The sequence below is a fragment of the Odocoileus virginianus genome, chromosome 25 (genome assembly GCF_023699985.2).
Source record: "Odocoileus virginianus isolate 20LAN1187 ecotype Illinois chromosome 25, Ovbor_1.2, whole genome shotgun sequence".
Classification (NCBI taxonomy): domain Eukaryota; kingdom Metazoa; phylum Chordata; class Mammalia; order Artiodactyla; family Cervidae; genus Odocoileus; species Odocoileus virginianus.
Window position 1 is genome coordinate 24,931,477 of NC_069698.1, and position 576,716 is coordinate 25,508,192.

Consider the following 576,716-nt stretch of genomic DNA (forward strand, 5'->3'; position numbering starts at 1 on the left):
CCTTAGTACTTAAGATATCGCGTCTGCCAGTCACAAATAAAAGAAAAAATGGAAAGCAACAAGGAGGAAAGGAGAGAGAGAGAAAAGAAAAGAAAGACCTGAAAACAACATTCAAGAATTACACTGGAATTTTGGCTTCATATAACATAAAACATAATGTGCTGCTCAAAAGGCAAGAGTTTTTCTTTCAGTAGAAGCTATTAATAGCAATTTGAACCCACCCACAGCTAGTTAGTGATAATGGTGACTTAAAAAACTACATATCTCTAATTATCCTATGTTTGACTCTAAAAATGCCCAAATAAGGATACTTTTTGCTTCTATACATATTTGTATGCTAACCTCAGGGCTAGCTTCAACACATTCCTACACCTGCCTGTCTCTCGGAGGCCTTACCACAGTGTAATCATAAAGAAAAATGTTGGTTGGGCAATAGCTGTTTGGCTCTGATGCTGCCTTCCTTTAAATTTAGTAAGAAGGTCTTGAGCCATTTTAGTCTGCTTCATTATCAGAACTGGTATCCGTTTACCTATGATTTGTTCTTGACAGCAATCAAATTCAGATACTGCACTGGATGTATGGTAAGCTGACAATTGTCAGGCTACTCTGTGGCCATAAGCGACTCCTTTTTTACTACCTGACTGTGGATTGTAAAAACCAATTCAAATTATCCGGAAACCCTAAGGTTATAACGATGTTCATTTATGAACAGTCTTTATTCAACAATTCAAACTGCTGCATGGGAAATCATCATGACAAAAGCTTCCTTTTCAAATTATGAAGAGTTGTATATGTGTGTAGTTAAATTCATGCAGAAAACCTATAAGTAATTAACCCATGAGCAGAAATACAGAATTATGTTAATTATACCTTGTTTCTTAACCCATTGCAGACTATTGTTTTTCTTAAGTCAGGTTTATTTCCTGAAACTGATTAACATATGTGTGTTTATCCACACAGTTTGCCATGCACAGCTAAGAACAATTCATGGATTAACATACTCTTATAAAGTGCAATTAACCTGAAACGCATGTACAAGAGTTAATAGATTCCTATAAATCTTCAGATAATTTATTCATCCTGTCATGTGAATAAATATTGTGAGTCACTTCTGGAAAAAGACAATGCTTTCTCCTTTCTTTCTCTATTTTGCCTGGGGTTGTGCTACAGCGTCTGTGTGCCCCTGTCGCTGGAAAGAAAAGAGATATTTGGTCCTTTATAAATAAGAACACAGACTCTTTCTCTTTATATTAGATTTATTTTCCAGCTAAATGGATTATTTTGGCCAGGCTAAGTTTAGTAAGAACCAGAATAGCACTGAGTTCATTGATCTTTAGTTACTTTAAAGAAGGAAGGAATGGAAATTCAGAAATGAAGGAGGCAATTCTCCATTCCATGCATAGAGATTGCAAGAATTGGAGGTGAAGAGGACACAGCTGCATTTCTTAACTTCTGAATGAAAAGCAATTATGCCAAGAGCCTTCATTTCAGATTGTCAGCATGGGCCTATGTCATACCCATCCTGACACTCCCAAACTGAAGATTTTAAAGGCTTCCTGCCTTTGTCATTGAGACACCTGTCACCAACTACACTGAATCAGCATCTCTAGATGCTGGGAAATACATATTCAACATGAATCTATGTAAGAAGCAACAGTAGGGAGGCTGGAATTCTTCAGAATCCTTAAAGAAAAAAAATGAAAGCAAAATTTAAGCCTAAAAAAGAAACGGAAGTTGTGAGGAAATGTTTCACCCCAGAAAATATACTTCTGATTCCATTTTCACTTGTTTGCAATTGAAATAACCCCAATGTCAAGTTAGCAAAGCAAATTCCTACAAAAATTTTTTTAATGTATTAACCACAAATATTACTGGAAGAAAGTCTTAGAGAAAAATATGTTTTCCTACGTGGAATCTGTAAAATGAACAGCCATTTGGGCATGTTATTACAATAAGAAATATTTCTAAAGACTTTATTGCAGGATAGAATTAATAACGATGACATAATCTATCAGTCACATAGTCTATTCTTTAAGAAGCATGGTAAAGTAAGAAAAGAAACTGATTCTTTAGAGTACTGGAAAAATGTTGGTACTCTCTACATGTTAAATCTCATTTTCAAATACATTTATTATTCATTCTTACCCTCTTCATCCTTGCCCTCCTGCTTAGGATCACATCTATGAGTCAGTTGCAAAAGCAGTGCTCATTTCCCGCTTACTCAAGTATATCAAGATATTCAATGTGTGATTTCTGAATTCAAAAAAGCGACATCCCCCAGAACTCCAAGTGACATTCAGAAGAACTCAAAATGTTATAGTTCATCAGCTTAGATATCTTTTTGAAGAAAGGCTAATGATTTTTTTATACCTTATTAGCTATTTGATGACACATTTTACATGAATGTCTTCAACGTTAAAAAAATTTGTAATTTTATATAACCAATGGGGTAACAAAATCAAACTTTCATTTAATACTAACCTTTTCAAGGAGCACTAAATCAAGTCTCCAAAAACATACAATTTTATGCATTATTAAAATTAGAAATAAGATATATATAGTTTCTCTGATTGTAATATATTTTACCTCCATCAGCTACAATATGAAAATAATAGACTTCTAGATTAAAGAAAATTTAAGGCAGCCACCTAAGGGTACATATTTCCAAATAAATTCTGATAACTTGATATCAAATGATAATAAAATTACAGTATTAGGTCAGAATTTTCAGATAAACTTCAACAGAATGCGGAGGACATGGAATCCATTTATTTCCATAGCAAAATCAAGAGGAGAAAAATTAGGTGTAAAAGAATTTTTAACAGCAAGTACTTGCAAATCTGTCATAAGGTTAAGACTAATAATATTTTATCATGTTGAAGACAATTTTCATCCATTTTCTTTTGGATATAACAATAGTCTATTTATTAACTGACTAAAACATCTATTGGCTCTCACTGGTTCTATTTTTCAACAAGTCTATTTAATTGAAGACATTAATTTTATTAATGTCCAGTCAGCAGCCAGTGAGACCTAGTACTCTCTGATATTAAGCATTTACCTTTGCACTTCTTTCTGATGAAAACTGAAGACTGAACCTTCCAACAAGTAGTGGAATTAGTCAAGTGGAATATTATTTTTCCCTTGTCTGTCTTATTCTAGTAGATATAGTTGCCATACAGTAGAACATCTGTGCATTCTTTTTCCTAGGGCCACATCAAGGACATTCTAAATGCTATCTTGAGCTGCATTTAATGGTCAACCCAAGTACTTATCAAACAGATACTGACTAAGAATTAACAATTAAAGCTTCAACTATCCCTGAGTAGGTAGTTAATGAACTTGAACTCAAGAAATGATCATGCTAGATGTCGATACAAAAAAAAGACAACACACTGGCTTTCCAAGGAATCTCATGGGATAGCATTATAAGTTCATTATCTAAGTAATGAAATTGAAGATAAGAAAATCTTCAGTAATACCTAGCACTAACATGATTAAAAGCCAAGTCAGTCAAACACCCAGTTTTTCCACCACACAAATTACAGTATTTGCTCAATTTTTAATTTTATTGTTTTGGATGTCAAAATAATATTCTGCTCTTATACCTTGAAAATATCATCACAAAATAAAATTGTAGCTTAAATAATTTAAAATTTTATTTTTAGCATGTGGTAAGCAAAATATTCAGAGAAGGCAATGGTAACCCACTCCAGTACTCTTGCCTGGAAAATCCCATGGATGGAAGAGCCTGGTAGGCTGTAGTCCATGGGGTCGGGAAGAGTCAGACACGACTGAGCAACTTCATTTTCACTTTTCACTTTCATGCACTGGAGAAGGAAATGGCAGCCCACTCCAGTGTTCTTGCCTGGAGAATCCCAGGGATGAGGGAACCTGGTGGGCTGCCATCTATGGGGTCAGACAGAATCGGACACGACTGAAGCAAGTTGGCAGCAGGAAGCAAAATATTGGTTCCCTCAAATATATCTACATCCTAATCCTCAAAGCCTGTGAATTATTACCTTGTGTGCCAAAAGGAACTTCATATTTGTAGATGTAAATTGAGGCCCTCAAGAGGGGAAGGTTATCCTGGAATATCCAGGTGGGCCCAGTGTAATTGTAAGAGTCCTTGCTAGAGGGACACAGAAATGTCAAAACAGGAGAAAGATTCAGGGATGCTCTGCTGCTGACTTTGAAGACAGAGGAATGGGATCATGAGCCAAAGAAAGTAGCCAGCCTCTAGAAACTGGAAAAAGCAAGGAAATGGTCTCTTCCTTACAGCCTCCAGAAGAGACTCTGCTGATACTTTGATTTTAGTCCATTAAGACCCATTTTTGGCTTCTGATCTCCAGAATTATCAAATAACTTCATTTTTGATCTCTTTTTCCAGGAGCAATTGGAAATGTGAGTGGTATACAGCTACTCAGAAGGCCATTTTCCTGTGGTCGTGGCAGTGGTGAAACCACCAGAAGCTTGGATGAGAGCTAAGTCTCCAGACATATCTGACCCTTTGTGATCCCAAGGACTGTAGCCCACTAGGCTCCTCTGTCCATGGGATTCTCCAGGCAAAAATACTGGAGTGATTTGCCATGCCCTCCTCCAGAAGCTTATAAACATTATAACTGGCATCAACACTCTCACAGGGTATGGGGAGAACCTGAGTTACTAGACAGCATTTATTTGACTCTCCTCTCCACTTTATGCCATGGAGATCATTTTGTGCTTTATTATTATACCATGCCCAGATCATATTACAAATTGGAATTAATAGTGTGTCAATTATTTAACAAAAGCTTCAGCTCTCTATATCCACTTAGATACAATTAATGAGCCAAAAGAGACCAATCATATCAGTTTTAACTGCTTGGCCTTCAGATTGGAGCAGGTCTCTGCTTTCTTGCTTTGGAAAGGTCATCATAATTCTATTTTAAAATCCTAAAGATCACAAAACATTTAAAGTGCTTCCTTGAAAATTCTGAAAGCTCCCCAAACCCAGTCAGGTCAATAAAGAATTATCATTTAACATTTGTTAAGCACCCACAGTCTGGAAAATATCATACCAGACAAAGAAAAAGAGATAAAACACACTAAAAAATTATGAGCACTTCTTTTAAAGAAAATAACCCTCACCTGTAGGTCAGAGGAGGTGATAATTCTGATTGATCAGAAGTAATGACCCAGCAACTTGATTACACCCAACAAGTGATGATGAAAAAGCCACAGTAATCTCTATTCTTGGTTAAAATGTCGAGGTCTATGATTAGACTATAGGAGTCAAAGATCTGAACTATTCTCCGATCATTTTGAGAGAAAGGTCAGTGTATTATGCACTTCAGTAATAGCCTTGCAAATTTTGTGAAAATAGTTTTCTCATCCTCTGTAATTCTACCTAATCTCTGAATTACTCTGAACAAAGCATTGCTATGTGTTATAGAAGGCATTACTAATTAATAAGATGCTTCTTTCAAGGATATCACCCCCTAGTGGAAGAGAGAAAAATGCATGTGTATGCATGTGTTTCTACTGCCTCACAGTGCTTAGCAGAATATTGCCTTATTAAAGAAGATCCTTAATACATGACTAACTATGTGATTGCAATTCAAGGTAGAATGTGGTAAAGATTAAGTCAGAGGTACAAACAAAACGTGATATGCTAAACAACTTTCCAATAGCTGAAGAACTACTAGTTTGCATACTTTGTTGCTCTTGTTTAGTCGCCAAGTCCTGTCTGACTCTGAGACCCCAAGGACTGCAAGACAGGCTTCCCTGTCCTTCACTATCTCCCAGAGTTTGCCCAAGTTCATGTCCACTGAATCAGCAATGCCATCAAACCATCTCATCCTGTGTTGCCCCCTTCTCCTCTTGCCCTCAGTCTTCCCCAGCATCAGGGTATTTCCCAAGGAGGTGGCTATTTGCATCAGCTGGCCACAAGTATTGAAGCTTCAGCTTTAGCATCAGTCCTTCCAGTGAGTATTCAGGGTTTGATTTCCTTTAGGGTTGACTGATTTGATCTCTTTGTAGTCCAGTTCAGTTCAGTCACTCAGTCGTGTCTGACTCTTTGAGACCCCATAGACTGTAGCACGCCAGGACTCCCTGTCCATCATCAACTCCCAGAGTTTACTCAAACTCATGTGCAATGAGTCGATGATGCCATCCAACCATCTCATCCTCTCTCATCCCCTTCTCCTCCTGCCTGCAATCTTTCCCAGCATCAGGGTCTTTTCAAATAAGTCAGCTCTTCATATCAGGTTGCCAAAGTATTGGAGTTTCAGCTTCAACTTCAGTCCTTCCGATGAATATTCAGGACTGATTTCGTTTAGGATGGACTGGTTGGATCTCCTTGTAGTCCAAGGGACTCTCAAGAGCATTCTCCAACACCACAGTTCAAAAGCATCAATTCTTCAGCATTCAGCTTTCTTTATAGTCCAACTCTCACATCCATACATGACTACTGGGAAATCCATAGCCTTGACTAGATGGACCTTTGTTGGCAAAGTAATGTCTCTGCTTTTTAATATGCGTCTAGGTTGTTTATAACTTTCCTTCTAAGGAGAAACCGTCTTTTAATTTCATGGCTGCAGTCATTATCTGCAGTGATTTTGGAGCCCAAAAAAATAAAGTCTGCCACTGTTTCCACTGTTTCCCCATCTATTTGCCATGAAGTGATGGGACTGGATGCCATGATCTCTGTTTTCTGTATGTTGAGCTTTTAGCCAACTTTTTCCACTCTCCTCTTTCACCCTCATCACGAGGCTCTTTAGTTTTTCTTTGCTTTCTGACATAAGGGTGGTGTCATCTGCATATCTGAGGTTATGGATATTTCTCCCGGCTATCTTGATTCCAGCTTGTGCTTCATCCAGCCCAGCATTTCTCATGATGTACTCTGCATGTAAGTTAAATAAGCAGGGTATAAGACATACGATATACAGTCTTGACGTACTCCTTTTCCTGTTTGTAGTCCAAGGGACTTCTCCAACACCACAGTTTGAAAGTATCAAAGCTTTGGTGCTCTGCCTTCTTTATGGTCCAGCTCTCACATTTACACATGACTATTGGAAAGACCATAGAGGAATCTATTAAGAAGGGAAGGCCAACATTATAGAATTCTGCTGAGGTCATGATCAGAAACAGAAGTGAACACTGGATTTAGCCACTGATAGCTATGACAAGAGTAACTGAGTATAAAAGATGGAAGAAAGCTTGGGAGGTTTAAAAAAAAAAAAAACAACTAAGTTTGGAAACATATCTAGACATTTATTTTGAGAAATTATGAAATGAAATGGAACAGAAAAATTATATAGTCACAAACATAGAAGGTGGAGTCAAAGCAGACTGAGTTTTTGGTAAAGGGAAAGATAATGCATTATAGTATATATATAGGTTGAGAAGAATTGCCTTGTAAAGAGGGAGAAATCCATGATATGGGAGATAGATAACATATTTGTAGAGTAAAAGCCATTAAGAAGGCAATAACCTTTGGAGTATTTTTTTTTTTTTCTGGAAAACCACATGTTTAGTTGAAAATGAATTGCATGAATTACCTATCTGAAAACCATGATTCCTGAGATATCTGATTTTTTAAAATAAACTTCTTTATTTAAGTGAAATTGAACAGCTTGTCTTCCTCTTACCCTGTAACTGATAGAAGGACTGAAAGCTAATATTCTAAACTGAATCACAAATAACTGGGGGCCAGACATCTTGATTGTAGCCAAACTTACTTTGCTACCCACACCATTAACTTCCATTGTGCTATTCTTTTCCCCAAAATAAACAAAATTCTAATGGGAAAAAGAGAGGAGAATCACTTAGTTTTGTGACTTTATCCCATCAAGAGAGCACTGTGGCTTACTCTACTCACAAGGGTGAGCCCTACCAACAGAATATTCTTCATTTTCCCATTAATACAACTCTAGAATGCCTAGGAAATTACTAGTTTATATCTCTAACCTCTTGTATTCTCAAAAATGACCTGGTTTGGACAATGAAATATCTGTTTACCCCATCTAAAAGCCAAGTAAGGAGTAACTTTTGCAGGAACAGAGTTTGGCATCACATTTCCTGAATGAAAGTCAGCCTATGCCATGAGTTTACTAATCTTCAGGGGCCTACAGGAACAGGCAGAAAGGAGAATTGTCCAGAAAAGACCATGTGAAGAGACAGGAACAATGGCGCAGTCTGCATTTCCACGGTCTGAGCTGGTGAGAATGTAGCAGACTTCTGTGAGTCAAGCAGACATTAGAGACGGCGCCAAGGTTTGAGTCACATTCCTGGTCCCCAGTAAGGGCCGACTACAAAGAGCAGAGAGACTGAAAAAAAGGGCTGGAGCTTTTGATGGTGGAGAGAAGAAAGAAAAGTTGAATAAAAGAATCAGAGCCAGTGAATCTCCCACCTCTGGGATTGTGAGATGGAAAGCAGCATCTCAGGGCTCCCAAAGACTCACCCTTGTGTCTGGAAGAGCAGCATTTGATGTCTGCCAGGCAGAGTGCATCCACATCTGGCCATTGTTAAGTTCATAAATAGGTACCAGTGAATTTAAAAGATTATTGCCTGTTTCTGCAATGCCTCCTCCCACCACTAACAATAGTGTAATCAAATTCACAGTGAATGCTAGAAGGGTGAAGTCCTGGAAATGCAATGCTGCTTGGCAGTCACTGGGAGAAGAAACAATGACGAAATTCAAGTTTTAAATTGGATAAGACTAGACTGCACTTTTTAATAACACAAAATGATGGGAAAATCTTGGGGTCTCCCTAGATGTTATTTATGGGTCAGAATAAAAGGATAATCACTAAAACATGATAGAAGGCAATGATTGAAGAAAATAGGCAATGATTGGGATTGTATATAACCAAGTTTAGACCATCTAATAAGCTTATTTGATTAAAATCTTACCTGCTCTTCCACTCCACTCCCTCTGCTCAATCATTTTACTATTGCAAGTTATGTTTGGTGTTTTAGATAAGTTGTAAGGGTAATTTGTTTCTTAAGATTTTTTTTTTTTTTTTTTTTTAGTGGTGGTTTATTTACTCATGAGACTAAAGACTATTTGGTGATTAATTCTGAACTCCAATACCTAACTTCCCTTTCTAGAATAGAATATTTTCAAGCACCAAAAGCAATAATATCTAACCCAGAAGGTAGAAACATAAAAGGCTGAACATTAGGAACATTTCCATCTTGCCTGCAGTGCAGTAAGTGAATGCAAAGGCTTCAACTGTTATCCGTTTTAATTCTCAGATACAGACGGCAAGTCAAGTGGGTAACTAGCTCCTATAGATCTCTCTAAGAAAAACTGAAATGATCAACTTCAAGCAGCTAATCTAGCACTGGATCAAAACCCCTCAGGGAAATATTTATGTTTTACTAGTTTACTCAGAGAAACAGCTCTAGGGATCTGCAGATATCCTCTGTGATTTTGACTGAAGGAAACACTGATGCCAGAGCTGAAGCTTGTGATTTAATCATAGAAGCAATTCAGCCTTTAGCAATCCTATCTGCTCAGAAATCAATAACTACACTTTCAGTTCTATTAAAGGATTTTTTAAACTTCTCCACCTGACCAAGATATTAATTTGTATATGTTCCATGGTGTGCCTTTCTGGTTGATATCTTGAAATGTTGAAAGAATAATTCAAAGATTCAGTTTTAAATACTTTCCCCCTCAAATTTTCTCTGTCATCATCATCATTTTAATTATTTTCTGACTCATATACCATTTTTCAAACACTGGAGTGCTTTAAAGAATTCTCTACAACATCCAAAGATAACATTTCACATAAGTCTTCCAAACATAGTCTTCCAGTCAGTGAAAGGTAGTATAAAATAGCCTTCAGAAACAGAGACTGTGAAAAACTTTCTGGTCAGAAATAGATTATCATTAAAAATTGTTAAATGGACAAACAAAATTTCAGTTAAGGAGCCAGAGAAATTAGGGCAACTCAAGGAAAATCGTGGCCTATCACAATGCCAAGGGCTCATGAAATCTTGGATCATCTACATTGAAGTTCTCAAAATTTTCACATGATGGAGCCTTTCATAACATATGAATTAGAGGATGTGGTTTTTCTGTCAATTAAGAAAAACATGGCTTCCTGCTCTGTTTTGCATGAATGACCATTACTTACATTAAAACATCTCATTCTACCTTATACTAATTGATAAATTAATTTAACATTTGGATGGATATGGATCTCTTTAAATTATGCAGTATAATAAGCAACAGGGGTGTACTAAAACAAGCGTTAAATGGGAAACTAGGAATCATAGATTCTCATCTAAGAACTCACTGTCCCATGATATGTCCTTGTTTACTCCTAGAAGCTCTACACCTCACTCTTTCATTTAAAAATGTAAGATTCTGTAGACCAAACCCAGTTTGCTGTGGCTACCTAGAGATGGGATGGGAGGTAGGAGGGAGGTTCAAAAGGGAGGAGACAAATGTATCCCCATGACTGATTCATGTTGATGTATGGCAGAAACCAACACAGTATTGTAAAGCAATTATCATCGAATTCAAAATAAATAAATTTCAATAAGAAAAGTATAAGGTCCCAGAAATAATGACTTTCTAAACTTGGAGAAGGTAATCAAGAGGATGTGACCACTATTAACCAATGAGTTGAACTCAGGCAATGAGTTTCTTTGCCTCATCTCCTGTCCTTGGAAGGTACACTCTGCTTAACTTTCACACTCTAGGATCTATTCCAAGGACACAGCCTTGAGAGAGCAAGGTGTTGTTGAGATCATCTGGACTGTGTTTGTGACTGCACTCAGTTAAGGCTTTATATATACTCTTAAGATTCTAGAGAGTCGGTGCAGAAATCTTCTTGTCTTAGAGGTCTTGTAAGTTCCCCTGTTTATTAAAATTGCCACCTACCAGTACGGAGTAGTTTGCCTTTTTGTTCAGTCTCCACTTGCTCTCCATGTAGGAGAGACAGTTTTCAAACAAATAAAACTAAAATTTTCAACTCTAAAATGTTAGGGTAATTGGATACCCATAAATCTTATATATTGCTGTTAAAGCTAACCGTTCTTTTTGCCATGGAAGCTATACAGGCAGCTCAATAAACACTTGATTTCTCATTTGTCAACAATATTTATAATTACATCTTTTAGAAAATGTTTTTTTATGTTACAATTACTGTTCAAACTGATTTATTAGAGGAAATAGGCCAATGTTCATAACAATTTGGCCTCTGGACTTTGGGGATAGGCAACACAGTCTTACAGAGTTTTGTGGTTAGTTTTTCTTTATTAAATACTAGATTGAGAAGAAAATGAGGTATTTCTAATTTTAGCAGAAACAATGTTTAGTTTAACTAATGTGTATTAGAGTGATCTAGAACTGTGGTGTTGGAGAAGACTCTTGAGAGTCCCTTGGACTGCAAGGAGATCCAACCAGTCCATCCTAAAGGAAATCAGTCCTGGGTGTTCATTGGAAAGACTGATGCTGAAGCTGAAACTCCAATACTTTGGCCACCTGATGCAAAGAGTTGACTCACTGGAAAAGACCCTGATGCTGGGAGGGATTGAGGATAGGAGGAGAAGGGGACGACAGAGGATGAGATGGCTGGATGTCAGCACCGACTCGATGGACATGAGTTTGAGTAAACTCCGGGAGTTGGTGATGGACAGGGAGGCCTGGTGTGCTGTGGTCCATGGGGTCGCAAAGAGTCGGACACAACTGAGCAACTGAACTAAACTGAGTCTCGAGATATCATCAGCTGCTAAACAAGGGCCATGTCTTGTGTTTCTATGTATAATCTACTCTGGTAATACAGAAATGTGTAGTCATCCACAAATATTTATTGAGTTCCTACTCAAAACCAGTATGTCAGCCACTGTTCCAATTACTGGGGATATAGTAGTGAAAAAACATACCAGTGAAATTCTTGTTCAAATGAGAATATATATATAGTTAGAGAGAGAAAGAGAAAGGGAGAGACTAGAGCTAAGAAGTTGTGTGTGCTTACACTAAAAGTCTCCATAGAAGTACAATTTCCATCTCTTTGGTCAAATTTGCTCTCAGTTTACTTAAGAATAAAAGGAACACATATATTTAAAATTCAAAGTTATGAGAACAAACATGTAAATAGAATTACTTGTGTCTATATCTGCTGAATTCTTGATACAGCACACCTTTAAAGATACTCAATCACATGGGTACAAACTTATCCTTGATAGCCTCAATACCTGCTGACATCATTATGTTTGTTTTATGCTAAAGGTCAAGTGAGATAAATGTAGAAATACATTCTCATTTTCCAAGCATTTAATTTCTGATGATTGTTCCCCTCATTTATTCTAAATGATCTTTCATTTAAGTGCAAGCTTACAAAATGTTTATATCACAAATTTTCTCCTCATATTGTTTGAATTGTACAATTATATCCTTGATGGCTCAGTGGTAAAGAATCCACCTGCAATGCAGGAGACATGTGCAGAGACATGGGTTCAATCCCTGGGCTGGGAAGATCCCCTGGAGAAAGAAATGGCAACCCACTCCAGTATTCTTGCCTGGAAAATCCCATGGACAGAGGAGCCTGGTGGGCTATAGTCCATGTGGTCACAAAAGAGTCAGACACAACTTGGCAACTCAATAGCAACAATCAGTCTGCAACTTAAATCTCTGTTCTTAGATATTTTTACTCCTAATTTAGTCTTCCATTAGGAAGCAATAATTAATCATGGAGGCTCTTTGAAGCTGAAGAAAGAAGTAAGCATTTTCTAATCTCAAGATATTAGCCTTCTTGTTCCTAATGCTAACAATATAAAAAATTTTATACCTTTACAAATGTTTTCCAAACAGTGACTGCTGGGTCAGGCACTGAGCTCATTTTTGGGAACATGATGGCTGAAATATGGCCCTTTCCCTTGTTTAGACCACATTTAACATGAAGAAACAAAACACGTAAACCAAAAATGTAAGATACAAAGTGACTAAGATCTGCTCAAAATTGCAAAAGCTCATAGCAAGAAAAAGGATTGTTTCTGATAAAGGGTACAAAAACCTTCACAGAGAAGGCATATTCTTTGCCTCTTCAACGATGAATAGAAGATCACCAGAAAAAGAACAAACAGAGGTTAATATAAGCTTATTTATAAAGATTTTTAAATGGTTAGAGACTAAGCTTTAAGTGAACACTAAATATAATGATTTTCATAAGCAATTTTTTAAAAAACAGCGACGTTACTTGATGACAAATTATTCTATGTACCACCTCTTTTTTAATTTATTTTTTTATTGAAGGATAATTGCTTACAGAATTTTGTTGTTTTCTGTCAAATATCAACCTGAATCAGCCATAAGTATACATATATACCCTCCCTTTTGAACTTCCCTCCCATCTCCCTCCCCACCCCACCCCTCTAGGTTGATAATATAGAGCCCTTGTTTGAGTTTCTTAGCCATAGGGCAAATTCCCTTCCTGTTGGCTATCTATTTTACATATGGTAATACAAGTTTCCCAGTTGCTCTTCCCATTCATCTCACCCTCTCCTCCCCTCACCTTTTTAAGACCTTAGTCTTTTACAAAAATCTTGATTAATTGATGATTTTTAGAAGATACCTAGACTCTATAATGTTACCAGAACATCTAATCAAAATCTAATGTCACTAGTTGTTTTCTTTTTATTATGACTCCTTCTTCCACAACTCTGGATCCTCTGCCTAAAAAATTCTCTCTGTGATCACTACTGATATTACAAACATACATGCCTCTATGTCAAAATTGTCAATCTTTTTCCTGTGAGAATTGTTCTTATATTTAAAATTTTTAAAAAGAGCTATTTAGGCCAAGATAGTTTACTAATATATTTGGCAGTGAACACTGGTATTTAGTTTTATTGACCCAATTCAGGTATATTTTTTGTTAGCCAACAAGAAAATTCTTATGTTAATTAATTTTTTAAAGTGCTTTGGTATTTTCTACCACTCATTTTGGGGAAGGAAAAAGAAAGGAGAAGGGAACGAAAGGAAGTGAATGAAAATAGGGTTATATGATGGGAAAGAAGAGGTTTTATTTCTATGTTTAATAGATCTCTAAAGCTTCCCAAAAGTTCCCACAATCTATCTCCTCAGACAGATCAAGGAGGCATTATAAGAAATCCATAGCAGAAAGAAAATGTCAAGGAAACATCACAGATATAAAACAGATTTTTTCCAAGAACAAATCGTTTCTAGGACATATTTTCTACAAATGTCCAGCACTCGCCTTGTGCAGGTGCTCTTGACAAATAATTCAGGCACAGAAATTCTAGAATGTAAGAATCTGAGTTTTTATACATGTCTTTTGCATACAAGCGAATTCTAAATTCAAGTTAAAATGCTAATACAGTATATATCCTTAATTTTTGCTTCCGTCATTTGAAAATGGAGAATTTAAATGTCAATACAAATGATTTTATAAATATGCAATGCTTTAGAAATCACAAACTCTAAAGTTTTTAATGCAAAGAGATGTCAGCATTCAAAGATTCTAAAATACATCATTTACTCTTATTTCTGTTATATGGCTTTATAATACCCATTTTAAGTAGCTAGAGACAGTTACTTTAAATTGAGTTTCTCAGAAAGAGACTTTTTTAAGCATAATAACAACAAAGTTATTACATAAGAGAAAGGATTTATTCCCCAAGTTTCTTTGCAAAAGTCAATCATGCCTGCAGAGGAATTTGATTAATGGTGCATAATCTACAGATGTTATGGAAGCATTGTAAGTGAGAATGTTAATTATCTAACTTTTTAGCAGAAAGATAAGAGTTTAACCTTTAGAAAAAGAAAGACAGGACTAAATAACTCATGGGAATTAGTAATGGGATAGTGAGCTTTTTATATTCACAATGGCAACTGAAATCCATCCCAGGTGACAACTGACAGAAACACATGAACATCAGTTTTTACCAAGGCTGACACATGAAGTGTTGGCAGCCTCTTCAGTTTCATCCTAAATAAGAGTCTATATCTCTAAAGTGCTCAAGAATACCAGCATACACACCAGAGGAAATTTATTACTATGGGTTACTTGAAGACAATTGAAACTTTAACAAAGATGCAAGGATTATCAAGATACTAAGCTCTATTATTTTAGGTCACTCTCTAATACAACTGTCTATGATGACCCATAGCTGCCTATAATCTAATACATGCAATTTGAAGGCTGTATTTTCTGTGTGTTTGTTCCTTGCTGTGGAAGTAGGGTGGGGATGAGAGTAATAAACCCTGATTTAAATTAAAAAAAAAAAACTTCATTGAAATGTTCATGTGTACCAACATTCAAAGTTCCCTTTCTACCTGAAGTCCAACTTAATAGGAAACAGAGAACTGCAGGAGTCACTTAACTTAATTATGTAAACAATAAAAGGCAAGAAAGACATTTCATTTTAGCAACATGTAGTGTTTCTTTTGAACTGAAATGCAAGGTCATTAACATTAGACTTAGGCTACTCTTTCAAAAGGAGACTTCTCAAAAAATGCTTCCTCACTAGTCTTTAAAGGACCATCTTCTTCCACCTATTTGAGTCTTTGTGTTTTTCAGACATTTTTGCTCTTAACATTTTTATCTCTTATTCCACATTGTTGAAGTAATCTGATTCTTGCTGGACCTTCAATCACCACAGATATATTGATAACTTCCAAGTCAATACTTCCAGATAAGTTTCATCAATTGTATCCCAAAAGAGCACATCTAGTTGTTCACTGTATATAGCAGGTATGGAGTCTAGTCTACAAATTCACCACATTTAATAAACGACTTGTCTTTATTTTTTAATAACTGAACTTAATTTCTCTTATGAGAACTCATTTTACCTGATAATGGAAACTTAATTTCAATCAGTTACAGAAGAAATTTGCTTTCTCCCTGGGCTTGCTTTTAGATTCTGGGGACACTGTAGGGTTTTAAGGCAATCTGTTTATACATCTACAACGTCATTTGCTGAGATGTCTCTGTTCCCAGTTTCTATTTTACTCAACAATCCACAAAAATCAGCTCTTCAACCCCTTCTCCTTTGATCTAAGTTCAGCTCACTTTCAGCCATGTACCAGCCGTTCTAGGATTCACTGGAAATATTCTCTTGACCTCAAACTACTGAAGACCGTGGGAAAATTTGTGATGCCCTCTCTGATAAGTCTGCCTTAACATACCAGGAAAAAATTTCTTCTGCTCTTACCCTTGCTTGTTGTAAGGGAACACTGCAATTTGCCATATCTCCAGAGTCTAGAGGTGATTAAAGGACATCCCTTTCTGGAGCCCATAAAATTCATCTTTAGTCTAGAGAGAGGAAGAAATTTTCAAAAAACAAAAATTTTTATGATTTTTCATGATGAGACTTTTCCTTTTCCAAATCTTTTCTCTATCGTAAGGCCTAAGCTTATGGAAATCAAACCCAAGAATTAACTCTTTTGATCTGTTCTATATTGATCATGTCTTCTCTTGTGGCAGTACAGGTGGAATACCCTAACTTCCTAGGCTAGGGAATGACCAACTAATTCCAAGAAAAGGAATTAAAACATAACTTGCATCTCAAAATATTTCCTTACCTCATCATCCTCTTCACACATATCTTCCAAAAATAATACATACTCAATAAATCTAAAACTCATCATCTTCCACCCAAGTCTATCTTCTTCCTATCGGATATCTCAGTGAATGGCATGGTTGTCCATGTAGTAACTCTGAACAAAAGCATCTATGATACCCAAGACTGCACTTCATCCCTCACTCTTTCAGGTAGTAACACTGTTCTATTAATTCCAATGTTATATTAGGTCTCAAGTCAGTTCCTTGATTTCTGGGCAGTGTGTTAGTTTAATCCTTCATCATTTTCTACCTAGACTACTGCATTAGCTCCACACTGATCTAACTCCCTCCAGATTTATCCTCAATAGCACTTAAAAATATTTCCTCTAAAATATATACCTAGCAGTTCTATAAATATTGACTCTTCTGTCTGAAACTTCACTTTCCTTTATCTCCATCTAGTTAATTACTATCTGTCTCTTAAGGATCATCAAGTCTATGAGCCTGAGAAGTTTTTCCTGATTTACCATCACCCCTACCACTAAACTCATCTTCAAATACATTGTGATATAATTTTGATTATTTGTCCCTCTGACAACACTAGAACATGATAGGTGAAGCCTAGACAGTACTGAAAATGAATGTGCTTATGTGCTAAGGTTCTAACACAGTGCTGAGAATATAGTACACTAGATTAAATAATCCAAAGTGACATCTTGCCTCCCTAATCAATATGACTTGCCTGGTAATTCCAATTCTGAACTCTCTTGCTCTATCATCAAATTCAGTTTTTCCCCAAAGCCTTAGTCCTGAGAATGTGGGTGTTCTGATTTTACTGAATATCCTGTATGGCCCATCATTTTATTCCTCTGGCTAAAGGCATATAAAGACAATCAAGTTTTAAAAGGAAAGTCTTTATCAATGCCATGAAAAACAAAAAAGCATTCAGGAAAAATAAGTATCCTGCATGACTTAGCAATAAATACAATTTACCCAATCGAAATAATATAAACATGATACATTAATCATCCAAATGACTGACAGTAAAACTACCAGGGATAGAAAAATATGTAGGGGAGTAAAAAGATACTGCCTAAATGGGAGAAGTCAGAAAAGAGAATATAAAATACATTATTTGGAAATACAGGCGACAAGGGCTGTGGAGGAAGAGAGATAGAGCATGAAACAACCCAGAGGGAACCTAGAGATTCTAATGGTTTTTAAACAGAAATTCAATGATTCTTCTTCACCCAACTTCACCTCCACTTCTACAGGTCTCTAGTGCTAACCAACTCCTGAGCCTTTTAGTAGTTCTTTAATTAAATTGAATTGACTGCCAGCCCTCCTACTGCGGAGGATTCAGCTTTCTTGGTCCTGCTTTACCTGTTACCAGTCGTCCTGCTGGTTTTCAGCCTCCGAAACTTTTACTGCTGGGTCTGCTATAATTGCCTCCTCTCCAATTTCCTTTGTGCCACTGGGTTTATATACATGTATACACTGAACCCACTGAGTTTATACTGAACTTGTATATATGTATATATATGTGTGTATATATACATATATATACTGAACTTTTATATATATATACATGTTTCAGATAGAGAAGAGGTAACTGTTTATATTCAAACTGCTTTTTTCACAATGGTTTTTCTCATCAATCTCAGAAGTTCTCCTGTCACTCTTATTCACAAAACATTTTCATTTGGGTAATTAAGTTGTTCTGTGTATGTAATAATAAAACTCAGAAATGTAACTGTGAAGCTGTCCTCAGGCTCAGCTCTGGCATGCTTTGTGCTGAACCTAATGTTAAGACAGTGTGGTTGACTTTCTCGCTACTTCTCCATCTTGTTTTTCTTGTTCTTCTCCATCTTGTTTTTCCCACTAGCCAACACTCAGTTTCTGTTGGACCTGGGAAGAGGAAGACAGAGAGACAGGAAAAGTGCAGAGAAGTCTAATTTTACTGGTTTACTGGAACTTCAGAAATCAGGATTGGTGCTCTCTCATCTTGGTGTATGTTCGAAGATGAATCTTTCTTTTGGGGATTTTCTTTGTAGAAATTTTGATGGACACCACCCCACTACATAACCACACACCCTGCTGCTGCTGCTAAGTCGCTTGAGTCATGTCCGACTCTGTGCAACCCCATAGACGGCAGGCCACCAGGCTCCCTCATCCCTGGGATTCTCCAGGCAAGAATCCACACACCCTGGAAACATCCAAATTTTTCTCACTTGACATGGCAATGACAGTTGTCATGCTGCTTAATCCCTTCTCAACTGCTAGCAATCCACCCTGCTCAGGCTCTCTATCCAGGTTTCACAATCTTTCCAGTTAAATTTCTAGCAAAAAGCTCTCTCTCAAGCCTGCCTTCAGTCCATAGATCCTCTGATTTGTCAAACACTTGAAGAGCAGGTGACTTTCGCTTCAGGATTTGGAATGACTGGGACACTTTTTCACTGGTGGGATTATAAATTGGTGCAATCACTTTGGGAAAAAGTTTGGAATTATCATGTAAACCTGAACATTTATGTGGTCTACAGCCCTGCAGTTACATCCACAGGCATAGGTACTAGAGAAATTCTTGCTCATATGTACCAGGAATCACATATCAAAATGTTCATGGTAGCATGTTCATACAAGTAAAAACTGGAAACGGACAAAACTGCATCACAGAGAAAGGATATGTTATGCTATTTCATACAGTAGAATATTATGCTTTACAGAAAATTAATGAACTGCTGCACATATAATATTCATGAATCTCAAAAACATTGTTGAAAGAAAGCAAGTCATATAAGAAAACATACTGTGTGATTCCATTTACGTAAAGTGCAAAACTAACAAAAGTAAAAATTATTATGTTTAAGGATACATAAGTGGTAAAGCCAGTAAAGAAAATCACGAGAATGCTAAAATTAAAAATCAGGATAGTGGTTACTTCTGAGGTTGAGGGAGAGGTATGATCAAGGAGAAAACTGTGGAGTTCATTTTTTGAGGTCCATTAATGAGAATCTAAAAACTGACATCACTTTAAGTACTTGCATTACAGAAAATTTAATCAAAAAAATTACTGACATGTGTAATAGAGGAGCTGAGAAACCAAATCTCCTGCTATAGTGCAGACTGACCTAACACAGGGGAAAGGGAACTAGAGTAAAGTAGCCTATAAGGGCTATTTCTCCTAATTAAGATACTGAGCTATGAATCTGGGCCAATAGGCTCAGGACAGGCACATCAGGATGGTAGGTTCTTTTCCTTAAGGGGATAGAGAGTACAAATGTGTTCATTATTTTTAAACTAAATATATACATGTTTATTTTATGTACAACATACTTTGCAATTTCTTTTTTTAATCCTTCAAGCATGGGGAGAAATGTTTGTTTAGTGGATTCTATCAGTAATTTTAACACATTGCAGAGATACATGAAATTTCCAGATTGAATACATTTTTTACTGTAAGATCTTTAAAAATTCCCATCAATTTTCACAAAAGTAAAATGGACGTGATAATCCCTAATTTGCAGTTATTTCCAGTTCTAAGGGCGACAGTGTGCATGAGAGGCCCAACACTGTGCCTGGCATAAGGGAGAACCTCTGCAAATGTGAAAGGCCAAGCTTTTTCATACGAGAGCTGTGAGAAAGCTAGTGAGGCTTTTTCTGACTTCAAGTCTTGATCAGAAAAGAATAAATAATCCTAAATTCTCCTCCATATTCTTAAGGAAGCTAATTAACATGCTTCCTTGAATTGTTAGCATTGTATTCATGCCTTGCTACTAGCATATTCAAAAGCAGAAGCCAACACTAAGAATTAGTACAAAAAAGATGCCACTGCTAAAGTACCCATTGTTCCGAGGAATTCAAAGAGAAAATATGCTAAGAACATGAGGAAGAATGGTCACCACTTCCAAAAGAAAAGATTTTAAATAAAGCAATACTGACTTCAAATCACTTAAAATCATAAACAATAGCAGAAATGTGTGGTTTATCGAGGACTGAAATAACCCCACAGCAGTGCAGTGAATTTTCATTGATATATAAGTGGTCGCCTATTATTTGCAACAATGAAGAGGACTAATTTAACACAAGAATGTAGCAGGAGAGGCAATGCTGGTTTAATAATAGGTTCATTCTCGGCAGGAATTCATATGAGTGAGTAGGGGAAATAAGGATAGTTGCAGGGTGGGAAGGAGAAGGCAGAACGAGATGACTGCAAACCGCATGGCAGCTTTGCTTAGAAGTCTATTACATGAATGTGCCAAGCAGCTGTTTCAGTGCCCTACTGTGTGAGTCAAGAAATGTGACTCCAACTTGACAAAGTACAAAAGGTAAAGACTAGGTAAAGCTGACAGACCTCAGGGATCTCTGTTACGGGCTGTTACAGTCGGAGCGTTGCTGGCAGGGGATGAAAGCGGCCCCCCACACGAAGAACCGCAGGGGCGCAACCCGGACTTGGGCACAGAGCCGCAGGAGAAGGAAAGGTGTGCCCTTCACTAGAATCCAATTTGTTAAAGGAAACTGTACATTCTGTGAAACTATTTACCCTGATTTGGAAATTAGTGGTTGCCTTAGCAACACTCGAATCCCATGAGACTCACACACACACACAGTGCTAATTTCAATTCATGGACACCTTCACGGGTGAGGAGTGCAAACAATAACTTGAGCATCCCATTTGGCATGGCTCTCATGGGAAATGAGATTTCCCTTGGTCTATAAAAATATCCTGATAATAACCCCCATTTTTCAGTACCTTTTGTACACCAGTTTTATGCTGCCGCCTTTACATTCAATCTCATCTGGTAGCCACTGTAAGCCCTGTGAGGACAGCAATAATATTCCCATTTTAGGGATGAAAAATATGCTGTAGAGTGGCTCCATTACTTTCTCAAGGTCACTCAATGGTGGTTTGAAAATTTTAACCCAGATTTGGCTGACTGCAAAATTTCATTCCATTCTTTTAGCATTTTTAGCTTTGTCAAAAATAATACAAATTTATAAAGCTGCAAAGTACCTTAGGAATTATTCTGCACTAGTCCTCAAGTAAAACATAAGGAACTAGAGACACAAGAAGCCTAAGAGATTTGCTCATGGTTACAAGGCCAATAATCGCAAAGTTGAGAATAGAATTCAGTTTTTAGTTTGAGCCACTGAGGGTTTCCCAAGTGGCTCAGTGAGTAAAGGATCCACCTGCAATGCCGGAGATGCAGGTTCGGTCCCTGGGTTGAGAAGATTACTTGGAGGAGGGCAGGGCAACTCACTCCAGGATTCTTGCCTGGAGAATCCCATGGACACAGGTGCCTAGAAGGCTATAGTCCATGGGGTTGCAAAGAGTCAGACACGACTGAAGCAACTGAGCGTGCACGCTTTTGAGGCATCATTTATGGAGGCCACCTCTGAGCCATCCAAACTGGGATGTTCTCAGTGTTGAACTGTATCTCATTCATTTTTGCATGTCTTTTCTGATATATAAGTAAACCAAAATAGAAATAAAAACTGAGAGGATTTCTGTGTTATGTTGAGATACAGTAAGAGTTTAGTATTTTATACCCCAAACATTGAAGGTGACCGATTCACACAGGCCCTTCCAGGCTGTGCTCATCCACAGCTGCTCATGTTATAAAATACCTTTGCAGTTTTCTTTCTATCATGCAAAGATTCACATTTGTGAGGTGGCCCATCTGTGTCTGCAGCAGTTCACCCTGAAGGTGACAGGAATATGAGTCAAATGGCAGGCTCATTTTGCACCTGGGTTTTCACAGGAGGTAAGGACTAGTCCAAAACAACACTGAACAGTGAGGGTTACCTATGGTGCTACTTACTAAAGTTTTTTTCTGTGCCACTGTTTCTCTTTCATGGGCTGATACTGCCTTCCTCAATTCACCAGGCTCCCCGCACCACCACACTGTCAATTTTGCCATACTGTCATCTAGCTATCCAAAGTCCCCTGCTTTAAAATCCCATTAAGACCTGGCCTCCTCCACAGTAACCTTATGCTCCTAAATTACCTCTCATTCTTCCTCATCCTATTCTTACCACAATTGCCATCTTCTTAATGATTAAGGCAAGTTGGTGAAAAAAGATATTTCTAATTAATTTTGAAACAAAACAATGGAGGCAATCCATACATAAAACTCCTTGTGTATTATGTAGTAAATGTTTTGTTTTCCTGATCCAACGACCTCCTATGAAGGCTTTGTCCCTTGCTGTATATGTAAGTTTGCCTTGATTTTTTGCAAATGTTTTAATCTAGTGCTGGTTTGAGGCTCACAGGACCTTGTTAGATGGTTTACCAATACATGAGAACTAGAGTTCCCTCCCCCCACAAAAAGGAATGTGTGTGAAGGCCAAAAACTCAGGAAGGATGTCTTTGAACTGATAGAAACTGGTTATTGTTCACTAAGTTGTTGAAATGGTCAACTCATCTATCAAACATTTGTTAAGTGCTTCCTGCTCATGCTCATGTGCCAAACACTGGACAAGGTATAGGGAGTTTAAAAGAAAACAATGAATAAGGAATAATATTACCCTTCAAGAAATCGATAATGTAGGTGGGAAGACAAGGCAAATGTTTATCATAATTCTTTGCAATAGTTTTGATGAGAGGGCAATTTGATGAAAAGATGGGCTTAAATACAAATCAATCTGAACTTAAACATTGCCTCTGCCGCTTATTAGCTATGAGGACCCCAGCAAGTCACTTAACTTCCGTGGACTTCAGGGTTTTTTTAGCATAAAAATTCAGAAAATATATATGTGTGTGTATATACATATATATATACACACATTGCAGGATTGTTTAGAAAAAGCATATATAAAGCACCTATCCTGGGAACAGCGTGCCTGGAATAAAAGATGGTATATAGTTAGCAACTATATCATTATTTTTATTATTAAAATGATAAAGATAAGCTTGTGTCATATTACACATAGACACACAAATGAGTCAGAATTCATGAATCCAGGGAGATTTTCAGAACTCAGCAATGGCTTAAAGTGACAGATATAAATTCAGTGAAAGAATGAAGAGAGTGAGAGTTGAATGACTACATCCAAAGGCACAGAGAAACATGATAGTTTAGGAACTGCTGGTCAATCTGGGTGGCTGCAGTCAGTACAAGAACTAAGAAATCAACTGGAGAGGTTGGAAGCCAGACCACAGAAAGACTTTATAACCATGGTAACCATAAATCCCTGTTTGCGTGAGTTATGCCTGTTGTCCCAAAGTAATTATTAATAGGGCAAACTTTCTACTCTTAAGCTTAGATGATAAATCACATGGTCACCCTCTTTACATTCCATAGTGAGAAATTTTGGTTTAACCAAAGCTATGTAGCACCTGAAGAAAGTAAACTTGGGGAATGAAATAATCGATTCTAGTTTTAAATAGCACATTCTGGCAATTCTGCTAGCTATATTGGAGGATGAGTCAGAGAGGGCAGTCTGAAGGCAAGTGAAATGAGGAAGTTAAGTCAGTACAAGTTGCACTTTCACTTTGTTTGAAATATAGTCATAACTAACATATTTCTTCCATCTACTTTATCACTGGAGCAAATACTGTTCTAAATGTTTATATGTGTTATCCCAATTAAATCTCACTGCACCATCAGGGCTTCCCTGGTAGCTCAGCTGGTAAGGAATTCGCCTGCAATGTGGCAGACATAGGTTAGATTTCTGGATTGGGAAGATCCCCTGGAGACGGGAAAGGCTACCCACTCCAGTGTTCTGGCCTAGAGAATTCCGTGGACTGCATAGTCCATGGGGTAGCAAAAAGTTGGGCACAACTGAGCAACTTCCACTTTCAGGGCTTCCCTGGTGGTTCAGATGATAAAGAATCTGCCTGCAAAGTGGGAGACCTGGATTCAATCCCTGAGTTGGGAAGATACCCTGGAGAAGGGAACGGCTACCTGCTCCAGTATTCTGGCCTGGAGAATTCCATGGATTGTACAGTCCATGGTGACCCAAAGAGTCAGACAGGACTGAGCGACTTTCACTTTCACACCATCATAAGATGAATATTATCATTATTTTTTCCCTCTTCATTTTTGAGCAAACTGAGGCCTAGGGAAGTTAAATTATTTGCTATCAAGAGTATCCTAATTCATATCCACAGAATCTATCAGCAGATCTCATGTTCATAACCACAGAATTATACTGCAATTTCAGAAGACTCAGGGCTTCCCAGGTGGTGCTAGTGGTAAAGAACCTGCCTGCCAATGTAGGAGACATAGAGACCTGGGTATAGCAACCCACCCCAGGATTCTTGCCTGGAGAATTCCATGGACAGAGAAGCCTGGTAGGCTACAGTCCATAGGGTTGCACAGAGTCAGACATGACTGAAGCGACTTAGCATAGAGGACTCAACCAATGATGACTGATGTCAGGATTCACAGTCACTGCTTGCCTAGGTGAATATGAAGTACATCTTCCTTCAAGTTCTCCCTTCCTTTCTTGTGCCCTAGAATCACCAAGTGTTTATCATTCACATTGCTTTTTCCTCACCCATCAGTCTGGCACTCAGATAATTCCCCTCGACCTACAATAGATCAGAGATGTTGCCCTGGATTAAGGCTACTCTCTTCTGCTGTTGCTATTCTGTCAAGGTGACGACAGAAAAGTCAAGGTCGAGGTTTCCATTCCTAACTCAGAGGTATGATTTTAATAGGATAGGTTTACTTCAGGAAAGAACAGTTTGACAAGTTTGCCACATCTAAAAACGAGATGCAATTGTCCACCACGACCACTCTGATTCGAAAGGAAAAACTCTTTCCTTAGACAATTGTCTCAATTCCTGTTCTATGTTGTTGTTGTGAGTCATTCAGTTGTGTCTGCCTGTGCAGCCCTATGGATTCTAACCTGCCAGGCTCCTCTGTCCATGGGATTTTCCAGGCAAGAATATTGCAGTGCGTTGCCATCTCCTTCTCCAGGGCATCTCCCCGACCCAGGGATCGAACCCAAGTCTCCTGTTGGGCAGGCAGATTCTTTTCCACTGAGCCATATTAATACCCCTTTGCTATTCTTACTATTCCATAATTAATCTCCCCAAGACTGTTAAAAGTTATAATATTTATCTCCTTTGTGAAAAATGCATTCTTACAATCATAAAACAGGTTAAGTTGGCATATTTCCCAAAGTCTAGGTTATATAGTCCTATTCATGGTCACTTGAATACATAAGAAAAGAATAGTGCTGCTGGCATTTGAAATAGAATGACTAATCTGTGATATTTAGGAAACAGAATTAAGAAGAATAAGAACTTGATTGCATGTGAGAGGTCAGTGAAAGGAAAAAATCAAGAATGATTCTCAAGTATTTGTCTCAAGTGAATGAGTAAGTGAGTGGCTAGTGATTTTATGAAATTAACTAGGGAACTTAGTCAGAGGAACTGCTTAAAGGGTTAGACAGGTGATAATGAGTTCAGTAAATATTTGTTCGTATGAATGAATGGGATGAATGAGTATAGAAATTAAAGATAACATCACTGAAATGAAAAGATTATGGAGAAGTTAATTTTAAATGGAACTGGTTCAAGCAATTCTGTCAAAGTTACCTGATAAATTTAAAGCAAAATGATTTAGGTGTCTTCCATTAGCTGGGCATTGGGTAGGGCAAATAAGAAGTGTAGACTTATGAGCATATGAACGTTGAAATGTACACATAATCCTAAAAATGTTTGAAAATATTTAGAACATCTACATGGTTCTGTTTCATGTAATAATCTATTATTGTAATTTTAACCAATTAAAAATATGGGATATTGAGCTTTAAAAAAAAAAAAATACCCTGCCTGATATGGCATTCAAAAAAACATTCTAGTCCCTCCATAAGCTTGAGCTATACTCTCTTTGGCTCAAGTGCACAAAGTGTGGTTTGCTCATTAACTGTTGAAGACTATTCAAATTCTTGGCTCAAATTGTCCTGAATTTTTTTTGTATTTTAATTGGATTGTCTCTGTATTCCATAAGATAAGAAGATACTTGGTTTGGATGATGAAGATAATTTGCCCGGTGTCTTCCAAAATATCTCCTAATTTTTATTTCCCTCGATATGTTTCCACAGCCAATGGTAACATTCTTGCTGACATACTTGTATTGTCTATCTCCATCCCAAAGGTGATGAGGAGATCTGACAGATAGAGACACAGCAGCAGCCATGCCAGCTGGCTGCCAACTTGGACATATGTACAGAGCAGAGAGCGTGCTAAAGTTCCTAGTGCAGAGAGCCAAGAGCCCACTGACATTCGCCAATGACTGAAGAACGTGTCAGGATCACTACAGCATAGTCAAGTTTGGAGTGAGCCACGTTAAAGGTTCTGGAAAGGGGAGGATGACCTCCTGGGTAGGGCACCACTCCGCTATGTATATGTGCCTCATTTGGCATCCACTTTGCATGTCTGCTGCTGGGCTTCCATCTGCTGAATCTCAATGTAATGTCACAAGATAAAAACTGAAGACTCCATGGCTTCAAAATGCATTTTTCTGCTGGCTGCCTGATGGCTGTCTGGGGACATAAAATTTAGAAAGCAATCCTTGCTCACTGACCTTCTTATATGATATGTCTGTTTTAATTTTAACTCTGCAGAATGTCTATTTAATAATCAAAATAAGCAGTATATAACTTCAAAAGAGCTTTGCAAATTTTAAGATACAAAAGTGGGAGGACATAGTCCACCACCTTATCATAGAATCAGCTCACATATAACTTGGAGTTAAACTTTGAAATATTTTTCCTTTTATCTATTGAATGTGTACCTGGAAAAATACAGTATTAACTAAAATATAATTTCACTTCTAGTATATGTTTACAACTGAATCACAGTACCTAATATTTTTTAGAATAAATAAATCTAGGACTTTGAAAAAACTACTCAATTGTATTTAATCAAAATTTCCCAAATTCTTCTATAATATTAGTGTCTTTGATATTTTCTTAGCAATATTTAGTTATATCTCTCATTGAAAGAACTAGTAAATTATATGTTTATCAATAACTCTGGTTAATTAATATGCCTTTCTTTTCATTCCTATAATTTAAAAATATCTTCATGTTTCTTTCCCATGTAAACATTTTACTTTAATTCAGGTGTACTACAGAGTGTTTAAATGTATCTTTTTTGTGTATAAGATGTGGTAATAAATTCAATCATAGCTTGAAAAAAATTTAAACCAAAGGACTTTTGAAGAATGGCAGTGTTAGCACTACTTATTCTTCTCCAGGTAAATATAACATTATATCTTTGTCTTCAGAACTTGATTATTACAGAGTTGCCGCCTCTGTAGTGCTGTAATTATGTTCTAATTGAACAGCTGATCTGCTTCCCTAGTTGAGTGTGTGTGTGTGTGTGTGTGTGTGTGTGTGCGTGCGTGCTTATCAATGCTGTTCATGCTTTCCCATTACCAAAAAAAAAAAAAAAAAGATGCATTTTTCTATTGTGGTCAACTTGCCCTAGGGTAACCTCCAATTAGTTCCATCCTTGGGCAATTAACACCCCTTGAGTGTAGGTCAAAACTGTGAATGTATCTAACCAATACAATTTGGAAAGGCAAGGGAATGTTACTTCCATGAATTGTTGTTCAGTCACTAATTCAAGTCCAACTCTTTGTGACCCAGTGAACTGCAGCATGCCAGGCTTCTCTGTCCATCACTATCTCCCTGAGTTTCCTCAAACTCATGTCCACTGAGTCACTGATGCCATCTAACCATCTCATCCTCTGTCACACCCTTCACTTCTTGCCCTCAACTTGTCCCAGCATCAGGATCTTTTCCAATAAGTCAACCCTTCACATCAGGTGGCCAAAGTATTGGAGCTTTAGCTTCAGTATCCATCCTTCTAATGAATATTTAGGGTTGATTTCTTTTAGAATTTGACTGGTTTGATCTCCTTGCTGTCCAAAGGACTCTCAAGAGTCTTCTCCAGCACCACAGTTCAAAAGCGTCAATTCTTAGGTGCTCAGCCTTCTTTATGGTCCAACTCTCACTCCTGTGATTACCTTAAATTATATAAGACTCTGTCTCAGTAGACTGACCTGAAAGAGATTCTCCTGCAAGCTCTGAATAATGACAGTCTTGTTGTGAATTGATTGTGGAGGACAGCACCTAGCAAGGAGCAGAAGACAGACTTTAGGAACTGAGAATAGCCCGCATACAACAACTAACCAAAAAAAAAAAGAAAGGCTTCAGTCATTCAGGCACACAGAAAATATTTCTGCAAACAACTTCAGTGAGCTTTGCGTTAGATTCTTCCCTAGTTAAGCCTTCAGATGAGAACATAGCCTGGCTGATAACCTTGATTGCAGCCTTGTGAGAACATATGAAGAGGCTTCACCCACCTGTGCCTAGACCCTTGACTCACATATACTCTCAGATAGCAAATTTGTATAGTTTTAAGTTGCTGTGCTGTGTTTAGTAGTTCAGTCATGTCCAACTCTTTGTGAGCCCATGGATTGCAACCTGCCAGGCTCCTCTGTCCATGAGATTCTCCAGGCAAGAATACTGGAGTGGGTCGTCATGCCTTCCTCCAGGGGATCTTCCCAGACCAGGGATTGAACCCAGGTCTTCCGCATTGCAGGTGGATTCTTTACCAGCTGAGCCACCAGGAAGGCCCGAATTGTGGCAATTTATTTCTCAGCAATAGAAGCCTAATACAGATTTATACACAATTCCCCAGAACTTGTGTTTCAGTAAATAGTATGGTTTGTATAAGTTGACTGGAGCTACTTTAACAAAGTACCACAAACCAGGTGGCTTAAACAGTGGAATTAATTGTCTCACATTTCTGGAGGCTGAAAATCTGAGAGCAAGGTGGCTATGAGGGAGAATCTGTTACATATGTCTGTCCAGGCTTCTGGTGGGTTTTTTTTAAACAATCTTTGGCATCCTTGGTTTTTAGAAGCATCACCCCAGTCTCTGCCTTCATATTCATATGGTGTTTTCCCTGTATGCATGTCTGTGTTCAAATTTCTCCTTTTAATAAGAACCTTGTTCATATTGGATGGGGACTCATTCAACTCAGCATAACATCATACTAACTAATTATATCTGCAATGATCATATTTCTAAATAGGGTCACATTCTATGGTACAAGGAGTTAGGACTTCAACATATAAATTTGGAGGGCACAAAATACAACCCATAAGAGGTGTTTAGCTTTTACTATAAAAGGAATTTATAAGAAAGTAAGACAGCACTGCCATTTTAATTTAAGGTGTCATTTCTTCAAAATAATGAGCTCTTCTTTCATCCCTCACTTCGTCTGTCATGGCTAGAAGAGAGTGGGGACCAAAAGCATTCACATATCCATTTCTTTTTAAATGTATTTCTTTGAACACTTAGTATTCACAGTGACAGGAGCCATGAAAATACATTACATTAAGAAGTTCTGATATCAGTTTCACTCATTAAAATACAGAACAAGTACTTGTATTGGCTTATATAATTTGGTGTCCCAAAATACATGGACTTTGAAGATTTGAAAATTTTATGAACTAATATTTCCTTAGCAGTAACTTATTTTTTATTATATTTTTAGGGCAGAAAGTATGAAAATGTATTTGATATCACCTAAGTTTGAGGACAACATCCACTTCCAAATGATGAAGATTTTAAATAGTTAGTGAAGAGACTCTTGTGGGTTCTAGAAATAGTTGTTCGCCAATTAAGCATCTTCTACCTGTCAGGTATTCCTGTAAGCAGTCTACATATATCACTTCATTATCTTTACAGCAACCATATGAAGAAGATATTAACATCTCCTTTTCGTAAGTGAGGAAACTGAGGAAAATTCTTAGAGGTCAGTATTACCTGCCATCACTTCATCACACAGGTAAATACCTATTATCAACAAACATGTGATGTCATTAAGAAATTTCTGGCACTGTTGAACTCAAGGAGAAAACAGAGAGGAGCTGACAGGAAAACAGTGCTGGCCTTAATCATCTTCTTCATCTTTCCTCAGCCAGCATTCCAGAAACTCAAATTATCTTTCTGAAGTAGAACTGGGTAAATATTGGACCCAAAAAAGTTTTTAAGTGGTCAGCGTGAAACGAAAATGAAAGTCAGAAGCCTGCAATTGTATTTATAGGATCCTGACTCATATACTTTAAGAACTTCTACACTGATATTCTGTTTTTCAATTTCACACTATTAGCTCCTTCTGTATTATTTTCTGTGTATCAAAAACTGTTGCTTGATCTGAGACTTGCCCGGTTTTGGTTCTGTTTGGGGCCCTTGTCTTGAAGTAAACTATAAGTTATAAGAGAGATTCATTTATGCTTCCAACCTGCAGAAATATCCACACATTATCAGAACTTAGTTACTTGGGAAGTGTTCCCACAATTTTGTACCTATAAGCCCATAATCAAATGATCAGATCTGTTTCCTTCATCATCGCAGCATGACCTGATGAGTAGCAATCTTTGCCTCTCTATTTCCCAGCTTAGGCTGTGATTAATTTGATTGGTTTCAAAACCTGTTCTGTCTTTCCTCTGTGCCCTGCCTGAATATTGGCACAATATTATTTCAGTAGGTTGCATTATTTCCATTTTATCTCACATATTCGAACTTCAGACCATTTAGTCCCAACACGTAAATTTCTGTAATATTAAATGTGTGTCGAAGTCTTTGCAACCCCATGGACAATAGCCCACCAGGTGCCTCGCTCCATGGAATTCTCCAGGCAAGAATACTGGAGTTAGTAGTCTTTTCTTTCTTTAGGGAATCTTCTTGACCCAGGGATCAAACCCAGGTCTCCTGCGTTGCAGGTGGATTCTTTACCATCTGAGCCACCAGGGGAGCCCCATATTAAACGTAAATGAGCGTTTTAAGCCAGAGCCCTAGCATTCTTTTTTGTAACACTATATAAGTGTTTGTAAATTACCATGAGGCATGTTAACACAAAGATATTACAAGTAACAACATCAAATGGCATCAAAGGAAACTGAAGTAAGTCTTGGGTAATATATAATCCTCGCATTTGAATCTACCATATATCATATCATGTTCATTGTAATATCAATTCTGATCTCCAATCAGCAATGATAAAAATGGGGTGATTTTCTATGATTACATTTAAATTTAAAAGTTACGTAAATTTTAATTGCCATTTATCCTGTATGTCTTTTTGCCACTATATAAAGATTATTGATGCTTTTTCAGCATCTATAGTCCGTGAACAAAACCAATCTAGACCCGGTTTGCACTCGACATCTAACTGCTGTGTGCTCACAGCTTTAAAATTCATAGACCTTTAGGAGAAAACCCACTCCTTCCAGAATAGAATGGCTAAAATTGTAATGCCAGTAGTGAGTGAGCGGAAAGGCTCATAATTCAGAATATTTCTATCAATGAAAGAAAATAATTTTTAATTCCTATTCCACAAGCCATGTGTGATTTCAGTTCAGTAGCACTTAAGAGTATTCTTCTGAGAGCTAGGCACTAGATACACTCTTGCTTTAACATTTTTAAAGAAGTTCTGGTGATGACAGACACAGATTTGAAAGTAAAGCTATCTTGTCACATTTTCCTTCTGCTTGCTCTCGCACTGCAATATTTTCCTCTTGAAAAAAATTAAGCACTTAAGCAGGTGTGTGTGTGTGTGTGTGATAATTAAAAGTTTTCAAAATACACAAATTATATATCTTTGTTTTTCTCATATATGCCATTTTAAATACATTCTCTTTCTTGATTTGAATCTTATTTCATACTTATCTTTTTGTATTTTCTCATGTTTGTTAAGTATGTGAGCATTATTTTCTATTCTTTCTCTCTGTAATTTCTTTAAACATTTATATTTTATATAATTAGCAATATGGAAGAATCATGATGAGTGAGAATTTGTGATTTCAAAGATAAATGCTACCTAGTGATTTACTTTATAAAATGTACAGTAACTTACAAAAGATGAGTTTATATATAATGTGATAAATTCACTTCAATTTTCATAACTTTAGATATCTCACTAAGATTGTATACTTATTGCAAAGTAAGATGTTTCTATTTTGCATGTTTATTTTTGTGACCTTTTTGTAGCTGCAAAATTGTCATTTGAGTCTATCACAGACAGCTGTAGTAAACAGAAACAATACAATAACATTAAATACAGATGCTCAGATCTTACAAAATGAGTGAATGACAATTGATGATGGAACAGTGAACATGATTAACTTAGTACAGAGACTAAAATACAAAGACTAATGGTGTTCTCCTTCCATGTCACTCAAAACTGCACAATATATTGACTTCGATCATCCCACTACTAGCCATGTAAGCATTACAGTGTTTTTCCTACAGAATACACACAATATGATGCAATCAGCTCTTATATTCTCAGAGACAATAGCTACACAGTCCCCATATTATGTTTTGTGTTGACAGAGAGCTATTCTTGTCTGTATCTTGAACTTTAAAATATTTCCCTTCTTCCTCAGACATTTTTAAACTGTAAAAAAAGGGTATGAAGAATACAGTAACAAAAATTAAAATCATTTACCTTTAGCATTAAAAGCTGGCCAAAAGATATTCCTTTACTTTTTACACTGTCATTTAAATTCATAATTATGTTTCTTATATCACAAGTGGAACAAGCAATTTGGAAGCATTATAAGTGTCAACAACAAGGCAATAACTTTTACAAGGAATATTGGGGTGTTTTATGTTTTTTTCACTAGGAAAAATAAGAAACTTAAAGTTTAAGGCTGTTTTTTAAGGATTGACACTTAGTGGGCCTATGACAATTATAACTATAAGCACCCTCTTTTAAATTATTTAATTTTTTTAGCAAGAAGATAGACCTTTTTAAGAAAAAGTCTGAAGAAATGGTCCTAAAGCCCACCAAAAAGTAATGTGTGACTTCCCCCTGCTGGCTTAGCAGAATAATAAAGATAAGAAAACCCATATGAGAATTTCCTAAATTCTTACATAGTCAAGTTCTATTAATTTCAAGAATTTAGGAGACTAGTCTTTTGGAAGTAATAAAGCATCTACCAATGAGAGTAGCATTCATTTATATATGGAAGCACAGACTCAACAGCATTTATGCACATTTCCAGCTACTCACATTCACTTCCAATTAGATCCCAAAACACATTAACCCTTAATCCAAGACGATATACAACATGCACCCAGGCACATAACACACATGTGCATAGAAGCTAGTCCAAATCCCTTTTCCCCCTAGTTTGGGTCTTGCTTTCAAACATTCTTTGGAATTCTACAGTCCTCTCTCATCCTCACCAACATGGGCTGGTTTTCAGGTCCCATCCATTGCCTGCTGTCTGTTGGACCTTGTAACTGAGCATGCCCCTGGAACCTCATGTGCAGCCTACAATCATCGCCACTGAGAAACTAGTTTAGTATTAAATTATATATTTCAAATTGCTTAATTATTGTTGCATCTTATTAAAATCAAAAATAACCCAATCTGATGAACCAAAAATAATAGATGCATATTTTATATTACTTTGAATAACATTTACATGTTAATCAACTAATTGCTAAATGCCAAGAGATAACTTTTCCTATAGCCTCTTTTCCCTCTTCCTTGCAGTGGGTATAAAATAAAAATGCCCCAGATTAGAAGTAGAAGATTTTGCATTATACCTGAGAAGAAACAGCTCTGAATACACCACAGTTATTTGGACCTAATTCTTTCTTAGTACTAAGAGGCTCTTTGAGCCCACAGCCATTAGCAAGACCCTGGTCTTTTTCTCCAGGACACTTCATCAAGTGGATGACAGACAAGTGAACCATCCGTTGCAATCAGTCATAAAACTGTCTTCAACACGTGTTATGTGAATATGTAGGAGGAGCCTTAACACAGTCTTGGGGAGTGAGAGCAACATTCCCAGAAAATATGACATCTCAGCTAAGATCTTAAGAAAAAGCTAAGTAAGTTGAGAAATATTAGGAGCAAGATAGAAATGGAAGTGTGCTGCCTTCGTTTTCATTACATGTTTTGAGTTAATCAGATAGTTCCCGATAACAAGATGTGATCTCTCTTGTAGAATTCCACAGAATAACATATTCATCAAATGACTGATCCTTTTCACTTTAAAACATTTCCTGAAATTGAAACTCTAACTTCACTGTTACTTAAACAAATACTCCCTCACTACTATTTTGCCATTTCCAAGGTTTTCTTTGAAAGTACTTTCAAATTATTTTCACCTTTAAAATGTCCCAAACATCAGAATCACTTGGTCTATAATATAAACAAATTATCTAAAAATATTCAAATGTGTTTAAAGAGTAAAGAAAGCATTTTCCTTTATAGTCCAAAGTGCAAGAGAGCATCTGAAATCAGTGTAGCTCATAGAGAAATGCAGATGAAAAACATTCTGAGTCTTAGAGGTTACATAAGCAGAGTATTCAGGATATACTAGTTACTATGGTAACTTCACTTTTTAATTAGTAGAGTAAATAGTCTCACAAATCTTGAGATAATGTATTGACAAGTTAAGGTTAACCATAGTAGAAGTAAATTATAATGTAAATATCTCATTTTAACACATATAAAAGAGAAATCTAGCGACTAGAATTTTTCAGAAGATAGGTACAAGTACTTACATGAATGTTTAACTGCCTCATTTAGAGTACAGATTTTTGAATCCATGATATAAATTTCACATATAAAGTAATATATCATTGAAAATTGCTTACAGGCATAAATTGAGACTCTTCCCATTTTTGATCATCCAGATGCATACCTGTCCATGTTATCTTTCCATTTCAAAACTAAATAAGTAAAAGAATCATAATAGGATTGATCCAGAACCCTAATTCAAAAAAAATTCTATATGACAGTATAGCTTTTGATCCAATGATTGTTATTTTTCAACTTAAATGTCATGACTATATACTAGACTCTGTACTTAAAATTATTCATCCCACCAGAACACTTACTAGAGTCATATGTAAACATAAATGACTCTGAGAGATCAATCATTTGTCCTACATGCATAGGAACTAGTAAACCAAAAACTGAATATTCAGGTCAACACTCGAATTGTTGGGTTTTTTTTCCCCCTCCAGCACTATGATATGTTTTTTTTAGGATCATTGTGTGTATATGTAAGTGTGAATTTGAAATGTCTCCTGCACTCATATTTTCAAGAAAATCCTCTGAAATCAATAGTCCCCCTTGATTAATTATTTTTCTACCTATCCACCTTCAAATAAGTTTTAGTTCTCATTTTTTCTCAGAAGTTTTCAAACATCTCCAGGATTTTATTTAATCTACTTGCAGTATCTTCTGGAGCAAAGGAAACAAGGCTATGTTTAATACCCTTCTACTATAGCTCACCTTCCTCAACCTTATGACAATTTCAGTGGAAATGCTAAATCCAATAGACTATAGGACCATTTACTGGTATTACTGCTTTTTACAATTACTATATATATATAAAACACACAATTATTCTAAAGTAAGTTAGGGAAGAGTATCTTTAGCAACCTCTTAAGGATATCACACACACACACACACACACACACACACACACACACACACACATACACACACACAAAGGTTTTTGGTCACTGAACTAGAAAAGAAAGATTCCAGGAATAAACAAATAAACAAATGGATCTAACTTAAGATCTCAGGAATCCTTACATTCTTTCAGCACATGACTTCTTCCTGGTAGACACAAGCACTTGATTTTTGACTCTGGATCTCTAAGGGAGAATAAATAGAGGAGAAATGAAGTTTGGCTCAAAACAGATGTGTATTTAAGTTCCAGGTCCAAATCTAACCCATTTATTATCAGTTTTTTGCATGAACAAATCTATCAGCTGAACATTTAAAGAATATTTAAACAAATGAAAGTAAAAGCCTAAGTCAGCAATACATTTATGTAACCAAAAGAAAAAGTAGAAAATGTTAGTGATCATTATATAACCACTATATAGCCAACAACATGCATAAGAGACATTTCCAATTCTGTTCAGAAAGACAACTACTTAAGGATTCAGGAGGCCAGATATTTTTGTCCAATTTTCAATATTAGCTTTTGAGAATTGTCTAAGATATAAGACACTCATGCAACTCCTGAGTACCTACTATATATTCTTATAACTGTCTTCCCTAGATCTTTAAAGATGGATTCATTTAAAGATGGATTGATAGGCTTCCACTTACAGGGTTGGTTTCTGACTCATTACTCTCTGAAACACTTACTCCTTAGTTTAAGCTACTATATACTGAACGTTAGGTCTGTGCCAGGTGGTTTACATAAAGTTTCCCATTATTTGTCAGAGCAGCAAATAGCACTGCCATTTTTTATATCTGGGAAAATTGAGACCTAGAAATTTTCAGGTATTTGATTCACTGTGCATAGCTGTTAAATGTTGAAAGCTAGTTACAAATTAGGTCTTCTTGAGCTCAAATCCGAAGTCTACAGTCCTTAACCAGAAGTTCTCATATTTTAGCATGCTTTAGAAGTCTTGTTAAAATGCACATTGATGAGGCCCACCTGTAAAGTTTCTAATTCAAGGCTTTTGCATTTCTAACAAGTTCTCAGATGAAACTGATGCTGTTGATCCTGGACTACATATTAAAAACATTACAGTACACTAAATTCTCCTGAAATCCCTCTTACACACACACACACACACACACACACACACACAACATTGTAGAAAAGTTGTTCACAATACCAACTATACTTTGAATCACCTGGAGAAGATTACCAAAACAAGAACAAATGCCCATAACTGGACACCATACCAGACATATAAGCTATTTTTTATAGCTTATAGACATAAGCTATTTTTATTTAGGAGATTCTAATGGACATCTCCTCTTCGTGGATCATGACCTTGTGGCAATGGGGCTTGTGTACTCAGAAAAGCTATGAATGATGGTGCAGATCCAGTCAAGATGAAAAGGTCAAAGTGAAGAGTTCTGACAAAATGTGGTCCACTGGCAGAGGAAATGGCAACCCATTCCAGTATTCTTGCCTGGAAAGCCCTGGAGAACTCCCTGTTCTTGCCTGGAGACAAGGAAAGATATACCCAACTGAATGCAAAGTTCTGGAGAATAGCAAAGAGAGATAAGAAGGCTTTCTTAAATGAACAATACAAAGCATTAAAGGAAAACAAAATGAAATGGGAAAGACTGGAGATCTCTTCAAGAAAATTGGAGATATCAAGCAAACATTACAAGCAAGCATGGGCAAGATAAAGGACAGAAACTTCAAGAAGCTAACAGAACCAGAGGAGTTTAATAAGAGGTGGCAAGACTACACAGAAGAACTATACACAAAAGGTCTTAATGACCCAGACAACTGAGAGGGTAACAGGCAGGAAGGCCAGAGGTCTCCAAACAGAGGAAATAGGCTGCAAGTGCCAGACATTTTTCTCTCTCTTAAGCAGCAGGAGGAAACAAACCAGCGATATTTTTTTCTTCTCTATACAAATTTAAAAGGAGGTTTCTCTTAAAATGCTGTGTTGCCATGACACCTGGTTTCACCTAAAGCTAACTACTCTCAAACCTTGAGTTAACCAATACATTTCTTTTTCTTATGGAAATGTTGTCTTAAGCTCTGTTAAAGTACCCCAGATATCTTCAAGTTGGTTCCACCAAATGGCCCAACCTACTTACTCAGGTATTGTTCCACTAATCTATGTAAATGAAACTATTTGTTGGTAATTTGCCCTTCTACAAGATTCAAGTCAATTGTTTTATGGCCGGGGGTGAATTATCTGGTACCATTCTAAGTTTTATGACATTCCTTTCTTTTCATTATCAGATTGTGAGTGACTATATAACAATAATATATCCTGCATGAGGACAGTCTTTGGATTAAACCTACTGGCTAATTCTGTTATCTTAAAACATAAATTATGGGAGTAGGTCTGGTCTTTACAAGGATGCATCCTGCCTGAGGATAATCTTTGGATTAAACCTTCTGGCCAATTCTGTTATCTTAAAATGTAAATTATGGAAGTAGGTCTGGTGAGGTCTTTACAACCTCCAGACATTCTTTGGATTCATTAGAGAGTATATAACTCCACTGCTAATACTAGCAAAGGGGGTACTCTTTTGCCCCCTTCTGATGCTATGTCAGAAACTTTTTCTATCTCCTTTATACTTTAATAAAACTTTATTACACAAAAGCTCTGAGTGATCCAGGCTTGTCTCTGGCCCCAGATTGAATTCATCTCCTCCAGAGGCCAAGAATCCCGCATCTTCAGCAACAACCTTTCACAACCACAATGGTGTAATCACTTACCTAGAGCCAGACATCCTGGAGTCTGAAGTCAAATAGGCTTTAGGAAGCATTACTACAAACAACAAAGAGGAGGTGATGGAATTCCAGTTGAGCTATTTCAAATCCTAAAAGATGATGTTGTTGAAGTGCTGCACTCAATACACCAGCAAATTTGGAAAACTCAGCAGCACTCATAGGACTGAAAAGATCAGTTTTCATTCCAGTCCCAAAGAAGAGCAATGCCAGATAATGCTCAAATACCATTTAGCATTCTAGTAAGGTTATGCTCAAAATTCTTCAAGCTAGGGTTTAGCAGTACGTTAACCAGGAACTTTCAGATGTACCCATATCCAGTTTGGTTTTGAGGAGGCAGAGGAACCGAAGGAACCGGAGAAAAACTTGTGAACATCTTTTGGGTCACAGAGAAAGCAAAGGAATTCAGAAAAACATATATTTCTGCTTCACTGACTATGCTAAAGCTTTTGATTGTGTAGATAATAGCAAAATTGAAAAATTCTTCAAGAGATAAGAGTACCAGACCAACTTACCTGTCTTCTGAGAAACCTGGATGCTAGTCAGGAAGCAATAATTAGAAACAGACATGGAGAAGTGGACTGGTTCAAAATTGGGAAGGCTGGATATTGTCACCCTGCTTTTAACTTCTATGCAGAATAAATAAATTCAGACTTAAATTGAAGAAAGTATGGAAAATCACAAGACTATTCAGGTATGACTTAAAATCAAATCCCTTATGATTATACAGAAGAAGTGACAAATAGATTCAAGGGATTAGATTCAAGAGAAGTGAAAGGAAAAGGAGAAAATGAAAGATATATCCATTTGAATGCAGACTTCCAAAGAATAGCAAGGAGAGATAAGAAAGTGTCTATGTGACCAATGCCAAGAAATAGAGGAGAACAATAGAATGGGAAAGACTAGAGCTCTCTTCAAGAAAATTAGTGATACCAAGAGAATATTTCATGTAAAGATGGGCACAAAAAAGGACAGATACAATATGGACCTAATAGAGGCAGAATATATTAAGAAGAGGTGGCAAGAATACAAAGAACTATACAAAAAAGATCTTCATGACCCAGATAACCACGATGGTATGATCACTGACCTAGAGTCAGACATCCTGGAGTCTGAAGTCAACTGGGCCTTAGGAAGCATCACTACAAACAAAGCTAGTGGAGGTGAAGGAATGCTAGCTGAGCCATTTCAAATCATAAAGGATGATGCTATGAAAGTGCTGCAATATGCCAACAAATTTGCAAAACTCAGAAATAGCCACAGGACTGAAAAAGTCAGTTGTCATTCCAATCCCAAAGAAAGGCAATGCTAAAGAATATTCAAACTAATACACAGTTCCACTCATCTCACACACTAGAAAAATAATGCTCAAAATTCTCCAAGCTACACGTTAACAGTATGTGAACCAAGAACTTTCAGATGTCCAAGCTGGATTTAGAAAAGGCAGAGGAACCAGAGATCAAATTGCCAACATCCGTTGGATCACAGAAAAAGCAAAAGAATTCCAGAAAAACATCTACTTCTGCTTCATTGACTATGATAAAGCCTTTGATTGTGCAGATCACAACAAACTGTGGAAAATTCTGAAAGAGATGGGATTACCAGACCACCTTACCTGCCTCCTGAGAAATCTGTATGCAGGTCAAGAAGCAACAGAGAGCCGAACATGGAACAACGGACTGATTTGAAATTGGGGAAGGAGTACGTCAAGGCTGTATATTGTCAACCTGTTTATTTAACTTACATGCAAAATGTTGGGCTGAATGAAGCACAAGCTGGAATCAAGATTGCTGGGAGAAATATAAATAACCTCAGATATGCAGATGCCACCACCCTTATGGCAGAAAGCAAAGAGGAACTAAAGAACCTCTTGATGAAAGTGAAAGAGGAGAGTGAAAAAGCTAGCTTAAAGCTCAACATTCAAAAAACAAAGATTGTGGCATCCAGTCCATGGCAAATAGATGGGGAATCCATGGGAAAACTGACAGACTTTCTTTTCTTGGGCTCCAAAATCACTGCAGATGGTGACTGGAGCCATGAAATTAAGAGATGCTTGCTCCTTGAAAGAAAAGTTACGATCAAGGAGACAGGGGATGACAGAGGATGAGATGGTTGAATGGACATGAGTTTGAACAAGCTCTTGGATTGGTGATGGACAGGGAGGCCTGGCATGCTGCAGTCCATGGGGTAGCAAAGAGTCGGACATGACTGAGTGACTGAACTGAACTATTGCAGAGTACATCATGCAAAATGCTGGGCTGGATGACTCACAAGTTGGAATCAAGATTGCTTAGAGAAATATCAACAACCTCAGATATGCAGATGATACCACTTTAACGGCAGAAAGTGAAGAGGAACTAAAGAACCTCTTGATGAGGGTGAAAGAAGAGAGAGTGAAATAGTTAGCTTCAAGCTCAACATTCAAAAAAACAAAGAATCATGGCATCCTGTCCCATCAGTTCAGCTCAGTTGCTCATTCATGTCCGATTCTTTACAACCCCATGGACTGCAGCACACCAGGCTTCCCTGTCCACCACCAACTCCCAGAGCTTACTCAAACTCATGTCCATAGAGTTGGTGATGCCATCCAACCATCTCATCCTCTGTCTTTCCCTTCTCCTCCTGCCTTCAATCTTGCCCAACATCAGGGTCTTTTCCAATGAGTCCGTTCTTTGCATTAGGTGGCCAAAGTATTGCAGTTTCAGCTTCAGCATCAGTCCTTCCAATGAATATCATGACTTATTTTCTTTAGGATTGTTGGTTGGTTGGATCTCTTCGCAGTCCAAGGGACTCTCAAGAGTCGTCTCCAACACAACAGTTCAAAACCATCAATTATTCAGCGCTCAGCTTTATTTGTAGTCCAACTCTCACGTCAATACATGACAACTGGAAAAACCATAGCCTTGACTAGATGGACCTTTGTTAGCAAAGTAATGTCTCTACTTTTTAATAAGCTGTCTAGGTTTGTCATAGCCTTCTTCCAAGAAGCAAGAATCTTTTAATTTCATGGCTACAATCACCATCTGCAGTGATTTTGGAGCTCCCCAAAATAAAGTCTGTCACTGTTTCCGTTGTTTCCCCATCTATTTGCCATGAAGTGATGGGACTGGATGCAGTGATTTTAGTTTTCTGAATGTTGAGTTTTAAGCCAACTTTTCCACTCTCCTCTTTCACTTTCATCAAGTTCTTTAGTTCTTCATTTTCTGCCTTAAGGGTGGTGTCATCTGCATATCTGAGGTTACTGATATTTCACCCAGCAATCTTGATTCCAGATTGAACTGGAATCCAGTCCCATCACTTCTTGCCAAATAGAAGGGGAAAAATTGGAAGCAGTGACAGATTTTATTTTCTTGGGTTCCAAAATCACTGTGGATGATGACTGCAACCATGAATTAAAGGACACTTGCTCCTTGGAAGGAAAGCTATGACAAACCTAGAAAACATATTAAAAAGCAGAGATATCACTTTGTCAACAAAGGTCCATTTAGTCAAAACTATCTTTTTTTCAATGTCATGTACAGGTGTGAGAGTTGAACCATAGAGAAGGCTTATCATCAAAGAAGAATTGATGCTTTTGAATTGTGATGCTGGAGAAGACTCTTGAGAGTCCCTTGGACAGCAAGATCAAACCAGTCAATCTTCAAGGAAGTTAACCCTGAATATTCACTGGAATGACTGATGCAGAAGCTGAAGCTCCAATACTTTGGCCACCTGATGCGAAGAGACGACTCATTGGAAAAGACACTGATGCTGGGAAAGATTGAAGGCAAAAGGAGAAGAGGGCAGCAGAGGATGAGATGGTTAGATATCATCATAGACTGAGTGAACATGAATTTGAGCCAACTACGGGAGATAGTGGAGGACAGAGGAGACTGGTGTGCAGCAGTTTGGGGGTCACAAAGAATAAGACAAGACTCAGTGACTGAATAACAACAAAATGGACATCAAGGGTTGAGAACTTCCTGTAAATGATGAAAGGAGCATGGACTTTGTAATTTAACCTCTCTGGGTTCAAATTTCAATCCTGTGCACTGGCAAACTGTGTGACCTTGGGAGAAACATCAATAACTCAGTTTTACCTTCTGTTAACTGTGAATAGCATTGTGGAAATTAAAAGGAAATTAATACATGGTGTCTACTACACAATAAGTGTTTCACAAGTATTTTAACAGTAGGAAGTTAACTGTGAGAGAAACAGGTCAGATTTGCCTTCCCCCCACTCCCCACTTTCATCTAATTAGACTTGGAATAAAGTCTTGTTTCCTGACCCAGAGCTAATGGCCTTGATTGGATACAAGACTTCTATATTTTCTCTTTCAAATTTTCTATATTTCTCTATTTTCTCTATCTTTTCTCCTTTATCAGTATGTCCTAAAAGACAGAGTACAAATCATGACCCTCATACGCACAGTTTCAGCACATCCACCCCACCCTGGTTACTACATCCTCTGCAGGATCCCAGACTCCAGAATAGGATAGCACTAAGGCTTCTCTCCTTTATTATTACCTGTTTCCTTTCTTGGGTCTTTAGAACATCACTCGAAAGCTCAATCCATAGTACCATGCTTTGCTCTTGCCAATCTCCAACCCAAGAAATTTCTATATCCCTTGAGCTCCTATGGGTCACTGGTTCAGTTCAGTTCAGTTGCTCAGTCGTGTCCGACTCTTTGTGATCCCATGAACCACAGCATGCCAGGCATCCCTATCCAACACCAACTCCCAGAGTTCACCTAAACCCATGTCCATTGTGTCGGTGATGCCATCCAACCATCTAATCCTGTGTCGTCCCCTTCTCCTCCTGCCCTCTATCTTTCCAAGCATCAGGGTCTTTTCCAATGAGTCAGCTCTCTGCATCAGGTGGCCAAAGTATTGGAGTTTCAGCTTCAACATCAGTCCTTCCATTGAACACCCAGGACTGATCTCCTTTAGGATGGACTGTTTGATCTCTTTGCAGTCCAAGGGAATCTCAAGAGTCTTCTCCAACACCACAGTTCAAAAGCATCAGTTCTTCTGCACTCAGCTTTTTTATAGTCCAACTCTCACATCCATACATGACTACTGGAAAAACCGTAGCCTTGACTAGATGGACCTTTGTTGACAAAGCAATGTCTCTGCTTTTTAATATGCTGTCTAGGTTGGTCATAACTTTTCTTCCAAGGAGCAAGTGTCTTTTAATTTCATGACTGCAATCACCACCTGCAGTGATTTTGGAGCCCACAAAAATAAAGTCAGCCACTGTTTCCCCATCTATTTACCATGAAGTGATGGGACAGGATGCCATGATCTTAGTTTTCTGAATGTTGAGTTTTAAGCCAACAGTTTCACTCTCCTCTTTCATTTTCATCAAGAGGCTCTTTAGTTCTTCTTCTGTTTTCTGCCTTAAGGGTGGTCTCATCTGCATATCAGAGGTTATTGGTATTTCTCCCAGCAATCTTGATTCCAGCTTGTGCTTCCTCCAGCCCAGCATTTCTCATGATGTACTCTGCATATAAGTTAAATAAGCAGGGTGACAATATACAGCCTTGACATTCTCCTTTTCCTATTTGGAACCAGTCTGTTGTTCCATGTCCAGTTCTAACTGTTGCTTCCTGACCTGCATATAGGTTTCTCAAGAGGCAGGTCAGGTGGTCTGCTATTCCCATCTCTCAGAATTTTCCACAGTTCATTGTGATCCACATAGTCAAATGCTTTGGCATAGTCAATAAAGCAGAAACAGATAGTTTTCTGGAACTCTCTTGCTTTTTTGATGATCCAGCAGATCTTGGCAATTTGATCTCTGGTTCCTGTGCCTTTTTAAAATTCAGCTTGAACATGTGGAAGTTCACGGTTCATGTACTGCTGACGCCTTGCTTGGAGAATTTTGAGCATCACTTTACTAGCGTGTGAGATGAGTGCAATTGTGCAGTAGTTTGAGCATCCTTTGGCATTGCCTTTTTTGGGATTGGAATGAAAACTGACATTTTCTAGTCCTTTGGTCACTGCTGAGTTTTCCAAATTTGCTGGCATATTGAGTGCAGCAAGTTCACAGCATCATCTTTCAAGATTTGAAATAGCTCAACTAGAATTCCATCACCTCCACTAGCTTTATTTGTAATGATGCTTTCTAAGACCCACTTGACTTCACATTCCAGGATGTCTGGCTCTAGGTGAGTGATCACACCATTGTGATTATCTGGGTCATGAAGATCTTTTTTGTACGGTTCTTCTGTGTATTCTTGCTACCTTTTCTTAATATCTTCTGCTTCTGTTAGGTCCATACCATTTCTGTCCTTTATTGAGCCCATCTTTGCATAAAATGTTCTCTTGGTATCTCTAATTTTCTTCAAGAGATCTCTAGTCTTTCCCATTCTATTGTTTTCTTCTATTTCTTTGCATTGATTGCTGAGGAAGGCTTTCTTATCTCTCCTTGCTATTCTTTGGAAGTCTGCATTCAAATGGATATATCTTTCCTTTTCTCCTTTGCTTTTCACTTCTCTTCTTTTCACAGCTATTTGTAAGGCCTGCTCAGACAGCTATTTTGCTTTTTTGCATTTCTTTTTCTTGGGGATGGTCTTGATATCTGTCTCCTGTACAAAGTCACCAACCTCCATCCACAGTTCGTCAGGCACTCTATCAGACCTAGTCCCTTAAATCTATTTTTCACTTTCACTATATAGTCATAAGAGATTTGATTTAGGTCATACCTGAATAGTCTAGTGGTTCTCTCCACTTTCTTCAATTTCAGTCTGAATTTGGCAATACGGAGTTCACAATCTGAGCCACAGTCAGCTCCCAGTCTTTTTGCTGACTGTATAGAGCTTCTCCATCTTTGGCTGCAAAGATGGAGTCACTGGTAAGGAAGATTAAAACCTTACAGGACACTAAATTCTACACCTCCACCCCCCAAAAAAAACAAAAAAAACAACAACAAAAAAACATAGAGTCCTTCTCTTGACTAGTGCTCTCTACCTCCCCACATTAACCACCAGTATCAACAACTCTGGGAATTAAAACTTGGAACATTTCACTCACTGGAATCTGTGTCCAGAGAGTCAGTGCCAGCCCCCTGGGTCTTCTTGAGCTAGTTATGCTAGCCTCTGCCACACTATAAGTACAAAGAGTTGTCTAAATTCTGACATTTTTCTTCATCATTCCTGGGTTTCCAGCATCTTCGCTAATGATAGTAATTGTCCTTTTCCTCATTAAATAGTGAATTGACAATTCTATAGGCTGGAACTACATAGCATGCCTGTGTGTGTGCTAAGTCGTTTCAGTTGTGTTGGAATCTTTGTGACCCTATTAACTGTAGTCTGTCAGGCTCCTCTGTCCATGGGATTCTCCAGGCAAGAATGCTGGAGTGTGTTGCCATGCCCTCCTCAAGGGGATCTTCCAATCCAAGGGCCAAACCCAAGTCTCTTATATCTCCTGCATTGACAGATGGGTTCTTTACCATTAGCACCACCTGGAAAGTCTGTACATACCATGCTGACAGACAGAACTAAGTTTTTCAGGTATTTAAATAAGCAAAATGTTCCAAACCCTAAATAAGCTAAGTCATTTAATCATTCATCAAATGCCTGCTATATGCCAAATATTCTTCCAGTCTGTGTGTTGAAGAGAGAAAAATTAAGAAAACAGACGAAAAGAAAAGTCTTCCTTTCATGGAGCTTAAACTTTAGCAGAGGAATACAGATGATTCATATCTAAAATATGTAAAATTTACAGACTATAGTAAGTACTATACTGAAGGGAAAGAAATAAAGATAGGGAAAATAAGAAAGAAGGTGTGATTGCTAATTTTTATTTATTTATTTATTTATTTTGCTGCAGGATTTTTAAGGAAGTTCTCACTGATAAAGTAACATTTGAGTTAAGATCAGAAAGAAATGCAGAACAAGCCACGAGGCTTTTGGAGCTAGAGAACATTCCAAGTAAAGCGAAGAGCATGTTTGGCCTAAAGGAGAAGCAAGTTTGGCAGTGAGACCAGCTTTTATTGAACAAGAGGAGGTATAGTAAAAGAGAGTGTAATAAAGTGAGAGAGAAGGTTCAGTTTCAGATTGCAGAGCCTTCTAGAAGCAATTTTAACCATGTTGACTTTTAGTCCGACATGGGAGAGCTTAGTCAAAAAGACGACATGATCTGAACATCGTTAACAGAATCATGCTCACCATTGTACGGAGAATAGTTTACAGGAAGTCAAGCGGGGAAGCTGGGAAGTCAGTTAGGAAGTCTTATCAATAATCCAAACAAGAGGTTACACTGTTTAGACTGTAGTGATGAAATTGATTTTTTTTTAAGTGCCCAACTTCTGAATACATGTTGAAGCTGGAGACAACAGAATTTTCTCTTAAATTAAACATGTGGTTTATAGGGCAAGGAGTAAAGGATGACTATAGGATTTGGGGCCTGAGCACTTGGAAAGATGGAGCTGCCATTTATTAAAATGGGAAAGACTTGCAGAAAAACAGGTTTAAGGGAGAAAAATCAGGCTTTGAAGTTGAATCGATTAAACAAAGATGCCAATTAGGTTACAACGTAAAAGCTATTGGCTAAATGAGATGGTGTTCAAGGAGGAGGTCCCAAGGAATAGATATAAGTGCGGATGTCTCTTTGTAGGATGCTAGATGAGCTCATCTAGACAGCGGGGATGGGAAAAGGACTGGGCCCTGAGTCACTCCAACAGTTGAGAAAGGAAGAAGAATAAAGGTTTATGTTGTCCTAGAGGCCAAGTAAAGAGATGTTTTTGGGAGAAGGAAGTAGTGGATGGCACCAAATGCTACTGATCTGTAGAGTACTGATCACTAGACTTGGCATCACGGGGTCACTGGAGACACTGATAAGTAGTTGTCAGAGAAATTGGAGCAAAAGCCCAAGTTGTAGTGGGCTCACACATTTTATGTAAGGTGAATGGGTGTTTCTGCATCTTTGCAACTCCGTGGACTGTAGCCAGTGAGGCTCCTCCATCCATGGGATTCTCCAGGCAAGAAAACTGGAGTGGCTTGTCATCTACTTCAGACGATTTTCTGGACCCAGGGGTCGAACCTGCCCAAGTATCGAACCTGCCCAAGTATCTGTTAGGTAGTTAGTATAGGGAAAAGGAGTCCAAAATGACGGTGGTTAAAAGATAAGGAAGGGAAAGGCCCCCGGAAATAGAACAGAGGAAGGTCCGAGGACCGGAGTGAGGACTTCAGGTAGAACAGCACTCCTGCCTAAGCCCAATTTGCATAGGACAGGCCCAGGGGGAAGAAAAAAACATATAAAAAGAGGAGCCAAAGGGCTCTCTCTCTCTCTCTCTCTCTCTCTCTCTCTCTCTCCCTCTCCCCCCTCCCCCTCTCCCCCTTCCCCCCCCCCCCACGCGTGCATACGCGCTCTCTCTCTCTCTCTCTCTCTCTCTCTCCCCCCCCGCCCCCCATGCCTGCGTTCGCTCTTTCTCTCTCTACACCCCCCCCCCCCCATCACCACCCCGCGCACTGGCGTGCTCCTCCTCTCTCTTCCCTTCTTCGAGGATGGATTCTCCTGCTATCTTCTAAATAAAACAGAGCTGTAACACTGATTTGTCTGAGAGTTATGACACTATTTGTCCAAGGCCCGAGAGCTGTGACCGGCTGAGGGGACTTTAATGTCCGTCACTCCAAATCTTTGTTATGACGAGACAAAGAACCGAGGAGCATACACTCGCCTGACATATTGAACCTGTGTCTCTCGCATCTCCTGCATTGACAGGTGGATTCTTTAACACTGCACTACCTGGGAAGCATCATAAGGTGAATAAATATTCCCAATTTTCTTTTAAACTGAACATTTTCTAAGTAGGTCAGACATTGTTAGGCACTGATATTACGTAGATGAACAAAATCCCTCAAAGAGATCATAATCTAGAGAAAAGCATTTATAAGTAAACAGTTTTAAACCTCTTCATTAAATATGAAAATGGGGGGAGGATAGGTACAGTGTTTCAGGAATGATGACAAGGGAACACCCAGCTCTTTGCTTTCTGTTTTTCATCTTCATGAAAGGGATTTTTCTTTAAAAGTGCCATTTCTGTAGGTGACATAAGGATAGTGTAAGCAACTAAGAAGCAGTAAGCATGGCATAGAGTAATCAAAGTCAGACTGGCTTCCGATTCAACACAAAGTGTATATCCTCTTCTTATCAACAAATTAAGGTTATAGAGCTTAGAAAATGTTTGCATATTACATCTCACCAGTGTTGAGCTCAAAATAAAACATAATCTTCTTGGTTATATCTAGTGCCAAACCTAAACCCACTAACAGAAAATAGATCTGACTCTGGGCAGACTTTGTCAACCAACCCCCTCCTCTTGATTGTTTGTTTTCCTCTCAGCAAACAGAGCTCTCCCTTTCAGCCCTTAAGAGGTTTTGATACTTAAGTGGAATCAGTGACTGGGATTTTCTTTCAAGTAAGTATTGCCTCCAGCAAGGGCATCCCGCAAAATGGCTCAGATCCTCCCTCTGTAGGAATTCCTCACTTTTCAACTCTCTAGTTGTCTTTCCTGATAGGGGGCCAAGGGGAGGTTAATTGGTAATTTCTCTTTGAATATGAAGCCTATTTAGCTAATTACTTGGGTTTTTTTGATGTTATTTTTAGAAGACTGGTTTTGAGAAATTTTCTTAGAAGTTCTTTTCTTTCCATCTACTTTCAGATGTATTTTTAAGCTTAAAGGCAAATAAAATAAATCTGATTTGATTTCAAATATTATAATTAAGTGGATAAGCCCATAAGTGGGTAAAAATGAGACCCTCATTTTATAGAGGGAAATTAAATAACTTTATAAATTTTATTAAAAGGTTTGTAACTGAGAAATAGGAAACAGATTATAAAAATCAGATGTAAAAATTCTAAACCGTGTACCAAACAGAAGTTGAAGTGAACTGAATTAAATGTCACTTTCTCACAGTCATCTTCCCTGATCACACCTTCCATAGTATGTCACCTCCTGTTATTCTATAGTGAGCATACTGATTCTTTCTCACATAACCTATATTATAATATGAAATTATTGGGGGCTTGCTGAACTTGTTTATTATTATTTCCCCCAATAGAATGCAAGCTCCATGAAATCAGGAAATAATATCTTTCTTACGCTTGTAACTTAAACATTTTCCCCTATATACTTGAAAGTGTTAAGAATTTAATAAATATTTGTTGAGCAAATGAAAAAAATTAATGAATCAATCAGTCAACCAAACAAATGTACAACTCTCACGTTAGAATTGTACAACCTCCTAAAACAGTGGCTTTCAATTTTGCTGACATGACACACCATAAGATAAATTTTACATTGTTATGATTTATTACTTTGTTTCAATTATTCGCATAAACTATTTTTAATTGGGATTTGGGAAGACTTTTTTAGTATTTCCTCAATTTTTCTTTCTGTAGAAGAGTTGGATTTGTTTAAATTATTTGTTAAAATTTGTAACAAATGTTACCTTCATTATATAGTGATTTATATTTTTACTTTTTAATTTTAGTTCATGTTTATCATTTATTTTACATCACTGTTGTTTATTTTTGCTGATTTGATGAAGTTGCTACATATTTCTTTCCCTCTTGGGTATGTGGAATTCCTGGTATATTTTCCTTCCATAAAGCCCCAATGATTCAGCTGGTATAGAACCCACCTGCCAATGCAGGAGACATAAGAGATGTGGGCTCAATCCTGGAGAAGGAAATGGAAACCTGGTCCAGTATTCTTGCCTGGAAAATCCCATGGACAGAGGAGCCTGGTGGGCAACAGTCCATGGGGTCACAAAGAGTCAGACACAACTGAGTGCACACGCATGCATGAATGGCTCACATCACTCCTTCTGCTCTCACAGCCAGATATCATTTTTACTGATATTTAAAAATAGAAAAGATGATTTTCCTCACCAAGATGCACTGTATTCTTTTCCAAAACATCCCATTTTCATTTCCTACATTCACAGTGCTTTCCATGTGAAAGTTTTATGATACTATACTTCTCACATTTTCTCCTTCACCTCTAGATGAGAGACACTTGAAATAATGTACCAGCCTGCCACTACCTTACACCAACTCTTAGCTGAGATATTCTAAAACTTAAAGTACCAAACATCAGAATTCCCTGTGTTATATGTCTCTCCTATCTTAATTATACCAAATTAGCAGTTCATCACACACAGACTGTGTCTAAGTTCATCTATTTAAGCAAAAATTACCCTATAGCATTTTCTACCAATTCTATTCAAATTCATTTACTCTAAATTCTGGTCAAAAATCCTAAACTGATCAATGACTCAGAAAAGGATAGTTCCTTCGCTTCAGTTTGAGGTCCTACAGAACCCTGCCTCATGCTAAAGAGGAGTTTGTCCTACACACCCACTCACATCAAGAAGTCTGATAAAAACACTGTGTTCAGCATCATACTGCATTTCTTCTAGGGCTGTTGGGGACACCTACCAAGACCTCTCGTTAGCTTGGTCCCATAACTGAACCCCAGATTTACGCCAGAAGGTAAGGCGACTTAGTGGTAAAGAATCCTCTTGAAATCCAGGATATACAGGCAGGAGACAGGAGTTCAATCCTTGGGTCATGAAGATGCCCTGGAGAAGGAAATAGCAGCCCACTCCAATATTCTTGCTGGGAAATCCCCAGACAGAGGAGCCTGGTGGGCTACACAGTCCACGGGGGAGCAGAAGAGTCGGGCATGACTTAGCTACTGAACGGCAACTCAGTATGCACATTTCTAACTTAGACCTCAACACCCAGCTTCCACCCTCCACTTGGCTTTACGTTTTCCTGGCACTTTGGGCTCAGCACCACACACCAACTTTCCCATCCTCTATCCATTCAACTTTATAGCGCAGCTGCCAGCCCTCACTGCCAAGTTTACCCTAATCCGCATTCATCTATGATCTGCCGCAGACTCTCCCTAAATAAGAGGATCATAAATGATAATATTTTAAGGAAGTCTTAAAACACAAAGACTTCTAGTTTGATAAATCCAGCCATATAATTTGAATAAAATTGGAAAGGTAGTAAGTTTAGAGACCATATCAAAATTAATCTTTAAATCCTGCCTATTACAATATTGTAATTAGCCTCCAAATAATAAAAATAAATGAAAAAAATTAAAAATAAAATAAAAATAAAATAATAATAAATCCTGCCTATTTTCAGTGGTTAAGAGAATATGTACAATATCAAAACTTTAACAATCATTCAATAAGACAACATCTTCAACTATATAGAAATAACCTAGCAGCTTTTACGTTTTTCAACAAAAGGTATGCAAATTAGCACAGTCTCATGTGCATATTCACCTCTGAATCAATAGCCTTTTCTGTTCTCTTTAAAAAAAAAAAAAAATGTGGTGGCACTGAAAAATTACTGGCAGTTATGATCTTAGATAATGGTTGTCAACTTTGCCTGAGTAATAAAATCAGCCCAGGCTTTTAAACAATAATTAAATAATAATGCTTGGAAGTGTAACCCCACTTACATAGTTTTGAAAGCTCCCACATAGTATGCAGCCAAGTATCAAAATCCTTGCTCTATGTAGCAAAATCAAAGATACTCAAAAAATGAAGGATGACCAGTGTTGAGAGAGAGGGCAGGAGGAAAATAAAATAAAATAAAAATCACTCTGAGTTAAGAAGCAGGTGATTACTCAAAGTAGCCTCCAGGCCTAGCTCCTAAGTTTTATTTAAATTTCTAGACACAAGAAACTACTCACAAGAGGAACTCTTTGAGGACCTTTGCCTTATATTACTTAGCAGTTACACTGGAGGAGGAGTTGATTGAAGAAACAAGAGCATCTTCTTGTGCTTTTTTAAAGGGTGGCATCGGTTGCCCCAGTGAAGAGATCAGAACAAAAGCAGTTAAATAGACTTTCTCCATTGTCAGGGTGAGAAACATGTAGGAGGTCCCTCCCTTACACAGACCCCTGTGGTGCTGGGAGTTGCTAGGATTATAAAGGCCAGGTGATAAAGAGAACTCAAGCTGCAATCATGAAGCATTTCTATGTAAGTGCATCCAGTAAAGACCCTAAAAATATCTGAGAAGAAAGGGATCTGATTCATTTTAATTTGTGCTCTCATCATAAATAAAATTTCATTTTCATAACTAATTTTGTATTTTTATTTTGTACTCTCTCCCTCAAAGAGGGTCCTTCAAATTGCTTAAGCTTCATGCCCCACAAAACTTGGATCCAGGCTTGCCCACCATTGACATTATCTGCTAAATAAAAATTATACAAGAAAGCACAAGTTTGAATCCAGGATGCTTTCTTCTCACATATTCTTTATGAAAAGAAAATGTAGAAATATGCAATCAGTTAATGAAAGAATCAACAACACTGAAAGTTTCTTATAGGACTCGAGGGGATAAGGCAGTTTTCTTCACCCTCCAGTCAACTCTTTTTATTCAGGAAAACAGTTGGTGTTTGGGTAGTACTGAGGTTTACAAACAGTGCTTTGGATTCTGCAAGACTTTTCTCTTGTGACTGTTTATGCTGTTGGAAAGCCATTAAATATCTTGGAATATTTATTAGTAATTTCAAACTTTGCAGCATTAGTTTTCAGATACCTGCTAATACCTAAACAGTGCATCTGAAGTTACAAGGCACCATCACACATTATCTGGTACAATTCTCATATGAACCCATGAGGCGAGCATCTCAAGCATTTTTGTCAGGCCTCTCCTGGAGGCTGTTGATGAAAGTGGATCTTTAAAGAGGTGAAATGAATTGTCCACAGTTGCTCATAGGATGCAGCACAAATTGATACCTGGGAACTCTAATACAACTCCCACACAGCCTCTCATCTTCTCCCATTTTCCTGTTACCTTCCACTGCCTTCTTCATACCTACCTCTTTATACCTTAGACCTGTAACAACTATTCAAAAAGGACATGCTGAACAACCTTAATATATGGAAAGGCAGTCATTTGACTCACAGGGTGTTGGTGGGGATGGGGAGAAGCAAACAAATTAAAGTTTAATGGAAAACCTTATAGGTGCTAGCAAACTTTTTCTATTAAAATTCCAAAATTATTTCTTCTATGCAGCCCTTTGCCAAAAAATAATCCAATTCTTTATTCTTTAAAAAGCCAAGCTATGTATGTTATATGCTTTAAAAAATTTTCCTAGAAGCCACAAAATGTCCATGAAAATCAGAATATGTTTTTTCATGAACTTGGGACTTAAGTACAGCTCTTCTTATCAATTTAAATGTTTTCTGGTAAGACTTGTGTAACCAAAACACCTTCCTCACTCTGACTGCCTCGTTTTTATTTTATAATACTAACTCATATTTTGCCTCAATGAGGAAAATGATTCATCTCTTGCCCAGCCATGATAAGCAAAAGATTTAGAGATAAAGTAACCAGTTTTGAATGTGATAAAATTCTGGGTTTTTTAATTAAAAAAGAAGAAAGAAAGAAGAAAAAAATCAACATGTGACACATTTTGTAGGTTGAACCAATGTCAACATCACACTAAAACAGCAATATTTTCTGTTTTTCAATTTTCAAAATATGTAATCCTTAACTATTTCATTTTTCTTTTACTGTGATTGCTTAGAATAAAATTAACATTTCCTTTAAAGTTTATATTCATTTTACCATTCTGAAAAGCCTCTTGAATTTTAAAGATGACCTCAAATTTCTGTAATATATGTTGTTTCTAATGTAAAATGCAGCTAAAATTTTAATAATTTAATAATAAATATGATATACAGAATGTGCCATATTTTTAGCTTAAAAATATCAAATATGTCTACCTAGAGACAAATGCTAAGAAATGTGATTGCACTGAAACAGAAAATCTTTATCACAAAAGTGTTAAGTGTTTTAATAAAAGCATAAGTCTAGTAAAGATTTTCTCAGTAGTAAAGTCCAGAGTATTTTCCCTACATTTTATTTTTTGTTTTTTTAATGAGAATGATTATTAATGTTATCTTTTAGAAATGTTCTTTCTGAGAAAGGTAAAAAGAATATAGTAAGGTATACAAGAATCAGAACATGATGAATATTGTGCGTACAAATCATAGATGACCAAAAAGTTTATCGTCTTCAGAAGAGAACAATTTAAACTTAAAAATCCTTGTTTTGTGTGTGCTTTAATTCCAAAAGTGAATTGCTTATTTAAAAGGTTATGTCTTGATTATTAGCCATTATGGTGAACAATAAATGAAACTGTACCTGGGTTTCTAAATATATTAGTCTTACACCTTACAATTCACAGGAGGAGACAAAGATCAGCCATCACTTTAATACACTATGTTCATGATTAAGACATAAGGCTTTGTTTAAACAAAATTAGATGGTGGAATTCAATTACAAACAGAAGGATAAGTCATTCACTTACTAATTGGTCTTCCCTCTCTCTGGCACAGGACCACTGGCCTTTAGGCAAAGCTTATATATCTATTAAACAAGATTTGAATTATCATCATTAGGATCTAGAGAGATTATCTAGCCCCATCTCTGGCTGTCTTATATGATACAACTAAAAACAAGATTTACAAATGAAGTTTAAATACTTGAATAAACACAATGATAACATGCCTGTAATAAATACAGTAGTATCACCATGAATTAAAGTATAGAGAACAAAGAAGTGTTAACATAACTGGCCATGAAGCAAAACACATGAATCTGAAGTCTTTAGTATAATTCAAAAAAGGCAACATTGAAAGTGAATCATCCAAAACTCACAAATTTATAAAGTAACTATGCTTTTCAAAATAAGTCATAAACTTAAAAAGGACTAAATTTGTACTCAAAGTTCCTAAGTAACTTTATTCAATATAGCCAAATACTGGAAAAACCCAAAGGCCCAGTCACATATGAGCGTATAAATAAATTATTGTATATTTTTATGGTACTATTCAGCAATAAAAAGAAACAAAGTACTGATGTATAGAGCCACACAGATAAGTATTTAAAGCACCATATTAAGTGAAAGAAGTCAGAAATAAAAACTACATACTACATAATTTCATTTATATTAAATTCTAGAAAAGGAAAAATTATACAGAAAAGCATAACAGTGCTTGTCATAGGTAAGAGATTAAAAAGATGATTGAGTGCTAAGGGGCATAAGTTAAATTTTTGAGATGACAAAAATATTCCATATGTGATATATGGCTGCATGCATTTTTTGATATGTACATGTATTTTTAAAAAGTGTCATATCAGACACTTAAAATAGGTAAATTTGTTAAAGTGCTACACTCAATATGCCAGCAAATTTGGAAAACTCAGCAGTAGCTATAGGACTGGAAAAGGTCAGTTTTCACTCCAATCCCAAAGAAAGGCAATGCCCAAAATTCTTCAAACTACCACACAATTGTGCTCATTACATGCTAGCAAGGTAATGCTCAAAATCCTTCAGGCAAGGCTTAAACAGTAGGTTAATCAAGAACTTCCAGATGTACAAGCTGGATCTAGACAAGGCAGAGAAACTAGAGATCAAATTGCCAATGTCAGTTAGATCATAGAAAAACAACAGAATTCAAAAAAAAAAAAAAAAGCATCTACTTCTGTTTGGCTCATATGTTAAAGAATCTGCCTGCAATGCAGGAGACCTGGGTTCAATTCCTAGGTCAGCAAATGGTTACCTACTCCAGTACACTTGTCTGGAGAATCCCATGGACAGGGGAGCCCGGCAGGCTACCGTCCGTGGGATTGGAAAGAGTCAGACACAACTGAGCGACTAACACTGATTCAGTGACTACACTAAAGCCTTTGTGTGGATCACTAAAACTGTGCAAAATTCTTAAAGAGATGGAAATACCTTACTTGTCTCCTGAGAAACTTGTATGCAGGACAAGAAGCAACAGCGATGGAACAACAAATAGTTTCAAAATTGGGAAAGGAGTGAATCAAGGCTACATATTGTCACTCTGCTTATTTAACATATATGCAGAGTACATCATGAGAAATGCCAGGCTGGAAGACTCACAAGATGGAAACAAGATTGCTAGGGCAAATATCAACAAACTCAGATATGTAGATGATACCAGTCTAATGGCAAAAATAAAGAGGAACTAAAGAGATTCTTGATGAGCATGAAAGAGGAAAGTGAAAAAGTTGGCTTAAAACTCAACATTCAAAAAATTAAGATCATGGCATCTGGCCCCATTACTTAAAGGCAAATAGATGAGGGAAAATTAGAAGCAGTGACAGATTTTCTTTTCTTGGGCTCCAAAATCACTGGAGATGGTGACTGAAGCCATGAAATTAAAAGATAGTTACTCCTTGAAAGATAAAGCTATTACAAAACTAGACAGCATATTAAAAAGCAGAAACATCACTTTGCCAACAGAAGTCCACACAGTCAAAGCTATGGTTTTTTCAGTAGTCATGTATGAATGTAAGAGTTGGACCATAAAGAGGGCTGAGCACCAAAGAATTGATGTTTTCAAATTGTGAATTTGGAAAGGACTCTTGAGAGTCCCTTGGAGGGACTCAAACCAATCAATCCTAAAGGAAATCAAGCCTGAATATTCATTGGAATGATTGATGCTGAAGCTGAAGCTCCAATACTTTGGCCACCTGATGCAAAGAGCTGACTCTTTGGAAAGGACCCTGATGCTGGAAAAGATTGAGGGCAGGAGGAGAAGGGAGCGACAGAGGATGAGATGTTTGGATGGATTCATCAACTATATGGACATAAGTGTGAGCAAATTCTGGGAGATAGTGAAAGAGAGGGAGGTCTGGCGTGCTACAGTTCATGGGGTCGCAAGGAGCTGGACATGACCTAGTAACTGAACAACAACAGCTGTAAGGAAATTATGCCTCAATAAAGTTTACTTTTTTAAGAAAAAAAAATACTAGTAACTGTTGTGACTGATTAAAAAAAAAGGAGGGAGAATGATACTACTTCATATTCACCTTTACTATTCATTATCACTGGAGTTACAGACACATTCTACTAAGGCAAAGATCACATATTTAAATGTAGGCTAATTGTTTTCAACTATTAAAACCAAACACAAGCAAACTATTGTAACCTATTTCCAGAAATTGTGCCCAAAACTTGATCAGATTTTATGAGTGATGAACCACGCCAAAAGTATTCTCAAACTTTATGGCAATTAAAAGCACAGATTCTGAGGTGACATCGGTTGGATTGCCTGACATAACACTTCATGGTTTTGTGTCCTTGATCAGAATCAGTGATATTTCTATGTCACAGATTCCTAATTTCTAAAACAGGAATGATAATTAGAGTCTACTTCATAGGGTTGCAGTTGGATTAATAAAAATGTTCCTGACATGTAAGTTCATAATATTAATAAATATGAAGTATAGTATTACTACTACTGTCAGCAATGCCACCACTACTACTATTCCCACTGTTGCAATCATGAGAAGTCTATTAAACTGTGAATAGTTCTGAGAGTAGACCAGTGATGTCTTCCTATTTAGCTCAGTAATTTAAAAATACCTTTATAAAGTGCCAATGTCAATAATTTCCTTTTTCAGAACTTTTTTCAGACCATTTCTGTAATAGATATCCAACTGATAATTTGTAACCTGTTCTACTAAGTGAGGTGAAAATCGTGCAGTCGTGTCTGATTCTTTGCAACCCCATGGATTGTAGCCAGGCTTCTCGGTCCATGTGATTCTGCAGGCAAGAATACTGGAGCTGGTTGCTCTTCCCTTTCTCCAGGGGATCTTCCCAACCCAAGGATTGAACTCAGGTCTCCTGCATTGCAGGCAGATTCTTGACTGAGCTGCCAGGGAAGCGTTCAGGGGTTGGTTATTCAGAGAGCTGAAAACTAAAAGGCAAATCAACCTCCACGGCTGTGGGTATTACTCTTCATGTAAATGTGATTTTGATTTTTGCCTTTCTTTTTTCCTGAGATTTTTGAAGCCTAGGCGAAGAAATCCATCATGTTTTTCAAGTGCTCAATTAAAGATACAGCTCTTACCTTGAGGTCCACCTATCAGACTCCTGAGGTTAGAGGACTGGGAGGAAGGAAAAAAGATATGAGTATCTGTGTCACAAGCACCTCTCCCATTGGTCCTTGTATCCTCTTGTAGATAAATAGAACTACTGAAACATTTCCTCTTGTTCAAATACAAACCTTATCATCAAAATAAACTTCAAAATCTTAATCTTGGAAATTCAAGCCCCAACTTGTCTTTCCAGCTTCATTTCCAATTACACTGCTTTGTCAGTTACTATTCTCCATTTCCCATTCAGCTTTTGTATTGCTCCACTTTCTAACTTCCATGTTTCCCCCACCTTTTTCTCTCCACTTAAAATGGCCTCCTTTGTCTAGCTCTAACTATAACATTCCCATCCATTCTTTGAAGTCTAGACCAAATGCCTTTGTTGCAAAGTGTCTGCCCTTCTCCCCTTGCCACTGTGATGTGAAGTACTTCCCTGACAACTGAGTTTCCACCCCTTAAATTTCCAATGGGTTTATTTTCCACCCTCTTGCATGCATGTGACTTACTATGCATATAGATTATTTATTAGCAAATCCTGCTCAGCAAATCCAATAAATATGATATCATAAAAGTAGCAGGCCAGCTTGATGGTATAAGAAATAGCAGGAAAACAAAATTCCTGAAAATTAATTTATGATAGAAAACCTGGAAAGTTGGCACAGCCCTGAAATTAGAAAGTATAGGAGTACTGCTCTCTCTTCTGAAAAAGAAAGTGAAAGTGTGAGTCACTCAGTTGTGTCCGACTCTTTGGGACCCCATGGACTGCAGCACTCCAGGCTTCTCTGTCCATGGAGAATTCCATGCAAATGGAGAATTCCATGTCCATTTTCCAGGCAAAATACTGGAATGAGTTGCCATTTCCTTATCCAGAGGATCTTCCCAACCCAGGGATTGAACTCAGGTCTCCTGCATTGCAGGCAGATTCTCTACCATCTCTTCTAGGTAAAATTAAACCACTTCTGCTAGTCTTTACCACTAAGTACAGAGAATAAGGCATCCACCAAGTCCACAGCTGCATACCAGTTGCCAAATATTTTACTGATATGCTCAAGTCAAAAAAAACACATCTAAGGAGCAACTGAAATTAGAATTGCAAGTGGATGTGTTTACGATAATCCATTGTCATTCTCTAAAATTAATTTACTTCTTTGCAAGCCAGATTGGCAAATTAACAGAAATGTATCTCTGATGTCCTCTGTGGAGGCACAAATACAGGCAGTCTCACTTGGAACATGTTTATTTTTGTTTGCTACTTTGCTAGGAAGAGAAAGTTCTAGCGAATATATATATACATGTATATGTATATGTATTTGTACTCATCCTACCATAACAGCTTTTGTGCCATTTTACTGGCAAGAAATACAGTTATTTTGACAGCTTCTGGCAAATGACTAGGGTTTAATGTTGAAATTCGGCCTTTATCACGTCAGAACATGGAAGTGATACCCGTATGTTTTTCATTCACTCTTGTTTCGTGTATCTCACTCTATGATTTATTCAATATTGAGGCATGCATGCACGCTAAGTCGCTTCAGTCACGTATGACTCTTTACGACCCCGTTGACTGCAGGATACCAAGCTCCTCTGTCCATGGAATTCTCCAGGCAAGAATATGAAGTGGGTTGCCATTTCCTACTCTAGGGGATCTTCTTGACCCAGGGATTGAACCTACGTTGCATATATCTCCTGCATTGGCAGATGGGTTCTTTACAATGTGAACCACCAGGGTGGCCTTCAAGTTTTAATATCCTAGACTATTTCCTTTTCAAGATAACTTTCAAAACCTATCCCTTAAACAAATCACAACATAACATGCTTTCTCTTTCAATTAGATGTGCGGTTGTATGGATACATTAGTCCTTAGCTAGTGCATATATTTTTTTTTGTTTGGTTTGATTTTACTTTCTCCAAAATATAGAATAGGAATCAAGCCAATATGATAATCATGAAAATAAAAGAACATTTTCAACTGGATACTATGAAATTGGCACTCTGCTAAGCACTTCATATACATTATCTTATTTATTCTTCAATATAACACTATGACTAATAATAATGCAGCATTTCTATGTGCCAGGCACTATTACATATATTAATTTATTTAATTCTGACAGCAATTTGAAGTACATATGCACTATTATTATTACTAGTTATATCACTATGAAGACATATAATGAATACCTGATAGAAAGTTCAAGCAACTTGCCCAAAGCCATTCAACTCCTATCTGGTTGAGCTGAAATTTAAACTGATGCACATTGGATAAAGGGGCAATATTCAAAACCAACACAGTATACTGACTCTCAATCTAATAGCCACTTTTTTTTTTTAATATATTCCTGCTCTCCTGTGGGATACCTGTAATTTTTTTCCACAACCTTTTTTAAACAATAGTTCTGTTTTCTAACTGATAAATTCATTGGGAACACGGTATATGATGTTTATTTTTGTATTTTCATAATTAACACAATCCTCTTATTATATTTAAGGTATGCAAAATTATATTTTTAGTTGATTTGCCAAATGTGCTCACAGTAGAAACATACTGCGAGGTGGGACTTGTGTTGTTCTTGACTAAAAAAATAATGCATCGTAGGAGCAATCAACTCTGAAAGTTATCAGGTGTTTAAGATCAAGCAATAAATCCCAAATTACCAACAGGAGACTCCCAAAGAGTATTTTAGTTTAAAGTTTAGACAATGAAGTAATGTCAATCTTGAACCAAAAAATAGCAATCTCATTATTTTTACCATTGTAGCCAACTTAGACTATTTGGTGGTCTAATCAAGTGCTTGATCATTAATGATAATTTCTAAAAAAGAAAAATCTATCTTAATCCTGCTTTCCCAAAGTCCCTATATAGCAAGAAAGCAATAATTGAATGAAGATATTAATAGATATGATGGAAGAATTTGAGTAAAAGACTGAAAAATCAAGATCTTTAATTTATTTAAGTATACATATTTCAAAGAATGTTTAATCCAAACTTTCAATTATGTAAACCTTTTTCCATAATCTTAGAGTTATGATTGTTATTTCTAATTGGATCCATTACTACTTAACCTTATTATATACAATTATTGCAAGAAATACTGTCTATATATGCTTGATTGCAATCATCACCTACTCTAAAGAACTAAATGAAAGAATGGCTATAGTATGTGAAGCATCTTTCACAAACATGGCCCACCAATGCTAATATGATGATGGAAAATATAAGCACTTAAACATCAACATTGTATTAATCCAGATGAGATCTTGTGTAATAATAAGCTCTAACTTTTAAACTGTACTGCTTTTTGAAAGTTCCAACTAAATAACATTCTTAGCATTGACATTAGCAATTTATAAGAGATCCAGAGAAACTAGGCAGACTTCTATTTTTAGATAGGTCTAAAAGTATGTGTGAAGAGTGTGCTGAATGAACCTTCTACATACAGTCTTTTTTTTTTTTTTAGTACTGTCTCAAAACAGAAATAATGCTTTTAATCCTTTGAAGTTCAAATTTAACTCACAGCTTTTCTAGATATTAATAGGTTACATAGCCAATATAATCTTTTGATCAAAATGAAGGAAGGGTTGTATTTTGGGCTCAGTCATGGGCTGCAAATGAATTAGACAAAATCCTGAAGTTATGTTTTCTTTTCTCTGATAGTGGATACAATTACCAAGGCATGTGGAAAACCTTGGGTGAAAGGAACAAATAGGTGTAATTATTCCTGTTTCCTGTGTTAGTGCATTTACTACTGCAGTAAGATGGAAGGACATTGATTTAGGAATCAGTAACCCTATGTGCTAGTCCTGGCTTTACACCTGACCTTGTCCCAATAATAATCTGAGCATCAGTTTCTTAATATACAAAACAGATGTATTAGTCTCTGATCTATCTTACAAGTAGCTGTATTAGATTTTTTAAAAATTCAGTAGCACAGATTAAATTTTGCTTAATTATCAATTTTCTCCCTCACATTAAGATAGTAATAATAATTGTCTTATTATAGGGCTTTCCAGGTAGCAATAATTTCACACACATACACTCACACACAAATATATATATGCACACAAATATACATATGCACACATATATTTTTGTGTATGTATGCATATGTATGGACTTCCTGAGTGGCTCAGTGGTAAAGAATTCACCTGCCAATGCAGGAGCCTCAGGTTCGATTCCTGGGTCAGGAAGATCCCTGGAAGGAGCAAAAGACAGTTCACTCCAGTATTCTTGCCTGGGAAATCCCATGGACAGAGGAGCCTGGTGGGCTACAGTCCATAGCGTCACTCAGAGTCAGACACAACTGAAGCGACTTAGCCCACACACACGCCTGCAGCACCATGGAAGGACCTAGAGAGTGTCATACTGAATGAAGCAAGTCGGACAGAGAAGAGAAATACATGATATCTCTTATATGGGGAATCTAAAAAGAAATGATACAAATACAAATGCTTGCAAAACAGAAAGAGACTCACAGACTTAGAAAATGAACTTATGGTTGCCAGGGGAAGGATAGTAAGGGACTTTGGGAAGGTCATGTACACACTGCTATATTTAAAATAGATAACCAACAAAGATCTATTGTATAGCACATACAACTATGCTCAATATTATGTGCCAACCTGCATGGGGAATGTATGATTTGGGGGAGAATGGACACGTGTATGGTTGTGTCCCTTGCTGTTCACCTAAAACTACCACAATATTGTTAATCAGCTATACCCCAATACAAAATTAAAAAAAAAAAAGACACTGGCTTTAGAAAGTACTAGTTTAGTTAATTTAGAATGTTTAAACAAATAATAAAGATCAAAATGATTCAAAGCCTGTGACAGAATTATATACAGGCTGAAGGAAGCCACAAGAAAAGATCTGAACTCATCCTTTGATAGGTCCATGGTTGGACACCATCCAAGACTTTTGTAAACTGTGGTTATGAGAAGTACCTTGAAATAAGATGTCTTATCTCTATGGTAATTATGCATAATAGATGTTAGAAGCCTGAGACTCCAGTTTACTGTAATTTACAATGTAATCATTATACTCTCCTCCATTATCTTTTCACTAAACCTAGAAACTTTCTTCATCTTAATTACCTGTAGAATATACTTGTATATATATATTTATTTTTTCCATTTGGCTAGTAAGTCCCTAGAACACATAGACTTTCTTAGTCATCAGCAACACCTAGCAGAATGTGTGAATAAATGAGTGAATGAATGAATAAATAAATAAGTTAATAATACTTATGAATGAAGAAATGCAAAGATGAAACAGGAAAATTAAAACAAGAATTCTAATTATGGAACAATGATGTTGAGTTATTTCTCAGGAAAATCTTGTAGATTTTCCTCTCATCCTTAGTTTCAACTAAACTATATTTGCCTTTGTTTCTCCAAAGCACTCTGCTGTGTATTTGGGACACAGAGACAGAATACATAATTCTTTCTCTAAAGAAACCATAATTTAGTTATGAAGGTAGAAAATCATAAAAATATAAACTTAAGGAGACATATAATTGTCAAATGAGATCGTCAAAAGAAAATTAAATCGAGAATAGAAAATCTGTGTCAAAAAGATGTATATGAAAGTTAAGGATGTGAACTTTTTGAAATTATAACTTAGAAGTTTGTATACAGGATCTTCAAGTTTCACTGTATCCTTAACAGAGTAAACTATTTTGCTAAAATGGAAAATTCTACTCATTCAATTAGAACAAAATGATAAAAAAATAAATGATTTTAGAGACAGTAATTCACCAACTATCTGATCTGATGAATTACCCTACCTACAGATGCAATAATTAATCTTATTTTTTTTAATCTTAAGGTACATGATTTTTAATGAAAATACATAAGGTAATCAAATGTAACATTAATAGCTACAATATAGCTATTTGTGACTTTCTGCCATTTTAAAAGTTCACATAATGTTTGTAAAAATTGTAGGATTATGAAATTTTAATTATGAAGCTCTAATCTCCAGATTAACTAAGAAGTTTAGCAATTTATTATGTCCTAGATATGTAATTTAACTTCTATTATTTCTTCAGAATTGTAAACTAAAGAGCTGACTGCTAATAGTATAACAGTGCCTGTTAAGATGGTCCTAAAATTGCATGAGAAAATTCATGGATCCAGGACTAGTATCAGGTAAACTGTGAAGTTCGTAAACTCTGTTTTTCTCTAGCCTCTCCTGTCCTTATATGTTCCTCCATCCTGGAAAATTCTCCCCACCAGTGTAATTTGTATTATTTCCCTGTCTGAGGCAGCTATGGCCGAGGCAGAAGCAGAAAATATTTGCTCAAGCTATGGATACCAAATTGAGCAGTTTGGATTTATCCTACAGTTCAATAGATTTTTAATTGTAGGGTTTTGATACATTATTGTGTCAGTAGTTGGTTAATAATAGCACTGAACTGAAGTTAGAAATCATTCTATTTAATAAAAGAAGTTTATCCTTCTACAGTCCTTTTCAGTCCCTTGCATTTCAGTATGACTTCCTGAGTGAGGAGCAAAAAAAAGAAAAAAACAGAGCAAGTAGCTAGTGAGATTGAAGCTAACTATCCCCAAGCTTGTTTGTCCCTCCCATAAATGCCATATATCTTTTGTGCTGAGGCTAAAAAAATCCATTGAGAAACACTCCTTTGGGAAATGGGAGATGAACAATTTGTTTTAAACAAAGGGGAAATGTTAACAGCTTTTTATTTAAAAAAATCTATCAACATAATCCATGAGAGGAGAGCAACAATGAAGTAAGGGGTATAAGGGGAAAAGGTGGTATTGTCAAAATCCAGTTGAAAGATGAAGGTCTGAGTTAGACAGTGTGAATAGAAACTGACAGAGTCAAAACTGATTCATCTGTCAGTCATTTTTCTCAGCTCCAGATCAATCCTTAAAATAACTTCTTCAAAAAAAAATAATACAAGTTTCATAAATAACTATTTGCACAGACTTTACTAACTGAAGATTGCTCAGAATCACTTTTTTTAAAGTATTCTTTGCAGTTCAAGCCTTATCTGCTCCTCACTACTTTGTAAAAGCATCTTCTTTTGTCCTAGGCTTTGCTCTGTAAATCAGAGGATAGAAATTCAGTTTTCTACTGGTGAGGCAGATAGTTAATAGAGTCAAAGTGCTATTGCCTAAATTGATTTTAATAAATTAAATCCATTTGAGAAATGTTTTAAAAGTCAATCTGTGACAGATCAGAGCAGAGAAATTTCAGTTTACTTGGTTCACAACCAAAACAACATGACTGAGCTAATACCTATTTAGATTGCCAAGAACAGAAGTCTCATTCTTATTGAAAGCTCAGATAAACAGACTGAAAGCCTTTAAGTGGGCCATCTAGTTAACCTTCCACACAATGTTTATTTTCTACTTGAGCCATTAGAGTACAACTGCCAGGTCCCCACATTATATGTTTGTCTAATATATATTTTTATGTTTCTAACAAACTGAAGAAAACTTAATATAGTTACTATATTGACATCATGATCTGTCTTTAAATTATTAGTATGATGTTGAATAATTGGCCTAGGTATAATTACACAAAGATGAGTTTTTGGCTTAATATCTTTTAAGATAAGGCAGAAAGTCTTAGTGAATACTTTATTCAGCTAGTCTCCATTTGAGTTTAAATTTGCATTTTAACTTTAAAAAATAATAAGGTTGTGTCAAATGGTGATTAATTTGACAAAACAGCAAAATAGCAAAACAGCAGATATGTCCCATTTTTAATCAGTTTTTTCTTAGCTGTAGTTTCTTTGAAAATTTTTGATTTTAGGCTTATGGCTTCTATTTAGTAAGCACATCCTATGTGCCAAACTGAAAACAAAACTTTAATTTTGCCTTCCACTTTTTTTCTTTTCTATTAGTAGTTTTCACCTGATATTAGATGAAACATTTGAAGATCCAATGGCCCACTTGTCAGTTTTAGATAATTGAATTCTATAATCAGTTCACATCACAAACACAGTCTTATTTCAGAAATTGCAATGTTTGCTCCCCAATAATCAAAACCCTGATTTACCATACTGTCTTCTCCCCTATTACAGGGTGTGGCTGTACCTAGGTTTCAAGGGTAGAGGGTACAGGAATGAATCTCTCTATCTCACTCATCTTCTCTTTTACTCATCTGTTCCTGTACATACCACTCCTAAATTAAAGGAAGTGGAGGAAGGGAAGTCCTTACTTGGACAGGCCCTATCATAAGATAGCATTGCAGGAACTTGACCTGGCAGGTGTTTAAAGCTTTTGAGGACTCTCTGGAGGCTAGACTCCTTGTTAACATCTGTTTAACACCTTTTCTTCAGAGGCCTGCTTCTCTCTCACTGCAATCCTTCAAACAATCTACCTAGTATGTAAACTATCTTTTAGAATCCTGCTGTTTACCCTGGACATCCTGCTGGACAGAATTTAAAATGGCTTCAGGATGGCATTCTCACTATTTTCATCAACACCTCTTCTACAGGAAAAGTTCATGAATTTTTGCCCTTCTACTAACAAAAATACAGTTCTTTCACTGAGGAGCCCTCTTCTTTCTCTTGACCCGGCCACCTCAGAGGGTTATGATCTTGCCCGGAAGAATGTCAGGGCATTTGTCAGCAGGACAAAGAGTACCCAGAATTATGGGAACATATTCCATGCTCTCCAAATGCTCCCAGTGAAGACTCCGTTTCTAGGTTCCAGGTAGTGAAAGGATCCACACCCTTGGGATGCATGATGGGACTTAGAGTGCAATGTTATCAGAAATCTCAGCACAGATATTCTTCCCATACTTCACTTTCTTAGTCCTTTCATTTGGAGTACTGAAGCCTTCTGGCAGTGGTGGTAGTTCAGTGCTAAGTCATGTCTGGCTCTTTGAAATCCTATGGACTGCAGCCCACCAGGCTCCTCTGTCCATGGGATCCTCCAGGAAACATTACTGGAATGGGTTGCCATGTCCTTCTCCTGGGGATCGTCCCAACCCAGGGACTGAACGCTGCGTGTCTCCTGCAGCTCCTGCATTGGCAGGTGGATTCTGTACCGTTGAGCCACCTGTGAAGCCTGCTAAAGCCTTCTAACCAGTTACTTTTCTTGGGTTACGTGCATTTTGATCTAGCATCTCATTTTAGAATTATCTGTGGAATCATGGTGCCTCAGTTGACACTACCAATGCTCATATGTTGCTACATTCATATTGGTCATTTTGATAATAAAACATGCCAGTTAAATTTCTATTGAGTACCAAATGAAAATAAAGATCCTCCTCTTATTATAAAGACAAACTGTTTTCCTTCCGATTTCACATGTGTTATAAATCCTTTTGCAAAGAAATGAGTGCACATTTAAAGCACGCATGCTGCAGTTTCATTCAGATTTCAGGAAGATATATGTCTTGTTCTCTGACTCTTCTTTCTCCATACAAACCAACAATCAATATGCAGATGCTAGATTTACAGACTCTCTTAGAATGACAGATCAATAAAGAACCCCATTGAAAACTGCTTGCCTGATGGAGGAGAATATAAACTTTTTTCTTATTCTCTGTGAGACTTTGTTCCCAGGACCAAGCACTTCTAGCTCGGTGTTAATAGTACGGAATTTTCTTACTGCTTTTTCATGTCAAAGGCACTCTTCAAATATGTACTTAATTAAGCCTCTCTTTTAACAGAGGTGGCCCTGTTCGCATCCTCTTGCCTCCCTATCCTATCTCCTGTGTGGAGAGTTCTCTTTGAAGTCTTGCAGGAGAGATGTGCAGGGATGAAGGAGAGGAGAACAGAGCCAAGGGCACTTGTAATGAACTTTTGATGGAAAAGAAGTTTAGATTAATTCAGCTATTCTAGCCACCCTCTATTTAGAATTCTTTTAAGAGGAAATACTAAATTACAAAAAGATAATGAGTCAAATTTTATGTTAGCTTTGAAAATTTTGCCCTCTAAATGCTTTTGTGGACATCCTGTGGATTCCTGAAGATTTAGAACTCTGTAAATTTCCAGTTTTATAGGACTTATTTATTTTGTATTATGCCTGGATGCTTTATGTTTATTTCTTATGATTGCCTTGAAGTTCACAGCAGGAACTTGACTTACTAAAAGGTATCTATTTGTCTGAATACTTCTCCTTGGATTGATTCTTAAAGGAAGTCCATGATGATTTGTAACTATGTATATTATCCATAACTACATTTTTGGAAATGATGTTGATCACTTGAGAAAGTGTTTTCTAACTGCATACAATACAGAAGCAATTTCAACAGTAGAATTGAATCTAATGTTTCTACACAGTGGCTGCCAAATAATTCATTTTAATTTCTTATCTCTGGTTATCTCAGTCATTTCCCAGAAAATTATTTTCTTAGATTGCTTAAAGGTTTATAAAAAGATGCAGCAAATATATAAAACATAAATAACTTAATGGTCATAAGTTTCACAATTATAATAACTTTTTCTTCATTGTACTCTTGTTCAGGCATGCTGAGTCTTTGGGACATTAAATTTCACAGATTGGTTTATGTTGTATTATTGCAAATATCATTTTGATTTTTCATGCATTGCAGACAGGATATAGAGGTAAAGTAAGAACCATATTGTATATTTGATTTCCAATTTACCTGAACTTATTAAAAGAACTGTTCAGAGTCAAGTTTTTAAAGTCCTTAAATTGTTTTCCAGATCATAGATATTCTACTCAGCAGTGAAATTGTCCTTGCTAGTTTCTACAAGAAACTGATTACATTTCTTGTGACATTTTAATAGGTTTATGCTCTGAAGTACTAAGCTTCAGATTTTTGGAAGTTTTTATAGAAAAATGTTTTATGTATTTCTAGTATTTTTTCAACAATTCTTAATATGTATCAATAAGAAGGATGTGAGATTTTCTTCCATTTTCTGTTACTTTCTATATTATTTAATAATATTTATGTCTATTAGATTATTCAACCAAAGATTAGATATCTTCAACTTTTTATTATTCAACCATTCTAGCCCTTTGCTTAATTAAAAGCAATGACACAACAGTTAATGAGTTTTATTAAAGACAATTAGATCTTAATGGTACCTGTCAAACCACACAAAATTATACTAAACGGCACCTGAATTTTGCATAAAAATAGTATCAAAATGTGGAATCTGAAAAACAATACAAATGACTCTATATACAAAATAGATACAGACTCACAGACACAGGAAAAAAACTTATGGTTACCAGATGATACAGGGAAGGGGAGAAGGACAAATCAGGAGCATGGGGTTCACAGAAACAAACTATCAATATTATATAAAAAATAGGTGAGGAGCAAAGATTTATTGTATAGTACAGGGAACTGTGGGCTTTCTTGGTGGCTCTGATGCTAAGGGATCTGCCTGCAATGTGGGAGATCCAGGTTTGATCCCTGGGTCAGGAAGATATTCCCTGGAGGAGGAAATGCAACCCACTCCAGTATTCTTGCCTGGACAATCCCATGGACAGAGGAGCTTGGCGGGCTATAGTCCGTGGGGTCACAAAGAGTCAGATACAGCTGAGCGACTAACTCTAATACTACAGGGAATTGTACCGAATACCTTGCAATATACTATAAAAGAGTATAATTTCCAAAACAAAGACCAAACCACTCTACTACCCCCTGAAATGAACACAATATTGTAAGTCACCTATATTTCAATTTTTAAAAAGTAATATAAAACATAGAATAATCTCTGATGCCAAACAAGAGTCCTGGTTTGAATTCATTCTGGAAGATAACCCCCTTGGCCAGCAATTATGAAATCTGCATACCTGATTCATATAGCCTCTGCTACCAAACCAAGTGAAGATAAAGGTGAACATATTACCTATAATTTGATGTACCTACAAGATGGTAAAACTGGATGTATCGATTTTATTTCAAAAATGAAATGCCAGTATCTAAAATAATAAGCTACATATAGCTCACTTGCATTCTGGACTAGGGGAAATTGCAACCATTGCAAGTAATCTGTGTAACAAAACCCCTCCAAAAGTTGGAGGTTTAAAAATACAAATCTAATTTTCTCTAACACAGCAGATCCAAGTAAGTGGTCCAAATGACCAGTCAACAGTGCCCTACAAAGTCATCAGAGAAATAAGTTGCTTACATTGTGATTCCACCATCACTTAAATTGTTGTTCTCATCTTTACAGCCATAGGTTAATCTCAGAAGACCATACTCATTGGAAAGGGAAAGTATAAAGAATTCACATGTCCAGTATTTTAAGACCCATAACTAGAAGTGTCACTTTTACTTCTAGCTACATTGCATTAGTGAAAATGTAGAACAATATCTAGCTGTAAAGGAGTCTGAGAAATATGGTCTCTAGCTGGGCAGACACCTGCCCAGCAACAAACTTACTTTGGAAGAACAGGAAAAAATTATTTTGTTGGGCAGCAAGATATTTCTGTGTGCTTGCGTGTGTGCTAAGTCACTTCAGTTGTGTCTCACTCTGTGATCCTATGGGCTGTAGCCTGCCAGGCTCCTCTGACCGTGGGATTCTCCAGATAATACTGGAGTGGGTTACCATTTCCTTCTCCAGGGATTTCTACAATTAGGCAAAGAAAGCACAAAGATCATTGTCCATGAAGAAAGTAATGGATGGCTGCAAAGAGTATGATCAAATAAGGAACAACAACAACAAAAATCAAGAATAAGCTTTCAGAAATATAATGCCCTGTTGATGCCAAGTTTACATTTAGCTTATATCAATATTGAAATGGTTACTTATGCATTGCTGCTGCTAATGCAGTCGTGCCCGACTCTATGTGACCCCATCCCTGGGATCCTCCAGGCAAGAACACCAGAGTGGGTTGCCATTTATGCATTAGGAAACTACTAAAAGCCTTTTTTTATAACTACATCATAGAATCAAGTTGAGAAACCCTGCCACAATATCATGTACAAAAGCATTTTTGTTTGTTCTATATAAAGGAGGTGCAAGGCAAGTTATAATAGTGCAAAAAGTCAATTCCCGTATGTGAAGTGTGTTCCTTAATAAATACCATGTCATGAACTGTCATATTTTAAGTCTACTTCTAAATATATCTTTCTGTTACTCTACCAACTCAGTGACTCTTTTAAAAAATATAGCTGCCTAGAATCTTCTGACTTTGTGACTTGTTCTCTGCTCTCACAAAGTAAAATATATATAAAATTTTTAGTGGAATTTCATTTTTTGGTTATTTATCTTTAATTTGTTGACATTATCAGTAAGTACCAAATTACAAGTTAGGTATTTCTTCTACAAATATTTGCTGGCCTGCCCTCTGCAAAGGCTGTTCTGGGCACAGAGGATAAAGAAATAAATAAATAAATGACAGAAATCCTGCCATTAGGGAAGGCATGGTCACAGCCTTTTTAATGGGGAAAGCAAGGTTTACCTGTGCCAACATGCCAACTGAAGGAAGGAGAGATTCAGCAAGAAGTTTTAAGCTTAACTTTTTATTTTTTATTAAGTAAATAATCTCTATTTTGCAAGCCAAATATATCTTGTTTAAACATCTAAAATTAGATTTCTTGTTCTTGACCATCTTTGTTTCTGATTAGACAAGAATAAGTTTTAAAACATATCTATATTGTTTCTGTTTTTCTTATGAGTAATAAATTTAACACTGCACATGGTATGAATGCTGACTGTCATCAGCACGGCACCTAGAATATGCCTTTGTGGCAGATGGATGAGACATAAAGCAGAGAGTCAATGTTCACTAAAAGTTTATGATTTCATTGTGAAAACTTACAATTCTTCATATTGGAAAATATAGTCAGTTATAGCAGTGAAGTTCATTTTGAAGTTTAAAAAGTCAACCTCTTATCTTCTTAACTTGAGAATACCTCCTGCTAGAACATAAGCAAAACACTCTCTGACATAAATCACAGAAGGATCCTCTATGACCCACCTCCCAGAATATTGGAAATAAAAGCAAAAATAAACAAATGGGACCTACTGAAATGTAAAAGCTTCTGCACAACAAAGGAAACTATAATCAAGGTGAAAAGACAGCCCTCAGAATGGGAGAAAATAATAGCATAGGAAGCAACAGACAAAGGATTAATCTCAAAAATATACAACCAACCCCTGAAGCTCAATTCCAGAAAAATAAGTGACCCAATCAAAAAATGGGCCAAAGAACTAAATAGACATTTCTCCAAAGAAGACATACAGATGGCTAACAAACACATGAAAAGATGCTCAACATCACTCATTATCAGAGAAATGCAAATCAAAACCACAATGAGGTACCATTATACGCCAGTCAGGATGGCTCCTATCCAAAAGTCTACAAGCAATAAATGCTGGAGAGGGTGTGGAGAAAAGGGAACCCTCTTACACTGTTGGTGGGAATGCAAATTAGTACAGCCACTATGGAAAACAGTGTGGAGATTTCTTAAAAAGCTGGAAATAGAACTGCCATATGACCCAGCAATCCCACTTCTCAGCATACACACTGAGGAAACCAGATCTGAAAGAGACACGTGCGCCCCAATGTTCATCGCAGCACTGTTTATAATAGCCAGGACATGGAAGCAACCTAGATGCCCATCAGCAGACGAATGGATGAGGAAGCTGTGGTACATATACACCATGGAATATTACTCAGCCATTAAAAAGAATTCATTTGAATCAGTTCTAATGAGATGGATGAAACTGGAGCCCATTATACAGAGTGAAGTAAGCCAGAAAGATAAAGACCAATATAGTATGCTAACGCATATATATGGAATTTAAAAAGACGGTAATGATAACCCTATATGCAAAACAGAAAAAGAGACACAGATGTACAGAACAGACTTGTGGACTCTGGGAGAAGGCGAGGGTGGGATGTTCAGAGAGAACAGCATTGAAACATGTATATTATCTAGGGTGAAACAGATCACCAGCCCAGGTTGGATGCATGAGACAAGTGCTCGGGCCTGGTGCACCGGGAAGACCCAGAGGGATCGGGTGGAGAGGGAGGTGGGAGGAGGGATCAGGATGGGGAACACATATAAATCCATGGCTGATTCATGTTAATGTATGGCAAAAACCATTACAATGTTGTAAGGTAATTAGCCTCCAACTAATAAAAATAAATGAAAAAATAAAAAAATAAAATAAAATACTGTGGAGAATGTAAAAAAAGAAAATACCTGCTGCTGCTGCTGCTGCTGCTGTCACTTCAGTCGTGTCCGATTCTCTGTGACTCCATAGATGGCAGCCCACCAGGCTCCCCCGTCCCTGGGATTCTCCAGGCAAGAACACTGGAGTGGGTGGCCATTTCCTTCTCCAGTGCATGAAAGTGAAAAGTGAAAGTGAAGTCGCTCAGTCGTGTCCGACTCTTTGTGATCCCGTGGACTGTAGCCTACCCTGCTCCTCCATCCATGGGATTTTCCAGGCGAGAGTGCTGGAGTGGGTTGCCATTGCCTACTCCAGAAAATACCTCCAGTGGCAATTAAACTCTCCCCAAAAGAAATTTTGTTAAAAAGGAAGAATCAGTTTAGAGTTTAGAGGTCTCTGGAGACCATCAGCTTTCATCTCTGAAACATAAGACCATTTTAAATATCTGTAACATATTTCAGTGACTATTGTATTTTTTAATATCTGAGACATATCCCTATAGACACCCATTTAAAGTTTTTCTGGCTTAAAATCTTTCATTCCTGAGACGTGCCTTTACTTAACTTCACCCTCAATGTCTTGTTCTACATATTCCTGATACGATAATTTTGAGTTCAGTCCAAAACCCCTACATGCAATCACACTGTGACATCACAGGTTAAATCAGAAACACACAACTAGCATGTCTGTTTGTGTGAATTTTTCTGTAAAGAAAAAGACAGCATGAACTGATTCATTTTGTCACAAAATAATTGTTATGGGTGATAAGAAAAATAATAGTGATTTTCAAACATACTGAAATTGCTACAGAGGGACTAATTCAGCAGTTCCTGAGAAAATTGTGAAACTGGGGAAACACTCTAAAGAGAAATTTTTGCTATTAACAGGAAAGGAGTGAAGGCTTCATAGTTCCACTTAAGCTTCCTCTATAAGAGAGGCCTGTCTAAATACAGAAACCACATAGAAACAGATGTCGTGAAATATTTCAGCCCATTTGGTCATATAAATGTATAGGAATACCCCTCTGTCACTTAAACTATCAGTGTAAACAACTGGTAGTTTACAGACTACAAAATCCATTTCCACTTGGAAAAAAGTTCTCTTGATTATTTCTAGACACTTTATTACATACAGTACTAAAATGTACCCTATTAAATAAGTTAGCATGCCTACTGAAATGCTTTTTTATTTCTATGGAGAAAATTAAATCCCCTGAAGTTTGTGGCTAAGAATCTCATGTTTCCTAAAGTATCTTTTTTTCCCTAAAGTATCTTTATATTTTCTCACTTCTAAATATTTTTTTTTTTTCTCATTCCTACTTCCAGACAGTTAAAACTGAAAACCTAAAGCACTTTTTTCTTCTGGCCTGAATCTTAGAAGACTATTTCTTTGCACTAAGCTGATAGTTAAAAGTTTTCAAATATTTTCTGATTGGTGTACTGGGTGATTAGTCCATTGAAATGTGTTTCCATAGCCTTCTTTGTAGTTCTCTATTGCTATGCAACTTTTTTTTTTTTTTATGTTTGCTTGAATTGAACTATATTTACCATCTGCTGTTTCAGTTTCTCAAGTGATCTTAAACCTTTGAATTTTGTTAAATCATTCCTCATTATTGCTTTTTTACTGGTATCTATAAAGTCTATCTATTTCCCTCTTATTTCCTTATTTCTATCATTTACATACTCTAGTCATTGAGATTCTAAGACACCATGCAACCGATTACAAATGCAAAATCCTCAGCCAAGCTATAGCTGATCTATTTTGAAATAAACTTTCTCCATCACTTTGGGTCTATTCCATGCTTTTCATTCAGTTTATTCACAATATGTTGCTATGAAGTCCTTCAATGACATTTTCATTGAGTATTAAATCCTTTAGATTTGTTTTAGCTGTTTTCTTAGAACCATATTTCTTCCCTAACTTATGTTTCACTTTCCATGTCTTTTCCTCATTACTTTAGGATACTCCATCTCATTTAAAAAAAAAAAAAACTTCAATATTTGGTAGAAATAAGACTGAAGGCAGGGGGAGAAGGGGACAACAGAGGATGAGATGGTTGGATAGCATCACTGACTCAGTGTGAAACAGGAATCCGAGTTCTGTTTGTGGAGCTGAAGAATGAACTTCACACTCCTGCAAACACTCACAGTAGCAACTGAACAGGATTTATTAAAGAGAAGGAAAGTACAGAGCTCTCAGCATAGACACTGAGAGGGGGTAAAAGTTCCCCAAAGGTGGAACTTACAGCAGTTTATATCCTTACCGATGTTAATGTGTACATTTTCGGTTGGCTCCTGTCCTTAAAATATGCCATTTTTCACCAATCAGTTTAAAGGTCAAAATGTTTAACTTAACATCTTTATGGCTTCTCTTGATCCTTGGATTAAGTCGCCACCCTTTTTCATGCCCCCCTGGCCATTTTACAATGGACCAGATGTATAGACTAAAGATTAATGATCACCTGTAGTTTTTCCCTCAGTCATATGGAACAGAAGTTAATTACTGCCCTTCTCTGGATCTGAGAGCTGATAATTTATCATATTAGACACATTCCAGGAACTTGGGACAAAGACTATAGCTTTAGGTTAATGGAGCAAGATGTTTATTGAAAACGAGGTCTCAGAGCCTTACATTGACTGCCTAGCAATTTCTACCTCAAATGGACATGAGTTTGAGCAAACTCCAGGAGATGGTATAGGACAAGGAAGCCTGGCAAGCGGCAATCCATGGGGTCACAGAGTCAGACATAACTTAGCGACTGAACAACAATGCAAAAGGGTTTTTTCCTTTTTTTTTTTTTTTTCCAAGTAATAAGCATGATATTGCCCTGAAAAGAGAAAAGGAGAAAGTTGTTCTGATCTAAACTTTTGGGGGCTAGCCAACAACACTTTTTTTTTTCCTTTCTTGCTCACATTTATCTCAACAAACACAGAGATGTAGAACACTTTCATAAGAATTTGGTGCCCACAGACAATCTTAAGTGTAAAGCTTCACAAAAGATACTAGGTGGAAGAAAAGTGTAACACATTTTGTGATGATACACCCAGCGATATCCTAGGTAATACAATCTACTTCCATTTACAGAGGTTTTGGTTCTAATTTTTCATTTACTCCTTTTTTCTTTAATTCATTTATTTGTTAACTCTTTCAGTTACTGATTTCTGCTTAACAAAGTACCTCAACAGTTGTGGCTTAAAACAGTAACAGTTTATTATTTCTCACAGTTCTGTGGATTAACTGGGGTTGACCAGGCTGTTTTTAGGCTCCACCTGCCTATGATCACTCATGAAGCTGCATTCTGTCAGGGGCTGTGCTGGGGTGGAATCACCAACATAACTCCATGCCCATAGTTGCTGTCTAACCAGAATGGCTGGGGCATACTGAGCTTCTCTCTTCATCAGGGTAAACAAATATCTTATGTAGTGGTTTGGGGGTCCAAGAACTCCACGTAGAATATGCCAGGCCTATGTAGGGTTGGGTCCTAAACTGGAACAGCATCATTTCTTCTGCATTCTTAGGGCAGTCACAAGGTCAGCCCACATCTTAGAATGCTGTTTCTTAATGAGAGGAGCAGCATGTCTAGGCTTGGGAGAAATTGCATCCTGCCAAAATTCACATTTTTCCCATGTGCAAAATGCCCTCGTCTCCAAATAAGACCCTCAAGTTTTATTCAATCATGACATCAGACTCTGGCTCAAAGTATAAGAGTCCATCATTTAAATTAGGCCCAAGATATGGATGAGGTTCATCAGCTGCAACTTCTTTTAACCTAAAAATACTTTGAACTTAAAGATACAAGTTTGATGTTGCATAATCAACACAGTGGTGAGACAGGGACAAAACAACAAAAATAGACATTTCTGATCAAGAAGGAAAGAATGAATCACAGTCATGAGTTCATAGCAATTCCAAAATTACATGTGGACAAGTATTTAATGAAAGGAAGGGAAGCAAGGAGAATGGAGAGGAGGAGGGGAAGGAAAAGAAAAGGAATGGAAAAGAAAGAAAGGAAAGGAGAGGTGGGAAAAAGAGGGGGGAATAGAAAAAATGAAATGCAATACACTTGGGGCATGTTTTCAGGCCGCCCAATTTCACCACGAGCAGAGAATATTTCTTGATTAATCCTCAACTCTGCTCTCTGACAATGAAACAATCCATTGTTCTCAGCTTGGTTCGCTCCCTGGGAGCTTGGCAATTCCCTTTGGGATACAAAAAAATTTCCCCTGTTTTCATATCAAAAGCTTTCTCAGCTTGCTTCCTTCCTGCAGAACTTTGGAGCCCCTAGGCTCTTTTTCAGTTTGAACCGTCTGCCCTTTTTGGTCTGACTTCATGGTATGTTTTCTAATAAAATGTATTTTAAAACATTGTGAATGTTAAATAAATATTTTCAAGTCTCACTCCCTGCTCCCCCAAGTCTTGTGATTTGGGTTTTTGTTATGGTATCATCTGCTCCCAGATACTAATTTCTGTAGCATTCAGCATTCAGTAAGAGGAGAACAATTACAGACATGGGATAAGAACTTAATGCAGGAAGCAGACCTCACAGAAATGTGGAGAAAAGTGGGATCGTGAAGATCCCAAAGAGAAAGTTGGAGGAGCAAAAGAATCACCCGCTGATTGATCTGAGAGGCCAGGCACGTGGAGCTACTGAAACAAGACCATGAAAAGGTAGCTAGTAGAGAAGTCTATGGGAAGCTCATGCTTTGCTGAGAACCCAAGCAGGAAACTGACGATGATACTGAAGTTGCTGGGAGTCAGCAGGGTCAACAGTCAGGAAGAAGAGCCGGAAACCGTGAGAGAGAGAAGACAAGCTGACCTGTGCCAGCATGGCTGTGACTATCTGAGCCCCCAGCTAACCACAAAAACTTGTGGAGAACAATGCCTGCCATTTCACTTCCATCTCCCAAATTTCAAACAGGTATCATTTTTGGCCAACTGTATCCTGAATATAGGAAAGGTTTCTAAGAAATGACATTCCCAAGCTGAGGAAGTTGACAAGCAAGTGTCATCCCACACAGGAAGGAAGAGTACGCATTGCTTCCAAAAATTATGTGTTTCCAGAAGGAGCTGACTGACATTTTCATGATAAACCAATATGTGAGCAATTTTACATCTTGACATTTCTACATTTCAGAAAGATCACTGAGAAGCCATGTAGAGTAGTGGCTTAGAGCTCAGATTTTAGAGTAAGATTAGTCTGAATTTTAATTCCAGACCTGTCACTTACTACTAATATGGCCTTGGGAAAGTTATTTAACTTCTCCAAATTTCTCACCTAAAACAAGAGAATAATAATGGTATTCATGTTATAAAACGATGTGTCTAAAGTAATTAACACAGTACTGGGACATATTGGGTAATTGATCCTTTTTAGTTGGCATTATTATCCTTGATATTATTAAATATCTTAATCTTCTTAAAGCACATTACATTTTTAGGGTTTATCATCAATTACCATAGTAACTGGTGCTTTCCTGGTGGCTCAGATGGTAAAGAATCCACCTGCAATGAAGGAGACTCAGGTTAGAACCCTGGGTTGGGAAGATCCCCTGGAGAAGGAAATGGCTTCCCACTCCAGTATTCTTGCCTGGAGAGTTCCATGGGAAGGGAAGTCTGGTGGACTACAGACCATGGGGTTACAAAGAGTTGGACACTACTGAGCAACTAACACTTTCTTTCACCATAGTAACTGCAGATTTAAAAGAATGGGTATTTCCAAATGTAAATGACTTTGACATTTGTTATAGTTAATGTTATTCGACTTGACTGTCCACGGGTTGCGCGGATTAAACATTATTTCTGGGTGTGTCTGTGAGGGTTTCCAGGTGAGAATAGCATTTGATTCAGTGGACTCAGTAGACTGCCCCCCAATTGGGTGAGCATCACCAATCCACTGAGGACCTGAGTAGAATAAAAGCAGAGGAAGGAGGAATTCATGGCTTTTTTCCTGCCTTGCTGTTTGAACTTGAGCATCTCACCTCATCTTCTCCTGCCCTTAGACTAGGATTTACACCACTGACTCTCCTGGTTTTCAGGTCTTCAGACTCATGCTAAATCACACAGTTGGCTTTCCTGGGTCTCCAGCTTGCACACTATGGGAATTTCAGCCTCCATAATTGCTTTCTCTCTCTCTCTCCTCTCTCTTTCTCTGTCTTCCTTCTCCCTGTTGGTTCTGTGTCTCTGGAGATCCCTAACATATCATTTGAACCTTTACCTTGATTGTTGACTCTTGCTGCACAATCAAATCAGTTCTAGTTTTCACCTGCCTCCCAGCCAAATCCCTTCCCCAAAGTCTATGAAACAGTACAATCATTGAGCAGGTACACATAGGCTTGCATGCAAGCTTGCCATCTTGTATGAACCTTCACAGTCCACTTTATCACACAGGATCAATTCCCTCAACTATAATATAGAAAAAATATAATCCTTGGCTTTTATGATTGAGATGGTATTTATATCATATACCTGGTTCATAGACCCTCAATGAATGCTTTCTGAAATTATGAAATCCCCCACCCTCCTGATAAGGAACCAGAGGCCTGAAGTTGTAGAAGCATCAATATAAATATTTCTGCAAAAATATTTTCAGCTCTAATTCATACCCAAGTTTGACATTTGATACCAGGTCTGCCTTGATGACTATAGAATTCTAAACACTAAATTCTTGGGCATTGAACCAAGGCATTAGTTGCTTCTCCTCTGCCTCCATGAAGACAGGTCTAAACAGACATCCCAGCTTCAGAGATTCCAGGAGACTCACTGACACCTTCATTGTAACTGTTTCTCAGTTCAGGTTCTTCCTAATCTTGCTTCATTCACTCTCCAGTAACTATTTATCTGGAGAACATTCCAGTAAACTTCTTCCATCAGTTCAGTTCAGCACAGTAGCTAGTCATGTCCAAATCTTTGTGACCCTATGGACTGCAGCATGCCAGGCCTCCCTGTCCATCACAAACTCCTGGAGCTTACTCAGACTCATGTCCATCGAGTCTGTGATGCCATCCAACCAACTCATCCTCTGTCATCCCCTTCTCCTCCTGCCCCCAATCCTTCCCAGCATCAGGGTCTTTTCCAATGAGTCAACTCTTCGCATGAGGTGGCCAAAGTATTAGAGTTTCAGCTTGAACGTCAGTCCTTCCAATGAACAGCCAGGACTGATCTCCTGTAGGATAGACTGGTTGGATCTCCTTGCAGTCCGAGGGACTCTCAAGAGTCTTCTCCAACACCACAGTTCAAAAGCGTCAATTCTTCAGTGCTCAGCCTTCTTTATGGTCCATCTCTCACATCTACTGGAAAAACCATAGCTTTAACTAGACGGACCTTTGTCAGCAAGGTAATGTCTCTGCTTTTTAATATGCTGTCAAGGTTTGTCATAGCTTTTCTTCCAAGGAGCAAGTCTCTTCTAATTTCATGGCCTCAGTCACCATCTGCAGTGATTTTGCAGCCCAAGAAAATAAAGTCTGTCACTGTTTCCATTGTTTCCCCATCTATTTGCCATGAAGTGTTGGAACCATATGCCATGATCTTAATTTTTGAATGTTGAGTTTTAAGCAAACTTCTTCCATAGAGTTCTGCATTTCAAAGTCTGCTTCCTAGAAAAGCCAGTCTGTGTCCAATGTTATAAATAAGGAGTGGTGGTGATAAAGAGAGTAGGAGTTGGGGAGTCTTCCAAGGTCAAATCAGTTAAATAGCTATCTATAGAACTTCTAAGAAAATATCTCAAGAGAGAAATAAAGCAGACACCATTCACAAAATAGTTTGCTTGAAACAACATTTAGAGCAGATGGCTCTATAGAAGAAACAGGTGTTATTAATAACATAGAGTTGTTCGTTGTTTAGTCGCTAAGTTGTGTCCCATTCTTTTGCAGCCCCGTGGACTGTAGCCCACCAGCTCCTCTCTCCATGGGATTTCCCAGGCAAGAATATTGGAGTGGGTTGCCGTTTCCTTCTCCAGGGGATCTTCCTGACCCAGGGATCTAATCCTTGTCTCCTGCACTGGCAGGCAAATTCTTTACCACTGAGCCACCTGGGAAGCCGAGTAACATAGAGATTGAGGGTGCAGATAAATTTTAATACTCTGATTCCTCTCTTTCTATGCTCATATCTATGAATCTTGCTGTCCTAATTTGCTTTTACTTCATTTTGGATCAAAATTGAAACAGGTGGTGGCATTTCAGGGCAGATATAACCAACCCCAGACATAGGATAACACTGACACTGGCCCCCACGTTGTACTCATCAGTACCCTCACTAGCAACAGAAAATAAGATTGGGAATACTTTCTAATGGGCAGGAGACTGCGTAAAAGCAAGGAAAGACTGATGATGTAATGAAAAGTGTTCACTCTAACCAAGAACAAAAGCCAGTGTATTAAGTTACGTCTTTCTTTATAGAAAGCCAATACTATTATCCTCTGAAACATCTGTCCAGTTGTTTTATTGTTAGAGAATTTTAAACAGCATCTAGCTAATATCATTAAAATCATCATCAGAATAACTTGAATGTGATTCCATCTTAAATAAAGACTATCCGACACCAAAAAGATGAAGGATTAAATACTTTAATTACTTTGAGAGGTACCTATAGCAATTACTCATTATTTTTTTATTATTAATATTTGTAATGTACCAAGAAGTGGTGTGGTAAATATTATGGCATTATTGCTGTGAATCTCATAGGAATATCCTGAGAGAAGCTCAGGCAGAAATACATATTTAAGCAATTTTTTAAACTAGTATGTTTACATTTAGAAATGACTCATCATATTCATTGTGTAAATACATAGTTAGACTGGTAAAACCCTTTAGAAAGCTATGAATTAAAGCCAAATGTAAGTATTGGAGTTAATCTTTTCTGCCTGCTTTAAGCGCCATTTTGAATGAGCGGGGTGAAATTGGACATTGTGTGTGTATAATGATGAAAAATGGTGGGCTACAATAAGGAATAATTCTTTTGATTTCCAGAGCATAATGGTCTATGAATTATGTTTAAAATTAATGAAAGAAAAGATAGAGAATGATTTGAATCTCATCAGCAGCTATTTTTCTCTTTCTCTGAGGCAGCAATGAGGCATTTTCTAAGGGATTTGAACTTTTGTAAGCAAGTCCCTCTAAGCTTCAAAAAGGTCTTAATTGGAAGCTGAACCTTTTTAATGATGATTTGTTTCACTTGAAAGAACAAATAAATAAGCAATTGGACTTCCTGGGAGATTTTCATTGTATGAAGACAATTTCTTTGCAAATCTAAACAAATTTTTAACATTTGGATGGACACGTACATTCCAGCATATCCTTTTGCTATAGAAGATCCCTTTTTCCTTCAACTCTATGAAAAGCCATAGGAAGAGAGGCTATTTCCCCAAAGAAGTCAACTTGGATGTTAAAAAAGAGAAAAGATGATTTGCAAAAAAATTCTTCTACTCTAATTTCATCCTCACACACTGAATAAAGCCAATTTCTTTTAATATGGTTATGTCAAATCTAGAACTATTGCTTCACACTATAGATTTACTTGTTTAGCCTTCTATTGGAACACACTTTCATTTCTTTCTTCAGAGAAACATACTTTATAAGATAAATATCCCAATACTAATGGAAAACTATGTTATTAGATTTAATTATATGGAAAGCAAAATTCTGCAACACGTTTGAAAGGAGAAAGTTACTGCCTTGTAATTTGTTGATGTGTTGATGAAAATATTCAAATTCCAGCTGATAGTATCAGGAAGCTCACTTCTTGTCACTCAAAGTTATATCCTCCATTCTCAATCCTACAGTTCACTTCAAGAACAAGCCAGTATAGCCAGGCTGCTCCCAAACTATCAGTAGTTTCCTCAGTCTTTCTTCATCTAAACTCAACTCCTTTAAGTTTTCATCTTAGTCCTGTGTTTTCCTAGCCATGTGTTTTCCTAGTCCTGTGTTTTCCAAAATGTAGTACAGGATTATACGAAAGTCAGTTTCAGTGATATATAATCTCTTGTTTGGTATTATTAGTTTTCTATTTCATAGTTACCTTCTATTTATGGTTTCTCTACTTATAGTAGGAATACAGTTGACTCTTGAACAATACAAGTTTGAACTGCACAGGTCCACTTACATGTGGATTTCTTCAGTATTAAATACTACAGCACCACCCAATCTACAGTTGGTTGAAACCCTGGATGAGAAAATGCAGATACAGAACAAACTATATTGATGGAATCATGGACACAGAGGGTCAACTATAAATTACACTCACATTTTTTACTTCAGGGAGGATTATTGCCCCTAACCCTGGCATTCTTCAAGGGTCAACTGTACATAGTTTTTAAAGTAAAATTTAAAAAGGAATTAACTCAAACAATTAATTAAAATAATATGAGATATTAACAAAGACACACATAGACTACTACTCATAAATATATGCTACTTGGCTTCTCATTCTTGACATCTGACACTGTAGACTCTTTTCTTCTAGAAATTTTTTTTCTTTTCATCCTAAGATTCTGACCAAAGTCAGTTCAATTCAGTTGCTCAGTCCTGTCTGACTCTTTGTGACCCCATGGACTGTAGCACTCCAGGCCTCCCTGTCCATCACCAACTCCTGGAGCTTGCTCAAACTCATGTACATTGATTCACTGATGCCATTCAACCATCTCATCCTCTGTCACCCCCTTCTCCTCCTGCCTTCTATCTTGTCCAGCATCAGGGTCTTTTCAAATGAGTCAATTCTTCCCATCAGGTGGCTTCAGCATCAGTCCTTGCAATGAATACTCAGAACTAATTACCTATAGGATTGACTGGTTGAATCTCCTTGCAGCCCAAGGGACTCTCAAGAGTCTTCTCCAATACCACAGTTCAAAAGCATCAATTCTTCAGCACTCAGGTTTCTTTATAGTCCAACTCTCATATCCATACATGACTACTGGAAAAACCATAACTTTGATTAGATGGAATTTGTTGACAAAGTGCTGCTCTGTCTTTTAATATGCTGTCTAGGTTAGTCATAGCTTTTCTTCCAAGGAGCAAACATCTTTTAATTTCATGGCTGCAGTCACCATCTGCAGTAATTTTGGAGCCCCCAAAAAATAAAGTCTATCACTGTTTCCCTTGTTTCCCCATGAAGTGATGGGACTGAATGCCATCATCTTAGTTTTCTGAATGATGAGTTTCAAGTCAACTTTTCCACTCTCTTCTTTCACTTTCATCAAGAGGCTCTTTAGTTTTGCTTTGCATCCTGCCATAAGGGTGGTGTCATCTGGATATCTGAGGTTATTAATATTGCTCCTGGCAATCTTGATTCCACCTTGTACTTCATCCAGTCCAGCATTTTGCATGATGTACTCTGCATGCAAGTTAAATAAGCAGGGTGACAAAAACAGCCTTGATGTACTACTTTCCCAATTTGGAACCAGTCTGTTGTTCAGTGTCCAGTTCTAACTGTTGCTTCTTGACCTGCATACAGGTTTCTCAGGAGGCAGGTAAAGTGATCTAGTATTCCCATCTCTTTCAGAATTTTTCACAGTTTGTTGTGATCCACACAGTCAAAGGCTTTGGCATAGTCAATAAAGCAGAAGTAGATGTCTTTCTGGAATTCTCTTGCTTTTTTGATGATCCAAGGGATGTTGGCAGTTATTTTCATTGTACTTACCCTCTAGGTGATTTTATTTGTTTGTTTGTATGTTTGTTTATTTATATTTTGTGGTTTTAACTACCATCTTTATGTAGATTGTCAAATCTGAATGTTGCTGAAGTTGAAGGTCCAATACTTTGTCCACCTGCTGTGAAGAGCCCACACTTTGGAAAAGATCATGATGCTGGGAAAGATTGAAGGCCAAAGGAGAAAGAAGCAGCAAAGGATGAGATGGTTACAAAGCATCACCAACTCACTGGACATGAATTTAAGCAAACTCCTGAAGATAGTGGAGGACAGAGGACCCTAGTATGCTATAGTCCATGGGGGTCACAAAGAGTCAGACAGTACTCAGAGACTGAACAACAGTAAATCTGCATTATTCTCACTGTCTCTTCTCAAAACTGTACATTTTATCTGGCTCTTAATTGTGATATGCTTGTTACTGGCCACGTTGCCTTCAGTTTTTCTCTTCTCTAAGACAGACCCCAGCACTGCCCTTGTGAAATATAATTGCTTCAGATTACTCCGTTTTTAACGGTGATTCCTGTGGAATAAAAAGTATGTTCTTTCATCTTTTAATAACATTTTTGACATCTTCACCACTCTCAGCCTAATCTGTCTTTGTGACCTCATCCCCTAACGCCCAGCTCTTTGGCTCTGCCTTCTTCATTTCATTTCTGCCTCTGGTTCCATCTCTATTTTTGTGTGATATTTGATTCTAGACTGTTGTACATCACACAGTCCCTTCTGTATACAGCCAAATTTATATTTGATTATATTTATTAAGTATGATGGCATATTAAATAATAAGTTTTGATGCATCCATTCGGCTACAAAAGTTTTGGGCTTCCACATTTATAAAAATTGGGGTTTTCTTTTTTCCTTGAAAACATGGAGGATTATCTTAAGAATATAAAGATGAAAGCTAACTTAATTTGGGGAATGTTTTATTTATAATCTCTGAATATTTGAAATTAGTAGAAATTTGGCTTGTTGTTGAACTCCCTCTTGGTTATCAAAGCATATTGTATATAGTTATGAGATAATCTATTAAAATCATAGTGAGTCACCTGAGAATGCAAACATACACTAGTAATTGTTTAACCAAAACAAAGTTAGAAAGCTAGGCCTGTAATAGAATACCAAAATCCAAACCAGGCTGCTTATCATCCTGGGCAAAGTTCTGAGAACTTACACTCATCTGTCCATGTTGTTATTAAAATGAGGCACTAAGACTAATATTTAACATTTGTTATGATCATTGAGGTATGCATATAGTGGAAATATTACTTTCTGTGACCCTCACACTCCTGCTGTTAATAAAATCTAATAATTATCTATATTTTTGTTACACACTATGTGTTTTTGTTGTTGTTGTTGCTGTTTTTTAGGGCTCCCTTGATGGCTCAGTAGTAAAGAATCTGCCTGCAATGCAGGAGACCTGGGTTTGATCTCAGGGTTGGGAAGATCCCCTGGAGGAGGGCATGGCAACCCACTCCAGTATTCTTGCCTGGAGAATCCCATGGACAGAGGAGCCTGGCAGGCTACCATCCATGGGGTCACAAAGAGTTGGACACGACTTAGTGACTAACACTTTCACACTTTTCACTTTCATGGTGTTTTTATGAAGTTTTCTTATTTATGTTATTAGAACCTCACAAAAAATCCTGTGTTGTAGGTGGAGCAACATATAAGTGTGGCCTTTTTTCCCCATAGATAATGCCTGAACACTGCTTACAAACAATAAAAATCACATTTCTTAGGCCTTGTAAAAAATAATAATGTCTTAATAATTGATAGAAATTCCTTTAGTGGGCATTTGTGTAAGGTTCTGGAAACTAATAGAAACTAATGGGCACCTGGAGCAAGGTGACTGAGGGCAGAGTTGTTCATAAAATTATATAGGAATAATTTTTGAGAGGCTATAAGATTATAGAAACTGTATAAAATTTTCAGGCTGGATCAGAGATGAAGCAGATGATCATTTATAGGTGTAAATAACCTCAATCATAGATAATAGTAAAATAATTAAGAAGTGATAAGCTATACTTATTATCTTTTTAATATAGTTTCTTTAACCTCAAGTTTATATAATTTCATTTTTAATAATGGTTAGTTTAACAATCAGTTTGCAAACTTCCTGAAAATCTTAAAATTAGTTCTTGGGACCTGGTATAAGCCAGTATCTGCAAGCCACTAGATTAATGGAAGATATGATTCCTTCAAATATTTGAATAAACGCCATAGAGAAGAGTAAGAATTTACTATTTTATTCCAGAGGCCGTCACCAGGGCTGGTTTATGAAAAATATAAAATGGCAGATTTATGATCAATTTTAAGACTAGACTTTTTAACAGTGAAATTTGCCAATGTGATTGACTACTTTGAGCAATGAATTTTCATAGAAAGCATCCAAAGAGCTACTTTTTACTGACAATGTATAAGAACAGGCTGAATGACCTCAAAGAGTGGTTTTACAGAAACCATCCAGAAATGCTCTGGTCAGAAAATGATGCCTTCCAACTCTAAGCTTTAAATGGTTATTTATCGGATTTTTGTTTGTATAGGTTCTTGATACATGATTTCAAATAAAAGATGCCAAAATTCATTCATGACAAATTTCTTACTGAACCCTTGGATTCAGAGCTGCTTAAAAATGAACTGGAGAGAAGAGAGTAAATTTCAATGTTTTTACTGTTGGCAAAAAGTTAGAAATATCAGGACTGGCTTAGATTCGATCAGTCTGATGTTCCCGACAGGTCTAAAAGGAAAGCTAGGAGAATAAATATTTTTCCCTCATTTTCCTCATACTGTCTTCTAAAGAGCAGGGAAAGGAGAATCAGGAGAACCAAGAAGAATAATGTGCCCACTCTCCTCTCAGAGTCTGGCCCTGGCCCTGGCTTACATGTTCAGGATATTCAACGGGAGAAAAAAGATGTGACGCTAACTAGGGGAAGCTGTATATACAGATTTATCTATTTGCAGAGATCTCTAGAATAAATGCCAGAAGTGGGGGGAAAAAAATGGTGAAATACATGGCTTTATCTAGGTTTTGATAGAAAATTGAGAGGCATCCATAAATGAAAATTAACTAAAAATAAAGGTGTCATTTGAGTTATTTGAATATGTATGTACTTTATCTCAAACTTCCTTGTTATTTCCAGAATATTTTAGTATGATTTAGAGATTCAGCTTTGAAAGGCTTGAGATGATAACTTAGAGATTCACACACAAAAAAAGGAACCTGGGTACAATCAGGGTGAAGAGGAGCGATGGGTGATAGGCTGGTAACCACAAATAGCATAACATATAAAGGTTCGAAGGACAATTTTCCATTCTTGATGCATTTTGACATTTACCTTTCAATCAGATATTCATAATGTTTTAATATGTCAAATTATATAAATATATAAAAAGAGATGAGGTATAAATATCATCATGAGGCTAGCTTATCACTCTCTTTTAATAACTTAGAAAAAAATACCAAGTTCTAATCTGCTAACCTCAAAGCAAATTTCTATTGAATCTAGACAAATAAATCACTAGCATTAAAAACATACATTTTTACTCGAGCTGTGATAAGGATATGGGTAAGGAAACCAGAATTTTAGGCCATGCATTTTCATCTGCACAAGAGCTGTGCAAACATTGACACCAAAGTATCGCAAAGGAGAGTGAATGAGTGCCCGGGGAGGGGCTGGAGGGACAATCCAAAGAAGTCCAAGATCATTTTGAGGACTTATATCTTATTTTTTTAATCAGTGAAAAAAATGTGATTTGTACTCTATTATAGGAGCTACCCCATGTCCGAGGTCAGGAGCGGTGGCCAAGAGGAGCTACCCCACGTCCAAGGTCAGGGGCAGCGGCCGAGAGGAACAACCCCATGTCCAAGGAGTGGCAGCTGCGCCAGTGCAGGAGGGCCGAGAGGGCCTACCCCGCGTCCAAGGTCAGGAGCGGTGGACGAGAGGAGCTACCCCACGTCCAAGGAGCGGTGGCTGCGCGGGCGCAGGAGGGCCGAGAGGAGCTACTCCACGTTCAAGGTCAGGAGGGGCGGCTGTGAGGAGATACCCCTTGTCCAAGGTAAGCAGCAGCGGCTGCGCTGGGCTGGAGCACCTGTGAAGAGATGCCCCCACGTCCAAGGTAAGAGAAACCCAAGTGAGACGGTAGGTGTTGTGAGAGGGCATCAGAGGGCAGACACACGGAAACCATAATCACAGAAACTAGCCAATCTGATCACAGGACCACAGCCTTGTCTAACTCAGTGAACCTAAGCCATGCCGTGTGGGGCCACCCAAGACGGCCGGGTCATGGTGGAGACGTCTCACAAAGTGTGGTCCACTGGAGAAGGGAATGGCAAACCACTTCAGAATTCTTGCCTTGAGAACCCCATGGACAGTATAAGAAGGCAAAATGATAGGATGCTGAAAGAAGAACTCCCCAGGTCGGTTGGTGCCCAGTATGCTACTGGAGATCAGTGGAGAAATAACTCGAGAAAGAATGAAGGGGTGGAGCCAAAGCAAAAACAACACCCAGCTGTGGATGGGACTGGTGATAGAAGCAAGGTCCGATGCTGTAAAGAGCAATATTGCATAGGAACCTGGAATGTTAGGTCCATGAATCAAGGCAAATTGGAAGTGGTCAAACAGGAGATGGCAAGAGTGAATGCTGACATTCTAGGAATAAGGGAACTAAGATGGACTGGAATGGGTGAATTTAACTCAGATGACCATTATATCTAATACTGTGGGCAGGAATCCCTTAGAAGAAATGGAGTAGCCATCATGGTCAACAAGAGTCCGAAATGAGTACTTGGATGCAATCTCAAAAATGACAGAATGATCTCTGTTCGTTTCCAAGGCAACCATTCAATATCACGGTAATCCAAGCCTATGCCCCAAGCAGTAATGCTGAAGAAGCTGAACGGTTCTATGAAGACCTATAAGACCTTTTAGAACTAACACCCCAAAAACATGTTCTTTTCATTATAGGGGACTAGAATGCAAAAGTAGGAAGTCAGGAAACACCTGGAGTAACAGGCAAATTTGGCCTTGGAGTACAGAATGAAGCAAGGCAAAAGCTAATAGAGTTTTGCCAAGAGAACGCTCTAGTCATAGCAAACACCCTCTTCCAACAACACAAGAGAAGACTCTACATATGGACATCACCAGATGGTCAACACTGAAACCAGATTGATTATATTCTTTGCAACCAAAGATGGAGAAGCTCTATACAGTCAGTAAAAACAAGACCAGGAGTGGACTGTGGGTCATATCATGAACTCTTTATTGCCAAATTCAGACTTAAATAGGAGAAAGTAGGGAAAACCACTAGACCATTCAGGTATGACCTAAATCAAATCCCTTATGATTACACAGTGGAAGTGAGAAATAGATTTAAGGGACTAGATCTGATAGACAGAGTGCCTGACAAACTATGGACACAGGTTCGTGACATTGCACAGGAGACAGGGATCAAGACCATCCCCATGGAAAAGAAATGCAATAAACCAAACTGGCTGCCTGGGGAGGTCTTACAAATAGCTGTGAAAAGAATAGAAGCGAAAAGTAAAGAAGAAAAGGAAAGATTCCCATCTGAATGCAGAGTTCCCAAGAATAGCCAGGAGAGATAAGAAAGCCTTCCTCAGCGATCAATGCAAAGAAATAGAGGAAAACAACAGAATGGCAAAGACTAGAGATCTCTTCAAGAAAATTAGAGATATCAAGGGAACATTTCATGCAAAGATGGGCATAGTAAAGGACAGAAATGGTATGGACCTAACAGAAGCAGAAGATTTTAAGAAGAGGTGGCAAGAATACACAGAAGAACTGTACAAAAAAGATCTTCATGACCCAGATAATCATGATGGTGTGGTCACTCACCTAGAGCTAGACATCCTGGAATGTGAAGTCAAGTGGGCCTTATACATCATCACTACAAACAAAGCTAGTGGAGGTGATGGAATTCCAGTTGAGCTATTTCAAATCCTGAAAGATGATGCTGTGAAAGTGCTGCACTCAATATGCCAGCCAATGGAAAACTCAGCAGTGGCCACAGGACTGGAAAATGTCAGTTTTCATTTCAATCCCAAAGAAAAGCAATGCCAAAGAATGCTCAAACTACTGCAAAATTGCACTCATCTCACACGCTAGTAAAGTGATGCTCAAAATTCTCCAAGCCAGGCTTTAGCAATATGTGAATCGTGAACTTGCAGATGTTCAGGCTGGTTTTAGAAAGGTCAGAGGAACTGGAGATCAAATTGCCAACATCCGCTGGATCATAGAAAAAGCAAGAGAGTTCCAGAAAAACATATACTTCTGCTTTATTGACTATGCCAAAGTCTTTGACTATGTGGGTCACAATAAACTGTGGAAAATTCTGAAAGAGATAGGAATATCAGACCATCTGACCTGTCTCTTGAGAAACCTGTATGCAGGTCAGGAAGCAACAGTTAGAACTGGACATGGAACAACAAACTGGTTCCAAATAGGAAAAGGAGTACATCACGGCTGTATATTGTCACCCTGCTTATTTAACTTGTATGCAGGGTACATCATGAAAAACGCTGGGCTGGAAGAAGCACAAACTGGAATCAAGATTGCCGGGAGAAATATCAATAACCTCAGATATGCAGATGACACCACGCTTATGGCAGAAAGTGAGGAGGAACAAAAAGCCTCTTGATGAAAGTGAAAGAGGAGAGTGAAAAATTTGGCTTAAAGCTCAAGATTCAGAAAACTATGATCATGGAATCTAGTCCCATCACTTCATGGGAAATAGATAGGGAAACAGTGGAAACAGTGGCAGACTTTAGTCTTTTGGGCTCCAAAATCACTGCAGATGGTGATTGCAGACAAGAAATTAAAAGATTCTTACTCCTTGGAAGGAAAGTTATGACCAACCTAGATAGCATATTAAAAAGCAGAGACATTAGTTTGCCAACAGAAATCCATCTAGTCAAGGCTATGATTTTTACAGTAGTTATGAATGGATGTGAGAGTTGGATGGTGAAGAAAGTTGAGCACTGAAGGGTGGATGCTTTTGAACTGTGGTGTTGGAGAAGACTCTTGAGAGTCCCTCGGACTGCAAGGAGATCCAACCAGTCCATCCTAAAGGAGATCAGTCCTGGGTGTTCATTGGAAGGACTGACATTCAAGCTGAAACTCTAATACTTTGGCCACCTCATGCAAAGAGTTGACTCATTGGAAAAGACCCTAATGCTGAGAAGGATTAGGGGCAGGAGAAGGGGATGACAGAGGATGAGTTGGTTGGATGGCATCACAGACTCGATGGACATGAGTCTGAGTAAGCTCCAGGAGTTTGTGATGGACAGGGAGGCCTGGGGTACTGAGATTCATGGGGTTGCAGTCAGACACGAGTGTGTGACTGAACTGAACTGAACTGATACATCCATATTTATTACAATAAAGATAAACATTTTAAATGTTTTTCTCTAATATTTTTAAGATTATTGGACATGGCATAAAGGTGGACCATGTGCGCTCTCTGGCTTCACACAGACCCTGGCATAACACTCTGTACCCTGAGGGTTCGCCAGGCCCCAGTTTGAGAGGCAGAGACCTCCAGAATGACATGCCATCTCTTCTCTTATATCCGCATTTGCATAGGCACAGTACAGTTTATGTATTTTTCGGCATTTTCACAAACACTTTACTTACTTTAGCTGAATAAGCGGAGCTACCCACAGGTCATAAGATTGAAAGGGACATTGAAGAGGCTACTTTGTCTGGTCTCTGACCTTTAAAGACAACCACAGATGTACAGAACAGACTTTTGGACTCTGTGGGAGAAGGCGAGGGTGGGATGTTTCAAGAGAATAGCATGTATATTATCTATAGTGAAACAGATCACCAGCCCAGGCTGGATGCATGAGACAAGTGCTCATGCCTGGTGCACTGGGAAGACCCAGAGGAATCGGGTGGAGAGGGAGGTGGGAGAGGGGATCGGGATGGGGAATACATGTAACTCCATGGCTGATTCATGTCAATGTATGACAAAACCCGCTGCAATGTTGTGAAGTAATTAGCCTCCAACTAATAAAAATAAATGAAAAAAAAATTTAAAAAAAAAGAATCAAAGACAACCACATTTAAATGTCTAAAGACATATGAGAACATGGATTGTTTATAAACTGCAAAAAAGGGGTTCCATAATAAGCTCAGAAACTCATCCCATTTGAGTATCAGGAAGTTCCTTCTTCAATACAAACAAGATGCATTTTAATGCTACATGTCTTAGAAGGCCATAAAAATACATTCAGGCAATTTAATTTAAAGGTAGCCACTTGCACTGAAGGCCATCAATTACATCCTTCATAATGGCAACAATTTTACTAGAAAATCTCTAGAACATACATGGTATTGACAGTGAAATTAAAACATCAGCCTAATTTTTCGTTGTACTGAAGCTTAATATTTAACCTTAAATACTATTTTCGGTTGCCAGTTAAAATGAAGAATTTTATTTCACAAAATGTAAAATGATTATTTAAACAAAAACTAAATATTGTGCTATGCCAATAGGTTAAAATAAAGCAAGAAGGGTAAAGACAGGTTTATTCTTCTCAAGGAAAAAACTAAAGAAAATCTACTTTGTGTTTGCGTCATCATTCACAGTTGTTTTAATAAAGCTTTCTGTTTCTAATTTTTAAAAACTAGGGTTGGATTGTGATCATATTCTACTTCCCACTCCTACATAAACCTTCTTTTAAAGAGACAAATCTATGACTTTCAATTATCATTCAAAAGTAATAGTTGCCTGTCAGTAGCTTTCACCTGATGAGTTCCTTTTTTGAGTGTCCCAAATATTCTGAAAGGCTGGTATTACTATAACCATTTTATAAATGAGAAAACTGAAACTGAAGGGGTATATAAATTGTAGCCATCACAGAATAAGTTAGTGGCTGTTGTGACTTCAATTAAGATTTATCCAATACTTATGCTGTTTCTCTAACAATCTTATATTTTTCAGGTATTACGAAAATAGATGTCATAATAACATTAAAATTTTCACAGAGCTTCAGCTCAAGCTGTACTAATAAAATTCTAGTAAAAAATCCACAAAAGAGGCAAAATAATATCTATCTGGTTATGTTTTAAATATAAAGCTGAGAAGTATAGTTAGCGGCCTCTGAATTTGTGGACACAAATATATTTTCTATTTATTTTGCTTTTTGTTTATTTTTAAATATCTGATGTTCAATGTATCACATTTTCTAATTTATTTTAAAATGTTGTTTATAATGGGTTAATTTTTAGAATCAGATGGGAAAGATCTTCAGAACACAAATTAGTAAGGCACAGGTCCCAGATAAGTATCTACTATTAACATCTAAATTTTTAACAGCTTATAATTGAAAAGCATTTCCAAGAGTAGAGTAACATTTCCCAAAACATGTCCCATGGGCTACATTTCCAACAAGCGTGCAGGCTGGGAATAAAATAAATTTAGGAAGCATAATGACACATTATATCTTTTTGTAAGTCACAAAACATATTAGCATCTTAAAGACTGAGAAAACTTTCACTGAAGAAACATGTTTCCTGGTTTTCATTTGACATTCCTCAAATGGATGCAACTGTAGAAGCGTTTCTTTTTTTCCTGGTAACATCTATTAACATTCATCAGAGATAGTGTTGGACAATACTGTCTTATTTAGTCTTCAAACAAATCCTGTGAAAGGGATGACATCATCCGTACCTTTCTGGGACCCATCAAGGTCACCAAACTAGTAAGTAACAGAGGAAAGATTCACACTCCAATCTTCAGGCCAAGTCCAGAAATTTTCTCTTTCCACTTGGCTACAGTTCTTTCTCATCCCCACCGGTACCTTCACGCTCCATTTATTTTTAACCCATATGTCCCATGCTGAAGGAAATTGCCTGTGCTGCCACTTCATGCAGCACTTTAGGATTTTGTTCCAATTTTAAGAGAGAATTCTTGATAACAGAATTGCTGTGTTAAGTATTTGTTTAATGCTAAAGCAGAAAACCACTCATGAGTAACGCAGGCAGTTAAATGGTACCATCTGGAGCAAAAGGCATCTGCAAGTATCCTTATTTAAGAACCAGTTTACAAATAATAACAGACCCCTGGAATTAAGCAGTTAGCTCCTTTGTCATATATAACAGCATTCAAGGGAAATAGCTTGCTTCATTGCTTTTAAATGTTCAGAAACAGAAATACTAGGATATTTTAGCTCTTTCCTTAGAAATGACAAGGTGAAATGCTCTTAAACCAAGTAACAGATAATCCAGTTCCTATTCTCCAGTTTCATAAACACAAACAAAAAGTAAAGTTTCACATCTAGAAGAGGATGAGCAAAGAAATTAAACTTACCTAGTTTATAGCACAATAAAGAAAGAACAGATGCATTTGGAATTAAAAAAAAGATGAATCAAAAGACTCACTTCATAACAAACAGAAATATTGTACAAATCAGACAAACTTTCTGGTTATTATTTGTTACAAATTATGTTTCCAATTTTATACTTTGCTTGTCTGCATAGCATTCATCAAAATTAGATTTTGATTATTTTGTACTCTGTATGGCATATCCTGTGTGCTCAAGAAATATTTGTAGCATATATAGTTATAGATGAAAAAAAAAGATAGACATAGGCACAGAAATGACAAAGAGTATAATCAAAGACTATTCCTTTATGGAAAGAAATGCAAAGCAATTCTCAGACCTAGAAAATCATAGCTCCTTGGGGCAATGTTTTCCTATCTTAAAATGGTAATATCTGCACTGTACACTGTACTCTAAGGTAAACAGAAAGATATTGCTCGAGACCAAAAAAGACCAGCCAGGGGCCATTGATGGTGTTACGCTGGCCACTGGAGGACTTGTAAAGCCATACCCAGACCTATGGGGATCAAACTCTCTGCCAACTCGGTCCCAGAGACTAAAATCTTCTCTTTCATTTGCATTCTACCAATCAATTGTATAGACCTCATTGAAAGCAGCTTTTTTTTTTTTGGTGTGAATATATTTGTACATGTCCCTTAAGTTAGTATTGAACAAGTATATTAACATAAAGAACCCCAGGCTTACTTGTAGAACCCTAGGAACAACTAACATTACCCAGTATCTATTTTCATCCCATCATGTTTGTTATTTCCTCTGTAGACAAAAGCAACTTTTTAAAGACAATTAGATTTGAATATGTACAATACCATCATTAAAATATACTGAAATCACACACATACACATAATCCATAAAAAAAATTCTCAAGATCCTAAACACATCAGTAATTTGTTTACAAATTTATATTTTTATTATCATACTTTTCTGTGGTGTAATGTACACCTCATATTCTGAGCTTCAGTATTTTCCTCTCACACTCTTCTCAAAAGAAGACCACATCAGTATCTCTGAGAGTTAAAGGAAGTGAGATAATGAGGAAAAGTGCTATGAAAATCCCAAACAATTATATAATGTAAGTACCGTAGAGCAAATAAAGAAATCACCCAGGAGGAATATAGACAGATAGAGAGATAGATTAGAGAGAGAGAGAGATTTTGTAGTTGTTGTTGAGTTGCTAAGTCATGTCTGACTCTTTGCAACCCCATGGACTGTAGCCCGCCAGGCTCCTCTGCAAATGAGATTATCTCTGCAAGAATACTAGAGTATTGCCATTTCCTTTATATATATATATATATATATATAGATAGATAGATAGATAGATAGATATAGATATAGATATTGAACATTAGATTGTTTCTGACTTTTCATCAATAAATAATCTAAGTCTCTCTTGTTTTTTCTCTTATTAGCTAATTGTATTTTAAAATATTATGGTAAGTAGTTATTTAGTTAGAATTGCATTTTTATTTTAAGAATAGCTGTTTGATAAGGCTCCTTAAGTATCTTCTCATAGATATTTTCTGTGTCTATATACTGTATGTGTATTTGAGAGGATACTGACTCCACCTGCAAATGCACCTTCAAATGGACAATGCTTTAGAATTGTCAATCTAAATTCTGAATTTCCTTCTTAAATTCTTAGAGGAGAGAGTATTCTTTTCCACGAATAGCTCCATTTTCCTTTTCCTCCCTGATTCCTTGGCCCCTTGCAAACCTCCACATCTTATGGATGAATAGTATTAAGGCCTTGTCAAGTCCTTTTTTTTTCTTTTTCATTTAAATTTTCTATTTAGTAAAGATCGTGGTTAAAGTCTAGATAGGAGGTATAGAAAATCTTAGCTATGTAAATTCCATCTCTTCTCCTTAGGTTCTGTCCTATTGCTGGGATTTTGTGTTGTTCCACAGAAATACAATTATTTAAATACAGTTACTAGAATAAAGGGAACACAGGAGTAAGCGTCATGTCAGTTGTAGTTCAAAATATAGTGACAAAATAGTTTGGAATATCTAGCAACTCAGCTTTACCCGATTTCCTCTGTCCTGTTTCTGAAAATCTGTCCTATGAAATCTTTTGCCCACTTTACAGGACCTGGGGGATATGAAGTGTAAACAGTTCCTTTTGGAGCTAGAAAAGTGTGGGATGGGGGGAAATTCCCCAAAGCCTAGTTTCATCAAACTTCCTTCATGTTCAGTAAGTGAGTAAACGCCCCTAGGTGACTTCCATGATATTTATATATTGTGCTTTCTGCTTTTAACTTTTTCAGAGTGCTTTCACTCTTTTTTTTTTTTTCATCTCATGGCTCCACATTTCTTTGGGTACCTGGAGTGACTGACTGTACCATATATTGTGCTTATCATAGCTTACACAAAACTTCCTATTTTGGTAACATTTAAGATGTTCTTTGTATGCTGTGACACATTTTGGCAATTTGGGCAAAGAAAAAGAAAGCATTCACTAATAGAGTGTATTTGCAAATAGGTACAATAAGCTAGCTTTGCATAATGCTAGTATGAATCAAAAGGTTTAATTTACAGAATGAATGACTGCATAATGCAGTCTTTAAATATAGAGAAAAAATAAGCCCTCTAAAAATGAAAGGCAACTTGGGCACTGGGTTTTTTTTTTTTTTTTTTTCCTTTTTGCATAAATTTCTTAGAAGCTTTCATAAACTCATCTTTTTTCCTCAAGGTAATTGTGTTTAAAAGAAACCTGGAAAAGTCTAAATAATTGATCTGTACAGGCTTAAATGGAAACAACTTATCCTGTTCATCATGGGTGGGGATTGTAAATACATGAATATGATTGATGCATTTATTATACATGGTAGGATGGTGTTAATGGGGTGACTTCCTGATGTTCATGCCATTTGCTTTTGTAGAACAAATATATATGTTAAATTATTCAATGGTTAATTGTAGGGGTTGTTTGATTTTGATTTGACATTTTTACTTCCAGCACTAATTCAAATTTTAGTATTAAGTTGTAAAATAGAGTTCTAAAGTTGTAATGTGAAAATAAACTTCATCTGAATAAAAATTATGTCATAACCAGTATCTGATTTCTCTAGTGAACATATAATTTCCACAGGAGCAGTGAAATATGCAAATATTTACACACACATACACACACAAACATCTGCTTTTGAAATCCATATGCAATTGTGTGGGTAGAGAGGGGGTTATGTCAGATCATTTAGTTTCTAAACTATGCCTGGTTTAAACCAAGACATAAATGCATTTGAGAAACCTGAGCCTTTTCAATTTATATGATGAAGATACATTTACATTAATCAATCAGAACTATTTATATAACACTTATTATGTGCAAGGCTCTTCACTAAGCACTTTATGTGTAAAAGTGATTCTTGACATGTGATTATGTCAAGAAAAGAATGAGATGTATTTTATCATTGTTCTCACTGTGCAGATGAGAAAACAAAGCACAGAATGTTTAATGGATTCAAGGGTGTATGGTAGCATATGGATCATCTCCATGGTAGATTAAGGGGGACAGAGAGCTTATCTGTCTTATTTGTTCACTGTTGTTTCCTATCGCCTAGACCTAGAACACTGCAATAAACGAGTGGCCATTTAGCCTATTTTAATAAATGACTAAATCTCACCAGATTATCATTGATGCCTACTGTTGGAGTGAAAATCTCAAATTTTTAGTTATGACCATGTTGGTTCTACTAGTGATAAAAACAGAAATAACCAATCCATTTTATAAACATAAATGCCTGGAACAACCAAACAAAAAAGAACAGAGGGATAAGGGTACATTGCAAAGGGTGTGCCTTTGTCTAAGCACACTCATCTAAGCTTTCCTTTAAATCTAAAATTCTAGAATGCAGGGGAACAAAATAAGATCAGATTCTCTTTTAACTCACTCTCTTCTTTCCCTTTTATCCTCCCTTGCCACCAGCCATACCTTTTAGGACTAAATATAACAACTTGTTTCACCCTTTCTTGTTTTTGTTGTTGTTTTCCCTGAAAGTGGAAAGAAACAGAAATTCCAACTGTGTTCCATTTATTCAGACATTGAACACAAATAACTATTTCATCTTTATTCAAACTTCCTACGTCCACACTTTACACTCATAATGAAACCAAACATTTTATTGAGAAAATAGAGGCAAGCAGACAGAATCACCTCATTTTTACAGATTCCCCAGTCTAACTGCCAATGTCCCTGTGTATCTGGCCTGTTTTCTGTCTTTGCTCCCACCGAGGAATAGCCTCTCCTGCTGTCGTCCCTATTCATCCCTCTTGTCTATTTGAAGGTAATTGTTCTGCAATTATCTCTTTGATCTCCTGCACCATTCATTTCTCCCTCACTCCAAAACCATTTCCATCAGCATACAAACAGGCAAAATTGTACTCACTTTTCAAAATAAAAAACTTCCTAGACGCTCTATCTGCTCCTCTGTCACAGCAACATTTCTGGTTGAGTATAGCAGGAATCTCAACACTTTTATCTCCCATTCTTATCTCACATAACAAACATGATTAAAATTTAATAACTCCAATTGTACTTAGAAAAAAAATTGCAATTCCTTAATATGACCCACAATATTTTAAAGAACCTGACTTCTACTTAACCTCTTCCCATTTCATCCTCCTCCAATCACACATACTATGCTCTGCACAGACTCATCTTCCTCTGTCCCTTGAAAAGCCAAGTTGTTTCCAACCTTAGGGCAATTACCTGCTGTTGCTTCTGCCTGGAGCTCTTAACTTAGTAAGTATCAAATAGCTAGTTACTTTTCATTCAACTTAAATCAAATACCATCTCTTTAGAGAGGCTTTCCTGAGCTCACTATGTGAGATGCTTGTATTACTTATCTTTAGCTAGGTGACAAATCACCCCCAAAATGTTGCAGTTTAAAATATCAATAACATATCATTGCTTTACCATCATCTATGTATCTCACCATTTCTGTCAGGACTTCAGGAAAAGCTGGATTGGGTGTTTTCACTCAGAATCTTGAAGTTGTAGTCAGATATCAGATGGGGCTACGGTTATCCAAAGGCTTGACTGCGGCTGGTAATCCACCTCCATGACAGCTCACCCACGTGGCTAGCAAGTTGATGTGGGTAAGTTGGTTTCTCTCAAGATGGATTTCTTCAAAGAACTCTTTGTATATCTTACAACAGGGAGATTGAGGCTGATTTTCCGCAGAGCAAGCAGTCCAAGAGATCAAGGCAAAAACTTCAGTGCCTTTATGACATGGCTTCAGAAGTAACACGCCAAATTCTCTTGATCTTACTGGCCAGCAATGATTAAATATTGGAGGGTAATGCATAAGGAGGTGAATACTGGAGGGCACTTTGGAGCTTACTTTGTTTTGTATTGTTGTTGTCTTTTTGCTTAAATTTCACCACCCATTCCTCCATTTTGAATAAGGATTCTTTGCTATCTATTAAAGTTCAGTAGAGTAGCAGAATACAGTAGTGTCTTGATCAACACTTATTCTAATTTCTAGCATGCAGATGCTGACAGAATGAGAAAAAAGAAAACACTTCCCAGGTTCCCTTGTAAATAAGCTTCAAGATATGAATTAAGTTTACCCATTCATCCAGTCATACTGACATAAGTTCCTAGTTTAGAACTTAGTCACATGGAAAAATAGGCAGTGTAAGATCCATATTACTGACCTGCCATTATTACTGGTAACATTTCTGGCAAAGCTGACTATTCTGGGGCAAGGAGTTATAAGAACAGCTTTTTGATTCAGGATATTCCTGGTTACAGAAGAGGCAACAGCTGTCTGGGTACACCACTTCTACGGTATGGTTTTGGGAGTTGTCATAGCATTCAGCATTGAATCTCTTGCTCTCTTTTTTTTCCCCAACACTTCCAGTGATTTAAGAGCTACCATTATCTTTTAATAAATTACTTTCTGCTTTCATTACATAGAGGTCTGTCATCTGTAACTAAAAACCCTCATCATTACAAGTTACATTAGCTGTGTCAGCCAAAATAATACCTAGGCAGTCTCTGGCATGTGTGTTTCTGTGTGTGTGTGTGTGTGTGTGTGTGTGTGCACATGCATGTGCATGCCTTATACATAACTGTCTGCAGCATAACAGCTCTCTCATCCGTAAAAAGCAATGCCTACAGGAAATTTCAAGCTCTCCTTTCTTCTCTGTTGTGGGTTTCAGATTTTCTCTCGATTTCCTTCTCTGCTCCACTCAGCTTATACTTCCTATTACTGTCTCCTATGCCCAAGTTCACCCAACAATAGGAGAGTGAGTGGTTGCAAAGAAGACACAATTAACAACTGTTTTCATTCAACACCTCCCACTTTCTCATTAGAAAGTTCTAATATTTTTATCAGAAAAGGGGTAAGTTCCCAAATTCAGATACTTGTCCCACTTTCCTATCATTTTCTTTTTCTTCACCTCAAGGTCTTAGATCTTTTACACTGCTGTAATAAAATATTTAAGAAGATATCAGTCAAAATTGTTCTGAAATTTAAATTCATCTAACTTCAGTACTCAGAAATTATCATTAATGTTCATATCTTTCATAGATTCAAATAGAGAAAAATAGTTTTAAAATTTGGATCTCTATGGGTTTTCAGGGAGAGGTATAAGTAGGAAGCAAAGTATAAATAGCTCAGCAGAAAAAATTTTTTACCTAACCTCCACTTCCTACTTCCTTGTATTTATTCACTATTAAAGGCTGTAGAAAAATTTCAAAAGTCCCATGTGCTTGAGTAACACACATGATCTTCGCACTGTGTGAAAAAGTTAAACAGTGGTACATGAGATTACTATTTAACAAGCTACATAGGAGATGCCATGGCCTCCTTATTTCTGCCCAGTGGAGCAGTTGCTTTCAGTTTAGACTTTTCCCAACAAAGAGACCTTAAAATCCTTTGCCTATGGCCACAACATGCATTAGAAAAGCAGACAAAGATTTCTGGGAATGGAATGAGAGAGAATTGTAGAATCACACAGTTCCAGCCAGCATTTGGCAGAGCATAACGGATAACAGTAAAACCTCCCATAGTATTCAATTGATAAAGACTCAGTACTTAAAGACTGCTTTGAAGACGTGTGTAATAAAATACCAGTGAAATGGGGTGCCTGAAATGCCTGGTGAGGCAGGGCTTTAATTTGTTTTACGGAGCAGAGTACCAGCTGCTTCTCTGTTTAGGAAGAGGTAAAAAAGTCATCTTAAAGCCATTCTTCTCTTCTCTGTGCAGTTATGCAAATGTAAGACATAAAGTCATTCCTCACTGAACAATTCTTCTGTTAGACTTAGCAGGGCTGCACCTAACTCTTGGTAATCGGAGCCTCAGAAGTGGGTGCACCAATTTGCATAAGGAACTCTTGGTGAATGAGGGAGGCAAAATCTCAACCACTTTTTCCTGATTTCAAAATGAAGGAAAACTGTTCAATGAAGAGAAATAGCCTTGACTAAATTTGCTGACATTTCAGAGACTCTCAGAGGAATTCACTGGGAGTCAGCAGGGAGAGACTATAGGATTGACCTGGGCGCAGTGGGATTTCTTAAGGAGGGAAGGCTACAAGTATCCTGGTCAATGATTCTAGAAAGTGTAACAGAAAGCTATAAACTTGGGGCTCAAATACAGAGCACCAATATAGTTTGCATAAAGATCTGAACCCTCTAATGCACCTTCATCAGAAAAAAAAGAGCTTTCGATAGTAACTCTATGGTGATAAAAATGCAGTAAACTTATTGGACTCTCCTGATATTCCCTCTTTTCATCTGGCTTTCAGAAGCAGGCCTGTCTTGTGGGCATGGCAACATGGCAAAACCTTGCAAGACTAGTATCTTCCTGATCTGGTTTGTATTTGTGTACAGACTTCTCAGGATTATAGTATTGAAATACGGTGGTATGAGATGATGCTAGTGACGTAGTAAGAAACAGAAGCCAGAATTCAAATTTAGGAGAAATACCAAGGAGAATTTTTCCAGTCATACAAAGTAATTATTTCAGAGTTTTAGGGTGTAGTTAAGGTTTAAGTAGTTGGGCTTCCTTGGTGGCTCAGATGGTAAAGCATCTATCCACAATGCGGGAGACCCGGGTTCGATCCCTGGGTTGGGAAGATCCCCTGGAGAAGGAAATGGCCACCCACTCCAGTACCCTTGCCTAGAAAATCCCATGGATGGAGAAGCCTGATAGGCTACAATCCATGGGATCGCAAAGACTCGGACATGATTGAGCATGAACACATGCATTGCCAATCACAAGAATTAATTTACCCCTCCCCCTCCCAAATATTCCAGTATCAGTCCAGCAGAGATCTTGCCACATCTCAAGTGTCCATTGTGGTGGCAGGCCTCAGATACCTGTCATTCAACAAAAACTTCCCACATCATCATTTACTTCCTAGTTTTCTGAGAAAACTCATGAAAAGTCTCTCTCCTCCTCAGTTTGTCTATCTTGTCCCTGCACAAGTTTAGGCTTAAAGAGAAAACAAATCAGCACAGAGAAGAGTGGAAGTGGGAGTCGCCTTTTGGGGTCCTAACCACCACTTCAGCTCTTGGCCCTGTCCATTGATGTGGTCAAGAACTCCACAACACAAGAAGTTCAGAGCTGGGGACCCAAAATTTGGTAGCATTCTTGGGTTTTAGGAAGAAGTGAGCTATAAGACTTCTCACATCTTTCAACTTTACTAATGAGAACAAAGCGCAGATTAATTTAATATCAACAGAGTGTCTTGCCACTTCATCTCAAGTTAAATATACATACCTCCAACAGCTATTTTTATATATAGATACCTTACGTAGTGGCCAATATCTCTCACTGTTCAGAATAAACAAAACTAGGTAAACCATGGTATTTATTACATTACGTTGCTGGTTCTGCCTCAAGGTGGCACAAATTATGAATGCTTCAGGGAGAAGAGAGGAAAAAATTATTTATTAAAAACAGTAGGATAGTGATATAGAAATAGAAACAGGCAGGTAAACTCCTGAAACTAGGGGGTAAAGTGGAAAGAAAACATTTAACCCTTCCCCTTCCAAGCTTCTATCCTGCTCCTGTATCACTCTCTAGCCTTTGACCTCTGTGAGGCTGACTCCCAGGCAACAGGTAATATACCATGGCCTTTTGGGATATAGGTTAATAACCATCCCCACTGCCCAGTCCATAAGAGGAGGAAATTCCTTAGTTTTGCTGCTATTGGGGTGATGGTTTTCTGTTTTTGCCAAGCTGAATCTCTGAATTTCATTTTTTTGTTCCTGAATTCCTTTCTGTCCCAAAGGAAACATCGTTTTTCAAGGTGATTCAATTCCACTTGACTGTACAGATTTTGTAGCATTATTGGATTAAGTCAGCCTTATGGGTTTACCTTGGGAACCCAGCCACAATTTATAACATTTTCTATGGGGGAAATGCATTTCAAGCTCTAAACTACTAGATGTACAAAAAGCCCATTAGTAAACCAGTAATGTCCTTTCTTTTCTGTGCCTTGCCTTTGCCCATGAGAGAAACAACCACACTGGTATGAACTACCTTCTTTTAACTAACTTCTTCTATCAGTTGGAATGCATTTGTTTATAAGTGATAGAAGACACTGCTAAGTGGGGCTTAAACAATAAGGACACTTATTGTGACGTTCAGCAAGAAATTCAGAGAGAAGCAGATCTAAGAATGGGCTCAGCAGCCTAACAATGCCTTAAAGTACCTAAGCTCTTTCTAACCTTCAGCTTCGCCATGCTCCACATGTCATCAATCTCCCTCATCCCCAGCCCTCAGGCAGCAGCAACTCTATGCATTAAATCCTCATAACTATATCCAAAGACTGGAAAGGAAAGGGGACAGAGGTGTTTTTCTCCTCATATATTGTTCTTTCATCAGAAAGAAACCTTTCCCAGAAGGCTTGCAGTAGACTTTCTTTCAGGTCCTATTGGCCAAAACTGAGTTAAATCCAAATCCAAATGAAACCCTGATGAAAGAAATTGAGATTATGACCTATACGCTTCATGTTTTCTACACTTGGCTGGACTGGGGCTCATCTTCCCTGAGCACATTTTTCCCAAAACTTGAACCAAATGAGGGTTTTATTAGGAAGGAGAAGAGATGACTGGTTATTGGTAGGTAACCAATAGCACTTCACACTGTAATTTTACTCCTCTTTTTGTTCTCTTGCTTGAGAGGTTTACTCTAGATCGGTAACATATGGCACCAGGCTACGAAGATGAGACTTTAATGGGATACAAAGCACATTAACAAAATGTGTGCTAAATTGCAATGCTATGGTTGTGCTGCAAACTCGATGTGAAATTATATTCCTGATTAGACAGTATAAATAGTGCAATGCCAGTTTGAATGTTAGAGTGATTCATTGAGCTTAAAGACATAAAGCATGAAAAGCTCCCTAGTGCTAACTATGCTCACTTTTCACTGACCTATGTCCAATGAGCCAAAATATAAACCATGTGAAATTCACATCTAAACAAGAGTGTTAGTTAATATGGCACTTACTACACAATGAACTCTTGGCAGCTTTTCAATGATCAGTGACACAGAAAATCTTTGTCCAGGGACTATTAGCAGTAGTTTTCTCAAAGCAATACCCCTTGAATTAGAATCACATATATAACCAACAATACAATCACCAGATACCCTTCTCCAGTAAAACTCTCAGATGTTTTGTTTAATGTAGATCATTACTCTGTAAAGATCATATTCCTTATCATAAGACTGTGCAAAGATAATTCACATATTACAAAGCACAACTTAAGCCATCCTCTTTGTCTTAAAAAGTATTACAACTTCTACCATAGGCCCCAAAGAGAGGAAAACTGGGTTCCAATACCCACTCAACTCCAGGAAAGTAATCTGACCTACACTGAGCTACAGGAACGACTTGATGTTACCCATGTCTAAAATAAAGGTACAACACTTAAATACACAGAACTAAAAGTCAGGGGTCTTCTAGAAATTTTCCTAAGAATACAATGTGGACCACAGAAAACAGATAATTCTTCCAAAACCCTGTGACTGTTTGGAACTTTTGACCAGGTCTGCGTCTGAGAGAGAATTCACCTTCTGTATGCCTCTCTCCCCTAACTTTGAACCATGCAGTAATGAAAACCATGTGCCATCATGACTATCTTTGACTTACCTCTCTTCTTTTGGGGCTTCCAGATGAGTGAAGAATGGATTCCCATAATTATTTATTGAATTTCAAAAATTTCTTCTCCCAAACTTCAGCTGGGAAGTGAAAATAAAAGGACTGTAAAAAAGAATAGTCTTTCACTTCATCTGATCTTAGTGTGTGCCTGAAAGTGAAGAAAGCAATTCTTAAAGAACACATGGCATACTTTTCCTTTTTTCACAAAACAAAAGGAAGAGGAAAAGACAATAAAGAAGATACACTTAAATGCACACTTAAGGACACATTTAAATGGGAAAGAAATATTTTTAAACTACAGTGAAAACTGTCATAGAAATTTCAGTCACTGGCAGTTAATGCAATTTTAAAATTAGAAATAAAAAAGGTGAGGAAACCAAAAGCTGTACATCATCTAAATTTTAATCCCTAACGGCTATATTGTTTGCAATGAATATGATAACACTTCAGTGTCCTGTCAAATTTGAATTAGGATCTTTATCAATTTATTAACAGTTATTTATTGGCGCTTCAGCACTAGGCTTGGCTCTGAGTTAAGAAATATAAAGAGCATGTAAAAAACAAAGTCTGCTTCAAGTTTATACCATAGTTCGGGGGACAATTAAACCTGAAATAATACAGCATAATATAGATACTATATAAATTAAATGCTAAATTTACATGCAATCTAAAATGTGACACATATTCACACAGTTCCAATATTTTATTTCTCGTCTGCTTTTCTCTTTTGTACATTCAGTTCCTCTCCATTACCTTGGCTATTGATCTTTTTAATGTGGGTGAAGCACCAGACCTAATGTACTGTAGATTCTGTCTGAAGCTTGTGTTTGTGACATTCTCTGTCTGTCTTTAAAAATAAAACTAAGCTGAGGTATTCCTAAACTTTTTATAACATGAATAACTTCTGATTGCTTAGAAATTGTTTGGAGTTACTTCTCAGGAAAGAACAGACGTTTGTAAAGCTGAAGAACTAATTGGGCTTTGCACAGTTCTGTCAAACATGGGAAAGCTTCTGTCTATCCAGACACCTGGCAGAAAATAACAAAAGGTTTTCAGTGACATGCTAAGCAAGAGTTCACTGAATTTTTCAAAATTCTATTTTCAACACTATGTTCATTAGTTGAGCTTATCTTTCTTGTCCCTAATTATATTGTTTTAGATGCTGAGAGCTTAACTTCTTAAAAATATGTGTAACCAATTACAAAATTAATAAATACCTATGCTTAATTGGAGGATGGATAGAGGTAACATTATGATCCTGAAAAAAAACCTCAACAAAGTAACTATGATATTCAAATATTAAAAAAAAAAAAAACTATATATGCTTTAAAAAGTGAAGTATATAGTTATAATTATTTCTTTTTCCTTTTAAGAATTAACCAACTAAATACAAGTTTTATTAAATCAGTTCTAATTCTACCAAATGTGGAAATCTTACCTAATTGTTTAATTAGTAAATTAAACAAGTTACTAATTAATTGTTTAATTAGTAAATTAGTATATTAATTTGCTAATATAAATTATAATTATTTCATTACTACAAATCATTTTCAAAATATGTTCATCCTGAAACTGAGAAATTTGAATTGGAGATGCATAACAAAACATCTACTTGGTGAGTCTTTTATGTATTGATAGACAAATGTGTGAAAAATGGTTTTAGTCTCATTGAAAGGGAATTGTCTTAATAACCCTATTTCTTCCCATCGTATTGTGAAATAATATTTTAATTGTTCAACAATTGCTATAAATAAAAGGAAATTGCCTTTCTAAAAAAGTAGGCCAATAAAATAGGCCAACTTGTTTATGAAGCAAAGTATTTTCATCCACTTGCTCATAGTTCTTGGCTTTTGACAAGATGTCTCTGACATCTGAAATGGAAATATTCACTCTATAATTATACAACTTTTTATATTTTTTCATATATATATGCATGCTAAAAAATTTTAGATGAGCTTATTTGAATAATGCAGGCCATCCATTAAAATTGAGGAATTTTTTCAACTGCATTTATGATTCATAAGTATATCCTCATATGACACTGGAACTTTTTCCTACCAAACATTTTGTACATCGTTTTAAGGTTACAAAACTTTTTTGTATATTATCACCTTTTGGCCACTTATTCTAAGCCAATTCCTAAACTCATCATCATTCAGTCACTCAGCCGTGTCCACCTCTTTGTGACTCTATGGACTGCAGCACGCCAGGCTTCCCTGTCCTTCAACCATCTTCCTGAGCTTACTCAGACTCATGTCCATTGATTCAGCAGGTAATCCAGGCTCTGCATCACGGTCTGTAGCAACTAAATTATAGAGATGACAATGTGCAGCTGATCAATGATCTAAAGAGACATATATTCATGTGTGTTCAGTTGTGTTGGACTGTTTGCCACCGCATGGACTGTAGCCCACCAGGCTCCTCTCTCCATGTAATTTTCCAGGCAAGAATACTGGAGTTGAGTGCCATTTCCTTCTCCAGGGGATCTTTCCAATCCAGACGTCGAACACATATCACTTGCATCTCTGGAACTGGCAGGCAAATTCTTTACCACTGAGCTACCTGGGAAGCCTCTAAAGAGACAGGCAATTGTTTAATGCTGTGCTTTAAGATAAGAAGGGAAACTTTATAAAATGTTAGAGGAGTAGTACTTTCAAATGATTTACAGCTTTCCTAAAAACTGTAGAGCCTGATCACCTTTTTAGTTTGAACTTGCTTGTGGGACTCATGAGATTAAAAATGGTTTCCAGAGAAGACTATATTTTCAGTTACCAAAATTTTACTACCATCATTGAGACATATTTATATTGAGGCATTTAATTAACATTTAATTTATTATAATAAATCTCATGGTCTTAACAGTCCATTTATTTCTCCCCATTATTTAGGAAACATAGCTATCAAAATATTATAAAGTAACACATGTATTAGTCAATGACAGCCACAATTATGCTGAATCATAAGCAACCCTAAAGTCTCAGTGACTAATAAAAACAAACAATTCTCTTCTCACACATCAAACTATGGGTTACCCATAGATCTACATATCTCAGCAGGGCTCATCAGGGATTGATTAGGCTGGATTAGTTTCCAGAAGGTCAAGTTCAACTCTGTTTCATTTGTCTTCATCCTTGAGGGACCAGAGATTACTCAGGGCATATTCCTCTCATGGTGGGCAGTGGTGTCTCAAGAGATGATGCTTATTACACCACTACACTCAAAACCAGTTCTTATTATGGCTGCTTATACTTTGCTAAAGCAGGTCACATGAGCAAGCCCAACATCAATGTGGTGAGAAAATCTATTGCACCTGTCATGGTAGAAGATAATAAAATGTTACCTGGCAAAGGGTTTGAGTGTATAATTCAATAATAGGGAGAATAAATATCTTCCATAATATCTTTGTATTTTATGATAGATGTTTATGACTTTAAATTTGGGACATATATGTGCATAACTTGAGGGAAAAACTTCTGACCAGTAAGTGTGAAATTATCCACTTGTAAAAGAATTTAAAGTTGAAAACTTAACTGGAATTTTTCAGTTTATTTAACATGTAATTTTAACTTACATGTAAGTTTCAGTTCAGTTCAGTTCAGTCACTCAGTCATGTCTGACTCCCTACGACCTCTCAAAGCACAGCATGCCAGGCCTCCCTGTCCATCAACAACTCCCGGAGTCTACACAAACTCATGTCCATTGAGTCGGTGATGCCATCTAACCATCTCATCTTCTGTTGTCCCCTTCTCCTCCTGCCTTCAATCTTTCCCAACATCAGGGTCTTTTCAAATGAGTCAGTTCTTCACATCAGGTGGCCAAAATATTGGAGTTTCAGCTTCAACATCAGTCCTTCCAATGAACACCCGGGACTGATTTCATTTAGGATGGACTTGTTGGACCTCCTTGCAGTCCAAGGAGCTCTCAGGAGTCTTCTCCAACACCACAGTTCAAAAGCATAAATTCTTCAATGCTCAGCTTTCTTTATAGTCCAACTCTCACATCCACACATGACCACTGGAAAAACCATAGCCTCGACTAGATGGACCTTTGTTGACAAAGTAATGTCTCTACTTTTTAATATGCTATCCGGGTTGGTCAGAACTTTCCTTTCAAGCAGTAAGCATCTTTTAATTTCATGGTTGCAATCACCACCTGCAGTGATTTTGGAGCCCTCCAAAATAAAGTCAGCCACTGTTTCCCCTGTTTCCCCATCTATTTGCCATGAAGTGATGGAACTGGATGCCATGATCTTAGTTTTCTGATTGTTGAGCTTTAAGCCAACTTTTTCACTCTCTGCTTTCACTTTCATCAAGAGGCTCTTTAGTTCTTCTTCACTTTTTTCCATAAGGGTGGTGTCATCTGCATATCTGAGGTTATTGATATTTCTCCCGGCAATCTTAATCCCAGCTTGTGCTTCATCCAGCCCAGCATTTCTCATGATGTACTCTGCATATGTTAAATAAGCAGGGTGACAATATACAGCCTTGACATACTCCTTTTCCTATTTAGAACCAGTCTGTTTTTCCTTGTCCAGTTCTCACTGTTGCTTCCTGACCTGCATGCAGGTTTCTCAATAAGCAGGTCAAGTGGTCTGTTATTCCCATCTCTTTCAGAATTTTCCACAGTTTGTTGTGATCCACACAGTCAAAGGCTTGGCATAGTCAATAAAGCAGAAATGGATGTTTTTCTGGAACTCTCTTGCTTTTTTGATGATCCAGCGAATGTTGGCAATAAGATCTCTGGTTTCTCTGCCTTTTCTAAAACCTGCTTGGACATCTGAAAGCTCACAGGTCATGTATTGCTAAAGCCTGGCTTGGAGAATTTTGAGCATTACTTGACTAGTGTGTGAGATCAGTGCAATTGTGCAGTAGTTTGAGCATCCTTTGGCATTGCCTTTCTTTGGGATTGGAATGAAAACTGACCTTTTCTAGTCCTGTGGCCACTGCTGAGTTTTCCAAATTTGCTGGCATATTGAGTGCAGCACTTTCACAGTGTCATATTTCAGGATTTGAAATAGCTCAACTGGGATTCCATCACCTCCACTAGCTCTGTTTGTAGTGATACTTCCTAAGACCCACTTGACTTCACATTCCAGGATGTCTGGCTCTAGGTGAGTGATCACACCATTGTGATTATCTGGGTTGTGAAGATCTTTCTTGTACAGTTCTTCTGTGTATTCTTGCCACCTCTTCTTAATATCTTTTGCTTCTGTTAGGTTCATACAATTTCTGTCCTGTATTGAACCCATCTTTGCCTGAAATGTTCCCTTGGTGTCTCTAATTTTCTTGAAGAGATCTCTAGTCTTTCACATTCTGTTGTTTTCCTCTATTTCTTTGCAATGATCACTGAGGAAGACTCTTATCTCTCCTTGCTATTCTTTGGAACTCTGCGTGTAAGTTTAATTAACATGTAATTGCATTTTTAACATACAAGTACATTAAGATTATATCTTCCAGAACCAAATGAATATAACATCCAGTATCCCTTGAAAATTTAAATTATTTAATGAAGACATTGCCTGAAATACATACCTTTCCCTCTTAATGATTGGAAATCGAAAAATATTTTTTTTTCTGGCATTATTTTAGGGCAAGAAACACTAAATAATAAAAATCCAGAGTTTTTTGTTATGTGCTAAAGAAAACACTTTTAAACTGTGAATTTATGATACTTACATAAATCCCTCTGTTTATGGGATTTCCTAGGCAAGAATACTCGAGTGGGTTGCCATTTCCTCCTCCAGGGGTTCTTCCTGACACAGGAATCAAACCCAGTTCTCCTGCATTGTAGATGGATTCTTTACCTTATGAGCCACCAGGGAAGAAGCCCTGCTCCTCAGAGTGTGAAAAATAAGAAGGCTGATACACGATTTTTTGTTTTTGTTTTATATTTTCAGTACATGCATTTCTAAGCACTGAAAAAGTGTTAGTCACTCAGTCATGTCTGACTCTTTGCAACTCCATGAACTGTAACCCACCAGGCTCCTTTGTCCATGGAATTCTCCAGGCAATAATACTGGAGTGGAACCATTCCATTCTTCAGGGGATCTTCCCGATCCAGGTGTTAACCCAGGTCTCCTCATTGCAGGCAGATTATTTACATCTGAGCCACCAAGGAAGCCCAAGTATTGAAGGTGCTATGTAAAAACCACTATATAATGTTAGGAAGTGTTCTAATTTCATTCTTTTACATGGAGCTGTCCAGTTTTTCCAGTACCACTTATTGAAGAGGCTATCTTTGTCCCATTGTATATTCTTGCCTATTTTGTAAAAAATAAGGTACCCATAGGTGCTTGGATTTATCTCTGGGCTTTCTACCTTGTTCCTTGATCTATATTTCTATTTTTGTGCCAATACCATACTATCTTGATGACTGTAGCTTTGTAGTACACTCTGAAGTCAGGGATATTGACCCCTTCAGCTCCACTCTTCTTTTTCAAGATGCTTTGGCTAGTCAGGGTCTTTTACGTGAATTGTGGATTTTTTTTGCTCTAGTTCTGTGGAAAATGTATTTTGATACAGATCACATTGAATCTGTAGATTGCATTTGGTAGTATAGTCATTTTCACAATATATATTCTTCAAATCCAAGAACATGAACTATCTCTCCACCTATTTATGTCATCTTTGATTTCTTTCATTAGGGTCTTATAGTTTTCTGTATACTGTTCTTTCGTCTCCTTAGGTAGGTTTATTCCTAGATCTTTTATTCTTTTAGTCACAATGGTGAATGAGATTGATTCCTTAATTTCTCTTTCTGATTTTTCATTGCTAGTATATAGGAATGCAAGTGATCTTTGTGTATTGATTTTGTATCCTGTGACTCTGCTAGATCCACTGATTAGCTCTAGTAATCTTCTGATAGTATCCTTAGGGTTTTCTATGTATAGTATCATGTCATCTGCAAAGAATGAGAGTTTTACTTCTTATTTTCTGATCTGGATTCTTTTTCTTTTTTTTTTTTCTTTTCTTCTCTGATTGTTGTAGCTAGGACTTCCAAAACTATGCTGAATAATAGTGGTGGGAGTGGACACTCTTGTCTTGTTCTTGATCTTAGAGGGAATGCTTTCACTTTTTCACCATTGAGAATAATGTTTGCTGTGGGCTTATGAAATAACCTAAATGTAAGACCAGAAACTAAAAATCTCTTAGAGGAAAACATAGGCAGAAAACTCTATGACATAAATCACAGCAAGATCCTCTATGATTCACCTCCTAGAGTAATGAAAATAAAAACAAAAATAAACAAATGAAACCTAATTAAGCTTAAAAGCTTTTGCCCAGCAAAGGAAACTGTAAACAAGGTGGAAAGACGAGCCTCAGAATGGGAGAAAATAATAGCAAATTAAACAACTGACAAGAGATTAGTTTTCAAAATATCCAAGCAGCTCATACAGGTTAATACCAAAAAAAACAAACAACCCAATCAAAAAATGGAAAAAAGACCTAAACAGACATTTCTCCAAAGAAGACATACAGGTGACTAAAAAAATACATGAAAAGATGCTCAACATCACTCATTTTGAGAGAAATGCAAATCAAAACTTCAGTGAGATATCACCTCATACAAGTAGGAACAGCCATTATCAAAAAGTCTACAGACAATAAATTTTAGGAAGGGTGTGGAGAAAAGAGAACCCTCTTACACTGATGGTGGGAAAGTAAATAGATACAGCCACTACGGAAGACAGTATGGAGATTCTTTTAAAAACTAGGAATAAAACCACCACATGACGCAGCAATTCCAATCCTAGGCATACACCCTGAGGAAACCAAAACTGAAAAAGACACACGTACCCCAGTATTCATTGCAGTGTTGATCCTTTAATGGACCAGAACCTGGTGGTCCGGAGTCAACGATGAGAAAGTGAAAGAAGGAAAGAGGCTAATATTCCCTGGGTTACGCAGCCGGCTTTCACGTTCCAGAGAATCAGCCAGAAATAGAGAGATAAAGAGAAAGAGAGAAAGAAAGACACGGGGACCAAAGCTCTGATGGAGCAAAGATGTTTTAATCAACAGGGCGTGGGCATATATACTGTCTTACAAGGTGGTTATTCTCAGCAAAGATAAAGATTAAAATTTCAGACTTACAAAACACAAGGCGATCCCTATTAAAGAGAGAAGAGGGTACTTCTCATCATAATGAGAAACTAACAAAGGAAATGCCTGGATTCCTCAGCCCCGGGAAAGGCGTGTCTCTTGTCTTAATTCCTGAATATTCAGGAATTAATAAGGGCCAAAGGTTTCCTGACAGATACAAAACAGCACACAGGAAGCCTCCTGTTAAATGCATCCTGACAATTGCAGCACTGTTTACAATAGCTAAAACACGGAAGCAATCTAGATATCCATCATAGATAAATAGATAAAGTTGTGGTACATATATACAATGGAATATTACTCAGCCATGAAAAGGAATACATCTGAGTCAGTTCTAATAACGTGGATGAACCTAGAGCCTATTACACAGAGTAAAGCAAGTCAGAAAGCAAAAAGCAAATATCATATACATATATATGCATATGTACATATACATGTGTATACCTAATACATATATACAGAATCTAGAAAGATATTACTGATGAAATTATTTGTGGGGCTGCAATGGAGACATAGACATTGAGAGCAGACTTATGACATAGCACGGGAGGGGAAGGAGAGGGTGGGGTGTGTGGAGAGAGTAGCATGAAAACTTTTATCACCATATGTAAAATAGACGGTCAATGGTAATTTGCTATATGACTTAGGGAACTCAAACTGGGGCTTGAGTTTTACAACAGCCTAGAGGGGTGGGATGGGGAGGGAGTTGGGAGCGGGGTTCAAGAGGGAGAGGACATATATATACCTAAGGCTGATTCATGTTGATACCTGGCAGAAACCAACAAAATTCTGTAAGGCAATTATCCTTCAATTAAAAAATAAATAAATTTTAAAAACAACAACAAGAACACTACAGGCGTATCAAAATGTAGTGCCTAAAAGAGAAAGAAAATATCTTAGGTAGTACTTCCCTTCTTACAAATATTTGATAACTCCCAAGTTACCCACAGAAGGAAGACCTTTTTGGTCAATTACCATCCTAACTTCATTCTCCAGTATTACCTTATAATACAGCCAAATTACGCCAATTTTCAAATTTTACTCTAGGCTAACCTTCCTTTTAATCTTTTTCTGGGGTTTTTCTCTCCGATTATTCAAAACCCTGCTGACCTTCCAACATTAACTTGTATTAGGAACTTAATTTCAAGGCCCAAACACAACTTTCCTGAAAAACTTTCTCTGGTAACCCTAAGATATTGAGTTGCCATTACTTTTTGTATCTCTCTGGTGATACATACTACATTCTGACCTCTACATTGTTTGGTTTGTCAACAGTCATTTATTGAATACCTGCCATATGCGTCCCTGGGGGCTCAGATGGTAAAGAATCTGCCTGCAATGCAGGAGACCCGAGTTCGATCCTTGGGTTGGGAAGACCCTCTGAAGAAAGGAAATGGTAACCCACTGCAGTATTCTTGCCTGGAGGATCCCGTGGACAGAGGAGCTTGGTGGGCTACAGTCCATGGACTTGTAAAAAGTTGGACATGACTGAGCAACTAACACTGCCATGTGTTAGCCCTTCAAAAGTTCAGTCTGTTTCAGTTCAGTTGCTCAGTCATGTCCAACTCTTTGCAACCCCATGGTCTGCAGCATGCCAGGCCTCCCTGTCCATCACCAACCTCCGGAACTTACGCAAACTCATGTCCATTGAGTCGGTGGTGCCATCCAACCATCTCATCCTCTGTTGTCCCCTTCTCCTCCTGCCTTCAGTCTTTCCCAGCATCAGGGTTGTATCTTAGCAAAGTGCAATTTCCCCGCTATAAAAGACTGTCTTACTCATCTTTATTCTCTGTGTTGGGCATGCCGCATTCTCTTTCACACGGTGCAGACTACTGTTGTTGGGTTCAGTCATATGCAGCTCTTTGTGACCCCATTGACTGTAGCCCACCAGGTTCCTCTGTCCATGGAATTCTCCAGGCAAGAATACTGGAGTGGGTTGCCATTTCCCATTCCAGGGGATCTTCCCAACCCAGGGATTAAAGTTGCGTCTCTTGTGTCTCCTGCACTGGCAGGCAGATTCTTTACCACTGCACCACCTGGGAAGCCCTTCACATAGTAGGTACTCAATAAACATTCAGATTAAAAATTACTTTTGTGGAAAAAGGTCTCAGTAATTTTATTCATTTTGTCCAGTTTTCACAAAAGGCTGCAAAATTTTACTTTGGACTTCAGCAAAAGCACCTGGATCACAGACACTCAATAAACTGTAACAGGGTCATTAGAGGTAATTGGATGTATTTGAACTAGGAAAAGATTGTACCGTTTGCCTTGAGGTGTTTAAAATCAAAGATAAAACCTCATTTGTCTGGGATGGTTGGAGTGTGAGCCTGCATAACATTTGTTACCCCTCCAGACTATTGTGGCTCTGTAGTATGGATTTTCAACATCGAAATAGTAAATGATAAACTGAAAAATATGAGGATATACATGCTAACCTGTAACATTTTATATAACTACAGATTCCAACACAAATTATTAACCATTTTTACTTATATAAAATAATAAAGTGGGTAAAATATTATATTTATAAAGCTTTCTTAATCTTCTTTGATCTTTTTCCTATCTTCTTTAGTACAGCTTTTATATGCCACTAATTGCTCAAAAACATAGAGTAGCCCATTATTTCTTTATAGGCATAGAATTTTAAAGCTAGGAGACATTAGAAACCATTGAATCTTATCTGTTAATTTCACACAATGACAACAGAGGCCTATAAAAATCTCATAACTTTCAGAAGTAAAACTGTGACTAGTCTCCTGCTTCCTCATGTAATGTTCTTTCTATTTTCCCTCTCAGACCTTTTAAAACTCCTCTGGGTTGTTGTTTTTCTTGTTTTTTTTTTTTTTTTGTTTTTTTTTTTTTTTTGAGATCTCTGCAGTGAGACACCTTTATAGTTTCTTGAAAGTACTTCCAACTGTGGAGCTTTCCAGGTGGTACTAGTGGTAAAGAACCCGCCTGCCAGTGCAGGAGACATAAGTGACATGGGTTCAATCCCTGGGTTGGGAAGATCCCCTGGAGGAGGTCATGGCAAGCCACTCTAGTATTCTTGCCTGGAGAATCCCCATGGACAGAAGAGCCTGGTCTTCTACAGTCAATCGAGTTGCATAGTGTTGGACATGACTGAACCACTCAAGCACTCATGCATATCCATGTAGGTGGTTCCCATGTGGTCAGTGGTAAAGAATGTACCTGCCAATGCAGGAGACACAAGAGATGCAGGTTCAATCACTGGGTCAAGAAGATTCACTGGAAAGTAAAATGGCAACCACTCCAATATTCTTGTCTGGGAGATCCCATGGACACAGGAGCCTGATAGACTATGGTCCATCGGGTTGCAGAGTTGGACATAACTGAGCGCATGCACACACACACACACACACACACACACTTCCAACTGTATCCTTAACACAAATCTTTACTCAATAATTGTCTTCTATTATACAAACTTCTGTCATGAGACATCTTCACTCAAATTTTCTTCTGCCCAAATTCAAAGACTGTCCTCCTCTATGAAACAAACTCTGCTGTTCCAACTCACAGTGAACTTGAGTCCTCAAAAGAAATATTCTGTGTCTACAAGTTAAAAACCTTACTAGCTAAGGGCTTCCCTGGTGGCTCAGTGGCAAAGAATTCACCGGCCAATGCAGGAGACATGGGTTCATCCCTGATCTGGAAGGATCCCACATGCTGCTGAGCCACTAAGCCCATGAGCCACAACTACTGAACCTGTACGCTAGAGCCCAGGAGCAGCAACTATCGAGCCCATGTGCAGTATTGAAGCTAGCACACCCTAGAGCCTATGCTCCGTGACAAGAGAAGCCACTGCAGTGAGAAGCCTGTGCACCGCAATAGAGAGCTGCTGCTGCTCACAGTACTAGGGAAAAGTCTGTGCAGCAGTGAAGTCCCAGCACAGACAAAAATAATAAATAAATAAAATTTAAAAAGAAAAAAACCATCTTTACTAGCTCAGGAGGTGGATGAAAGACAGCTTTCAAGCAGCTTATAGTTGAGGAGATTAAACACATTTGTGTTAACAGGGCAAAATAGTATAAGCACTTAAAAATGGCCACAGTGAACTGTAGAAGCACAAATAAGAGAGAAATATATAGGTAGTATCTGATGTAAGCATTTAAAGATGATAACAATTCTAAAGAGGGCAAGGACAATTGGAGACTCAAGGTAAGCAATACTCAAAGACAAGATTGGAAAGTGCAAAAGGAAAGCAACAAGTATCAAATTTGCAAGGCCTTAGGGTTTGAGATGGCTGGATGGCATCACTGACTCGATGGACATGAGTTTGAGTAAACTCCGGGAGTTGGTGATGGACAGGGGGCCCTGGCGTGCTGCAGCTCATGGTGTTGCAAAGAGTCAGACACGACTGAGCAACTGAACTGAACTGAACTGACCGAGGGTTTGTTAAGCAGGGTCGTTTGGAGTAAGACAGGAGTAAGTCAGGGTGAAGTTTGGTCACAGACAATCTTAATTTCCCCCAAAAATGTGCTTGAACTTCATCTTCCAAGAAGAATGAAATTGAGTATTTAAACAAGGCAATTTCTTGATCAGAACTCCACTTGAGAAGATTAAGCCAACTGGAATCTGTTGAATGAACTGAAGAAGGAAATAACTGGACAAAATAGACCAGCTTGGAGTGAAATATGATAGTACAAGTAGGAGTTAATCAGTTTCCAGACTAGAAGAGGAAGTGGGAAAAACATATGGGATAAAGTGTGAAACACCACAAGAATAGAATCTATATGATTTGGTAATTGATTGATATGCACATAAGAAAGTAGTTAACAGAGATGGCCATAAACAGAGAAAAGGAAACAGAGGACATCTAAGTATTATGGGGGGAATTATTATAATGATTTTGAAAACTATTGAGTTCTAAATTAAACTTACAGTATGCATACTATAATATGTGCCACAAATCAACATATTCATTTAGATATAGTAGTGATTTAATGCTTAATTACAAACTGACATATTGACCATTAATTGTTTCAACCTTTTCCATCTTGTCTCTTCAATGATACCAGATCCTTCTTGAGGATGGGGGCAAAGGAGTAGGCAGAATAAATTGATAAGTAGAAAGCTCTTATATTCCACACTCAGGCACAACATATATGCCATTATTCCCATTTTACAGATAAGGAAATTAAGGTTCAAACCTATCAGGTAGGTTGAATGTATTGCCAGAGATCTTGTAATGTAACCCTAGTCTTACTGACTCCCAGAACCCAGGGACTTTCAGGAGTACCAATGGGTAGAGATTCCAGGAAGCAGATTTTGCCTGAATATAAGGAAAAAAAAAAAAAAAAAAACTTTTAAAACAATTAATGACAGCTCTGAAGTTCAAGAAGCAAACTGAGACCCATAAGGAAATATTAACTGCAAGCAAATGAAATCATACAGATTTTTGTCACAAGTTGTCTCAAGATAGTATCTGATACGACAGCAAGGTACACAGAAGCAAAAAATTAAATATTATAGCTTTTCCTCTTTTTTGTGCTAGAATACACAGTTTTAAAATAGCTCCCTTTTGCTTTTCTTCCCCCAAACTCAAATAGTAGGTGCTTTTACAAATTTCATTGTATTTAATGTATATTTGTGTGAGTGTTGTGGTAGGACTGTATATTTTTCTTAGATGTAAAGACAGTGATCAAATTCAAGAATTAGCTTCTAATAAAGGTTTCAGAAAATAAGTTGTTTCCTTGCTAATGTATGTATCTTTATATCACAGACTACTAGTGAAATGAAAAAATGGAGATGTGTTCCACATGTACATGGAATCACAAGAAAGTAAAACCGAAAGTTTTTGACATTAGGAAGCCAAGCTCCATTGCACTTGCATACATAAGTTCTCCCTGAGCAGGTTATCAAATATAATGTAAATTAATTTTTAGACTTTAAGGTTGAAGTATGAATTCAAATCTCACTGTTTTACATACAACACCCACTTGTAAAGAATACCCTCTCAGTAACAGACAAACCTGAGTTTAAACAGTCAACTGGTCCTGCTAAAATCTGAACAAAGTTGTAAAAGAAACACAGCCAAATGGAAAATAAATTTCTCCTATCTCCTTCTCATTAAAGTTGTTTGCTTGATTTTTTTCCCAGACCTCATACGTTAAGAAAAGGAGAGTATTTTAAGATTTTTAATATTTCTTTAACTTTACTATAATCTTTGGGAAAATATTTTTGTAACTTCCACATGGAGTCCCTTCACTCTAGGTTAGGTTAAAATGTGGTAGTTTGACATGCAGAAATAGCTTAGTCCAAATTAAAAATAGTTTACCCAGAGCAGAGGGCTTCCCTGATAGTTCAGTGGTAAAGCATCTGCCTGCCAATGCAGGGGACGTGGATTCAATCCCTGGGTCAGGGAGATCCCCTGGAGAGGGAACTAGCAACCCACTCCAGTAATCTTGCCTGGGACATCCTATGGACAGGGGAGCCTGTCAAGCTACAGTCCATGGGGTCATGAAAGACTCAGACACAACTTAGCGGCTAGACAACAACAATAACATACCCAGTGCAAAATGAAGGAAAGCTTCTTTGTCAATAGCCAGGCACACTTCAACAGCGAACTCACTTCCAAAACTGCCACAGCGAAGTAGGATGAAGTAGCAGAAGCTGAAGGATAAAATAATCTGAGATCCAAAGAGAAACAGGCAGAAGTTTTCAGACAGCATTTAGTCCAAGATTAGATCTAAAATCCCTAAGATCCTACCAGATACCTTGCTGGAGAACACTATGTCTAAAATAAGAGTTGCTCACCTGCCTCTTGGAGTTTATCACAATTCAACTGTGAAAGAGAACTCTGGATCCTATATCTTTATAAAACTCTGGAACCTTGCACCAGAATTCATGGGAAAATGTGATCAAAGCCAAAGAATTTAAAGGATTGGACTGAATATTGATAGCTGGCTCTGCGAGAAGAGATGGGGACTAGAGCAGATATTTACATTTAAGCTATTTAGAAGTCTTCATCAGGGAGGAAGAATATGTCTACATGTGTGTTTTGATGCTATCCAAAAGCATATTCTTATTTTTCAAAAAGAGAAACTGGGACTGAGAGGAGGCTAAGAAATTGTCTCAACATGATGTAGAGGGAGTCAGGCCAATGCTTGCATTCAGATTCCGAAGTTCATACTCTTTACACTGTATCAGGAGATTGTGATATTCCCTATTCAAAAGGTTTTGTTTTTCTAAAAAAAATATTGCTCCCAAATTAAGATTCATCTTTCCATTTCTAATTTAGCTTATTATTTCAGTGACTATATGTTCTGTTCTGTGGTTTCCCTGGTGACTCAGATGGTAAAGAGTCTGCCTGCAATGCGGGAGACCTGGGCTTGATCCCTAGACAGGGAAGATTGCCTGGAGAAAGGAATGGCAACGCACTCCAGTACTCTTGCCTGAAAAATCCCATGGACAGAGGAGCCTGGTGGGCTACAGTCCATAGGGTCACAAAGAGTTCAACACACATGTGAGCAACTAACAGAGCAGATAAGCCTCTGGATCTTAGCCTTTACTTGAACTTAGCCCTTACTTTAGTTCCTCTTAGTCTCTCTGCCTGCTGCTGCTGTTGGCAATTCATTTCAGTCGTGTCCAACTCTGTGCGACCCCATAGACGGCAGCCCACCAGGCTCCTCCATCCCTGGGATTCTCCAGGCAAGAATACTGGAGTGGGTTGCCATTTCCTTCTCCAACCTCTCTGCCTAAAAGTAGACAAAATATTCTCTAACAATAATACAACTTTTCCCTTAACTGATGCTTTCTCATTAGATCTCAACAATAGTTTACTTTGTATAAATTCTAATTATATTTTACCAAACCTTCAAATGAAAGAAGAAAAAAAATTTACAAAACTATTTACACTTGAAATTAACAATACAAAAGCACAGACCAACATAAAAAATGACAAATATAGATGAGTTCTCAGATATTAGACTGGAAAAATGAAGGATAACAAGATTAAAATAGCAAGTGAGATTTTAAAACACACACATATATATAGAATCTAGAAAGATGGTATCAACGCTCCTACATACAGGAATGCAAAGGAGACACAAACATAAAGAACAGACTTTTGAACTCAGTGGGAGAAGGAGAGGGTGAGATGATTTGAGAGAATAGCATCAAAACATACACATTACCATATGTAAATTAGATAACCAGTGTGAATTCCACTAATGAAGCAAGGCACCCAAAGCTGATTCTGTGAGACAACCTTAGGGATATGGTTGGGAGGGAAGTGGGAGGAGGGTTCAGGATGGAAGGAACACATGTATACCTATGGCAGATTCATACTGATGTATGGCAAAAACCTATTCAATATTGTAAAGTAATTATGCTCCAATTAAAATAAATAAATAAATTTTTTAAAATATTGCTAAACAGGAAAAAAAGATCTGAGGATGTATTTTAAATTTGGTCAACTTCCTTCTGGCCATTTCCAAATAAACTTACTAAAATTAGGAAGGGTGCATTTAGTCTGAAAAAATCTGGGCTATTTAGAAAAAAAAGTCTTTTTGTTCATCTAGACTATTAATCTCTACACACACACACACACACCCCCTTCGAAATACAAACACAAAAGTCAAATAATACTTTATTAATATAAAAGCAGCCCAAATCTTCTGTGCATGTGATTTTATATATTTGCATGGCCCACCTAGGGAATACTGTACCAGGTAAAAGCAAAATTAGACTCTAGGCTGAACTTCACCCCTTTCTAACAGGGTGATTGGATAAGTTAGTAATAACTGTGTCTCAGTTTTTTTCTTTTATCTATAAAGTAACGGAGTTGAGGTGGATGATTTCTAAAGACATTTCCAGCTATATGATTATATATGAATCTCAGACAAGTGGGATGAGAAAAGAAAAAAAAGCTATGTGTCTGCATTGAATTGCCTTTGTCCTTGGTGCTGAACAACTTCAGACTTTAAAGCTGATTCATTACAGCCAGGAAGGAACATTTCCATTTCAATTTCTAAGATAATCATGGCCAGGTTTAACCCTTTCAGATTAAATGTTATTTTTCTTAGCCTTCTATATTTGTTAGCCCTGACTTTCCTGTAATTTGGTGTCAATCTTTTGATTAATTCTGTATTTGCTTCCATAAAGTGCCTACTTTTAGCCCCTAAATTATTTCTAATGTGTGTGGTACCTGCACTATCTATACTTGCTTTGATATTTTTGTGCCCTTTTCTTGTACCTAAGTAGTACTTTACTTGGGCTGATAATTCTCTTTAAGAGCCCAATCCTGCCCTATAAGATTTTTAAACAATACTTCTCCAAATAATGGGCAGGATGATGCATCTCTATCTGTTTTAAACCAGAAATATTTTGTATCAAGTATCACCAATTTTAGTATTATTGCATATTCTTATCTCTAAATATTTGTATTATTTCTTAAAATAATGGAGATTAGAATTTCATCATAAAATTTGTTCCAAAGTTTTAATTATTACTTAGGCAAGAATAGTACTCTCTACTGACATAACTTATAGATCATATCATACTCCATAACTCAAAATTATATAATAATATATTAAATGTATAGTAAATCAACTGGTGTTCACATAGGAGTCATTTTAGCAAACTGTAAATTCAGTAATGATACAACTAAATTCAAAGTTTCAAATGCTTGACTCAGGTGGTAATTTATTAGTGTATTTTTACCACTCAACCACATAATGATATATTAATTGTTTCCATCAGTAAAAGGGATATACCAGTGAGAAATATGCCTTTGTTTTTTCTCTTTCTTGACATATCATCTAGAAGGTTATCTCTAGCCTGAAGAGAAAAAGCGTAGATGGAATCGTAAATCTTTAATGTATAAAAAGTTAAAAAGGCAATAATTATCCTAAGAGTCACTTAGTTTCTGAATTGTTTCATTTAAAACAATCTAAACAGTCTTAAGTTAATGTACCTCATAATGTCTATGGCAGAGTCAAAGATTCAAGAAGAGAATAATTGGTAAGAAACTGGCTCTGTCAAGTAGTTAAATAAACAACACTATATAATAAACATGTAAACACTAATTATTGCCAGGACAGAAGAGTATGACTGGGCAATTATATTTCTTCTTTTTATACATATTTCTGAGGAACTAATTTTAGTTCTTTTTTGTTGTTGTTGAGTTCTTTTAGCCTTCAAGGATATTCTTCAGGAGTACAGAGGTACAAAGAAAAATAAAGTTAATATCATTAAGAAAGATTTCTTCAGCATCTCCAAACTAAAGTTTTTGATGAAACTCCTAAATATTAGGTGCATCAATTGTCAATTGTATAAAAAATGTCCAAAATTTTGTATCTTCCTAGAATCTAATGAATAACTCTATTTCTATTTGCTTCATGAGAAAATGAATGCATATTATAAACCTCCCTAGACAATTTTTATGGTGATATAAAAAATAAAAAACATAAAAAGTCACTCTGGACAGTGACTGTACCCATGAAATTAAAAGACCATTGCTCCTTGAAAGAAAAGCTATGACAAACCTAGAGAGTGTATTAAAAAGCAGAGACATCACTTTGCTGACAAAGGTCTATACAGTCCAAGCTATGGTTTTTCCAGTAGTCATGTATGGATGTGAGAGTTGGACCACTGAAAGTGCTAAAGAATTGATGGTTTTGTATTGTGGTGCTGGAGAAGACTCTTGAGAGTCCCTTGGACTGCAAGGATATCAAACCAGTCAATCCTAATGGAACCAAACACTGAATATTCATTGGAAGGTGCTAAAGCTAAAGCTTCAATACTTTGGCCACTTGATGCAAACAGCCAACTCACTAGGAAAGACCCTGATGAAGGAAAAGATTGAGGACAGGAAGAGAAGGGGGCAACAGAGGATGAGATAGTTGGATGGCATCACTGACTCAATGGACATGAATTTGAGCAAATTCCAAGAGATAGTGAAGGACAGGGAAGCATGGCCCGCTGCAGTTCATGGGGTCACAGAGTCAGACACGACTAGGTGACTGAATAACAGCAACAAATAATCTAAATAACCTTTCATTCCCAGAATTCCCTAAGCAAATTATTGGTTGCAGAGTGTAATTTATGTTCACAGTGATTAACTAGTAGTTTATAATACACTAAGTTTATAATGCAAAGTTGTGAATTTTAGTATGTATATACAGCTTATTGCACAATTTTTTCATTATTACTGTGTATAGTAAGTATATTTATACCCATAGTATGCCTTCTTAAAATTATAATACTCTAAATTTCTAGAGTATCGTAAGTCTTTTGTGTGAATTTTTAATTTACCAAAAATATTTACTGAGTATCTGGTATATGCCAGTCATCCTCAATGTGTCAGTAATATAGTAATGAATAAATCCTGATTTGAATGCTTATTGGTAGGAAATAATGTCCATACTGCTTGAAATAGCTTTCATTTTCTTTAATATGGTATACTGGAATGCTGCAATGACTTTTGTGATTAAATTTAGCTTCCCGTTGATACAGCGGTAAAGAATTTGCCTGCAATTGCAAGAGACGCAAGAGACGCGGGTTCAGTTCTTGGGTTGGGAAGATCCCCTGGAGGAAGAAACAGCAATCTGCTCTGGTATTCTTGCCTGGAAAATCCTACTGACCGAGGAGACTGGTAGGCTACAGTATATGGAGTCACAAAGAATCAGACATGACTGTGCAACTGAGCACACACACTCACAGAGCAATTTTCAAAACAGACAATCCACTACTAATGCTAAACATTCTCATAACCAATTGCCTTTATATCATCTTATCATTTAATGGCTTGAAAACCCAATTTCTTCATTACTAATAATGCTTTGATTTTATTGTGCTCATTTTATGCATGATGACAATAGAAAACTCTAAACAAGTTGTTGAATTTTCTGGTTCCATGAGATAGTCCATCTTTCAACTCTGCTGTGGCTGGATAATACCGTCTCTGTACATGATGTGTTTGTTCTTTTAGCTCATCTTTCTATTCTATTCTCTCTCTTCTCCCCTTGAGGTTGCTATTATTCTTCTCTATCCTCTGTCCCTTAACAAACTTTCTCAGCACACTTGACTCCAGGACCCTTTTGTGCCATTCTGAAAAAAGAACAGTATGTGAAATAAGCTTTAACAGGATATCTTTGCTTCCTATATAAATACTGTAGGTAAAATAACATTGCATTTTTTTCTGCGATATATTGCCATACTGTAACATCATTGCCAACATATTTATACTGTATTTTTCAATGTGTTTAACAATAAAATTCTGAAAAGTTTATCAACTGGGAAAAATGTTTATTATTCCTGAAGAACTGACAAATTTCCTATTATTAAACACTGAGCATTGTATGATCAACTAAATTTTTCCTTAACTGACAAGAAACTAGGAACCAGGAACTGTAATGGGACCTCCTGCATGCGTCGTCGTGTCTGACTCTTTGCGACCCCATAGACTGTAGCCCACCAGGCTCCTCTGTCCCCTGGAATTTTCCAGGCAAGGATACTAGAGTTGGCTCCCATTTCCTTCTCCAGGGGATCTTTCTGACTAAGGAATCGAACCCAGAGCTCTTACATCTCTTGCATTGGCAGGCAGGTTCTCTACCATCTGAGCCACTAGGGCTTGGTAGCCCTGATTAAGAAAAGAAAATTCAAAATCATGAATATAGAATTTAGTGCAGGGTTATGGAAGGGGTTTGTATACGTTCAGAGACTTGAAGCTTAAGTTTAATCAGTTATGTTATGCCCAACTGCTACTGGTTTCCTCTATCATCATTCCTTAATGCACTGCTGCTGGGGCTGCGAAGTCGTTTCAGTCCTGTCCGATTCTGTGCGAACCCACAGACCGCAGACCTCTAGGTTCCTCTGTCCCTGGGATTTTCCAGGCAAGGATACTGGAGTTGGTTGCCATTTCCTTCTCCAACGCATGCGTGCATGCTAAGTCACTTCAGTCATGTCGGACTCTGTGCGACCCTATGGACAGCAACCATCAGGCTCCTCTGTCCGCAGGGTTCTCTAGGCAAGAAGACTGGAGTAAGTTGCCATTTCCTTCTCCATTTAATGCACTAGCTACCATTTCATCTTTACACAATTGGGATCTAGTTGGCTGGTTTTCTAAAATTTCTGAAAAAACATGGAAATTAGTAAAAATTGCATACACACAGATTCTTTAAACTGAAAGCACAGAAATGCTGGTTGGTTAATCTTTTCATTGATATCCAAGGCTTTTTAATTGGATATGGCATTAAATGGAGGTTAGTTAATAACCAGCTGTTTAAAACGTTCTGTTAAAACCTTTAGTTGAAAACCTTCTGTTTAATTTCCCCCATCTTCATCTTTACAATTTGAATTTTACATTTTAATTTTAGACTTGTGGTTTTATATTTCTGTCCTTATACTATTATTATATGATGCCTCAAATTATTTCAAAATAAGTGGGTTAAAGTTAAAATAACGACTACTCGTAGATAATGACAACTACTCTATTTTGGAGGTTACCCATGACAGTGTTGTAGTATATGACTGATGACATTGGACCCTTCCAAGCTGTTTCTTTTAGTTATATTTGGCAAATGTTATGTAAACAAAAGATACTTCACTCTACTCAAAACATATGACAAAGTTCCTGCTGTATGTAATTTTGGACTATATTACTTCAGTTTTCCAAAATCCTGTGTATAGGTACCACTTCTTATATACACTGATTATTTAAGTATACTCAACAACAATAAAGGTGGGTAGATAAATGTGTGTGTGTGTTTTAACGAACAGACAAAAGTAAACATGAGTCAATGTTTCAACATAACTGTTGTGATGAAGTTAACATATGCTTTTAAATTTGCCTAGTGACAAATTGTAGAAATATTAGCTATTGCCAATCTGTTTTGTCACACAAGAATGAACAGCAAATGGTCATTGGTATTTTCGTCTGACCTTGTGGTGTGGAGGTTTAAGAACCTGCAATAATGCACAGATGTGTGCTATCCTTTGAAATCTGCATCTAATCTTCTGGGCTCAGTTTCAGAATCCATTGCTATCATTTAAAACAAAAATAGTTTGTTCTTTCATCTGTGCAGCGTAACAAAAGAATTTTAATCAAAGTCAGACCCATATTCTGAAAGAAATCACTGTCTACCCTTCCATGAAAGAACCAAATTTCAGTACCTTACTTCAAATTTTAGTTGTTCAATAAATTAATATCGCATCTGAGCTATCCAAGATGGAGGGATTTCATTTTTTAACAAACAAAAGATGGTTTGTTTCATAGTGTGTATCTTGCTATCAGTTTCAGTAAATTTTTAAATCCATTGAAACAGGAAATTTGATTTTATACCATTTTGCAGACAAAAATAGCATGTTATTACATGGATGAAAAAGAACAATTAAGTACTTATAAAATATTTTCTGAGGGAAAGTTAGTTTAGGTTATCATGAAAATACTGTTTAAATCAATAGGACTTATAAAACTGTATGATTAACAAATATGAGTTCTTTTAGAATTAACAATCTAGGTCTTTATTCTGAACATAACATAACCATGAATCATTGTAACTTGCAATTTCTAAAACTTGGTCACTGTTTACTTTTTGAGTGTGTGATAAGTACAGTGTTGGCAACATACTGAGTGAATTCCTAGGTGGGTTGATAAGAAGTCTGGGCTCCTGAGAACTGAGAAAGGGGTCTGGGGCTCTCAAAGTGGAGTTAGGGGTCTGGGGTTCTCAAGAAGAAGGAAAGGACAAACTTTCTCTCTCTCTTTTTTTTTTTCTCTCTACATTCCTTAGTCTTAGTCACAGAAAAAGGTTTTTTCTCTTTAAGCCCAGAACTGATGATTACACAACAAACAACTCAGTTTAAACTCTGTACTGGGGATTATATAACAATGTATCCTGCTTGAGCACAGTTTCTCCTTCATGAAAACCTTCTGGCTAATCCTGTTATCTTAAAATGTAAATTATGGGAGTGGGTCTAGTAAGATCTTTACAACCTTGAGACATTCTTTTGATTTACTGTAATAACTAATTTTAAAAGTATGTAACTTCTTTGCTAACACTAGTGAAGGGGGCACTCTCCATCCCTCTTCTGATGTCTATGCCAGAAGCTTTCTCTGTCTCTTTTCATATTTTCACCAGGATTTCCCTGGTGATTTAGATGGTAAAACATCTGCCTACAATGCGGGAGACCTGGGATCGATCCCTTGGTCAGGAAGATCCTCTGGGAGAAGGAAATGGCAACCCACTCCAGTATTCTTGCCTGGAAAATCCCATGGATGGAGCAGCCTGGTAGGTTACAGTCCATGGGGTCTCAAAGAGTCAGACACGACTGAGTGATTTCACTTTTTCATACTCTAACAAAACTCTGCTATGCAAAAGCGTTTGAGTGATCAAGCCTGGTCCCTGGTCCCAAAGCTAAATCTTCTTTGGAGATCAAGAATCTGACACTGTTCACTGTAAGCTATCAGTACCTAAAATGAATACTGAAAATAATGGGGAATTAAGAGTGACAAAATGGACTGAAATTAGTGGTGTTGTTATATCTGGGAAAACTGAAAAAATAAAGAAAAAAGAAATTTGAAATATATTAAAATAGGAGTGGTTTAATAGGCTAAACTGTGATGTTTACAGTAACTTTAATGCTGTATGACATTTAGAAAAGGAAATTACCACTTTTTTAAACGTTGCTTTTCACAAAGTGTTCTAAACATATGCTATTTGTTATCTTTTGTTGCTGTTGTTATTTAGCCACTAAGTCATGCCTGAATCTTTTATGATCCCATGGACTGTGCCTGCCAGGCTCCTCTGTCCATGGGATTTCCCAGGCAAGAATACTGGAGTGGGATGCCATTCCCTTCCCCATGGGATCATCTCAACCCAGGGATCAAACCTGCATCTCCTGCATTGGCAGGCAGATTCTTTACCACCGAACCACCTTGGAAGTAGTATAAAGTAAAAATCGAAAATAATTCATGAAGATTTAGATATGTGATGAATGATGATACACAATTGGTTTATTACAGGAAATGAAGAAGTTTGAGAGAAGTGCTTCTGATCAAAGCAACAGCCTTAATGTGTTGACCCTGAGCAACAGAATACTGCATAGATGATCAATTTGTCTATAATCATTGTTTAAGTTTTTCATTTTGAGAATATAACACATTTTTACAACACAGCCTATCAGAAATGATCTAAAGTAATATTATTTTGAATGAACATAAATCAGTAATAACTGATTTATGAGACAATTACCCTAGTCCTTCATTTTAAGCATATATGTGTGTATATATATATATATATATATATATACACATACATATAAGCTACAATCACATGTATATTTAAAATAAATTTAAGATATTGCAAAAGTTCATTGTATTTGCTTCATGATGACTACCAGGTATTAAATACTGACCAGAAATCACAGCTTCAGTTTTAGGATCTAACTTCCTATGAAACAAATCTGCCTGCTGCAATAGATATAACTATGTTATTAAAGACTATAAAAGAAACTTGCTAAAAATGCCGGCTTACCTCTTCCAGTTTGTTCTTTGAATGGCCACAAATTGTTGCTTGTATCAATAATTCTCATTGTATAAATCCCTCAGGATAGGCTTGGTTATGCTGTGGTAATAAACAGTCCTAAATATGTCAGCCCTAAATTATCTTTAAAAAAAAAAAGTGTTTATAGTTTTGCTCACTCTGTACATATGGTACATATCATTTGAGGGTTTCGCTCTTCACTGTCTTTTAGAGACAAGACTGATGGATGTTGCAACCACTATCTGGAATGCTGCCAATCACTGTGACAGCAGGAAAGACAGTTCATGAAGGTCTCACTCTGTCAATTAAATACCTTGGCCCAGAAGTGACCTATGTTTTCATGACTCCTTTGGCCAGAACTAGTCACATGAACTCACCTGAGGAAGCCAAGTAAAGAAGAAATCAGGAAAGAAAATGCCACCAGGTAGCCAAAGATCAGAAACAGTTAGTGAAATGCAACTGATTTCCACACTGTACTTACAGCACCAACTTGTTTTAAATGCAACTATTATTGACTGAATAACTCATTTAAGTGTTGACCTCTCTGAAACACAACCATGACTAAAAAGTAATATTAAAAGGTCACTTTGTTTGGCTTCATAGAGTGAAAGAAAGGTTCTTAAGAGCCAACTCCTGCTGGGATTTCTTTCTATGGTTTCACTGTATTTCAAAGCCCTCTACTAATTCTAAGCTTGGGTAAAACTCCTATTTTGTTGACTGATGTCAGTTACAAAAACACATTAACAAGAGTGGTCAGTTTTTGGCAAGCAATCTGCCTCACTGGGAAACAAGAGTTCTGGAGAAGGGAATAACAAGTACATACTGTTGTCACTGTCTTAAACTGAGAATGATCTCAGCCTTAAAAGTTGTTCCATCAAGGCCTTGCTGAAAACTCAGCCATTTTAAGGACAGGTGTCCTGCCAAAATGCCTATTGACTGACTGTCACTACGTAATGGATCACTAAAAAGTTGAGAAACAGACTGAAGTCTCAGATATAGGGGGAAATGTTCCAGTCCATTAATGATAGGCAAGCAAAGGATATTAAGGATGTTTCAAAAATATAGCAATGTCTCAACCTTTGAACATTATCTGTGTGGTGGGAACAACTACAGTTCCCACAACACAGTTTCACACTGTGCTTTATATTCAATTTCTAGTTTTCCCTAGGATGATGAATATTTTGCAACTGAAGTAATGGTTATGGATCAAACATTAAAGCTTTTAGTAGATGATTTGATTTAGGTCACATGTGAATGGTCTAGTGGTTTTTCCTACTTTCTTCAATTAAAGTCTGAATTTTCCAATGAGTAACATTGTACAGGAGGCAGTGATCAAGATCATCCCTAAGAAAAAGAAATGCAAAAAGACAAAATGGTTGTTTGAGGAGGACTTACAAATGAGGATAGCTAAGGCCTTTCCTTAGCTATGAAAAGAAGAAAAGCAAAAGGCAGAGGAGAAAAGGAAATATATACCCATTTGAATGCAGAGTTCCAAAGAATAGCAAGGAGAGATAAGAAATCCTTCCTCAAAAGAAAGAAAGAAAGAAAGCCTTCCTTGGCGATCCATGCAAAGAAATAGAGGAAAACAATAGAGTGGGAAAGACTAGAGATCTCTTCAGGAAAATAGGAGATACCAAGGGAACATTTCATGCAAAGATGGGCACAATAAAGGACAGAATTGCATGGACCTAACAAAAGCAGAAGATATTAAGAAGAGGTGGCAAGAATACACAGAAGGACTGTACAAAAAAGATCTTCCTGACCCAGATAACCACAATGGTGTGATCACTCACCCAGAGCCAGATATCCTAGTATGCAAGTCAAGTGGGCCTTAGGAAACTTATGAACAGAGCCAGAGGAAGTGATGGAATTCCAGTTGAGCTATTTCAAATCCTAAAAGATGACGCTGTGAAAGTGCTGCACTCAATATGACAGCAAATTTGGAAAACTCAGAGTGACCACAGGAGTGGAAAAAGTCTGTTTTATTCCAATCCCAAAGAAAGACAATGCAAAAGAATGTTCAAACTGCACAATTGCACTCATCTCACATGCTAGTAAAGCCCAAAATTCTCGAAGTCAGGCATTAACAGAACGTTAGCCATGAACTTCCAAATGTTCAAGCTGGTTTTAGAAAAGGCAGAGGAACCAGAAATCAAATTGCTAACATCTGTTGGATCATAGAAGAAGCAAGAGAGTTCCAAAAAACACATCTACTTCTGCTTTATTGAGGATGCCAAAGCCTTTGACTGTGTGGATCACAACAAACTGTGAAAAATTCTGAAATAGATGGGAATACTAGACCACCTGACCTGCCTCCTGAGAAATCTCTATGCAGCTCAAGAAGCAACAGTTAGAACTGGACATGAAACAACAGACTAGTTCCAAATTGGGAAAGGAGTACTTCAAGGCTGTATATTTTCATGCTGCTTAGTTAACTTATATGCAGAATACATCATGAGAAATGCTAGGGTAGATGAAGCACAATTTGGAATCAAGATTACTGGGAGAAATATCAGTAACCTCAGATATGCAGATGATACCACCCTTATGGCAGAAAGAGAAGAACTAAAGAGCCTCTTGATGAAAGTGAAAGAGGAGAGTGAAAAAGTTGGTTTAAAATCAACATTCAGAAAACAAAGATCATGGTATCCAGTCCCATCACTTCATGGCAAATAGATGGGGAAACAGTGGAAACAGAGACTATATTTTCGGGCTCCAAAATCACTGCAGACGGTGACTGCAGTCATGAAATTAAAAGACACTTGCTCCTTGGAGGAAAAGTTATGACCAACCTAGACAGCGTATTGTAAAGCAGAGACATTACTTTGCCAAGAAAGGTCCATATAGTCAAGGCTATGGTTTTTCCAGGGGTCATGTATGGATGTGAGAGTTGGACTATAAAGACAGCTGAGGGCTGAAGAATTGATGCTTTTGAACTGTGGTGTTGGAAAAGACTCTTGAGAGTCCCTTGGACTGCAAGGAGATCCAACCAGTCCAACCTAAAGGAGATCAGTCCTGAATATTCATTGGAAGGACTGATGCTGAAGCTGAAACTCCAATAATTTGGCCACCTGATGTGAAGAATTGACTCATTAGAAAAGACCCTAATACTGGGAAAGATTGAGGGCAGGAAGAGAAGGGGATGATAGAAGATGGATGAGATGGTTGGATGGCATCACCAACTTGATGGACATGAGTTTGAATAAGCTCCAAGAGTTGTGATGGACAGGGAAACCTGGCCTGCTGCAGTCCATGGAGTCACAAAGAGTCGGATGCGACTGAGTGACTGAACTGAACTTAGTAAATGATGGTTTGATATATCCTTATCTTTGATGTGCTGATTTTACAAAATAGGTCTTAGATCCCAGAAATATTAAATGATGTTTTGCAAAATAATTTCAAATACTGTCATTTTAAAGTATTGGAAAGATAGAATGAAAGGAGAATCTTTATGGATAGATAGATTTTTTTTTAGTGTTTTGTATCATATTGCAATATAAAATAAGATATATAAATAATAATTACTATCTTCTGGAACATAACAAACTAATAATTGTTTTTATTACTAACCAAAAGTGTTAATGTTTTCTAAGTATCTAATCACTATGTGTCAGGAACAACTATTGTAAAATCTTTATATGTATTCACTAATTGAAGTTTCACCACAATCCTCTGGTGTGGATTTTATTATTATTAACAGCAATTCATGGATGAAAAACATTAATACAGTATGAATTCCAAACTTTTGCATTGACATTCTTTTGAGAATATTGTCTTTGGAGAAAAGAAACTGAGTTCCAAATCTTACTTTGCATTTATTGAAAGTGGCAGCCATTTTCAACAAACTATTGAACCTCTGTAAATACCAATTTTTTCACTTGCAAAATTCACAAACTTTTGAAGGGATAAAGTATAAGTAGGAATGGAAATTACTTGGCACATGTAGGTTCAAGAAACATCATCTAATATCATCATCATCATTGTTGTCATCATCATCAGATATAAAGGAAAGAAATCGTGCATTTTCTCAGGAATATTATAGATACTTAACAAATACTAGTTTCCTGTCTTGCATTTCTTCAAAAACCATAATAGGCTGAAAAGATAAAAGACTATTCCACACGTGAAATGGACTCTAACTGGGATGGGATCCCACAGGGTTATGAGAACTGTGTCTGTGAATGACCTTGAAATGAAAACCCAGAGACTATTTTTAATCCTATTTCTAAATTTAACTGTGTCATAGTCTCATATTAGTCCTCTCATTGCCAGGGAGTTTGGTGTTCATTTAACATACACTGGGTACATTTTTCAGTGTATCAGCTTTCAAATCCTGGCATAGAATCAATTTCAATGACTATTCACATTTCCCACAGAGGCATGGTGGAATTTAACAAAAGATCTGTGGATTGGAGGGGGAGTAGGATATCAGAGTATGAAAGATTTGTGACAGCTCTGATACATTTCTTTCCTCTGTTCAAAAGCAAAAGCCACAGAGCACTTTAAAATTACTGAGAAAATTACAAGTGAATGTTAGTACTCTTTAAATCCAAGCACCACCACTGACTATTAAAAGGAATGTAAAGCAAAAGTGTATTTGAGGTTCAGTGATTTAAGAAAAAGTTCCCTGGGGATGAAGGAATCTCCTATACTGCCTGATTAAGGATACACGTCTGAAAAAGTAAATGACGCACCAAAACTGCAGGCTCAAATCAATTTAATTGATTTGTGTGTATCATTAGCCTATCTGTCATGTTTATGTTTTCAATTGTTCAACAGCAGACTTTGCCAATTAAGAGCTGTGTTACAAATACAACAGACAGAGGAGGGAGAGTCCTATCATTAGTTTATATCATATCATGCTGGCCAAGAACATTACTTTCCAAAAATGGAAGAAATACAGTTTGAGAAATAGGCCCAATGACGCATTAACTCATACAGATCCAGGACACTAACTTGGAGGTGGTGCTACACTTAAAAGCTAGTTTGAGTTCCAGCACTGCCGAGTAAAAGATCCGAAAGATTACTGAAGGCAAACTTAGCCCCACTAGGTTAGCCTTGCAAGGTGAAAGTGATGTCACAGGAAATTTTCCTGAATTAGGTAAGAATCTTGACTAATAACTGCCATTAAAATTAATTTTTTAAAAAAGCTGAAAGTATATATGGTCTTATTTATTTCTAATAAAAATTAACCACATTAAATATGTTTTTTACCCTTCCTACAAATTTTTTTCCTAGAATACAAATATCAAGCAACAAAATTTAATGACACTGTTTAATATCTTTGTTGATGCTATCACATTTGAAATTTAAAATTTCAACCTGTCAAAAAGAATTCAGAACTTCTTCTTTGTTATTATTTATTGACATAGATGAGAAAAGGAGGGAAAAAAAAATATATATATATATATATATGTATATAGCAAAGGAGAAAAGAAAAGATATACACATTTGAATGCAGAGTTCCAAAGAATAGCCAGGAGAGATAAGAAAGCCTTCCTCAGTGATCAATGCAAAGAAATAGAGGAAAACAACAGAATGGGAAAGACTAGAGATCTCTTCAAGAAAATTAGAGACACCAAGGGAACATTTCTTGCAAAGATGGGCACAATAATGGACAGAAATGGTATGGACCTAACAGAAGCAGAAAATATTAAGAAGAGGTGGCAAGAATACACAGAAGAACTGTACAAAAAAGATCTTCCTGACCCAGATAATCACAATGCTGTGATCACTCACACTCACTTAGAGCCAGACATCCTGGAATATGAAGTCAAGTGGGCCTTAGGAAGCATCACTACAAACAAAGCTAGTGGAGGTGATGGAATTCCAGTTGAGCTATTTCAAATCCTAAAAGATGAGGCTGTAAAAGTGCTGCACTCAATATGCCAGCAAATTTGGAAAACTCAGCAGCGGCCACAGGACTGGAAAAGGTCCGTTTTCATTCGAGTCCCAAAAAAGGCAATGCCAAAGAATGCTCAAACTACTGCACAATTGCACTGATCTCACATGCTAGTAAAGTAATGCTCAAAATTCTCCAAGTAAGGCTTCAGCAATATATGAACCATAAACTTCCAGATGTTCAAGCTGGTTTTAGAAAAGGCAGAGGAACCAGAAATCAAATTGCCAACTTTCACTGGGTCATTGAAAAAGCAAGAGAGTTCCAGAAAACTATCTATTTCTGCTTTGTTGACTATGCCAAAGCCTTTGACTGTGTGGATCACAATAAACTGTTCAGAATTCTGAAAGAGATGGGAATACCAGACCATCTGACCTGCCTCTTGAGAAATCTGTATGCAGGTCAGGAAACAAAAGTGAGAACTGGGCATGGAACAACAGACTGGTTCCAAATAGGAAAAGGAGTATGTCAAGGCTGTATATTGTCATCCTGCTTATTTAACTTATAAGAAGAATACATCATGAGAAATGCTGGGCTGGATGAAGCACAAACTGGAATCAAGATTGCCAGGAGAAATATCAATAACCTCAGACATGCAGATGACACCACCCTTATGGCAGAAAGTGAAGAAGAACTAAAGAGCCTCTTGATGAAAGTGAAAGCGGAGAGTGAAAAAGTTGGCTTAAAGCTCAACATTCAGAAAACTAAGATCCTGGCATCTGGTGCCATCACTTCATGTCAAATAGAGGGGGAAACAGTAGAAACAGTGGCTGACTTTATTTTTTGAGGCTCCAAATCACTGCAGATGGTGACTGCAGCCATGAAATTAAAAGACGCTTACTCCTTGGAAGGAAAGTTTTGACCAACCTAGACAGCATGTTAAAAAGCAGAAACATTACTTTGTCAATAAAGGTCCATCTAGTCAAGGCTATGGTTTTTCCAGTGGTCTTGTATGGATGTGAGGGTTGGACTATAAAGAAAACTGAGCACCAAAGAATTGATGCTTTTGAACTGTGGTGTTGGAGAAGACTCTTGAGAGTCCCTTGGACTGCAAGGAGATCCAACCAGTCCATCCCAAAGGAGATCAGTCCTGTTCATTGGAAGGACTGATGTTGAAGCTGAAACTCCAATACTTTGGCCACCAGATGGGAAGAGCTGACTCATTTGAAAAGATCCTGATGCTGGGAAAGATTGAGGACAGGAAGAGAAGGGGACAACAGAGGATGAGATGGTTGTATGGCATCACTGACTCAGTGGACATGGGTTTAGCTGGACTCCAGGAGGTGGTGATGGACAGGGAGGCCTGGCGTGCTGTGGTCCATAGGGTCGCAAAGAGTCAGACACGACTGAACAACTGAGCTGATACTGATACATGGATCACAGCATTGTCATGGCGAAGAGGCTTGTGTAACTCAGTGGAGCTATGAGACATGCCATACAGAGCCACACAAGACAGATGGGTCGTTGTGAAGTTCTGATAAAACATAGTCCACTGGAGGAGAGAATGTCAAACCACTCCATTATTCTTGCTGGGAGAACCCTATGTGCAATATGAAAAGGCAAAAAGATATAATCATGGAAGATGAGAACCTCCCTAGGTCAGAAAGTGTTCAGTATGCTACTGGAGAAGAGCAGAGGGCAATCACAAATATCTCCAGGAAGGAGCAAGTGGCTGGGCCAAAGCAGAAATGGCACACAGTTGTGGATGTGTCTGGTGGTGAAAGTAAAGTCCATTGCTGTAAAGAACAATATTGCATAAAGACTGAAGACAAAAGGAGAGGGCGGCAAAGGATGAGATGGTTAGATAGCACCACCAACTCAATGGACATGAATTTGAGCACACTCCCAGGGATAGCGGAGGACATGGGAGTCTGGCATTCTGCAGTCTATTTGATCACAAAGAATCAGACATGACTTAGCTACTGAACAATAACAACAGCAGATACATATACATATATATACATATATATACTTACCAAGTTATTATGAATGACTTTTTTAATTTGAAAGATGAAAAGACAAACTAACACCCTTGTATGACTTGGCAACTACTAATTAAAAAGAATGTGTTAATTCCTAGTGTTACTAAACTTCATTTCACTGGTTAAAGTCAATCAGTTTAGTTCAGTTGCTCAGTTGTGTCTGACTCTTTGAGACCCCATGGGCTGCAGCACACTGGGCTTCCCTGTCCATCACCAACTCCCGGAACTTGCTAAAACTCATGCCCATCGAGTTGGTGATGCCATCCAGCCATCTCATCCTCTGTTGCCCCCTTCTCCTCCTGCCCCCAATCCCTCCCATCATCAGGGTCTTTTCCAATGAGTCGGTTCTTCACATCCGGTGGCCAAAGTATTGGAGTTTCAGCTTCAGCATAAGTCCTTCCAGTGAATATTCAGGACTGGTTTCCTTTAGGACTGACTGGTTTGATCAGTCGACCAAGGTAATAAATAAAAGTTAAGGTTCCACTTTCAGGAAAGGCTACTTAGGAGTAAAGAAGGCAGTGAGAATAAATTCTCTCTCCTCTTATTTCTCTTTAAAACATTCTGGGAAATGCATCTGTGAGGAGCAACTGACCCTGATAACCAGAAAATTTAAGAGTTAAAACTCTCTGCAAAAATTGGATATTGCTATCTCTTTCATGAAGTGGTATCCCTGCAGGGTGATCCAACTCTTTTCAAAAAGAATTAGAAAAAGGCAAACAAACTGCAGGCAAGTAATAGATCCAAGGTCTGAGAATCAAGGTCTGCAAAGCAATCACCAACCACAGATACCATGAGGCAAAGGATCACACCTCAAGAGTATCATGCACTGGAACCAATTATGGAATGATAGAAACAACAGACAGTGGACACCATCACTTTCTTATTGATGTCCTGCAGCCCTAACAGAGACTCTTTTGAACACTTATGCTCTGTGCTTAAGGTAATGTGGCTGGGAGGAAACTCAGTGCTTAAGCTAATGTGGCTGGGAAGAAAAACAGTTTTTCCACTTCTCTCAGTTCCTCTGACTTACTCTGGAGCTTTCTGCAATACACAAGAACAAAGATTTTTAAAATCTTGCTACATTTTTAGGAAAAAAATATACAAATAAAAGTCCACAAATAAGCCTTTGTCAGTCGCAGCATACCGTAGTGAAAGTAACTTGATTGATAAAATAAACTTGATCATAAAATAACATACTGCTTTGTAAGGAACATTTGTGGGAAGGCAATACAGAGGTTTCTTTGTGATCAGTTCTTGTGTGTGTGTGTGTGTGTGTGTGTGTGTGTGTGTATGCGTGTGTGCGTGTGTGTGTGTGTGCACTCTAAGGGATTAGTTTTTTCTCTTTAAAAAAATTTTTAACACAGAATTCTTCCTTCCTCTGGCAATTCTTGAGCAGCACTGAGAATATTTTGATTATTTTTGGTGCCACGGTTTGAGAGTCTTCTTTCTTTAGGTACAATTCCATGACATACACTGCTTGACAGAAAAAAAAAAAAAAGTCTCTAAGAATTTCCAAAGACATTCATATGCTGCATGTATTATATTTTTCATTTTCATTTTGGCATTTTCCAACTCAACTAATTATGTTATCATTCAATGTACACTTTAAAAAAGCAAGTTCTAAGCAAGAAAAAAACACAAAAGCCTTTGAAGTTTTGCTGTCTAACTTTAGAATTATTCCTGACATCTTTAAATAGAAGAAAATTATATTGATGTTTTTACATATCTGTATATTATGTGCTTCTGTGTCTGTCTCTCTACACCTTCACCCCTCACCCTCCATATTTCTATATCTATTTCTCTAATGATTTCTTTCTTGAGAATACAGAGTCTTGACTGATCCATTCAATGGTAATAGTTGCTGAAGAGTTTATTGACCTTTTCTGGGTTGTTGCTAGCTGTAGAGGTTTTGACACATTATAACTCACCATCAGATACAGATATTACTTACACTTCTCATTCTCTTTCTTAGGCTATAAGGTATGCAGGAATTCTGCCAAATGTAAAAATGGCCAACTGTGACCTGAATTTAAACTGTAGCGATGAACATATGCTACCAGTACCTATTTACACAGAGACACAGTTCTCCCCCACATCTACCAGGGTATTGGTTCCAGGACCACTCCACCTCCTCACCCCTGCATGCCAATAGCAAAATTTATGGATTCCCTTATCTAAAATGGTGTACTACACCCTAAATGGTATATTCTGCATCTGTGGATTTAACTGCAGATCAAATATCAAATATCAAAAATTAATGGGATGTTGGCTGACTGTGGATGTGGAGCCAGTGAGTACAGAAAGCCTACTGTATTTCATCATCTATTCCAATAGACTGTATTTTAACCAGTCAATGAGCCATTGATTATAAGGCACATCATTATATGCACCACCAGGAAAGAGAACATATTTCCATTTAAATCTGACACACCATCAATTGTAAGATGAAGCCCCATTTCATAGATGAGAGCTATAGAGAAGGACACCACAGAACTGATGAAAAGTAGTGAACATATTATGTTGATGTGCCTTTTCCTCTCATACTTCTAGTGTCAAACACCAAGCACATTTTACCTACCTGCATTCTTTCACTCTTCTTTTTTCAAATTAAATTTTATGTGCAAGCAATTTTGCTGATTTGGCTTTGAGTTTAGGATGCAGTTCAAAGCCCTGTGCTTCGTTTCTCTCCAATTTATGTCATAGAACTTGGCATCATTTACTCCTGCAGAGTTAATTTCATTTATTCTGCCTTCATTTGGCCAGTGAAACAGATCTCAGAGAGAGTTTGCACATGAGTCCAGGACCCAGAAGCTGCTTTGTTATCCCAGATTTAAAAAATTAGTTAAAAATACATATCAATTTTAAGAGCATTTGGGCTAAGTTCTACAAAATTGTGAGGGAGGAAAAGTTAGTCTTCAGTGTCATCCTTCTTCTTGATGGCTAATTTTCTTACTTACTTTCCCAAAACATAAAGATTAGAAGGTGCCCTATTATTCTCCTCTATTATCCTCCTACTAAAAGCTGCGTGTTCTTTCTCTTATATCCTCAGGGACAGCAGTTTAGCAACTGGCAAATCTTATAATATAGTACTTTGAGCTGGACAAAGAAAGGGAAATGAGACTGCCCAGAGCGGGAAAAAATGATATGCATTTAACACTGACCTTTTGGAAAGCAATTAAAATTCTTTTATCTGATAATTGGGGACTTTAAGTGAGTTGGGTGAGTTTTAGAACAAATAGCAAGGAAGAGAAGTTATGACAGGTTATTAGGTAAGATATTTTGGGGAAGGTGGATCTTCTATCTATTTACAGTGTATAGTTAGAACTTGAAGCCATTAGTGACAGGAACTAGCTTAGATCTCGGAGAAGGCAATGGCACCCCACTCCAGTACTCTTGCCTGGAAAATCCCATGGATGGAGGAGCGGGGGGGCTGCAGTCTGTGGGGTTGTGAAGAGTCGGACAGACTGAGCGACTTCACTTTCACTTTTCACTTTCATGAATTAAAGGAAATGGCACCCCACTCCAGTGTTCTTGCCTGGAGAATCCCAGGGACGGTGGAGCCTGGTGGGCTGCCGTCTATGGGGTCACACAGTCAGACAAGCGATGTCGCAGCAGCAGCAGCAGCAACAGCCGCCTAGATCTAGGCTTCCCTGGTGGCTCAGATAGTAAAGAATCTGCCCACAATGCTGGAGACCCGGATTCAATCCCTGGGTGGGGAAAATCCCCTGGAGAAGGGCAGGGGAGCCTGGTGAGCTACAGTCCATAGTGTAGCAAAGAGTCAGACACAACTGAAGCAACTTAACAAAACTGGCGCATGCATAGGCATTATAAGTATTTCATGTGTGAAAGTGAAAGTTGCTCAGTCATGTCCAACTCGTTGCGACCCCATGGACTACACAGTCCAAGGAATTCTCCTGACCAAAATACTGGAGCCTTTCCCTTCTCCAGAGGATCTTCCCAGCCCAGGGACTGAACTCAGGTCTCCCGCATTGCAGGTGAATTCTTTACCAGCCCTAGCCACATGTGTAGTAGGGATTATAAAAGAGATACGCAGGATGTTAGGGGATGGATGCAATCTGGCGTTTGACAACCTGTATTGTGTCAAGGAGATAACATCTTATTTGAGACCTCAAAGGTGGGAGCATAGTGACCGTGAAATTAGGAAATGGGGTAGGACTTCAAGCTCAGGGAAAAGTTAGTCTTTTTGAGGGTCCCGAGGTCAGAGAGTTAACTGTACCTCACTGCAACTAAATCAAACTATAAATGAAATATAAGATGATAATATGTCATAGATGAAATTCACATGATAGGTTGCAACTATCCACATTGTAGGAGGCCCTGTAAGCCATTTAAGTAGCTTGGATTTTATTCTAAAATACTTTGAAATACATTAAAGGGTCTTAAGCAAGAATTAACCCATCTTATGGCTTTATGTTTTACTTTTTCAACATTCTAACTGAGAGTGAAGAATATATCAAAGAAGGGATCGACTGAATGCAAGAGACCACTGAAATAGCCAGTGGAGTAGACTAGATGGGATCACAATGCTGGGAATAGAAAAGGGTGGTTGGCACCCACAGAAAAGCTAGGGGAAAGTGGATAAAACTGAGTGCAATTTTGAAGTGAACCATTTAAGATTTATATGTTCAGTGAAGAAAAAGAAGCCATCAAGCATGACTGCATAAATGCCAGTTTTCTCTCAAGCAACTGGGAAGATAATGATACCATTTCTGGGGGGCAGGGGAAGGGGAGAAAGAAAAACAAAACTGGGAAGAAATTCCAGAGGAGCTCTGATATTCAAGGATCAAGTAGTAAAGAGGGAGGTGACAGAAGAGATAAGGAAGATACAGACATCCAGTAGAAGGAAAATCTAAAACAACAACAACATTATTAAAGAAACCAAAGAGAGCAATTTCTAGAGTGAAGGTCAACAACGTCAAATGCTGCTTGAAAATCAAGCTACACAAAAACTAGAATTGTTTTAATGGAGTTATTGACATGGTACTCACTGGCAGCTGTGTTAAGACTCCAAGAATAACTGAGAAGGGAGGTAATGGGATTATAGAATATAAAGTCATTTAAGAAGCTAGACAGCTAAAGGAAAGATATGAAACATGTTTACAAGAATATGGAAAACAGCCAGATGTGAGAATGTGTGATATTCAAGAGTTTTTTGAAAGCAAGTAATAAAAACTAACCTAAACTAGTGTAAATAAAAAGAGAGGAAATTTCTTACAAGGATACAAAGGAATCCCAATGAACCCAAAGGCAGGCAGAGAATACAACTCACCAGAACCCAATACACTGATTAACTAACCAGATTTGTTTGTTTGATTGAGTTTTAGTTAACCAGATTTTATTGTGATTACATAAATATTTGTGAGAATGTTTATGATTGTGTCTCTTCTACTCTCGACTTGTGTGGATCACAGTAAACTGTGGAAAATTCTGAAGGAGATGGGAATACCAGACCACCTGACCTGCCTCTTGAGAAACCTGTATGCAGGTCAGGAAGCAACAGTTAAAACTGGACATGGGACAACAGATTGTTTCCAAATAGGAAAAGGAGTACATCAAGGCTGTATATTGTCACCCTGGTTATTTAACTTACATGCAGAGTACATCATGAGAAACGCTGGGCTGGAAGAAGCAAAAGCTGGAATTAAGATTGCCGGGAGAAATATCACTAACCTCAGATATGCAGATGACACCACCCTTATGGCAGAGAGTGAAGAGGAACTAAAGAGCCTCTCGATGAAAGTGAAAGAGGAGAATGGAAAAGTTGGCTTAAAGCTCAACATTTCAAAAACTAAGATCATGGCATCTGGTCCCATCACCTCATGGCAAATAGATAGGAAAACAGTGGAAACAGTGTCAGACTTTATTTTTCTGGGCTCCAAAATCACTGCAGATGGTGACTGAAGCCATGAAATTAAAAGATTCTTACTCCTTGGACGGAAAGTTATGACCAACCTAGATAGCATATTAAAAAGCAGAGACATTACTTTGCCAACAAAGGTCCATCTGGTCAAGGCTATGGTTTTTCCAGTGGTCATGTATGGATGTGAGAGCTGGACTGTGAAGAAAGCTGAGTGCCGAAAAATTGATGCTTTTGAACTGTGGTGTTGGAGAAGACTCTTGAGAGTCCCTTGAACTGCAAGGAGATCCAACCAGTCCATCCTAAAGCAGATCAGTCCTGGGTGTTCATTGGAAGGACTGATGTTGAAGCTGAAACTCCAATACTTTGGCCACCTGATGCGAAGAGTTGACTCGTTGGAAAAGACCCTGATGCTGGGAGGGATTAGGGGCAGGAGGAGAAGGGGATGACAGAGGATGAGATGGCTGGATGGCATCACTGACTCGATGGGCATGAGTTTGAGTAAACTCCGGGAGTTTGTGATGGACAGGGCGGCCTGGTGTGCTGCAATTCATGGGGTCGCAAAGAGTTGGACATGACTGAGCGACTGAACTGAACTGAACTTCTACTCTCTGTTGCTAGAGTGGAAGATCAAGGTGAAGGTAAAGAAAATTCAGGGGCATAATATAGTGTAATCACAAGAATGTACATAATTGTTGTGGTATATTCTTCTTAAGAATATATTTTTAACAAATATTATAATGTAATAAACATTCTCTTCTAGGATAATTCTTATTATAGTATATATTCAAAATCATATTATTACTAATAGCCATCTCAAACTCTTCATTCACATGCCCTCAATTCATCTTCAGTTCAGTTCAGTCGCTCAGTTGTGTCTGACTTTTGCAACCCCATGAATTGCAGCACACCAGGCCTCCCTGTCCATCACCAGCTCCCGGAGTTTACTCTAACTCATGTCCATTGAGTCAGTGATGCCATCCAGCCATCTCATCCTCTGTCATCCCCTTCTCCACCTGCTCCCAATCCCTCCCAGCAATTCATCTTAGTGGTCTGTAATTAGGAGAGTAGGTGGCATCCATGCGGCAGAAGAAATGGGATAGGTTGGACACATCTGGAATAGTAACTTGGAGAAGCACTTGGGAACCTTGCAAAAGGGGGCTACTGGGAAATCTTTGTGATTCAGAAATCAAGGGCAGAAAGCAAAGAAAGTGGATGGAATTCAAGTCTCAAAAAATCCATTTCTAACCTCAATAAAAAATAATTTCTCACTCTATATTATCATAGAAATGTTGGCCTTTCATTTTCTCCATAAAAAGAATGAATATAGCTCATTTTCTTTTGTATTTTATAGCCAAACTTCTCAAGTGAACATATGATTTGAAAAATAGCTACTATTTGTTGAACACTTACTATGTGACTTCCCTGACTTACTACATGGCTTCCCTGCTGGCTCAGACAGTAAAGCATCTGCCTGCAATGCAGGAGATCCAGCTTCAATCCCTGGGTTGGGAAGATCCCCTGGAGAAGGAAATGGCAACTCACTCCAGTATCCTTGCCTGGAAAATCCCACACCAGTTTCCTCTGGTAGGTTACAGTCCATGGGGTGGCAAAGAGTCAGACATGACTGAGAAACTTCACTTTCTTTACCATGTGACAAGGTTTTTACTTTATCTTTGCAACAACTTATGATGTATCTATTATTATATTCTCCTTATTTGATTGGGGCAGAAGGGGATTAAACAATTTGCCCAAAGTTGCAGTGTTTTTGAAGGATGAAATATGTATTCAAACCTGAACAATCTGATTCTGGAATTCTGGTTCTCATAAACACTGAACAGCTACCTCTGCATTGCTATTAACTTTGTCTAATTTGTCTCAATAACATCTAATTCCTATCCCATAACTCTACCAGTCTTGCATTCTTACAGTCACAATCATCTAATCATCATCAATCCCTAATGTCCCCTTCTTGATGCCTCTATAACTTTTCATGAAGTCTATTTTGAAGCTTTCTTTTCCCTCAAAATCAGTAAATATTATTTCTCTTTTGCCCTTTTCAACACCTCTATCTCCCTTTTTCCACAAGACTCTTCTGCATTTGCCCTCTAAGGAAGGGTTTGTCTCAAGTCTTCAAATTTGAGCCCAAATCTCCATATAGTACTTCAGTCCCCTTTAGGAATAATACCCTTAAAGGAAATTCTCTCAGCAAAACCCTTTTCACTCCAGTAGAGCTACATATGGGGGCTTCCCAGGAGGTGCTAGTGGTAAAGAATCTGCCTGACAGTGCAGTAGACATGAGACAAGGGTTCGATCTCTGGGTCAGGAAGATCCCCTGGAGGAGGGCATGACAACGCACTCCAGTATTCTTGCCAGGAGAATCCCATAGACAGAGGAGCCTGGTGGGCAATAGACCATAGGGTTGCAAAGAGTCAGACTTGACTGAAATGATTTAGCATGCACACATACAGAGCTACATATTGTAAGTTCCACTCCAGGCTTGGGATATATGATGAACACACAGATCCCCGCCAGCCATGACTCACATCTGATTGACTCCTATATGACTCAATATGTGGAAGAGGTCTTTGTCCACCAAATGGTACCATTCCTCACACTAAAATATCTGCTTCAACCTGTAGACTCTCTGTCTCAAACAGCCTTGCTAGACTGGGCAAAGCTATTTACATAACCTAACTAGATCTAACGTGTCCCATCTGATCCTGAATCACTTTTCTCTACCATTTTCAGGGTTACTTTCTGGTTCCAGCATGCCTTCTGCTTTAATTAGATGTTGCAGCTTAGTTTCCTAATATAAACATATTACTGCAGTTTAGTTGGTCTACTTGGTTTACACACTTTTTTTACTGTCCAGGAAAGCAGAAAGTGTGAGCTCAGAAGTCAAATTATCTTATAACTGAGTTTTGGAAGTTCTTTATGTACTCTGGATAAAATCCTTTATCGGATAAGTATTTTGCAAATATTTTCTCCCAGCCAGTGTCTTATCATTTAATTATTTTAAGACTGTCTTTCAAAGAACAGAAATTTTTATTTGTATTATGTGAAATTTATCAGTATGTTCTTTATCCGTGGGTGAGGCCCTAACCTTTATATCAAAAATTTACCTAACCCAAGGCAGAAGAGTTAGAGTTTCTCCTATGTTTTATTCTATGAGCCTTATAGTTTTAGGTTTAACAGTTTCATGATCCTATTTGATGATTTTTGTATTCAGTGAGAGGTATATATCAAAGTTCATTTCCTTTACATATGGAAATCCAAGTATTCAGGTATCATTTATTGAAAGACAATTCTTTCTTCACTGAATTGTCTTTGGACTTTATCAAACATAAGTTGATGACATAGGTATGAGTCCATTATTAGACTGTCAATTCTGTTCCAATAGTCTATATTTCTCTTTTGGCCCCAACTATTTTATCTTTATTACATTATAATAAGTCTTAAAAATCAGGTAATATTATTCCTCCATGACTTTCTTCTTTTTAAAGTTTGCTTTGATTCTCCCAAGTCCTTTGGATTTCCATATGATTTTTTTTAGGGTCAATTTTTCAATTTCCGGGAAAAAAAAAAAAATTCTGAGATTTTAGTTGGGATTGCATTGATTCTATAGATTAATTCAAAAAGAATTGACATCTTAACAATATTGATTCTTCCTATTATTGAACATGGTATGTCTCTACATTTATTTAAGTATTCTATAATTTGTTAAACCCATGTTTTGTAGTTTGCAGTGTATAGACCTTGCACAACTTTTGCCAAATTGATGCCTAAGTAATTCATACTTTTTGATGCTGTTGTAGCTGCAATTTAGAAAGATTTAATTCTCTCATGAGTTGCTAGTGTCTAGAAATAGAATTAATTATGTGTTTTGATCTGTATTCTCTAACTTCACTAAACTCATTTATTAGTTCTAGTAGCTTTTATGAAGTTTCCATTCAATTATCTATATAGACAAATCACATTATTTTTGAATAAGGACACTTCCTCTTCCTTTCCAGTTTGGAAGGACTCTATTTATTTGGGCTTCTCAGGTTTAGTGGAAAAGAACCTAGCTGGCAGTGCAGGAGACATAAGAGCTGTGGGTTCGACCCCTGGATCTGGAAGATCCCAAGGATGAGAGTGTGGCAACCTACTCCAGTATTCTTGCCTGGAGAATCCCAAGGACAGAGGAGCCTGGTGGGCTATAGACCATAGGGTCAAAAGGAGTTGGACACAATAGAAGTGACTTAGCATGCATGCATGACTTTATTTATTTATCTTCCCAGATTACACTGTCCAGAACTTTCAGTACAATACTGAACGAAAGTGGTAGGAGTGGACATGATTTTGTTATTGCTGATATTTTTTAAAATTTATTTATTTTTTAATTAGTTGGAGGCTAATTACTTCACAATATTGTAGTGGTTTTTGTCATACATTGACATGAATCAGCCATGGATATACATGTATTCCCCATCCCGATCCCCCCTCCCACCTCCCTCTCCACCCGATCCCTCTGGGTCTTCCCAGTGCACCAGGTCCGAGCACTTGTCTCATGCACCCAACCTGGGCTGGTGATCTGTTTCACCCTAGATAATATACATGTTTCGATGCTGTTCTCTTGAAACATCCCACCCTCGCCTTCTCCCACAGAGTCCAAAAGTCTGTTCTGTACATCTGTGTCTTTTTTTCTGCTTTGCATATAGGGTTATCGTTACCATCTTTCTAAATTCCATATATATGTGTTAGTATACTGTAATGGTCTTTATCTTTCTGGCTTACTTCACTCTGTATAATGGGCTCCAGTTTCATCCATCTCATTTTGAAGGGAAAATATTTAGTCTTTCAACACTAAGTATGTTAGCTGAAGGAATTTTTTTTTATAGATAGTATTTATCAGGTTGATGAAGGTCCCTCTTTTTTATGCTCTGCTGAGAATTATTATCAGTAATGGATGATGGATTTTGTCAAATACTTGTTCTATGTTTATGGAGAAGATTTTTCATCTTAGATTGTCAATATGATAAATTATATTGATTACTTTATAAATGTTAAACCAACCTCGCACTCCTTAAATGCCTTACTTGCTCATGATGTACAATCTTTTTTATATTGTTGCAATGAATTTGAGAATTTTCTAAAAACTACCAACTTTATCAATCTTTTCCATGAATTCGGTTTTTGACTTCTTTGGTTTTCTCTATTAATTTCATTTTATATTTCATTGAATTCTCTTATGATCTTTTAATTTCTTCTACCTACTTTGGTTTAGTTAGCTTTTTTTTTTCTAATTTCTTAAAAGTAGAATCTGAAGTCACTGATTTGAGAATTTTCTTCTTTTTTAATACAGATTTTAAGTGTTACCTGTTTTCTTCTAATTATTGCTTTAGTGGCACCCCAGTAAATTTCTGTCATATTATGCTTTTATTTCCACTTAGTCTAAAATATTTTCTAATTCCATTTTGATTTCTTTTTTAATCCATATATTATTTAGAAGACTCTCAAGAGTCCCTTGGACTGCAAGGAGATCCAACCAGTCCATCCTAAAGGAGATCAGTCCTGGGTGTTCATTGGAAGGACTGATGTTGAAGCTGAAACTCCAATACTTTGGCCACCTGATGCGAACAGCTGACTCATCAGAAAAGACCCTGATGCTGGGAAAGATTGGGGGCAGGAGGAGAACGGGATGACAGAGGATGGGATGGTTGGATGGCATCACCGACTCAATGGACATGAGTTTGGGTAAACTCTGGGAGTTGGCGATGGACTGGGAGGCCTGGCGTGCTGTGGTCCATGGGGTCTCAAAGAGTCGGACACGACTGAGTGACTGACTGAACTGATCTGATTGTTTAGAAGTGTGTTATTTACTATCAACCATTTGGGGATTTTCCAAATATAGTTCTCTTGTTGTTTGCTCATTCAACTCTATTGTGGTCAAAGAGCATATTCTTTATAACTTAATCCATTTAAAGCTATTGAAACTTTTATTATATATATGTCTATAAATATATGCAGTCTATCATGGTAAATTTTCCATGTGCACTGAAGGTGCATTCTACTGTTTTTAGATGGAGTACTATAGCAGTGTTCGCTAAGTTAAGTGTGTTGATAATGTTCAAATATGCTATATTGTTATAGATTTTTCTGTCTATATTCTATCATATATTGAGAGAAGACTTGAAATTTCCAATTCTAGTAGTGGATATGTCTCTTTCTTTTTGCAGTTCTATCAGTTTTTGCTTTCTGTATTTTGAAAATCTGTTTTCAAATGCAAAAAAAATTAGGATTATTATATCTTCTTGTAAATAGACCTCTTTATCATTAGGAAACGAACTTCTTTGTCACTGGTGATATTATTTGCCTTGAAATCCAGTTTGCCTGATATTAGGATGATTGCCTCAGCTTCTTTGTGTAGCATCTTTTTTTGTACATTTATATTGAAATTGAATTTATTATAGGCAGAATTGAGTTGGGTCTTTTTGTTTTATCCAATGTGACGATCTCTTTTTAACTGAAATATGTGGGCCTATTATATTTAATATGACTAGTGGTATGGTTAGTTTTAAGTTTATTGTCTCTTATTTGTTTTCTTCTTGCTCCTTCTGTTCTTTGTTCAGCTTCCTTCTTTTTCCATCCACTTTTGAACTGAGTATCTTTTTAGCAATTCCATTTCATCTCCTTGTTGCATTATTAGCTATAACTTCTTGCTTTGTTATTTTGCTAATTATATTAAGGTTTCTGTATACATCTTTAACTTATCACTTTATGACATCAAGTGATTTTATATCATGATATATGAGTTGCAGATAGTTGGCTTCTGTTTTTACTTCTTAGTTTTTATGCCATTTTTAACTCCTTTTACTTGCATATGTTGTTATAAAACACATAATACATTGTGACTATTTTGTTTAAACAATTGATGGTCTTTTAAATAAAATTTAAATTATAAGAAAATTTATTTTTACCCAGGTAGTTATTTTTTTCTGATGCTCTTCATTTCTTTAGATGCATTATTTTCATCTGGCATATTTTTATCTGCCTGACAAATTTTAAATTTATTGTATTATAGGTCTTTTCAAAATGAATTCTTTCATATTTTGTATGTCTGAACTATCTTTTATTGCTTTCATTTTTGAACAACATGTTCACTGAATATTAAACTCTAGGTTGTCAATCTTCCTTTCACATCTTTAAAGATATTTCTCTACTTTTTTAGTTTTTCCAATGAGAAATATGCTGTCTTCCTTATTTTTGTTTTTACACAGTATGTCTCTTTTCTTGTGGCAGCTTTGAAGATTTTTCCCTTTATGACTGCTTTAAAGCAATTTAATTATAAAGGATGTTGGTGTAGTTTTCTTCACATTTTTTTTTTGTGATTAAAGTGCATTTAGCTTCTTAGAATGTGGTGTTTACTTTTCAAAAAATTCTGAAAATTTTGGTCACTATTTCTTCAAATATTTTGTTTGCTCCTCCACCTTTCATTACTTCAGGGATATAGTTACATACATAAAAGGTTGCTTGAAGTTGTTCCACAGCTCACTGGTGTTCTTTACAATCTTTTTTAAATTTATTTTTTCTGTTTTAAATTTCACATAATTTCTTTCTTTTTTTTTTTTGAGCGATTAATACTTTTACTTTTATTGAATTTAAAGCTGATTTGGGATGGGGAATATATGTAAATCCATGGCTGATTCATGTCAATATTGTAAAGTAATTAGCCTCCAACTAATAAAAATAAATGGGGGTAAAAAAAAGAACTAGCAAAAAGACAGCGCCAACCTTTGACACATCATGGATTAGTTTTTTAAATATATGAACACCAGTGCTTTAAATTTTTGAATCTTACCTTTTCTTTAGACCAGGGACTCATGAGTCTTCAGAGTGAGATGTCATGCTATTGTTGTACCTGAAGGTCATGGAAGTTTACATATGTATATATATAAGAAGGAGCGAAGTATCCCCAGGTCACAGACCTGTGATGAAATTTTCTTTGGGCCCTTGGCCAGAAGAACGCTCTCTACTTCTCTGCCAGGTGAAAACCATCTGCCAGATCATGCTCTATACATACCAAACTCTAATTGGAAATTGCCATCTGGTGTTTAAGGGCTATTGGGCAGATGACACTGACCTTCCTTTACTTTCCTAAAAGAAAAAAAAGGACATCGGCTTCACATAATTTCTATTGCTATCTCTTCAATACCTTAAATTTTCATTTGAGACAATGCATTTTTTATCTCTAGAAGTTTGATGTGGGTCTTTCTCATATCTTCAATTTTTCTATGTAACTTTTTAGACGTATCTATTCTAGGCATAATAACTGTGTTTATTTCCTTGGGCCTGTTAATTCTAACACCTGTGTCAGTTTTAAGTCAGTTTTGATTGATTGACTATTCTCAATATGGATCATGTCTTTCTGCTTCCTTGTATGTTTGCAAATCTTTGATTGGATGCCAGAACTGGTGAATTTTACTTGTCGAGAGGATGTTTTCTTATTCCTGTATATATTCTTAAGCTTCCTTCATACATGCAGTTAAGTGACTTGGAAACAGATCCTTAGGATCTTACCTTTAAGAATTGTTAGCTGCGTCCAGAAAATTACACAGCATAGAGCTAATTAACCCCCATCACTGAGACAAGGCCTTCCTGAGTACTCTACACAATGCTACATGAATTATGCGTTTTTCTAGTTTGACTGATGGGAACCAGTATTTTTCTGGCCCTGGGTGAATGTTAAGCACTGTTCTCTTTAATTCTTTTGAATGGTTATTTCACAGCCTCTAACCATTTCTTCAAATGAAAAAACTGATCAGTACTCTGTGGAATACTCAGCAGGGACCATGTTCATAACTCTAGGTTATTTCTCTGTGCATTTCTCTCCTTTGTGGTGTTGTCCTATGAATTCTAGCCTGCCTGTTCTCTCTGTGCCTCAGCTTCTACTTCCTCCGGCCAGGTTCTGCATGTGTTCCTCTTCCCTGAACTGTGGCTTGGAAATTCTCCAGTGACACCAACCTAGGACATTTACAAGGCTCACATTATTTGTTTTCTGTCTCTCAGGGGTCACTTTGTTTGGTTGCCTGATGCTCAGCACCTTGATTTGATATTTTTGTTGTCATTGTTGTTTCATGCAGGATAGTAAATCCAATCCTTGTTACTCCATCTCACCTGAAGTCTCAGCTGATCTTAACAATGGAGACAAGTGACAGGAAGATTATGAACCTCTATGTATAGTTTCAAAGAAAATTTAGCTACACATACATCAGTTCAATTCAGTCACTCAGTGTGTCTAACTCTTTGAGACCCCATGGACTGCAGCATGCAAGGCTTCCCTGTCCAGCACCAACTCCTGGAGCCTATTCAAACTCATGTCCATCATGTCGGTGATGCTATCCAACCATCTCATCCTCTGTTGTATCCTTCTGCTCCTGCCTTCAATCTTTCCCAGCATCAGGGTCTTTTCAAATAAGTCAGCTCTTCCCATCAGGTGGCCAAAGCATTGGAGTTTCAGCTTCAACATCAGTCCTTTCAATGAATATTAAGGACTGATTTCCTTTAGGATGGACTGGTTGGATCTCCTTGAAGTCCAAGGGACTCTCAAGAGTCTTTTCCAACACCACAGTTCAAAAGCATCCATTCTTCTGCACTCAGCTTTCTTTCAGTCCAACTCTCACATCCATTATACTGACTACTGTAAAAACCATAGCTTTGACTAGATGGACCTTTGTTGGTAATGTAATGTCTCTGCTTTTTAATATGCTACCTAGGTTGGTTGCAGCTTTTCTTCCAAGGAACAAGCATTGTTTAATTTCATGGCTGCAGTCACCATCTGCAGTGATTTTGGAACACCCCCCCCCCCCCAAATAAAGCCTGTCACTATTTCCATTGTTTCCCCATCTATTTGCCATGAAGTGATGCGGCCGAATGCCATGCTCTTAGTTTTCTGAATGTTGAGTTTTAAGCCAATTTTTTCCCCCACAAATATGTATATCATTTTAATTTAAACTACATTCCCCATACTCTGAAGAACTATTGATTTTAATGAGCAAGAAATTGTATTCCAAGTATTGTTCACTGAAAAAGAAAAAGAAAAAAAAACCTAGATACTACTAGAGAATATGTCATTTAATAAGTAGTGATGACTTCACAGAAAACTATACCTCAAATTCCATCTCTACAATCTTTTTATATTAGAGGTATTCTTAGATTTTCTGACCTCATCCTACTAAGGAAAAGTTTCGACCTTTCTCTGTCAAACATTTTTTTTAGATAAAAAGTACAATATAACTGCAGAACAGTAAATCAAGTCAAATGATAAACTCTCTCATGAAATAAGTTATGAGATATTTATGGTCTAGAAAATGTTACCTTCCCACGTAATAGTTAATTTAGGAAGTGTTCATAAATGTGCGCAAGCAGGGATATCTGCAAGATTAATTATCTCTGAAAAAGTTCTTTAAAAAGCTTTGCTATTGCTCAGTTTATACTTAGACTGTTACTTTTATATTAGGATAGAATTTTTGTGAAAAAAAATCTTTTAATGCCAACATTAAGTAAATAACCTGTGTTTCACTGCATTATCTTTGAAAACTGAGTCTTTTTAAGTTTTAAAGGCATCATTATAACTGTTAATGAAAAGAAAAGTAAAAGCTAAAAGAAAAGAAAATCATGAAAAATAGAAAACATTTCTAGAAAAGATGGAGACATTTGAATGAAAATAGATGGAAACAAATAGTGAAAGAATTGACTCAGATTGAAAAGCAATTTCACCATGTTCAGTAGCTGAAGTTTCTCAATGCTATGTGAAAATTCTGTATTAGCTACGAAAATAAAATAATGAGTTAGAAAGGCAAGTAGAATGAGTTGCTATTAAACTTGCTTTAAAACCTAATAGTATAGGGAAAACTATCTCATAAGACAAGAATAAGTTCTTAAAATCTAGTCATTTATCTGTGATTTTTCCCTATTTCCTGAAATTCTGTGCTTTAAACTTTTTGGTACATCACCTAAAAACAGTCACTTTTTTTCACCAAAGATCAAGTTACCAGCAAAGTACAAAATGGTAATTAAAAATTTCTAGTTCAGTGCCAGGCACACATCGTTCTTTTAATGAATCAGATTATCTCAACTTTGTAAGGATTAATTAGGTACTTGTAGCAGCTCCTTTAAATTTCTCAGAACACTGTGCCACCAGATAACTTAAATGGCAGCTGTGTAAACTCAACGAGTTAAGCTCAGAAACTCTGTTACACTTAATTCCATTAGAAGAGTCAGAAATTTTTGGTTAACTATGACATTATTAAAATATTAGCATTTATTTTCATTTGCATTAAGGTTTATGTAAGTGCTAAAAACCCACCGGGAAAAAGTGAGGGAAATAAATATTTCAAGGGTTTTTCTTTTTTCTAAAAAGAAAAAATTAAAATCACAGAAAAATAGTTTCTGAAAGCTGCATATATTCCTTCCAAAATAAAAAAAAAAGCAATATTTTTAATTTTCATCATTTCAGTTCAGTTCGTTAACATTATAAACATTTAAAATTTTATTTTTGAATAATTTTTAATTTATAAATAGTTTGTAAAGATGTCAGAATGAATTTCCATATATCTTTATTCAATTTCCTCTAATGCTAACATCTTGTATAGGGACATTTATTAATCCTAAGAAATTAACATAGGTATAATACTATTAACCAATCTTGAAGTTTTATCAATATTTCATCTTTTTTTAATTCCAGAATCCATTCCAGGACACCACTTCACTTTTAGTCATCATGAATCCTTCAATTGGTGACCGTTTCCCAGGCTTTTCTGGTTCTTCAGGACCTGGATGATTTTTAAGAGTATTTTGTAGAACATCTTTCAATCTGGTTTTGTCTGATATTTTCTCATGAACAGGATTCTCAATGGATTTTTGAAGAAGAGTCTCTCAGAGTTGAAGTGTGCTTCTTATCAGATCATATCAAGGGGAACCTCAGATTAACATGTCTCATCACTGGTGGTATTAACTTTGATTGCTTAATTCACATGGACTCTGACAGTTTTTTCCACTATAAATTTCCTATTTTTCTGCATTCCATATTCTATTATTTGGAAGCAAGTAAATAAATCCAGATCATATATAGTGGAATAGAATTAAGCTACACTTCCTAGAGTTGGGAGGCTCTACCTAAATTATTTGGAATTTTTCTGAAGGAGGATTTTTTTTCCCCCCTTCTCCCATATTTACATATTACATGTTCAATCAATTACATGTATTTCGGTGGACTCATTGCTAATTACTTTGCCCTTTTGGGTTATAAACACTACTACTAAATGTCCAAGGCTAGTCTTTATTTATTTTGTTGCTCAAATGACCCTTGCTTTGGCCACCTGAGGATGCTTCCTGAGGATCATTTGAGGCTCCTATGGTCTTTTTAGTATGCTCCCATACTCTTTTTTTTTTTTTTTAAGTTTTAATTTCCTGAACTATAAAGTGCTCCAGGCTCATCTTGAATTTCCTTTACCTACTCCCTAAATCAGCCATTTCTTCAAAGAACCCTGACCTGGTTTTTTTAAATTGGGGAATGATGTTTAGAAGCTAAAATTTCAGTGCTGGGTATGCTGCTTGTATTTATCCTCTCAGCAGACAGAGCTAAGAAATAAATATTATACAAACCAATGCATACACATTTTATTGTATTTCTGAGTGTGTGTATACCTGAGTTCATATTCGTATCTTTGACTTTAGCACCACAGGGTTTATGCTGATTTCCCCCTACTGTTTATTTATAACTTCAGTCTCTGTCAACCATAAACCTGGCTTCCATTAACCACAATTTGTTTATTCATTTTTTCAGTTGTGGGGCATGCAGAGTAGCCTAGCAGAATTGCAGGATTCCTAGCCTATACTCCTGTAAAAAATAAATTTAACAACTAGAGTACGATGCTTATGTATAGTCATTGTTTTTTTAGCCTTACAGTATACAGTCAAAGCAATATGTTCCAAAGTTAATTTAAAGAAAAGAAAGAAAGTGAAGTCACTCAGTCGTGTCTGACTCTTTGCGACCCTGTGGGCTATAGCCTACCAGGCTCCTCCATCCATGGGATTCTCAAGGCAAGAATACTGGAGTGGGTTACCATTTCCTTCTCCAGGGGATCTTCCCAGCCCAGGGATCAAACCCAGGTCTCCCGCATTGCAGGCAGACGCTTTAACCTCTGAGCCACCAGGGAAGTCCACTTCTTTCTTCTCCAGTGATTTATCTTTAAGGAGAACTTTCTTAGGAAAAAAAAAAACTCTTAATTATATGCTAAATGAAATTTAGAAATCCAAAGGTTCATTTTGAGGGTGATTGCCATACATTTTCAAAGAAGCAGTACTCTAAAGTGTTATAATATATCATAATTATAACTCACCTACCACAATATTATCAGAGCTCTTTGTCCTTTGGGTGGGGCAAGAGAGCCTTTCTATTGGGATAAAGGAAGAATTGGAAAGGTTACCTGCTGTGACTTTTATTAAATATAGTCATAACAGCTCAACTTTGCCTCCTTCTCCTAAATTAATTGAGTTGCTTTGGGCTGGTACCCCTCCAGTGATGATCTTGATATTATCATACTGTAATGTCATATCTTCCCAATGCTATGCTTTACTTTAATTTATACTATAGAAGGTGAAACTGAGATTTTGAAAGTGACTTGCCCAAGGTCATAGGGCTTATGGCTGAGACTAGAATTCAAATATGTTCAAAGTCCAAAATATGAGAAATTACTATTTGCAGGTTAATTACTATTCTCATGTCCCACAGCAGAATATGGTATGACTAGGTTGACGGTTAAAGCATCCAGATTGTTTTGCTTTAGTATCAATAAACAGGCATTTTATAGTATTTTGAGCCATCCTTTCCCTGTTTATTGCTATTGGGCTCAACCTATGCAACTCCAAAGACATTTCTATCTAAGGAATATGTACCAGGGTAGTATCCTAGCCAACTTCCACACACTTTACAATTTGTCTTTCAATAAGTTGGCCTGGTCATCTTACACTACACTTTTAATGGATCAGCATCTCTGACAACAAGGCCCTATTTGAATAATTTAGCTTTGACCTTGAACTTATAAAACATAAATTCTAATTGTATTATTAAAATGTTCGAAGCCAGTATAATTCCTTTATTTAAAAAAAAGAGAGAGAATTTGAGGTCTCCTGCCTTGCAGGCGTATTCTTTACTATCTGAACCACCAGAGAAGCCCACAGCATGAACTCATCAGGACACTTGCACAGATAAAGACTTTTCTGAGAAGAGTTCCAGTTCTGTCTAGCACAAAGCTTATCAAACTATCAATTATGAAGGCAAAGTTTTTTCCCCTTAGCCAGTCATGGATTGCTGGCTTCATAAAATGAAATTTAAATCATTTTTTTAAAGAAATAAAAATCTTAAGCTGTCAAGTACAAGCCCACATTTCTCATGATTACATTTTTTAGATATAAAATTACCCAAACTGACATTGAAGTATCTAAGTACTTTCTCTTCATTCCTGTATTTTTCTTTGCGGATTAGTAACAAACATTTGTTTACTATTAATAATGTTGATTCAAGAAACATGTTGATTTCTGTTTAGAGGGTTCCTTTAGAAAACCTCAGTTCAGTGTTGCTGTCCACCAGGATGCAGGTCAGGTTTCACAGACATAATAACAATTTTTTCCCCTGAGAGTATGCTCACCATTTTCAGGCCTTAACACCCTCTTACTTTTGTACTAATCTAGATTACTGCAAAGTATTGTATATGGAACACATCCCTCTACTTTGCTATCGTTTGCCTTTGAGGAAATATAAATGCTAACCTTTATTGAATGATTATTATAAACTATGTTCTAAATACTATATACATATATATATATATATATAGAGAGAGAGAGAGAGAGAGAGAGAGAGAGAGAGCCATTTAATCCTTTCAATATGAAAGCAGACACTACTATCATTCCCACTTTACAGAAATGGAAATTAAGGCACAAAGAGATTAATTTGCTATTGAGATTTAAACCCAGGCAGCTTGGTACCAAGGTCTGTGTCCATTGCAGCAATATCATACTACTATCCATAGGCAAAAATAACCTGGAAAAGGCCTTTGTAGCTAATCTAAAACTGGATTCCAAGTATATTATTCAAAATATATTGAGTAACATACTCAATATATCCATCATTTATAGATTTCTAACTAGAAAAAGCCAAACTTTGTAGAATTATAAATACTTAATATCTTTCCTTCTCTGCTTTTGCTACTTCTAAGAACTAATGTCTGAGTATAAATGTCATGAATTTTTTCTAATCTATCATTTGTTGTTTTTTGCTTTTGCAGTGTTGTTTCATTCACCACAAGTATTTTTGTTAGCCACCTCAAATCCCTTTTTTAAATAGGTGGTATGTGTATATAAGCCAATTAATGCCTTAAAGCAATTCCTCAGCAACGTGATTTGTGGCTTCCAATCTGGAATCATTGAGAACTCATTTAAAAAGACTGAATAGATCTATTAGTATCCAAAGGCTGCCTAAACAAATTACCACAAACTAGGTGGGTTAAAACAAGAGAAATGTACTCTCCTACAGTTCTGGAGGCCAGAAGTCTGAAATCAAGGTGTTGGGAAGGTCATATTTCCTCTGAGCGCTTAACAGAGAATCTGTTCTTTGCCTTTTCCGCTGAAAAGTTCCTGTTGACATTTCTTGACTTGTGGCTGAATCACTTGAATGATACAGTCACATCGACTTCTCTGTGACTGTCTCCTCAGCAGTCCTCTTCAAAGGACACTCTGATTGGATTTAGGACCCATCCTGATTATCCAGGACAATCACTTCACCTCAAGATTCTGAATCTAATCACATCTGCAAAGACCTTCCCCAAATAAAGTATCATTCACAGATTTTAAGGATTAGGACATGGACATACATATCTTTTTTGGAGGGCCACCAATGAAGATATTTTGATAGGTGATGGGGGTTATGAGGTATCTTCCTAAAAGCATATTGCAAGACGCTTTAGTTCATGGCTTGCACGTATGCTGTCACTTCACTTGTGTCTGAATCTTTGCAACTCTATGGACTATAGCCCTCCAGGCTCCTCTGTCCATGGGATTATCCAGGCAGGAATACTGGAGTGGATTGCCATTTCCTTCTCCAGGGGATCTTCCTGACCCAGGGATCGAACTTAGGTCTCGTACATTGAAGACAAATACTTTACAGACTGAGCCACCAGGCAAGTCCTTTTAGTCCACGGGTTTTGTGACAAATTTTCCATGAATAAAACGCACTCCCCCACCTCACCACCCCATTTTCTGTTCTTTCTGCTTTGTTCTGGACTGGCAAAGTTTGCCAGAGACCTGAGTTTCATTTAGGGAAACTTGATAGATACATTGCTTTACATTTTATTTGTCTAATTTGTAAATCTTCAAAAAAAAAAATTATCCTTCATCAGCACCCTCCTGAGAGGCAGTATAAAAGAGTTTACCTAGTCTGTAGAAAGTACTGTTATTATTATTAGCTATTATTGTGAAGAATCACTGTAATCTTTTAGAATAACTCCATTACAGTAAGCTCTGCTAATTGATTCTTTCTTAAAAGATTTTGCACCTGAAAATTTATAAAACTTTCAAATAAGAAACAGTTGTGAAGTATGAAAACATTCAGATATAAAATAATCACTAGAGATAACATAAAGGCATAAAAGATGCCTGTACTTTGAGTGGAATAAAAATCATCATTTTGCTTGGGTGCTGCTGCTGCTGCGTCATTTCAGTCGTGTCCGACTCTGTGCAACCCCATAGACGGCAGCCCACCAGGCTCCCCCGTCCCTGGGATTCTCCAGGCAAGAACACTGGAGTGGGCTGCCATTTCCTTCTCCAATATGTGAAAGTGAAGTCGCTCAATCATGTCTGACTCTTAGCGATCCCTTGGACTGCAGCCTACCAGGCTCCTCCATCCATGGGATTTTCCAAGCAAGAGTACTGGAGTGGGCTGCCATTGCCTTCTCCAATGTAAAAATGATTAAATGCCATCTCTGGAAAAGCCATTTGCCTCACTCTGATTTCCAGGTGGTAACAATTACTACCACACTGAGCACTCATCACTTGCCCATCTAAGTAGAGAAGTGAGAGGCTGAATGAGTCTGAAGACAGAATGTGCTTCTTTTCCTTCAGGGTCCCCTGAGAGGCTTGGCAGGTGGTAGAGGGGATTTTTGGCTGACCATTGTCTCTGCTGAATTTAATCCAGGAATAAGTGGATACCAATACTTGCCAGTCGTTAGATCTACATTTTCAGTGGAGAATCTTAATTACAGTCTTATGAAAGGTAAACTATTAAACTACCATTATGAGGTATAATTTACACACCATAAAATTTACCTGTTTTAAATGTGTAATTTCAATGTATAATTGAAATGTATAATTTCAATGATATTTTTGTAAATTTATAGAATTTGGTAACCCTTGCCTTACTGAGTTTTAGAACATTCCAATGGAGAAATTTCATGGGATATGTCTAACTAAATTTCTATTACTCCAAAGAAGATAATACTTATGGTACTAAGGGGTAGGAGGAAAAAGAGCAAGAGGAAGTTAGATAAATGATAGGATTTTAAAACATGGTTGAACTTTAAAATATAGTATTAATACAACTGTATATTATTTGAGCTGTGATTGTTTAAACCTTCATGTATGAATTGTCTAATATTGTGAATATATTAATGAATCATAAAAAAGTTCTTTCAGTTCAATTCAGTCAGTCATGTCCAACTCTTTGTGACTCCATGAACTGCAGCATGCCAGGCCTCCCTGTCCATCACTAACTCCCAGAGTCCACCCAAACCCAGGTCCATTGAGTCGGTGATGCCATCCAACCATCTCATCCTCCGTCGTCCCCTTCTCCTCCTGCCCTCAATCTTTGCCAGCATCAGGGTCTTTTCTAATGAGTCAGCTATTCGCGTCAGGTGGCCAAAGTTTTGGAGTTTCAGCTTCAGCATCAGTCCTTCCAATGAAGGACCAGGACTGATCTCCTTTAGGATGGACTGGTTGGATCTCCTTGCAGTCTAAGGGACTCTCAAGAGCCTTCTCCAACACCACAGTTCAGAAGTATCAGTTGTTCAGTGCTCAGCTTTCTTTATAGTCCAACTCTCACATCTATATGTGATCATAATGCTTTACTATAAAGCTTAAAAATAGTAAGCATTCAAATATTTAATTTGTAAAATAAATAAAACTAACCACCTTTATGTTTGTTCCATGTTTAAGTATTCCATATACAGAATCAATGAATAATTTAAATATTAATAAGGAGAAATTTGAATGTGTGTAATGGATATAGGGATAGAAAAGCCACATAGAAAAGCCACACTTTTCCTTCTAAAATAAGCTCATTATCCATAATAATAATAGTAATAACTATAGCTAGCACATATAGTGCTTATTATGTGATAGACACTACCCTAAGAACTCATTAAATAATTAACAGTTCTTTTAGTCAGAGCTATGGTGCTTTCAGTAGTCATGTATGGATGTGAGAGTTGGGCCACAAAGAAAGCTGAGCGCCGAAGAACTGATGCTTTTGAACTTTTGTGCTGGAGAAGACTCTTAAGAGTCCTTGGACTGCAAGGAGATCCAACCAGTCAATCCTAAAGGAAATCAGCCCTTAATATTCATTGGAAGGACTGATGTTCAAGTTGAAACTCCAATACTTTGGCCACCTGATGGGAAGAACTGTCTCATTAGAAAAGACCCTGATGCTGGGAAAGATTGAAGGCAGGAGCAGAAGGTGTCAACAGAGGATGAAATGGTTGGATGGCATCACTGACTCAATGGACATGAGTTTTAGCAAGCTCCGGGAGTTAGTGATGGACAGGGAAGCCTGGCATGCTGAGGTCCACAGGATCACAGAGTCAGACACGAATGAGCAACTTAATTGAATTGATTTATTTAATCCTCCCTACACTTTGCAATTAAGAAATGAAAGCATAAGGGGATGGACCTACAGAGAAGTGAAGTAAGTCAGAGAAAGATAAATATCATGATATCACTCATACTGGAATCTAATTTTAAAAATGATAAAAATGACCTTATTTACAAAATAGAAACAGACTTACAGATGTCAAAAACAAACTTATGATTACCAAAAGGGAAATGTGGGGGTGGTGGTAGTGAGGGATAAATCAGGAGCTTGGGATGAACATATGCACACTACCATATATAAGATTGATAACCAATAATGACCTATTGTATAGCAGAGGGACCTACCTCTATTCAATATTCTGTGATAACCTGTATGAGAAAAGAATCTAAAAAATAATGAATATATGTATAACTGAATCACTCTGCCATACACCTGAAACTAACACAACATTGTAAATCAACCATACTCCAATAAAATCAAAAGAAAAAAGAAAATGAAGGCATGGGAAGGAAATTTGCAAAGGTTTATATGGAGAACTCAGGCAGTCTGGATTGTCACTGCTCTTATCTAACCACTAATAACTTTTGGTCAACCTCTTCTCTTATCCTTGCTAAATCAATATCTAGCACTAACAAAGATCTTTTAATTTCTTTATTGTTTTAGCCACCCTTACTAACTGAATTCCATGGCTAAGCATTTGTATGACATGGTCACCAGCACAAATTTCTCAGCCCTACTAACCTTCTGCTATGCTTACCCTCCAACTTTAGTTTTCATTCAAATACTTAGTTTTTGAGCTCACACACCTAGCTTATCAACAAAACAACAAAATGAAAAAAAAAAAAAAAAACTAGTGGATGAGCCACGTGGCACTATTTCAGGTGTTGGATGTCCAATCTCTACTGTGCTCTCATCGTTATTCAGGAATTATCTTGTCCTTGACTTATTTTCTTGCTCTTATCTCACAGTGGTTAAATATCTTTATTATCTCAAATTTTCTCACAACTTTCTATCCTTTTCTTTCTCAATTGATGAGAAAAAAATGACCAGTAGTTAAAAATCTTCAGAGATTAAATAGGGCAAGAACTAAAAACTGCCCATTGGGTTTAACAACTAGGTGATTTTGGGTGTTTTGGAAAAAGGAGTTTCAATGTAGTAGAAACATAAGTGAACCCACAGTGTGTTAAACAATAGATGAGATAATCTCTCAAGAACATGGCAATGAAGAAAGGAATGTTATGATCGAGGGAGAGGGAGAGAATTGAAGGCAGAGCTGTCACACACCTTTGTGATTTAGAAGGAAGAGTTTTCTGTTGGTGGGCACACTTCTAAGGATTCATAGCTTGAGGAGAGAGAGACACCTTTGTGCAAAGGAAATAGTCCTTTTTCTATGGGTCAAATGCCCTCATTTGCTCGTTTGCTTGGGCATACCTTATACGGTGCATGTCTTGTAAAATTGTGATTACCTTGCATGAGGAAGGTTTTTGTTTCTATAGTTATTGGGTTTTTGTTGTTGTTCTTTTTGGTATTCCCCAGAAGCAGTCTGGATGAAGGAAGGGAGAAGGCATATTCATTGATTTTAGGTTGAAGTTTTGCCCTGTGAGTATAGTAAAATCAATCACAAGGAGACATGATAGTTAATAACACTGGCAAATTTCATGGGTAGAGGAATCTAGGAGGGATAGCAAAGGAAGACATGGCATAAATGATTATCTATCCCTCTTTTTCCATGAGATATGAGTCATCATTTTATCCAGATGCTGGCCAGCACTACAATAAGGGAAGGTAGACTTAATTCAAGCAGTGAATCACAATAAAACTAATCATGGTGGTCATATTCCTCTATGTCAGCTGTGTAGGGGTGGGTATGTGATTTAGCTCTAGCCAAAGAGATATGAAGGAAAGTTTTTCCTCAGCAAAAATGCACAGTATAAACATTTTTCTTTCCTTTAGATGTGGCCTTATGAGGAAGTGTTGTTTAGAGTTGTTCAGTTCAGTTCAGTTCAGTTGCTCAGTCGTGTCCGACTCTTTGAGACCCCATGGACTGCAGCACGCCAGGCTTCCCTGTCCATTGCTAACTCCCAGAGTTTACCCAAACTCATGTCCACTGAGTCAGTGATGCCATCCAATGATCTTATCCTCTGTTGTCCTCTTCTGCCCCTGCCTTCAATCTTTCCCAGCATCAGGGTCTTTTCTAATAAGTCAGTTTTTTTCATCAGGTGGCCAAAGTACTGGGGTTTCATCAGGTGGCCAAAGTATTGGAGTTGAACTCAGGACTGAGTTCAACATCAGTCCTTCCAATGAATATTAAGGACTGATTTCCTTTAGGATGGACTGGTTGGATCTCCTTGCAGTCCAAGGGACTCTCAAGAGTCTTTTCCAACACCACAGTTCAAAAGCACCCATTCTTCTGTGCTCAGCTTTCTCTATGGTCCAACTCTCACATCCATTACTGACTACTGGAAAAATCAGCTTTGACTAGATGGACCTTTGTTGGTAAAGTAATGTCTCTGCTTTTTAATATGCTATCTAGGCTGGTCATAACTTTACTTCATGGCTGCAGTCACCATCTGCAGTGATTTTGGAGCCCAAGAAAGTAAAGTCTGTCACTGTTTCCACTATTTCCCCATTTATTTGCCATGAAATGATGGGACCAGATGCCATGAACTTAGTTTTCTGAATCTTGAATTTTAAGCCAACTTTTTCACTCTCCTCTTTCATTTCCTTGAGAGACTCTTTAGTTCTTCTTCGCTTTCTGCCATAAGTTTGGTGTCATCTGCATATCTGCTGCCGCTGCCGCTCCTAAGTCGCTTCAGTCATGTCTGACTCTGTGCGGCCCCATAGACAGCAGCCCACCAGGCTCCTCTGTCCCTGGGATTCTCCAGGCATGAATATTGGAGTGGGTTGCCATTTCCCTCTCCAACGCATGCATGCATGCTAAGTCGCTTCAGTCGTGTCTGACTCTCTGAGACCCTAAGGACAGCAGTTCATCAGGCTCCTCTGACCACAGGATTCTCTAGGCAAGAATACTGGAGTGGTTTGAAATTTCCTTCTCCACTGCATATTTGAGGTTATTGATATTTCTCCCAGCAATCTTGTTCCCAGCTTGTGCTTCATCCAGCCTACATTTCTCATGAGGTACTCTGAATATAAGTTAAATAAGCAGGGAAGTTGTGGTGGTCATTTTACATCCATGAGGAGACAAAAATTGAGGTGACAGCCTACATAATGAGAAAATGAAAGAACCAAGGAACCCGGGTCATCAATGACTTTATTAAAGATAAAAGGGTTACTGTTATTCACTTCTTTCTGAAATTTGTCTTCTCAGAAATCACATTCTCCTTTATCATCATTGCTGGTTTTTACTTTGAAGTTATTTATTTTTACTTCTCTCTCTGGAGTTTGATTATAGATCTGGTTTTCTTTTTCTCCTAGTGATTTTCAATAGGGGATATATGTTAAAGAATATAGTTCATATTATTTCTACTTTAAAATTATATTATGGTATTTTAAAAACAATTTTACTGAGCTATAATCCACATACCATCAGTTCAGTTCAGTTCAGTCGCTCAGTCGCGTCCGACTCTTTGGAAACCCATGAATCTCAACACACCAGGCCTCCCTGTCCATCACCAACTCCCAGAGTCCACCGAAACCATGTCCATCGAGTCGGTGATGCCATCCAGCCATCTCATCCTCCGTCATCTCCTTCTCCTCTTGCCCCCAATCCCTCCACGAAGCTGGGTATTTTCCAATGAATCAGTTCTTCGCATAAGGTGGCCAAAGTATTGGATTTCCACTTCAGCCTCAGTCCTTCCAATGAACACCCAGGACTGATCTACCTTTAGGATGGACTGGTTGGATCTCCTTGCAGTTCAAGGAACTCTCAAGAGTCTTCTCCAACACCACAGTTGGAAAGCATCAATTCTTCAGCACTTAGCTTTCTTCACAGTCCAATTCTCACATCCATACATGACTACTGGAAAAACCATAACCTTGACTAGACAGACCTTTGTTGGCAAAGTAATGCGTCTGATTTTAAATATGCTATCCAGGTTGGTCATAACTTTCCTTCCAAGGAGTAAGCGTCTTTTAATTTCATGGCTGCAATTACCATCTGCAGTGATTATGGAGCCCCCAAAAATAAAGTATGACACTGTTTCCACTGTTTCCTAATCTATTTCCCATGAAGTGATGGGACCAGAGGCCATGAGCTTAGTTCTCTGATTGTTGAGCTTTAAGCCAACTTTTTCACTCTCATCCTTCAAGTCCATCAAGAGGCTTTATAGTTCGTCTTCATTTTCTGTCATAAGGGTGGTGTCATCTGAATATCTGAGGTTATTGATATTTCCCCTAGCAATCTTGATTCCAGCTTGTGTTTCTTCTAGCCCAGCATTTCTTATGATGTACTCTGCATATAAGTTAAATAAGCAGGGTGAAAATATACAGCCTTGACATACTCCTTTTCCCATTTAGAACCAGTCTGTTGTTCCATGTCCAGTTCTAACTGTTGCTCCCTGACCTGCATACAGGTTTCTCAAGAGACAGGTCAGATGATCTGGTAACCCCATCTCTTTCAGAATTTTCCACAGTTTATTGTGATCCACACAGTCAAAGGCTTTGGCATAGTCAATAAAGCAGAAATAGATAGTTTTCTGGAACTCTCTTGCTTTTTTGATGATCCAGCAGATGTTGGCAATTTGATATCATGTTCCTCTGCCTTTTCTAAAAACAGCTTGAACATCTGGAAGTTCACTGTTCACGTATTGCTGAAGCCTGGCTTGGAGAATTTTAAGCATTACTTTACTAGTGCATGAGATGAGTGCAATTGTGCAGTAGTTTGAGCATTCTTTGGCATTGCTTCTTTGGGATTGGAATGAAGACACACCTTTTCCAGTCCTTTGGCCACTGCTGAGTTTTCCAAATTTGCTGTCATATTGAGTGCAGCATTTCACAGCATCATCTTTCAGGATTTGAAATAGCTCAACTGGGATTCCATCATCTCCACTAGCTTTGTTTGCAGTGATGCTTCCTAAGGCCCACTTGACTTCACATTCCAGGATGTCTGGCTCTAAGTGAGTGTGGGTGATCATACCACTGTGATTATCTGGGTCAGGAAGATCTTTTTTGTAGAGTTCTTCTGTGTATTTTTGCCACCTTTTCTTAATATCTTCTGCTTCAGTTAAGTCTGTACTGCTTCTATCCTTTGTTCAGCCCATCTTTTCATGAAATGTTCCCTTGGTATCTATAATTTTCTTGAAGAGATCTCTAGTCTTTGCCATTCTGTTGTTTTCCTCTATTTCTTTGCATTGATCACTGAGAAAGGCTTTCTTATCTCTCTTTGCTATTCTTTGGAACTCTGCATTCAGATGGGTATATCTTTCCTTTTCTCCTTTGCTTTTTGCTTCTCTTCTTTTCACAGCTATTTGTAAGGCTTCCTCAGAGAGCCATTTTGCTTTTTTCCATTTCTTTTTCTTGGGGATGGTCTTAATACCTGTCTCCTGTACAGTGTCATGAACATCCATCCATAGTTCATCAGGCAGTCTATCAGATCTAGTCCCTTAACTGTTTCTCACTTCCACTGTATAGTCATAAGGGATTTGATTTAGGTCATACCTGAATGGTCTAGTGGTTTTCCCTACTTTAAGTGTGAATTTGGCAATAAGGAGTTCATGACCTGAGCCACAGTCAGCTCCTGGTCTTGTTTTCGCTGACTGTATAGAGCTTCTCCATCTTTGGCTGCAAAGAATATAATCAATATGACTTTGGTGTTGACCATCTGGTGATGTCCATGTGTAGAGTCTTCTCTTGTGTTGTTAGAAGAGGGTGTTTGCTATGACCATTGTCTTCTCTTGGCAAAACTCTATTAGCCTTTGCCCTGCTTCATTCTGTACTTCAAGGCCAAATTTGCCTGTTACTCGAGGTGTTTCCTGACTTCCCACTTTTGCATTTCAGTCCCCTATAATGAAAAGGACATCTTTTTTGGGTGTTAGTTCTAAACGGTCTTGTAGGTCTTCATAGAATCATTTAACTTCAGCTTCTTCAGCATTTCTGGTTGGTGCATAGGCTTAGATTACTGTGATTTTGAATGGTTTGCCTTGGAAATGAACAGAGATCATTCTGTCATTTTTGAGATTGCATCCAAGTACTGCATTTCTGACTCTTTTGTTGAGTATGATGGCTACTCCATTTCTTCTAAGGGTTCCTGCCCACAGTAGTGGATATAATGGTCATCTGAGTTAAATTCACCCATTCTAGTCCATCTTAGTTTGCTGATTTCTAGAATGTTGACGTTCACTCTTGCCATCTCCTGTTTGACCACTTCCAATTTGCCTTGATCATGGACCTAACATTCCAGGTTCCTATGCACTATTTCTCTTTACAGCATCGGACCGTGCTTCTATCACCAGTCCCATCTGCAACTGGGTATTGTTTTTGCTTTGGCTCCATCCCTTCATTCTTTCTGGAGTTATTTTTCCACTGATCTCCAGTAGCATACTGTGCACCTCTACCGACCTGGGGAGTTCCTCTTTCCGTATCCTATCATTTTGCCTTTTCCTATGGTTCATGGGGTTCTCAAGGCAAGAATACTGAAGTGGTTTGCCATTCCCTTCTCCAGTGGACCACATTCTGTCAGACCTCTCCACCATGACCTGTCTGTCTTGGGTGGCCCCACATGGCATGGCTTAGTTTCATTGAGTTAGACAAGGCTGTGGTCCATATGATCAGATTGGCTAATCTTCTGTGATTATGGTTTCAATGTGCCTGCCCTCTGATGCCCTCTCACAACACCTACCATCTTACTTGAATTTCTCTTACCTTGGATATGGGGTAACCTGCTTAAAGTGTAAAGTTCCAATAGTTTTGAGTCTAGCCACAGAGCTGTGCAACCATGACCATGATCAAGTCTAGAAAAATTCTATTACACCTAAAAGAAACCCTCTACACATTAGTGTGTGTATGTGTGCATGCACATGTGTGTGCAGACACATGCTCACGCACATCCAATTCTTTGCAACACCATGGACAGACTGTGGTCCACCAGGCTCCTCTGTCCATGGGATTTTCCTGGCAAGAAACGGGTGGGGTACCATTTCCTCCTTCGGGGGCTCTTCCAAACCCAGGGATTGAACCTGTGTCTCCTGCAAATCAGGTGGATTCTTTACCACTGAGCCACCAGAGAAGACCCTACGCATTATTAGTCACTTTCTATTTCCTTCAGCCCTCTTAAACCAATACTCTGCTTGCTATCTGTACAGATTTACCTATTCTATGAACTTTATGGGTAGTAGGGAGTTGTATTATCCATCACTAATCACTAGTATCTAGGAAACTGGCTGGCATATGGGATTTCAATAAATATCTGTTCAGTAGTAAACAAGGTAGAAAACATCCCGATACTCTTGGAGTTGGCATTGTAAAAGAGATAAGTAAATAAAAAAGAAACACCTAAACTTTGTTTAACCGTTTATGGGAGAGAAAATATTGAAATATTTAGATAGTGGAATCAGAGGCTTCTCAGAGATGAGTTGACATTTATGGTGTGACCTCAGTGAATCCTGGGACGGAAACAGCTATGGGAAGCAAATTCTCAACAGAGGAAAGGGCAAAATCTCAGAGACAAAGTGCTAGTGGGTTTCAAGAAAGTCAGTGTGATCTCAAACTACTAAAGCTGGAGAATGGTAAATGGTAGAAAGGTAGTCAGGGATCAGATTATGAAGTCTTATTAGGAAGAGCAAGGAGTTTATATTTAACTTCAGGTAAACCAAGTATGGGCTTCCCTTGTGGCTCAGCTGGTAAAGATTCTGCCTGAAATGTGGGAGACCTGGGTTTGATCCCTGGGTTGGGAAGTTTCCCTGGGAGAAGGGAAAGGCTACCCACTCCAGTGTTCTGGCCTGGAGAATTCCTTGGACTGTTAAGTCCATGGGGCCACAGAGTTGGACATGACTAAGTGACTGTCACTTTCTCAAACCAAGCATGTCATTTAGGTTGTAAGATTCATTCCTTGCATGGACCCTTACTATTCAAACTGGGCTTCCAACCTTCAGAGGCAGCGTCACCTCTGGAGCTTGCTATAATTTCAAAATTTGCGGCACCACTTGGAAACAAGAGAGTCTGAACTTTTAACAGGCCCCGTAGGTGATTCATAGTATAGGGGGAGCTTGTAATTTCCTGGGTTCTGTCTTGTCACAACAAAAATTTGAAGCTAAAGACCAGTGCTACAGTTACATGTTACAGCTCAGGTTTATTTAGAAAGCAAAGGAAAACACAGCCTCGAGGTATGAGGGCATGCCACCCCAAAAGAGACAAGAGATGAGTGGCCTCTTGGTCCAATTTTGGCTCCTTTAAGTCCACCCCCCCCTCCCCCAATCTCCACCCCCAGCCCTGCCCTACCTAAATTGGGCTAGCCAGGAGTGCTATTTGTTCTACCTGAAGTCCTCACTAGGGTCCTTGGACCTTCCTTTGCTCTATTTTCTCGGGCTTTTCCCTTCCTCGTCTTGCCATTTTGAACTCCTTTGTCCTATTCTAATTACCTAACAATAGGCACATTAAAGCTTGGGAAACACTAGCGAATGGATTGGAGGTAAGAAAGAAAAGAAGAGAAACAGGCTGCCTGAATGAGTAATAGCAAAAAGGATGAGAAGACTGACTTAGTATCTTATGGAGATACTTGGTTTAGGACTCTAAAGCAGATAAATAGCGATTTCTATAGGCAGGTAGTAAAACGAAACTGGATTTCTGAGAAAAGTTTAGGACTGGAAATACAGGTCTGTGGATTTACTGGGTATTGCATTTCTGAGTGTCGTGTTATTTATAAATGTTTGAATGTTGTCTTTCTGAAGGTTTTCCAAGTCCTCCACTATTTAACTTTGACGCTTACTAGGTAATCTTTCATCAAGATATCATTTTTTCATAAAAAAATATTTAGAACGCTTTAAAATCGAAGGTCCACGGCTGATCAACATGTCCTTCTCCATAGCCTCTTGGATTCTCCACACTTCTCGGTCTTAACTGGGACAGATTGCCGCCAAGCCTCTCCAAGTTTCTAGATACAAATTAGCTTGGAAACTCCTGGGCTGGTGGGTCCGCTTGTCTTAGGGAACAATCTGTAGTCTTAAAAAAAGATCTTGTAGTTAAAAGCCAGTACAAGTTGGGGAGACCACCTAGTGGCCCCCATTCTTCAGCAAACAGGAAGAGCTTGCTTGCTTTATCACTTCCTTAATAAATGTCCCCGTTGAATCCCAATTTAATGTTCTTCCCAGTACCGTTTGTCTCCTTAAGACTAGCTGAATTGTTGAGGCTTGTTTACAGTAATTAAAAAGACAAAGGGCCTTTCTTTCTTTCTTGAGGTATGGGGCGTAGTAAAAGTTCTTTCATAATTTCAGTCCTCAATCGCCGGGAACTCTGAGAATAACGCCGGAACACTAGAGTATCCCCGGGATGATTTAAGGATGTTTGCCTTTTAGAGACAGAGCAAACCGAAGCGAGTACTGCTGAAGAGGCGATACGAAGATTTTTTTCAACGGTATTGTTTTATCCCTTGACTGTTCTGGGAGAGAACAGATACTTCACTGTTCCCCTCACAGTGAATTCTTGAACTGTCTTAAACACTCAGCTAACAATAAAAAACTCTCAAGAGGAAAAGTTCCTTCCAAAAACCCATACATCCATCTGGAGGGTATGCTGCCAGTGAGTTGTTTAAAGAAAGAAAAGCTGAGGGGCGCGGGGGGGGGGGGGCTGTGTTGCTGCGGCGCTAATGAGGTCAGGGTGGGTCAAGGTCTGCCGGGACCCCCGGCGGAGCGGCTGAGGGAAGAAAGGTCAGGTCTCCACGGCCTCCAGGTGGGAGCCGCGGGAGTAGGCGGAGGGGCCTGTCTGGGCGCCTCCTCCCCTCGCGGGACGTGCGTCTGGGGATCACTCCGGCCCCGCTCCTCCCCGCCGGCGGGGGGAGAAGGGGGACAGGAGGCCGTCCCAAGCGGCTATAAAGGGCCCTGGGCCTCCACAGTTCGCCTCGGCTCGCCCGGGCGTCCTCTGGCTCCACTTTCGCCACTTTCCTCCCGGCTAAAGCTCCCGCGGCCGCTCCAGCTCCACTCGACCCTCTCGGGCCTCGGCTACTCGGGCTGCGGCGGAAGATGGCGGCTCCGGCAGGTCCCCCGGCTCGGGCGGCTGAGGCCGAAGGCTCTGAGGAGGCGCTAGCCGCCGCTCTGGCGGACGTGCCCGAACTAGCCCGCCTTCTAGAGACAGACCCGTACCTGAAGCCCTACGCTCCGGACTTCCAGCGCAGGTACCGCCCCCCACCTTGGAGCTCTCCCCCCATCCCCCCATAACCCCCCCACCCGCCACGGCTCTGAACCAGGAAGCCCGTCCTCTGGGCTCCCGCCGCCCCTCTGCTCCCGGGCGTGCAGGCCCCGCCCCTCGTCGGCTCCACCCCCGCCGGCCCCGCCCCACACCTTGGTGGGCTGCAGCTTCTGAGCGTGGGCGAAGGGTTGAGTCCAGTAATTGGGTTCAGCGACTTCCGGAGTTGTGGCTTGACAACTCTTACCGCCGGTCTAGAAGCAGGAGCGCTGAATAAACTTGACTCATCCCTGTCTCCTCCCTTCGAATCGGCGGTTTTGCGCCCCTGGGTGTGTGCTTTGGCGGCCAGCCTGCGTTTCCTCAGTTGCTGATGCAGAGGGAGGCCGTGGCATTGCAGGTTTAGTGATTCTTCCGTGCACCGGGGTGGTCCCGTGAATTAGCGTGTGCACAACACCCGGCCTGTGTAACTGCGCTTTAAAAACTTTCTCGTTTATTTAATAGCCAATGTTGTCACTTTACATCCAATAGGATTCTTCCAGGCAGCTTCCCCACTCCCCCCACCCCGCCCCGTTGTTGATATTTCTCCTCTGAGAAGATTAAATGTATTTTGGTCATCTTGGTCCATTTTTTTTTTTTTTTAAACCCTCTTAATCCGTGTTTGGCATTGTCATCCTGAAGATGGAGAAGGTGAAGGAAAGCCAAACTTCTAGATGCTGATTTAGCATACTTTTATCTTGTCTCCTCTTATTCTAAAGTTGGTAAGATTCCAGTAGTCAGCTCGACTTAAAAGGTATAATTTTTAAGGCTAAATAGTTGTTATAGTAGTTATATTTGTGAGATAAGCACATTGTGATTTAATGGTTTCTGCCCTTTCAGCAGGGGCACTTCAAAACTACCATGGCAACAGAGTATACCTAGGCATATTTTCAGGTACAATGTATAACAGTAGTTGCTAGCAAGAAGCAGCATTGGGGGTAATGAAACACAATTGGTTGGTGTTTGGAAAAGAAAGTCTTAGGTTGATGACCTGGCATTGTCGCTTATTGCCTGTACACAATTCAGCAACTCTTTATTAAGGGTCCCTTAGGCTGAGACGGTAACGAGTCAGCCTGCAATGTGGGAGACCTAGGATCCATCCCTGGGTTGGGAAAATCCCCTGGAGCAGGAAATGGCAACCAACACCAGTATTCTTGCCTGGAAAAGCCCATTGATGGAGGAGCCTGGCAGTCTACAGTCTGTGAGGTCACAAAGAGTCGGACAGGACACAGCAATTTCACTTTCTTAGGGACAAAAAGTAAGGGACACAGAGTTGAATACAAAACTTCATTCCAGAGCTTGTATAGCCTAATGCTGCTGTATAGCCTAATATACAGCTTGTATAGCCTAATATAGCTGCTGCTGCTAAGTCGCTTCAGTGGTGTCCAACTCTGTGCAACCCCATAGACAGCAGCCCACCAGTCTCTGCCTTCCCTGGGATTCTCCAGGCAAGAACACTGGAGTGGGTTGCCATTTCCTTCTCCAATGCATGAAAGTGAAAAATGAAAGTGAAGTCTCTCAGTCGTGTCCGACTCTTCGCGACCCCATGTAGTGCAGCCTACCAGGCTCCTCCGTCCGTGGGATTTTCCAGGGAAGAGTACTGGAGTGGGATGCCATTGTCTTCTCGGAGCCTAATGCACGGGTGCCTGCTAAATTGCTTCAATAGTGTCTGACTCTGTGCGACCCTGTGGACTGTAGCCTGCCACGCTTCTCTGTCCATGGGACTCTGCAGGTAACAACACTGGAGTGGGTTGCCATGCCCTTATCCAGGGGATATTCCTGACCCAGTGATGGAACCCATGTGTCCTATGTCTCCTTCATTGGCAGGCGAGCTCTTTAACACTCGAGCCACCTGGGAAGGCCCTAGTGCCATGAGATCTCCTCAAAGGAGTCACCTTGAGTTGGTCAGTTAATCAGATGTTGGGCCTTTATATAAGCAATTTGGGGACTAGCCTTGTGAATTGCCTTCAGTTTTTGCAGTAGTGCTTTCAGAGAAATTGAGTATGTAATCATCATTGTTTAAGATTAGATATGATTTAGAAATAGCCAAACATTTTTAGAGCAAAAGATGATGGTCAGATTTTTTTTGATGTGCTTACTGATAATGACACGAATTTTCCTGGATGCTTTGTAAAATGACACATGAGACATTTCTAAAAGAAGAGGTATAGAAATGTTTTGTCTATGTTTCTTTTCCTCTCTGTTTAAAAAAAAAAATCAGAGGTAGATAAACATCCCTTGTTAAGTGTTTCTTTAATGTTCTTTCACTTCAACTCCATTGGGATTGAAGCAGTTTTGATTTGCTTTCATGGTTTGTCAGAACTAATGAGAGGGACAAAGGCCAGAATAAAGAACTGGGGGCAGTCCAGTGTTCTTGATGAAAAAGCTGGTCCAATGGGTCCTTGTGCCTCACTCTGACCTGAATTCTACTTCTGGCCTTGGTTCTGAGTAATTGCCATTTTCCAGCACACATGTTCCATTTAGGCATATCAAATAGTAATTTAGTGTTTGGCAGCAGTAACTTTAACTTTTAGCATTTGAAGAATAAAAGAATTTCTCCTTCATAGAGTTTGGTCCTGGTTACTATTCCTATTTTCTGTTCATTTCTAATCATCCACTCAGGCAGTGTGTCTTTGGCCTAACACAAATATACAACCAAACATAGGTGCAAAGTTTGCTTACTAAGCAGTGAAGAAAATTTAGCGTACAAATAACACCAGTGTAACAATGATGGTGGAGGCAGTTTCTCACTGATGGACTGTCTTATTCTTCCCCAACCACTGTGTCTTCATTAGAAATTCCACAATATACATTTATTCTTGCTTACCTTTTCTGTAACTATAAGAATTTTGAATCAAGTGTGATGATTAGTGAATTACTCTGTGCCATAAAATAAAAATTAGACACTAGTGTGTGTGATAGGCCCTATGATGTCTCATTGATTACTTCATAAGACAGGATTTTCCTTTTGGCTTTTCTGCTTTTTTTTTTTGCCTGTTATTTATATGGCAGTTAGTTGCTGTATCTTAATTCAAACATCGTAGTGCTTTAAAACAGTGTTCAGTTGTCCCCGTGTTACATGCCAGCATGAGTCAGACTCTCCTCGTGGCAGTCATTCAAGGATCTAGGCTGATGAAGCCTTCATTTTGAAGCATGTTTCTTCAATGTCAGTGGAGAACATGTTGAACTATGCACTGTTTTCTTACAGCTTTTGCCTAGCAATCAGGTGCTTCCGCTGATTCATATATTGGCCAGTGTAAGTCAAATGTGACTTCTCAACTACGTGTGGGTGGAACAGAAAACACTTTTGTGAACAGCAGGATGGACAACCCAGTTGCAGTAATACTTGTCTATACCTTCTGTTTATATAGTAAGTTTTATATAAATTATAGTATTGACGCCTTATAACAGAACTGCAAGCTAGGAAGAGTGGGTACTTTTTTGTTTTTCCTGTTTCCTGAAGAAACTGAGATCTGGTTCTTCATGAGTTGTTCTTATGACTTGCTGTAGCTGGAATTAATCTTTCTTTACGAAAACTGTTTCAACAAGTTCATAAAAAATGACTTTGGTAATTTAGTGCATATTTCTTTATCTCTAGTATTGGACATTTTGGACCACTTACTAGATCCTTGAAGGCATGATACTGTAGCTTTTGCTTTCCTTCCATTATCTCTGGTGGTTTCTCCTTAGCCTCTTCCAGATTATTAACATAAGAGATTCTCAGGGCTCTTTCTTTGGTTCATTTATGGATTTCTGTTTTATATGCATACTTTCCATAGGCATTCTCATCCATCCCAAGAATTCCACCTGTGTACAGAGGCTGCCCATGTCTGTTTTCACCCTAAATCTCCCCTGGTCTTAGTCTTCTGGACTTAACTATCAGTATCTGCATTTTGATGTACTCTAAGTGTAATACTCAGTGTGTATAAAACTGAACTTTGGGTTTTTCATCTCAGGCCTGATCATCCTTTTATACCTTATCTCCATGTGTGGTATTAATTAGTCTTCTCCCCTTTGCCTTTTTGTCTCCAAGTCTAATCAACAGTAGCTCCTAGCTACTTTCAAGTATATGTGGCACTGTTTTCCTACTGCTATCATCATACTCAAGTTGCTAGTATCTCTAACCTGGTTTATAAAAACAGCTCACAGTTCTCTCTTTTGAAATCTTCTCAACCGTTTCATGGGTCTTAAAGTATAGTGTGGTCTCTTTCTCATGACCTAGAAGGCTATTATCTGGTCCCTGTTGACTTTTTTAGCCTCATCTGTGTACCCTCCTTCTCACTCTGTACCATCTAATCAGAATCGGGCTCAATGTAAAGAGGTAGCTGGGATGTCTGCAGACTGTTCTATAAAGGGCACCAAAACATCACTAGACTAACTTGAATAGATTATTACCACATGTTTAAAGAATATCAGTTTGAAGTTTTCCAGAACTTTGTTCTGTCCTGGACACCAGACCATGTTTTGGTCTAGCCGTGGGTCTGGCTATGGCTCTAGTAGTTTATCTCTTCTGCTTGCTGCGTACTTTGCTTCTGTCTTGTCAGTGCCTATACATGCTGACGACACAGGCTAGAGATGAATTACACGCCTTCCCTGACTTCTCATCCTCAAACCTTCTTCCCACCTCTTACCTACCACCTTGGAAACCTGCACTGCAAGGATGATCATCCGCTGTAATCCAGTTGTATCTTTGCTCTTTTGTGTCTCCCACTACATTATTTGCTCCTATGGGTGGGTACGTTGTCTGTTTTCTTTGCTCGCTGTTATATTCTCAGACTGTAAAAGTGGCCTATAGGAAACAGTATAGTAGTTGAATGAACGAATGAATGTCTTCTGCATTTGCTTTTCTCTTTTCTACACCAGTAAGTCTCAGGTCAGCTCACTTTAAGCTAAAAAGGTTAGCTGGGATGGATGGACAAAGAAGACGGGGTAGTTACCAGGAGTTGTGTGTCTAGGGTAGAGGAATGTATGTTCAAGTAAAAAGCTAAAAATAACCAGAGAAAGTAAGGACATTTGTTATTAATTAGATATTTCCATACTCCACAGAGACTGTGGGTTTAATCACTGAAGGAATATTCAGTTTGAAGAGAGCCTCAGGTCAAATTGCATGCTCAAGATTGGGGAGAGAGGTTTTTGTGAGCCCAAATGTGTTCAGTATCACAATTACAGTGAACATCCCTATTTTGTTAAAAATGAAAATAGCTTTTACAGTGGTGTCTAATCAGAATTAGAATGTAGATTAGAGTTTATGTATCAGCAGCCACACCAAAAATTGATTCTCACGGTGCAGGAATTTTACATTGTAGCTGAATGATGCACTTTTCTCTCAGTGTCTAGCCAAGTTATAGACTTTGAAGAGAGTCAGATGTCCATATTCTAGAAGGCAAAAAAGAATCCAAAAATTACCAGTTGTGCCTGGCCTGCTCTTCTCTACTGATAGTAGATTCCTTTGTTCTTTGCAGCTAAGATCTGTACTAAACTCCAGAGTCACTCCTGAATTCTTTATAATAATGAGCAAGAGACTCTGACCTCTTCTCATTTTCAAAGTGCCTTAGAATGACTCCATGGAGCATTTGGTTTAGTTTAGGCTCTAAATTAAAGCCTGCTGCACCATCTCTTGAGAAACGACTCAGTGTTAACTTCTCAGAGGATTCAGCTCCCACCAGGCTGACCCCAGTTAGTCATTGAGATAATAACACAGACCCTGTGAAATGTGCTATTGTTTTAGATCCATAAGCATATCATGCTGCTTGTATTTAAAAGCATGTGCTCAACTTGAATTATGCATATAGAGATATTAAAAGAAAACATGAGTGTTTTCATTGGAGAGAACTGCTGCTATCAGGTGCCTTTCATTCGAAAGTGACTTTATTATTTCGCTGAAGAGTAGATTCTCTTTTTGTATTGATGTCCACTTATCAGTAGAGGCTCACTACTGTTTTGAGTCCAGGTTTTTTTGACCTTAAAATCCAAAATCAGCCCTATTCTGTTTTGTGTTTAGGGTAACAGGAGCCCAGTGCATTGAAAGAAGGCAAAAATCCATGTTAGACATATGTTACACAATTTACATTCACTAATTTATTGTGCAGTTGGCATTAAGTTATAGTAACTATCCTAATGTAGTGGTTTCTATTGTTTAAAAGATCATGATAACTTAGATCCTAAATTTAGTTTCTTCACATGTAATATGGAAAAAAAATGAACATCTGTCAGAGAGTCCATGTTGCAAAATGCAACAGCAAAATGAAGTTTGAATTTTAGCTGTCATGAATGCTAAATAGCTTCAAACTCAAGGGTAAATTAGTCAACCTCTGTGAACCTTAGTTTCTCTCTCAGAAAAATATGAATTGCTCCCACCTCATAGGGGTGTCTTGAGGACGAGGAATATATGTAAAGATAAGCTCCTTTAATCTTGTATCCTGAAACTAACCATCAGATGAAAAACCTAACCAGAAATTCCCCACAGCTCTGCTGTTTAGCAGCATCTTTACCTTAAGCCTTCTCTTTACCAACAGTGCAATTGTGTGAATGAGGTGAGGAGGTGGTAGTTTTAATCATCCTCTAATGGAGAAAGAAAAGAATATGTTTAAACTTTGATCCCTAACTTGGAGACAAAATCATAAAGCAATTGCCAGTTTACTATAAGCTGAAGGCAAGATGAGTGCTGGGATATAATGAGCGCAAAGCTCCCTTTATTGAGAGAGGTAAATGCTAGACTGCAGAAACCTAAAGTTAGTCTTCTCTTGATCTTCCTTTTCTGTTTTTTGTGGTCTTTCATGTGACTGCTCAGTGTTCATATTCTTGGGCATCAATCAGCTGCAGGGAATTTCTTCCTCCTGAACTCTGGACACTTGGAGGAATGGTCATACCGAGTTTACTAATAGCAGAAACAGCTTTGAAAATAAGTAGGAAAAATATATAATAGCAGCTTAAAATTTTGCAAATGAGAGATTTATCTAGTGGAGTCTGAACTTATGATCTATTAATAAGAAAAAATTTAAATCCCATGTCTTACCTTGTCTATTTTATCCTCTGTTTTTTTATCTGATGATGTTGGTTATTTTCAGTATGTTTGAATTTGTGGTAAGATACACAAAAGAAAGGAATGAAATATTCGTGTGTGTTTTAGTAGATTCATTGAGGAATAAATTATCATTAGATGGTTTCTGGGTATATCCTCTAGGTGATAATCCAAAATGTGATAATCAGGAACCAAGTCTGCATATATATTTCTTATATATGTAATCTTGAAGTTTCCCAAATATTTAGCAAGTGAGAAATTTTTTTTTTTTACTAATAAAATCATATGTTACTCAATATCATCAATGTAATTTATTTTTATTTTCATAAATGATAAGCAACTAGTCACAGGTAGTATTTAATTATGAATAACTGCATAATACAAGTACATTCTCTATTATTGAATATGATCAAATCAGTTACGTATTTAGGCATATGTAACAGAAACTGAACATGCCCTCAAAGAATAGAAAATCCCACAAACTGTGACTTATGGACATAGAGGTTTGTATTTCTCACAAAGAAAGTGAAGGTAAGTGATTTTGGTCCTGAGCATTGATTCATCATTTATCTTTTGCCTCTACTATCTTTAGCATATGGTTTTTATTTTTACTCTTAGAAGATGGCTGGGCATATTTTGAGACCATATCTATCTTCTTAGCAGGAAGAGAAGTCAACTCACTATGTCAATTTTAGCCAAGCATATGTTAGTTTACCTGTAAACTCCATCTCATTCTTTGAGTTTACAAATTATTGACTAGAGCTGTCCCACGTCATGGCCATCCTTAGCTGAAAATGAGCTGCATAATCAATGGGCTTTCCATTGCATACATATTCTCCTGAGAAATGCCTTTGACCTCATCTATCACAATTTCCCTCGGCTCTTTTCTTTGCCCCAGTGAGGAGACCCTATGTGGCTAAAGATGAAATGTCCCAGTGAGATCGTGCTCTAGTTCCCCAATATCGTATCTGTGTACAAATCTTTCTGAGCAGAATCCAAGCATTTCCACTTTGGAGAGAAGTCTGTAGCCAAATCCCTCAGAATCACCAGCCTCTGGGGCTTGGCTTTCACTTTGCTGTACCTTGTCTGTCTTTTTCTGAATTCTTCTCCTGGGGCGTGTACAGGTCTTTGTGCGGTTGCTTTAGTCTGAGATGAACCTATTTGTTTCACCTCTGTCACCTGTCCCAGTGATTTGGGGAGCACTGCTGTCTTCTCTTTTAAATTTCATAGGTATTTTACTCTTAAAAATATGAGGATGTTTTGAGAGAAAATGAGTTTGTGAATTACTAATAATTTTTCCAAGTTCTCTTGGGCTCGCTCAAAAATGATCTGCTTTATTTTTAAGTTTTTTGAAGAATATTGTGTTTGTGGGGCTAGAAGGAAGAAAACAACTAAATTAAAATGATAAGTTATAATAAGTTATAAGTTATAATTCAGTCTTCAAACTATGAATTGTCTTTTGTTACCTAACTACATACAAGTTTATGGGCTTTCACACTGTTCTTCTAAAAGCTTAGGATGCATATGCCTTGTTCTTCAGAACATACTTGCTACAGACTTAACATATACATATAGGTTTTATCATCATAGGCATGTTCAATGTTTTTTGACAGTAATGAGCAATTTGTGGAAGAATGGGATTCTCCTTTTTTGTCTTAGACGGTAAAGACAGCATGATGATTCCTCTTTGATATCAGAATAGAACAGTAATGTGTGTGGGGTCATTTTAGTTTGTTTTTTTTTTTTCTAAGAGGTTATAGGTCTGTTACCCATGATCATTTTCTACTACTATCTGGAAGTCAGGAATAACTAATGTGTGACTTACCATTGCTTTTTCATTGTTGTATAGTCTTTTCTCAAGAGGATTGGTGATTATTCGAGGATTCTAGAGATTTACAACCACATTCATGTTTGTCATTTCTAAGCTTTCTTTCTCCTCTAGTTCTTATTTTTTCAGCATTAATAGCCTCTGATGTTTTTGTTTGCTTATTTGTGCTTTTGTCTATATGTATGAGTCTTTCATCTTCTTGACCATTTCAGTTGGCAGTGCTCTTTTGGTTGTGTAACTTGTGCTTGCTAGTGGTAGGAGTGGGTGAAGTGAATGAGTCTCTTTTTGTTTCACTTCCCTAAAATGCCCTTATTGAAAACGATGTGCTATCCATATAGTATTAAGGAAACCTCTACTGAAAAATACAATACATAAGCAGGAAATACAGAGAAATAAGAATGCTATCAAAACTGAAGTTGGTTATAGTAGGTTTAGGGTAACTTTAGAGTTAGAGGACAGAAAAAAAAAATACAGTGTGAATTGTGTTAGACTGGATTTAAAAATTATTTCAAAATATTTATAGACCACGGGAAGTTGCAAAAATAGTACAGAGAAGGTTCCTGTCCTATTAGCCAAGTTTGCCCCAGTGGTAATATGTTGCTTAACTGTATTGCAGTTTCAAAACCAGGAAATTGACATTGATACAATCTGCAGACCTCGTTTAGTTTTCAACAGTCTTTGCATATACTTCTGTGCAGTTTTATCACAAGTATACATTCATACAACTGGCACTACAGTGAAGATACAGAACCATTCCATCACCACAAAGGAACTCTACATTTATTTATAGTTAAACTACTCTCACTCCCTCCATCCCTAAACTCTGGCAATTACTAATCTGTTTTATATCTCTCTAATATTTTTCATTTTTTGAATGTTTATATGAATTAAATCAAAGAATATATGATCTTTGAATTTGACTTTTTTTTCACTCAGAATATGCCTTTGAGATCTATTCAGATTGCATGTATCAGTAGTTTGTTCCTTTTTGTCACTGAATATTATTTAGGGTTTACCACAGTTAATCCATTCACCTGTTGAAGGACATTAGGATTATTTCCAGTTTTTGGCTATTAAAAATATTGCAGTAAAGCTAAGATATGTATATTATATTTGGATGTTATTTCTTTGAGAGAACTATGTAGGACTGTAATTGGGTCCTATGGCAAATGGAGAAGGAAATGGCAACCCACTCCAGTATTCTTGATAGAGGAGTCAAGTATCCTCCTCTGGATAGAGGAGCCTGACGGTTCTTCTATAGTCCATGGAGTCACGTAGAGTCGGACATAACCTAGCAACTGAACAACAACAATAGAAAATGTAGGTTTACTTTTGTACGAAGTTGCCAAACTATTTGTCATGGTATCTGTATCATTTTGTATTCCCAGCAGAACTGTGTGAGGGAACTAGTTCATTGCATCCTTCCCAGCATTTGGTAATACACTTTAAAAAATGTTAGCTGTTATATTAGGTTTGTAGTGATAGGCCAATGTAGTTTTAATTTGCATTTTTCTAATAGTTGATTATGTTGAAAGTCTTTTAAAGTGTTATTTGCCATTTGTGTATTCTCTTTGGTGAAATGTCTCTTTCCATCTTTAGTCCTTTTTCTAACTGGATTGGTCTTTCTTTTTTTTAACCTTTGAATTTTGAAACTTCTTTACATATTCTGAATACAATTCCACTGTCAGATATTTGTTTTGCAGATATTTTATCCTAGACTTTAACTTTGCCTTTGCATCTTCTTGATAGTGTCTTTCACAGATAAAAGTTTAAAATTGTGATGAAATCTTTTTGCTGATTTTGTTTTGTTGTATGGACTGTGCTTTTGTTGTCACCTGTATGATTTCTTTGTCTGGCTCTAGGATCTGAAGATTTCCTCTGATATTTTCTCCTAGAAGTTTTATTGTTTTACATTTTACATTGGATCCATTCTGAGTTTAGTTTTTGCTTAAGGTTTGCAGGAATATTTTTTAAAATTCCTTTTTAAGGAATCACTTTCACCTTTAAACTCTGACAGACATATTGGGGAGCCACCTGATCAAAAAAAAATTAGCCTTTAGTTAGGTCTCACTGAAATATATAAATGATGACAATTTTTATGTATACTCTAGATTATTAAAAGCAGTGGGAACTAATTAACCTGTCAGTTTTCAGACTTCTAAGATCTTGTTTTAAGTTTTGGTTATTATCATATAGCAGCCCCTCAAACTTTAGGAAGCAGGAGAAAAATAATTTGTGAAAGATAATAATAATTTATTCTCAAGTAGTTACTTGAGAATTTTTCTGGTTTTTAATTTGCATATTTTTTATCATGTTACAGCATTATCCTATTGATTTATATTCCAAACACACATAGATATTACTGTATCCAGATAGGATTTGTAATTTTAATTTCCAAAGTTTTTCTTATTTCATGTCTTCTACTTGGAACCTACTCATTTGTCAGTATTATATATTTTTCAATTCTATATTATTAAAAATATTGCTTTGAAAAATAATATTTTATTCATTCAATGTGTCTGATTACTTGACTTCAATGACAGGTAAATTTCCAAAATTTTATGTTATACTCTCATATATAGAAATGAATTTGTTAAATCTTAATGAAGGTAATGCTAATATTAATATTTCCCAAGATTAGTTGCTTTTTATCTGACTGAAATTAGCCTTTGGTTTTATTTCAGTCTTAATATTTATTTTGATATTTATCAGGATTCATTGTGCTATTAATAATCAGAAATCTGAGCATGTCAATTTCCAAACAAATTGGTTAGGTGTTATGAGATGCAACATAGCATCTTGTTTCTTAGTACATTTATTTTGCAAAATTTATGAATAAGATAGCTAAAAATTTATCCACTTTAAACAGAAAAGTAAAGTGGAACTTCTGAGAATTTGTACATTCTACAGCAATTACTAGCTATGATGGGTCTGAGGCACTAAACATCTAAAAGAGATTTTTGAAAACTCTGTTGATAATAAATAGACATCATCATTGTCAAGATAATAATTTTTATTACAATGTATGTAAACATCATTTTATGTGCATTGAGCCTGAGATTCTGCATTTTTAAGGAGCTTCCAATTGATGGTTTTGAGCTGTGGTGTTGGAGAAGACTCTTGAGAGTCCCTTGTACTGCAAGGAGATCAAGTCAGTCAGTCCTAAAGGAAATCAGTCTTGAATATTCATTGGAAAGACTGATGCTGAAGCTCCAATACTTTGGCCACCTGATGCAGAAAACTGACTCATTTGAAAAGACCCTGTTTGCTGGGAAAGATTGAAGGCAGGAGGAGAAGGGGATGACAGAAGATGAGATGGCTTAATGGCATCACTGACTTGATGGATATGAGTTTGAGCAAGTTGCAGGAGTTGGTGATGGACAGGAAGCCTGGCATGCTGCAGTTCATGGGGTCACAAAGAGTCAGACACGACTGAGCGACTAAGCTGAACAGATGGCGCTGATGCTGCTTATAATTAGATAGTATTTTGAGGAGCGATGCAAGGTGTGGTCCCATCTTTAGTTCAAAACTGAGTTTCATCATGGGCCAAATTAGTTTTGAGCAAATATTCTAGGTTTTTGAAAATAATTAATCCATATATATTGGGCTTCCCAGGTGGCGGTAGTGGTAAAGAACCCACCTACCAATGCAGGAGACTGAAGAGACATGCGTTCCATCCCTGGGTCGGAAGGATCCCCTAGAGGAAGGCATGGCAACCCACTCCAGTATTCTTGCCTGGAGAATCCCATGGACATAGGAGCCTGGAGGGCTGTAGTCCATAGGGTCGCACAAAGTTGGACAAGACTGAAGTGACTTTAGCACGCATGCATGCCTACTAGTATTGTTAATCAGATTTTTATTTCAATGGTCATAATGATTTTCTTGTTTTCAGTAAAAGTGATTTTACTTTAGTATCAAAGTTACTGTTCTTATATCTTTACCACGAGTTTCACTGCATAGGGGTCTTTAGGATAAGATAGACACATGGTGATCACATAAAGAAAATTATTCTCCAAGTATATTGTTCTAGGGTATACATGGATATCTGAGTTATAGGCTGTTGGCTTAATTTTCTATTTAACAAACCAATTTTTGCTATTATCTTTGTCCCAGGCATTTTTCTATATGAAGTGGAGCAAATAAAAGATACACTTCCTACTTGATGAGGGGCTTCCTGTTGGCTCAGATGTGAAGTGTCCATGTGCAATGCAGGGGTTGTGGCAGAAGACACAGTTTCGATCCCTGGGTAGGGAAGATCCCCTGGAGGAGGAAATGACAACCCCCTTCAATATTCTTGGCTGGAGAAGCCCCATGGACAGAGGGGCCTGATGGGCTATAGTCCATGGGGTTCCAGAGTTGGACATGACTGAGCACACACATCATCATACTTGATGGGAGCTCTAATTGAAGAGATTATAAGTAAACACAATTATATAAGATATTTGTGCATAAAATGCATTGTAAGACAAATAAAACCATGTCCTTTTCTGTTAAGGAAGGGGAGTACATAGCACAAAGGAGTTCATTTGAATTATCTTTTAAGTACTTGAAATTATTTCTTTATAAAGAAAGGACTTAGTCTTCAATGTGGACAAAGTCTAAGGGACTCACTTTTTTGGAAAGAGTCAAAGAATATGATAGTTAAGATATTAAATTAAAACTACAGTTGGTCCTCAGAGTCTGTGGGTTCCACATCTGAGGATTCAACCAACCATGACTCAAAATATTTGGGAATAAGAAAAATGCCAGAAATTTCCAAAAAGCAAAACTTGGAACTTGCTTTGTGCTGGCAACCATTTACATAGCATTTACATTGTGTTTACAACAATTTACATATTTACGTTGTATTAGGTATTATAAGTAATCTAGAAATGGCTTAAAGTGTGTAGGAGGATGTGTATAGGTTGTATGTAAATACTACATGCTACACCATTTTACATAAAAGACTTGAGCGTCTGTGGACTTAGGTATCTGTAGGGAGTAGGGAGAATTGGTCCTGGAACCACTCCCGCATGGATACTGAAGGATGACTGCATAATGAATTATAATTTGACTGTACACATTTTTGTTGCTTTTAAGTGGAAGTTGATTTGTAAAAATGGTTCAGTTGCAGAATGTGCTTGTGTAAGAATTGCTACAATGTGTAAGAACTGAAGCCTCTAAAATAGTTTATAAATCATATTTGATAACATAAGGGTATGTTTCTTTGAGGCAGGTAAGCCCCTTTTGGAAGGGATGGTGGACTATTTTTAGAGGCAATAAGGCAGTTCCTAAGTAAGTTAAGGACACCTATTCCTGAATAAGTCAGAGGGACATTTTGGTGAGTATCACCCAGTCAGGAAGGTTGCACAAATGCAGATGAACACTGAATGACTGCCTGACCCCCCCATCAGTTTCTCATCTAGATCAGCCCTATTCAATAGAAATATAATATGAACCATACATGTAATTTTAAATTTTCTTTAGCCACATTAAAATGATAAAAAGAAACAGATAAATCAATTTTTATAATATATACTATTTAACCCAGTGTATTCAAAATATACTGTTTCAACATTAAAAAATTACTGATGAAATATTTCACATTTGTTTTTCATACTAAGTCTTTGGAATGTAATGTGTTTTTTGCATTTACAGCATATCTCAATTGGAACTAACCGTATTTCGAGTGCTCAGTAACCACATATGGTTAGTGGCTGCCATATTATAGAGTGCAGCCTTTGGTTGTATATTTCATAGAGGAACTTTTTATGGTAAGAGTTGGTATGACCCATAAAGACACTGAAGGGGAAGATTAAGAAGGGAGAAAGATGCAATCAGCCCTGTGTTCATGGTAGCAGAAACAGGTAGACCTGGAGAGATTTTGATTTAGCCTGAAACTCAGAGTCAGAAATTATTGACTGGTAACTTTATTTTTTTTAATACTTGAAAAAAGATAAATGGATGGTGGCTTAAATGTTAACATGGAGATATGCCACATACTAAACCCTGGGGGTGTTTACGTAGCCATATTTCCCCCAGATTATTTGGCATGGCTTGTCCACCTTGCCCTTTACATTTAGGTGATTGCTTATTTGTGTCATATTTTCATATGCTACATGCATTACTTCTGTCCCATGACAGACAACACAAACACAGACAAGACAGAACAAAAACCTGGGTCAGCCAAGGTAAATCTGGTCTTTCTTGATGAAGTAACTGAGATCAGGTGGCTCCTCTATGCTCTAATAGTCCTAGACCTTTTGGGATTTGCAGCCTCACTTTGACTCAGCCCAAGTAACAGCTGTTCGTAGTTTCCTTGTCCTGAGAATCTTGCTTATGTGTAGTGACTCATTATGACTTGCATTATTTCTGAGTTGGTCTCTGCTTAGAAGAGAATAGGGTTGGAAGGATTGCTCCTTGATCACTTTTCAAAGTAATGACAATATTGTGGGTGTTTGTGTGCATGAAGACATACATGTTTTGGGTTTTATGCACTTTTCTTCACAGCTTTAATTTCCTCTAGATGATAGTTTCTTCGGCCTTCATGCTTTTCACTCATTTTGTACCCAATCCCTTTGTAGTGACCCTTGTTGCTGCTACTGCTAAGTCACTTCAGTCGTGTCCAACTCTGTGTGACCCCATAGACGGCAGCCCACCAGGCTCCCCCATCCCTGGATTTCTCCAGGCAAGAACACTGGAGTGGGTTGCCATTTCCTTCTGCAATGCAATAGTAGCTAAAAACATTCCTGGTTATGAAAGTATCTGCCCTCATGAGTGGTTAGATTCTTGCTGTGGAATACTGTTTTCCATCTAGCTTCAGACTTCTGTTTTCCACAGTGTAGCTGCTTAGAACTTGCTGACTCACTGAGCATCCCTGGGATGCTGGCTGTGTGTTTTGAATTTAAGAAGAGAAGAATATGTTGAGGGAATGCATTATTGCCTTTTAGTGTTTTCCATGGAGTTTAGAGTAGAGGTTTGCATGCCGGGGTGCTTTGCAGATAGATATTGACTGGGGGTCTAGTCCAGCTTGTTCTGGAATATTAGAAATATAGAAATATTTATTGCCATAGTTGTTGGAGGGTCCCTAGAAACGTTTGAAAGTAATTCTTCTATCATGTAGTGGCCTGTGGTGGGCATAACCTTTCTCACATACAGCTTAACCTTTCTCATGTCTAATACTACTCGTGAAGAAGATTGTAATTGTGCATCGTGCTTTTATCAGGTTGCTGTTCCCAATGCAGTTAGCGTAATTTTTCATTTCCTAACAGTCCTCGGGCAATTCTGTTTAACATGCTTTCTATTTCAGAACACTCTGCTATTTAAAAAACTTCTTTTGCCTCAGGCCCAACATGCTTTTCCAGCCAGGCCACTAATAATTTCTATCCTTGCTGGCTTCATTCACCTTCACTGTTAACATTCTATATAGATTTGCTGGGAATGTCTTTTTTTGTGTGTGTTTACTGCATAGCAAATGCTGAGATGACTGTGCCTTCTATTTGTCGATGTTACTGTGGCTCACACAATTATTATTTCATTTTTATTACTAAGGAGGCAACATACCTTGTTTTTAATTTTATTTCAGATCTGTTTTAGTTTTCTAGATTGTAAGCCAGACTTCTTCTTAATACTTTCCACTTGAAGTATTAAAGTCATCCACAAAATTTCCTTGAACAGTATTCATGCTGTTCAAGAGACTGTTTTACTGATAAATAAAAGGCATTCAGTTTCACTTAATAGGCAGCACATTCTTTTTTAAGGTAGTATCTTAAAAGTGAATGAAACAAATTTCCTGGATTGCCTTCCCAAATGATCAAGAATTAGGCTTGATTTCGGCTTGAGATACAACAGCATTTTAAGCCAAGAAGAAGCTATGTTGGGTCTGAATCCTGTAATAAAGAAATTCTCTTGAGGGATTTCGGTTTTAATGGGGAAAGTCTGGTAAACAGAGGCATACAAGAGAAAGTCATTGTTCTCTTATCATTAGATGATAATGACTTGCACTGAGATAGATTTTGAAATATCTGTAATAAGATGAAGGCTTTCAAGACATTCTAGGAATTATATGTATAGAGAGATTCAGGGTTAAAATAAAATGAGAACTCTGGCCTTGCTATAAATATGTATTATACATTTGTATATACCATATATATTATATGTGTGCATTTGTGTGTGTATAAAAATGGCTTTTATATCATGTCTTGTCTGAGTTGAAGTAAAAGTTTTCCCATTCACTGCGCTGGTATTTGTATACAAACATGAGAGAAAATGGGGATTTTCCTCTCTTGGGAGATAGTCAGCATAGTGTTAAAAATGAGAAAGGAAGAATACTTCTTTTTTGGGCTATGGTTTGCATTTTAAATTTCATTGCTGTTCCTCTCAACTTCCATCTGTGTTGGCATTTGGGAATCTTGTCGTTGCTCTTTCTCAAGTGGAGTGGAAAAGCTTAGAACAGAATTTTACACGTTTAAATACAACCGAGGCTCGATCACATCATGATTCATACCAGGTCTGAATACTTTTTCTTAGGCTTAAAAAAATCCAGCATTTTATTGAACAAAATATTTCTCTAACTTGTAATGCTACTGATTATTATACATTATTAGCAGTCCATTTTGTACTAATGGCAAGTTCAGGCTGAAAATACAAGGATAGTATTAAAATTTTAGGCACTTAATATTTTATGACATCAAAATGATGTTTTCATATAGATATATTGTTAGTTAATTGCAATTTATTATTGCCATTGTGGTTTTATTTTACTTTACTGTTTGATTAAGGTTCAGTTACAACCTAGTAACAATGAGAATAAGCCATAAACAGCCAGATTGGGTTGCTGTCTGACTTTTGTTGACTCTGTGCTCTATTTTTTTTAACTTTCTGAATCCCAGTCTCTTAGCATTTTCTTGTGTGTGTTTGTGTGTGTGCATGTGACTGTGTGTGAGAATAATTGGCTGAATAATTAGTGGCCTGGACCTCTATTCCCTGACTAGTCAGCTTGGCTGATTAATTGCTGCCTTGGTCAGTGTGGACTGCTATAACAGAGTACTGTAGATTGGGTGGCTTAAACAGGAGAAATTTATTTCTCACAGTTCTGGAGTCTGGAAAGGCCAAGATCAAGTCACTCTTGCTGGTTTGGAGATGTCTGTCTTCTTGTATCCTCACCTGGCAGAGAGAGAAGGAGAGAGGAAGCAAGCTCTTTCTAATCTCTGTTTATAAGGGCAGTAATCCCATTCATGAGGGCTTCACTGTCTTGACCTAATCACATCCCTAAGACTCCACCTCCTGATGCCATCACACTGGGGTTAGGGTTTTGACATGTGAATTTGAGGGGCACACATTGTCTTTAATGATTCTCTAAGATTTTTTTCTAGCTCTGTTTGTGATGGATTCTTTTAGAAAAAAATAGTTTTTAGATTTTAAACAAATTGTATGTGTGTGCATGTGTTTTCCAACACTTTTAGGCAATGTAATAGAAGTTCATTATGATTCCCAATGAAGCCATCAGACTTGTGATCATTTAATAGTGAACTCACTTTCAATGATGAGGACTATATGATTAAAATTAGGAAGTAGTAGATTTTGGGGGGGGTCATTAAATTTAAGTACTGGGGAAGGTAAAAAATAAATAGCACAGGTTTCCCCAAATTTATTACCTTCAAATTGGAAAGACTGGAACCATTGAATGTTCCAGGGTTCTTGGGAATTAAGGCAGAGGCCTGGTTATAGACACATATAAGCCATTTATTGAGTAGCATGGGAAGAAATCATTATACTGTTTTTTTTTTTTTCCCCCTCAACTGGAAGTAATGATTTCTTTTTTCGGAGAAAAATAACATGTGTGAGGTTCATGTAAGAGCTGAGAAGGAAAAAAAATTAAGAGCATTTACTGCATTTTAGGGGACTTCCCAAGTGGTGCTAGTAGTCAAGAATCCGCCTGCCAATGCAGGAGACTTAAGAGGCATGGGTTCGATCCCTGGGTTGGGAAGGTCCCCTGGAGGAGGGCATGGCAACCCATTTCAGTTTTCTTGCCTGGAGAATCCCATGGACTGAGGAGCCTGGCAGGCTATGGTCCATAGGGTTGCACAGAGTTGGATACGACTGAAGTGACTCAGCATGCACGCACGCACTGCATTTTAGATTTTCTTACAAGAATCAACCATAAATACAATGCTTACTCCAGACAGAAGAAATACGAGTGGTTTTCATACCAACAATTAAGCATTCATTTTAATAATGTTTAGACAAGGCTCTAAGGCTTATCTTTTCATCTTCTTCCTTGCCTCATCATCAGAAATCTGCAGGCATCCTTATAAAAAATGAAAGGCTAAAGATAGTTTATACTAGATTTCTTTATGTTGCCTTGTGATGCTTCTGTGTAGCACCATGTAGTAGAATTGGTATGTGATAGAGAGTCTATTGTTTCCCTGGTGGCTCAGATGGTAAAGAATCAGGAAGATCCCTTGGAGCAGGGAATGGGAACCCACTCCAGTGAGCCTCTTAGAAAAGAAAGTATTTGTTTCCTGAGTGAATGAATTCATGAAGAGTAGAGATCCTAATACACTTATTAGATGTTAGTCATGTTTTCATAGTAACTGAGTCTTTTAATCTGAGCCAGGTATCCTGTTTTCCTTCCTCCTGTTTGCTTTCTCTGGTTCCATTTTGTTCTTTGGCCATTAATTGATCTTCTGGCTGGTCAGCCAATTAGAAGTCAAGTGATATTGAGAAGAGGTGCTAATAACTTAGTGTTATACTCTTATATATGGGGCTTCCCAGGTGGCACTAGTGGTAAAGGACCCACTTGCCAATGCAGGAGGCATAAGAGAAGCGGGTTTGATCCCTGGGCTGGGAAGATCCCTTTGAGAAGGGTATGGCAGTCCACTCCAGCATTCTTGCCTTGGAGAATCCCATGGACAGAGGAGTCTGGTGAGTTACAGTCCATCGGGTCACAAAGAGTCGGACACCATTGAAGGGACTTAGCACACAGCATGCATACTCTCATATAGTACATCTCTGCTAAGTTACTTCAGTCATGTCCGACTCTTTGTATATGTGTCCAATTCATATATATGTGAATGATGGTGTTTGCAGGCTGATCCAGGGTCAGCCAATTGAGAATTTAGGAGGGTTTAAGCCATGGCAGGGAAAAGTTTTTTTTTTTTAAACTGATGTCCACTCATAAGAAATGTTGGTTCTTAAAAAGCCAAAATAAAACATAAAGCCCTTCACAAAAACAAATTCATGGACTACCAGGTCATTTGTCAGAGACCACCTAACTTTTAATTACATTGACCCTTGAAGAGGGGATTCCTAGGTGGTTCTAGTGGTAAAGAACCTGCCTACCAATGCATGAGACATAAGAGATGCAGGTTTGATTCCTGGGTCAGGAAGATCCCCTGGAGAAGGGCATGGAAACCCACTCTAGTGTTCTTGGCCTGGAGAGTCCCATGGCCAGGGGAGCCTGGTAGGCTACAGTCCATGGGGTTACAAAGAGCTGAACATGACTGAAGCCATGTTCAGCTCGGACGCCAGACTCTTGAAGAACACAGGTTTGAGCTACGCCGGTCCACTTGCATGTGGATGTCTTTTACAAGTAAATACTGTATTACTACACGATTAGAGGTTTGTTGAAATCACAGAGGAAACCTGTATATAGCGAAACTGCATATAGGGAGGGCCAGCTGCAAGTCACATGCTGCCTTTCCCATGTGTGGAGGGTGGGGACCCCAACCCCACTGTGCTTTCAATGGTGAACTGCAGACACACTAGAGAATTGTGGAGGTGTTGGTGGTTTAGTCACTAAGTCGTATCTGGCTCTTGCGACCCCATGGCCTGTAGCCCACCAGGCTCCTCTGTCCATGGGATTCTCCAGGCAAGAGTACTGGAGTGGGTGAAGAGAATTCTAATTGAGAGAATTTGCTGCAGTCACTAGCCAAAAGCCACATCATAAGGCCTGGATGGACAATTTTAAGAGAAAGCTTAAGTCGTTATGAGGTTTTGCTTTCTTTCTCTAACAATACAAATAGCCAAGAACCCTGCCTCTGGATCCTCTGTGGATCTTGTTAAAATGCAGATGCTGTAGGTCTGGGGCGGGGCCTGGGAATACGCGCTTTGAACAAGTTCCCAGGTGATGCTGCTGGATCACAATTTGAGTAGCAGGGCCAATGAATGCCTGAAGCTGTTGACTGTATTGGCTACTTCCCCCATCCCAAGATTATCAGGTTTTTTCCTTTTCTTTCCCTTCCACCTTCCCTCCCTGCTTCCCTTCTTTGCTTCCTTCCTTCTCTTTTATTTTCTTTCTTTCACATTAGTTACCAAAACATATTTTCCTATGTTCTCAATGAAGTCAGTCTTTTAGTTTATTATAAGAATTAGAATTTTGTTTTTTTTTTTTTTTACTGTAGTGCTTGTAATGCATAAAAATGTATCACTGTCAATCAGATTCTTGCACATTTTTCAGCTAAGTTTGATTTTGTGCCTTTGTCTCTGCTTTAAAATTAAGGAGCCTGTGCCGTTGCTACTTTGAGTGGCTTATCTAAGATGGTAGAATTTCTCTTGGTAAGTGCTTAACTCTGTCCAGTAATCTTCACATTGTGCTAAATATCCCATGTTAAAATAAACAGATATTCTAGTGATCATGTGATTGTCTCAGTAGAAGTTGTATTGTGCTTCAAAGCACATTCCTTATGTCTCTCAGAGCTTTTTTTTTCTTTTCTTTTGTCTGTGGAACAGAATTAACATATCAGGAATTCACTGCAACCAAATCATGATTTAGACTTCCAATTAGAAAATCATTTGTTTTGCCAACTAAATTTTCATCTCGCATCTACTACTTACATGTCCACAAATCTGGAGAAAGAAATTATTTTCTTGTAATCCCCTGGAGAAAATTAATGCAAGGAAATATATGTTAGCAAGCTGCCTGGTAGAAGTGATTATTACAGAAGGAGTTTGTACATTTTACAGAGGGGAGGAAGTGCACATGATAAGCAGGAACATAAATTTGGGGGTAAGAGTAGGTTTAAATTTTGGCTCTGCATTGAGACTTTTTTATTTCATGGAGCCATAGTTTCTTCATATGTGAAAATGAGGCAAAAAAGTACTTAGGTGCCAGAGTTGTTCCAAGGATTCTCAGTGGGAAGATATATTTAAGGCATTCAGCATGTTGCCTGTCAGATACTAAACATTGAAATAAGTAGTAGTCACTGTTAATATTATTTAATATCACATTTTCTTGAAGCTAAAATTAAATACAGGTGTGAATTAGACAAATACCTGGAAAAGTATAGGGTTAAATAAAAGTACTATAATATAGTTAATTTGTATTCTTACTTGCTTGTTATGGGCTATAGAAAAAAAATTTAGAAACTTAAGCAGAAGCCCCCCACCAATGCAGGAGATGCAGGTTTGATCCCTGGGTAAGAAAGATATCCTGAAAGAGGAAATGGCAACCCCACTCCGGTATTCTTGCCTGGAGAGTCTGCTGGACAGAAGAGCCTGGCAGGCTATAGTCTGTGGAGTTGCAAAGAGTCAGACATGACTGAACACATAAAAGGGAAAACAGGAAGCAAAAGTCATGCCAAATTTACTTAATATTTAGGTATATTTTATGGTTAAAAATAAGGAAGTAGGCAGAAATATTTTTCTAAAGAAGTAGAATATATAAGTTAGTCTTCAAATTGGTGACATGCCAGGGAAATATTGGTTTACCTGTTTGAGAAGCCTCATGGAAAAGACTCAAGCTGATAATGAAAACACTCTCAGTAAACATCCAGTGAGCTGCAGAGTCTGTGTGACCATATTATTGTGTTGCCTAAGTTGATGGGCAGAATAAACTACTTTATTTTTCTGTTAAGGAAAGTTAGATTCTTACATTCAACCTCTCCTGCAATAGGCATTAGCTCACTCAGTATTTACCAGCCAGAATGTTTGATTTTAGAAGATGTGCCTATAACTTTTGTTCTTGAGCAGCAGTTATTGCTTCCTTGGAGGTAATAAGAGTAATTCAGTGATAAATGCTAGTATTGAAAAGTTACTTGATAATGAATATATAGATAAATTTCTAACTTTGGAGGGCATATACACAGAATACATGAAGTATTTTGCTTAAGACATATACACTGGTTAATTGATAGGCTGACAATATATGTATGATTTGCAGTAATTGAAAGCTGAAGCTTGGGTTAGTTGACCTATGTACAAATTTCAACTTCCTGACTTATTAGTTATGTGACATGGCTAAGTTATTGAGCTTCCCTAGTCTCAACTTTCAAAATCTTTAGTATAGGGATTATAATACTAGGTTTATAGGAATTTTGAAATGAGATAATCTGTATGAAGACTGCTTGGCAAAAAGTAAGTGTCAGTAAATATTATTGATGGTAATAAGGAGTTATGGATGATAAAGCAATCTTGCATTACATTCCTGGGTATACAATTTTTATGATGCTAAAGAATGAGAGAGCAAGTATCACATACATAATTATAGTTAGAATTTTTCTCTAGGTTTCTATCCTCAAGTGATTTTATCTATTACCAAGCTTTAAATTATGGTGACCCACTCCAGTACTCTTGCCTGGAAAATCCCATGGACGGAGAAGCCTGGTAGGCTGCAGTCCATGGAGTTGCTAAGAGTCGGACATGACTGAGCGACTTCACTTTCATTTTCCAACTTATGGTACTTACACGGGACGTACACAGGACTGGGGAGATAGACTGTTAAAGGGCACAAACAGAACCTCGTGGGCACCAGGACCCAGGAAAAAAGGGGCAGTGACCCTACAAGAGACTGAGTCAGACTTGTCTGTGAGTGTTCGGGCATCTCAGCAGAGGTGTGAGTCAGTGGTGGCCTGCTGCAGGGCTGGGGGCACTGATTGTAGCTGTGCGAGGGACCTTTTGAAGGAGGTCATCGTTATCTTCATTACCTCCCCATAGATTGGTCAGATAACCAAGGGAGGGAACACAGCCCCGCCCTTCAACAGAAAATTGGATTAAAGGTTTACTGACTGGCCCAGAACAAGGCCCAGTTCCCCCTCAGTCAGTCTCTCCCATCAGGAAGCTTCCATAAGCCTCTTATCCTTCTCCATCAGAGGGCAGACAGACTGAAAACCAGTCACAGAACTCTAACCAATCTGACCACATGGACCACAGCCTTGTCTAACTCAGTGGAACTATGAGCCATGCTGTGTGGGGCCACCCAAAATGGATGGGTCATGGTGGAGAGCTCTGACAAGATGTGGTTCCACTGGAGAAGGGAATGGCAAATCACTTCAGTATTCTTGCCTTGAGAATACTCACCCCATAAACAGTCTGAAAAGGCAACAAGATAGGACACTGAAAGATGAACTCCCCAGATTCGTAGATGCCCAATATGTTACTGGAGATCAGTGGAGAAATAACTCCAGAAAGAAAAAGAGACAGAGCCAAGGCAAAAACAACACCCAGTTGTGGATGTGACTGGTGATGGAAGTAAAGTCTGATGCTGTAAAGAGCAATATTGCATATAAACCAGGAATGTTAGGTCCATGAGTCAAGGCAAATAGTAAGTGGTCAAACAGAAGATGACAAGAGTGAACATCGACATTTTAGGAATCAACGAGCTAAAATGGACTGAAATGGGTGAATGTAACTCAGATGACCATTATTTCTACTACTGTGGGCAAGAATCCCTTAGAAGAAATGGAGTAGCCATCATGGTCAACAAAAGAGTCCGAAATGCAGTACTTGGATGCAATCTCAAAAATGACAGAATGATCTCTGTTCGTTTCCAAGGCAAACCATTCAGTATCACAGTAATCCAAGTCTATGCCCCGACCAGTAATGCTGAAGAAGCTGAAGTTGAACAGTTCCATGAAGACCTACAAGACCTTCTAGAACTAACAGCCAAAAAAGATGTCCTTTTCATTATAGGGGACTGGAATGCAAAAGTAGGAAGTCAAGAAAACACCTGGAGTAACAGACAAATTTGGCCTTGTAGTACAGAATGAAGCAGGACAAAGACTAATAGAGTTTTGCCAAGAGAACGCACTGGTCATAGCAAACATGGTCTTCAAACAACACAAGAGAAGACTCTACACATGGACATCACCAGATGGTCAATACTGAGATCAGATCGATTATATTCTTTGCAGCCAAAGATGGAGAGGCTCTATACAGTCAGCAAAAACAAGACCAGGAGCTGACTGTGGCTCAGATCATGAATTCCTTATTGCCAAATTCAGACTTAAATTGAAGAAAGTAGGGAAAACCACTGGACCATTCAGGTATGACCTAAATCAACTCTCTTATGATTTTACAGTGGAAGTGAGAAATAGATTCAAGGGATTAGATCTGACAAACAGAGAGCCTGATGAACTATGGACAGAGATTCCTGATACTGTACAGGAGACAGGGATCAAGACCATCCCCAAGAAAAAGAAATGCAAAAAAGGTAAAATGGTTATCTGAGGAGGCCTTACAAATAGCTGTGAAAAGAAGAGAACCTAAAGGCAAAGGAGAAAAGGAAAGATATTCCCATCTGAATGCAGAGTTCCAAAGAATAGCAAGGAGAGATAAGGAAGCCTTCCTCAGTGATCAGTGCAAAGAAGTAGAGCTAAACAAAAGAATGGGAAAGACAAGAGATCTCTTCAAGAAAATTAGAGATAGCAAGGAAGTATTTCATGCAAAGATGAGCTCAATAAAGGACAGAAATGGTATGGACCTAACAGAAGCAGAAGACGTTAAGAAGAGGTATCAAGAATATACAGAAGAACTATACAAAAAGATCTGCATGACCCAGATAACCACAATGGTGTGATCGCTCACCTAGAGCCAGACAACCTGGAATATGAAGTCAAGCGGACCGTAGGAAGCATCACTACGAACAAAGCTAGTGGAGATGATGAAATTCTAGTTGAACTCTATCAAATCCTAAAAGATGATGCTGTGAAAGTGCTGCACCCAATATGCTAGCAAATTTGGAAAACTCAGAAGTGGCCACAGGGCTGGATAAAGTCCATTTTCATTCCAGTCCCTAAGAAAGGCAATGCCAAAGAATGCTCAAACTACTGCACAATTGTGCTCATCTCACACGCTAGTAAAGTAATGCTCAAAATTCTCCAAGCCACACTTCAATAATACGTGAACCGTAAACTTCCAGATGTTCAAGCTGGTTTTAGAAAAGGCAGAGGAACCAGAGATCATCAGTTGGATCATCAAAAAAGCAAGAGAGTTCCACAGAAACATCTATTTCTGCTTTATTGACTATGCCAAAGCCTTTGACTATGTGGACCACAACAAACTGGAAAATTGTTCAAGAGATGGGAATACCAGACCACCTGACCTGCCTCCTGAGAAATCTGTATGCAGGTCAAGAAGTGACAATTAGAACTGGACATGGAACACAGACTGGTTCCAAATTGGGAAACGAGTACATCAAGGTAGTATATTGTCACTCTGCTTATTTAACTTATATGCAGAATACATCATGAGAAATGCTGGTCCAAATGAAGCAGAAGCTGGAATCAAGATTGCTGGGAGAAATGTCAAATACCTCAGATATGCAGATGATACCACCCTTATGCAGAAAGCAAAGAAGAACTAAAGAGCTTCTTGATGAAAGTGGCAGAGGAGAGTGAAAAAGTTGGCTGAAAACTCAATATGCAGAAAATTAAGATCATGGCATCTGGTCCCATCACTTCATGGCAAATAGATGGGGAAACAGTGGAAAGTGACAGACTATTTTTTGGGGCTCCAAAATCACTGCAGATGTTGAATCCAGCCATGAAATTAAAATACACTTGCTCCTTGAAAGAAAAGTTTTGACCAACCTAGACAGCATATTAAAAAGCAGAGATATTAATTTGCAAACATATGTCTATCTAGTCAAAGCTATGGTTTTTCCAGTAATCATGTGTGGTTGTGTGAGTTGCTCTATAAAGAAAACTGAGCATTGAAGAATTGATGCTTTTGAACTGTGGTGTTGGAGAAGATTCTTGAGAGTCCCGTGGTCTGCAAGGAGATCCAACCAGTCCATCCTAAAGGAAATGAACCCTGAATATTCATTGGAAGACCTGATGCTGAAGTTGAAACTCCAGTACTTTGGCCACCTGATGTGATGAACTGACTCATTGGAAAAGACCCTGATTCTGGGAAAGAGTGGAGGCAAAAGGAGAAGAAGGTGGCAGATGCTGAGACGGCTAGATAGCATCGCTGACTTAATGGACACGAATTTGAGCAAACTCTAAGAAATACTGAAGGACAGGGGAGTCTAGTAAGCTGTAGTTCATGGGGTAGCAAAGAGTCAGACATGACTTAGTGACTCAACAGCAAGAACAGCAATAGATTTATTTCAAAATTTGTATCTATACCCTAGTCATTTCTCTGACCTTTAAATTTACACTTAGAAATGGCCATCTCTTTCTTTCAGATCAATGACAGTACATATATATATATTGAGTAGAAATCTGCTATCATCTGTCATTGTATCCTTTCTCTCCTATGTCCCATCTTATGTCCTATTGAACGTCACAGTTATTTGACATCTCTGGTGGCAGTATTCTAGTTCAAGCCACTATCCATGTCTGATCCAATTTGGAACTGGCCTTCTTGCTTCTATACTTACCCCTTTCTATTTTCCATATATCTGCAAGCATTGTTTTTCTAAGAAAGTAAGCCTTTTCATAACCTTCGATGTCTTCATGTTTTTGTTACCTTTTCCTTGGCTGAATGGTATGTAACAACTCCATTTTCAGAGTGTTAGGAGGTAATTTCAGCACTCTGCTAAGTGATTACGGTATCTTAGAATGGGGTGGTAGTTTTGTAAATGGAAAAGAAAAGCACTGATTCAAGAGATTGCCAAGTATGAAAATGAATACAAATAAACCAGAGGCGTGGAGATCATTTGTTAAGTTTTTTAGTGAAAAGAATACTATTCTCTTCCAGATCTACTTTTGTTTCTTTTGATTTCTTTAGGCCCATAGCTGAGCCTAGTCTTTCACATCTAGACTTTTCACAGGGTTGATGGGCATATCAGCTAAGCAAGCTAATTTGTGTCAGCAGCAACCTGGAAGTAATGTACTGGGCTGGATTCCAAGAAAAGTAGACTGAGGAAGATAGAACATACTGATACGAATATAGTTAATTCAGATGGAACCAAATTTTTTGATATGTGTTCTTAAGAATCTGAATTTACTGTATTAGCTGGTGCTTCTGGAAATGGCTCTAACAGTTCACTTGATTGTTTGACTAGAACTTGGACTCAACAGTGGGGTACTTTTAATGAAGTTGAGATGCCTGAACATTTTTAGGTTGTGGAGGAAGGAAGAAGGCATAGCAAGATGGGAATAGTAGAATAGATTTATCATGGACAGTTTTGTCATTCACCTTGTTACTCCGCTCTGAGATAGCACACCTTTGATTAAAAATTACGAAGTGTATTGATGAGGTGAACAGACCTTTGGTAGGTTTAAGCTGGGAAATGTCATTAGGATACGCTGTCATTGAACTAGCTTCATTGATTTCAGTGAGGATTATAGGATTCTGGAGTGGTAGCAAAATCCTTTGGCAGTGCTTAGGCTTCATTGGTAAAGTAGCTATAATTGTGTTGGCTAAAAAGGATGCACAGCATGAGAGTTGCAAATTAAATTTTCTTGGGGCAAAATGAGGACTGAAGCTCAGAGACTGTACTTCAGATAGCTCTGAAAAACTGCTCCAAAGAGGTAGTGGGGACAGGTCAGTATATGTGATTTTGGTGAAAGGGGAGTTCATGCAGTCAAGCCCTTATCTTACAAAAGGTTTTCTACAAGTCAGGAGGAGCTGATGTCACTCTGAAGGGATTTAGTGCTTTAGTAGATATGAGGAGATGCAAGGATTGGGATCATGAAATTCATTCCTGAAAATATCTGAGACCTGTTCCACCAGTTTTCCTGGAGCACAGAGTGCCTCATTCTCTCCCCTGATTGCCCTTCAGGGCATGTTGAAGGTCAGGAGCTAGGGCAGCACAGGATTCAATCTCTGAGAAGGAAGAGAGATGGCAAATATGCCAATTTGTAATTGTCAATTGTCATATTGGTGCTGAAAACTCAGCCTCTGTGCACCAGTGCTGAATGAAATCTTGGAGACAGAGTTTTGGGTGAATAGCTTTATTGCTTTTTCAGGCCGAGGGGGATACAGCTCTTGGTTAGAAAAAACTGTGTGTCCCAAACCTAGGAGGATTTGGTGAGGAGTTTTATAGCAAAAGTTCAAGGAAATAGTGGCTGATAAAGATCAGGTTGTGTGCAGGGCATGCACTTCTTTAATTTGGCCTCACGTGGTCTCCTGATGAAATTCTGGAGGTTAACAAACTGTGACCTCTGGGATGAAGAAAGCTAGCATCTTCCATTTGTTTTGGGTTTTAGTTTTGTAAATGAGTTCAACAATATTGCCTGTGTCCCTTGAGGCAGAACAAGGACCCTGATGCTCCTCCCTTTGCATCTCCTCCCTTCCCTAATTAGCAACTGTTTGGACCTGCCTGTTGAAACTCTGGGAAGGCCATGGAGGCTGAAGGCTATTCCCTACAAACATGAAACAGGGGACAAAAATAGGCTTTCATGTCTAGGGTTCCAAAGGGTCCTGCCTGGTTTCAGTAATAGGCATCATGAGTGGAATAGAAGTCAGTGTTTTGAAATACAGGGTTTTGTGATGTGGCTAATTGATCATCATGTCTTTAGGACTGTGATACATTGACTGATTACTGAATTTTTACCTAGTCTATATAACTGGGAAAATTCTAGGTATGTTGATTAAAAACTTGACTGGTGTTACTGAACCAGGTAGAACAACTCCTCCTGATTAAAGGAGAGGCTGATTTCCCTTGAGAAGGGACATAAAATGCTACCACAATATATACTTTAAATCTTTCAAGGCTTTCCCAAAGGTAGTTGGTGTTTACCAGGAAAAAGCCCAGACTTTTGAGAATTAATAAAAACAGGTTCTGGATTTATCTTGAGGATGTAAACACCACAGTGGCCTATCAGTCAGAGTTGAGGCTTATGGAGGTCACTTACTCTTCATCAGTGTGGGTCCAATGGCTTGTCAACCTAATCCTGTGTGTGCTTTCCAGCTTGGTGTGGCTTTAGTGGCAATAGGCATGGGAATGGACCAGTTTTCACTTCGACTTCTTGTGGAATGAGGACTATTTAGGAAGGACTAAGTAGAAGCCTGTGAAACTGCCTCTCATTAACAAAAACTGTAAGAAGTGTGCATCCCTGGAAACACTGCCATGAGGAGGGCCACCTTCAAGACTTGAAGGGATCAGCAGTGGAGATTCTTCTAACATTTCCTTTTTGGTTTGCTGGTTTGATGGATGGATCTTGGAGAATAAACATAGACTAATCAGTTAGTTGCTTAGCTTGCTAAAATGTAGTATCAATACAGTTTTTGGCAATTTGTATGCAGCAACTGATCTGGCTTTTTTTTTTTTTTTCCTTTACCAATTAGAACAATCAGAGGGCAGATGGCTTTCAGGTCACAAAAGGGCTGAACACCTTTGTCTGTTTAGAGCAAGGGCAATGATCGTTTTCTTGATCTCTGTCATAATAGGGTTCATAGGGACCTTGCTAATTTCATGTATCCACTTGACTAGGCCAGGGGGTGCCCTTATATTTGGCTTAACATTTTTGCTCTCAGTGTCTCTCTGAGGGTATTTTTGAATGAGATTAGTCCATGGGGTCCTCAAGACTAAGCAGATTGAACAACAAAAACATTTGAATTGGTAGAGTGAGTAAAGCAGATTGCCATCTCTCATGTGGGTGGGTCTAATTCAGTCCATGGGAGGCCTGAGCAGAACAAAAAGAAGTGGAATAGGGATAATTCCCTCTCTCTGCCTAACTGTCTTAGAGCTGGGATGTGAATTTTTCCTGCCTTCAGACTCGGACTTGGACTGAAACTTACGCTACCAGCTCTCTTGATTCCCAGACCTTCAGGTTCAAGCTGGAACTATATCATTCGTCTCTCTTGGGTCTCCAGCTTGCTGACTGTAGATCTTGGGACTTCTCAGTCTCTATAACTATGTGAGTCAATTCCTTTAATAAATCTCCATATGTCTAGTATTGGTTCTGTATCTATGAACTAATCATTTGAATATCTAGAGGATACAGAACTTAATCATTTGAATATCTACAGGACATCATATTAGGCCAGCATTCCTTTTCTATCTGAAGAGAGAGGAGACTACTTGTTTTGAGTAGTCTAGATGCCTTGGTGAGACTCACATGTGCCAGAAAGTAGATGGTGAACTCTGCTTTAATCTGGTATTTCTTTGAAACTTATCTTCATACACTGCTCAAATATTGGTTCAACAATTCTAAGTCTGTAGGGCTTTTTTTTTCTTTTTCCAAATGAATGGTATTTAGTTAAATAAAAACAAAGAATTCCATATTAATTTGAAAAGAGAAAATTCACTTTGAACAACTGACATAGTTGCAGCCCTCTGAAACACACATTTCTGTAGCTTTTTGACTTGACTTTGTCTTTAAATATTGGTTATTTTTTTGTTGTCAACTAGAAAAAAGACTGGAATTTAGTGTACTTATTTTATACATATACACATCCATATGTAAAAATTACTGTGCTGTTTAAACATACAACTCTATGGTTTAATGACTTGTATGTTAAAGTGAGAGTTAAAATTGGTTTAGAGAACTTTAGGAATAAGTCTGGGTATTCCTATCCTTAAATGTATTATACTAGATTATACCCAAACAAGCAAAATTTTATTTATGTTTAGTAAACCAACAAATAACTGCATAAAATAAATAATTCTATAGGTAAGAGAGCCAAATTTGTGCAACTCTTACCGTTTGTTAAAGTAGAGAAACAATTCATTTCGGCAGTGTATTTAGAGGCCACTTTCTTTCACGTGGTCTTCTCTGGTGGCTCAGTAGTAAAGAATCCACCTGCAATCCAGGAAAGGTTAGTTCAGTTCCTGGATTGAGAAGACCCCCTGGAGTAGGAAATGGCAACCCACTCCAATATTCTTGCCTGAAGAATCCCATGGATAGAGGAGCCTGGTGAGCTAAGTCCATGGGGGTCACAAACGGGCATAGCGACTAAGCAAGAGCAATCCGTTAGGTACTGTTATAGGGATTTGATATCTAAGAGTGAACATAACAGACTAAAATAAAAAACTTTAAGGAGCTTACTTTTTTATAGCAGGAGGCAGGTAATACATGATAAACCTAATACATATGGGGTGATAAATGCTATGACAAAAAGAAATCCGAGATGTACAAGTACAACGGCCATTGGAATGAAGGGGTGGTTTTAAGTAGGCTTTTTTTCAAAGTCAGAACTCTTGAGAGAATCCGGCATTTGTGCGTAGACCTGAATGGGAATTAGTTATGCAGATATCTGTGGAAGAGCTCTCTAGACAGCGAAAATGGCCATTGCAAAAGCCCTTAGGCAGGGATTTGTCTGGAATATTCAGGAAAATGGAAATAGAACAGTCTGTTTGGAATAGTGAGTTAGCAACAGAGCAGTAAGAAATGACAGAAGAAAGAAAAGTGACGAAGGCTCAGAAGAATATGCAAGTGCTTGTGAATTACTGTAAAGGCTGGTTGGCCTTTACTGGGCGTAGGATGAAGAGCACCGGAGAGTTTTAAACAGAGAAATTATATGATCTTACTTACAATTTAAAATGATGACTGTGTTACTCAGGGTTCTATAGAGAAGCAGATCAATATACACGAACATTCACAAACACACACACGTGAAGATTTACTATGAGGAGATTGCTTCTGTGATTATAGAGGCTGAGAAGTCCCCTGATCTGCTCTCTGAAGCCGGAGGCCCAGGAAAGCTGGCGTTTTAGTTCCAGTCCAGTTACAAACAAGTACCCACCACGAAGGAGCTGCAGGTTCGATCCCTGGGTCAGGAAGATATCCTGGAGAGGGAATTGACAACCCACTCCAGTATTCTTGCTTGGAAAATCCCATGGACAGAGGAGCCTGGCAGGTTACAGTCCATGGGGTTGCTAAGAGCTGGACACGGCTTAGTGGCTATTAGTCTCTTACACCAAGTACAAAGCTGTAAGAACCAGGAAAACAGATGATGTAAGTTCTAGTCCAGCTCCAGAGGCCTGAAAACCAGGAGTATAGATGTCATGAATCTTAATCCAAAGGCAGAAGACCAATGTCCTAGCTCTATAGTCAGCGAGAGTGAATTCCATCTTCCTCCACGTTTTTGTTCTATTGAACCTCTCAAAAGATTGAATGATGCCTCCTCACATTGCAGAGGGCAATCTGTTTTACTCAGTCTACTGGTTCAAATGCTAATCTGGAAACATTCTCACAGACACACCCAGAAATTTAGGTACCTCATTAGACAGGTACTTGGATACCTCATGGTTCATTCAAGTTGACTTATAAAATTAACCATCACCATTATTCTGAGTGGCTGTATTGTACAAGATTGTAGGAGCAAAGACATGAACAAGAAGAGTTATGGAAAAAAAATATGAAGAGTTATGGCTGTTGCATAATCCAGGTGAGAGATGATAGTGGTTTGATCAGTGTTGTGACAATGGAGTGATTGGATTTTGGATTTACTATAAAAACTAAGTCAAAAGGACCTCCTGATGGATTGGATATGAGAAAAAGAGAGGAATTAAGGATGTCTCTGAGGTTTTTGTCATAAATGAGGGAAGAATTTAAGTGACCTGGGCTGTGGCTGTCATCTAGTTATAGGAACAGTACAAGAACTTGGATGTCAGTATTTGTAGCTTGCAGATTTAAATGTTTAAATCTCATAGATGGTAGGAACAATGACCATATTTATTTGGAATATTTTTTTAATATAGTTGAATCTTGGATTTTAGTTACTTTGGATAGAAATGGGCTTGCTGTGTATGTTCGGCTAATATAAAAGGTGCTATGTTGTAGTCTAATGTCCTGTTCGTGAGTGATAATTATCTTGATTAATAGCAGGCTTTCTATTTCATTTTACTTATTGGCATGGCTCACTGCAATTCTCATAGTGTTCATGTATATTCATTGATTTAACAACTGTGTCTTAATGCTTACTATATGTCAGATATTGTATTAGGTGCTGGGTTGTAGCAATGAACAGATAAAGCAGACCGTTGTCTTCATGGTGCTATGAACAGTAAATCTTAAAGGTTTTTTGTTTGTTATTGTTTTGTTTTTGTTTTTCCTATTGTTTCCTGTAGACTAATTTGGAAATAGAAGTTAGTTTATTTGGGGTTAAAGATAAGTTTTTAGACTTATTGTATCTGTCAGGTCTGCCACAGGAAACCAATTGCAATCAAAATAGTATCTTCTTAATGATGATTTATTTATAAAGATACAATAGTAGGGAAACCACAGTGGATAATGGAGTGACCAGGGCTTAGCTTCTTAGTTACTACCATCTGTAGCCCAGAGGAATAATGGAAAGGGATAGTTAATATAATCAGAAAGGAGAATATCATGTAAAGTCATCTGTTTTGAGACGGTCAGTGGTTTTTGGTCCAGGGACGGGGACAACTCAACTGCAAGGAAGAAGCCTGGAGAACAAATATCCCGACTTGCCTTCCTCTCTGTGTTGTCTTTCTGGATCTCTCCAGTGGCCAGACCCACTAGACACCAGAGGTCTGTTACAGGTCATATTCGTGAGGCAGAAAACAGTGTGCAGAATGATGGACAATGGGCCTGCAGGGACAATTCAAAGATGTCTGGCACAATCTGCCCTTTTTCCCTCTGTACCTACGCTCTTATGCTTTTTTAAGGTAAAAAGTTTATGATTCCAACACAGGCAGTGCACAAAGTCCCATTTAGCTGTTTTATCATCAGGTGATGTCAAACTGGTCATATCCTCACTGAAATATAAAACATTAATTACCCAGTCTCCAACATTGCAGGCAGATTCTTTACCATCTGAGCCACCAGGAAAGCCTTGATTACCACTAATATTTTCCATATAAGATAGCACAGAGGAAAAAGGAAAGAAAATATATGATTAAGTGATATAAAACATAGGTGCTACAGGTTCTGTTATAATCAGAGATGCCTCCTTCTACTACCCCTTACCCTCCACCTTGGCTGGATGGAATTATTTGCCAGAAGAACCTTTATGAGAACATTTACGGGGTTCATTTTTATAGGATCTGAGACCTTGGTGGTTTTGTTTTTATTGAATTGTTCCTTGCTGGGACTGTAAGGCTTTCCAGAATACTCCTTGGCCTCCATTGTGAAACTGTATCTCAGTTTCCTCTTCCTTTTCCCATGTCTCAGTAGCATGAAGAACACAAGGTGGATGAAGAGTTGTTAGCTTCAATTAGTTGAAAATATAATCATGTTTCTTGGTGGAAGAATTTCCTCCTTGGGAACCTCTAAATATACTGAGCCTAAAATTCCAGTGTGAAGCAAAATTCTCCCTGTTCCTTCTCAGATATGATAGTGAGAGGGGCTATGCTCACCTCCTCCATTTGTTTCTGATACCTGTATTCTGTCTATGGGGGAGATAACACTATATCTTGGCTCTTAATTTAAAGTCTATACTGTATTTCATAGTGTGTGCTCAGTCATGTCCGAACTTTCCACAACCCCTGGACTATAGCCCACCAAGCTCCTTTGTCCATGGGATTCTCCAGGCAAGAATACTGGAGCGGGTTGCCATTTCCTTCTCCAGGGGATCTTCACGACCCAGCAATTGAACCTTCACTTCCTATGTCTCCTGCATTGGCAGCTGAATTGTTTACAAAGTACAGTACCTGAAACTCTTAGGCCATCACCTACCAAATATGGTCATAACAACCTTCAGCAGGCCATTCTACCATTTCTTAAAGAGTTGAAAAGGATGTTTCAGGTGATAAAACATCTAGTAATACCAGTGAATTGCCTCAGTGTAACCTTGATGAAAGTGAAAGAGGAGAGTGAAAAAACTGGCTTAAAACTCAGCATTCAGAAAACTAAGATCATGGCATCTGGTCCTATCACTTTGTGGCAAATAGATGGGGAAACAGTAGAAACAGTGACAGACTTTATTTTCTTGGGCTCGGAAATCACTGCAGATGGTGATTGCAGCCATGAAATTAAAAGATGCTTGCTCCTTTGAAGAAAAGTTATGACCAATCTAGACAGCTTATTAAAAAGCAGAGACATTACTTTGTCAACAAAGGTCCGTCTAGTCAAAGCTATGGTTTTTGCAGTAGTCATGTATGTATGTGAGAGTTGGACTGTAAGGAAAGCTGAGCATTGAAGAATGATGCTTTTGAATTGTGGTGTTGGAGAAGACTCTTGAGAGTCCCTTGGACGGCAAGGAGATCCAATGAGTCCATCCTAAAGGAGATTAGTCCTGGGTGTTCATTGGAAGGACTGATGCTGAAGCTGAAACTCCAATACTTCGGCCACTTGACAGGAAGAACTGACTCATTAGAAAAGACCCTGATGCTGGGAAAGATTGAAGGTGGAAGGAGAAGGGGATGACAGAGGATGAGATGGTTAGATGGCATCACTGACTCAATGGACATGAGTTTGAGTAAACTCTAGGAGTTGGTGATGGACGGGGAGGTCTGGCGTGCTGCAGTTCATGGGGTCGCAAAGAGTCGGACACAACTGAGCGACTGAACTGAACTGAACCTCGTTATCTGTATAATATGCCCTCTGGGAAGAAGCAGGGATGTGTCATCCAACATGGCGATTCATAAGATGTTAGTTCATGAATGGTGATACTGGTTGGAACATCAAAGAAATCTATACTCAGAATATGTTGTACCTCTTTGATGTGAGAGGTTCAGGGTAATCAACCCTGCTACCACGTAGTTAGTTGTTCAGCCCAGAGAATGGTAACATTCTAGGGGTTTATGGAGCCAGCTTGCTCTTGGTTGGCAGCGAACTCAGCATAGGGGGTAGCCAGATTAGCTTGGGTGACAGGAAGACCATGTTGTTGAATCCATGTAGAGCATCTATTCCTGCCACCCTCACAACCTGGTCCATGAGGAAGAACTCTATTCACTTAGGAAAATGAGTGACTGACATCCACTGAATAGGTCAACTTGTTCACTTTCGTTTAAGAGCCTGCCCCGTCATGCATGTTCTCTGATGGGGTATTTACGCGGAACAGAATAGCAACATACTCTTGTATTTATTCTTAGAAGTCCATCAACATACTTCTCTGTCACTGATTTCTAAATTTCTGTTTCCAAGTTCATATGTTGCTGGCCAAACCATGTAGTTGCTAGCCCATTAATTCCGTGTCGAACTGTACTTCTAGTTGCTTCTTATTCCAATCAAAGTGGAAAACCAGGTGTATTGTACAACCCAGTCTTGCTCACTAAGGAGGTTACTGCTGAGTAGAGTTGTAGTATGCTCCTAACTATTCAAGCATGCTGTGCAGATGCATCCATTATGCAGGCTTATGCTTTTTCATCCGTTTCTTGGCCATCAAAAGCTCCCCTTGAAGCCAAATCTGTAGATTTAGAGAGGCTGTTATATAGTAGAAACAAGTGTCTTGGTGGTCTGAGTCACTAATTTATATAGTTTAGTTTACTTCTGCTTTCAGAACCTGCTTTGGTTTGGTCTTATATATTACCACTTCCGTTTTGTAATGGAATTCCATCCTGCATGTCCATTTTAAAGATGTGGTGAATCGGATAACATCCAGTTCACTATGGGCAGTTCAAATCTCTTGTCACTTGATGTTAATGGGCAGCTGGTTAATTTCTGCTACTTGTTGTTGTTGTGTTAGTAGCTCAGCCGTGTCCGACTCTTTGCCACCTCATGGACTGTAGCCCACCAGGCTCCTCTGTCCATGGGACTCTCCAGGCAAGCATACTGAAGTAGGTTGCCATTCCCTTCTCCAGGGGATCTTCCAACTCAGGGGTTAAACCTGCGTCTCTTGCATTGCAGGCAGATTCTTTACCATCTGAGCCACCAGGGAATCCCAGTTTCTACTAGACCTAATATTAAGTTGGAGCTGCATTTCAGTTGGAGAGGAGTTGTCTGCAGAGACGGACATGAATTCCTTTTGATACTGCCCATGTATATCAGCTTCTTGAAGATAAGGTGGAAAAAGTTGGATGGTGAACTTGGAGGAAAAAAGTAGAAAATATTCTTCATATTTTGAACACTTTAAAGACTTGACTCACAGTTTTAATGATAAACATTTAATCACTTCTTTTGTTATTATATGGGGCTTCCCTGATAGCTCAGTTGGTAACGAATCCGCCTGCAATGCAGGAGACCCCAGGTTGAGTCCTGGGTCAGAAAGATCCTCTGGAGAAGGGATAGGCTACCCACTCCAGTATTCTTGGGCTTCCCTTGTGGCTCAGCTGGTAAAGAATCTGCCTGCAACGTGGGAGACCTGGGTTCAACCCCTGGGTTGGGGAGATCCCCTGGAGAAGGGAAAGGCTACCCACTCCAGTATTTTTGCCTGGAGAATTCCATGGATTGTATAGTCCAAGGGGTCACAAAGGGTCGGACAGGACTGAGCAACTTTCACTTTCACTTTGTTATTATGTATCTTTTTGTATGGGCTTCCCAGGTGGCGCTAGTGGTTAAGAACCTGCCTGCCAATGCAGGAGATGTAAGAAGGCCTGGTTTATCCCTGGATCAGGAAGATCCCTTGGAGGAGGGCATGGCAACTCACTCCAGTATTCTTGCCTGGAGAATATCATGGACAGAGGAACCTGGCAAGGGCACCAGTAGTGATTTGTTTTAAAATTTATTTCATAATATTGGTTTTTCATATTGTACATTTTTCTTTGGAGCATTAGTTTCTTTCCTTCTTCCTTCCCTTCCTCCCTCCCTTCTTTTTAATTTTTTTTAGATGATTAAGTATTAATTAGGATGTATTTCTATTATAGATTCTATTGCAATGTTTGGCTAAACTAAAGGTGTTGGCTTGAGACTGGGAATTCACTGCTAGCTAGATTTACTACTTTTAGTTTCTTTTAATACCTGCCTGTTTCTGCTATTTAGAGGAAAAATTGGAGGAGATAAATTTGTACTTTTCCTGTGAACTATCTATGTTGAAGTAGGTCTGTGGCCGAGGTAATTAGAAAGGACATGAATGTATTAGTTGGAATAAGTCAGTTTCTTTGCATTGTTATAGTTCTTCCTCACCCCTACCTATAGAGTTCTTACTTTATAAATTATTAAATTTTATATTTTTCCCAAAGTTTGAATTACTTTGAATGTATTTAACTGTCTTTAGGATGACTGACGTCTTTGTTTCTATTTTTTATATGAAACAGATTCTTGCTTAGTGAGACATTTTAAATTCAGTAAGTTTGATAGCATTCCTTTTTCCCCTTAGTAATATTATATCATCTGGCTCATTTGCAATGTATTATAATGTTAGTGATCTAACAGCTAAGATACAAATAAAATAGATACTGCCAGGAAACTAATTTTTATTAACTATTAAGTTAACTTTGTGTTAACTGGAAAGTTAATTGATAATTCTGTATAACTAGCTAATATGATTGTTTATTCTGTAGGCATCTTTAAAAATAATCTTATGCCTTGACAATTCTGGCTAGGTGTCAGTTTTAGTGAAAAAGGATACATTTAAGAATCTGTTACTTTGGAGGCCATCAGGACAGGCTGGAATTTATGAGAAACCAAATGTCACTTCAATTTATTCAGCATGAATTTATCTTCCAAAAGAAGCTTAAAAATATACTGCCTGCTTTTTCCCCCCTATTTTTGCTAGGAGTCTCATTTTATATTGACATTCATATTCTCTTTTGTACTTTAACTTAAAAACTGTTAAAGTTTCTCATCAAATGAAGAACTAAATTGGTGATACTTGGTTTTACATTATGCAGTGATTATTCAGTGTCAGGTGATTAAAAAATTATTTACCCCTAAATATTTAAATGTAGAAAATTGACCTTTATGGATTGATAACACATCATAAAAAGTAGTTTATCGTTATGGGAATACCTTGGTCAAATTCCCATCTATTAGTTTAAAGATTTTCTAACACTACATGATTAATGATTTTTTTTTCCTGTTTCTCGTAATAGATTACTAATCTGTGACTTTAATTTGTTCTCAAATAACTATAAGATCTGTGGGGGTTTCCTTTAGCTGTTACACATATTGCACCAAAGGAAGAGACATGTGACATTTGCAGAATTCTGATTTGAAGGGCATTTTGCCCAGAAATTAAGCATTGTTTGTGTTTTTATATTTTTGCTGAAGAATACCAAGAATCCTTCCCATTGAAGTGCCTCAATTTAATAATTTGGTTGGTTTGAATATCACCATGGTCATCATTTCTGGATCAGAAGTCCCCCACTGATACCCCTTCATCTCCCTTGCCACCTCTCATTGAAGTTATCAAGGCATAGCCAAATATCCTTGCTGCATGACAGCACTTTGGTGCCCAAAGCTAAGTGAGCATCATCAGCTCTGGGGAATACTGCTGGGATACTTGGAATAATCCCTCTTGTTGGTACAAGCTTGAAACATAACTCGTGTAAAGCCCCAAAGTTGCTTAGCAACTTCTATATATAACTCTTTGAGCCATCTCTGCCTCTTCATGTCCTGAAATGAACATCTCATTGTTCTTATAAAGAAACTGAAGGCCTCCTTTAGAGAAGGACATTTCTTAAGTGTTTTCTCAATGCTGTTGTGTCTCAGAGAATCCTGAGGTCACTTTTAATACAAAAATATTCTGAAGGGAGATGTATTGCTACATGATATTATCCTAATAGAAATATGATTTTATGAAAAATAAATATATTTAAATTTTCAAAAAATTGAAACATCAAATTGAATTATTGATATGGTCATTTCATCCTTTTAAAAAGGCAAAAAAAATCTTGATTATGAGTTCAAGTAACTTTATTTAAAAAGCAGTATACACACCCTTAGACATTTAAGACAGTTTGATGTTCATAATAGTGATGTGCAAAAAAATTTTATATGGCTTTCTGTGGGTCTGGTGGTTCAGTTGGTAAAGAATCTGCTTGCAGTGCAGGAGACTTGGGTTCGATCTCTGGGTTGGGAAGATCCCCTGGAGAAGGGAAAGGCTACCCACTCCAGTATTCGGACCTGGAGAATTCCAAGGAATGTATAGTCCATGGGGTCGCAAAGAGTTGGACACGACTGAGTGACTTTCACTTCACTTATTGGTAGAAATTGGGTCCAGTAACATGCATTTCAGTCAGTATCTCAAAACTCTTGATTTTAGTCTGATTGTGTTAGATGTAAGAGGGATAATCTTTACAGAAATACTTTTTGGAAATTAAAGTTAAAATGCATTTATTGACTTGAGATACTTTATGTAACTCAAATATCTAAAGCTCATATTTGATTTTAGAGTATTTGGATATGAAGGGATATTTTACTTGTTTTTCTCCAATTTTAGATTTGTATTTTTTATTCTCAAAAAATTAATTTTTGCTTCTAATGAATGAACTGTTTTCAGTGGAAGATACCTATTTTCATATATTCCTATGAAATCCTTAAATTACTGTTTGCTAACCTGTGGGGTTAGTACTACAAAGGGGTTTTGGGACTGTGTAGGGGAGCTGTGGAAACTGTACATAAAACTTTATTTTGAAATACTTTATTTTGTAATTGGTTGAGGCTTTAACATTTTTTCCACCCTTGAACAAGAGAAAAGATCTCTGTCCTGAAAAATCTTTGATTCTTTTTATTGACTGAAAAAAAAATCTTGGAGAGTGGGAGATTTTGGTAAAAGATTATAATTTTAAATTACGTCTTGATACCACAGAACAGTAGGAAATAATTAGGGAACAGTACCATAATTTTCTTATTATCATACTGGAAAGCGTTCTCATTTTTTAAATTTAGAATGTTAATAAGAAGATGCTGCCAAATACTATTTTTAATATGAATATGGAAAAACGAGTTTCACTTAAAATGAATTGCATAAAATACGTTATATATATATTTCCTGTAGGATGACTCTTTCCTGGCATTTGGACTTCTCTCAATTATAGCCGTGTTCACTGAACCGGTACAGGGCCTAGAAATGGAGGCTTGTGGAGAAAAATGTCAAACACACTTTTCTCAGCAGTTGTTGAGCTGCCCAGTTCTTGATGGGGTACAATTATTGTTTAGGTGTTCATTCTCGTAGCAAGTTAAAGGGAGGGAATTTGAAACCTAGTGTTTTCCCAGGATGAGAAATAAAGAAAGCAAAACAAGAAAACACGCAACCAATGCTCCAGCTTTGATTTTGGAGTAGATTGGTGAGACAGAATGACTAATGTTTTCCATCTTCCTGAGCACTGTCTATGAGCAGGAAGCAGGGCAGATTGAGTGGCTGCAGATACATAATTACATGGCTGCCTCTGTGTCCTCTGGGAGCTTTTAAATAGAAATAATGTTACTCATGAGGGTGCAGAGCTGGACTTTTGTGTTCTGGTGGTAACCAGTCTTCGAGGAGAATGAGTATGTCACGCCTCAGTGCCACTGCTTTTAGTATTTATTGTTTGTAAGCATGGTTTTGAGAATGTTGCTAGAAGTCAGAAGAAAGGAGGGAAATAGGTGTTGAAGCAAACAATAATAAAATAGATCTATCACTGGGACTCTCTGCAACAGGCTGTGAAGTGATTTAAGATGTATTGCCCTGTTTTTTAAGAAAAAAAAATAAGGTGAAAAATTGAATGATTTATTCTTTTGTCTTGCCGGTGGTGGTTTTTATTTAAATACGGCATTTCTGATATTGCAGTCTTCGTTTTAAACACTTACATTTATTTAGCACCGAGGATTTGTGTCAGTTTCCAGATGTGTCACTTTGAGAGTGAGGATGGAAGTCTGAGGAAGACTGTGATAGATTTTATATCTGAAGAAATGATGCTGCAAGCAGATAATGCTAGGGAGCCCTACCAACTGGGGATTTTCTTGAAGACAGGCACAGAATGTTATTCTTTTTCTCTTTACTTCAAGGGATATTTATTCAGGAATGCTCGCTGTTGTTAGGTACCTGATTAGGTATTGAACATTTTAAATATGTGAGTATGTGTAAGATCATTATATATAGAGAGAACATAAACATTTTTTAAATGAATTAATAAATGTATTAAAGAGGGTAGGAAAAATATGTTTGGGGGAATCAGCTTCAAGTTGTGTAAGAGCATCAGACATTCATTTCAGCAGTGCTGTCAGTGGTAGCAGATTAAACTGTTGAGTCAAGAGAGTTATGCCTTCTATTATAGTGGTTTGAGTGGGTATCCTGATGGCTCAGTCAGTAAAGAATCTGCCTGCAGTGCAGGAGACCCTGGGTTCGATCCCTGGGTCAGGAAGATCTCCTGGAGAAGGAAATGGCAACCAATCCAGTATTCTTGCCTAGAGAATTCCATGGAGAGAGGAGCCTGGCAGGCTATAGTCCATGGGGTCTCAAGAGTCAGGCACAATTTAGCGACTGAACTACCACCACTATAGTGATTTGAGTAATAGAAGAGCTATTGAGATGTAAGTTTCCATTACTTAGTTGTCCTCCTGTCTGTCTTTCACTAGCTTTCCAACAAATATTTTTTCAAACTTTTGTGAAAGTAGACAGTTGGATAACATATGTTCTATCTTAGAATTTTTAGACTTTTTTATACAATAAACTTTAAAATACCAATTATAGATTCTTTCATAGTTTACTTCATGTCTGTTATCTTTGCATGTTTATAGTAAAAAAAGTAAAGATAAAATTCAGAAAAATCATTTACAACCTCATTATTTTGAGATCATGGGTAATATTTTTTGTTATATAATCTTTGAGGTACTCTTTTGTACTTTAGCGTACATTCATAATTAAACAGCAACACATATTTTAAACTTGATTCTTTTTTACTTAACAACATATAATGAGTATTTTTATGTCAATGAATATAGATTTAACACTTCTTAATATTTCATGGATGGTATAGCATACATATTCATTAAATTCATATCTGTGATATGCAAGGGCATGCTCAAAATTCAAAGGTAGTATGCATGAATATTAATCCTTACAGCTAAATTATTTTCATGAAATTTGGGAGTTCTTAGAGGAGATTTGAAATTGAGTTGAATGTATAGGCAATAGGTTAACCATTGTTATAAGTTATTATGTTGATAATTGTTTTTAAGTTAACTTAACATAGAATTAGGTCTCTCAAAATTCTGGTTCTTCCAGTAACTTGCTGAGCAATCTTGGTGAAGTTACTTAAGATCTCTGATCCTTGAAGTCCTCATTTTTTAATACTTATAGAATTTGAAAATCATAGAAATATGAGAGGGGCTCCTTGGTGGCTCAGATGGTAAAGCATTTGCCCGCAATGCGGGAGACCCGGGGAATTAAATGAGATATTATTTGTAGAACACTTAGCATAATGCTAAGTACATAGTGATTGCTCTGTAGTAGGTCGCAGTTATTATTGAAATCACCCCAAGTTGTTGACATTTTGTACTCTCATAGATGCTTCATGATAAAACATTTGTTAAGTCCATCTTTCTTAATGGATGCTGTACTAGATGTTGAGGATGTAAAATTAAAAGATGATCCTTGGCTTTATGGCATCTCTAATCTGGTGGGTGAAAATCTCAGTGGAGAAATTTGTAAAACTATGAATATACCATTGGGAAACGTTGACCAAAACTCTTTGTGAACCCAACCTTCGGGAAGGTTGGCCTATGAGTAATGGGGAGTCTATTTGTGTTCTCAATTCCAGTAGTTTTTGATGATGAATCGGCTTCAGTTATCAGTACTACTGTGTGATCTGATCTGAGCCACTAGAGACTTCCCTGGTGGTTCAGACGGTAAAGAAGCTGCCTGCAATGCAGGAGACCTGGGTTTGATCCCTGGGTCGGGAAGATCCCCTGGAGAAGGGAATGGCTACCCACTCCAGTATTCCTGCTTTAAATCCCATGGACACAGGAGCCAGGTGGGCTACAGCCCATGGGCTTGCGAAGAATCAGATGTGACTGAGCGACTAACACATGTGATCTGGCCAGAACATTTTGGGAACACTGAATTGGAAAACTGTGACCCATAAGCAGTAAGAGTTCTAGATGAGTTTAAAGTGTCCATTTTACTGATGTTTAATAGTTCACTGAATTAAGCATCTGGGGCTGACATTATTAGCGAACAGATTTAACTGTACCTGAATGGAATTTAACTTTGGGGTTTTCCTTCAAATCTGCTTATCACATTATGGTCTTTGTTACAGTAGCTTAATTTGGTGCAGATATTATTGATAATATGGTAAATGAAATTTAAAAATGTTTTATATCCATACTTCATTACAAAAACCTACAAGTATTGTTGGTCAATAGCATTTAAATACTTAATCTCAATTTGTGTAAATATTTAAAAGAATAAAATATGTAATTGGGAAAAATAATAAACTGAAATATTCAGAACAATCTAGCAGACAACTCTACTTGTCCAACTGTTCTGGGTTTTAGACCTATTATAGCTGGTCTGTGTTAGGCCATTGGATGTAAAAAAGACATGTGTGTGTATGTGTGTGTGTGTGTGCTTGCTTGTGTCGACACACAAGTAGATGGATAGATAGATGGATATAGATATGAAACTTGTATTTTTATAACTTAAAAGAGAACTTGCCAATATGTTAGGAGTCGCTGTGAAAGCTCTTTGATCTTTTGGTTTTGTAGCTGACAGAATTTTGAAACCTTTGTCTCCCTCAGTAAAGGCAAAAAACTTGTCAGAGTGTTTGATAGACCTTTGATATTTCATGGCTATTTAGTCCAAAGGATGTGAAGATATCCTTTTTTTGTTGGAGATATATATATATATATATATATATAAATAGAATTCTTTGATATATTAGTATAGTGTGTGCTGTGCCATTGTCAAAGTGAAAATTGATTCATTTATTCTGTTTCTAATATAAAAACATTTATGAGCATAAAGTGCATGGCTATATTTTAATAAATTAAAATGTGTGGTTGGGTTTGTTAGTTTGCCAAGTACCCATATATAAGTTTTCTTATCTTTGGTAATTTTTAGATGAAAAAAATTAGTGTTCATTAGTTTTTATCTGGTAATTGATTTAAAAATCATCCATTTTGAAACTATATGTCAAGAACTATAAACAGTTCTTGTTTGCATATTTTACTTCAACTCAGTAAATTCAAGTTCATTGTGACAGGTACACCTGTAATATTCTCTGGGTAATTAGAATCAGTACCAATGTGATTTCTGCCTTTTGTTAGACTTTACAAAGTAATACAGAAAAAAGAAAATGCTCTGTAGATTTGTTTATTTAGTTTAAATATGACAAGTTTTAATTTTTAAGTGAGTTTTCTGATAACTCTTTGACCATTTTTCTCACTCTAACATACAACAAAAGATTTTTTTTCATCAGCTATTTAGTATATAAAAAGTATTTAACAAATACTAAATGACAAATAATTTAAATTTAGTATAGAAATCCAAATCAATTGAGAAACTGTTACATGCAAAATTTATTGGGTGTTATTATGAGTAATGTTTTAAGGACAGATAACACTCTGGAAGCAAAGCCTTGGATTTATATTCCAGCTTCATCCACTTAATAGTTGTGTGCCCTTAGTCAAAATACTGGGAGAAGGCAATGGCACCCCACTCCAGTACTGTTGCCCTGGAAATCCCATAGACGGAGGAGCCTGCTAGGCCGCCCATCCATGGGGTCTCTAGGAGTCAGACACGACTAAGTGACTGCACTTTCACTTTTCACTTTCATGCATTGGAGAAGGAAATGGCAACCCACTCCAGTGTTCTTACCTGGAGAATCCCAGGGACGGGGGAGCCTGGTGGTCTGCCGTCTATGGGGTTGCACAGAGTCGGACATGACTGAAGCGATTTAGCAGCAGCAGCAGCCGTCAAAATACTGGATTAGTCGAAAGTTCATTTGGGTTTTCCCAAAACAGCTAATGGAAAAACCCAAATGAACTTTTTGGCCAACCCAATAGTTTAGCCTCTTGTTTTTTCATCTGTATCATGAGAATGATAATGTGTGTGTGTGTGTGTGTGCGCTCAGTCTCTTGGTCGTGTCTGACTCTTTGCAACTCCATGGACTGTAGCCCTCCATGCTGAGTTATTGTGAAGGCTTAAATAAGTTAATATTTAACAATGCTTGGAGCATAGTAACTATTCTATGAGGTGTTAGTCATTATCATCTATGAATTATGATGTTTATAATTCATTGTAATTTTTTCAGTTGATAGACTGCTCTGCATTTTATGTTTCATAGATGCTTATATGCTGCATTTTATTTTAGGATAAATGATACATTTAAAATCATTTTACTTGTGCATGCTAAAATATGCACACTCTGATGTATGTAGGAGATGTCCAAAATAGCCTTTGTATTAGGGTGCCATTTTTCCTTTCTTGGTAGGAGGAATTAGGACCCAACTTCAAATCAATGAAACTTAGAGAATGGATTGTGTGTGTGTGTGTGTTAGTCACTCAGTCGTGTCCAACTCTTTGTGACCCCATGGACTGTAGCCCACCAGGCTTCTCTGTCCAGTGGAATTCTCCAGGCAAGAATACTGGATTGGGTAGCCATTTCCTTCTCCAGGGGATCTTACTGATCCAGAGATTGAACTCGAGTCTCCTGCATCGCAGGCAGATTCTTTACCATTACAGATAAAGAGCAATTACAGGCCCTTAGACCTGGATGAAAGTGAAAGTTGCTCATTTGTGTCCAACTCTTTGTGACCCCATGGGCTATATACAGTCCATGGAATTCTCCAGGCCAGAATACTGGAGTGGGTAGCCTTTCCCTTCTCCAGGGTATCTTCCCAACCTAGGGATCAAACTGGGTGGATTATTTACCAGCTGAACTACAAGGGAAGCCCAAGAATACTGGAGTGGGTAGCTATCCCTTCTCCAGTGGATCTTCCCGTCCCAGGAATTGAACCAGGGTCTCCGGCATTGCAGGCAGATTCTTTACCAAATGAGCTATAAGGGGATGGTACCTTTCAATTCAGTGTCTTCATTTTACAGAAGATGAAGCTAAAGCCTTGGGTGGTTATCCTTCTGAAGTTCGTGTACCTAGTACCTGAGAGTCTGTCTTGATCTTGTTATCTTTTGAGTCGTTAACCTCCCTCTCTATTTGGGGGAGTATAGAATTTTTGACAGTATTTGAGTAACAGTAACATTCATATTAAAAGACAAAAGACATAACCATCATTGCTTTTAATCTATTTATTGATAACAGTGAATCATATTAAGAACAAGTTTGTCTTGGTAATTTAAGAGGTTGGAATTGCATCTCCTCAGGTTGGCTGACCACACATGCTCGGGAGTTGTGTGGTTGTGTGCAGTTGTTGTGCAGATTGTGGTCTGCATCATGGAAGACCTCAAGCCCCTATCTCTGTAGCCCAAACCACTGGTCTTTGCCATGTAATTTTTCCCAGAAGAGAAACCTGACCACAGAACAGAGTATTATTTGAGCCAAGAGCTGTTGAAACAGTAAGTTAGTATTCTTCTTAAAAATCAGTAGACTAAGACTGTGTTAGCTCATGTTTCATATTACACAAGAGAAAATAAACTGAAAGGTCAGTTGAGCAGTTACAGCATTGCCCTTTTCCAAGGTAATCAGCAGAGCATGTAGCAAAGACGTGAACAGGAGCGTGACTGGAAAGAGGGTGGCTGATAAAGAGGCTGGCTGCTTAAAGTGTTTGGGACAATGCTTGACACTTCCAGGCCTGACCAGATGGGCCATCTCACAGGGCTTACCTTCAGTAATTCTGATTTATTACATTCAGAGGACTTTTTCTTTTCTAGTTTGGTAGTCAGGTTTTCACATTGCCAGAAGACCCCAGAAATTTTAATACTGACCATTAATCATACCTTGGTAAACTGCAAGGGCAATATATTATTAATTTGTTTGCAGCCAAGAGACAAGACATGGTGATTAAAATTAATTTCTAGCTAGATTTTGTTAATTTATTCTAATTAATTAATCTGTTAAGTCAAAATATGTTTATATTAATGGCTATATAGTAGGTTCTTTATGTTGTGTCATTAAATGTCATTTCCATAATCCTAAATATTGAATTCTAAAAAAACTTGCTTTTTATTAAAATAAATAGAGAGTTTTGTAAAGCTTTCTAATATCACCAAGTGAGCTATTTCTAGCTTTTCATTAATTGAATAGGAACATTTCATGGTTTGGGTTCTGTGGGATTTAGATTTGGAAGGATGTCAATGGTGACCTCCTTCCACCCCTTCACCTCTATGGCTCAGTACCAGAATTAGGAAAGAACATTTAATAAATAACAGGCATTATTTACTTTCAGGACACAATTTTAAATGGTGGCAACACTCACTTTTAAAAGTTACAGTTTTGATTGGCCTTGTCCTCCTCTCCTCCTCTTTCCAAATAAGATAGATCTAATGATCTTTATATAATCTTAATTTATATATATATATATATATATATATATATATATAATTAATTTGAGATACAAAATAGTCAAATTACATTTAACTTTTGGCCAAGTAAGAACAGTTATTTAAATAGCTTTTATTCTGTAACATCAGAAAATAAGAAATCAGCTATTTGCTCTTAAATATGCTCTGAGGATAGATTTATCAGATTGTTCTTAGTGCATTTGATTGTGTTTTAGAGATGGTGAAAGATTAATTAGATTTTATTTAAAAGGTTAAAATTAGTAACATGCTTACCGCTTACTTGTAACTGAATTAGCATTTATATTTTCTTATTGTATTATAATTAGCATGGAGCTTCCCTGGTGGCTAAGACCCTAAAGAATCCCCCTGCAGTATAGGAAACCTGAGTTTGATCCTTGGGTTCAAACCAGTAGATCTACCCAGTAGATCCCCTGGAGGAGGGCATGACAACCTACTCCAGTGTTCTTGCCTGGAATATCCCTATGGACAGAGGAGCCTGGTGGGCTACAGTCTGTGGGATCACAAAGAGTCAGACACGACTGAGTGACTAAGCACAGCACATAATTAGCATGATATAACTAGTCTAATTTTTTCAATGTTTTATTTTTTTCTACTTAGAAATACCTTAATTTCTTATTATAAAAAGGGAGGATGAGGCATGCCATGAAATAGTTTATTTTTGGTTGGCTAGTTTTATATAGTCACAGTAGTAGTCCTCATAGCAATGGTATTATCTTTCTGTTTTATAAATGGGCAGACTGAAACTCTGAGATCAGTTAAGGGAAAAATCTAAGGTCAGTTTGCTAATGAGGGTAGCAATAAAACCTAACTTTTTATTTCTAAATTCTTTCCTTTCTATAGTGAGTCATCATGCCTGAATCATAGTATATGGCCCATACCAGTTAGTCTTAGATTAGTTCTATATGTTAAAGAACTCAGTTCATTAACATCTAAGCCCAAATCATAGAGCATAGGCATTGGTAAGTGTTATAAAAGTAAGAAAAACTGCTTGAGTTAAAAATCATGTTCATCAGTATGGAGATTTCTTAAAAAACTGGAAATAGAACTGCCATATGACCCAGCATTCCCATTTCTGGGCATATGCACCGAGGAAACCAGATCTGAGAGAGACACGTGCACCCCAATGTTCATCGCAGCACTGTTTATAGTAGCCAGGACATGGAAGCAACCTAGATGTCCATCAGCAGACGAATGGATAAGGAAGCTGTGGTACATATACACCATGGAATATTACTCAGCCATTAAAAAGAATTCATTTGAATCAGTTCTAATGAGATGGATGAAACTGGAGCCCATTATACAGAGTGAAGTAAGCCAGAAAGATAAAAACCAATACAGTATACTAACACATATATATAGAATTTAGAAAGATGGTAATGATAACCCTATATGCAAAACAGAAAAAGAGACACAGATGTACAGAACAGACTTTTGGACTCTGTGGGAGAAGGTGAGGGTGGGATGTTTAGAGAGAACAGCATCGAAACATGTATACTATCAAGGGTGAAGCAGATCACCAGCCCAGGCTGGATGCAAGAGACAAGTGCTTGGGGCTGGTGCACTGGGAAGACACAGAGGGATCGGATGGAGAGGGAGGTGGGAGAGGAGATCGGGATGGGGAATACATGTAAATCCATGACTGATTCATGTCAACGTATGGCAAAAACCACTACAATATTGTAAAGTAATTAGCCTCCAACTAATAAAAATGAAAAAAAAAATCATGTTCATGCATTTTACTATCAGTTTGAATAGAAATGAGATGATGGAAGTGAATTGCCTTCCTTTCATTTTGGGAGCAGTTGGTGTCTTGACTGGGTTATCACATAACCCTGGTTTTCTTTTGACTTTTTGTAGATTCATACATTGCAACTTGATAGAATAGCCAAGTCAATCAATCAGTATCCTATGTGAGATAATGCATTTCTTTATAAAGCTGGTTGTTTACTCACAGAGGACCTACAGAAGTAAAGGTGAGAGATTTATATGAGGATTATTTCCCATTTCTCTTATTGGTCATAGTTTATCCTTTTAAAAGTTTGGCCTTTATTTCTCCACATTTTCATGTTATATTAGGTTGCTGCAAATGTAATTGTGATTTTTGCGTTGTTGAAATTAGCCATTAGATAGTGGAGTACTAATACTTAATAAATGTGGTTATGTTATACATCATTTTAATGTACATTTCTCAGTTTAAGTGTTTTGCTAATGACTTATGACTTGTAGTTTATTTTCTATCTATTTTAGACTAAGGAAATGATGTAAGATGAAAAGCAAATTTGAGTAATTTCTTATTTGAGTTCAAAATGGGTCATAAAGCAGTGGCGACAACTCAGAACATCAACAATGCATTTGGCCCAGGAACTGCTAGTGAACATACAGTGCAATGGTGGTTCAAGAAGTTTTGCAAAGGAGATGATAGGCTTGAAGATGAGGATTGTAGTGGCTGGCCATGGGAAGTTGAACAATGACCAGTTGAGAACTATCATTGAAGCTGATCCTCTTACAACAGCATGAGAAGTTGCCCAAGAACTCAACATCAACTATTCTATGGTCATTTGGCATTTAAAGCAGATTGGAAAGGTGAAAAAACTCGATAAGTGGATTGCCTCATAAACTGAGGCAATCAGAAAATCATCATTTTGAAGTGTCTTCTCTTATTCTATGCAGCAACAGTGAATCATTTCTCAGTGGGATTGTGACATGCAACAAAAAGTGGATTTTATATGACAGCTGGTGATGACCAGCTCAGTGGCTGGGCTGAGAAGCACCAAAATGTGTTAGTTGCTCAGTCATGTCCAGTTCTTTGTAACTAAATGGACTTCAGTCTACCAGGTTCCTCTGTCCATGGAATTCTCCAGGCAAGAATACTGGATGGATTGCCATTCCCTTCTCCAGGGAATCTTCTAAACCAGGGATCAAATGCAGGTCTCCTGCATTGCAGGCAGATTCTTTATGATCTAAGCACTTCCCAAAGCCAAACTTGCACCAAAAAAAGACCATGGTCACTTTTTGGTGGTCTGCTGCTAGTCTAATCCACTACAGTTTTCTGAATCCTGGCTAAACCACTGCATCTGAGAAGTATGCTCAGCAAATGGATGAGATACACCAAAAACTGCAATACCTTCAGCCAGCTTTGGTCAACAGAAAGGGCCCAGTTCTTCTCTGTGACAACAACCAACTACACGTCACACAACCAATGCTTTATAAGTTGAAAGAATTGGGTTACACAGTTTTGCCTCATCTACCATATTCACCTAACCTCTCACCAACTGACTACCACTTTTTCAAACATCCCGACAACTTTTTGCAGGGAAATCACTTCCAAAACCAGCAGGAAGCAGAAAATGCTTTCCAACAGTTTATCAAATCCTGAATCACAGACTTTTATGCTATAGGGATAAGCAAACTTATTTTGTGTTGGAAAAAATATGTTGATTGGAATGATTCCTATTTTAATTAATAAAGATGTGTTTGAGCCTGGATCGAAGTGGGACTGAGGGAATACATTTTGTTGTTCAGTAACTGAGTCATGTCTGATTCTTTGGGACCCCATGAACTGCAGCACATCAGACTTCCTGTCCTTCACTATCTCCTAGAGTTTGCTCACAGTCATATCCATTGTGCTTTCCAACCATATCACCATCATATCCATCATATCCATGCTATCCCACCATGTCACCTGCTGCCGCCCCCTTCTCCTCTTGCCTTCAATCTTTCCCAGCATCAGGGCCTTTTCCAATGAATCGACTTTTCACATCGGGTGACCAAATTATTGTAGCTTCAGCTTCAGCATCAGTCCTTCCAATGAATATACAGGGTTGATTTCCTTAGAATTAACTGGTTTGATCTCCTCGCTGTCCAAGGGATTCTCAAGAGTCTTCTTCAGCACCACAATTTAAAAGCATTAATTCTTCAGCACTCAGCAGCTTTCTTTTTTTTTTTTCAATTTAATTTATTTATTTTCATTTCAAGGATAATTGCTTTACAGTTCTGTGTTGGTTTCTACCAACATCACCATGAATCAGCCATAGGTTTGCCCTTGTCCTCTGCTACTTGAACATCCCTCCCAGCTCCGTCCCCATCCCACCTCTCTAAGTTGTTACTGAGCCCCGTTTGGGTTCCCTGAGTCATAGAGCAAATTCCCATTCTATTTTACATTTGGTAATATGCGTTTCCATGTTACCCTGTCCATACACCCGACCCGTTCCTTCCTGCCCACACAGTCATGTCCATAAATCTGTTTTCTATATCTGTGTCTCCATTGCTACTCTGCCAATAGGTTCATCAGTACCATCTTTTGAGATTCCATATGGAATCTGATAGTATATGATATGATATTTGTTTTTCTCTTTCTAACTTACTTTACTCTGTATAATAGGCTCTAGGTTTGTCCACCTTTTAGGATGGACTCAAATGCACTCCTTTTTATGGCTGAGTAATATTCCATTATACATGGCACCACAGCTTCTTTTTCTGTTCATCTGTTGATGGACATCTCGGTTGCTTTCATGTCCTAGCTATTGTAAATAGAGCTGCATAGAACATTGGCATACATGTGTCTTTTTCAGTTGTGGTTACTTCAGGATATATGCCTCATAGTAAATGAGTCTTGTGCAGTTATGGTGGACGATATCTTATATTTGAAGAGGCTATTGATTTTTCTATGCTGCTCTCAAATCCAACAATCATATAGTATGTTTATTGTTCTGACAATGTGCTTATTCATCATGTTGTGTGAAAGGTGTTATGCTAAGCTTTTCAGGTATATTATCTCATTTCATTATCATTTGGTTATCTTATGAAATGTGTTCTGTGATTCTTATTTAGATAGAGCTATTGAGTCTTAGTTATAGCTGATAGGAGGTAGGATTGGGATTCAAGGTCAGATGCTGTTGTTCAGTCGCTCAGTTGTGTCCAACTCTTTGCGACCCCATGGACTGCAGCGCGCCCGGCTTCCCTGTCCGTCCCCATCTCCCAGAGCTTGCTCAAACTCATGTCCATTGAGTCGGTGATACCATCCAACCATCTTGTCCCCTGTCATCCCCTTTTCCTCCTGCCTTCAGTCTTTCCCAGCTCCCGGGTCTTTTCTAATGAGTTGACTCTTCATAGCAGGTGGCCAAAGGATTGGAACTTCAGCTTCAGCATCAGCATCCGTCCATCCAATAAATATTCAGGACTGATTTCCTTTAGGATTGACTGGTTTGATTTCCTTGCAGTCCAAAGGACTCTCAAGAGTCTTCTCCAACACCACAGTTCAAAAGCATCAAGTCCTTGGTACTCAGCTTTCTTTCTGGTCCAACTCTCACATCCATATGTGACTTCTGGAAAAACCATAGCTTTGACTATACAGACCTTTTTTGGCAAATTCAGATGTAATAATCCTAATTTTAAATCTAAATCTAACCATCCTATCACCATTCCCTAGCCACAGTCTGGGAAGTAATAGGTACTCATTATTTATTTCTTGAGTACTTAATATGTGCCAGTAGTTTAGATGACCAGGTATATCTGTGTGCGAAACAATTTTTCCTATCTTTGTGGTATTTATCTTCTAGCTGCTTCTATCTTCTGAATATAAATCTTCATGTTACACAATGCTTTCTCAGTCCTTGGTTTTCTCTCTACCATTTCCCATACATAACAAAGAATGTCTTGAAGGCATGAGCTTTGTCCTTCATCTCTGTTCTTAGTGACTCGCATGGCATTGGATGTATAGTAGATGCTTAGTAATATTTGTGGAATAAATGGATGGAGTTTACCCCTTCTCGCTTGTCACTTTTATTTAAATGGTCCCAGTTTTACTATTTCCTGATAGATGAAGATTAGGGTGTATGCTAAATTGAATACAGATTGGAAATGTCACTAAAATTTTAGGTGAAATTTTGAAAATTTATACATTTATTTATTGATTAGTGCATTTAAACACTTAAATATAAGGAAGGCAGTCAAAAATAAGAAACCATGTCTACTATAAGGTCAGTTTTAAAATTATTTTCATTGACCAGTATAACAAGAGAGTTCACAAATTCTGGTATTTTAATGTTCAGTCTGTAATAAAGACTTTGTTAATCTTACTCTGACTGCTAAAATTCATCCTTCAAACTGCTCTCTTTAAAGACTGTCTTTGATAGTATCAGTTATCTCCTCTTTAAAGTCCTAAAGGTTTTTATTTTTCATTTAATTTTTATCTAGCTGAAAGTCATCTTTTCCATCTTGATTTAACTCTACATTTTTACCCCTCCTCCTGTCCAGCTACATAAAGCTAGTCCTCATGCCCACAAGGACCACCTTAATTTTGTATATGTGTAAAGCTCTTCGTTACCAGTCCATCCTAAAGGAGATAAGTCCTTGGTATTCATTGGAAGGACTGATGCTGAAGCTGAAGCTCCAATACTTTGGCCACCTCAATGAGTTGACTCGTTGGAAAAGACCCTGATGCTGGGAGGGATTGCAGGCAGGAGGAGAAGGGGATGACAGAGGATGAGATGGCTGGATGGCATCACCAACTCAATGGGCATGAGTTTGAGTAAACTCCGGGAGTTTGTGATGGACAGGGAGGCCTGGCGTGCTGTGATTCATGGGGTCGCAAAGAGTTGGACACGACTGAGCGACTGAACTGAACTGAATTGAAAGCTCTTCTCTGTCTTGTATCTTAATTGCTAAAGAATACTACTCATCCTTTGAGATATAACACAAATGCCAGCCACTTTTTAGAGCCTTTTTAAATCTTGTCTTATCCCATTAATTTTTCTATTGTTATATTTATTCTTCTGTTAGCATTTGCTTATCTCACCCCTTTCCTGTCCTGAGTTGAACAGTCTTCTCTTGGACTGATAAACTTATCAAGGGGAGGTTCTTCGATTATTGGCACACAATAAATATTTTTATTCTGTAATAAATATGTTGTGGGTTTTTTTTGTTGTTGTTGAATACTTATCCTTGATTGAGGGGCAGAAACTATTCACTTTAAGGTCTCAAATGCCTACTCTTCACTTGACAGATTTAATATATAGAGAAGTTTGTATATTTCAGGTACTTTGTGCTTTAAGAAGAAAATTTCTTCCAGTCACCTTGAAGTCTTTTGAAAGGGTGATTTAAAAAGCAGTTTTTTTGTTCCAAAAAAAAATTCAGTTCCCCTCTCCTTTAACCTTATTTTCCCCTTTTTTAGTTTATTAAAAATTCCTGTTGAGCTTTTATGTCTGTGCTTTTTCTTGCCTCTTTTCCAAGTCTCCTTTAGGAAACAGATGACTATATAAAATCTTGAAAAGAATTAAGTTAGCATGGAAGGAACTTCCCCCATGGGTTCATTGTGTTTCAGGCCCACTCAGAAGCACTTGAGAAAGAATTCTACATCTTGAGTGTTTCCAGATAAGATATGATCCATCTCCCCTGACATATCTCCAGTGTTCACAACCTTGCCTGAAATTAGAACTTCAGTATGGATCTAAGATGAAATGTCTTACGGAGGAGCAAAGGTTTTTAGCCTGTTTCTTTTTTTTTTTTCAAACTAAGCATTAACTACTTCCCTAAAGTAACTTTTCTTTTCCCTAGGCTGTCTAATTTACTTAGTTTTCTTCCAACCTTTTTATAATCCATACATTCAGATTAATCTGGAGTACCTAGTATGTGTTATGTGTTAGTATGCCTATATTTATAACTTTTCATAGCAGGACAAAGTAAATATTCTTAAACACTTTGGAAATTTAAGGAGAAACAGTCCTTAATGTTTACTAATAATTAACATGCATATTAAAATTTAAGTAAATATTGTAATTTAAGAAATTATAAATTAAAAAGTATAATACAGCAGTGCTTCTTACTGAGGTGGTGAAAAGCTACAGTTTACAATTATTGAGCACATGCTGGATACTGTGGGGATGACTCCCAGTATCATTTCTTTGATTCCTTATAAACTATCGGATTTCCCCCACTTAACAGGGGAAGAAATTAAAGGAAAGGGAGGTTAAGTAATTTGTTCAAGGTTACATATACTATGTAACAGAGTTAGAATTTGAACCTACACTGTTTATTTCTAGAGCCTTATCTGATCCTCTTAATTATAAGATTAATAACTTTATGAATCAAAGATATGGGGCTTTCTTTAAGAGGAAATGTGACTTTTAATTTGAGAGTATGTCTCCTGTTTTTTTAAAATACCTTTTGTGATGAGTAATACCGCATCTCTGTTGCTCATTACCTTCTTGACCTTGAGCAACTTTCATATTTATCTGTGCCTCTGTTTCTTTCTTTCTGCAAAGAGGATTAAAAACATCAATGAAGATATTAAATCTTGTAATATTTTTATATCTGTACAAAATGCTAGTTGCAATATAACTCATTTTATGTTCTTGGTTACCAAGAATTTGACCCAGTTTTTAAATATCCTATAAATTCATGGCAAAATATTAAGAGAGATGACTGTAGTAGGAGCAGACACAGGCATGATGAGCTTGCTATATCCTCAGGCATTTTCTTTTTTGAGCCACAGTGATTTCAAAGTGGAATGTGTATTTCTGTATCAGAAGCTCTAGGGCTGACCTTGAGGACGTCAAGATATTTAGTTAAAGTAATATCATGCTATAATCCTATTTCTGTTCAATTTTTAGTAAATGGCACATTTGTATATATCTTTTGAAATGTCTTAAGAAGGATTATTTTTTAAACTTTAAATAAATCTAAAATTGTGTTTTAAAGATATTATAACCACACTGACAATAAAATTATTGCTACATTTATTTGCCCTCCAAAAGTTGGTATCTTTTAAAAAAAAGAATCAGTAATTTTTCTTGTTTTATGATAATATATGTGTATGTAATTTTTTTTTACCCTAAGTCCAGATTTACTTATTTTTTCTCTTCTAGTTTTGTTACTTCTATCCAGATTTATTTTGTTGATTGTTTTCTACCATTTGATCATTGAATGTTGTTATTTATGCATCTCATATTGATTAGAGTTTCCACACATTGAGTGTTGTAGCCGAATGGTATCTTTAAGAGGTAAAAATCATTTTCTCATAGAATTTAGGGTATGAGAGAGTTTGCATACAAATCTCTTATTAGGGCTGTAGACTGAGGTTTTCTTCTGCTGCTTTTTCTTTTGCCTAGATCAGTATTTAAAGTATTTTGAAATAGTGGCTGATGTTTAATTAGGGAGGATTCACAGAAGAATCTGGAATTTTTTGCATTCTTGAATGATTACTTGATTTGGCAGATTTTTGGTAACAATAGGCCAGAGCTTTTAAATAGATGCTGTCACTTTTCGCTGGGCTTTGTCCTCTCCATCTCAGTTGAGCTCCTTTCTACTTTGTTTTCCATACTCTGAGGCTAGCCTCATTGGTTACTCTTATCATCAGGCTTGTTCTTTGTGTTTCTTATGCGGGAGCAGTTCTTCATATTTATGCTACCTGCCTGGCTCCTGTCAGTAATTCAGTTTGTGTCCTCTGAAGTAAAGACTGCCAGTGATACTGGAGTTACATCATTTCATTAAAAATTAATTTGTTTCAAGTAATAGAGTAAATATAATTTGCATTTTCATAAAACCATGGGGATGTGTACTCATAGGCGGGCATGTGTGTTGTATGTGTTGGGTATATTTAGACAGTACAAAAGGGGGTCATATTTGAAATACTTCACTCAAACCTACCATACCCATAGGCATTGCACTCCGCTGATCAGATTCTGTGCTGTACCCCTTCTTGTCTTTGAAGTAAATGTGAGTGTGGTGGGGCTAGGAACTTAAGGCCCCGGCTCACCCCAGCCCACTGGAATCCAACCCCTGGTGCAGGGGAAGGGGCCCTGTGAAAATACCATGTACATGCCATCTGTAGCTGTTTGAATATTTCTTTATACAAAGAGATGTTTTGTGGAAAACTGCTTTGCAACTTCTTTCCCTAAGCCGTCTATCTCGGGACATCTTTTCATATCAGTACATTTCTTTCTACTTCGTTCTTCATAATGAATCTCATGTAATTTGTTATTTGTGTGTTCCACAGTTAATTTGACCAGCCTCTCTTGTTGAACAGATAGGTATTGTCTATGGTTTGGTATTTTAAATAATGCCATAATGATTACCACTGTACATGTAGATGTGTTTGCTTCCTTGTGTTATATATTCAGGGGGTAAATTTCTAGAAATGGGATTACTTAGTTGAAGACTATGATTTAGAAATTTTCATAGCTAGCTAATGCCAAATAGTTATCTAATTTCTATTTTGTTAAAGAGTATTTGGCAATGTCTTTTTCCTGCACCTGCACTCTGTCTGCATAGACTATCACATTTTATTGGTCTTTAAGTGGAAAATGGAATTTTGAAATTTAGGATTGAATTTGAGTGTCTTTTCAATGTGTTTTCTGGCCATTTGTATTTCTTTTTCTGTGAACTCCTGGTTTTGTTTATTTTTAATTTAATATTTATAACTTTGACCTTTTGAAGTTATTTTGATTTTGGAGGTCCAATTTTTAAACTTAGATTCCAGTATCTTAATAGGTAAGCCATTGTTTTATTTCTCTTTCACATTTCTTTCTTGAAATGTCCTTTTATTGTATGTTTGATTTCTTTATATGTTCAAGAACATTTCAAGAACAGAGTTTTGTCCCACTGATCTATTTCAAATTATTTAAATTCCCAAAGTTTTATAAACATAGTTTCATATACTCACTAAAATTATGAATATGTAATGATTATGGATTATATAGATGTTTTAATACTCTAAAATTTTATAGTTTTAAGAAAAAAACCCTTTATTTTGTTTAAATGGCATTTCTTTGTTATAGTTAGAATAATGCAAGGAAGAAAGCAAATAGAAATACTACCAAAAAAATCATCACTGGTGTTAAAGAAAATCATTTTTGATATTTTTATGTGCTTATATATAGGTAAGAGGGTAGAAAAGTAGCTTGATAGAAATAATACTGTGAAACATGAGGAAAATATGTCAAGTTTAATTTTAAACAAACTTACTGAAGTAAAATGAAAGAAATGACTTAAATCTACACATAACTTTTTTAAATTGTCCATCTAAGTTCATGAAGAGATTAAAAGGTATAATGACGGCAATCTTGAATTTTAGTCAGTGTTGAGTGACTCTATTTTAAAAAAATAAGGAGTCTGACCACTCTTGTCCTTTATTCCATCTCCCTTTCACTTATCTGTTGTTTTTTAATAAATCAAATTTCTACCCATCCATTGAGATTCTTTTCTTATTATCACATTCACATAATTACACAGTTGTCCAGCCTTGGTTCTATATTTAAAGACTTAGGGCTCAGCCAAATGGCTGCAATGACACTGTCCGTTTGTCTGGTGTTTTTAGTCTTTTAATTGCCTAAATTTTATGGAAAGTGTTTTTCTTTTTCCAAGAATGATTCATTAGTGTCATAGACTTAAAATTGTTTTTTAATTTGCAATATTTAAAGAATTCTTTAAGCTTGAGTAAACATGTGTCTCATATAATATCCTTAGAAAACCACTTTTCTCTCTCAGAACAGTGTGGGCTTGGCTTTGTTATCTTTGGGTCTTTAATGTGATGTTCCTTTACAAAAAGATATGTCCCCATCCCCCTCACATTTTTGTACCAGTTGTCCACACATTCATTCTCCTTTGAATTTCAGTGGTTTAAACTGGGTGATGCTCTGTGTGCATGTTTGTGTGTTTGTTTTCCAAATTTTTCTTAAAACACAGTACATTCTTTTTAACATGCATATTTAATTCTATAAGAAATGTTGAACAATTTTATATGATTTATATTCATTTGATTTTTGTTCTTCAGAGTCACCCGGTGTCCTTATTTTGATCATATTTGTTGATTTTGCATCGATTAACTTTATATTCAATTTGTCTTTTTTCCCTTTTATTGATGGCGTTGGTAATCGAGCCTTCTTGTTTTAAATTTTAATTATTTATTTAATTTTTGTTGCCCTGGGTCTTCTCATTGCTGTGTGTGAACTTTCTCCAGTTGCAGTGCCTGGGCTTCTCTTTGCTGTGGCCTCTCTTGTTTCAGAACACGGCTCTGGGGCATGAGAGCTTCAGTAGTTGTGGCTCATGGGCTGTAGACTGCTGGCTCAGTAGTTGTGGAACACGGGCTTGATTGCTCTGTGTCATATGGAATCGTCCTGGACCAGGGATTGAACTCACGTTCCCTGCATGGGCAGGCGGATTCCTGTCCTCTATACCACCAGGGAAATCCTCTTCGTCTTTTTTTTTCCTGATCATATCAAGTTCCAATTGTTCACTTACCTAATTTTTTGTTGTTCTTATTGCATGTACACTTAGTTTCTTGCCAATTCTAATTTATTATTTTTCTCATGACACATTTTTTTACTCTTTTTATTTCCTTGGGTCTGCAGTTTCATTTTCTCATTCTGTCATTCTATCCTATTAATATAATCTCTCAGCTCTTATTATGATTGAATTCATTTTTTATTTAAGCTGAAGCACAGTGTGAAATGGGCTTCCCTGGTGGCTTAGTGGTAAAGAATCCGCCTGCAGGAGATGCAGATTCAATCCCTTGGTTGGGAAGATCCCCTGGAGAAGGAAATGACAACCAACTCCAGTATTCTTGCCTGGGAAATTTCTTGGACAAAGGAGCCTGGCAGGCTACAGTCTATGGGGTCGCAAAAGAGCCAGACGTGACTTAGCAACTAAGCAACAACAGGGTGAAACATTTGTATAAAGATTCTTTTTCTGTTCACCTCAGTTGAGGTGTTCTTCATTAGCTAGCTTCTGACATTTTGCATCTTTCCTTTATACCTCTATTTGGATTCATGACTATCTTTCTGGGACTTGTACTGATTACCCCTCAGGGTGTAGGGAAGCACAGGGAAGTTTATGGGCTTTGGTCAATTCATTGCACAGTTCTGGAACTTTCACTTCTGACAGAGAATATCCGCCACATGCTTCACTTCTCTAGTTTTGCCAGTTTTGGTCTCGTTTGCTTCTCCCCAGACTTGGGGTGATAAGTGCAAGTAAAAGTATGTTTTTGGTGTACCAGTCCTGACTGTGGGCTCTAGGCGTCTGGGAGAGGGTCAAGAGCAGCCATGTATTATTCTTGATCCTGCTTGGAAAGGAATCTTTGGTTTCTTCTCATGGCCGCTGGCTTTGGTAGTTTGAGGTGATGAATGTTCTTTCCATGGTTAGTTGCTGTAGGGCACGACTAGGCAAACTATAACCCATAGGCCAAATTTGGCCCTGCCACCTGTTTTTGTAAATAAAGTGTTATTGGAACACAGCCACACCCATTCATTTACATATTGTCTGTGGCCAGTTTCATGCTTCAGAGACACAGTTGAGTAATTGTGACAGAAACCAGATGGCTAGCAAAGCCTAAAATATTTCCTATCTGCCCTTTAACAGGAAAAGTATGCCAGACCTGCTGTAGGGTAATTTTATTTCTTGCTGGTTTTTAACTATATTTTCTTTCAGTGTTTTAGAAGTTATAGATGTAGGAATGCTCCTTCATTATACTGTCTTGACATAGAAGTTGCTATAATGCTGATTTTACAATACTCGAGGAATAACATAACTATCATGTTTTCTCTTATACTATGTTTGAAATTACAAAAATAAAAGTTAGTTGGGTTAGTTCAGTTTATTTGATATGAGTGATTTTATCTTACCAGGTAACTTCTAGCAATAAATGAAATTATTCACATCATTTCTCTTTAATGATGTCTTTTTTTTTTCCTGAGTGAGAGTAAAACAGATATTTAATTACAGCAGCTTTTCTGGAAGATGATTTGATTTTACAATTTCCTCTCTTTTGCACTTTTTCAAAGGTATAAGCGGTTTTGCAAGACTTTGAACGACATTGGAGAGAATGAAGGTGGTATTGATAGGTTTTCCAGAGGTTATGAATCATTTGGCGTCCACAGATGCGCTGATGGTGGTTTATACTGCAAAGAATGGGTCCCAGGAGCTGAAGGAGTTTTTCTTACTGGAGACTTCAGTAAGTATTTTAGAACCATTAAAGTCAGTTGTAACATTTCATTTATTTACTTAAAGCATAGATGTTATATATTTAACTTTATGAATATTATTGATTACAAATATTATACTTTTCAGATAGAGTTCATTGAGTTTCTTGAGTCTTTGCCTTTATGTGTGAAAAGTATTTCTGATTTGATGTGATACATGTATTTTTTAAAACTTTATATTCTATATAATCACATGCCAGAAATAACAGTTTTTGAGAAAAATTGTGTTTAGGCAGACTACTCCCAATTTACTCAACCTTGTTAGCAAGCTCTGACAAAGCCAATACCAATTTAGGTGAAGATATTGGTTTAGGTTCAGTCTCCACTAACATTTGCTCCTGGTTATTTGACATCATAGTTCTTGCATCCTCTCATCTTTTTGTGAGACCTCAGTAAATGTAAACTTCTAAATTAGAGGGTTAACTTCTTCATCAGTCAATTCTTTGTTTTTTCCCTTTCCTTTCTTTTTTTTAAATAACAGTGGGAAATATCTTCTCAGCCTTATTATCCGCACTGTTGATTTCACTAGACAAATAAGTGTAGTAGTTCTACAAGTCAGGCTTCTAGCTTACAGTTTAGTAGAAGCCTTGTAAGTACATAACTAATATACAGTCTGCTCAGTTTTATTCTATAAGTATAAATAATGCACTGTAATAGTGACAGGGAAAGAAGCTCAATTTTGAAAATGGAATAACTGAAAAACTAAGCCTTGGCAAAATGTTCATAATACAAGGAAAGGAAATATCAATAATAGTGATCCTTTAGCACCATAGGATACTATGGTCTTTGAAGTTTGATTTTCCTGGACTCAGAGGTCTGTATGCCATCCTGTTGTGGAAAGATCAAAACTATAGGGACAGAAAACTGGGTTGTCAGGGTTTGGGGGTAGGAGGTGTGAGTTGACAAGTTGATAAGAAACTTAAGGAGACATTTTTTTGGGGTAATGGAAACGTTTTATGTTGTGATTGTGTTGGTTTCATGATTGTATACAGTTGCCAGAATTTATAGAAGTATTCATATAAAAGGGTGAGTTTTACTGTGTGCAAATTATACCTTACGGAACCCGACTTTAAAAAAAGTTTTGATTTTATTTATATAGTCTAAGGCAGCACTGCCCAATAGAAATATAATGAGCATCATTTATATAAATATTTTCATGATAATAGTAAAAAAATAAAGGATAAAAACTGAATGAATTTTAATAATAATAGGTTTTTTTATTTAACCCTATATATCAAAATATATTTTAACATGTAATCAATGTAAAATTTGTTAGTGAGATATTTTCATTCTTTTGTATTGCTTCTTCTAAATCTGGTGGGTATATTTCCATTGGAAATATTTGATCTATATTTAGACTTAATGCCATTTGCAGTTTAAAGCGCATAGCCCAATTTTTCCAAACATTGTTAAAAGTTCTAGCAACTCAACTGAGTGGCAGTTTTAAAATTTACATTGAATAAAGTAATTAAAATTAAATAACACTTTAAATTTATTTTCTCAATTACACTAAGTTCATTTTAAGCAGTCAGTAGCCACTTTTGTTTAGTGGTTCTATTATTGAAAAGAACAGGTCAAAGGACTATAAGTTATTGTTTGTGTAGTCTCCAAAATTAGATGACATCAGCTTCCTGTGTTTCTGGAGAAGTTAGTGAAAGCTTTAGGGAATGTTTTAAGAAAGATCATGTGATCTGCTGACTCAGATTAACATGGCCCGGTGATTATTATCATTATTTTTTTTTATGACCCGGTGATTATTATGAAATATATTTTGAAGCTATCAGTCTTTTCACTTAAATTGTTAAAATTGTTATAATTTTTTCTTGTATATAAACATGACTATTTCCCCATATTCTCTGAGTGACTGTGTTGACTGCCAGCTTTTTGTTAATAGACTTGTTTTACATCAACCTATAATCAAGGTACTTTTGGGCATTATATTAGTTTTTTTTTAGTTTTATATTTTAGTTTTGTTTTTTTTTACTGCCATTTATTGAGAGGTATTGCTTGAGAGTGTTTTTAGGTTAGAATTTTACATACAGATACCAAAAAAAAAGTACTATAAGAATCTCAGTTAAAACTTGGTACTTGCATTTGGTAACCTCTCCCACATATTTATGATTGAATCCACTAAATAGGTTTTAGAGATATAAAAATGTGGGAAACTATATGAAACTATAGTTGGTAGCTATATACTTGTACTTTGTAAATCCAGTTAAGCCATGTGTATTTTGGAAATTGTATTAAAATTTTTAAGGAGTTTGGACTTAATGCTTAAATATTAAAAGTATAATAATTTATATAGTCTTTTGTAAAGAGAACACTAAAAATTATCTAGTTCCTCTTTTAGTGTAAAATAGCTTAACTTCTTTTGATCTAATTTGATTTTTGAAAATTCCACTCTTTGTGAAGATATGTCACATAATTTAAAATCTCTCCTTGTTATTGAAACAACACTCTGTCAATTATTTTCAATCAAGCAGTATTTATTTAGTGTCTAAGGGTAGGGAGAATATCAGATTTAATCCGTGGACCTTTATTTTTACCAGAGAGATAGGAATGGCTAATATAAATGAAACTGTGATAGAAGATAGGAAGTATGATAGAATATAGTTAACTGTTAAAATAATTAACAAGCAGTATGTCGGGAAAATTTAAATGTCTAATCTATTTACTTATCTAGACGAAGGTTTATTTATTTATTTATTTTTGTCCTGTATATGGTCTCAGAACGTGAAAGTGTTAGTTGCTCAGTCATGCCCAACTCTTTGGGTCCCCATGGACTAGAGCCTCTGTCCGTGGAGTTCTCCAGGCAGGGATAGTGGAGCGGGTACCTCCAGTATCTACTGTCTTCTCCAGGGGACCTTCCTGACCCAGGGCTCAAGCTCTGGTCCCCTGCACACACATTGTCCACTAGCTGAGCTACGGGGGAAGCCCCTCGGGGTCTCCTGATACTTGGGATCTCAAACTTTTCTCCCTGAAGAGCTTTGGCGCAGAAATAAATAAAAGCAACTTTCAAATTGACAGTAGGGCCAAAATTCTAGATTAATAATGCATTTAAAAATAGTATGTCTTTGGAAGAGAATGTTACACTGGAGTATAAACTTAATATGACTTTGCATAATACAGAATTTTGATGGTAGTGACAGCATAGCTGAAAATATACCATAAATTACTGAACTAAACATGTCTTTTTAAAAGACACAATTAAGGAATTCTCTATTTTGTTTTTCCCTTATTTACATAAAAATGTATTTTTTTATGTATCAAAGAGTAAGAAGAAAGTTATTTTTCTTTGTTAAGGTTTTTCTCAGCATCAAAAATGTGTTTGATTTTATAGTAGGTCTTCCAATGTATAAACGTACTAAACTGAAGTGGAAATACAATTTGTGTTAATTAGCTAAAAAAATTGCAGTTGATTTTTAAAATTAGAAAATGCAAATGAAGATTAATTAAAATTATTCTAGGTGCTTTGGTAATGATATTAAAATGTTTTTAAAAGCATTTAACTGTATTCATATAACTTCATATTTATCAGCTAAGTTGAAACAGCAGTAAACAAAAGATTCTATAGAAATAACTTTTAACTGTAACATGGTCATTTTTAAGAATTTATTTCCTTAATTTGTCATCTCATGTAACAGTAAGCTTAACTTTTATGTATATACTTAAAATATCACCTAAAATAAACCTTTTTTTTATGTATAGGTAGTGATGTAAAAAGTAACATAATTTTACTTATATGTTTTTATCATGAAAGTGTATACATATATAATTTAAAACATTGCTTTTGTACCTACCTCTTCCCTACACTTCCAAAGATAATATAAAACATATCTTCAAAAACCAGTATAGAAACCTTATTTCTGTGAAGGCATGAATTGACTGTTACTTGTATTTACAGTAACAGGAAAATAGTAAAAGGAAATGTTCTTAAATCAATTTTTATCTAAATCATTAACCATCTACTACTGATAATGTTTCAGAGGAAATGAAAATTAAAGACTGTGTAGACTTTAATTCTGTATTATAAGAAATTATACCAGTAGTCAAAATATGTTAGCATGTTGTGATGTCTCTCTCCTCTCCTAATCATTGTAGAAATTGCACTGTCCTTTTCTATACTCATAGAACTGCTGGTAAATTTATGTTTTTCTAGCATATTTCTTTTGCCACCTGACCTGAAAATATTTTAGGTACAAATGCTTACTGTTATAAAATAGAAATGATCTTTAAGAAAGAATTACCAGAAGTTGGTGTGTAGAAGAAAAAAAAAAAAAGAATGGCGTTTAGAGTTTGAACCCAAGTAGAGCTCTCGAAACTTGGTTCTTCATCTGGCTTAGTGGGGATAAAGGCAATGATATTCCTCTTACATCTCTAACTGGGTTGCTGTAGATACTAACTAGATTGCAAATGTGAAGACATTTTATACATCATTCAGTGCTATAGAAATCTTAATTGAAAAATTACTGTAATTTGCAAAGTTCTTTCTTTTTCTTATTTAAAAAATACGATTAATTTTAAAAGGCAGTTGAGCCTTGCAAAAATCAATGGATAGTCTCTGTGTTGCTCAAACTGAAGGAGCTCTGGCTTCTGCCATCCACATTTTTAAGACTCAGAAAGCACCTTCACTTTAAATATATTACACATATTTTTCTTCATTTTAGAGAAAATGAAACAATCATTTCTTTTCCTTTCAGTCATTTTTTTTTTTTTAAACTAGCTTTTTAAAGCAGCTAGCAGCTGCTGCAGCCACCCAGGACAGTGGATATATAATGACATTCATCAAGATTGGAATCTTACCACCCAAAAAGTATTTCTGAGCCAGACAGAAGCTACTTTAACGGCTTGAGATGAGTTTCTGAAACTTTGAATTATCTTTAATAAAGGAAAGATTCATTCTTTAGAAAATTAAATGCAATTTAAAATATACTTGGGGTTTTAGAACTGAATCATGTTTATTGCAGTTTGCTAAATAATTGAAGAAAACTAGCTGCTTTCCAGTAGCTAGATAATAATAAGTAGAGAGAAAAGCAGTAAACTACATATGTCAATATAAAATAATTGGGTTCCTATTCGCTATAACTGAAAACATTTCATTTAAAATTACTAAGTCTGGGAGCTAGGCACTTTTCAAATAACCTAAATGTCTATCACTGATAGACTGAAAAAGAAAAGGGAAAGAAAAAAAAAAAACCTGATTTTTATGCCTATAGAAGAAAGGAACCATAGATATTTTTGCAGAGTGGGAAAGATACTAAAGAAAATTTTTACTTATTTTCTGGGAAAAATTTGTCTACAGTTTAATTTCCATTTTATACAATTCCCAAGGAGTTTATATCATCACAAAAGCATTTGTATTTCTTAATTTCACATGCTCTGAAACAGTGCTCCTCAAAATGTGCTCCGTGGAGGAGTGTGGTTCTGTGCCCTATAATTGGTTTATAGTAATATATTCTCAGAAATTGGGAGTACATATTCAGGAACCTAATAGCAGCTTGACAGAGGAATTTTATTTCTGTTGAATCTAATAATGAGAATACAACTATTGGGGCTTGCATTTGGAAAGTCTTCTTTCAATTTTCTAATAATTCATTTTTAATGTTTTATGTACTGGTCTGTAATAGATTGGAAAATTGAAAAAGGAAAGGTAACTGGCCTGTCATCATCGATATTAATAGTTTAAGAAACGTTGATCTGAAAAATGGTGATTATTATTTTTTTTTTTGGCTTAGAAGTCCTTTCTGGTTGGAAGGTAGAGTTCTGATGTCAACCTCCTTTGTAGTCTTTCTTCAGCTAGATCTGTGGTGGTTGCGTTCGCTTTCTCTGCGGTAAGGCTTGTTACAAGAAAACTCCACCATTTTAATTGCCTACAGTAGCACAGTCTATTTCTTGCTCATGTTGGCTGTGGTTGTCAGCTGTGGCTCTGTCCCAAGTGTCACATTCTTTCCAGCATCCAGGGTGATGGAGCAGCCCCTGTGTGAGATGTGCCAATCTGGTGACAGAAAAAGAACAGTGAAGGGAACCTGTCATGGCTCTAAAAGCTTCCATTCAAAAGTGGCTAATGTGGTCTCTACTTCCATTTCATTAACCAAATAATTTGGCTAAGCCTTATGTCGGTGATATTGGAAGCAAAATTTGATTTTATGGAGACTTATAAAATCAGGAATAATAATATAAATGATCCCCCTGGCAAGTAACACATTTTCAAAATATAAAGTGTTAATCTGCCAGAGTTTTTGCTATCTTAAGAGTCTTTCCTGTAGGAGCAGAGGGTGCCAGGTAGGGTAATGCTCCAATGGAGATTGTTCAGATGTTTTCTTTGAAATATCTACTGACTTTAGGATTCAGATGGAACTTCAAGGAGTCTTTTGCAGTGTAGACATTTTCAACTCACCACAGGTCCTCTCTGAATGCTTTTTTTGTTAGTTGGCTTCCTTCCATTTGGCTTATTGGAGATGGTGATGCTTCTAGAAGGCTTCCCAGGTGGTACAGTGGTAAAGAATCCATCTGCCAATGCAGGAGACATAAGAGGTGTGGGTTCAAGCCCTGGGTCTGGAAGGTCCCCTGGAGAAGGAAATGGCAACCCACTCGTGTTCTTGCCTGGAACTCCCATGGACAGAGGAGCCTGGTAGGCTACAGTTCTCAGGGTTGCAAAGAATTAGACATGACAGAATGACTGAGCACTCACACAAGTTTCTAGAAAGTGAATTTCCAGAGTAGTCTGGGGAACCCTGATACTATTTATTTTGGTGATTGAATGGCAAGTTACAAGGTAGATGTAGAAGGCTTTAGGACTGTTAACTAAACCAGCACCAATGCTGAAAAACAACCTCTTTGATGTATGTGAACTTAAAATAACTAATCAGCTAATAGGCATTTTTGTAGAAAGTTGTCAGAATGTTCTCTAGCTCTCTAGTCTGATGTTGAGTCTTCCTTCGCTTTTATCTGTGTTCACTGATGAATTGTACATTTTCAGTGGAATAGATGTACAGTGGAGATTTACTTAATCATTATCTACGTTTTAGACGTGATTTCTGCTTGACAGGCTCACTGTAAGTGATACTGCCTGGTTCCCATAGGATGCTGAGCGTGCTCGGGGAGTAGACTGTGGATCTACTTCATGTGTGTATTTCTGCTCTTGCCAGTTGCTTTGTGTGCTTATAATGAGCCAGTTTCCCATCTGCTTCAAATCCTTTGAATGCCCATTCTTTTCATTAGAATTCTGTAATATAATATTATGTAAAGTGATGAACTGTGAGTGTGACAGTGAAGAAAATTATCAAGTACTGGGAAAAATCTCAGTAAGGACAAGTTGGAAAGTTACTGTGAATTAAGCATGCACAGTGAATTGCAAAAAATGATATAAATCTGATGATTTCATATGCCAATTATTTTGCATGCACCTTTTAGCTTTCATTCTATTTTAATCCAAAGGAGATTAAAAATAATAAGTATTGCATTGTAGGTACAGTTTCGTATGATACAAAACCCTAATCAAAGGACCTAAGCTTAAAGAAATAGCTGTAATTTATATCAGAAGGGGAGTGAATATTTATATTTGTCTTTTAAATTAAAACATTTTAATATGTATGATTTTTGCTATGTATGTGTAATTTTTTAAAGTATATATATTCATTCTCTGCTTTAACCAATATTTTCAATATATGAACCGACTTCTGGCCCTGGTTGTTGTGCAGGATTAAAGAGCTTTGTGATAATGCCTAATGGGATTATTTTTAAAGGGAAGCATCTTTACTTTCTGGAATTTTGGGATATGCTGTTAATGCTAGAAGGTAGATTTTGAACTGTGTGACATAAATAATAATTTTCTAGCCTCATGTTGCTTTTTTATAACTATCCTGCTAAAAATATATTCTGTTTGGATAATACAATACTTTTTGTTAGGTTTCAGTTTTGGTTTTTCACTCATTCTTAATGTCTATAAAATTATTCTGTTTATGGTTGTTCTTCAACACTTGTCTTTTGACATTTTCACAATTTTGTCCACTAAAGTGACTTTATTAAGCTCATCATTTACTTATACAAAGAAGGAGCATTATTCATATTTTCTGTTATCAAGTTAGAGGTTTTCTTAGAGAAGTTCTATTTAAAAATAGTTACATCTAGCCCCAAGTGTGAATGATTATAACATATCTCAACATTCTCTGTATCTTGATCACACCTATTCATTTTAAGTTCAAATTGTATTATACTAAGAAGCAGCTGTCACTTAAGATAGACGTTTAAAGCAACTGCAATTTAATTTGTTGTGATTTTCTTTCTTATGCCACAGATAACACAACTGAATGTCATTTTGTATTGTAGGGGAGTTAACGGAAATGTAGTAAATCTGTAAAAGGTTTATAGCACTGTTTGTTTTGCTTATCCAGACAGTGGTCCCAAGCAGGTCTGCTGGAATTCACTGATTAGCCTTGAGGCTTTGTCCATTTTATTGCCAGACTTGGAAATCTGTAGCTCTCTGCTCACATCCTTTCCCTCATTCCCTCATACTGGGTTGTACTCTTTACATTGTCAATCCCTGTCATTGTGTTATTTAAAAAAATTGGAAGGATTTTTACGCTTGAATAGAGATTGGAAAAAAGAAAGGAAATTTTTGCTTCTTTGTAGCTGTGCAGTTCCTCATGTGAAACTGTGGAAGTATTCATTTTAATTTTGACTGTCAGAGACCCACCTCTTATGATGGGTTCCTGAAAAAATGACTTAGCTGTCTTAGTTTTGCTTCTAAATCAGTAGCAGAGGGACCTCACGTGTATTATTTAGAGATTAGGAACCTGAAAATCATAGCGCATTTTCTCAGCAAGCATCGGTGACCTTCGGCAGTGATGCTGTGCCGCAGAGCCACTGCCGAGCAACCTGGAGACTAATGACTTTTGACCTAAATCGGGAAGGCTTATTATTATACTCCCACTTCTTAGTTACTTGTTTTCTTTCTTTTTTATTTTAACATTTTACAAGTTGAGATCTAATTCACATAGCATTTACCATTTCAAATTGTACACTTCAAATTGCAGTTTTTAGTATCATCAAAGTCACTATGTTGTGCAACCACTGCTGCTAATTTCAGAACATTTCCATCACTCCCAACAGAAACCTCATAGTCCTAATTCTTCTCTTTCTCTGTTTTTTGGGGACCACTAATCTATTTTCCCTAAATCTCTGGATTTGCCTATTCTGGGCATTTCATTATAAATGGAATCATACAGCATGGTGCCTTGTGTTTCTGACTTCTTTCACTTTCTATTACACTGTTTTCAAGGATCATTCATTTTGTAGTATGTAGCAGTCAGTTCTTCATTCCATTTTAAGGCTGGATAATACTCTGTGTATAAATATACCACATCTTGTTTATCCATTCCTGAGGAGATGGACATTGGGTTGTTTCTACTTTTTAACTGTTGTGAACAAAAGCTATTATTGTGAATAACACTTTTATGAACATTTGCATATGTGTGTGCTAAGTTGCTTCAGTCTTGTCTGACTCCTTGCACCCCTATGGACCATAGCCCGCAAGGCTCCTCTGTCCATGGGATTCTCCAGGCAAGAATACTGGAGTGGATTGCTACCAAGGCTTGAACCCGCATCTCTTGCAGTTTTTGCATTGTGGGAAGATTTTTTACCACTGAGCCATTTATGTACACATTTTCATGTGCTTTCAGTGATCTGGGTTGCCTTGGTAAGCCAGTATTCTTACCAGTTCAGCTATTTGGCTGCGCTGGTCATTTGTTTGCCCTAAGATCCTTGCACCTGCCCTTTTTTACTCTGCATCACATTTCCCCCACTCCCACGACTCTGCTTCCATTGAGTTGATTTAGTTGGAGGCGAAACATGAGGGCAGGTGGAGGGAGAAGCCAGGGAGCTTTGCCTTCTTCCCTCACTCACCCTTTGTCTAAAGTGCGGCTGACCTTGTCTCCTGGGGCACGTGTGTTTTTCTTCCTCTTGCTTATCTTTCAATGAGCTCAGTTCATGCTGGGAAAGCTTGCCTTGTTTCCAGCTTCTGCTAGTTGGCCCTGGCTTCTGGATTCCAGTAAATTCTTTCTCTTCCTTAGGGAAATTACCACATTCTTATTATTGCTAGTCCCTGGGTTACATAATTGTCCTCCACTTGAATCTTTTTTCACTATGACCTATGTAACCGTAGGTTATAGGAGAAAAGGAAAGACATACCCATCTGAATGCAGAGTTCCAAAGAATAGCAAGAGAGTTAAGAAAGCCTTCCTCAGTGATCAGTGCAAGGAAATAGAGGAAAACAATAGAATGGGAAAAACTAGAGATTTCTTCCAGAAAATTAGAGATATCAAGGGAAAATTTCATGCAAAGATGGGCACAATAAAGGACAGAAATGGTATGGACCTAACAGAAGCAAAAGATATTAAGAAGAGGTGGCAAGAATACACAGAAGAACTATACAAAAAAGATCTTCATGACCCAGATAACCACGATGGTGTGATCACTCACCTAGAGCCAGACATCCTGGAATGTGAAGTCAAGTGAGCCTTAGGAAGCATCACTATGAACAAAGCTAGTGGATGTGATGGAATTCCAGTTGAGCTATTTCAAGTCCTGAAAGATGATGCTGTGAAAGTGCTGCACTCAATATGCCAGCAAATTTGGAAAACTCAGCAGTGGCCACAGGACTGGAAAAGGTCCATTTTCATTCCAGTCCCAAAGAAAAACAGTGCCAAAGAATGCCCAAACTACCACACTATTGCACTCATCTCACATGCTGGCAAAGTAATGCTCAAAATTCTCCAAGCCAGACTTCAACAGTACGTGAACCATGACCTTCCAGATGTTCAAGCTGGATTTAGAGCTGGATTTAGAAAAGGCAGAGGAACCAGAGATCAAATTGCCAACATCCATTGGATCATCGAAAAAGCAAGAGAGTTCCAGAAGAACATCTACTTCTGCTTTATTGACTATGCCAATGCCTTTGACTGTGTGGATCACAGGAAACTGTGGAAAATGGTTCAAGAGATGGGAACACCAGACCACCTGACCTGCCTCCTGAGAAATCTGTATGCAGGTCAAGAAGCAACACTTGGAATTGGACATGGACCAACAGACTGGTTCCAAATAGGGAAAGGAGTATGTCAAGGCTGTACATTGCCACCCTGCTTATTTAACTTATATGCAGAGTGCATCATGAGAAATGCCAGGCTGAGTGAAGCAAAAGCTGTAATCAAGATTGCCAGGAGAAATGTCAATAACCTCAGATATGCAGATGACACCACCCTTATGGCAGAAATTGAAGAGAAACTGAAGAGCTTCTTGATAAAAGTGAAAGAAAAGAGTGAAAAAATTGGCTTAAAACTCAACATTCAGAAAACTAAGATCATGGCATCTGGTTCCATCACTTCATGGCAAATAGATGGGGAAAGAGTGGAAACAGTGACAGACTTTATTTTATTTTTGGCTCCAAAATCACTGCAGATGGTGATTGCAGCCAAAAAATTAAAAGATGCATACTCCTTGGAAGAAATGTTATGACCAACCTAGACAGCTTATTAAAAAGGAGAGACGTTACTTTGCCAACAAAGGTCCATTTAGTCAAAGATAGCTTTTTTTTTTTTTAGATTTTTCCAGTAGTCATATATGAATGTGAGAATTGGGCTGTAAAGAAAGGTGAGCAGTGAAAAATTGATGCTTTTGAATTGTGATGTTGGAGAAGACTCTTGAGAGTCCCTTGGACTGCAAGGAAATCCAACCAGTCCATCCTAAAGGAAATCAATCCTGAATATTCATTGGAAGGACTGATGCTGAAGCTGAAACTCCAATACTTTGGCCACCGGATGTGAAGAGCTGACTCTTCTGAAAAGACCCCGATGCTGGGAAAGATTGAAGGTGGGAGGAGAACTGGACGACAGAGGATGAGATGGTTGGATGGTATCACCGACCCAATGGACCTGAGTTTGAGTAAACTCTGGGAGTTCGTGATGGACAGGGAGTCCTGGAGTGCTCAAGTCCATAGGGTCGCAAAAAGTCGGACATGACTGAGTGACTGAACGGAACTGAACTAAACCAAGTAACCAGTTCCCTGTACTAAGTCCCTCTTTTTGAGATAAGGATTGTGATTTCCATTCTGAGTCCCCATCACTGAAATAGTATTTCCCTTCTGTTAGGCCTACTGAGTTACCTAAGTCAACAAAATACCCTTTACGCTGCGATTTTGATATTCTAAAGCATCACTGTAATGGTTTAGCTCAGTGGCCCGGCATTTGTTAAAGTATTTTGAATAATTTTTTTGGAGGTAGTTTTAACAACTTTGTGATTTTTTTGTGGCTTTTTGTAATAGAGAAGTATGTATTATAAAATTTAAATTACTAAAAATTTTCAAAAACTCAGCAATGATAGATATTGTTATATTCTTGACTTGCATTGTAACAAATTAGTTATGTTTTAATTTAAACAGCCTTTTTGATGTTCCCTCTGTTGAAGAACAGTTTCTTCTTCATCATGATATTTTCCAATCCAGTTTGTGGTACATGTGTCACTTAAAGTCGAATAGTGGGGGGGGGGGGGGTGTTGGTAAAATAAAATTTCAGGGTGAATAACACACCTTGTGAATCACAGTTTCTTGGGGTAGAGTTTAATGGGGATGATGTATCACCTTCTCTATTTTGAGGACTTTTATCATTTATGAGGTAGTGGTTGCTATAGTATCATTCATCCTTCCTTTTCAGCTTTCCTGCTCTTTCTTGTTGGGGAGAGTCACAACCATAATGTCTTTTCCTTGCTTGTAGTAGGTACAGTGCACCCAAAGCAGCAACCCCATTTTTTAAAGAGAATCTTTTGAAAGGAAAGAAGAACACATTCTTCTTGGAAAGAATCAGGCAGGCTTATCAGTTTCAGGGCAGGTTAGAGAACAATGAAATAATTATTTCAGATTTATTGGGTGAAGGAAATTTGACTCCTACTCCCTGTCCAATTTCTCAGTCAGGTGTCTAGACAGATATTTTCAGATATTTAGGAATGCAGGAGCATGGTATTGCCTTCTTTTTGAATGCATCCAAAGCATTCATCCTAAGGAGGTCATGTATGGATGCCAGCCAAGTAAGAGGAATATGTGACATGCCAGAATCAGTTGCTCAAGCTCAGGAGAGAGTAAAGTGGAAAAAGTAAAGAAGACAAAGTGGAACATCCATAGAGAGCAACTAAAAAGAGAGTGGAAAGAGAAGTCCCATGAATGAAATTTCCTGGGAGGAGTTTTCTGCAAGGAAAACAGCAAAATGGGAACTTAGAAGAATTTTGGACATGAATAAAGGTTTTCTGTAGAAGAAAAAAGTAAGGCTCAATTTACACATGATACTGGAAAGCGTTTCCTGTTGGTGGCTGGTAAAGACTGAATGTTTATGTCCTACCCCCACCTCCAATGGATATGTTGAAGGATATGTTTAGAGATGAAGTCTTCAGAAAGTAATTAGGCTTAGAAGAGGTCATGAAAACCCTGTGATGGGATTAATATCCTTAAAAAAGTGGAAGAGAGATCATGCTATCACACTAGAACACAATGGCAGTCTGCAAACCAGGAAAAGGATCTTCATCAGGAATCAAATCTTCTGGCACCTTGATCCTGGACTTCCAAGCCTCCAAAACTGTGAGAAATAGATGTCTGTTGTTGAAGCCATCCAGTTGGTGATATTTTGTTATGGCAGCCTGGATAGACTAATGATCCAGGGTCACGTGATTGAACTGTGAACAGTCTTAGTTTTCTAGTTGACTCTGCAATGAACAACATTTACTTTGATGTAAGAACCGTTCATTAGTTTTTAACTTTTTAAATTAACCTTTGGAGGTATCACTAAATACTTGGTGCTTACAATGTTTCTATAAAAATAATAATGACAATTTTGGAAGATTTTCTGAAAAGACTGTTTTTAATTGAGTAACTATTTTAAATAAAAAATTGGTCACTAAAATGTAAGTGAATTTTATCTTTATAGTGACAAATGTTTATGATATACTTGCCAGTTGATGAAACAGGCCAGGCTGATGTATTGCTTTATGGATGAAAATGTTCATCCCATTAGGTGGAGAGTAAGTGAGAAGCGAGCTCCATCAGGACTGAAGGTGAAAGAATCATGTGCAGATTGCCAGTTCTGAGTACTTTATAGGAATCTGTTTGTTTGCTTGTTTATTTTTAACCCCAGCAGTTCTAACTTGCTTTCTTTATTTTTACTGTCAGTCGATTGCTCCGTGTGCCCAGCTCCAGTTAATATTAGTGTCATCGTTAGGCAGTAGTGATTTGCAGACTTGATTCTGTTGAGTTTTTCTTGAGAGTTACAAGACTTTTACCTTTGTATTAGTCAGGGAGCAACAGGATACGGATGCATACTCAGGGGTCTCACTGAAAACAGTTTTATGAAGTCCTCTTCATAGAAGGCTGATGAGGTTAAGGGAACAATCAGGATTAGAAGCTCTTGCTTCTACCTCTGTGTGTAGGTATGGGAGAGGAGGGATGGTTGCTATAGCATAGGTAGAACTGGAGCTTTCAAAGAGGTGCCCTGGTTCAGATTCTGTGGCTAGAAAAAGGCAGGGATGGACGTGGATGCTAAATATCTCATGATTTCTCTTATACCAGCATCTGCCGTTGGCCAGTACCAGCCTAAAGCTGAAGGGCAGGGGAGTCCTGGGATTGCTGTCTACTGAAGTCAACCTCCAAGGTCTTAAAGAGCAGGTCTGAGAAACTATGAAAGATTTTAAGGTGGAACTAGCAGAGAAACGAGAAATAACCAGAATAGCTATCAGGTTTCTCTTCATGTGATTTAGAGGTGCCCAAATCACTAGAGGCATTTTTTTTTTCACTCTGATTCTTCTGAGTGATGCCAAACTTCCTTAAATTGCCACATCAGTGTATTATATACATTTTTATTCAAAGAAGAAAACATTTTTGGTACAGTGTTTCTTCTTTCCTTGCTCCCTCCCCTTCATTTTTTCCCTCCCTCCCTCCTTCCCTCTTTATTTTCTCCCTCCAGTCCTTTTCCTTGGATATATTTTTGATCGTAATAATTCTGAGCAAGGCTGGTACCTAATATTAAGAAGTGGAAGAGTTTCAGGTTTACAGAAGGGTCTGGGTTCTTAGGGAAAAGAAGGTGGAACTTTATTTAGAGCAAGCAATTAACTTTGTTGCACTTTATCAGAGGTTGCTGAAATATCATAAAACAATGTGTTTGATGACCAATACATCTAAACTCTAGTAAAGTAAAAGTTTTTCTTTTATTTCCCCCTGAGTAATAGACTATAATCTTAAAGTAAGGTGTTTACTCTGTTAAAGTTGTAATATTTTCCAATAATGTCCAAATACACTAAATATACTGTTGTGCATCGGCATATGGTGATTTTTTAGAAAGTAGGTTCATTTCTAAAATCTGTTAGAGTTCTTGATGTTGGCAGAGCACGTGAAAATCTGCAGTTTAAATTCAAGAACTTCTCTTTCAGCCCTCCTGCTTGGGTAGCGGTATTTATTGAACACTTTCTATGTGCCAGACACTGTGTTAAGTCATGGAAATTTAGATAAAGAAGGGCAGTAATTCTCATCTAGCAAGGGAAATGGATGGTCTTCTCTTAACTGACTGTGATTGCCTAAGCTCATGCAGTAATTAAACTGTGAATCTGATGTTCTTCTAAGTATTGTGGCCATTCCTATATGCTTTTTTAGGTAGAAAATTAAAATATATTTATAAAATATAGAGATATTTTACAAAATAAAAGAATTATATAGAGATATTTTCTTAAATACTATCTAAAGTTGAAACAACTCTTAGAATATAATTTAGTAATAATTATAAACAATATACTCTTTCACAGTACTTTTTTGAAAAGTACTTTCTGATTGCTTATTTGGTGACATTTTGTGGTTTATTTTTAAACCAAGTGTATTTATAGAGAATCTGTAATTGATTTAAATGATACATGAGGGCTTTTTTGTCAAACTGAGCTGAGCTAGGAAAAAAATCCCTTAGAATAGCTGTATTTAGATTTTAATGAAACTAGGCAGAAAGGAGACTAAAGTGAATTTCCTTTTTAGTCTTTTAAATGAAAAAGTGCATCATTTGTCCTATATATCTTATTCATCATCAGTCATAGCAAGGCATTCATTCCCATGAGAGAGATAATGGATTCAGAGAGCTGAGAGAAATGGAAGATTGTCATTCAATGCAGATGAGTTTTAGTAATATTCTTATCATGAGAAATTGGGTTGCAGAACCTTAAGATTTGGAATTAAGTTGCCATAGATATATTTAATTAAAAGTAGATTGCTTTAACCTTTCTTTAAGTTAGAAATAGGTTTAAAATCTTAAATTAAATTTATAGTTAGTTTGTATTTAACTTGTATTCAAGGCTTGCCTTTAATAGGGATTCTTTATAAAGTTTAGCCCCAAAAAGGTACATTTTAATTGATATTACAGTGAACATATAAAGAAAGTTTCTGGAAGAATTTAATAACTTGGTATATTGGATCTGAGTATGGTTTACTTTTCTCCCGATGGAAAAAGTAACCAAACTATCAAACCAAACTAAAATCTGAGAACAAAAGTAGGTTCTGCCTTCTGAACTTTTCTAACATCTCATCACAAAGCTTCTCAATCCTGATAAATTGTGTTTCCTAGTGTGTCAGAATTATCTGTAGTGGGTTGTTAGCTCATTTATTCAGTATAATTCTGTCTGATGGGTAGTACTTTTCTGTAAGTTAAGCATATGAAGAATGAAGTTGTCAAAGTAGAAAAGCAAGCATAAATTAAAAGGAAAAAATATATATAGTACACGTGTTAGCTAGATTTGCAAACTCTACTGCAGAATTGGTTTGAGGTTAAAAAGAGAAAACTGCATTTTCTAGTTTTAGGACATCAGGGTCCCTTGTTCTAGGCAAATGCTGAGGTTTGGGCTGTGTTTTGGGCTATGAAGTTTCTCCTGCTTGAGAAAACCCAGATGAGTCGAGCCCGGGGACAGAGTTGATACCAGTTGCTGCAGCTCTCTTCTGCGATCAATCTTGCCTCCTGTCAATCATTCAACATAGCTGATCCTTTTTCTCTAAGGTTTACTGAGTTAGAAGAGGCTTTTATCTTCTACTGGTTTACTTTGTCCTAAGACCTACTCAGTTGAGTGGTAATATAATCTTAAGTACTTTATAGCTTTATCCCTCTTGGCAATTAGGACTTTTCTTTTTTTTAATGGCTAGCTCATGCTGACTAGCTTAAAAGTATCTCTGAAAAGTATCTCAGATTAATTGTTCATGTTAAAATCCAAGTAAACTCTGACAAAGGTAAATCTATTCACTACAACTTTCATTTCCTTTTTAAAGGAAAGCTTGCTATAGAAAATGGTCCCTATTTGTTCTTTTTTTTCCCTCCTCTCCACAGGGTAAGGTAATCACAAGCTAAAATCTCCTATAAATATACCATCATTACCCAGAAGGTAATTACAGCTTGTAGAAGTGTTAATCTTTTCTCAATGAAGATCAAGATTCATTCACTCTCAGAGGCTTAGTGAAAAAAACATGGTCATGTTAGGCATACAGAAAATAAGAATCCATTGTTGGAAGCAAATGGATTATCCTCATCTTACCTGGTGTCTCAGATGGTAAAGTCTCTGCCTGCAAAGTGGGCGACCCAGGTTTGATCCCTGGGTCGGGAAGATCCCCTGGAGAAGGAAATGGCAACCCACTCCAGTACTCTTGCCTGCTAAATTCCATGGACAGAGGAGCCTTGTAGGCTACAGTCCATGGGATCTCAGTCGGACGCGATTGAGTGACTTCACTTCTTTCATCTATACTTATGCTAGGGCTCCCCTAGTGGTTCAGATGGCAAAGAATCTGCCTGCAATGCAGGAGACCCAGTTTCCATCCCTGGGTCAGGAAGATCCCTGGAGAAGGAAATGGCAACCCACTCCAGTACTCTTTCCTGGAGATTTCCATGGACAGAGGAGCCAGGCAGGCTGTAGTTCATGGGATTGCCAAGAGTTGGACATGACTGTGAGACTTTCACATTCACTTTTTCAGACTTTATATTGGTTTATGCCTTCAATATCAGCCATATAGGGAGAACCTGCTATGTACAGTGCTGTGAAGCAAGTAAGTACAGATGAAATTGTGTAAAAATGAGAGTTCTTAGTGTGGTGCCTGGCATCTAGTTTATTTATAATAAATATTTCTTCACTAACTCATTTTTAGCTTTTGTCCAACATTTTTAAAGGTTTCAATAGAAAATATGAACATTTTTGTTTTTCTAATTTGTCAAAACGTATCTTTGCTGGATTATATTTTGAAGGTGTGGACTCTTTTGCTAGGCTCATTGATGGTGATATTGTTCCAAAACGGAGGCATGGCAAGTTTTTTTTGGAATAAGTAGATTGTACTTAAGAAAGCCTACTCTTAAGTTTCTCTAGATAAAATATTCCTTTTTATGGAATTTGGATTTATTTCTTCACCAAATGATTCAGTATTTTGTTTACAAAGTCACTGGAATAATATTGGTAGAGGGTTAAAGATCAAACTATTGAAAATCCCACATTTCAGGGGGTGAGAGATGAGAAAGGAGAGGTGATGAAGGCATGAAAGAAGAAATAGCATTAGAAAAATGGGTTTTACTGTTTTTCAGTCACTAAGTCATATTTGACTCTTTGTGACTCCATGGACTGCCTCACGCCAGACTTCCCTGTCCTTCACTCTCTCTCAGAGTTTGCTCTAACTCATGTTCATTGAGTCAGTGATGCCATCCAACCATCTCATCCTCTGTTACCCCTTTTTCCTCTTGTCCTCAATCTTTCCCACCATCAGGGTCTTTTCCAATGAATTGGCTCTTGGCATCAGGTGACCAAAGTATTGGAGCTTCAACATCAGTCCTTCCAATGAATAATCAGGGTTGATTTCCTTTAGGATTGACTGGTTTGATCTCCTTGCTGTTCAAAGGACTCTCAAGAGTCTTCTCCAGCACTACTGTTTGAAGGCATCAATTCTTCAGTGCTCAGCCCTCTTTATGGTTTGCCTCTCACATCTGTACATGACTATTGGAAAAACTATATCTTTTACTATCCAGACCCTTGTCAGCAAAGTAATTTCTCTGTTTTTTAATATTCTGTCTAGGTTTGTCATAGCTTTCATTTCAAGGACAAAGCATCTTTTAATTTCATCACTGAAGTCACTGCAGTGATTTTAGATCCCAAGAAAATAAAATCTGTCACTGCTTCTACTTTTTCCCCATCTATTCCATGAAGTGATGGGACCGGATGCTGTGATCTTCGTTTTTTGAATGTTGAGTTTTAAGTCAGCTTTTTCACTCTCCTCTTTCATCCTCATCAAGAGGCTCTTTAGTTCCTATTTGCTTTCTGCCATTAGAGTGATGTCATCTGTACATCAGAGGTTGTTGATATTTCTCCTGGCAATCTTGATTCCATCTTGAGCTTCATCCAGCCCAGCATTTTGCATGATGTACTCTGCATGTAAGTTGAGTAAGCAGGGTAACAATATACAGTCTTGATGTACTCCTTTTCTGATTTTGGGAATGTGTCCTATCATATGACCTAAACAAGGGAGGATTTCAAGGAAGAAATTGACATCTACAGTATTATATCTCTATAATATCTATAGTATCATATCTCTCTAATATCTATAGTATTATGTCTCTAATATCTACAGTATTATATCTATAATATCTAAAATCTGACGAACAGCTGACTATGCAGTCAGTATTTGAAAGAGACTATATCAGTAAGTCTTCCCAATAGCTTGATGAGATGGATTCTATTACTATCCTCATTTCCAGGTGAGTAAATTGAGACTTAGACTGGGGAACTCACACTTGGTAAGCTGTACCAGAAACGTGATTGTATTCAAGGCATTCTGTCCTCTGTCCTGTAAGCACTGAGCTGGAGGAAGGTCGAGACCATGAGCTCTAAGGAAAGTGAATTCCATCTGCAGATTCTCCTTGCAGTGCTAGAAAATGACCCTTAACAGAGAGTTGTTTCTATATTTTATAGATATGGAAATTGAAATTCAGGAAGTTATATAACCTGCCAAAAGTCACATATCTAGTAAATGGGAATTGAAGGTTTTAGCTACAAGTATACCTACACATATTTATTCTATTACTGGTCTGCTTACCAGTAGCATCCCAATTTCATACCCTTAAATTGCATGCAACTGCCAAGATGTACATCTGAAATAAGTTTATGTCTCTAGAAGGTGATTTATACTTTTGAGATAATTTTGTATGTAAACTATAAGGCCTTAGTGTTGACTGTGTGTATGTAGCATTATATATGTACATATATACAATAGATATATAAGTAATAAAATGGTGTTCATTCCTTACCTTTGAGTCGTGAGACAGGAAAATGAAAAGAAGTGGCTCAACTTGAAAGAGAACTCATATGTATAATCTATTGATATAGATGTTGAAGGAAAACCACCAGACTTCTTGAGTGTATGATTTTAGGCAATCAGTTGAGTTACTTTAGTGGAACTTAATCATGCTTACAAACAGTGATTGTAATGTCTAGTATAGGAAAAGAAAGATAAAGAAAATCAAAGATATTTTAACCTTTTTTTAAAAATAAGGTCATCATTTAAAAATGCGGCTCCTGATTATGCTACTCTTAAGAGCTGTTCATTCTGTTATGATAAGTAATGGTAACAAAGATGATGAATTATTAGCAAATGGTTAATACATACTTTATGATGAGCCATAGCATGATTGTAGTTTAAAAATGTATATTACATCTAACTATAAAATTATGAGTAATTCTGGTAACTGTTTGTTTAATGCTCACTATTGATTTTCTGCTGTGTGTTTGATCCACTACTAAAGTTGGAGGTGTATCTTACCTTATTACTTTTTGGTTTCTATTTCTGTGTTAGCTCTTATTGTCATATTTGATTGATAGTGCTTCATCTGAGATCTAGTTCATGCGTTTCTCTGGGAACCATAATAAGAGGAATTTAGAGAGAAAGTATGCACTGAAGGGATGTCGCTGTGACCTTGATTGGTGTCTAGTGGCTGCCTGTTATCAAAGAGCTTGACTCTACATGGTCTTAAGTAGTGTGGCAGCCCCTACACTGGTCAAGATCTCCTCCCAGCACCTGGCGGACACAGGGGCAGCCACAGAAAAAGCAGATGGTTCTTGTCTTCAAAGTATAGATTTAAAGGGTTTTGTGTAGTGGGCAGATGGTCAGTTGTCAAGAGAGAATGGAAGGGGCTTTGTGTGTCCAAAAAGTAGTATGGCCTCGTCCCCCGGTGATGGGGGAGAGTGATTTAGGATGAGAGGGCTCCTTGCAGGGCTCTATTAGGGGTGGTTAAAAGGGACAGAAACATTGTAATGAGTTTGTTTTAAATTTTAGAGTCTGATCAGTGCAATAGTTAAGAAAAGCATGATTATTCCTTTGTTTGAATTTAGATAAATAGCTATTATGTCAGAAGCCAGAAAACCTGACAATAGTAAATGACTTAAATGTTCTTTATTTTATTTTGGAATTGCCTTAATGGCAGTCAGATTTATTCTTGGACATGTTAAACCTCCACATAACTTGCCAGTATTTTCCTGAAATTGGGTCTCAGATTTCTGAAATGGGAGTGGAGAACGATGTGAAAATTGATGGCCTCAAGCTTTTTAAAATCCAAATTGAAACTTGTACTACAAAGAGAGAAGTTTAACCTGAGAGTTTATGCCTGTATCAGCATGACATAGAGTAGCAATTGAAGTTTTCTTACACCCCACAGAGCTAATAAACACATTGGTTCATTTAAAAGTGATTCAATTTTCTTGGATTTTGGATTTCAGAAAAGAAGGAGCATAGCCTAATGAATTATGACTTCTATGTGTTATAAATGTAGAAATAACATATAAAGGTCTATTTTAGATGATATTTTTGTTTATATGTGGATGATTATTCATTTTGTGAATCTTTAGATTAATAGTCTGTTGAACATTTTAGAAGATCACATTTTTATTGGTGACATTTAATTATATACATTAGAAAAGACCCTGATGCTGGGAATGATTGAAGGTGGGAGAAGGGGATGACAGAGGATGAGATGGTTGGATGGCATTACCGACTCAATGGACATGAGTTTGAGTAAGCTCCGGCAGTTGGTGATGGACAGGGAAGCCTAGTGTGCTGCAGTCCATGGGGTTGCAAAGAGTTGTACATGACTGAGTGACTGAACTGAACTGAACTGAGATTAATTACATATAATTTATATATTATTATAACACATGTATATACTTCTTTTTTGGGTGGCTGTGCTGCAAGGTTTGCATGATCTTAATTCCCTAACCTGCGATTGAACCTGGTCCCTGGCAGTGAAAACTCCAAGTCCTAGTCACTGGACCATTAGGGAACTCCAACACTTTTTAACACTATAATTTTGTAAACTTCTAACTTTATATGTAATATATAATTAATCTAACTTATAATTAAATATCACCACTTAAAATGTGACCTCTTGAAACATATTTATATGTTATATAAACTATATAATACTTTTGGAGTTTAGCACATAAAGAAAAAAAATCAAGATCTATCTTAAAATAGAAGTTAATACATTAATTTCTTTTAATTACTATAATTTTTCTTTATAGCTATTTAGTTAGTGACCCATATTAATTGGAAAGAATAATAAAATGGAATTATGTAGTTTTTTGTGCTTTTTAATTATTTACATTATTTGCTAAATGTAGAGATAATTCTTTATCATCTTAGTGTATAATGAAGTCTTACTAAAGAGTACTATTTATGTTCCTTTGGAAAAGTAAAAATAAAATCTTCTTTGGCTAATTTTGTTGTTTGCTAAGTTTCCAGTTGCCAGTTAATCTTGTGATCTTGATTTGGCATAAAAGCTTGAAAATTTATTCTTCCAGGAAGAACTAGCTGAGTACTTATATAGGAGTGCTACACTGGTTATTGGCATACAAGGATGAAGAATATTTGATCTCTACCTTCAGATACCTTGTAGTCAAGAATAAAGATATCAGTATAGACACATATAATAAGTGAAAACACGTTTATAGTAATAGATGCAGGTGATAATAGGTGCAGGTTTAGGCTATTTGTGGGAATTTCAGAGGGGTCGTCCTGACTCTTGTTTGGTGCACAAAGTCAGCACAGCAGTTGTATTGCTGTGTCATATACTATTCCCAGCTGAGTGTGCAACAGTAAACATTTGCCTCTCAGTCACGTATTTATGAATCTGCCAGGGTGACTCTGTTTTTTTAGAGGTCTTGATGTGCTTAGGAAAGGTATAAGGTAGCAATCAAGATTTAAAAAAAATTTTTTTTTGGTAGTAGATGAGGCTGCTGATGAGGGACAGGGGAAATGTTGTAAAGCATTATGAACATTTATTGTGTAAATGGTACAAAGATTGCTGTAGCAGCATTTCCTGGTTCTAGACTCCATGATACCAATTATTCCAGACTGAATATGACATCGAAATCCATGGTGCTTTCTGACATGTCTGTGTCGTTGATGTCTATTTTAGATCCCTGTTGAAAGCTCTCCAACTTTTCTCTTCTGGGTGTTTTCTCTCCCTTGACCCTTGACCTTCTACTGCACTCACCTTGTAAATCTGCAGTGTTGCTCACATCAAATGGTCTAATTTCTCTGCTCCTGCGCAGCTTCTAGCCACCATGAGGAAAACCACGCAGCAGAAGAACTGCTGCTCCTTTGGTTCGAGGCCATTAACACGCCACAGCAATCCCTTGCGCATGTCTAGTCAGCTCCTTCTTACATCCTGCACAGTAGCTATGATACTTCAGATTCACCACTCCTTGCAGAACCCTTCCTTTCACTGCCTCCTCATTTTCCATTAGTATAATACTTGCTTTTACTTTCCAAGGAAAATAGAAGACAGCAGAAAGGAAAATTTCAGCATCCAAACCATTTCCCTAAAAAGATCTCTGTAGCTGTCTTCATCCTTCCCATATACTTTGAAAAGTTAGTAGTGGAAGTTGGTGTCATGAATCTATATGTTGAATCCTTTCTCTTTGCTTCCTCAAAATAGTAAATCTGTCTATTGATGTCTCTCCTGTCAGCCTTTCTTTTTGCTGTTTCCTTTTTCTCTGCAAATGAAGTTGCTCAACACTTTCCTTCCTCAAATAAATTGAAAACTAAAGAAGATCCCTGTCTTAATTTTCCTCCAGTTTCTGGAATGATGTTGTAAATTATTGGTTACCAAACCTGTGTGTGCATAGCACACAATTAGGATACTTTTTGAATGTACAGCTCTATACCTGGGTCTGATTCAAGGATCTGGGGTGGGTCTGTTGATTCCTAACTTTTAAAAGCAACCATGTTTCGGGAACTGCTATGGTAAATGAATATGTGCTGATGGGTAATGTTGATCAGGTAGCATGTAGAAAAGGATACAAAACTGTAAGTTAAAAAATTTATATATATGTATTAATGCATATCTGTGTATAGAATTGACATTAAGGTGGCGTTAGTGGTAAAGATCCCGCCTGTCAGTGCAGGTTAGGCATAAGAGACACTGGTTTGATCCCTGGATTAGTAAGATCCCCTGGAGAGGGGAATGGCAATCCACTTCAGTATTTTTGCCCCGAGAATCCTAACAGACAGAGGAGCCTGGTGGGCTACAGTCCGTGGGGTCACAGAGTCAGACACGACTGAGTGACTTAGCACATTAATGCATATTTGTGTATGCAATTGACATTATGGAAATGAATATGTCTGTGTATATAAATACTGAAGTAGTAAAGAAATGAAAAACGTTAGACTAAGATGTTAAAGTAAAGGAGGTTGGATTAATGAGTGCTTTTAGTGTCCTTTTTATTTATATTTTTTTGGTTTTTATTGTACAGAAAAGATACTTCTCTTTTATGGTAAGAAAAAATGTGGTAGAGAAGTAATAGAAATAATAATAATGTAAATAATAATATAGTTATGAAAATGTTTTTCCCCAGTAAGCATCCCCTCCCCTACTTTTCTCACATGACCTTTCTGCAGTAATAGATGATGTGATTCTCTTCTGTATCCTGAAAAACTTGTGTGCAGGTCAAGAAGCAACAGTTAAAATTGGACATGGGACAATGGACTGGGTCAAAATTGGGAAAAGAGTACAAGGCTTTATATTGTCACCCTGCTTATTTAACTTCTATGCAGAGTTGTTTTTCAGTTGCTTAGTTGTGTGTTTCCTCGTCCTTCACTAGCTAGTTTGCCCAAGTTCATGTCCATTGAACTGGTCATGCCATCCAACCATCTCATCCTCTATTGTCCCCTTCTCTTCCTGCCTTCAATCTTTCCCAGCATCAGGGTCTTTTCCAGTGAGTCGGCTGTTCATATCAGGTGGCCAAAGTATTGGAGCTTCAGCTTCAGCATCAGTCCTTCCAATGAATATTCAGGACTGATTTCCTTTAGGATGGACTGGTTGGATCTCCTTGCTGTCCAAGGGACTCTCAAGAGTCTTCTCCAACACCACAGTTCAAAAGCATCGATTCTTCAGCACTCAGCCTTCTTTATGGTCCAACTCTCACATACATACATGACTACTGGAAAAACCATAGCTTAGATATCCATACTTTGGAAAAACCATAGCTTTGTCAGCAAAGTAATGTCTCTGCTTTTTAATGTGCTGTGTAGGTTTGTCTGTGCAGAGTATATCATGCAAAATGCCAGACTGAATGACTCTCAAACTGGAAATATTGTAGAAATATCTATAAACTCAGATATGCAGATGACACCACTCTAATGGCAGAAAATGAAGAGGAACTAAAGAGCCTCTTGATGATGGTGAGAGATGAGTCTGAAGAAGCTGGTTTGAAAGTCAGCATTCTAAAAACTAAGATCCGGCATGTTGCATGAAGGATTTGTCACTTCATGGCAAATAAAAGGGGAAAAAGTAGAAGCGGTGTCAGATTTTCTTTTCATGGACTCATAATCACTGCCAATGGTGACTGCAACCATGAAATTAAAAGAGGCTTGTTCCTTGGAACGAAAGCCATGGCAAACCTAGATACCATATTAAAAAGCAGAGGCACCACTGACAAACATCCATAAATCAAAGCTATGGTTTTTCCAGTAGTCACGTATGGATGTGACGCAGTGGTTTAGTCACTAAGTCGTTGTGAGGGAAGCCCAATGGATGTGAGAGCTGGTCTATAAAGAAGGCTGAGCACTGAAGAATTGATACTTTCAAACTGTGGTTCTGGAGAAGACTCTTGACAGTTCTTTGGACTGCAGGGAGATCAAACCAGTCAATCTTAAAAGAAATCAGCCCTAAATATTCTTTGGAATAACTGATCCTGAAGCTAAAGCTCCAATACTTTGGCTGCCTGATGCAAAGAGACAACTCAGTTTGGAAAAGACCTTCTGATGGGAAAGAATGAAAGCAAAAGGAGACGTGGACAAGATGATGAGATGGTTAGATAGCATCACTGACTCAGTGGACGTGAATTTGAGCAAACTTCAGGAGGTGGTGGATGACAGAGGAGCCTGAAGTACTATAGTCCATGGGTTCACAAAGCGTTGGACACAATTTAGTGCTTGAACTACCACAACAAAAAATTCTCTCCCACTTCTGTATTCCCTATTCTTTTTCAGTTAACACCCAAGTTGACCACTGTCTTTCACCCTTAAATAACCAAAAACCATGTTTCTTCTCAATCTTAACTCTGATATAGCTCTCAAGTACATTCCCTGTTTTTCTTCCCCATCTTCATTGTGTGGCTTAAGGGAAATAACTGAGATGGGTATCACTGATGCCAAAAACGGAGAGTTTCAAATGCCACTGAAAGCTCATGGAAGTTGAAGTCTGAAAAGAACGCTTGGGATTAAAGTGTTGGAGATTGCTGTTGACCTTTGCCAAAGTATTTCAGAACAATCTTAGGGGATGAAAAGATATAAGGAAGTAGAAATAGGGGTTAAGAAATTGGGCTGTCAGTGTAGGAGAACCAAAGGATGACTTGGACCAAAAGAGACGTTTCCTTCATTGTCTCTGAGGTTATTTCAGAATTAGCAAATACCTCACTTCACAATATTTGAATGCTGAGACTGAAGAACCTGAAGAGAGAGAAGGTTTGAAAACCTCAGGATGAGCTAAAATCATTGAAAACAGATAAAAATAAAGAGAAAAATCAAGAATAAGCTTTAACAAGAAAAAATCAAAGCTCCGTTTCCTCACAGGATAATCCATAACTACTGCTTCTGTCATCGGTGACACAGTCATCCTATTTTTTGTTACTTTAATCACTTGAATTACTTCTATCATAATAAAACTCTTCCTTCCTATATCATTAATTTTGAGTCAGCCTCTACTCAGACCAAACTCCCCCTACCTTTTTTTTTTCCTTCTTAAGGGAGTAGATTGTATGATAGTTTTAGATTTCTCTTCCTTATAGGACTCTTTCAGAGTCCAGGGTAAATTATTATATTAGCAGCCGCAGTTTGACTGATGATCACTCATAAAACTACTAGTAGTCTGGGCCCCAGAAGAAGATATAAATTCTTATTTGCTTAAAAGCATACCCCCCCCCCCCCACACACCACAGCTTCTAATATGGTCAAGTTATTCTACTTTTTCAAAGCCTTGAAGCAATTAATTATTTTCTCTTCAAAGAAGTTTTCAACTATCCACCTAGACTCTTGAGTCTACTTATTGACCAAGATATCTTTTCAGTATTAAACTTTTATATATGTCTCCCTTTGTGATCTTTCCCTTTGCAATATCTCTGATGGAACCTGATTTTTGTCTAACTCAAAAGCTCAATAGAAATGAACAGATAAAGGCTACCTGACCTTTAAAATACTTTTATTTTTTAACAGCTTTATTGACATACAATTCACATATCACACAACTAACCTATTTAGTGTACAATTTCATGGTTTTTAGTATATTGAAACAGCTGTACACCATAACCACAGTGAGTTTTAGAATATTGTCATTATCTCAAAGGGAACCCTGTACCATTTAGCTACCATCTCAGAACTTCCCCATCCTTTTTTTAGGCTTAAGCAGCCACTTTCTCTGTCTTTATAAATTTTCTTATCCTGAATTTTTCATATAAATGGAATCAGATAATATGTAGTCTTTTGTGATGGGTGTTTTTCACTTAGCAATGTTTTCAAGCTTCCATGTAATAATGTATATCAGTACTTCATTCCTTTTTGTGGCAAAATAATATTCCATTATGTGGATATGCAACATTTTGTTTATCCATTTATTTGTTGATGGACATTTGTATTGTTTTCACTTTTTGACTATCATGGTAATGCTGCTGTAAACATTCATACACACGTTATTGTGTGAACATATGGTTTGTGTTTATAAATAGGAGTGGGATTGCTGGGTCAAAATGGCAGCTCTGTTGTTTTGGGGGACACCCAGACTGTTGTCCAGGATGTCAGCACTGTTTTACATTCCCACATTCGCATGAGGTTTCCACTTTCTCCACATCTTTGGCAATAATTATCCATCTTTTTGGCTATTGCCATCATAGTATGAATGAAATAGTATCTTATATTACTAATTTGCATTTCCTAATGACTAATAAAGTTGAGCATCTTTTTAATGTGCTTATTAGACATTTCCACATCTTCCTTATAGAAATATCTATTCAGATCATTTGCACATTTAAAAAATTGTGTTGTCTTTTTAGTGTGTGTGTTAGTCACTCAGTTGGGTATGACTCTTTGTGATCCCATGGACTGTAACCCACCAGGCTTCTCTGTCCATGGGATTCTCCAGGCAAGAATACTGGAGTGGGTTGCCATTTCCTTCTCCAGGGGATCTTCCTGACCCAGGGATTAAACCGGGATCTCCTGCATTGTGGGGAGATTCTTTACCATCTGAGCCACCAGGACACTGAGCTATAAATGTTTCTTGTATATCCTAGACTTAGGTCCCCTATCAGATGTATGATTGGCAAATATTTTCTCCCATTCTATGAGTTGTCTTTTCACTTTCTTTTTTCTTTTTGGCTATACCCCATGGTATGCAGGATCTTATTTCCCCAACCTTAGATCCCCAACCAGGGATAGAACTTCCTCTCCCCTGCATGGGGTACATGGAGTCTCACCTCTGGACCACCAGGGGAATCCCTCTTTTCACTTTTTTGGTGGTACCCTTTGACACACAAACTTTTTAGTTTTGAAGGAGTCCCATTTATCAGTTTTTTTTTTTTTTTTTTTTTAAGTCACTTATAGTTCTGGTGCTGTATTAGAGAACTGAGGTCCCCCAGATTTATCCCTGTGCTTTCTTTTAAGAGTTTTCTAGTTTTAGCTCTTACATTTAATTACTTGATCCATTTGAGTTAGTTCTGTATATGCTTTAAAATAGGAGTCCAAATATGTCTTTTTGTGTGTGGAAACCTAGTTGTCCTAGCTCTATTTCTTACAAAGACGATTTTCCCGCATTGAATGGTCTTGGTCACCCTTGTTGAAAATCAGTTGATCTTAGACACATGGGTTTATTTCTGTTACATTGCTAGCCATGTTAGAAAATATTTTACTTTCATTGAAATAGTTTCATAAGTGGCTATAGGGTTAGCAGGGAGACTTATATAATTGATTTCCTGGTGCCTATAGGCCTCTCTTGTGCCCTCACACCAGAGACTGGTTCAAGTGGAACAACCTAAGATGACAGATTGTGTTTTAGGGTGCAGAAAAGAGTTCCTAAAGTCAAATCATTTATGGCTTCTGGGGAAGTCATAAATAGATTAGATTGCAATTGATAGTGATACACTATAAACTGAAGTAAGTGTTGATGAGTGAGCCTTCCAACTAAATTCCAGATGTTCGTTGATATGGAGGGATACAGTAGTGTACTAGCCAGTTAAAACATAATTGAGACCTCTTCTTGGCACATGGGAGGACTTTTTCTGATGATTGACCATATCACATTAATACCTCTCTGCCATTCTTTCCGCTTCCTATTTTGTTCCATTTTGCATTCTTTCTAAGCAAATACTGTATTTCTTCTCAGTTTTAACCATTAGTTTCTCTCTGCTTTACTGTCACTGAAAGTTTATAAAATAAAAGGAGTCAAATTCAGACCAAAAACAAACTTGGTAAAATGGCATGGAGATCAATAATATAAGTCACAACATGAATAAAGTCCTTTATCCTTAGATCCCAAATAATGTTTGCTTTCGGTCAAGCATAGATGGTTAAGAGTAGTTAGAAGCTGAATACATTTTCAGATCCAATTGTCATGATATAACATATTCTTAACTTGTAATGGATGAAATAAACTAAAATTAAATGGAGAATTGGAAAAGAAAAGGCATGTTTTAAGGGTCTGTGGAAGATCTGCAAAGATAGATCATACATTGGCACACATTTTAGAATTGAGTTCTCAGTGATAAGCTCTGAGAGAGAGAAAAAGATGTGAAGAGGGGGTCCAGCTAGGTAGGCGAACTTCAAGCAAAAGCAAAACAGCTTTGCTTTTACATGTTTTGTATAGCTTCTATGCTGGAGTTCTTCAGAGTGTCTATTTTGAGATAACTGAATGGTTTATAGTAGTAAAAATAAATTAAATAAATAACCAGGGCTTCCCAGGTGGCTCAATGGTTTAGAGTCTGCCTGCCAGGCAGGAGACAAGGGAGATGCCAGTTCAATCCCTGGGTCTAAGATCCCCTGGAGGAGATGGCAACCCACTCCAGTATTTTTGCCTGGAGAATCCCATGAACAGAGAAGTCTGGCGGGCTATAGTCTATAGGATCGTAAAGAGTTCAACAAGGCTGAGCAATTGAACACTGTACAGTAAATCAGTAACTGAATTAATTACCATTGTATTAGACCATAAAGAATATTTCAATAAAATCAGATCTAACCCATGTATGGATTAGTCTATACATGACTAGTTCAGTGGTCATGTATGGATGTGAGAGCTGGACCATAAAGAAAGCTGAGCACTAAAGGGTTGATGCTTTTGAACTGTGGCATTGGAGAAACCTCTTGATGGTCCCTTGGACTGCAAGGAGATCCAACCAGACAATCCTAAAGGAAATCAACCCAAATATCCATTGGAAGCATTGATGCTGAAGCTGAAGTTCCAATACTTTGGCCACCTGATGCGAAGAACTGGTTCGTTGGAAAAAGACTCTGATGCTGGGAAAAATTGAAGGCAGGAGGAGAAGGTGATGACAGGATAAGATGGTTGGATGGCATCACCAACATGATAGACGTGAGTTTGAGCAAGCTCCGGGAGTTGGTGATTGACAGAGAAGCCTGGCATGATACAGTCAATGGGATCTCAAAGAGTTGGACACCACTGAGCAACTGAATTGAACTGAGAACTAAATGAAAAAGTTTAAAAGAAAATATAATATCCATGACTCAATTTTTCCCAAATAAAAATAGGATTAAAGAGAATATAAGACCTTATAATGGTAACTTGTTTTGAAAAGAAAACACTGGTTATCAAAGCCATCTGTTACCACTAGGACAATAAGGAGAGGCAACTTTTCTTATGCTGGTTCTGAATCTGATCCACAAAACACAGAAAATTATTTGAATGCCTGTTTTCTCTCAAGTAGTACATAACAAGTACTATTCTAAGATGCGTTGAAGAGAAGTTAATTTATTGCGTACAGTGGATCTGTAGGGCATTCAATCTTAATTCTCTTAGTGAATCCTGGTTGAGCAAGGCAGGTGATACCTTGTTATTAAAAACTATAATCCCCAGTGCTGTTGAGGATATGGAGAGTTGATTATTCTCATATGCTGCTGGTGGGAGTATGAACTGTAACTGCTTATCCAGAAAGCAGTTTGTTAATTTGTGTTTAGAACAATAAATAAACTAAAATCTTAGACCATGTGGCTGATAAGATCACTTTTTACAGTCCATAGCAAGGAAAGAGATTTGGACAAATACTTGTTCATGGAGACCTCATAACATATGCTTTTACATTTTTGTTATGAAATTTCCTCATATATGGAAAAGCAGAGATGAGCTTTGTCTTGGTCTGTTCAGGCTGCTATTAACAAAATACTACAGGTTGGGTGGTGTATATATATATATACACAAAACAAATTTATGTCTTAGTGATCTGAAGTCTGGGAAGTTCAAGATCAAGGTGCTGGTAGATTCTGTGTCTGTTGAGGGTTCTCTTCCTGATTCACAGGCTGCAGTCCTTCCTTTGAGTAATCCTCATTTGGTAGAAGAGAGGAGTGATCTCTTTGGGATTTCTTTTTTGGGGGAGGGGGGAATTACTTTTATACAGATACTAATTCCACTCATGAGGATTCTACCCTTCTTTATAACCTGACTACCTCCCAAAGACCCCACGTCCAAATTCCATCACATAGGTTCCATTTGTTTCCATCTTAAGAGACTTTTCTTTTTTCTTATTCCCCGCTTTTGCTTTATTCAGTATTCTAATTTTATGAATTGTTTTCCTGGTCTTACAGTCAAAATAAAGCAAGTTACAGTCCTATCAAACTAATCTGTGTTTTCCCTCTTGATATACTTGACCATTTCTATTCATAGATTTTCATGGTTTGTGAAATCGTGACTACATACAGTCATCCTTTCATCCTTGGCGGATTGGTTCTGGGGCCTCTGCCACCTGCATATACTGAAATCTGAGGATGCTCAACTCCCTTATAAAATGGTGTAGTATTTGCATATACTATATAATAGAAATATTGAGCTTCCCTGGTGACTCAGGAAGTGAAGAATCCACCTGCAATGTGGGAGACCTTGTTTCGATCCTTGGGTTGGGAAGATTCCCCTGGAGAAGGGCATGGCATTCCACTCCAGTGTTCTTGCCTGGAGAATCTCCACGGACAGAGGGCCCTGGCGGGCTATAGTCCACGGGGTCACAAAGGGCCAGACACGACTGAGCGGCTACACACAGCATATTTGCATATAGCTTATGTAATCCTCCTGTATTCTTTAAGTCATCTGTAGATTACTTATAATACCTAATACCATGTAAATGCTATGTAAATATTTGGCAGGGCATGGTAAAGTCAAGTTTTGCTTTTTGGAATTTTCTGGAATGTTTCCCCTAATATTCTAATTCTTGTTTGGTTGAATCTGATATAGAGCTCTCTGATATAGAGGATCAACTGTATATTCATTTATCACCTCCTTTCTTTTGTAAATGTATCATAACATAATACCATTCCTATAAAAAAGATAGTTAATTATATTTAAAACTCACTTTTGCCACACTATTTTTTTTTTTTTTAATCTTGGAGACCTTTTCTTCTATGTGTACCTTTAAGAACAGTGTGGTAAGTGAAATTCTAGATAATTTAATCCATTCCCTAATTACCAGAAAGCTACATATCATAGGACTGAGCACTATTCTTCTTTAAAGTAACTAGATATTACTGTCTCCTTGTTTCTGAAATTAGTGGTATTTGACATATTCTAGATTATGTTCTTGAAAACCACAGCTGTCCTAAACTAATGTATGTAAAGAGCAGTTTCCCCTATTCAGTAATGCTGGAGATCTTAAGGTTATTTCCAGGGCACTAGCTGCCAGCAGAAATTTGGTGATTTTCACATTCCCAACTGAGGGGAAGAATGATCTGGAGAGAGGGAAAGAGGAGATTAAACAGCACAGAGTTGTATGCCAGGATAGCTTTTATCCACCTCCAAAAATTATGTGGTCCTTCTGTAATTCTGGGTAAGGGCAATGCTGTGGCAAGTTCCAGTTCTGAATCTTATGACTTCTTGGAAACAGACTAGATACTGCCTTGACATGAGAGAAGTCCTATAACTTCTGTTATGACAAGCCAACTTTGCATTACAAATCCATGTAAATTCTACATGAGATGAAGCTCGAAGCTTGAAACAATTAAACAACATTGTATGATGAGGAAGCCTGTTTACCTGCTTTAAGGAGGTAATATTCCAAATATTTAATAACTTATGATGTGAGGGATATCCTCTTAGGTTCGAAGCGACCAATATCTGTCATACAGGCTAGTACTAGCCTTACATTAGATCTGATATAATATCTGCTGCATCCACTGGGGACCTTACCTTACTGCTCAGTGAGGTCTGCTTGCAGCAGGGGTTGGCCCAAGTGTGGATCACGTTCTTCAGCTCATTGGTATTTGCATCAAAGGCTCTGCATAGTAAGTTGGGGCCATTTCAGTCATGCATGTGCTTAGTCATTCAGTTGTGTCTGACTCTTTGCGACCCCATGGACTGTAGCCTACCAGGCTCCTCTTTTCAGGGGGATTCTCCAGGCAAGAACACTGGAGTGGGTTGCCAGCCATGCCCTCCTCCAGGGGATCTTCCCAACCCAGGGGTCTAACTCAGTTCTCCCCCATTGCAGGCAGTTTTTTTACCCTCTGAGCCATAAGAAAAGCCCATAAGGAAGATATATATTAAACTCAAAAACCCTTCAGAAATGAGGTGGCTAAATGCTGATGAACAGAAATACTTTACTGTGAGTTAAAGTGTTTGGGAATATTTGAAGAAGGCTGACATTTAAGAATTTTATGTGAGGATTATTACATTAGAAAAAGAAAGGTTGTTGGGCTTGAGATAAATATAGAGTTTGTGTGCCTGATGCGATGACCTTAGTTAATGTTTGATTGCTTGTGCCGAATGTGTGTTTGCGGTTCATATTAAACTGTGTATCATGTCGTTTCTTTTCCATATCTCGATTTAAATTTGTCTGCTGGTTTTGACTCTATGGACAAATAGAATCTTTTGCATGGTAAAATACGGTGATGAATTTCAGACTGTTAGTAATACAATACTTGCTTAAATGTTTGCTTTTAAAATGTGTCAAGTTATTCAAAGTTGATAATCATTGAAAGTCTTAGAACATGTTTTAATAAAATAATTTATGCAAGTGGGAAACATGTTCTTAAAATACCAAAACTAGAATAATATATACATATTGCTTTGAAAGTGGAAGTCAAATTATTTGTTTCTCAGTTGTGTCGATTCTTTGTGACCCCAGGCTCCTCTGTCCATGGAATTCTCCCTGCAAGAATACTGGGATGGGTAGCATTCCCTTCTCCAGGGAGATTTTCCTGACCCAGGGATTGAACCTGGGTCTCCCGCACTGCAGGCACTTTCTTTACTGTCTGAGCCGCCAGGGAATCCCCACACATTGCTTTAGGGATTCCTAATCCTTAAACCTAGCGATGTCTAGCTTATGGCAGGTAATGACTCATAGAAAGGAAGGTGACTTGATATGTTAATACTTAAAAATGTTGATATTACTTTTCTAGGTAGAATCTTCAAGGTTTTTATTTATTTTCTGATTAAAATTGCCCATACATTTTAACCATGCAATCCCTTAGTGAGAATATTTTAGGAAACATTATCTGTAGACCCTTATAACAGTATATTGAATACTCATCTTAATATATATTATCTTTTCATGTTCAAATTGTAAAGTTTATTCCCTGACGCAAACACATTCAGATTCCTTAATGTCTCGGGTCTGTTCTGTAATCTTCATCTCACTGGTCATCCTTCTGGGTTTTACAATGTTAGTCAATCCCAAATTCTAGGTTTTGTGTGAGTAATATTTGCTTTAAAGTATTATTAAAGATAATTTCTATTTCAGAATTTCCTTGAGCTACTGATTTATAAAATTATTTTAATCTCTAAATCTAACTTAATCTAGAAAATCAGTCCCAAAGCTGTGAGCAGAGAACACCTGAAGTCGGTAACTGAACCGTGAAGTTGATTTCCAGTGTGGTCCCTGAGCCTGGCAGTCTACAGTCCATAGGTTCGCAAAGAGTCAGACATAGCTGAAGCCACTTAGCTTGCATGCACATGCACCCTCACTAGCAGCGTCAGTATCACCCACGGACTTGTTGAACATGCAGATTACTAGACCACACTTCATATATATTGAATCAAAAAACTCTGAAGGTGGGGTCCAGCAGTCTGTTTTAAACAGTCCAGTCTGATTTAACAAGTGATCCTGACATGAACTAAAGCTTGAGAACCACTGAATTACAGAACTCTCGATATGTAGTTCTGTGCTTCATAGAGAAGCAAATAATTGTCACAGGTGGTGATGGGATGTTTTTGGTCCTATCCTGAGGCCTACATAGAGACACAGACTATCAGCATTGTCTTAATTAAAATTAATTCTATCTTGTGGATTTAGGATATAAACTCACAGAGGATTAAAATGAAAAATGAGTAGTCTTGTTCTAAAAGTATGTACTTTAGATATATCTAATATGCCTTAGAATGATCATTATTTATATTATTTAAACCACTTCTATTACTTTAACTTTTATTTATCATTATTCATATTACTTTCAGTTATTTTCAGGAATAAACTCTCATGATATTTCATAAGACATAAATTTCCCCAAAATGTATCCTTGAACTCATTATCTTGCCACCTGTGTTTTTCTAAAGCAAATTTCATTTGAAAACAAAACATTCAATTTTACTTAATATTTTTATACCAGTCATTGGATTTTTAATGTTTATTTACCTATTTTTAATTGTATACTTCCACAGTTAGTTCCCACAGTCATACCTAAACATACCTTAGTGGTAGTAGTTCCTTCTTTCTTATCTAAGGGTTTAATGTCGAGTTTGTGAGAACAGATCCAAATACAATGATTTTTCTGACTTTTATGTTCCTGGACCTTAGATATCTATATCTTCTAGAGAAAAGTTCCACTTACTAGCTACTTTTTAGAAAATCATTTTAAGGATAAACTGATTTTATTCAAAGAGAATCTTGCATATGCCTGCAGTACAGTAGAAGTGGTTAGCTTGATCGGTGTCCATTTTTCAAATGGAAAGAAGCAATTGTGTTTAATAAAAGAGGAACAGAAAGGAAAATTCAGGGCTGAACAGTGATTGGAGAAGGAATCAAGGGAGATAAGAGACTGGTGGTGTGGCTGAAGAGGTATTTATGTGGGAGACAACTGTCCAGTGCAACAACCTGAAGTTGTTTCATGCACATAAGCCCTTTGCAAACCTTCCCCTCTCTCTCCCGTGTGAAACCTGTAGTATATTCTGCGTTGCTTATGATGGGTGGTAGATGGGTTTTCTTTTGGCGCATATGTGAAGGTAGTCCAGATTTTTCATTGAAGTCTGGGGTTCGTCAAGAAAAATGTACCTGTAGTAGAAGTTAACACCTGAATTTCTATGAAGAGGAGATGTGCTAATAAGCTCTTAAAATGATAGAAAAAGCATTTTTTTTACAGTGTAGGGTTAGAAATAATCAACATGTATGTTAGGAAATTGAGACACTCTGAAAGGAAAATGTGATTCAGTAAAAATAGTTTTATTTATACAAATATTAAAGCATTATCCATTTAAATAGATCTTTAAAACTCAAGTGACTGCAAGCTAAAGAACTATTTGAACTGATATTCAAAAACAAATATTCAAAACCACATTTATTTTTGCATTATTGAGTAAAGCTTTTAAGTAAATCTGCATATGAAAATTTCCCATCTATTTAAAGCTTCACTTTCAAAGTAACAATCTTATTTATAGTTGAATTTTTAGAGGATCCTATATTATGTATTTTACTACTCATTTTGGTGTGCTGTTACTCAATTTAACCTTTTCTGGATGAAATACGACTGTCATTCTGAACACTAATTTTCACTTTGGCATTGAGCAGGGCCTACATTAAACACTCAATATGTATTTAATGAATGAATGAATGAACTAATGAACTGTACCCTTTATTTTCAAATCTAACTAACCATGAAAAGATCTGCTGCATGTCTTAAGTTTATTAATTGTCTTAAGTGATTAGCTTAAAAAGAAATTCAGTAAATGTATAAAGCACTGTACTACCTAGATCTTCATACTTCAAGCTCCCTGCCCCAATTATGCCCGAAAGTCTTTACTGTGTTAAAGGAATGTCATATTATAAACAGATGAAATATGTATTTGATGTTTTAGGGGCAGGAGAATATAATAGCATAGAGCTTATTGAGCTGTTCCTGAAGATAAACTGCCTTTAGATATTTTCAGATTGACTTCTGAGGAAGAGTGGAAAATGCTTAGAAGGATCTGTTTAAATATTGTTTCTTCCTCCCATTCTACCTGTAACATTCAGATTGGCAGAGAGTGAAAACCTTCAGTCACATGTGGTGAAAGTGTTGGCGTGTAAAAGAAGAAATCATGGAATAAAACAAGTTTCCTGTTGTTTTTCTTATCTCCTCAATTGAGAATCTAATTTCATAGCACTACAGTGCATGGCATCATAAGGTTGCTTACATTTTTTTTAAACAGTGAAATATTTCAGGCATAAACAAATAGGGGAAAATGTGATAAGCATCTCAGTATACACCACCTACCCTAAAAAAAAAAACATTACAGATATTATTAAAGCTTCCTATGTTCTCTTTCCTCTATTCAGTGGAAATCACAATAGAATTTGATGTTTGACATTCTTTTTTCTTTTTGTATTTTTGCTGCATATTCTTAATTATGAGTAAGCCTGAGCATCATTGTATGTTTATTGGTCACTCATGTGTCCTCCCGTGAACATCTCTGTTGATTTTTGTATTGGTTTGTTTTCTTTTTCCCATTGATTCATAGATCTTCATATATTTTGGATGTTGTTTCTTGATAATATTCATTAGAAATATAGTTTCCCAGTTGATAATTTGTCATTCTATTTATTTATGTATGAAGATAAGTATGTAATTTTTGTAGTCAACTTTATTAGGCTTTTCCTTAAGGTTTTGTGTGTGTATGTGAGTGTGCATGCTTCTGTGTCTTGTTTAAAAACACTTACAAACTCAATATTATAAATATATTTTCCTGTGTTTTTTTCTTCTAAAAATTTTACAGTTTTATCTATTATATTTAAGCATTATATTTAAAGCATTATATCTTCATTCTTCAGTATATTATTAAGTAGAGTTTTGTTTTTTTCTCATAAAGGTAACCAGTTATTTCAGTACAACTTATTACACAGTATGTCCTTTACTCATTGATTTATAGTGCCACCTCTGTCACATGTTAAATTTCCATGTGTTTATGGTCTTTTGTTTATTTTGGCTTTCTTTCAGCATCTTCAGTCCACCTCTCTTTTGACTCTTATAGTTTATAGCCTTCTACCTTTCTTGTTTGAGGCATTTCTTTAGATTTTAAGTCAGTTCTGACACACACTTGTGGATTTAGTTAATATGATTTTAATAATTTTTCATCATTTTTTTCTACCATGACATATATCTTAGCTAGTTGCATAGAATGCATTTCTATTTTTTCTTATTATCTCCTTTTTTTGATGGTGTTTCTTGAAAAGGGACCCATCATCCTATTTATTGATCAAATAGAATTGAAAGTACAATGGAAAATGTGTTGTAATTTTAATTTTCAGATACAAAAGGCAAAGGGCTTCCCAGTTGGCACTAGTAGTAAAGAACCCACCTGCCAATGCAGGAGACATAAGAGATGTGGGTTTCATTCCTGATTCAGGAAGACCGGGCTTCCCTGGTGGCTCAGAGGATAAAGCATCTGCCTGCAATGTGGGAGACCTGGGTTCAATCCCTGGCTTGGGAAGATCCCCTGGAGAAGGAAATGGCAACCCACTCCAGTATTCTTGTCTGGAGAATCCCATGGACAGAGGAGCCTGGTCCATGGGGTCCCAAAGAGTTGGACACGACTGAACGACTTCACACTTCAGGAAAATCCGCCGGAGAAGGAAATGGCAACCCTCTCCAGCATCCTTGCCCCGGAAACCCCATGGACAGAGGAACTGCTGGGCTGTAGTTCATAGCATTGCAGAGTTGGATACGACTGAAGCAACTCAGCACAAGCATAATTTGCTTTTTCTAAATGATTAGTATTTTGTTTAACAACTTAGAAGCAATGTTTTTTAGGTAATTTGATTCTGTATAAGTAGGCAGTATATTATGCTTTGAAATTGATCGAGTATTAGTCTTTAACTGATCTTCCTTATTGTATTTCAGATGATTGGAACCCATTTTCATACCCATATAAAAGACTGGATTTTGGAAAATGGGAGCTGTATATCCCACCAAAGCAGGCTAGGTCTGTCTTAGTACCTCATGGATCCAAACTAAAGGTATTTCCTCCCTCATATTTTCATTCGAGCTTGCTGTTTTCTTTTTATCCTGTTTGCAGGGTTTGATTTAAAATGTTAGAATGTAAACTGATGCTTGATAATTATAGGAGAAACAGTGTAAATTTTTCAATAGAGGAAAATTTAAGAGAAGTCATCAGCAAATTGAAATATGTTAGACGGGAACTAATGAACTTACTAGTTGTATTGTTATCAACTTTGGAAATCTTTTAGGAGAATGACTGAATAATTACCAAAGTTCGGCCTGGGAAACAGAAAGTTTGATTTAAAAAAATGAAACCTGTCTTCACATCAGCCGAGCAGAGAATTTTTACCTGCGAAGACATACTTGATATAATTGATTTTTTGATGAGCCGCATGAATGAGGCAATACTGTGTTGGAGACCCATACATTTTGGGGATATGATTTTTCTTGGTCTTTCTCTGCTCTTTGATTTCAGGGCTCTGGTTTGTCCTCTTCTCCTCTGTTAAGCCCCTTGAATTAGCCTAGGACCTGCCTGACCTCTATTTGTCCTCTCTTTGGCTGACTAGGTAGCTCTGCATTCAGCATGTACAGGGCCAACACAGTGTCCTCTCTAGTCTCCTCAACGGTGGGTTCCAAATCTGGACTACAGATTACAGATTTGATTATGTAAAAGGCTATTCAGATCCTTTAACATTTGCTTCATTTTAGCCCATTGCTAAAATAAATACATAATGTTTCCCTGTCCCTTTCTTTCCCCTCCTTGGACATATAACAACATTCATCACATTTAGCACTAAGTCCTGTAACTGACTTATATTTTTATTGGCATTTGTTATTTAACAGTATTAACTGGAGTTAAAATAAGAAATGCATTGGATGTTTGTTTTATAGATTTTTCTTTCTTACAAATACTGAGATTATAAGTATACCTGAAAATACTGAAATATTGCCACACATAATATTCCCAGAAGAGCATATTGTCTGGAATAAAGAGACATTTTAATATGGGATGGCAGCCAGAGTTCTTCTTAATCTGAAGTGAAAAGGAGAAAAAAAGTAGTTACAGTATACAATAAGAGGGATTTAAATTTAATATATATAATCCCTTATCCGAGTCAGTATAAGCTTCACAAGAGCAGGGCCCTTTGCTCTTCTGTTTTCTAAATACTGTATATTCTCAGTGCTTAGAAGAGTGCCTGGCACAGAGTAGGCACTCAAAAAATATTTACTGAATGTTAAAGCCATTTGTATGCCCAGTCTTTGAAGGGATAAGCCAAAGGGCTTGATTTTCCTATGGGCTGTAAGATTTTCCTGACTTTAGGAAACTGTGAAGCAAGGTGACTCTTATACCACTGTTTCATTGTTGTTTTAGGTCTTTTGGCTGTTTGTTACATTTTGTTTTTAAGAACTGAGTTTTACAATTTTTTGAAGTGCTGCAGATATTTTTTTTCTGTTCTTAAATTAGATTTTATGAGCTCTGACATGTTACCTACTCTTTGCATTAAATGGTGAATGAATTATTTATTTTTTTTGCAGTTTTTAAAGCTGAAGTATAGTTGATTTACAATATTGTATTAGTTTCAAGGGGATAAAATAGTGATTCAATATTTTTATAGATTATATTCCATTTAAAGTTATTACAAAACAATGGCTATATTTCCCTGTGCTATACAATTTATCTTTGTTGCTTATCTGTTTTGTAAGTAGCAGTTTGTATCTCTTAATCCCTATTCTCTCTTCTCCCTACCCCCTCTCTCTTCCTTACTGACCACTAGTTTATTCTCTATATCTCTGAGTCTGTTTCTGTTTTATTATACACAATGAATGAATTAATTTTCATATGCTGTGGGGTTTTTTGAACTCTTAATTTTATATTGGAGTATAGCCAGTTAACAGTTTTGTGATAGTTTCAGGTGGATGGCAAAGGGCTCAGCTATACACATTCATTTTCTCCCAAACTCACCTCCCACCTAGGCTGCCACAAACATTGAACAGAGTTCCACGTGCTATGCAGTAGAACCTTGTTGGCGAGTCATTTGAAATATAACAGTGTGTACATGTCCATCCCAAACTCCCTGCTGTTTTTATACCTTGGAAAAATGATTACTAGGAATGAATGATTATTAATATATACAGTAATAATGATAGAAATTTGCTCCTCCCATCCAACTCCAGAACTTTTTATACTTTATCCCATAGTCTGAATGTTTTGTGTCTTCCTCACAAATCATATGTTAAAATGCTAATTCCTGATATGATGGCATATCATAGTAGGTGATGGTACTAGGGCTTTGAGAGGTATATGAGTCCTGAGGGTATAGCTCTTTTAAATAGAAGTCCAGAGAGATCTCTAGCCCTTTTTGCCATATGAAGCTATAACCAGAAGTCTACAACCTGGAGGAAGGCCCTCACCAGACCATGCTGGGAGCTGACCTTGAACTTCGAGCTTCCAAACTGTGAGAAATCAATTTCTGCTGTTTGTAAGCCACTCAGTCTTTGGTGTTTTGTTATACCAGTCCAAATGGATAAAGGTGCTTTCGATACTATGTACTATACTATGCTTTCTTTCATAAATTTATTTGACCCAGATGAAATGAAACAATCAAAGAGAAGTTTTTTCAAAAACATCTTTTCTCTTTTTACTTGGCTTGAAAAATTTGTATCTAGCAGTAAATAAACATTCAGAAAATATCAAGTCAACTGTTGTGTAATCTTTCTTAATTATTATTTGCTAAGGATTTCAATGTGGATTAATTTACTGGAAATTTAGGCCCAAAGTATCACTTATAGTGTTTAGATGGTTCAGATTTTGAGGAAGCATTTAGATGCTATTATAATGTCAATATGGTGATATAATTAGTTTTTCACTTATGGGAAATGATGTATCAGCTTTTCTTTCAGGGAGTGGGGTTAAATTTTCTATTAAAAAAAATCAACTAACATAAGGTTTTTGGCCTTGCAATTTGAAATTGTCCCTAGATAGTTTACCTTGGTAATTAAAAATCTTGTTTTAAATTGAACTTGAAATTTTATTTCAGTCCACAAGGGATTGACCTTTATAACTCACTTGTGGATATTTCTCTTATGAGTTATCTGATAACCATTCTCAAAAATGAATATTACCTACCATTGAAATAATAACTTTGTTTTCCTTGCAAAACACTAGTCTTTTCAACTGAACAATTTGGAAGATGATACCTCATTACTTACATTGTCATGTAAATATCTCCTTTTCATGTTTTTAAATAAATTTACTAAAAAAAAAAAAAAAAGTAATGTACTAAGGTGAATTAAACTTTAAGGCTATAAAGATAAAAGAAAAGCCTAGAAGACTATGTTCCTGAGGGATAATGAGAAATGCTACTTGTGTCTTTAATAATTTTTCTTCTGGACACATAGCCAAGCTAATTTATGTGTAGGTATTTTTTTTTTGTTGATTATTTTAAAATATATACCTCTAATAAAATTATATTAAAACAACTTTGTAAGTTTTCTTGTAGGAATTTACATAATTATTGAGATGCTGTGTCAGGTGCTATCCTTGACCTGAGATGCTCGGGTCGAATTGTTTTATATACATAGGGACTGTGTGTGTGTGTGTGTGTGTGTGTGTGTGTGTGTGCGCGTGCATGCTTTAAAAATAAGGTGCTATTGTAGCAAAATTTTAGTGAACAGTTTATTTGTTCTGTGATGGTAATAGGAGAAATAACAGAAGGGCAGTGACATTCAAGCCTACTTGGTAACATGTTTAGAAGTTGACCAGAGAGATAGAGGGAAAAGGGGTATTTTAACCTGGGCATATTGTGCGAATAGAAGTGTGTGTTTCACTTGAAGATTCAACAGAAAGTAAATGGCACATGGAAAATAGGACAGTTTGAACAGTTTCCCACCCCACCCCCCGCCCCAAATGCTGTTTTCAAAGTTCAACACACAAGGGAGCCACTCTAGAATTAAGAGTAGGGTTGGGTGAGGGAACTTAGTAAGACCCAAATTGTTTCCTTGCCTAGGCCATATGGAACAGGGATCGATTCCTAGAACCCAGAGGGAGACAGAATCAACCATCTTGAGAGGAACACCGAGTCTTGCTGAGAGAAACAGTTAATTCATGGTAACCTTGCAGGAAAGGAGCCAGAGGAAAAAGGAGACAGATTCTCTCATCTCCCACACTCCTTCCTGTTTCTGACCTCTTCCTGTGGTTCAACATTGGCCCACCCAATAAGAAGCCAGATTTCTAGGGACTAGGGGGCACGTGGGTTAGCCTCCTGGGGCAGAGAGCTGGTGAGAAGTGGATGGAACTGACTGGTAAGATGTAGCTCAGGAGTCAGTGATCAGGAAAAGCGAGAGGTCAGGACAGTAAACTCGAAAGGTGGGTTGGAGGCAAACTAAAGAATTCCTGTTTTCTGGTTGCCGTTTTCTTCTTTTTAAAAAATAATTTCTATTAATGTCCATATAACTAGCAGTGGCAATTAGTATTGACTCCTTTTAAATGTTCAGGATTTTTCTGTACTTTAACTTTTCCCTTGCCAAATCAGTAACAAAGTGGACTAGAATAGAGGTCTCTTGATACCAGATCTTTAACCTTTTCAAAGGCTCGTGTATTCGTATTCTAGAGCTACAACAACAAAATACCATACTCTGGGCACCTTAAACAACAGAAATTTAATTTCTCATGTTTTGGAGGCTGGAAGTTTGAGATCGGTCAGCATGGTTGAGTTCTGGTGAGAGTTCCTTTCCTCGCTTACAGACGGCCGCCTTCTTCCTATGTCTTCATTTGGCACTAACCCTGTCAGCAGGCCCCCATCCTCGTTATCTCATTTAAACCTGATTATCTCCCAAATGTCCTGTCCCCAGCGACCATCACATTGGGGTTAGGGCTTCAGCATATTAAGTTGGAGAGGGCACAGTTCAGTTCACAACAGATCATACTGCTTTCTGAATTATATTTAGATTTTATACAATTGATTGGTAGAAAAGGGTCATGGAACCCAATACCCACATTGCAATTTTCTCAGATGGGACACATGAAGTTAGAGATCATTTTGCATCCATATTTAATTTGGTTCTAATTATGACACTGGGAGATGAAATACTGTACATATTCATTTCATGAATGAGTAGACTGAAACTTAGACAGGTTAAGTAGATGGTATTGCCTTGACTTGAGTTAAGGCTTACCTAATAGTGAAGTCCATGGTCCTAATCATTGTGCTACATTTCTGGTCAGGCTAAGGGTTCACAGAGAGAAAAAGGGGAAAAAAAATGATACAAAGGAAGTAGAACTTGAGCCTTATCTCATGTTTAACAAATTATTTGACAGCTTTTAAAATAGTGTTATTTGCTTATTCATTTTTGGCTTTGCTGGGTCTTGGTTGCTATGTGGGCTTTTCTCTAGTTGCAGCAAGTGGGCTTTTCTTTGTGGTGGTTGTGGAGTATGGGCTCTAGAGCACAGGCTCAATATTGTGGTGCATGGCCTTAGTTGCTCCGTGGTATGTGGAATCATCCTAGATCAGGGATTGAACCCATGTCTCCTGCCTTGCCTGGTAGATTGTTCACCGCTGAGCCACCAGGAAAGCCCAACAAATTATTTTATACCATGTTTGCTTTTGCTTTATTGTGTGGAATTATCATCTCCATTTTTCAGGGTGCTGAGTATTGAAGTGACCTTACATGAGAATAGAAAGGAGTTATTAATAGATAGTTTGTGAAAAGAGTTTGGGTTTTAGAGAATAAGAGATCAGATGGATTATGTAAAGTGAAACTAATTATTGATAGCTAGCATGAGATTGCTAGTTAGAAGGATGTCATTGGGCAGTGATATGGCATGTTGAAAAGTTAGTATCTAAATATTTGCTTAAGACTGATCTCATAAGCACTTTATCCTTTGGGCTTCCCTGGTGCTCAAATTGTAAAGAATCTGCCCGCAATGTAGGAGACCCAGGTTTGATCCCTGAGTTGGGAAGATCTCCTGGAGAAGCGAATGGCAACCCCCTACAGTACTCTTGCATGGAGAATTTAATGGATAGACGAGCCTGGCAGGCTACAGTCCATGAGGTCGTAAAGACTTGGACACAACTGAGTGACTAACACACACACACACACACACACACACACACTCTTTATCCTTTACCTCTGGAATATTTTCTTGTGTCTTTTGTCTATTTCCTTCTCTCCACATTTTTTTGTTCACTGTTTCAAGAAATTCTAGTATTTGGATATTGAATCACCTAGATTTTCTTATCTTTTTGTTAAGTCTCCTGTCATTTTTACTTTCTGTCTGCTTTGAAAAAGTATCTTCCAACTGCATTATTATTATTATTATTTTGGTCACAGCATGAGGCTTGTGGGATCTTAGTTCCCCAGCCAGGGATCAAACCTGGGCTCTCAGCATTGGAAGCTTGGAGTCCTAACCACTGGACCACCAGGGAATTCCCCCAACTGCATTATTTTAGTAATCACATTACAAGCATTTCTAATAACGTGCTTGTTTTCTCTACTTTTACATAGATTCTGTCATTGTTAAATGTTCAGAGATACTTTTATCTTTTTTGAACGGTTATAGATGTTTTCTTTTATTTTTCCCCCAAGTTCCTTCTTGTTCCCCTACCCCCTCACTGTTTCTTTCAAATTTTATTTTTCTATGTTTTTTTTAGCCTCTTATGCCTTAAAATGCCTAGTTACAGAACTGTGTTTTAGAATGAGTTATTAGGAGAAGACAATTGAAAATTCTGTTCCTGGTAAGCTTTGTTCCTGGTGATCTTCACTGCTGGGTGCCAGAAAGTGAGACAGCCTTTATATTGATGGCAAGGAGTCAACATTTTACTTGGAGGTCATGTACTTTTTCCAGAGGTGAATTTTCCAGGCTCTTACAAGTGGTGGGTGGAAGAGGTATTGATGAAGGAATGGAAACAGTGACAGACTTTATTTTTTGGGCTCCAAAATCACTGCAGATGGTGACTGCAACCATGAAATTAAAAGACACTTGCTCCTTGGAAGAAAAGTTATGACCAACCTAGACAGTAGATTAAAAACCAGAGACATTACTTTGCCAACAAAGTCCATTTAGACAAAGCTATGGTTTTTCCAGTAGTCACGTATAGATGTGAGAGTTGGACTATGAAGAAAGCTGAGTGCTGAAGAATTGATGCTTTTGAACTGTGGTGTTGGAGAAGACTCTTGAATGTCCCTTGGACTGCAAGGAGATCCAACCAGTCCATCCTAAAGGAAATCAGCCCTGAATATTCATTGCAAGGATTGATGTTGAAGCTGAAACTCCAATACTTTGGCCACCTGATGTGAAGAACTAACTCATTCAAAGATCCTTATGCTGGGAAATTGAAGGCACGAGGAGAAGGGGATGACAGAGGATGAGATGGTTGGATAGATTCACCGACTCAGTGGACATGAGTTTGAGTAAGCTCTGGGAGTTCATGATGGACAGGGAAGCCTGGTGTGCTGCAGTCCATGGGGTCGCAGAGAGTTGGACATGACTGAGTGACTGAGCTGAACTGAATTGAACTGGCATCCATACATAAGGGACAGAGAAAGTGGATAAGGGTCCTAACTTTCAGTAAGACACTGAATCCCCCTATTTTCATCCAACTGATTCACCTCTGCCATCTGCTGTGCTGTTGTCTCTGGAATTGAAGCCTGCCTTTGTTGTTCAGTTGATAAGTTGTGTCTGACTCTTTGCCACCCCATGGACTGGGGCATGCTGGGATTTGTCCTTCACTATTTCCCAGAGCTTGCGCCCACTCATGCCTGTTGATTTAGTGATGCCATTCAATCATCTCATGCTCTGTCATCCCCTTCTCCTCATGTCCTCAATCTTTCCCAGCATCAGGGTCCTTTTCCAGTGAATTGGTATTTTTCAGAGTGAACCTCTCATCTCCCATTTGAGGGCTGAGAGGTGGCATTTTGGAGGGATACACATTTTTTTTGTACGGTAAGGGAGAGACTATGTTTAAGAGCCTACAGTCCCTCTGTTTAACATTGAATCTTACCTCTCCCATAGGACCAGAAGCCTTCACATGACAAGTCCTAGGGCTTCTGTGAAGCAGCTTGACTAGCTGTCTTCAGGTTCTTCCTCTGTAATACCAGATCTTAATTTTTTCCTGTCTACTTAGTTTCTTACCTCTCCGATTACTTTCTAAGTTCCAAAAATTTGTTGAGATTTCTGTTCTCTTGTCTCCTTTTCTGTCTTTCTCTGTTAATTTTACTTTTTATATTGTTTGCTATTATTTATTTTAGCAGAAGTTTGCAAAGTTTGTTGTTTTTAATCCAGACTTCTCAAACACCCTTATCTGAATGAAAGAAGAAAGTACATTTCCTGAATAGAAGAATGTTTTATAATTCTGGGGCCTCAATTGAATATTTCATTCTTATCATATGCCATTATTATAAAATTTTGGGGAGACTGATTATTTCTTGCTTGTGATGCCTTTACATGATTATTTTATATGATAAAGATTTTCTTCTCCATGACCCACAAAAATCCTTTACTCATTTTGTTACCTGATTTAACTTAATCAACCTTTAAGACCCTGAAACATCTAATTTTGGGAGAACGTGTAGTTAGAATTAGATGCACTTTCCCTTACCACAGAACTTATATTTCTTTGTGTTTGTGAAATACAACTTGAATGTTAATGAACCTAAATAACATACTAGGAAATGGTCTTCCCCCATAGGTGAGAATAAAGGCTTTTTAATTGATTCATTTTTCTTTTCTTTTTTTTAAAGCTCCTCAGAATGTTGGTAGGAAACACAAAATAAATGTGTAAGTTTCCAAAGCAGTCTTTTAATCAATATTTAGCATAACTCTGTTTGCCTGGAGGATGGGCGAGGTAAAAAGTAGGGGTGTTTCCCTCTCTTTTGAGCTTGCTACACATTAATTTATCAAATTTTGTTCTTTTTCTTTCTTAATAACTTAAGTAGCACATATTTAGCTTTTTTATTTCTGCACTTAACGCATTGCACTGTCTTCCCTGGATGTGTGTGAAGAAATAAAAGACAAAATGCCCACATATTGAATTTATTGTCCGCTTGGACAAAGCTCACCATAAACAAATGAGTCACTTGAGCATTTTGTGACTGTTAAAGGAGTAGAGGAAGAAGCTTATTTTTTTAGAAGAAATTTATAACAGAGAAGTAGAATAAGCAAATAGACTATGTGTCTTTTACTCTTTAAAAAACTTGTTAGTACCCTTCATTTTTGGCTAAATATTAATGGGGCTGAGAAGGGACCTAAGGGATTAGAGATAGATTTTTAGGAGGCTGCAAAGATGGATAATTAAATTTACAGGCTGACTAGTTAGGGAATGATTATGGGAAGAGATGCATTCTAAGCTTGGTCTTGAAAGAGTTAATGGATTAGATTACTGACTATGAATAAGTTGTTAAGGGTCAATTAGAGAATAAAAGAATATAAAATTAAGCAAGATTGTATAGGAATTAACCAATTCTACATGGGAGACAGTAGTAAGTTTGACTTGTATTAACTTACAAAGATGTAAGATATGTAAGGAAACTAAATGAAATAGTGAATCTATTTTAGGAAATTTTATTTTCAAAGCATGCAGGGCAATACAGTTGCAGAATTTTGACAGAGATTCTTTTTTGCTTTTTCTTAAATCCTGCATTTCTTACTTTAAAAAAAAAACCAAAACTCAATGATTTTTAATAATGAACAGTTTATTCTTTAATTTGTGGTGTTTTTTGACCCTTATGATCTCACTTTTTCCCCTCACAATTGTTTATACTCTCTCTTCTGGAGCATATAAAAATGCTGAAGTTATCTCACTAGCAATTAACAAAAATTAGTCACTGTTTGTGAACCCTGAATATTCTCTCTTCTTCTTTTATGTCACAAAGATTCCTAGAAAGAACTTTACTATCATGTACAACTGCTCTTTCTATATCCTCAGTTCCACTTTGTTGTTTTCTATCCTTTCCTACTCTGTTTTAATATAAAATTAAACAGTACAAATAGCCAGATGATGATGATTTAATTATAAGACCTGTGAATGAAGCATATAAATTTCATTTACCATTATGAATCATTTGAACTGCATATTCCCATTAGTATTTCATATAGATTTACAGATGAATTCTACTGTGTCATGACCTGTGATAGAATCTCTGTCTTCTGTAGTTCCTCAGTGATCATTTCTAGTTATGTCATGTATAAAATACATTCTTTTGCTATGTACCACCTGCCAACTCACACTTGTCATAAATCATTGTTTTTTCAGCTTACTTGTTAACATTTTCTTTTTGTACAGAACATCCTGTAGAGATTCTTTTAGTGATGACTTGAGATCTTATGTATTTGTCTATGATTAAAGTTTGTTATCTACATCCAGTTTTGTCTTATATCCAGTCTTGCTGATAAACTGCTAATAATTTGATTTTTATTCCTTTGTGTGTAATCAGCCTTTTCTTCTGTCAGCCATTTGGATTTCCTCTTTATCCTTTATGTTTTAAAACTTTCACTATTGTCTCTGCTGATACAAGATTTCATTTGTTACTCGTTTCTTGAAATAAATGATCTTTTCCTCATAAATTATCTTCTCCTTTGTTTCCTCTTTCCCCCTTCACTTTCATATTATATCTATAGTCATCATTCTAAAATTTGAAATCTGTTCATATTATCCTTCTGTTTAAAAGCCTTTATGATAAACTCTCTTCACTCTTGATTTGGTTGTAGCCAGGGTTTTCAAGACTTCCCTAGTAGCTCAGAAGTTTTGAACACTTCCCTAGTAGCTCCTGCAATGCAGGAGACCCAGGTTCAATTCCTGGGTCGGGAAGATCCCTTGGAGATAGCAACCCACTCCAGTATTCTTTCCTGGGAAATCCCATGGGTAGAGGAGGCTGGTGCTGCAAGTACATGGGGCCGCAAAGAGCTGGACAGGGTTTTCAAACTGTGTGATAAGAAGCTGATCAGGTCAGTTTTCAGATTCCCCAGCACTCACATGAAATAAAGAGATTCCTTTTCTGTTTGATAGTTGGGCTCCCATGTATGATTATATATAAATAATGATTTCTCTATTTTCTAGAATTGAATAACAGTGGCCTCTAGGTTGTATTCCATACTTCTTAGCCTTCCATACAAAGCCTTCCTTGCTCTGGACTTTGGGTTCCTCTCCAAATTTGTCTTATCCTTGTCTTGGTCTGTTTGTACTGTCATAATAAAGTACCATAGCCTGGGTGCCTTATAAACAACAGAAAAGTATTTCTCCAAGTTCTAGAGACTGAAAGTATGAGATAAAGGTGCCAAGCTTGTAGAATTCTAGTGATGGCTCTTTTCTGGGTTACAGTCTGCCAGCTTCTCATTGGTGATGTCTCTTCACATGGTGGAGAGCAGAGAGAGGAAGCAAACTCTCTAGTGATGCTAATAAGGGCATTAATTCCACTCCTGAGAGCTCCACCCTCTTGACCTCATTTAATGCTAATTACCTTCCAAAGGACCCACCTCCTCATACCATCACACTGTGGGGTTGGGTTTCAACATATAAAACTGGAGGAGGACAAAACATTCAGTCCACAATAATAAAGTACACTGTCTATACTGAATTACTTTCTGTTGCTTAAACGCTGTCTTGATTGTGTCTCAGCAAATGCAAAGACAGCATCCCTTTTATATGGAATGGCTTTCCCCTATTTTAGTAACCTGATAACCTCCTCCCACCCAAATCTTTGATATAGAGTTTATATACAATTTATTTTTGGTTAAGTTTTTCATAATCCTAAACTCCACTTTCTACTTACCAAATATTCCTTCTTCCACAAACCTCTCAGAGCCTGTTTCCACCATACTCACTGTGGTTATACATACTTCTTGACTGTGATCTTTTTGAGGACAAGTTCAACATCTTGGTCATCATTGTGTCTCTGGAACCTAGTAATAACTGCTTTATAGATGCTATCAATAAATATTTATTTGTTGCATGGTTGAAAAGCTTAGGGATCATTATATAAGTACATTTGCAACTGTTGGAAATATTTTTGCATATACATTTTATACAGAAAGTAAAGAAATTTATAAAGTGTATTTTAGTAACTATTGCATTTTCTTTGAATTTAGGCATCTTAGCCTATAGAATTGCTTATCTATAGGAGAAATCCTATTGCTAATAGGGCTAAAACAAACAAAATAACCAAAACAAGCAAATAGTGGTCTGGAAATCAGTTTGTTTTAATGAGCATTAGCATTTTCTGTGTTGCTTTTCAAGCAAAGATTCCTGTGAGTCACTGTTTAAAGAGCTTAATATTAGAGAAAAGTTTGCCTTTCTCCTAAAGATTTGAAATGCTTATTTTTATCTCATGGCTCCCCCCTTTCTCTTGTCTGTCAAAGACTTAAAATTAAGTGACTTGTACACTTGCAATAATCATCCAGCTCCAGAGTCCTACATCATTATCTTGTCTCCTTGCCCTCCAGCCCTTCTCTCCTTCTGACCATTTCCATTGTAATTGCTGATTTTTTCTTCTCATTTTATTTTTAAATGTGTTATATTTTAAAAATTGTAAGCTGTTTTTTTTTTAACTAAGAAGAATATAAATTAAATGTATGTAAATCTGTGAATAAGGGCAGGGAATTATTTCAAATCAGGATCCAAATTTGTTTTAATATATCTTTAAATCACATATGCATAAATGAACAATGCCTAATTCTTTTCCCTTATAGTTCAGAACCAGTTAGAAGGTTACAGAATGGATTTAGTATGTGATATGCCAGAGGTCAGAATGTTTAGGTAATTAGGTGAGTACAATGAAGAGAGAAAAATCCAACTGTATGATGATGTCACTCTTACCCCCAATAACTAAAAAGATATTATTTCTCTCTAGATAAAGCACATATCATCTGTTCTAGACATTTTCCTCATGGAAAACTTTCTCTAACTTTGAAGACTATTTACTTTTGACACAATGAAATAGAAATCTGGGATGCACTGTTGCTATTGTATCTATTTTACCTAAGGCACAATAAATTATGGTGAAAAGAAAAAAATAGTTCAATTGTCTCTTTTACATATATAGGTAAAAACTTATAGCTTGAATAAATTAAGCCTGATTTCCGAGTTTTCCACAGTAGGGCTCAGGATCACGAGCCATGTGGATGATGTAGTTTTGTTTTCCCTCTTCATTTTCAGCTAAAGCCCTGCAGAGAAGAGGAGGCTGTTGGTGAGATATCAGTGGCAGTATAGGGATTGCCTTCCAAAGTCATTATGAATTAAGAGCTAATGGGTAGCCTTCTTTGATAGCTCGTTTATAATTGAGTGCAGATAGATGAAAATCAAACACAAAGGGAACTCAATTTTATCATTAATTTTGACTTTGTTTAACGGATGATTTCTGATCACCACAGCAGCCTTCCTAATTTGTCTGTGTATGATGAAGAAACTAATCATACACAGCTCAGAGAACAAATAACATACGTTTTCCCAAAAAGGTCACCTTCAGAGATAAGCAGGAAAAAAGAAAACCACAAACTTGTTGATTTCTCCCTTTTCTCCTGTGTTTTTCCTCTGTTTTCTTTCTTTTAAAAATGCAGTACATAAAATAATTATATTATAATTTAAATATGCAGTGATTGACTGTCCAGAATTTACAGCCTAAACTAACGTGTAAATATAGCCTGGCTTGTTCCTAGTAGGTTTCCTCAGTGGCTCAGATGGTAAAGAATCTGCCTGCAATGTGGGAAACCCGGGTTCCATCCCTGGGTCAGGAAGACCCCCTGGAGAAGGGCATGGCAACCCACTCCAGTATTCTTGCCTGGAGAATCCCATGGACAGAGGAGCCTGCTGGGCTACAGTCTATAGGGTCGCCAAGAGTCAGACACGACCGAGCAAGTAACAATAAAAGGCTTCTTTTGTTTACCAGATGGCCCTTATTATGTGTCAGTTACTTGTTTAACATTGTGCATATTAATTTATTTAGCCCTCATAACAGCCCATCATCCCCGTTTTCTCAGAGGAGGAACTGAAGCTCAGTGAGATACCAGCGTGCTCAAGGTCGCATAGCTACCTGAGAGCAGGCAGAGCTGGGATTCAAGCCCAGGAAGCCTGGCTCTAGAGACTGTATTCTTAACATTGTGTTATGTTGCTATAATATATTAGTTTAATTACAATTCCTGTGACTTCTTGATACCTATGTTTAAAAATATCACCAAGCATAGCCTTTGGCTAAAATGATAAACCTTTGCAAATCCTAGTGTATTTTTAGAATACATATTTTCTCATGAGCAAGTGGCTATGACAGTAATACATTTAGGAGCACACAGAAAACAATTCAACATTGTTTGTTAGGAGTATTCAGTAGAACATATGCTATACATTTTATATATATATATGTATAAAATTATACACTAGTGCATTTATACACAGATGCATACACATATTTTATATATATGTATATATATATATTTCAATTGAAGTATTTTATGAAATCATAACTACTAGTAGATGACATCATGAAGGAGGTAGGATCCTCACGGGAAGCTGTGCACAGGTTGACAGTTTAATTTCATGGTATTGTTAGTCATTATATATATATGTATATATGTTTGTATGTGTATATATATGTTGTTAGATTTATAGCTATGTAAGCCAGAATGTTGCAAGGCAAGGTGGATTTTCTTTTTACATCTAGACTAGACCCTGTGCCTACTGTGGGAATACATCCATGTTTTACCTCTCTGGCCAGACCTGTCAGTTTGGGAGCTGATGAAGGAAGGGGCAGGGTTTGTAAAGTGAGGTTCTACTGGCTAGGTGAGACCATACATTGTACCTGGAAGGACATCAGTGTTATTGTAGAGTTAGAGAAGTAACAGATGAAAGTATCCACAAGAAATGCTGAGGATAGAGGATGAAAGAAATCCCATTGTTTATAAAGCTGGTGTTGCTAGACTGAGGATGGATGGAGAAGTCAGGAACGAATGTGGTTAAGAAAACAAAATGAGTGTAAAGTGAGCCTGGTGAGGTTGGTGCTGGGGCTCCACCATGCTATTCCTTATATGTGGATTATAATATGTTTTGCTGGCCTAGGACCACACTTGGTTGACTTTACATGTTTGTTACATGAAGGTTGTTTCTTTCTCTGTCATCTTATTAGGTAAAAGATTGTATGGTTGACTTTGTCAAGGGCCAAAATAACAGTGTTTTAATAAATATAGATGATTGCTTCTCCTTGAAGTAAAAGTCTAGGTCAGTAGGTGCTCTGTGGATAGGCTACTTCTTCTCCATGTGTGTGTCCAGACCAGGTTCCCTACATTTCATTGGTCTTCTGTCTCCCAAGTGTGTTATCTGTACAATTAACAACACTTCAGAGATATGTAAAAGGAATAAAAAAAAACCACAAACTTGATTTCTTCCTTTTCTCCTGTGTTTTTCCTTTTCTCTCCTTCTTTTTCTCCTTCCATCTCTCTGTGTTTTCTGCAGAGAGAGGAAAGCAAGATCAAGGCCTTCTCTTTTAAGGACATGAACACATTTTTTCTGTATACATCCTTTTGGCCAGATCTTTGTTACACTGACTATCCTAACTGCAAAGAATGTTGGAAAATGTGGTTCAGGGCCATTTGTTAGGCTGAAATTCAGCAAGTTCTGTCTTATTTAAATGAAAAATAGAGGGTTGATTTTGAAATACAATTAGCATTTAACTGTTATAACCAGTTAAAAGAAACCCTTTAAAGAAATAGAAGAACTAACTTTGTGCTAGAAACTTTCATTTTTTAATATTTCATAGATCAACTGTAAGTAATCTATCCTTACTTTATTTGTTATGCTATAGAAACACACTGTTTTAAAACTTTTATGAGTTTATTCATTATAACTTAGAAAAAAGTGCAGTGTTCTTAAAAAAGAAAATACAGAGGGTATAGCTGATAATGTTAATAATATACACTCAGGATATAGCTAGTAGTATTAATATTGTGCAGTCCTAACGGTATGCTTCAGATCATTGCTAACACCAACATTAAACAAATAAAATGAAAGTAAAATCCTAAAGCAATCTGGAATTTATTAGATATTACGTGAGGCTTAAAATTTTGCGACTTTTTGAAGGATGTCCAAATTATCACGAAATGCCAGTCCTACTTTTAATGCTATTTTTAGTTTGAAAACAATTTCTGAATAAAATAAGACTAGGATTTTAATGAACACACTGCAGGTAAATATAGCAGTGTGGGATTTAAAAGCATACTGAGAAGAACCTGCAACTGACAGCAACTAGGTTCTAACCTGGCTTTTTTGAATAGCATAATTGAGAATGTAAATCGACTGCCTCTATAACAGAGAACTCACAGGATAGTTGAAATACCTACGTTTAAGTTAGGGTTCAAGAAGAATCATTTCCCTTTCCTTCTTAACAAAGCTAAATAGGTATTGACTCTAATCATTTATTTTTTGTATTGGTATTGAGCATTTTTGAATATTCCTACTTAAATCTTCACACTGAAAAAAAAATAAGTTCTGCAGGAACATCAGATAAGAAGGAAAGGGTGTGAGCCAGCATTTATGGGTAAAGTTGTAATAATAAATGAAAGTGATTTTCAAGATATTTTACACAATATTAGAAGAATTTTAGAAAGAAGACTGCTTTTTAAAACCAGCAAGTTGGTCAAACATTTTTAAGCACAGCCATTAGAAAATGGAATCTTATTAAAATAATTAAGTTCTCAAACCCAGCTTTTCTAAAAGATATTTTAGAGTGAAATCATTAACTTCGGAAAGGACAGAAGCACCTTAAAATGTTTCAGTTATATCCTTGAGAGTATTTTAAACAAAAATATTTTTGGAGATTTTTGTATCCAGATGGAGACCCATCAGCTTGCTAGCCTTGACTTCTCAGTTCCTTCACCTGCTCTGCTCTATGGATCTTGCCCTTCTCCCAACTCAGTTTCACTAAGTTGCATGATCCTAAAGGCTCAGCAGGTAAAAAATCTGCCTGTCAATGCAGGAAACACAGGTTGCATCTATGGATTGGAAGATCCCATGGAGGAAGAAAATGGCAACCTGCTCTGGTATTCTTGCCTGGAAAATCCCATGGATAGAGGAGACTGGCTGGTTATATAGTCCATGAGGTTGCAAAGAATCTGACTGAGCATGCAGCTATCCACTGAGGTGATCATGCTGTGAATTTTTCCTTTATCCTTAAAGTGAAAGTGAAAGTCGCTCAGTCGTGTCCTACACTGTGCGACCCTATGGACAGCAGCCCACCAGACTCCTCTGTCCATGGGATTCTCTAGGCAAGAATGTTGGAGTGGGTTGCCATTTCCTTCTCCAGGGACGTCCTAAACCCTCCATAAAACCCTGTGTAGTCGTATCTTGAAGCATCTCAAACTTCCTTCAGTCGCTAAGTCGTGTCCCACTCTTTGCGACTCTGTGGACAGCAGCCTGCCCGACCTCTGTCCTCCACTATCTCCTGGAGTTTTCTAATTCATGTCCATGAAATCTGTGATGTTATCAAACCATCTCATCATCTCGAACTTGCAGCTCATTTCAGAAACATCTGCCAGCTTTGTTAAAAGACACACCCTGCGGTATCTGATCCAGTAGGTGTGGGATGAGCTTGAAATTTTGACGTTTTAGAAGTTCTCAGATGATGCCAAAGTTGCTGGTTCAGGGACTGTGCTTTGAGAACAGTTCAAAGGAATCTGTAATTGCTTGGCACATACCATTAGTTGATAATGCTTTAAAAAGCAGAATTGTGTCCTCAAGACTTATTTCTTTTTCTTTTCTTTCCTTGTTTTGCTTTTTTTGTTGTTGTTATTGTTTTAATTTCTAGATCTTAAGGGATCCCTTGGAAGAACATGTTGGTTTTATTTTGAATAGTTGAATATAGCTGTTTTAATTCTAACAAGTTAAAATATGGCCAGGTGCAATAAACAGGTACTTGCTTAAGATTTTATATTTTATTTTGTTAAGCAAGAAAATAAACTCAGGCCAAGAAAACTGTCTATTGAATACCTTTTATTTTTTTCTCACTACCCAATGTGTGCTATTTTACTTCCTCACATCAAATAATCCTAATCAGTAAAACTTATACCATCATGAATTGCAGAGTTCCCTAAAGTCATGGAGATCTTTCTTAGTACTTCTATCTCAATATAAGATTAGGATATATGGATTTAGGTTGTCACTTTATATAAAGTCAGTTCTAAGAGTCCTGCTACAGCAATTTTTTTAGATGCAAGGCACTGGAGATGAAGTTGGAATAACCATGTCAGTGTTGACTAATTTTAGAGTTCATCTACTAACTTGTTATCTGGGTGTCATGAAAAATTACTTTGTATAGTGAGTTGGGAAAAAAAGACTTTGAAATGTGTAAGTGTATTATATGCCATTTTTGGCGTTGAGCAGGTTAATAGCTGAGTCTTTTGACTATCTCCTAGTTTTTATTAAAAATAAATTCTAATAGATTTCAAAAAATTACAAAGAGAGTACTCAAGTAGATTTCAACTTTCTAATTTTTCATATTCACAACAAATAATAAATTTAGTGATTTCTTTTATTCTCTCATGGTCTATATTTTGTTATTTAAGTTTTTGTTTTCTCATAATACACCTGATAGTACAAATCATCTCCTTTGCATGTACTGCCCAGTAACATTATTCAGTGCAATACCGTGTCTCACCTCAATATCTAATACATGCTTGATACCGTGTGACACTACTCCTGTGGAACTGCCTATTAGATGCCTTTGACATTATGATGGTATCAATGCTTCCTACGTCTCTGAGGATACGTATCTCCATGTTCTCTTGAGTGGTGGTAATAACATAATAGATACAAACATGGACTCCAGCTGTGCTGCCTGTGTTCACTTGCAGTTTCCAACACCTGCTAACAGTGTGACCTTTGGCTAATCATTCTCTTACCCCAGCAGCTCCTAAACTGGGAATAATAATCATATTTGTCCCCTTGAATTGATGGGAGGGTAAAAACCCTCCCAACAATGCCTGATAACTTAGTTAATACTCTGTAAGCTCAACTATTTTCTTTTCCATACATGCGTGTTTCTAGAAGCCATGATTTTTAGCCTTTAGTTCTCACATCTTTGTAGACTTTGTGAGCACAGATTAAATATTTTATAAACTGGCATAATAAGGCAGTCAGTATCTGATAAGTCTGTAAATCAGCATTATCTCCCTCCCTACAAAATGCTCTTTCCTGAGATTCAGCTGGTGTGTTTATGGAATTATTCCACCAATGTCTGAATATTCACCAGAGTGTTTATAGAAACTGTGTACTTTGCCCAACACTTATTTATGTAAAGAATTTTTTGTGCTTTTGAGCATTCATTTTCTTAACTCAAAGTTTACATTTTAAGAATCTTGGAACTATGTATAAATCTCTGTACAACTTTAAAAGAAATCTTAATGAAATGTTATGGGAGAGATCAAGGAGATTGGAAAACAAAATGAAACTACCACAGTGAAGATGGATAGAGAATCCTTAATGAAGAAAGGAACTATTGGAAATAAGAAAAGCTAGTTGTTTTGAGACTAATCAAATACAAGTACTGGTTGTGAATAATCAATAAGATCTAATCAATGTGAAAAACGCATATCGTAGGAAATGTATTAAAGTGTGAGCCCTGGAGTGAACTTAGATACTGTTGTCATACTGTGTGCATGAGTGTCGTTCAGTCCTGACTCTTTGCAACTCCATGGGGTGTAGCCCGCCAGGATCCTTCATCCTTCCAGGTAAGAATCCTGCTGTGGGTTGCCATTTCCTTCTCCAGGGGTTCTCATACTCTATACATGTTTTTATCTATCCGATAACCAAGTAAGTCTGTCATATTTTGGTGAAGACAACTTCCATAGTCTTTTCAAGTGACCTCTAATAAGTCACAAGAACAGATTTGGCTGTTTCTGCTTGTAACTCCTGATTCTTGTCAACCATATATTGACTTGCCATGCACTATAGTTATTTTGTGTTTCATGTAATTGCTCAAATACAGTACACTGAAATTTGCCTAAAACATTTTAATTTATAATAATTTATCAGCAGCATACAGATAAAACAACTTTCTTAGGCTAATGGGTAATAGGAATATAGTCTAAAAGAGAGATGCCTTTGCAAAAAGATGGATAACTTTAATACATTTGTAGCCTTATTAAAGGGTAAGTCACACACATAAATTGTATACTACCAAGCAAATACTGTTTTTCTTAGATCAAGTATTTTATATTGTTTATAAATGATCTTTACTAATTTATGAAGAGAGGGCTTCTACTGACTAGACTTACTTGAAGGATAATAATTTAAATTAGACTAAACATTGAAAGTAATAGATTTTTTTTAAAAAAGGACATTTGTAGTTTAGACTTAGTAAACAATTATGTTTTACTTGCCTAATTAGTTTAAAATAGGATTTTTTTTTCCCCTAGAAGAATAAATGTTGAAATCAATATAGCTTAATTTTTACCTCAGCATTTCAACAGTGCCTATGTTCTTGCAGGCTTGGGATATGAGGGAAGGTAGTCCTATATATAATTATTAAATAAATTCATGTATATTGACTCAGATATCATATGTAGTTTTTAAGTTGCTTAAATTTAACAGAAAAAAATTTCTGAACATATTGCAAAAAAGTACATATATCTTCCAGCCATATGTGTGAACCTCAAAATCTGACAAGATCTGAGTGTACAATTCACATTTAAAAATATAGTTTTATGTATTTATTTGGCTCTGCTGAGTCTTAGTTGTAGGATCTTCCATCTTTGCGTGGCATGCGGGATCTTTTAGTCCTGGCACATGGGATTGAGTTTCCTGACCAGATATTGAACCCAGGCCCCCTGCATTGGGAGTGTGGAGCCTTAGCCACACTGCAGAAACCCTAGCCACCAGGAAGTCCCTGCAAGTGACATTTAATACGAAGAATAAAAGCTCATATTCTCATTTGTAAACCAGTGTAGCCTTCCAGCTTATTTACCACTCTCAAAGGATCTGCCCTTCTCTGGTCTCCTGTAAACTTAAGGTTCGTTTACTTTTGTCCTCTTACCTTCACTTTCAGTTGAGAAATTTAGCTGAATCTACCTCTGTGGGATTTCTTGAATATTCTTCTTTTCATTGGTAGTTCTGGCCCATACTGTCTTTTGTCTAAATTACTCCTGTGGCATTTCCATCATAAAAGACAGTAATTTTCAAAGATAACTTTGTATCACCATCACAGAGGACTAGGGCTCTGTGCTTTTAAATAGCTCCTGATGATTTGGTGGGTGACAAGTTTGGAATTACTGGCCTCATAGAAATAACACTGGGCCAGCGGTCAGGCACTTGGGTCATAGTATAACCATTAATAATCAGTTTACTGATTTTATATCTTGGTTCCTCAGGTTATTTGTTCAATACATTTCTGTTTTACGTGTCACAAATAATGACTTTGTGAAGATACTTTTAAAAGATGAAAATAATCTAATTATGTAAATCATTATTTTTATCTTATACTTGACACCTTTTTTTTTAATCTGTTAACCCAATCCTAAACTCCTGCTTTCTTCATTAATTGAATAATTTTTGTTGTTATAAACGTTCTTCTGGTCAGTGTACCAGTTTTTTATTTGGAGATTTGTGTGATCCTCTAGAATCAGGTTTTGTTCTTTCACTGAATTTGTTTTTTTCCACTTTTGGATTCTCCTTATTCCATTCACTTCCTTGAATGGCCCATTTTCTGTATTCTGCTTTTACGAATCCATTTCTTTCTTCGGAATGGCTTAGAAGTTCCTTCCTTATTGAAATAACATTATAATTAAATATCAGTTTTCATACAGCCTCAGAACTTACAGATACTTATTTTTTTGGTATTATGTTATCCTGTTCTGTTTCTGTCTATATTTGTCCATATGTATACGTATGTACCTATACATATGTACCATGTGTATAGGTACATCATGCTCTTCATGATGAGCATCCTCAAATTTGCAAACAAAAAGGAATTTTCTAGATCATCCTTGTCCAACGTGCTTGTTTCAGTTAGGAAAGCTGAATTTTAAGGAAGTTATAGCTTTTTCCCAAGATCATGCCTTTCTTCAAGTTAGCAAAGTTTGAGCTTACAAAATACCAGCTCATTAATCCTCCCTGCAAAATAAATGATCTGCACTTGCTTAAGGTATGAATAGGAAAACATTAGTAGGGTTGTTTTTTTTTTTTTTTGTGGTAGTATTTTTTTATGACTCTGACATCTTCCAGAGATAATATTGATAATATTGTCCAGAGATAATGTCCTTTAATCAGTTTGTTATTAGAGCATTTCAGTTTGAACTTAAAAATATTATTTTGAGTGTTCATCATATTAAGGGTACTATTTTAAGCATTTTATTTGCTGAATAGCTTGTTCAGTTTTAACCCTTGCTTAACAGTCAGTCCTATGATGTATGTTTTTTGCTTACTCGCTAAGTCCTGTCCAACTTGCCCTCCAGGCGTCTTGGTCCATAGCATTTCCCAGGCAAGAATACTGGAGTGGGTTGCCATTTATGAGGTATAGATACTACCATTATTCCCAGTTTTAGCTGAAGAAAGTGGATGTTGACTAGATTAAGTATCTTGTTTGATCTCATAAGTGACTGAAACAATTATAAAACTCAGATGCTTATCTTCTATTTTATCCTCTGTGATATACTGACTTATGTAGAAGTTGGGAGAACTGTAGTTAATCAACTCATTCAAACTTGATTTTAAATGTGTGGAAACGTGGTGATTTGGCCACATGCTGATCAAGAGAAACAAACCATCTTATTTTTAACTGTAATTACATAGAAAGTGGATAAGATAACTACATATGGTAAATAGCATCTTGAATAAATAGGTGCCCTGTTTTCAAGTGTTTTTGCTTGCTTGCACTTTATATTTAAATGTTTATGTGTATGTATTTAACCTACAACAGTTCTGCATTCTTTTTAGAAATACTTGTCCAGAAAGTGATACCATTGCTTTTATCAAGTTGATTCATATTTTGGATTTGATGCTATCTCTTCTTTCCTCATTGGTGTTTTTTCTTTGGTTGTAATATAGCAAAAAGATTTCTTTTGCTTTGAACTTTTTAATTCATTGATTACTTTTTCTTAATTTGGAAACGAGATTATATTCTTTTCTTCCCCCAAAAGATGCAATGCATGTTTAAAGATCTAATTTATAAAATCAGTTTTGTAAGCATTGTTTCAGTAGGAAACCCCTAGGTACAGCATTTAATATTCATATTTTTAATAATCCCTGAAGAAAATGGATAGCATTCTGTCTCTAGTTTTTCTGAATAATAGTGAATCTTATTTTCATATAATAATCAGGACCATAGTTTCTAGTAACCATAACATCTGTGAATCTATGTTTTTTTTCAAAATTTAAACACCGTAAGACTTCTGTCATATTTTTATTCTCCAATTGAGAGCTCCATAAAAGAGTTGGAACAGTTTCTGCTTTATTATTGTAGATCATGATATTTTTCATAGATTTTACTATGCTCTTTAGGCAATTAAAATCATAAGGCTAAAACAAACACATAATTTAAGTTTTTTCCTTAAAATTATTTTATTTCAGTAACTTAGTGAGTTGTGTTTGAATATATCACGGATGTATCCAGTTAATACGTTTGTGGCAGTGGAGTTTTATCTCCCTCTTTTGGAAAGCCAAGGCATGACATTTTGATTAAGATTAATTCTTTAGTTTTTCAGTTTATATAATTTCCTGAACAATAGGTATATCAATGAATATTTTTCTTTGGAGTGGTTTTCCTTTGGAATTTTGGAACATTGATTAAAAAAACATTAAACTTTTTTTCCCTTTGCTTTCCCTCTTCATCCATATGGTCATATGTTTGTTGAGCATTGGGTACGTAGCACAGGGCATATGACATGAGTTTCAACCCAGGGAAACCTTGTTTTGAGAATTGCAGTGCTTTCATTTTTACTTTAAGAAGGGTCAATTTTACTCTTTTGTAATTATTAAACATGATTCATAATGTCATTAAAAAAACAAAAACAAGACTTAAATATAATTAAGGAACATAGACAGAAAACAGCAAAGTAGCTCTTCTCAAAATTAACAGCCTGACTCTTCCTCCTATCATTCGCTGTTTTAGTTTTTGAGTATTCTTCCTGATCTGTTTCTAGGCATTTATAGACTGTGTGTCTCCTTATCTTTCTGCCTCTCTGTATTTTTATGCTTTAAAGAAAAAAAAAACTCTAAAAATGTGATTATTTTGCATATAGGGTTATCGTTATGTATAGAACAGACTTGTGGACTCTGTGGGAGAAGGCGAGGGTGGGATGTTTCAAGAGAATGGCATCGAAACATGTATATCTAGGGTGAAACAGATCACCAGCCCAGGTTGGATGCATGAGACAAATGCTCAGGCCTGGTGCACTGGGAAGACCCAGAGGGATGGGGTGGAGAGGGAGGGGGGAGGGGGGACCGGGATAGGGAATACATGTAAATCCATGGCTAATTCATTTCAATGTATGACAAAAACCACTGCAATGTTGTAAAGTAATTAGCCTCCAACTAATAAAAATAAATGGAAAAACAAAACAAAACAAAACAAAAAATGTGATTATTTTTATGCCTGCTGGTTCTGTTTTCTTTTTTCCTCTCACTCACTATATCATGAAAATTTCAAAAGGTACATTACTATTTTGCTTACTTAGATAAACTCTATACACATATGAAGAGAGTGCTATATAAATATATAAGCTAGAAACTGATATTTAAGCATTCTACTTTGACATACTATTATAAAAAGAAATAAAATCTTATTAATATGCAATGTGTATCACACAAATCTGTTTCTTTTTCTAACTAAAGTAATTTTGTAATAATTTTGTCTTTTCTTGAGGTATTAAAATCAGAGTTCTACCTTCATTACCATTGTTTAGGACAGCATTTGTGTTTTCTACCCTCCCTGCTATTTGCAGCTGAGCCTTAAAAGTGCTCTGAATTTACCTGTGTAAATTGTTCAGTGGTGTTGAGTATCTTGCTGGATATGGTCTTAGATTTTATTTTGCAGTGCTTCCTATTTTGCAGACTATGAAGAAATACTTCAGATTTAAAGATTTTCAATTAATCATTACCATATCCCAAGATGACTACATAAATGTTATATAAAAGAAAGTTTTCAAGAGTCAAAAATAGGCTCTTATTTAAAAAGTTTCATGACTAACATCGGTTTGGTAGTTTTCATTTGTTTACATAATTTTCATAAATTACTTTCAGAATGTAATTATTTAATCAGTTTCCCTAAAAGTTTGAAAACACTACTTCAGTCTGCAGAATCTAAATGGAGTTCATACAACAATATATATATGTGTGTGTATATATATATACATATATATGACTATTATGAAACGTGGTTGTGAACTGCCTCTGAATTTAAGGGAAAAACTCTCAGGCTTTATTTCATATACAAAGTCAGAATTCAATGAAATAGTGTAAATTGAATAATATACAAGTAATGGCTTTTGTTTGTTGCCTTTGGAAGTAACAGTGTCATTGACGTGCATATTTATATTAAACTGGATTTAGTCCATTATTATGCTAAATATTGTTAGTTTATGATGGCCAATTAATTCTATTTTATTAACTTAAGAAGTCACATTTACAGTCCTGTTGAGAGGTTTGAAGCAATGATAATAATGAAGTAATAATCCAGGATGACTTGTACTGCTAATTAGTGGGTCATTTTTGCACACCTCTGTTCATGCAAATATTTTCATCATCCTTTCAAATAAATCTGCAAGTTAGACATGAAAGTACACCTTAGCTGTAAATCTTGCTGTGGATACTTAATTTTTTTAAAAATTTTATATCAAAGTGTAGTTGATTAGCAATGTTGTGCAGTTTCAGATACACAGCAAAGTGATTCAATTATACATATACTTGTATCTATTCTTAAATTCTTTTCCCATTTAGGTTGTTAAAGAGTATTGAGTAGAGTTCCCTGTGCTGCACTGTAGATAGTTGTTGGTTATCTGTTTTAAATATAGCAGTGTGTGCATGTCAGTGTCTTAAGTATTTGGTTGATGATTAAAGCAGTTATAAGCTATTCTATAAGCGTGGTCTTAGTGTAACCATACACTGTGTCATAAATGGTTGTTTCTCAACTGAGCATCAGTCCTTTCTGTTTATTACTGAGACATGAACTCATTTTAAAATTATTCTATGAAAAGTAATTCTAACATCTGTAGAATTAACCTTGTAGGTGCTTTCTTTTTCATTTCAATGCTCTTTTTTTTTTTTTGGTCATTTTAGGCCCAGGTTTGGGCATACCTGTGGCTTCCCTGGGTAGCTCAAATGGTAAAGAATACGCCTGCAGTGCGGGAGACCCAGGCTCAATCCCTGGTTCAGGAAGATCCCCTGGAGAAGGGAATGGCTACCCACTCCAGTATTCTTGCCCCAGAGAATTCCGTGGATAGAGGACCCTGGCGGGCTGTAGTCCACAAGGTGGCATAGTTGGACACGCCTGAGTGAATAACGCTTTCACTTTTTCTTATACTGTTTGTCTTCTAGTGCTGTTACTGTCTAGACATATCTTGGGAGTTTTCTATTTTCACCCATCTAATCTTGAACTCTGGTCCATTCTCCTCCAATTCTTTTTTTTTTTTTTTCTCCCCTCCAATTCTTTAGGCCTTTACTTTCCAGGTTCTACCTCCAGCTTTTTCTTACATGAGCCTGCTTCTCCACTGCTTTTTTCAAACTTACTTTGACTCTATAATATCTCATAATCCAAATTTGATGTATTCTTTTAAACTCTTGCCCTATTTTAGGTCAAACTATCTTTTTCTTCTTTTGCATGATAAGAGTACTTTTTTCAAATCCCAGTTTAGGCTCAAAGTATTCTCCCCTTGCCCACAACATTTCCTCTGTTTCCTCTGAGGACTTCTGTGTGTTGCCAACATCTGCTTCCTTTTGCATAATAATCATAACAGCCCTGTTTATAAAATTTTAATTTTAAATTTAGTTTAAAACCGAATGCAGGATGAAAAGAATTTTCCCCATGCAAACGCTTTTTGTGTGATTATTTCTCATGAAAAAGCTGATTCTGAATGTATATGTAATTGCATATAGTGAAAGTGAAGTTGCTCAGTCATGTCCCACTCTTTGCGACCCCGTGGACTGTAGCCCACCAGGCTCCTCCATCCATGGGATACTCCAGGCAAGAATACTGGAGTGGGTTGCCATGCCCTTATAGAGGGGTACAAATGGAAATTGAGTCTTTGAGCTAATTAATTGTAGCATGTCAGTTGTCTCTGAGTTTTCTACTACTCATGCCTATGTAGATTTATTAGAACTTTATTAGATTAAGTATCATTCAGGGTTCTTAGGCAAAATGGTTGATATCCATATGATTTAACTGAAGTATTAGTTTCTTTCTTCCAGACCTTGCTTGGGTGTGTATACTAGATGCAGAAACCTAGCTGCAAGGGATTGTGAAAAATGTGACTGTAAGCTTTCCATCCTTTCTATAATAGGGGGAAATGCCAGAAAGTGATTTGACTGACTGAAGAATCGATATCATCTACAACTTTTAAATAAAGACTACAAATGGGATTCCTAAGAATCCCATTGAAAAGTATTGAAAAGACAATCATCCAATTTTAGTAATGGCATTTAAAACAACCATGATAAATATCATTTTGCAATATGATTTATGTGATACATAGTATAGAAATTGTGAAATATTTTAAATTATAGCTAAACTTCAGAAACTTGAATAGATTCTCCACACTGTTTTATGAGGTCTTCTTAAGTGCAGTGGAAATTTTTTGATAAATAAATCAGTGAATATTCATGGGTGTACTCAGGACCACAAATGAATAAAAATTGAGCTAGCATGGTTGCCTTTCATGATTGAAAGTTTACAAAATGATTGAGAATATAGGGAGATTAGACTATGAAGAATGAAGACAAATTATAATTTATTATTGAATAAGAAATAAAGATTCAAAATAGTTTGAGACAAATTTTATTGCAAAATATGTTTTGCCATCTGCAAAGCTATTTATTACGATCAAGGTTTAGAAAATAGGTTCCCTATAACTTTAGTGTTGGTTTTCTCTCCTGCATGATAACTTTTTAAAAGTAAAAATCTATCCTTTTATATTGTAACACTGGTCCCTGTGGCTACTTTGTCTTTTGTTTTCTCAGGTCTCCTAAGATACTAGACTGCAGCCACAGAATCAGAATAAAGGGTGACAGGTAGGGTAGTGATAATGGATAGAATTGGGACTCTAGTATCTTTATTTTTAAATGTTCCTCAGGTAGTTCTCATTGTTCATCCAAGGTTGCAAACTACTGTCAAAGACACATATAAAAGTCTAATACTCTCTTTACTGAATTCAGGGCACATGTTCATATTCCAAACATGTCACAGTTCAGCGTATACAAATCAATTTCCACAAATGTTTAATTCCCTCTGTTAAGGCCACAAGGGAATGTATAATACATGTTGGAAAGATAACCATAAAATGTTTTCTTTTTCTTTTTTAGTGCTTATGGAGGTGAATCACAGGTATCTAGAAAATTAAACTGTCCATAAATACATGTTTCCTGATTGCTCCCTTTATATGAACATTGATTTTAGAAATAATTTAAATATATTAACAGACTCTCTTTTTCTTGTATCCATGTACTGTAAAATATCTTACACTTATTTTATAGTTTTTAATTCTTTTGTCCTTCAATATGAGCATAGTAGATTTTAAATATGATTATAAAATCTGGAGATTTGAACACTTTCATTTTTCTTTAGGAGTATCATTTTTAATAAAAGTATTTTGTGCTTTTTAAAAATTATGTAGGCATTAATTTTTTTCAATGGAGCTTTTGTTTAGTATTTGCAGTATTTGATCTTTTATTGATGTGTTAGAAAACAGAAGAAAATCACATTTTGTTACTATTTAGGTGGGTGTTATTTTTAGTTATAGTCAATAGAAGTATTTGCACTTTGGCCAAGTAATAATAGTGAATTCAAATAATAATACCCACAGGACAATTTTTGCATGACCATACTATATATAATCTTTTTATGATTTGAATATTTGCATTTAAGCTGAATTCTTTTATTGGGTAGCACAGTTAAGTGCATGTTAAATATCAACATTAATTTTTAATCCTCTTCAATGTAAAGTTTTTTTTTCACCCTTCATTCTGTTCATCTTTAACATCTTTCAAATATGCCAGTAAGCCATAAGTTTCCCCAAGTAACTGAGTTTGCTCCTGTTTGGGAAAAAAAAGTTTTTTTGTGTGTGTGTATCCTGTGCTAATAGTCACTCAGTCATGTCCGGCTCTGTGACCCCGTGGACTGTAGCCCGCCAGGCTCCTCTGTCCATGGGGATTCTCCAGGCCAGAATACTGGAGTGGGTTGCCATGCCCTCCTCCAGGGGATCTTCCCAATGTGGGGATTGAACCCAGGTCTCCCGCATTTCAGGTGGACTCTTTACCAGCTGAGCTTCTAGGGTAGCCTGTGAGTACAATAAATATTATATGTATAAGATTGCATACATTATACATATAACATTTATTTTATGAAATATGTATTTATATATTTGGAAACAGGGAACCATAAGTCACTGCATTTCAGCCCATTATTGTCTGAGCCTCATGCAGAAATCAGGTGGGTATCCTGTGTGCTTTATTGAGTTTCCCTGTTTCTCCAGAGAGCTTGTCACACTTGGAGATCAAAGTTCATTTGCTGCTCTGTGTCTTCGCTATCTATATAAGATGGGAATGTCTATGTTTAATAATTTAAATACACTTCAGTTGGGAAGGTTTAAGTTAAATGACTCCATTGTGGAGACTCATATTTTTCACTACTTCTTCCCATCGTCGCTGTCTATCAATTGATAAGAAATTATCCAAATGCATATTTTGAGTTTCATCTCTCACATGTTCTCATTATCTGTTTCTCATTATATTGTCAGTTTTATTGGTTTCTCATTAGATGGTTGTACTATGTATTTTGTAATTCATACATACCTATTTGTAGCTTTTCCTCTGATAGAAACTGCACCTGACAAAATATGTGACTTTTATGGAAGGTAAGAGTGACAGTGTTGTAGTATGTATTATTAAACTTTAATTTATAAAGAATAAATTCTTTTCATTATTAACTGTTTTCTTTATTTAACAGTGATTAGTTATATTCTTGGAGATAGTTTCAGTGTATATTAAGTATATGTGTTTTCTCAAAAGATCTTATGATATTTAGAATTACATATTCTATATTTAGTTTCTGGAATTTTTCTAAATTTCTGTTAAGGTGGTGAATGAATTCTCCCCGACTGCCTATACTTTATATTTTACTTTATTACAGTAGCACTTAGAACGATTGCTTAAGAGTCATGTTCCTTTCTTTTCAAATGATTCAACTTATCACCATATAGACTTTTATAATTATACTTAATGAAGTATTTTAAAGTGAGTTTTGACTCATCCTATGATAATACCTCTCCCATCTAGCACTTCTAAAACTCCTTCTTAGTATTTTTTGTTGGTGTTATACCGGATTATACCTGTGTTTACTTAATAGAATTCTAGCCTTCACTGCCCATGGGTGAGTCTCTTTAAAGCATACCTTTTTCAGTAACGAAACTCACTGACTTTTTCCCCTTTTCATGGCTTTTTTTCTTTTATTACTGTATTGATCTTCCAGTATCTTGGAAGTTTAAATCCTATATTTTTATATCATGTGTAATTCATTTGTTTTCTAGTCTAAGTTACCTAATCAATCTTTACCTGATTACAACATTGCAGTGTTGTTCCTATTCTTTTCTCTTAAGAGTAGTTATACTCACTTGCTCAGGGATATTTTCAATGCCTGCTTCCTAAATCTTGCAAAATCCCTTTGGATTTTGTCTTTTTGTAGTGATGTCACTTTATAAGGTTTTTGTTCATGTAATGGACCTGAAATGAAGTAAACACTTTATCAGTTCTACTTAGTTGTTTATTTCTTTAAAGATTTGCCTCAGGCAAAAGACAGAAACAGAAAAATATATTATTGTTGTAATAATTTTTAACTAAGCTAGAAGGTTGGGGAACTGGGATGGAAACCTATGGGAGTAATACTCCTTTTTATGGATACAGGAGCATATGTCTCTCTAAATCATTCTAAATAAGGACCTGTTTTTAGGAGAAACAGTTACTGATCTTCATTTATTTCTTTTGGGCAATATTCTTCAGTTTCTTCTCTCTCATGTTTTTTAAGTATTACAGAAGTGAATGTTTTTATCTCTGTAATTCTACAATTGGTGTTAAGTCAGGAGCAAAGTAGCTATAATGTATAGTCAAAAATAGTCTCTATTCAGGGCATAGGTATTCTTTATGCAACAATTTGATACAATTGGATCTGATGCTCATTTTTGTCATATTATAAATTTATTTTTTTGTAGCTTGTATGCTTAACTTTTTCTTTTAAGGCTTTTTTTTTTTTTAGTGCCTTCATTTTCATTAGAGAAATCCTTTAACTGTTCCTACTCAAGCTATTGTTATAAGACTTAACCTTGAAAAATTTCTTATTTCTTATTAAAAATGGAAAAAAAACCCCAAAAAACCCTGACTTGTGATGGCGTGTTTTAAGATAAATTTTATTCAAAGCTTAGGGGACTGGAATGCAAATGTAGGAAGTCAAGAAACACCTGGAGGAACAGACAAATTTGGCCTTGGAGTACAGAATGAAGCAGGGCGAAGGCTAGTAGAGTTTTGCCAAGAGAACGCACTAGTCATAGCAAACACCCTCTTCCAACAACGTAAGAGAAGACTGTATACATGGACATCACCAGATGGCTAACACCAAAAGCAGATTGATTATATTCTTTGCAGCCAAAGGTGGAGAAGCTGTATACAGTCAGCAAAAACAAGACCAGGAGCTGACTGTGGCTCAGATCATGAACTCCTTATTGCCAAATTCAGACTTAAATTGAAGAAAGTGGGGAAAACCACTAGATCATTCAGGTATGGCCTAAATCAACTCTCTTATGATTATACAGTGGAAGTGAGAAATAGATCTAAGGGGCTAGATCTAATAGACAGAGTACCTGATGAACTATGGATGGAGGTTCATGATATTGTACAGGAGACAGGGATCAAGACCATCCCCAAGAAAAAGAAATGCAAAAAAGCAAAATGGCTGTCTGAGGAGGCCTTACAAATAGCTGTGAAAAGAAGAGAAGCAAAAAGCAAAGGAGAGAAGGAAAGATATACCCATTTGAATGCAGAGTTCCAAAGAATAGCAAGGAGAGATAAGAAAGCCTTCCTTAGTGATCAGTGCAAAGAAATAGAGGAAAACAACAGAATGGGAAAGACTAGAGATCTCTTCAAGATAATTAGAGATAGCAAGGGAACATTTCATGCAAAGATGGGCACAATAAAGGACAGAAATGGTATGGACCCAACAGAAGCAGAAGATATTAAGAAGAGGTGGCAAGAATACACAGAAGAACTATACAAAAAATATCTTCATGACCCAGATAATCATGATGGTGTGATCACTCACCTAGAGCCAGACATCCTGGAATGTGAAGTCAAGTGGGCCTTAGGAAGCGTCACTATGAACAAAGCTAGTGGAGGTGATGGAATTCCAGTTGAGCTATTTCAAATCCTGGAAGATTATGCTGTGAACTTGCTGCACTCAATATGCCAGCAAATTTGGAAAACTCAGCAGTGGCCACAGGACTGGAAAATGTCAGTTTTCATTCCATTCCCAAAAAAGGCAATGCCAAAGAATTCTCAAACTACTACACAATTGCACTCATCTCACACGCTAGTAAAGTAATGCTCAAAATTCTCTAAGCCAGGTTTCAGCAATACATGAACCATGACCTTCCAGATGTTCAAGCTGGATTTAGAAAAGGCAGAGGAACCAGACATCAAATTGCCAACATCCGCTGGATCATCAAAAAAGCAAGAGAATTACAGAAAAACATTTATTTCTGCTTTATTGACTATGCCAAAGCCTTTGACTGTGTGGATCATTATAAACTGTAAAATTCTGAAAGAGATGGGAATAGCAGACCACCTGACCTGCCTCTTGAGAAACCTGTATGCTGGTCAGGAAGCAACAGTTAGAACTGGACATGGAATAATAGACTGGTTCCAGCACGTAAAGGCTGTATATTGTCACCCTGCTTATTTAACTTATATGCAGAGTACATCATGAGAAACCCTGGGCTGGATGAAGCATAAGCTGAAATCAAGATTGCTGGGAGAAATATCAATAACCTTATATATGCAGATGACACGACCCTTAAGCCAGAAAACGAAGAAGAATTAAAGAGCCTGTTGATGAAAGTGAAAGAGGAGAGCGAAAATGTTGGCTTAAAACTCAACATTCAGAAAACTAAGATCATGGCATCCAGTCACATCACTTGTTAGCAAATAGATGGGGAAACAGTGAAAACAGTGGCTGGCTTTATTTTTTGAGGCTCCAAAATCACTGCAGATGGTGACTGCAGCCATGAAATTAAAAGACACATACTCCTTGGAAGGAAAGTTTTGACCAACCTAGATAGCATATTAAAAAGCAGAGACATTACTTTGCCAACAAAGGTCCATCTAGTCAAAGCTATGGTTTTTCCACTAGTCATGTATGGAAGTGAGAGTTGGACTATAAAGAAAGCTGAGTGACAAAGAATTGATGCTTTTGAATTGTGGTGTTGGAGAAGACTCTTGAGAGTCTTGGATTGCAAGGAAATCCAACCAGTCCATCCTAAAGGAAATCAGTCCTGGCATTCATTGTTAGGATTGATGTTGAAGCTGAAACTCCAATACTTTGGCCACCTGATGCAAAGAGCTGACTCATTTGAAAAGACCCTGATGCTAGGAAAGATTGAGGGCAGGAGAAGAAGGGGACAACAGAGGATAAGATGTTTGGATGGCATCAGTGCCTCAGTGGACATGAGTTTGAGTGAACTCTGGGAGTTGGTGATGGACAGGGAGGCCTGGCGTGCTGCAGTCCATGGGTCGCAAATAGTTGGACATGACCGAGCAACTAAACTGAACTGAAAATAATGGGAGCCAGTGAAAATCCATCAATAGATTACTGCTTTTGAAATTCAACTGATTTTTGTCTTTTCTTTGTCAAGCTGCTAGCAAGAATATTGTCTTTTCTTTTATTTTGTATAATGTCCAGTACTGCTTAACATAAGAACTTAGCCTCAGTCTAATCATTTACTCTCTTTTCTACCTCCCTCAGTCTCTGAGCATTGTAGATGTTAAGGACATCACAGGGTGTGACAGTTTTTTATGATAAGTTTATGTGCGTATGGCTTGTTTAAGTTTTTCTGTTTAATTGAAAATTATTAAATACGTTATGAAACAAAGATGGAACAATAGGGCTTCCCTGGTGGCTTAGACGGTAAAGCATCTGCCTTCAGTGTGGGAGACCCGGGTTCGATCCCTGGGTTGGGAAGATCCCCTGGAGAAGGAAATGGCAACCCACTCCAGTACTCTTGCCTGGAAAATTCCATGGACTGAGAAGCCTTGTGGGCTACAGTCCCTGGGGTCGCAAAGAGTCGGACATGACTGAGCGACTTCACTATGAACTCTAATATCCAGAAAAATTAAAAGGAAAATTTTAAAATTTCAAATAACAAAGTAATTTTATTGGTAACCATATGAGGCTCAATATCTAAATAATGATAATGCCAATTTTAGCTCATATGTAATTCTAATCTATATATTTTTACCAGTGTATTATTTGTTCTATTATGAAAGTTTATCCACATAGTGCATTTATATAGGAGGGCCTTATTATTATTAGAAAATTATTTTCTAAAAAATTATAATAATAATAGTAATTATCATATTATTAGAAAACCGCCTTGATACTTTTATCAGTGTCTTAGCTTTCTTTTCTCATTAGTTGAAATATAAAATGAAGTTCACAATAAAATAAGTAGCCTTTTAATATTAGTGTTTCTGATATTCCTAAATAGAAATCACAGAAAGAAGTAATATTATTATTATTGTAGACTGATCATCTATTTATTTAAATAGTCTAATCTCTGTTAAATGAAACAAATATATCAAGTATTGGCTAAAAAAATAGCCCGTTAGCTTCTTCTTGCATTAAATTTTATTTGTATCATGTAAATATTTTTGGTTCAACCTCTGGAAATAATTACATGGGAGTAGTCTAGCAGCTAAAGCTGCACATTACAAATTCATTTTTTTGGAAGGCTCTCATCAATCCTGAAGCTCAGCAATGATTACCTGCAGTCCATGGGGTCACAAAGAATCAAACACAACTTAGCAGCTACACAACAATAACAATTACTTTTTCTAATGTTCTTTTTTATTTTCGGAGACGGCAATGGCAACCCACTCCAGTACTCTTGCCTGGAAAATCCCATCAATGGAGGAGCCTGGTAGGCTGCAGTCCACGTGGTCTTGAAGAGTCGGACACGACTGAGTGGCTTCACTTTCACTTTTCGCTTTCCTGCATTGGAGAAGGAAATGGCAACCCACTCCAGTGTTCTTGCCTGGAGAATCCCAGGGACGGGGGAGCCTGGTGGGCTGCCGTCTATGGGGTCACACAGAATCGGACACGACTGAAGTGACTTAGCAGCAGCAGCAGGTTTTTTATTTTTGTCCCACTCTGTTCTAAAAGTTACTTTAAATTATTATATGTTCTTCCTGTATATATTTATCTTTCTCTCTATATACATATATATATTTTTTCATATTTTAAAAACATGCAATATAATACTGATATTTAGCATTGCATGTTGTTATGATTGTACCTATTTCTTTGGAAATATGTGTATATTATCAATTATGTATTTTATATATTATATGCTTATATATTTATATATTACATATAATATCAATTATTTTAGATATTTTATAAGAGGTTATTTAAAAGAGGTCGTTGCTTCATCAATAGAAGTTACTTTGCTTCTTTTAACTTTGACCTGCACTCTATTAAAGTTATCTTTATTAATTTCTTCCTTTTCACCTGCTTTTTTTTTAAAGAAAAGATTTTCTTCATAGAATGTGGTTGTGATTTTACCAATATAACCTAGGCTACTTGAATTATATGTCTCAATATCTGTGCCTTTTCTCTTGATTTGCTACATTCAGTCATGAAACTGAGAGTTACATGCAATACCAGCTTACAGAATATACTAACACTTCTAAACGGTTGAACACATCCTCTGTTTTCATATAAAATTGTTGGCCACCTGAGAAGCATCTTATCTCACTAATTTTCCAGTTGAAAGGAACAATATCCTTTGACAAGAAGCATTTCAAAAGATATTCCTGAATTGAATGAATATATACATAGACATAATTTTTTTTACTTCTTCCCTATTTTATCAAACTGTTTCTTATATTTTATATTCAAGTTTCAAATGTCAGTTTGTAAATAAAACTTGACTTCATATAGTTCATTAAGTCAATCTGAGTTTTTCTCAGGTAGAAGTTCATTTTATTCACTCCTTAATTTCATAATGTTTTTTGATGTTAACTTCCCATAAGTCAATGAAATAATTTGACTCATTGAAAAAGGAGTCTAATGTCATGTTTACTAAGTTAAAAAACATTATATGTTATCAATTTTCCCTACAAAATTCATCATATTATTTTCTTTAGTATATTCTTTTAAAGTGATTGGATTTTTTTGGAGTGATATGTGGTGATATTAATATAATTTTTAAAGTTTTGTTTTTAACATTTATACACACACATATGTGCACCTTCAGCAGAAGTCCACAAATGTGTACCCAATTATATAATTAATCTATTGGCAATCCTTATCAAAATACTTTTCTTCTAATGATTATAGAAGCTCTATAAGGAAATAAATTGATGGCAATATAGAAAGATACAACTGGAAGATAAAAGCTATTATTAATTTATCTGTCCATAGGCAACCATCTCAGTATTTTTTCTGTTTCTTAAATAGTTTTTAGCCTCTGAGTTTGTATGTATTCACATTATGAAGATACTTCCTGGTGGCTCAGACAGTACAAGCATCTGCCTACAATGTGGGAGACCTGGGTTCGATCCCTGGGTCGAGAAGATCCCCTGGAGAAGGAAATGGCAACCCACTCCAGTACTCTTGCCTGGAAAATCCGAAGGACAGAGGAGCCTGATAGGCTACAGTCCATGGGGTCGCACAGAGTTGGACCCGACTGAGCGACTTCATTTTTCACTTTTCATGCATTCTTTTGTATAAATTGAAAGAATTTTCTTGTAACCTTCAATATAATTCACTGTATAATTTTTAACAAGCATACACTATTCAAACATTTTCTTTTTGCTAATAAATATAATACTAAGATTAATAGATAACAATATAGTTCTTTTGGCACTTCTCTGATTATTTCCACAGGACAAACTTCTATAATTAGAATTACTGAGTCATTGAGAATTACTTTTTTAGATTCTTATTGTCAAATTGCTGTTTAGAATATTCATGGTGTTTTATACTCATATTAGTAGTGAATAAGATTTTCAGTTTGCTAGTACTGAGAAAACGCTTCTGCCCATCAGCTGTTAGACTTTGTTGTTGAAAACTCAGTCAAGCTAGCTCTTTCTTTTCAATTTGCCATATACATGTGCTATTTTGAGGTTGTGAATTAATGATATAAAGTCTTATTTCATCTAAAAAATCTTTTATCTGAATCTGAACTCAAGCAAGCACAAATTCAGGAAGTGTACTCATCTCTCCTCTTTCTCCCTCCGAAAAGATTTTGGGAGCAGAGTTTAGTCCAGAAAAGCCGTATTTTTTACCCATTGGATTGTCTCTCAAGTTTGAGTTATTTAGATTTACTATAAGACTCCTGGGCTTCCCTTGTGGCTCAGCTGGTGAAGAATCCGCCTGCAATGTGGGAGACCCCGGTTCGATCCCTGGGTCAAACCTGGGTTGGGAAGAGCCCCTGGAGAAGAGAAATGCTACCCACTCCACTATTCTGACCTGGAGAATTCAATGGACTGTACAGTCCATGGGGTTGCAAAGAGCCGGACACGACTGAGCGACTTTCACTTTCACTCTCATAATGCTCTTGGTTATTACAACACGGTTTAGAAACAACAAATCAAAGGCGAAGGGCGGTGGCTACTGTCAGCAAGTATATTTCTTCGGAAAACCTAAACTTCTATAGCAAAAATCCTTTCAATTCAGGAGCCTGAAGAATCAAGAAATTTATTTCCCTTCTCTGTAATGATTATAGTGAAATGTTCCAGATTTGGTGGGAAGCTTTGTTTTACATATCATTCAGAGATCCAGGCTCTACTTTTATTGCTAAAAAAAAAAAAAAAAAAAGGAAAGAATTGGATAATTAAAAGTTTCCACGTCAGCCTTCAACATTATAAAAATTGATGAATAGGAATGTCCAATATAAAACGCTGATAGAAATGAAGAACTGGAACTTTTGGTAACAAAAATATTAGTCATTCAGGAATGAGTAAATAATCCATTGTCAGGTGTAGGATTTTATTTTGTTGTACCTTCAAGCTGATAAGTTAACCTGTTACTGTTTCATGGATTCTGGTAGAAAACACGGAACTCCTGAATCAGAGACTTGCAGTAGTTCCCCTTGTTCGTAGTAGTTCCCCTTGCTTCCCAAGTCTTATGGGGATAATGTTGTGTGGTGTAGATTGATGCTATGCACACAGTTAGTTCGCCTCATAGCTGAGGAGTATTTACCTTCTGTTATAGAAGCCTTAAGGAAGCCTGTCCATTGTCTTCACAGAAAACATTATCTCATTCCTCAGGGTTGCTTGCCACAAACACAATTCTGAGAAATGGCCTCTGTAATCAATAGGACCTTATATTGTGAGCATATCTAGCAAAATATGTAGGAGTGAGGAAGACCCATAGAAGGAATCTTCCTTCCAGCTTCTATTACTCAGTAGCCTCCAAAGACATTCATGTGTACTGTAAGATAAGTAATTTTCCAAAGAATGTGGAAATTATATTCAGCATAAGGAAATTCTATGTGTTCTTTGCTTGAAGTTTTAAATATTCTCTCTGCCAGCAGACACCTTGAAAAATTATAATTGATTCATGATCATCCTTTGAGGGGATTGTAGTCATTTGCAAAAAAGAGAAAAGTTAGGTGGATGGATTAGGCAGGGTGCTATTCATGAAACACTGATTTCTGGTATTTTATTTCCCCATAGCCTGTCCTGGGTTGAAGAGTGAGCAAAAAAGCCTTTTCTTACATATAACACTGTGTGTATTATACTAGAAATGTATGTGACTTAAGGAACTTATTTTGGGAAATAAAATACTCCTGTACACTGTTAATCTTATTCATTTATGTTTTTGTGATAACTATTGGAATAATAGCAGTACTTAGCTGTGATAGGCTTTAATAAGTGGGAGGCATAACTAAAGAGATAAAATTGAGCTCATCTAAGTTAGACGTTTCTTTTTACCACTCACCTGTCCCCTTCATCTTAAATCATGATTTATTCTTTTTTGGTGTCTAAGGGAAGTGCCATGACAGCCTGTTAAGCAAAAGGAAGTGAGTGTCAGAAGCTCTGCTCAGCTTTTGGTTCTACCACTTGGTAACTTTGGGACTCTGGCTGCTCATTTAATCTCACTTAATATTTGGGTTATAATGATTCCCTGGAATCACGTGAGATATGACTGTGAAAGTCCTTTCTAAGCTATAGAGCATTCTACAAATATTTAATTACCAAGAATTATGCATACTTGAGCTTTTCTCAATTAAAGGAGACTGAGGAATATGTTCTTTCTCAATGCTTAGAGTGTACTGATCTCTCAGCATTTAGATCAGTTCCTGATCTGAACATTTTTTGTTACATGCTGCCTGCTTTTAGAAGGCTTAATTAATTAAAAAAAAAAAACTTAAAAAAAACTATAGTCACTTGGAAACTCTGTTCATGTAGCTCACTTTGTTCTCTAACCATGCTGATAAATTCAAAGTCGTATATTCAGTATTAAGTCTAAACTGGTGGATTCTGTAAAAATTGCCTTTGCATTTTTATTGTTATTTTTTGTACTGACAGCATTAGTGATACTGTTGGCAAATATAGAAATAAATGGTTAAAAAGGAAAATGTTTGGTTTCATATGGTAAAGCATACTTGGAATAAGGTGTATAAGAAGTAAAAAGTGAAAAATATTTGAAAGGTAGTGTTTGTCTATATAATGCAGTTATTAATCAAAACCCATTTTTCTCCTTTAGCCTCTTGAAAACGTTATCATTAATTGCTATGAAAAGAAAAAGGAAGAGATGGTGATATAACTCATCACCTTTTTTTTTTAATATAGTAAGATTTGTTCCTTCTGTTGATTGATTTATTGACAGTAGCTTGCAATAATATTCATGTCTTTTTACTATCTACTCTATGCTTACTGTAATTAACTACTATAATGGTTGGTTGGCAATGATGGAAATTGCCAGAGAATCATAAAATATTCAAACTGGAAATGACTTTAAGGATCATATACCATGGCAGATGAGGAGAGCAAGGTTCATAGAATTTAAACATCCTTAAAGTCACACATCTGGATGGCAGTGTAGATTCTTAAGCTCATTCCTCCTTTCCTTCCTTGTCACAGTGCTCATAGACTATCATGCATTAGCTTAGATTTTGGAAGTATTTTAAGGCAATAACATCTTGTTCTCTTTTTAGCTTGTTATCAGGAGTAAAAGTGGAGAAATCTTATACCGTATTTCACCGTGGGCAAAGTATGTGACTCGTGAAGGCAGTAATGTGAACTATGATTGGATACACTGGGATCCAGAATACTCGTATAAAGTGAGAACAACACGTCTTTAAATAATGCTTGCCCAATATTCCTAGGAAAATTAATTTTTACTTTTATAACTTTTATAGTCATGTTTAAGTTCTCTCTTCACCACCGATTTAATATTTTACATCATAGTGCACCTGTTTGCTATACATATATCAGAGCCCATCATCTATAGCCAATAAAATGTAAAAGTGAGTTTTTATTTGAGGGTATGTTTCTGAAATAGGGGTAGGGCAGAACAGTAAATCTATGTGTACTACCCGATAAGGATTTAAACATTTTTAAAATGATTTTTAAACATTTAAAATAAAATTTCAACTAATCGAAGACTCCAGTGGTGTAATATTTCTCACTATTTGGGTCTGAAGCAGAATCAGGGTCCTTAGGAACAATGAAGATGTCTCGTGAATGTATGTTTTTTCAGAATGTATTAATTGGAGTAATTTTTTTAGTTAATTTATTTTAATTGGAGGCTAATTACATTACAATATTGAATGGTTTTTGCTATACATTGACATGAATCAGCCATGGGTGTACATGTGTTCCCATCCTGAACCCCCCTCCCACCTCCCTCCTCACCCCATCCCCCAAGGTCATCCCAATGCACCAGCCCTGAGCGCACTGTATCATCCATCACACCTGGGCTGGCTATCTGTTTCACATTAATTGGAGTAATTTTTTAAGGATTTTACTGACAAGAGTTATAAGTATCTTTGAGCTCAATTTTCTGTCCTCTAAGTTATTGAAGCTTGTTGATAAACACTTTGCATTTAATAATTGTATATTCATTTCACAGTTCTTATGTTTTCTCTAAGGCTTAGGCTCAAAATACATCTTCAGTCAGTGAGAAGCCATAAGTCATTGCATGACTTCTGTTTTGAAATAGGTCTATTACCATGATCCTAAAAAGGATTTTTTTTCCCAAAAGAAATTTTAATGGAGGTAGACAGTGCCTTTCATATGTGAAAGTAGTTTCAAAGTGTTTGAGTTAATTCATCATTTCATTTAGCATGCTTAATTGGTTAGTGTCATATCTGCATTTTTGGTCTAATTCTATATGTAATTTTAATATTCTGTAGTTTAAACATTCCAAACCAAAGAAGCCAAAAGGTCTACGAATTTATGAATCTCACGTGGGAATTTCTTCCTATGAAGGAAAAATAGCTTCTTATAAACATTTTACATGCAATGTACTACCAAGAATCAAAGACCTTGGTAAGTAATAACTGTGATTTTTATTCAGATAAAATTTTAATGAGTCTGTTCTCTTATTAGAAAAGCTAATTGCAAGTGTCTTTTTTTTGTGTTAAGAGATTAAATATGTAATAGAAATGCATTTTATTTTAGGCTTCTCAAATTGCCTTGTAATAGTGATAGCATAGAAAAGAGAAATGGAATAAAGATAGAACATAAGAATTCAAGATATTATTCCAATTTCAATTTTAAGTATGTGAATTGATGGCTTCCAAAATTGTAGATAAATACATAAGCATAATTACTTTTCTGCAGGAGAGAATTTGTATCAATTTAAGTGGTCATTGATTATAGCCTGTTCGGTTTAGTCCGTTAGGGAAAAAGATCTTACATTTGTAAGTAACTGGAACTCATTTTGTTTCAGAGTCACTGTAGATATAGCTTCTGTTAGGATGACTTATTTGACAGATATTTATGGTGCATCTTTCTGTGTGAGACACATTGTTCTAGATGTTTGTATATTGTACTCTAATGACAGGCCCTGTCTTCATGGGAACAAACAAGAGAGTGAATAGTAGAGTGTTGGATTATTGATTGGGAATGCTCTAAGTCTGTTATCTTTTTATAAGTTTTTTTCTCATCGTTTCACAGCATATTAGCACCTGTTCCGGTAGCTAGGCAGAAAGATAAACTACATTTAATTAGTCTGTTTCTAATAGGCAGTCCACATTTTGGCTAGAGGAAAGTCTCTCATGATGAAGTTTTCATTTATATAGGTATTTTGATTACCTGAGATGGTGAGGTCAGGTTCCAGAAACCATAATTAATTAAATGTATGGAGAAGTTAATGTGAATTGTATTTAATAGATATTATATTAAGGTTGCTATATTTGAGATGTTCTCTCATCTCATACTGTAATAAATTGTTTATGACCTATATCTTACAGAACTTTCAGCAGAACAGGCATTTTCTTTTTCTTTGTGTTTGAATTTCGTAGTCCAGTATTCTCACCATAAATAATTTTGTTGTTGTTCGGTCACTAAGTCATGTCCAATTCTTTACGACCCTATGGACTACAGCATGCCAGACTTCCCTGCCCTTCACCGTCTCCTGGAGTTTGTTAAATAAGTTTAGGAATGGTTAATGACATAAAATGAATAATAAAATATATAAGTTGATATTTGCTCATAAGATTAATACTTATTACATAATGGAGAAATAAACAACAAACTCTATATTTTTTATTAAGTATTATACTTGACATATGTTTAGAAATAGTTTACACACATATTTAAACTGAGAGAACGAATTTGTTTCTTTTTTAACAGCAAAGCCAAAGGTAATAACGTCTCAACAGATTCTGAATCATGGAGTTTATGTTGTCCTTTAAACTTATGAATCCCTACTTCTGAATGTGAATTTATAATTGTTCCAGTGTTAATTATGTACTAAAATATGTGCACAAGAAGTTATACTAACATGAATTAGATTTTGAGAACAGAATAGGAATATTTTCTATGTACAGTGCAGAAGACAGTCAAATCATATTTGAAAATTTTACCAAATTTTTCTTTGAAGAAAAAGATTTTTTTAGTTTTTTAAAAAGACCAAATTTATTCTAGTCTTGATTATTTGCTTACATTAAAAACACATTAATAAGTATTTTTAAGTATTATGAACTTTTAAGAAGACATACCTATCTTTTTGAGTCAGTTCATTTAGAGTTAAAGCAAAATATTTTCAGATAGAGCAAGGAAAGATGTATGTGTGTGTACTTGTGTGTGTGTGCACACAGGTTTACACATGGATGACTGTAGAGTAATTTTTTAGGTGCTAGAAACACCTAAAAATGGAAATGGAAGTGGAAAATGGAAGCATTAATGCTGGCTTCATACAAGCCACCTTTTAGAAAAATTGATTTGATTGTATATCTTAGGCTAGAAATAAGAGAAATATAAAGAAAAAGATGAAATAATGTATATGGCATGCAATCAGTTACTTTTATTTGGCTTTCATAATCTTCGAAATGAATATTACAAGTGCAACTGAAATTTAGCATATGCAGATTGTCATCTTTAATATTCTAAATCCAAATTAAGGGTATATTTGCATATCATTTATTACTTGTTAAAATGAAGACATTTCAAATAGCTAGACTATAACCCTCAAGAACTAACTGTCCAATTTCGTGTTAGAAGGTCAGACAAGAAAAAAATGTTAAAGTAGTAGAACTTTTTAAAATGACCAGACCTTAGATTATGTGTGAAACCTAATGCCTTTTAAACAGGGGGCTGTGTTTATGTATTTTTTTATTACTTTTTTTATATGTGGCTTTTAATCTCTATTTGACCTTTGCTTATACAGGATATAATTGCATTCAGTTGATGGCAATCATGGAACATGCTTACTATGCCAGTTTTGGTTACCAAATCACAAGCTTTTTTGCCGCTTCAAGGTAAAATGAAGGACATGATATCCATTTTCTTATGTGAACAAAAAAATTTAAAAATGGAATGAATTTCTGTATTTCATATGATGTCTTATGACCTACTTTAGGGTTAACAGAGTTAATAAAATCTGAGCATTTTCTTTTAAGATCATAGATTTTTCTCTCATCAAACCTTAGAGACTAGCCTGATTTAACATTGCTTTTCATGAAATGATTTCTGGTACAGAAAATCCAGTTAGCCTGCTGAAATTGTCATGTTTGGAGGCTAAGCTTTAGTCAGAAAATACTGACTTAGTGAAGCCTTTATTGCTAGAGCTCATATCCTTTTCTGGAAAGAGGCTCACTTATGTAGGAAGGTAACTGAGAAGGCCCTTGGTGGGACTTATACTACCCACAGAAATGTCCTTCTTCCCAGGCTGAAATCCAAGGCATATGACTGTCTGAGCAGAAAAACATCAGAGGGTCCTGTGCAGTTGGAGAGGTACTGATCTGAATGACCGCAAGTTGCACACGTCCAACTTTGCCTCATGGAGCTTACAGTGCGGTGGCTTGTAAACATCAATCCAGCTGTCATTGCTGTTCAGTTGCTAAGTAGTGTCCGAGTCTTTGTTAACCACGGACTATAGCACACCAGGCTTTCCTGTCCTTCACCATCTCCAGAGTTTGCTCAAACTCAGGTCCATTGATTCAGTATTGCCACCCAGCCATCTCATCCTCCATGGTCCCCTTTTCCTTCTGCTTCAATCTTTCCCAGCATAGGGTCTTTTCCAATGAGTCAACTTTTCACATCAGGTGGCTGAAGTATTGGAGCTTCAGCATCAGTCCTTCCAATGAATATTCAGGACTGATTTCCTTTAGTATTAACTGGTTTGATCTTCTTGCTCTCCAAGGGACTCTCAAGAGTCTTCTCAAGCACCGCAGTTCAAAAGCATCAATTCTTCAGCACTCTTCCTTCTTTATGGTCCATCTCTCACATCTGTCCATGACTACTGGAAAAGCCATAGCTTTGAATATAGTCCTTGTGGGCAAAGTGATATCTCTGCTTCTTGATATACTGTCTAGGTTTATCACAGCTTTTCTTCCAAGGAGCAAGCGTCTTTTAACTTCATGGCTGCAGTCACTGTCTGCAGTGATTTTGGAGCCCAAGAAAATAAAGTCTGTCACTGTTTCCATTTTTTCCCCATCTATTTGCCATGAAGTGATGGGACCAGACGCCATGATCTTAGACAGAAATCCAGTAATCATATATATTATGATTTTCACTTGTAATAAAAGCTAGGAAGAAGATGGAAAATTGTTCGGATAGCATAGAACTCGTGGTTTGACCAGTTTAGATTAGATCTAAACTGATGTTGCAACTGAGATTTAAAACATGATTAAGAGATAAACAGTTTTCAATCTTAAAAAGGGAGTGTTATCTAGGGGGGAAGGTGAAGTGGGAGTACATAGATAGCATTCCAGACATAGAGAAAAGATACTGATCCCTTTACTTGTTTCTCTTTATAGGATTTCTCCTTGAACGAGTTATCTGTCCTTATTGTCCCTAATTCCTCCACTTCTCTTCTTTCTTGAGCTCATTCCAAGTAGGTACTCCACCTCTTTGCTGAAATTGCTCTTATATAAGGTACTGATGGCCTCCACATATTAAGTCAATCATCAGTTCTTAGCTTACTTGACCTGTCAGCAGCATTTGGCACAATTGATTACTCACACCTTCTTTCAACTTTTTTTCTTTTCTTGGCTTTCAGAATATGAAACTTCACTGTGGTTTTTCTCACGTCTTTTCTTGCTTCTTCTTTATTTCCTTTGTTCTTTCTTACCACTAAAGATGGGCCCACCTAGTGCTCAGCCCTTGGTTCCATTCCCTTCTGTATTTAAATGAAGTATCTTTAGGGTCTCATTAAGACTCATTCTTTCTTATGGCTTAAATACACTTTATATGCCAACCACCAAGTTGAAGTCCCCAGTCCTCACCTCTGTTGTGAACTTCATACCGTGTCTATTTGAGGTTGGAATACCTAGTATGTATTTCATACTTAACCTGTTCCAGACTACATTTCTGTTCTTATCTTCTAACCTTCTTCTCTTGTTATTTTCCTTAATGCAATAGATGACATTTCTGTCTTTCAGTTACTTAAGCCGACTGCGTTATACCTGCCTTTTCCCTGTATGGTCTACACTACACTCTAATTATCAGAAAACTAGCCACCTGTAACTTCAGAATATATCCCAAATCTTTCTGCTTCTCCTGTTCCCATGGCTACCACTCTGTCCGAGTTGCCACTTCTTACCTGAGTCATTTCATTAGCTCTGTAATGGGTCACTCTGTATTCTCTTGTCCTCCTTCCCTGGCTTTCTTCTCCACACATGGACTACTTTCTGCAAAGTACCCAACGTCAGCTATTTAAGATGAAAATCAGATCATGTCACTCTCATGTCACTCAGAACTCTCTAACAATTTTCAGCTCTCTTTTGAAATAAAAGCCAAATGTCGTACATTGATCCAGAAGGCCTCACGTTATCTGGGTCTTGGACAGTCTCTGGAGTCCTCTCTTTCTTGATCATTACACTCCAGCCACACTAGTGCATTTGCTCTTCTTCAGATGCTCATTTCCATCTCCAATGCCTGTTTATTTCTGAACACTCTTCCTTTAGATATTTGCATGCCTTGCTCCCTACTTCTTTCTTATCTTCAACCAAATATTGCCTTAGTCTTAAAGCTTTCACTGATGACCTTATTTAAAATAGCAAACCTTCCCTTCCCACTAGTGGCCTGGCTTCATTTTTCATTTGAGCAGTCACTTCTATCTGATATTCCACATATTTTGCTTATTTATTTCCTATCACCCAACTAGAAAACAAATCCCATAAGGCCAGTGATATTTATTTTGTTCACTAGTGAATCACAGAACATAGCAAAATTCATGGCACACAGTAGACTGCTTAATAAGTATTTGTAGAATGAATGAATGAATGAATGAATAAAACTTTAGGGCTGTTTATTCATTGAACATGCTTTTCAGTGAGTGGCAAAAGAGGCCAGGTAGCTAGGATAAGAAGAGTAATGGGTAGAGTGTCATAAGATAAATCTAAAGCTTTTGTATGTGTTAAGTCACTTCAGTCGTATCCAACTCTTTGCAACCCCATGGACTGTAGCCCACCAGGCTACTCTGTCCATGGGATTCTCCAGACAAGAATACTGGAGTGGGTTACCGTTTCCTCCTCCAAGGGATCTTCCCGACCCAAGGTTCAAACCCACATCTCTTATGTCTCCACCATTGGCAGGTTGGTTCTTTACCACTAGTGCCATCTTGGAAGCCCCTAAAGCTTTTGGAAGGAGCCAAATTAGATAGTGCAGTAGGTCATGATGAAGAGAGACAGAAATCAATTCATCACAAGTATGATTACTTATTTAAAAGGCAAAAATTGATGCTATGATTTGAAGTGAAAGTTGCTCAGTTGTGTCTGACTCTTTGCGACCCCATGGACTATACAGTCCATGGAAGTTTCTAGGCCAGAATACTGGAGTGGGTAGCCTCTGCCTCCTCCAGCGAATCTTCCCAACCCAGGAATCGAACTGGGGTGTCCTGCATTGCAGGCGGATTCTTTACCAACTATCAGGGAAGCCCTGATACTATTATTGACTCTAATATTGAGACTTTATAAAGATTCAAAAAGGCCTTCCTCTAGGTAGTGAGTTTTGTTTCCTATTTCACACAGATTAGAAAACCATTTTTAACACAAATCCATGTACATGTGAACTGCCCATCTTTCCTGCTTGGGTGGTGACAGGGCCCACTGGTACTTGGGGTGTTCCAGTCTGGGAATAAGTAAGTGCAGTAGAGATGGCCTCAATCAAGCCACTAAGGATACTCAAAGAAGTATTCTAAGAGCCCCCCAGCCCCAGCCATGCATATACAAGGGATGGCCAGGTATGTAGACAGGAATGACCATGCCTCTTAAACCAGCTAGCCTTGGCAATGGAAATCAGAAGCTCTGAGTATGGAGAAGGGGAATTTTACTATCTGCCTCCTCGAAATGTGAATTTTTATTGGGTTATAAATTTACAGTTATTAGTCAGATGATTCTTTATTAAATGCTTATAAAAATGCCTGATAGCAAAGATTAAGCAACTTTGACCTGTGTCTAAGTAATATATCATACTACATTTGCATATTTAAAGTATCTAATACTGTTCTGGTAAACAATTGATTCTCAATGAAGAATTGGTTGTTTCCTTTAAATATGAAGTGATCTTATTTTTACTGTCTCTTTTACCTTCAGCCGTTATGGAACTCCTGAAGAGCTGAAAGAACTGGTTGATACAGCTCATTCCATGGGTATTACAGTCCTCTTAGATGTGGTACACAGCCATGCCTCAAAAAATTCAGAAGATGGACTAAATAACTTTGATGGGACTGAGTCCTGTTACTTTCATTATGGACCTAGAGGGACTCATGTTCTATGGGATAGTCGGTTATTTGCCTACGCCAGGTATGTACATATAATATGGAAATGTCTTATTTGTTTAAAAAATAATTCAAGGAGTTTTACCAAAGTAACTGTATGTGTACTCTCTCATTGATATCTAATTTCTTAATTTTTTAAAAAAATTTTATGAGAAATGTTTATCATACATTGAATTTACCTTATTTTGATTAGCACATGTATTAGTGGTAAGTTGCACTAACTTTCAGTTTTACAAATCACATGCTATTTAACATATATTGGTTATATTGCCACTTAAACACTTAATGTGAATTTTTTTATTATCTAAAGAACACTTTATCATTTTGAATTAAGCATAGAAAATTGCCTTTTAATTGAAAAATGCACATTGTTTTAAGTAGACTACTAAAAATACTTTATGTTTTGCTATCTTAATATTACCCATGTTTTTGATTGCAGCAGGATCTTAATAGTATCATGTTTTTCATAGCAGTTAAACTCTACGAACAACTAACATTAGTATGTAATATGTCAGGTATGGTGCCAGGTGTTTTAAATATATTAGCTACATATTTTATATATTATGCACAACAGATCTACTTATATGTAGTAAGTACTATTGTTATGACCACCTTTCAGGTAATAAACTAAGGCTTAGTGTTGAAACAGTTTCTTAAGATTAAAACACATCTCTGACTTGCCATCTAATTAGAAGGGTGTTTAAGTGATTAAATCTAAATTCCAAAATATGGTAATAAAACTTTTTAAACTAAAAAATACTATCAATTTGTATCCATTTTTTATCATAAGTGAAAATATGTTTTCAGGTATATTAAAAGTGGCAGGGTGTCAGGTTATGTATAACTAACTAACTTTTTTATAATATTTCTGAAAGAATTTAATGAATTTTCTGTTGGATGTTACACCACAAATAAATAAGAACACATATGGGAAACCAAAAGAGTAGAGAAATGCTTCAGCAAGTACTTGGATAAAGTGAAAAATTCTAATTTTTAAACATAAATTAGATGACTTTTACATGGAAGAAGTTGTTTTGCTTCACTCTTAATAACAGGCGTTATTTTATATTTCATAGCCATATAGGAATCACTCATGTCAGATGAAGCAGCATAATATATGAGAAAAGACACAAGAGGCAGAAGCAGGTGGCAGGGTTCCAGGCCTAGTTTCACTCTGGTACAAATTAATCATTCTGGTTCTCAGGTTTTTCATTATAAAAGGAGGCAGAGTTTTGGGACTAATACAATTCCCTCCGTAAAGGTATTTTGTTATTTGTGTCATCTTACTGAACATTGCTTTTTATACTACAGATTTATAAGTTAAAAAAGGACTGAACCTATGTTAATTCTATGATACAACTTAATTTCATAATTGAGTAAATCTTTTAAAAGTAGAATGTGGATGAGAAATACAATTAATGAAGCTTTCTTGTTCATATTTGGATGAATAAGTGTTGACTCTATCCTGTATAACTGTGTCTTATGAAAGAAGTACACTAAATTGTTAACTTTTTATGTTTTGAAACAATTTTGATGTGGAACTGAATCTTAAAAAGAAATACATTCATTAGGTGGATTTCTATGTTATGATACTTTATTTTATTAAAATATGTATTATACTATATTTTTTCTATATCTTGAGCTCTCAAAGTCCATTTAAAGTTATCCAGTTTTTTAAGGAAAAAGAATTACACATAACTGTCTTTAAAACTTTTCTGGTATTGAAATTAAGACATATTTAAACTTTAATACTTATTTTCTTCTTCATTGAATTAACTATTAATCTTTATCAAGTGCTTACTTTTGGTAAATATAATGTATGACTGCAGTTTTTTTTTCTTATGATTTTTTTTGGTTTTGTTATGTCATGTAGGCTTGGACTTTTGTAAATATAGTTTCATTCAAAATATATTTCCATAATTCAAATTTTTGTTTACTTCATATGTCTAAATCCTCTAATTTTTATAGAATTAGTATTTCTATGTAGATTTATGCTTTTAGTCACAACATCATTAAGCTACATAGATAAATCCTACAAAACCAAATTTTTAAAAAGCTAAATCCAAATTCACACAAATAATTCTATAATATTTAGGTTTGTCAATTTGTAACATGCTAAAGATCCCAGGATCCTTATCTTTGAATTGTTTTCTCAATGTATGCATGCTCAGTTGCTTCAGTCATGTTCGGCTCTCTGTGACCCTATGGACTATGGCGCGCCAGGCTGTTCTGTCCTTCGGATTCTCCAGGCAAGAATATTGGAGTAGGTTGCCATGCTCTCCTATAGGAGATCTTGCTGACCCAGGGATGGAACCCACATCTCTTATGTCTCTTGTGTAGACAGGCTAGTTCTTTGCCACCAGTGCCACCTGGGAAGTGCATATTGTGGTGTAATTGATTAAGATCTTTATTGACCAAAAATTTATATTAGCCTGATGAAAATATATTATAGTTTTCTTTTACATTCTCTTCCTTCTATTCTGACTAGTTGGAACGTGTTAGTCACTCAGTTGTGTTGGACTCTTGCAAACCAATGGACTGTAGCCCACCAGGCTCCTCTGTCCAGGGGATTCTCCAGGCAAGGATACTGGAGTAGGTTGCCATTGCCTTCTGCAGGGGATCTTCCCAACTCAGGGTTCAAACCCTGATCCCCTGCACTGCAGGCAGATTCTTTATTGTCTGAGCCACCAGAGAAACCCATCTCACTAGTTATAGCATGTGTAACATAACATTGCTTTGGTATAATGCGAAAACCATTTTTATAATCAGCAGTCATGATTAAAGCCCTTTGCTCTTTTGGTTGTTTATTGCTGCTTAACAAACCTGCTCAAAATGCAGTGACTCCAGATGAGGGCAGTTGATTATTTTACTTTTAGATCTGCAGTTGGGGCATAGGTCAGTGTGACATCTCTCCTCTTTTCCTTGTTATGGTCTAGATCTGGAAACAGACACAGCATCATTTCTGCTGCAAGTTATTGTCCAAAGAGTTACAGATTTGGGGGTATGCATCCTTTAATTTCACTGTTAGGCGTATCAAAGAGTTTTATGGTTAAATTTCACAAATTTCCACATCTAACACATTTTGTCCATACACAGTAAAGATGCCATTTCACAAATTCAAAAGAGATATATTAAAATAACTGTCTATGTGAAAATATTATTGCTTTTCTCAGCTATATTTCTGTGGTAGAGAGTTTGTCTGAAACAGGCAATTTTCAAAAAAATATACTAATCAATATAAAAGTAATAATGTAATTTTTGTTAATTAGAAAATATAAAAAGGCATAGGAAATCCAGAATATAAATTATTATTCTTTATAAATATAAATAACATTGTTTGTATGTGGCTGTACCTAATGAGTATTCTTTTCATGCATGTAGGGAAGGGAAAGTCGCTCAGTCGTTTCCGACTGTTTGTGACACCATGGACTATACAGTCCATGGAATTCTCCAGGCCAGAATACTGGAGTGGGTAGCCATTCCGTTCTCCAGGGATCTTCCAAACCCAGGGATCGAACCTAGGTCTCCTATATTGTAGGTGGACTCTCTTTACCCTCTGAGCCATGAGGGAAGCCCAAGAATATTGGAGTGGGTAGCCTATCCCTTTTCCAGAGTGTCTTCCTGACCCAGGAATCAAACCAGGGTCTCCTGCATTGCAGGCAGATTCTTTACCAGCTGAGCTACATGTTTTATCCATATAATCACAGGAAAATCCAAACTCTTGCTATTACTATATACTTAGTATAGCGACTTGTTTATAATTTTCAGTTTGTTTCTTATCCAGATAAAATCAGCAATTATATTTATATTTCATGTTTTAAAAGACAGATTATTTTTCATGTGTTGATTAATATTATACTCCATTAAAAAGTAGATATAAAAAGGGTTCATGGTTGACCTATGATCCTAATAAGCCTCTTTTTTGAAAACTTGGAATAATTTTTGAGAACTTGGAATAATGTTTGAAATTATCGTTTACTGTTTGGAAAAGTTGATCTTATGTAGAATCAGTTCCTACAGAGATATGTTGCTGATGCTTATTTCATCCTGTCTATATGTCACAACCTGTCGCCACTTATAATTTCTGATTCAAGTGCCATCATCAGAGTTACCAGAATTAAATCTCTCACTCTGAGTAATACCAGAGATCCTGACTGTGCTATTTCATTACCTGCTATGAATAAATTTCCAATCAGGAGCTGCCCATGTTTTAATTTTCTGTCTACTCGGCTGAACTGCCTTCTAACTCTGCTAAATTACTAATGACAGTTCATAACAGAGATTGGCTTGTTCTTCCTTTAGTTGGTAAAGAGAACTTCTTGATAAATCTGTCACCCATAAGTTTCAGAAGTTTCTAGAATGAGAAATAATGGATATCATTTAATGGTTTCAGTTTTAAATTCTACTTTTTCATATGTGTCTGGCACTATGTAAATGCACTTGATAAAATTACGAAGACAACTGCACATTTGTGGAGCTTAAACAATTATTATATCTTAACCTTTACTAAAGCACTAGATGAAAATAGTTTCTTTCTTGAGTATTTCCTTCAAAGATAAGATATTAATCTCAAAGGAGATAGCATAGTAGAGCTAATGCTCTTTTTTTTTTCCCCCCAGAACCTTACATTTAGGTACAAAAGTAATGTAATCATATTTCTGTCAGCATGAGTTTGTAATGTGACAACTATTAGGCAGGAAGACGCTCTACTCTTATCTTGAGTTATTAGAGTTCCTTTCAGAAATAAAAGTGAATCTAGTTTGATCTTTTAGGGTCCTAACTACATAGAGTAAAATAGCCTTTAGTATAGACACTATAGTGTTATTTGGGTCTTTTACTTCTTTCTAGGTCCATTCCACAAGTTGGAATGTGGAAGGAAATTCATGGGGACCATCTCTGCTGAGAGTGGATATTTGGATTTTAAATATTCTGTGATATCTTATGTGGTATTTCTTTTTTAATATGTTAATATAGTGAATTGCATTTACTGATTTTGAATGTCAAGTCAATCTTGCATTTCAGCAATAAGGTCTCAGAAACATAGGTACTAAAATTCTAAACAAAAATTTGGCATGTATTTATATGATATTTGTTGTTTAGTCACTAAATTGTGTCCAACTCTTTTGCAACCCCATGGACTGTAGCTTGCCAGGCTACTCTGTCTGTAGGATTTCCCATGCAAGAATAGTGGAATGGGTTGCCATTTCCTTCTCCAGGGGATCTTCCTGACCCAGGGATCGAACCTGCATCTCCTGCATGCATCTCTTGGGTTTTAGGCATATTCTTTACCGCTGAGCCACCAGGGAAGCCCATTTTTATGGTATTACATCATGACTAAATCAGTTATTAATGATAAATCTTAATTTAAGGATTACTGTTATTGATATATTAATTAGTCTTCCCTGATAGCTCAGATGGTAAAGCATCTGCCTGCAATGTGGGAAACTCAGGTTCAATCCCTGGGTTGGGAAGATCCCTTGGAGAAGGAAATGGCAACCCACTCCAGTCCTCTTGCCTGGAAAATTCCATGGACAGAGGAACCTGGTAGGCTACAGTCTATGGGATCGCAGAGTCGGACACAACTGAGCGACTTCACTTTGTACTTTGATATATTAATTAATGAGTATATGACATCATGATGACTATCAGGATATTGAAAAGCTATGCATCCAGGACATGAATGCAAAACTCTAAATTTTTTTTTTAAGAAAATTTAAAAGTCATATGCTATTCTGTGATTTTTTTTAAAAAGCAAAGAACAAAAAGCCACAGATCATCAAGTGAAATGATTGCTCTTTTTTTTAATAATAAAAATGGCCACAATAACACAAAAAAACAGCAGGAAGAAGGTAAATGTGTTCAACTACTGTTAAAAACAGGTATCTGAAAAAGTTTTAACTTCATATAGGATGCATTGATAGATATATATGCTTTAAATTTCTACACATATGTTTATCAGAAGTTAGGGAATAAATAAATATAAAAAGTAACTCCCTTCAGGGTATAGGTGACATTTTAACAACTAATTTGAAATAGCTGCTTTCAAAGAAAGTTTAGCTATGGGGAAATCATTTGGGGTAAAATATCAAGAAAAAATTTCCATCTTTGTGCTTTTATTGCCACACATAATTTCAGTCATAAAGAAAGTTTGATGTGCATACACATGAATCTTGGAGCATTTTTTGCCAAGCTTCTAAAATTGTCCCAATTTTAGTTTATCTTAAACCCATTGGTTATAATTATGGATATAAATGAATCACCTTGCAGTTAATTGACAAAACCACTTGACTAACTTCAGGGAAAATTAAATATATAAGCCATATTTCATGAAAGATGGTAGATAGTGGAATGAGTTGGAAGAAATAAGTTTTATAATTTAATAAAGATAGCCATTGATTTTCTTTCATTTATATCTATATAATATCACATAAGTGAAGTAAAGTTGCTCAGTCGTGTCCGACTCTTTGTGACCCCGTGGACTGTAGCCTAGCAGGCTCCTCCGTCCATGGGATTCTCCAGACAAGAATACTGGAGTGGGTTGCCATTTCCTTCTCCAGGGGATCTTCCCGACCCAGGGATCGAACCCAGGTCTCCCGCATTGCAGGCAGACGCTTTAACCTCTGAACCACCAGGGAAGGCCATAATATCACATAGATATATCTATTTTAGTGAGCTATTATAGCCAGGATAAGCATTAAAATCACATACCAAAGTGGTTGTAAGTTTAACCAGATCTTGACTATTTTATCTTTATTTTAAAGTTAGTTTCTTTTTGTGTATCTATTACTATATTACTAACGTGGCATATATTTGTGCTGAAAAGTAAATACCCACATGGAGGAGTGTGCAGAAAAGTTATTACTGATAAAGCACACCGTCAAAAAAGTTTACAGGTAATTGCTTAGGTAAATTAAGGTTAACATCAAAGATTTTTTTTTAAGCAAAAGAAACTTTTTTTTTCTGATCAATTTATTCATAAATTTATGGGATGATTTTTTAAAATAAACTTCCTAAGTATATACCCTATGTCCTATCTTTAAGGAGACAATAGTTTTCATATATTTTATTAATATTTAGCACAAAACCCTAAAAGAAAGTGTGTTTAATTTCTTAGGCTAGGTTTCAGAACATTTAGTATTTTTTAAAATTGCAGTAACACAATATTGTTTTAGACAAATACCTGTCTTGTTCACTATAAAAAGCAAATCACAGATGGTTTAAAGATAATTTTGGACATCAATTTAGCAAACAGCTAGCTATTCCAAAGGGAATCAAGCAATTAAAAGTAAACAATAACTTATGCAGCCTATTCATTATGAATATTAAAATTTCACAGAATTATTTTTAATAACGCTGGACGTCCCATAAAAATTCTTTCTGCTTTCTTCTTTTATAGTATTTTTTCTCTTCTTTTTAGTAACTCTTCCTTATTTCACCTTGATTAAGGAAACTGGTTAAATGTACTATTTCAAAGAAGGTAGAGTCAGATTCAAAATGCAGACAGACTAATTCTCTTTTGTACGAGAGATTAAGAAAGTTGCTGTATCAATCTAATCTGTCTGGATTTGAGTTTGAATGGTAGAAATATAACTTCTCTCACAGGGTTTATGAGATTATTCAGCTTCGCAGAAAGGTTTCTATTGATGCAGAGCACAACCCTGGAGTAAGGATTTACAGTCTTTGTATAAACTTTGTGCCTGGTATTATCTGCCTCGTTTATTCCCACAAGTCTAAAATTTAAGTACACAGGGATATCCTGAAAATATCTTGAGTATTTAGGTCTTACTCATAACACTCACCTTCTTAAATGCAAACTCACTCTAACATAGGACTGTTCTTGGTAATTTACCTTAAATTTGAAAATGTAGAGCATGGTCTAAAAGCAGCTTTTTAAACTTCAGACATGGGTACCTGCTTGTGAAAATGGTCTGAAAGTCCCTATTCAATGGTTGTTCATTTAAGTCTGGGATTTTCTCAAGTAAATGATAATATCTGGGTTTTTCTTATGACCTTTTTAAACAAGCAGGTGCAATGTGAAAAAAAATCAATTTTTCTGTTTTTATCTGTGTGTACCAAAACAGCTTGTTTAAGCATGTCTCTTTTCTAGGTTATGGACTAGCAGTTTTGAAGTTATAAAGAGGTATTTCATGGTTTCCTAGCTGAATGATTTCCTTAGTGTCATGCTGCTGATAAATAACCCATGTTATAGCGAGCCAGTTATTTTCAGAAAGTATAGATATCTCTTAAAATTTTGGAAGGACACATATTTATCAGCAACATAAAAATTATTTATTTTTTGAGGGTCTCCTCCATTCATTTGCATCAGTGATCAGACATATTTTTCCCTAACTTCTGCATTTCCCATCTACATTTTGTGATGGTGAGATATCTCTATTTGGTCTTTACTCTTCTTTTTCTTTCACTGTTAGTAAGATAAGCCATCAGCATCAGGATATCTTTCATTGTCTCTTTCCAGCTTAAAATATCTCCCCAAGATTAGACCGTTTCCCGAGTAGCATTTCAAACTTCTATCTGCTAGAAGTATTAGTAAAACTCAAGGGAAGTTATAGCTGACATTTTCTCTTAGTTCTTTTGGAAACAAAACAGTGTAACAGCCAACCTTTATAAGACATAAGCCTATTCTTAGCACTGTGTAGAGATGGCAAATGAGGCCAACTAGCTCTCTAATGGGTCACCTGGCCTCTGTAAGCGATGATGATCATGATGATTATGAAAGTGAAAAGACAGTGTTAGTCACTCAGTCTTGTCTGACTCTTTGTGACCCCATGAACTGTAGTCTGCCAGTCTCCTCTGTCCATGGAATTCTCCAGGCAAGAATACTAGAGTCTACATACCATGAGCCTACTTAAAGTGTGCAGTTCCGGTAGCCTTGAGTCTAGCCACAGAGATGTGCAACCATGACCATAATCAACTCTAGAAAAATTTTGTTACCCCTAAAAGAAACCCTCTACCCATTAGTGTGTTTGTATGTGTGTGTGTGTGTGTGTGTGTGTGTGTTCAGTAGCATCTGACTCTTTACAACTCCAGGGACAGACTGTGGTCAGCCTGGCTCCTTCATCTATGGGATTTCCCAGGCAGGAATACTGGAGTGGGTGGTCATTTCCTTCTCCAGGGGATCTTGCCAACCCAGGGATCAAACCTAGGTCTCCTGCATTGCAGGTGGATCTTTACAACTGAGCCAGCAGGAAAGTGCATGATGATTAGAGTGTAGCCTTTATGAAGGGTCATTCAATTTGAAGGCATTAGGTGCCTTGCATACCTTATTGAACTTTCTTCTCTAACCACCTGATAATGCAGTGTCTCCTCCCATCTTTTGCCATTTCCTATCTTCGGTCCCTGCCTCATTTTTCTCTGTTGCACTTACCACCATTTTGCATTTGAAAAAATAGTAATAACTTGTTAATATTTGAATTTAGTGATATATTTGCTATTTATGTATTAAATGTGGAAGTAAAGTTAATTATTATTTCCTATAGATTACATTTAAGTAAAGCACTATCTGTCTCTTAAACTTTTCAACATCAAATGTTCTTGGCGTGAAAGTGGCACTGCAAAGTATCAATTTGGTAGGGTTACCTATTCTTTGGGCTTCCTGGTGGCTCAGACAGTAAAGAATCTGCCTGCAATGTGGGAGACTTGGGTCCAGTCCCTGGACTGGAAGATGCCCTGGAGGAGAAAATGACAACCCACTCCAGTATTTTTGCCTGGAGAATCCCCATTAATGGAGGAGCCCGGCAGGCTACAGTCCATGGGGTTGAAAAGAGTCAGGCACAACTGAGTGAGTAAGCCTCGCACATCACACCTACTATTTAGAACTCTGTTCAGTGAAGAAAGCTGTCAATGATACTTCCAGCCACAATGATGATGAGAATAACAGTAAATACTAACTATAGTATAGATATAAAAGATCTGACATAAGTGATTTTAGAAGTAAATGACCTTTATCTCTCTAATCTCAAACCGAGCTGTTTAACACTTGAATCTGAGTTTCATATATGAAGAATACTGGAGTGGATAGCCTTTCCCTTCTCTGGGGGATCTTCCCAACCCAAGGATTGAACCCAGGCCTCCCACATTGCAGGCAGATTCTTTACCAGCTGAGCCACAAGGGAAGCCCATTTCATGCAAAGAGGGGCACAATAAAGTACAGAAATGGTTTGGACCTAGCAGAGACATTATGAAGAGGTGGTAAGAATATACAGAAGAATTATACAAGAAAGATCTTATTGACCTGGATAACCATGGTGGTGATCACTCACCTAGAGCCAGACGTCCTGGAGTGAAGTCAAGTGGGCCTTAGGAAGAATCACTATGAACAAAGCTATTGGAGGTGATGATATTCCACCTGAACTATTTCAGATCCTAAAAGATGATGCTTTTAAAGTGCTGCACTCAATATGCCAGCAAATTTGGAAAACTCAGCAGTGGCCACAGGGCTGGAAAAGGTCTGTTTTCATTGCAATCCCAAAGAAAAGCAATCCTAAAGAATATTCAAACTACCACACAATTGCACTCATTTCACAGGCTAGCAAAATAATGCTCAAAGTCCTTCCAAGCTAGAATTCAACAGTATGCAAACCGAGAACATCCAGATGTACAAACTGGATTTAGAAAAGGCAGAGGAACTAGAGATCAAATTGCCAACATCCATTGGATCATAGAAAAAGCAAGAGAATTCCAGAAAAACATCTGCTTCATTGACTGTGTTAAAGTCTTTGACTGTGTGGATCACAACCACCTGTGGAAAAATCTTCAAGAGATGGAAATGCCAGACCACCTGACCTGCCTCCTGAGAAACTTGTATGCAGGTCAAGAAGCAACAGTTAGAACCGGATATGGAACAACGGATTGGTTCCAAATTAGGAAAGGAGTATGTCAAGGCTGTATAATGTCACCTTATTTATTTAACATGTATACATAGTACATCATGAGAAATGCCGGGCTGATGAAGCACAAGCTGGAGTCAGGATTCCCGGGAGAAATATAAATAACCTTAGGGATGCAGATGACACCACCCTTATGGCAGAGAGCAAAAGGGAATTAAAGAGCCTCTTGACGAAGTTGAAAGAGGAGATTGAAAAGCTGGCTTAGAACTCAATATTCAAAAAGCTAAGATTATGGCATCTGGTCCCATCGCTTCATGACAGATAGATTGGGAAAGAATGGAAACAGTAACAGACTTTTTTTCTTGGGCTCCAAAATCACTGCGTATGCTGACTGCAGCCATGAAGTTAAAAGACGCTTGCCCCTTGGAAGAAAAGCTATGACAAACCTAGACAACATGTTAAAAGGCAGAGACATTACTTTGCTGACAAAGGTCTGTATAGTCAAAGCTATCATTTTCCAGTAGTCATGTATGGATATGAGTGTTGGACCATAAAGAAAGCTGTGCACTGAAGAATTGATACTTTTAAACTGTGGTGCTGGTAAAGACTCTTGAGAGCCCCTTGAACTATAAGGAGATCCAACCAGTCCATCCTAAAGGAAATCAGTCCTGAATATTCATTGGAAGGACTGATGCTGAAGCTGAAGCTCCAGTACTTTGACCACCGAAGAGCTGACTCGTTAGAAAAGACCCTGATGCTGGGAAGGATAGAACACAGGAGGAGAAGGGGATGACAGAGGATGAGATGGTTGGATGGCCTCACTAACTACAGCATATGGTAGAAGACAGGGAAGCCTGGCGTATTGCAGTCCATTGGGTTGCAACACGTCAAATATGACTGAGTAACTGAACAAAACAAGCAACTCACTTTTCCCTGTGTGCTTTGTAGTTGTGATGATCGCCTCTGTCACCATCATTGCCACAGAATTGTTACAGTCTTCTTGTGGGCAGATTAACTAGTCAACCTATTCCTCTGAAGCATATTTAGAGGCTTGAAGGCAAGTAATTGCAATATTTTTTTGTGAGCCCAATATGTGTCATATTGCTGTAAATCTCTGTTGTGGTCTCACTATTTTTTAAAAACACGTGAAATCCAAATTGGGAACATTTGTGGAAATGACCAATGGTGATCAACATCTAGAAGTATTGAGAAATCATGGCTAAGAGCATTGGGAGCGGTAGAAAGCCCATCACAGTCAGAAACCAGCCCTGAAAACACAGCTATGCAAGGACACTCAGATGCAGCAGCAAACAGTTCCACTCTCTGTAATTGTCCCCCTGGGCATCATTAGACTGCAGTGGAGTATAATAATTGATCATAATGAACGTGAGTCATTAAAAAAAAAAAAACTTTAAGTCATATTCAAAAATGTCTTTTTAGGCACCAGGAAAAAGTAAAACATTAAAGTATTTTTATTAAAATGTTACATTTTTAAATGTTAGAGATTCAGTTAAAGTTTTCTGTCAACTCTTTATCTTAAGGAGAGTTTCTATGAAGATTTTTTTTTCATGTGGACTATTTTGTCTCCCCCGATGCAGAATAAGCAGAGTCCCTCTACTTATTATTTTTAAGAGTTTGAGGTGCCGAAGGCATTTTATTCAACAGTTATTGGATTGACTACCCTGATTCTTTCGCATTCTAAATCCGGGACCATTACATCCGTTTCTTAGAATATTTTATGGTGCTTTGTTGTGACTGGAAGACAGCATTTTAGTCTCAGGATGTTATTCTAAATCAGCTTTCCCCAATAATGGATTCAGGTGACACTTTTTTCAGTTTAATGGCTAAGCTGTTTGCTATGACACTACCTAGATCAGCTCAGGCTGATCTCTCCTTTCTATTTTGTGTGACAATTGATGTTGTGACAATGACTATGGCTAAGGCTATCAGACCTTAGTGTTTGTTGTCTGGAGCCCAGTCTGGACTAGCATCTGCCCTGATGTTTTCCTTCTGACAAAATGTTATTGATAAGTGTTGCCTTAGACTAATCTGGTGTGGGCTTTGCTTGGCATGAAATTTTTTTTTCCTGGTTTCTGCTATGGGCTCATTGATTAGCTTGTGTGGTTTTATCTGAAAGATTATCAGAAATAGCCCATCTCTCTTTTTCCAGCCCTCTCCAAAATTGAAGTATCTAAGATCTCCTGGAAAAGAAGGTAATTTGGGGAGCTTAGTGATAAAATGAAGGGATGAGCACTTTCGGGTCCTAGAGGTGATGAGGGAGGCCTCATTGCTGCTCTCCTTGCTGACCGCCTGGTCCTGGAGACGACTGTGCTGCCAGGCTGCTGGCCAGTGGGGTCAGTAGGGAAAAAACGGGGAATTATATGTGAAGGATGCACAAAATAAGTGTGCAACATAGAAACCCAGTAGTCCTTCTGAGAAGCATATAGAACAACATTGTCGAAAAGATATATAATGCAAACCACATACATAATTTCAAATATTCTAGTACCCACATCCATCTCTAAAACGATATTAAGGAGCCTACCTCATGGAACTGCTGAGAGATTTGAAGTATTAAAAGTATGTAAAGTTCTTAGAACAGTTCCTGGCACATAATAAGAATTAATTATTTTTATCTTAGGGCTTGTTCCATGGCTTGTTCCACATCAGCTTCTATGTTGATCTCAAATTTATGTATCATGTAAACCCGAACATATATCCATCTAACCACCTTTGCAGTTTCTCTTTATATTACTTGCAAATTATTTCTCAAATCCAGTTTGTCTTTCCCACCTGCTGTCATGTGTTAAATGCTCTTATTTGATTATCTACCTCCAGTCTCTGCTCTCTTTCATGTTAATATGTAGTTTACTCTACTAGTTTTTGGATTGTGTTATTTAGTTTATTTTTTAGCTCAGCTGGTAAAGAATCCATCTGCAATGCAGGAGACCCCGGTTCGATTCTTGGGTCAGGAAGATGTCCTGGAGAAGAAACAGGCTACCCACTTCAGTATTCTTGGGTTTCTCTAGTGTCTCAGCTGGTAAAGAATCTGGGTTCGATCCCTGGGTTGGGAAGATCCCCTGAAGAAGGGAATAGCTACCCACTCCAGTGTTCTAGCCTGAAAATTCCATGGACTATACAGTCCATGGGGTCACAAGAGTTGGCCATGAATGAGCAACTTTCACTGTTCCTTTGTCCTCTACACCAAGCAAGAATATGAGCTTCAGCAAAGCAAAGATACCCTTGTCTTGGTTCTCCTTTGTCCCTCGAGACTAGAAGACTGCTTGACTTACTTAGACACGAATTTGTTGAATGAATAAGGAAGTGAATTAACACATTTATGTTTTTCTAAGGGTTTCAAGATAGAGTATAGGTCTTGTGCACCTTGTAACCCCATTGCTTGGCACAGTAGTTCAGAGCCTGCCAGAAAGTAGACTATCAAATAATTGTTCAACTGAGTAAAAATGAAACCGATTATCTCTACAAAGTAATACTTTTTGAATATTTTATGTCCTTTTATCCTCAGATACAGGAAATGTTATTTCACTTTGTTCATGAAGTAACATTGGCGTTCAGGTTTGTCACAACAGATTGTTCCATGTGACTACTTTGGGAAATGATCTACCAGGGAGGAAAGTTCAGGAGGATAACAATGTGTATCCCCATGAAGAATGTGTGGTGCTCCAATAAATTTGGAAAACCCTGAATTAAATCATGCTCAACACATTTCTTTATAGTTGAAATTCTTGGAATCTTTAATTAGCTAATGTGCATTCTGAATCTTCAAGTAAGTGCCTCACAATAATACTTCATTTCTCAAATTTCTTTGACCTTGAAGCACTTCACTGCACTTAGAAGAGACTTAAAAAAAAAAAAAAAAAAAAAAAAAAAAAAACCTTAGGAAGTCTTATGAGATTTTTGAAGGACCTGGCTCTGGTCTCATCCTCACTTACTCCTCCTCTTGTTCATTAAACTCTCACCCCTCTGGTGCTTTTCTCACGTTGGGGCCTCTGTGCACACTTTTCCCTCCGTCTGGAGTATTCCCTTTGTTTGGCCAGCTCCTATTTATTTTTCAGTTCACAGTGTAAAATCTCCTTCTTAACTTTGGCAGTCTAAAATCAGTCCCCTTGCTCAGGGCTTCCTCTCTTCATCCTTCACTTATTTATCATAATCTGAAGGTAAGATTTGCACATAAATGTGCATTTTATATTTTAAAACAGTGATGACTTACCTATTTTTCCTCTGATTTCATCTTTAGGAGATATTTTATTGAGTGTACCTTTGCAAATTCTATATTATAATCATTGTTAATGATGGTTTTACATTTTTGTAATGAATCCTATTTGCAGTTTGTGTTTAATAGAAAATAAAAATATTCACTAATCCCCTAGAATTTCAGACCCTTTTTACTCAAATTATACTCTAATTTGAGACCCTTAGGAAAACATAAATGTATTAATTCATTTGCTTATCCATTCAACAAATTTGTGTCTAAGTAAATCAAGCACTTTCTAGTCTTGAGGGATAAAGTAGATAAAAGTATAGAGACAGCAACTCATGGTAGTTAGGGGGTGGAATTAGCTTTTTCTTTTTTAGCATCCAAGGCATGACTCCTTCAGAGAAGGCAATGGTAACCCACTCCAGTACTCTTGCCTCGGAAATCCCATGGATGGAGAAGCCTGGTAGGCTGCAGTCCATGGGGTCGCAAGGAGTTGGACACTACTGAGCAACTTCACTTTCATGCACTGGGGAAGGAAATGGCACCCCACTCCAGTGTTCCTGCCTGGAGAATCCCAGGGATGGGGGAGCCTGGTGGGCTGCCGTCTATGGGGTCGCACAGAGTCGGACACAACTTAGCAGCAGCAGCATGACTCCTTCCAAGCTATAGGTTTCTCTTTGCCGAGTAGGGTGTGTCATCATTTAAATTGTTTATTTAAATATTTCATTTTCATCTCATCACTCTCAAACCCCCATCAACATATATTAATAGTACATTTGTATGGTGTATATTTTAGAGAAATGAAACTTTTTTTTTACTATTATTTTCTCACAGTAAGCAATAATATAACCTCCTTCAGGATTCACACTGACTTAAACAAAATATAGTATCATTTTTTCGTCATCAACGTATCAAAGATTTGACTGGCTGCCTTTATTCTTCTCCGACTTCTTCCCTTTGTCCTCTCTTTCCATCTGTCTCTTTATCTGTCTGTCTCTCTCATAGGTCTCAGCTGTACATTTGGCAGTTTACACTCTGTTATATTTAAAAGAGGATAGCCAAAAATAAAAAAAGTCATGGATTCATTTTTTTTAATTCTTGCTAATCAGTTTCTGCAAAGAGCTAAGAGAAAATTATCTCTATGTTCTTTTTAAAAGTCTTATTATATAGACTCCACTTGCCTCAGGCAGACCAGGTGTAAAATATTAACACATAGGCAATACAAAAGTTAAGAACCTCGCTCAGAACCAAATACTCTGTAGTCTAAGTTAGATAGTCATCTGTGAAGAGATGAAGACCTAAGAATTTTTCTCACTGAGGCAGGAGTCAAACATTTTTTTTTTTGTTTGTTTGTTTGCAATCTTTCTTTCTCCCCTCCCCTTCCCTTCTCTTTTCTCCACTCATTTTTTTTTTTTTTTTTTTCAATACAAGGGGGATTAAAGTTCTGAGGCTGGGGAAGATCTGAGTCTATGTCTGCTGGGGGCAGAGCTTTGGTTTTCTCTCCTTTTTTACTTCCCAATGATTGGTTTATTTCCCTGCTGTGCTGATTATTTCAGCATTTAGAAAAAAAATGGTTACAGCTAGAAGTTTGCCTTAAGAAATGTAAACCTTTGCAGTCATTTGAGCATAAATCTAGGAAATTCAGAGAAACTGGGAATAAGCCACAGGGAGGCTTGGTCCTTTTATCCACTCTTCTTGAAGGATTTATTAACATCCTGCAGAAAGTAGAAATCTGATTCTTATGTTGTATGTTTATAAATTATATTGCTCTGTAGATGTTAACTAGTTTATATCAGTATACACTAGATTTTTGTCTTGGGTTTTCTTATTATGTACATGTTTATATACATGTGTGTACAGACATCTAAAATCCAAAATTTTAAACATGTTAATCATAGACTATTGAATGTCTTGATTTCTTGCTCTTAACTACAGTTCATAATCTCAGCACAACTAAAATTGACTAATATAGTATATAAAATAAACACTAAATGTCCATGCTTTTTAAAAAAGAATGTTAGGAGTAGGGGGCTATGTACACACATGTTGATGATAAAATAATCTGCTTAGAATCACGTATTAAAAATAAGTCTGGCACACATAGATGCTAAATTAGCTAAATTAATTAATTTAACAATATTTTTGAGTACTTATTATGTACACAATATTCCTCAACCCTGGAAAGGAAGCAGTAAAAAAAAAAAAAAACAGAAAAGACCCCAATTCTCTGAGCCCTCTCTATAGGGAAGGAAAACAATACAAAATAAAATTCCCAAACAGTAGCAAGTACCATGAGGAAGAATAAAGCCAGCTAGAAGTGTTCAATGTTATGTTGACTGTAATTGTTTTTTAATGTGGTGAAGATAACCATTTCTGAAGAGGTAGTATTTAAACAGAGACTTGAATGAAGTAAAGTACAATATAAAACTCTGGGGGATGAGTGAACAGAGAGGAGAATGCATTGTGAAATCCATGTAGGGGAATGGGCTTGATGTATTCAAAGGTAGGCAAGAGAGATGCAGAAGGGTAAGCAAGAGATATTTTTAGGAAAACCCCGAGATTTTGGTGGTTGTTAGATCATGTAAAGCCTTGTAGTTTCCTTGAAGGAGTTTGGATTTTCTTTGGTTTTATTCAGTTTATTCTCTGCTGATGGTAAAGAATCCGCCTGCTATATGGGAGCCCTGGGTTTGATCCCTGGGTTAGGAAGATATCCTGGAGAAGGGAATGGCTACCCACTTCAGTATTCTTACTTGGAGAATTCCATGGACAGAGGAGCCTGGCAGGCCCCAGTCCATGGGGTTGCAAAGAGTTGGGCATGACTGAGCGACTTTCACTATTCACTATTTGACATATAAACTAAGATGTTGAGTAGCCAGTCAAATATCTGAACCTGGAATTCAGTGGAGTCACTAGAGTTAGCAAATTAAAATCAGAAGTTATCTGTTTATAGAAGATATTTCAAGCTATGAAATTGAATCAGTTTACCTGAAAAGTGATGATGAGGAGAGATTTGGTCTGGCTGCTGAGCCCTGAATTACTCTCACATGATGAAGTTAGGAAGAAGGATCTGTAGGTGAAAAAGGAGGACAGGCTGGGAGGGCTCAACCATGCCAGCTGCAGCTGCTGGGCTTAAGTTAAATGAGGATTGAGAATTAGACATTGGTTAGGACCAGTGGTCATTTGTTTGAACTAAAAAAGGGTTTTATGGGAATGGTTGGGCTGAAATTCTATTTTTGATGGGTTAAAAATAAATGTGAAATGAGAAAGAAAAGGCAGCAAGTGCATATTTTTATGAGGGAATATTCTCTAAAGGGGAATAGAAAAGTATGTTGGTAGCTGAAATAGAGAACTATAAGTCAAAAAAGTTTCTTTTAAGGCAGGAAATATTTCAGCTGATATGGTTGAACCAGTAGACAAGGGGAAATTGCTGAGTCAACATGGATAACTGTAGGTACAGATCTTTGATATGGGAAGAGAAAGGATTTGGAGTCTGAATAGAGGATTGGTCTTGGAAAAATGTAGGGATAGTTAATCTGATATAATAAGGAGATAGAGTATATGAGTTTTAAGCAGAGAGAGTGGTAGATTTGATTAGGTGTTGATGATATTCTATAATTGCTTCTGTTTTTTCATTTATTTTTAAAGTCAAGGCAGTCAGCTAAGGACTTCTGTGGTAGTTCAGATGGTTAAAGAATCTGCCTGCAATGCAGGAGACCCGGGTTCAATCCCTGGGTCAGGAAGATCTCTTGAAGAAGGAAATGGCTACTCATTCCAGTATTCTTGCCTGGAAAATCCCATGGACAGAGGAGCCTGGTGGGCTACAGTCCATGGGGTCATGGAGAGTCAGACATGACTGAGCGACTAACACTTAACAGTCAGCTGAAGGTGAAAAGTTGAGAGAGAGGTGTTGGAAATCCCAATTGAAAGGAGATATAGAAATATTATCTGAGAGAATGAGAGAGTTGTTTCATCATTATGGAAATAATATGGGATTTTTGAGTGATTTTGAGGACCCACCTGCCAGTGTTTGAACCGAGAAGAAAATTGGCTTTGAATAAAGCTGGAATTCTGCTAGGTCTACAAGTCTTCCTTTGAATTCCACTGGATGCTGTTTTAGAGGATGGAGAGGGGCAATTGGTAAATGCTTGAAAGACAATTTTTTTCCCTCCATTTTCCTTGAATTTTCATATAGTTAACATTTCCAAAAAGTTGAGAGCAAAAAAAAAAAAAAAGAAAAAAAAAGTTTAAAGAATTACAATTTTCCAGAGCAAATCTGTTAAATAATAAGTCACAGCAGGAGGTATAATTAATTACAAGCCAAGTAAGCTTGAGAGATAATTGATTCAAATATACTCAACTCATCACCAAATATATTCTTCATAGTATTGCTGGAGTGATAAACTTTCTCAAATGCAGATGTTGTGTGTGACTGACAAGTGTAAATCATTCTGTGATAAACTATAGCCTGTGACAGTTGTTTTCTAAACAGATGAATGCTAATGTAATACTCTGGTGAAAATGGAGCTCTGTCATCTATTGTTGAGTTTCTGACACTTGAAACTGCCTCCTCCTACAGTTAGCAGTAGGCAGCACAAAGGTACCGTTCAGTTTACAGGTATCTAAGAAAAAGTCTGGTGGTTATAAAAGTGTGTGCATGTGTGCTTGCTTTGGGAATGATGGGTGAAGTATCCAGGAAAGAAGCCTAACTCCTTGTATGCTACTGTCCCCAGGACAGAAACTATGGGTCCATGGATACATTCAATTACAATTTTTTTTTATATTCAAAAGGATCTAATACTAAATTTTCAGAAACATGCATATTTAAATAGATGGCATGATTTTTAAAAGTGTACTTGAAACAGGGGTGTGACGGCACTTCTTTATTGTATATCCTTAGCCAGTCCTGGGAGGAAGCACAGAGACTCTGAGAGCAGTAGGCAATAGTCACAGTAGGTTATTTATTTCTGTGTCTTGAGGCACCAAGCTAGTGTTTCCCCAGCTGCCTCTAGCAGCCCAATGATTCCTGTCCACTTGGCACTGAGGCATCTTCACTGAAGCCCTATGAGTATGAGAATCACACTTTCAAAGTAATAGGTCTTAAGGATAAATTTCAAGTCCTTGGCAAATTCAAAGTTCAAGTGTCTGATCACCTTGTGCATGCACGCTCAGTAGCTCAGTCGTGTCTGGCTCTTTCCAGCCCTGTGGGCTGTAGCCTTGCCAGGCTCCTCTGTCCATGGGATTTAAGAATACTGGAGTGCGTTGCCATTTCCTTCTCCAAGGGATCTTCCCTATGCTGGGCTCTAACCTGTGTCTTCTGTATTAACAGTCGGATTCTTTACCACTGAGTCACCAGGAAGTCCTTATCTGATCACTTTCTACCTCTCTAAATTCAACAGTGCAATTTCCCTCGGGTACTAAGACTCTGTGTCTTTATCCCTGCCATCCCTTCTCTTTTGGAATGCCTTCCCTGCTCTACTTTGCTTTATACTCTATCTTATATTTCAAGACTAAATATCTATTTCCTCTCTTTGGAAATCTTTATAAAAGCTCTATAGTCGCTATCCTTACCCCTGTCCCTTTAAATGTCCTCTTGCCTGCCTCATTCCAGTAGACTTAATCTGAACTTTACCTTCTTACTTAAATACTGCATTTACATAGATCTAATAATGTATATGTGTGTGTGTGTGTGTATAATTTTGAAAAAATCCCCATATTATTCTTTCCTACTAGACAACATGTCACATCAGTGACCTGCCTTTTGACTGTACTCCAACATCATATGTTTGTCCTCCAATTAATGCTTATCATCTATTAGAATTGTACCTAAAATAAAAGTATGTATATATATCCTGAGAGACTAGTCTGTACATTTCATGAGATATTTTCATGTAAGATGTTCTGCTTTTGACTTTTGATATTAACAATTATTTCTATTTCAGAAATAGTTTTATTTTCTCACACTACCATATAGTAAAGCCTTTTTAATTCATATGCTTTATATCCTTCAGAGGCTTCCCTGACGGCTCAGATTGTAGAGAATCTGCCTGCAATACAGGAGATGCAGGTTCATTTCCAGGATCAGGAAGATCCCCTGGAGAAGGGAATGCAGCCCACTCCAGTATTCTTACCTGAAGAATCCCATAGACAGAGGAGGCTGGTGGGCAACAGTCCCTGGGGTGGCAAAGAGTCAGACACAACTGAGTGACTAACACTTTGATTTCATTCAGCTTTAACTTTATTTGTGCCCTAAGTAATTTGTTAAAGCAATATTTTTAATAGAAAATGATGATCTATTTTCTTACATACTCTCTGACTTATAAAGTCAAGTTCTTCATAAGTATGGAGCTACTTCATTTCATAAATTTGTAAATATCTTAATGGTGATGACATTTTAATACTATACCATTTTACTTATGATGAAAAGATTTTACTCTAAGAGACCTACTGGAAAAAAATGAATGATATTTTGTTTCCTCATATTAAAATGCAGTTAAAAAATGTCAAAATAAACATGCAAAGCCAAAATTAAATCTGTTGATCATATTTTTGTGAAGTGATGACTTTTTCTATTTTAATTAACTCCCTAAAGAATTTTTAAATGTGAAAGTCTCTAACCTAGAGGATAATTTTCAAACAATTACATATATAATTATTTAGTTTATAATTTTTCTCCATTCCGCATAAAGTCACAATTTTATCATATACTTATCTTACCCACCCCAATGAAATGTTCGTTGTGTTAAATAACCTATAAGTTCCAATCTGCCATCCTATCCTCTGTCATATATCTATCATGGCATATAATTAACTGCTCTGATTATTTTGATTCATAAATAACTTTATATAAATATAAGAATACAGAAATATGTACTTAAATACAGTAATAAGCTATCTAATTGTCAATTTTATTTAATTAGTATAATAACCTGTAATTATAAATTTGATTGTGAATATATACATCATATATTGATTTTTCTAATTCTGATTTCAACATGGACAGACATAGGAGAAGACCATAAAACCACCATGTTTTTTGTAAATTTATATGGAAACATTATAGCTATATTCTCATTATTTTTATATAAATTTAAGGGTCATCTTTTTAAAAGTATCTCATATACAAGTTCAGAGATTTCTAAGAAAACATTAGTTAAGGCGTTTCTTTTGCAATGTGAATGTAAAAGGCTGTCAGGATAGCCACCTGTGATGTAATTTTGTATCTTGAGTGTATCAATGCCACACCTTGGCTAGGATATTGTACCATAGCTTTTCAGATGTTACCATTTGGAGAAACTGGTGAAGTCTACACAGGATCTCTCTCTGTTATTATATGTAGCTGCATGATAATCTCCAATTATCTCAAAATCAAAAGTTTAATTAAATCTTTTTAGAAACCTCTTTACATAAGAAACAAATTAGCTCAAGGAAAGTACATGAAAATGTTAATAACTATTTATTATTACATCTCCTGGGTATTTGAAAGTAGTCTTCATTTTAAAAAGTGGATTGACATAGGTAATAATTTTTCAAATAATTTTTTAAAGTAATTTTGTTTAGATAGCCAGATCAGGACATCTGCCTCTTTTGCAATCTTAAAACATCAGTGCCCGCTGAAATCACCATGATTAGAACTGATCCTCAACTTTAGAGTTTACAATCCCCCTCCATAGATTAGACTGAGTATAGGGATCACACTCACACTAACCTCATTTAAAAAACGATCTAATAATATTAGATGGAGTTTATGCCTTAAAAATTAGTCAGGATCCTTGTGTTCCTTTGTTTTGTTCTAATGTGTTTTTGAATTCAAGTAAGTAGTTTTAAGGAATTTTAAGTGAGCAAGAAATTAACACTAAAAACATTGCTTTGTCCTAGACAATGTGTAATCTCGGTAAAGTAAGCGTCTTATGGACCATTCCTGCCTGATTGGTGCTACTACACCTGTAATAAGTGGAGAATTTGGATTTACCAACTAGTATTTCTTTCTTCCCATAAGTGCTGGATTAGTACTGGTGAACACATTTTATTAAGATTTGTGATAATGTTTGTTTTCCACCAAACCTAATTCAGATCATTGTTCTTTTCTCAATACCTTATTTTTCTAGAAATTTCATCAGTATCATCCTGGTTTTCACAATTCAAACTAGTCACCTTGTTTATACTTGGGTATTCCCTAACTCATCATCAAAGAAGCATTTATAAACTATGTTTTAGTTACATTTACTTCTGCTACTAGATGATGTTACTTATTGTATGTTGGTATTTATTTTACTCTGAGATGCTCTCTTTATCAATCTCTCCCATTGTAGACAATTCTTTACTAGAAAATTCATAGACTCAAGTCTTTCAAGAGACCTCAGTAACATAGTTTAATCTTCAATCTTTTCTTCAGCATCCCTGTTTCTGCTTGCTTTTAGATGTCTTCAGTAGTGTGAAACCCATCTCATGAGGTAGCCCGTTCCATATTTGAATAGGTTTCTCCATTAGGAAATTTGTTGTTATATTGAGTTAAAAAATCTGTCTATCAATTTATAACCCATGGACACTCACAAAACAGATCCAATCACTTTTCTACATGGTGTGCCTTTGAGTATTATACCCTGGGGTTCTTTCTATTTGCAGAATGTGTATTTCCATTTTATCCCCAATTGTTTTTCCTATTGCATTACGTAGTTTTGAATTCTTATTTATTAGCAAACTTGAATTTGTCTATATCCCTCTTAGATGTGGAATTCTAAATTTAATATACCAGATGAGTTCTGACTATATCATATTATATTTCAGTCATACATTTCTTAGCCATTGCCCGGTATAGGCCTGCATGTATCCATGCTGTTTTGTATTCATTTTATACCTGAAAAGTGCAATTGTTCTACAATACCTTGAACATATTAAGATTTGGTTTGGTTTTGTCTCTCACCTTGTAAATGATGTGTGTACCAGGTAACGGGGGAAAAAAAGTCACTCTTTCAGTGATACTTCTTTTTCATTTTTTTGGTTTGTTTTACCTCATTTATTCTCCCTGGAGTATACTGTGAAGATGAGTATTTTTTCAAACCACGATACATGTCTAGCTGAAAGATCTTAAGATCTATCATTTAAATTTAAATTGGATTCTGAAAGGTCACTAGATTAAATCTCCTGCTCTACTTACTGAAGGAAAATGTATGTTAAAGGAGGGAAAGCAGACCATTTTTTATGTTTTTAGCAGGCTAAATTGGGAGCTTGTTAGTGCTCACAATCCAGCTCTTCACAAGTATAAAACTGAACCTGAAGCATCCTGGTCACCTGACCTGCTGTGGAACGTAGTGGTCACCACTGAAAGGGAAAGTGATGCCTTGCTTTTCCTAAAGAGCCACCTGCCATCACAGTGTTACCAACAAACACTGAAGCTTCGAAGAGCTATTGTATTTTCCTTCAGCCAGCCGTTGTGATGATAGCACTTTAGCGGTCATTGGGCCACTTTCAAACTTTTGTCTCTTAAAGGCTACAGTGGAAATATATAGGCAATCTCGATGAATCAAAAAATCATATCTGCCTTGTAATAGGATCATAAGCCTTCAAAGAGGCCTTTCCTTATGAAGTGTTTATGAATTATGAGAAACAAATGTAGGCCTTTTTATCTGTAAACATGACAAATGTTCACAAAATGCATTTGTCTTCAACTGGATATTCCTCTCTTTCATCTTTAAAAGAGACACAATTTTCATAAAGTCAGTTATTGCTAAAGACTAACAAGTATCTATGAAACGAAGGATCTTTGAACTTATCCTTTGATTAGCTTGCTCTATCAAAGGTCAAGGAATTATATTCTTGGATGGTGCTGGACAGATGTGGAAGCATTGTGTATAGACATGCTTGTCACTTGGTACTGCCACGGCTATAGTGAAACAAAGGTCAATTTGAACCAGTGGGCCAGACATATAATATGGGATGTCATAACAGTTGGAAAAAATCAGCAAATTAGGGTACAAATTTATACTTCAGAGTAATACTCATTTTTGTGTATAGCTTTGTTTTTCTGGACCTTTCTGCTTATTTATGTGTCTGTTTCATTCTCTGCTCACATTTACATCTTTATTAAATTTTATACCCTTTCTCTCTCCTTTTTCTTCCCCCTTTATCCTTCATTTAACTGTCTGTGAATGAATTTGAATCTCATTTTTATGTTAGTGACAAGTCAGAGTGCCAAATTTAAGCTATTTGTGGTCTGTTGTGAGCAATTTATATATTTACAGTATCTAACATCTGCATTAAAAATTCTAATATTATGATTATTTTCAAAGTAAGTTTGGCCATTAGCAATCAATAATATCAACAGTGAAATGCATTGTCTTGGTAATTATTAAAAGAAACATCCCTGAGCAAATGGACTCGAAATGGCAACTTAAAACGACAAGTGGAGTGGCCCATTGCTCCTCCATGAACTTCCTGTGATACATCCAAAATTTCATGAGCTACACTAATATGCTAATAATATGGATGATAATAAGAGAAAGCAAAAAACAAAAAACAAAAAAATGTAGGCATCAAAAATTAGAAGATAATTTGGGAGGCAAGGAAATATATGAGTTATAATCATTAGTATAGTTGCTGTGTCTGTGGATAAAGTTTGCCTGACTTTAAAGATTTTGGCCTTTTTGGACGGGGGAAAGTCAGGCAGATCTGTACAAGTGTTCTAGTCCTTCATTTATCTGTCCCGGTGCTTTTGGGAAATCACATAAAATCTCTTGTTTCAGTTTCCTAATCTGTAATTAGAGGATGATAACCCTTAATATGAGTGTAAAGAAAAGGTTAAATATGATTATATGGATAAAGCGTGTGATTCATTATAGATTCCCGTTGAAGGGTAGTGTTCTCTTCTTCCCCTCTCTCCCCAGAAGGCTGACAGCAGCCAAAGGAGACATGAAATCATCTTCAGGAGTTAGCAGATTTATCATGACTCTGACAGTTGTCTCATGTTGTTTGTTGTTTGTGGGGTTGGTGAGTCTTGCAGTTGGAACTGTTCACAATGACAGTATACATGCCAACGAGAAAGCAAATGTCACAAACCTACTCCGTGGCCTTCAGTGCAAGTTGGAAAGTGTATTGAAAATGTAGTTTGAGAGTGACTTTTCTGAAAGGGAGAAGATGCCCAAATAAGTAACTTTTCCTCAAATGCCTAATTTAATCAAAGAATAACATGTAGAATTTATATTTTTAAATAAAATCTCTCTGAAGAACAATTTTCAAGAGAAGAAGCACAGTGGATTTAACTAGATAGTGCCTCTTCTTATGTTCATATTGTGCAAAAGTTTCGTTTGTTTGTCTGCTTTTTCGTTTGTTTGTTTGTTTTCAATGTGGCATAGCTCCTAATCTGTGTGTAATAGACAAGCAGACCGTAGTGTTTAGGTTGCAGATTCCCTCTTACTGGAGAGAGCAGTTTGACAAGGGTGAGTTAACCACCAACCCAAAAAACCATTGGTGATCTTATGAGCCGCAAACTGCTGATATTCAACAAGAATCCAAATCAGTGATTTTCATCAACAAAAACTAATTTTGGTAAAAGTAGCAGACTTAGATCCAAGGGTTTTTAGGAGCTAACATAAAGCTAGTCATAGATGAACATGATTATAACATTCCTTGCTTAAGACATAGTTTTTTGTTTTTGTTTTTGTTTTTTAATATATGATCCCTGGGTGGATAGAAAAATTCTCTCAGAGGTCATATTTGATTAAAATCTGCTTGATATTTGAGCTTGGGTCCAACTTGGGCAGAGAATTCCAGGCAGAGATATGAACATCTTAGGGCTAGGTTGAGCTTGACTGTGCTTAAGGAACAGAAAGAAGGCCACTGTAGCTGGTATTCAGTGGAAGGCAGCTGATCACAGTATTAGACTGGTGCTTGATCAATCAGACCTTGTAACCAGGACCGTAGACTGGATTTTTATCCCACCTTCAGGTCAAAATCCTGCCCAGTCAGAGTGACCCAGTCCTTATTTTTAAATAAGTCCCAGTGACCCAGCCCTTATTTTTAAATAAGTCCCATCTCAACCTGGATCTCAATCTGTCCTTCATATGGATATTATAAATTATATATTTATGTAAAAGTTCTTGGCTATATTACAGCAGTATGAGTAGACTGTTAAATTAATTATTGCAGAACCCTTTGAAAATCTAGGCAGCAATGCACAGATGCAAAATTTATAACTGGAGCAAACAAAAAGAAGCTGATGTTTCCTTAAGGATACTGATGTTTTTGTGGTTTCTCTCTTTTGTTGTCGTCACCAGAGATTTATATAATGTTTGGGGAAATTTTCAATATTTAATCATAAGCACTTCTATTTCAATGTAGGCTATACATGCAGACCAATCTGAATTTGTTCTCACTAGAGGCTGAATATATTATTATTTTTTTAATTGGGGTATATGTTCAGATGAATGCCCATGTGTGTTAAAACTTACCCAAATTTATGCATTAGTAAGGAAATATGATTAGTGAAGAGTTTAATGATTTGACTTTTCATGGTGGTAAACATGTTGTAAAAGGCCCCTAAACAGGGATTGTAAACTGTGGGGGAAAAAAAGAAGAGGATAATCTTATTTGAGCATTCCATTTCTTGTTTAGTTTTCTTTATGAAAATATCTTTCTAGAAGCCTACACCATACTAATTATATAGCCACATTTGTAGGTATCTTAAGTATTGATGCTGGGAGGGATTGGGGGCAGGAGGAGAAGGGGATGACAGAGGATGAGACGGCTGGATGGCATCACCAACTCGATGGACATGAGTTTGAGTAAACTCCGGGAGTTGGTGATGGACAGGGAGGCCTGGCGTGCTGCGATTCATGGGGTCGCAAAGAGTCAGACACGACTGAGCGACTGAACTGAACTGAACTGAAAGTATTGATACTATAAACTTTAAGTTGCATTTATTCTAATGTAGTTGAGTTTTTTTCTTAATTTCCATTTCCTGTTTCAATTACCCTGAAAACAATTTCTTAAGCGATGTATATTTGTTTCTTTCTTTTTTTTTTTACTGTTTCAGAGTTAATGTTGAATTTTATTTGAGTTTCTTAGCTTTCTATGTACATTTTTTAATTCAGTTCAAGTCAATTTATTTAAAATTAATTTTTTTAAAAAAGGTATAGGACATGATTTCTATCACATAGATATTTATGGTTGTGTTGGGAAGACTGGTTACATGAACTGGTTTATCTCCTGGTGTCTTTCTTGCTAACTAAAGAGTTGTCAGGGAGATTTTGTGATGCTTATGGTAATACTTGAGTAATATGTAGTTTGGATAGAAGAGGAATGGACAATAATTCTTATATTTGTTTTTGGGAGATGCTGAATGGTTGTGTTTCTTAGTATGTGTGTTTATTTTCTCCTATCATCTAGAATTCTCTTATTGCCTGAAACACATTATTTGATGTAATAAACCTTTAGGTCTGGTCTATGTTAGCGTTTAGTAAAAAGATTCACATTATTTGCTTTGTGTCCTGAAACTGAGAAAATTTTTTATCTTGAATTAGTCTTTCACTTTAGTAAAAAGTTTCTTAAACTTGAAATTAGAAGGAGAAAAAATAATGTAGTACCTTCTTGTCAAATATTGTCACTCTGAGGTTTAGAAAGTTTAAATTGATTTTGGCAAAATCGTCTAGAATGGTTTTCTTGCCCCCTAATTCCTTGCTGTGTGTGTGTGTGTGTGTGTGTGTGTGTTAAAAATGCCTTCTTGATGTTCATTAAGTAAAGTCTGACTTAATTTTCTGATAAAATGCATCAAACCAGGGCACTTGCTTTCTTCATTTTCAAAATTATTGAATTTATTTATTAAATGATTTCAATCAATAGCTAGTTTAGTTTGATAGACTTTCACTTTTGCCTTATCAATGATGATTTAAAAGGAAGAGAGGAAAAGGAAAGAGAAAAAGGAGAGAGGAAAAGAGGTTAGAAAAGAAAAAGGAAGGGAAAGAGAAACAGAAATCCTACGGAGAGCTAGTTCAGGGATTAAAGAGCCAGAGAGAGCAAGGGAAAGAGCCATGGCTTCTCAAGATTAATGGAAAGAGAAGAGTCTCAGTTGAAAGGGGGCATTAGTTGGGGCAGGATTCAAGAAAAGTGTGAGACTTCATTGAGAAATAGACTGTACCATGAGTGGGAATTTCCCAGAAGTGTAACTTGCTAGAAAGAAATTTATCCCAAGGGTATTCTTTTTTTATTTTTTATTTTTTCCCATTTATTTTTATTAGTTGGAGGCTAATTACTTTACAGTTTGTAGTGGTTTTTGTTATACATTGACATGAATCAGCCATGGATTTACATGTATTCCCCATCCCGATCCCCCCTCCCACCTCCCTCTCTACCCGATTCCTCTGGGGCTTCCCAGTGCACCAGGCCTGAGCACTTGTCTCATGCATCCAGCCTGGTATTCTTTTTAAAGAGGAAATTTCTGGCTACTTACTGTGCCTGAGCACAGGCTTCAGCCATCTCCCTATCCCACCCCCACTCCTACCCCCAAAGGTGTTGAGCCTGCAGGTCAGTGGCTAGCAGTGGGCACAGTTCTGCAGGATGGGGTTTGTTAAAGGTATCAAGAATAAGGCCTATTTCAAGAGACACCAAGTGAAATTTGAAGAAGATGAGAGGGTAAAGCTGATTACTATGCTCAGAAATGCTTGTCAATCCAGGATAAAAATGAGTATAACACACCCAAATACAGGGTCATAGTTCATGTAACCAACAGAGGTATCATTTGTCAGATTGCTTATTCAATATAGAAGGAGATATGATAGTTCATGTGGCTTATGCTCATGAACTTCCAAAATATGGTGTGAAGGCTATGCTGAAAAATTATCCCGTGACCTGTTTGACTAGCCTCCTGCTGACCCTCAGACTTCTCACTAGGTTTGGTGTGGACAAGATCTGTGAAGGACAAGTGGGGGTGACTGAAGATGGATACGACATGGAGACCATTGATGGTCAACCTGGTGCCTTCACCTGCTATTTGGATGCAGGGCTACCAGAACTACTACTTGAAGTAAAGGTTTTGGGGTCCTGAAGGGAGTTGTGGATGAAGGCTTGTCTGTCTGTCTGATTATGATTCAGAAAGCAAGTAATCCTTTGTAGAAGGACACTGGAGCACATCATAGTTTAGGAAGTTGCAGATATACCTGTTACTTGATTGAAGAAGATGAAGATGCTTACAAGAAATAATTCTCTCAGTACATAGAGAACAATGACCCTAGATATGACTGAGTAGATACCTAAGAAAGCTCATGATACTGTAGCAGAGAAACATCTTCTCATAAGAAGAAGCGCAAGAAAGTAGGTTAAAAGAAGAGGTAGAACCATCTCAGAGTGTCAAATATCCAGAAGAAAGATGGAGTAACTTAGAAGAAAGTAAGCCTATGCGGAACTCAGGAATGAGCCACTGGAGCTGATAAACCAAAGCATAATTTTCTATGAAGATTTTTTTGGATAAAGACAATAATAAATTTATTGACTAAGTTAAATAAATAAATAGAAAATTCTGGAGAGATATGACTCAAACAAATAAATAGTATTAAGAGTTCATTCACACAAAATTCCCACATAAAACTGTTTCTCTCTTATTTTTTCTTGGCTCTCACCTGTTTATTTGATGACTAATATTTTAGATAGCATTTCACAAAATGTGACTGTATGGACTGTATTAGAACTGATTTTGAAAGGAGGCCCATATTAAAGGTTACACTTCAGAAATGATAGTATATAATACAAATATATTCCCGCTGTGTCTGGCAGAAGTGATTGACAGCTTTTCTGAACTAAGTTTAAGGTGATTTCCAGTAAGTTTGGATGATATGTTGTCTAGTTTATCCTGTAGACCTCCACCTTCAATGTAATTTTTTTGAGGAGCTTCGCTTCCTTTTCCATACTGTATTAACAGATCCTTTCTCATTCCAGCTTAATACTGCCGTACTTTTTTCTGTGTTATCAGTCACTGTTGTAATTAAATGCATTTGTGTTATTCGTAAAATGTCTGTCTCTCCCATTAGACACAAAGCTCCATGCAATGAGTATTGCATGCTTCCTATACATGACTGTATCACCAGCACCTAGCACTAAGCCTGAAAAGCATCTACTCAAAAAATATTTGTTGAATGCCCCACACTATTCCAGAAAAAAATAAATGCAGGAATAAAAAATAAGGCTTAGGATGATGGCCATGGAAGTCAGAATCTGCTAGAGTGTGTAACAACTCACTTGCTGAGTCTACTAGAAAAAAGGCTCATTTCATTATATTAGCTGACACATGCTCATCTTTTGAAATTTTATTTTCAGTATGAAAAGATAAGTATTAGAACATAGTGGTCTATTTCCATTTATATTTAATTTATATGTAAACAAATACATCTAAAATCTCTTATCATCTAGTAGGTGCTCTCCTTAATCTATCCTGCTGTATCTCAAACACTGCTAATCACATTAGACACATTATCTTATTTAATCCCCTTTCAGGAGTGTGCTGAAATTATCTTCCATTTTGCAGCTGAGAAAACTGAGACCTGGAGAAGTTATGTACCTTGCCTAAGCTCATACAACTGACATGACCACTTGTTGGTGCTATGAGTATGTGGTTTTAAAAAAATTATTGACCCAAGGAAATTGCCAGAAATAAAAATAATTCACACGTAGTCATGCTATCATAGTATGCTAAAGAGTTGAGATTTTAGACTCAGAAAGTTGAGTTCCACCTGTATTTATTAGTTGAGTGACCTTGAACATTTTATTTAACTTTTGAAAATCTCAGATTCTCCAACCATGAAACACACACTTGATATTATAGCCTTGGCAAGTGAGATTATGTAATAAGTGAGGACTAGAAATCAGTGGACACTCAGGGAATTTGAATTTCTTTCTCTTTTCTATGTAACACCCATATTTTCTGTTCTATTCTAGCCAAAGCACTAAATGCTAATTCCCTTTGTTTGTAGGAATGTGTACAAATAGACATTAGAGAACTATGTATTAATTAGCAAGATTAGTGCAAATTTGAAAACTGTTGAAGGAGATGTAGTTGAAATTTAAATATGATTAAATAGCAGCTTCCCATAAAGTTTTCTTCAATTTCCCACCTTCAGAACACACACACAAAGAGGCATGTACTGTTTCCTGAAGAACTATTAATAGGTGCTATTCTTTTCCTTGTGCTTTATCTGTCCCTATGCAACGGGTATTTCCTGACTCATCATCTGCCTGGACTGCTTGTCTACTTAATGGTCATTCTACACTGTTGCACTGCAACTTCTTTAGTATTGTAAATATCTATAACTTTATATAAACCAAAATAATATTTCTACAGACCTTTGTTCTCCGTAGCTTGTATTCTTCTCCTTTACTTCTGATGCTGTTTATATGTACTTATCTTTATTTTTTTTTTAATTTTTATTTTATTTTTTTATGTACTTATCTTTAATTTGCCTCAAGTCAGTCTTCTGAAATGAAGCTGGCTAAATATAAGTAAATAAACATTACATGTCTAATTACAAATTTTAATAAGATGATGGAAAATTATCAAATCATGAATGCTTTTTCTACAATAGAAATATAATTACAGTTAATCTATGAGAAATAAATCAATCAGAGGGGGAAAACTAAAAAAGGAGAAATACTGATAGGTGAATAGTTAGTGTTTCCAAACTTTTACCATTAAAATAGCTAATTACCAATTGTAGTTTAATATTTATCAGTAATGTTTATCTATATATGTTTAAGTCACTGTCAGTTTTGATCTGAAGCAGTAATTATCTTGATTTTATATATAAGGTGGAATTTTTAATCTTGTTTGAAAAAAATGGATGTGTATTTGTATACCTGTAATGACATACACCTATATATATGTCATTAGCTAACCTATAGTGATTTGTTGTATAAAAGAGCAGTGATTGTTCAGATGAAATATGTAAAACTTTCATGTAAGACCTCCCTTATGTTTCATTATAAGAGATGATTTAACTTGGCTTTCTGCTTTCTGGACCTTGAGTTGCTCAGCTTTGGGGGCCCTCTACTTTGAAAAAGATGTTTCTAAATGTTCTCCAAATGTTAATAGCATATTTTATCTGCTCTAATGCTTTGAAAAATCACCTTTGCAATTTTTGTGAGAAAGCAGAGGGATGTAAATCAATTTAAAAATAAGTAATATGAAAATTTATTAATTTCTTAATCACTCATTGTAATCATTATCATAGAGGATTGCTAGTTACTTTAGATTTATTTGTTTTCCTGTGTCAGACTGAAAAACTTTTACTTTCACTGAAGGTCCCTTACCATTCCGCTTCCCAGCCCCCAGCACATACATACACACTTCCCGTAAAGTGTACCTTTTTCTCATCTTTCTTGAGCAGGTAACCAAGCTTGTTAAGAATATAAATTTAGAGAAAAAAGAGACTTGAAAATTTCTCAAGTTGAATTTATTTTTTTAGTAAAAACATAATTGGAAGCATTTAGCATATAAAAGTAAAATATGCTATCCATTCCTACTTATTTCCTAGAGAATACCTGATTAGACTTATAGATAATATAAATGGAGTTAATTTTAATTCAGTATTTAATAAGCCAAGTACAATTTAGGCCTTAAGGGAAAGAAACTGTTTTATTGTAATAATGAATTTAGATAACCAGGGCTCAGTGGATATAATATGATTAAACTGTATATTAATTTAAATAAAATAAAGTTATATAAGTTGAAATGTGATATTGGAAAGAAAACTTTAAAACCATATTTTATAATAAAAACCAGTGTTTTGAAATTTATATTATTACAGACTTTTAGTAGTTGAATTAATATTTTTGTCTCGTTAGAGTCATGTGCTTTTTGCTACCTAATGTTATTTAAAATTAATATATACAGTAGCTGTAATATAATTCTGTTTCTAAAGACCCAGATATATTTTATTATATTGAATAAATGATACTATTATATTGTATTAGATATGAATAATCACTTTTTGTACTTTTTCATCTTTAAAAATTTTTCTCAATAAATTCCAGTTGACCGACAGTATAATTTGTTGGCAAAGTAAAAAGCATTTTCCCCTTATTGGCTAATTTAATTAAAATTATACTGACAGATATAGTTTTAAAATTTTTTTTAAATAGTGTAGATAGTAAGATATTACCTACTTTTCAGTGGTGATGTTTTAGAATATCTTCCTTTAAGAAAGTGTTATTTTCATTATGATTTAAGACTCTATCCTTCTATTTGACATGCCATACCTTTTCTATAAAAGAATTTAAAAAAAAAGCAACCTGAAAGTACTTTCTTTGTTCAAGGTCAATCTACTGCCTCAGTTGAAATACCCAGATCAAAACATGTAACTTTTGCTTCATGGTTTTATGATGTACTTTTTAAATAGCAATTCAGCTTCAAAGACTATGTAATAGCTAAGAGGAATGTATAATTTTTCTTCATATTTTTTAATATTTGACCACTACTTAATAATATCTCCTACTTGTTACTATACAGTATTAGTACAGTTAGTAACATCTAGTGGAATAAGTTGCTGATTTTGAAAATCCTAGAAATTACTCAGGACCAGAAATAAATACAACAGTCCACAAATGGTTTTGAATTAGAAAATGTAAATACATCTAATAAATGTTGCTACATCTGATTATACTTGCTTGCCAAGAAATTTTGACTATGTTTTATTTCATTATAAAGTTCATTTGCAAGATGTGAGACAATCAACAGTTTTGATTTTAGGGATATTTCCTGAAAATCTTATTATTAGAATTATCTGTGTGTGACAAAATTTTCTTAATAAATTCTCATTACTTGATTACAGGTTGAATATTTCAGACATCCACACCAATTAGAGTCCTGATTATTTTGATTGCCAGAAATCCTTAAATATATATATTATCCATTGATATATTCAGTTCTATATCAGACATCTGTGATTTAAACAGTTTTAGTGGTTTATGATTTACAGGAAAGTCAGCTGCATTTCATTTTTTGAAATTTTGTTTTTTGGGGTTTTTTTGCTTCATAAAATACATGAGTAAGCCAATCAATTGATCTTCTGTGGTATAGATGACTTAGTGTTTGTTTCTAATTTATATGCTAATTGATTTAAGATAGAAAGCTAATAACTAAAATAGGTTACTTCTCAAATACATTCAAGCTGGCTTCTCAGTATGTATTTGTTAGTATCCCCTTCTGAATGTTAACATCTAACTCCTCCAATTGTTTGGCAACTAGGTTATTTTGTGGTTTCTATGAATAGATTTTAAAGGCTTTGTGTCAATGGAATAATCTTAAAATCAAAGTCCTACCTTGTCTGCTGTAATATACCAAGTAAAACAGTGCTCTTAAATTCCACTTTAAATTTTTATGGGCCTCTAATCAACTGGATATATCAACTGTGTTATAGGCTGTCTGATGACATTTTCAAGTAGAAAAAGTAAATTGCCTTTTTTATTGTACCCTTTGCCAGACATTTTCCTACTTTGACTCAAGGCAAACCATTCAATTGAGATGATTCAGTTCATTTATTACTGCAGAGCTTATTGAGTAATATTTGTAATTCAGTCATAATTTGGAATACATCATAACTCTTCTTCTCAGCCCCCTCAAAGAAGGGAAATGCAATTTATGGGTGCTGAGTTTGAAATTTATGATAATAGAAATAGTAATAGACATCTTTCAGAAATTTATATTTTCACTAGTATATATTTCTTAAACTTGTTCTGGTGTTCTATTTAAAAGGCAGATCTTAGATTCAGTGAACTATTTCATTCATGTATAAGCTTAATAAGTTCATCATTCATGTAACTGTTGGAAGGTAGGGTGCAAAACAGGAGTACCTCACCTTGGAGGTCCTTTATATTTAGATTTTTAACATATATGTAAGATTTCACTAGCCCCTATTAAAATTGCTAAGAACTGAGTCTCTAATGAGCTTCCCTGGTAGACAGCATTTCACAAGTGTTGTGATATTTTGTTGTTAGAGGAATTAAGGGTGACTCCATCAGGAGACAAGGACTCTTGGAAGCTCACATCTAGACTCCTCTGAACTTTGCTCCATGCACCTTTCTCTTTTCCCTTTATGCTTTTTATCCTTTCACTGTATATATAAATCATAGCCATGAACATGCCTGTATGCTAAGTCCTGTAGGTCTTCCCAATGAATCGTGAAATCTGGAGATTGTCTGGAAAACTCCCAGCCCAGCTTTCCTCTTATAATTTAACTTCAGTGACCTGGAATAGGTATTTTATATAATAATTAAATACATTGTCAGCCTTAAGTTGGAAGTTTACACAGTGTAAGAAAAATGAGAAAGAAAGCCACATCTTTGTTGTAGTGATTCTGTTAACTCTCTATAACCTGCTCTTTTTCAACTTTGATTTCTGGATCGTGTCCATGCACTTACTCATGTATATAGTTCTGGTCATCTGGGCTTCCCAGGTGGCACTAGTGGTAATGAACCCACCTGCCAATGCAGGAGACTCAAGAGACGCAGATTCAATCCCTGAATCAGGTCTGGGAGATCCCCTGGAATAGGAAATGGCAATCTGCTCTAGTATTCTTGCCTGGAAAATACCATGGACAGAGGAGCCTGATGGGCTATAGTCCATTGGGTCAGAAAGAGTCAGACGCAGCTTAGCACCTGAACAAGAACATTTTAGAGGTGTTTCATTATGCTGTGTGCTCAGTCATGTCCAACTCTTTGCGATCCCATGGACCAGTAACCCGCCGGGCTCCTCTGTCCTTGGGATATTCCAGGCAAGAACACTGGAGTGGGTTGCCATTTCCTCCTCCAGGGGATCTTACCGACCCAGGGCTTGAGCCCATATCTCCTGCATTGGAAGGCAGATTCTTTACCACTGGGCCTTCCGGGAAGCCCTTTTAGAGAAATAGAAGTTAGTATTTTTTAAACTCATTTGAACTTTTTAATTAGATGTTCCATTTTCATTATTATTTCTGATTACCACAGGAAATTCTTTTCCTGTTTATTCGTACCAAGAATCTGTCTACTCACATTGTTACAACCAAGTATGTTAAATGCAGTTTTATAGCTCCTTACGGGACTTCCCTGATGGTTCTTTGGCTTAGACTCTGAGCTCCCAATGCAGAGGGCATGAGTTTGATCCATGGTCAGGGAGATGGATTCCTGATTGGAATAGACCCTGATGCTGGGAAGGTTTGAAGCAACAGGAGAAGGGGGCAGCAGAGGATGAGATGGTTAGATCGCATCACCAGTTCAATCAACATGAATTTAAACAAACTCTGGGAGACAGTGAAGGACAGGGAAACTTGGCATGATGCAGTCCATGGAGTTGCAAAGAATCAGACATGAGTTAGCGACTGAACAACAACAACATAACACCTTAAACAACAGCAACATAACACCGTTTGGACAGGAAGAGGGTAGATTAAATATTGTGGTAATAGGATTCAGTAGGATGTTTGGCAACTCTGCCTTTAATCAGCTATGTGATATTGGGCAGGAATATTTTTTAATTATTAAATTGACATCATCTTGTTTTGTACTTTGAATGGTAATATCATTGACTTTTTTTCTTCTTTTATCTTTGTAGATATTAGGACACTATTTTCCCATTTCAGTGTGACTACCTTGGAAACATTTTGTCCATGACATTTCTGTTAGAAGTTGATAGAACATGTCCATCAGTCCAAGCTGGATTGATGTAAATAAATCAATAACGTTGATATGAGAATGTGGTGTTATAAGACTGAAAGGATCCCAAAAGTACATATGCCATCTTTAGAAATTCAAACTGAAAATTTTACGACACAGTTGTCTCTCCGGGACCTTCAGGGGATTGATTCCAGGAGCCCTGCCATATAGCAAGATCCACCAGTGCTCAAGTCCCTTATATAAAATGGCATTATTGTTGTTCAGTTGCTCAGTAGTGTCTGAGTTTTTCCCAGCCCATGCACTGCAGCATGCCAGACCTCCCTGTACTTCACCATCTTCTGGAGCTTGCTCAAACTTATATCCATTGAATTGGTGATGCCATCCAACCATCTCATCCTTTGTCATCCCCTTCTCCTCCTGTCTTCAATCTTTCCCAGCATCAGGGTTTTTTCCAATGAGTCAGTTCTTCACATCAGGTGGCCAAAGTATTGGAGTTTCAACCTCAGCATCAGTCCTTCCAATGAATATTCACAATTGATTTCTTTTACGATTGACTGGTTTGATCTCCTTGCAGTCCAAGGGATTCTCAAGAGTCTTCTCCATCACCTCAGTTCAAAAGCATCAGTTCTTCGGCATTCAGCCTTTTTATGGTCCAACTCTCACATCCATACATGACTACTAGAAAAACCATAGTTTTGATTATATGGCGTAAGGCGTAGTACAGTGAATACTATGGTCCCTCTCTAGCCAAGGATTCAAAATCTGAGATTATGGAGGGAAGACTCTATATTTATTAAAAAATATAAGTACACCTATGCAGTTCAAATCTGTGTTGTTCAAGGGTCCCTAAACAGATAAAACAGTAGTGCATGTCAGATCAGGCCCAGGGACAGTTTGTGATCTCTGGTTTACATATTCATATCTTCATAAATCTGCCCAAGAGATTTCCTATTTAAGCAGATTTTGTTCCTACTCTGAGGTATTTTGAGCTAAAAGTAGCTTTCAGTTTACCTTTCAGAAGTAAAATATACATTACTAATCAAATGGACAAGTTAGGAAAGTCTGTCCTTTTCAAAACATTGTTAAGGATGAGTTATCAATATGCAAATTTATTCAAGACTTTTTTCTGAAATTCTCATGGAGCAAACTTGTTAAAAAAGAGTATAGATGTATATACTTCCTTTCAATTTTTGCAGTGAACTCAAAACTACTCCCTTGTGGCTCAGCCTGTAAAGAATCCGTCTGCAATGTGGGAGACCTGGGTTCAATCCCTGGATTGGGAAGATTCCCTTGGAGAAGGGAAAGGCTATCCACTCCAGTATTCTGGCCTGAAGAATTCCATGGGCTGTATAGTCCATGGGGTCACAAAGAATCCGACACGATTGAGTGACTTTCACTCCCAAAACTGCTCTGAAAGAAAAAGATTGTTGATTAAAAAGTCAAAAATATAGATATTAGAAATTTCTATGTAAAATAGAGCAGTTTTGATCTGTCCATTTCTTTTTGTTAAACAGAAATGTTTTTTTTAAGCCTTAAATGAATATTCGTTTTACCTTCGCTATGGCTTGGCCAAACAATCTAGAATTTCCTGGCCCTCTTTCATATCAATTGGATTGTTTGGATTTCTGGTTTGTTTTTTTTTTTTTTCCTCTTTTTAACTTTGAGTAAGTTTTCAAAATTCAAAGTAACTTATCTAAAGCAGTTAATTACCAACAATATTCATTTTACTGCAGAGTTTAGATTTACAATTCTGGAGTTGATTGTGATGACTTAATCTCCACTTAGGTCAGATTGCTCTTTAATATATGGAAGGTTAAAAAAAATACATAAATTTCAAGTGGGTTAAGGAATTGTGTACAGTCTTACTGCTTTGTCATTAAGCTAAATGAGGTATTAAAGTCTTAAAACCATAGTTATAATGAGATAGAGAACTCAACCATAACTGTATGACTAAAAAAAATACTAATTGATGATGCCCTCTTTTCAATTGTCCGAAATAGACTTATTTCATGTGGCGTATTTAATTGAGTTATAACTGTTCTTTGTTTTTCTTTTTGTTTTTATGGGTATAAGACTCTTTAACTTGTAGAACTTTTTACTTTATTAAACATCTATTCCCTAGTAATTAGGTCTCTTTCTTTTACCGTCACAAAGCAAGTCTAGTAAGTGTAGTAGTGCTTATCATAAGGTTGATTTCAGGAGTCTTTTTTTCTTTGAATTTTTATTCTAAACTATATCTGTTTGAAACTGTAGAATAAGGAAATATTTTAAACAAACACTGAAGGCTGAAGGTAGTTTTCTACCGATAATGAAATTATGTTTTCTAAAAGAAGAATATAAGTAACTGTGGTTATTTTACATGAAAAATTTTGATTAAAATTCAGAAATAAGTAATAGAATTTTTTTGGTAACCACTACTATGTACTAATCACTGTGTGCTTGCTAAGGCTAAAGCACTGAACAAGACAGTGCTCCTGCACTTTGGACCAGACTGGTCCATTTTTTTCTTAGTGTTTCTCAGACATTGAGTGATTTTTTAGTTAAAGGAATTTAACAGATTTTCCTTTTAGGATGAATTTCATCAAACAAAGGATGTAAATATTAGTAGCTTTCTGGTGTTTATATGGTATATTTCTTTGAACATCATGATTCCTAAGATAGAAATTTTTATTTTAATAATTATTCTTAGCAAAGGATGAATAACAAGGAAAATGCTCTATACATTATGCCTAAATATGTATTTATCTGTTATTTTAGCTGGGAAGTTTTAAGATTTCTTCTGTCAAACATAAGGTGGTGGTTGGAAGAGTACGGCTTTGATGGATTTCGTTTTGACGGGGTTACATCAATGCTCTATCATCACCATGGAATAGGTAGGTAACCTGATACATTCCAGATGTAACTAATGATTTTATTTTATATTTTTACTGGAAGATTACAACTAGGCTTAGGATTCAGTTACATTGCTACAGTGACCATTATTATTGGCTTGATTTTTATTAGTTCTTTTATGTATCTAATCACTTCTGATCCCTTTTTGGCAGGAAGTCAGGTATAAATAGTTTTTATAAAGTATTTTTGAACTTTTTATAAAGGGTATTGATTATCTTTGAAATATTTCTACTTAATAATAATATGCTCTCCTTAATGTGTGGCATTCTTCTAAAAAAATTTTTTTAAGGATATAATTTATTATACCAGTCTCAGGCTGTGAAAATGACAGCAATTGTAGTGAAAAATAAATAACAAAATTAATAAATGAGAACATTTGTTAATGTATGGGTTCCTTTGCATATTAAACATTGAAGATAATGTATACATTTTATAAATGTGCTCAGTTAAAATTAAATTGTAAATTAATTTGTAATTAAAACTATGGATCAGAGCCTTTCAGTTTAAAAGTTGTACAAATAAGTGGAATCACAGAATCCTAATCCTTCAATAGGTAACATGTAGAAATATTATTGTTTTTTTAATGACCAAATATTTAGCAACCTTATTCATAACTAATACCTGGAAACAAGCCAGGCATGCTTTAATAGATGAATGGTTAAAAAATGTGGTACATCTATAGCATGAAATGCTACTTAGCAATAAACAGTAATGATATTAATACATATAACAATTTGGATTAATTTCAGAGGATTATGCTGACAGAGAAAAAAGCATTTCAAAAAAGGACATACATATAATATGATCACTTTTATGTATCATGCTTGTAGTGGCAAAGTAAACAGAACAAGGCAGTGGTCTCAAGGGTTAAGGTCCATGGTGCAAAGGCAGGAGGAAGGCAGATCTCATTAGAAAAGGATGTCAGGTGAGCCACCTGTGACGTAATTTTATATCCTGACTGTATAACGCCAGGACCTTGGCTGGGACATTACACCATGGCTTTTCACATGTTCCCATTGAAAATGCCATTACACCATGGCGTTTCAAATGTTGAGAAAACAAGTAAAGTCTACATAGGATCACTGTGTGTTATTTCATATAACTGTGGCTTCCCAGGTGGCTTGGTGGTAAAAGAATACACCTGCCAATACGAGTACCATCTCTGTGTTGGGAAGATCCCCTGGAGGAGGAAATAGCAACCCGCTCCAGTATCCTTACCTGGAACATCCCATGGACAGAGGAGCCTGGTGGGCTACAGCCCAGGTGTTTGCAGAGTCAAATGCACTGAGCAAGCACACACACACAATCTACAGTTATCTCAAAATCAAAAGTTTAATTAAATCTTTTAAAAATCCTCTTTATATGAGAACAAAGTGACTCAAAGTGAGTATATGAAAATGTTATTTAGTGTAACATAAGTATATGAAAGTATATAGCATAAGAATATGAAAATAGTTATTTAACTATTATCTCACTTAACCCTGTAAACTGCCTTCAGAAGGACTCTTGGGTGGTATAAAAATAACTGCTTGTGTAGATACCTCATTTTATTTTCTTCTGCATTAAAACTTTGTTGTAGGAAATACATTGTTTTTATAGCATTTACTCAAATATTTTTTACAACCTTCTGAAGTGTGGTAGGCCTTGTCTGTTTGGCTAAACCCTCCAAAAAACAGTGACATATGTTTTTAAGTAAAAATATGTATCTATATTCACCTGGAGGCTTCCCAGGTGGCTCAGGGTAGAGAATCAGCCTGCCAAACAAGAGACTTGGATTCAACCCATGGATTGGGAATATGCCCTGGAGAAGGAAATGGCAACCCACTCTTGCCTGGGAAATCCCATGGACTGAGGAGTTGGCAGGCACCAGTCCATGGGTCACAAAGAGTCGGACATGACTTAGTGACTAAACAGTAACAACAATTTACTGACAACAATCAATCCATGATAGAGACTTTAGAAATCAAAATGTAACTGCCAAGAAAAGCTGCTACAGTCAGAGTCTGCTGTTATCTGGTCTTATTCCTGGTGCTACCTAACCCCTGCCCATGAAACAATTCTAGGGAGCAAGTTGAATCTATAAAACATGACAAATTTCATTGATACCCTCCACTTTGGAGAGAAGCTGACTTTGGAGATGAAAAAGGCAATCATGATAAAATTTAAGAAAGAGCTTCTCCTAGATTAAAGCACCTACATGCCTGTGCCTTCAGAACCTTCCTCTGCTGAGGGCTAGGTGTTTTCCAAAGAATTGTGGACTTGGGGAAATGAACTGAAGTCTATGGATATGGTATATGCTTCTTATGGGTAGAGAGCTCAAAAAATGGAAAGAAAAACATTGAGTTATTTAGCATGTTTCCCAACTTTGAGATGAAGATGAAAATAAAAATTGAAACTGCAAAAAATTATATAATATACCAGAAGAAATCTGAGATGACACTATTAACATAGACACAGAATGTTTAATTTATAAAATTCTATAATAAGGAAAAATTCAAGTAATATCTCAAAGAAAAAGTAATTTACCTGCATGAATGAAAAAAAAAAAATGGCTGAGCTCATACTATTCCATTGCCACAGCAGTGTCTGCAAAATTCTTAAGGATAGAAACTGTGACTTGAGAATTGGATATTTGAATTTCCATTGAAGGATACATTTGAAAGAAATTGTTGAATCCACGTAAAAATATCCTTCAGTGATAGAATTGAGCAAACTGAAAAAAAAGGAGTCAAAATAAAGAACTTATGTATAAGAAATCAGCGGGGGAAAAAGGCAGGCATTCAGCACTAATTAGACTTAATTAAAAATAATCATAAACAGCTGAAAGAATAGCAAGTTAATAGTATAATACCACTAAGTGAAATATACTATAAGCAATCAAAATCAGGGGACAGGGCAAGGGATGGTAGAAAGAAGTTGAGGGATATTAAACTGTTTTTGTCATCATAGGAAATCCATAAATTCTAGCCATATTTAAAATAATATAAACATTATTTCTCAATTTTATGATGGTTTTCCTATTTGCTTGCCTTCAGAGGGATCAAATAGGAGCTATCATTAAGATCTCAGTGTGACCAAAAAAGTTATCTAAAATTTAAAATTTATAAATTGCTGGTATTTTATTTTGTGCTGGACAATTCAGTTCAAATTAACTTAAAATTTTAAATCATACAGATTTTGTTTGCTTTTGTAAAACAAACGTTGAGTTGCAGGATCGTCTGAACTTTGAATATAGTCATCTGCTACTTTTTAAGTTAGATCATATAGTTACTAATAGCATTATGTGGTATCAAGGTCTATTAGTCTTTGCTCTGATAACAAAACTGATATAAACCAACTAATTGGGGGGGGGTGGCATTTGTGCAGAGTTAAGAATTGCGTGCTAACATAATGCATCCATATTGATTTTCTGTTTTCCAGGTGAGACTTTTTCAGGTGATTACCATGAGTATTTTGGACTACAAGTAGATGAAGATGCTTTGACTTACATCATGTTGGCAAATCATTTGGTTCACACACTGTATCCAGATTCTATAACAATAGCTGAGGTAAAAATGATCTCTACCCCCGACCCCCTTTAAGATAGAACATTTTTTGGCATACCATATTTGAATAATCTCTATGTTGTCGATGATTGCTTAAATGAAATTACACCCTGACTATAGTGCAGCTACCGTGTCTATGTGGCACATTATTCAGAATTCACTGTTTTCCTATTATGAGATAATGTTCCCTAATTACTTGTCATTATTCCATTGTTAAAAAAGAAAATGCCAGTCGTTAGAAAGTAAAATATCCTAATCAGTGGACAGGTCCTTTTGCCATGAGACCTTCAGCACAGAAAAGAATTGAATATTAATATGTGTCTGTCTATTTAATTTTTTTTTTCTTTTCTGGTTTAATCATCAGAGATGGCATGGTTCACTGCCTGCAAGCTTCTCTGAAACCTCTCTTGTTCTGATGCGATTACCTTTCTTGTTTATGTTATTGCTCTCGGATTGCCAAATGTTCACTAGTTATTCATGATTACTGAAGGTTCATGATTAACTGTCCCAAAGCTGCACTGTAATGATATAATTCGGTATATGCATAATTGACAATTCCCCTCTTGGTGATAAATTTGATAAATTAAGAAGTTTGTTAAATGCTTATGCTAATTTAGATTTAGTACTAAAATCCCTCTGGTTTTGTGAGTCCTCTAACTAGGAATTATTATTAAAATTGAGTTTCATGTTAAAACTGTTCTATATAAAATGTAGAGGTTGGCATATAAAAATAGTAAGACTATCATTGAAAGAGTCAGAGTTAAGAAGTATTTTCATGTTGTTGGCATTTAGTTTATTGAAATGTACTCATGATGATCTCTTTCCTATAGTATTTATTATTTGTGTAGTCTTTTTCTATACATCATTTCTCAAAACTCAAAATCTCAAACTAGTGATATGATTTCCTTGTTTATCTCTGGATTGAGAACAGCTACTCTATTTAGGTCTTTGCCTTCTAAATATCTTCTAGGATAGAGCAATGAATCCTAAATTCCTGGAGTAAATTTTCATATAAAATTTTTTTAAAAATCCACAATTACAATGTCATCTTGATATCCTGTATTGTTTTACAGTCTCTTCTTACCTGTATTTGGTCATAACTTATAAGTTTTTCTAATGCTTGTGCTAATACTTTCTTTTTTTTTTTTTTTTTTTTTTTGTGCTAATACTTTCTGTGCGGAATATTTTTAATGTACATCAGAAGATATTTTAAACTTTTATTGTATACTTTATATATTTTAATTTTTATCTGTCAAACATAAAAAGTTATTTAGTTATTTATAAAATAACTATTTATAAAGTTAATTATATTTATGGCAATTTGAAGCAGAGACATTATGTATGACAAATTACTGCAAACAATTAATGACAGCACGCATCAGAAGTAGGTACTGAAAAAAAAGAAGCAATTATTTAATACATGAAACTGAAAATTGTTACATTGATCTTTCCGTTCATTTCAAGTAAAATAGTTTCATCATCTAGGGAGCTTTTGTCTGATTATTAGTGTTTCTACCAATGAAACTTTGAGACTTTAGCCTACTTTATATTACTTGGTTTTAGATTTTTTTTTAACAAGATGTGTCTTCAATTTATTCTACTTAAATTGAAAACTACTTCAATTTCAATACATCACTTTTCTGTCTAGTGGGAGTCTATTCAAGAAGTGGAATTGATCCTCATGAACTTTTTTTTAAGAGAGGAATGTGGTGTAACGAATAAGTAATGCAATGTTATATACAGTCCTGTGTATTGAATTTAGTTATAATGATAGTTATTAAAATTGAAGCCTTTTGCTGGAATATATCTACCTTTATATGTGGTTATATTTGCTGTATTAATGAAAAATATTTTTTGATGACTGAGGCTCTCTCCCCCTCTGGAATTGTCATAAGTGACCTTTAAATTAAAGAATTAAAGCTGTTTTATAAGTTTATAAAGTTTTTTTATAAGTTTATAAAATTCCAGCTTCATTGGATGCATATATGACCATTTGAATATCCTTTTGTTATCAACTTCTTTATATTTAAGTATATTTATTTTCATGACCATTACATTTTCTCATTTTCTTCTTTTAAGATTTTAAAAGAATAGTTCTTTACTCTCCACTTTCAAATAAGAGCTACAAATACCTCATATGCATTAATGGGGCAGCCTTCTACGAGTCAGATTTGGAGTTAAGTCTTATTGGTCTCCAGATATTTTTCTTAGTAGATTCTATTTCTTATCAAGCTATTTTCTGAAACTACCTATAGACCAAATATAGAAAGCACCTTAATGTCTTCTTGAGAAAAAATTATCTTGATCTTTAATGCCATCTTATTACTTGTCTCATGAAAACTCTGGGTCTTATAAAAACTTTTCCAGGAAGGCACTATGTATGTATTTCCAGTGTCTAACACAGTTGCCTGATACTTAACACATATGTAGTCAGCACTAATAAAGAGTTGAACTGAATACCTATCATAACTGTGAAAATGTGACATAAAATGATTTCTTATCTGTTAACCATTCATCCTTTGTCACTTTTTTGGCTCATCTTTTTTCACTTTTATAAACTTATAAAAAAATATGTAGAATAATATGTTATTGATGAATATTCTCTTGTGGATATATTCTACCATGTACTATATCTTGTTGTACCTCTCTTCCATTAGAAAACAATGAACACATTATTTTGGAAGTCCAGAGAGGTCATATGTTTGATTTTTTACAGCTTTTCTGTGGGAAGAGTTTGAGGATGGTATTGTGGAAGAAGTAGCAGTTAAGTCTCAGAGAGCTCAGAGTATATGATAGTCTTTCATAGGAAGTAAGGATAATGATCCAAGGGAGAATTTGGGTAATGACACTCACAGAAAAGCTGTCAGAAGCACAGGCAAGAGTAATTATTTCAAAGGGGATGATGTATTGAATATTTGAAATGAAACAGTAGAAATAATGATGGAGAGATGTAGGCTTTTCCCTCGCACTTGCTATGTACTTCTGTTAACAACTATGATGACTCCATAAAACTGTCATTTCATGATTGTGTGTGTTTGTGTGCATGCGTGTTTATTTAGGTTCTAGTTCTTGAATCCTGCAGGTCAAGTATTATGTCTTATTTACCATCAAAGCCTTGGCAGCCCCTTCATAAATCCACTAGTTACTGAGTTCTTGCTGTGTGCCAAGTACCCTTCTACTATTCTAGATTCTTGGCATCTGTCAGTGAGCAACAACAGCCACCACCACAACAAAAGTCCATGTGTGTTAAAGTCTAACAGTGAGTGAGGAAGCAGATAGTCAAATAATAAATTACACTGTCAGTGCTTGCAGTATAATTGTTGAATTGTATCCTAAACTGCAGAATTTTAAGTTTTCTATTGTTGACTGTTGAAAGCTATTAGCAGGCAATGATAGGAGCAGACCTTTCAGCAGCAGGTAGTGTAAAGAGAGACTGGAGATGGGAGTTCCACTTATGTGTGGAAACATAGTGGTCAGAGTTAGTAGTTAGGTGGATTAAATAAGATAGTGTCTGTAGAAATGAGGCAAAAGAAAATAATTTATTTGAAAGATACTGTGGAGTTAGAATTGCTAGTACTTATACCATATTTTACCACCATTGTTACACTAATATATTTTGTTGCATCTGGGTCCTTACATCATTTTCTTTTTACTTATCTGTTTGACCATATGTTTATGTGATTACCGATAGTCTAGCAGTAGCATGACTGTAAGAAGACCCTGTCAAAAGGTTGAATGTCTGAGTCCCAGCTCTATCCTTGAGAAACATGTCTTTAGTGAGCCCTTCACCTCAATAAGCCTCAATTTCTATATCTTTTAAATGAAGAGGATCCACTAGATAACCTCAATGACCCTTTCCAAGTGTAACTGACTCTCGTGAAAGCCATCTTACTGCTTTGCTTTTAATGTGCTAACTCTATTTCTATTTCATCAGAAGCGAAGTGCTCACAAAATACATTCTCTGCCACTGCTGTATACACAGAGAAGAATAACAAATATACAGCCCATTTATTTTTATGTTTGATGAAAGCAGTAGCTAATACATAGAGTACTCAAAAATTAGTGTAAGAAACTATGTTTCAGCAATAACACTTTTACTAATTTGTGTTCTCTATGTGCAACTAAGGAAAAGAGATAAAAAGTTGTCCTGCAATGAAAAGGACTATACAAAATCTTATTGGGAAATGAGATATGCTATCACAATGTTATCTACTTTTACAATTATGCTACCAAAATACTCCCAAGAGTATATACCCCCATTTATTATTTGTATTTATTGGCCTGGATTTACTGTCACAAGAATATTTAGTAAAAATGTGATCAATATGAACTGATAATGCTGATGCTCTTTATTTTAGGATGTATCAGGAATGCCAGCTCTGTGTTCTCCGATTTCCCAGGGAGGGGGTGGTTTTGACTATCGATTGGCCATGGCAATTCCAGATAAATGGATCCAGGTAAGGTTTAATGTAAATATTTTTTCCCCCCTGTGGATACTATGTCTTATGTTGGTGTATTTATTATTTCTTTGATTTATTTCTTAGTTGTGATATTATAATCGAAGTATTAAATTCTCTCATTAATGTGTTGATTCTTGTGCCATTTAATAAGATGCCTCTCTAACTTCTAAAATTTCTAATTTAAAGTATTCACACTTGCATTATGCAGGCATGGGGAAAATATGATTGATATAATGTTAGCTATGTAAATGGAATTTTGCATTATCAGTGCAATTATATGAAACTCTGACTTTCTATATTTAAAACGCATTAAACTTCATCAAAGCATCCATTTCTGCCTGCAAATCATCAATTAATGTAGAAGTCACTCCTTAATTCCCAGTACTTGTTTCTTAGTATGGTTTTTTACTCAACAGATGTGGATTTATCCATTCCTTCATTGAGTATTTAAAAGCCCTCACCATGTGTCTATTGCTAGAAATGAGTAATTGTATATGACACCTTGCATATAATTTCTAATATACTTTTATTAAATTTAATAACAATTCAAGTAGCTTAGATTATATTTTGTTTCACTTTATTTTTGTCTAAATGACCAAAGTTGTTATAGTCATAAGTGATCTTTAGATAAGATTATTTTTAGATAATCTAAAATAAGACTTAGATTTGATATAGAACACTCCTGAGTGGCAAAGTCTGGGTCACAGGCTGAATATTTATAAGAAGTCAGATATGTATCAAATAATCATTGCTTTCTGATAAGCCCTTTAGTACAGACATGAACTGGTGCCATGAGATTACAGTGACACAAGAGCTTAACTTTGAATAGAAAAACCATGAAGCCTACCCTGAAGGAAGTGGTTATTGTAATCATCTCATGTCTCTTCTGTGTCCACAGGCAATTTGGGCAGTGCACAGATGTGACAATAAAACTCTACCAGCACAACTTCTGCTTTTCCATCTGTAATGATTTCTTAATCATCGTCAGGTCAAAAAATGAGTGTTTTATAAATCTGATTAGAGTTAGAAATCAAAGAGACTTTACTAGCTGGGAGAAAGTTGCTTTGTAATTTAAAAAAAAAATGTTGTAAAAAAAAAAGAAGTTGTGATCTTCAAGTTTCTTACCTTGGTTTAGGTTCTTTGCCCGCCCACCATCTTTTACGATTTCTAATCTTCCGCACAGATGTTTTCCCCCTTGCAAGTGCCAAATCTTGCTTTTTAAACATCCTACCGAAAAGCCTCCATCAGGCTTTTGGCAGATTCAAGGATATTTAAAGGTGTACATCAACCTAGAATTATTTCAATCAATCATAGCTCAGAGAAGCCTATTTCCTTCTCTGAGTAATAATGGCAGTTTTCTGTTTTTAATATTTAACTTACTAAACATTTCAGTACCTTGTATACTCAAAATACTGTACTAGACAGTACATCATACAAATGGAAGAAAAAAAAATGTATAGTTCTCCATTTAGATTTCTGTGGAGTTAAACAGGTGGTAAATTGGTAAAGAATTCATCTGCCATCACAGAAGACACCAGAGATACAGGTTCAATCCCTTGGTAAGAAAGACCCTTTAGAGAAGGAAGTGGCAACCTACTCCAGTTTTCTTCCTGGGATAATCCCATGGACAGAGGAGCTTTACAGGATTCAATTCGTGGGTTTGCAAGTGTCAGACACAGTTTAGCTAATAAACCACCACCATAACATTTTGCCAAGCTACAGTACAATATCACAATCAGGACAGTGACATGGACATAGTCAAGATATGGAACATTACCACGAGTTTCCCAAATGTTGCCTTTAGAGCCACACCTACTCCCTTCTTTCCCAAATCACTCCTCCTTTGGCCACTACTAATCTGATCTCCATTTCTATAATGTTTTCATTTCAAAAATGTTATATAAATGGAATAATGTACTATGCAACCTTTTGGGCTTATCATTTTTCACTCAGTCAAATTCTCTGGGGATTTCATGTAGGTTGTTGCATGTATCAGTAGTATATTTCTTTTCAAGATTTTTTTTTTTTAATTTTTATTGGAGTATAGTTGATTAACAATGTAATGTGATTTTCAGGTGTAGAGCAAAGTGAATCAGTTAAACATATACATATACCCACACCTTTTTTTTAAGAATCTTTTCCCATATAGGCCATTACAGATTTTTGAGTAGAATTTCTTGTGCTATATAGTATGTTCTTATCAATTATCTGTTTATATAAATGTGCTTAGTCATTTCAGTGGTGTCTGGCTCTTTGCAACCCTATGGACTGTAGCCTGTCAGCCTCCTCTGTGTGTGAGATTCTCCAGGCAAGAATACTGGAGTGGGGTCCTCTGGGGGATCTTCCTGAATCAGGGATTGAACCCATGTCTCCTGCATCTCCTGCATTGCACGTGGATTCTTTATCCACTGAGCCGTTTGGGAAGCCCCATTTTATATATAATAGTATGTATATGTCAATCCCAATCTCCCAGTTTATCCCTCCCCCTCTTTACCTGCTGGAAACCATAAGTTTGTTTTCTACATATGTGATGCTACTTCACTGTTTCCCTTTTTTTCTGTTGAATTCTATCTCATGGCATCATTGTATCACAGTTTGTTTAATTATTTTTCCAGTAAAAGATATCTCGACTGTTTCTAGGTTTTGGCTGCTATAAAGAGAGCTGCTATAAACCTTTGTGTTCAGATTTTTGTATGAACGTAAATTTTCATTACTCTATGGTAAACGTCCAAAAGCACTGGGTTTTATACTCTTTGGATGTTGTTGTCATTGTTGTTCAGTCACTAAGTCATGTCCAAATCTGCAACTCCATGGACTTCAACAAGCCAAGGCTTCCCTGGCCTTCACTCTCTCCCGGAGTTTGCTCAAGCTCATGTCCATTGAGTCAGTGATGCCATCCAACCATCTCATCCTTCATCGTCGCCTCTTCTCCTCTTGCCTTCAATCTAACATCAGAGTCTTTTCCAGTGAGTCAGCTCTTCGCATCAGGTGGCCTAAGTGTTGGAGCTTCAGTTTCAGTATCAGCCATTCCAATGAGCATTCAGGGTTGATTTCCTATAGGACTGACTGACTCGATCTCCTTGCTGTCCAAGGGACTCTCAAGAGTCTTCTCCAACACCACATTTTGAAAGTATCAGCTCTTCAGCACTCAGCCTTCTCTATCGTCCAACTCTCACATTAGTAAATGGACTACTGGAAAAAACCATAGCTTTGACCATACAGCCCTTTGTCTGCAAAGTGATATCTCTGCTTTTTTATATGCTGTCTAGGTTTGTCATAGCTTTTCTTCCAAGAAGCATGTGTCTTTTAATTTCATAGCTGCAGCACTTTCAGCAGTGACTTTGGAGCCGAAGAAAATAAACTCTGTCACTGTTTCCACTTTTTCCTCATATATATGCCATGAAGTGGTGGAACCAGATGCCATGATCTTAGTTTTTTGAATGTTGAGTTTTAAGCCAGCTTTTTCACTCTCCTCTTTCACTTTCATCAAGAGGCTCTTTAGCTCCTCTTTGCTTTCTGCCATTAAAGTGGTATCATCTGTACATCTGAGGTTGTTGATATTTCTCCCAGCAATCTTGATGCCAGCTTGTGCTTCATACAGCCTGACTTTTCGCATGATGTACTTTGCATAGATGTTAAATACGCAGGGTGACAATATACAGCCTTGACATACTCCTTTCCCAATTTGGAACCAGTCTGTTGTTCCATGTCTGGTTCGAACTGTTGCTCTTTGACCTGCATACAGATATCTCAGGAGGCAGGTCAGGTGGTCTGGTATTCCCATCTCTTGAAGAATTTTCCACAGTTTGTTGTGATCTGCACAGTCAGAGGCGTTCAAATTATTTTTCTGAGTAGTTGTACCATTTTGCATTACCACAAGCAACTTTGGAGACATCCAGTTTCTCTTCATTCTTGAACAATGCATTTGTTATTGTTGCTATTTTTTATATTGGTCATTCTATCAGATGTGCAGAGATATCTCGCTTTGGGTTTAATTTGCATTTTCTTAATGGCTTATGATGATGAACTTATTTTCTTGTGCTTATTTGCCATCTATATATCTTCTTCAGTGAAATGTCTGTTCATGTCTTTTGACCATTTCCTAATTGGATCATTTATTTACTGTGGAGTTTTGAGAGTTCTCTATATAGTTTAGATTCAACCCTTTTGTGGGGTGGTATGTGGTTGACAAATATATTTATACCAGTCTTTGCTTGTGATTTCATTCTCTACATGTGGACTTTGACAGAGATAAAGTTCTTCGTATTCTTTAAATTTAATGAAGGCCAGTTTATTTTTGTTTGTTTGTTTGTTTGTTTTTTCCTTTTAGAGGTCTCTTTTGGTGACAAGTCTAAAAATTATTTGATTCTCCTATTTTCTATTAAACATTTATTTTCTATTAAACATTTATAATTTTATGTTTAAGTTCATAGTCCATTTGAGTTACTTTTTGTACAATCAGTGTTTAAGGTTTTTTTTGTCTAAAGACTTCCAACACTTCCAGCGTGATTTGTTGAAAAGTCTAACCTGCTTCCATTGAATTGTTTTAACACAACAGTCAAACTTAACTGGGCATATTTGTATAGGTTTGTGGATTGTGAATAGACATATACAAATACTACACTGAATCTAAATAATACAAAGTATCTTAAAATAACACAAATCTACTGTCGTATGGTCACAAATCTGAAATGATCTGCCTAGACTAAAAAATCAAGGGTTTGGTAAGGCTGCACTCCTTCTGGAGGTTCTGTTTCTTTGACTTTTCTATCTTCTAAACCCCCACTGTATTCCTTGGTTCATGAGCCCTCCCCCCATCTTCAAAGCCAGCAGGGTAGCATCTTCAAATCTGTCTTACTCTGACAACCCAAGTGTCTTTTAAGAAAGATCCCTGTAATTACATTGGGCCCATCCAGGTAATCCGGAGAAGGGAAATGACAACCCACTCCAGTACTCTTGCCTGGAGAATCCCGTGGACAGGGGAGCCTGGTGGGTTGCTGTCCATGGAGTCGCAAGAGTAGGACATGACTGAAGCAACTTAGCTTGCATTCATGCATGCATTGAAGAAGGAAATGGCAACCCACTCCAGTGTTCTTGCCTGGAGAATCCCAGGGACAGAGGAGCCTGGTGGGCTGCTGTCTATGGGGTCGCACAGAGTCGGACATGACTGATGCGATTTAGCAGCAGCAGCAGCATCCAGGTAATCCAGGATAATCTCCCCATCTCAATGTCCTTAACTTCAGCAGATCTCTGAAGTCCTGGCCATGTAAGGTGACATGTTCACAGACTCTGGGTATTGGGATGTGAACCTGTGTGTGGTCATTATTCTGCCTAATACAGTCTGCCCTCTGGTGCCCAATGATTCACACTGCAGTTAGGGGGGATGGCTAAGCACCTCTGAATTCCATTGAGCAAAAAAAAAAAAAAAAAAAAAAATGCAAAGGAAGATACAACCAGGCTGGAACTCTATTTCTTGTACCAAAATCTGCATTAATTTCCTATTGCTGTATAACCAACTACCACAAACTTAGCAATTTAAAACGTTTCTGTTATTATCTCACCCTTTCTTCTAAGGACATCTATTATTCCCTCCCACCCTCCAGGTAAAGGATTGTACAAAGAGGTGAATCAGAGGGAGTGGGAATCACAGGAACCGTTTAAGAATTCTGCCTGTCAGAGTGCAGGTCAGAGAAATGAGCCCCCTTTAGAAAGATTGTGTTGAGTGAAAGAACAGGCTCTTTTTAGGCTGTTAATTCTGTGGAGCAGCAGCTTTTATAGGAGAGTCAGAGGAAGGGATTTTGCTGGATGTCTGAGTCGTGAGAAAACAAAACAAAGCTTTCCTTCTTTTCCTAAGAAGGAAACCATTTCATGGGAAGGGGTGGGGACAGCATTCTTGTCTAGTACAGCAAGCATTTGCCTAAGAAAGGATTTAGGACAGAATCATAATCTGAAATTTCTGCAAGTTCATTTGCACTGAAGAGGTTTTAGAGGTACAGAAGCCACACTGGAGGCTGAGTAACAGCCCAAGTGGAGACAAAAATGTGCGCACTGTTATCTCGGAGAGGCAGCAGTGAGAGGCAGCGGGAAGCGAGACCTTAATTCCCTGCCCAGGAATTGAACCTGGGTAGCCTGGATGAGAACCAAGAATCCTAGTCACCAGACCAGCCAGGGCTAGAAGCTGGAAGCTATTTTTCCCTGGATCTTTGACCTCAGTGAAAAATGCATTTGTCACGGAGGCAGAAACTGTAAATGCAGGTACTAAGTTTATTATTAGAGGCATAGCATAACAAGTGGGAAGGCACACAGAGAAATGATTTGGTTAGTTAAGATAGAAGCAAAGCAGAAATGCACAGTCAGAGAGAAGGGTGTGGTGAAGAGCAGTGAGGTAAGGAGGCCATGCCCTGACTCTTACCTTAAGGTGTTTACAAGAGACAGAGACTGGCTATTTGCCCTGTTTCTTTTTTTACTTCCATTTTGGAGGGCAAACAGGAGGCTGATTGTAAATGCTGTAACTGGAGCCCACCCATCTCTTATCTCAGGAAATACAAAGGGAAGGCTGGTTATGGGTATGCTGCGGGAAGCCCACTTCTTCCTGCCTCATGAAATGTAGATGTCTAACCTGGAGCCCATCTACCTCCTGCCTCAGGATGATAATGATTTCATGATAATCAGCTTTTATACATTGAAGTAATAGTTGTTTTCGTTTCTTTTAAGAAAGTAACAAGACACTCTTCTTGCTAACTTTTTTTTTTTTTTATTCAAAGCTAAAATGGTAGCAAGTTTATCTCTACCTTGTGGAAGTTATTGAAAGATCTCCTGCACAACAACACTTTACTGTGGTCATTAATCAAGAAATAACAGCTGTTACAGAGAAAAAAAGGTTGCCAAAATCCTAAAGTGCAGTGATCAAATCATCTGCACAAAAGTGAACACATGCACACCCACACACACCACCACTGTCATTTGGATAGTCTGCACAAGAGCTGTGATTTCAGTAAAAGTGTCAACAAAGCTATTTTCGTTCCATGGGTGTGCTTGTATCTATGTATCATAATTTGGACTAATACGATATATACCCTAAGTTCAGGATATAAAGTGAGAATAGTAATGATGTATTGAAATTATTTCCTGTCTTGCATTTAGTTACTGAAAGAATATAAAGATGAAGATTGGAACATGGGCAATATAGTGTACACACTCACAAACCGGCGCTACCTTGAAAAGTGCATTGCCTATGCAGAGAGCCATGATCAGGTAAGTAAGTATGTATGGAAACCATTCTCTGTGCCTGTATTTGTTAACGGATCTAAAATAAGCATATCTCAATACAAATTTCTATAGTTCAGTACAAGTAATGTAATGTGTTATATGTCTATTTTATGTGACAGCTACTCTTACTTGAAAAACGTTTCAGGGACTTCCGTGGTGGCCCCGTAGTTAAAGAGTTTGCTTTCCGGTGCAGAAGGTGCAGGTTCGATCCCTCGTCAGGGAGCTAAGATCCCATGCATCTCACAGCCAAAAAAAACCCCAAACATAAAACAGAAGCAGGACTGTAACAAATTCAGTAAAGACTTTAAAAATGGTCTAAATCAAAAAACCTTTAAAAAAGAAAAACATTAAAAAAAATTACTTTGTAGATCCATAAATTTCCACTTCAAAATGCCTACTACTTTTACCCTGCCAAACTGTGATTAAGTGACTGTGACTGACAGTTGCAAGCGCTATCTTGCAAGTTTTCCTTTGTTGTGACGAGAAGAATGTTGGTGCTCATCCAGGTTAATTTTAATTTCCTTTCCATTTTAGGTTTCCTTCTAAAGATTTTCTTTTATGCCTTTTCACTTGCTTTCATCATTTTCCCCCCTCAGTCAATAAATCTTTTGCTGATTGATCACCCTGACCTCTGTCCCTCTGTTTTAGTCCTTCGTCTATAATGTAGCCTGAGGTATTTTCCAAGGGCAAAGCTAATTTTGTCAACCCAGATCTTTTGGTTAAAGCTTCTCACACACAGCCTGTCATATCTTGCATGCCAACGTTTATTCTGTGTTCAATCCTCCAAGTGTTCTGTTCTTCAATACTGTAAAACCTTCACCCATTCATAAGTAGGTCAACCTTGTCCCAGTCTTATACTTTCCCCACACACCTGCAGATGCATACTTCACCTGGGAAGCTACTGTAAAGAACTAATGCTCTGACTCAGGTGTGTTTCCTGAAGCTTTCATCCAGGTGTATGGGGGAAAAGTGGTTTCCCAGTCCTTCATGTTCTTATCACATTTTAAGCAGAATATTTGTTTCCATTTGTATTTCCAGCCTTAGTACTATGACTTCTCCTAGTAGTCACTCAATAAACATAAATAAATGGAGAAGGTCATTTAGTTATTTAAAGCATGTGGATTGTCCCCATAAACAATATAAAATGAAGTCTTTATACTTCAAAAAGACAGTAAATCTTTTGAAATTATTTGCAGTATATGAATTAAGAAAATTGAAGTTAAACAATAAGTTCCTGGGTTATTTCCGCAGAAATTGACAATTTAAGTTGGAAACTAGTTTTTCAGATGTCTCCTTTACTATTAAGAAAGTGTAAGTAGACCAGAGGTCAGCTATCAAGGCCCATGAGCCAAACTCTGCCTGCTGCTTGTTTTTATAAAGGTAATTGGAACACAGGCATACTTATTCAATTACCTATTGTCTATGGCTGCTTTTGAGTCTTAATGGCAGATTTAAGTAGTTGAGACTGAGAAAGTAGCCCACAATGCCTAAATTATGTACTGTTGGCCTTTACTCATTCATGAGGTAGACATATAAAGTTTTATATCTTCCTAATTAGGGCAGTACTTTCTTTTAAATTGGCTGTCGAGCAAATAAAATAAATACCTATGAAAAAACCAGAACCAAAATGTAACAAAATAAGAAATGAATAATATTAATTTAAGAATAAGTAAATCCCTTGTCAAGTATATTCAGTTCAGTTCAGTCTCTCAGTCATGTCCTACTCTTTGCAACCCCATGGATGGCAGTAGCCAGGCTTCCCCATCCATCACCAATTTCCGGAGCTTACTCAACTCATGTCCATGGAGTGGGTGATGCCATCCAACCATCTCATCCTCTGTCATCCCCTTCTCCTCCCACCTTCAGTCTTTCACAGCATCAGGGTCTTTTCCAATGAGTCAGTTCTTCACATCAGGTGGCCAAAGTTTGGAGTTTCAGCTTCAGCATCAGTCCTTCAAATGAACACCCAGGACTGATTCTTTTAAGATTGACTGGTTGGATCTCCTTGCAGTCCAAGGGACTCTCATGAGTCTTCTCCAACAACACAGTTCAAAAGCATCAATTCTTCGGCACTCAGCTTTCTTCCAACTATCCTTTCCATTCATGTCCAACTATCAGTTCCATTCATGACTATGGAAAAACCATAGCTTTGACTAGATGATGGACCTTTGTTGGCAAAGTAATGTTTCTGCTTTTTAATATGCTGTCTAGGTTGGTCATAGCTTTTCGTCCAAGGAGCAAGCGTCTTTTAATTTCATGGCTGCAGTCACCATCTGCAGTGATTTTGGAGACCCCAAAAATAAAGTCTCTTGGTATTTCCGTTGTTTTCCCATCTATTTGCCATGAAGTGATGGAACTGGATGCCATGATCTTAGCTTTCTGAAAGTTGAGTTTTAAACCAGCTTTTTCACTCTCCTCTTTCACTTTCATCAAGAGACTGTTCAGTTCTTCTTCACTTTCTGCCATACGGATGGTGTCATCTGCATATCTGAGGTTATTGATATTTCTCCTGGCAATCTTGATTCCAGCTTGTGCTTCATCCAGCCTGGCATTTCGCATGATGTACTCTGCATAGAAGTTAAATAAGCAAGATGACAATATACAGCTTTCACGTACTCCTTTCCCAATTTGGAACCAGTCTGTTGTTCCATATCCAGTTCTAACTGTTGCTTCTTTGCCTGCATACTGATTATTCAGGAGGCAGGTCAGGTGATCTGGTATTCCCATCTCTTTAAAAATTTTCCACAGTTTTTTGTGCATCAGGTATATAACAATATGAAAATTAAAATACATTGAAAGCTTCTAGCAATTGTAGCACATTTGGGTTCCCAATTTATGTTTATTTCATATGAATGAATAAAAGAATAAGAAAATGAGTGAAATAAACAAATTGAAGATGAAACTGATAGATTAATTTCATGATTTTTCTCTCAAGATGTACCGAAACAGTATGGAAGACTTATTTCATGCTTTAAAGATCCACGTAATTCCACCTTGTATTAAAAATTGTCAGGAATATACAAAAAGATGTAAGTTACCTAATTCTTCCTAAAAACAAACATACACTGAATTTTAAACCTGATAAAAATTACAAATATGAACATATGAAAATAGTTTAGACTTTAAAATAGGTTTATAAAGAAAAATATTTTTCTAAAAGTGAAAATAATTGCATAGTAATAGGGTGAGGAGATTATGGTTTAACCTCTGTGTTTCTCTATATATTCTTCCTGTCAATAAATAATCCTTGGCATTAGTTAGCTATTTTTAACCATAAATCATTCCAATTAAGAGACCTTTTCTGCTGCTCAGGGTGTTTCCGAGTTACCTGCCCCATTTGTCAACTATTATATTTTCATATAAAACAAACTCGTTTTAGATTAGATTTCAAATATAATAAGAAAGTAAGTTCTATATTTGAAGAAAAAGTTGTCAGTTTGCTGCTGAAAGGGAAAAAGGTCCATTGTAATATATTTATGTACATGTTTTATGTACATAAATAAAAGTGCATATACATATAAATGATTTCTAAGAAACTTTTCTATTCTTTTAAAACAGTAAAGTCATGATATACAAGTCATTTTTAAAAACTCTGTTAGTATTCTAATAGTTTAATCTAAGATTATGGGATTGTATGAAATCATGTGTGTGAAACTTATGAAAATTGTCAAGCATTACAGAATTTAAGGAATCTGTCATTCAATTTTAAAAAATCTATTGTTTAAATCCTTAAAAAAGGCCATTAGTATTTTCAACATTATAACCCATGTTATTCTAATTTCTAATGCTTAGTATTAGCAAATATTCAGGTAGCTTATCATGAGTTTTTCACCAAGCTATTTTATAAATAATAGAAACATAGATTCATGAGTTTTCTCATGTATTTCACCAGCTTACCTTCAGCAGAGATAGTGACTATTGGGAAATACATGGAATTAATACTAATTCACACACTTCTCCTATACTGTTTTTGTGAAATCACGTGTTACTCTGGCATAAATGACAACTGCCTAGTACCTATTCTTTACATTTACATCAGTGACTTTTATTTTATTAGGCTCTCGTTGGGGATAAGACATTGGCGTTTTGGTTGATGGATGCTGAAATGTATACCAACATGAGTGTTCTGACCCCATTTACTCCCGTTATCGATCGTGGAATACAGCTTCATAAGATGATTCGACTCATTACTCACGCACTCGGTGGAGAGGGGTATCTCAATTTCATGGGTAAGTATGAAATGAACCTATATCCCAATCTGTGTTTAAAATGTTAAACAATATTATATATGACACAAGTTATGTAGGATATTGTGCTGTAGCTGTTCAGGTTTAAAATAGAATATCATAATTTTATTTCTGTATAGCACTGTCATGTGTAAACTGTAAAAATTAAATTACTTTAAGATTATTGTTATACTAATATATGATGCAAAATTAGCCTAATGGCTGGTATCTTATTTAATATTGTTGTCAATAAGTGGGGTGAACTTTTTTTAAACATAGAATTGTCATTCTGAGTTTAATCATTCTGATTTATTTCATTATCATAGTGTTTGCACATTGAACATAGAAGGATATAATTGTCATGTCATAACAACATACTGAGCTAATATTATTGGTCTTCTTTGAGGTATTTGTATTATAAATGTGGAAACCAAGGCCCAAGGTATTGTGATGGGCAAAAAAGATACTTATTGAAAAAATAGGAAACATGACTATTCAAAAGTCATTGCTATCTGAAGGATCTTGAATTATAAAATATACAGTCAACTAGCACTGTTTTCTGTTCGATTTGGTTAACCAAAACCATCTGAGTTTTAGGAAATTTTACCAGTTTTTAGGGTAGAGAGAGCTGGAAAGACTGGGGAATGCATATGGGAACCTGACTTAATTTTCTATAATAAAAGGCTTAGAAAGTGAAAAGTGAAAGTCGCCCAGTTGTGTCTGACCTTTTGTGACACCATGGACTATACAGTCCAGGCCAGAATATTGGAGTGGGTAGCTGTTCCCTTCTCCAGAGGCTCTTCCCAACCAGGAATCACTTCAGATTAATTCATTTCTATCTGGAAATTTTTATTTAAAAAGTCTCTGATGGGACTTATAAAAGCCTCTATCATTTGCTATCTTGAGACTAGGAAGCTAAATCCATTAAAGCACATACCAGATTTTCCCTGCACAACCTGTACCTTTTGGTGCATCCCTCTCCTCTCCAGATCACCAAATTTGTTAATATTTCCAACCGGTCAGGCAGTGACCCTTGTGACCTTGACATTGCACTTTGTCTTCCAGGCACCAAGCTGGGCTTTCTGGGTGGACTTTGCAGGCATTGTATTCATAAGTAAAATCAGCCTCAGTTCCTTAAAGGCAGCTGGTCCTCCCAGAGACAGTGAACATCATTCACAAGTACAGCCTTTCCTAAAAGAGAAACAAAATCAATTATGACCTCTGAGTTCATGTTGTTGGTCCTGTCATTAATTCTTGAAGCCCACTGCATCCGAGAATTCTAGTAATCCAGACTTAGTTTATTGCTTTAATCTGGAAGTTGTGTAAGCATTGTCAGCTCAGAAGCCTGTACTGAAGAGTTGAGAGTGTCATAGTTTGTAGTTCCTGATAGAGTTTTTTTCCTGAGACTGTCCTTCGTTGAAGACAGTTCTAGCCCATAGTATGTAACATAGCATCTGAATAAAACAAAACTCTCTGCAGATAACAGAGACTTAATGTCCCTAGTTAATTGAATATTGATAACTTTCAGATAAAAAATGTCTGAAGAAAGTTCATAATGAGAACTATTTCTTGAGTCTTTGTATTAATATTTTTCTTGAAGGTAAAAATGGATCATGGACAGCTAAGATCTTAACAAATCTCCAATAATTTCATAACTTCTTTGAAATGTTTATATTAATATCATTTTAACTGTATATATTTAACCAAGGGCTCACTGAACTGCTTTTCTGTTTTGGAAACTCTTCCCATAGAACTTTCAATAGTAACCCAACTAAATAAACATAATTATCTATTAGTGTCTCTCTTATAACATCTGTAAAATGACCATATTTGTGGTATCAAATATAATTTTGAGATTATTCTTTGATATAGGACTCAAAGATATTTTGAAGTTTCTTCCTACATTTGTCCTTCATTTTTTTTTCATTTATTTTTATTACTTGGAGGCTAATTACTTTACAATATTGTAGTGGGTTTTGTCATACATTGACATGAATCAGCCATGGATTTACATGTGTTCCATCCCGATCCCCCCTCCCGCCTCCCTCCGCATCCCATCCCTCTGGGTCTTCCCAGTGCACCAGCCCTGAACACTTGTCTCATGCATACAACCTGGGCTGGTGATCTGTTTCACCCTTGATAATATACTTGTTTCAATGCTGTTCTCTCAGAACATCCCACCCTAGCCTTCTCCCACAGAATCCAAAAGTCTGTTCTGTACATCTGTGTCTCTTTTTCTGTTTTGCATATAGGGTTATCATTACCATCTTTTTAAATTCCATATATATGCATTAGTATACTGTATTGGTCTTTATCTTTCTGGCTTAGTTCACTCTGTATAATGGGCTCCAGTTTCATCCATCTCATTAGAACTGATTCAAATGAATTCTTTTTAATGGTTGAGTAATATTCCATTGTGTATATGTACCACAGCTTCCTTATCCATTCATCTGCCAATGGGCATCTAGGTTGCTTCCATGTCCTGGCAATTATAAACAGTGTCCTTCAAATGGCTTATAATATTTAACTCCAACAGAATGGTTTTTAAAAATTCCTTCTGACTCAATATCTTATCTAAATCTAGCATTTCTCTACTAACTTTGAAATCAGTAATCTCTAAAATCTTTATGATTTCTGACTATTGATGTTTTATGAAATTTAGTATTTTCCCATGAGCTCTCATGACTTTATATATTGTTTTTTCCACTTTCTGATCGTGGCATTCTCCTGCCTCATGGCTTTAATGCCTGCAGTGTTCTCCGGCTGACCCGTAGGCCTTGCATGAATGGTCTCCCATGGCTCTCCCCACTGAGGCCCTGCTCCAGCCAAGTAGACTTTCTTTCATTCATTGAATGCACCAACCTCCTTCCACTCTGAATTCTGTATATTTTAGTGTTCTCCCCTCTTGGACTCATCCTACTCAAACACCCCCTGCTATACCTGACAAAATCCTTCATCTGCAAATCTTATTTCCTTAGGAAAGCCTTTTTCTAAATCCTCAGACTTCACTCGTTTTACCTATTATACATCTTTATATACCCTATTGCTTACCTTTTTTGGCACATAAAAAATTATATTTAAAACATTATTAAATATGTGACTGCCTTGGTAAATTTAAAGTGAAATGAAAATCGGGGTCTTATTCACTTATGACTAGTAGCAATTAGCATAGGCTCTAGTACATCACAAGGCTTTCATGTTTTTCTGAAAAAATATTTTGTATATTTATATATATGTATATGTGTATATATAATTACCTTGTAATATTTTTAGCAGTGGTTCATTAGTTGCAATCACCACTTGTAGTTTTAAGCAAAGTTATTTTTTTCAAGTGGCATGGAAGAAATAAATTTTTTAAATGATCAGTTAAAGAAATTTAAGACCAAAGAGCAGCAATCTTGTTGTTTACTCATGTTTTAGTCATTCTAAAACTTGTTAGTTTTCTAGAATTTTATTTTTATTTCTCTCTAGTAGAGAGAGGATGAGTTAAAAGAAGAAAGCAACAACACATTTTTGTATTTTTTCATTTAAATATGCTTACCTAAATTTGTCAGGCATTTAGATATGTGTTCTGCTTATCAAAAATCATTAAGATCAATGTAAACTTTTCACAATGATACCAGTTTGGTGGATTTACTTTATTTTGTTTGTTCTTATCTTATATACTCCTAAGTTTGTGTTTCAAAAAATTCTTTCACTCTGATAATGGCATTTGCAGCAACATGGGTGGTCCTAGAGATTACCATACTGAGCGAAGTCAATATAGAGAAACACAAATATTATCTATGTCTTATTTGTGGATTCTAAAAAAACCAGTACAAATGAACTGATTCACAAAGCAGAAGTAGAGTCATAGATGTAAAATACAAACTAAGAATGGGGAATAAATTGGGAGATTGATATCGACATATACTCGCTACTATATATAAAACACGAAACTGGTAAGAATCTATCGAATAGCACAGGAAACTCTACTTGATATTCTGTATTGGCCTATGTGGGTAAAGAATCTAAAAAAGAGTGAACATATGTGTAACTGATTCACTTTGCTGTATAGCTGAAACTAACATAATGCTGTAAATCAAATAGATGCCAGTAAAAATTAATTGAAAAATTTTTAAAGCAGAACATTTATTCTTTCTCTCTCTCTTAAATACAATAAATGTAAAGTTGTATTGTTGAGTCACTCAGTCGTGTCCAACTCTTTGTGACCCTGTGGCCTGCAGCACACGAGGCTTCCCTGTCCTTCACCATCTCCAGAGCTTATTTAGACTCATGTCTATTGAGTCAATGATACCATCCAATTGTCTTGTCCTCTGTCATCTCCTTCTGTTTGCTAAAAAAGAAAGAAAGAAAGGAAGAAATCCACTCTGGTTGAAGTAGGGGAATACTTGCTCTTTTTTTTGGCTTACTAGGTTATTTTAATTATAAATAGATAGGTTTATATTTCCTGTTATTCCATCATATCATCATATGAAGGAATCAGGTATAAAATGGGACTGGAAATAGCTGAATTATTTGCATGTTTTTACATCCTAAGAGTTGTAATTATAAATATTAATAAAAGTAAATTTATATAGACACAGCATGCTATGTTGTCTAAGACATTTTCTATGCATCATCTAAATTAATCTTCATAAAAATTTTCTTTCTTTTTTTTTTAATACAGTCTTAGTTGCAAAGAAATGTGAGGTTAAGATTAGGGGAGTACTCAGATATCTAGGTAGATGTCCCAAGCCCCATTTTACTAAAGCTGCAACTCGGACAGGAAAAGTAACACGCCTAACATTGTGCAACTAGAAAATGAGAGTGGCTGATGGTCTTTCTCTTTTATTTCCTATTTGAGAAAATTGGCAACAAAATTATTATTAGATCAGTATATAGACTAGCTACCAAAATGCAGTTAATGAATGTGTTTCTGGGAAAAGGTAGAACATTGTGATTAAGCAAATGATCTGGATGGGAACCCAGGCTTAGCTGTGTGAGCTGAGTAAGGGGCATCATAACCCTGTGCCTTTGTTTGCTCAGTAGTGGAATGGAGTAGTGCCCGCCTCCGAAGATTGTTTTCAGGGTGAAAATGATTTAATACATACACAAGCCTTAGCATATTAGCAGGCACATAGCTCATAGTTAATGTTTATTTAGATTTAATTTAACTCTAAATTAGATTTACTGTTACTATTTTTATTATTATTAGCTATTCCATTAAATATATGGGTTCTAAATGCTGATATTCCAATTCCATCCAGGAATGCCTCTTCAGGATCTCATCTGATGGTATACAGTTTAATATAAAAGCATCATAAAATAAATAATTCATTTCCTCTAAAAATATCAGTAAAATTAGTAATTCTTTGTTAAAAATGAAATGACATTTCCTAGGTGGTATTGTGTGGTTCACTGGACTGGAAACGGTCAGTTTTCATTCCAATTCCAAAGAACAATACCAAAGAATGTTCAAACTACCTGATAAGTGCACTTATTTCACATACTAGCAAGGTTATGCTCAAAATCCTTCAAGCTAGGCTTCAGCAGTACATGAACTGAGAGCTTCCAGATGTACAAGCTAGATTTAGAAAAGGCAAAGGAACCAGAGATCAAATTGCCAACATTCATTAGATCCTAGAGAAAGCAAAGGAATTAAAGGAAAACTTCTACTTCATCGACTATGCTAAAACCTTTGGCTGTGTGGATCACAACAAACTGAAAAATCCTTAAAGATATGGGAGTACTAGACCACCTTACTTATCTCCTGAGAAATCTGTATGTGGGTCAAGAAGCAACAGTTAGAACCGGACATAGAACAACTTACTGGTTCAAAATTGGGAAAGGAGTACACAAGGCTATATATTGTCACCCTTCTTATTGCGCTTCTATGTAGAGTACATCATGCAAAATGCTGGGCTGGGTGAATGCAAAATGCTGGGCTGGGTGAATCACAAGCTGGAATGAAGATTGCTGGGAGAAATATCAACAACCTTGGATATACAGATAATGCCACTCTTATGGCAGAAAGTTAAGAGGAACTAAAGAGCCTCTTGATAAGGATGAAATGAAAGAGTGAAAAAGCTGTCTTGAAACTCAACATTAAAAAAAAAACTAGATCGTGGGATCCAGTCCCATCACTTCATGACAAATAGAAGGGGAAAAGTGGAAGCAGTGATAGATTTTATTTTCCTGGGCTCCAAAATCACTGCAGATAGTGACTATAGCTATGAAATTAAAAGATGCTTGCTCTTTGAAAGGAAAACTATGACAAACCTAGGCAGTGCATTAAAAAGCAGAGACATCACTTTGCCAACAATGGTCCATCTAGTCATGGTTTGTCCAGTAGTCATGTATGGATGTGAAAGCTGGACCTTAATGAAGTCTGAGTGCCAAAGAATTGATGCTTTCAAACTCTGCTGCTGGAGAAGACTCTTGAGAGTCCCTTGAGATCAAACAGTCAATCCTAGGGGAAATCAACTCTATATATTCATTGGAAGGACTGATGCTGAAGCTAAGCTCCAGAACTTTGGTCACTTGATGCAAAGGGTCAATTCTATGGAAAAGACTCTGATACTAGGAATGATTGAGGGCAGGAGGACACGGGGGAGACAGAGGATGAGATGGTTAGATTGCATCACAGACTCAATAGATATGGATTTGAGCAAACTCCAGGAGATAGTGGAAGATAAAGGAGCTTGGTGTGCTGCAGTCCATGGGGTTGCAAAGAGTCAGACATGACTTAGCTGCTGAACAACCACAGTTATGTGGTTAATTATATAGAAATTAAGCTGTTTCTATAGTCAGTCTCACTAAGAGTTAATATTGCTTGTTTGTTTTTCATTCATGGTGATGTTTTTTGAATGTTGTTGCTAAAACATCTTACTTTGCCCTCATGTATGAAGAGGTTTGATGGTTGCCTGGATTCTTGTTTCTAGGATAAGCCAATATGATGTTAATCAGTTAACATTTATTATATGGTTTCTATGTATGAGTGTGTGTGTAAGCATTAGTTAAAACTTAATATGTTTTTCTTACATACCTGTGCTCAGATTTATTTCACACAGAAGTAAGGGTGAGGCAATTGAGCAAGAGAGAGACAGAGGAGACCCAGAGAGAGAGAGAATCAGTGTGAGAGAGAGGGATAGGGAAAGCAGATTGAGATAAGGCAAGATCTGTTTAGAAAGTTAGTGAATTTGAGATACATATCAATTTAAACTATATATTTCATATATTCATAGCACATTATAAAATGTGTTCTAACACAATTTATTACATTCTTTCATGCTTCAGACATTTATATGTATCTACTACATGCCATGTATTGTTAAGTGGTGGATATTCCTAGGTGAAAAAGACCTCTTGCCATCAGGGTCTCAAAACCCATGAGGAGTCCAGACAAGTAAGAAGACCAGTATGTCTGTCCTAGTACATTCACTCACTACGGTGATAGAGATAAGCAGAAAATGTCATGTAAATATATAGGACATTGGATTAACAAATTGTATTCTTGGTGGAATTTATGAGCTGCATCAGCCAGACAAACTTAGAAGAGTAGAAAGACACAAAAAAGCTATACCACAAACTTAGGAAAAGTCCCAGAAGGAGTAGGACTGAATTAACAGAGTAAGATTAAAGTCAGTTGGGAATATTAAACTTCAAATAAATGAAGAAACAGGGGCCCGAGGAAATCAATTTAGAGATCATTCATTGACTGGCAAGTTTAATGAAAAAATGTGGTTTTCAATCACTTTAAAACATCATAAAACTCTTCAGTAAGAAAGGCCTGGTATTGATTGATGGTTTAATAGCTTTACTTTTTTTTTTAATCTACTTATAACTAAAAGGAGGCAGATTAGAAAAATAAGATGTGGTTATTGATAATCTATGTGGATATATCTATGCTATTTGTAAATTCAGTGGTTATTTAATGTTTTATTTTTGGTAAAAGATAAATATAGAATGAAAAACATCTGCTTTACACATAGGGTTACCTCAGTGAATATATGTTGCAGGCATGCCTTATTTTATTGTGCTTCACAGATACTATGATTTTTACAAAATGAAGATTTGTGGTAACCTTGCACTGAGCAAGTCTATGAACACTGTTTTTCCAAGAGCATTTGCTCATTTCCTGTATCTGTCCCATTTTGGTAAATATTGGAATATTTCAAACATTTTCATTATTATTATATTTGTTATGGTAATCTGTGACCAGTGCTCTTTTTTTTAATTGAGCTATAATTGATTTACAATGTTAGTTTCAGTTGTACAACATAGTGATTCAAGATTTTTACATATTCTATTTCTTTAAAAGTTCTTACAAAATAATGGCTATATTTCCCTGTGCTGTACAATGTCCTTGTAGCTTATTTATTTTATACATAGTAATTTTTTATTTGCCACCCTTATTTTGCTCCTACCCCTCCCTTTCCCTACTGGTAATCACTAATTTGTGAATCTGTTTCTGTTTTTTTATATTCATTTGTTGATTCATTTTTTCTATTCCATATATAAGTGATAATGTAGCATATTTGTCTTTCTTTTTCTGACGTTTCACTAGACATAATACCTTCTGGGTCCATCCACGTTGTTGCAAGTGGCAGAATTTTGTTATGTTTGAGTAATATTCTATTGTGCCAGTATGTATTTATAAATACATATATATTTTTTATATCACATCTTCTTTATCCATTCATCTGTTGATGTACATGTAGGTTGTTTCCATACCTTGGATATTATAAATAATCCTGCTGTGAATATCAGAGTGCATGTATCATTTCTAATTAGTGTTTTCATTTTCTTCAGATATATTCCCAGGATATATGCTGATAGTTATATATATATAATATAGTTACATTATAACTATATTATATATATTATAACTATATTATACTATAACTATATTATATATATATAATATATAACTATCAGCATATATGTATGATATATGATATATGTGTGATAGTTCTATTTTTAATTTTCTGAGGAACCTCCGTACTGTTTTCCATACCCACAGTGTATTTGGGTTCCCTTTTCTTCACATCCTCGCCACCATTAGTTGTTTCTAGACTTTTTGATGGTAGCCATTCTGACAGGTATTTAGTGATATCTCACTGTGGTTTTGATTTGCTCTGATGTTACTACTACAACTTGCTGAAGGTTCAGATGGTGGTAAACATGTTTTAGCGATACAGTATTTTTTAAATTAGAATATGTACATTGTATTTAGAAATATTGCTATTGGCATAGACTATAATATAGTGTAAATTAACTTTGGTATGCCCTGAGAAGCTAAACAATTAGTGTCACTGACCTTACTGCCATATTCACCTTATGGAGGTAGTCTGGAACTGAACCCACAATATCTTCTAAGTGTGCCTATACTTGTTTGTAAATAAACTGCTAAAGCAGTTCAAAGAAGAAGAAAATGAGGATAATGATATATTTTGTCCGGTTTTCTGGTGATTCTCAAGTTATCTTAGATGTGCTACCTTTTTCTAACCCAGTCAACTGAGGTAGAGGGCGTGGTCACATGGCCTAGTCATGTGACTTGTCAGGAATTGCTGTGGAGGGGTATGGCAGGCAGGCAAATGGGTTACTAGGTCCAGTAATTGTGTACTAGGGGAAAAAAATGCCAGTATTGATACTGCAGTGTTGATCCTTTAATGGACCGGAACCTGGTGGTCCGGAGTCGACGGTGAGAGAGTGAACGAAGTAAAGAGGCCAATATTCCCTGGGTTACGCAGCCGGCTTCCCCGCTTCAGGGAATCAATCAGAAAGAGAGAGAGAGAGAAAGAAAGAAAGACAGACAGACAGACACGGGGAGCAGAGGTGTTTTAATCTACAATGTGTGTGCATATATACTGTCTTACAGGGTGGTTATTCTCAGCAAAGATAAAGATTAAAATTCCAGACTTAGAAAACATAAGACGATCCCTATCAAAGAGAGAGCTGCAAACAATCACCTTTTACCGTATGGCTCATAAGAAGGAAGAGGGTACTTATCACCGTAATGAGAAATGCCTGGATTCCTCAGCCCAGGAAAGGCAAGGCCTGCCTCTCCTCTTAATTCCTGAGTATTCAGGAATTAATAAGGGCCAGAGGGTTCCTGACAGATCCAAAACAGTACACAGGGAGCCTCTTGTTAAACGCTTCCTGACACTGCAGTATTAATTACAGATATGGTTGACCCTTGAACAGTGCAGGTTTGGACTGCAAGAATCCACTCATATATGAATATTTAGGACTGTCAGTTCAGTTCAGTTCAGTTCAGTCACTCAGTCATGTCCGACTCTTTGCGACCCCATGAATCACAGCACGCCAGGCCTCCCTGTCCATCACCAACTCCCGGAGTTTACTCAAACTCATGCCCATCAAGTTGGTGATGCCATCCAGCTATCTCACTATATGATAAGTGGTTAGTTGAATTTATGGATAAGGAGAGACCATGGATATGGAGGGTAAGTTGTTACTGGATAAAATGAGTTATTGTTCAAGAGTTAAGGGTAATACCAAAATAATGCAAATATTATTTAAGCATTTTTTTATATTTGAATTTCAATAATGATATGTATTAAAGTATTGTCATCGTTAATTTAGTTCCAAGTAGGTTTCTGTGAAAAATAATTTTCTGGCTTTCAGAAAGCCCTTGGTAATCCTGTCCTAGACTGGGCAATGGTGAGGAGAAAGTTACACTGAACAGCTAACTCCAAATATTTTCATTTTCATGTAACCAGATTTCTTAATGTAATAATGAAGAAAATCTTTTTAAACAACTTTTTTTTTTGTAAAGACTGTAATCTTATTATTGAGAGCTTGCTGCTAGTTTTGTTTCAAAAGAAGCTGTTTTGGTTCTCCCTTCTGATTTGACTCCATTTTCTTGAGTTTCATCATGTATAGATAGAGATTCAAGTGCAGAATGATCTGAATCACTTTCAGGTCTGTCATGTTCATATTCCACTCTTTCAGAAAGCCTTTGAACTAAAATAAGAATCTTTCTTGCAACAGAAGCTTTGCTTTCTCAGTTTTCATTTTTTTTTTTTCCTCTTGGGGATTCTATGTTATAGAAGAACATTTTCTAATGAGTACACCTTCATTCTATTTTAAATTTTAATGCTGCATATAACTCTCAGGGTATATCTCAAAACATAAATGATTTAAATTTCTCATTTAAAAAATACTGAACTAGCAGAGTTAAATCAACAGAACTAGCAATATTTCACTACTATAATAGGGCATGGTAGTCTAGAAAGCTGAAAAACCATGTTGTAATCATAAAACACATATTCCCTATCACATCAGCTGTTAATGCATAAAACTGAAATGTCAAAAGTAATCTGGAATCAATGGACTCATTGATTTGTTCACATGTTTATTTATTCATTCAGTTAAATTCATTGTTTCCATGTCAGTTTCTAGATGGAAATACAGGTTGGTTGTAAGCAGAGTTGTGTGAAGACAAAGAAGTTTTCCTTGATAGCTTTTATATTATCAGTGAGATCTTTGAGAGTGGAAAGAATAAGAGAAAAAAGGACTTTGAGAGAAAAGTAGAACTATGAAACAAGCATCTTCAAATTGTAGTAGGATATCTGGTTAATACTTAATGCTCATTGATATCTGTAATCAAGATTATAAATCAAATCAGCCTTTTGATTGTGTGACTTTTTTCTTTTATTCTAGAAGACCATGGTTGATCAAGTGTTGAAATTTTGTCAGTTATCTGTCAAAAAGAGGGAAAAGTTTTGAAAGCATTAGAGAAAAGCTGATATAATAGAGAACCCATAAATCAGTGGATCTCTGGAATGACCTGGAGAGTTTCAAAAAATACTATAAATTGAATTGGTCTTGGCTATAGCCTAGGATTTGGAAATGTTTAAAGATTCCTTAAGGATAAGAAGTAAAGAGAGAATTCCAAGAGAAAAGTTCTCTGATTCTAGAACAGAAATCATAGAGGGCACAGTACAAGAATGTAGAAAGAAGAGAGGGAAGTTGGGACAGGTTGGGGGTATGTGGTGAATCCAAGTGTCAGTGAAGGACCAGTGAAGAACCAGGAGGCTGGCCTTGGACTTCCCATAGCAAACATGGCAAACAGGAATGTGGCTGCTCCTGGAGTTTTCCTGGTTGGTATTGAGAAGCTTTCGCAAACAGAAATTTTTATCAAGAGGTAAAATTTAAATAAGAAGGCTTTTCTACTTTTCTTATATTGTTTTCTCTATTTATAAACCAACTAAAGTCATGACCATGGAGATAACTATTTTTTATTAATAGTGTGGTCATCTGATAACATGTACATATGTTTTTATTACTTTCTTGTTTAGGAATCTCATTACCATGTTGTTATTCTAGTTTCTGTAATGAGTGATACCTGCAGAGAATGAGGCATAATTACAAACTGGCAATTTTCTCTCTTAGCAGTATTATAAATTTACATTACTAAATTTGAAGGATTTTCTCAATATGATTATATTGTATTTTGACATTTGAAATTCTGTGGGACATTCTTTAATGAATATGTTACATTCTCCCTAAAACCATAGGGAGAGTTGGATGGATTTTGTGTCAGTCTGCATTTAGTGATAGCTACATTATACTTCAGTGTAAAATGTGTGATCCTACTTCAAATCTTCCATCTGTGATTGTTTAGTGTCAAACTTATAAATTCTTCTTTCTTTCTGATAGATAGAAATACAATAAAAATTTAAATGTCTTCCTGCTAAGTGCTGGAATTGAAGCAGTTATAAGAGGACAAAATACACTCTACTGAACAGTAGGAGTGCTAATTTTTGGCATTTTCTCTTAGCTTGTTGAAACAAGTTTGCTGAATGTAACACTGCTAGAAGAAGTCTATAAAACCGAGCTTTGAAAAACTGCAAAATTCTCAATATGAGCAGTTGTAAATGGCTTGCACTCCTGTTAAAATGCTCAAGGACGCAAATATAATCTATTTTTAAATGGCATAGACTTAAAAGTAATGGGCCTGACTTGATTCACAGCACACTGATAACCAATTTTGGCTGGCATTTAATGACAGCTTTCCATGACGGTGACATGGGGCTAAGAGTTAAGGAAGTGCTGCTTACAGTTACCCGGGGAGCTTGAAAATACTCAAGCCTGAGCTTCATGAAACTTTCACACTAGAATCAGTGATTGTGAGGCTATGGCATTAGTGGTTTTTAAAAAATCTTGCCAAGTGATTTTATTTTGTGGAGTTGTAACATAACGATCTACTGATTGGAGGAAAATACAAAAATGAAAGTTGGGTCAGAGACAGATCCAGAATGTGCTGGGTTCAGTGGGAGCTAGCTGAGGGACTCACCTGTTTATCTCCCCACATGATTTAAATACCCTGGCCCATATAGGAAATGTTCTTTCTGCCCAAAAGAACCTTCAAGTCCTTGCTAATGATCATAATCTGGAGAAAGAGTCACTTTAGAGAAGCTTCATCTTAACCTATTGGAGAATGTTTCTGATATAACTTATCTACATTTTTCTCTAGCCCAGTCACATCAACAAGTTGAATAGATCACACCCTTTACAAACGGGAAAAGGGTCTACCAGGAATCTGGATGTTGATAAGGGAAATAAGCAATTGAACTCGTATGTCCTTAATTCTTTCAGTTTTGATCTCAGGGTAGGATACCTTTATGGTCCCTGCCTTTCTTCCTTGGGGTCTGTGTGGTTATCAGTGGTGTTATTGGGTGTGGTCTTAATGATTCTCCCTAAACTACTGTTCAGCTAGACTGACCTCATACTAAAATTCTCAAGAAAGAGTTAAAGCAATAAGATGAGACCTACATCCAGTCTTCATCCATGGAAGCAAGGTCTGCTGCTCTGTGGTCATTTGCATCTAAGCCTTTCACACCAGAAGGAAGAATTTTTTTTCTCTTTGGTTTATTGCCCTAAAACTGCATCAGAAAGTAGAGATATTAATTATTACTATTGGTTCAAATATATAGTAATGATATATCTACTTTCTGATGCACTTATAGAGCAATAAACTAGAGAGAAAAAAATTTAAATTTAGGAAAGGCAGAGGAACCAAGATCAAATTGCCAGCATCTGTTGGATCATAAAAAAAGCAAGAGAATTCCAGAAAAACATCTGATTCATTGACTACACTGAAGCCTTTGACTGTGTGGGTCACAAATAACTGTGGAAAATTCTTAAAGGGATGGGAGTACCAAACCACCTAACCTGCCTCTTGAGAAATCTGTATGCAGGTCAAGAAGCAAAAGTTAGATCCGGACATGGAAAAATGGTCTAGTTCCAAACTGGGAGAGGAGTTCATCAAAGCTGTATATTGTCATCCTGCTTATTTAACTTCTGTGCAGAGTACATCATGTGGAATGCCGGGCTGGATGAAGCACAAGCTGGAATCAAGATTGCCGGGAGAGAATTATCAATAACCTCAGATATGCAGATGATACCACCCTTAGGAATTAAAGAGCCTCTTGATGAAAGAGAAAGAGGACAGTGAAAAAGCTTCAAACTCAACATCATGAAACTAAGTTCATGGCATCCAGTCCCATCACTTCATGGCAAATAGATGGGAAAACAATGGAAACAGTGAGAGAATTTATTTTCTTGGGTTCCTAAATCACTGTAGATGGTGACTACAGCCATGAGATTAAAAGACGCTTGCTCCTTGGAAGAAAAGCTATGACCAACCTAGACAGCATATTAAAAAGCAGAGACATTACTTTGCCAACAAAGGTCCATCTAGTCAAAGCAATGGTTTTTTACAGTGGTCATGTATGGATGTGAGAGTTGGACCATAAGCAAAACTGAGCACTGAAGAATTGATGCTTTGAACTGTGTTGTTGGAGAAGACTCTTGAGAGTCCCTTGGACAGCAAGGAGATCAAACCTGTCAATCCTAAAGGAAATCAGTCCTGAATATTCATTGGAAGGACTGATGCTGAAGCTGAAGCTGAAGCTCCAATCAATACCTTGGCTACCTGATTTCAAAAAACTGACTCATTGGGAAAGACCCTGATGCTGGGAAAGATTGAAGGCAGGAGGACAAGGGGACGACAGAGGATGAGATGGTTGGATGGCATCATGGACACAAATGAAATGAGTTTGAACAAGCTCCAGGAGTTGGTGATGGACAGGAAAGCCTGGTGTACTGCAGTCCATGGGATCACAGTGTCAGACATGACTGAGTGACTGAAGTGTGCTGACTGAACTGATTGGTTCAAATGTTTATTTCATTAGAGAGACTTGTTGGGAAAATAATGTCTTTATATGCAGGACCTGCTAACTGATGGAATATTATTCCTCATGTGTTATGAATTTTAAGCTAAAACCTACCATCTAGGGCACTGACTTTTCTCCTGGAGAAGGTATATAATCATATCTTTATAAAGAAAGAAAATTCCCATGCATAGGAGACACATGTCTTTCTTTTCATTTCTATCGCCTCAAGCTGAGACAGTCACCAATAGGAAGTTCAACTTGTGGCCTGTATACCAGATTTCCTAATGTAACAAAAAGTATAAAATGGTCCTGGATCTTAAAATAAGTTCCAGTGAAGAGAGTGCAGTTTTTTTCTAAAGTTGATATCTTAATCCTTTGCCCTTCAGTTACTGCACATACAAACACATACACACACAAACACACACTGTATATATACCGTGTGTGTGCATGTGTGTGTGTATGTAGGTATTGTTGTTTAGTTAGTAAGTCGTGTCTGACTATGACCCCATGGAGCCCGCCAGGCTCCATGTCTATGGCATTTCCCAGGCACAGATACAGGGGTGGGTTGCCATTTCCTTCTCCAGAGGATCTTCCCGATCCAGGGGTAGAACCAGGGTCTCTTGCATTGGCAGGCAGATTCTTTACCGCTGAGCCTCCAGGGAAGCCCATTTGAATGGACTCGCTATCCACATAGCTCTGGGCTAGAAGTTTAGTATATAAACTTCTCTAGTTTTACTGTTGAGTTGTTGATGGTTGAGTTTCCAGAATGAACTGTGTAATTTAACATTATTTAGAAACCAAGGAATTTCTTCAAACCTTCTTTATTGTTACCTAGCATTTTAAATGGAGAAGGAAATGGCATCCCATTCCAGTATTCTTGCCTGGAGAACCCCGTGGACAGAGGAGCCTGGTGGACTGCTGTCCAAAGAGTCGCACAGAGTCGGACACGACTGAAGCGACTTAGCATGCATGCATGCATTGGAGAAGGAAATGGCAATGCACTCCAGTATTCTTGCCTGGAGAATCGCAGGGACAGAGGAGCCTGGTGGGCTGACATCTATGGGGTCGCCCAGAGTCAGACACGACTGAAGTGACTTAGCTGCAACAGCAGCATTTTAAAGGCACTCCGGAACCTCACTTAATTATCATCAGTGTCCCTTAGAAGAATCCTCTAAATTCAGAGAGTCAGCTAAGTCCAGGATTCTATGCCAAATTACTCATCTTCCTAAGGAGGGAAAAACAGAGTATTATCCTAGGACATGTGAGTAAAGATAAATTAATATATAATGCTTATCTTACCTAGCCTCTGAATTTCCTAATTTAGAGTTAAATCTTTAACCTGGCCTCTGTCAGATCCGATCCCAAATGCCAACCCCGGTGATAACCTCATCTTTATTGGTGGAATTTTCCTAAATGAGATACCAATAAATGAATAAGTATCCCACTCTCCCCACTGGTCCCATGGTATGAATTTTCTTTACACATCACAATTTTTCTGCTGTAGTATTAGGCTCTTGAATCATTTCTCCCCTTCACTAATTCTCTTCTCTCCAGTTTTACTGTATAGTAAATTCTTGTTATTTGACTCACAGCCTTTTAGAACTTTTCATAGGCTTATAGAGGTTACCAAGAAGCCCCTAGATCTTCCTTCCAAAAAGGATTGATCAGAGAGTTTATTTTTTGCTAAAAGACTGAATAGCTGACTCTATTATTCAAGCAGGCTGTAAACATCCTTATAACCATACGATGCAAAAGGTGATAGATTATATATTACTGGAGCTGGTAAGCTACGTATATGGCTGTCATTTCTTGGGATATGATGATGACTTCTCTAAACACAAGTAATCTGCTCTGGCAGAGTTTCTCCTGAGCAGCTTGCCAACAGGAGATAGGATTTAGAAGATGAATTTCTTCACCTCTTAAACTTTAGATCATTATCTGAGTTTTAACTCTCCACCCCAGTTCACTCTCCCAAACAAAGCAGGATGGTGATATATACACTCTAATCTCAGTAGCAGAGAGAATAAATACCTTGGGAAATACATTTTTTTCTTTTTCCTTTTCATTGAAGAGACATAGGTTTTTCTTTGGGAGTATTTATTCCTTGAGGAATTGGGACATGTATACTATTTGGGTGACTTATCTTGACAGTCTTTGAACATGCTATTCTAAACATAGCTCCAGTGTCTTGAATATTTACTCTGAGCAAGACAGTACTATAAGTGCCCTATGTATAATATCACATTTAAACCTGATTTGTAACCCTGGGAGGTAGGAATGATTACCTTCATTTCACCCATGAGGAAAATAAAGGTTAAATGGCTTGTTCAGTGAATACAAGAGCCAGAATTTGAGCCCAGCTCTGCCTGCCTCCAAAACACATATGAGTCAGTGTAGTCAACCCTTGTTTCTCATGAAGGGGACTAGAATTTTGTTCCCAGGATAGCAAAATCCGAGGACGTTCAAGACCCTTGTGTAAAATCACATAGTATAGTCTGTCTTCTGTATCTGTGGTTTCCACATCCTGGGATATGGAGGGCCAACTCTATTATTTTACCAGACGTGTATGCTAAGATTGTTGGTGATGTTGGTACAGTAAATCTCTTATCTATAGATGTTCCTCTAGAGGAGATAAGCCAAAGAGGAAAATCACAAAGCAAATTTCACATTGTGTAACAATCTGTGAAACAAATCAAGGGAGAAAGGAACTCATGCTCAAATTTCAAGGCAGCTTTACAAATGGCCTTGTTAGTCCCCTGTGCTTCCTTCATTCTAGAGTGATCCAGCAGCTGCTGCTGGGGCAGGCACCAGCCTAGCACCTGACTTAACAAAGAGAAGATGTAGGCATTAGCTCACGGAACCCACTGTCCAGGGAGCAGACTGGCAAAGCCAGGTAGTCGTAGATGTGTTGGGTGATATTTGTCACCTTCAAGCTGTGCGTTGGGCAGTGTGGGTACCCCAAGGAAGGACTCTGAACTGATCCTTGGGGGAGGATGAGGTGGACCATCAGGAAGGGCGTCCTACAGAAACGGAGTTCAGTTTAAAGGGCCTCCTTTCTTCTCTCTCTTGATTCTCTCTGGAATGGTGACTATGAAAGTTAAGAAGGTGAAATAGAATGAAGGGCGTATTAACTTAGAACATGAATGACTGAGAGAGAGGCCAGGTCAGAGGACGCTGCTGAGGGTTTTACAGGAGATTGACATTGCCAGATCCATAGGTGAGATACGGTACTGGACTAAAAATGTGAGAGAGAGATTTGAGGGGGCAGTCACCTCACACTAAATATAGCACTGCAGGATCTTCTGCCACTGGAGTTCTTTAAAATTGGTTTAAAATTGTAGGTCTCTATTCTTTCTGCATTATTCACACCAATCAGTAAATTGGATGTATCCTTTGTGGATGGGTTCAAAATCATTTACTTCATTTAAAAAGAAAAAGACTTTTCAAAAGTTTGTGAGGAAAATAAAACTGCCTTTTCCAGAGCCATATAAATTCTAGGATCCCTCTGATTATTACCTCAAATGAAAGAGAAATTTAATTGCTAATTCCACTCAAGTTATGTAATATAAGGGTGAAAATATCATTATATTATTTAGGTAAATTATCTTTGCTGCATATTTAAATCCAAAGTAATCAAGCGATAGTACTTGAAAGTTTTGTTCTATGTAGGTCATATAAGAAATATGTTTTTTTGAATGTGCAAGTTCAAATCAACCTCTGCATTTTACTTCATAATTCATAAATGTTCCAGGTACTTGATTTAAGCAGTTTTAAAAACATAAAGTAGTATAAGTAAAACTTACACTATGAAGTAACTATCATTTGGAAAAATTTTCTTTAATTTAGCATTCATAAAATGAATACTTTGAGATGCAATTGAAAATTGTGTTATTTTAAAGAATTCTGTAATACAGCAAAGAATTACCACCTGATTTATCTTTCATGAAAACATTTTCATATAGTTAAGCTCCTTACAGTAAGTTTTACCTATGGAAGCATAAATCCTAAGTTTAAAAGAATGATAGCATAACTTTTAAAGCCTAAAGCCATAACTTTTAAAGCCCATAGTTCATAACTATATTATAGAAAGTCCACCATACAATAATTATCTGTCCTTTAAAAACATATTGATATTTAGGAAATGTATTAAAAAATTAACTAAAAAGCTTATTCTATTAAATTTTTAAAATGTCAACTTTCAGTTTTTCTGGAGGGATTTTATAGCTTGGTAAAACAATCCAAAAGCAGCTTTCCATCTTTGTTTCTACATCTGATGGTGTAACTGACCCTTGTGAATTACCTTTAATAAAAAACTAATGACAGGTGTTTAAGGCACACCAACACAAAACCACCGTAAATCAACGGTTCTGGGATGTGTTGAGATGATCTTTGGGGATGAAAAGATGAGAAAAATAAAAGTTTGAAAACCTATATAATCAGTACCTTTTCAACACTTTAATCTTATGTACATTATGATTAGATGTAGGTCATAAGTGAAAGCTTCATGTTTTACTTGATAACAAATTGGTAAGGTAGGTAAGTAAACTTATGAAGTCATTACATGAGTTATTTTCATAGTTTCCATTCCCTCTACCCTAGCCAGTTTTAGTAACACCTTTCCATGAATAAGAAGATGTTCAGATATTTCAGATTATTCCAATATATTATCTATAGTTTTATAAAAGTATCAATTATATTATGTGGTTAACAATTCATTACACATCTTATATTTTCTTTTTCTTTCCTGTAATGTAAAAATGCTCTGCACTTAAAATAATTTTTAAGATCAGCTTATTTTATGCTTAGCTATAGACTTTAAAATAGTCCTATGACAGAAGAACTTAATTATTACATGTTGAGCAAATAAACATTTATAACCCCAGTACATTTTGAAAAATCCATTTATTGACTTTTTAAAAGGCATTTTATTTATTAAAGCAAGGTCTTCTGAAAGCTATGTGAACTAATAGGACTCTCTCTCTCTCTTTTAATTAGGAGACTTAAATTCTGTGTTTATATAGGCTCTCCTATAAGTGAGGCCAAAGAAATATTAGCAGAATAAATAAAAATAGTCAAACATGTTCTTTTGCTAGCAAAGTTGGAAAGCTACTATTATGATATTTGTTAGTCAATTCCTGTAGTTTTAGAGTTGCTGCAGCTGCTGCGAAGTCGCTTCAGTCGTGTCCGACTCTGTGCGACCCCATAGACGGCAGCCCATCAGGCTCCCCCATCCCTGGGATTCTCCAGGCAGGAACACTGAAGTGGGTTGCCTTTTCCTTCTCCAGTGCGTGAAAGTGGAAAGTGAAAGTGAAGTCGCTCAGTCGTGTCCAACTCTTAGCGACCCCATGGACCGCAGCCTACCGGGCTCCTCCATCCATGGGATTTTCCAGGCAAGAGTACTGGAGTGGGCTGCCTTTGCCTTCTCCGAGTTTTAGGGCAGACTTTTCTAATAGCTCCTAAAATGAACTCTATAGGAATAAAATCCAGGGGGCATGGGCCAGGCATGTCCTTTTTATATACTCTTCAGGTCAGTCGCTGTCGTGTCTGACTCTTTACCACCCCATGGACTGCTCTTGGAAGACGCAGAATCAAACAATTCCTTGACTACCTTTCAGACAACATGCGCCTTTGCTACATCAAGAAGTATGCGTGCCCTTATTTTCAACAGCATGCCTATCTTCCTGGTTTCACAAACACGCCTTATTCATGCATTCTCAAGAGGGTGCTGTCATCCCAATGGTAGTAAAATTTGATCATTTAGGGAAGGCAAACAAAACTTAGATAAGTTAATAGTTTTTGCCCTCTAGAGCATCATAGCATATGTAAACAGATATGTAGTCGATCTACACTATTTAAATTTCATGGGGTGGAAGTGATTGGGATAAAAAAAAAAAGGTTTGTGTGTGTGTGTAGTCGGTTGGAGGGGCAATGACGAAAAGATTGAAAAACATGGCATTATTCATTGTAACTCTCAGCCTTCTATTCAAATGTTGCCCTCTAGATTCTATTTATCTCAAAGTAGTATCTCAAGGATAATTGTTTCAATTTTCTAGTTTGATGCATAGATTCTACTTTTAGAGTAGACACAAAAAATTTTTGCCCTGGCTCAGCCATTCCCATGTAACTAAATGTTCTTTTTGAAAAATGAAACAAAGACATTGGCCTCATATTCTTCCTAACAGTGATATCGATGAGAGTTCTTATTCTCTTGGAAAAGACTCCTCAACTAGCTAAAAGAATAGATTTAAGTTTTAAGTATTTTTTTAAAATGAAAAAAAAAGTTTTCGATGACTGCCAGGCTACTCCCAACTTAATTCTTTTGTTGTTCTTCGCTTTTGTCTTTTTCCCTTGTCAATATATGCTGCCCCCAACTAAATGAGGGCAAGAATTGCCTGAGCAAATGTAACATCAAAGGCCAGACAGCTTTAGATAAAGAGCTGAAACTTTTACATTATACTTTTTCTTTCTATAGAATTTTTTAGTGAAGGACAAGGGTATCTGTTCATACTTAATCAGTTTTATTTAGTCACATGTTTAAATTGTGAAAAAGTTCTAATATCTTGATACTGTTATATGCATATTATGAAAATTGCTTTCATGGATAAGAAAATAATATAATCATTATATATACAAGTATTTTTTATATTGAAATCCATTTTTATTAATAGTTTTGTTTCCTAAAATCAGTTTCTATCTTGTAACTAACAATTGGTACACAGAACACGTGATTCTTTATGAGTCAGAAATATTTTCATATTTGTTTTATCTTAACAAGATTAACTTGAAAAGACAGATATAATTATTATGACTTACTGATAAAAATTTTTTTAGTTTTAATGATTAGCAGAATATTTGCTATTTTCTGACCCTTATCACGAGATACATTATGCCAACCAGTATTTCCCCTGCAACTTGATGGTATACTTTAGTGACACCTAAATTGTTTCTGTTTTTAAGCTGAACTTAAATAAAACAATAGATATTTTTAGTGTGGCTTTTAGTGTGGCTAAACATACAGCATCAGCAGTAGTAAACATTGTACCAGAACCAATTCTTCTCACCATGATTTTTATACACATTTGTTGTAATTATTTTGATAATTATAAAATAAGTAGGAAGTTAATCTGAGGAAACTATGAAATACTTGATTTCTGAGACCATCATTGACCTACAGGTCTTTGCACCCACTCCCTGAACTCTCTTAATCACCTGGTTTCCTTGGCCATCTCTCATGTCTTCCTTCCCTGCCTTCCTTCTTCTATCAACCATGACCCCATCTCCTTCACAGTCTCCTTTTCACCCGTTTCTCTTTGCAATGTGTATACTTCCTCAGGGGTTGTCCTGGGCCTCTTTAATTTTTTCTTTCCCTGCTCTTTCTCAGAAGGCTCATCTGCTTTTAGGCTTTGTCCATCTCTTTAATGCAGATAATCCCCCAATCTATATCACAGAATCAGACCTTTTGTTTTAAACTACAAACATAAATTTGAAAACTGCCTGCCTGAGATCTCTACATGGTATCTTCCTGGATCCTCAAAGTCACTGAATCCAAAACTGAAATCATCTTCCCCACATATTGTGATGCCTTTCAAAAATTATTATTAAGTGTCATCAGCTGTCCTTAGTAACCAGTGGGTGAACTCTTGAGTCATTTCAGTTTCCCCTTCCTTTTGCTTGTCTGTAACATACAAGCAGTAGCCAAGTCACAGCATCCTCACTCTTCATGTCCTTTTTTCTATATACACTCCTACATAATTCTTCTATTTATATTACATTTCTTTAAACTTTTAAAGTGTATAAAGCATTTTTTGCATGCATAATTTCACTTAGTTTAACCACCCTGCAAAGTCAGTATTCTTTCTATAATTTTCATTTTGAGACAGTATAACACAATGGTTATGAATTCAGTTTTGTAGACAGTCTGCCCACATTCTGATCCTGACTCCTTTACTTCCTAGCTGTATAACCTGTGTCACATTACTTAATTTTTTGGTATTTCACTTTCATCATCTTAAAACAGGATTATAATGATACCTATTTTATTGGGCATTTGTAAGAATTAAAATATTTAGTGATATTAAGTCTTTGGAATAATACCTTGAATGCCATGTGTTTAATAATAGTAAGCTTTATTTATATTACAAATCAGGGAAAGTTATACAATTTGAGGTTATATATGGCGACAGTCCTAAAATTCATGTCTTTTGTACCTATATCCCATGTTTTACTCACTGTATACACATAATTTTATTTTCTAATTTTTATAAGAGAAATTACTTAATGAAGACTGGATTGTGTTATATTAAAAAATTATTTAAAACATAAAACTGCAATTGAATGTGAGTTATGTCAGTCAGTTAGTGGAGTTTACCTCTTGGTGTATTTTTATTCTGTGCTCCCAGTGTTCCTATGTAGTTTCCTTTTAATGGGTCCCAGGAATAACATTAAAGCAAATATGTATATATTCCTGGATGGTTGTTTAGAAAGTCTGCTAAGTTATGAATATTTAGGTATTTCCTGAGTCTTGACATCTGTCACTTGGAATGTTTAAAGTTTCTTTCTCCCCCCTGAAAAGATAACAGTGTTTCTATGTAAAATTTCAAGAAGTTTGGGAACAACTTTGAGATAGTATTTATATATATTTGTGTACCAATTTGTGAGAGACCTCAATTGGTCCCTGTTGAACCACAATTCTGGGTGCTTATTTTAATATATTTTTAGTGTAATTAGAGGCTCTTGAATATTTCTCTGCTATTTAGGCAAGCTATAGCATTTACTTCTGAATAGCTTTCTTTATATTATTTAAGAAGACACTATGTTCATTTCTGATTAAGCTATGTGTTCTGTTACGATGGCATCTTTCATATTGTTTCCCTCTGTTGTTGTTTAGACACTAATTTGTATCTGATTCTTTTGCAACCTAATGGACTGTAGCTCACCAGGCTCCTCCATCCATGGATGTCCCAGGCTAGAATACTGGAGTGGGTTGCCATTTCCTTCTCCAGGGGATCTTCCCAAACCAGGGAACGAACCCACATCTCCTGCATTGGCAGGCAGATTCTTTACTTTTTAAATATTTTGTTGTTGTTGTTGCCTTAGTTTTCTATTTTTCTGTTTTTCTTAAACTTTTTGCTTCATATTGGAGTACAGTCAGTTAACAATGTTGTGATAGTTTCAGGACAGCAAAGGGCTCAGCCATACATATTCATATTAAAGACATGAAGATTGTTTGTGTGTTTTTGAACCCTCCCATTTAATTGCCTTCAAAGTCAGTTTATTGGGCAATTCGTAAACTCGCCATTACATTTTTAAAATTCACAACCTGTTTCATTCAGAGCAAAAGGAGACACGTGAAGCAAGCAAGTGCAGGTACTGAGAACCTTTCTTCCTGCTGGGGGAGAAAGTTCACAGTGTTTCCCACAAGCCACCGTGCTGCTAGGGAGCTTTTTTTTTCTCATTTCTCTGCCTCTAGTGGGCCTGAGAGGAAGCAAGAGCTGACAGCAGGGAAGCAGAAAAGGATAACTAGCTGTTGGCAGGAACTGGGAAGGCTGGAAGCATCGTCCAGCGGCAAACTGATACTGGTTCTTTGATTAAGTTATAAGTAGGTAGTTAAGTCTCTCTACCAGGGAGTTAGAGTTGCTGCCTACAGAAGAAAGGCTATGGGAGATTGAACTTCAGAAAAGCTGCATCCAGGCTGGGCCTTGAAAGAGCCTTAGATTCTTACAAAAATACTCATCTAGCCTGGGAATGATACCAAGATTGAGTGAAATGGATGTCAGTTATGGAGTATAGAGAATTGAAATGAACAGTTTCTTTCCAGGCTTATTTCCTGCGGTTCTGTGCTTCCTTTCTAAATGTGTCTGCTTAGCTCTTAATAATTCATTAGGGAAGTGTGTTAATCACTATTACTACATATGCTTGATGTGACCACGAGAAACTGATCCTGATTTAGTGGTAACATATCCTAAATTATAGGCAAATTTTAGGGGAAAATAATACAGTCTGACTCCACTACTAAACTTTTGCATCTAAACCAAAAGTTAGAATAGCCACAAAACCACATGTACAATCAGTTTTATGAATAGCCAGTATATTCTCTGTTCTGTATCCCTATTTTCCTGGCTTGCTTTCTACCACCTAAAAAGGTGTGAAGTCTTTCAGTGGGTGCCCTGTTCACATGTAAAACATTTACAGTTTTTACATGGCTGTCAGCAAAATAATTTTCTAGGACATTTGTAACTACTTGCAAAAAATCTGAATTCAATTAGGATTTTATTAAAGAACCCCCCTTTCCCACCGTTTCTGCCTTAAAGAGTATTGTCACTTCCCCTCAAAGAGTATTGTTATTCCTCTGCTTCATGTAGCATCCAAATGGTTTTGTAATGAATGGGAAAAATCCATTCCTGTTGCTATCAATTGTCTTAGGAAAGTAATATCTAGCTCTTAAGAAATGGTGTTTGCATAGCAATTATTCTCAATTCAATCTCATTTATGTTGTTCTTTGTCTTATCCCTGGTTTAATTATACTTTTATTGTTTATTTTAAAACAACATTGTCCCACAAAGATGGAATGTAAATCAAAGTATACAGAGCAACATGGACTATTTGAAATCTTACCTCCTGTTGGCATGACGTTCAGAGGAAAACACCAGAAGAGGCCTGTGAGAAATAGAGAACTGAGGTTCTCTTCTGATGCACATAGGTCTTCCCCTCCCTGGTAATGTGGCTGTGCTCTTTATCTATCCCCTTTCCACCCCAAGCGCTTTTATCTGTTTTTCTGATGGACTTATAAAGACCAACTTTGCAATTAGTTTAAAAAATTGTTATAAATGTTCTTTTTCTGAGTCCCTGTGCTGTGACCTGCATAATCAAAAAGTAAAATAGGACTTTCCATAAGCAGTTTATAGCCTATGAAGAGAATCAGATTTCCTTCACTTTTTCCTTTCAAAATGGGCTTAATAAATGCTTGAATGTGTACTCTGTACCTGTTATTTGATCAGGCAATATGGCTCATAAAAATCTCGGATAACTAGGATATAGGATGTCTATCCCCAGTCTAATGGAGACAAGCAAAAACAAAATAACAAACACTAAAAAATTTTACACTATGTAAGTAATTGTTTTAACGAGGGAAAAATTTATATCTAAGTAACAATGGAAGCACAACCACTGAAGCCTTCCTACAGGAGTTTTAAAAAGGCCTCGTGGAGACGAACTGGCTACCACTTGGAATAGTAGCAGCAGGAATAACAGAACATACGAGGCACAAAGGGAGCAGAAGGCAGTAACAGGTGTAATTTATGTGAACCCTTGAGAGAGGGGTTGGAAATCTATACCTTTGCCTCTTTTTATAGCTCTTTCATTGTCTTCCCTAATGCCTATACTTTCATAATAGGTTTCCAACTAGTGTTATCCAAATTAAGTACCCAATGCCAGATACAATGGAAGAATATAGATGATATAGGTTTGAATACTAACCTGGATACTTTATGCCTTATATCCTTAGTTATATTACTTCCCTGATCTATTGTCTGAAAATAGGAATAATGTCCCCTCCCATAAAAGTGAAAATGCTACATGCTCAGTCCTGTTTGAAGATTTGTGACCCCATGGACTGCAGCCCTCCAGGCTCCTCTGTCCTTGGATTTCTCCAGGCGAGAATACTGGAGTGGGTTGCCATTCCCTTCTACCCGGGATCTTCCCAACCTGGAGGTTGAACCTGGTCTCCTTCACTGTAAATGGACTCTTGACCATCTGAGCCACCAGGTTTTTTGGTGACTGTTATTTGAAATAACCGCTAAAATTCTGGCACAGAGTCTGTGTATATAGAGGACTCTCAAGTAATTATTGTTGACTTTTATTATTTGAATATAGTTTTATGATTACATTTCATTTATTTAAAGTGTTATTTCCTTTTCTTGATTTAAATAAAAGCATCGAAGAATATATACTTATCCTTCAATATAATAATGCTAATTCTTTAGCTTTTTAAATGACTGGTTTATAAACATGTCTACTTTTATTCAACCACACTTATAGGTAATATGAAGTTAATCTGATTTTATTCATAAAGATGTTGATATCTGAGTATTTTTTGCTTGTTTTCTTGGGTTTCTTTCCACAATGTTACCAAAATACTTGTGATAAGCATTTACTTCACCCCTATCCATGCATTATTGATGGGAACTTATCACCCAAAGCAATTCTAATCATGTAGATAAGTAAAGGGATTTTTTTGGTTTGGCCATGGACCAAGCATAGTTCAAGTTGAAAGTTGTTTTTCCTTGGTGCCCAGAGCTCATTTGGCCATTGCCTTAAGAACTTTTTATATGCAGTTAATCAGGGGGAGTTTGGGGAGAGCAGGGCAGAATGAGGGTATTGACCAGACTCACTATCGCAGCTCCAACAGAAGCACTGTTCCTGGTCCCTTGAAGCTGTCACAGTGTCACAGGCATGGACAATAGTCATGACAGTATCATTAAGTGGAGTGAGAGCACAGACGCAGTGTTTGACTCAGGCCACCATGCCCTTTATTTAGGGGATGAAGGACTGGATGTCATCGTGTCTTTTGCTCAAAATACTAGTTTGTAAATTTCTTACAGGAATTTTAAGGAAACCTAACAGTATACTAATCTATTTTTTTTTTAATTCTTAACATAGAAAATATATATACTCAGGTGACACACATAAAGAATCTGCCTGCTAATTCAGGAGACACAAGAGACACTGGTTTGATCCTTGGGTTGAGAGGATCCTCTGGAGGAGGAAATGGTAACCTACTCCAGTATTCTTGCTCGGAGAATCCCATGGACAGAGGAGCCTGGTGGGCTACACAGTTCATGCGTGGGGTCACAGAAAGTCAGACATGACTGAGCACACACAGTGGGGTGTGTATGGTATGTATGTGCTGGAGGGCATGTGCTGGCCGTGCAGGCCCCAAGCTGAGCGTGCATGCCCTGCGCGTGTGCAAACATGGGTGTGCTGACCCTGAGCCAGTCGCTCCTGCCAACTGGACCAACACACATATACCAAAAAATGCTTTAGAATTTAAAATTTATGAATACAAAGTTTGCATATAGCTAACAGGAACTGTTCTCTCCCAGGTCTTTAGTTCAGTATACTACCTGTCAGAAAAACATAGAACAAACAAATAGAAACAAAAAACAAAGCATTTATATCTCACATTACAGTGTTTCCCTGGTAGCTCAGTTGGTAAAGAATCTGTCTACAGGGCAGGGGACCCGGGTTCGATCCCTGGGTGGGGAAGGTCCCTTGGAGAAGGAAATGGCAACCCACTCCAGTATTCTTGCCTGGACAATCTCATGGACAGAGGAGCCTGGCGGTCTTCAGTCCACGGGGTTGCCAAGAGTCAGACCCGACTTAGTGACTAAACCACCACAGTTTTCGATTCTTTGGTTTTACCCTCAGACGTCATGGCTGTCGCTCTCTTTCCTTTCATCAGTGTCCTGTCTTGTTACTCGGTCTATTATAGGGCCCCAGGGTTATGGGTGTATATATATGTATGTTTATCACATATCTATGTTAACATAGGTATATTTATTTGGCTATGCCAGTCTCAGTTGCAACTTGGGGGATCTTAGTTGTGCAGTGTGAGATCTAGCTCCCTGCCCAGGGATCGAACCCCCGTGCCTTGCGCTGGGATCATGGAGTCTCAGCCACTGGAACCAGGGAAGTCCCCAGGCTTCAGGTTTAACTTGGCAGCTTTATTTCTGTTTACCACAGTTTCCTCTAGGAAGCACTCCTTCTCAGGGGTCAGTCTCTAGTCTCCCCCCAACCATGGTTTTTGTCCTCTCACTTTGGCTTTTCCTCTGCAAGCTTTTCCAGGGTCCTATTCCTCTGCCCCAGCTGGCCATGCGAGTGTGTCTCATGTCCCGTTATACCCTGTTTTCTGCCCCTCTTACCTACATATCCTCCCCAGGCAATTTCATCCACTCCTTTGGCATCAGTTACCCTGTAAGTTTTGGCAAACTCTATACACAACTAGTATGTAAAGATTGTTGCTTGTTTGGTTTTGAATAGCAAGGGAAACTCTAGAATTCCACAGTTGAATCCCCGAGTCTGGCTCTTCCCCCTTCCCTGATGTTGGCATAATTTCTGACCTTTCCTCCCTAACCTGCTGTCATCTCAGGACATTTACAGTTTGCTCTTGGAGGAGATTTGCTGCCACTCTCTGCTTTCCTCCCCTAAGATTTTTTGTCATTTTGGCTCTTAATGATACCATACATCATTTCTCACCCACTTCCCCTCTTTAAGGAAAATTGTATTTTTAGAGCTGCTTAATTCTGTCTTTCCTCCTTATTAGATTGTAAGCTCTATGAGGGCAGGAACTGTGCTGATGTACACTGAGCACATTATCTAATACACAGAATACACTTCAGTACTTTGAACATTATGATCTACTGTTACAGTTGAGCATATGGCCAGTATAGGGAGTCGTGGGGCTCAGAATATAATCATTGACTTGCATGAGGAGTGTGTACCAGGGAAGATCCAGAGAACCCAGAGGCCCAGAGACCATACCGTTTGACTTTAAAGTAGTCTTTAGTACAATGAAAAGGAACGGGCATTAAAGGTTTCCTTGATTTTATAAAATATTTTCCTTTGGATCATATCAAGGAATGGTATACATAATATATGTGTACATATAAATATACTTAATATCAGCAAAGAATTGCCTAAAATCTTCAGGGGATGGATGCCGGATGTGACAGACTTTAAGGGTAAATCCCAGTGGCACTGCTGAGTTTTGTTCTGGTGCCTCAGATGACATGCCACCCCTTATCTCCTCTTCTGGGTCTGATAGTTATATTTTGTTTCTGTTCAACTGAGATGATGTTAGACTTTTACCAACTGTAAAGGGAAACATCCGACCTTAACAAATAGAAGTCTCTGTTGTAGGTCTAGTGCATTCTGTGGAAAGTGAAGAAGCGGCTGGTGTAGCCGCTTCCTGGAGCCTTGGTGATCAGTGTCTAAGGTGAGAGGAAGACTGGATAGCAGGTTTATTTTTCTGAAAAGGGAGATCACACTCCCTAATATAGAAAAAGAATTTTATACTGTACCCCACCTTCTGGTGCTTTTGAATTGTGGTACCAGAGGAGACTCTTAAGAATCCCTTGGGCAACAAGGAGATCAAACCAGTCAGTCCTAAAGAAAATATTCACTGGAAAAACTGATGCTAAAGCTGAAACTCCAGTACTTTGGCCACCTGATGTGAAGAGCCGACTCATTGGAAAAGGCCCTGATTCTGGGAAGGGTTGAGGGCAAGACGAGAAGGGGGCAACAGAGGATGAGATGGTTGGATGTCATCACTGATTCAATGGACACGAGTTTGAGCAACCTAGGGAGATAGTGAAGGACAGGGAACCTGGCACATTGCAGTTCATGGGGTCACAAAGAGTTGGACATGACTTAGCAACCAAACAACAACCTCCTGGTGACTTGACGGCCTTAAGAAAGGTCAAAGCATTTGATTTTAAAATAGATACTTCCTTTAAAGAGTTAGTCTTTGGTACCATCAAGAGGAGTAGGAGCAAAAGTACTGTGTGTGTTTTTTTTTTTAAATTCTCATTAAAACTGCACCTTATTCTCATATATACATAAATTTGGTATCAACAAAGAGTTATATAACATCCACAGCATGGAGGCTGTGATAGGCTTTAATTAATTCCTAGGTAAAATTAGTATGCATTACAGTTTAGAGAAACAAAACACACGAAGTGGCTAATCAAAACGTTCAGCTAACAGAGCAGGGCTTTTTTCATTAGTTGCATTGTCTTGAATTTCATCACTGTACCAGCTGGCTTCTTGTCAATTTATAGTTTGGACCTTTACATCAAACAGCAAAAAAATTAATTACAGGAAAAGAAATCCCAATAGGAACTTTGTGCTTAGAGGTTTTTCACAATTAACCAGACATGAATGTGCTATTTACAGAGGAAATGGAAAGGGAGAGAAAGAACTTAGTAGAATTTTCTAGAATCATTAATTAACTATAGCAGTGTTAGTCACTGGCTTCCCCATGTTTGTTTTAAAGTGTTTAGCCAAAGCTTTCAGCCTTCTCATTTCTGAAAACACCCAGTTCAGTTACTATATTGAATGCAATGAATCATGGCCTGCAATGTAACTTTTCTTACAAAATGTCTCAAGTGACAGCTCAAAAAATTACCATCCTCCATGCATTTTAAAACAAGTGCCATCCAATGTATTACATTAGTGATCATAATCGTAATTTAATGAGCAGAGAGAGCATGCCTTGATGGTTAGTGCCTGGTTACTTGTAATGCATATTTTTGGACTTGGAAGTTTTGTTCTCTGAAGTCACACTCATTGACTCTCTGCACTAGAGTTCGTTTCAATGTGACTTTTCTAAGCCTCTTATCCTTTGAATAAACCAGCCAAAGATTTTTAAAATGCCTTCTTCAATTTAGGTTTCTACTTTTTTTTTTTTTTAATCTTTTTAATGTAGCTTAGAAATCCTTCCACCAGGGCTTCCCTGGTGGCTCAGAGTGTAAAGAGTCTGCCTGTAGTGCAGGAGACCTGGGTTCTATCCCTGGGTTGGGAAGATCTCCTGGAGGAGGAAATGGCAACCCACTACAGTATTCTTGCCTGGAAAATCTCATGGACGGAGGAGCCTGGTACGCTACAGTCCATGGGGTGACGAAGAGTAGGACACGACTGAGAGACTTCACTTTCTTTTCTTAGAAATCCTTACTTGTGTTCCATTATTCTAGTTCCTAGCATTCTATTACAGTGAGTAGTTCTTACTCTTTTTAAGACTCAGATGCCTGGAGGAGATGAAGAATACCTTCTCTCCTCAGAAAAATGCACAGATGAACATACATCATTTTGCATAAAAGATCAGGAATCAGTAGGGAAGCATGAATCCCAGGTTATAAATGCCTGTTGCTTTCATTGAGAAATCTATATATATATTATGTATGCATGTAAACATAACATATTTATATATAATTTAGGAATATATATACACACACATTTTTTAATTTGATTGAATTAAAATTCTAATTCTGATCCTGTGTTCCCTATTCCATCAAGTTATCTGCACTAAAACAAATCAATTACCTTCTTTGCCATTACCTGAATAAATTTAGATTTCCCATCCATCTTTATATACAGCAGAGCTTACTTATAAGCTTATTTGGCTGGCCATATTTCACTGTACTCTCAAGTGCTGCTACATTTCCTAAGTAATTTGTAGACCATAGCTGAGAAGAACATTCTTAACTTGTTTTAATGATGGTATTTTTCTTCGTTAGGTTTGTGAGCTGTGAGCTAGTATAAGATACTAACAGGCATTTTCCACTTTTCTCTGTTCAGTCTGAGAATGGTTCACTGTTATTCCAAGGTCACTTTGAAAGTCTTTCTGTGATTTGCTTCCATTTATTTTATGGTCATGTTTACAGTTTTGAACCAAATATGAAATTTAATGTTGCATTTGTCTACATTAAACTTAATTTGCCCCTTGTCAGGTCATTTACAACAGAGATAACATTCAAAAGCCTCTCTAAAATGTTTTGTCTGCAATCACTAATATAATTTTTCTATCTATTTCTTTGTTATATGCAACTTTCCTTATCATTCAGTTTAAAAAGAAGCCTCTCCAGGAGATTTTTCAGAGAATCTAAATTAGTCTCTAATAAAGATTAATAAATTATTTTCTAATAGAATAGGGTCTTCTTCATGTCATATTTTTTAACAGTTCTTTTTTCTAATTCAGAAGTTTTAATTTCATATTCCATATTAAGTAAGCTTATTGGAATATGCTTTAAAGTAGTGACATACAAAATCCTAAATTGGATTATGATACCAAACATTGTTACCACTTTCATCTCTTTCTAATATTTTTCCAAGTACTTAATTTGCCCTCATGTAATAAATGTTCTTCTTAATAGTTAATAACTTTAGATGTTATTGAAAAGATAAATGAATGTTTAAGAACCATCTGGGAAGCCCATGTGTATCAGTATAGGTATGATACAGATACAGATACAGATATATGGCTCTTGGAGCTTTCCCAGGTGGCGCTGGTGGTAAAGAACCTGCCTGCCAATGCAGGAGACATGACATGCGGGTTTGATACCTGGGTTGGGAAGATCCCCTGGATAAGGGCAGGGCAACCCACTGCAGTGTTCTTGCCTGGAGAATCCCATGGAAAGAGGAGCCTAGCGGGCTACAGTCCATAGGGTCACAAAGAGTCAGACACAACTGAAGCGACTTAGCATGCATGCGTGTAGCTATAGCTGTAGATATAAATGAAAATAAATACAGTATTTACCAAGAGGGAAATAGTGGTATTATTTTGCTTGGGCAGCTATAATGAAATGCCAAAGACCACGTGGCTTATAAACAATAAACATTTATTTCTCACAGTTTCTGGAGGCTGGGGATCTACAATCAGAGTGATGGCATAGTTGAGGGAGAGACCTTTAATAGGCCATGTCCTTTTGTGGTGGAAGGAGAAAGCAAGATCAGTGCAGCCTCTATTATTAAGAGCACTATTCCCATCATAAGGGCTCTACCCTCATGACCAAAATACCTTCCAAATGTCCCATGACCATCATATTGAGGATTAATATCTAACATATGAATTTGGCTGGGGGAACACTAACAAACTCAGACCGTAGCAAGTGGTTATATGGTAAGATTTCAGATGTTGTGTATGTATTTTTAATTGTGAATTTTAAAAATAACTTAGTACATTACTTGTATAATAAAAATAATAAAAGAAAATATAGCACTAAAATTGTAGCTGAGATTTATTGTGTCACATGTTGTATCTTGTACTGTTTTAAATAATTTGCATCTGTTACTTCATTTGATTTTAATCATGCTATTCATCAATCCTTATTTATATTATAGATTATAAGGCTGTGAATTTTCCTGCTGGAATGTTCAAATAAATGATAATACTGTAATTTCACATTACATCAGTTTTTGAATGGTGTCCATTAACCCTTGAGGCTTCATGTGTATGTATGTGTGTATGTGTGTCTGTTTTAGGGGAGCGAGTACTTAACTTTTAATCAGATTATGGCATGGTTTCATACTGTTTCCACTCCTTTTAGAGCAAAATATTTTGGGCTCCAAAATCACTGCAGATGGTGACTGCAGCCATGAAATTAGAAGACACTTGCTCCTTGGAAGAAAAGTTATGACTAACCTAGACAGCATATTGTAAAGCAGAGACATTACTTTGCCAAGAAAGGTCCATCTAGTCAAAGCTACGGTCTTTCCAGTAGTCATGTGTGGCTGTTAGAGTTGGATTATAAAGAAAGCTGAGTGCCGAAAAATTGATGCTTTTGAACTGTGGTGTGGGAGAAGATTCGTGAGAGTCCGTTGGACTGCAAGGAGATCCAACCAGTCCATCCTAAAGGAAATCAGTCCTGGGTGTTCATTGGAAGGACTGATGCTGAAGCTGAAACTCCAATACTTGGGCCATCTGGTGTGAAGACCTGAGTCATTGGGAAAGACCCTGATGCTGGGAAAGATTGAGGGCAGGAGGAGAATGGGATGACAGAGGATGAGATGGCTGGATGGCATCACTGACTCAATGGAGATGAGTTTGAGTAAACTCCTGGAGTTGGTGATGGACAGGGAGGCCTGGCGTGCTGCGGTCCATGGGATCATAGAGTCAGACACGACTGAGCGACTGAACTGAACTCTCTGACTATTGAATTGTGTATGTGTGCTCAGTCACGTCCAACTATTTGTGACCCCACGGACTGTTGCCCACCAGGCTCTTCTGTTCATGGGATTTTCCAGGCAAGAATACTGATACAGGTGACCATTTCCAACTCCAGGGGATCTTCCCCATCCAGGGATGGAACCCATGTCTTTTGCATTTTCTGCATTGGCAGGCAGATTCTTTACCAGTAGCACCACCCGGGAAGCCTTAACTATTCAGTTCTGTACTGATAAAAATTAGGCTTCCAAAGGATACTAAGAGGGAAGTTCAACTATACTCTGGAGAAAAATTTATGTTTTAACCTTATCAGTCTACCTGAGGAAGTTAGAAAAGATGGCAAGCAACAGAAATTGTGACCTGGGTCACATGAATGTTTTCAAGAAGATTGGGGAGATATTAGGAGATGAGGAGGTCTTCAAATGCCAAGAGTGTTTCAGCCAGAAAAGGGCTATAGTTGTAACAAGACTGCCTAAAATGTTAATTTTATGTAGAATGTTATCAACTGTACACACTATGTGTGTGTGTGTGTGTGTGCGCAATCAGTTCAGTTCAGTTCAGTCTCTCAGTCGTGTCTGACTCTTTGTGACCCCGTGAACCACAGCACACCAGGCCTCCCCGTCCATCACCAACTCCTGGAGTTTACTCAAACTCATCTCCATTGAGTCAGTGATGCCATCCAACCGTCTCATCCTCTGTCGTCCCCTTCTCCTCCTGCCCCCAATCCCTCCCAGCATCAGGGTCTTTTCCAATGAGTCAGCTCTTCGCATGAGGTGGCCAAAGTTTTGGAGTTTCAGCTTCAGCATCAGTCCTTCCAATGAACACCCAGGACTGATTTCCTTTAGGATGGACTGGTTGGATCTCCTTGCAGTCCAAGGGACTCTCAAGAGTTCAACACCACAGTTCAAAAGCATCCATTCTTCTGCACTCAGCTTTCTTTATAGTCCAACTCTCACATCCATGCATGACTACTGGAAAAACCATAGCCTTGACTAGACTGACCTTTGTGGGCAAAGTTATGTCTCTGCTTTTTAATATGCTGCCTAGGTTGGTCATAGCTTTTCTTCCAAGGAGCAAGCATCTTTTAATTTCATGGCTGTGGTCATCATCTGCAGTGATTTTGGAGTCTGTCACTGTTTCCCCATCTATTTGCCATGAAGTAATGGGGCCAGATGCCATGATCTTAGTTTTCTGAATGTTGAGTTTTAAGCCAAATTTTTCACTCTCCTCTTTCACTTTCATCAAGAGGCTCCTTAGTTCTTCTTCGCTTTCTGCCATAAGGGTGGTGTCATCTGCATATCTGAGGTTGTTGATACTTCTCCTTGCAATCTTGATTCCAGCTTGTGCTTCATCCAGCCCAGCATTTCTCATGATGTACTCTGCATATAAGTTAAATAAGCAAGGTGACAATATACATCCTTGACATACTCCTTTTCCTATTTGGAACCAGTCTGTTGGTCGATGTCCAGTTCTAACTGTTTCTTCCTGACCTGCATGCAGGTTTCTCAAGAGACAGGTCAGATGGTCTGGTAAGCCCATCTTTTTCAGAATTTTCCACAGTTTATTGTGATCCACACAGTCAAAGCCTTTGGCATAGTCAATAAAGCAGAAATAGATGTTTTTCTGGAACTCTTGCTTTTTTGATGACCCAGCAGATGTTGGCAGTTTGATCTCTGTTTCCTCTGCCTTTTCTAAAACCAGCTTGAACATCTGGAAGTTCACTGTTCATGTATTGCTGAAGCCTGGCTTGGAGAATTTTGAGCATTACTTTACTAGTGTGTGAGATGAGTGCAATTGTGTGGTAGTTGAGCATTCTTTGACATTGCCTTTCTTAGGGATTGGAATGAAAACGGACCTTTTCCAGTCCTGTGGCCACTGCTGAGTTTTCCAAATTTGCTGGCATATTGAGTGCAGCACTTTCACAGCATCATCTTTTAGGATTTGAAAGAGCTCAACTGGAATTCCATCATATACTATAAAATATATACTATATAGCATAACATATACATAGTGTATTACATATATATGCATATAGTATATAGCATGTGTGTGTCTTTTTCATTGTAAATAACACCTGAGAGCTTGTTCAGTGGTCTGAGGACGAGCATGTAGTAGGAATAATGAAGGAAGAGAGCAGAGAGGAGATTCTTAACATAGCAACTAGATTTGCCCCATCAATCTGAGTGTCTTGTAGCAAAATCACTTTCACATTCAATTCTGCTTTTTAGGATCTAAAATAGTAGATAATTCAAAGAATGTTGACTCTTGGCTTAGGGAAATGTGTTTTATTACATATATGAATAAATATATCAGCATTGAGTTTCCACACTTTAAAGGAAAGGGTAATATTGTACCATGAAACCTTGTGAAGAATAGCCTAGTAGCGGCCTTAAATTCATCCTGGTTACTTGTGTGTCTGCTGCAGAGTTGGGCTGGTCTGTTCCCTCCTCAGAAGGTGGGGAACCAGAAATTTTAGGTTTATAGAAACTCTCATCTATTGCCCTTTATGTTATTCTTTCCTAAGCAGAATTGGAAACATAAAACTGCCAAACATTGAAAGCTTCAGCTGCCAGACCTTGTACCAACTGCCTTACTTACCTCATTTGAATCTTAAAAAAGCTTATATGAAACTTATTATGCTATTTTGTAGATGAGGAAACTGATTACTGGAGAGATTCAACTGCTTAAATTCATATTTCTCATAAATGTTCTTATTGTAATTAAAACCCATGCAACAGAGTCTCATCAAATCCTTTTTTTTCCACCTGAGACATGCCATTCTTTTCTCCACTCCCAGTGCATCTGGTCATCTCTTATCTTAATTCCGTGTTAGCTTTCCTACCATTCGACTATTTCCAATATCCATTGTCTTTTCCACATGGTACCAGAGATATTTTAATAAAAGACCACATCTGAGCTTTGATCTTACTCAAAAGTAGCTTAAGGTCTGGAGATTATGAGACTTCTCCTAATCTAAACTTCATCCCTCCTGTCTCACCTCTTCTTCTCACTACAAGTCCTATTTTATGACTAAACCAAAGTCCTCTCTACGTCTCACCTCCTTACTTCAACCATTTGCACATCACTCCATTTTCTTGGAATCTCTGTCCATGTATGAGAGTTTGGTCAATTTTTGCATGTTTTCCCATGGTATCCACTTCTGAGCAATATGGTAGAGTGGGAATCAAGAGTCAGGGTGCTAAAATCAGACTTTCTGAACTCAAGGGCCTCACTACTTAATAACTCTCTGTGCCTGTTACCTATATAATTGTGACCGTAATAGTACCTACTTCAGGGTTGTTGAAAATAGAAAGAATTAATTCATGTGCAATGCTTAGAATAGTGCCTCGTACCTAATAAGCCAACATTAAGCATTTGTTGTTGCTTCTACTATGATAATCTTGATGGTAGTGATATAATGATCTCCCTGCAAAAAGGCTAAAGGAATTGTTTATTAATATTGGAGTCAACTTAGAGATTCATGGTCATACCAAAGTAAAAGTATTTTGCCTATAGAGAACCTTGATACAGTTTGTAGGCTATTATATCTAAGCTATCCTATGGCATTTCTAGTCTCTCCCAAATTCCTCACTAGTTGAAATCCCACTAGTATCTGGGACAGGTACTAGTCCCCAGACTGGCGATACCTTCATTATCAGAAATGAATGTACTTAACCAGGTTACTTCCCTGGTGCCTCTGACGGTAAAGTGTCTGCCTACAATGCAGGAGACCCGGGTTCGATCCCTGAGTTGGGAAGATCCTCTGGGGAAGGAAATGGCAACCTACTCCAGTACTCTTGCCTGGAAAGTCCCATGGATGGAGGAGCATGGTAGGCTACAGTCCATGGGGTTGCAAAGAGCTGGACACCACTGAGCGACTTCACTTTCTTTCACTTTCAACCACAGTTCTGGAGGTGCCTCATTTTGCTGGTTGAATGGATGATGGGACCAGCTATGCAGTGAGTTCAGCATGGGCTGATGTGAATCAAGCTCCAAATCCAGGCAGGACTCCTAAGTGCAGCAGAGGGAAGTCTTTACCATTTTAAGACACCATAAAGTAAATAATAGGGCTTCCCTCGTAGCTCAGTTGGTAAAGAATCCGCCTGCAATGCAGGAGGCTAGGGTTCGATCCGTAGGTTGGGAAGATCCCCTGGAGAAGGAAATATTAACCCACTCCAGTATTATTGCCTGGAAGATCCCATGGACAGAGGGGCCTGGTGGTCTACAGTCCACGGGGTCACAAAAATCAGACATGATTTAGCCACTAAGCCAAAGTAAATAAAGGCCTGCAGATTTAGAAATATGATTCCTTCCTCTGTCACACAGGCAGCGTCATAAAACATATTATTTAGACTGAATTATTAGAATTAATTAGTTTATTAATTTATTAATTAGCTTACAAATTAGAATTAGTAGACTCTGGGAATTTGTGATGGACAGGGAAGCCTAGTGTGCTGCAGTCCATGGGTTGCAAAGAGTTGGGCATGACCGAGCAACTGAACTGAACTGAACCAAACTGAATTAGAATTACAGAAAATTTTTGCAGACAGTTTAATTTTTATGAAACTGCTACAAACATATTTGTTTGTATATTATTTTTATTTTGATGACTATGGTTCTGAACAGTTAAATGTAAACTGCAGTGTTTCTTAGCAGAGTTCACCATTTAAAGCAACTCTACAGTAAGTCATAGTAAATTACATTATAACTTTTTAGTTTTTATTTATTAGAATATTAATTTACCAACTTATTTTTGCCTTTATTTTTATTGAAGTATAACTGACATAACATTATATTATTTTCAGATATACAACACAACTCAGTATTTGTATATATTGTAAAATGATCATCATAATAAGTTCAGTTAATGTCCATCACTGTAGCTTTCCTGGTGACTCAACTGGTAAAGAATCCTCCTGCAATGCAGGAGACCCCAGTTTAATTCCTGTGTCAGGAAGATCCCCTGGAGAAGGGAACGGCTACCCACTCCAGTATTCTGGCCTGGAGAATTCCATGAACTATATAATCTATGGGGTTACAAAGAGTCAGACACAACTGAGTGACTTTCACTTTCACCATACATAGTTACAGAAACTTTTTTTCTTCTGATAAGAACTCTGAAGATTCTCTCTCCTAGCTTTCGGATGTGCAGTGCTGTATTATTAACTATAGTCACTGTTCTATACATTACATCTCTTTTTTTTTAATTTTATAACTGGAAATTTGTATCCTTTGACACTCCACCCATTTTGCCCACCTCTTACCCTCTGCCTTAGGCAACTACAGGTTTGTTCTCTTTATCCATGAACTTGTTTTTCCCAGTTGATTGCTTGGTCATTGCTGTTACTTTTTTTAGACTCCATAATCCAGTTAGATCATATTGATATTTGTCTTTCTTCTGTCAGACTTATTTCACTTAGCATCTATTTAAATTACAGTAGGACACACTTGGGTCAGCTGTGGTGCTTTCTAACTCAAAAGAGAAATCTGTAGTTTAGAAAATTGCAGCATTAAAGTAGCTAATATAGGTAACTTTTGGAAAGTCGTGTTTAATATTTAGGGGGAAATAGAAGCCATAAAGTAAAACTCTAACTTGAGGAAAACAGCAGGAGCCAATCTATTAAGCTACTAATAGCTAAATTTGATTTTCAGAATGAAGAATGTGTAATGTGTATGTGTTGTTGTTTTATTTCACTTTTAGAGCCTCTAAGGTATCTAGTTCTCATCATTACAATGAGAAATAATATTAAATGGGTTCCCAACATAATGTGCCAGGTGTACACATGCGCGCACACACACATATCCACACACATACCACATTTAAATTAGATAGAAGTCTAATGGTGGCACATAGATCTGAGAAATAAATGGAAAAAATGAATAATAAAATTGATGACTTGGGTTTCTGTAGCACCTAAAGTATAAAACGTACTTACCTAATAGGATGAGGTAGAAAGAACTTTGGATTTTAATGAGAAGACCTAGATTTTAATGGTTGCTTTTCTAGTTACTATCTGTGTGAGGTTGGGCAAATCCCTTAACTGTCAAGAGCTTTGTATTTCTCATCTGTGAAATGGATATGATAGGGAGTCCTTGGAGGATCAAAAAATAATGTACATATAACCTTTGGAAATTGCAAAGCTTGGTACAGATTTCAAAGATTATAGAAGTAAGAGATTTCAAAAATGATTCAGAGATTTCAGAGATTATTTCAGAGATGAAATAAGTATGACAGAGATACTGTTTTCAGTCTGTACATGAAAAAAAAAAAATGAGATGTGGAAAAAGGAATGTGTGGCCAGGCTAAAACTGGAACTGGGCTTTTGAGTCCAAAAGCTGGCAGTTTTGTGTGCTTGACTATGCTGTTTCTAAAGTTGGGTTGTGCATATTTCACAGGGCATAGCTATAGTAAATTAACCTAAACTGATTTCAAAGACTTCTAAACATATAATTATTGAGATATCTTAATAAGAAGTGCTAATATTAACCAGATGATGTTGATGTTTGTTTTCAAATGCAGGTAATGAATTTGGGCATCCTGAATGGTTAGACTTCCCAAGAAAAGGAAATAATGAGAGCTACCATTATGCACGAAGGCAGTTTCATTTAACTGATGATGACCTTCTTCGCTATAAGTTCCTAAACAACTTTGACAGGGATATGAATAAATTGGAAGAAAGATGTGGTTGGCTTTCGGCTCCACAGGTAAGCTCTTTACTCTCAATGTTATGTTATAGTCACCAGTGTTGTACATGCTTAGAATGACAATTGACTTAAATCCATATGCAGATCTCTTAAACAGCACTTTATTATTCCACGCATAGTGCCCTGTGACATACTTCAGGTTGTCAAAACATGTCACCAAAATCTCCCCAATAGATCACGAAAATCTTCAGTGTAATTCCCTGCTTACTTTCCTGGTTAGCTTGTCGTTGTTGTTTAAATTTGGTAATTTTTATTTCACTTGGTTAAAACTAATGACAGAAGCTCCACATGGAATCCATTTTGGAAATTGCTGTGGAAACATCTTAATTGTTGTGACTGTTTTTTCTTTATATAAATAATTATGCTGTCATAATGAAACTACTTTGACAACATGGAGATTTCTTTATTCTTATTTTTCCTTTACTGGTCTCTAACTTGTCATTTCAATAGATGCCATTATACCTGCATGCTGTTTTGTATTTTTCATGAGCCTGACTCTCCTCTGGAATTAAAGTCTCAGTTTTTCAATAAGTTTTAGAAAATGTAATTAACAGGTGAAAATTTTATACAGGCTTTTTTTTCCCCTTTGTAAAAATTAGCATATAGTATGTGTTACTTCTAATCCATTTACTTTTTACTGGTGCTGTTTGAAATTACCATTGATGTGTTTTTACTTTGGTGTCTCTGAATTTTTTTAATGGTTGAACAAAGGTACTTATACATTCAGGAAGATTGGCTACATGACATGAATGCCCTAATCGCATTTATTAGTAGTGCTGTTTCCAGAAGAGAGAGCAAAATGATGCTCCTTTTCAATAGGAACAATGTTGAATACCAAAAGGCATGCTGTTTACTCTAGAGCCTTAGCTCACATTTCTAAATTACTAAGAGTGGTGCTGCTGACACGCATGGAAATAAGTCCTCTCAGAGCTGGGGCTGGAAGAGGGTAGGGTTGAAAAAGTAAAAGCTTCTCACTGCTTACTGTAGAATGTGATATAGAAAATAAGAGAGCTTGTAGATGTTGTAATTGCTTTTGAAACTCTCTTTCGTTAGACAAAATCAAGGCCTTTTGATTGCTTTTGAATCTGACAAAACCATGCAATATTATAAAGGTTTTAAGAAAAATACAACTTCAGAAATCTGGATATAATAACAGTGTTACAGTATATTTTGAAAAATAATTTTATGTGCCTTCACTTATTAGTATAGAGACTAAAACAAAAGTCTTAAAGAAAATTCACTTATAAGTAGATCTAATATACTTACTCACACACACACACAGACACACATAAGTGCTTTCTGTATAGCACAGGTACTATGGTTTTACTTAAAACCTAATCCTCTGTCTGTACTTTGTTTGAGGTTGGCAAGTGATTGGTGAGATTTGTATACTCTTTAAGCAATTTTTGAAACTGATGCTGGCCTCAGTGGGGCAAAATTTTGATATGGCAAAATTTCAATATGTTCAAAAAATATAACATGCTAGCACTTTCATTTTTGGCTTAATAACAAGGCTGTTAATAAAGACAAAAGAAACAACTTTTTGTGAATAATTTACTTATAGCAGAATCTGACTATTATTTTTATATATTCTATGTGTTAATTATTGCAGGCCCATGTGAGTGAAAAGCATGAAGACAATAAGGTCATTGCTTTTGAGAGAGCTAGTCTTCTTTTTGTCTTCAACTTTCATCCTAAGAAGAGCTATACTGATTACCGAGTTGGAACAACATTGCCAGGAAAATATCCTTTTTTTTTGCCAGTGAACATGACTGTCGTTCAATTTTTATTACATCATAGGGTATAAGAAAGACTAATGCTGATCTTGGTGACAATAGCTCTCAGTTTCTTCATCTGAAAACTGAGGGACTTGAAATAGTTAATGTATCTTTGCTCAGTTCAGTTACACTAAAGTAATCCTGAACTCCATTCTGCCTCTAAAAAGTATGATTATGAACCTTCTCTTAAGTAATATTTTAATCCAATGTGTAGTATAGGAGGTGATTGTTGTTTCTTTTTGTGAAAATATTTTATAAGTTGCCTCTGAGAGTCATCTCCTTTTCCCTCTCCATGGAGTGCGTGAGTAGATGGTAGTTGTAAAGATAGTCTCCTTTTCTTTTCCTTTTCCTGTCTTCTAAAATACAAGACATAGCTCACTTTTTTGGGGGGTCTGAACTGATAAGGAATTGGGGCATGAGAGGTGTAAGCAAAGGAAGTATCAAGGAGAATGTTTAGATACTGTCTACATTCATTTACTCATCCATTCATTCATTTCACAGATGTTTTATGAGCACCTATTTATTGAACACCTGCATATCAGCCCTGTGTGAGGTGCTGGAAATACAGGAATTTTCCTGGCAGATAAAGTCACGGCCTTCATCGAGCTTTTAAACTACTGAAAAAGACAAATATTAATCATTTGAAGTGTGATCCTTGTTACAAAATGAAACATGCATGTGTTTGAAAGAGTTTAGGACTTACCCAGTCCATGGAAAAAAGCAAAAGATTCAGGATGTAGTAATAACAAATCAGCACAGATTTTTAAACAGGCAGTAGAAAGAATGTGTTCTTCCCCCGAAGCCCTGATAGTGATTAATGTCTGCCACCTGAGGAGGATGCCTGATGCCAGGATGATCTCTTACAAGCCAGGCTGTCTCTAGCTACAGTAAGAGAAACCCCCCTATTCAACTGGCTCAGGCAATAAGGAAAAGTGCATTTTGCCAAACAATGGAAGTCCTGAGGTCAGGTGACCCCAGCACTGTGACTGTATCACCAGGTTCCCTGGTCCACTGGCCTTCCCACTTCCAACTGTCAGAGTGCTAGCAGCGTCCAAAGGGTGTCACCTGATTGAGCTGCAAGACAACAGCCTTGGTTCCAAATGTCACCTTCAGACACAACAAAAGGCAAATAGATTTGTGTGGTTTTCAGGAACTAAGTCACTTTAGCAAATTTCCTTTGTATTCCATTGACCAGAATTCAGTCACTTATCCCCAGAGAAGTGTCTAGGGAGGAGAATGCTTTCCTCATGAGTAGCTTAATTAGGAATTACCCCCTGAGTCTCCAGGAAGCGACCTCCTTGGGGAAGTGGTCGTCCAGACAGAATGTTTCCTTGGCTTTAAGGAGGAAAAGGCCATGATGTACGGTGAGTAGCCTGTGGCATCTGCCACCACCTTGTGTCGCTCAGGGATGCTGCAAGTGGTGAAAGATGTTCCCTGTCTTCTCTCCGCTCCTCCCGATCACCCCATCCTCTAGGACATCAGAGCATGTAGGAGGGAAGGCTATTGCTGCGACGAAATATGCCCCAGTTAACACAGAGACTGCTCAGATCATGGAAATCAGTGACACGGGGTTGTCTGCCCTGAAGAAGGGCTGTACTGTTCAGGAGGCGACTGTTCTCACTGTCTCCTTGAAGAAATACAAACAGCTGCTAGACATGTAGCAACTCAGACATAAGCCTTCTCAGCGACACACTGCTGAAGTATTAACCCCTAGACTAAATCCTGCTGTATCTAATGATGGCCTATAATCAAACTGTAATTTTGAATATTATTAAACCAAAGTTCATTTACAGAACACTTGGGATCTACTTCAGTGTTTGGTAGTTAAGCACTGCCCTTGACCCTAAGTGGGAGAGAAGAGATGTGTAAACCCAAGCTAAGATGTAAGGCACAATGCAATACAGGGGATGGGGCAGGAGTGTTCCATGGGACACAGAGGGGAAGTAAAAGAAAAATAAATGTGAGAGTGGGGGTGGAAAGAGAAACAGAGATTGAGTAGTTGATTGACTAATGAGATTTTTTAAGCCTATATCACAGAGAGAGAGAGAGACAGAGATGATTAATAGACCAATTGATTAAGAAAAGACCTTAAAGCTTGGATCTTGAGAAATGGATGAAATTATGGTAGAAAAAATTGAGGAAGGCCATTCCTGCTGTTGGAAATCATAGCCTGTTCTTAGATAATAGACAGTACAATAGATTAATTGGGAGAATGTTGACCCAAAAAGTACTTGAAGATTAAACTGAAAGATAGACTGTGATCACATAATAGAAGATTTTAATTCCTTTAACTAGTTTAGGGTTTGGGATTTTTTTTTTTTTTTTTTTTGGAGTTTCTTTAGGATCACTAACAAATGGAAATAAGGGAATTTCATTGATGTTATTTAGGAGAAAAACTTGGCTTAAGCTACACTGAACTCCTGTTTGAAGTCTGTGTGATTTAACAAATATTATTAAATGAAATATATATAGTAATGTAGTATATTTTATTAAACAAAACCCACCCAAAAGTTAATTTCATTTTGTGATACAAAGTTACACTGTACATGAAAGTCTAGTTTGGCTTCAGTACACCTTGCCACAGATTGAATCTTTCAAAACTTAGCAGTTTGTTTAAATGTCTAAAAGCACCTTTTATACAGAAGCTCTCCATTTTAACAAACACTGAATGCTTCATATTAGTGACCACAGAAAATGTACACATTACGTGTTGTAGTGATATACGCATCTTGGAGAATTGGGCCATATCTTCATAGAAGTCATAGTTGCAGCAGCCTTAGTCATCTGTTGCACCTCTAAGAGAACCTTGAAAATGTTGTTGCTTCTTTTATTACAAGGATTTTGTCTCCTACAGATCTGTGTCCACTTGGGCCTGACTTAGTCTTGCAGCCTTTCTCATTCCTCCCTTTCTGTCAACAAGCTGTAACTAATTCCCATATGTTATTGCCTCCTCTGAGGACATTTGCATTTTAATAACCAGTCTCCTTGAATACTCAAAACTATGCTGGACCTAATGAACTAGATATCTAATAGAATATTTTTTCAATAATGAGTATTTTTTTTTTTTTTGGAGGGAAAGAGAGCAGGAGAGCATTTCCAATATACCTGAAACCATACTTTCTAATTAGCTACATATTAATACTGTCAGCCTTAAATCTTAGCTTGAAATTATAAAATCTACTGGATTTTGTGATGGTTTGTACTCTGATGACACAGTTCAGTGCAGAAATCCCATCTATATATTCCTCTGCAAATCACCGTTGTCATTAGGACACTTTCCAGTCCTTTGACTCTATTTCACAAGGTGAACAATTCAAGGTTTGGTTTTTTGTTTTTTTTAATGTAGCCTTAAATGTCAATGTATTATATCTGGACTCTGGGTCCAATGACTGTTCTACATGACAGCTATTCAAATCAAAAAGGCATTTAAGTTGTTCCTCACAATACCACCTCTCCTTGGTCTTCCCTCTTCCAGAGCAAAAATACCTCTGGTTTCTTTAATAGATTCTTGTGATGCTTTCCAGACCTGTTAGCATCATGTCTCTCTTATCAAAATGTACCCAGTGTTGTTCACTTTCCTCTTCATTGTGCTTCCAGAACAAACAGCAGAATATTCCAGATAACGGTCTGGCAAGTATGACATGGAGTGCCCCATTACCTCCTCTTGTCTTGGGACTGCTCTGTCTTGTTAATGGAGTTAAAGCCACACCAGCTTTTCTGGCAACCATCACATTTTTCGCTCGTATTCACATTCATATAAAAAATTTTAGTTTTCTTTTCTGTGTACTTGTATTGTGACATATCTCCCTTACTTTTTATTTATTCAGCTAATTTAATTAAAATCCCAAATTTAAGATTGAGCATGATTTTTGCCTCTCACTTGTTAATAGACAAGATAAAAGACTACTAGAATATTGGTGATATGATTGTACCACCTTCCCTAAGCAGTAGATAGATCTCTTCTTTCAGCTTCTTGTTGTTCCTTGCTTAGCTTACACAGTCCTTTTTATTATACTTAGCATTGTACAAGTCTCATTTCTTTTTGGTCTTTCATCTTTCTGACTTTATTCTTATACCTTTAAACAGCATTGTAGTTCACCATTATAGAATCATTTCTGGAATAGGAAGTACAAAAATATTGGTATTTCTATGCTGTAGTTTCTGACTTTACCAAAGTATTCTATGCCACTGGTATTTCCAACTACCAAACCAGTGAATTGAATACAGATCTCCTCTGTGAAGGATCCGCAGAGGCAAGATTGGATGTATTAATCAAGTCAAGAAATTCATCAAATTTTTAATTCCCAGGAAAGCAGGATTTGGTACCAGAACAAATTTAAAGTTCCTAAAGAAGTCATTGGAACTTCCTCTGCCACTATGAAATATAAACCTGCAGTAGGTAGCATGCCTGAATTCTTGAATAGTTCCGTTTTTTGAACCTGTGTATCCTGTATATCAAATAGCAAGACATCAACTTTCACTCATAACTGAGTAGAATTTGAGCTGACTGTCTTTCCAAGAAACTGTTGTAAGGGGAGCTATTTTGGGGGCAAACACTTTAAGAGTACTTTCAGCTGTCACTTCAAAATAAGATGATAAATTTGGAAGGTTGAAGGGGTGTCTGCTTTGTATTACTAAGGTTTCAAACCCAGTCTTCGTGGTGAATACTAAAGGACAGTGTTGTTTCTGCAAAAGGAATCTGCAGGAATATTCTAGAAAGCAAACAAACAAAAAAATGCAACAGTAAAAACACTTCACGGTGCACTGTCTCCCATTTGTCCTTCTCTCCATCAATCTTCAGTGTAATAATCACCAGTGTTTGTTCATTCAGTGAATAGTAACGTGAGTAAAACAGAACTGAGACCCAATGTCCTGACTAAGGAGGTACACGCAGAGTCACATGCTCAGGAAGACAAAATGCTGTATGATGTAGTATGTTTGTTTATGATTTTACATTGTTTAGCTGGGCAGAAAGAAACATACTTTCCTTTACAGTATCAGAATCAGTATTTTATTTCTGTGGTCACATTTCTTCACTTAGACCATTATCAAATCAATGTTGAATCAAAAGGAAGACTGCTAAACCCCTAAGGACAGACTGCTCTCTCTAATCCATTTTGAGTAACACAAATGGTGATGCCTCATGTTGAGGGATGTAGGGGGAAGTGTGGGTGTAGGGGATCTCTTCTGAGGTCCTTCTGTTTGCTATCCATTTAAAAAAAAAAATCTAGTTTAATATTTCTAGGTGCCCTGTAAGGTAGGTTGTGTTAGATTCATGTGGCCGATCAGGAAATGAGGGCTTTATGTGACTATCTAACTTCGGTCCAGCACACGGCTGGTGAAGGTCAAGCAGTGTGTTACAAAACCCATATTCTTCCTAGGAGACCATGGCACCTCTTTCTGTCCATTCATGGGTGCATACATGTGGTTGGTGGTGGCAGCAACAGTGACATTAGCAATGGTGATTTATTTCTATAATGTTCAAAGTGATTTTTTTTATAGTTCTGGGAAAATAGGCACCATGAGGGAATCATACACAGTTTCATGGCATCAGGTTCCCTCAGTACCTCACCATCACCCTCTACAAATTTTTCCCAAGAAATTCTTCCCCATGACCCCTGTCATCATCATCCAAAAGAAAAAAACAAAACTAAAAAGTATTTTTAAAGAATAAAACATGAAATAATTGACTCAGGTCAATTACTGTGATTTCTCTTCATTCTGGAGGAGAATATAAATGTGCTGTAGTTCTTTGTTCAAAGTGAGACTCTTCTGGTGCATCACGTCAATTAAGTTTACTGTGAAATATTCACGTAAGTGTTAAGCCCTCATAGATCCTTTATAAAGTAGGTGTCTTGGTAGATACAGATTCTTATCACTCCAAGAGCATAAACACCAGTATCAAATGTTTTCAAATCTTTTGTCAGCATGCTGTTGAGGTGGGTGTGGGAATAATAGTGTAATAGCAGCCCCCTTTCCAAATGGCTTTTCAAACTGTTAAAATACTGCAATGTTTAGAGGAATAATCATCAAGTGTGGCTTGTGAAGACTGTGTGAATCCAGGCCAAAAATATTTAAAACTAAGGGAACAGATGAGTAAATAGTTGGATCTGACTCAAGATCTTTGCAATATTTTCATTAAACTGCTGCAAGATGTACTTTTTAAAATGTAAATTCAGACACTGACATTTGCAACCTGTACACAGAGTTTCTTATGAGCAAATAAGGTCACTTGGATGATTCACTGAAGTGTGATCACTGAAGGCAGAGATGTGGCTGTGAGTTGCTTAGTATACAGGAGCCTTTGAAGCATGGTTATATAACATTCTGTGTTTATTAGAATCTATGCTTTGTGCAGCAAATAAAAACAAAGGACTTAATTTAGGATTAGCTAGGTAGCCACATTCTATTCAGATTTGATATGTAGAGGTTAATTTCTGGACTAAAAATGTAGAGCTTAACATTATTATTTTCCACGTTTATCAAGTTTTGATTAAAAATAATTTAAAAAATATAAGTGTTTCTGATAAAAGATCTACATAGTGACTTTGATCAGATGCAAGTGTGTTTCTTTTACTTGTGTGCATATGTGAGGAGAGAGAAAGTGTGTGCTTTTACTGTGTGGCCATGTAGTGATGAAGCCCGTTATGTGGACAGGGACAGGTAATCCTACTAACAGTGCTATATTTACGTCCCTCTTTTGTTTTGATAGCTTACTATGGATGTATACTCATGGCCTTGGTTCACCTTCTTTAGTTTCAAGATGAAAGTGATACTTCTAAACATTACCGAGAGGTACTTTCAGTAATTTTTCATTGTTAAACCCTGTCCAGAAATCCCTGAGATTTAATGATAATGACAAATGTGTACCCCCACCTCCACTGGCAATAAAGAACCTATGATTTAGCTTCATTTCTCTACTTAGAAATTTGGGATGAATCACAAAGTAAGAAAAATATTTTGTAACTGATGTAACACGTTAAGATTGGATTAATATATATTCATAAGACTATAGGCAGTAATGAATAATGAACGAGCCCTTACTACACACTTATGTTTTTAAATTTTGTTAGTAACTGAGGGCTGTTCATTGTCTCAGTGCTTCTGAGACATTCAACACCATTTCTGTTTTTGGTTCATAGCTCAATTGCTCAGTGATGGTCTCCTCTGGTTCCAGAAATTCATCTAACAATAGCTCAGTCAAGATTTCTCTTCTCTGTTTCTTGTCCTTCTGGGGAATAATGAAATCAGAAATACTACCACATCCTATAAAAACAGTACCTTCTCCCCTCCTAGTTGTATCACTAATGAGGGGAAAACATTTGTTCCTAGCATAATTATTTTTACCAGTTTGTGAAAGGAGGTATTCAGTTCAGTTGCTCTGTCATGTCTGACTCTTTGTGATCCCATAGACTGCAGGACATCAGGCTTCCCTGTCCATCACCAACTCCCAGAGCTTGCTCAAACGCATGTCTATTGAGTCGGTATTGCCATCCAACCATCTCATCCTCTGCCATCCCCTTCTCCTCCTGTCTTCAATCTTTGCCAGCATCAGGGTCTTTTCCAATGAGTCAGTTCTTTGCATCAGGTGACCAAAGTATTGGTGCTTCAGCTTCAGCATCAGTCATTTCAATGAATAGTCAGGTATTATTATATGGAAATTGACTCCAAGATACTTAGTAAGACTGACTGTCTCTCTTACCTGCATATTAGCAATTATATTTTTACTTGGAATGTATGAGACAAACATAAAACTAAATTGTTGATGGAAGGATGGATGGATGGATAGATGGATAGATGATGATGAAGAGAGAGATGGGCAGATGGTTGGATGATGGATAGATAGACGGATGGATGGACAGATGGATAGATGGATAGATAGATGGAGGATAGGACTCTCTAAAGGTGGAAAAGCCCCTGAAGTTGTTTAAAATTAATTAATTAAAACACAAAGATTTCTATAATCCATTACTTTACCCTTAGAACAGATATTTAATTAAATGGTAGAGAGAAAAAAATTGATAAAACATTATAAATAACATACATCATGATTTTTTAGAATTTAAAATTATGGAGTCTGCTGTCAGAATACTTGCTGAACAGACTTTCATAATAAGATCTACCATCTATTCCAAACTTATTACATTTTGCATGCTACAAGCACTTAACACTTACTATCTCATTTAGTAAATTTTTTTCCTTTCCTGTGGAATAGCATTGCAGACTCTAATGGAAGGAAAGCCGCAATGAAACATCGGCCTGAAAGATTTCATATCTAGCTTTCTTTTTAAATATTATTTATTTATTTAATAATAATAATTTATGTAATATCTTTTATTTAATCAGTCCAGAACAGATTGTTCTCTTCTATTTTGAAAAATAAATTATATTTATCACCTTTATATCTGATGGCATTGTTTTCAAAGTTAAATAAGCAGGGTAACAGTATACAGGCTTGACGTACTCCTTTCCCAATTTGGAACCAATCTATAGTTCCATGTCCAGTTCTAGCTGTTGTTTCTTGACCTGCATACGGATTTCTTGGGAAAATTTCTCAGAAAAAATTATCTTTCAAAATTTTCTGCAGTTTGTTGTGATTCACTTAGTCAAAGACTTTTGAATAGTCAATGAAGCAGAAGTAGATCTTTTATTTTTGAATCCTCTTGCTTTTCCTATGATCCAGTGGATGCTGGCAATTTGACCTCTGATTCTTCTGCCATTTCTAAATTCAGCTTGTACATCTGAAGTTCTCAGTCTGTATGTTCTTGAGGCCTCACTTGCAGATTTTTTAGCATTACCTTAGCATGTTAAATGTGCGGTAGTTTGAATAATCTTTGGCATCACCCTTCTTTGGGATTGTAATGAAAACTGACCTTTAAAATGCAATACTTGTTAAATAACTATAAAAATTAATAATTAAGTCTACATAGAATTTGATTCAAAATGTGCCAGAGTTTTTACTCAATTTGTAAGTTATCTTTATGTTTGACTATCACAGCCAAAACATTTGTTGATTTTTTTTTTAATTGTACAAAAGTGTACTTTGCAAAAACAACGCAGCAGATTACTCTTTCCACGTGTGATTCTTTTCCATGTCTGCTTAGTAAGATTGAACCAATATGATGGGTTTACAGATGCTTGTAAAGTACTATACTAGATTTATTGTACCCCTAGGAAATACATATATTAACAATCACATAATGTGAGTTTATAGCTCTTTCACTCAATGTTTTTGATGCCTATGGAGAAATGTTTACTTTGAACCTTTCCTCTCACAATGCTTAACCTAGGGAAAATTTTGATAAGCATGGGCTATGTGCTCAGAAGTGCTCAGGGATGACTGGGTATAATGATGCATGTTTGGCCACATACACACACACATACACAAACTCCGGTAGGCTTTGCTTGACACTTTCTCAAGGGAAGCTAGCTCAGCCCCTTATTTACCTTTCTGAAGCATCAGGTAAGCCCTAAGGTATTAGATTTTCTATTTGGTCTTAAAAGTCAAAATATAAAGAAGCATATATATTGACTATGGTAGTGGTGGTTCTTAGTCACTAAGACATGTCTGAGTCTTATGATCCCATGGACTATAGCACAATAGACTCCTCTGTCCAAGGGATTTCCCTCACAAGAATACTGGTGTGCACCAGTGTATTGATGATTCATTACTGCTAATAAGTTCTGACTTCAAATATATCAGAAGGATGTTTCTGCTACCAACACTAAATGAATCAGCCTTCAAATGGTTAAGTATTTTAATGTTCATTTACTTTGCAGATTTTAACTGGAAGGTGGTGGTAGAGTGATAGAAAATATTATAATATTATACCTAAGTGCATATCCTGGCCTTGCCAAATTTTATATATATATATATATATATATATATATATAATGTACATATATATGTTTATATATATGGTTTTCACAAGTTACTGTGATATTCAACACTTAAGTTCAGTCATCTGTATAAAGAAAGCTCACCAGTCAGGTTGATAATACAAGTCTTTGAGTATATGTCAGCTTTAGTGAACATGTAATAATTTACCCACTTCAACTAAGAATTAGATAAAATGTCTATCTCCAGGGCTCATACCAATCAGTTATTCGCTTGAGAACTAATTGCTTCAAGCTGACATGCATTTGTTTAACTGTGACTGTTCCAAAAAGAATGAAAAGAAGTTTTTTAAAATGTCTCAAGTAAAACTTTATAGATAATGAAGTGGCATTATGTTAGAAGTTATATTGTACAGATCTGTGCAGATAAAACAAGGGAGGAGACTCAGGATTGTTTTTTTATGAGCAAAGGAGTATTAAATTATTTCTTTAAGTTTAGCAAAAGCACGCATAGATCAAAACCCAGGGTGGAGACTGCAATAGGAAAATAATGCAAAGACGATCCACTCAGTAAATGTGTTAGGTATTAATCCAGGTCCTAGGTAGAGGGGAGGGAAGGACAACTCCCTTATAGAGATTTATTTAAATTAAAGAAAGAGAAAAAATATAATAATTAGATTTATAGGATGATAAAAGTGGATAATGCTATGTTAAAAAATTGGGGCAAATGCAAGAGTGTATGTTGTGTGTTTACTCGCTCAGTCGTGTCTGACTCTTTGAGACCCCATGGACTGTAACCCACCAGACTCCTGTGGCCATGCAATTCTCCAAGCAAGAATCCCCCTCTCCAGGGGATCTTCCTAACCCAGGGATCGAACCCAGGTCTCCTGCATTGCAGGCAGATTCTTTACCAACTGAGCCACCAGGGAAGTGTTTAATTTTCAGTTAGATTGTTCAAAGTAGTCTTCTCAATCTTTCTCAAAAGCATGAGGAGCATTAAAAAATAAAATAAAAATTTTAAGTGTAGTCCTCAAAGAGGCCAAGGTACTGTCCAGTTAAGCTTCAGTGTTCAATCTTTTTAAATAACAGGGAAATTATTTAGATCCTAGTGAGAATAAAGTCATGGGGGAGAGGAAGGGAAATAAAGGTCAGAAAGAAAGAAAAGGCCAAATTGGATTAAAAAGTAAGAGAGTAAGTTGACATACTTTTACATTTTCATCACTTGAACTAGCAGTTCAAACGGTCCAGGGCCAAGAACAATAATAATAATAATATAAAGAGCAGCTAATAACTTGGGCACTTTTCCCAATGCTAGGCACTCTACTAAGCACTTGATGTTCACTGTTTCTGTGAATCCTCACAGTAACCCTCTGATATATTATCCCAAGTTTAACAATGAGAAACTTAGCCTTAAGGAGATTCAGTAACTTGCTGGAAGACATACGGTTGGTAATTAAGAACTCAGACTAGAATGTAATTGTTGGACCCCAAAGCCATGCACCCACTGTATTTTACTGCTGTAGGAGGCTTTCTCCTGTTCTTGTCTGTCTGCATGAAATGGCTTAGATGATGCTTACTTATGCTTGCAATTCTCATTATTTTTCAGGAATTTTGAAGTTTCCAGTGATCTTCTCCCTTTATATATGTTGCATAGAACTCAATTAAAGGCTGTATTAACATAAGTTTGAGTGAAGATGTTTCTTTACAGCCTATGTTAAAATTGAGTTCAAAAGCACAATATATTTGTAAAAAATGTTGCATCTGCATTGTCAAAATTCATTTTGATGAGAAAGCATGTGTTTGAAAGATGTATAAAAATCTGTTATGTTTCTCTTTTGCATTTCTCACTAGCTGATATTGCTTCATCAAATAATTGAATTTATAAGTTCTTTGGATAATCCTTGGGGCTTCCTTGGTACCTCAGTTTGTAAAAGAATCTGCTTACAGTGCAAGAGACCGGGGGTTCAATCCCTGGCTTGGGAAGATCCACTAGAGAAGGAAATGGCAACCCACTCCAGTATTCTTGCCTGGGAAACCCCATGGACAGAGGAGCCTGGTGAGCTACCATCCATGGGGTCCCAAGAGTTGGATAGGATGTAGCAACTAAACCACTACCCTTGGGTAATCCTTAATGGCACAGGCAAAGAACAACAGTTTTAGAGGGTAGTTAGTCTATAAGTCTGAGGATATTTTTTTGTTAGTTTCTTTTCTTGAGTTACTGAGAAAAAATGACATTTTTTTAGTTCAATTATATAATCTTCTAGGACAAAGAAATGTTCCTAATTAGGTTAGTCAAAGAATTCTGTATTTAGAATAATATTCTTATTTGCATAGAGAAATATGTAGTGCTCAATATTTTATATTATCATTTGATTTGCTGTTACTGATGTGTGTCATTAAGCATGCCTAAGAATAAACTAATAATTTGCGTGAAAATGCATTTCAAAAAGCATATCAATCCATTAATTAATGTGGTAGATTATATTTGAGCCCCTCCTCCTTTGAGTTTGTTTCATTGCTATTCTGCATTGTACAGTTTCTAAGAATGTATAATTAAGTAAGTAAGAAGTAAGTTTGCATGGACTAGATAGAGTTTATTTTTTAGGCTAAAGTCAGAAACCTGTTCATGAAAGAAGCACATTCTAAACTATACTATAAAGATACTTCTGTTTTGCACTTAATTAGAACATGTGGCTGTCATTTAAACTTGTAATGAAGACAGTGTTCACAAACTTGAATTCATATATAGCTCATATATTGAATTTGTTCCTTTTTGCAAAGACAATAAAATTTTAATGTAAACTAATAAGAACTTTAAAAAAATATATTGTACCCTTAAAGGGAAGCTCCATTTACCTTTCATTATAATTTAAAATATACTTTGGCTCTATTCAGCAGTAAATTTCCTATTTATTTTTATATTACCCTCTGTTTTAATTTTATTTTAGAACTATTATAATATTGTAGGAGTTTTTTAAAACTAAAGTTAGGTAGAGAAAAGAAGCTAAATGGATATTCTCTATTGAAAGTAATATACTCATAAATGCCCACAGCCATAAAATGGTTTCAAACAAATAATGAAAATATCAGAACTTATTTCTAGTGGTGAATTTTTAAGTGGCTATATATTCTAGTTGACAAAGCTAAATACAGAAATGCCTAAATCAGACACACACGTGCACCTGCCTCGCTCTAACACACATATACATCCATAAAATATACAGCAGCACATCACTAGTTTTTGCTCCTGTATCTGGAAAGAGACCAGAGAGAGCAACTAAAGGTTGTCATTTATGACCTGGTCTATAGTTCAGGACAATAAATGAGGTATAATTTAAGTATGTTTATGAAATAGAGGGTCAAATCTATTTGAGATGCTATACAGCCAACATGCTATATAAGATTTGTGAATTGTGGCTGGAATAAATTAAATTCAATTTATGGAGCATAAAAGGAGGAACGTTATGTTAGAACACTGAGGCAAGTCTTGTGCTGGCTAGTTATCTTTAGACTGTTGAAAACATGAAATTATTTTTATTTTCTACCACCTGTTCTTAGATTACCAGATGTTTCTTTACAGTTCCTTAGAATTTTGTACCTAATGTTTTCTGCCTTTGATAATACATTCTCTCTCCTAGGGTCGCTTAACTTCCAAAAGTTATTGTAATCATAATACCATGGGTGGATTGATTAAAGAGTCATATCTGAAAATAGCATACCAAATTCATATGTTCTAAGTGTATATTTTTTAACATGTCATCAACTAGGATATGTTTAACAGTGATTGGCATGGTAGTGATATTTTTCTTTTTAGTGCAGTCGTATAAAATAATTCATCTTAAAATCGATGGTGTCCTAGATTTAAAGATATATGGTAACCTACCAGCTTTGCCATCTTTATGGTCATCTACTCACTAGAGAACCCCTTTTATTGTCACTCAGTCTGAAACCTCAGGGTTTGTACCTTGCAATAAATTTCCCTGGTTTCATCAGCAGGAGTGAAGTGAGTTTAGTGCAGAATGGTATAAATGATAGTACTTCTTACATCAAAATCCTTATACTTTGAACAGACACTTTATCAAGTGGCTGAGCAAACACAGCAGCTTTTGAAGTATTTGAAGAGCCATTGAATATAAGAGTCTTCATGCCTTCACTGTTCTTTAATCTTATTAGTACAGGTCTTCAGAACATGGCTCTTCCTTGGTTCAAATTTAAGGACATAGATTATAAAATAATGCTTAAAACTTCTTATTGACTTCAACCTATTGATAGATATATCAAATACTTAGGAAGCTCTTGAATTTAAAATAAGAAGAAATCAAAATATTTTAAAATGATATCCCAATGAATAGGAATCTATTTGATCTCCTTTTAAAAACTCTCCATAAAATTTTTATAGTTCTTTTCCCTGCTGTATTTTCCCAAATTGAGCAAAGTACATTTTGTATACCCCAAACAACAGATCAAATGAACCAACTGAGCAAGAAATTGATCTAGAACAAATGCAACAAACCTCTGATATTCAGACTCCTTAAGTAATGGTAAGAATCACAGTCCTTTAGCACCAATCTTTTAAACTTAAACACTAGGATATCACTTTACCTATTTTCCTTATTTTTATTCTTCAAGCCATGTTCATTCCAGACTCTTTATGCTTAGAATCTCAAAATTGGAATTAAACAAAGAAACTGCCAAAAAAAAAAAACACTCTGCCTGATTCTTGGCATAAACCAGGCATCCACTTGTGGAGAGTAGGGTAAGTTAAGTCTACGTTTGACTTCTGTCTACATCCCAGCTCTACCACAAAACTTACTGTGTGTCTTTGGGCACAACTCTTCCCCTTCTAAGTGTTTCCTCAAATTGGGCATCAGTTTCCCATTAGAGTACCATCAGTTGTACATACAAAAAAAAAAAAAAAAAACATTGTTTATGTATGTCTCTCCATTTGTACTATCCAAGTTTAACCATGCTACTATCCATGGACCACTGTTAGATTCCTGGCTGGTTTTTCTGACTTAGTCTATTCCCTTAACTATTCATTCTGTTCATTCTGTTAACTGTTCATTCTATTCTACCCTTAACCTTCAGGTTAATTTTGTTTGTTTGTTTTTATTAGCATAACCTTTCTCACAAAGCTTCAACGTTCTCACACTTAATTATAAAATAAATCTGAACAGTCTAGCCAGCCTTCAAAGCTTTTTGTTTATAAACTGTCAATCCTACCTTCTCTCCTTGGCTGTACCTCTCACTGAATATTGCCTTCTGCTTTATTAATGGACATTCATATGTGTTTCTAATCTCCCCTTAACAGGCTATGAGTTGCACATAAACTAAAACTACATCTTAGTCATTTTTTTTAATATCTTGCACAGAGCATCCTACATTGTGTGTATTTATTAAGTGAATGGGAAAAATAATTTCTTCTGCATTCCTCTAATATAAAATATAAAACATGTAATTTGGCCTTTCTTCATGAATCAGAATTGTCATCCTGAATATCAGTTTCAGAGATGTACTGAAAAGCTATAATGAGAAGGCACTCTGCTAGATGTAGGGAGGCAGCTATGAATAAAAGAGACGTGGAGGTGCTGAGATGTCCTGCTAAATTTATCTACTGTGGAATTGGAAATCCTATGAAGAAGACAGTTTAAGGGTAAACTAGCTCTGAGTTATATTTTCAGAGGGATATTCTTCACTGGCAGACGGCGCAAGGCTCTCTAGGGGTGTTGGTGCTGAGTGGGGCCCACGCCACGTGTGTAATCTGTGTGTGTCCGCACGCACATGAGAAAGAGGGAGTGAGGGAATGCCAAGATGAGAGAAGAGAGAAGCAAAAATCCAGTTGCCCAGATAACCCTTTTAAATGTCTATTCTGAGCAGTATTCCTAAAAGATGGGGTTTCCTGGTTCTTTTTTTTTTTTTTCCATTTATTTTTATTAGTTGGAGGCTAATTACTTTACAATTTTGTAGTGGTTTTTGCCATACATTGACATGAATCAGCCATGAATTTACATGTGTTCCCCATCCTGAGCCCCCCTCCCACTTCCCTCCCCGTCCCATCCCTCTGGATCATCCCAGTGCACCAGCCCTGAACACTTGTCTCATGCATCCAACCTGGACTGGCGATCTGCTTCACACTTGATAATATACATGTTTCGATGCTGTTCTCTCAGATCATCCCACCCTCGCCTTCTCCCATAGAGTCCAAAAGTCTGTTCTATACATCTGTGTCTCTTTTTCTGTCTTGCATATAGGGTTATTGTTACCATCTTTCTAAATTCCATATATATGCATTAGTATACTGTAATGGTCTTTATCTTTCTGGCTTAGTTCACTCTGTATAATGGGCTCCAGTTTCATCCATCTCATTAGAACTGATTCAAATGAATTCTTTTTAATGGCTGAGTAATATTCCATGGTGTATATGTACCACAGCTTCCTCATCCATTCGTCTGCTGATGGGCATCTAGGTTGCTTCCATGTCCTGGCTATTATAAACAGTGCTGCGATGAACATTGGGGTGCATGTGTCTCTTTCAGATCTGGTTTCCTCAGTGTGTATGCCCAGGAGTGGGATTGGTGGGTCATATGGCAGTTCTATTTCCAGTTTTTTAAGAAATCTCCACACTGTTCTCCATAGTGGCTGTACTAGTTTGCATTCCCACCAACAGTGTAAGAGGGTTCCCTTTTCTCCACACCCTCTCCAGCATTTATTGCTTGTAGACTTTTGGATAGCAGCCATTCTGACTGGCGTGTAATGGTACCTCATTGAGGTTTTGATTTGCATTTCTCTGGTTTCCTGGTTCTTAAGTAATATAGTAATTTATAATTATAAAGCTCTGTCACAATCATTACTTTTTAATCTAGTGTTTTAAATTGTTGGAATTTCTGGAATTAAGAGTCGTGTTTTCTAAAGGAAGTTATTGTAGTTGCTGGGTAATATAGATACAGGGCTGGGTAATTCCAAAAGTAGCCATGGCAGAATTTTTTTCTTTAAATTATAGATCAGAAAAATAGGTCTAAACTGGTGTTTTGAAACTTTATGGCTTTTCCTTTATAGCTATAAATTATATCCATTAAGTGAGTAGATTCTTACCATTTTCAGTGTGATGATCCCTTTCAATGTCAAAAATATATTGATCCTTATATAACAATTGCTCTTTCAGTATCCTTCATTGAGAAAATATATAGGCAAAAAACTTACTATAAATTCTGTGACTTTTGAAAACCTCTATGTCATATTAATCAAAAAAGTGCACATTCTTTGAAAAAAAGTACCAAATGGGTATAAGACCACATAATTTAGTCTTCACACAGGTATATATAGAATCCCAGTCCCTTATAATAAGGTAATTACTCATTCTGTGAGACTCTTATGATAACACAATGGCCAGTGATCATCTACCCACAGGTTGGGAATCAGTGCTTTTCACGATATACTTCCTTCCTTCAGTCACTAGTACCAATAATCTATGTTGTTAACCAATAACTTAATAATTGATAAAGTATTTCTGAATGGATGTATTTCTGAAGGTGTTGCAGAATGGATTCTAGGTCTTTATTCTTTAAACTGTATTGGACTCTTTTTGTTTTTGTTTAATGCTTTTTGAAGATTCGTGCAAGTAATTAATGAACTAGGATGAAGAACAAAAGCTAAGCTTCCTTTTAGGAGTTCCTTTCATACCAAAGGGCTTCATTTATTTACCATGTCTCTAGTGATTTGTTCTCACTATCCTGTCCATATTTCTCCAGTAAATAAATCACATGCTCAAATCACGTGAGTATGGATAGAATGTGCTTGTGGCCTGTAGTCAGCTTTTGAACTCAGTATTTGTCCCTCTCCCTCTGCTTTAAGCTCATTAGCATGCTGATTGTTAGCCTAGATTTGCATTAGAGTACATTGACTTGGATTGACTGAAATGGAGTCACCACTCCCAGCAAAATTCCTATGGTGCAGCCATCTGCATCTCTTAAACAAAGGTCTAGGAATGAAAATGATAGTCATAACTTCTTAACCCCCCTGTACTTTTAATGTGATAGCTTTTGCTGTAATAAAAATATACAAACATTTCTGAGATTAAATACCAGGAAAATGCAAAACACCTAGGCACCCGTCTGTCTCCCTCCTTAAACTAGAAGAAACTTAAATTTCTAAGTATCCATGTGTATTTACTTGTAGATTTTTTAACCACGTATCACTTCTAGACTTTCTGATTATAAATTTGAACATAGGAACCTTAGCTGTTGTTTTGTTATAAATACAATACTCAGTTCAGTTCAGTTCAATCACTCAGTCGTGTCCGACTCTGTGACCCCATGGACTGCAGCACGCCAGGCCTTCCTGTCCATCACCAACTCCAGGAGTTTACTCAAACATGTCCATTGAGTTGGTGATGCCATCCAACCATCTAATCTTCTGTCATCCCCTTCTCCTCCTGCCTTCAATATTTCCCAGCATCATGGTCTTTTCCAATGAGTCAGCTCTTGGCATCAGGTAGCCAAAGTATTGGCATTTCAGCTTTAGCATCAGTCCTTCCAATGAACGTTCAGGACTGATTTCCTTTAGGATGACTGATTGGATCTCCTTGCAGTCCAAAGGACTCTCAAGAGTCTTCTCCAACACCACAGTTCAAAAGCATCAATCCTTCTGCGCTCAGCTTTCTTTATAGTCCAGCACATCCATACATGACCACTGGAAAAACCACAGCCTTGACTAGATGGACCTTTGTTGGCAAAGTAATGTCTCTTCTTTTTAATATGCTGTCTAGGTTAGTCATAACTTTCCTTCCAAGGAGCAAGCATCTTTTAATTTCATGGCTGCAGTCACCACCTGCAGTGCTTTTAGAGCCCAAAAAAATGAAGTCTGCCACTGTTTCCAACTGTTTCTCCATCTATTTGCCATGAAGTGATGGGACTGGACACTATGATCTTTGTTTTCTGAATGTTGAGGTTTAAACCTACTTTTTCACTCTCCTCTTTCACTTTCATCAAGAGGCTCTTTAGTTTTTCACTTTCTGCCGTAAGTGTGGTGTCATCTGCATATCTGAGGTTATTCATGTTTCTCCCAGCAATATTGATTCCAGCTTGTGCTTCATCCAGCCCAGCGTTTCTTATGATGTACTCTGCATATAAGTTAAATAATCACATGTAAGTTAAATAAATGCATTACTACTACCATACAAATAGTTCACTGTATCAGATCACATGATTACAACATGAATTCTGTAGCATAATGGCTAGTATGTTTACATGAACTTGTGCATTAATAGAAGCATGTGTCTGTAACCAAGTGTGCTCAATCTTCAGAACATATGTGGACCCTTAGTTCACTTCTGTATTCCTCACTTTGTCAACCAGGATCTAGCAAACTAGAATGAATTCAGGGATGGGAAAAGAGAAACAGCCATATCAAATGAGAAATCATTGAAGGTTCTCAGATTCTATTTAATAAGTATTTAGTAATATATGTAGAGGACCAATGGAGATAGCATAGCTATTATTAAATATTTGAAAGCCACTGTATTTTGAACTTATTCTTTATGGCTTTTCTGGGTGGAAAAAGTTTTCAGAAAATCAAAATTCTGCTCAACATGGAGAAGAATTTCTAAAAAATGGAACTGGTTGCACGAAGAAGAAAGTAGACTCTTCACTAATAGGTATAGATGATCTTGTGCCAAGCTGTGATAAAAGGATAACAAAGGTCCCGTGGGTGTGTGGACTAGATAGCCTACAAAGCCCTTTCAAACATGAGAAACTGAAATAGTAAAGAAAAGAGAACATAGCACAAATCATCATTTAACAATGTTCCGAATACTCGGTACTAAATCCTGTCTCAGACGTATTATATAATGTCTCATTCAACTCCCAAACTGTTGTAATTCCTTAAGAGCTATACGTACAAAATTGTGCTCGATTCAGATGCAGCAGAATACGGAGGACACAAGAGACTGGACCACAATACCGAATTCTTCTCTGAACCTTTTGAACATAATAACTGTCCCTGTTCTCTTTTGGTAAGTAAGATTTTAAGGTATTTTCATTTCACTTAAATTTATTCTGTATTTTCAGAGTGATGCCTTTTTGTCCAAGGAGACAACTCTTCAGCAAGTCAGCAACATGGAAACAAGGCAGGGAGTAGGGAAGAGGTATTGATCGCATGAAGAAAATAGATGCAATGTGTGGTGCTGGACTCACTGGGTTTTAGAAAAACAAATAATAAAGAATATTTAGCAGACAATTGGGGAAATTTGAATATTAATAGGATTAAAAATTATTTCTCAAGACATAAGAGGAAGACAGGTTTTAGCTTTCTTTCTATTATATTTCTAATTTTCCTACAACAATTTACTTTCTTCTTGCAGCTTTCTATATTATGGACTATCAAAGTTTCATTTTAAACACCTTAAAAGAATCTATATATACATTTTTTTTTCTTTCATGTAGTCATTAAAGACTGTGAATTCATTCTAGTTATAAAATTCTCTGGTTTCTTTGTATTACTGAGGAGAGTGTTGTTTTATATTAACAAAATTTTACTTTATGAGGTTGACACAATGACAGGATACTGCTTTAAACTACTAAATTCAATTTCTTTTTAAATACAATTTTGCCATTTACAGCAATATGGATGGATCTGGAGGGTATTATGCTTAATGAAAGAAGTCAGAGAAAGACAGATACTATTTGTTATCACTTACATGTGGAGTCTAAAAAGTAAACAAGTGAATATAACAAAACAGAAATAGAGTCACAGATATAAAGAACAAGCTAGTGGTTACCAGTGGGCATAAGGTAAGGGTAGCAACAGGACAGAGTTAGGGATTAAGAAGCACAAAATACTATTTATGAAGTAAATAAGCTGCACAGATATATTGTACAGCATAGAAAATATAGCCAATATTTTATAATAACTATGAATGGGGTATAATATATAAAAAATTTGAATCATGTCATACACCTGAAACTATATTTCAGTAAAAAAATTGTAATGTAGAATTTAGAAATTCTGCATAGGTGGAGAAATTCTTCGTTTATGGCCAAGTCCACATCTGCATTATACATGTTTCGCTTTTCATGACTAGTCACGTATCTCTTTCTTTCTCATCCCTCTTCTTCTACCTGTCTGTCTCAGCACTGCAGTTTTTTTTGTTTGCTTGTTTCACAAGGAGAGGACTTGGATTTGTTTCACTTATGTAAGGCCAAGATGTATCCCATAATGTATAGTTTTATCATTGCTGTTTAATTCTCTCATTAAAAAAAAAAGTTTAGATAAATATCAAACATGAGAATCTGTATGGTACCCCTTGCTCCCTCCTTTTCTACTATATTCCCTCCTCCCAGGATGGTAGCAGCACCTTACTTTGTAAGCTGCTATTATATATGTCAAAGACAGCAGCATAAAATAAAAGAGCAGAGATGAATAAGACTAAGTTGTTGATTATCAGCTCTGAGCAAAGCCAATAGCCCTCGGAGACCTGGGTGTTGCCCTCAGTGTGTGTGTAGGGTGCTGCTATTGATGATGAGGTTGATTTGGCTTTAGCTGGAAATACAAATTCATATGTATTTTCAAGAGGGAGGGCTCACAGGTGCTAGCAGATTATTTCTTCCAAGAATGCTTGCTGTGGTTGTCAGAACATTCAGTTTTGACATGTAAAATAAGACTGATAAAAATAGTTTCTGAAATTGAATGAGAAAATGATCTTCAAGCTCTGAAATAACCGAAGACTTAGAGAACCCTGAGGGGTTAGGGAAGGTGACCGAGCTCATAAGGAGGCGTCAGGGAGAAGCAGCACCCGTTGTGATAAAGCCAGACTTGAACCAGTTGATATAGACGGAAAGAAATTTGAAATTCCAGCCAGCAAACATGTTACATAGCTAACTTTCCTAAAGGTTCGTGTAGCCAAAGAGGGTTATGTTGGTGAGGGAAGCCTGGTAATACAGGGAAAAGATCACAAAATGTCATGGCAGGGGATTTGGGGTTAAGTCGCCAGTCTGCCATTTAGGGATGCCAGCTATGAGAACTTGAGTAATTTGACCTTTTTGTGCCTGCGTTTGCCTGTCTGTATAGTGAGGATTAATAATAGTGTCCTGCCTATAGCAAGAGATTCTTAGATATAAATTCAATAACACAGCCAAACACTGAGGAAACTGCAAAATGCTGCTGAACATATATTTAAAAATTATTATTGTCAAGGCTGTTCAATATTTATTTAGGTATTCTAAGTGTGCCAAGACACTAGATGCTTTGAGGACATTCTCCCAACTTTGGAGAAATTATCATCTTAGGTGAGAGCTTGCAATCTTTGAGGCTGGGCAGAAAACATCTTGACATCCTTTTGATTTTTTAAGGGCAAAGATATTCTGTCATAATTAAAACAAGCCAAGTAACCAGTGGCAGCCACAGACAGGAGATTACTTTTCAAGCACTAATTAAATTGATCTTGCAAATATGGACTTCGCAGTTCTAAATGAGCTGATGGAACGGAGAATGTCACATAAGTCTCCATAACAGGTAGAGAGATACAGCCGTGCAAGCATATGAGAAACAGAGCAGAGCTTAACCACTACCTGTAATAGAATTCTGATCCCACTGGGTCAGGAGGTAAATATTGGTTCTGTCTTCCCAGCAGCAGCATCTTGTTTTTGATGACTACAGGTGCTTTAGGAATAACTCATTTTAAATAAGCCTTTAGATTCCAAATGAAATGATCATGGGTTTTAATATAAAAAATAAGGCACCCAGTAAATTAACTACACTACAATTTAAAAAAAAAAAAAGGTTGGTGGTTAGGGATGATTTCTTAAGCAAGGTGTGGGTACATAAAATAGTCATAGTATTCATTATGGTATTGTGATTTTTTGAATAATTTATATTAATGCAATATAATAATTTTTTATACAATAAGGGAGCCCCAGTAGACCAGAATATCCAATAAAACAAATTCCTTCTTACCTGAGTTATCTTTTGAAGATTCAAATATACATCCAGTATAAGAATGCCTCATTATAACAGAACTCTTTATTAAACTGATCAATAATGTGCTGGGATCAAGTCAGGTTTTAGGTCTCATTTGACCTGACTTCTGCCTCCCACATGTCTAGAATAAAGAGGGAAGGGGAGACAAAAATGTAACTTTTCCAGGAAATTTCTGTCCATCACAACTAGCACACTGTATTTGCCAAAGCTTAATTTGCAAGCTCAGTAATCCAAAGGATCTGCTGAATAAGTGTCAAATCTGTTTTCAAAGATAGCAACAAACAGAACTCAAAGGAATTTTAAAATAGCTACACACGCTGCAGCTTCAGCAGGTACCACCCCGGCATCTTCTTTATGTGCTCCATCAGTTAAAACTGTGAAACCAGAGGAGAACTGAACGTGTACTGCTGCTGAAATGTATATGCTAAGGTTGGAGTATCTCACAAAGGCCAAGAAGCTATAAGGCAGAACTTTTCCATTCTGCTTTACTGGCAGTTTTTGGAAACTCCATTTTAGCATAATGATTTCTCTGCATTTTAGCTTCTGATATAGGAACTTACATTTAACCTGTAACTTCATCAGTAAACCAGAAGGGGCAAGGGCGCTTCCTTTTTCTTTTCTGATTCATAAATTCAAACTCCATGGCACAAATCAAAGAACAGAGATGATTGACCCTGAAATAAATTAGATTGCTTTACAATAACTTAAGTAGTCTTAATGGTGAAATGTGAATAAAGCAATAGTTTTAGCATCTATTATTTTGCCAGTAAATCTCCTTAATCTTAAGAAATAGATCTGTTTACTTCCAGTCTAAATTTGGTGATTCCAAGGTAGACTTTTAGTTTAAATAGGGTGTTTGACATAGATGTATCTTTATTATTGCCCCTCAGTTGTAGGTATTGAAAATATAAATTAAGTTGGGAAATTTTTTTTGCTCTACCAAGAATTATGAAAATGTTTAGTTTTTTTTAAACAAATCAATTTTAATTCATAAAGTTTTCTCTTTTTCATATTTCTAAATATATATTTCTACATAGAAATATTTACTAGATCACTTTTCTCTTAAGCCTAATGCAAAATAATGAATTATAATGTTTTTCCCTTAGAAAATATTTTATAAATTAAAAGATATATGTGAAAATTAAAATTATTTATGTCATCCTTATTTTTCAAAATAATTTGTGATAGACATATATGTAGATTGTTAAGATCTAATGCCCTTTTCAACAAATGCTGTTTTCACTATGATTTATACAGTTGCTAAATTTTACAATTTGTAAGAACATTTTAAAATTTGCCTTTTAAGTATTTTTATTGAAAATTATTTTTAAGTTTGCTGTTTCCAAATTCTTGATAACCCCTTTTCAAAAAGTGTGCAATTAATAAAAAACAAAACTGCAATTAATATTTATAAATCAATTTTGACCCAAGAAGAGAATAATACTTTGCTTGGATGGCATAATATACTAGATCATTGTATGATCAGAGTTATTGTTGTTGTTGTTGTTTTTTAATGCATAGTAATAGTTTGTGTAGTGATTAAGTCCTTATGTAGTCAAAATAACTGAGTAAATGGCATGCATTTTGACTCTCTTAATAAATGAACCAGATTATGCTGTGGCATTCTGATTCCTTGTGAAGAACAGATTACAAAGACAGCTAGAAAAAAATAAAATTCATGACATTACATTGCACTGTCTCATATGTTCTTAATGTGATCCTAGCTACAAAATGTTCATGGCTTAGTGACTAGTAAATGGGCATGGTGAATATGTTTATCAGCATATACTATCTGTGATGGGTATACTAAATGGTTTCTGTATACATAAGCTTAAATACAAGATATTCATATTTAAATATAAGCAGTTCTATTTAAATCTACTTAAAATATGTTCATGTTTCTTTTGCCATAGGAATCAAAACTATTTATAGAATTAAAATTGTAAATTGAGATTTACAGAAGCCAATACTTAGCAATAAATTATAGAGCCCCAAATTGTTTATGTCTGTAATTGTCGCATCATAAGAATTAGCTCTAATTATCTTAAGTCTTTTAGTATAATTGGTAGTCATTTCCTAACTACTAAGAACATTGATTTATATATGCAGAACCCTAATAAAGAAGAAAATTTCAAAATCCATAAATAGCCGTAGTTAAGAAAAAAAATCTGTTGCTTGGGGAAATTTTTTCATGTTGCCTATACTGCAAGGGCTCTGAAGCAACATGAACACATTCTGGTAATTAACACTGCAGTGAAAAAGTATAATTACACAATTTTCCTGTTAATGATATTGTACAATTATCAACCAATGGTTTTTGAGCAGATAGTATTAAGCGGCCTCGAAGTGTGACTGGAATTGGCATCATAAAAGTCCTTACATAAAATGGCCAGCATCATTTAGAGAGAATTCTTAGAGCAGTTTTTTAACAATTAAATGCCAAAAGAGGAAATTCAGTGCATTTATTGCAAACCTTGAAGTTCTTACATCACCCTCTTTGTTTTACTCTTAAATTTGGGCTAGCTAAAATACCAGAGATCACAGAGAGTAAGATTGCTTCTAAATTATCAGCTTATAGTTGTTCATATTTTGTTAATTAAATCAGTATGAGGTAATAAAATCAGGGTGGATCCTGAAACAGTGTAAGATCCGGTAAGAGACTGAGGCAACATCCTGGTTCGCACTGCGACACTGGGGGCCTGGCGCTCTCTGTCCTGGGCCTTACATGTCTTTACAGCTGCCTTCTCAGGAGCCGAGCCAAGCGGAATCTCTTTATCTGCATATAGGGTCAAAGATACCAGAGAGGTGTTTTTAAGGTAAACGGACCTGAAATCCTTTTCTTCAGTTTCCCATGCTACTGAAAAATTTAGATCAGTCTTCAGTGTTAGAATGCTCTCAATAGAACAATTCAGAACCATTCTGATTATAACCTGCTGTCCCACTGATTACTTACACCTGGTTACTATGATTCGCTGAACTAAATAGATAGAATAAGGCAGAACAGGTAGCTCTCTTTTTTTTTTTTTTTAATTTTTTGACTATGACACGTGGCATGTTAGTTACACGACCAGAGATCAAACCCACATCCCATGCTTTAGGAGTACAGAGTCTTAACCACTGAAATGCCAGGGAAGTCCCAGAACTGCTCTTTCTCGATTCATGCCTGTTTTGAGAAGACTTGGAGAGGGAATTGACTGAATCTGACTATTGATTTCTTTGATTTCTCCTCTCTGGCTTTGGTCTGTGTTGCTTTAGTCTGTAGCATCATTGTGGAAATAGGCCATAGTTTGCACTAGAGACCCCTGGGTATAGTCCTGTCTTTGTTCATGGGTAGCTCCGGCTTTATTTTGTTGAGCCCATCTTATAACAGCTTATCTATAACTGTCAAAGAGAAAATATTGAATGGAAGAGATATTAGCCACTAAATCACGATGTGGTTTAAAAGCTATATGACATTAAAAACACTGTGCAAATTGTAGGGAAACTGATTATGGCATTGAAATACACAATTCCCCACACTTAATGAACACAAGGATGTAATATGTATCTTTTGGAGGTTAAGTACTGGATTGCATATCAGTCTGAGACAGTGAGTAACCCAGTAAACTGTGAGCTTGTGTGACATTTTTCTCAGATGACAGTGCTAAGTCACTTACTTTTAATTCAAGATTAGAAAAACTGTTCTCTAGTTATTGCATTCCTAATATAAATTTTTCAAAATTCCATCATTTAAAAACTGCTTTAATCATTAATATTCAAAACTAACTCTATTGGTGTATCTGATTTTTTAAAAACAGTTGTAAGATGTCTTTATCACAGCAACCTTGTGGGAAAATGTTGTGTTCATTTGCTGACTTGAGATACACTAAACATACAGTGGTCTGTTAGTGAAAATCAGCTGTTCTGTTCTTTAATTTTTTTCCCTAAAGCTCTATTTTGTTTTTCTTTTTTTTCATCTTTCATTCGATTCTAAACTATAAAAGCCTTTCTCTTTTTTTTTTAAATCATTGGTCAAGTTTTCAGTTAAAGTAACTGAAAATTGTACATTACTCACAAATTCAGAAATGGAGAGATAATCTCACAATGATGACAGCAATATGTAATATTATTTTTACTGTCTGCCTTGTTAATAGTAATTAATCCCTTATGTGTAAAATAGCACACAGCTAAGCATCAAGCAGTTCAAATCACTTCTCAGTTTTATAAAAATTATTTTAGATGCAAGTATATTAATATCTTGTGAAATATACACATATTGATCCCACAGTTACTTATTCCTTCATTCATTCTTTTATTTAGTCATCCCTGGCACCTGCTTTGTCCACTGGCACCTACTAAAAGTTAGAAATATGAAGACATATGGCCTCTGCCCTGGTAAACCTAATAATCTAGTGGGAAGGGTTGATCATAAACTTGAAAAAAAAATTACAAATTGTGTTAAATGTTCAGATAGAAAGAAAAATGGTGCTGTGATAGAAAATGGAGACACTATCAGATCTAGAGTTGTCAAAGAACACCTCTCCATGGAGTTGGGATTTTTCAAGATCTACGAGAAGTATAGGGTAAAGGGATAAGTGAAGAGCATATCTGAGACGGGAGTTGCACATATTCAAGAAGGAGTGAGTCAGGACTCTGCAGGGCATGCAAAGAAGTGGATTGTACCTTCAATCGGTGGCAAGCCTCTTGACGGATTTAAATTGGGGCAGGGACTAAAATCCACTTAAGATAACCTTATACTATGACCGTTAAGGTTTTGTTCCTAAAATGACAGGAGAGGATACTAACCAGAACAATAATAAGTGTCCTGACTTGACCAGTCTTTTGTATGTTACTTTTATTTACGTGCCTAGACTAACGTTGTGAACTGGAGGGCAGCCTGCCTTCAGCACCTGCCCGTTCGGAACCGGAGCCGCCAAGGCTTTCTGTCCTTTTTTGTCTGGGGAGCATCGGGTTTTGTAAAGCGTATGGAGCCCTCTAGCGGTGATCGTTTTAAAGGAGTCATGCCAGAACTGTCGAACAGAGCCTCCTCAGAGCCAGTAGAATTGAAAAGAAAAAAAATTGTAATTTACGCAAATGCGGACTGCATCGTCTTTGATACGATATCAAGTCGCTTTGATACGATATCAAGCCCAGTGTTTCTTTTAAATGCACTGACAAGACTGTGTTGATTTAGGTGTACATTCCAAACCGAGTGGCCCTCATCCTTCGCAATGTGGACCTGCCCAACTGAGGAGATCTGATTTCAGCTCCCGCAGCGGAAGACCTGTGCTTTGCTTGCCCACGCTCCCTGTCCCAGAACTTGTAATGTGTAAGCTTTTCAAAATATATTTGTCTAGCCGGAATGTCCGATGTCTGAAATTCTGTATTGGTTTATGAAAATGAATGTCAAACTTTAAAGAGTGGAAGGGGACATATTTTTGAAATTTTAGAGATCCTAGACTACATTGTCCAGCCATCTGAACAGCTAGAATCCTTGAAGTGTTGTATATTACGTCTTTAAAGGATTTTGCCTTACAGGCCAATTATTTAATCCTTTTAAGTTCAAATTTGAATCATGTGTCCATGTTTGATTATTTCTGTTGAATGTATACAGTATTTTTTTTAAGGCAAATATTTGGTGACTTTATTTGTTCTGGTATCTCTTGGTCTAAATTACAAGACACTAGAGATTGTTACTTCCCTTTTTCAATGTGTGTTTAGAAATACTGTAATAAATATATAGTAATAATATAAAACCAAGTATTGTGTCAAATATAAAAGTTGTTGCCTATGAACCCATCCATGCCTTATTTTGCATAAGTTTTATCTTGTGGTCTCTATTTCATTTAGTATCTTGGTAGATGCTAGTATCTTCATTTCTGAAGGCTTGACCTGGTAATTGTAACATTTCAGAAAATATCTTTTGCTTTCATCCAATAAAAAAATATTGCACAGTTGTCTCTGCTGTTTATTTTACTGTGATGTTATGGAATTTTTCTAGAGTGAAATTTAAATGCCTATTTCAGCTCTGAGACCTTCCCCACACTTATGCACATATGCATGATGGACTAGGTGTGGGAGTTAATACTATTTTTTTTTTCTTTAGGTACTATTTTGTAACTTGAAATTATACCAACCAACTCAGATATCTAAGCTCCTCTCCAACTCTAAACCTGAACACTTTTAGAAGCTGAGTTAACTGCTTCGACAGTTAATCGTGAGATACTCCATCATGAAATTGCCCCTTGGTTTAATAAATAGCAGGCCACAAATGTGTAATCACTGATATGTAATCCATTTGTAATTGAGAAATTATGATGTACTTATGAGACATAAAGTCACCTTTTTAAAGATTTAATATTTTCCTTTACATTCATACTGACTGCTTCTTTGTTTTTAGCCTGATTATTATGACTAATAAGGAGTACATGAAAGTCTTTCTCTTAAAAAATGGTTTAGTAGTGGAAGAGATTAGCAAAAAAGACTTCCTTTTATAGCTAAACCTGTGTCTTAACCATCTTCTTTATCATTTGAATAAAACCTTAAATCTAGGTCTGACATGTGTAATTTGCTTTAATTTCAAAGTAGAGTAATAGTTTGATTTCCTGACAGCGAAGCCAGCTGATGGTGATACACCCTAGGAAACAACTGAAAGAAAGCCTTCTGTAATGCTTTTCCTCTTTCAGATATGTTATTAACATCTTAGCACTGCCATGATCTTGTACCATACCTGTTATTGATAATAACATAATGTACAACCCTGATGTTTTGTGTTCTAGCTTATAATTTCTTACCTTCCTTTACATTTCTTTTGTATAAAGAGAGATGCTAATTTTCTATCAGGGCTCTTTAAAGAATGATAAGGAATTACTTCACACCTAGAACTTGGTTTTTTTTTCCCCTTCGACCTCTGTGGAAAATCGTAAAGACCAGTGCAGTTATATGCTATATTTTCATTATGTTGATTGACCTTACTAATATGGTCTTTAGAGTTCACAGTGTAAAGAGTGTAAAGTTCAAATTTATACCTGATATAATGTAAGTTAATTGCCTTTGTCAAGTTTTTCCCCACAAGAATGATGATAAATAGATGTTGCTAGGTGTGAAATATAAAAATATATACAAATAAACAAAATATTGAGTCCAAAATAGAATGTGTTTGGAGTTTTTTCCTCTACCTGTCATTGCAAACAGCCTTTACCGAACATTTTAATATTTGCAGTATACTTCACTTTACATCTCCATTTTTGTATCAGTAACATTCTCATCATCATGTATTCTGATGAGAATATTTTTTCTTCTTATTGGTTAAACATTTTCAATAATCACAACAGATAGATGCAAAATTTTATCGTTTGCCCTATCATAATGTTTTCTTCTCTGCTGTGTTTGTTGCCAACATCAAAAGTGAGAGTGATCTAGCTTCATTGACTTCTTTAGGGTAAGCATTTTTGCTGTTTTAATTTTTTATGTTCTAGAAAACAAATGACTACAGACTTATTTCCATCACTTTTTAATATTAGCAGGAAAGTGTTAGGAATTGCTTTATTATCAAAAATAGAATTTACCCATCATGCTAATAATGCTTGATGTTTTAGTTTAATACTAGAAAGTGCCATCGTGTTTAATAATCAAAACTTGAACTGTAAACATTTTTCCTAGAATGTTTCTCCCTTTATACCGCTTGAACTCTGAGGGTCAACTCATTTCATATTTTCTTTTCTGTACCTTTGATGTTTCTCACTTTGCCCTGTTCTTAGCTGATGTATTCATCTCTAACATAAAATGAGGGATTTAGCCACCATGTTCCTCAAGATCAAAAAATAACCAATGACAATAAATTGACTTTTCTCATAGCAACTGTAAAAGAATGCATGTTATTTTTTTCCTCTGACTCCAGACTCCCCTTAGCAATATCAATTCAACATTTGTCACCCATCAGGGTTATAGCCATTGCTATGTGGGATCATACAGGAGGCTGTCTGGATAAGGAACCTATTCTTCAAATAATACAGGAGAGAGTGCAGACAGAGCTGGGGGAAGCGATGAACGGTAATGTGTTTTCCTCTAGTGTTCTGCTTGCAGCTTCAGGGCAAATATCTCTTCACTTCTCTGGTCCTGCAGCCATTGAATCAGGTGATGAAAGCATCATAAAATAGGTTTCCTATTGCTCTTCCTGTTTAGAATGAACCAGAGCAGACATGCCTGATAGAAACCAAAATGAGGCAGCTGACTGCCTGGCCTTACACCTCTCAGGCTATTTCTTTTTGCCTGTTTTGAATCATGGGCTGAACTAGGATTCTTTAGAGGGGTAGGGTTTCATTAATCTACATATTCCTTATAGAGAGACAAGCACTGAGCTATGAATTTTGCTAGGTGGGATATTCTGATGAAAGAAAATAGAAATCTAAGGCACAGCAATGTCATGTCCTTTATGCAGTAGAGTTCATTTATCATTCACAATGCGTGAGAATTGAAATGTAGATAAATTCTCCCACTAAAGCCAGCCTTCAGGGGGAAAAAAATCAAATGAACTCCCTACTAATTTTTCTGCTCTATTATCTTATTAGTGATGATTTGTAGAGAATTGCAGAGAAACATTCATACTTTAGGGCAGAATTTCTTAATTGGTAGTGTGAGGAATCTTTAAGATTACGGTAGTTATAAGTGTTTTTGTCTCCATAATTTAAAACATTATATCTGGATTTTAACTCTTGGCAAAAACTGTGCAGAGAATGTGCTATTTATTTATGTGAGCAAAGGGGGATTCTGTGGTATTTCTACTTATACCAAAGGGCAAGTATTTCAGAAGTTTACTTATTAACAGTTTTTCTTGTCATTTCTGCTGGATCAGAGAGAGGTATTTGACCCTCATGTATGCTTGCATAGACTGTTTCACCTAGAAACCTGAAAATTGCTTTCAAAGAAGTGATATAATGTTTAGAAGACCTGAGTTCCAGTTGTAGCTCTTAATTCCCAGTGCCTCATTTTAGAAAGCACTCAGTGACTTTTCCAGGGTCTTAAGACAATTAAAGTGAGGGGAAAAAGCATCATCATTGGTTTTATAAAGAGCTATTGTTTGATCAGTAACTGCAAGGATGGTGAGTCAGCATTTGGAGACATATTCCAAGTTTTTTGTCATTGGGAACACCCTGTTACTGTCACCTGCCACTCGTCTGTCCTTCAATACTTCTGCACAGTTATCTTCCAGGCCGGGGCTGCGGGCTGCTTTACAGAGAAGGGGGTTTTGCATTTCCTCCAGTCCTACAGATGACCAAAGTATCAGTCTTCCCCCACAACTGCTTTTATTTGCTTATTTTAGCTTTTGCTCTGAAGGCACTAGGAGGTCACAGTGAATTCCTTTTGGTGCTGTTAAGGTACTGCCCTTAAGTCCTTACTAAGGAGTGTGTCAGCCCCTCGGAGTCTTCTGTTAGGTAAGCCAGCTTTAGGAATGAGTTAGCAACCTCTTAATGGCAATAGCAGGTCAGGATACATGGAACTAAAATGGAACAGCCGCAGCCTCCTGTGAGTCGCCGCAACCCGGTGTCAAGGTCTCTATTTCTTTCCCTCTTCCCCTTCTGCTCACAGTCCAGTATACCCTGCTGGCAGGACAAGTAAATGACAGAGGAAGCTTACGAACTGCAACTACATGTAAAAGAATGAAATCAGAACACCTCCTAACACCATGTGGCTCAGACACTCAGGCTTGTCCAGCTCTTTGCCACCCCACGGACTGCAGCGCGCCAGGCCTCCCTGTTCCTCGTCTTCCAAAGTTTTCCCTAACACCATACACAAAGATAAATTCAAAATAAATCACAGACCGAAATGTAAGGCCAGAAACTATAAAGCTCCTAGAGGAAAACATAGGCAGAACACTCTCTGACATAAATCACAGCAAGATCTTCTATGACCCACCTCCCAGAGTAACAGAAATAAAAGTAAAAATAAACAAACGGGACCTAGTCAGGAAGAAGGACTCAGTCACTCAGTCATGTCTGACTCTTTCCAACCCCATGGACTGTAGCCCACCAGGCTCCTCTGTCCATGGGATTCTCCAGGCAAGAATATTGGAGTGGATTGTGATTACGTCCTCCAGGGGATCTTCCTGACCCAGAGATCAAACCCATGTATCCTGCATCTCCTGCATTGACAGGTGGATTCTTTACCACGGAGCCACCTGGAAAGCCCTTAAATAAATGGGACCTAATTAAACTTAAAAGCTTTCGCACAACAAAGGGAACCATAAACAAGTTGAAAAGACAGAATGGGAGAAAATAACAGCAAAGGAAACAACTGACAGAATTAATCTCCAATATACACAAGCAGTTTATGCAGCTCAATACCAGAAAAAGGAACAACCCAATCAAAAAGTGGACAGAAGACCTAAACAGACATTTCTCCAAAGACATATAGATGGCTAATAAACACATGAAAAGATGTCCAACATTGCTCATTATTACGGGAATGCAAATCAAAACGACAATGAGGGATCATCTCACACCGGTCAGAATGGCCATCAAAAAGTCTGGTGGTGGTGGTTTAGTCACTCAGTCGTGTCTGACTCTTTGTGACCCCATGGACTGTAGCCCGCCAGGCTCCTCTGTCCATGGGATTCTCCAGGCAAGAATACCGGCGTGGGTTGCCATTTCCTTCTCCAGGGGATCTTCCCAGCCCAGAAATCGAACCCGGGTCTCCTGCATTGCAGGCAGATTCTTTACCAACTGAACTATGAGGGAAGCATCAAAAAGTCTACAAACAATAAATGCTGGCAAGAGTGTGGAGAAAAGGGATCCCTCTTACACTTGGTGGGAATGCAAACTGATATAACCACTATGGAGAACAGTATGGAAATTCCTTAAAAAACTAGGAATAAAACTACCATACGAACCAGCAATCCCACTACTGGGCAAGTACCCTGAGGAAACCAGAATTGAAAAAGACACACTTACCCCAGTGTTCACTGCCGCACTATTTACAATATCTAGGACATGGAACCAGCCTAGATATCCATCGGCAGATGAATGGGTAAGGAAGTTGCACTACATATACACAATGAAATATTACTCAACTATAAAAAGCAATGCATTTGGGTCAGTTTTAATGAGGTGAATGAACTTAGAGCCTATTATACAGAGTGAAGTAACTCAGAAAGAGAAAGACAAATACTGTATATTAATGGATTCCATATATATGGAATCTAGAATGATGATACTGACAATCCTATGTAGGCAGCAAAGGAGACACAGACATAAAGAACAGACTTTTGGATTTATTGGGAGAGGGAGAGGGTGGATGATTTCAGAAAATAACACTGTATATTACCATATGTAAAACAGATAGTGGGAGTTTGATGTACAAGGCAGGGAACCCAAAGCTGGTGCTCTGTGACAACTGGAGGGATATGGTGGGGAAGGAGGTGGGTGGGGGGTTAGGATGGAGGGGACACATAGACCTATAGCTGATTCATATTGCTGTATGGCAAAAACCATCACAATTTGTAAAGAATTATCCTCCAATTAAAATAACTTTTAAAAAAAGAATTGCAAACGAGAGCTCATAATTAAAAAACAGTTTGGCCCATCAGTTTTTTGGATTGAAAGGCTGTACTGTCATCAAATACATACATCTTCATTCAGTAAATATTTGCAAATTAAAAAGTAATTTTAAAAAATTTGCACAATTAAAAAGTAATTTTTTGAAGAATGGGGGAAGTTATCAACCACCAATCTGCAATTTCCACAGTTGTCTGGTACTTAGATGAACTTCCAGATGTTCAAGCTGCTTTTAGGAAAGGCAGAGGAGCCAGAGATCAAATTGCCAACATCCGCTGGATCATCAAAAAAGCAAAAGAGTTCCAGAAAAACATCTAGTTCTGCTTTATTGACTATGACAAAGCCTTCAACTGTGTGGATCACAATAAACTGTAGAAAATTCTGAAAGAGATGGGAATATCAGACCACCTGACCTGCCTCTTGAGAAACTTGTATGCAGGCCAGGAAGCAACAGTTAGAACTGGACATGGAACAACAGACTGGTTCCAAATAGGAAAAGGAGTTTGTCAAGGCTGTATATTGTCACTGTGCTTATTTAATGTATATGCAGAGTATATCATTAAAAACACTGGGCTGGATGAAGCACAAGCTGGAATCGAGATTTCCGGAAGAAATATCAATAACCTCAGATATGCAGATGACACCACCCTTACGGCAGAAAGTGAAGAACTAAAGAACCTCTTGATGAAAGAGGAGAGTGAAAAGTTTGGCTTGAACCTCAACATTCCGAAAACTAAGATCATGGCATCCAGTCCCATCACTTCATGGCAAATAGATGGGGAAACAGTGGAAACAGTGGCTGACTATTTTTCTGGGCTCCAAAATCACTGCAGATGGTGACTGCAGCCATGAAATTAAAAGACGCTTACTCCTTGGAAGGAAAGTTATGACCAACCTAGATAGCATATTAAAAAGCAGAGACATTAGTTTGCCAACAAAGGTCCATCTAGTCAAGGCTGTGGTTTTCCCAGTGGTCATGTATGGATGTGAGAGTTGGACTATAAAGCAAGCTGAGCGCCAAAGAATTGATGCTTTTGAACTGTGGTATTGGAGAAGACTCTTGAGAGTCCCTTAGACTGCAAGGAGATCCAACCAGTCCATCCTAAAGGAGATCAGTCCTGGGTGTTCATTGGAAGGACTGATGCTGAAGCTGAAACTCCAGTACTTTGGCCACCTGATGTGAAGAGCTGACTCATTAGAAAAGACTCTAGTGCTGGGAAAGATTGAAGGCAGGAGGAGAAGGGGACAACAGAGGATGAGATAGTTGGATGGCAACCCTGACTCAACGGACGTGGGTTTGGGAGGACTCTGGGAGTTGGTGATGGACGGGGAAGCCTGGCGTGCTACAGTTTATGGGGTCGCAAAGAGTCGGACATTGACTGAGCTACTGAACTGAACTGAACTGGTACTTAGAATAAGACAATGCAAAGCAGAAAGCTAACAAAATAGGTATCATGCCTAATTACTTTGCCACAAAAGATATAAATTAGATGAGGTAAGTATTTGAATTATTTGTGCATACTTGTCTAAGTTAATAACAGGAAACAACTGTAAATGTATGAATAAACTTCTGACATACATGTATTTATAGCATACACATGGGTGTGTGGATATGCACAGATATACGTATATAACATGTAATTAAACTGAAAATTCAAGAGAGTTCACTGATTCTAAAATTTATCTTGAGCTAATGAACCACTTGATCTCTGTGTATGATACTCATATCCAATTTTAGATATTTTCCTGGTCATATTAAGAGCATCGAACTAAACAGGTGATTTTATTTGGATTTGAAGAAGTTTGCAAATCTTACAGTGAAATGCAATATACATGTTTTGATCTCTTTAGAGATTTTCTCACCTCAACCTATTTCACTAGTAAGTCATTTATTTTTCCTCTAGAAAGGGTGGGAGGGCAGATATGAAATATCTTTATTACTTCTTTATTTACAGCCACTAGGGATTCTTTTTGACTGAGTTTGTAGTGTCACTTTCCATTCACTCCAGTAATATAAATAATGAAAAACACTGCATGTAATTTCATTTCACAGATCCCTCTAGTCATGTTGTCAACTATTGATTAAAACCAATCATATGATATAGAGGTCCCTCCCCCAACACACACAGAGTTACTCTCCATCCCCTTTAATCTTTCTTATGGTAAGTATTATCACTTAGCTATATAGAAACAGCAATAGGATGCCTAATTCTAGCAAATATATCTATCCAGATAAATCTACCTACCTGTGATTTTTTTAAGACATACTTCATCAGCTCACAACTTCATTGTGTTGAGTGTTTTCTTGTTGCTGTGCCCTAAGCTGACACTTCATACACATTATCACTGAGTCTCATGAACTCTGAAAAATGATGAGTTTTATCCTTGTTTGGGTCTAAGCTCATGCTCAGCAAACTCACTCTGCTGACTTCCACCACAGATCATAGATGATCTCTGAATCAAGGGTAAAAATGTGGCTCTCTCGTTTGTATTGCTTGTTTGTCTTTTTATTTTTCTTTTTTTTTTTTGGCCACATTTCTTATGGCATCTTAGTTCCCCAACCAGGGATCAAACCCAGGCCCAAGCAGTGGATGTACAGAGTCCTAACCTTTAGAACACCAGGGAATTCCCTTGTTTGTTAGTCTTAAGTTGGATTTGAATGTCTTCTGTCAGGGGAGGGGATGGCGTTTGAAGCCAAACTAAGACATATAATTTTTTAATACTTTTTTATCTTTGTAAGAGAAATATCAATAACTTCAGATGTGCAGATAACACCACTCTTATGGCAGAAAGCAAAGAAGAACTAAAGAGCCTCTTGATGAAAGTGAAAGAGGAGAATGAAAAAGTTGGCTTAAAACTCAACATTCAGAAAACTTAAGATCATGGCATCTGGTCCCATCACTTCATGGCAAATAGATGGGGAAGTAATGGAAACAGTGAAAGACTTTATTTTTGGGGGCTCCATAATCACTGCAGATGTTGACTGCAGTCATGAAATTAAAAGATGCTTGCTCCTTGGAAGAAAAGCCATGACCAACCTAGGCACATACTAAAAAGCAGAGACATTACTTTGCCAACAAAGGTCTGTCTAGTCAAAGCTATGGTTTTTCCAGTGGTCATGTATGGATGTGAAAGTTGGACTATAAAGAAAGTTGAGTGCTGAAGAATTAATGTTTTTGAACTGTGGTGTTGGAGAAGACTCTTGAGAGTCCCTTGAACTGCAAGGACATCCAACCAGTCCATCCTAAAGGAGATCAGTCCTGAATATTCATTGGAAGGACTGATGCTGAAGCTGAAAATTCAATATTTTGGTCAACTGATGTGAAGAACTGACATCATTTCTAATTGATTGGGAAAGACCCTGATGCTAGGAAAGATTGAAGGTGGGAGGAAAAGGGGACAACAGAGGATGAGATGGTTGGATGGCATCACCATCTCAATGGACATGAGTTTGGGTGAACTCTGGGAGTTGGTGATGGACAGGGAGGCCTGGCATGCTGCAGCCCATCGGGTCACAAAGAATTGGACACAACTGAGCAACTGAACTGAACTGAACTGATCTTTGTGGCAAGATAGTTTTCAAGTTCCAGGAATTATTTTTGTCATGTGTTACATAGAAACAAAAATTTAAAAGAGCTTGAACCCAGCTTATAGATCTTGTTTTCTAGTGTTTTTCTCCAAAAGAATGAACCAGGACTACTTGGAGAAATGCCTGATTCTAGGACTAGAGCAGGGAATATACAAGGTAAGTCTGGGGCTTCTGGTAGTGTTTAGAAAGTAGAGCGGTGCCTTCAAATTAAAAGAATGGAGTGTGTTAAAGGGAAACAGGGATTAACTGAAAGGTACCCAATGGCCATACCTGAAATAATCTGAGCAATAAAATAATGTGTCCCAGAATAAAGCATAAAATAAATATCCATGAGTTCTTACTGATATAAATGATTGAGTAAATAAGTAAATGCAAAGAAGAGACAACTCTCCTGTCCAAGAGAGTGCTGAAGGTTTTCATAGACACTCCCTCTTAAGAAGGTAGAGAACTTAATTCTCTTTACCCCCAATTCCCTCCCTTGAGTGTGGGCTTCACTCTGTGACCACCGTCTAAAGAGCAGAGAGGGAAAGGGAATAAAGACTTTGCAGTGGAAAAATCTGGAAAATTACCTCACCAGGTGGTCAAGGCTTGCATCAGTTAAGTCATGCTGACAGTGTGCACTCTTGGTATGATATGTTAAGAGTAATGAGAATCGCAAAAATACAATCCCCAGACCTGTAACTCCAGTCTAACTATAAAAAAAATCACACACACACACACAGATACATACACAAATCAAGAGTTGTATATACATATCATTTGTGTATATATAAAACATATACATTGTGTACATACATACAATATGGAGATCAGATATCAAGAGATTATACATATAAATCATTGTATATATAAGATTTTATATGTGTGCCTATCTCTTTATATAATATATATAATGCAAATATACACAAGATTTATTTTAAGGAATTGGCTCACATGATTATGGGGACTGGTAAATCCAAAATCTGTAGATCTGGCTAGCAAACTTGAAACTCAGATAAGAGTTTATATTGCCATCTTGAGGCAAAATTCCTTCTCTGGAAAAGCTGGTTTTTCTCCTAAGGATTTCAACTGATCAGGTGAGGCCCCACTCACATTATCTAGTGTAATCTATAAAAATCAACCATTATAATAATCTTGCTCTACTTACAACAGAGTTATATCCCAATAAAACCATCTTAAGTTAAAAAGATTGGAAGTTGAAATGTGTTTAATACATCTAACTGACTTAACATTACAGCTTAGCCCAGCCTACCTCAAAGTGCTAAGAACACTTACTGTTACTACAGTTGGGCAAAATTGTCCAACACCAAACCTGTTTTATAATGAAGTATGGACTGTCTCAAATAATCTGTTGAATTCTGTATTGAAAGTGAAAGAATGGTTCTAACTATGTCTGTGGTTGCCCTCCTGATCGTGTTCCTGACTGGGCCCTGAGCTTGCTGCCATGTCCAGCATCCTGAGAGGGTATCTTCCCATTTATCACTAGCCCAGGAAACAATCAAATTCAAAATTTGAAGTACAGTTTCTACTGAATGTGTATTGCTTTTACACCATTGTAAAGTCAAAAAAAAAATTATAAGTCAAACCATCCTAAATCAAGGACCATCTGAAGATGTTAGCCACCATGTCTACAAAATACCTTTACTCTAACACCTAGGTGGTTGTTGGTAAGTCTCTCAGTTGTGTCTGCTTCTTTTATGACCCCATGGACCATAGCCCACCAGGTTCCTCTGTCCATAGGATTTCCCTGTCAAGAACACTGGAGTGAGTTGCCATTTACTTCTCCAGGGGATCTTCCTGGCCCAAGGGTTGAACCCGTGTCTCCTGCATTGTCAGGCAGATTCTCTACCACTGAGCCATGAGGGAAGCCCACCACCTAGGTTAGTATGTAGTTAAATAACTGGGCACTGTCTTCTAGCTAAGTTGACCTATGAGAGTCAACATCATAGAGATACCTACCCAGATCAGGAAACACCAAACAAGTTAAGTCCAAGAAATTGTCAAAGCCCAGAGTTGATTAAAGAGACACAACAACTAAATGGAATGATATGTCCAAGATGGGATTCTGAAGCAGAAAAGAAGCATTAGAGAAAAACTGGTAGGATTCAAATAAAATGTAGAGCTTAGTTAATATTTTTTAAAATCGTGTAAAAGGAGATGCCTGAACAGACAATTCTCCTTTACAGAAGAAATGTAGTGTTAGAGCAAATCACACCCATTGTACCAGGCAGACAAACGAAAACTGAAAAGACACGGAGCTTTGCAGGCTAAGAGCCTGGCCGCAGTTTTCCAAAGTGGCAGAAACAATGATGACCTATCATCCTTTCCCTGTCCCCTTCCCTGACCAACAGACAAAGGAAAGCTCTAAAATCATGAGTACGTGAAAGCAAATGTCTAAAACATATGTCTTGTTGGTCTCCAGTGAATTCCTTTTTCGGAGATAGTATACTTAATTATTTGAGTAGTGGCCTCCAAGCAAGCAAATAAAACATTCGGAAACCAAGACTCAGGGGTTTTTGGTAAACTTGCAGTAATCCTATGGGCAAAATCATTCATTCAGATACTCCAGTCTTTATTTTTCAACCATTTACTTCTGTACAACATTTCATGCTAAGAAATGATATTTGTAAATGTTCTCCCAAAATTAGGAGCTTGCCTACAATCCTCAGGCTTCGCAAAGTGAGACTGAAATTACAAGTGAACCCTAAAATCTTAACGAGTGGATGAAACAAGAATATTTTCTTTTCACATCACATTTCTGTGCAGAACAGGTGACATACCTCCATCTTGTAATTATGCTGACCGGAATATGTTACCTCCAAAGTCACGATGCAAGAAGAGAACACTGCAGAATTACAAGAAAAGTCCAGGCTGGGAGTGATTTATACCCCTCCTGTTTTGCCTTCTTAGCCAGAACTCATTCACATCGTTCTGACCTAATGGCAGAGGAGGCTGGATCTTTCTTTGTGCAGGAAGGTGAAACACTGCAATAAAAGCATAGCAGAACATTGTCAGAATTGTCAACTGAGTTTGAGAAATCTTACATGCTTTATTCCCCCCACCGACTCATAATGCAAATTACATATTAAAGACCCTGAGATTTCTGATACTAAGGAAACTGATCTAATAATGTTTAACTTAGTGTTTTCAAAACATGTTTAACATTACTTAACTCAGCTCTCATCCACAAGGAACATCGATATCCATCATGGGGGGAAAGAAACCCATTATGTTTACTTAAACACAGTATACACTAACTTGAAAATACATTGCTCTTCTTTTTCTATGGGCTTCGCTAGTGGCTCAGACGGTAAAGAATCTGCCTGCCAATGCAGGAGACCCAGGTTCAGTCCCTGGGTTGGGAAGATTCCCTGGAAGAGGAAATAGCAACCCACTCCAGTATTCTTGCCTAGAAAATCCCATGGGAGAGAGGAGCCTGGGGTGCTACAGTCATGCTCCCATGACTAATAACTCCTCTTTCAAACGATTCTGTGTGTGTGTGTGTGTGTGTGTGTGTGTGTGTTCATTTCACTTTCCTTCAAGGTTAGCTTAACTAGGAGTCAATATTTCCTTTGAATCACTATGCAGTCTCATAATTTAACTGTTAGTGGGCAATTTACATCCCCGAGGTTCAGAACTCTCCTACCAGGTGTTTAACTGTATCCCAGGTGGCGCTAGTGGGGAAAAAAAATCTGTCTGCCAATGCAGGATACATAAGAGACGCAGGTTCGATCCCTGGGTCCAGAAGATCCCCTGGAGGAGGAAATGGCAAGCCACTCCAGTATTGTTGCCTGGAGAACCCCATGGATAAAGGAGCCTGGAGGACTATCCATAGGGCTGCAAAGAATTGGAAACGACTGAAGAGACTTAGCATGCATACATGAAATACTAACCCTAAAGATCTTTGGAATAAGTTTCCCCAGGTATAAGAAACCTTAGAACCAGATTAAAGTCTAACTTCTAGAAAATGAGTATAATTTAGGGTTATGTATTTCATATAATTACCTAATTCCTGGGTTGATCTGTTTGTGGTTGTTGTTGCTATTATTCTAATCTTCCTTTGCTCTCACTATTCTTACTTTCACATTTAAATTTTATTTTTACATCCCTTACTTTTAATGTATCTAAATAATTTTTGCAGTAAGGCAGAAGGTATAAGAATGATAGATTATAGATTAGGTAGATTAGCTAGGTTGATTTCAGGCAGGTAAAATGTAAAACTATAGCTTTGGTTGTCAGGACGTCCTAGTCTGTAGCTATGTGTTCCCACAGTTTGTGACCTGGTTGCTGAGAAACCACTTAGAGCTAATAAGAAGTACAGGAGGTTCCCTTGACACTTTATTAGTCTAAAATTTGGATTATCTACAGTCATGAAGATTTCTTCCCAATATTGTGACACCAGGATGTTAAATCTCCCTAGAATATGTGAAACATTTTAAAGTATACATGAAACAATATAGAATATTTTTGTGTATGACCAAACAGTAAATTCTTACATCTTTTAGCATAGTTATGTTCCTTTATAAATATATATCATTAAAGATTTGTCATGTCAGGAATCTGAAGGTAATATAAAAATTTAAGGTAAACTAAATATTGGAAACGACTAAAAACTAAACTTGGGTTATATATATTGACAGGCAGTTACAGAAACATTGTCAGTAAAATTCACTTTGTTTCTTCTCTTGAAGGAGAATTCCCAAATACCAATGATTCCTATCCTCCCTGGCTTATTGTTTCTAGTACTTCTCACACTCCTAGTACAAGTATGATGTGGGCCTCTTCTTGACATCCAGGAAGGATTAGCCAAATGTCAGTTTTAGAAAAGATAAGGTTGTTCTTCATTCATTATTATTCATTCATGTATTGAGATACTGTGCCAGGTTCTAGGAATGTAAAGATAAATAAGTAATAGAATTTCACAATTTAGTTTGCTGACTGTAGGCTCAAAGGAGCAAATAGATTTGGTGTGGCCAAGTGTGCAAGTATCCTATCCAGTGTCCATTCTTCTGTCTTCTACAAGAATAGAACCATTATTCAGATGCCAGAAGACATCATTTTTTTTCCATCCATGTGACTAAATTCCACGCAAAGGAAGAAGTTAGGTAAAACTTTCAGGAAGACTTCTTAAAAGGGAAAATAGAAAATTAGGTCATTTACTAACAATAGACTTCCCCTTCTCCTTTAGCTGGTTGGCATGTGAATCAAATGGCTGAGATTATGAGATTTTGTACAAGCTTGACGACAGATGAGAAAGATGCGAGCTTCTAGATTCCTGATGATTATGGATCAGTCATACAACAATGGCCTGTGCTTACTCTGGATTTATTTTATGGGAAAAAAAAAAGTCCTTATAAATTTACTAATATACTTAAGATTTTCTGTTAATGCAGCCAATCCAGTCCTAAATGATTTACTTATCAATGAAACCAAGTGATCTAGCTGGTGAAAAAAATCAAGAACTAGGCCTTGCATGTATAAGATCAGGAAGGTGAATGAAGTCATATATAAACATAGAGAAGGCACATGTGTTATATTAGAAGTATGAAATTAACACTGAATGTTCTCTGAACACATTAATTCATTCAACATGAGTTAGTAGTTCAGAGTCAGGCTCTATGAAGGAAATGACAAATGACAGTGGAATGATGTTAGAACCAGTTTGTAAATAACCTTCAATATCTAAGCTAAGAAGATTGGGTTATATTGTACTGATTTTATAATTGTTAAGAATTATTTGCAAGGTAGGAGAAAAATAATATTTAGAACTTAATGAACCTTAAAATCCACTCCTTTAACAGTATTCATAATGTGCTATGTGGGGGATCCCCATGAGAACTACTTGGTGGGTAGGGGACTGGGGCATAGAATTTGGGGCAGATGACTGGGTAAGTCTACACAGCACCACAATTCCTGATTCAAAAAGCTCTCTATTTTTATCTGTTTATAATTCCACATAGCACTTCTTTGAACAACATTCTAAAGCTAACAAAATGTGAAATCTTCCAATTACACCAATCCTTTCATTGTATTTGCTGGGAAATTTTGACTCTGAGGAGCCTTTTGCCCAGGATCTCACTGAAGGTTAGGACTTGACCATGAGTCTACAGAACAATAACCAATTTTCCCCATTATGTTATGGTGCACATAAGAGCTGTAACTCAGGAAGATGCTCTAAAATGTACTTTGTAGGGGATAAATGTCAGTAGCTGGGAGATGAGTTATAAAGCTGAGTGCAATTCCTACTCCAGAGATGGGATTGGCCCAAAGCTAGAGTAGTTTCAATAGAACTACATAGAACTACACAGGTAAGGAGATGTATCAATCACCCCCAAATGCATTCTAAGCCTTTTTCATAAACAGTGTAACCAAATTCCTGCTCATAAGTCCCTGTGTTTTAAATACTCATAATGGTTTCTTTTTTCCAGTTGCATCCTGACTTACATACTTTTCCACCATATCTAATGGACTGCCATCTCATTTTCCACTAATGATAAAATCACTACTGCCTTAAGATTTCACTAGGTAAGATAATAAAATCAAAGAGTTGCCTTTGGAGAGTTCTTACACAGGAAATTCTTCTGATGCTAAATATTGTGTCCGTCAAGGGTAAACAGGAAAACAGACATCACTACAAATATTACAAAGTAATTTACTATCAGGGACATGGAATGGGCAGTAACTCAAAGGTGAGGAAGCTTACTTCCTTACTTTCTTACTTCCTCTGGAAGATCCAGAAGTACAAGGCTTACAAAAACCACCATTAATAAACTCAGTTCTCTGTACACCAAAGCTAGTGATTTTCAGGACCATACTTCCCAGATGCTGCTAAAAGCTGTTCTTGATTATCAGAGGTCTCAATGGCACCAAAGTGGGTAATTCTCAAGAGAATGCCTACAAGCTACTAGCAAAATTTCTCTCTGCCATCTGCTGATGGTCTTCCTCTGAGAAGAAGAAGGATGTTCCTAAGCAAGAACACCCAAAATGCATCCTGGACACGTGGGAGATGCTGAAATTGAATCAATAGTACACCTAGTACTTGTTTTACATAATGATGAGGAATCATAAAAATGAATGTGAAAGCTGAAACCACAGAAAAGAAACTTAGTAATCAAAAAGAAAATTACAATTGTTTTACAACCTTTAAAAATGTTTGTCAAAGCATTAAAATCTCTCTTACTGTAGACTAAAAACATAAAGGAAAATTTAAACAGTAGCAAAACTAATATTTAGTACACAGTAACTTAAAATAATTAAATGCAAACAGTGTGTTTGGTCTTCTTGTAGAAAACATGTCAAGAGTAGTTTGACTAATGTTGCCTTTTTATCATATAACTTCCTATATGAAAGGAAACATCTTTTCTATGCCTCAGTGAATTGTATACTCCTTTCTAAAAGTTTAGATCAGCTTCCAACATTTTATAGTTTGAACTTTCAGGTCCATGAAATATCTCTGAGAATTCCTTTAATGTAATTTTTGCCAGCATCACTTCTTCTAGGAGAACTGTCTCCTTGCTATCATGACCAATTTCCTCATTCACGTCAATAAGTTCATCTCCAGTGAGGTAGTGACTATGTAGCTGAATATCTAGAGTCTCTTGAATGTTTGAGGTATCAAGATTCCCCACAGTCAGTCATATTTTCTAAGACGTCATTTACATTTGATTACAATTTCTCTTGAAGCTTTATCACTTATCATTTCTTTGCTTCACTTTCATCTTTTTTGGCCAATTTCCTTTTCCAGTTATCCATGTTTGTAACAACGACTCATGGGTTTATCATGGGAGACAAGGAGTCAATGCAACTACGTATAATTTGTGCAAAATTGATGACTCATTAACATACTTTGTGTACGTCCTGAGTCGCTTCAGTTGTGTCCAAATCTTTGCAACCCCATGGGCTGTAGCCGGCCAGGCTCCTCTGTCCATTGGGATTCTCCAGGCAAGAATACTGGAGCAGGTTGTCATGCCATCCTCCAGAGGATTTTCCTGACCCTGGCATTGAACCCGAGGCTCTGACGTCTCCTGCATTGGCAGGCAGGTTCTTTGCCACTAACACCACCTTGGAAGCCTTAATGTATTCTGGAAGATTATTGACCAATGAGCATGTATCACAGTCATTATTTACATAACAATTTATAGACTGAACCCTGGAGAAGGAAATGGCAACCCACTCCAGCACTCTTGCCTGGAAAATTCCATGAACAGAGTAGCCTGGTAGGCTACAGTCCAAGGGGTCGCAAAGAGTCAGACACGACTGAGCGGCTTCACTTTGTTTCTCTATTTTCTTTCTTTATATATTGAAAAGCTATAAAAAAATTCATGCCTTTTGCAATTACTTGGTTAATACATCATGGTATTTGAACTGCATTGTTTGGAAGTGCTATTATTTAACTAAAATGTAGTGACTAAAATTCTTGTATATTGGAATCTTGCAAAGGAAGGACTGTTTGGCTTGGTGACCAGTTGGAGTCCTACGATGGTGGGGGGAGCAAGAGTTGGGAAAAAAAAAATAAAATTGATGATAACTTTAAAAATTTAAAGAGGAAAAGTGGTAACATGAATAAGTGATGTAGAAACAATAGAGAAGTTGCGGGGAAATGAGAATACTGATTTTGAACCTCTTATGTTTTTAGGTGCTGAAGCTAATACATGTGGTAACGTCTAGCAGGCTGTTAAAATTTCAATCTATTGAAGACAGAGGAGATTTAGGAACCAGAGATATATATTTGAATGCCACCCACAAAGAGGTGATAAACAAAACTAGGAGGTGAAACTGCTGAAGTAAGACTTTTCCCAGAACTCAACATATTTGGTGTATGGAAGTTCACAAAACAAACGAATGACAGAGAGAAGGGAGGCACACAGGAATCCAGAAAACGCAAAGTTGTGTAACAAAAGGAAGTAAGATTTTGAAACAAAAGTAACAGCAACAATGACAAAAATTAGGTAATTGCTGAGGAGCAAGACAAGTCTGTAAGTGAAAAGCCAGGACATAACCTCCCATTTAGATTGTCAATGATGAGTCTTTAAGAAAAAACCCAACAAAACGCTGGGAAGTAAGAGGAGAAGGAGACTGGGAAGATTTGAAGAGTGAGCAGTAGCCAGCTGATGACTGGCAAATGTAGGTTTGTTCAAGAAAGAAAGAAAAGCTTGTTAATACACCTAGACATAAAAAGCATAATCTCTTTCCTCAGTGAGACCAAGGGCAGTCACCAGTTAGATCCCCTAAATGATAACTTGCTTAATAAATAATATCCTGTAAGCTGTCTTCAGTAATCTTGCTCTAATTGTTCTTGCAAACTAAATACACTTCCAACTTCAGAGAGCTTAGAACAGAGGACTCCTTTAACTGCCCACTTAGATAACAATTCTGACGTATGACTCACTATAGTAACAGTTGCTTAAGTAGTTTTTTTGGAGCTAGTCGTACTCAGTTCAAACCATTAGAGACCATTGACCATTCACCTGGGTTTGCACGAGTATCTGATGGATGACCTTTTTACTTCAGAGGGTCAAAAGCTTTACTCTTAGATCACATTTTTGAGTAGTTTTGAATGTCATTCAGTCATATCTGACTCTTCATGACCCCATGGACTGTAACCCACCAGGCTCCTCTGTCCATGGGATTTTCTAGGCAAGATACTGGAATGGGTAGCCATCCCCTTCTCCAGGGGATCTTCCCAACACAGGGATTGACCCGGGTCTCCTACATTGCATGTGGGAGTTGTTATAATCTGAGCCACCAGGGAAACCCCTAGATCATGCTAATGCCACAATTTTCAGAACATACATCCCATGAAGAAGCATATAACTCAGACATGCCTGCTCAGAACACTGATGACTACTTCTTTTCCTTGCCTCCAGTCATCTTCCTCTAAGTCTCTGACCACCCTATTTCTCTGTCCTATAAATATCTTAAACTTATTGCCTGTGGGGAGGCAGATCTGAGAATTGCTCTCTGATCTCCTTGCTTGGCTGCCTCAGGAAGAAACACTTTCTCTGCTGCAAGCCTTTGCATCTCAGCATTTGGCCTCCTGTGAGGCTAGCAAATAAACCTGGTTTGGTAACATTGGAAAGTTCAGTTCAGTTCAGTTCAATTGCTTACTCATGTCTGACTCTTTGCGACCCCATGGACTGCAGAATGCCAGACCCCCTGTCCATCACTAAATCCTGGAGCCTACTCAAAATCTTGTCCATTGAGTCGGTGATGCCATCTAACCATCTCATCCTCTGTCATCCCCTTCTCCTGCCTTCAATCTTTCCCAGCATCAGGGTCTTTTCAAATGAGTCAGTTCTTTATATCAGGTGGCCAAAGTATTGGAGTTTCAGCTTCAGCATCAGTCCTTCCAATGAATATTCAGGACTGATTTCCTTTAGGATGGACTGGTTAGATCTGCTTGCTGCCTAAGGGACTGTCAAAAGTCTTCTCCAATACCACAATTCAAAAGCATCAATTCTTTGAATGTTAGAAAAGGAGGATGCATATTTCCTGCTAGAGAAGGAACCAGTCAGTAGAGAGAGAGAGAAATTGAAGATGTAAATTCAGAAGTAGAGAGGGTTGAAGTCCAGAGAACAGGCTGAGTGTGATTTGGGCAATTCTTCAAGAGTCATAAAAGAGGCAAGAGTTATCAAATAAGATTTTTAGGTGACAAGGAAAGAAATTGGTGGTCACTTTATTAGCATGTCTTTTTACCTTGAGGAGTAAGACTGCAGCATGAAGCTGTAAATTTATGAAAGCTAATGGTCTTTAATACTCATTATAGAAGCTAATTAAACATATCTAAAAGAATTACCTAGTGGTTGTTTAGCTTCTTCTGGTAAGTTAGAGCATGTGAATTTGAGGCATGGGCAAGCTGAGTTTATATATATATATATATATATATATATATATATATATATATTTCTATTATCATTCATATCGACCTGAAAGTTGGATAGGAGAAAGGGAAAGATTAGTGCTTTTAGAAGGACAGTGACATCAGTTCAGTCAATTTATTTCATTCACTCAGTCATGTCCAACTCTTTGTGACCCCATAGACTGAAGAACAATAGGCCTCCCAGTCCATCACCAACTCCCAGAGTTTACTCAAACTCGTGTCCATTGAGTCGGTGATGCCATCCAACCATCTCATCCTCTGTCATCCCCTTCTCCTCCCACTTTCAATCTTTCCCAGGATTAGGATCTTTTCAAATGAGTCAGTTCTTTGCATCAGGTGGCCAAAGTATTGGAGTTTCAACTTCAGCATCAGTCCTTCCAATGAATATTCAGGACTGATTTCCTTTAAGATGGACTGGTTGGATCTCCTTGCAGTCCAAGGGACTCACAAGCGTCTTCAACAACAAAATTCAAAAGCATCAGTTCTTCAGTACTCGGCTTTCTTTAGAGTCCAGCTCTTACATCCATACGTGACAACTGGAAAAACCATAGCTTTGACTAGATGGACCATTGTTGGCAAAGTAATGTCTCTGATATTTAATATGCTGTATAGATTGATCATAGCTTTTCTTCCAAAGAGCAAGTGTCTTAAATTCATGGCTGCAGTCACCATCTGTGGTGATTTTGGGCCCCCAAAATAAAGCCTGTCACTGTTTCCATTGCTTCTCCCTCTATTTGCCACGAGGTGATGGGACTAGATGCCATGATATTAGTTATTTGAATTTTAAGCCAACAGTTTCACTCTCCTCTTTCACTTTCATTAAGAGGCTCTTTAGTTCTTCTTCGCTTTCTGCCATAAGGGTGGTGTCATCTGCACATCTGAGGTTATTGATATTTCTCCCAGGAATCTTGATTCCAGCTTGTGCTTCCTCCAGCCCAGAGTTTCTCATGATGTATTCTGCATATAAGTTATTAAACAGGATGACAATATACAGCCTTGACATACTCCTTTTCCTATTTAGAATCAGTCTTTGTTCCATGTCCAGTTGTAACTGTTGCTTCTTGACCTGCATATAGATTTCTCCAGAGGCAGGTCAGGTGGTCTGGTATTCCCATCTCTTTCAGAATTTTCCACACTTTGTTGTGATCCACACAGTCAAAGGCTTTGGCATAGTCAATAAGGCAGAAGTAGATGTTTTCTGGAACTCTCTTGCTTTTTCAATCATCCAATGGATGTTGGCAATTTGATGTCTGATTCCTCTGCCTTTTTAAATCCAGCTTGAACATTTGGAAGTTCACAGTTCACATGATGTTTAAATCTGGCTTTAAGAATTTTGAGCATTACTCATCAAATTGTTGATTCAAACAAATAGTGGAAAACAATAGAATGGGAAAGACTAGAGAGCTCTTCAAGAAAATTAGAGATACAAAGGGAAGATTTCATGAAAAGATAGGCACAACAAAGGACAGAACTGGTATGTACCTAACAGAAGCAGAAGATGTTAAGAAAAGGTGGGAAGAATACACAGCAGAACTGTACAAAAAGATGTTCACAACCCAGATAATCACAATGGTGTGATCACTCACCTAGAGCTAGACATCCTGGAATATGAAATCAAGTGGGCCTTAGGAAGCATCACTATGAACAAAGCTAGTGGAGGTGCTAGAATTCCAGTTGAGGTATCTCAAATCCTAGCAGATGATACTGTGAAAGTGCTGCACTCAATATGCCAGCAAATCTGGAAAACTCAGCAGTGGCCACAGGACTGGAACAGGGCAGTTTTCATTCCAATCCCAAAGAAAGGCAGTGCCAAAGAATGCTCGAACTACTGCATAATTGGACTCATCTCACACGCTAGTAAAGTAATGCTATTCTTTGGAACTCTGCATTCAGATGAGTATATATTTCCTTTTCTCCTTTGCCTTTCACATCTTTTCTTTTCACAGATATCTAAGGCCTCCTGAGACAACCATTTTGCCTTTTTGCATTTCTTTTCCTTGGGAATGGTCTTGAATACTACCTCCCGTACAATGCCACAAACCTCCATCCATAGTTCTTCAGGCACTCTATCAGATCTGATCCCTTGAATCTATTTCTCACTTCCATTTATAATTGTAAGAGATTTGATTTAGGTCATACCGGAATGGTCTAGTTGTTTTTCCCTACTTTCTTCAATTAAATCTGAATTTGCAATAAGAAGTTCATGATCTGAGCCACAGTCAGCTCCCAGTCTTGTTTTTGCTGTCTCTATAGAGCTGCTCCATTTTTGGTTGCAAAAATATAATCAATCTGATTTCGGTATTGACCATCTGGTGATGTCCATGTGTAGAGTCTTCTCTTATGTTGTTGGAAGAGGGTGTTTGCTATGACCAATGCGTTTTCTTGGCAAAACTCTATTAGCCTTTGCCCTGCTTCATTCTGTACTCCAAGGCCAAATTTGTCTGTTACTGCAGGCATTTCTTGACTTTCTACTTTTGCATTCCAGTCCCTATGCTGAAAAGGACATCTCTTTTGGGTGTGACATAGCAGAGTGTTAAGCAAGAAAATGATCTTTGAGTGTCAGATAAAGCATTGCTTAAAAGAAAGCCTGGTTTTTCCCAGGTAGCTCAAGGTTAAAAATCCTCCTGCCAATGCAGAAGACCCCAGTTCAATCCCTGGGTCAGGAAGATCCACTGGAGAAGAAAATGGCAGCCCACTCCAGTATTCTTGTCTGGAAAATCTCAGGGCAGGAGAGACTGGTAGGCTACAGTCCATGAGGTCACAAAGAGTTGGACATGACTTAACAATTACCCACCCATCTTTGCCCATAATAAGTGCTCATTTAATAGCTGAACACATAGAAAATAAATAAATAAAAAGGAAGTCTCAGTGAGGAGAGTAAAACCAGGCTGAAAAAAGATGTGAATATATAGGAGTTGGAGGACAGGATGATTGAGAAGTTCAAGTTTGTTAAGGAATGGCAAGCAATTCTTAAAAAAGAATTGTCTTTACAGGTGTTCAGTGAGTGTTCACCAATGTCAAATAGTTAATCTTCAAGTTCAAATACATAATTATATTCAAACAACTCTAGGGTGCCTCTTCAAGCCCTGCATGTGTTTATCTCTTATTCAGAGAATTATGTCAGACTGTTGGATCTCTGGCTTTTTTTATCAAAAAGCTTTTTTTTCTATGGGATTTATTTTTGACATTATTCAGTATAATTCATTTTTGTTTCTTTTATAACAAATAGATTTTCCCACAGCTTTAAAAACCTTATGGTGTGAATGGTAGATTCTGGCCACAGTCCCCCACCCATTTTTTAAAGCAATAAAACCTAATAGTTTTGTGTCTTTGGGGGAATGAGCTAGAAGAAGCAAGTTACAAATATATCTTTCCTCCTATATAATTGTTTCCACTGGGGTATGGTGTTTCATAAACAATGAACTATGGATGAGTGCTATCTGTTCATGTGGTGAGTTTGCTGTGGGTATACACACATCAGTTCTACCAAGTGCTTTGGAATCACCTGGGAAAAGAAAATATTTGGTCAAAAGAGGAAACTTAATGTGCATTGTTTTGACCTAATGTGCATAAAAAGAAATTAATTCTTTTACAGATAGAATCATCTCCTAAACTGGAGATTGGTCAAAGAGTTTTCCTTAACATAGCAGAATTAAATGTTAAAATCAAGGACTAGAACCTTGATATGCTCAAGAAAAGTGTAAATATAGTCACAATCAATCTAAAGACTGTATAAGTACTGGGGTTGTTATAACAGTCATTTCTTGGATTCAATGACTCTGCTTACCAACCTGACTTTTGGCCTAGGAGATGAAGCAATCTGTCCACAGCACTATGAGGGGGTAGTGGAGAAGAAAAGACGTGTAGCCTGCTGAGAGATCTTGGTATAAATAAGCTATGGCTAATAAATGAATCTACATATGAATATGCAGCACAGTTGTTTAAATGCAGGCTCTAAACTTCTCCTGAGTTCACCCCTGGGAAGCACAGCAATTCACACTCAATCAAAAGTTTGGTTCAGAAGTGCTTCTGACATCACAGTTGCTAGTTGTGTGCTGAATCAAGTCACACAGAAAGCCCTCACTCTAAAAGCCCTCACACCAAAAAGGTGTCTTTGAACAGCAAAGCTGATGAGCTGGGGAAAGGGTCGCTGGAGGACAATCCTTTACAGCACTGAGGGGTTGGAAGTATTTAAATCTGTGTACACTTCCAGATTGGGTCCCCATCTGCCTGATTTCCAAACTTCTGTTTGCTCCGGCTGGCCTGTTCATGTTTCAGCCGCCCACCTTCAGGCTTCTGATTCCTATCCCTCCTTTTGTTTCCAAAGTCTGTCGGTTCAAAACCCACTTTGAATTTCCCTAAAGGAAACAATTTAAGAAAAGCATCTAGCACGTAGGCTTTCAAATACTATAGCTGTAATGAACTTTATTTCTTGACTGTCTGATTTCCCCTTTTTCTTAACTCATAGCTTTTAATCTTTCCCAGTGACATCTTTTTTAGGTGCTACATTTCATTGCTATGAACATTTCATATATGTGTGTTTTGTCTCCATAGCCCTATTATTGTACAAACTTGAAGCTCAATTCCTTATATTCTATGGCTTTCTGTTTTTAAATTCACAATGCAGTGTTTAGTACAGTGACACAGAGAATATGCTCAATTAATTTTTGTGTGAACAAATAGTTTCTGTCATAGAAGAGAGAATTTTCACCTAAACGTATCATTTATCCCTTTGATACTTTGCCTACAAAGGGCTCATGCAATACAGCTCACCAACTTCCATATACTGAGTTGATAATCTCATTTTCATTATGCAGTATTTCAAACTGGGAGGGCTGATAAGATTTAGCCATTATGTTTTGCATGTGAGGAAACAAGAATGTTTACTCAGATAACTAACTTCCTAAAGACAACAGAGGAAAATGTAGTAACACCAGGAGAAAAGCCACATAACATGCAGGGTTGTCATCTATCCCCAGATATATTGTTCTCTGACTTTCCCACCCCTGATTGCGGAAATTTAGTTTGTCTGAATTTTCTACAATATAAATTTGAGGCATAGGAATAATTTCATTACTTTTGAACCTAAGTCACTTTCACACTTAATTCTTGATAAAAATGTTTTCTGGTTTATGAAAGAATTAGACTTTTTTATGTTTGGCCTGCCTTACAGTAAAGAGCTGGAAAATAGAATTAACTGAAACAAAATGGTGTGCTATGCATCACTTTAAATTATTCATTTTTTATTTCTTTTATTGAGCTTGAGTTTTTCCTCATGATTGACCTTCAGATGCTTCTAAATATCTTTCTGCCACAAAACTGCATAGCCTAGCATCTGCCCTTCCTAGGTTATGAAGTCCAAATTGAACTGTTTCTCTTGGGGCTTAAGGCTAAGGTCACGGAGAGTCTTTTAATGGAGACTTATGAATTGAATAGTCACAGCTTACTCTTTGAAAGTTAACATCCACCTATAATCAAAGTCCATTTGTGCTCTGGCCTTGATCATTTTAGTGATGACTTTATTACAAGCTGATTCTAGCAGTAGTTTTGGCAGTACTTTTGGCAAATTCTGATGCAAAAAAGAACTGAGCAACGTAAAAAATAGCATACTCAGTAGTCAACATTTGATGACATTCTTTTTAAAATGTCAAGGCAATCATTAAGAAACATATTGTGTTCTAATGGTGCATTGAGAGCACAGGACAACTGTGTATGATTCACTATAGATTTCCAATATTGTGTTTCTGAGCACTATGGAGGTGCACCAGAAATGTATAATATGACATTTTCCCTCAAATAGCGTCAAGTCTATTTGGAGAGACCAAACAAGAGCATGCTTATATGTTTAAAACTGAGATAAGGGAGAAGCTGTGGTAAGATGAAATATTTAAAAGGATTTTTTTTTTTTTTGAAAATGGATTATAATTTGGCCACAATGCAGGGAAGAATTTAGACTGACTAATGAAAAAGCACAGTCAGGTGGAGCAGAAGAAATAACATGAGTGAAGACAAAAGAGTGAATGTGAGTATTATGTGTCAGAGGACATAAGAGGGCCGCAGCCAGAAGAGAATAGACCATTTTTAGTGGGGCATAGTGGGGAACAAGGCTGAAGATGTAGATTTACGAAGGACTTAATACAACTGAATAGTGCATCCAATGAAGAATCAATACGGTACATGTTCTTGAACAGTGGAATCAGAGACTGACATCATTCTTCTCCAAAGATTAATCAGATTGATGCATTAAGATGATTGAAAGAGAGAGGCGAGGGTTAGAGAAAAATAGAGATTTCCAACTCAGAATTACTGCAGAGAAAAAGGGAATGGAGGAGAATGTATAAATATAAAAGACATTTTCAGAAAGAAACGATTGAGTGCTAGGACTTAGCTGAAGAAAATGGAAGTGAAAACACAGTCAGCAATATGCCAACCTTACAAATGACCAAATATCTCTAATGAGTAATAAAAACGTTCAGTGTGTTTACTTAGCTCTGCCACCCTGACTGTTCAGTGAATTTATTCACTAAAAGGTAATGTATCAATGTCAAGCCAGGATGTAGGAGGCTAGCAAACAACAAAGTGGCCTCACCTGGCGCTGCTCTCAGCCAAGGGAATATGTACCCATTATGTTTTACAGAATGTCCTTCATGACTGTTAAACAGGGACCAAATCTTCCTCATTTATGACATAAAGCATTGCATTTTCACAGTGTTGATTCTTTCACCCTCATGGGAAACCCATTCTTTGAGTTGCATGCCACACTCTATCCTTCTATCCCATAGATGTCATTTTACAATTATCTATTATTCTAGAAAAATGTGAAAACATTGATACCTTAGTCATTGCTGCCTCTACACTCTAAGATCTGACATGAGGGTCTGCTGTGTCTCTAAAATTTTGAAATCCAGCCCTTGTATGACCACAGTCTTTCATGCTTTCAGTCACTTTCACACCTGCATTCCTAATACCAATAATCTCTCAATGATCACCAGCAGCCTTCGCTTTCACCAGAAATATATAACAACATAACCTTGACTCCCTTGCAAACCTTCCATGATACCACAAAGTAAAACTCCAACCCTGAGTTTATGCCATAATCTACCAACCCTCTTTATTTGAGATTCAGTATAAGAATAGCCATGCTCTTATAAGTTCTTACTAAGACAGATTTCCCAAGAACAGAAAAGCTAGTCCATGTTTTATGTGGGTTTGTCCAATATGGCCTTTATTATGTTGAAACAGGGCTTCCCTGGTGGCTCAGATGCTAAAGAATATACCTCTGAGAGAGGAGACTTGGGTTTGATCCCCAGGTCAGGAAAATCCCCTGGAGAAGGGAATGGCTACCCACTTCAGTATTCTCACCTGTAGAATTCCATGGACAGAGGAGCCTGGTGCGCTACAGTCCACGGGGTCACAAAGAGTCTGACAGGACAGAGCAACTCACTTTCACTTTCTTTCATGTTGAAGTAGGTTCTCTCTATGCCCTATGCCCATTTTCTGGAGAGCTGTTGTTGTTGTATTAATTCTAAATGGTTGTTGAATTTTGTCAGTAAAAATGGAAACAGAAAGAAAGAAAGCAAAGCTAGTTCCCTGACATCCTCTGATGGGCCTCCCTCCCCTTTCCACTCCGGGCAACACAGTCACCCTAGACCCCTTCAGTATTTCAGGGGTTACTCTATGGGACCTAGATTGAGACTCAATGGTCCCGATTTTAGCCAGTGGACTTACAGAAGGCAGCAGAGTGGAGAAGGGTCTCTCCGAGGATGGCAAGGCCCAGGGAAGAAACTGTGGCAGGACCTGCCCTTCTGCAGAGGCTGCTGGTATTGAGGTATCCATCCCCAGGACGTGGGGTTGCATAAGCAACCCATGAAGCCTAACTTTCATTTTCCTCCAATCATTGTGGGTTGCCCTTGGGAATAGACTGCCCCCTTAAGTAGCTGGGCTCACCTGTCCACCGCTGCGTGTAGATGTGGCTGATGGGGAACTGTGCGAGGCCTCGGTGCCCCCAGGCCTCTTTAATAGAGGAAACGGTGGGAGGAGGTTATGCACGGAGCCCCTGGGTACCTGGCCTCCAGCCTAAACACCCTCCACTGGGGCCAGCAGCCTGGGTGGGACAGATGCTTGACCCCAAGGGCTGGGTTCCAGAGCCGCTCTGCAGTTTCTTTTTCTCATTGTGTCCGTGGCCTAGCGCGGAGACCAGTCAGCCCAGCTTCACGTTGGCCTGTCTGAAAGCTTGCTTTTGCCCTCGCCTCAGCTCAGCACCCCATGCTGTCTGGCACTCTTCTGCCACTTGGAAGGGAAGAGGTAAATGAAGGCCATGTGCCCGGCTTGGCCAGCCTGAGACAGAAGCACCTGTCCCGGGAAGGGGGTGGTGAAAGGGAGATGTGGGATTCTGGGGGCCAGGCTGGCTCAGAAATGTGTGGGAGGAGGAACAAAGAGTGAGCCCGGTCCACAGGTGCCATGGGAAGGCATGGCCTGTGTTTAGGTGTTGGAAAGCAGCAGGCATCTGAATTGACCTGTACCTGACTTCCCTTGGGCCAGGTCCATGTGGAGAGGTAACCTGACCAGACACACAGCTGCCTATCTTGGAGGGTGTTCCCCTCAGCAGTGGGTCCTGGCTTCCAGGGCTTTCCTGTCAGTGCCAAGGAGCTTGCCCAACCAGCCCGACCAGGTTTCCATATGCCATTTGTCAGCGTGCAGGAAGGAGCTCCATGTGCATCTGGGAGAGTGTGTAGACATGGATGGTTTCTTTTAAAAGGGCCTTGGAAAGGGAAAGGAGTGTTCCCTCCCTCCAAATGGGTGTGACTAAGGGTCTGGGCCAGGAAGCAGAGTGAATTCAGCTTCCTGACTTGTGGCATCAACTCAGGATAACAGAGATGGTCACAACTGCTTGTGGTCCCCCATCTCACCCCCATCCCATATTCGGTTCCCTACACCAAACTTGATCTGGCTGAGTTGCTATCTAGCACAGGGAGTTCAGGTCGTGAACTGAAAACCTAGAGGGATGGGGTGGAGTTGGGGTGGGAGGGCGGCTTAAGAGGAAGGGGATATGCATATACTAATGGCTGATTTAGGATTCCCTAGTGGCTCAGATGGCAAAGCGTCTGCCCACAATGCAGGAGACCCAGGTTTGATCCCCGGGTTGGAAAGACCCCCCTGGAGAAGGAAATGGCAACCCACTCCAGTACTCTTGCCTAGAAAATCCTATGGATGGAGGAGCCTGGTGGGCTACAGTCCATGGGGTCGCAAAGAGTCGGACATGACCAAGTGACTTCACTTTCACAGCTGATTCACGTTGTTATAGGGTAACCAACACAACATTGTAAAGCAATTATCCTCCAATTAAAAATAAATTTAAACAAAAGCTATAAAGACAAAAAGATGATCTGGCCCATCTTGTTCCTGGAGGTCCAGTGGTGTGTTCCTCCGTCGGCTTGGGAGAAAGCCACAGACTCAGTCTCCCCAAGTCAAACTTCTCTCTTTCTCCTGGGACTTCTCAGCATCCCCAGAGGCTGCCTGTAGGGAGGTTGGGATGTGTGGGGTGACCGGGCTCTTTCCCACCGGGTACCTCAAGTCCAGCTCTCAGATCATCCCTTCCGTGGCAGCCGCTGTCAGGGTTTTGCAGTCTGTGCTTGTTGAAAATTCTTTTGTGGAGCGGACACAGCTGTGTATAGAGCAAGCTGTCAGCACAGTGGTTCCGGCTCACCCTCCCTCTGGTGTAGCGGGGCTGCTGGAAGACCCTTTTCCTTCTCCGTCGGCCAGAAAGACTTCCTAGAACTTGCAGACATGGACCCCGAGTCATCCGAAGCGGCGATGGGAGGTAGGCCAGAGGAACGGGAGGGCGGGTGTGGCACTGCTAGGCCAGTGCTGGTCTTTGTAAATTGGGGGCCGGCAGAGGGAGGGTGTCCTGGGTAAGGGGCATCATTTCCCTGCACCCTGCCCTGCCCTCGGGAGGTGGGGAGAGTCCAGGAGGGGGAGCGGACCTTCCTCTTCCGGGTACAGAGCGCACCCTTTGTTGTTGCCCTCGTGACATTTTGGTGCACGGGTTTGCTACTTGTGGGACGAAGCCCAAGAGTCGTTTCACGCCAAGCTGTTGCTGTGGAAACTTTTTTCGATGTCAGTTTTGTATTATATTTGAAAGAATGCTTCATTTCGTTCGATTGGTGTTATCGTGGTAGAGGGAATAAGATAGTATGACTCGCCATTTTTTTGATTTTTTCGCCAGGAAATTGGCGCTGCCTCTGTCGTTGCCCCCAGCCCCGCCTCAATGCTTGCTCATCCCCAAGGTGGGCTTGCTAGGCCCTGGGCAGGCTCCCGCCCTGTCAGCCTCTCCCGCAGCGGCTCCCTTTAGAGCCGGTCTTGGTGATTCCCCCATCACGGCTGCAGGAAAGTATTTTCGCCAGGTGGACTCTTGGTGCTCTGTGCCCCCTGCCTCTTAGCTCACCTCTTGGAACATTTTGGAATGGTTTCTCTGTTTTATAAAACCTTTTGACTCTACCAAAATGGTTTCTGCAGTGTTAGGTAGTTAGAATAGGGCAAAGGAGTCCAAAATGGCAGTGGCTAAAAGACAAGGAAGGGAAAAGCCCGCGAAAATAGAACAAAGGAAGGTCAAAGAAAGGTCGGAGGACTGGAGTGAGGACTTCAGGTAGAACAGCACTCCTGGCTGAGCCCAATTTGCATAGGGCAGGCCCAGGGGGAAGAAAACATATAAAAGGAGGAGCCCAGGGGGTGCCCCCTCCCCTCCCTCCCCGTCCCCCTCCCCTCCCCTCTCCCCCTCCCCTCTCCCCCTCCCCCTCTCCCCCTCCCCCTCCCTTCCCCGTGTGATGGGGCGCTCTTCTCTTCCTGTCTTTGGATCGTGTCCTCACGCCTCAAAGATGGATTTTCCTGCTATTATCTAAATAAAATAGAGCTATAACGTGAGATGTAACACTGATTTTTCTAAGAGCTATAACATGGTCTGTCCAAGACCCGAGAGCTGTCGCCGAGGGCTTTAATGTCTATCACTCTAAATCTTTGTTGTGAAGAGACAAAAACCAAGGAGCATACACTCGCCTGACTTGCAGCCACCTTTGGAAACAGATGGTCATTAATTTGTGTACTTAGCATCATGAATTTTAGTCTGAGGTGTTTCTGAGTTCGAAGATCTCTGAATGTAAAGGGACCCTCACCATGGAACTTACTGTTAAATGTTATCTTCATTCACTGTAAATCCATGGCTGATTCATGTCAATGTATGGCAAAAACCACTACAATATTGTAAAGTAATTAGTCTCCAACTAATAAAAATAAATGGAAAAAAAAAATGTATGAGGAAAAAAAATAGACATCATCTTTCCATTCCACAGTGGAAGCTTTATATTTCCAAGAATATATGTAGAGAAGAAAATAAAGATGCATGTTTTCTACTCTTGGTATCTCTCCCACTATCTGAAAAAAACAAAAACAGGAAACTACCAATGGTTGTTTCTCTAATTACAGTGGACCCTGTGTGTGTGCCTGCTCATGTGTATACATGTGTGTTTCTTTCCAGAGAATAACACAGATTAAATGAAAGAAAAACCAATTTGTTTATTTTACTGTAAACCAATCCTCACTCTCTGACTCCCCGCACCCCGCCATTTCCTGTAACAGATTTTACTTAAGTTTCTGCCCCATGAATCTCTATTTTATGCAATATATTTTCCTTTAAATCTTGAGACAATAAAAATGTCTCAAGATTTTCCAAATTATGTGTTGTGGTGCAAGCATTACAATGGAATTTAGGACTTGAAAACTTTGCTGTTTAGCAATATTTTAAATAAATGAAAAAAGTAATGATAAGCATTAAGTTCTACATGTGTATATATTTAATATTTGTGAATTGAACATTGTACCCAACCAAAATTCAGAGATAAGAAAGGCATCTTAAATGTAACATCATATTTACACTAGCTTCTGCCATTCTGAGAATTACAATATTCTTTTACTTAAGAAAACCAGACTCCCAACATGGTTCCTTGAATCTCTCATCAGAAGGGATTAGCATACAAGTTTTCTTGACCTGAAAAATAACCTTTAGCTGACAAATGCTTGTAAGGAAATGAAAAACAGCAGTGTTTATACTCTTATCCATTTTTTTCTGATCTCTTCTGATGTAAAAATATTTCCGCCTTCAAAAAACTATTGTTTTACATCTGCATATGTTAAGGAAAGCTTTAAATAATTAAGGTGTTTCCTGAAGTGAGCATACATATAAATTTAAATTTTAAGGCTAAGCAATAAAGCATTCTCTTTGAATTAAACTGACTTGCTGACATGATTCATTAAATCCTTAAAAATAATTCAAACTTCAAGAATATATACTAATGAATATTTCCTACATAGTTCACAAATTAATTTGGAAAAGTCTACAAAGAAATAGCTATCAATATAGAGATACTGATATGGCATGCAGGTTCATGCTTTTACTCTAAAAAGTTGATTAACACTTGAAATATACATGATTGTATATATTTTGAGTATATAATTAGGAACTTCACAATGGTAGATTTTCCATTGTTCTAAATTTACCCTTAAATTCCCCAAGACATAAGTTTATTGAAACAATTGTTACCAAAGGAAGCAGAGAATATAAATATTAGAGATGGCTTACTTAGAAATACCTACGATTCATGCAGTTTTGTTACCTTTCATTTGGCTTAATGAATCCAGCCAAATGAAGTCAGCTTCATCAATGGTTCCAATGTAATTGAAAAGTGTCAAGAAGTTATAAATTCCATGAAGATGCTTACTATATATTTATTCCCTAAGTAATACTTTTCCCAGAAAAAAGACTCTTCTTTTTGCATAGATATAAATTATTCATATTTAATTTGATTAAGATAGAACAATATTTATGAATCTGAAGATACTAAATTGAGTCTAAAAATTAGATTTTAAAGAGATTTTTGAACTCCTTAGTTAAAAATTAAGATAACGATGTACAGAGATGTGGGTTATATGAGTTCCCTAGATCAAGCAATTTGTATTTAAACTAAGAATAGAAGATATCTTTTTCTTCCAGTAAAAAAAGATATTTATTAGATGCTAGCTTTTTAATATGACACTAGCTAGGCATTACTATGCCCATTTTTGTAACTGAAGTGACTAAAGCTCAGGTAACTGTCCAAAAATTATTTGGTTAATGAACAGGAAAAGCACAGCTTTGAATTTAGGTTTGCTGGACTCTGAAGGCTGTATTTATTCCACTAGATTAGATTTCCCCCTACTTCTGATATTTTTCCGTGAGACTATAGGCAATTTTGAAAATATCCAGTCTATGAGTTATTAAATAGCAAATACAAACTGATTTATGATTAATTCATTATAGACTAGGTAGGATAACATTTTAGGAAACCAAATTGACAATAAGCAGCAGATACTTATGGAAGTTACTGGGGACAAACTCTCTGGAAACTTCCTACCCCAATACCTGAGAAGGGCCTGAACATTGCTGGACACAGCTAGAACCAGGTGGTTGGATGTAGATGTAAAGAAATATATATATATATATATATATATATATATATATATATCAATGAAACTTGTAAATGATAGCAAACAAGATGTTTTGCAAGCGATGCTGTTGTGATAGAAACAGGAACTGTGATATTACGGTCTTGCAGTGGGAGAGAGAGATTGGGCTCAACTCCAGAAACAGCCAGGCTTCCCAGGTGTTATTTGTGATTAAGAACCCTCCTGCCAATGAGGGAGACATGAGAGATTCAGGTTCAATTCCTCAGTCGGAAAGATCTCCTGGAGGAGGGCATGGCAACCTACTTCAGTATTCTCTCCTGGAGAGTTCAATGGAACGGGGAGCCTGGTGGCCTACAATCCATGGGGTTGCAAAGAGTCAGACATGACTGAAGCATCTTAGCATGCACACATACCAGATATAGCCTGGGTAAGTGGGAATTTGCAACCAAGAGCAGGATGTGGGTCGTTGTACTGAAAACTGCTTGGAAGCAACAGTGGTAAGGGGAGATTCTGCCTAATACATCCTATCAGAAGTCTTGCTGAAGGAAGGGCTGAGTGATCCAGCATCAACTGAGGGATGATGGAAGATGTGGAACCCAATGAGCTATCAAATTGTGATCAGAAATGGAGGATGAAGAATTCTAACTAAGCCAGCTTACAAGGATTCTTGTTAATATGGACAATACAGAAACAAAAAGGGAAGTCTGTAAGAGTGAAGGCCTAGTTGGGAAAGTTCAGGGCATCCTAAGCAGAGTTTGGTCGAGGAGAGATCCTTTGTCAATGTCTTTGGGACATTTTGTTCCACCTTCTTTCTGTTCTCCTTTGTATCCTGGCATCTCAGAAACCTGCCTTCTCCTCAAGGCTGGGACTGTAGTCTCCGGCAGCTCTGGGTATAGTTTTTCAAGATGAAACAAAATCGATTTTCAACAACCCTCCCCCACTCCCATGATTCCTACTTATAAAACTATTTGGAAAGTAGGCTAATCTGGCTTGGACCATGTGTCTATGCCCTGGGTGAATCACAATTGAGCAGGGGTACAGAGAGCTGGGATGTGTTGTGCTTGTATCAGATGCTCATCCTTCCACTCATCATTGTTACTAAGAAAGTACAAGAATGTAAACAACAAATAAGCCTGCCCACTTCAAAACCCTTTCCCCAGTCCTGGGGAGTGGCACTGTCTTGGAAAGACAAGACAATAAATATGTAGTGAGTGCTGAAGAATTGATGCTTTTGAACTGTGATGCTGGAGAAGACTCTTGAGAGTCCCTTGGACCGCAAGGAAATCAAACCAGTCAGTCCTAAAGGAAATCAACCATGGTTTTTCATTGGAAAGTCTGATGCTGAAGCAGAAGCTCTAATACTTTGACCACCTGATGTGAAGAGTCGAATCATTGGGAAAGACCCTGATGCTGGGAAAGATGGAAGGCCAAAGGAGAAAGGGGTGGCAGAGGATGAGATGGTTAGATAGCATCAACCTACTCAATGAACATACGTTTGAGCAAACTCCAGGAGATACTGAAGGACAGGGGAGCCTGGCATACTACAGTCCATGGGATCACAAGAATTGGACACAATTTAGTGACTGAACAACTGTAACAACAGCAAAAATAATATTTCCTCCCTTGCTTGAAAAAATTAAAATGTGTTCTAGTCATTGTAGCCAAAAAACTTTAAATTATGAAATGAAAATATTTGTAGTATGTATGATAAACTATACTAAAGAAGGAAGCTATATAAAAGTGAAAGCTTTTATACATGCAACAACCATTTTAATGTAACAATCACTGTTCATTTTCACCTAGCATTCCATTTTTCCCTCATCCTCATAATGACCCAAACTTCAGATAGGTGTTGACTCCTGCACAGTCAAGGTGAGATCCACTTCAACCTCTAGGCCTGTGCTTGATTGTCTCAGGGAAATCCCACGGTGATTAGTGACCCAGGCCTAAGTCAATCAGCGCATGGCCTGTGCCGGCCACGGGGCCCAGGAACCACCATGAACCTCAGGAATTCACGAGGGGGCAATCGGAGAGTTTTTCTGGGATGACAGGAAAGAAGTCATCTGAGCTTTTATGAGAGAGAAATCAGGAGGGAAAAATTGTTCTCTTTTCTGCCAGATATCTTGACATGTCGATATGAAGCCTGGTGCTGCTTGAGGCATTTTGCAACCGTAAGGGAAGCTGGTCTTATGGCTAAGTCCACATCCTGAGAAGGACACAGCTGGAATGAAACCAGAGCCACTGTGTTAAGAGAACTGGAGTTTGTCTTGCCACTGGGTATTCAGCTATCTACACAAATATGTGTGTCCTTTAGATTTGTTAGTTGTGACCTTTTCTTTGTTATTTGTATTGCAAAACATCCCTAAACCTGAAGCTTTCATTACAGTATAACAATATAAATGGTCAACCAAAGAGGAGTGGGGAATAAGATTTAAAATATCCACTTGAAGAAATATATTGAAGACATTAAGTGTTATTATCATGAAGACTATATAGCAATTGTTGTTGTTCAGTTGCTCAGTTCTGTCTGACTCTTTGCAACCCCATGGACTGCAGCACGCCAGGCTTTCTTGTCCTTCACCATCTCCTGGAGTTTGCTGAAACTCATGTCCATTGAGTCATGTCCATATACCAATAGGTTATTTTAAGATTAAATATAGTTTGTTTATATTGTATTACCTGAACTTTTTGTTGTTATTTAGTTGGTAAGTTGTGCCTTATCAGTCAGCATCTGGCAGTCATATTATATTTCATATATTTGCATCCGAGGTCTGACATCATTGGGGTGAGATATTCCACAAAGTGTCTACCTAGAAATGTCATGCTTTAATTTTTTTAAAATAAGCTAAGTGTTTTTATGGGAATATTTGTATGATGTGTTAAATACATACTGTCTTATTGGAGCAGGGCATATGATTGAATGTTTTCTCTGGGCCATCATTGTACATATCAATTTTATCATGTATAGTCAAGTAATTATTTGAAGAGATGTTTGCCTCAAGATGCTATCCCTTTTAAAATCTTGGGTCAGTTTGATGTGTTTACTTTTTATAATTATTTTGTGTATTTTACGGTTCCTCTAACTTGTCCCTCTCCATCTGCCTGTCAACTTTCATTTCTTGCTGATTGTTGACGGCCTGCCAATATAGTCATGGCCCCTTCTGATTTTCTGCATCTAACCTGTTCTAGATTAGAAAGTCAAATAGGCACACTTTTTAGAGCTGTGTTTGAAGAAGCAGTCAAGAGTTTTTAGTAAGAAATTTGTCTAACATAACAAGTTCTGGAACAGAACATTGAGTTCTTTTGTTTGGACTATACAAATACCTAAGATAGAGTCAGGAAAAACTATCACACCATTTTCTAATTACAGAGTAAAGAGATCATTTGTGTGTGGAAGGAATTTTTCTGTTATATATCTTAAAATTAATGGGATTGTTTTGAACAATATTTATATTGAGTTCATTTGAATTTTGCCCTGAAGTAAGCTTGTTGTCAAGTGACATGTAGATGTTAGATCTGTGATGAGTCTTCAGCTAAAAAGCTCATTAGTCAAGATGACAAGATTCTTCAATTCACTGGAGTGCACACCAGTTTCAGTGGTATTCCTTAGCTATTCTCAGCTAAGAACAGAGCTGGTCTGTTATCAGTACTGTTTTCATGGTGCCAGGGCTTTCTAAATGAAAACATCCAAGTAAATGTGCTCCTTTCCTGTCACTAAAATTATACATTTTTCAGCTGAATGGGTTTTTGAAAGAAAAATGAACTATTGACTAAATGTATTTTTAAAAATCTGCAGTGCCTTGAATTGACATCTTTGGATTGAGTTTATCTTGAGTCTCAATGGATAGTATTTATTATGACATCAGTTTGAAACACCAGGAAAACCATATGGAACTGATACCTAAAATGTTTTCTTGATGCCTTAAATACAATTATTTTTTATAGTTATCTTTAATGTATCTACTTTGCTTAATAGCAGCTTTTAGTCATTGTTCATCCATCAGCTAAAGCACATAATGTACTGTTTGGTATAACAGTGTCATTAGAAGCAAAATCTTTCTATCTTAATTTGCTAACTCCAATTTTGTGATTTTTAACCAGAAATGCATACTTGTAAATAGGATCATAGAGAAACATTTCACTTAGAGAAATTAAACTAGAAGCTCTTAAAATAAATGTCTCAATTGTCCTTTTTCAAGAAGGATGAAACTTTGTTTTGAGAAGTCTTATAGAGTTTGAGCCTTTAAACACAAAAAGGAAGGGGAGGATTCTAGAGCTCTCTGGTTTATAAGGAAGGTATTTGTTCATGGAAGATTTCCCTCAGACTCAGTCCGTATGGATTATCCTTTAAAATGTTTTCGTCAGTTTTGTCTTTCTGCCTTCAATTGAAATAAGCCTAACCCTTGGATGTTGCTGAATTTATAGCTCTAGTAAAACAAACTCTTCTCATATTTCCTACACACAATTGGGTTTCTTAGCTGCTCGAAAGATTTGAGATACAGTACTTTGCTTCATTATTAAAGACATATGATGCCTGTTGTACAGATTTCCCCTTGGGCAACTGAGCTGATAAAAGAATAAAGAATTTCAAGAATCTGTATATCTCGAAAATAAGTCCCAAGGTATCTTTCTTTCATTTTTTTTTAAGTTGTAGGAAAGCTTGCAAAATAATTTCCATTTTTATTTAGCTTTGTACTTATTGTGAAGCTGGGTGAGAATACAGCATTTGCCAGATGAAATTATTTGCCTCATGAAATAAACATATGTTCTTTTACCTTCTTGGCCACAGTTGATGATGTTAATGAGACATTCCTAAAAATGGGAATCTGATGTCAGTCCTAATCACAATCCTGCTCACAGGTATAGTATTATTCCAAAGGGAGCAAATGTGGTTTACTCCTGAATGTTTTGCACTTTATACCAGGTCAAATTCTTGCATAGTCGGTTGTGAAGTGTTTAAGGATGACAGCTTTCATCCATCCTAATGCCTTAATATCAGTCCAGTAGTTCTGTGATCGGAATGTCTTTGTATTAAATCTATCAAATTGCCAGGCCCCTTGCAAGCAACTTTGGAACAGAGTGTGCAAGTTGCAATGAGGTGTTTTGTGTTTGTATGTCAGGGGGAAAAGGCAATTTTAATCTAGATGTGCCCTCATATTCTGGGCTGTGTAGTTTCCTAGAGGTGTATAAAATGGCTGAAAGATTCCTTTTGTTAGCTCAGAGGAATAGCAGCTGAAATAAAGAGGGGGAATGAACAAGGGTAAGACATCTGTTAGAAATCAGCCTAGAAACAGGAGCTGACAGTGTTCCCAAAGTGGTTTTTCAGCTTCTGTAGTTGATCATTGATGAACTTGGATCTAACTGACATAAGGGAGAAAAGCACATTCCAGAATTTAGCATTTAAGTCCTTTAACTGTCTAAGTCATAGGAGATAGAGCTATACAAAGAAAGTGCTATAGCTCTACAGAGAAAGTGCTGTAACTGAAAGGATATGTTTTCAATAAATACAGAATGTTATTTGTGATATGGTCCCCAAATTTGCAGAAATCCCTATGGGTCCCAGCCTTAAGCCCAGTGCATCATAAAGACTCATGTTCATAGGAAGTGTTCAGTTAAGTACTTGCTACAAGTAACAGTTTCAGTTGCTGCTTAACTTACCCTGCCCACGTTTATGGAATGATTGACTATAGAAGATGCTTCTCTTTAGCTTTTTGTCTAAATATAAGGCTGAAGTAGCCTTCAAAGAGAAAGAATGTAACAGATCTTTAATTTTAATAGGGGAAGAAAGTTAGGCATGTAGAAGTAGAATATTTTGGTAAAAGTCACAAAGGTAGAAGCTAAGGTTAAAAATTAAGTTTCTAAAAAAGAAAAAAATAAAATAAAAATTAAATTTCTTAAACCTCGATATTGTGCTCTCAGCTTTTAAAATAACTAGAATATATCCATATTTTTGACTATGCTAGGGGATTAGAGAATAATTTTTATATATTATTCTGAAAATAATAAACAATGTTTATTGAGCATATTACTTGACAGGCACTATTTTTTATATAAATCATTTCAGTAAATCCTCACAGAAATCCTATAAAGTAACATTATCTCAATTTTACAAGTAGTATTTCATATATAAGAAATATATATGTTTATTGTTGTATATAAATATATATTTGTATCTTTTTCTATGTACCCATGTATGTATGTATCTCTCCACCTATCTTCCATCTATCAATTTTTGTGTCTACAAAAAATAAGTAAATGCAGAGCTGGTTAAGCACAGATATAGTCTGTAAGAAGACTATAAGACTATGTAAGAAGACCCACTCTATTTCTCCCCATAAAACAACACAATTAGCCGGAAGTTAAGCTTAAGCAAAGAACAACAAAAATACTAGTACTGAACAACAGTATCTCAGATTAAATATCTTTATTTTGAAAACAAACAATGCTTCTCAGGTGACACAGTGGTAAAAAAAATCTGCCTGACAATTCAGGAGACACAAGAGACGCAGGTTCCATCCCTGGGTCAGGAACATTTCTGGGAGTAGGAAAAGGCAACCCACTCCGGAATTCTTGCCTGGAGAATCCCACGGACAGAGGAACTGGGTGGCTACAGCCCACAGGGTTGCAAAGAGTTAGACATGACTGAGTGACTGAGGATGCATTCATGCATGACATAAGCAACCACTGCTCTGGTTTTGCCATCACAAGTTAGTACTTTCATGGTCTTCTTCTGCTAGTTTATCTGGGTCAGAAATAATCAAAGTGTAAATTATGACTGCCGCCACTGTGTCTACTCAGCACAGAATGATGGCTCTTCATTGTTACCCATCTTGTAAAATCCTAATCAAAATAGTGTATCAATCTGGGAAAGTAAGTTACTTGATGCAGGAAGATATTTTAATTTGGTAAGACAGAAGAAAGCCCTTGGATATAGTTGAGCCTGGAATGCAAGCAATATTATTAGGAATAGTGCTGGGGTTAAGCTAAGTGCTATGATGGGTATGCTTCAGAGCAACAATCTGCTCCCGACCTTCATAGAAATGGAAATATGATATGTAATCTTTGTGCCTCGGTTTCTCTGCTCAACATAGTGTTTTTAAGAGATTCATTCATTGTGCCACATATATCAGCTTACTTTTCATATTATTATTGCTATTGAATACATGACCAAACCACACACTGTTTTCTGTATTCTTGCTGGGAAGCACTTAAACAGTTTCCAGTTTGGGGATGCAATTAATTAAAACGGCTCTAAACCTTCATGTATGAGTTTTTATGTATAAAAATACTTTTAAGTTTTCTTCTTGGTAAATATCTATAGAAGGAACTGCTTTGACAAAGTAAGTTAATGTTTAGCTTTATAGGAAATGCCAAACCTATTTCCTAGGTAGTTCTACTGTTTTACCCTCTCATCAGCAATATGAATGTTCTAGCTGCTTTACAACCTTGCTAACATTTGGGCTGATCAATTCCTTCAATTGTTTCTAATTGATGTTGATGTAGTGTCTCACTGTAATTTAAATTTGCATTTTTCTGATGACTGATGATAGCGAGGTTCTTTCTGTGTGCTTATTCCACTTGAATTTGTTCTTTTGTGAAGTATCTTTCAATATTTTACTAGCTTAATATTTTGTTTTTCTTTTACTGAATTGTAGGAGCTCAGATATTCTGGACTCAAATAATTTGTTGGGCATTGTTCCAGCCTTTTCATTTTCTTATGGTGTGTTTTGATGGACAGGAGTTTTTAACTTAAAGTCCAGTGTATTGTATTTTTCTTGTTAATGCTCATTTTGCCTTTTCTCATAATTTATCCAAGATTCCCAGAAATATTTGTCTATGTTTATTTCTAGAAATGTTATAGATTTGGACTAATGTTTTAGGTCTGTGAATATCTCAAATTAATTTCTTTATTATTGTGAGATAATGGGTATTAAAGTTAGTATTTTCTCATACTTTTATTCCATTTTTTTCCAGATCACTTGTTGATAAGAATTTCCCCTATTAAATTGCTTGGCTGTGTGTTATGGAAAATCAGTCTCTTTCTGCATTTTCTTTTTACTTCCACTAATTTATTTGCCTGTTGTTCTACCAACATTGCCTTGTTTTGACTACTGTAGATTCATAGCAACCAACCAACAAACAAGAACACTATTTTTGCCCTTATTTCTGCTTTCTGGTATGCCACCTTTGGCTATAGGTTTTATCTTTCTTTAAGGACATAGAACAAAAAATTTAGCTGTCATTACATTTTATACCTAATATCTAAAATTCCAGTGGTAGTTAGGTTGGGCTTCCTGAATAGTTCAGTGGTAAAAGAATCTGCCTGCAATGCAGGAGACTTAGAGATGGTGGCTTCAATCCCGGGTCAGGAAGATCCCCTGGAGGAGAAAATAGTGGCCCACTCCAGTATTCTTGTCAGGAAAATCCCATGGACTGAGGAGCCTGGTGGGCTACAGTCCAGGGGTAACAAAAGTATTGGACATGAATAACAACTTAAACTTCCAGCTACATTGGGCACATCACCATGCTTCTAAACTATTGCAAGAGATAATTTGACCATTTACTTCATTATTGCATAGTAGGTAACATTAAAGATCTTCTGAGGTAGACAATTTCAAACTCTTTCATACTCCACTTTGACTTAGTCAGTTAGTTTACACTTTAACCCACTTCAATTCAGATCAGTTCAGTTCAGTCGCTCAGTCAGGTCTGACTCTTTGCAACCCCATGGACTTATTTATCAGGACCAGGATTTATCGCCCATCACCAACTCCCAGAGCCTACTCAAACTAATGTCTATTGTGTCAGTGATGCCATCCAACCATCTTATCCTCTGTCATCCGCTTCTCCTCCCGCCTTCAATCTTTCCCAGCATCAGAGTCTTTTCCAATGACTCAGTTCTTTGCATCAGGTGGCCAAATTTTTGGCATTTCAGCTTCAGCATCAGCCCTTCCAATGAATATTCAGTACTGATTTCCTTTAGGAATGACTGGTTGGATCACCTTGAAGTCCAAGGTACTCTCAAGGGTCTTCTCCAACACCACAGTTCAAAAGCATCCATTCTTCGGTGCTCAGCTTTCTTATAGTCCAACTCTGACATCCATACATGACTACTGGAAAAACCATAGCTCTGACTAGACGGACCTTTGTTGGCAAAGTAATGTCTCTACTTCTTAATATGCTGTCTAGGTTAGTCATAGCTTTTCTTGCAAGGAGCAAGCATCTTTTAATTTCATGGCTACAATCACTATCTGCAGTGATTTTGGAGCCCCCAAAAATAAATTTTCTCACTGTTTCCATTGTTTCCCCATCTGTTTGTCATGAAGTGATGGGACCAGATGCCATGATCTTAGTTTTCTGGATGTTGAGTTTTTTTTTTCCAGTTATTTTTATTAGTTGGAGGCTAATTACTTTACATCATTGCAGTGGTTTTTGTCATACATTGAAATGAATTAGCCATGGATTTACATGTATTCCCCATCCCGGTCCCCCCTCCCACCTCCCTCTCCACCCCATCCCTCTGGGTCTTCCCAGTGCACCAGGCCCGAGCACTTGTCTCATGCATCCAACCTGGGCTGGTGATCTGTTTCACCCTAGATATACATGTTTTGATGCTGTTCTCTTGAAACATCCCACCCTCGCCTTCTCCCACAGAGTCCACAAGTCTGTTCTATACATCTGAGTCTCTTTTTCTGTTTTGCATATAGGGTTATCGTTACCATCTTTCTAAATTCCATATATATGTGTTAGTATACTGTAATGGTCTTTATCTTTCTGGCTTACTTCGCTCTGTATAATGGGCTCCAGTTTCATCCATCTCATTAGAACTGATTCAAATGAATTCTTTTTAATGGCTGAGTAATATTCCATGGTGTATATGTACCACAGCTTCCTCATCCATTCATCTGCTGATGGGCATCTAGGTTGCTTCCATGTCCTGGCTATTATAAACAATGCTGCAATGAACATTGGGGTGCACGTGTCTCTTTCAGATCTGGTTTCCTTGGTGTGTATGCCTAGAAGTGGTATTGCTGGGTCATATGGCAGTTCTATTTCCAGGTTTTTAAGAAATCTCCACACTGTTTTCCATAGTGGCTGTACTAATTTGCATTCCCACCAACAGTGTAAGAGGGTTCCCTTTTCTCCACACCCTCTCCAGCATTTATTGCTTGTAGACTTTTGGATAGCAGCCATCCTGACTGGCGTGTAATGGTACCTCATTGTGGTTTTGATTTGCATTTCTCTGATAATGAGTGATGTTGAGCATCTTTTCATGTGTTTTTTTGCCATCTGTATGTCTTCCTTGGAGAAATGTCTGTTAGTTCTTTGGCCCATTTTTTGATTGGGTCATTTATTTTTCTGGAATTGAGCTGCAGGAGTTGCTTGTATATTTTTGAGATTAATCCTTTGTCTGTTGCTTCGTTTGCTATTATTTTCTCCCAATCTGAGGGCTGTCTTTGGAACTGGAGGAATCAACCTGCCTGACTTCAGACTATACTACAAAGCCACAGTCATCAAGACAGTATGGTACTGGCACAAAGACAGAAATATAGATCAATGGAACAGAATAGAAAGCCCAGAGATAAATCCACGAACCTATGGTCACCTTATCTTCGACAAAGGAGGCAAGGATATACAATGGAAAAAAGACAACCTCTTTAACAAGTGGTGCTGGGAAAACTGGTCAACCACCTGTAAAAGAATGAAACTAGAACACTTTCTAACACCATACACAAAAATAAACTCAAAATGGATTAAAGATCTAAATGTAAGACCAGAAACTATAAAACTCCTAGAGGAGAACATGGGCAAAACACTCTCCGACATAAATCACAGCAGGATCCTCTATGACCCACATCCCAGAGTTTTAGAAACAAAAGCAAAAATAAACAAATGGGACCTAATGAAACTTAAAAGCTTTTGCACAACAATGGATGTTGAGTTTTAAGCCAACTTTTTCACTCTCCTCTTTCACTTTCATCAAGAGTCTCTTTAGTTCTTTGCTTTCTGCCGTAAGGGTGTTGTCATCTGCATATCTGAGGTTATTGATATTTTTTCTGGCAATCTCTTGATTCCAACTTGTGCTTCATCCAGCCTGCATTTCGCATGGTTTACTCTGCATATAAGTTAAATAAGCAGGATGACAACATACAGCCTTGGCATACTCCTTTCCCAATTTGGAATCAGTCTGTTGTTCTATGTCCAGTTCTAGCTGTTGCTTCTTGACCTGCATGCAGATTTCTCAGGAGACAGGTCAGGTGGTCTGGTATTCCCAACTCTTTAAGAATTTTCCAGTTTGTTGTGATTTACATAGCCAGAGGCTTTAGTGTAGTCAATAAAGCAAAAGTAGATGTTTTTCTGGAACTCTCTTGCTTTTTGGATGATCCAACAGATGTTGGCAATTTGATCTCTGGTTCCCTGCAAGTATCAACTCCTGAAAATGTGAATCTTTAAACTTGTGACAGACTGTTAATTATAAACTTACTTAAAATGATAATAAAGAGGAAATATTAGTTTATATTACAGGAAAATCCAGAAGTAAAAGAGCCAGCTTTAGGAAGAGTGTCGTAACTGCTATCTCGGTCTTTCTCCTCTCCCCAACCCCTCTTCCCATCAGTTCTAGGCATCTCTTCACTCTTTTATTTTCTCTCTTGGTTTCAATCATAGGCAAGCTTTCACCATGTAAAGGCTGTTGGTGGCTCTTGGTTTATCGACTTAGCTTCTCTTTCCAGTGATTTCTGAAAGTCTTGGTTTAACTCCCTGGGTCAACTAGGATCTTATAATTTTCCTTGAGCTACTCATTGTAAATGTGTTTGACTGGATGTGTCTACTTATCACCCCTCAGAGCAGAGTGCAATGGGGCCAGATTTACCTGACTTACTTTGCAAGCAGAAATAGAGTTCATAATTGCCACAAAAAAGGGGGAAAATGCAGGCTGAACAGACAAAAACAAGAGACTATTACTATAATTCATGATACCAGAGTTAAATTAGATGACCATGTTGAAGTAATTATTTTTAAAAGAAATATCATTTCATAATTATTCCTTCTACTCTTTACCTTCTGTCCCAGGACACGAACACACCCAGTTTCTTCTTGCCACGTAACTCAAGAGATCTTGAACGTAAAATGAACCCCCAAAGTTTATTTTAAAACACTGAAGTTATTTTATGTCAAAACTTCTGATACATATAGTTTAACACAATGTGTATTTTTTGACTTTTCAGTAGCATTTCCTGGCCACTAATAATAGTGGCATGAATGCATTGCTGTGCTATAAGTAGTTCTAGGCTGGTTTTCAATAGTTTAAAATGTAATTTCTCTGAAAGAAATTTCAGATTAAAAAATTGGCATTCTGATCTCTGCAAGTATGCTTCATTTTTATAGTGATTAAAAAGGTCCATTTAGTTGATTTGTCAGCCTTGTAAGAACTTTCTGTTAGACACTCATCCAAGTGCTTTGGCAAAGGGCCATATTATATGGATAAAAGGGGAGGAGAGCTTAAATCTTTTTGAATAATTTTTTAGTCTCCGATGCAAATCACACAAAGTCCACATGTAAATTAACTCCAGCATTACCTCAAGGTTAAACAAACTTGTTTTACCATCACTTTTGATCTCTGTACAAAATGGATTTACATTTCTGTGAATCCATGTAGCTACAACCATAAGTCATTGTCCTCAGAATACTTTAAGGGTTTTTTTCAAATATTATTGCTTAATAAAAACATGCTAAAAAATGAATCATCATGCCCTCAGTAAACATCTCTGTTTAGTATTAAAAACTCACCTTTCTAATTTCATAGTCAAGGCCTGAGAGTCCCTGGATAAATTGGACCCCACTCCAGATGGTGCGTTAAGCAATCCATTCTACTTGGCCAGCATTTAGCTCAGAGACAAGCAAACTTAATTATCCTCTCCTTATTTGTAGAGTTATTTCACCTTAGCACCTTCTAGCTCCAGAACACATCATAATGTAACAGAACTCTCTGGAAAACTCATTTCTCTTATGGCCATTAGCATCTGTTTTTTCGACCTCCTTCTAGCTTGCCCTCAGCATCTGTTTGCAGTCCTTCTGGCCCCTTTCATGGTAGCCAATTATTTTACAAAGGGCCCCTTTCCTTCCCCTTTGTTGTGGAAAACATCAATTTCTCTCTACTCCTTTTTTTTAATTATTATTATTTTAAGTATATTTCTAAATATGAAAAAAACAACTAGAAGATCATTTTCCCCAGAGATGCTATTGAGAAGATTAATCAGCATGATGCAAGCTGTTTCGTTCCCTTTCCCCCTGGTAACCTCTACACTGGCCATCACAGATTGTTCGCTCAACAGAGGGAAATACGAGGAAGGGCTTCTAGTAGCAAGCTGGTTGCAACCCTTGTAATCCCAGTGGGACATCCAGGTCAATAAAAAAGGGAAGCAGAGATCTTCAATCACATCTTGGATCTCTGTGTGTCTGTAGTTCTCCTGATTTCTTTGGTCCCTGTTTTCCGGTGCTGCCTTGGGGTTCTTCCAGACATCTAACACAAAGATTCCTAAGATCTTCCTCTGATGATTGCTTCTTCTTTGATGTCCTGGGTTTCCCGGGACCTGCCACTGATAAAGTGTCCTTGTCCTGTTCCTCTGCTATGCAATATTGCTTTCTCGTACCTATAGCTCTTGGTCACTGCATAGACTAGTTGTCCAAAATGAAATACAAAGCATTTCTGCTTGTTTATAAAACAGTTTCTTATAGGTTACACAGAGGCATTCCATTATCCTATCATGAAACTTGATTCTCTATTATGTCATTATCCATATAAGAAGTAGCACAAAACAGTGGGTAGATATCATAGGTCTTGATGAAAAACTGCCTAAATTCAGGACCTAACTCCAGTTATCACCAACTTTGTGACCTTAGAAAAGCTACTTAATCATTCTGTGCTTTGGTTTCCCAATCATAAAATAGATAAAATAGCAACAGTCAAATGTTATTGGAAGGACTTAGTGTCTACAACCTTGTCTAAAATCCACAAGACTGGAAGTACCCTAGAATTAAGACATTTTTCTTTTTTTGGGGGGGGGTTACAGTTTTTTTTTTTTTTTTCTTTCTTTAAACAGTCTGATGGGGGCCTCTCCACTGCCCCTCTCCAATTTGGCTACAGTTCTGAACATTGCTGGATTTTGAGCAGATCCACCTCAAACACCAAGGTTGCATCACCTGGAATCTTTGGGGGAGCTCCCCACTCTCCATACCCCAGCTCTTATGGAATCACCAGCTTCCACTTTCCCCCCTCACCCATCTCTAGCAGCCCCTGGTCGCAGCCCTTGATGACCTGGCCTGTGTCCACGGAGAAGGCAAAGGGCTGGTTCTGGGGCAGGCTGTTGTCAAACTCTGTTCCATCTTCTAGCTTCCCCATGTAGTACATGTGCGGGACGTCCCCTTTCCGCGATTTGATGGGATGGTGGTCTACCCATTTCTTGACTCTGATCTGCAGTTTCTGTTTGCCCTTGGCCCCTGTGGCCGCGACCAGGGCGCTCAGGCAGATGGACAGTACTGTCAATACCCAGCTCAGCCTCATCTCTCTCCTCGCCATGACCTTATTTTTATTTTTTAAAGAAAGGTTAAATAGAGTTTATGTATCACACAATACCCCATGACAGAGTTTGAGCAGTAGCGTCAACCATATTAATTATTCTACAGGAAAGTACACAGATACTCACACTAAATTGAATTAAAAAAGACTAGAAATAATCACATAGCTGTTCAGGTGAAGTTTTGCCATCAAATGACTTTAAGTAAGGTCAGGCATTGCTGTCAAATGAGTTGTGAAAAATGTGTTTCAGCTGGAATTGCCTGAATATAGTGTTTAGCCAGGTGTTTAGTACATAACTTGAACTTCCCTAGTGGTTCAGATAGTGAAGAATCTGCCTGCAATGCAGGAGACCTGAGTTCAATCCCTGGGTCGGGAAGATCCCCTGGAGAAGGAAATGGCAACCCACTCCATTATTCTTGCCTGAAGACTCCCCATGGACAGAGGAGCCTGGCGGGCTACAGTCCATGGGGTCACAAAGAGTCAGATATGACTGAGTGACTAACACTTTCACTTCGTACATAATAAGTTCCTCAGACATTATCTACTTTTCATAATTACTAATATTACTACTCAGTCAAAACATTTATTGAGTGTCTACAACATGCTATTTCTTCTGAAATGTTATTGTCATATGTCATAATGAGTTATTTGATTGAGGTCAGATCCCCTTCCTTCTCATCAGACTCTGTTTAATTAATTAATACTTTTTTTTTTAAAGATTGAGTGAACCTTTTAGAACTTGAGGAGAGAGACGCCAGATTTTTTTCTAACAACATTTAATAAATTTTCTCCTCCGGATATCTTTAATAATCAGATACCAACCTCATTGGTTTATTTTTTTAAATTTTTGTTGTGTAATTGACAAAGTTGTGATACATATACAAAGTATACAAAGTGATGATTTGATATATGTATACAGAGGTATGAAATTAGCATAGTCCCACCAAATTAGCATATTCATCACCTCACATATTTGGTTTTTTTATGAAAACATTTAAGTTCTACTTTCTTAGCAAATTTTAATTATACAATACAGTGTCACCAACTATAGTCACCAGGTTGTACATTAGATTCTAATCCTGAGGTGGTAATGGCTCCAGGCAGGACTGGAAATGGCTGCTAATCCCATTCTGAGAGAAAATAAAAGTGAAAGTGTTAGTTGCTCAGTCCTGTCCAACTCTTTGCGACTCCATGGACCACAGCCTGCCAGGCTCCTCTGTCCATGGGCTTCTCCAGGCAAGAATACTGATGTGGGTTGCCATTTCCTTCTCCAGGGGATCTTCCCTATCCAGGGATAGAATTTGGACCTCCTGCATTGCAGGCAGATTCTTTACCATCTAAGCCACCAGGGAAGCCCAATCCCATCCTAGCCTCTTCAGGACAGGGTGGTTCATTCTTCCTCAAGTTCCTCCAATACATCCGATCTCTGCTCCTGAGATGGTCCATCTCACTCTTATATTTGAGATGACAGGCTGTCAACAGCCGGTTGTCATACTTGGTCTTCTATCTGACCACTGAGAGGTGGGCATCTTCTGTCTTCTACTGGATATTTCATGGTAGCAGGTGTGTGAAAAATTTCGTGACAAGTTACACAATACACAAACTATAGAAAACCACATGCTCCTCTTTCTCTCCTTACTTATATAAATGACAGTTCGGGATTAGGGCAAAGGAACACACGGCATCATTCACTGCTAACAACAGTTTATCGAGTCAGTTTGTTCACAGATGAAAGAAACCTTGTTCCAAGCTCACTGGCCAAGGCCTTAACCTGCAGGACAGTCCTCATAGATTTTAAACCTAAGCATATGCAGTGACCTGCATAAGTGATAAAAGAGGTCATCAGAATTTTTTTCAGCTAAATTTCGACAAGTAGTCTGGCCTCTAGTTTTCATTTGTAAAAAAAGGTTACTGTTTTATGATTATAGACCAAACTAAAGGAATATTCTATAAATTTTTGTGTAAGTAGGTTGGCCCCTTGTTTTCATTTTTTACTGTTAAATAACCACAGATTGAATATAAGAAGTTACATATGTACACTTATATATACACACAGATGGTATTATAGGTTATATAGATAACAAAAATATTTCTATATATTTTATATATAGATATTTAATATCTATATAGATTATATATTTCATCTTATCTATATGATATATATTTTATATCTATGTATTTTTATATGGATAGAAATACAGATATCTTCTATTAAAAGTCTGTCTAGACTTTTTCCCCAAAAACCTTTTTTTTTCAGTATACATCTCCTCTATCCACTCAGTGAAATGTGAAACTCACTCAGGAGGCCACTTTATTCCTAGCCTAAAATTCCTGATGTTCTGAACGCTTGATATGGTGCCCTTTAGGATTACTGCCAGTTGAACCTAAATTCTGTGGCCATTACCCCGCAAAGTACATCAGGCTGTGAGACAAGCTCTTAAAGGAAAGTAGTTTTTCAAGCTACATTATGGTGCTTTTAAAGGGAATAAAATCCTTAATGAGAAAATGAGTCTCTTGAGACTTCTGGCTCCAAGGTCAGCTCCGCACACTTGCCCTCTTGCTTAGCAGAGAATCTGTTCGGGGACATTTCAGGGAGCCCATTCTCTAAAAGGTCCGGGATGAAATAGGATGACAGCCTGTTCTCTGGAGCCTCTGTTGAGCAACTTTATAATTCTCTGGCAGATTCCCTGAGAAGCTGTTCCCACACAACAATACCCAGTCACCAGCCTCTCCTGCTGTTACCACCCAACCAGGGAAGGACGAACTGGGTTGCTAAGAAACCTGATGCAATAATACCTGATGGAGCTAACACTTCTCAGCTAATAACAGTTTAGTGTGAATAAACTTCTCAGAATCTTCCCGGGTGCATTAATACACTGCCAGATTCTGCAGGGCTTGGGCCCTGTATTTATTTACCTTTATTTCTACTCGCATCTAGGGCAGTGCTAAGTAAACATTTTTGGAGTGTCAGCTGAGGTCAACCTGCTCTACAATATGTCCTTGGCTGGTTCTTCCTTGCTGGGGGTGAGGAGGAAGAAGGGCTTTTTCTAGCCACTGCTACTCGTGGCTAGAATCTATGCTGGAAGTAGTACAAAGAGGGGATTGCTTTCAGAGACCACAGAAACTGGAGGCTGAAGGAGCTTATGTGAACTGTGGAGTGGGATGATTAGGAGAGAAAAGGATGCTTCAGATTCAGAATCATCCACCAAATGCTAAGATAGGTATTGGGGAGGTTGCTGAATAAAGGATGATGTAAAGCCTCTAAAAATTATTGTGCATACAACTTTTGGAGTCTCTCTAGGTGGTCTCCATTAGGTGATGGTATAATTTAAGTGCAGCTGCCCAAATAAAGCCTTGATAATGAGATACAGAAAACAGGATTGGAATCATTTTGTTCATTTCGGCTTCTCATACACCCATATTTAAGGCTTCTTGGTAGGCTACAATGAACACTTCAACATTATGAGAAATAGAGATGACACTAAAATGTAATTATATTTAATATATGGAATGCAGAATAATAACATTCTGTAAACTAGGACAGGTCAAAGAAAGGGAGAATCTAATCTGGTTTCCTGCACTTCTTTCCATCTCTTCAACATTAACTAAAGCTCACTGTAAGATATATTAAAAGGAGATGAATTCATTGGTGTGGTTCTTTGTTATTTTACCTTCACCCAGAAATGTAATTAAGAAGCAAATCATATTACTTTGATGACAGAGACAAAGTATGTCAGAAACGGCATTATTCCTACAAAATTAGCGAAAACACAGCCTACATTCCCACTTCTAATTTATCACAATAGTGATAAAAGTTCTAAATGCTCCAAAATGGTGAAATTGAATAAGAACTATCCGCATTTTTTTACTTATGAGCAGAACTAATTTCCTTTCAGGCTTATGGAATTAATGACATAATTTATGGTGCATTTCATTGCTTTTAATAGTGGTAGTATGTATAAAACAATGCATACTGTATATGTATAAAAACAGTCCTTTTTCCTCAAGCTCTTATCAGCCTATGAATTCTTGAGATAAACTTAAAAGTCATCAAAGTGGTAAGTAATGTTCTTGATTAAGAAAATAAGCCTCAGGAGTTCAAAGGTTTATGAACTTTATTCAAGTTTATGCTTTATTCGAGCATCTATTTCCCAGGATGGAAAAAAATCTCCACCTGCTTAATTTCACACACCTCCTGACTCTGAGCCTCTGAGGCATAATAAAGTCACTGGTCTATACTTTCACCCTGATGAGATCTTCCGTCAGAGGTGACCTTTTTGTTCTTGTTCAAGCCAGACCCAGTCACCAATATGTGCCTGACGACTTATTGAAAGCTTTAAACTCTCTTAACTCCTTGTATGCTGCAGTTCTGCAGCCTGCATCTGCCCAGAGACTGCACGTAGTACTTTCCATGCTCAGAGCTCTGGTAACAAACTGCACACTCCAGTCGATTCTCCCAGGTCACTGAAGGGATTTGATGAAATACCGTGTCCCTTTTAGGTGGTTTTTATCTTGTTGAAGGGACCATGATCATTTCAGGAGGGCATCTTCAGCTCACATGTTGTTGTCCAAGGGCTTCTTTAAAGATTTTCCAACATCATTCTTCCTTCCCCTCCCCTGCCCTAGCACTTGAGACAGCAAACTGCTTCTTCCAGGATCTTTGTAGCAGGAGAGGATAAGGGACAGCATTTCTTTCTTTTTTTTTTTTTTTGGTCAAGAGGAAGAAGAAAGGCTCAGAGCTGGGAGTCACATTAAAACAGTAAGACTGTTGACTTTGCCCTGGCCCTTTAGATGGCACAGTGGTAAAGAACCCACCTGAGAATCCAGGAGACAAAAGAGACACAGGTTCTATCCCTGGGTCGAGAAAATTCCCCTGGAGGAGGAAATGGCAAACTACTTCAGTACTGTTGCCTGGATGATCCCAGGGACAGAGGAGCCTGGTGGGCTACAGTTCCTGGGGTTACAGAGTTGGACATGACTGAGCGTGAATGCACGTTACACACATTTGATGCTAGGAAACAGCAAAGGTTAAAGAAATGTCCCCACTCTTGTGTTCCAGCAAACAGCATACTGCAGAAGCCACCCTACCCTATATGATTTAGGTGCAGCTCACAGATGTGCCCTTATTTACCTATGACAAGTCAGACACAGACTCTCCAAATTTCCATTCTTTGCCTCATAAGTGATTTGCTAAACTGCCTATTCCTGCTAATCAATCAGAACACTCACACTTAATTTTTTCTACTTTCCCCAGGTCCCTGAATTTTGACCTCCTTCATCGTAAGCCAGCATCCTAACTCTCCTGATGAGCCCCTGTCAAGAGTAGTGGGCTTCACAGTAAACCAGTCTTTGATCTGTTGTCTCATCAGGTCATCCTTCATCCCTCTTCCCCCCATCTGGTTCTCTCTAGCCTTGTGGACTTCTCCCTAGAAAAGAAAAGCCTTCTCCTGCTTAACTGTTGAGACACTAGCAGATCTCTTGTCCAGAGCATCCTCTGTGTTGCAATAATAATAGTTCACCTCTCCAGCTGCAATAGTCACTCCCTCTAATCTGTTCTTAGGCCGGATTCAATGCTTTGATATTTCTTCTCACTACTAATCTCTTTGGGTCTATCTCTCTCTTACACAGATTCCAACATGGCTACTTATGTTTCTTTAATTAACAAGTGTGATGATTGGACAAGTTATAGGTAGGTTACCATAGAAAAGCTAATTTTTCTTTATCTCTGAATTTCTGCCTACCTCTGATGTTCTCTCAAATTGCTTGGCAATCTCAAACTCCTTATTGAAACTCTTGTTTTATATAGATGTCTTCCAAAACTGATTGGTAAAGCCAATCAATTTAACTCTGAAGAAAAACAAGCTTAGAAAACACGAGCAGCCCTTGATTTAATTGTTTCTTTTCCTTCTCAGTAAACAGAACATGATTTGCCATAAAAACCTCAAACTGTCATAGTTGACTGAATAAATTCTGAGGATTTTAGATAGAATAAATAATGCTTATTCTAACTTGGTATTGTTTTGGTATTTTTTTCTCATGGGAGAGGATTTGTTATGTGTTTTAAGTTAAAAATAGTATTTGTTTTTCTTAGCATTCATTACTTACCAGGCCTATGTAGACTTTCATGGTTTAAGCCTTTTCAAATTAAATTTGAAGGACTGCTATTCTTTCCTATCAGAGTAAAACACATTCTAAATCCTAATAAATCTATTTCTTTAATATGCCCCTTGATGTATAATAGTGCAAACAAAAACACATAATGGGTTCCTCTTGAGAAAGGAAAATGTATTCACTCCTGATGAAAGATCTTTTGATAATTCACTCTTGGCTTCACCACTTGATTTATATCATCTTCCCACATTAATTTGTTTTTAATTTTTTCCTGCCTTCTAAGGTTTTTCTCATTTCAGTGACATGTACGTGACAGATGAGGTTGATGAACTACAGAAGTAAAAATCCTAACTCAGATGAAAACTTTAAATTATTCTGTAGTCCCACAGAATCCATGAAAGAAACCGAGGAGCCTGGATTTCCAAGAGCTTGATCATACCATTTTAGAAACAAGTGATTAAATCGACAACAACAAAACATTAAAACAGAGTGTATTTCTTTTGCCAATACTGAATGGCTCCCTGGAGTGTATTTTTTCCAAGTCTTCAGCCAATTCAGTTTTGTACTCTAAAATGATGGCAAATATATGGAAGCTCTATAAAATTTCTTCTTTACCATAGATTTTAATTTCAAAAATGTATTCCTTCGTGAACTTCATTTTAATTTAGGGGAAATGAAATAATTTAACTATCTTCATTTAAGGGAGGAAGCAGCAAAGATGACAATGTCTCAAGGTAAAACTTGTATATGAATATGATGATAATCCCTTTACACATTCAGCCTATGTACGTACCTTCATATGGAACTTCAACTACTTCAGTCCTATTTTGTTTTCCACTAGCAGATTCAGAAGCTACTTATTAGATCATTTTTCTGTATTCTGTCTTAGTAATGGAATAATGTTTGGGTAATCTCTTCTTCTCTGTGATTAGATTATTTTATGAATCTCATCAGTTGTCCTTTGATTTCCACCTATGATTGATTCAAAAGTATAACTCTACTAGAACAGTGGCATCCTGGCACTGCTTCCTGGAGTAATTAAGAGTCATTGGGTATCAGTTTCTTCATCTGTAAAATGGAATTCAAGAGGAGATGAGAAAGGATCATACATTTAAAGCATCAGTTGCTGGGGATTGATTGATGCTTTTAAACTTGGTGCAGTCATCCCTCAGTATTCATAGGATATTGGTTCCAGGACCCACACTTGATACCAAAATCCACAGATGCTCAAGTCCCTTATGTAAAATGACATAGGACAAATCATTCCTTGGTATCTGCAGGTCCCTCATCCTGTTGATGCAGAAGGTTGACTGTACTTAGTTGAGGATGATGTGTCCCATTTATTTAAATTATTAGTCTTCCCCAGAGCACCTATATATACTGAGCTTTTAATATTATCCTGAATTGTATTGGAACTTCTGACTGTATACCCATTGGATGCTAGAAATATCCTGGTTCAGGAGTAAGTTTGGCTTACAAAAACAGGTGACCAGGGCAATTTACATTTTTTAAAAAATACATTTGCCTTTATGCTTGTCCGTGCTGAAGCTGAAGCTCCAATACTTTGGCCACCTGATGCGAAGAGCCAGCTCATCAGAAAAGACCTTCATGCTGGGAAAGATTGAGGGCAGGAGGAGAAGGCAATGACAGAGGATGAGATGGTTGGATGGCATCACTGGCTCAATGTACATGACCTTGAGCAAACTCAGGGAGATAGTGAAGGACAGGGAAGTCTGGTGTGCTGCTATTCATGGGGTCGCAAAGAATTGGACACAACTTAGTGACTGAACAACAGCAACAGTCCTTTTGGAAACTAAATTCTTCAAGAAGAAATAGGAATGGGAATACTTTTACATAGTAAATTCCTTCAGAGTAAGTCAGCTCAATTCATTTCTTACTTAACACCCCTGGAACAATACTATATTCAGAACGCTGGATTGGAAGTGTTTGGTTTGTGTGTTAAATTTCAGGATCTTCAAGCTGCCAACTACAGGAAAGTATGGGGAAGACTATTCCTGTCCCTATGGTGAACATCTTCTCACCTCTATCATGGGCATCTCTCTCCAGCAGAAGTCCCATGGGGATCACAGTTTACAAATAGAAGATTTTGTATAATCTACAAGTATACAATATCTTTGAAACATAGGCTTGTGGATAGATTAGACCATTTAATTCTTGTAATTTCATTTCTACACGGACCCATGTTTTCAAAGATATAACATAAGTGCTTTAAGCTACAGCATTCCTTAGCAACCCACCCACACTACCAACTTATTTAGATGTGTTCTATGAAATTGTATGTGAGGAGACTTTTTGAGAAGCCCCCCCCTTTTTTTTAATCACTGAGAACTGATATATTTCCCACTGACAAATGGCCTAACAACTAATGATTATCAGTGTGAATTCTGGAAAAAGCTATTTACAAATACTCTCTTCGTTTTAATGCATCCATGCCCTCTAATACACTATTTCAACAAAAGGCACCCCCTGTGTTTTACTAAAGAGCTTTTCTTTTTTAATTTGATACTAATATTTTTATGCTTTGTTGCCTGATCATTTATGCTTTTTAAATTAAGAATCTACTTACGTTGCCTGTTTATCAGTTTTTTTTTAAAGCAAAGTGATATAAATAAATTGACCAAGATGGAATACTACAGCAATGTTAGGTGCTATTCCTATGTTTTCATTAATCCCCATGACAACCTTGCAAATGTATCTATCTTAAGGAACAAAAAATGTGGCTTAGAGAGTATGTGTAGCTTGCTCAAGTCACATAGCTTGTCACTAGCAGCATGGGCAATCTAACCCAGTCATCGTAATTCTAAAGCCCATTCCTATACTTCATCCTAGGTCCCAGGTCTGGGTATGTGTTGTTTGTAACACAGGGTCTGGCACAGCGGTCCCTCAAAATTATTTGTTGGAAGATGAGTGAAGAGCAAGTACTTGATGAATCAATATAGGTATCCATCTATTAAATCTCTATATTGTACTTTATATTTTTATAAAAGCAAAGGCAAACAGCCAGACCTCCCACATACCTGTGCTACTGGAGAATTACTTATTTAAAATAATCATAGAATAATAGGTGTTGCCAACGTGGAGTTTAATGTGATCCATTGCACTTAGGATGAAACAGATATCAGACCTAGGAGAGAGACAGACCTTAGCACTTAAGCTGTGGGGTTTGGTTCATTGTATGATTATGAAGTACCAACCTTTTCCCGGTCGTGATCAGGGACCCAGTGGTGGTTGCAGCTACTTGGTGTATTGGCCAATGACATAATCTGCCACTTGAGCTGTCTTGTTTCAGGGAATGTTGGCTCCTCCCTTGACTTAATAATCAACTGGAGTCCATCCCTATTGCTATACAAGTATGATATGGTAGTTAGGTGACCTTCTGACCATCTAGGAACTCTACCAGCATTATTTGCTTTAAGGACTTGTATTGTAAATTTTTGTGGAACTTTGTAAGAGATCAACAGGCAGGAAATCAGATGAATAAGTTATCTCTTTTGTTTTTGTTATAGTTTATATAATTGTTTTTATTTTATATATGTTTATAAAAATTGCTATTGGTGCCATGTCTCCTCGATATCATCTATAAAACCCTTCACAAAGTTAATTTTCCCTTTTTTCTTTTCTTTTTCTCTTTTGGGAAGAACATATAAACTTTCAAGTTAGAAAAAGATCACTCATGAATGAGAATAGCAGTGATAACAGTTACAATGATAAGACAGAATTAGTGTGATAATTACTTCTGCTTAACACTTTTTTGCTAAACAAAACCCGATTTGTTAAGGAGAGAGAGGGAGTGGTTACCTACCTGGTGTGATAAGAGGCATCAAACTTTCTTGTTCCTCAAATACTCCCATTTCTTTTGACTACATTTTAAAAAATCCTGCAGTAAAAGATTATTCTGCTTAATTAAAGGCTTAAAATGACAGCTCCCCTGGGAAGGCTTACACTGAGCAACTATCAATCCTTTTTGTGTGAATGAATTTCTGAAGAGTTAATAAGAAAAGAGATTTAGAGGGGCCCAGTAGTAAGGAGAGTCTCTATAAAGTAGCTTAATACAGAATAGGATGATGAGAGTAGTCACTCAATAGGAAAATGTAAAGTTAATGTCATTAAGGCCACATTCATCTCTTTAAAGTTTTTTCTATTCCTAATGCTGCCCTAACCTATGACTTATTAAATGGCAGTTCCTTCTTCTATTTTTAAAGTTTACATATGTCCAACATCTGGATAATTAAAAAATTCAATTAGACTCTCAATATATTCGGGTATTTGGAAATAAATAGCTAATCAACCACCCTTCTTTTAACCTTCTTTCCAGATGGAAAGAATCATAATCCTAAATGAAATTCCAGGATCACCGTGAGCATTTTAGCTTAATCTACTTAACAAAACAATAAAGATGGAAATGGTAAAATGAATACATTTCTTCCATAAACTGAATATTGTGGATAAAGTTATGAAGTCATCTCATTCAGCTAAAATTATGTATAATTTTAGTTCTACTATGTACCCCAGAGGAATGGAAATGAAATATTTGAATTTATTTATGTTCTATTACTTTTCATTCAGTGGAATCAATAGTAAAAGTGATGGAGATGTTGTATATTATGTTTTAAATAGCTTGTTGTCTTTTCTTCTTGGTCTTAGGCTACCTTTTCATTTCTTTTGAAAGGCACAAGTGTGTTAATTATTGGCTTAGATATAACAAAATCCACTCATGATTATCTAGGCAAAACCTGAAACAGTATTGGCATGTTTCAGGAAATCCAGGATAAGAAATTCAGCCAGGCTTTGCATGGAACTAAAACAAAGAGCACTCAAACCAGAGCAATCCAGACGACCCAGAAACCAAGATGACAACTTGCTCTTGTCTCTTCCTTCCTCCATTTGTGTTCACATGGCCTTTAATTAGGCCTCCCAGGTGGAGCTGTGGTAAAGAACCTGCTTGCCAATGCAGGAGGCTTTAGAGACCAGGTTCAGTTATGTTTCCCTCTCTTCACTCTTCTGCAATTGGCCTTTCTGCTTGCCCAACAAGGCTGGTGGGCAAGCATGACTGTTCCAGTTCTAACTTTCCATGTTTTGCATGGTTCAACACCCAAAGCCCACTGGAATCTGTTCCAATTTTGAAAATTCTTGAGAAAGTGAATTTGACCTAACTTGGATCAAAATATGCATTTATAATCTTATTTCATCACCACCACTTAAGCCATTTTTTAATCACCAAGGAATTTTTCAAGTTACTTCATCTTTACCCATCTAATATTTTGAAGTACAAAAATATTTCAATTGGCACATGATATTGTTGCTAGATATTTTATTCCCAGTCACAAGTAGTCATTCTGGTAATATTAGAACCACTGGTATTGATTTTTACAAATGGATTTTGCAGTCTCCTCAAAATAAGTAGCTGTTACATGTATTTTAAAAATTATCCTTAAATGGCTTATTTGTCATAGAATCCAACCCATGGCATCATAAGGTAAACCCTCAAAGTTTAATCTCCAAATATTTTTGTGGCCCCAACATACTCCATTCTACTATTTTTTATTAGATTCATTTGGGTCTGTTAATGTTAAAAATAAATCATTTTAAGATATTTTTAATTGGGATGTCATTGTTGAGAATGTATTACTTTCTGTTGTACAGTAAGTTGAATCAGCTATATGTAAACATATATCCCCTCTCTCTTGAACCTCCCTCCCACCCCAGATCCCATCCCACCCATCTAGGTCACCATAGAGCAGAGAGTTGAGCTCCCTGTGCTATACAGCCAGCTCCCACTAGCTATCTGTTTTACCTATGGGCAGTGCGCACACGTCTATCGCAACCTCCCGATTCGTCCCCCACCATGAGCCCCATCTCCGTGTCCACACATCTGTTCTCTATGTCTGTGTCCCTATTCCTGCTATTTAAAACACAAAACAAAGCATCCTTCCCCAGGACCCATTCAGTCCAGTTGTCTGTGAATCTGTCCAGTTATCTGTGAATCTGTCCCTCACAGTTTCCCTGACACAGCCCCGTTTCACAGCAAGAAGCTCATGTAACACATTAAACATGTCACAGATGGTAGTATGAATATTTTGTAACTGTTTAACTTTTCTGCTTTCGGGATTAAGCAATCAGCGCTCATAAGACAGGAATTCTGCTGTGTTCAACCTGTGTCCCCAGTTCCTACACAGTGATAAGTACACAGCAAGCGCACAATAGAGGTCAGTGATCACTCACAAATAGCGAAAGTTAGCACCAGTGGCTACAGTATAGTGATGCGCCTTGGCCAATGGAGTTCATTCTATTCTCAGATACAAATTTATCCAGAAATGGTGCGCTATTCATCTTGGGTTGAAACCTTGCTATACATTTTTCTTTTCATATAATTTGGAGGACTCCCAAGAATAGAGTAGTTTTTTATATAAAGTGGTACAAAGAACTCCAGTTTTATAAATAAGAACTTTGTGCAAATTTGTGTGACACTCCTGATATTAATGTGTGGCATAAATCAATCTATTATCATTTTTTTTTGAAGCAAATGATAGTGAGGAGTTAACTACTTGATTCCAAAAATATTAGCATGCTGTCACATTGTTTTTGACCCAAGCTTCTTATGATAACCTATGTTATATTTTTAGAAATAACCTTATATTTTCTTAAGTTAAAATGACAAGTCAGAATATGTTAATGGAGAGAGACCATAACAGAAAAGTGACGTGTAATAGTGTCACAGTTAAAGTCACAAACTTAGCAGTTAAGTATATCACATGCTGTTCTATTTAACAGCCATTTCTTTCTGCTTTTCTCTGTATCACTGAGGTCCGTATCCAGACTTGCACACTTCGTCTCCATCCTGCCTCTTCTACTCTGGTTTCAGGCACGTGGACCACGTACGTACTGTTACGTTATTCTTGTCTGGTTGGCTTCTGGGCATCTTCAGTCAAGATGCAGATCACCTTGCCTGGTTTCAGGCCTTGCTTTCTGTCCTTGTATCTTTCTTGAAGTGTCTTACTGTCTTCTCTTTCTGATGAAGAATATTCCTGAGAGGCTGGCCATTACCTACCCAGGATGCACACCTCAGTTAATCCTTGAGGAAATCTTAGCAAAGATTTCTGTCATGTGAAAGCTTATGGATTTCTTTCACACTTTTCCCAGAGAATGAAGAGGTTACCATTTCATGATCTGTTCTCTGCCTGTGTCGTGCCATCATCAGTCCTCCATCAGTCCATCATCAGTGATAGCTACCGTATGTTGTTAGGCTGCTTCTCCAGAGGGTTTGATATTTTAAAATTTACAAGTTTAAAACAAAGAATAAGCCTTCCTCCATTAATATGGATGTTTGCAACAGCTTAAAATTTTGGTTCCAAGGTACATAGGACTTTTTTACCTTACCTTTCAATTTCACTTTCCCCATGTTTTCCTTTCCACCAGAACTGGAAGAAAGAGCTTTGTGTTACATTGATCTTTGGATTGAATTAAGTCCTCCCAAAATTCACTGTTAAAGGTGAACCTCTAGTATGGCTGGGATGGTGTTTGGAGATGAGCCTTTGAGAGGTGACTGTGTTTAGATGAAGCCACCATTGTGGGGCTTTCGTGGTGGGATTAGTGTCTTTGTAAGAAGAAACACCAGAAGTTTCTTTATTTCTCTCTTTACCATCAGGAAACACATCAAGAAAGTGGCCGTCTAAATGTCAGCAAGAAAGCTCTCACCAGCATCTGATCATGCTGGCACCTTGATCTCAGATTTCCAGCATGTAGAATTGTGAGAAAATAAATTTCTGTTGTTTAAGCCTGTGGTATTTTGTTGTAGCAGCCTGAGCTGACTGAAATACATATTCTTCTTATGCCTACTGCATGGCTTAATCTTAATAAAGATTGCAGGAGATTAAGTGCAATTTACTAAGAAGGCAAAATATACTAGGGATATTATAAAATATTATTGCTACTATGGATAAGAGGACATAAAGAAGAACTCAAATTCAGACTAAATAATGAGAAATCATGGCCACATTATTTTTCAAACTGTGGGTTACAACCCATTAACAGACTGTGAAAACAATCAAGCAGGTCACAGTTAGCCCTCATCTTAACGGTTTAAAATAGAACAAAATAAGAAACCTCAGAGTTTGCCTTGTGAAAAACAATTATTATTTAGTTATGTGCACAAGTATATTTGCTTCCTGTCCATATACCAGTTAATATAAAATGCATTTCTTCCTGAGGTGTTAGCTATTAGAATTATACCCAGTATGTTCAAGGGGATGAAGGTTTAAGAACATCTTGTCATTCTAGGTATCCATTGATTTCAACAAAGAGGCACCGGCGACAGTGCCTTCTGAAAAGGACCATGTCTGTCTTAGAGAGCAATACAGGATTTGACCTTCCAGTCTGTCCCCTGTCCCGCATGCACACATTAGGTTTATCTGGATTTCAGAATTGATGGTGACACCCCACAACCACGTAAACAATTTCTTTGGTATTTTACAGGTTTTCTTCAACTTTTCCCACTTTCTTCCCAGCTTATTTTGACTCTTCCTTTAATAGCCACTTGACATGATTTAAATCCTCTTAACACCATTTTCTTTATTTGGAAAATAAGAGAGTTGGACTTGCTCTGGTTTAATGTCCATTCCAGCCCTAAAATTGTACAATTCTCTTGCTTTTGTATTAGAGGGTTGCATTAATAACAGTGCTTCTCAACCTGGAATTTCATGACCAACTTCTAAGCATCTGAGTGTATATTTAAAGGATTGGAGAGCTTTGAAGTTTGTTGCCATAACTTTTGTATGTGTGTTCTTAACCCTGGGGACTCAGATCCATTTTACTGATGGCTGTTGTTGTTCAGTCACCCAGTCATGTCCAACTCTCTGTGACCCCAAGGACTGCAGTATCCAGGCCTCTCTGTCCCTCACCATCTCCTGGAGTTTGCCCAAGTTCATGTCCATTGCATCAGTGATGCCATCCAGCCATCTCATCTTCTGATGCCCTTTTCTCCTTCTGCCCTCAATCTTTCCCAGCATCAGGGACTTTTCCAGTGAGTCAGCTGTTGGCATCAGATAACCAAAATATTGGCGTTTCAGCTTCAGCATTGGTCCTTCCAATGAGTATTCAGGGTTGATTTCCCTTAAGATTGACTGGTTTGATCTCCTTGCTGTCCAAGGGATGCTCAGGAGTCTTCTACAGCACCACAGTTCAAAGGCATCGATTCTTCAGTGCTCTGCCTTCTTTACCATTCAGCTCTCACAACTGTCCATGACCACTGGGAAGACTATAACCTAGACTATATAGAACTTTGTTGGCAGAGTAATGTCTTTGCTTTTCAATACACTGTCTAGGTTTGTCATAGTGTTCCTGCCAAGAAGCAAATGTCTTCTGATTTCATGGCTGCAGTCACCATCTGCAGTGATTTTAGAGCCCAAGAAGAGAAAATCTGTCACTACTTCCACCTTTGCCCCCTCTATTTGCCATGAAGTAATGGAGCAGGCTTCCACAATCTTAGTTTTTTTATTTAGTTTTAAACTGCCTCTTTCATTCTGCTCCTTCTCCCCCATCAAGAGGCTGTTTAGTTCCTCTTCTCTTTCTTCCATTAGATTGGTATCATTTGTGTATCTGAGGTTGCTGATGGTTCTCCCACCTATCTTGATTCCAGCTTTTAACTCATTCAGCTCAGTATTTCTCATGATGTGCTCAGCATATAGATTAAACAAACAGGGTGACAGCAGATGGCCCTGTCTTACTCCTTTCTCAATCTTGAACCAATCAGTTGTTCCATACAGGATTCTGACTCTTGCTTCTTGACCCACACACAGGTTTCTCAGGAGACAGGTAAGATGGTCTTACTGGATGAGTGGCTTATGCAAGGCTTGTTTAGTATAACTGGAGCATATTTTATTATATGTAGAGATATAGAATGAGGCAAGAGATATAAGCAGGGGTTGGATCATGAACAGCCTTGACTTGACTTTAAAATTAAGCTTTATTCTGAGATGGTTATGTATATGTGGAATGAAGAGAGGTGGTCATCAGCATGTTTGTGTAGAAAGAATGCATTAAAGGGGGAAAAAAATTAATGCAAAGGTAGAAAACAGATTGGAAGTAACAAAATCCTAGGTCTAGTCAGCAAGGGTTTAATGTTATCAGAATGAGAATTTATATTTGTCTACACTGGGGCATAAATCAATAGTTGGAGAGAGGCAGACACTTGGAGCAATATTTTGTATACAGAATCATCATGACCTGATATTAGATGAGGTATTTGGAATAACAGAAAGGGTGTGTGGAGAATAACTTTGGCATCTGGCTTGTGCAGTTTGGTAAGGTGATGAAAAGTCCATCTAAGAATATGTTAGGAAATGGTGGAATGGGAGGTGGGAAGAAAATTTAAAAAAAGATAATGTGGAAAGATGGAGAAAAAACTACCTACATACATTCTAGTACTATCAAGCAGTAGGGAGGGATAATTTAAGGTAGGACTTTATGAATCTGTACACTTTTTATCCAGCAAGCATTCAGTAGCCAGTTGTTTAGTCCCTAAGTCATGTCTGACTCTTTTGTGACCCCATGGACTGTGGCCTGCCAGCCTCCTTTGTCATGCGATTTCCCTGGCAAGAATACTGGAGTGGGTTACCATCTCCTCCTCCAGGGAATCTTCCCATAGATGATTACTTCCCATAGTAATCCAGAATTGGGAAGAATACAAAAAATAGACACAAGTTTGGATGGCATTCTTGGGAAACTGAAGAGCCATTGATATGTTTCATAGGAGTTTTAAGTGGATCAATTTGGGTCTTGTAGTACACATAGGATCAATAGCTTTAGAACGAAAATGAACATAGGATTGGACAGACGAAGTTACTGAAACGCTGTGCGGTGATAAATGCCTCAGCCGAATTCACCAGCATGTCTGGAACTAAAGTGACCCTTTAGCTTTGTCCTTGGAAGCCAGGAATCCTAGCAGTTTCACTCCCAATGTATCTGGGCTGCTTCTAGAGAGTGAGATGTGACCTTGGGTGAGGTACCTCTTTTCAGCCTAAGGCAGTGGTTCTCAAAGTGTGGTTCTCAGAATAGCGGAGTTAGTATCATCCTGGTGCTTGTTAGAAAGGTAGAATATTGGACCCCTTACTAAATCAGAGGTCTGAGGGTTCTAAGCTTTCCCAACGATGCTAATAAAACTTAAAGTCTGAGAACATCTTTCTTCCAGAAATTTGGGAGAGAGACTCAGTTGAAAATTGCCACCAGTCTAGACTCTCAGCAGTTGGAAATGAGTGTCTCAGTTCTGTAGGGTGATAAGTGGGACACTGCATCATCAGTGGGTAAAGTCAGAAAGGTCAGGCTGTGGGCCCGATCTTTTCTGAGTTGGGAATATTGAAGCCAGCCTTAGTAGGAAGGAAACAGAGGACAAATTAAAGAATTCGAGTTATAAAAATATACTACGGAATGTTAGTTTTCACTTATTGCATTTTCCTGTATCTCAAATGTTTATTTCATACAGGGGTCTCCAACCTCCGAGAACTGTCCATGTTCCATTGAACTAAGCAACACATCAGGAGGTGAGTGGTGGGCGAGTGAGTGAAGCTTCATCTATGTTTACGGCCGCTCCCCATTGCTCACATTACTGCCTGAGTGCTGCCTCCTGTCAGATCAGCAACAGCACTAGACACTCATGGGAGTGTTAACACTGCTTTAAATTGTGCATATGAGGGATCTAGATTGCACACTTCTGATGAGAATCATCCAGAAAACATCCCCAACCCCACCCCATCCAGGCAGAAATTTTCTTCCATGAAACCAGTGCCTGGTGCCAAAATGTTTGGGGAATGCTGATCTAATATATCAATTAAATAAGAATTCTTTAATATCAACAACTCTCCCAAAGCCAACTGTGATTATAACAAATGCTTATGGGTAAGGATTTTTATGCTGTGATTAAGCAGTAGAATATCCTGCCAGTTCAAATAGTTAACAATGACACACAATATGTTTTTTCCCTTTATTATGTACAAGCTGTAAATAATTAAGCAAGGAGCTCTTGAAAGTAAATTAAGTTCTTTTATATAGAAGTATTAATCTAAAGCAAATACACCTTTGCTCAGATGTTTAGCATAGAAGTCAAGTTTTCGTTAGAATAAAATACCTAATAATACACTAAAGCACTCATATGATTGGGTAAAACTTGATTTTAAACCCACATTCAATCAATTTTTTCCCAAGACTGCTGGTTATATATACACTTTATTGCTGAGCTTCTGCATCTTAAATCCTTGTAACATCAACCTTGCCTGGAAAAATGTTCATTACTAATGCACACTTTATTTAATGCACAAAACAGTGGATGTCTGGGAGTTTTCCCACTGTTACGGGCTGATGGTGTCTGGAAAATGGATATCCATCTTGCAAGGGGCCTTGCCTGTTAAGTCACTTTGCCTTACTTTTAGATTGCATGCAAAAGAATTTACTTTTGCAGGAGCCAGTAAGCTTTCTGTGCCACTTGAAACAGAATAGATGCTCTTTGGCAAATAGAAAAAAATATAACAGGTTTAAATAGCCCTGAAGATGGGAAAGACTTTGGTTTACTCATTACCTATGGATAATTAGTAGCTCTTTGGGAAAAAAAAATTAAGGTTTAAATCTCTCAATAGAAACAATTTTAAAACAAGGTAAAATATAGAGAAAACACCTAACAGGCAAAGCATTGCAATGTAGCAATGTATGTCTCAATTTGCTTGTGATAGTTGTGCTCTAATTTCTGTTTTTTTTTAATTTATTTTAATTGGAGGCTGCTAATTACTTTACAATATTGTAGCGGTTTTGCCATACATTGACATGGTGGATTTACCATGTGTTCCCCATCCTGAACCCCCTCCCATCTCCCTCCCCACCCCATCTCTCTGGGTCATCCCAGTGCACCAGCCCTGAGCACCCTGTCTCATGCATCGAACCTGGACTGGCGGTCTGTTTCACATGTGATAATATACACGTTTCAATGCCATTCTCTCAAATCATCCCACCCTCATCTTCTCCCACAGAGTCCAAAAGACTGTTCTATACATCTGTGTCTCTTTTGCTGTCTTGCATGCAGGGTTATCATTACCATCTTTCTAAATTCCATGTATCTGCATTAGTATACTGTATTGGTGTTTTTCTTTCTGGCTTACTTCAGTCTGTATAATAGGCTCCAGTTTCATCCAGCTCTCTAATTTCTGAATGACCAAATCTCACTGGATCAACTCAGCACCCTAGAATTCAGTTAGTTAGATGTTCCTTGTTGAGATGTGTTAGTGTTCCTCCTGGCTTTTTATTATTTATCATTTTACTGGTGTGGAGAAGGATGATGACAGAAGATAATCAGCAACAGTGGACAGTGGGTTTTGTGGCTGCTTGGAACATTTAAGAGGAGAACTGGAACTTAGCAGCTCACAACAGCTTTTGATCAGCCCTGGTACTTTGGTAGATCCAAAAGGCAAATGGAAATGGTTACAGAGTTCTGTTGTGGGGGAAGGTAAATATCAGTTACCCCATCGTGTTCAGTGAAATTCTGTCTTTATCAACATTAATCCTTTTCATAGTAGATTGTTTTTCTTCATTTAAATTATTTTCTCTGTGCCTGTTCATGTTGACCACATATTTTACTGCAAATAGGAATAGTTTTTAGTGTGTTTTATTTGATGTTAAAGCCAGAGTGTAAAGTCATTTATGTGACTCCTAAGTTTATTTCCTTTCTCTTGGTGCACTGCCTTGATTTTAATACATCTCCCTCATCTCAGGAGGGCATGTGGTGCAGGAAGCTGACTCTATTGCCAGGTACAGAGGTGGCTCCCTGGCCATGTGATTTGTTCAGAGGTGGGCTTGTGGTTTAACTTGTCTGATCAGAATGGATTTCCGGAACTTTATTTGGATATTGTGGCAGATATGCTTTCCTCTGCTGGATAAGAATGCAGAAGTATAATTGCTTGGAAACCACTGCCATTTACCTTGTAGTATAAGGACAGAAGCCTCTAATGAATGAGGGAAATGCCTGAAAGAGGGGTTGAAACATGCAAAAAGAGCAAAAGTCCTGGGTAATACCTTTTGAGTTGTGGTTCAAGTGCTACTTGAAAGACTTTTCAGCTACAAAAGCAATAAATCACCTTTATCAATTAACCCTGAGTTGTGTTTTGTACTAGTTGCAAACAAAAGCATTTTGATAAATGTAGTACTCCTCCATTCTCCAATCCCTAAATCATATGTAAAAGATTAATAAATATAGAGAAGCACATACACATATGCAACAGTATTTCTATAGAGGTATAAATATTTTTTTCTGACTTTCCTGCATGATTTGTATATTATTGATGCGTGTAATACCTTATTTTAATTGCTTATCTCATAACAACATAGTTGAAGCCAGAAATGCCTGATACCAGTGAGCAATTTGGAGATCACTTACTTTATTTCCATTTCCCTCCCTCATTTGTCAAAGAAATATACATAATATAATCAAACTATTATTTAGAAGTCAGGAGGGCTTTTCAACATTAACAGAAGATAGTCATCTATAAACAAAAATTCTGTTTCATTCAAATGTTTTGCTCATGGTAATAAAGAGCACAAGAAGGAGAATGGAAAATCAGAGAACAAACAAATTGTTTCTTCTATTTCAAAGACTACCTGGAGGTATCTGTTGCCCTTTACTATATAATTACAAAGATGCATTACTTGAAGTTAAAATTTCAAGTGAATAAAAAACATGTTTCCATGAATATATTGATATAAATAACTTAGAGGAAACTCATATGCTTTTATTGCAGGTCAAAACTCACCAGTGGAACTACATCATTAAATAACTAAAAATAAAAATGTCTTTTTTTTTTTTAATAAACTTGACTGCATGGGTTTATATAATACTTATTAACTATACATTCTAGTGTCCTTTTTTTTTTTTTTTTTTTTAGTATAAAGAGGCTAAAATAAAAAGTCCACTTGGAATGTTGACAATGAAGGACATAATTGACTCTCTGGGAGATAAATGATAGAATCAATATTAGATTATAGATCAGCAGATTTATGACAGACCAGATGGCTTCTGATTGGAGTATTAACATATTTAAAGAAAAAAAGATGCTACACGGAAGGGGCATCAGTCAACTGTGGAAATGCAGGAAAAGAAGTCAAGACTTTGGGCAAAAGTTAATGATCATGAAAGGAAGAGGGGACCGTAGTTGCTAGACATCAAGTTATTTATGTCCCACTGGCAAGGCTGACCCTTAGATTTGGAGCCATGGGATATCTCTCAAGTCTTTTTGATCTAGATTGAAAGTCCAGCTCTATTGTGAGATGGACCAACAGGTATTCACACCTGTTGCCATTAAACATTCATTTTATCTAACTCCCATTATTTTGATTCCATGCTCACCAACAAATCTGACTCTCATGTCTGCCTGTCTTTGTTTTATGGTCCTTGTCAATATAATATTTCATAGTAAATAATTAAAACAGGCTTTGGTTATGTTTATTGCATAACCACATGGTTTGGCCATGGGGAGGCAATGTGCCAAACCCTGCTGACTTGAATACTTTGTGTAAAACTTATAGTTTGTGTAAAAGTTATATTTCTCAGAGCATATGAATAAATTGATTCTTTGATATTTACTAGGTGTGAACCAGTTAGTGAAGGCCTGGTCACACTCTGGAAAAGCCAATATGAAAGCATCTTCGGGGACTTCAAAATAAAGGAACATTCAGTTCAGTTCAGTTCTGTCGCTCAGTCATGTCCGACTCTTTGCAACCCCATGAATCGCAGCATGCCAGGCCTCCCTGTTCATCACCAACTCCCGGAGTTTATTCAAACACATGTCCATCAAGTCAGTGATGCCATCTAGCCATCTCATCCTCTGTCGTCCCCTTATCCTCCTGCCCCCAGTCCTTCCCAGCATCAGGGTCTTTTTCAATGAGTCAACTCTTTGCATGAGGTTGCCAAAGTACTGGAGTTTCAGCTTCAGTATAGAAGGATTAATTCTGTATAATACCACTTGAAGTTAAAGTTTTAGTTGCTCAATTGTGTCTGATTCTTTATGACCCTATGGACTGTAAATCCCCAGGCTCCTCTGTCCATGGGATTCTCCAGACAAGAATACTGGAGTGAGTAGCCATTCCCTTCTCCAAGGGATCTTCCTGACCCAGGGATGGAACCCGGGTCTCCCACATTGCGGGCAGATTCTTTACCATCTGAGTTACTGGGGAAACTGATATAATACCACTTGCCTAGCTGGTAAAGAATCTGCCTGCAATGCACGAGACCTGAGTTTGATCCCTGGGTTGGGAAGATTCCCCTGGAGAAGAGAAAGGCTATACACTCAAGTATTCTGGCCTGGAAAATTTCATGGACTGTATAGTCCATGGGGTCGCAAAGAGTTGGACACAACTGAGTGACTTTTACACTTCACCTATATATGATTACAGTGGATAATATAAATTATCCATCAGAAAATTGTCAGGCATTGTAGGCACATTTTTACAAAGTTTGACCATTTCCTCAAATCTTTCATAACCTTCTATTGCCTTCAGGATAAAATTTGGGCTACTTAGGGTGACATGCACAGTCCTTCATGATCTCACTTCCATTTTCATCTCTTGATGTCCTGCTGCAAGTAATGTAGGCACACTTGCTATTATTTGAATTACCTACATGTTAGAGTTTAGCCTGAACACTGTCTTAGGCGAGTCACTCCTCCCCTTTCTCCTGACTGAATACAACCCTCCTTTGGAGCTCTAGTCTTTGCTCTCAGAACATTCTTGGCAGTACCATGATGTACTGGAACTGTTGACTCATCTGTCTTATCCACAACTTGACAAGTCTTTTTTGAAGGAGCAATTCTGAATTTTATCTTGAAAAGACTAAGATGTAAGAAAAGTGCTTATATATGAAAATCAAGGGAGTGTACTGAATGGATAGATAAAGCAATGAATTAATATAGTCAAATTTGACTTCCAGCCCAGTTTATTTTCCTTGTTTCTAATTATACTAGGCTGACACAATGACCCAATTCTTTATGTCTCCTGTGTCCATATACATTGCCATATACTTTTGGTAGGGCCCTTGCACTTGGACTCTTGAAGTCTGCCATGTGACTTGCATTGGGCCAATGGAATGTTGATAAACAAGATACAAGCAGAGACTAGTGGAGAGGCATATGAAGTAGAACTACTCTGCAGAAAAATGAATGAGCCCAGCCAAGCCCAGCAAAACCTAGCCTGGATTAGCTGAATCCCAATGAATGGTAAATAAATGGTCAATGAAATTTTGAGTGGTTTGTTATGCAGCATTGTCACAATACAGGTTGGATAAATCCATGATCATTAATGATCTTAATTCAGCTGTTGCCCTGGTAAGAGTAAAACAATGATTAATGTTGACAGTAGGCAGTGTGGACTAATAGTTAAAATAGCATGCTGCAAAGCCAGACTGCTTGGCTTTTAACCTCATCTTTGCCACTTACCAGTAATTTTACATTGATCAAGTTACTGATTCATGTCATGCTTCAGTTTTCTCACCTATAAAATGTGGAAAATAATAGTATATACTGCCTAAGTTTTGAGTATTAAACATGTAGTATATGTTATTAATACATGATATTTAAAAGCAGAGACATCACTTTGCCCAGAGAATTCCAGCTAGTCAAAGCTATGGTTTTTCCAGTAGTCATATATGGATGTGAGAGTTGGACCACAAAGAAGGCTGTGCACCAAAGAGTTGACTTTTTCAAATTGTGGTGCTGGATAAGACTTTTGAGAGTCCCTTGGGCAGCAAGGAGATCAAAGCAGTCAGTCCTAAAGGAAATCAACCCTGAATGGTTATTAGAAGCACTGATGCTGAAGCTGAAGCTCCATTACTTTGGCCACCTGATGCAAACAGCTCACTCACTGGAAAAGTCCTTGATGCTAGGAAAGATTGAGGGCAGGAAGAGAAGGTTGGATGAAGATGAGATGATTAGATGGCATCACCTACTCAAGGGACATGAGTTTGAGCAAACTCTAGGAAATGGTGAAGGACTGGAAGGCCTGGTTTGCTGCAGTTCATTGGGTCACAAAAGTTGGACACGACTTAGCAACTGAACAGCAACAACATGTAAAATGCATGTAAAGAACTATGCCTCACATGGAATAAGTGGTCAAGAGATGTTCCTATGTGCAAATATAACCTTGTCTAATGAATTTTTTCATTGTTCTTTCCCTTGATAAGTGTTATGCTGTGTTCCTCTTAGCCATGATTATGATTCTACACATCTGTGAAGAATTGTAAAATTTTAGTGTTTTATCATTTTGCTTAACAACATGACTCTTATGAATTCAGAGGTAAGAAGAATTCTAAATTGTAAGCCACATTTAGGCAACTATAAAAGGGGAAATAGCAGATTTTCTGAGATAGTCACATGAGATACCCTAATAAAATGTAGAAAAGTAGGATCCTAGAAGATAAAGCCAATTCATAAGGAAGCTAATAACCAAACCCCAAAATACTCAGGTTGAGACTCTTCATGTCCAAGTTCACTTAATTTTAAAGCTATTCAGAAAATAGCTCCAAGGGTATGTTATCTAGATAGACCCTCAAGGATTGTTAAAGTAGCCTGGACTAACCTTCAGAACTTTTGTGTCATTTCTGGCTTTTGCCTAGTGGTTTATATACCACTTTTGGGCTCCCCATTTGTTGGTACTATGGAGTGTTTTATGGATTAAGCAACAGCAAATATATAGGTTACTTTTCACTCTGAGGGCCTTTGGAGAAGGAATCCTTGGGAGTAATAATTTATCAGTGTCCTTAATGCCTCCTACCATTATGCATAAGGTTTTCTGTTATATAGAAAACTCAAGAAGGTGCTAAGGACAATATTCAGCTTTGCCAGAATTTGATGGGGCAGGCAGATAAATAAAGTCCTTGGACTTTGACAAGTTCTTCATTGCTGAGTTCTTTTTTTTGGATACTGAGTTCTTCTAAGTAAGAAGAGGCTGCTCAGACGTCTTCAAGGATTCTCCCCATAAAGCACTGGTAATGTGTCTCAGGATGCTGGATGCCTGTCACACCATCTGTAAAGAGGAGAGGCAAAATGCCATAATTGTTGGGACTTGTCATCTCTCTCCAGTGCTGGTACAATCCCTGAATGAGCTGCTTTGAGTCAGCTACTGTGCAGTGCTAAGGAGGTGTTCCCAAGTTATTGGTGGCTTCTGCCCGTGTAAAAGCAATTTTCTCTTGATAGGAGAGGAATATAAGAAACTACATGAATAGTCTGGATATCTCTCTCAGAATTTTGTAGAGACATATTTTCCATTATTAGCAGACTGGAATTGAGGTACTTCTAAACTGAAGTTGGATGTGTGTAGAATTATCATGCAAAACTAGTGCATGAGAACATGGCTTTGTGGGTGACAATTGAGGGGCTGTGTTAGAGTCATTTCCCATCACTGATGGTGTAGAAGTATAAGTAATTTGTAGATTTGGCTTCAGGATTGTCTTTTTCTGAAGACCTGCTTAGGGAGATGAGAAATGAGGATTATATTATCGGAATATAAATTTGGCCTCTGGGAAAACTCTTTCAGCTCAAAAAATTATGGACATCTTTACAACATTCAGAAGTCATTCTGCATACATGACAACCTGCTGGAAATATGGAGCTGGCTACACACAACAGAGATCCTTAGAATATCTTTGTTTGGAATGAGACCAAAATAGTGATAGCAACTTATGCCTGTGATGACCATTTGTAAAGCGAAGGATAGTCCTTGGAGATGCAGAAATGAAAGCTTTCGGTACATGCTGCTGGCTTGTAAGCTTTCTGACAAATGACTGTTAAGAGCAATAGGTGAGAAAAGAGACCCAGCCTGTGTCGGGGGCACTAAAATGGTTTGGCAATCCATGGGGGGTTATTGGCATTATCCCCTTTTCCAAGACCACTTTTCAACATGGTGAAAAATGAGGCAATAGAGCAGGTCACGGGTGCCAACGTTTCACTCTGGGTCCACTTGAGGGAGACATCCAGGGTGGGATTAATTCATTAATCTCCTTTAAGCTTTCTACCATTACTCACAAGTCTTTACATAGAATGCTCTGGTTTTTTTTTTTTTTTTTCCTGGAAACAGTGGAGCTCTATTTACATCAGAAGGGACATCAAGTACCACAACAATCACTAAAAATGAAATCCTACAGCTCAGCCTGCCAACCAGCATGGAAAGTGTACAGCTGAAAGTGAGCTTCACAAGGCAAGTCACGCACAAGGGAGGGAAGACAGCAAGATGCCAAAATAGCTCATGGATAGCATGAGAAAGGGGGCTGACTGAGAGCGGCAGGCGGCAAAACCTAAAAAGACTCACGAAAGAGAATCTTTGGCTTAGCTCTCTGGAAGCAGACAGAAAGAAGAGTGGAGAGGCGACAGTGGGTGTGCAAAGGCAGTATCAAACCCAGAGGTAAGACCTGCCCGGGTGCCTGCGGCTGGAAATGCCGCGTTTACCGCCACTTGGACCCAAGGGTGTACAGGGATCCTGGGTGACCCTTCAAATTTGTATCTGATACTCCCACTGTCATCTGTATCGTTGTTGAATATAATGGGCAATATGCTAAGGAGTTGCAGGATGCCAAAGGTCGCAGGTTCGATCCCCATATGGGCCATCAAAAAAAAAAAAAAAACAGGTGCAGAGATATCTTAAATATTAAGGCTATACACATAGCACTCTCAACATGAGATCACAACTATAAACATTTCAGAAAAGGTTATCTAAATGCTCTATGTATCTGTTATTTTTATATACACTGACACCTCTATGTAGACAATAAAATGCAAGAAAATATATTTCAACTTTGGTTAGTATCGTCCTTTCTTTGTTATTCTATTAGCTTGTTTGGCCCCTATTCCCACACATCTGAGAGACAAGACACTTTAGAACAATGCATATGTGAAGGATTTGATGGTGTGTTTATAAGCTGCACACACATGTACCCTTTTTTTTAAAGTCTGAGCCCATCCAAACCTTGTGGGAATTCTCCTTGCTTCTCAAAGGATCTTACACTACTTAATCTCTATTCATGTGAAACAAGAAACGGTGTCCTTCTCATTTTATTCCGAAGCCATCTCTAATGCCAAATGGATATGGGGAAGTTGACATTTACTCAGAATTATTATTCAATCAAAGTGCTATTTTCTTCTTATGATGATTTCATTTGTCAGAGCAGTTTTAATGCAAAGCTTGTGATCACGTTTTTTTTCTTTCCTTAAACAATTGGTGCTACCATCTGTGTCACCTGAGGCTTCTTTTTGTTGATTATTTTGTATTGTAGCCTCCTGTAATGTGACACAATGAAAACATAAATAATTTGAGCCTTGTTTTGCTGGGAGAGAACACTCCAGACAGTTATGTAGTGCCAGAGTACCTATTCCAGAGAAGGTGAGGCAGTATAATGTTCTTCCTGTAAAAATATGCCACTTTTTTTTTTATCCTCTCTTTAAAATTCTTTGTTTAGTTTGATTAGAGATCGACATCAGAGGTATTTTCTAGGGCTTGGGACCTGCCTGCTTGGGAACTTCCCACTGTGCTGATGAAGAACCATTCACCTAGCCTGAGCTGTTGGAGTTCAGAACAACCCTAGGGCACTTTTGTTTTCTGTTTTATATCCTGTTTGTTCTTTCTCTTTGTTCTCGTCCATTCAGAGGAAGGTGTGTGCTAATGCCAACTTGTTAGAAGTATACCCAGCAGGAGGAGGAAATGAGCTGTTTGGATTCTTTAAAATAGTTCTTGCTTATTTGCCTAGTGCTTTAGATTACAATTAGAGGGTAGTCTTTTGGTAGACAAAAGGGGCTCACTCCTCACATAGCTTAGGTTAGAAATTCCATTGCATAGTTAAAAACCTATAGACTTTAATGGCTTGCCCCAACTCTTTGGTAATTAGCAAATGGTCTCCTCCCCTCCCCCACCCATGCCCGGTAGAAATGGTTTTTGGCTATTCTTCCTATAACTGAAGTGTTAGTTGCTCAGTTAAGTCCGACTGTTTGTGACCTCATGGACTGTAGCCCACCAGGTTCCTCTGTCCATGGAATTCTTCAGGCAAGAGTACTGGAGTGGGTAGCCATGTCCTTCTCCAGGGCATTTTCCTGACTCAGGGATCAAACCAGGGTCTCCCACATTGCAGGCAGATTCTCTACCATCTGAGCCACCAAGGAAACCCTTCTATAACAGAGCTGTCTTCAAAAAAAAATGATACATTGGAGATAGATTGACTGTGAAATGTTTGGAAAATGCTGGATTCCAGCATGAGTTGTATTTTCTACTATCTCACTACAGCGGGCACTTATCTCTTGGAACTGGTTGAACACAAAAGGAAGTGCTGAGCTAAATTAATAATCTGGAAGTATTTTTAAGCTTAGCTTTTAGAATACATTGTCAGGAAGGGGATGAAAATAAATTATCATCTTTGCAAAACATTTTAAGAGCTAGGGTTTTGGATCAAAGCTCATGTTCAACTTATTGACCAATACAACTTCCAAGTTTAGCTGCTTTTGATTGTTTTTGTTTTTACACGTTTGTGCTCTCTTGAGGACACAGAGATACTCTTGGCATATATTGGAAGGTGTTTAGTGGTGATAGAAAGGGTGATGAATACCCGCTTAAGGCCAGATAAACTACCCTGAACAATATATTATCCTCCTTCAAACATTTTTCCTTCCTATCCTTGAAAGACCCAGATTGAAGTATCAGGACTTAGAACGAGCACCACTGGACTCGAGGGACTCTGATTTTCTACACACTTATTACTCAGAAAGGTTGATTAAGTATGTTTTACTCAATTAACCACAGATGAGCCCTTGTGCACCACTAGTTTGTAATCGCCCTAATTGATTCTGAGGCGAGATCTCTGGTCAGAGTCAAGCCAGCTCTAGGCTTTGTTAGTGATTTTGATGGAATGACCCCAGGAAGCTTCATTTTTACAGCTTTGATGTAAAAAAAGCCCAAGAAACTTGCCCAAGCCTCTCTGCTTACTTAATTATATTTTTGATAATTTATTTTACCAATTGACTTCTAGCCAGGCCAGGTTATGTTTGATCTTGATGAGGTTGCCTGGGAGGAGGAAATGTCCTAGCTCATTATACATTCTTGCTTTATCAGACCTGTTTTCTGGCAATTGTATGCAAATTCTGGTTCTCAGACATTTCTTTGAAAACCTTTCTTTCTTTTCTCTCCCCTCCTCTGAATCATTTCATTAGCATAGGATGAATAGTCTGTCTCTTGGCTTCTAATCACTGATATTAGAGATTTCACCATTAGCCACTTATTCTGCTATCTTAAGGATTATCTTTTCAAGTCTATTCAAAAACCAGTATTATTTTGGTAAAGTGGAGCTTTAGGTAGAAGATTAGGCTAAGATCAAATTCTATTACATACAGCAATCCGATTAATTTAGAATTCTCAGTTCTTAGAAGTTTACTTACAAAGCAGTGTAGCAGAAAACTTTTTGATACAGGTTTTTATTCTTGATAATGTTTACAGATTAGACTCTACCTTCCTCCCATCTTCCCCTGGAAGAGAACAAGAGTAGAAGGCAGAGAGTAAGCAAAATATTGAGTTTTCTGTGAAGAGGAAGAATGAGGGCTTGAGATAGACATTAAATTTAATAATTAAAAAAATTAAGTTTTATCATTATTATTTTTTTTCCCAGAACAGGAGTTTGGGCTATGGGGTTCACATTTACTATAGAAGTTTCTGCTATACTCTGATATAATTATTCTTATAAACATTTGTTACAGGAGTTCAACTCCTGTTGACTCACAAAGGCATGCTTTCTTGGAATGCAGATAACTCTGGGAATTGAAAAATATAAAGTTCTTCCCACCCTAATACCCTTCCAGATGGAGTTCTTGCAGAGAAAAAATAAAAGATGTTGGAATCCAGGAAGTATTCCATATATATGTGTAGTTACTGGGGGGCAAAGATAAATATTCTATGCACATTTCTTTGGAGGAAAGGGTGTAGGCTCAGAGTGAGAGGGGAGGAATGTAGTCTTGAAGACACACTTCATGTATGACATGATTTTACCTACAACTCCAGACTTTTCAGTTATTCTCAGTTACATTGAGTAGGCAATTCATAGTCCATGGTTATGTAATAAATATTTCATGCAGTTAAAAACAGAAACCACAGCCCCCAAATGGCATCACTTGTGCTAAAACCCAAGATACCAAACCTAGATTTAATACCTAACCTAATTGCAGTTTCAACCTTCACCAAAAATATAATCTTAATCAACCAGTCTCAAGTTTTCTGGTCAGCACCAGTGAGATAATCTGTCACGTGGACCACTCCATTCCCCCGTAGGAAGAAGAGGCAATTTCAGTGATAAAGCCCTTGCAGTTCCTCATGCCCCTAAAAAAAGATATCCTGGCCTAAAAATGAACCTTTTTTTTTTTTTTCCGCTATAACTCCCTGGCCCCACTCTTCTGTCCTATAAAATTCTTCCATTTGTAGAATCCCATGGAGTGCCCTTTCAGCTGCTAGATGGAATGCTGCCCAATTCATATATTGCCTAATAAAGTCAGTGAGATCTCCACATTTACTCAACTGAATTTTGTTTTCAATTATGCATAACTTTTATATTTTTATTTTTAAAATTCTGCCATATCGACCCTTTCCTTGGTGGATTTCATGAATGCTGTCACTGAAGTAAAATGTCAGCTTGTGCAGTTGTGTGGAGTTTGAACAGATATACTGAGAACAGCGTTATCCATATGTGCTCAGTTGCATCGGAGTCGTGTCTGACTCTGTGACCCTATGGACTGTAGCCGGCCAAACTCCTCTGCCTGGGGGATTCTCCAGGCAGGAATACTGGAGTGGGTTACCATGTCTTCCTCCAGGGGATCTCCCCGACCCAGGCATGAAACCTGCATCTCTTATGTCTCAAGTAGCTGGATTCTTTATCACTAGCACCACCTGTCCACATAGGGGAGGAAAAAATATTTTTCTTCTATCCATCTCTGGTGGGGCCCTATAAATTCAACTGTAAAAAAACAGGTTAACAAGAGGAAGACAAACAGAAATTTATTAATGTGCATCCTGCACACCCAAGGGAGCACTCAGTGATGAGTGACCCATTGGGCTGGTTAGAACTGGGGCCTATAAACCATCTTAGGGTTTTGGGCCTCTGGGAGAGGAATGGGCAAGTTATAAGAAGGTAACCTGGAAAAGTATAGTAAACAAGGGTTGTTTAGTAAGGTTTGTTATACAGATTTAAGTTTTCTGTATTGATGAGAGTTGTTAAGAGCCTTTTACCTACATCTGCTGGTTCCCATTGGCCATTATCTCAAAACAACCCATATGCCAAAGAGGTATAACTTAGAGTGATCTATTCTGGTATCCTTCATCCATCACTCGCCCCACTTGCATTATTTACGATGCATTCAGTTACAAGTTAAAGACAGTTGAGCTCAAACTGCCTTAAACACCAAAAGGAAATAAAAAGTTCATCTTTATAAAAAGGTTTAATATTAGATTTAATCCAATGACTCAACTTGGTCATCAAGGACACAGTTTCATTTCTGCACTGTGTTTCTAATGGATTAGCACCTATTTGGGGATTGTTTCCCCCATTAACACATGAAGATTTGCCAGCAGATTCCAGGGTCAAACGCCTACAACAGAAGAAAGAATCTTAGTCTCAGAATTCTCAGCAAAGTTCCTATTGGGCCATTTAATTGGTCCAGAGCAACTTTCTGATTTCACACTAATTAAAGCAGCTCAGTTTATGTGCCTGTCCCTTAAGCAATTTTTATGGGCAGGAAATTCAGTACACTGATGGACTTAATTGAGGTCATAGCCTCTAGTCCTGAACAATCCCAGCCCAACATGCAGCTTCAATGAAAAACATAGACGGAGACTGGGGATAGATGGTTCCCTTACATTTTAACTGTTTATTCTTGCCAAAAGAAAGGGAAGTAGTTGCTGGAGAGAAAAATAACCATCAGTGACTTTGACAGTCACTGGTTTAGAAACTAGGTACATATATATAGAGAAAATGTAAGTATATGTTAAATTTGTGCATATATATGTGTATGTGTGCATGTATTAAGCAAAAGTGGTAGAAAACTTGAAAGGATAGCTTTTTATCGAAAGAAATATAGAGCCTAGGGAATGCTGCCATTGACTGAAATGGGTATAGCCTTTGAAATAGAAACATGGACATTTTTAGTGTCACAGAATTTTAGGATTGAACGCAAGAAAACTAGAAGACTCCAGTTTTAAAAATCCAGTTTCTTATATTGAGCTGAATTCTTCCTCCCTTTAAATTTCACCAAACCTTATTTTCCCTGGTGTTGCCATTTGAAATTATTTCTAATAAGAAATTCTTCTTTTATATGACAGTCATTCAAACATTTGAGCTTGGTTGTAGATAATGACCAGAGTGATACTTCTTCAATGTAAGTATTGGAGTAGTGCTTTAAAGTTTTCAAAGTTTTGTTATGTTTAGTATCTTATCTACATATTAATAAACCTATATGGAATTAGAAAAGTTAGTCAGACTAGGAATTTCCTTGGCAGCAAGTGACAGATAGTGATTTCAAGGATGATGTCAAAAAAGAGGAGCACACGGCCAACTGATTCCAAGGAAAAGTTGAACAACAAAGAAACTAGTAATGTAGAGCTGAACTCAAAACTACTCATGAGCAACACAACATGACTTTCTATTTCTTAACTGTCAATCTCTCTGTTTATCAGCTTCTTTCCTATTGCAGGCTGCCTTTCTTTGGAAGTGACTATCAACAGCAGTTTTTAGCTCTCATCTCCCAGCTTTGGCTATTGAAGACAATCTGACCTCTCTCTCTTTCTCTCTCTGGCTCACACATTCCATGAAGGGCCTTGTGGATTAAACGGGATCAGGTTTCTGAACCTGCTACAACCAAATATAATTAGAGGTCGGTTGAAGGAGGCAGTCAAGAGGATGTGACTTCTGGCTGACACCTGAGCTGAACCCTGGGAATGGGAGGCTCATTGCCTCCTCCCCTGACCTTGGAATGTACATCCTGCCCATCACCCATCATTCCCACACTAGGAGCTGTTTCAAGGACACAGCCTTGAGAGAGGCAAAATATTGAGACCATCTGAACTGAATAGGTGACTAAACCTAGCTAAGGCATCTGTATAAACTCTTTAAGATACTGGCAGATGGGTGCAGAAATCTACTCTTCTTGCCACCTCTCAAGACAAGTCATGTAAGTTTACTTGCTAATTGAAACTGCCATCTACCATTCTGAAGTCCTTTGCCTCTTTCTTCAGGCTATCCTTGCCCTCTTTGTATGGAGGCCAGTTTCAGATTTCACTGGGGAAATTTCAGAGACTGAGAAATAGTGATTGGTGAGCCAAAAGGAGACCAAAGCAAAGGGTCTTGGGAATATTAAAATCAAACACAAATGGAGACCAGAATTGAAAATTCACTGAACAGACAAAACTAGTAAGTCATACAAGTAGTTTTAAGTTAGCTTATTTTCCAAGACAAGCAAGGATAACTTGACCTGGGTCACTTCTTGCTTGTGTCTCTGAAAATCATAGTTCAGTCACTCAGTCGTGTCTGACTTTTTGTGACCTCATGAATCGCAGCACGCCAGGCCTCCCTGTCCATCACCAACTCCCAAAGTTTACCCAAACTCATGTCCATTGAGTTGGTGATGCCATCTAGCTGTCTCATCCTCTGTCATCCCCTTCTCCTCCTGCCCCCAATCCCTTCCAGCATCAGGGTCTTTTCCAATGAGTCAACTCTTCGCATGAGGTGGCCAAAGTAATTGGAGTTTCAGCTTCAGCATCAGTCCTTCCAATGAACACCCAGGACTGATCTCCTTTAGGATGGACTGGCTGGATCTCCTTGCAGTCCAGGGGACTCTCAGGAGTCTTCTCCAACACCACAGTTCAAAAGCATCAATTCTTCAGTGCTCAGCTTTCTTCACAGTCCAACTCTCACATCCATACATGACCACTGGAAAAACCATAGCCTTGACTAGATGGACTTTTGTTGGCAAAGTAAAATCTCTGCTTTTTAGTATGCTCTCTATGTTGGTCATAACTTTCATAAGAAGAACTTAAAACATTCCCCAAAGTTGATATGTGGTAACCATATATTACCTGTTTATTTAACAAAATTCTAATATTATAACCAATCTCCATACAGAATAAACACTTAACTGCCTTCACACCATATAAGATGCTTTATGACAATTTATCTCTGAGCCTCACTCCATGGTTTGGAGAATGTCCAGCTGAAAGCTGAAGTCCAGTTAGCTGGAAAAAGAGCTGAGGTCAAAGAAGGACATGCAGTGTCCAGGGCTCTGCTCGCTTCAGGGCTGGCAGACGAAGTGGCATAGCAGGATACAAACTGGATACTTTGGTGCGCATTTTGCAAAACTAGGAGGGTATAGACTGCTGAGGAGTAAGGTCCAGATGTTTGTGACAAAGCCTGGTTGGGACATTATGTGGAGTCTCTGAGAAAGTGAGGAGAGTCAAGAGGAGGATGTTGTGATTGACAGTGAAAGGTGACAGGCACTCTAATACCTGATCTGAGTCTAACCCCAGCCATCTTGGCAGCCCCCCATTCAGGAAGAGTTCATGATGAGAGAATATACTCCCTCCGAGCTTATCGATACAGTGGGCAAGTTCCAGCAAAGGGCCAGCGAAAGTAACCAAACCTGGTTAGTGCAGCTGTGGATACAGCGGGTGATAGCATTTCTTTGACCAGGCAGGAGGCAGAGGGAATGAGCAATATTAGCCCACACTCTCTGTCCTCCAGAAGTGCCTGCCTGGCACACAGGGGGTTCAGGGTACTCACTACTCACTCCCCTGAAGATTGGACTATTCTATTCTATTGGGAAGCTTGGCCCTGGGCATGTGGGACCCTGGAAGTCTGCAGAAGAGGTACAAAGAATTCTTAGGGAGTTGGGAATGAGACAGGCAATCTAGTAGCCACGTTCACTGCAGGAATGGGGGATGACCTAGTCCAATTCATCCCTAGCAGCTGGCCCGGAAAGCTGGTCTCCCTCCTGAGCATCCTCTTGACTTGTACCAGTTTTGGGACAAGATATTATGCTGGACAATCCATTACTGATCTGGGGGAAACTGACAATCTTGGGAATGTGTGTGGGCTGTGGGAAAAGTCCAAGACAGACAGACAGCTCAAAAAGCCAAAAGGCTATCACAGTCAGCTATAAAATGTCTGCTAACAGTAACCCAGAAGCAAATGTGGTTTGACATCATTGCTGCCAGTGACCCCCTTGAAAAGACAGACCCATAACCCATAATTGTGTTGGTCAGCCTGTGCAAAGCCTTAAAACCTGGACGGCAGTTCAGAACTCCCACCTGTCCTGCCATCCCCAATGCCCTGCCTGCTCCAGCCCAGGCCTCAGGAACACAGTGCTATTTGGGTGGGTGCCTCCAACGCCTAGGGTAGGCTGCAAGCCCAGATTGTCTCCATGTGACGACCCTTGGTGGTGATAGGAGACTTTTTGTTGGGCTCTATTCACTGCTCCTAGCAATGTACACAACACTCCAGGAAAAGCCTTTTGGGAAGGAAGAGCATATCATGGGAAGAGCTTCTCTTTCTATCAAGAACCGAGTCAAGAAGATGCTCTGTCCACCACTCCAACACTAGGAACTGTTTCAGAGACATCGCCTTGAAAGAGTAAGGTTTTGAGATCAGGACTGAATAGGTGACTAAACCCAGCTAAGGATTCTGTTACAACTTTTAAGATTCTCGCAGGTGGGTGCAGAAATCTACTCTTTTTGCCACCACCCAAGAGCAACCTCACAAGTTCCCTTGCTTGTTAAAATTGCCACCTACCAATCTGGCATGGTCTGCCCCTTTCTTCAGCCTCTTCCTGCCTTTTGTGTATGGGTAAAGATACCATCGTGAAAATTCCCAGTGTTGCAGGCAAGCAAGGTTGATCATAATTCCCATGTAAATAGTGGATGGTTTTCCAAGAAAGGCTGTTGGGAAGATAGGCACACAATTATCTACTACATCATTTTTGTGTTAATGGATGGGGAAACAGACTTACATATGTCAGAAATTTATACAAGACTATTTCTCTAGCAATCGGCAGGTCAAGAACTTTAGCCTTTTGACTTCCCATCTTTTTTATCTTTTCCCAGCATTTTCTCTTTTCTAACCTGCATTGCTCCAGTTTAGCTAACTATCTGGATATAACCTTTCAATTACACTCTTCTGTAAGTATTCAATTTCTGCACTATTTTTGTACTCAGATTTTAGCAAAATTTTATTACAGAGTAAAGAAAACCAAGAAAAATACTCAAAATATTCTCCTTAAAGGCATTATTGTAATGTTATTATTCAGTTAAGTCACATTAGTCATTTGAGACATCTCTGCAATAATCTAAAACCTCTTATATTTTTCACCCAAAAGGATCTGTGAGGTGGGACTTACTAATCTTCTGTTAAAAAGATAAATCTCTTTGATATTTCATGTTTTAAGTTTGACCCACTTTTTCTTTTACTTTCCCAAAATTTCTGGAAACCTTATTCTGTCAATCACTATATGTCAATAACGTTTTCCTGAACACAGACATCTGAATATGTGATCTGATGAATCTTTATGCTGCTTCTAGGTCTAGCTAGCCACATTTTAAGTTTCCTATATAAAACTTGAGTGCTTCTAAAAAGATCCTCTTATCCTCTACCTCTGAATCTACTCTTTGTAGAAGAAGAGATTCCACTGAAATACATAAGGCAGGACAGTGGAGTTTTGACTCTGTTTTTTGACTCCTTTAGTTCCTAACGAAAGCATACACAAGCTGGTTTGGTGAAAATGAGAAATCATTAATGCACATAAAGTTGCAGGGCAGGACTGACTCAGGCGTGAGCGAATCTATGTGCTCAGGTGAAACCTCACCACATCTCTTCCTTCACCTGCTGTTTCTGTGAATTGACTTAACCTTTGGGCAAGTGTTCTCCATGACGTAGGACTTTAGGAGCCCCTAGTGGAAATCATCTGCATTTTTCAACATCCAAAATTAAAAGAAAATCCATACTCATCTAAAAAGAATTTATAGAGCAAATCCCAAGGTTTTGTGTTGAAAACAAGGTCTCTTGCCTAAAAAGAATGTGGCACTGAGCTGTGAGGATCTTGTGAAGAGGAACCCAGCTTGTGATGAGGGCTGAACTCAAGCCAGGACTTCACCTCTATACCTCATTTCAGCTTAATATGCACAATCTAGATCAAAATATTTTACAGGCGCTATAAAAATTCTCAGTCTTTGTGTTCCTTAGCTGGTACATGTATGTATCCCTCCTAAAACTCAATTACACTTATAATCATAAGTGAAAGAAAATCTTATCTTTATTCATTTGGATGCTTTTACATTTCTATGGTCATAGAGTTCTTTGTGTTGAGGTCTACTAATTTCAATGTCCTATTCTACTTATTGTCCATAAATAATAATAAAGACTCAGATTTTATTAGAAGGTATATCTTGCTTTTGTCATATTTTAAAAGAAGTCTATACTCTCAGTTAATATTTACATAAATAAGAATTAAAAACCTAGCTACTTGATTTAGCTCTAAAATGATCTACCTTCAAAATACAACTACAAAAGATATTATTTTATCAAAAGAACGAAAAGCGTTAGTTAAGATTTAATGGCTTCAAGTGTTCATATTCAGCTTGAACAAGTTGAAGTAAAATGTAAACTTAATGACTGGCTTCTTGACTGATTGGGAAGATAAGAAAATAGATCAGCCTCAAAAATAACTGGAATCAGGGGCTTAATGCCTTCAGAACTCTCTTTCCCATTCAATCCGAAGTGAAAGTGAATGCCTCTAATTCACCTACCATATCTATCTATCATCTGTTTGTCTGTCTGTCTATCCATCCATCCATCCATAAATAACAGCATCAGTCAGTAGAGAGAGATTTATTTCCCTTTTTCTCGTTTTATAATCTTTAGGGAAAGACTCTTATTAGTTCACCTTGGATCAGAGACCAATCCTAGTGACCTAAATTTGGAATTTGAACAGAACTTGGTCCCAACTTTTGTCAGATACTTATGACAATTGGAGCACATGTCCAGTCCTTATCAGTAGCCAGTATTACTTGAAACTAAGTATTTCCTTATAGTTAGCATATATATGGGGAGGAGCTACCGTTCAGAAAGGGCTCTACAATATCCAGCACACTAAGCAATGGATTTTCTCATAGCCAGTAATATTAAGATATTAATTCAAGTCCTCATTGAAAATGTAATGTATATATCTAGCTGTAACTGGATTTCACATTTCAGCATTCTTGCTAATAATATTATATGCAAACTAAATTTGTCCTTTTCAATGTCACTTGCATATATGTTAATTATGAATGCTTTAATTTTTTCCTGTTTGTCCCATGACAACTCTTGAATAGAGTTGGCATTAATAACAAATATTTTTAACTTGACTAAAGGATTAACAATGACTTTAGAATTTAAAAGACAGGAGAAGAAACTTTGCTTTGGAAATTTGTTCTTTTGGATACTTGTTTTATAGAGGGCATGGCAATTGTACACATATTTTATATGTTATGTTTCTCAAAGAACTTTTAAAAAATATTCTATGAGATTTATAAAATTCCTAAAATAAAAGCTGTAACTAATCTTCATAATTATAAATAGTTGATTTTAGAAGCCACTTGAAATCTTTATTAGATAAAACTTTTCCAGAACATCTCATACACCAAAAAGACACTGCTAGAAGATGCTAGCACACCATCTTGATATAATTAGGTTATCCCAAAGAAGAGGATTAAATTTCAAAAAAATTTTTTTCTTTTTTCATGCATTGTTCCATAAGAGCAAAAATGCCTCTGAGTAGCTTATTAAGAGAAAATCATTTTAATAGGTGGATTAGAGAGATTTGGTAAAAAACTGAATTCAGGCCAGCTGTAAAAATTTACTAAAGATTGCCATCTAGAGGCCTACAGGGGTATATTTTGGAGAATATTTTCAGATACATTTTCTAGATTCTAAAATCTTGATATTTATATGTTTAATATATTCAGTAAAATGAAGGCAAGTAAAGGGAGAACATTTCATTTATTACTGAATCTGCACAGGATGTTTTAAATAAATTAAAAAATTTTAATTTTAAATGAAAACAAATTTGCTTCTATTTTTACTTATACAATATTTTTGGTAGTTACATGATAAGAAATCTTTTTTGGTAAGTCTGAAAATTTCTTCACACTACATGAGAGAAGGAAAACATTTACATGTACAAATACGGATAACAAATAATGTATATAGTGATTAAAATTTTCTTGACTGTTGAGGCTAACTGTCTTTGGGTTATTTGTATTCCTGGTGAGCACAGCTATTTGATGGATGGAAAAAGAAAGTTGTTCATGTTAAATAATTACAGGAGTTTGGAGAGCAACATTTCCTGATAATAAAAGAAAAAGACATCATTCTAAAAATTAGGTCTAGTACCTTATCATTACATGGCTGTATATAAACAGTGTGAATTTGGGGTACTTTAAGAAATGATTGTAATGCATATCATTGCTGCAATAGATTACACAGTGGAGGCATTTATCAAGATTGCAAGTGTGTTTTCATGAATGTTTTACAATTAACTTATCAATGTTAAAACAAAGGATAATGAGCTTTAAAATGTAGGTTATGGGGCCACAATAGAACCTACTTCTAATGAAAATTTTCCAATCTACTGAATCGAAGGGTAGGAAATTCCAGTTCTCACTGCCACAGGGTGCTGGTTTTGGCAGTCAAAGAGACAGGAATGTTATGGTTGCTGCCATGATTAATGCTTTACTTTGTCAAGAAGAGGTGGTGAGCATACTATATGATACAGACAAATATGTTCAGTTTTAAACAGCACTAGAAAACACTGAAAATGCTATCTAGAATAAAAAATTAATATTTTGAGATACTATACCAATATTAAACCGCTGCATGTTTTAAAATAATTTTATTTGCTTTGTATATTTGGCTGTGCTGGGTCTTCATTGCCAGTGCCGTTGTTTCTCTAGTTGTGGCACATAGATCTACTCTCTAGCTGCAGTGCGGGGCCTTCTCATTGCAGTGGCTCTCTTCAGGTTCTAGGGCATGCGGTCTTCAGTAATTGCGGCTTCTGGGCTCTAGAGCACAGGCTCAGTTGTTGTGGCCCATGGTCTTAGCTGCTCTGAAGAACCCTAACCCCAACCCTAACCCTAACCCATGGGATCCTCCCTGACCAGGGATTGAACCTGTATCACCTGCATTGGTAGTCACTCTTTACCTCTGAACCACCAGGTAAGCCCCTAAACCATTGCATTTTTTTTTTCCATTTTAAGAGACCCTCTAGTTTAAGATATAGCATCAACATTTGGGGTGGTGTATCACCTCACTAAATGTACATGTTTATATCTGCTTTCATGATGTTAAGATGTATTCCAGTGTCAGACTTCCTAAATGGGGAGAAAGTATTTCTTAAAAATGAGAAATTGCTGTAATAAAAATGGCTTTATCTAGTAGAGGTAATATGCACCTCTGCAATTAAGTATCTCATGTTATGATATAATTACTCGGTGTCCTTACACTGATCTCCGGGAAGAGTATCTAAATGTTACATTATATTTTCAGCATTTGTCTTTTAAAATAGTACAGTTCCTGTGAAATGTAGTGCATTATGTTGATGAAATATCCATGACAATTTACCAGCAGAAGGGTATGCCCGCAGCAGTGAGGTTCATCTGCCTCGTTCCAGAGAACTTTTTTTTAATCTTGAAATCGACTTAAACACAATAATAAGATTGAACAGACATCTCAATCTCTGTGCTCATCAGTGTTTGGGGACTATATGAACTATGGCTACCTGAGGCTGACTGATCACTGTGTATCATCCACAGCCCAGTAATGATAGCAAACATTTTACATTGACAGTCCCAAGATCTGATCACGAGGAAAGCTGGCTTGGGGTGCTGCCTGAAGGAAGACATTTTTTGAACTCAAAACAACTTCACACTATGATCAAGCATGCCGTTTATCACAGCGGAGCTCCTGTTTACTGGTGAGTTAATAAGCATAATTGTCATTTGAGATCTTCCTGACCACAGCAGCACATCTTACAAACCACTGGGTTTGTAATATTGTGTGCGTGTGCGCACGTGCAGGCCATGGGCATGTGTTTGTTAATCATGCCTTGCTGCTTTGTCTTCAAAATTCAGACTGTTGCCTTGTCAAAGCAAGGTAACTAATTTTCTTTTAGAAAGAGAAACCACTAATGCAAGTCTCAAAGAATCCTCTGATCAATGCAGGAGATATAAGAGACACGAGTTCAATCCCTGGGTTGGGAAGATCCCCTGCAGGAGGCAACAGCAACCGACTCCAGTATTCTTGCCTGGAGAATCCCATGGTCAGAGGAGCCTGGTGGGCTACAGTCCATGGGGTCACAAAGAGTCAAACACGACTGAAACAATTTAGCATGCATGCATGCATGTCCCCCTCCACCCCCCAATATCCAAGTCTTATACATTTAGGTGCTCACGAGTCTCATATATTTAAATCTTTTAAAGATTTTCTTCACCAGGCATCATGGTTACTCTTATGACTGTAGTATTAGACCACTTAAGTTCATACCCCAGCTTCTGCCTAGCTCTGTAACTTTGGGCAATTCACTTAAAACCTTTTTGTGATGATGCAAATAGGGATATTACTTGTACATACCTTTTAGTATTATTGTGAGAAAAGAATGAAGCAGAGTAAGAGGTCAATCAATATTCACTATTAGTATGATATTATATTTAATCACCAGTCAATAGCCTTGAAACCTACCAGTGTAGTTTATTTCCCTGGGTCAACAAAAATCTTGATTACTCTTTCTGACAAGAGACTCTTAGGTAAAAATCAACACCTTGATTTTACAAGAAGTTATTAAGTATAAGAAGCAAGCTGAGTTTAGATTTGACAGTGTTCATAGTAATTTTAAAAATGCTTGATTTTCTAAAGAACTAAATATACACTTGAATAAAGGACATAGTGCTGATGAAAACATGAAAGGCAATGTGGTGCTGTAACAGTGGGTGTTGATGTCATACCTAAGTTACAGTTACCTGTCTATCACTTGGTCAACATCTGCAGGTCTCACACCCCTCATCTCTAACTTAGAATAAAATAGTATCGTTGCCTTCATTAGGGTTGTGATGAGGCTTAGCTGATAAATAATTAAATCTTTTAAATAAGAGCTGATAAGTGAGCTTTTTTATTTTTTTAATAGGGAGAAATGTCAGAATGGTAGGAGTTGACTAGAGGTGGGAATATTGCCACCTATGTTAACGATTCTAATCCTGTTTTTCTCCTTCTGTGTCTGTACAATCTGTTCCCTATTGCTCTCCTTATTTACCTTTTTCTTTCACTAAATTCTCCTCTTGCTCCCTGTTTATGTTGCTTCTTTCCTTCCCCTCTTTTCCTGCTGTTATTTTCCACTAAACCCCAAGTAGCATTTCGATGAAAATATTTTTCTAAGTTTGCCAAAAGCAATTCATATTTAAAATTGCTCATGAAGTAGAGTATAAAATGGCTAGCATGTATTGTTTTGAATAAAGGGAAATGAATATATATAGAAAAATACATATATATCTGTAAAGGGCCAGATCGCAAATATTTTAGACTTTGTAGGCTGTGTGGTTTCTGCTGCCATTGTTCACCTCTGCTTTGCAGTGTGAACTCAGTCATAGACAATATATAAATGAACTTGCATGGCTATGTTTCAATAAAACATTACTTATAGACATTGAAATTTGAACTTTATATAATTTTCACATACCATGAAATAGCCTTCTTTTAATTTCTCCCAAGTGCTTAAAAATATATGTCATATTTAGACCATGAGTTATAAATGTATAAGTCATTTTTAGACCACAAGGTGATAGAGCAGATTTGGTCCACAGTTCATAGTTTTCAGACCCTTGATAAGCTATGGGGTTTATGCTGATGTTAGGAGTTATATATTCAACTAAAATTAGAATAGGGCTTCCCTGGTGGCTCAGTGGTAAAGAATCCACCTGCCAAGCAGGAGACATGGGTTAGATCCCGGGGTCGGGAAGAGCCCCTGGAGAAGGAAATGGCAACCCATTCCAGTATTCTTGCCTGGGAAATCCCATGGAGAGGAGCCTGGAGAGCTACAGTCCATGCAGTTGCAAAAGAGTTGGACATGATTTAGCAACAAAACAGCACTGCAGCAGCGGCCGCAAATATCAGAGTGAGTGACAACAGGTTATGGAAGATTTAGAATAGCATTTAGATAAATAATGTTGTCAATAGATTGCTCTATTCTTAAGCAAGTGACTTAAGTGATACAAACCATATTTGAGGGAGATTCACATGGGAGTGATGTGCAGTGTGGACAGCAGAAGGAAACATGAGTTAAAGTGAATTCTTGTCCAGGTGTCAGTTACGGAGGTCCTTGACTTGGTGGGTGGCTTTGAGAATTGTGAAGAAGATGAAAAAGGAAGAATCAACACAACTTGATGAACAATTGGATTTAAGGGTAAAATGGAGGAGATTGCTAAATAAGATGGCAATTTAGTTGTTAAAGTCAGCATCTAGGATAAAATAAGAAAGTGAAAATGGCACAGAGAAGTCATAATTTGAATTATGTATATTTTCTAGACTGAAGACTGAGTACCATAGGACTTCTAGCTTTTTCAAAGAGACTCACAAGGAAAAAACCTTTTGGTTTTTCTTTTTTGGAGGTAGTTTAATCTGTTATTATTATAGTTTTTATGTTGTAATGAGAAAGTCTGCTAATTAGTATAGGCTGAACAGGACCATTAAAAGGCCTGCGTGTGAGTGAGTAAAGTAAGAAAAGGCTCTCATAAAAATCCCACAGGCAATGACTAAACTTATTGTAGTTTAATAAAGCATAGGGTATGTACACACATTTATTTTTCTTTGTTCTATTAGTATATAATGGAAGAAAAATGGCCTTTTTCAGATCCCATTTTCTGGACATTTTTACAATACAACATTCAAGGATGTGCATTCCAAGTAAAACTATTTATCCATACCCTAAATCACTGAGAATTAACTCAATATTTTCAATAGAAAACTCAATTTTCAAACTATCATATCTCATTCCTTTGCAGGGACATGGTATCCAGCTCATAGCTCCCTTCTGTGGACTTTTATCCATCAACTGGGAGAAGTGCTGTGCTTCTAAGAAGAAAGCGTAGAATAAGACCTTAGGGCTATGAAGTTCTAACTTCTTATATTTCCCAATAAAAATGGCTCTTTTAAATAAAGTATTCCCCTAAGCACAGACTGAGTTTAAATAACACATTTGGTGATTTCCCAGAAGTTGAGTGGTATTATATGACAAGTTAAATATATTAGTTTCTACAGGGTAGTTGACAAATGTGCACATGTGAAGTTAGTTTTGGTCCCTGTGAGTTGTCTTTTTGCACTGTGAATGATTACCTCCCATTTCCTTTTTTAAACTGAGAAGCAAAAACATTATTTTTTTTCTGTTTCAAAGCAGCAAAGTGATATCTAAGCAGTTGGCATGCACCACCTTAAAGCCATAGCCTGTGTCTTTGGAATTGTAGTCTGTAGCCAGCACAGCAAAAAGCCTTCTATCACATGCAGGTGAGGTTGGTAGTAGATCAGTTAATTGAAAAAGTTGAATACTGTGAAGAATCACAAAATAACCTGTTATATGCATGCATTCAAGCGTTTCTATTAACCTGAAAACTACAATGAAAGTAAAAATATTAGACAGTCATGTCCAATTCTATGTGACCCCATGGATTGTGGACTGCCAGGCTCCTCTGTCTGTGGAATTCTCCAGGCAAGAATATGGAGTGGGTTGCCATTCCCTTTTCCAGGGGATCTTCCTGATTCAGGGATTGAATCTGGGTCTCCTGCATTGCAGGCAGATTCTTCACCATCTGAGCTACCAGGAAAGCAAAAAACCTACAGTACTGTTCATTAACTTTTTTAAAAAATAAAGCAAAGTTATTTTTTGCTTTTTTTCCCTAAAGGATGGGCCCAATGTTTTATCTTTCCAGCATAAATCATACAGATAGTAGATCCTGTATGAAAATCAGTTTTGTTTTCTTTTTTAAGTGGACAAGAACTTAAAGACCACTGTGAAATAACTAATGTGGGTAGAGAAGCCTTTAAGATGTTTCAGTTTTTCCCTTTAATTATTTAAAGTTGTTTCTCCTAAACTAATTCAGCCCTTTTGGTAACCTATTTATATTGAGTCTTAACAAAAAATACAAGCTAGAAACATCATCAAAGACACCTTTCACAACCATATTTAATCAGTTTAAGCAATATTTAATTGACTTATATAATTATAATCATAAGCATAACTTATATAAACATGTTTGGGAGCAAATCTAAATTTTACTCTTGATAAAAACAAAGCAAAAACATGAAAACCTTTTACTAGTGGAGGAAAAGTGTTAGAGAGTATAAAAAAGATCTTATTTTTGAACATTCAGTGTACTATGAACATTAGCTATGCTATATCATAGGACAAATAGATAATGCAGGTTAATACAAAGAGATATTGAAGTCACATGGCATGTGTATATTGGATTTTAAAAGTTGCTCTATTAATTTTTTTGACAAATTTTGATATATCTAGAAAGCACTGGTAGGTTTTCAGCTCTTGAGAATCAGCTCATATCTGACTCTGTGCAACCCTATGGATTCTAGCCCACCAGGCTCCTCTGTCCATAGCATTCTCCAGGCAAGAATACTGGAGTGGATTGCTGTGACCTTTCCAGGGTATCTTCCTGACCCAGGGATTGAACCCATGACTCTTAGGTCTGCTGCACTGGCAGGCAGGTTCTTATCTCTAGCGCCACCTGGGAAGCATCTAATTCATGGTTGGATGACCAGTACCTACCACAGTACCTGATGTATAGTAAGCATTCAATTATTACTTGAATAGATAAATGAGTGGATGGTTGATTGAATATCTACTCTAAAGAGGAAAAGGATAAACAATGCTTCCTACATGGTTTTATAAGGCATGAATTTAGATTATTAAATTAATTCTATTGTGAAAATATACTAACTTTCATATTATATATATTATAGGAAATGTTTTCTTTGCTTATTTATATGATAGAGAAAGAAAATCGACCCTCAGTATGAGTTTATTGTGTCTTGAACTAGCTCAGCTAACAATATTCTACAATTTGTAATTTGACTTCCAATCTTAACAAAATTGAAATAAATTTAAAGGTTAAGAGTGATAGTCTAAATATTTAATTACAAACTGAATCAGGCAGTCATTTGTTTTCATTTCTTCAACTTTTTATACTCCTATACTCACAACCTATACACAATTTCTAAAATGCAAAACATTCAGGCTACCTGCAGGCTAAATTACCTCTGGGCAGTCTGATTCTTCTCCTACTGTATTTTATAAGTGTATTTACTTTCCCTCATAAAAATAAAACTACTGATTCTGAAATTGCATGCAGGCTTCTTATTTCTGCCTCAAGACTGATTTCCCACTGTAGTTTAATTGTGATAGTTGATGTAAAATTTCTAACTCTCAGAAATTTTAATAATGGTAAGCTTTAAAAAATTCATATTATAAAGTCCTAAGTACAAAATCTTCATCTAATGCACTCCTAAAATGATGTTACTATGTGCAAATCACAGTAGTATATTGGAATTGCTTTGAATAAACACTTTCTTTTCACTCATAAAACTATTGATATATCATATAACTTTTATAGACTCTGTTCTGTGATAAGATGTTCATGCATGTGAGTATACCCAGGATGAGAAGAAAAATTCCTTCTGATAAAATGACTTCCATTCTGCCTCCAAATAATTTTTGCTGGTATCCAGTGAACACAGAAATCACAACTGTAATAGCTCTTTCTCAGTTTTTCTTGCTCTCTCGCCTTTCTTTTCGGCCATTTTGTTCTCCTTGGAATCCTCTGACAATAAGTTCACCTAGTCCTCTTCTAATTTTTCTCAATTTTCTGTATTCTCATGTTCTTTCTGTCTGCCAAATTGTTGCAGGGAAGCCCCTAGTTGTCCCTCAGGCTTCTTTATTAGGGCACTTTTCATCTTTTTTATTTTTTTTTTAAATACACAATTACCACAATGCAGACACCTCTCAAATATTTTTCTACTGTCCTGGCTATCTGTTTAATTCTTGCCCTGTGTATGCAAAAACTGGACAGAACCTTCACATGGCTGTTCAGTCGTCATCAAACTAAAATCACCGCGAGTCTCTTCTCAAATAACTTAAACTACCTCCTAACTCAGGGGCTCCACATTTTTTGTGGAGGGGTGTGGTTCCCACACAGCACTAAGCAATTCTCCAGACACTAGCTGGCATCAGCTCAGTTCGACGCTATCTACCCAGATTTAGCATTAGCTCTCTCAGACTGAGGCTTCAATCCCTCAAGACCGCCCCCCTTCTCTCCCCACTTCAGATGCCACTCAAAAGCCCAGCTGCTTCTAACCATATTTTCTCATGACCCCCTCTCTGGGTTCTATTAACCAGCTAAAGCAGCTCACAGAACTCAGAGAAACATTTTGATTACAAGATTACCAGTTCATTATAAAAAGATATAACTCAGGAACAGCCAGAAAAGAGACGTGTAGGGAAAAGGCACGGAGCTTCTCTACTCTGACTGTGCCACTCTCAGATCTCCGTGTGTTCACCAACACATACATTCTCTGACCTTTCTTTTGAGGCTTCATTACATAGGCATGAGTGCTTGAACTCATTCTCCAGTCTTCTCCCCTTCCCCGGAGGTTGGGGGCGTAAAGGACTGAAAAGTCCAAGCCTCAAGTGGTCACATGGTTAGTTCTGTTGTTACATGGTTGGTTCAACCTGCTTCCACCCCTAGGTGGGGTCAAAAGTCATCTCATTAACATGAAAAAGATAGCTTTTCTATTTCCTCACTTAGGAAATCCCAAGGCTTTTAGTACCCAGATATGGGGATGAAAATCTGTATTTCTTATTATAAATCATATATCATAGATTCTCATTGTCCCTCTTTCTCCACATTTTAGAATGAATATTTTTAGTGACTATTATGTTCCAGGTACCACATAAGAGCCTAGAGAACTAAATTTTGATTCTAGATGTTCTTCATCTAGGGAGTCTCTTAATTTACTAATGCAAAATGAAAGCTGTTATTGAAGAAGAACAATTAAGAACGTGTGAGAAGGGATAAACCGTTGCTTTAAATATTGCATGACACTTTGGACAAAGAGTGGGATTTTTTCAGATAAAGAAAGGACAGATCAGATCTTGTACTTTTATTATCTGAACATTTGTGCTATTCTCTCTGCTCATAACTTTCTTCTCCTTTTGTTATATTTGTCAAAATCCCACTCAACTTTAGGACCTTTGGTTGACTTTCTTGTTCAAAACATCTGGTCCCATCATTTCATGGCAAATAGATGGGGGGGAAAGTGAAAACAGTGGCAGATTTTATTTTCTTGGTTTCCAAAATCACTGTGAATGGTGACAGCAGCCATAAAATTAAAAGACCCTTGCTCCTTCAAAGAAAACTATGACAAACCTAGACAGTGTATTGAAAAGCAGAATCATCATTTTGTCCTCAAAGGTCTATATCATCAAAGCTGGGTTTTCCAGTAGTCATGTATGGATGTGAGAGCTGGACCATAAAGAAGGCTGAGTGCTGAAGAATTGATGCTTTTGAACTGTGGTGCTGAAGAAGACTCTCAAGAGTCCTGTGGACAGCAAGGATATCAAACAATCCAATCTTAAGGAAATCAACCTTGAATATTCATTGGAGGACTGATGCTGAAGTTGAAGCTCCAATACTTTGGTCACCTGATGGGAAGAGCTGACTCATTGAAAAAGACCCTGATGCTGGGGGAGATTGAGGGCAGGAGGAGAAAGTGGTGACAGAGAATGACCTGGTTGGATGGTATCATCAACTCAATGGACATGAGTCTGAGCAAAATCCAGGAGATAGTGAAGGATAGGGAAGCCTGGTGTACTGAAGTCCATGGAGTCACAAAGACTAGGACACGACTGAGCGACTGAACAGCAACAGCAATTTGTTTTTCAGTTGATTGTATGTGTGTGTTGAATGTGTGTGTCAGTTGTAAACTCTTATTAACTCTAATATTTCTTGCTAGTACTTGCATTATATTTAACACATAGTAGGTGTCCAAAATATACTGCTAAATCAATGACTAATTGTATGAGAAAATAAGCTACTTAAGAAAACAAAAGTGCAGTTCACACTCTGAATTTCAAATTGTGCATTCTTTTTCTGCTGTTTTCACATGTGAAATTGGGAGTTGATATTGGGATCTTAATTGTGAAGTGTAATGTAAGTCCTCTGGGGCCTTGTAGTTAGAAACAATCATTCTTTTTTCATGTGGAGATATTCACAACAAATGTTATGATCTACTATCCTAGTATCTCTTTAGTTATAAAGAAGCAGAAGTTTAATCACAAATGGAAATTCAATTATGGTGAATAATCATTATCTGGATCTTCTGTTTCTTTTAATCTTCTGTTTCAGTTTTTTTAAACTGTAACACTTGCTTCATAGTCTGAACTAAGGTAAAGTTGATTTTGCTGATTTAGTCATTGAAATATTGCACATCTATAGTAATAAAATTAGCATTTAATATTTGTTGAGTGCTGGCAATGTGCTAGCCACTTTACATATATTTCTTCACTTAATTTTTATAGCCATCCAATGAATTATTTACAGGTTTCCCTGGTGGCTCAGTAGTGAAGGATCTACGTGCAATGTAGGAAACGTGGGTTCAATCCCTGGGTCAGGAAGATCCCCCAGAGAAGGAAACAGCAACCCACTCCAGTATTCTTGTCTGGAAAATCCCATGGACAGAGGAGCCTGCAGTATGTAGTCCCTGGGGTGGCAAAAGATTTGAAATGACTTTGCAAAAATAACAACAAGGAATTATTCACTCAGTTTTATGGATGGAGCTAAGGATCAGAGTGGTAAAGAATGAGTGTTTTCTTTTAGAAGTTAGTATCCATACTAGTTGGATATTTCAGAGAAGATGATGTTTGTCCATTATACCTCAACAAAGCTGAGGAAAAAAGATGAATGCTCTTCCGTTCCATATGATAGTGTATTGATTGTGTCTTTGATTAGCATGGTGCAAAACTAACCAGTAAACACTTGAGAGTGAAAAAAATTAACCAGTGGTTTGAGCTGCATAATGGAAATAATGAATTGGGAATTCTTTTCATCCACTTCTTTTCACCGAGTTAATTCGTGGTTTTCATTTTACATAAACACATTCACTGAAGAGCTACTCAGACTTGGCAGTCACTCCTGCCCTGACATGCCTTAGCACAATGGCTTGAAAGATACATTTTTTAACTTCCTTTTTTTCCTCTTCCTTTTGTCTTCTTGGAGTATTATATATCTAAGTGACAGGAGTCTTGCAACTATTTAGAAAGATAACCCTCTGCCTGTGTTAGGTACAACAGAAGGTTTCATGTATCAACTATGAGCTCCCTTCTTCCCCTGTCTGGTGCTAGGGAGGACAGTACCCCAGATGGGCTCACTATGCTATGGCTGATTGGTATAGAGGACGTTGTTATTGGTGATCTTGTCATTGGTTTATAGATGTCACAGAGGATACTGCTCCCAAAGTGGGATTTATACAGCAGGGCTCAGAATCACTATATGTTATCACTCATTTGCAAAATGATGAACACTGTGTTAAGATTCAAAACAGTTTCTGGAAAGCATTTTGAAAGAAATAAACATTTTGCCATTTTCTACAAAATTTCCACTTTAAAAAAAAATACGTGGATAATCACCATTTTACAAATAATTCTTGATATTTTGAATGTTTTAATGGTTACCTCTCAAAATCCTAGTCAATTCTTCCTTTACCAGAAAACAGAATCTGGAAAACATGTCCATAATGCTCTTATTGAAAAACCCAGAACAGTGATTGTCGCTGATTCCATATGAAACCACATGGTTTTTATTTTTCTCTTCTCAGTGAATTGATGAAATGGGGGCTAACTTACTCGCTGGGTTATTACATGCGGAAAACTTCCCTAACACAAAGAGTCTGAGGCATTGCCGGCTTCTCAGGGCATCTAACGAACGTGTGCTTTATGGGTCTGATGCCAGCTTTGCAGCTTCCCTCACACTGAACAAGACCGCAGTCTGCCCTTGCCGACAGTCTCCCTGAAAGGTATTGGTTACAGTGTTAGAGAAGGTGTGCTGGGAAAGGACTTACAATTAGGGGCTAACCCGTACAGGGTGAGTAACCATACTGTGTGCACTGTCTTCTCCCAAACCTCAAATGTTACCCTCCAGTCATGATTCTCTTTACTTAGAGAAAAGGGAAGTAAATTAATATCACTAAATTTGAAGGGTAGCCATGCCACAGACGCCTTTCCCTGCCTTTGTACTATGTTAGATGTGGGGATATGTTTTGCAGGCACATTTTATCCATAAGAAGCACCTGAAATTCAAAGATTATTTTGCATTTGCTTGACAAAGGAAGCATCCTCCTACCTCGGCGTGTGCATTTATGAGTAACTAACAATCACTTTTCCATGACAGCTTTTCCTCCTCAAATACATTCCCTGCTAAAACCTTGCTTTATACCACCTTTGCATGGCTCTGCATATGAAATACTAAAACATCATCAGTTTTAATGAAATAGTCAACCTACCACTTGAAGAATTTATATTTATGGCCCACAGACCAGCTACCCTCCAACATGAGCTAGGTGATGCATTTCTAGGAACTTCAAATTAATCCTTTTCATTACAGAAGTAGGTACCCATGAAAATGAATAGAAGTCGCTGATCTCATTAAAGGCTGAATTGAAACCAATTCTTATGGTGGCAGTAGCTACAACCTGTGATAATTTCCCTAGCTGCTATATGAGTTAAGTCCTGTAATTACTTTTTAAAAAATTCTAAATAGCATAATTTTAGGTTGCATTGTATTTTTTTATGTGTATATTTGTATGTATGTTGGAGAACAGGGTATAGAGTTGTATTTAAATAAGCTTGAATTTTAATTGGCTTGGCTTGGTTTTTACATTCACAGGGCTTTATGGATGTCTTTCCACAGACACAACTTTTTTCTTCTAATTCTTTTTGATTCTCATTCTCATTTTGAAAGACTGATCCTTAGATTATGACTCTTGTTACAAATGCATACAATGCTAGAAGGCTATTTTTACACTCACAGACTCAAATCATTCTGGGATTTTAATTTCTCTTCTATAGTTTGAAACAAATTTTTAAATTTAAAAAGATGAAGACATTTGTCCTTGCCCTAGGGTCCTGATTCAAGGTTTAGACAGAAGGTTAAATATCAAAACTTTAATATAAATCAAGTGCGTGCATTTCTGAATAAAGGTCTGGCATCATCTGCACAGGGCGTTGATTCCTCTAGCTAGAGGGCTCTGTTTACAAAAGACTATACAATTTATACAGAACAAATGCCCTTCTATCAAATAGAAGAGAAGAGCCATGTTCATTTGTCATTACAAGCACACCATTTCCTTTTTGGTGAGTTAATGCTCTTCCTTAAAAGGAGATTAGTCCTTTAAAGTAAAGAAATTGGAGCTGGCAGGCAGCACCAGGAGTAGACACAGATTTGAAATTCTTTAAAAGGCTGAGTGCAGACCCATTCACAATCTCTTAAAAACATTGCCAGAGAATCCTGGTATATCCACATTCGCCCACCAGGATTATTTCGGAGTCATGACTACATATCTTTTCGCAGTAAGAATATACATGCAAACAGACATCAATTCTCAATAGGCAAACTGGAATCCCTGCAGTTAATGCAGCAAGAAAGTATGCAGAGCAACATGAGGTAAAGATACTAATCCTAAAATATGACAGGAAGGGCCATACCTTGGTTTTACTGATGTCTGTCCTCCACAAGCAGATGACCCCAGTTTCTTGAATAATTTACCCTCAAAATTAGATGCAATGGGTAATTATTTTGGTAGAGAATATAAATTCAGGCTTTGATTCCTTTCATAGATGAGGCTCATACTATGAACACAATGATAATAATAGACTGAGGAACATTTAAATATTTATGCAGATTCTACTTCAATTTATATTTGGAATCTTTGTAAGGCTGATAGAAAGAATATTTCTCTTCTTACTATGTACCATAATCTCTAGGACTTTAAAAGAGAATATTTTAGCACAGAAAAGCAATGGAGAAGACTTGTGACCTCCAAGCTTTGAATAAAGACAATTCTATTAATGTTTCATTTGTAAGTTACACTCAGGGGATTGGCTGAGAGTAATAACATGCACCATAAATAAACTGAAGATTATTCCAAGTAATATAATGCAATAAAATATATGTAATATTGATACCTATTAAAGACATTTTAATATATCCTTAATAACTTTGAAGCCACTTATAAAACTTGCATCTATTTTTTAGCTTCTCAGTTGTGTCCCAACTCTTTATGACCCCGTGGACTGTAGCCCACCAGGCTCCTCTGTCCATGAAATTCTCCAGGCATGAATACAGGAGAGGGTTGCCATTTCCTTTTCCATGGTGCATCTATTTAAGATCTTCAGTAATGGCATAACAATCTTAGGGATAAAAATTCATTTTGAAGTTATTTGGCTATTTAAATTTAGGACAAAAGCTTGATCAGTCAGTTCAGTTCAGTTGCTCAGTTGTGTCCAACTTTGCGACCCCATGGACTGCCCCATGCCAGGTCTCCCTGTCCATTGCTAACTCCTGGAGTTTACTCAAACTCATGTCCACTGAGTCGGTGATGCCATCCAACCATCTCATACTCTGTTGTCCCCTTCTTTTCCTGCCTTCAATCTTTCCCAGCATCAGGGTCTTTTCTAATAAAAGTCAGTTCTTCACATCAGGTGGCCAACGTATTGGAGTTTCAGCTTCAGCATCAGTCCTTCCAAGGAATATTCAGGACTGATTTCCTTTAGGATGGACTGATTGGATCTCCTTGCAGTCCAAGGGACTCTCAAGAGTCTGAAGCTTCCATATGCCTCTTATGCTTCTCCATCAGAGGGCAGACAGACTGAAAACCACAATCACAGGAAACCAACCAATCTGATCACATGGACCAGAGCCTTGTCTAACTCAGTGAAACTATGAGGCATGCCATGTAGGGCCACCTAAGACGGTTGGGTCATGGTGGAGAGTTCTGATGAAATGTGGTCCACTGGAGAAGGGAATGGCAAACCACTTCAGTATTCTTGCCTTGAGAATTCCATAAACAGTATGAAAAGGCAGAAGCTTGATAGTTAGTATGCTGCTGTTAAGTCGCTTCAGTCGTGTCCGACTCTGTGCAACCCCATAGATGGCAGCCCACCAGGCTCCCCCCGTCCCTGGGATTCTCTGGGTAAGAGTTCTGGAGTGGGGTGCCATTGCCTTCTCTGATAGTTAATATAATTTCTATAATATCAACCAAGATTTGTTTTAGATTGTTTTCAGTGAATTATTTTTAGGCATATTATTTCAATAATAATATTACTGCCCTGAATTTTACATACAATAATTTTTATAGAAACAACAACAAAAAAAAGAGTATAAAGTCTACGAAGGTATATTCTTGAAAATGGAAAGAACAATGAAAGAAAGCAAAGAAATCTGAAAGGATCTTATGTATTATGGGGAAAAAAAGCACTTTCTTACATTTGGTTCAAATTCTGGCTTTAAACTAGCTGAGTGATTTACAGCATATAACTTTGAATGTCCTAGTTTCTTTATCCATAAAACATAGCTCATATTGCATTTGATTGTTGCATGGGTTAAAGGAGATACATGAGAAAGCTTGAAATATAGTCCTTATGATATGTTCCTGGGGCTTCCCAGGTGGCACTCGAGGTAAAGAACCTGCTTGCCAATGCAGTAGACATAAAAGATTCAGAGTTGATCCCTGGGTGGAGAAAATCCCCTGGAGAAGAGAACAGCTACTCACTCCAGTATTCTTGCCTGGAGAATCCCATGGACAGGGGAGCCTGGTGGGCTATGGTCCACAGGGTCACAAAAGAGTTGGACATGACTGAAGCGACTTGGCATGGACACATGCAGGATATGTTCCTACTTCTACTACCATTTTAGGTGAGATCAGGTTGCAAAAATTGTCCTCATTCCAGGTTACTTTAGAAGGCCTTGAAAGAGAAATTTCTCCATTCCTCAGTTCTTGAGTTTTCCTCCCAGGCAGATATACCAAGCAGTAGGTTAGGCAGAACTTCATGGACCACAACCTCATGGTTTATTGCAGACATTGGTGTGACCGGAGTCAGTAGTCAAAGCAAGTGCTGTGTTGCAGCTTGGAGCTCAGGTGAACTTGCAGATGCATTTTAGCCTTCCTATGTGGCTCAGCTGGTAAATAATCTGCCTGCAGTTCAGGAGACCCCAGTTTGATTCCTGGCTCAGGAAGATCTGCTGGAGAAGGGATAGGCTCCCCACTCCAGTCTTCTTAGGTTTCCCTGGTGGCTCAGCTGGTAAAGAATCCGCCTGCAATGCGGGAGACCTGGGTTCAGTCCCTGGGTTGGGAAGACCCCCCTGGAGAAGGGAAAGGCTACTCACTCAAGTATTTTGGCCTGAAGAATTCCATGAACTCTGTGGGGTCCACAAAGAGTCGGACACATCTGAGCGACTTTCACATACTTAACTCAAATTCTTTTCTTCCTGGCTCATCAATTTTGCCTGCAACACAAATGCCTACTCACCCTGATTCAAAACCTCACCCGTACATGTGTGCATGTGCATGCTTAGTTCTAAACAGAGCTCATGTGATTCGGCTTGTACATTATACTTAATTTCTAAGCACCGTTACAATAGCAAAATCACACAGATGGTCACTACTACCAGGTAAAATGTGGTGGATTCTGCAACCGGCAAGTTCTACTGAAAACAATACCCAACATGTTTCATCTCTTGAATTATTTATGGTTTTCTCCATTTGTAAGGATTCAATAAATTGGTAGTAAAAATCATTGTATAGATAATATAACCATGATTCAAGCATCCATTACTTAGCCTTAAGTTGGTCAAGCAAAAACAAAGACTAGTCACTAGAAAGATGTGTCAAAATGAATGAAATTGATTGCATGTTTCAAACTCCACAAGAAGATATAAGCTCATTGTAATATTACATTTTTATCCACATCCAACAAACCCAATATCAAACTTGAATATCTTAGTCTCCTTAAAAAAATGCCGTCCCCACACTTCCATTCTCTAGTGTAACTCTTCCTCAGTCTTTCCTGTAATAATGCATCACAATAACGCAAAGATCTACTTGGAATTTCAGAATGCCCCTCATTGTTTGGGGAAAGGGAAGAAACTTAGCAGGCAGAGCGAGAAGTTTTTTAGTGGGAAGGGGGTAGGCTGGAACTATTGTTGTTATTTATTTTGGTTTTTGAATCTTCAGGTACCAAATGACAGAGGATACAGTGGGAGAACAAAGAAGTATGTTGGACAATGAGTTCTGTCAATGGATTACTGAAAGCAATTTTGCAACATAGGGATCAAATTGTTTCTGCTTTATTAATATTTGGTGAATTAAACACTGAGGGAAATGAATTGGAGAATATTAAAAAAGGCATGAATCTGAATTTTGTATTCTGGTTGAGTGGAATTTATCCTTCTGGCAAAGAATACTACATATCTGCTGTTTGGAATGACTAGCTTTTTTTCTGTTCAACACTGATCAATAAAATCAATAAAAATTATAATAAGTTTTTATTGCTTATTATCTTGATAAATAAAAATTAACTGATGTCTGATGGTAATTTATAAATTAAATCTTAATTTCTTCAACGAATAACTCCTGGTAAATTTAAAATTAAGATTTTAAAAGGAAACAAACCCTAGCTCAAACCAATTATTCATTAAGTCTTGTTTTGTTAGTTTTGTTGGGTTTCCTGGTTTCTTAATTTTCCATTTAGTGTTTAGGATCTCAGTGCTGACTTTCTCCTTGCATTTCTTTAGAACCTTCATTTTGTATAGCCAATATTTATTTCTATACTTAAGACCAAGCAGGTTCCTTCCAGTGAACATTTCTACTCCCCTTCCATTGCCCCCAAACTTCCTTTAGATCCTCCAGTGAAGGTAATGGTCTCTAAATTTATAGCTACTGAAAAAGGTAACGGCCAAACAAGAAAAACACACTTAGTGATTCATTTTGAAGTGCTTTCAGAGGATGTCAAGATAAATGAGTTGGATGACATAAACAAACAAAGAAATATTAACAGATCAAGAAGTCATAATTGAAACACAGGGGTGAATATATTTATCTGATAAAAAATGGTTTAATCTTCTCATAAATGAATTGCTTTTATGCACAACTTTGGCACAATTGCATTCTATAACTTTTAAAAACACCCTCAGTGACATGGCTGTTTAAAATTTTTATTTCTTCAGACTTATATGTATTACAATAGCCTCTGTGTATTGTGCCCTCACTCTGCTGAGAATTGTGTTAGCATTAAAAGGTTATTTTACTCAGTCCTTATAAAAACCCTATGTAATAGGTATTAGTAATCTCATTTTACCTATTAAAAAAAGTGCTTCCAAGAGGTTAAGTAAATTGCCTGATTCTACATAACTAATAAATGTCAAAGCTGACATTCAGAGTCAATTCTATAGTACTCCAAAGTCCATAGCTACTACCTTAACATAATAATCCAATAAATTAACTTCCAAATATCAAATGGAAAGTATACTAATAATTAAGACTTCTTTTCTTGGAAGTTTTTCCCACATCTTGTGATAGGTTACTGTGAATTGGTTTAGGATCATAGAATCTCAGAGGACCTTATTTCTAACCTTCTGCATAATAACTCAGGAATCTTGCCTACAATATTGGTGATAGATTTGTTCCTTCTTGTAAATGTTTCTAAGAGCAAACAGTGTCCTTCTCTTAGGGTACATGTGCATCTCTATTAATTATGGACCATTGTGATTTTATCTATATTTTTTATTCTCTATATTGAGCAGATAATTGCCTTTATTAATATCCACCATTGATTCTAAGCCTGTAGTAGCCAGAATAAGTCATAAATATCTCTAAGGAAAGCATGAGGCTGAAGAAGAAGCAAGCAAAACTAAAGCTTTGTGTATAGGTTAATTCATGAGAATATTATTCTTGAGTGGTTGGGAAAATAATTTTATTTTCTCATCTAAAAATTTATAATCTGGAATCCTATTCAGGGTGCATTATTTTAATGCAACAGCATTGTAGCAACAGAATCATGTAATAGAATGATAATCCTACAGAAAATGTGAATTGTTCAGTCAGATGTAGCCAAGGTTATCCAGTGAAGAAATAATTTTAAATCAGATGCAGACATATCCAACTTCAAAAAAAAAAAAAAAAAAAGCAATATTTTCAAACAGTCCATGTGACATTGGAGAATATAAACAATAAGAGACAGCTCTGTCACAGACACTGTTTAATGGAAATTATATTTTTGAAGAACCGACAAATCAAATATATGGCACAATATTCAATATTATTAGCATGCATTTTTTGGCCATGCAGTATCTTAGTTCCCTGACCAGGAATTGAACATATGCCCCCTGTATTGGGATCATGGCATAATTAACCACTGGACTGCCAGGAAAGTCCCATTATCAGCATTCTTATGCAGAGTAGCCAGTAGCGTTTTGATAGTATGTAAAGCTCATGACACGAATGAGCGACTGAACTGACTGGGAGCTCATGAAGGGGCTTCCCTGGTAGCTCAGCGGATAAAAAATCTGCCTACAGTGCAGGAGACCCCAGTTCAATTCCTGGGTTGGGAAGAGCCCCTGGAGAAGGGATAAGCTACCCACTCCAGTATTCTTGGGCTTCCCTGCTGTCATACATTAAAGAATCCACCTGCAAATCAAGAGACTTGGGTCCCATCCCTCTGAAGATCCCCTGGAGGAGGGCATGGCAACCCAGTCTAGTATTCTTGCCTGAAGAATCCCTACGGGCAAAGGGCAGGCTACAGTCAATGGGGTCGTAGAGCCGGACATGAATGAGTGACTAAAGACAGCACAGAGTTCATGAAACTAAACAGTTATGAAGAAGATAACAATATTGTCTGCTTCTTTATAAGACTGAAAATCTTAAAAGGAATTCAGGTGTGTTTGAAGGAGACTTAGTAGCCAGTCCAGGATTGTATTTCCTAGTTGGATGACACTGAGGAGTTAGTGGTTTTTCTGGCCCCTGGATGAAAGGTAGCATAGATGTGTAGGGTAGGAAAAAATGAAATACAAATAGAAGCTGTGTGTTGTTTGCCTGAACCAGTTGTTCACATCTTTTTTACTGTCATCAGTCATCTAATATATAATAGTTCCAATCAAGCACCTGGGCAGACAGACACTGCTTTGGAGCATTTCATCGCTTCTTTTGATCTTGTAATCCTTTCAATGTTCCTCCTTCATTTTGCTTATTCAGAATCTGGGTTGCATCTTCCTCTCCTAATTGCTTATTCCTACATTTCCTTATCCTCCCAGCACCACATCATTCTCACCAGAATCATGAGTAGTTTTATTGAGTCAGTGTGGGGGTCTAAGTGGAGTACACATCAGAATCACAGGATGCTTGTTCTGCCCCCATGATTTCCTAAGTGTGTGATCCTCAGAATGGTGTGTACATATTCAGGCTTCTATCTAATTATTTATTAAATAATACTGTATTTCAATCATCCTAATAATCTGCAGCCATTGGGGTCGCTAAGAGTCAGAAACGACTGAGCAACTTCACTTTCACTTTTCACTTTCATGCATTGGAGAAGGACATGGCAACCCACTCCAGTGTTCCTGCTGGAGAATCCAAGGGACAGCGGAACCTGGTGGGCTGCCGTCTATGGGGTCACACAGAATCGGACACGACTGAAGTGACTTAGCAGCAGCAATAATCTATTAAGGAAATTGTACTTTTATCCCATTTTACAGGTTAAGTGAAGAATGTGTCTAAGGTTACACAGCTGAAAATTGGCTGAAATGAGAATCACTTCCAGGCAATCTAGCTCTGGGGTCCAGCTACCTTGACCACAATGCTATATCACCTCTGTAATATTACCTAGATGCTATAACATTGGGGCTTCCCTGATAGCTCAGATGATAAAGAATCTGCTTGCAATGCAGGAGACCCGGGTTCGCTCCTTGGGTCAGAAAGATCTCCTGGAGAAGGAAATGGCAACCCACTCCACTATTCTTGCCTGGAGAATTCCCTGGACAGAGGAGCCTGGTAGGTACAGTCCATGGAGTTACAAAGAATCGGATGTGACTGAGCATAAAATAACTCAGTCATAACTTTGGATCTTAATGCGATTCAACTTTTGTGTTTAAAGGGAATAAGAATTTGTGTGTTCAGATCTGCATCATAGGAAACTCTACACTTTTGATTACTAAAGTCTTTAACCTTTCAAGAATAATAAAAAAAAAACCTGATAAATACCCAATTTGCCCTTTTATGATGAATGCTTTGTTTACAGTGAGTAGATCCTGACTTTACTTTTATTGCATTCTGCTTTTCATTCACCAGTTGAAATTGTTCTTGGACCTTCCTCCATAGCTCCTTATGAACCAGACAGTACACAATGTCGTTCAAGAGACTATGTCACAGTAAATTTCTCCTGTTAATATCATGGGGTAACGGAATAGGTAGTATTTTAGGCTCTCATCCTAAGAGAATTTTATCATCTGGTGTTTTTTTTTTTTTTGCTTTTATTTTATTTTTCATTTATTTTAATTAGTTGGAGGCTAATTACTTTACAATATTGCAGTGGGTTTTGTCATACATTGACATGAATCAGCCATGGAGTTACATGTATTCCCCATCCCGATCCCCCCTCCCACCTCCCTCTCCACCAGATTCCTCTGGGTCTTCCCAGTGCACCAGGCCCAAGCAGTAATTCTTAAAAGATTTAAATTACAACTGGTTTCTCAATCCCGTTGGATTTATCTGTATTGTTGTGTTAATTCTAACCACATCCCTGATTATTCAGATACTATTTGGTTTCTGCAATGAATGTGGTGAATTTGGAATAGGTGGTATATCAAGAGATGCTTTCAGATTTTCTAACTTTGGGTATCCACAGAGAGGCGGCCTTCAGCTGTTATGTAATACTCATAGAAGGTGCTGTGAATGGATCTCCAAATATAGCCTTCTTTGGTTGAACCAGTCTTTCAGTTGGTGGTACCAGCATTGTGAGGAAGATCAGGAGTGAAATGCTTAGGTTCTGTTCAAAGAGATAGCTGAGAATAACCTGGCTTGTCTTGGAATCTCCTGAAAGTTTTCTCCAGCCCCTCCCTTTGTTTGCATTTTTGTTTTGAGTATTCTTTCCAGTCATGTTATAGAAAACTTCTAGTAGCTTATTTGTGATTATGGCTCGTTAGGACAACACAGTGCTATCCAGGCTGTTGAGAGGTTGGTCACAAATCTGAAGCAAACACATTATCCAGCACTTATTGTGGTGTCACTTAGCATGCCTTCATGAATGCGAAGCTTTTTGCATTTTCCCAGTTGAGTCCCCAGACCTATTATTAGCATATTATGATTTACAAGAGAGTGGGTTTTTTAATAACAACACTGAGAAAGCAAAACCCATTTGTTCATCCCAAGAGGTTTGAGAGCACATTTTAAGCACAGGGTGGTCAGAATTAAAACTAATATAAGTACACAGTCCATGATTGCTCCTAATCAGAGAAAACACCCAATTAGAGCCAAAAGGATGAGAAGCAAATTGTTTACCACAGTAAATCATTCTCATAAATAACATTATTTAAAACATTTGAACTCTACTTAAGGACTTAAACAGTGATGTGGGCTTTGCAAGGAACACTAGACAGCTGGCTGGCTTTAAATCTTAGTGGCGACCACATTGGAAGCTGCCAGGGGCTTCTACTGTTCCATTTTAGCTAAAGGCAGGATTACTGAAGCGGCATTATATCCTCCATCTCATTTTCAGCTCTATTGCACCAATTATGCTGCATTGAGGCTTATAGGGGCTTACATTGAGTTTCAGATAGATGGAAGAAGCCAGTCTATATTCTTTGTGATAAAAATAGTCATTAATTACTGAGACTTGTAAACCGCTTAGCATCCTTCTTAATGTGGCCCGTCAGGTGCTTCTCCTCATTCTATAGCTAATCAGCAAAAGAGGAGAAAAATCCTCAGAAGAAGATGATCTATTCTGGCTCAAAGAGAAAGCCAAGGTTAAAAATAAATCTAAAATACACTGAAAACCTAAGCCTATATGCATTCACTGGCAAAATACTGACTTGTTTTCTTTTCAATCAAAGTTTATTGGAGAAAGATTTCTTATAACATTATTCCATGGAGGAACTAATTATCAATATAATATTTTCACTGTCTGATAGCAAACAACGTGTTCTGAGAGTTAGATGCATGAAAACACATTTACAAATAGCTCAAGTGAAATTAGATAATTATCTAATTAAAGAAAAGTAAAATGCCATAGGAATTAATGAAGAAATTCAGTAGAGAGGGAACCCAGCTAGTAAGGGGTCTACTGAAAGCAACAATAGGTAGTTTCATCTTTGAGTGGACAGCTTAAATATGCTGGCAGAATTTCATGTTAGTCAGTTTCAGAATTGACTGCCATTTCCAGTATTTTAATTTTTAACTAAAGCTTTATGCTTAATTGGTAAAAATGTCCATTATGCCACTTCATTAAGGCACTCAGAATTATGGTTAATGTCAGTATGAGAAACTATAATGACCTTCATTTGGTAAACAAAATACAGATGAATGGTTTTTATATATAAAAGTATCCCACAGGTTAGAAAGATAGAAAGCATTCCTACTATATGGAGTATAAACAGGTATTGAAGGCTTCTTTCTTTAACATACATATTTTATAAGTAAAAACCATGCTTCAAGGAATGCCGTACAACCACATTTCATGCATTTCGATATGACTAATATTTGTGAATGGGAGGACAGTTTTTCAAAGCAATGGGCAAAGAAAATTGGAGTGATGGTACATTGGCTAAGTTGATTTTTATAAAAGCCTTGTACAGAGCTTTAAAAATGAACAGTGTGTGTAGGAAGAGAATAAAAAAAAAACTATGAAAGAAATTACAAGTGGGTCTCACTACATTACAAGCTTGAGATTGCTTATTAAATACATAACTTGTTTTTCTGCCATACCAGCCATTTTACATAAGTGTGTGGTTTGGCTTCCATTTATAATGTGTAACTGCAGCATGCTTCAGCGGTGCCATGGGGAATACTTATTATGGATTGAATATTTGGTTAAAATCTTTGGAAAAATTCCAGAAACATTAACATAGCCATGGCAGCTTTGGGTAACACTTCTTTTCAGTTTACTTCCCTCTTTGGTAAGTAGGGAGAAAACAATTGCCCTCCAGACATGGGGCAGACAATATATCCTCATTTCCTTTCTTCCCACTCTGAATTTTATGATTTGGTGGTATCTGTATTTGAAAGTAATTAAAATATCTCTGGCTCCTTGGGAAGAAGCTGCTTTAGAATCTGTAAAATTTCAAGCTATATAATGCCCTCTCTATAAATATATAATACTTTTATTCATAAATAATTATTGCATCTAAAAGCAACAATGCAGTGCTGACAGTTTAGTACAGTTTCTAAGTAATATCCAATTGCACAGCAATTCTGAGAAGCAGGAAGGGGTAGAGAAGAATTGTTTTAAAAGCAGATGAACAAGAAATTTATCTGAAACATTGAGAAGTGGGTCCTTCATATGCTAGACTAAGTATACATTCAGGCACAGATTTTATAATGGAAAAAGTAAATATAGCATATATGTGTGTGTATATATAGATGTGTATACATATATATACACACACATACACATGGGACTTTCCTGGTGGCTTATTGGTAAAGAATCCACGTGCCAATGCAGGAGACCCAAGTTTGATCCCAGCACCAGGAAGATGCCCAGGAAAACCCACTCACTCCAGTATTCTTGCCTGGAAAAACCCATGGACAGAGGAGCCTAGTGGGCATGGGTTTGCAAAAGATTTGGACATGACTTAGCACCTAAACAACAAAACAACAACATATATGTATATATATGTGTGTGTGTGTATATATATATATGTATATATATGCACAATGGGTATTTTTTTCCATTTTAAGATCTCACTGGAGAAAATTATGTGTACATACACACACATGTGCATACATACATGTAGCATTTAGATATGGTTGTTGATTTATTGGTCTTCCCTGGTGGCTCAGATGGTAAAGAATCTGCCTGCAATGTGGGAGACCTGGGTTCGATCCCTGAGTTGGGAAGATCCCTTGGAGGAGGGTATGGCAACCCACTCCAGTATTCTTGCCTGGAGAATCCCATGGACAGAGGAGCCTTGTGGGCTACAGTGCATGGAGTCACAAAGAGTTGGATAACGCACTCACCAAAGGAAGCCAAATGGGACTTAATACTGAAAGAATGGAGAAGAAATATTTAAACAAGTTTCAGGATTGTTCATTTTCTAGCTGCTTTGCTATATCTTGTACAATTTGAAAATATTTGTATGAACAATCTGTTAGCAGGTGGAATACAATCTTATTTTTTGTAAAAAACAAAGCACATAGAGACTGATGAAAGGGAAGTGACAGTCGCTCAGTCGTGTCTGGCTCTTTGCAACCCCATGGAATTCTTCAGGTCAGAACACTGGAATAGATAGCCTTTCCCTTCTCCATGGGATCCTCCCAACCTAGGGATTGAATACAGGTCTCCCACATTGCAGACAGACTCTTTACCAGCTGAGCCACAAGGGAAGCCCAAGAATATTGGAGTGGTAGCCTATCCCTTCTCCAGTGTATTTTCCCAACCCAGGAATCGAACCAGGGTCTTCTGCATTGTAGGTGGATTCTTTACCAACTGAGTTATCAGAAAACATTCTCTCCTTTTCACATTGTCATGTTTCAGTCTACACAGGGGCCACCTAGGTTAAATGGCATTTGGGAACCATTACTTTCTCTGATATCCCTTCTTTTTCTTCACTGCTCCTCATCCTAACACTTGAGTTTCTTCTGCATCTTTTCCAGTTGTCTGTGCCCTCTTTACCAGAGTATTAGGATGCAGGTTCCGCCTTGGCAGGGAGCTTTAAAGTCAATGTCTTGTGAGAAATCCTGGGTAGGTTTAGACGTAGCTGATAGCAACTTGTCTTCATGTCTTTGGTAGGAGTAGGCGCGCGTGTGTGTGTGCTCATTTGCTCAACATGTCTCTTTGCGATCCCATATGGACTATATATAACCTTCCAGGCTCCTCTGTCCAGGAAATTTTTCAGGTAAGAAAACTGGAGCAGGTTGCCATTTCCTCCTCCAGGGAATCTTCCCAACCCAGGGATGAAGCCCATATCTCTTGCATCTCCTGTATTAGTAGGCAAATTCTTCACCACTCTGCCACCTGTGAATTCCAGGAATAGCCTTAAGTCTTTCAAAATGATCACAGTGCAGCATGTAAAGACCTCCTTGCTGTCAGGGTTGAGGAAGTGAAGGAATAAGAAGAATCAAAAACCGCGTTACTCTCCCTCTAGTGATCTTTGAGCTTTTAAAACAGATAGAACTGTGTATCTTTCTTCAGTGAGTCAGTTTGTGTTTTAGGAGTTGGGAGTAAGATATCTAAGTACTGTGTACCAGGGAGCAGATATCCACCTGGGGGAAATTTTTCTTGGGCATACTTGGCAGATCATATGTCAGTTATGCATAGAACTAAAGCACCAGTTCAAACTGAAATAAAGTAAAAGAGGAATATTATTTGAGGGTTTTCCCATAACTGAGGTAAACAGTTTCACCAAGGACTAAATTGTTCTATTTTTCAACTTCCTTCCCTTGGCTTCAGCTTTCTTCTTCAGTTTTAAATGTCACAAGATGGCTGCCAACACTTTCAGAGTAAAACCAGTTTATTATCTAAGAGTAGTGAGAAAAGGCGTGCATATGTGTGCATTCTATTTCATCTAAGGGTTAGGAAATAACTACTTCAATAGAGCAGGTTTGAATTTACAAAACTTGGGAGTGATGATATAGTTGTTTTCTGAAAGCATGCTTGAGTCCCCTGGTTTATCGTTTAGGAGGCATAAGATACAACTCCCCCCTCCCACCCCCCCACCCCCCTCCCCCTGTCAAAATGGAACATCTGGAATGCTTTCAGAATGGAATACTTACATAGGAAAAGTGGCTCATCTTCTGTCAGAAACAATTGCCAACACTAGTCAGCATCTGAGCAACAGGAAATATGAGAGCAGACCAAGTGAGTCTCATCAAGTGCTTGTGAGGATCATGGGCTTTGGTGCCGCCTTGTGAATCAAGCTATAATTCTAGTTTGTCTCCAGAAAATCAAAGACACATGTGTAAGAGTTAATTGGAGTAGGGTTGATATGTAATTTAGGGTTTTGCTTAAATATCTTAAGAGTTTATTAATAGCATTTCAAATAAAGTACTCTGCTAATGGAAAAGTTAAATTTCTTTTGAAGTATATGATTTCAGTTCTGAAATGTTCTCTATCAAAAAACAAAATCATGGACTATTGATGAAAGATGGTTTACTACCATGCCTGAAATGTTGAGTGTGATTATTCAAAGGGAGTCTGAAAATAATCTTTTTTAAAAATTATGCAATATCATATTATGACCAAAATATGTACATGACCTTGAGTGATAAAGAAGATGTCTATAACCTTCATTAGTGGATGAGGTCAGCAATTCTTTTACTAAGCACTAGTGGAAGAACTCAATCAATTTTTTAGCAACTGTGTCAGGTGTTAGTTGATATTTTCACAGAGAAGTCAAGGAATTCATATTTTCACAGAAAATATTGACTTTGTCCATTACCACATACTTAACATCTATCATACACTGCACTTTTTTCTGGTGAGACAATGATGAAAACCATTGATTTTGTCCCTGTTCTTATGTAGCTTAGACTTCATTGTTGGAAGAGGGGCAAAAGTGATCATCATATAATCCTATAATGCAAGTGCATCTGAAATAAGTGGTGTCAAGAAAGGTTCATGATTCTGAAAAGACTGTAATAAAGGGGTTTGATCTAGTTGATGAGAATGGGAAGTAGTTCTGGGGACAGGAAATAGCTGAAGGATACTAATCTGAAGGATGCTTAAAATTTACTTAGAAAAGGCAAAGCGTATAGTGGTAAGTACAGAGACCCTGTAATGAATGGGAAGAAACATAGCTCCTTCCTGGTGGTGAAAAATCAATGTGAACAGGGTACACATTTTATGTGAAATAAAGGGGCTGAGTGAGGAATGTCAGAATACTTGGCTTGAAGGACATATTAAGGATTTTGGACATTGTTCTAAGAGCTCTGGGAAGCTACTGAAGTGTTTAAAACACAGTGTGAAATGTTTATTATTTCATTAAGGTTGCTCTGCTGGCTGTATGTGGAAAATAGATTGGAGAGGGACACAGTAATTATAAGTACACCTTTCAGGCAGCTCTTGTAGTAGCTCAGAGGAGAGATGATTACCCTCCAGAGGAGTGGTGTTAGAGTTGGAGTTATATATACAGGCCTGGGAAACATGTAGAGATGATCATCATTAAGACTTGGTGAGGCTTTGGATAAAGGCAGTGAAGGGGAGGGAAAGATTAAGGACAATTCCTAGGTATTTGGTATTGCACCCTTGACGATCAATTTCATCAAGAAAGGATGTCAAGGAAAAAGATCAGTTTTGCTATCATAGCAATAGGCATAATTGCTAAAGAAGTTAAAAGAAGTGGCCAAAATGTCACATAAGTGTTGAACAGATCACATTGAGGTTTCTTATACACCGCCCCCCAACCCTTGTATATTCATGGAGAGCTAGGATGGTGGCATAATACCCAATAGAATAATCAGCATTGGAGTCAGTCAATTATTGTCCTGTGTATAAATTTTTGGATATTTAATTGCACACAACAAAAACCAACTCTGGTTAAATTAAGCAAAAGGGAATTTATTGGGAAAAATAATGGAGGTTAAAGGATTTGTGGGACTCTGGGTATGAGAGTTGCCAAAGCGCTGGTCAAGTAGCCCCGGAAGCTAGGAAACAAGAACAATAAGGGTCTAGGAAGAGTAGTAATCTGGGTGGGTTATGGCTTCTAGAATGGGATGGGTTCCAATTACATCTGCTGTCTTTTTCCTTTTACCCAAGAGGAAGCATCTGATTGGCCTGTCTCATATTACATGTCATCTATGGAATGACAGCAGAAGATACCAGAGAAGGTAATTCCTCAAAACAAGGACAGTTCTATTAGAAAGGGGAATTGAAATCTGAAAAGCCAAAAAAAAAAATCTTGGCTACACCTTGGAAGGCACTAAAGAGTCTTTACTGAAGCGATGCAGAAATGAAGTAACCCTTGTAAACATTTGCTCACATGCGTGAAAGCAGGAGCATCCTCTGTTGATTGGCAGTGACTAGGAACAATGAATGGGCTTCCCGGATGGCGCTGGTGGTAAAGAACCCACCTGCCAATACAGGAGGTATAAGAGACCCAGGTTCCATCCCTGAGTGGGGAAGATCCCCTGGCAGAGGAAATGGCAACACATTCCAGTATTTTTTCCTGGAGAATCCCATGGACAGAGGAGCCTGATGGGCTACAGTCTATGGGGTCACAATGAGTCCGACATCACTGAAGTGACTTAGCTTGTATGCAATAGCAATAAATAATCAATTAAATTTGCCCCTCCCTACATCTTCCTTCCCTTTTTTTTTACCTCACATGTTCTAGGGTTGATAAAGTGGCTAGATCTATTCACCTTGGATTTCACAATTACTGAATATATTACCTTATGGGGGATAATAGTTTGGGAAGAGTGGAAGAAACTTTCTTTAGAGCACCAATGCAAGCTGGTTAAAAATACAAAGAAACTTTATATAAAGTATTCTACACAGTTTGTCATAAGTCAAATTGAATTCTAAGAGGATTGCATCATGATTTCAAGAGATATAAATATGACTTTTTATACTGCAGTTTTCTCTCTACAAAATAAGCATTTTTCTATAGTTTAGTCCTAACTGTTCTAAAGTTATGCACTTTAAAGAGGATTTAAAGAGGAGACATCCTATCACAGTTGATTTACATATATTCTACAATACTCCCCCACCTTCCACAAAGACAATTCAAAGATATTCATCAGAACTCATACAGTTGCATATGAAATAATTGCAAGGATTTTATTTGTGCCCATCACTGTCCTGCCAGTACAATTCTCCTCACTCCTCTCAGGAAAATACGTCTCTTTCTTTCTGAACACAATTTTGGTCCCCGACTGTGTTAAGTAATTTATCTCCAGTTGTTGTCCCAAATCCTGCATCAAATTACCTAAGTTGTCAGTCAGGTTTCCACATATTGATTCAGCAATCTCAGCTTTATGTCCTGCCCAACTCCAGCAGAGAGTTGATTGCTTTACTCCAAAATCCTTTGAAAAGTTAAATTGTTAACAATACAAATTCACTGGAAATTGGGATAACTCTTTGCCTTAGCTTCAATCTCGTCACCTTGAGCCCTGGGCATTTGGAACTCGTCTCTGGGCAGCAGGGCGGGGAATTGGATAGGAAAGTGGTAAAGCAGTCACTGCTAGAAGACAAAGGAGTGGTAGGAGGTCTGCTTACTCTGGCAGTGGTTGCAGTTCAAGTTCAGACACTCGCCTGCCTCCCAAAGCAAACAGCTACTGATGGAGGGGTCAACTAAATATAACCTGGATTCCAGGGTCCCTGCTTATTCCTGGCCGGATAACCAGAGAGAGACAAAAAATAAATGGTCTTGTAAGGTAAGAGAACCATTTACTTTAATCCAAATCTTTGCCTTGATTCACCTCTTGCTCCAAAGAGA

At 37.2% G+C, this 576,716-nt stretch overlaps 1 protein-coding gene, 4 long non-coding RNA genes, 1 other non-coding gene and 2 pseudogenes across 9 annotated transcripts; 4 read left to right on the forward strand and 4 right to left on the reverse strand.

The window, feature by feature from the left end:
- Positions 1 to 15,409: 15,409 nt before the first annotated feature.
- Positions 15,410 to 131,777, reverse strand: LOC139031052 (uncharacterized). Of its 2 annotated transcripts, XR_011483476.1 has the most exons (6): positions 131,488 to 131,777; positions 112,568 to 112,671; positions 106,884 to 106,972; positions 36,127 to 36,188; positions 28,547 to 28,616; positions 15,410 to 18,431 (listed from the first exon to the last, which is right to left on the reverse strand). It is a non-coding gene; the product is annotated as an uncharacterized lncRNA (long non-coding RNA). The 2 variants fall into 2 exon arrangements; XR_011483475.1 differs by lacking the exon at positions 112,568 to 112,671.
- On the forward strand, positions 129,838 to 135,242 carry LOC139031051 (uncharacterized). Of its 3 annotated transcripts, none has more exons than XR_011483473.1 (3): positions 129,838 to 129,909; positions 130,093 to 130,409; positions 131,708 to 135,242. It is a non-coding gene; the product is annotated as an uncharacterized lncRNA (long non-coding RNA). The 3 variants fall into 3 exon arrangements; XR_011483472.1 differs by having other exon boundaries at positions 130,093 to 130,242; XR_011483474.1 differs by lacking the exon at positions 131,708 to 135,242 and adding an exon at positions 130,977 to 131,486 and having other exon boundaries at positions 130,093 to 130,242.
- A 38,788-nt stretch (positions 135,243 to 174,030) lies between these two features.
- On the forward strand, positions 174,031 to 458,651 carry GBE1 (1,4-alpha-glucan branching enzyme 1). Its single transcript, XM_020916466.2, has 16 exons — positions 174,031 to 174,441; positions 237,445 to 237,614; positions 277,505 to 277,620; positions 318,207 to 318,332; positions 319,407 to 319,542; positions 321,887 to 321,977; positions 326,256 to 326,465; positions 366,887 to 367,002; positions 370,442 to 370,569; positions 374,925 to 375,023; positions 382,170 to 382,280; positions 386,353 to 386,524; positions 427,944 to 428,128; positions 429,741 to 429,871; positions 449,635 to 449,752; positions 457,889 to 458,651. The coding sequence occupies exons 1-16, from the start codon at positions 174,290 to 174,292 to the stop codon at positions 457,943 to 457,945; spliced, it is 2,118 nt and encodes a 705-aa protein (XP_020772125.1). The 5' UTR covers positions 174,031 to 174,289; the 3' UTR covers positions 457,946 to 458,651.
- Positions 283,956 to 284,028, reverse strand: TRNAW-CCA (transfer RNA tryptophan (anticodon CCA)). Its single transcript has one exon. It is a non-coding gene; the product is annotated as a tRNA-Trp (tRNA).
- On the forward strand, positions 354,695 to 357,447 carry LOC139031103 (large ribosomal subunit protein uL18 pseudogene; annotated as a pseudogene).
- Positions 458,652 to 470,390: 11,739 nt separating the features above from the next.
- LOC139031104 (uncharacterized) lies at positions 470,391 to 488,696 on the reverse strand. The gene is made up of 2 exons (XR_011483529.1): positions 488,283 to 488,696; positions 470,391 to 470,819 (listed from the first exon to the last, which is right to left on the reverse strand). It is a non-coding gene; the product is annotated as an uncharacterized lncRNA (long non-coding RNA).
- A 17,652-nt stretch (positions 488,697 to 506,348) lies between these two features.
- Positions 506,349 to 506,771, reverse strand: LOC110152689 (peptidyl-prolyl cis-trans isomerase FKBP2 pseudogene; annotated as a pseudogene).
- Positions 506,772 to 533,036: 26,265 nt separating this feature from the next.
- On the forward strand, positions 533,037 to 563,578 carry LOC139031105 (uncharacterized). The gene is made up of 3 exons (XR_011483530.1): positions 533,037 to 533,336; positions 547,822 to 547,948; positions 563,311 to 563,578. It is a non-coding gene; the product is annotated as an uncharacterized lncRNA (long non-coding RNA).
- The last annotated feature ends 13,138 nt before the right edge of the window (positions 563,579 to 576,716 follow it).

What these genes read in the sequence shown, in the direction of transcription:
- GBE1 (XM_020916466.2), top strand. Translation starts at nt 174,290, where the DNA reads ATGGCGGCTCCGGCAGGTCCCCCGGCTCGGGCGGCTGAGGCCGAAGGC. An exon ending in ATTCTATAACAATAGCTGAG is followed by an intron (nt 370,570 to 374,924) that starts GTAAAAATGATC and finishes TCTTTATTTTAG; the next exon opens with GATGTATCAGGAATGCCAGC. An exon ending in ACTGTCCCTGTTCTCTTTTG is followed by an intron (nt 449,753 to 457,888) that starts GTAAGTAAGATT and finishes GTGTTGATTTAG; the next exon opens with GTGTACATTCCAAACCGAGT.